The sequence below is a fragment of the Diabrotica undecimpunctata genome, chromosome 6 (genome assembly GCF_040954645.1).
Source record: "Diabrotica undecimpunctata isolate CICGRU chromosome 6, icDiaUnde3, whole genome shotgun sequence".
NCBI classification, from domain to species: Eukaryota; Metazoa; Arthropoda; class Insecta; order Coleoptera; family Chrysomelidae; genus Diabrotica; species Diabrotica undecimpunctata.
In genome coordinates, this window is record NC_092808.1 from 19,404,888 (window position 1) to 19,959,840 (window position 554,953).

General features: G+C 34.1%; 4 protein-coding genes across 4 annotated transcripts; all 4 read left to right on the forward strand.

Annotated features, from left to right (window-relative positions):
- The first annotated feature begins 10,149 nt into the window (after positions 1-10,149).
- Positions 10,150-12,306, forward strand: LOC140444776 (uncharacterized). Its single transcript, XM_072536537.1, has 3 exons — positions 10,150-10,404; positions 10,712-10,867; positions 11,758-12,306. Exons 1-3 carry the CDS (start codon positions 10,168-10,170, stop codon positions 12,280-12,282), a joined length of 918 nt encoding a protein of 305 aa, XP_072392638.1. The 5' UTR covers positions 10,150-10,167; the 3' UTR covers positions 12,283-12,306.
- A 24,332-nt stretch (positions 12,307-36,638) lies between these two features.
- LOC140443256 (zinc finger SWIM domain-containing protein 5-like) lies at positions 36,639-455,227 on the forward strand. The gene is made up of 16 exons (XM_072534399.1): positions 36,639-37,071; positions 387,808-387,919; positions 388,117-388,244; positions 422,540-422,832; positions 424,387-424,689; positions 424,786-424,985; positions 427,777-427,988; positions 428,821-429,011; positions 429,247-429,442; positions 432,011-432,177; positions 434,435-434,837; positions 436,546-436,709; positions 438,590-438,856; positions 440,976-441,194; positions 441,599-441,930; positions 443,551-455,227. The coding sequence occupies exons 1-16, from the start codon at positions 36,681-36,683 to the stop codon at positions 443,729-443,731; spliced, it is 3,759 nt and encodes a 1,252-aa protein (XP_072390500.1). The 5' UTR covers positions 36,639-36,680; the 3' UTR covers positions 443,732-455,227.
- Blm (Bloom syndrome helicase) lies at positions 409,846-418,889 on the forward strand. Its single transcript, XM_072534398.1, has 6 exons — positions 409,846-411,505; positions 411,951-412,521; positions 413,342-413,564; positions 413,621-413,838; positions 414,994-415,186; positions 417,039-418,889. Exons 1-6 carry the CDS (start codon positions 410,047-410,049, stop codon positions 418,263-418,265), a joined length of 3,891 nt encoding a protein of 1,296 aa, XP_072390499.1. The 5' UTR covers positions 409,846-410,046; the 3' UTR covers positions 418,266-418,889.
- Positions 455,228-461,280: 6,053 nt separating the features above from the next.
- On the forward strand, positions 461,281-491,370 carry LOC140443257 (uncharacterized). Its single transcript, XM_072534400.1, has 2 exons — positions 461,281-461,683; positions 484,771-491,370. The coding sequence occupies exons 1-2, from the start codon at positions 461,449-461,451 to the stop codon at positions 485,757-485,759; spliced, it is 1,224 nt and encodes a 407-aa protein (XP_072390501.1). The 5' UTR covers positions 461,281-461,448; the 3' UTR covers positions 485,760-491,370.
- Positions 491,371-554,953: the final 63,583 nt, after the last annotated feature.

Here is a 554,953-nt window from a genome sequence, read left to right on the forward strand (position 1 = left end):
TGGAAAAAGTCATCACAAAACAATATTTTAATTATTGATCAAAAAGAAACTAAGAGCTTGCCGGCTGGAGATTCTCGGCTAGATTCCGTCGCAGATAAAGTCTCTTTTTTGAACAAAAGAAACGTAACAATGATATATAGATAGATCAGACATCAGCTTTGCACTTAAAACCATTGGCAGAGTGAATGGTTGGATGTAAGAGTGGAATCAAAAGGATCTTTCGCTATTGATATGTAGTTGATGGATATGAGTAAAAATGTGATTAACGAATATTTATTAATTAAAATAAGTTAAAACGGACGCCTTTAATTTATAGATTAGTATCTGTATATTTTATAATTCTAAAAATGCTTATATAGGTATATTCGCAAGATGTTTAACGACTGTGTAAGTTTTTCGTTGTCTTGAACATCGTTTTGCCAGTATCTAATTTTTCACGAATTAAAAAAAAATTTCTGCGAACATTTTGACTATGGCTATAGCTTTAGTTATGTCATAAGAAATAGGTCCATATATTACAAAAGAAGAAATATTGCACGCATTAAAAACAATGAAGAGCGGGAAAAGCCCTGGACCTGATATGCTTTCTATAGAAATCCTAAAAATTTTAGATGAGAAGCACATTGATGTTTTAGTGACACTTTTGAACCAAATTTATAGTTCAGGCGTATTACCCAAAGAGTGGTTAACATCTATTTTTATTTGTCTCCATAAAAAGAAAAACGCAAGAGAATGCAGCGATTACCGCACCATTAGCTTAATGTCTCATACTCTAAAGTTACTACTTAAAGTCATCCATAACCGAATATATTACAAACTGGACATAGACGTTAATAATACACAATTTGGTTTCCGCAAAGGCCTAGGAACACGTGAAGCTCTTTTTTTACTTAATATACTAATACAAAGATGCCTGGACGTCAATCAAGATATATACGCATGTTTTATTGACTATAATAAAGCATTCGATAAAGTACGACATAAACATTTAATGAATGTCCTGAAATCAAAGAAGATTGACTACAACGACCTCAGGATCATATCAAATTTATACTATAAACAGCGAGCAAAAGTACGTGTTAACGAACAGCTGTCAGAAGAAATTGAAATTAGATGTGGAGTAAGACAGGGATGCGTATTGTCGCCAATTCTTTTCAACGCCTACTCCGAAGAGGTCCTGAAAAAAGCTCTTGAGGGTGAAACAGCTGGAATAAAGGTAAATGGAGTTCCCATTAACAACATTAGATATGCGGACGACACTGTGATTTTAGCCGAAAACATTGAAGATCTTCAGAGACTGGTGACCAGAATAGCAGAGTATGGAAAAGAGTATGGTCTAACAATGAATGTCAAGAAGACGAAATTTATGAGAATATCGAAAACTCAAAGAAATAACGAGAATCTTCTAATAAACGAAACCAACGTCGAACAAGTGGACAAATATGCATACCTGGGAACAATGATTAACTCCACAAATGATTACAATCAGGAGATAAAAATAAGAATAGAAAAGGCTAGAGCAAATTTCAACAAAATGAGAAGAGTCCTATGTACCAGGGATTTAAAATTGGAACTAAGAGTTAGGTTGACGAGGTGCTATGTTTTTTCGACCTTATTTTATGGAATGGAATCTTGGACCTTGAATGCTACATCAATGAAAAAACTGGAATCATTTGAGCTGTGGGTGTACAGAAGAATTCTGAAAATATCATGGACAGAACACGTCACAAACAAAGAGGTTCTGAGAAGGATGAACAAAGAAATGGAAATTTTAAATTCAATAAAAACAAAAAAAATGGAATATCTCGGACATATTACACGTGGAGAGAAATACACCTTGCTCCAACTGATCATGCAGGGAAAGATCCAAGGAAAGAGAAGCATAGGGAGGCGTAGAATGTCATGGCTGCGCAACCTGATAGAGTGGTACGGATGTACATCAAATGAACTTTTCAGAGCAGCCGTCTCAAAAGTTCGAATAGCTATGATGATTGCCGACCTCCGCCGCGGAGATGGCACTTGAAGAAGAAGAAGATAGCTTTAGTTAGACTATGAAGAAGTCATGAAATTTCGTGCTAAAGTAGTAGGTACCTACATATTCAATAATAAATCTAACACAAATTCTGAACCGCATTTTCGACAAAAATGTATCTGTCAGTATACCTATTGTTTTTGTAGTGTATCTACACTGTTAATAATATCCTAAAAATAAATCAGGTCTTGCTTTTTACACACGATGATACATAGAAGCGATACATTTAAGTTATTGTATCATGTTACATACAGTGCTAGTAACATGTCCCCTCCACCTTCGTATCTTTTGAATGGTTATACTTATAATAGTGAAATTTAGAGGGAGGAAATAAACGAATGTAGGCTCCTAACAAGTGCTTTTATGCATACAAAGACTTAATGAAAAGTAAGTTACTGAATCGTGAGTCTAAGCTTAGAATCTACAAAACAGTAATTAGACCAGTGGTCACATATAGATGTGAAATGTGGACCCCCTCAACCACTGATGAAAATCAACTGAGAATATTTGAGCGCAAAATACTAAGGAGGATATTTGGACCAACCCAATGCAGCAATGGTTCGTGGAGAATTAAAATGGCGAGCTGGATGAACTAATGCAGAGCGCAGATATTGTTAGATTTGTCACAAAGACTAAACTGCTTGGTCACCTAGAAAGAATGCCAGATAATCCAGTTGTAAAAGTAGTCCAGAGATGGAAGCCCCAAGGAAACAGAACAAGAGGAAGGCCCCGTAAAAGATGGATAGACGACGTAGAGAGGGATCTTAAAACCATGAACATCAGGCAGTGGCGAAGGAAAGTATCCGACAGGGCAGAATGGAAGAATATTGTTAAGCAGGCCAAGACTCACAAAGGGTTGTAGCGCCATTAGAAGAAGAAGAAGAGGCTCCTAACACGTGACGTAATAGTGATAGATGACGTTACAAAGACACTGTGGCCGATAATTTTAAATGGGACCTTATGGCAAGTGATATCTCGTTTGAAAGGTATTGAACATACCTATTTAATCATACTAATTTTGTTTGGCCTTAATCTTTTTTGGACGGACTTTTTTTGTTTATATTAAATGGTGAATAATTTATTTTAAGGACATATTAGGACAAAATGAGACAAAATAAAGGTTTTTTATATGTACCTATATCTCTACTTGAAAAAAAAAAGGTGGTACCATGTGGAACTACTAGGCCACAACGAAAAAATTATTCAGGATGAAATGAAATGAAACAATTTTTGTTTTCAGATAGGCATAAACCTACATCACATGTAGTCCAGTGCCATCTTGTACGATGAGGAAATACCTTGGTACTGCAGTATGTACAACGTACTTTGGATCCATGCTGAGACATATGGGCTGCTTTGTCAATTCTTATTTCTAGAGGAACTTGCTTTTTGAACCTGTTACTGGTGCTTGGTTTGTCCATGGCCCTTCTTCGAAATTTAGGCATTTGTTATTTGCTCCAATCAAACCGGTGGCCACAGCAAGTTTAAATTCCTTCAAATACATTCTTGTACTAGTTGTTAAGTGTTGGAAAATTATATATGAATTTTGGAATGTTAGGTCAACAAAATGGACAAAAATTCTATGCCATCACTTTTTGGATTTTCTATCCAATTCGTAGCAAGATACTAACATATCAGACTTACCTACAAAACACATATATTTTTTTTTTTATTTACAAAATTGCTTCAACCACTAGGGGTTATTAGCATGGTACAATAAGTTACATAAATGTTAATGTTACACTATATTTTGTGAAGTAGTCTTGCATTTTGTAAAAAGTTTATAGTTTTGTCATTATTGAAGCCGTTTAAGCACTCTTTGGATGAAGTGGGTAATCCAGCTTGAAGTCGTTCTAGGGTGTACAAAGGGCAGTCCACTAGCACATGGTCCACTGTATTTACACAATCACAACTGTAGCACATGGGAATTTGTTCTTTACTTAGAAGGTAATCGTGTGTTAACTTCGTATGGCCTATACGTAATCTAGAGATGCATACTTGGTCTCGTCGCCTAAATGGGAGTTTGTATACAGCTACCTCTTGCTTAATGTTTTTAATGGATGTCTCTGAATTGTTCCAGTGTAGTTGCCATTCCTCGCTTATTTTGTTTCTAAAATATTGCTTCAGGTCGCTATAAACGCATTTAGTGAATAATGTTGATTGTGGATTTTCTGCTGCTTCCCTGGCCAACTGATCAGCTTTTTCGTTTCCAGTTATACCACAGTGTGACGGAACCCAAAGGAATTTAACAAATCGGTCGTTTTCTTGACATTTCATTAGTTCTGACTTTATAAGCAATAGAATGGGATGGTTTGTATATAACTGTTTCATAGAGCTGAGAGCACTTAAAGAGTCAGTTATTATCAAAGAGTTTTGTATGTTTTTATTATTTACAAATGTTATTGCTTGCAAAATAGCAAGAAGTTCTGCGGAAAATATGGTTGATCGTAGGGAAAGTGAGAAGGAGTAGTCTTGGTAAACACATATATTTGTTGTAATCTTTTACTAATTGCTTGCAATTAATTTCCACTGATGTCCCATCCGTTTGTTTCGTATTCACAGTGACATTTATTTTCAGGTTTGTCAAAGTTGCTTAGAAAATGAATGGGTTTTTTATCCATCCATTGCAAAGCTAGCACGTCATCTTCACTCATTCTCCAGTTTGTGTCACCCCTTTTTATCTTTTTATTGGTTTTTAATTTCATTTGGAAACTTCTATCTTTTCGAGCTGTTCCAGTGAGTAGATCTTGCCTTTTAGCAAGTGGCGTTGTAATGCAAAAAAATTAAAATAGTTATCGAAATAAACTTCATAATATTTTCCAACTAAATCTCTTTTATTACTCTTGCCCCGAGGATCTTTTACTTTTCCGGTCTATATTTGGAATAAAACATATCCTGACTGATCAGCACATACCCATACTTTATAACCCCTTTTTATGGACTTCATTGGCATATATTGGCGTAAACTACTTCATCCCTTGAACCGTATCATCGATTCATCTATTGTTTGTTGCATGCTGGAATAAAATGAACTTATGTAAGTGGTTGAAAGTTCCTCTAGCGATGGCTGCCAAATCTGTCACGCGACATACATGAAGAAATAAACTAATCCCTGAGAGCAAAATTGGCAGACCAGAAATCTCTATAACTGGGCAACTTTTTCACTCCCATGAAAAGGTTTATTCCCAAAAACACTTTATTTCTTGTATGTTGTTCTGTTATTTTTTTGGACTACGTATAAATTCGTTTGAAAAACAAGTGTATTCAACAGGTTCTCACTAAACAAATGAAGGAAGAAATCAAGGGGAGTCTCTAAAGTATCAGGAACGTTTGGTCCAACGTTTTCTAGGAAAGGACGGAGTTGATGGGCAATATTTAGGTCGGTGGTCAATTTTAACTCATCAAGAATAATCGTCTTCACTATCATAGTCACTGTCGTGCGAATTTTCTTCATTCATCGTTTTGTTCATCTAAAACAACTTGCTCCAAAGTCATGTCGATATCTTCATCCTCGTTCTCATCAGATTCAGATAGGTCAGATCCCTCCGATGGTATCTCCCTTAGTAAATCGTAAGCGACATTACTTGTAATTTTACTTTAATTAAGACGTCTTTTCATTTTGGAATTCTGTAACAAAACATACCTATTACTTACCGATCGGCGTAGTGGCACCTATTGGAACCACCAATCAAAATTCACTTGGTTATCTAAGCAGTTCATAAAGACCCAATACGTAATAATACATAATATAATACATACCTTTTATCAGTAGAAGAATGTTTGTTTATTTACAACAATATATGTATAACCTCACTTTCATTCACTTGTGAGCGCATCAAACATAGACATATAATACAAGAAAAACTGACTGCTACAGTCGCGTTCCCCCAGTGCGGCAGAGAAAACTGACGCAAAGCAGTCCGTGCATCTCTGTTTATTGAGCCAGATTTATCGACCACGTGACCTTCTCATTTATGTCACGTGGATAAATCTAGCAAATTAGAAAGAGATGCAGGGACTGCTTTGCGTCAGTTTCTTTGTCGCACTGTGAGAACGGGCTGGTATTTCAACGATAAGTCTAATGGCGCCAAATGTATAATGTTCACTATGCATAACTGCTCCTAGAATTTTGTAATCGCGTGGTAGGTGAAATACACGACGTATACATCGCTTTCCGTCTGGTGGTCCCAGCGTATGACTAATCGGGCAGTAGGAAAAAATTTGTTTAAAGGTAGTTGAAGTTTTTCAATTCTCTAGTTGTTTTTACTTTGCTAAGTTTTTGCAAAAGTTGAATGTAATTTCTTTGCAAAACGTTGAACTTTTTTCAAAAATATTCTGATGTTATGGTCAAATATAAATTTTCTCCTGACAGAATCGTTAATATTGATGAAACTGGTATTTCTACAGTCATACAAGCATCAAGAGTTATATCAAAAACCAACAAGAAGCAAGGGATCAACGTGTTTCGGTAAAAATGGGAACATTCGTCACTTTCTGTGGAATTATAAGCGCCACAGTTGGGTATGCAACAGGATCAGGGTGGATGTCAACAACCATATTTATCAAATTATTGGAAAATATTCAGAAACATATGCATATTACTCGTAAAAATCTTGTTCTCTTGTTGAAAAACACCTACATCGGAGTGTACGGCCCGTTTAAATCTAGGTGCAAGTCAGCCTTCAGTAACTTCATTTGATCGAATCTTGGCAAAGCATTGCTATGCTTTGTGCCCTCCAAATAAAATTTGGCAGGGCCCTGGTCCACCTGGCCTGTCGGCTATATGACCGTTAACGAATCCACTGCCCCTACGAGTCCAACACCAAAGTGAAGGTGCCATGCCACGTATGCAAGAAACGTTTCATGGGGCTCCATCTTCCCTGTAATACCTGTGTTGCGATTACCTCACCTACCCGATATCCCACCCACGGGCGGATAGGCGAAGCAGGCAGAGGAATTTCCACCTCGCACGTAGACAGGTCGCCGCCGAGGATCTCTCCTCTACCACTCTTGAATCTCCCGACGGGTACGTGCCGGGGCACCCACACCACGCCTGACACTAGGCCAGGAGAGGTATGTACGGGCCCAGCTCGTTCAACCTCGCCAGGCTCTTTTGGAATGAGAGTAGAGTGGTCCCACGAGAGTCTCGTCTCGGATACTAGATACTAGGAGTGTAGACCGGTGATCGTGTCGCCTAGGCGACCGTGTGCGTTTCTACAAACCCGACACCTCAAGCGACGGCTCTCCACCTCTCAATTCCTACCCATTAGTCGCCTCTTACGACAGGCAGTCGTATTTCACCTACCACGCGATTACAAATTTCTGACCTCGGCCGTATTCTTATCTCCGCGAGCCGAACGGAGTCCTGGCAAAGCAATAACGATCTACGACACTGCAAGTTATAGCCCAGCCATATAATATGCTATAATTTACTCCCATTAATATAACAAGGACTGGAATCTAGCCAGTAAACAGTCTTAATTTTGATGATTTTGATCCAACCTCCAATAGGATAAAGAACTTCAAGAAAAATTTTTAGTGCTTTCATTGTTTACGATTTTTTTGATAGATACTTAAAGCATTATTGAAGATTCATAAACGATATCTTTCCTTATGTTTTGGAGTACGCTGAATACGATCCCGGTGTTAGTTTTTTAATACAATGGATCGATTTTGTAGTTCTTCGATTATTGTAATGTATGCATAATATTTTTTTAAATTGAACAGATATTTTCACATTGTACATTATAAGAACATCATGTTTATACAGCCGAATAAAGCAGCTCATCAATAAAATTTTATCGTGGCACTTATTCCGTATTAACGGTTGTAATTCATCAAGTAATTATTTCTTCCTGTGCTACTTAGCAAATTGGTCTAACTGGATATTGCAGTATTCTTAATCATCTATAAAATACCCGCAGACTTAAATTTCGAATTTTAATGGCAAATGGTCGCCTTATCACAGTCTCGACTCGCTGGAGACAGACGTGAATAGCTTCCTGGTTCTTCGTTGAAGACGATGTAGTACTATTTTTTGTATAACTGTGTTACTATATTTATTTACTTGTAGGATATGTAGTGAAGAAAGCTATAAATCAATAATTGAACAGGCTATTAACGTTTTAACTCTCAATTGCTGGTACGATTTTGACGTTTTTTATTTAATATTCAAACTGTAGCAATAAAAACGTATTCATTTGAAACTTATATATGGATAGTTAAATCTAATTTTTATGACATACATCTTGAAATATGTTATAAATATTTTTGTATATACTAGATCACGGCGGATCTGTTTTGAGGGGGATGTGAGAGGTGGTAGGAGGAGAGGAAATTTTTGCAAAAATTACCCTTTTTTATTCAATGTTTTTGAACCACTTACATTACACTCAGGACCTTCATAATTCGTATAGATAATAAAACAGTTCACCAAATTTTATTAAAATCGATTGAACAGATTTCGCATAATAAGAGATCACAAACTAGGGCAGGAAAATACAAAAACAAATGTTTGTTAATAATATGAAACATACGAGACAATATGAAACTTAGAAATACAAACAAATCATTTTATCCATGCTACGATTTCTTGTTAAAGGAAAAAAATAATACCACGGTTTGCATAAAGATTAAAAGTACTAGCGCAGAAAGCAGTTTACACAGTTGATAGACAACGCTGTTCAACGCTTATCAGTGGCGTTAGAAGAAATACTTTGTTCTCTAAATGACAATGAAAGGAATTCTTTGAAAATCATTTGTAAATGGGCTTGTGAAGGATTTAAAATAGGGTTTTCGTTATCAGATCAGATCAGTTACGTTAAAGAATCTGCCAAGAACTTATTGAAGTTGTTTTGCAAATGTCTGAACATGTCTTTAAGATGACCATGATTGATGGCAAGGTCTGTAATGCTGCAACCAATACAAAATCTTCAAGTCGGTGTTGTATATGCGGAGCAACATCTAAAGACTTTAACAATCTGACTAAAAAGTAAGAAAATAAGTTACACGGCTATTAAATAAGGTCTTCTCTGTCGGTATTACATGCCAGAATCCCAACGCTTAAAAGCGTTTTACATTTGGCATATTAATTACTAATAAAAAAGTATGAAGGGACGAGAACTCATAAAGAAAAAGAGTTAGAAGTTGTTAGTCGACATACCAAAAGCCAATTTCGTGAACACTAATGACGGTAACATAGTCGAAGATTCTCTGAAAATCTTATAGTCATATATATATATTGAAGTATATATTTGAAACAATTTCAAGTGGTCCAAAAATAGACGTCCAAAAATTTGATGAATATGCCAAAGCAACAGAGAAATTATATGTCGAACTATATGGGTGGAACCATCGCATAGTCCCCATAACACCGATCAGGCATAAAATATTAAGTTCACGGTGTAGAAATAATCAAAAATGCCTTATTGCACGTAGGACAGCTGTCGGAAGAGGCAGAAGAAGCTAAGAATAAGCGTTTTCGATTATACCGCGAGAACTATGCACGGAAATTCTCGCAGCAGGAATGCAACCTAGATATATAAATATTCAGCAGACTTCTTTTAACTTCTGACCCACAATTAACCATTTTATGCAGCAACTAATGGGTAAAGAAAAGAGTCAAACCAGGGTCATTTTGCCCTGAAACCATTCAAATACTGTTACCGGATAAGCGGAATACCGAGTCCGATATATCAGACACCGATGCCTGAGATATAAATAAAAACCTGTATATTTTTGGTCATTTTAAATTTTGATTTTTTCTATGAACAATACCTGCCAATTTTTAAAAAACAATATTTTCCGTTGATTTGTACAAGTTTTAGTAGAAATATGCTGTAAAATATTTTAGGCCTCGTAAATCCATTAAATCGACGTATGTGCGACGGTTGGTGCGTGTGTAGTGTGTAGGCTTATTGACCGACAAAAAAAGTTGTACCCGACTGCGACTGTATGGATGACCGATTTGGTTGTGCAACTGTGATACTCCGACAGCCGACTTCCCCACCCAACATCCGTCGAGTCGGGACGTGTGTAGCGTTGTTGGCCAACCGCCTATCCCGACCTCCGACCAAACGTAACGAATCAGTTAACTCCTGGTCCTGGTAGCCGTTCAGAGTATTTAGTCCACAAAAATGTCTCAAATGGCGACAAATGAGAAAACTATGATTGAGGAATTACTGAAATGTTACAAAACTTCCCGCTGTTTGTGGGATGTTCAGTGTGAAACATATTCAAACCGAGATCGGAGGAATGAAGCATATAATTCTCTTCTTGAAATCTTTAAAACAGCTTACCCTGATGCCACATTGGCCATTTTGAAAAAGAAACTGGAGAATCTGAGAACTGGGTATAAAAGAGAAGAGAAAAAGGTAAGCTTAAGACACATTTTTTATATTTAATCGTTTTATTAGTATGTGACCTATGCAAAACATGAATATTTCTATTATTTTTATTTATTTATTTTTTCTAAAGAACTTTATCACGAAATGACCGTTACGGTTGTGATGAACATGTTTTGAGATTAATAAAGTGTGTACCTATAAACTTATTACTGTATATATATAAATATATATATATATATATATATATATATATATATATATATATATATATATATGAATATAAATATGAATATACGTAATCAAAATGTAATAATAATCAAATTTATTTATACAGGTAATATCAAGTGAAGCTTGTGGTACAAGCCAGATATACGTGCCAAAACTTTGGTACTACAACTTGATGAGTTTCCTTAACGAAAAACCTTCAGTTTCATGGAAAGTGGAAATGTTGGAGGAAGAGGATGAAGAAACCACTGAATCTAGACGTTCGGTAAGTACTTGTCATTAAGTATATTATTACATAGGCAAAACCCTTAACATTTTTTCCTGCAAATGCACACTACCGGCGGTGTTACTGGAAGAATTTGTAAAAATTTGTTTCTTTATTTCCCTCTTCATATCGTTCCCTTGTGGTGGACTCATATATTGGTACCAGTGTAGGTGCCTGTTTTCATTTACCTGGTTGAAATACGATGTTCAATATCCTCTTGATCAAATGATGATTCGTTAACGTATCGGGGGTTTTTCTTCATTTAAAAATTATGCAAAACACAGCAAGCTAAAACAATCAAGTCTACCTTTTTAACCTAAACGAACTATCGCCAAGAAATACATAAGATACAGAGCTTTGAGTGCCTGCTAGTGATGACAGAAAGGGTAAATGAAGTGAATCACTTACCATTTTTTATAGAACCGAGAGTTAGAAAGGATAGTGGCACCTGAAACGCTTCCATTGGTACCGAAATTAATATAAATGAACTCATAATTTGCATTAACAACTGCAAACAGTATTTTGCTGAAAAATTTCTTATAGTTGTAATATAACGATTCACTTCCGGCTGGTTTTAGGATAACAACGTGCTTGATATCGACAGCACCAACATCATCATTATTTTGGCTTTACAACCCTGCGTGAGTCCTAGCCTCTTCAAGAATTTCTCTCCAGTCGTCCCTATCCATCGCTTTTCTCCGCCAAGCACGTATTCCCATATTTCTCATGTCTTTATCGATGTTATCAAGGGACCTTGCTCTGGGTCTTCTTGGACAGCACCAACAGCATGATGAAAATTCGATCTTTGACTAAAATCGGTTTTCAATTCCCTCCATTCTTCTACATATGATGGCAACTAAAACATTAAACAAAATTTTGGTTATTTTCAGGATACTGGTGACGAGCAACCTCCTTCAACCAGTCAGCCAACTCCTCCAGAACCACCAAGGAAAAAAAAGCGCACCAATCTTGAAAGAAAAAAAGAACCAATGATCGACGCCGCCCAAACCCTGCTATCAACCCAGGAAAACGAATGGGATATCATTGGTCGATCATACGGGTTGCAGCTCCAAAAGCTTGAACCAACTCAGCAAGCAATTGCTGAGAAGTTATTCGCTGAAGTCATATTTTATGGCAAAATGAAACAGTTGACGCCTTCATCCACAATTAATTTAATCCCAACTATAGAAAACGCACATTTTCAGTACCATTTTCATCCTCAATTTTCCTCACATCTCACAACTTCTTCTCCTTCAAGTTCAATTCATCGAAGAGCATTATCTACTCCTTCACCACGTCCTCAGGAACCCTCCTCTCCCTCATATGCAACTTCTAAAGAAACTTCTCAAGTAACTGAACAATTGTCACAACATTCAAATCTTCAGCAGCATAATAAACAATTCCCACCATACTAACATTTTTAATGTATTAATTTTATGTGTTCCTATTTTTATCATATTTGTACCAATAAAAAGATAAATAAACATGTTATTGTATCGTTGATTGTCTTTTACTTACCTTTATATATTCTTTCAGAGTGCTATAAATAGCTTCACATGTTTCTGCTATAATTGATGATAACAGTTTCGGAGATATTGCAGCACTAAACGTTAAACCTTCCAGTGACCTCCCAGTTGCTAAATATCGGAGCGTCAGAACAAGCCGCTCTTCAGTATTTACGCTTTCCCACATGACAGTGTTTGTTCTTTCCATGAAAGGTTTCACTTTAGCAAGCAACTGTAAAAAACTATATCCATCCATTTTCAAATAATTGCGGAAATCATTTCCTTTAATTTCCCGACGTAGATTCATGTGGGTAAATTTTTCCGCTCCATCAACGACTTTTTCGCCCATAAACTTCTCATTTTCTTCTTTTCATCATCAAGAAGCATAACGGCTGAAGCTAAACCAATTTTTTGCTTTTTCGATAAATGTGGTGCCATTGGCAAACAAATTCAGGCTGTTAACTGTAGTAATGGGAAGTTCAATCTTGTTGGATAGCATGGTCGGGATGTATGAAGAGCTCACCCCAACAAGGAAATTCGGGGAGTTCAGTCGTGCCGGATGGCACGCTCGGGATGTATGTAGGGTATTTAAACCTCAGGATGACGGAATCTACAAGGCTCTCCAGTTCTGTAGAAATCCCTCAAGAAGTAATAACTGTCTACTGTTTTTGAAGAACACGATCTCTTCGGGTTAATGCAACACACAGTAATTCGTATGCCGGTTTCTCGGAAATCACGTCAATCATTTGAGAAATATTTTCGAATTTCCATCCCGTTCTTGTGGATATTTACAACTATCTTATTGTTAGTTCTACGAGCAGCATCTTTGGTCAGGCACAGACGCACTTTTGTGTGTTCCCTCATTTTTCCCTCCCATTTCCTATTTCAAATGTTCCCTCTTATACAAAAATCACTACCGAATTAGGCGGATGCTCCCGACGGACAATACTTACTCAAAAATTACTGTTTGATTTATTTTTAAATTAATAAATGACTCCTAAAGTGAAACCACTGTAACGATTGTAAATAAAACTAGCGGTTCTAATTTATATAAACTAAAATGCCAGATATTGGTAGCGACCTTAGGTATATTATAAGGCCTTAGATAGGTATATTGTTAGCGACTGCATTCAATGAATGGTTGAACAGTAGAAAAGTGAGAGGCGAAATTTCCAATTATTGAAACGCACACAATTATCCGACCTATTCGGCTAATGATGCGCATATTCGCAATAATATATAAAAAATTAGAAACCAAGTTAAAGCTATATTAAAAAAATCTAAACATCGCAGAAGTCACAAATATATCCTTCTGGACTATCCTCTCTTGTACATATGACACGAGCCAATTTACATATCGAACACTTGTATCATACCTCGTCTTTTTTGCGAACATCACCATATAATACACAGAAGTCATTTTCATTTGACACGAGATAGTCCAACTCATCATCATAGCACAGTTCACTTTCTGAAACATCTTTGGAGCTGCTATCTAAATGTTTCTTTTTGTACCTTTTTTCAATCCTATCTAACTATTTTTGTTAATTTCTGATAGAATACCTTATACATTTTACTTCTATTAAATCTATCCTTAGCCTTAACGATAATTAAATGGTCCAAAGGTCAAACGGTTAATTCAAAGGTTAATTTCAAAATATTTAAAAATGACAATACAATTTTCTTTACTGCTGCACCCAAAGCAGACCATAAAAAAAATAAAACATTGGAAATAAGCTTTAAACATATTAATTAAAGATGTTGATGGATTGATTTCTTTGGTGGCAGATTTCGAATGACCTGAATAAATTTTTCACCAAAATAATCGATTCCCTTATTTAACTGAGAATTAAATAATATATTAAAATATTAAGGTACATATACATAAATAATATAATTTGGACTATTATCGTGAATAAAAAACTCAGAGTCGTACTAGTAAAAGAACGGGTTCGGTTGCTTCATTAATCAAAATCTTTAGGCTGTAAAAAAATTGTATTTGTTAAATTTGATTTGATCGAATCTAAATTTGCGGGCATAAAAAGCCTTCGACAGAGTCTGGCATAAAGGCCTAATATACAAAATGAGAGGCTATGGTTACAGTGAGGCCATGACAAGACTGATCTCTTCGTACTTGAGCAACCGAAGCTTCAGGGTATGAATAGGACAAGTACTATCCAAACACTGAGCTCCGGAGGCTGGAGTGCCACAGGGAGGAGTCCTGCCACCCCTATTGTACACAATATACACCGCAGATGTTCCAAGAACACTAGGAACACTACTCCGCCTTTATGCAGACGACACAGCGATTGCGGCCAAACACAGAAACTTAGTAGCGGTCAACAATCTACAGACAGCATTAGATAATATAGAAAAGTATTTATTTGATGTTTATTACGATAATAAGAAATTTGTCAAACTTTGTTATTGGATTTGCAACAAAAAATTCTATCTTATAAATTCCTATCTCCCCATTCGGACAATCAGGATCAAAGTTGGCGACATTCTATCCACACCCTTTACTCCACAAGCTGGAGTACCTCAGGGCTCAATTCTTGCTCCAATATTATACACAGTCTACAATAGTGACATCCCCCGCCCGCAGCATAGATCGGAAACCCTCCTCCTGTATGCGGATGACACTGCACTCCTCACGTCAGGGCCACACAGAGAGCGTGGACAATTGTCTGTATTTCGAAAGAGCTCAAAACTATAATTATATACCTTTTATAAAGGATTTTAACATTTTTTTTTATTAAGAAATCGTCACCTTAATGCCGTGCAAGTGCAACAACAACTCCGTGAAGTAAGAGAAATGGTTATTAGTCAGTGGACAGTAAGACGAAGACTGAAGGAAAATAATTTGGTCCCTCGATTACCTGCTATTGGTCAAAAACTCATCGTCAAGCACGCCTGCGTTTTGCACGGGATCATCTGAACTGGACGTTGGAACAATGGGGACCGAAGAAGGAAAGTGTACCTAAGACGAGGAGAGGGATTTGCAGAATGCTGTATTGAAGAGGGTAGTCCTTATGTAGGGGATTCCTGCATAATCTGGGGTGCAATTTCAATGGGTCACGAACCCACTCGATTTTCATTCGTAGGGGTAACCGTCTTCAGGAGCGAGGAAATTTAAAGGCTGCTAGATACATCGAGGAGATTTTAGCAATGCATGTAGTACCAGTGCATTGGACACGAATTTATTTTTATGCAGGACAATGCAAGGCCGCGTACCTCAATAATCGTGTAAGATTACATTACCGAAGTGGGTTCAGGTCATGGAGTGGCCAGCGTGCAGTCCAGACCTCAATCGCATAAAAAATTTATGAAATGAGTTAAAAGAAAGAATTCGAGCTAGACTTCATACCCCAAACTCGATCCCAGAGCTTATTGTCGCAGTAGAAGGAGAGTTCCACAAGAAACAACAGCGAACTTGATTAGATCTAGGCTTAATCGTATGAGATAAGTTATTAATGTAAGAGAAGGTCATACCCATTATTAAAACATTAATAATTGTTAAACTTTTAACTGTCAAATATCCCTTTTGTGTTAGCAATAAAAAAAGTTAATTTGCTTGATTTTTACAACGTTAAACATAAGAATTCGAAACAAATTTTCATAAATGTGTACTGATATTAAAGCATATTCAATTTCTTTCAAACAGTATATCCCTTTTTTTGATTCGAGTAATAGTTTCTGAAAAAAATATAGTTCAAGTCAAAAGTTTAAAGTGGGCCGAATTCTATGCACGCAAGTTTATATAGGTTTCCGTAAGTTTACTAGTATTGCTTTCGACGCCTATGTACCAATAGACTATATATGCATCGAAGGGTAAAGGGATCAATAATCTGTGGGAAGATGATATCTTGGGGCGCGTTAGTATCCGTCCCGTCACAAATTATGCAAGCCCTCTCTGGTTAATAGTTAATCAATGAACAATGGCGGACAGCGCACACCACTGACTATCAAAGTAATGTATAAATCAGCATTTTCTCTGTTCTGAATCTACTGTGCTTTGTAGGTTTATTTAATCCAGGTATTTCGACCTGTCATTGGGTGTATTTAGGCATAAACTAAATAGAGTAAAAAAATAAAAGTAGGTATTAAGTAAATTTATTAAATCAACAGTTGAAACACAATTTCTCACAGCCAACTTTTAAATAGCAGAAAATATAAAAAAATTCCAAGATATAACCTAGAAAATAGTAATGGAAGATATATTATCTTCGCGGTTAGTACAATTAAACCTAGAGCTAAGATTAATACTATTACCAAAATTAATATTAAACTTAACAGTCTTCCGGGTTGAACCGCTGCGATTATTATTGAACCGAGCTTTCGACATCCTCTTTGATGTCTTCTTCAGGGCTTCCGAGGTCTTAGTCTCACGAGCCCCAGACACTACTATACTAATTACTAACCAATGCATTACTGCCACTGGGAACAGAGGACGGTTCATTTATACCGTCGATTGTGACGTATAAAAAAGTAAAAAATATTCACATATTTCGAAATGGGAAAAAAACAATGGTAGATAAGATGGAACGCAACCGTAAATACGTATTTCTGAATATTTTAATACGAAATTTTCAGAGCAGTCATTTCACGTTGAACTATTGCCAATTGAATCGCCAACCTTAACCTTCGAAGGGAGACAGAAATTAAAATAAGATTGCACTAATTATACTAATTAAATAAACTGAATTATTTCTTTAATTTTAAAATTTTTTAATAAAATATGTATAGAAAAGTTATAATTTATTCATTTCTGTACATTATTCCTAGACAGACAATAATCATAATTCTTAATATACTAATAAAGATCAAAGAACTTTTCACAGTAGCTACCTATCCCAATACCTACGGACCGTTAACAGAGCCAGGTGCAAGACCTAATAGTGTACACCTGAAACTCTATATATGAAGGTAGGATATAAGCATGAGGAAAAAATGAATAAGCTCTTGTTTCTCTAAAGGAAATGAATTGTAAGTTACAGTTATAAATAGACAATAATGTATACTTGTCTCCATACGGGTTTAATAATTATTAGAAAATGCTTTTGGTTTTTTTTTTTAAATATATGTGCGTATACAATATTAATGTCATATTCTTTTTTAGGCATGTATTACAAGAATTATATGCGATTAAAATACCAGTATATAGCACGCCACCTGTGTCATTTCTTTAATTATCTTCCCAAATAAGCAATTTTTTAATGAGTAGGTACAAATTTTCTCAAAGTAAACGTACGATATTATTAACTAAGTTATTAATTACTGTTGATTATAACATTTTAGTAGGTAGCTTTAAATATGAAGCATTTGAGACAATTATTGTGTACAAAATGTGTTCTCCATTTGGCTTCATGGACCAGAAGCACTGAACAAATTTTTAATGGACATTAACTGTAAAGAAAAATCAATAAAATTCACCATGGAAAAAGAAAACTGGATTTGAAGCGGAATAAGAACAAATGCAAACGTACTTGACGAACTAATAAACTGACATGAAAGGGAAAAGGGATGTCGTAGCACTTCAGGAAACAAAACTTACACGCAACATAAGGAATAATTCATACTCTTTAACAGGCTCCATCACTAAACACTATGGAAGCAACGAAAATTAAAATCCAGATGGGACAAGGAGAAATAAAGGTCACTTCAGCTTATATAGGCTCAGAGATCCTCTAAACGACGACAACCTGGATGCGTTCCTAAATAAAGAAGAATCGTCCATAATACTAGGAGACCTAAACGCCAAATTCACTAACTGGAATGTTAGAGCTACGAGCAGAAACGGAAGAATACAAAATAATTATACAGTATAACAGAGAAGACATCATGGCGATTGGGCTTATCGAATCAACTCATTTTCCATGAGGAGACGCTCTACCAACTTATCTTGATATAGAAGTAGCTAATATCGTAGAACTACAGATAGAAATCTAAACCTTAAACGAGGAATCATGAGATCACAACCACAAACTCCTAGAAATAGGCACATGGGAAGAAAACCACACAACAACAAAGAAAAGAAAGAAAACAAAGTGGGCAAATTTTAAAAGATTAGGAATCATAGGTATTGAAAACATCTCAACCATAGACAACCCACAAGAATTAGAAGAAAAAGTTCTATAGGTCGAAAATATCATAAAAGAAGCTGTAAGAAACAGCACTACTGAAGAAGAGTATACAACACCTACACATGGGAATATGTAGAGATATCAACCAGGAACAAAAACAAATGATAGGGGGAAAGAACAGAGCTAAAAAAAGGGTCAGAAGAATAAGAAATGAGGAACACAAAAATATGGCAAACCGACTAAATCGATAAGTCAAACAGGTACTATTAGAACATAGGAGCCAAAAGTGGAACAATCATGTAAAAGAAATATAATAATGGGTCCAAAATATGCAAGCAATCTGTAAGCTCCAAAGAATAATACGAAAGGACAGGAAACCCATTCCGCCACTACACGGAAAAAACGGAATCGTCTACTTTTTGGTGTAAAAAGGAAAATCTGAGGTGATGAGGAGGACTCTAGAGAGAGAAGAAATCGAAGAAACACAACAAGAAATGCCCGAAATTCAAGATGAAATAATCAACCCCACAGCATCTAGGAAAATAAGTGAGTTTATTAGGAAAAGCTCACCAAAAAAAGCACCTGGTCCAGATGAAATAACAAACAACGCTCTGACAGGGCTCCAGCCCTAGCAATTGTATATTTAACAAATATAAAAAATGCAATATTAAGATACTGGCTCTTCCCAAATCGATGAAACAAAGCCCACGTAATCATGATACTAAAGCCTGGAAAAAATAACATATTTCCGCAAAACTATAGGCATATTATCTTATTTCAAGCAGTCAAGATAACAAAGGGATTCATCCAATCCAGACTTTAAACAGAGATACATTTGGCTATCACCGAAACACAATTCGGCTTGAGGGCTCAATACTCCAGCGAAGTACAAGTACTCAGACCAAGAGAGTACATAATAGATGGGTTTAATGACAATCAATACACAGGAGCAGTCTTCTTGGCAGTAAACAAAGCCTTCCACAGAGTGTGACATAAGATATTAACATTCAAAATGATAGAATATGGGCACAAAGTGGGGCCATGACGAGACTTATCACCTCGTACTTAGGCGACCAGCGGTTTAGAGTCCAGATAGTTTAGATAGTTTAGAGTCCAGAAGTCCTGTCAGAACAAGGACCCCGGAAGCTGAATTACCGCAGGGGGCGGTTTTATTACCCCTTTTGTATAGTATATACACAACAAACGTTTCAAGAATACCCGGAACACTACTCAGCCTTTACACATATTATACTTCAATAGCGGCAAAACGCAGAACCTTGATATAGCTGTAAGGAACCTACAGACGGTTCTGAATACAATAGAATAATGGAGTCTTCAATGGAAAATAGCCATAAATCTAGAGAAGATACAGGCAGTTATCTTCAAAAAAGAAGAGATAGCCCAGAAGAACGTTTAATAGTGCAATACAGATCCATCGAATGAAAAATTGAAAAAAATTTACGTAGGTGTCATAATGGACTAATGTTTAACGCTAACACCGCACGTGATTGCGACAGTCTAAAAACAGAAATGGCTAGAGCCACAATCAAAGAACTCATAGCAAAAGAAGAATCAAATTAGCATGAAAACTAAATTAAGACTCATAAACAGCATCGTAATACCCATAATAACAATGCATCTCTCGCATGGGGATATACATGCAACAAAAAAAGAAGATATAAGCAGCCCACAACAAATGCTTGAGAGAAGTCGCAAAAGTGCTCAGATACGTAGCTGAACACTTTCTCTTCAGAGATTTGAAGCAAGTAAGAGTACTGGAGAAGATAGAAGAAAAAGCTAAAGCCAAACCAGATCCTGAGGGAGATGTTACGGTATGATGTGTTCCGTAGATGGAAGCACAGAAGATCTAAACAACAATTGTTAAACAAATGTTGTCACTCACAAAAAAGGTAGTGAATAAGATTCATGTGAGTTAAGATGACCATGGAATGCCAGATGTTAGGTGTCTCAGTGAGAGACCGAATCCCAAACGAACAAATACGTTGTAGAACAAAAACAACGGACGCAATCAAAAAAATCGCGTCGTTAAAGTGGAATTGGGCAGGACACGTCGCCAAATTATCAGAAAACCTAAGGACAAAACGTATTGTCGAGTGGAGACCAAGACAAGAAGCAGTACGGAGCAGAGGTCGCCCACCAACCCGATGGACTAACGACCTGAAGCATGTTAGTGGTAACTGGATGCAAGCCACACAATATAGAGACAGATGGAAAAAGCTGAGAGAGATCTATGTCCAGCAGTAAACGCATCAGGTTGATGATGATGAGGATGATGAGTATGATCGTCACATTGGAGAAAATGTACGTGGAGATATAGCAGTCAACAAAGTGGAACGCTGTTCTAAGTGAAGCAACTCCTGAAATTTGGGCTAATTGTGTAAACCATACAGAAAAATTGATAAAAGATGATTGGGCAAAGCTTCACATACGAAAAAGAGAAAACACTAAATCTATAACAGCAGACAATTCAGATGACGAAGCCTAGTCCAATTAAGAAGACAATTGATTTTCATTTTTCAACATTATGTATATTGTAAATGTTTTACCTTCCACTTGTTATTCATTTATTGACATTCACAGTAGTGATTCAGCGACTAACAATTTTATTACAATACTTGAATTCAAAATATTCTAAACTAAAAATACCATAGTATAATTAAAAACATTTTTCTTTTAACTACCTAATACGAGTACCAGGCCACGAGCAGGTAAAGTATAAATACATAATGGTTAAACATTAGGTATTTCTAATCTAATCCTACAAAAATAGTGCGAGTAATAAATCACTGCCAAGTGGTCATTCCTTAGGCGTGCCTGTTTATAGGCATACAGTGCATTATATAAATTTTTTACGACTAATACCTACACTGTAACCGCAGAACTAAATACTATTACTTTGAATATTACAGGATAAAAGTGTCAAATTTTTGCAAAATGACTCATAAATACTGTATAAATATTTTAAGAATCAGAAAGACTGGCTATTATACAATCTTTTGGTATACAAATTGTAGGATTACAAGATTAAAACCATCAAATGGGAAACTATTATTTGACATTGGTTGATATTATTCTCCTAAAACAGGCCCTTTGGTCATAATAAATCTCAAGGAGGCTGTGATTTTCAAAACTATTTGCTGTTCTTAATAGCCAATACGGTTACGGTAACAACTGGAACAAAGATAATATTATAAACTTTCCCCTTTTTACACCAAAGGAAAACGAATAATTTGATGAAGAAATTTGAAAACCGGTAAAATATTTTACTCAGTATTTTGATGACAACTTTTTTAAATTAATGGTTGAAATGACAAACTTATTACTTACAAGAACGTGGGCGACAACTTTATACTAATGTTGCCGGAATAAAATCTTTTGTTGGGTTCACTTTAATTATGAGTGCTCTTGGTTATCCAAGAATTAAACTTTATTGGTCAGGACATTTTAAAGTTGCCATAATTGCAAATAACTTACTCTGAGACAGATATTTTCTTCTTAGAAACAATATTCATATTATTAACAATCATGAAATAACAAATGAACTGAAAACAAGCGATAAATTATGGAAAGTTCGACCACTTATCAATAGTTTTCATCAAGCAGTATTAAAGCCTCCTCGCGAAAGTGATGTTTGCGTTGACGAGCAGATGATACCCTTTACTGGTCAATATGTTCCACGAAAACCAGATCAAACGGCACTGAAAAACTACTTTTTAGCTGGAAAATCAGTAATCACATTATAATCCGTTCACAAATTGTTGAGAGCACGAAATGTGCCTCAAAGTCATAAAACGGTCATAAAATTTGTATCATCATAGGCGTTCCTGAGGTGTTTATTCTATGAGGAGTTATGTGGCTAGAAAAAATACGTCATATAAAATACAAGCTGTACGTGAATTGTTATACGAGTCTTTACAACATATTACAGAACAAAACTGGAAAGATGCAGTAAGACATGTAATAGAAGAAGAACAAAAAATGTGGGATCTTGATAACATAATTGATGCGACCGTAGAGACACAACTGCTAATTATTAACCCTCAAGACGACTCGGATTCCGAAGTTGATCCTATTTATTTTGAATTTGAATAGTTTTCTAATCGTAATTATATAAGGTAAGTAATAGTAGTTGTAATCGTAAGGTATTAAAGGGGAAAGGCGCAAAATGTCGCCTGTCAAAATGTTCAATGTGTTTTAAATGTATCCATTTTTTTTTCAAATCCTGAGAAAACTAAAAAGCATTTTTGAAAAATTTAAAGGCAGAATGAAATATTTATTAGAATAAATAAAAATTTTCTTTTGCATGCAATATTTTCAATTAAAAATTATACTATATTTTCTCTTTTATTTTACCCCTGTTACATAACATATTAAAATAAACATTGTAGGAGTTTTCAGGGACTTTCTGCCCTCAGTAATAATGTAATCTTTCATTCTGCGTTTAAATTTTTCAAAAATATTTATTAGTTTTCTCCGGATTCGAAAATAATGGATACATTTAAAACACATTGAAAATTTTGCCAGGCGACATTTGGCGCCTTTCCCCTTAATTAAATAAATGTATCTTTTACAAATGGCAAGAAAGTTTTTATTTTTGAATAAAATAAAGAAGTTTTATTAAAACAAAAATACAATTTACATAAGTACAATTTAAAAAATATATTTATTTAGTTCAAATAAATGTTTCAATCATATACTCTACAACACTGGTCAGTCATCTGTAACCATTCAAAATGCCTTCGTAATCGGATTATAAGGTTGCCTGCTGTATTGTATTCCTTCAGATACAAGGTGGGTTAGGCGAAAACATCTTAAACCGTCAGTTTCAGTTTGGTTTTTACTATTATATCGTATTACCTATCCTCTCTATATTTCAGTTCTCTAATTAGGGTTAAACTTGTAGTGAGCTATCGACAAATTGTGAACCGATTATAGGTACTGAAATGTATCTTCTTCTTAGACTGCCGTCTCCCTACGGAGGTTGGCAATCATAATGGCTATTTTTATTTTTGAACTTGCTGCTCTAAACAAATCAATCGATCTGCATTGATACCAATCAGGTAGATTCTTCAACCATGAGTTCTGCCTTCGGCCAACAGATGTTCTTCCTTGAATCTTTCCCTGTATGATGAGTCTCAAAATTTCATATTTTGGTCCCCTCATTACGTGACCTAGGTATTCCAGTTTTCTGGTTTGTATAGTGGTGATTAGTTCTGATTCTTTACCAACCCTCTCCAGTACTTCTTTATTTGTAATTCTATCAGTCCATGATATTTTTAATGCTCTGCGGTATAACCAGAGTTCTAAAGCCTCGATTCTTCTTAAATTGCATTTTTTTAATGTCCAAGTCTCAGCTCCATATAATACTATTGAAAATATATAATAGCGAATGGTACGTAGTCTGATCTCCAAATTTAGATGTTTGCACGTTAGGAGTGGCTTCATTCGTATAAATGCTGATCTGGCAATCTCTATTTGCCTGTTTATTTCTGCAGTATGATCATTGGTTTCATTGATCAAAGTTCCCAAGTACTGATATTTTTCTACTTGTTCTATCACGTTACCATTGATTGTCAATAGGTGATGTATATTTTGTGGTCTTTTTGTAATTAGCATGTACTTCGTTTTTTTAGCGTTTATAGTAATTCCCATCTCAGCACTATTCATACTTAAGCTTTCGATAAGATGTTGTAGATCTTCTATACTCGTTGCTATGATTACAGTGTCGTCTGCATATCGTAAATTGTTAATTAATTTTCCGTTAACGGTAACTCCCGCGTTGATATTATTGAACGTGTTTTGGAAAATTTCTTCAGAATATAAGTTAAACAAAAGTGGCGATAAAACACATCCCTGTCTAACTCCTCTACAGATCTTCATTTCTTCTGAGTGTTGCCCATCAATTTGAACTATGGCACTTTGGTTCCAATATAATGTTTGCACTATATTTATGATTTTACTGAAATGTATCAGGGAACGACTATCAATTTTCCACCTGTTGATAAAAAATTTGGCGCTTGTGGTAGAGCTGTTCTGAGACTTTGTCAGACATATTTACCTGGGATAAATATTTATTTTAATCGATATTTCACAAATGTTGCTCTAATAGATTACTTAAGAGAAAAAGGGATATCAGCAACAGGAACTGTGATAAAAACCCGTTTTCCAAATATAAATTTAAAAGCAGATGGTTATCTAAAGAGATATGGAAGAGGATCTTTTGATTATTCTGTCCGAAATGATGGTAAGATGGCTATTATTAAGTGGATAATCGACCCGTATTACTGGCATCTTCAACACACAGTGTCAATCCAACTAGGTTAGTGAGAAGTTATTCAAAAGTCAGTCAAAGTTACGTTGAAGTTACACAACCTAACATTATTAAAGAGTGCAACGACAACATGGGAGGGGTTGATTTAAACAATAGATTAATATCCATGTATCGGAGTTACCTTAAAAGAAGAAAGTGGCCAGTAAGAGTCATTGAACATTTTTTGGACTCGACTTCAGTGAATGCTTGGCTTTAATACAAAATGGACTTAAAAAAATATTGCCTAAACAGAACTTCTTACATTTACATGCGTTCAAACTGATAATGGGCGAGTTTTTGATTTTAGACAACACATCTGTTGCAGAAGATGATTCTTCATTTGAAGAACCATCACCAGAGGAAAGGTGTGTAGGTAGACCTGGACATGTACACAGGTAGAAGTATGGTTAGATGTTGCAAATGCAATGTGTTTTTATGAGTATTGAAAATCAGAAACTGTTTTCTGAAATTTCATTCGAAATAAATCTACTTTTTTTTAACATTTAGACGCTGTAGAATCTTTTTTGTATTACTTTTTCTACAATAAACATTAAAACATTATTTAGCGAAAAATATTTCTTTTTTATTACCTCTAATACTATGACGAGTAAAATGAACGCATGTAAATACATATAGTGTTGTATTAACCCAACGGTTACATATGTGTACATATTTTTTTTATATTTAAGAAAAAAAACATGTTAAAAATTGTTTCGATAACATATTTAGAAGTCATTCAGATTAGAAATTAATAAAATAACTCTCTGATTAATTTTGCATAACCTCGGGTCTGACGAGGATATAAAAAAAGATGCGCGAAGCTTCATATCATGCTTTCCGTATTTTTAAATTTAAATAATATTTTTAAAACTGAATAAAGTAACTTTATTATTTATTTATTATTTATATTTTAAACAAATTATATTATATTAAAATAATTCAATAAATTGTTTGTTCTTAACGCCATCTGCTAACGTATTATGCGTTACATACGTTGCATACGTTTATAACTTCTGACAGACCTGTCAAATTGAAAGGAAATATTAAGTTAATAATAACATCGCCAAGTACAGAGATCTAGAAATACAAATTAGGAGACAATGGAGAATGGAAAGTACCTATTATTCTATCTACTACTGGTGTTATTCCCAAAAACCTCCTAGAGAACATAAAACAGCTGAGTCTAAATGAACATCTATATAAGGCCATGCAGAAAGCTGTACTCCTCGCGACGTCCAGATGTGTACGAAAATTTTTGGGAGATACTCCAGCAAACCAAGTCACGTATGGCTCGACAACACGGAAAGAGTCCCACCAGAGCTCAATCCTTTTGATACCGTAGGGATAAGTGAATTTTAGTTATATCTGGGATGAGTGAATTTTCCCCTTAGAGGGAGTGTGAGCCTTGAGGAAAATTTCCTACAATTGATGTATTCACAATTTTTTTTAAAATCAATAGTTTTTGGTGTACGTGTGCCACAAAACACATTTCATCATGCATTTTATAAAAAAACTCATTTCCACACCACCTGGAGTTAGAGTAAGGGACGCTTTTTTATCGTGGGTTCCCTGTACATCTGATGCACACTTTCAAAATTTAGCGCAATCTCCTTCGCTTTGTGGTCTTGATGGATCAGGTGTTGCGACTTCTTGAAATATGCTCCATGGTTAACTAATACCATCAGGCAATTAATGTTAGATAGGGATAAAGCACTTACTGCTTACAAAATTACTAAAAATATAAAGCAATGGAGTAACTACAAAGTATTGCGTAACTTAGTAACAGCCATGACTATAATGGAGAAGAAAAAAATCATATTTTAAAAACATACATGATCAATCGTCTAAAGATATGTGGAATAATTTAAAATATTTGGTAAATAATTGCAAAACCAAAAATAACTTCAAAATTAAAAACGTGTGGAATGCAAATGAGATAAATAAACACTTTATTAAAGTCATACCAGACATGGAAGCAGACATTGATACACAAATATTCTATGAAAATAACTTTAAGTATTCCCCTTAGTTTTTCTCTTACCTTTAAACCAGTATCTGAAATTAATATTTTACATATTATTAATAATATTAAAAGTAAAGCTATTGGTGATGATGGTATTAACATATTAACGCTGCAACTGTGTATTCCCCTTTCTTCTACCACCGTATATCACACATATCATTAACTTTTGCTTAACAAATTCAATTTTTCCCACTAAATGGAAACGGGCACATATTATTCCTTTACCGAAGACTAAAATTACAGAAAGCATGAATGAATTAAGACCAGTAAGTGTACTGCCTACATTATCTAAAATTTTGGAAAAGGTAATCGATATTCAGTTACAAACGCATTTAAAAAATAACAACATAATCCCTACGATGCAGTCCGGTTTTAGGTCCAGATATAAGCTGTCTTTCTGCTTTATTAAATATTACAAAAGATATTTTTAGAGCCTATAACCAAAACACAATATTAATTCTAATTCTTCTAGACTACTCAAAAGCTTTTGATACAATTAACCATAATTTTTTATTCTATATTTTAAAATATATTGGTCTAGAAGCGAGAGCAGTTGATCTAATGAAATCCTATCTTTCTAATAGATGGCAAGCAATAAAACTTAATCAAAATATTTCTTCATTTCTAGATCTTATTAGAGGGATCTATATTAGGTCCAATTTTATTCTCTATATACACATCTAATTTTCCCTCTGTGTTTTTGTCCTGTTCACAACATTATTATGCAGAGGATACCCAACTCTAAGTCATTTTATCCAAATGAGTGTGATCAAGCGGTAAATGCAATAAATCATGACCTTTTTCATCTGCAGATTTTTTCTCAAAATCATTGTTTAAAATTAAATACATCAAAAACTCAGGGTATCATTTTTGGGAGGAATCTCCGTAGGAAAATATTTTTAGAGAATTATGCCAATCGAATTGTCTTTTCGTTTATCATGTAAGTATTTGCTTACAAAGAGCTTATGTCGTATTTACTGTATCAAAGCCGTAATTTATTAAGTAGGGCCACAAAGTCCTTATTATATAATGCTCTGGTATTATCAAAATTAAATTATTGTGACGTGCTTTACAATGCATGTCTCACAGAATTTGATTCATGGAGAATAAAGAAATTGCAAAATTCTTGTTTGCGTTTGATTTTTGGCATCAGGAAATTTCACAGGATGTCATGTTTTCACCGTAGTCAAGTGTCTAAATATGAAAAATCGTCGGAACCTTCATTTAAATCATTTAAGAGAGAGTTTTACCATTTCATAATCTTAATCTTAGACACAAGAATACCCTCACTTTACCTAAACATACAACATGCTTTTTAGACGTTCATTTTCGTATTCAATTTTTTGCAATATTAACAGTTTGTCCTACAATATTAAAAATCTGTCTAGTGTCAAGTTCAAGAGATTAATTTATGAGCAGTTGTTAGCTGAACAGTAATTTAAAAATTTAAGAATTAAAAAAAATTAATAGTTTATAATTTATAAATTTAATATGTAATATTTTTGTTTCATTGTAAAATACGATTTCATTATTTAGATATAGTCTATCTATCCTATCTTCGGGGGGTTAGATGGAAGAGCAGTTGTGTGCCGCTGTTACACAGTGGCTGATATAATATTTTATTGTAAAGGAAAATGAATTTGTTTGTTAAATAAAGACATTTATTATTATTATTATTATTATTAGGTATGCTCTCCATATATATTAAATAATATGGGTGATACAAAACAATCTTGTCTTATAGAAGATGTTGGACCAAATGGTTTGAAAAGGACGTTATTGACCTTTACTTGTCCGAAACTGTTTTTATATAGGTTTTTAAGAAGAATAATTAGATTTTGAGACCCCATATTTTCTAAAACAAACCATAACCTACTCCACTTTACGCATTTACGCAATCGAACCCTTTAGTGTAATCGTCGAGGCATAAATAGGTTTTAACATTTAATTCATATTCTTTTTCTATTATATGTCGCAAATTTGTTAACGTGATCATATTTTAACTTCCAAAATATACGACAGTAAGTTAAAACTTCAAAAACTGATTTAAACAAATATTCTAACAATTTGAATTATCTTACAATTTCCCAATTTTTAATTAAAATATTTAACCAAAATATTATATTTACATGAAATATTTCAGGTATCGGCAACTCTGTACGGCGTATGACAGTGGTCCACACTCGCGTCTCCGTCCCTTTTGGTGGCGCCCCCCCTGCACCTTGCGCCATGTGGCCAACATAAACAAAGCACATTACGCACGCGGGGGTCGAATCAGCTGTGCCGTCTGCTGAGGTAAGACGACGCAGTCGCACTCAGTTACGTCTCGCTACGAGATCGCGGTGTCGCCAAGTCCGCGAAAAATCCAATATGATTTGATTTTGGTTTTCTTGTTAAAACTTTGATTTGATTTTTGCACGAATTTGCCTTTAATGTATTATTTTCACAAGGAAAAGTTATAGATCTCCAATGTAATATATTACAAAAAAATAGTACAATCATTGAATAATTGTCTATAATTGGTAATACCGAATTGAAATACCTATTTTATGAATGTTTATTAAAATTGCTTTTTTTTACTCATGTAATAAGGTGATCTATAGTTGTCTAGATTTGTTTTTTTTTATTTTTGGTAGACAGAATACCTAGTAAATGTTAATTATAGGCATTGTTACAAGTTAGAGTAATAGGGAACATTCACACTTCTTTTGATAGGTACATAAAGGACGAATTGTTAAGAAAGATATCATTCATGGATTGACAATATGCATGTCGGCCATGAAAGTAGATGGACTTAGCGAGGGACCATATAACCAGACTGCTCTCAAAGTCACCGAAAGACAAAGAGATGGCGGTAGCGATTTTCCTAGTTGTATTTAACAATGGCTCCTTCGAGTCGATAAAGGAATTGCTTCGGAAAAAGAGGGGTATCTGCTTTTATATGTCAAATTTGGTACCCAACCAGAACATCAGTATTGATGGGCAAGAAGTAGAACTTGTAGATAAATATAAATACCTAAGACATGAAATTATGATTGACAGGGATAATCAGACCCATGAACTGAACAGAAGAATCGGTCTTGGGTGGGCAGCATATGGAAAACTGAGAGAAACTTTTAAAAGTGAGTTGCCCACAAGCCTGAAGAGAAAAGGATTTGATCAATGCGTCCTCCCAGTGTACACATACGGAGCAGAAACGCTTACTTTAACAAAAGCTTCGGCTACCAAACACAGAGAGTCACACAGAGAAGAATGGAGCGATCCATGTTAGGAATAACTCTGCGAGGCAAAATAAAAAACGAAGAGGCCAGGACACATAGCTAGAATGATGGATGGGCGGTGGACAAAGAGGTTATTGGGATGGAGACCAAGGGAAGACAAGAGAAGCATCGGTCGACCACCTACACGATGGGCTGACGATTTAAGAAGACAAAATAAAAACTGGATGAGAGTGGCGCAAATATAGACGGGATTGTAAACACTTATTGTATTTTCGTTAAGCGAAGCCACCATGAGGGCGAGGAAGTTGTTGCCCACAGGGGAAATACTTTCTCCACTGCGGGGGGCTATATACAGACTACCTGGCAATCGAGGCCGTAGAACGTATTGAAAAATCGATCTCTGACTGAAAGCAGTTCACTCTGAGGGAGGTGTAAGGATGAGGGAGTAAAGGTCACCCCCCAAAAAAGGCAGTTGCCATTTTGAATAAAATAAGAACACTAGAATGACTATTTCCAACAGGCCTCAATGAACTAGAGATTCCATTTGGAAGTCAGACCAATTGCTGATGTTAAATAGACATATCCAAAATGTTAAAAATACTTTGTAGAAAACACATATAGATCAGTGCCAGGGACAAGCAGTCTGATTAGTGGCGTTCAAAGATTTGCATGCTTGAGTGTTACGAGAGCCATGAGAGTTGCCTCAACGAACGCGCTGGAGATCCTACTGAAATTACCCCTTTAAACGTATATGTGCAGCATATAGTAAACAAGCTGCCAAGTACTTTGCTAATGCAGTGTTACAATAAGCGAATTGGCTGTAATACAACCGCTTTATGCAGATATTACACAAGCTGCCTTAGGGTCAGGCTCCTATAAGCATAATGCAAGGGACAGATCAAGCAAGTTTATGTCAGGAAATATTTGTTATATTTTCACTGAGAAAACTAGGAAACCGTCTGCCAATAATGGCAAGTACTTTTTGGTAAACAGACTTACTCCGGTTGGAAGTCAAAATAGGGTGACACTAGCTTAGGTACCAGGTACTGGGATTAGGGATACTGGGAAGCTGGACCGGAACGCTTTTTGGGAATTGGTAAAACACAGAAAGAAATTGGCACATGCAGAGACTACTCTCAAAGTTATGTAACCTCGTCATAAGGCTCGTCTAGAGGAGGTTTATTGATAAAAAGAAGCACAGTAGATCTGCAAAGGTCGCAAGTACGTTAGATCGTTGCCGCCCTATTTCTACCCAACTGCATAATTTTTTATATTAATATTTTTGGAACCACTGGAATTTTTCAGCTGTTTAATTTATGTTTATTTTCTGTATTATACCAGAAATCTAGAAAAAATTAATGTGCTATCAAAATACTACGAAAACATATCGAATTAACTTGATATAATCAGGTTAATGTGCTAACAACGCAGTACTAGATAATATTGTACTTTATGTCATATGATATGAGTATTAGCAGGCTTTATGTAGGTTAAATATGCTGATTTCAAAGTATTTAGGGATCAAAACAACAACTTATATTTATTTTCTTAATATGTAAGAAAGTTTGTAACTAAGTTCATTACAATAGCCTTATCAAGTGTTTAAAAACAAAATGTAGAAATAAAGATAATCGAATATTAAATAATTTGTATTTAAAGTGAATGCATTGAACAAGCAACCATGGGCGTAGATGTGGGGAATCCTGGGAGCATCTCTTAAGGGTTTTAGCCAACGCTTCAAGATTCTAGAGTGATGTTGGGATTAAAAAACAAACCATCTTTTGTCGGTACAATCAAGATTTATACATACCACTCACTTTTGCCACAGCCAGCTAAAAAACAATACTATTCACAAGTTGATAAAGCTTCGATTTTTAAAGGTATATGACACAAAATAAATCGTAAATTTTTTTTCGATCAACAAATTTGATCTCGACTAAATTATAATTGAACTAGGTTGTTTTTGAATGAATTGTTTTCTTTGACATATCTCACATCTGTCTGAGCATCCCGACCTCGATTATGTCTTATAGTGGCGGTCACATCCAATTTTTGGATTCCTCCTTTGGAGAGAGTCCGACACCTTAGCCCACAGTCCACAGTCTAGCTAAGCTACGAGATACGATTAATATTAAGGGGTAAAGTAAGATCTTTCACGGCTTTCCTATATTAGTCAACATATTAGCAATTTTTTCTGTATCCTTCCTTTTCCCTTCCGGTCTCACAGATATATCGTTTAAAATAATTCATCAAATTATAATAAAGTCCTTCTTAGATTCCTAGAGCTTAAAATGTCACCACTATTTGTCTTCATTTTGTTCTGCCCAAGGCAATGATCCATGGCAACATTTGCTTTTTATAGATCACCTCTAAATTGCTTCTAACCATTTTTTGCTTAGTCTCTACCTTCTTCCTCTTCCTTCTCCTCTCAGCAACGTATTTTTTGTCCACCTTCCATTCTCATTCTTTCCGTATGTCCCAACCAACGGAGTCTTCTTGTATTTTCTTCTTTTTTCTTCATCGTTCAACATTTACTGCACTCTTACTTCTCTGTGCAAGATGTTTGGTTGGATCAGAGTTTGGTATAATCTTAACTTTAATGAACTTTAATCAATTATTGAATGAACTTTTCTCGGAAGGGCGTCTCTATGAAAGTCATCAATTTCCATTGGTTGGTTTCCTTCATGTCTTTTTGGCTCAGTAATGTTTCCTTGTTTTCTTTCACTTAAAAATCTGTAAATGGTTCTTTCACTAACACCTGTCATATTGGAGTACATAGTCACTACAGTATTAATCATTATTACGCATCCTATGTTAGAGAGTTCATAAACAAATGAAAAATATATAAAAACAATACAACAAATAGGTTAAATATTAACAAAATGTTCAAAGCAAAAAGGAACTTTACTAAAAATTATTAGAGTTTATTTAACATTCAAGAGAAGGTAAGTTTAGTAGAGAGATAAAAAATAATACAAAGTGGATACTGCATATACACGTTGACTGCAGACTTTGCGGATTCTTTTAATAAAGACTGACTGGCAAAACTGCTTCCTAGCGAACAAGTTGATAAATTACAGACACTGTTCAACTCCACTCCATAAGCAGGCAGCTGGACATGATTTATGGTGACCAAGAGATAAATCGGAAGTTAAGGAAACCTTAATAGATTTCTCAAAAATAAAATCACAAAAACTTCTAATTCCACTCCTATTTTTAAAATTTTTTTAAACCAAAATTTTTATTTGACTCCCAGGCGGTCTAAGCGGGAAAATGTAGTACCGGGAAAATATCCCAGAACTACTTGACTGGCAAAATGCCAGACAAACATTGAATTCCTCATTTTCACGCATCCCCGATCTTTCGCCTGTAAGATTTTACCAGATGGCCCCGTTTAGAGACTTTTGTCAATATAAGTAAACAATTGGATTATGTTTATTCTACTCGAAGATTCTGAGACGCAAATTAAGTGTTTAATAGGAATTTATGGGATTTACAGAAAAAGCAAATTAAAAAGGAGGAGCGGTTGCTGTGTACATAAACACTTACAGTTTCTCGTTCGAAATTTAAGTATTTCTCTTTCGAAGACTTTTAAAATGCAAATTTAAACTTTATACAGACTGGAAGAAAAAAATGCTACAAAAAATACTTATTAACTTTACAGTAGGATAACAAAATTATCCAATTTATAAATCGTATGTAGTGATAACAAATATTTTAGGGTCACTTGCTATGAAGGTCCAGAATAATATAAGTCTTAAAAGAATGCTAAAATACTAAAGAGCATATTAAGATGAATTGTATTCTTCTTCGAATGAGTCCTAGAAGTTTTCTGGTAAAAATAATTTTCAGCAGAATCCTCGCCTAGAAAGTGGTTATCATTTTGAATTATGTAATATTAATAATTCTACAGAAGTTTCTTAATGATGTAGCAGCTCTGGATCAAATAGTTCAAAACTATTAAGGTACTGACATAGGCATTGTGTCTAAGGACCCTGTATATATACTTCCTACAGAGTTTCCTTAAATCTTCATATTATTGGCACGTGTGATATATTCGAAGAATGTTAATATTCATGAAAATACGAAACTGGAGAAATGTGGATTGTAAATCTCTACAACAGATATATTAGTTTTGCCTGTTCAAGGTATTCCAAGCACTTTTCTTATATGTATTTTTTTTTATTAGTTTTTATAATTATTTCTTATATATTATTTTTATTTTCTTATATAATACTACATCTTAAATGTATCAATTCTTTTCTCATCAGCTGTTCGAATGGTTCAGGTTTTGGAGATAAATAAATATTGGGAGAACAAGAGTTTTTATATTCATCGTAGGGTTTTTTTATTATGTGCGTAATATTCTATATTTGGAAGAAGGGAAGAGAAGTAATTGATCAAACCGACTGTGTATTATCTGCAGAAGGATCTTACTTGCGTGCATTATCAATAAATTTAGTCTATATTTGTTTCATTCTGTTTAATAATTGTTAAAAAAAACTACTTCGGTTGGATTGGACTAGACTCTATGTTATGCTGGTAAGAACTTTTCTTAAAGTGTAGAATAATAAGACTTTGATTTCGTCGAACGATTATTCTACTAGTTTGCCGGACCGACTTAGACTGGCTCTCTTGAAATGAAAAATATAAAATAGAGTGTATCATTAATTTGTTCCTTTGAATATTTAAATATAAAAAGAATTTATTTGATACGCCCCTGGCTGATAGGTAACAGCGATCTGAAGTTGTTTACTTAAACGTGACCAGCGACCTGAAATTTGTTTACCAAGTGTATTTGAGGAGTTATCTGGGGAAAATACTAATATATATAACCCCCCTATCAGAGGAGTTTTAGGGAGCAAGCCTGGGGGTAGAAGTGGCAAACTTTTACATTTTTTTTGTTCGAAAATTTACATTCTCTGCAAAATTCAGATTGTTCGCATTATTTTTAGATATCACATCTCTGACGACTGGAAAGGAACAATAATAATGACAAATAACATAACCAGATAGGTATACATAAGTGATTTCTATTTTAATCTAGAGTTGTTTCATTATACCAACAAGTCATATACTAAGAAGCCTCAGCTGCTAAGAAAAGTTTGCTAAAAAATCCATAAAATTATGATAAGATGTCCAAATTAGGCTAATAGCACGTTTATTACAAGGGAAAGGTAAAAAAAAGTGATTGTATTTGTTCGAATAAATCCATTCGAACATGTAAAACTATTAATATTTTTAATTTAGTATTTAACTCCACTTTTGACAAAAATGCACCCACTCTATAAATGTCATAAATGTCAACATTTTGTCAACAGTTTTTTAGTTTTATAGTTTTCTTGTGCACTTAAAACTCTTAAAAAAAAGAGTCCCCGAAAAATCAGGCACCTCGCCTACAAACCAGAGCGAATTTAGACGTGGACTAAGCAACATCTCTGTTTGGCAGAAGTCCTTAAAAATCCGTCAAGGATTTAATCCTCAAAAAGTATACAGTGCTCTCCAAATCGGTCAACAATTTGTCCCGCTGTTGGTATAACAGCAATCAATTATAATCACAGATATGTACATATTGGTTATAATACAGTAGTGCCTGTTTTTGTATACACTAGAAATGTTAGAAGTTTTTTTCGCATGGTTCTCTGGGTAGCCTTTGACACATGGTTACCACACCTCTGCATCTCTTGATCCAGGATCTTCGTGATAACGACTCGGATAGACAATAGTGCACATACACTTTCGAAAGACTTGTTAACTAGTAAGTAGTATTTAGTAGTAGGAATTTTATTTTAGTTCTTTATGTATTTGTACTGATTTTATTTATGCTGTTTGTTTTTCTCTCTTTTTCTCTTTAATAAATCGTTTTTGTACCTTTAGATAGCTTTTTGAACCGTTAGTGTTTAAGACATTCTTATATTACAGGTAAGAGCTCTCATATTTTGTAACCAGCAATCTATGTTATACTCTCTATCTCATTTTAGGACATTCTTCATGTTTGTCGTATTGTGTAGATACTAATTTTATCTACAGTATTACTTGTGACAGGAAATATGTCAGTAATGAAATATTGGTCGATTGAACTGTGATTGAACTGACTAAAATGGTTTATATCGATTAACGAAGAATTATTCAATGCTAAAGTAGAAGAAGACTGATCTGATGAGGTTTAAAAATACTAAATTCTAAGTGACAGGAGCTGATATAATTATTTTTGTTGTAGAGACAGATTTTTGTCATAACAATAGATATACCTGTGTAATATTTTCATAGTGTTTAACAATAATACTTGCAAATTTGGTTAAAAAAAGGAAGTTAATTTAGAAATTGTATTGTAAAAACACTTAGATTACGAATAAAAATCATGTAAAAAAATAAATTCTCAATAAATAATTCTCAGAAAATTATTCTATAATTTAGAAAAAGTCGATATTTTTAATCCGTTCCCATCCTTAAAAGTTCCTGATGTCAAGATTTAATATTTCAAACCCGTTTGAGATTATCAGTAGGATTTGAGGTTGTCGTGCGCGGCAACACCGCATCTCTACGATCTCAGTTGCGCCCTAGGAGTCTCGACGAATCCCTCGACCAAATGTAAGTTAGTCAGTGAGTGAGAGAACTGTGCATCGAGCGCGTGAGTCGTGTCGAGTCGAATGGCAGCGCAAGCCAACAGGCGCCTGTGTTGCTCGCGGGCCGCAGTCGTGGGGGGGCCCCCATCATTGATCCCCCCTGTGGGACCGCGTTCCCCGGACTCACTACTCGACATAACCGCCAAAACAGTGGCCGAAACTATTCCCTTTCAGCGAATTGAAGAACGCTATGATCGTATACCTGAGCCAGTGCAAAGGAGAATTATTTTTTGGTCTTTCCCTAGAAATGAGAGGGACATTTGTATGTATTCCTCATTATCGAGGGTGCCCCCATCCCCCGCGAGTGCTGTGAATACTGCTGGACAAACGCACCATGCTGATTCTCAAAATTTGTCGTTCTGTAAAGGATTAAAATTGTTGGAAACAGGATGTGTTGATAATGTACTTCAAGTCGGTGAGTAACCCGAATAAAAAATAAACATTTATTGGAACATTCTTAACTGATTAACCAAAATGCACGCAGTGCACGGATATATTTGTTTAGCTACGTAGATCTGCAGGTCATATAGGCTGCGGGTTATTATAACAAACCAAATATGGTTTCGTTATCACTAATTTACATTTTAGTTTCCTCGACTGTGTTTTCCACACGGTTCTTGGACTAATTTCATGCTATTTTCTTCGGTCCACCAAATTATCAGCATGTTAGTACTTTTAAACGCCAAATAAGTTTTTTGTAGCCTCTCTTTTTCGAACTTTTTTCTTTTTAGATTCATTTGTATGTTCCTGATTCGTTCAAAGTTCTGTAATAATTAAGTTTACCTTGTGTGGTATTTGGAATACCCATATTTTCTGTACCTTATACCTAGTTTATATATAGGACTTTTGCCTCTAGAGATAGTACCAAAGATAGTACTACTCATCGAACTGTATATCAATCATATAATCATTTTTCTGAGCTATTCTTAGGTTTTCTTAGCTTTCTCAATTTTTCTTGTTTAGGTTATTTAAATGTGTCATTCTTTTATACCTACGTTTTTTTTAGTTTCGGTTTCACTTTTTTATCATCATAACAAAGTAAAATATAAAAAGCAATGTTTTACGAATTTATGGTTATAAATAATTTTATGAACACTAAATTGTGTTGCTAAAACAATTGAATTAAAGTCGTTCAGAAAGAACACAATGTAAAGGCTTGTTTTTTCTGTAGGCAGATATGCTAATTTCAAATATTAAAGTTCTACGTCAGTCGTCAATAATTGTCCATTTTGAGTTCGGCTCAATCAATTATCAATAAGTAATTGGTTTTACTTATTAATAAATAAAGAATTGGCTTTTTAGAAATGAACAGTTAAACTGGTGTTGAGAAAAACGTCTTATTTATACCTGTTTTTCGGAACCAGTGGCGTACTATCATATAAACAGCTGTAAAATCTCAATAACATTTATTCGGCAACAACATCTACGCTTTATCTATGCGATAAAATATTTTAGTAGAGGCAAGGATGTCACACTAATAATATTTCGTATATATACTTAAGTTTGATTTTCATACCTGGATACAGAGCTATCATCATTTTCTTTACCCATATCCCTATGCCGAGTCGGCTTCCCTAATTAGATTTCTCCATATTTTTCTATATTGGACCATACTAGTATTAATCTCCTACAAGACATTCATTACCGAAGCGTCCCCTACTAGCTTTTACTTGGTTATCCTCCCTTACTCCCTCCGTGATTTTGCAAATATCCTAGACATTTAATTTTCCATCATTTTTTGATAAAAAAGCAGACTATGGCTAGCAATGCTAGAAATGGGAATACTAAGAAAATTAGTGAAGCTAACTCAAATGTGCGTGACAGACTAATATGCACACGTAAAGATAGGAAACAGAACGTCGATTCCATTTAGTATAACATTAAGACTTAGACAAGGAAACCCCTTATTACCGTTGATGTTCAAACCACATATAAATAGAGGTCTCAGCAAGGATAGCTGCGGAGAATAGTTATTCACAGTTATTCGCCCAGTTATTACATATGGAAGTGAAACATGGACTCTACATCAGCAGGTAATAAATAAGCTGCTGATATTGGAAAGGAAGGTTCTCATAATAATATTTGGCCCTCAAATAGATGAATTGGCAGGAGGGTGGAGAATTCGCCGCAATGCTGAATTAGTAACTCTGTATGGTACTGAAAACAGCATCTAAAGCTAAAAAGCTAACCGGATAAGATGGACATGTCATGTGGTAAAATCAGAGGAAGACAGAGTCCTTAAGATAGTGTTTTTTGAGAGACCAGATAGTAGAAGATCAGCAGGTCGTCCCAAAAAAAGGTGGAAGGATGATGTTGAAGCCAATACAGCAATGGGATATGGTAAAATATTGAGTGCTATACTAGATGCGGAAACATTCACCTCGAGTTGTAAAGCCAGTCAAGAAGAAGAAGAAGAAGAATTTTGGCATCCATTGGTACCACACCTAAACTTCCATTAATTTAGTCATTCTTCATTTTATATTCTTTTCATTCATATTTTTGTTTGTCACTACACTCATTCTTTCCTCACAAGTATTGTACTCCCAAGTAATCTTTACACCATACATCGTAGCTGGTTTTATGGCAGTTTCATGGAATTTGCCTACCAGTTTTATTGGAATCTTTGTCGCAAAACGTACCACTCACTCTTTCATCTTCGACCTCTTTCTATTCATCCATTCCGCCCTATTACAGCTGCATACAATTCCATCTATTTCCTTATTACTCTGTAGTACCTCTGTGTTCACAAAGTTCAAAGAAAATTTGATTTCACATGAAATATTACCAGTCCCCCAGTGCTCTAGCTTTAAGTTTGAGTCCCAATCATACATCTCTCATATATCTGCACACAGTATATGAGAGATTTTGTAAACAGTTTTCTTAATAATTTATCTTGCAGTATGGAATCAAATTGTGATCAATCATAATTTTTTTCTATTCTATTTCGCTTCTTTGTATTGATTTTCTGCGTTTTACATTACGACAAAACATTGAAATGTGAGATATATACTAAGATATAAAAAATTAATAAGAGATTGTAATGTAATTAGTTGGAATCATTGTTGTGTAGATGGACTAGCATAACAGTCACTCTTGCCGCTCCCAGCTCAGATAAAGGAGGAGAGTTATAGCGACAGGCCAGCCGTCTTCTTATGTAAAAAATATTGCTAAAAAACCTAATCAAAAGCCTAACTTTAAGACGGACTAAGGCTACGGAAAATGAGTACGAATTATGGAAGATGGAATGTACAGGGTACCTCAAAGAATTGAAGTGGAAGTGAAGTAGACAGATTAAATATTGATATTGCCGTGCTAACATAAACCAAGGGAAAAGGTAAATGGACAGAAAGTTAGGGGAAATATGATCAATTCTATAGTGGGGTTCCCAAAGAGGGAAAACAGCACAACAAGGAGGATCAATCATCACACACAGAAGGTTTAGAAAGTACATAACAACTCGGGAACTAACCTATCAATATAGAGACAGAGAGTTAGTTTAGAGGGAATATACGGGAACAGAATCAACTGACTATCTTGAATGGGTTTTTAAACATAGAGAAATACACAAGTATACTTTTGGATTAGAACAAGAAAGCATACGGAAATTATATCAAAACAGGCTGGATAGTAAATTAAATAGAATATAATTTGGGAGTACAGAAGAACAATACGACTACATCAAAAATTGCGTATATATGCAACAGCAGAAGAAGCCATAGGTCAAATGGTAAACAAAAAAAAGTAGCAATAATCCTTATTGGTGGGCATACATAAATTGAAAAAGAAATAGAAGAAAAAAGAAAACTATTCCAAAATTACCTGAGCCCGCAAACGGTGGTCGACAAAAAAAGTTTAAAGAAGCTCAAGCTGTAGTCAGAAAACTGATCTGTAAGAAAAAAATGACATATGGGAGAATAAATGTTCTAAAAATAAAAAAAAATGTTCTTCCAGAATAAATACATATCTCTGAGATAGAAGAAGTGAGATATTGTACAAACAATTGAAAAGTGTAAAAAACACGAGAAAAGAGACATACTATCACCAATAACGGTCCAAACATGGCATGCCAATGGAAAACAGAAGAATTTAAAACCAGTAAAAACATACATTGGAGAACTAAAAAATTCTGTGGGCTTTAAAAGAACGAACAGAAAAGATACTAAGAGCCACAGAGATGGACTACTGGAGACAACAGCTGGAAATTCAAGTTACTCGTTCTAAAACAAATGAAACATGATGAAGAAAATGTTGCAACAATTATGTGTATTAAAAAATAAAAAAAACAATTGGATAGGCCAAAATTAGTCCAGTCGTCAGAGATTTGACCTCTAAAAATTATACGAACAAGCTGAATTTTGCTGAGAATATCAAATTTGGATCCTCAAAAAAGTTACCACTTTTACCCCACGGCTTCCCCCTAAAACGCACCCTCGTAGAGGGGGAAAACTGAAAGAATTTAAACTTTTACAGTACACGACGACTGTTTGGAGTGGAATTTGTAGCTATACTTAGCTGTGAAGTTTCGAAAAATACTTATGCAATTAAAAAGAAGTAGTTTTAAACGTTTTAACTCGTTTGTAACGTGAAAGTTTAAATTTATCGTTTTTTAGGCATATTTCAAATGTCTCATATTCGTTACCAAAATTCAAAATCCAAATTTCATGTTATAAGTTTTAAAGACTAGGCTCTAAAAATAAAAATTCCTCTACTACCCGTTAATGAAAGTGATAGGTACATTTCATTGATCTCGTGAGAATCGTAAAAAATGGCAAAAATCGCAAAACGTTTATTTATTTAATACCTTTATAAAAACTTACTTCATTTGCAGCAAAATACAGAAATTGCACATAAAAGTAGCACTCTTTAACTTTAATGCATTTTGATTTTTGTCTATAGCACACTCTTATCAAAAGATATCGAATTTTTACCGTCGAGTTAACACAAATTTTATTTAAAATTGATTTCGCGCGTAACTGACATTCAAAATCGCTGGTTGCTTCAAGCGTTGTTTCTGAGAGAACGGTTCATTCTACACAAAAAGTGCTAATAAACATTTTTGTTCAAAATTACCTCAGCTACATTTTTTATTTAAAATATTTTTCTCTACGGCATACAGATTCTTGGTAAATCGATTTTTTCCGCTTTCCTCCTCTACGAGGGGGCGTTTTAGGGGGAAGCCGGAGGTAACAGTGGTAAACTTTTTTGCATATTTTTAGAGTCCCAAAAAACAATTTGTTGATTAATTCACTTATTTTTTCCTTAACCCCCCCCCCCCTAGTCAATTCCTGTACCTTTATTCTTTTCAAGTCTCTAGTTATAAGCCTTTTTCAAGTTATAATTTTAATTTCTTCAGCCGGAAGATTTTTAATCTTCAGTCAATTTGTTGGGCCCACTTATATAAACCTTTTACCATACGAGCAGTCAAAAACAATTTCATTTAAAAATGAGGTCTTATATTAGCTACAAATATGTACAATTCAATTTTACCTTGTCCTAGATGTGATCAACATAAATGGCAATATCATATATCTAAGCTAATCAGTCACAAATACACCTTTTAGACCACACTCCATACGACAAAGAGTAACATGGGCTACCTAATGCATACGTCATTCTCTTAAACATGACCTTTACCTCCATCGGTAATTTTACATCTTTCATATCCAAAATTTAAAAAATAAATTTTTTTTTAAATCCCAACACTTGGATTGCTGTTATCATTTTTAACATCACTAAGGCTTTTGAATCGGTTGGCTGCAGTAATATTATGTATAATTAACACTGGTCCATGGTGCATTGACATTCTGTTTTCGACACCGTTCATAGGTATCTTGTCAATCAGTTGCCAGCTGAAGTCCGTTTGAAGAGGTCTACCCTCCGGACGCTGGTACTCACGTGAGGCATGGCTATATGTTGCCTGAAGTTAAATCTAATAAAATCTTAAACATCCTTTATTTTTAACAACAACATGTACAACTTCAACTTCTGTAAAGGGTTTTACCCTAATATTTTGGTGGCTCAGGCATGTTAACCTGTAAGTATAACCATTTTGCTTTTTTAACCTTTGTCAACATTTCAATCACGTTTGCTTTAATTAAATGGTTCATACTTATTTTAGGCTTTTAACCTGATGATGGAATTATCATTCCGAAAACGTTTGTTATTTTAATGTAGCCCTTCTAAGGGTTTTTTAAATATACCTACTTACAAAGAATTAAACCTCTTTTTTGTGATACATGGTACACAGCCAGCTGCAGGAATTTATTTTCCTTGTGGAGATTTTTACAAGTTACAGCTAATTTAATTTATGTTTGATATTGATGGCCATTTCATCATAAATAGACTGACGCCAGAACGACGCATGCAAATTGGGCAGATTTACTTCGAAAAACATGGTTTCGTTCCTGAAAAGGAACGCGCATTACGTCCATTTTATGGTCGACATAATCGTTCGTCAGAGCAATTAATTTGATTAACGATAAAACTTATTTGCGCCACTTTTTTACTACTGCTGTAGCGCATAGCATCGAATGAGTCATCCGACATCGTGCTCTACAATTGGGCGTGTATCCATCCCCTTTATGGAAGATTTTTCGAAGAGATCTTAGTTTGCTATACTCCAGAACTCCAGCAAAGAAATAATGAAATGAGTCATACGCGTGATATCGTAAGTTATCGTATAATTTAGTTGTATTTATGAGTTTAATGGTAAAGTGGAGCAACGATAGGAGGAAGAAAAATTAATAACATACGTTATGCGGATGACACTGTTATATTGGCGTCATCACCAGAAGAACTGGAACAAATTATGAATAGGCTAGGCACGGTTAGTACGGAATATGGTTTGAAAATAAATATGCAGAAAACCAAAGTGATGATCATCGATAGAATCAGAAACAACCAAGCAGAGATAAGAAACATGGCAGGTTACGAAGTGGTCAGGCAATTTAATTACTTAGGATCATGACTGGTTAAAGGACATTACTGGTTACTCATTATCCGAAGCAAAACAACATGCACAAGAGAGAGATAATTGGACAGAAATTGTCAAACAAATTACATGACGCCACTACAGTCTTACGAAGGAGAAAAGATAGAGGAAGAGATGAATTTTCATCCAGAATGGATTTCTGTTTCCAAAGACAAGGTGGTAATATTGAACACCTTTAATTTTTTTCTTTAGGTGCTTTCTGTTTATACAGCAATACTAATTACAAAATAAAAATGATTATATGTTGCATCGGCAATAAAAAACTGTAACAAAAGATTGTAAAATATACATGTGGTCTCATTCAAAAATACTTATATTATCCGTATATCTCAGAAACTGTACATTTGGCAACGTTGAAAATATAAAATTTTAAATCGCTGGTCCATCTCATGTAGTTAAGAAACCACTTCTTTGATTCGTTATCTCCATGGTCCATCTAATATACATAACCATCATTTTGTTACTATATCATAAAGATCTATCATACTAGGCCACAGATATCTTTATGTTTGCATACTTTACGCACGTACTGTATGTGAAGAATATTTGAAATAAACAGGAATATAACAATTGACAAACTAAGTTCAAATGTACAAAGTACAAAGGCCGATCTTGTGTAAAGAAGTGAGAGGACATAGTGGAATTTGAATTGAATTTGAAATATAAAACCTGCAAAAAGCAATCTTTTATCTCTAACAAGTATTAAAATAATATTCTCTGGTGTAAATACCAGCACCACAGCATACCCATAAGTACCAATATTATGTTAATACGTTCCACGATTTATTACCGTAATACTCGGGATATTTCTGCGCAAAATTCATTTTTGGCAACAGTTAAAAATGATGAGACAACTACTGGCTCGTTTGTTGTGCGCCTCTGGCTGGAATATGTTTATTCAGCTTGCAATCAACAGCAACAGCATAATTTATATGTTGTAATATGGAGAACGCTTTGGTAATAATCCCAAAAATTGACCGCAGTTCGACTGTTCGACATTAAGTTTTAACGGAAATCACGTAGAGAAAATTGTTCGATCAATGCGGCGATTAATTACTAATTTTTAAAAATTGTTCCAGTAATCACTAACCAGTACCTGTTAGTGTTTATAAGAACGACAGGAAGGAGTCAGATGAGATTATATTTCTTCTTCTGGTGTGTCGGATTTTTTGTTGTTGGTGTCTATTCTCTTTTTACATTCTTTTTTTATTTCTCGATATAATTTTAATTTCTGTGTAGTTCATCCCTGTGGCTTCACTTGCTTTTAAAATTTCATTTATTAAACTTTTTCTTTTCTGGTAGAAGTATCGGCCCACCACGCAAAAGATGGAGTAACAATCATCCAAAGACAACTACACGTCATTGAAAAAGCAAAATTGCTTATATAAAGTAAGAAGAAGACGACGAATAGACTAAAAAATTAGAATTTTTTGGTAGAATAAGATTATGTTCACAACTTTTTGGTGATATATTTTGCTTCAATGCTTCATTGCATATGATCCAGAACCAGTCTATGGCTTCCTTACCCACCGATTTCATCATTTATGGTTTTATTACAGCTTTCCCGTTTTTAACTTTTTTGTTGCTTCGATGCCGTGGCTCCTTTATTTGCACGTGTTTTCCATGCTTCCTTTTTATCAGTGACAGCCGCTTTTACTCGGTTTGTCCACCATGTGGTTCGCTTTTAGTTTTTCATTATGTTCTTTAATTCCACATGATTCTTTTGCTGATTCCTATATTTGCCCCTTTACTTTTTCCATTATTCATCTAGTGAACTCTCTTCTTTAATCTTTTCGTATTTCTGTAGTGCCTTCTTCGTTGTATTTTGGTCTTCTTCTTTAAGTTCCATCTTGTATAAGGGCTGAAAATCATCATGGCTATGCGGAACCCGTTGAGCGCCGCTTTAATTAGTTCTGCTTACTTTATTAAAACCATTCCTCAAGTTCTTAAGCCAGGATATCCTTCGTCTTCCCAAATTTCTCTTTCTTCGAATTTTTGCTTGCATAAGTTGTAGTAATTAACATTTTTACCTTCTCATCACATGTCCTAGGTACTGAAGTTTTCGTCTTTTGAATGTTAATATTATTTCCGCTTTATTTCCTATCCTTCTAGTTACTTCCATATTTGGCATTATTTTGTCCACGATATTCGGAAAATTCTTCTGTAACACAAAAATTTAAAAGCGGTCGACTTATTTATATGCACATTTCTTTTGATAAATGTTGTTTTGAGGCATTGTTTTGTTAATATCAATTTCCTTATGTTTATCTTATTATATTACTGTATACTATCTAATTCGATATCTAGTGTTTCTATTATTTTTGCTATTTCTAGTTATGCTATGTTTCTATGTATGCAAATTTTATTTAACATTGATTCCGCGCGCAGAACTGACATTCAAAATCGCCGGTCACTTTAAGTGTTGTTTCAGAGAGAATAAACATTTTTGTTAAAAACTATCTCAGCTACATTTTTTATTTGAAACATTTTTTTCTGTGGAGTACAGATTCTTGGTAAATCGATTTTTTTGCGTTTTTACCCCCATACGAAGGAAGTTTTAGGGGGAAGCCCGAAAGTTATAAGTGGTAAACTTTTTTGCACCTTTTTGGGGTCCCAAAACTGATATTCTCGACAAAATTCAGCTTGTTCGTATGATTTTTAGGGGTCGAATCTCTGACGACTGGACTATAAAGAACAAATCAAAAATTATCGAAGCTGTAAAAAGTGCACAATCTTTCATTTCAACCATCGTTCCTAAAGGTCACGCTATTAATGTCGAGATAGAAACAATGTTAATATTATGGTGTGATAATCAGGTATATGAGTGAAAAATTGTCCTATTGATTAGAACACAGTATGCCCCAAGATAAGCTGATTTTTGAGACAATGAAAGAGGAACCTGGAGAGATCGCTAAAGATGAAAAGTTTAAAGTTTAAAAATAGTAACGGTTCGTTCTATCTAATCTATCTAATTAGCCTTCTTCGGTCCATCTTTGGACATAGGCCTCCCCAATCCTTTTCCATTCTTCTCTGTCTGTCGCTACAGTCATCCACCTAGAGCCCACGTGCTTTTTGATATCATCTGCACCTCTCATTTGGGGCCTTCCTCTGCTTTGTTTATATTCCCACGGTCTCCAACTTATAAGAATTTTGTTCCATCGATCTTATTTTTGTCTTATATCGTATTAATTTTGCAACTTCTTGGTTAACCTCCCTCACTTTTGTTTACTCTTTTATCCACTCGTTTTTCTTTTTATCCATTAGTCTTATGTGCAACATTTTTCTTTTATTGCTCTTTGGGTTTTTATGATTTTGTCCATGTTTGCTTTTGTAAATGTCCACGTTTGGTAACCATAAGTGAGAACAGGGAGTACGCATTCATTGTATACTTTGGTCTTAAGATGCTATGGATATCTATTGTTTTTAAGAATGTAGATTAGTTTGCCAAATGCCGCTCATGTCAGTCTAACTCGTTTTTTTATCTCTGCTCTTTGGTTTTATATAATCCTGAACTTGTTCTGTATCTGTATTTGTTATGATTTTGGTCTTGCTGTAATTCATATTAAGGCCTATCTTTCCAGCTTCTACGTCCAGTTCTTTCATCATTTTAGATAACTCCTATTTTTTATCGGTTATCAATGCGATGTCATCAGCGTACCTTAGATGGTTCAAGCGTTGTCCACAAATTGTTATACCTTTTTCTTCCCATTCTAATCTTTTAAAAATATCTTCCAGAGCCTGATTAAAAAGTTTCGGTGATATTGTGTCACCCTGTCTCACGCCTCTATTTATTTGTATTGATTTTGTTCCTTCATATACTTTAATTGTTGTTTTGGCTTCCTTACATACATATATTGGCTATTAGTTCCGTATATCTGTGGTCAATTCTGCTGTTAATCAAAGAACTTTTCACTGGCCAATGTTTGACACTGTCGAAAGCCTTTTCGAAATCTATGAACGCTATATATAGAGGAATGTGGTATTCATTTGCTCGTTCTATAAGTATTTTCATACTTAGTAAATGGTCACTTGTGCTGAATCCCTTCAGAGAAGTGTTATAGGACGGTAGTTTTTTATATCTGCTTTATCCCCTTTCTTGTGTAGGATAATGGTTACGAATTCCTTCCAGTTGTTTGGGATTCTTTTTTCTTTTAATATCGTGTTAAAAAGGGAATGTAGAGTATTAATTACCACTTTTCCACCATATTTCAGCATCTCTGCAGTTATTCCATCTTTTCCAGGCGATTTGTTGTTTTTCATTTCTTTCAATGCCTTCTTTATTTCTGATTTGCTTATTTCTGGCTGTAGCTCTGAGTTGACATTTTTTTAATGTAGCCTTAAGTTGGTTTTTAATTTCTTCTGGTGCTTCCTTTTTTGTTTTATATAATTCTGAGTAGAAATGGTGGATTATATTTTTTATGATGCCATCTTTAATGTTTGTTTCTACTCCGTTTACATCTTTTATTTTGTTTAACGGTTCGTTCAGCCGATTCAAAAGTCTCTGTAATTAGCATAGTTGTACAGAGAAATTAAAAGTTACGATAAATGAATGTGACAACACCAACCAAACCATATTTAATGTAGATGAGCTAAATCTGACTTGCCTGTGATTTTGAAGACTAATTGTAAAATGACCTTGATGTTTTAAAGCCAGCTTGGTTGCTGATCTAAAATGGGCTCTGCTCTATTTAATAACATCCTAGATAAGATTTTGTATAGTCGTCAGAGACAAAATGCCGCTAAACCTCTAAAAATCATACGAACAAGCTGAATTTAGCTAAGAATGTCAATTTTGGTACTCAAAAAAAGATGCAAAGAAGTTTACCACTCCTACCCTCGGCTTTCCCCCAAAATCCCCCTCGTAGGGGGAAAACAGAAAAAATCGATTTACCAAGAATCTGTACGCTGTAGAAAAAAATGTTTCAAATAAAAAACGTAGCTGAGATAATTTTGAAGAAAAATGTTTATTAGCACTTTTTGTATGGAATGAACCTTTCTCTCAGAAATAACGCTTGAAGCGACCGGTGATTTTGAATGTTAGTTACTCGCGCGAAATTCATTTTAAATAAAATTTGTATCAACTTGACGGTAGTAAACATTCGATATCTTTTGATCAGAGTGTACTGTCGATAAAAATCAAAATGCTTTGGGGACGACACACACACACACACGCAGTGATCAACCCTGCCCCTAGGAACATGTGTATACCAATGTAAGAATGGGATCCACATGTCCGAAGATCAAACCGGTCACACCTCGCTAGTCGAAGTGGTACCTATCTGACCCCCAGGCTTTTCCACCACCCCTCCTCATCGTGTGATGAGGAGGCTTATGATCTGAAATGTACTTAAGATGCCCTGGGTAATAGGACATCCTCGGTTTTTAGTGAATGTGGTTATGCCACCTAACTGTAGGGGTAGCCACATCTAGGCTTTTCTCCCTATTTACTTTACTGACTCTATTGATTTTACTCTAGATCCCGACTGTTTACGTCGTCACTTGAGTCCCTAAAGAAAAGAAAAAAGAGCGTGTGTTCCGACTATAGAGCCATCAGCCTGAGCTGATGACTCTATGTCCGGAAAAGAGTTTTTTTTTTTTTTTTTTTTTTTTTTTTTTTTTTTTTTTTTTTTTTTTTTTTTTTTTTTTTTTTTTTTTTTTTTTTTTTTTTTTTTTGTGGACTTCCTTGTGGCTTCGGGACTATAAAATGCCTGGGCAACAATTCTTTCCTTTTTCCTTAATCCTCTCACACACCCCGGTGTATATTGGACTTATAATTACCTAAAAACTTAAAAACCTAAAAAAGAAAAGCGTAGAAAAGAAAACCCTCTCGCCAGAGTTTTTTTTGGTGTGTTTTCTGATTGACTGCATTTCTTTGTTCGTTCTTCTTGCAACCATCTCATTCTTTATTTATTCGTTCGGGTTCTCCCTATATCGAGCTATCTGTTGTTTTGGTCTTCTGTGTACCGTCCTTGTGTTTTCATTGTAGTTAGTCAGCTCTCTTAACATTCTGCTTGGGTGGTTTCTTAGTCTGTTGAAAATTTCATATGCTCTCTTGTCTAACGTGCGTAGGATTCTTGTTTGTCCTGAGTCTCTATATACATATCTCAAGGGTACGTACCTTGGTATCTTAAGGGCATCTCTGACTATTTGATTTTGAGTAGTCTGTATCTTTTCCCTGTTTGTTACACCCTGAAAACCCTGATTTTGGTTTTAAATCGTAGTTTACTTTTCCTTCCAATAAGTGTTGAGAGCTGACTTTTCAACGCTTTGGCTTTGGGGACGAGTGCAGCTTTCGTATGAAATTTTTGTGTTTTGACGCAAATGAAGTAAATTTTTATAAAAGTGTTATAAATAAGGTATCAGTTTTTATAAAAGTGTTAAGGATTGCGCGATATTTGCCATTTTTTAAGATTCTCATGAGATCAATAAAATCACTTCCATTGACCAGTCACTGGAAATTCCATTGCTAGACCTAATCTTCAAAACCTATAGCATGCAATTTCAGCTTGTTCGTATGATTTTTAGAGGTCAAATCTCTGACGACTGGGCTATAGGTCACTGGAAGCAAAGATTTCCATGATAATTGTACTTCTATCTCCTTTTTTATGCAGTGGATGAATAAGTACTATTCTCCAATTAGAGGGTAGAGTTTCTGATTTCCAAATATTAAGAATAATGTTGTGAAGATACTTTACCGTGTTAAGATCGACGAATTTCCATATTTCATTATTATAGACAGCTAAGGCGATATATGAATATTTATATTAACACAAAAAAAAAACATTTTCAATATGAGTGTTCTAAACGAGATACGGACGAGCAAATAATCTTGAAATTATTATATTATTAGAAATCTTAAATGATTCAACTATAACAAACTTTACTTATTCAAACTGATCAAAATATTTTGTGTTTTCATTCGACACCAAAACTAATACATTGTGAAACAAATATTTTCTGTAGTAGAAATTAAATTTGGTTTTTCTATCTTATCTACCCAAATGAAATTGGTCGAAAACATTGACGTTGTATTTTAACTGATAGCGTAGTATCTCGCAGCATTTATCAGGCTCATGAGTTTTATGTTCTCAGAATATCAACACAAATAATGACGCCAAGATGTAAACCTAATTGACTCATTCGATTTGCAGTAGTGACATAACCAATTCCTATCGCGGTCATCCACGAATTCCATTGACACTATTTATAAAACTTGTTTAGCGAAGTACGAAGAAGTTTTGAATTGGTAGGATTTTTTTGATGTGTAGATATGATTTTCTAATCTAAAAAATCATGAGTATTCCAGAATATTCCAAGGTAAACATATTACTTAATGTGTTTACCTTTATGTATACTAAACAGAAAAATTTAATAATGATTATGGTGATAAGATTCAAATAATTTAAATAAATTAACTGATATAATTATAACTTACATGGGAAACGTATATACCTTAGACCAGGAAAGTAGTTATGAATTAACTAAATGCATTTTTATTATTTATGCCACGAGATGCCCCAAATTAAAAAAAAAACATCAATTTTTATTAATTAGAACCGGAAATATTGTGACTTTTATAACTTTGAAGTTATGAATTCAGTTTTTGAAATAGTAAACTCGAGAAATGAAAATTAACTGGGGTTCTAAGAGTCGTAGGACATTGTATTTTTTTTAAATTCGTGTGGAAATGCCAAAATTTTGAATAAAAAAAAATTAATTTTTACATGTTGATGTATGAGACAATAAAGGGATTTGTATAAACGGGAAATATTTAAATCCTGGATATAAGGATGATGTACTCCTGATAGCAACAACTATGGAACAACTACGAATAATACTTTACTTTACTTTATCGTGTCCGGGCATGTCATTCATAAAATTTCGGCCCAGTATCGGGCTACGTCGGTTCCATCTTTGTTGGCGAGCCACAAATCTTCGAGGGTACATCGATGAGGACAGTTTCTGCATGCAAGAAGATGTTCCATATTCTGTGTTTCTCCACAGTCACAGTTCACATCATCTTGATCGATTTTTCCCCATTTTGCCATGTTTGATTTTACTGGAGCGACCCCCGTTCTTATCCGATTCATAGTTTTCCACGTTTTAAAGTCTAGGGACTGGCCGGTCCATTAAACCTGGGGAAGAGGAAAATACTCAGGCGGTTAATCCTGCACTGTTCCAAGGAAGCTTTTTCTAGATTTTAGTCGCTTTCGTGGTGTTCGAGCTTTGCACTGTTCCAAGGAAGCTTTTCCTAGATTTTAGTCGCTTTCGTGGTGTTCGAGCTTTGCACTGTTCCAAGGAAGCTTTTCCTAGATTTTAGTCGCTTTCGTGTTGTTCGAGCTTTGTATAGGGCATGCCGCGATCTGTTTAATTTTCTCTATGTGCTCTGCAACCCTTCTGCGTGTTGAGGGTTCTGCAAAACCCGCTGCTTTACCGCACTACGAATAATGATTTCAGACCTAGAAAAACATCTCTCGAGAAAGGACTAAAAATGAATCTAAAGAAAACTAAAATAATGACTAATACAGAAGACAGATCAGTAATTACCATAGTTGGAACAAACATAAAACACGTCCAAGAATATATTTACTTAGGGCGAGCTATCAGAACAGACAAAAGTAACCAGACTAAAGAAATTAGCAGAAGAATAAGAATGGGGTGGGCTGCATTTGGAAAACTCTCATATACTATCAAAAACCAAAAAACACCTTTAAAATTAAGAACGAAGGTATTTAATGCATGCGTCCTACCTGTTCTGACATATGGTGCCCAGACGTGGACGTGTACCAAGAGCAACTTAGATAGAATAAAGAAAACTCAGAGCTATGGAAAGACAAATGTTGGGAATATCGTTGAGAGATAAAAAGAGGAACGAGTGGATAAGATGCCAAACCGAAACAACAGACGCTGTCGAACATGCATTGAAATTAAAATGGAAATGGGCTGGGCATAACGAAAGATATCAGGATGGAAGATGGAATAAAGAAATTGGCCGCTGGAGACCATATACTGCAAAAAGGTCAAGAGGTCGACCGCAAATGAGATGGAAAGATGACATTGAGCAAAGCGCAGGTCCAATGTGGAAAAGACAAACACAAGACAGAGACAAATGGGAGAGGCCTATATTCAACACATGAATAAATTTTGGGCTATAGATAGAGATAGATAGATAGATGTTGATGTATTGAGTTATTTTAAATGTGTATAGGCTCAATTATTATTTAAATGGGAATAAGCCACAATTAAAGGTTAAAGTAAGTTTATTGACGTTTCAATTTCCACTTCGGAAATCGTTCTCAATTTTTGAGATATCTTTCCCATCTACGACTTGCCTTTTTATATCACATCTAATAGATTTGATCAATTTCGGATTGTTCAGACGCCAATTACATCTCTAACCCTGTGTTAGGTAACTAGTATCGAGGCACACTAGCTCAGGGAGACCGACGGCTTTACTTGCCTTCCGAAGCACTGTGTCGGCTCGTTACATTTTTAGAAATAAAAATGTTGTTGGTTCCAAGAACCAAGTTCCAAGAAGTTGTGCGTTCTTTGTATGTATTTTAAAACATAAATGATATATCCCCGATACGTTATTGACTTACTAAACTAATAGTGGTATTTCCTTTCTATCGATTTCCTCTTTTCATATGGTTATATGGTTTAATTTAAATCGGAAAAATGCTATAGAATCTATGTTTTATGTAAAACTTATTGAGGTCAGTTAAATAATCAGAATAATAACGAAAAAAATGCAATATTTTGATTGTGACTAAAAATTATCAATTAATTGAAAAATCACGAAAATACCTGGATTAATGTTATCTGTACAAAGAAAAGCACTTATCGTTTGAGTATGGTGTATTCATTGTAGGTAGGGTAGAGAAATAGTGGCTGAGTCTCTTGGTGGGTAGAAAATCGACGTCGGCGCGCCGCGTCGCGAAAGAATGGTCCGCGTTTCCGATAAACTGGAGATGTTTACAGATGAGTGTGTTGGCCAGTTTGACAATGAGAATTTACTGAATAGAAGAAAAATAATATACTGTAATCTTTTAAAGTAAATAAGTACTTAATTCTTCTTCTTCTTTTTATAGACATGACTCTGTCTGTTTTTCAATGTGCCTCCAGTAAGTTGTCGTTCCATCGTTTTCGTCGTCTTCCTACTGATCTTCCCATTGGGGAACCGTCTCTTGCCGTCTTTACGTCTATTTGTTGTCATTCTGCTTATAATATGATCGTTCCATTCTACTCTTCTATTTATTACCCAGTTCTTGATGTTCTCCTTGCATATACTTCATATATCTGTACTTCTAGCTCTGTCCCTTAGTGTCTTATCATCAATTTTTTTAGCGTATTTCATTATTGGTCTGATAACTGTTTTGTAAATTTTGCCTTTCGTTTCATTCCCGATATTTTTATTTCTCCATATTGTTTCATTCAAGCAGCCTGCGGCTGTTTGCTCTATTTACTTGATCTTCTACTTCAGTTTCGAGCTTTCCGTAGTTAGATAATGTGTTAAATGTTAAATTTTCTGGCGGTTATATTAAATTGGTGCAACATACGTTGTAAATAGTCTTCACTTTGAGAGAGTAGTATTGCGTCTTCTGCATAGCAGATTATTTTAAGTTGTTTTTCTCCCATTTGGTATCCTTTTTTAGTTCTTACTTTTTTTATTATTTCATCCATAATCAGGTTGAACAATAGAGTACTCAGGGAATCTCCCTGTCTTATCCCATTGCCAGCTTCAATAGGGTCGGTTAGTTCTTCTTCTACTTTTACTTTTATTGTGTTGTTTTGGTAGATATTTTCGATCGTTTTGATTATTCCTAGAGGTATCTCTCTTGCGCACAGTAAGTGGATAACGTCTTTTAATTTGACCCGATCAAATGCCTTCTTAAGGTCCACGAAACATAGATATGCCGGTTTGTTGTATTCTAATGATTTCTCTCGCACTTGCGTCATTATAAATATAGCGTCGGCGCATGATCTTCCCGACCTAAAACCTTGTTGTTCTGCTAGTGTTATAATTTAATTCAGTTTATTTGTTATCACTTTGGTTGTTAATTTTAGTGTTGTTAATTCCTCTGTAATTTTTTGGGTCCGATTTGTCTCCCTTTTTGAAGAGAGGTATTAGGATGCTTGATCTCCATTCTTGAGGAATTCTGTTTTGTTCTATTATTTTTTGGATTAGTTTTAATAGTTGTTTGGTCAGATCTGGTCCTCCGTACTTTAGGAGTTCTTTCGGTATTCTGTCCTCTACTGGGGATTTTATATTTTTTAATTTCCTTAGTGCTTCCTTTACCTTTTCCTCCTCAATATTTATTTCTTCGCTCGTCGTCATCTCTGGTGTTGGTGGTTCATTATCGTCACCTTTAGCAAATAGGGATCGAGCGTAATCTACCTATGTTTCCTTCTGAATGTGTTTCGTTTTTATTAGTTCGCTCATCTCTTTTCTTTTTCATGTTGTGTTTGTTGTGTTCTGTATTGTAAAAAGGCTTTTTACGAATGGAACTTGTAAGTAGCGGGCTTGGTCCAACCGGCATTCACAAAGGTCGGAGATCCTTCTGACATTACTGCTTTGTAGCCACCACTTAGCCTGGGGGAGCGGCAACATGCATATATTGTCGTTTCCGTTAACAAACCCCATCCTTGAAGAGAAAGTAGAGCCTAAACGAGGTAAAAACGTGATCCTCCTCCTCTACATACATATATCAGAGTTTGATGTTAACATTGGGAGTAAACTAAATGTAAGACCAAATACTTATCATCTAGGGATAGTATCCTGGCTTTTTTATCCTAACGGTTTACTGTGGAATTACTAAAAGGAGAATTTTACTATCATCGTTGCATGTGGTTGTTTTTTTTTTAGAGACTGTTTCATATATTGGAAGAGTTTGTTAACTGTCTCAGTACAGCGGACCGTTTATTATTCAAATAAACATTATTGTTAATAAACATCTCGTTTGGTTAGTGCTATTGATTGTTAGTGATTGTAGATTATGTAAGGTGTGATAGGCTATTTAGTACCTTTGCTCCTCGACCTAATACTACTAATAATATTCAATTTACCATTATATACCTACCATTAATATTAATAATTTTTAAAAGTCTACCTACAAGAACATCATCCCCTTCTCAAGCTGTATAGTTCAATACTCGATTTCCTATCGCCCCTTCTTGACAGGGTAGAAAAAGAGCCAGACGACTGCAACTTCTACAAAGACCTTGAGTTAGTGAGTGACGTGAACGACAGGAGGTCGCATTCGATCAGTATCGCCTTTGATAATGTCTGCTGCAGTTGCAGATGAAACGTTGAAGAAATAATTGTAGACTACGACTTATAAACACCGAATTCAAAGTACCATTACAAAATGCCGGCCGCGAATAAAAGTTATACAGATTTATTTAGAATTTAGTTATTTAAAGTGTATTTTTTACATGAATAATGCATATTAGCATTAAATTTATAAATAAACAGCAGTTTAACTAAACAGTTGTGGTAAAAATTTGTTAAATCGGTTTATCTTCTTCCAGCAGGTTTCACTTCCGCCACCAGCACCTCGTATATTGAATATTTTTTAATAACAGTCGTTAGAATTCTTCAGCCGGGTCATTAATTCGCCATCATGCTCTTAAGAATTTTTCTGTTGTTATTTTTTACTTAACGAATATTAAAATAATGTGAATAATGTTATGCAAATAATAACGAAGTTCCTATCATTTGAATTTGTACAGTCGCCTCCTCGTTGCTATAAAACACACCTGCGCATACTAATGCGCAATCAAACAATTATTTCAAGAGAGAATTAGAATAAAAATTCAGTTTAACCCCGAAATATGTACATTTTTACTTTCAAATGTAAATTTTCCAATTTGCATCGCCGCTAGCAGCCCCGCTTATTTGTCGTATTTATTTCCATATTATTAATGTTTTATTTAAATAACGTCAATTGTACGGATAGAGAGAATGTACATCGAATATTCGTATTCTAATTTTGGTAAAACGGACGGAGCGACGATTTTTATAAAGACGACACTAAAATGTACATTTTGCAGTTAGTTTTGGGACTTAATTGGACCGCTAAATATTATTTATTCAGCCTTAAATTTGGTTTTAAAAGCCTTGCGGAGTGGCTAATCAAAATCCCAAGCATTTTTCATTAATGGTTTGTATTATATTCCATCGAAACACATTCCATTGAATGCTAAAGCTGAGATTGGCAAGGAATATTTGAAATCTCTTTTAAATATCTGATTATAATAAAAATGACATTTTACGTTGGTTTTGATGTTTCAATTTCCACTCCGGAAATCCTTTTCAGAAAAAGATTATTTTAAAAATAAAGAGATTATTTTAATCTGTTGAGGAAATTCTAATGGTGGGAATTTCACCCTCGGCTTGATATCAAATTCCGATTTTGATGTTTTTGTTAATATAGTTAAATAACAAGTACTTACCTATTTAATAATAGTTTTTTGACAACCGTTTTATATTTTGACACTTTTTTAATAAACAAACAGGTAATAGGCAAAGTACATAAAATTAAATAGTATATATAAAATGATCCACATTGTTTTTTTAAAGGTCGATTATGTTTAGTGGAGAAGAAACAAAGACAGGTTAATTTTTACTATTTAATTATTTAATAAATAAGCAAAAATTATTAGTGTAATATACTTTTGGAATCAGATGTTGATAGCCTTTCAAATGAAGTGTCTCATGACCCCTTTGGTATTTAAAAAAACTGAGGGTGTGGCTGCCACTTGATGGGAGTTCATTGAAATACCGAATCTTTGATATCGTTAGATATTAAAACAAGTTAATAAATCCACGTGTATGATTTACAAAATACACGAGTTGACAGAAGAAATAACACAATAAAAGTAAAAGTAGAAGAAGATCTAATTGACCCTATTGAAGCTGCTGGCAATGGGATAAGACAGAGAGATTCTCTGAGTCCTCTATTGTACACCCTGAATATAGATGAATAAAATAAAAAAAGTCTTCTTCTTCTTCTTCCTACTTTTCGGTTTTTGCCTCAATTAACGTTATCTGACCATCTTTTCCTCGGTCGTCCCAATGATCTTCTTCCATTTGGCGATTTGTCTCTTGCTACTCGTACTATTCTATTTTCTGTCATTCTTTCGATGTGTTGATTCCATTCCACTTTTCTTCTTTTGGTCCACGCGTTTATTTCCTCTATACCACATCTCGCTCGTATTTCCTCACTTCTTACTCTGTCTCTTAGAGTTTGGTTTGTTATTTTTCGTAAGACTTTCATTTCTGTTGTTTCCAGTAGTCTTTGTGTTTTCGCCGTATCTGCTCTTGTTTCCGCTATGTACGTCATTATCGGTCTTATTGTTGATTTATATATCCTGGTTTTCGTTTCCGTTGTGAGGTATTTGTTTCTCTAGATTGTGTTGTTGAGACATCCTGCTGCTCTGTTTGCCATGTTCACTTGTTTTTGTACTTCTTCTTTCACTTTTCCGTAGCTTGACAGTTTTATTCCCAAGTATTCAGTTTCCATCACTTGTTCTATTATTTTGTTATTTACGACTAGTTTACATCTTCTCGGTTCCGCTGATATCACTATCGCTTTAGTTTTCTCTGTAGAGATCTCCATGTTGTATATGAGCGCCGTATCTTTGAATTCTTTGATTAATCTTTGTAGGTCATCTTCATTTTCGGCTGTATTATGGCGTCGTCCAAACAGCTTTTCAGTTTAGTGCGTGTCTTCTAATGATTTTTGCGACCACATTGATCTATCTTATTATATTCACAGCAGCTCGAAATAGTTCAGTTGACATTAGATCAGACCATTTCCTAAGATTGGCCAGCCAGGATATACGTCTGCGTTCAGGGCCTCTCTTGCCCTCAATATTGCCTTGTAGCCTGTTCTTCAATATTAGCCTCCTAAATTGTTTAAATTATCGCATCATCTTTTTCTTGGTTTGCCACTACTTCTTCATCCATTTGATGACTTATCTCGTGCTATTGGTACTATCCTGTCCTGTGCTATTCTACTAATGTGTTCATTCCACTCCTGTTTTCGTTTTGGCACCCATCCATTTATGTCTTCTATACTGCATGCTCTTCTTGTGTTTTCGCTTCTCTCCCTATCCAACAGACTTTTCCCTGATATTCGTCGGAATATTTTCATCTCTGTTGTTTCTAGTAGTCGTCTCGTTATAGATGTGTCCAGGTCTTGTCTCCGCCGTGTATGTTAATATGGCTCTAATTGCTGCTTTATAGATTCTTGTTTTTGTATCTTGTCTTAGGAGTTTGTTCTTCCAGATTGTGTCATTAGGAGATCCCGCCGCTTTACTTGCTTTTAAGCTTTGTTGTCTTTATTATTTTCCCATCAATTTCGATTTTACATCGTAGTGGGTATTTATTGTTGTCATACATTTGGTTTTTTCTGCTGATATTATTATATTGTATTTCTTTGCTGTTGTATTGAAGATGTGTTTTAATATCTTTGGAGCTCGTCTTCTGTCTCGGCAATTAATGCTTCGTCGTCTGCATAACATAATATTTGGATTTCTTTGTTCCCCATTCTGTAACCATGACCTTTACGTACTGCTTGTATTATTTCGTCCATTAATATATTAAAGAGAAGTGGGTTTAACGAGTCACCCTGTCTGACTCCCCTTTGTACTGGTATACACTGTGTTATTTTTCCATTTATCTTTGCCTGTATTCGATTATGGAAGTAGATGTTTCCGATGGTTTAAAATTGATTGTTATATTTCTTTTATACAGTAGGTGTAAAACGTCTTCGACTTGAATGCGATCGAAAGCCTTTGTCAGGTCTATAACACACAGATATTCTGGTTTATTGTACTCGATGGCCTTTTCTGTGATTTGTCTTAGTACAAATACGGCGTCTACGCAGGATCTTCCGGATCTGAATCCTTGTTGCTCATCTGATAAAGTTGTTATTTTATTGATTTTGTGGGTTAGGACTTTTGTAGTAAGGCGCGGTGTTCAGTAGATTTATACCTATATGATTGTTGGGGTCTTCTTTATCTCCTTTCTTAAACATTGATATCATTTTTTCCTCATTTCCTTCAAGCTAATTCGCTTAATGGTCATAGTTATAACTCTTTGTTTGTTATTTCTGGGCCGTAGAGATTGTCAATCGGTTTTCTTGCTGTATCTTCGAATAATTCTTGCATGTACTCTTTCCATCTTCTTAATTTCTCCAATTGTAGTCAATATCTGGCCTTCGTCTACGACTATGTCTGTATTGCGTTGTTTTCTGGTGTTCTGTCCCTCTTTAATCTTTTTGTGTACAAAGAAATCGTCATGTTTGCGTTGTAATGCTTTAATTTTCGGACAGTTCTCTATCAGCCTACTTCTTTGCTCTTTTTTTAGGCTTTCAAATAATAATATAATAAATATAATAATCAAATAAATACTCTTGTATTGTATAAACTCAGTATGCGTTTTTTTTTCACACTGCATACACTAAAAAAGAAGAGTGCATGACGTGAAAATCCTACATGCATTTTGGAGATGAATACTAACATTTACTATTTATTTTTACGCATTTACGGAAATAACTACCATTACCATTTTTTTTTCCTAGTTTACTAAATTAGGTTTTTGAAAATCATTTATTTTTTTTCTGTGTAAAAATGTTATTCCAAAACTCTCTAAGTATTGTTTTACTTAAGATTATTTACTACACCTGGGAAAATTATTTGAAAGTACCAGGCCGTTTATGGCATCATTATTTATATCCCTAATACATTTTTTATATTGTAAATTTTTTATTGTGTAGCTAGAGAAAACAGTATATCTAACGTAGCATACGCCCTGTATATTTCACGTCCGCTGATATGAAAAGTTCTTATCTACATCTCAACCAAAAAAGTACGGACCCATAGTCGAGTTAGGTACCATTTATCCAAGTAAGCAGTACCCAAGTGCACACAGCTGTCTCGCATAGGGGGCACTCAACTTTTGTGTACTCAGGTGAATCCACAATGAAAGAGGTTGCGAGAGGTAGAAAGAATAATAAATAGGTCCAGTTTCAATTTGGGCCTTTTTCCTTTTTATGCCGGCCGTATATATCGATTTACCAGAAACCAGAATAGCTTTTGACGTATTTATTGCATATTTTGGATATATGTATCCGGGATAATGAAGTTTTAAAAATATTCACAATAAAAGCATTTCCAACTTTGTTTGTCATTTTTAAGTAAGTTATGTAATAGAGAGTTAGTATTTGTTGTAATTTGTGCAATAATATTTGTATTTTCTGAAGTTCTAAGGCTGTATGCAATATAATAGCATTATATACTGCTGTAAATCATGACAAAAATATAGAAATGTATAAATACCAATGGATGACAATGGAATAATGCCAAAGAAGAATGGGTGAACAGTAGATGTGAGGAACTGAGAGAATTACTAAAACAACATGACTACTTCAATGCATACAAAAAGATTACGGAAGTCACAAATATGAAGAAAAAATTTACTACAACAACTCTAGTAGATGATAACAACCAAAAAGTATCTAGGCCAGAAAATGTAGGAAATATATGGGAAAAATACATCGAAGATCTGTTTGATGACGAAAGAACAAAACCCCAAATTAATATAGTACAAGACACAATACTTGATATATTAACATCGGAAGTTACAAAAACAATCAATACGGCAAAGCCACGAAAGGTCTCAGGTCCAGATGAGATATATGTAGAGATGATAAAACTTATCAATGAAGAAAATCTTCAGTCCTTAACACTACTATTTAACAAAATATATACCACTTGAATCTAAAGTAAATAGATGCTCACAATTCAGATTAATTAGCCTGATAAGCCATTTTCTGAAAATTTTACTCAAAATTTTACATCAATGTATATACACAGAATGCGAAAGAAATCTGAGCGACAATCAATTTGGATTTCGTATGGGGCTTGGTACGAGAGAGACATTATTTGGCGTCCAGATATTACTACAAAAATGCCGAGATCAGCGAAAAGACGTGTTTCTCTGTTTTATCGACTACGAAAAAGCGTTTGATCGAGTAAAACATACAGAACTCATAGAAACCCTAACACAACATGGTATAGACCATAACACGGTGGCGTTGATTAAAATAGACGATCGTATAACAGCAGAAAAGTCAATAAAAAGAGGTGTTCGCCAGGGCTGTATACTTTCTCCACTATTGTTTAATAAATATATATTCCGAAAAGATGTTCCAAAATACCCTCGAAAATATTGAAGAAGGAATAAAAATCAACGGAGAAATATGTAAACAACTTCAGATACGCAGACGACACCATCATTATTGCGGACAGTGCTGAGGGTTTGCAACGACTTTTGAATGCCATAATTAGAGAGGGAGATAGCTTGGGGCTGAATGTAAACACAAATAAAACAAAAATACTTAATGGCCGTTACACGTGCACCAAATACCGACATTAATATTCGTATCTACAACAAACAGATAGAACCAAAAATTCTAGTATCTTGGTTGCTGGATAACAAACGATCTTGACTACGAAGTTCAAATACGTGCTCGTATAGAGTATGCTAGGTCCGCTTTTCAAAAAATGAAAAAATTCCTAATAAACTCTACCTTATGGTTTGATATCCGATATCAATTTGTAAAAACATTCATTTATTCCATATAGGAAGTGGAAACATGGACTCTCGGAATCACAAGTATGAGACGTGTAGAAGGCTTTGAGATGTGGGTTTTTTGAGGACTGATAATGGAAGGGAAACTGGAAGGAAGAAGCAGTCCAGGAAGAAGAAAATGCTCCTGGCTGAAAAATGTAAGAGACTGGACAGGCATGGACACACATTCGATACTAAGAACAGCTCAAGATAGAGAGCAATTTGCTGTAGTTATAGCCAACCTTCAGTAATGGAGAGGGCACCTTAAAAAGAAGATAAATATTAAAAAAATCTACATGAAAAAAAATGTACCAATTGATTTGACGTCATAGTTTGCTAAGATTTTGCTATTCGATCTGTAACATTTATAATATATGATAAGAAAGCTTTACCTTTTGGGTTTTGTTTGATTATTCTAAGCGGTTGACGTTTTATTGGACGTATAGATCGCTTGGTGTCGTTTCATATAAGGTCCACGTGTTCGCATAAATGTGCTTGAAAAGGAAGGTATTTGATGAGTGTGAGCTTCCGGTTCAAACATATGGAGCAGAAACAGTGACCCTTACCAGAAAAGTAATCAATATAATACAAGTGGCACAGAAAGTTTCAAATCAAATCAGAGACCCTCAGAGACAGAGTTTCAAATCAAATAGGTAGGATAAAAATTGGTGTTACCAACGCAGTTAAAATAATTACAACGCTGAAACGGGGTAGGCCATGCTGTCAGAGCAGAGATGAAAGATGTACCAAGACACGATACTTAATCGAGGACGTCCTCCAACAAGATGGTCGGACGACATCAGCACATTCAACACAGCGGGATTTAAAGTGCTAAAGACCTGAAGTAATGAGTAAAATGGAATTAAAAAAGAGGTTAATCTTTGTAAATGGGTATATTTTATAAAAACCCTTAAAAGGGCTACATTAAAAACACTAACGTTTTCGGAACAACAGTTCTATCATCAGGTTAAAAATACAGGTTACCATGCCTGAGCCATCAAAATATTTGGGTAAAAACCCTTTAAAATATATTATGTTACCAAAGATTGTACATGATGTTGATAATATTATTTGATGTTTAATATTTTAATTAAATTTTACTTCAGGTAACATACACCCATGCTTTAAGTGAGTTCCAGTGTCCGGAGAGTAAACCTCTTCAAACGGACTTCAGCTGGTAGTCCGTTTGAAATTTCCTTCTTTGTCTTTCTGATCAGGATGTCATTGCCACTTCCATAGTTTTTTCAACGTAATCACTTTAGCGTAAACAGTTTTCTAGTTGTATCTTCAGTGCCACAAGTTTCGTATCTGCTTGGTGAAATTCGTCCACTCTCACAGCGCTTTTTGCTTTAATGTCTGTCTATAAACTCCGAATATAATGCACAATTACTGCTTAAAGTATGAAGTATTGAAATAGCTGGTTAATTAATTAAAATAATAAATGAAAAAATAAAATATGTGATTGTGAAATAGGGAAAAAACTTAGCATAACTCATAAATTATTATCAATTCATAAAAAACTCAATTACCTTTTGAATACTGTATCTGGCAGAAATATGAAAGGCAGCCTCTGGTCAAAAGTTTTGACGCATTCATCGATTATAACTGGTCTCTGATGCTATACCGGTCTTATCACCTCGAGTACTTGTTAACTACTGCCTGGTTTTATGGGGATGGACCAATACCATTAACTAGGTTGTCGAGAGATATTTTCTGACAAAAAACCGTCATACATTAAAGTTTTTGTATTGGGTATGCATTCTCATTTAGAAATGCAATAAATTAGATAAAAGCCTCAAACAGTTGATATTTTAAAAGCGTATTGTGCTTTCGGAGTTAAAATTAATATTTTTCCGAAAACGTTTGGGGATTTAGACAAGTGGTTTCTCAGATCTTGACAACATAATAGGAATCAGCCAATTTGAACGTGAGAATAAAAAAAATTACTATAATAACAATAACTAAGCAAGAATTCATAAATTAAAAAAAAGTCAATACGAATTAAAATTCACTTGGGTAAAAGCTCATATAGGACTTCGTGGCAATGAAGTTGCAGACTCCTTAGCCAAAGAAAGCGTTACAACTGGAGAGCATATCAACAACAATTTAGATGGTCAAGAATATTTAATGATATCTAAGAGTAGTTTTAAGGCAAAATGGGAATTGCATTGGAAAAACTATTGCTCTAATAACCTCACACGATATACACTATTACATCCAAGTATTCCGACAGATTTGTGGCACCAAGAATTTGATTTTACAAGAAATGATATTGTGACCATTTGTAGGCTAAAATTCGGACATGCAAGCTTCCCTCAACACTTATATAAAATCGGTGTAGTCAACACTGAACTTTGTGAAACTTGCAATGTGGTTTGCGACTTAGATCACATTTTTTATGCTTCTAGTAAATTTGAAATACAAAGACAAGAACTTATTAATAGTTTATTATTGCAAAAATTATACCCCCCTTTCAATCTATTTTATTTGATATCATTAAATATGTACAAGGTATATAAAATTATTCTTAAGTTTATTAAAATGTGTAACTTAAAACTTTAGTGTAGGTGTTAAGCTCGTTACCTCTGTTGAATCGCCAAATATTTTACCTTTTTACTTATGCTTTCCGTGGTCTACACTTTCTGTCTGCGAGTCACCTTGAATGACCCCTAGATGCGAAAAGTAATTCTAGTTCCTCTCCCATCGTAGTCTTCTTTTAATTTCCAGAATTGTAGTGTATTTAGTTTAGTTAGAATAGGTTAATTTAAGTGAATGTTATTACACATTTGCTGCTGGCTGGATGGTAAAGATATACAGATTGAACGAATTTAAAACGGAACATACGAAATCAATGTATTTCGGCTCAACTCCGCTCTAGGTGGTTGGCCAACAAAAGGTTGGCAAATAATTATATTATAAAAATCCAATACTTCAGCGGACTGCTGGATTCGGAACTCATTCAAGAACAAGTCAAAACTCCACCCAAATAGGTTGCCTAGAATCACTGAAAAAACTAGACTAAACAAGCAGTTATTATGCTGTCAAACCACTTATCGCTTCCTTATAGTCCAAGAGATAGAGCCGAAATTTTGAACTGATCAGTAATATGACATTTATCTATTGGAATATATTCATTGTAACTGGGATAAGACTTTGCCTTACAGGCGGACGTCCCTCGTGGTACAGGGGGTGGCTATACAGGGATGAAGTTGTCATTTTTTTCGGAAAAATTAACGATCAATGATATGGCTGAAAATTTGCCCAGAGTAAGATCTTGGTATAACTAGACGAAATCCCAAAGGGCGGACGCGAGAGTGGATACATAAGGTGTGCCGGACAGGGGTGAAATTGCAATTTTTTGGGGAAAAATTAACGATAAGTAATATGTCCGCCATTTTCATGGCTCATTATTTAGCCCCTAAAAACTTTAAATCCAAAAGGGCGGATAGCTGGGTTGGTACAGAGAGCCACAAAACGGGGTCAAATGTACCACTTGCCTGCGCATTTTAGGTCTCGGTAACAATTTTCAAACTGATTTTATTATGATATTTTTATACCTATTGATTTGAAAATTTGTATGCTCACTTCTGTTACTATTCTGAGAAGCGTCAAGTAGAGTTTTCCTCAAAATTTTCCAAAAAAAATTTCCGTAAATGAAAATTTTCGTAATTTTTTGAGGTAAAATCTAATTTGTAGAATCCTTTCGATTTTCTGTAAGTTATACCATGATTTGTTTTCCAAAAATATTCAAACGATTTTCCGATAAGAAAAAAAAAATTAGAAAAACTTTTCTAAAACATTTGATAAAACTCTACGTCATCGTCTGAATCTTTTATAGAATATTTTGTAGTTTTAAAATGATATTATGATAATGTTTTTTTTTTCAAACTAAAGTCATATTTACTTTACAAATCACATTTTTTTCTTAAATATAAATATTTTACGAATTAATTTTTAATTGAATAAATGTTTGATATTTGATATTTTATTAAATTAAAGTAATTTTATAATGTTAACTATTAAATATTTTTGGTATAACAAATAGTAATTTTACTTATTTTTTATTACAATAAAAAGGTTTTTAAATTTATATTGCATAAATAATGATTGTTCAGATATAAGAAAAATTTGATTTATTATTACATTAATAATCAATTACAAAATATATTATTTCTATTTATCAATAGGTAAAATTCAATTTGTAGAATTCCTTTAACATTTTACAAATAATTATTAATAAAAATCAATTTAATAGTGGAATTATCAATTTTTTAAGTTTTGAAATTTACTTTGTAGATATTTTCAATATTTTTGTTAACTTTCAAATTGATTGTTGCGCGTTCATTTAGATCAGTAATTCTAGACGCATGCGCTAAATGTAATAAGTATCAAGATGCTTTTATTCAACTTGGTGAAACTGACTTCGATTGTAATGAAGTTTTTGAAACCTTAGAAACTTTCATATGTCACTTATATGGAACAGGACTGACGAGAACAATTCCAAAAAGAAAAGTAAACGATGTCAGAGTTTCACTATTTAACCGGCAGTATAAGTTGCATGATGTGAACGAGCCTTAAAAAAAAAACTAAAAAATTTTGATGCTTCAAGCTTACCACCATGTCAAGATGAATTACACCAACATCTACTGCGAGCTCATTATATTTCAAATATTTGGACAAATGCTCATAAAAAAGTACCAACAGCATTGATTGTTGAAGAACATGGTTGGGAGTTTGAAGATGAAACATATAAATTCAAATGATTTAGTGGACCTCAGATGCCAGAATCAGTTCGAGAAGTAGTGATTGAAAATGAAGCAGATAATGAATGTGATATTATTGAAAGTGAAAGTGACGAAGATGATGAATGTGATGACATCAGTGAGAGTGAGAAAAATGACGAAATTTTTAAAGTTTTTCTAAATTTTTTTTTCTTATCGGAAAAATCGTTTGAAAATTTTTGGAAAAAAATCATGGTATAACTGGCAGAAAATCGAAAGGATTCTACAAATTAGATTTTACCCCAAAAAATTACGAAAATTTTCATTTACGGAAATTTTTTTGGAAAATTTTGAGGAAAACTCTACTTGACGCTTTTCAGAATAGTAACAGAAGTGAGCATACAAATTTTCAAATCAATCGGTATAAAAATATCATAATAAAATCAGTTTGAAAATTGTTACCGAGACCTAAAATGCGCAGGCAAGTGGTACATTTGACCCCGTTTTATGGCTCTCTGTACCAACCCAGCTGTCCGCCCTTTTATATTTAGAGTTTTTAGGGGCTAAATAATGAGCCATGAAAATGGCGGACATATTACTTATCGTTAATTTTTCCCCAAAAAATTGCAACCTCACCCCTGTCCGCCACCCCTTATGTATCCACTCTCGCGTCCGCCCTTTGGGATTTCGTCTAGTTATACCAAGATCTTACTCTGGGCAAATTTTCAGCCATATTATCGATCGTTAATTTTTCAGAAAAAAATGACAACTTCATCCCTGTATAGCCACCCCCTGTACCACGAGGGGCGTCCGCCTGTAAGGCAAAGTCTTAACCCAGTTACAATGAATATATTCCAATAGAGAAATGTCATATTACTGATCAGTTCAAAATTTCGGCTCTATCTCTCCGACTATTAGGCAAGTTTCTCTTTCCTTTAAAGGAGACAGATAGTTGAACGATATTTTATACAATGTCTATCACCGGGTATGGATTTATTTTTGTCCAAGTTTTATATTGGTCCACTATTTCAAATGCAGTTCCAACAGACATATATTAAATTGTATGTTCCGTTTTAAATTGGTTCAATCTGTATAAATTATATATTATATTAAAATAATTTAATAAATTATTATTTGCTCGTAACGCCACCTGCTAACGTGCAAGGTATACGTTGTTTTCTTCTCACATACCTGTCAAATTCAGAGAAAGTATTAAATTAATAATAAAATATATAAATTTAATTATTGTATAAACTAAATAAGATGTTTAAAAGTAATAATGGTACTTTATGAAATTATTAATTTTAAAACGAGAAGTGTCATAAAAATTTAAGCGGATTGTTCAATATTTTTAATGTAATACTATATAGAAAAATGTAATACAACCACAATAGAAGCTTTGCTTCAATAAGAATATAAAACAAAATATTTAAGTAAATACTAAATAATTTTCCAATTACCAAAATTACCAAACACCGACATAAATCCTTATTAAAACGTCTATTTTATGTTATAAGGTATTTCCTTACTAGATATCAACAACTATTAAAAATATTTAGTTTTTGTGTTATGATTCACTTACAATAAACCGTTGATTTTCATAATATCAGAATTTTCTTTGAATGACTCATTCTAACCGTGAGAAATCATAACCGATTTTATTACAACCACCTCATGATTCAACATTTATTGACAATAGTTTACCAAATGTATTCGGTATATCATTAATAGAATCAAGTTACAAGAAGTGCTTAAAATTCAGACTTTTCTTAAACCTCACCAAACGACATACTCGAATCTAAATTCCGATTGTTAAAAGTCGATCACTTGAATTCACTTCTTTGTTAACACGGGTGGGAACGAACCAGAATGAATGTACACCCCGTGTGCAGGAACAGTTAAGACTTCTTTTTTTCTTTAATGGACTACTTCCCCTTTTAAAGTTCATATTTGTCGTCGTAGCGTGTAGAAAGGTGATTTCAACACATGATTAGCCTTTGCATTTGTAAGGATGCCGTTTAGGTGGCGGTGTACATGTGAAACATCATAAAACACATGTTATACACTTTGAACAAAGGTAGAAAACTTAAATTTCTAATTAAGTTTTTAACTTCATTCGTATTCAAATGAGATCGAATGATAGGGCCGTATTATATTACGGAAAATTTGCATTTAAAGTAAATTTATTGAAAAATTGATAAGGGTGGTAGATTTTTAATTCGTATTTTGCACCTTCTTTACATATTATTATAAATCTTAGTGAACTTTTGTGTGATATCTTGAATATTATACATAAAACGACATTACTTTTTTATTTTTCTTCAAATTTCGGAAATACCAGATATGATTGGGTATTGGAAGAAAGTTCGAGAAATTGCTTACTTGCATCCAAAATATATCACGAACGGTATCCTGAACGGAGGAAGATAGAAAAAAATGAGAGAACAAAAATGTTATAAGTGAGGAAAAGGAATATGATGTACTGATAGCTACTACTGAAGATCTTCACATCAGTTCTCGTGAAATTTCACGTCAACATCACATTAGTCAAACTTCAGCGGCAAAAATCCTTCGTAAACATAAACTGCATCCTTACTATTCCTAGAATTGACAGTCGATGATTATCAACGTAGATTAGCTTTTTGTCAATGGTCTCAGCAGCAAGTGCAAAGAGACCATTGCACCGAGAGAGAATGTGCTTTCGGAGATGAGGCTAAATTTGACAAAAAAGGAACGGTGAATCGGCATAATTTTCATTACTATGCATCAAACAATCCCTATTTTGTTCACACTCATAGTCAAACTATGGTGGTCTATAAATGTTTGAGGTGGTATTGTTGGCGATTATGTGATTTGCCCACATTTTTTTGACAGTCGTGTGAATGGTGCTATATATCTGGATATTCTAAATAATCATTTGCCAATAATTCTGCAAAATGTACCTCTTAGTATTCGACAACGAATGTGATTTTCACATGACGGTTTTCCAGTTCACCACACAGCTCCAATTCACAATCATCTAAATAATAACTTTCCTGAGAGGTGGATAGGCAGAGGGGGACCAACTGTTTAGCCACCGGCACGGATCACCGGAATTCTCCAAAATTGATTTTTTCATGTGGGGCTATATAAAATACCTTTATATCAGAAGACTCCAACAACGCTAGATGATATGAAAAATAGAATAAGAGAAGCTTTTAATAAAATTGACTTACAAATGTTAGGAAATATCGGTTACAAACTTGTATAGAGGTTGGAGGTGGAGATTTTTGAACATTTACTTTAGACTTATTTCCTTATATCACATTAATTCTTACATTCATTACATATTATTATGGTTTATATTTTTTGTTAGTTACTTATTGAATAAAAATAATTTTGTTGTATTCTCACTAAATACTCAATACTTATTTCTACTTACAAAAATAGAATGTATTTCCGACATTTAAAGAAAACTAAAAATATATCGGAAAATAATGAGTTTAGGTATAGGGAATGCTATATAAAAATGAAAGAGTATCATAAATACAATATTTCTAAAAAATAAAATACAGGGTGATCCATTTAAAAAAATTGAGAAAATCATAATTTCGTTTTGTAGTTCACCCTCTACAGGGTGAGTCATAATTATTGGGACATAGACTAAAGACAGGTTATTTGGACCAAAATATGGCTATTGGGCCAAATATGCCTCAATAAAATGTTGCTGAGAAAAAAGATACAGGGTGTTAAAGTTAATTTTTGTTTTTCGTTTTTTGCTAATAGTTTCCCTGTATATTTATAAATTGCTATCAAAATTGGCACAGAGGCATAATCTTAGACAAGAAATAGTATTTTATTTACAATTCCACTATCAAATACCAAACTAATAAACAAAGTTGCAACTAACGTAAGGTTTCCGTTTTGACGATAAATCAAAACTAAACACACTTTAACTTAAAAGAACTCACAAAAACTCAAACTAAATGTTCTACATGGTCTCCTCCGATTTCTATGCCTTTTCTAATTCTTTTTATAAAGGATTTTCAGACGTTAAAAAAAATATTATTCTGTCCCCTTATAAGATTAGCTGCATTTTGAATGTATCTCCAAAGTTCGTCTCGTGTATTAATTTCATTGGCATAAACTAAGGACTTCTTATATCCCCAAAAATAAAAATCTAGCGGGTTGTACTCAGGACTTCTTGGTGGCAATTGAAAATCACTGCCTCTGCCAATCCATCGTTGAGGAAATACGTCATTAAGATGATTTCTAATGAAAAGCTAATGAAAAATGAGGTGGCGCTCCATCCTGCATAAACCACATTTCTTCTTAGGTTCTCTTTTTTTAGAATTCTAACAATAGACTACTGACTTACTCCTGTTGCTGCTGATAGATGTCGTGAACTTATTTCAGGATTTTAATCTACTCGAACTAAAAGTTCATCTTCTTGATTAGGTGTGATTTGTTTCGGTCGACCACCCCGATTTTTAGTGTGAAATGACCCAGTTTCACCTAAACTACGATATAATCTTGCAAAAGTTTTGTGATTTGGTTGCCTTCTGTTTGCGTATAACATTCCATACCTTCTGGCTGCCGAGCGACCGCAAAAATTTTCTTGTGCATATACGCAAATCATATCTCGCATTTCTTCATTAGTAAAATGATTGTGACGAGGCATTTCAATCAAAAAAAGTAATGATTACTTTTAAAAAAATGCAACATTACACTACACTGTCACATCAAAAATAATTTACTCTGAACAAATGACATTTACCAACAACAATTATCTGACAGTCCAAAGCATACTTTTCATAAATGAAATAATATTTGAAATCCTTTTTTAAGACTCTAAGCAATTCGACTGCGTTTAAACAAGAGTACCAATTTTACGTAAAAATGATGTTTACGTCATATTTTCTAATAAAAATTACTAAAAAGTTCATCAGAAAAAGTTTAGATTCAATTTGATCATTAGGAATGATCCACGTGGCGCCCTCTATGACAAAACGTAAAATTGTAAATAAAATACTATTTCTTGTCTAAGATTATGCCTCTGGGCCAATTTTGATAGCAATTTATAAATATACAGGGAAACTATTAGCAAAAAACGAAAAACAAAAATTAACTTTAACACCCTGTATCTTTTTTCTCAGCAACATTTTATTGAGGCATATTTGGCCCAATAGCCATATTTTGGTCCACATAACCTGTCTTTAGTCTATGTCCCAATAATTATGACTCACCCTGTATATAGAAAACATCCACGTACACACGCATGCGCGCACCCGCACATTCTCACACTTCCCAACAAGTATCTAGAATTGCAGCTACTAATCTCGAAAGGTAATTTGATTATAGGTAAATTCATGGAAACTTTATTTTGCTCATATTTTAAACGATTAGAAATCATCTTTTATTAACTTTGTTGGATCTAATTGGTTAAATAAAAAAAATCGCGGCTTAAAACATTTATAGAATTTAATAAACTCTCCTCTCAATTTTATGACCTCAAAATTCAAAATTTATATATTTCTATTAATAGCGGTAAATTGTTTTCGATTAATTAAATTCTTTTGCTTTATATTATTTAATTTTTCGCTATGGAATATTATTTTTGGTGGATTATTTATGATTTATTTTATACCGCGAAACGTTAATATTGATTTTCATTTATTTTATACTGAATTTAATTTATAACTGTATTTATAAGTTGTGCTCTTGATCTAAAATTATTCAAAGCGATTTATAACAAATATTCACAAATATTTGGATTTCTAACAGAGAATTTTTTCTCGGATTCCAATTTATGTCTGTAGGTGTATATTATACAGTGAAGTTAAATCGTCAAGAGTCATATCGACGAGTGTAAGCTTTTCGCGTCCGGTGTTTTGTAATGGTATGTTGTTCACGTCACATCTCAAAGGCTTCTAGGAGTCTTAAAGTATTACTTTGAGCGTCCAGCCTTTTACATTACAGTGAACCAAACGTAAGCGTAAGTTAATGTTGAGTAATTGGGTACATAATAGATTTCCCATTTTATTAAATGCTGATCTTACCTGTTCTATTAGAGATCTAACATCTAAATCAGTATGTAAGTGCGATGTTAAACAGGAACGCAGCTATTTTAACTAGTGTACCATTTCTTCGAGTTTATGATTATCTTCGTTTTGTTAATATTTATTTTAGAGCCCAATGTATATCATTACATGATAATTTGTTATTAATTGAGTCTCCGTTTGTATACCGTTGTCTGTATCTTGTAAAGCCTGTTTTTCGTCCGTTTCGTTGCGTTGTACAGGTGAACAAGAATAAGAATAAACGCGAACCTACTGTGCGTGCTAACACATTTCAAATTACGGCACAGAACGCTCAGTTGATCGAAAATCGCTTAGCTGTTTATGTAGATAGTTTCACTGTAGAAGCGATAGATTGCCTAGTTTTGTGTAACATCTCAATTTTTACCAATTAATAACAAATTGTATCCTTACGGATGCTTTTGGTCTCCAATATAAGCTTTTAAAAAATTAAATACCGTTGTTCTAGGCCCTTCTCTTTTAGAATGGTAAAAAGCATTGTGTGTTATACTCTATCGAAAACTTTCTAGTCGTCAAAGCAGATATACACGTATTTCTGTTGATTTTTACCTTTTTTAAATAGAGCAGATAACCCAAATATTGCTTCCCTAGTTCCCATTTCCCGTCAAGATCCAAACTGTGCGTGATCTAAGTCCATCTCACATTTTCTAAATATTCGATAATGAATTATGTGGAGCATGATTTTTAGAGCTTAAGATTAAGCTAATTAACTTAAAAATATTCGAATTTGTTTGCGTTTTTGTTGGAATAAAAAGCATCGGTATTTATAGATTCTATTGGACAGTCTCGTTAACATAGCGATGTTTTCTTCGGTCATTAATTTGAATATCCATGTATTATATGATCTGGGCCATTGGTTTTTCCAGTTTTATTACATTAAACTGCTTTGGTGGCTTCCTTTGCATTTTAATCATCTTCCTTGTTTTTTTGTTCACTTCTTTTGTATATAGCTAAGTCTCTGTTCGTAAGATCAACCCAACCACGTCTTTATGCCACCATCACAGTTTTCAATTTCTTTGCCCCCCGCCCACTATCGAAATACGTTCGTTATTTCTACAGTACTGAATTATTCAACGTCAACTGCCTAAATCAACTGAACGAAATTTTGTTTTATGTTGTTTTGAAACGTTATAGTGTTGGTACTAATTCAAACAAACTTTTTCTTCTTTCCTTATTTCTTAACAAATTTTGAAGGATTTGAAAGAACTTCTTCATTGTTAAAATGAAAATGAATGAAACTTCATGAAAATGAAAATAATACAATTAAAATTAAAATGTAATGGATTCGACCGTTATTTGATGGAAGTTCATTTTATCTAAGAATAAAACTCTGAAAACTTTCTCAAGTGATGTATTTTTACTATGGTCTACATTTTTTTATGTGCCTCGACTTTATTGTCTTTACCAGAATAAGTTGAGGACGGAGAGTCGTTTGTCTCAAGTTGGTCATTCAGAATTATGACATTCAGCTTACGGAATAAATAATAAATTAAGCAAATATATTGCGAACAAGAACCAAAAGAAAAAACACTTCCACAGTAATATATACAAATTTATTTATGTGACTGCCCAAAAACTTACATCGGTCAAACTGGTAGAACCTATAACAAACGTATACCAGAACACAAAAGGTCTTTTAAAATTATAAAAACAGATTCTATGTACGCAATTCACATTCTAGATTATATTCATTCTTTTAACGACCAATTTCAAATTCTACATATTCAAAATAAAGGCCTTAAGGTACTAGTACAGATTAGAAGGCTAGAAAAATGTAGGTATATTTTCAAAAAAAATTCTCAGCTCCTTTATTAGATACGAACATGAATTTTTTTTAAAATATTATCTTATCTTTGACTTAAACAAAAAAAAATTATTTTTAGTTCCCATGCATAACTCGTTTTCTAGAGGGCGCCTAAGTTGACATATAAAAAAAGGTGTTCGATGGCGGACACTAATTCTCAGTATTGGTATCTTAAATCAAAAATTCCAACGGGATTACTTAAAGAAAGCGCACTTGCAAGACAATCATCCACTTTTAATCGAAAATTAAAATCAAAAAACAAAATGGCCGACATTTAAAGAAAAAATCGATTTTTTACCAATTTTTGCATCTAAAAATTAATTTTTCGATGTTTTTTTCTAAAAAGTGGTTAATTGTCTTGTAAGGGCCTTTTCTTTATGTAATTCTGTTGGATTTTTTTTTAAGATGTACCAATCTTGAGAATTAGTGTCCGCCTTAGGACACCTTTTTTAATACTTTTTAAGTCCTCACAAATACTTCGTCTAAGCACTAGCAACCCCAGGAAAGTATTACGTTGCCATGTAATTAATTCCTTTTGTAACTTAAACATCATAGTTTTTAATTATTAAATATGTAACTCAAAATTAATCAAACTACACTTGAGAGCAAAATAATCGACTCAAATTATTTTACGAAAGTACGTCTCCCGTTTCAATCTAATAAGTATAAATTTAAAAATATTTATTGTACAATCGTTACCTCATTATTGAGTTTTAAAAAAGATTTGTTTTTTTGGTAAATCGAATGGCGTATTACAAATAAATAATGCAACCGTAGAGAGGGGGTCAGAATTTTCAGAATTTAACTCATTGAAATCGACACTCACCGACTTAACACATTCGGTTAACATTGTACGTATCATTTTCCATAGCAACCCACTAATAAATCAGTTACTTAAGTTTGCAACTGCATTACAAATGGATACCACACTCTTCAAAGCAGCTCAAGCAATAACATTATTGAGAGAAGGCCTGAGCCAGAGGGCCTTGCAAATCGACTTAATTTAGGCTAATCTGCTGTGTCCCGAGTGTATCGTCGGTACCAAGATACTGATGATTATGTTCGTCGACAAGGAGGAGGCCGTAAACAAATAACAACGGAGAAAGGTGATTAATTTCTTGTATCGAAATCACTGAGAAATCAACATTTGACTGGTGCTAATCTCAAAGAAGAGCTTAGAGAGGTCCAAGGTGTGGTTACCAGCGTTTGTACAGTCAGAAGGAGACTAAAGTCAGCCAACCTGATACCAAAAAGGGCAGCCGCAGATCCCAAGCTGACTGCAACCCAGAAGCAAAGGCGATTAGAATCTGCTCGCGAACATCTGGATTGGGACAACTATTAATGGAGTCAGGTATTATTCTCCGACGAAAGTAGGATCTGCCTACATGGCACCGAGAAGAGGCGTCGAGTCTATAGAAGGCCAGGAGAGCGATTTGCTCAATGTTGTATACCAGAAATTGTGTCATATGGAGGCAGTTGTTGTATATTTTGGGCAAGCATTTCCATGGATGGGAAAACCGAGTTGGTTTTCGTGCCTGGTGGAGGAGGTTTATTTGGTTATGCCTTTATTTTAATGCTCGATAATGCACGATGCTATACCGCACGGGCCTGCGTTGAGCTCAAATATAAATCCAATAGAGCGTGTTTGGGATGAGCTAAACGAAGGGTCTGGGACAAAAATCATGCATCAAGCAGCATAATGGAATTGAAAGCTGCGCTTGATTATGAATGGAAAGTAATGCCTTAAGAATTTATTAGAAAAGTCATCCGATTCATGCGAAATTGATTGGAAAGTGTATCTAGAAGTAGGGGTGGTAATATCAAATATTGAAAACTAAAGAAATTTATTTTGTAATTGATGATTTCTCTGTTCATAAAGTCTTTCCTGCGTTAGTTCTAATGATAAATATTTGGAAAACTCTGTTCATATTGCATATTGTTTTTATAATGCATCTTCCAAATAATGCAATAGCAGTTTTTGTAAGTTCAATAATAAAGTTAGTGTTTGTGTATTTTAAATAAAATTTTAAGAAAAGTATTATCGAATTATTTTTTTAAAATGATATTTTCACATTATTGTAACAATCTTCTACAACAATATAATTATTAATTTTTGGAAAGCTCGGTATCATCTTGTAAAAAGCCAAGTAGGTCAAGCATGTTTCTCGGTTTGGCCCGTTTTTGTATTATTTGGATACCACAATCTAAATTGAAATTTCACAAGTTCACCGGGCAAAATCGAAGGCTTGCACGAATTTGGTTGTTATCGAAATGATATTGAACGGAAACCGTGAACTGTAATAATAATTTCGATACTTATATAAGCAGCGTGTTTAACGCAATCAGTTTTTTGGTTGAAAAAGAATGCTGCTGAAATTTGAACAGACGATTGAGTTTATTTATTGAATAATTTTGGTCTATATTTATGACACGCGTAGTTTTTTATTAAAACTATTATAAGATAATTATATGTAGTTCATTTTCTATGTTTGGACAACTAATAGGTTTTTGAGGGAAAGTGTCCGGAATGACCCAGAAAACAATAATATGGAGATGCATGTCATGAAAAGTTGTAAATAAATATGCGAAAAACTTTACTTTCTGGGCGTTTAAAATTTGTAAATTGTTTAAAATTATGACACCAAATAAATAAAAGTTTACACCAAAAATGTTATAATTAAATTTGACATAACACAAAGTTAATTACTTACCCCGTGCCGCTATAGCTTTTAAAAATCTAGGCATATCTTATGGAATCTAGTCATTCTTCCTTGCCGTCATCGTGGATTTCCAAGCTCCTTAGGTCCTCCTGCACGCCCTCTAACCATGTGAGTCAAGGTCTTCCTTTCCTACTGCCTCCGTACTGACTACCCTTCTTCTTCTTCTTCAAGTGCCATCTCCGCGGCGGAGGTCGGCAATCATCACAGCTATTCGGACTTTTGAGGCGGCTGCTCTGAAAAGTTCATTTGATGTACATCCGTACCACTCTCTCAGGTTGCGCAGCCATGACATTCTACGATTCCCTATGCTTCTCTTTCCTTGGATCTTTCCCTGCATAATCAGTTGGAGCAAGGTGTATTTCTCTCCACGTGTAATATGTCCGAGATATTCTAACTTTCTTGTTTTTATTGAATTTAAAATTTCCATTTCTTTGTTCATCCTTCCCAGAACCTCTTTGTTTGTGACGTGTTCTGTCCATGATATTTTCAGAATTCTTCTGTACACCCACAGCTCAAATGATTCCAGTTTTTTCATTGATGTCGCATTCAAGGTCCAAGATTCCATTCCATAAAATAAAGTCGAAAAAACATAGCACCTCGCCAACCTAACTCTTAGTTCCAGTTTTAAATCCCTGGTACATGATTACTGATTACTGACTACCCAGAAACACCTTTTTCATGATTCTTTCCTCCCCGCTCTGGTTTTCCAAACGGGAGCTGCAGATCATAGTTTCCCCTTAACAGTGAAGAGACTTCAGTCTCTTACCTTTCCATATATTGTTCTGAGAATTGTTCTCCCTCACCTTCTAAGCGCTTGTTCATCCTTGGTGGACAATGCTTTCATTCATTACTACTGAACGGATCACGCTTAGGCTGTGATGTTTCAATTTCTTTAATTTTGAAACTTTTGTCGAAACTGTATTTTCACGTTAACCCTCTGTCTAAGAAATTAATTTTTCTTTGAACTGAATACATGTAAGTGTTCATATGTTCCCATGAACACTTGCACGGTTCTTTTTTAAACTACTTCACTTAAGTATTAATCTCAAATAATCCCTCTCAAGATTTAACTAGCTTTCACTATAATTAAATTTTATTTAATATTAAATTATACCAGTTTGTCATTAAGACCTACTTATTTTCAAAAATAAATAAATAACACACATCGTTCTTGTGTGTTTTAGATGCCCAAAATAAAATATGAGACTTGGAATGTGGACGACATGAGCCGGGCTCTTCAAACATTTCGTAATGGAGACATGGGATTAAATGAATCCTGTAAGGAGTATGGAGTATGGAGTATGGACCATGTCACCAACGTTGAGGTCCTACAGCGCATGACAAAAGAAAAAGAAGTGCTTAATTTAATTAAACAACGTAAGCTTGAGTACCTCGGCCACGTGATGCGGAACGAAGAAAAATATCGAATTCTTCAACTTGTTATGCAGCGTAAAGTATTTGGCAGAAGAGGACCGGGACGCCGTCGTATCTCGTGGTTGAAAAATCTCCGACAATGGTTTGGGATGACCTCAGCGGAGCTGTTTCGCAGAGCAGTCAACAAAACCATGATAGCCTTGATGATCGCCAACATCCGGACCGGATAAGGCACTGAAGAAGAAGAAGAAGGAGTATGGAGTCCCTAAGCCTACCTTGCTCCGTCACCTTAAGTGGACCAATGTCAAGGCAAATGAAGAAACGAAGGCTTTTGGTCGAGGCAGTGTGTTACCAACAGCAGTGGAGAAGGAGCTAGTTGATCACATTTTAAAACTGGAGACGTTGATGTTTGGTCTCACGATCAATGATGTTCGATGGCTTGCATTTCTAATCGTCGAGAGAAATAAAATATCACATAATTTTAATAAAAAATCCCAAATGGCAGGAAAGAAGTGGTTTTATGCTTTCAAAGCTCGTCATAAGGACATAATCTCACTGAGAGAACCTCAAGCAACGTCCATGATACGCGCAAAAGGATTCAATAAAAGAAATGTTCTTTTTCGACTTTCTGAAAAAAATTGTTGATAAGAATAATATTGATGCAACTCGCATATTTAACGTTGTCGAAACGGGTGTTAGCACTGTGCAGAACAAATACCAAAAGGTTCTCGCACAAAAAGGTAAAAGGCAAGTTGGGTCAGTGTCCAGTGGATAACGTGGAATCAACACGACATTTGTTTGCTGTGCGAGTGCTTCAGGAATTTACGTTTCACCTATGCTTATATTTAATCCTATCAGAACGAACAATGATTTGAGGGTTGGTGCTCCACCAGGGAGTATGGTTGAGATATCAAAATCAGACTACTCTTTATAAAATGGCTCCAGCATTTTATTGATTCTGTAAACCCAACAGTAGAAAAAAGTTCTTTTGGTACTGGATTGGCATACAAGAATCTTGAAGCAATTTTACGTGATGGAGAGCACGGTGTAATAATGCTACAATTGCCACGGCCTTAGGCCCATTGCGTGCAGCCTTTGGATAGATAATTCTTTAAACCTTTCAAAAGCTACTACACTCAATCAGTTAAAAAGTGTTTTCGTTCTAATCCCGGATTATGTGTTACACAACTTCAAATAGCTGGCTTGATTTCTGAAGCTTATGGGAGAGCAGCAAGCATTGAAATTGCAGTCAATGGTTTCCGAACTAGTGGAGTATGGCTTCTTGATCGCATGGTCTTCAAAGATCGTGACTTTTATGCGGCTGCAAATTTAAATCACCATGAAGGAAGTGAAACTCGGGAATATGGTGAAAATGAATAGTCTAATGGAGCAAACAAGGAACCACTTACGTCTACAACAGGAGCTAATGTACTACCTAGTCCTAAAGAGAGTTTAGGCTACTACACTAGACCTACTAAAAAAACTTGTGAAGCAAGTCCAAAACTTAACATTTCAATTGATTCAATTTCCCCGATACCGAATCCTCATCCAAAATCCAAGAAGGGAACAGCACAAAAGGTAATGGTTTTGACGGGAAGTCCCTATAAGAATGAATTAGAATTAGCTAAACAGTTACAGTTAGCGTAGGAACAGATAAAACAAATAAAAATGAAATTGGGGAAGGTTAAACCGAAATCGTCCAAGAAACTTGTAGGTGCTCCATAAATAAAACTAGAAGTAAAAACTAATCTTAGAAGGAACAAAGAAGTACAAAAGAAATGTGAAAATCCTGCAGTCTCTCCTTTTAAACGCCGCGTGAAGCTCAAATCAACCTGACGTTGTTATAAAAATGCCGTTCATGGAGCCACGAACTTTGTACAGGAGTCCAATCTGCGACTCAAACTTTTTCTTGCTTTGAATGTAAATAAAATATTATGTACGTTCAAACTGAATAATTTCTGATATTGCAGATTAAATTGTATTAAACACATAATGATTAATGGTATTCACACTAAAATATATATGTATTACTTACTATACACTGATCCCTCTATATAACTTACTACGGGTACAATTAAGAAAACCCATGGTACAATAAACTAGTATTATAAATTGTACCACTTGCAACCTATCAAAAGAAAACATACTTTTTTAACACTAAAATGAATGATATTAAGTTAAAAAAATTATCATGTGCGTATCAATGTTTATTATTATATTATTCAAACTAAAATTTGAAATATGTTAAGTGGTACAATATTGGCAACTCTCTCCTAATTATTTAAGTTCCTAATTGAGTATATAATTATTAAACAAACAAATTAAACAGTATAATGTATTTCGTTAAAGAAAAATAATGGTAATAAATACAGTAACTCTTGTAACACATTACACGATTATCTGTTATGCCTACAAGCAAAAAATTCTTTCGACTTATTTCCTGACTTCCAAAACTGAAATTCCTTTCAACATTCATCACATTGGCCTTGCACAACACAAACAAGAGAGACAGAAAAGAACAAAACACGAACGATGCGAGAGCAAGGCCTACGCGATCGAGACGAGACCCATCATTGTGAGCAGAGCAGGTAGCTGGAGTATTATCGAAATACGAATTCAAGTATCAAGGAGACTGCTGAGGTTTATTTCATTGGACCGAGAACAAAAAAAAAACGTTCTTTCTGTTGGTCTATTCGATTCGTATGAAAATATACAAAAGGAAAGGTTTCACTTAGTTCGGGATGTTCGTTCATATCGATGAAGATGTGGTCGATACATATACTTTTAGGCACTATCTGACACAATATAATTTGAGGGTAATTACGAAAATAAATCAGTCTTTCATGATTTATATAACAAAAACTGATGCTGGAATACCAGAAAATGTAAAATAAATTTTGAACTTTTTAAACCCTTTTAGCAATGCTTGGACATTTTTTTTTAGCAAATTGAAGATAAAGGCATATATTAATATGCCAAAAAATGTAAAATAGGTTTGCAAAAGTAGTGTGACTGTAAGCTTCTAAACATTTAAAATAACTCAGACGCATCAACATGTAGGAAGTTAATTTTTTTTTATTCGAAATATTCGAAATTAAAAAAAATACAATATCCTACGAACCTTAAAACCAGATTTGCCCCTTTTCTTTCAAAAATTCACCGGGCTTTGTTTATAAACATTAAAGAAATTTAAAAAGCACCATTTGAAAGATTAAAGTTCAAGTTTTGACAAAAAATTTTTAAAACGATTCCTATAAAAATGAACTTTCTATGATACGCCAAAGATAAAAGGTGTAATTGCGAAGTGATTTGCATCGCCTCTATTTTACTATTTCAAAAACTAAATTCATAACTTCAAATTTATAAAAGTCGCAATGTCTCTGGTTCTAATCAACGAAAATTTATGTTTTTTTAATTTGGGGCACCTCGCTACATAGATTATAAAAATGCAAATTCTGAGGATTTTTCTTTCGGTAGCCATGATGGCATTGATTTCATAGGTCTTAAGAGAGGCGTAGATGCATGCCTTGTATTCGATGATAGGTCTAATATAAGTTTTATAGGTGTGCAATAAAGTTTTAGATGACGTCTTGCCCAATTTGCCGGCTAGCACTGCCAGGAGTTTAAACCTCATTCTCACCCTGTCAAGGGTATCTTGAATGTCGGTTTTCCAGTTGAGAGTCCTTGTAAAATGGACTCCCAAATAGGAAACCGAGTTTCTGAGAATAAGGTCCTCTCCTACAGAGCTATTCTGCCCCGTCGCGACAATTTGAAGATTTAAATAAAATTAGTTGTATCTTGGAGGGATTTATGGTCACCCTCCATATGGTAGGAGAGGAGAGCAGTATCATCAGCATACAGTAGAAGGGTCTCCGATCTTGTCTGTGTGCGGGGGATGTCACTATTGTAGACTGTGTATAATATTAGAGCAAGAATTGAGCCCTGGGGCACTCCAATGAAGAGTGAAGGGGTGGATAAGATGTCGCCTACTTTGTTCCTGATCTTCCGATGAGGGAGATAGGAATTGATTAGTTTAACGAAAGGTATGGGCAACCCAGCAAGGTGGAGTTTTTCAACCAGACCTGATCGAATGCCTTCTGGACGTCGAGGAATATGCCTATGACGCGGTTCCTTTCGTTAAGTGATTGTGAAATGAAAGTTATGCATTTTGCGTGGAGTGTTCAACCCTGAATCCGAATTGGTAGTCTGGAATGGCAAGGTGAGCGTCTAGGAATTCTACGAGTCTGTCCTTAAGGATCCTCTCGTAGACTTTACCTAGGGTGCTCAATAAAGAAATAGGTCTGTACGATTCAGGGTTGGTGAGTGTTTTCAATTGTTTGGGAATCATAACTGTGCTGGCCACTTTCCATTGGAATTGGAAAATAGCTCAGTGTAAGAGATGCATTGATTATGATGGTGAGCAACGGGATGATATTCTCTGGAAGATGTTTAAGGCATTTTCTGTGGATGCCATCAGGGCCAGGAGCTGTGTTTTTTTTTCAATATTATACATCTGCCTAACGGTGTCCTCAGTCACAGGGGTCTCATCGGGTGAGGATGTGGCCCCAAAAGTGCCTGAGGGTAATAGAATATATCTTCCACTCTCCGTTCGGCGTCTCTTTTGGATCTTTCGCTGAAGTTTGGGTTATTAGGGGAAAAGAGGGCGGCCTGTAATGTATTTTTGAAGGCTTCGGCCTTTTCTTGTGGATTGTGTAAATCGTTGACACAGAAATATTTTGAGCACTAAAAATTCTTACAATATCGCGTTTTGGTACATGTCCAACTAAACGATAAATACTTTGACGAATATGAAGTTTGTTTGACATCTTAACGAACCGTATTTGTCGAAACTGACATTGTTTATATCGTTTTTACTAACTTTGGTTTCCAATGGCAACTTGATCGAAAATACTTTTAAATCTAAAATTTTCCGAAAACTTTAAGGACACACGTTATCATCACGATAACTGCTTTGTCCCAAAAAATTGGTCTCATTTGAGAGAAACCCTTTTCTTTAAAATTTAAGCAGTTTAGCCCAGATATTTTCTTGTTCAATCGCATTGTTTCTTTTTCGTAGCAGCTGACAATAACTGTGTTTTTTGCAATCTGTTTCTTTTTTTGACCTTCTATAAGTCGTTTTTGTACAGTGGAGTGATAATGCATACTCCACCGTATGCTAAGTCTTATTCAAGTTCTTGGCTTATTTTCTTACGTGTTAATTTAATCTTCCTTATCAAAAATGCGTTGTCATTTTCTTCCACGTTTCCCCTTGTTGATCCTCAATCGTCCCAGTCTTTCCTTTTTAGTTCAAATTGTAAACAAATTCGTAAACATGCACCATACACTTTGGCTATATCTCGTTGAGTCGTTGATGTGTGTTCACCCAAAGTTTCACAAATCAGAAGGAAACAAAGTTTTCAACTCAACAAAAAACGCAGTAATTCTAAAAACAATTTAAAAATATGCAACATTTCTGTAGCTTGGTATATGTATCAACTTACAGACCGTCAAAACTTGTCACTACTTTGACATAAACATGTTGTCAATTGCCAAAAAAAAAACTAAAATTGTTGAGATAAGATCTAGTTGCATTATATTTGGAAAATAAGAAACGTACATATAAAAACCATGTTTTACGATCCGAAAAGATTATGAATTATCGCCCAATCAAGAGAACTTTCTCGTTAAAATCAACTTCTAATATCTACGCAATTAACAAACGGAAATCATCGTTTGAGGAACCATAAGTTTTGCAGTTGGTGCTTTCGTACTCACTAAAAACGGCGGAAGGAGGTAATTAGAGTAATTGTACACGGCCGAGCGCCCTCTACGCGAGCTGCTTCATGAACCGTCAAAATTAAGCCAGGTGACAGAAAGGTACAACTTTATCAGTTTTAAAACTTGTTTGAGTTCCTTGTTTAAAATTTAAGTGTTTTTGGCGATGAAAAGTAGGACGAATTAAACTACAAATTAATTTACTCATTATCGAAAAGGAAGAATAACCTTATTTAACCATTAAAAAGACTAGTACAATTTTTTGCTATATGGCACTGGGCTCATAAATTTATGAATTTATTTTATTTTTTCAATTGAGGGGAACAAATGTTGGCGATGATGTTAAAAGAAGAAATTTTAATTCTTAACAGCGTTAACAAACGTGAACAGAGATATTAATCGAAATAATTCAAATTTCAAATGTCTATTCGCTTGACTCTCGGACACAAATTGACGCCAATATAGCCGATTAACCAAATTTGATAAAAATCCAAGGGTACCCCCTTGGAAAATTTTTGCCAAATTTTACAAAAAAAAAAATTTTGTTTAATGTTTTGGTACATGCACTTGGTCCAGCTTATTCCAAATATGTGGTTTTTTCTGGTCCCTTAACCCCAGTTTGCCGGAAAAAAAGAAAAATCGAATTAAAAAATCTACAGATTTTTCGATTTTCCGGCAAAACGATGCCACATTTTTAGCCACATATTTAGATTTTTTTAATCAGCAAGTCACCCTTAATCGAAATAATTCAAATTTCAAACAAAATATATACTTTTAATTTTCTCGAAATTTTCAGCGAATACATACATCCAAGTGGAAATTTTTCTCGCGAACAGTTAGATGTAGGAAAATTCTGAGTATGGCAGAAGGATGAGCCGCCAATTTTATATAAGAAATGTCCATTCGCTTGACTCTCGGACCAAAATTAACGCCAACATAGCCGATTAACGAAATTTGATAAAAATCCAATGGTCTACAGTTTTTTCGATTTTCCTGTAAAAAGATGTATAATTTCTAGCCACATGTTTATTTTTTAAACGACAAGTCACCCTTAATTGAAATAATTCAAATTTCAAACAAAATATTCACTTTTAATTTTCACGAAATTTTCAGCAAATACAGACATCCAAGTGGAAATTTTTCTCACGAATTGTTAGATGTAGGAAAATTCCGAGTATGGTAGAAGAACGAGCGGCCAATTTTATGTAGGAAATGTCTTTTCGCTTGACTCTCGGACCAAAATTGACGCCAACATAGCCGATTAACTAAATTTGATAAAAATCCAATGGTCTACAGTTTTTTCGATTTTCCTGCAAAACAGTGCAAAAATTCTAGCCACATGTTTATTTTTTTTAAACAGCAAGTCACCCTTAATCGAAATAATTCCAATTTCAAACAAAATATTCACTTTTAATTTTCACGAAATTTTCAGCAAATACAGACATCCAAGTGGAAATTTTTCTCACGAACTGTTAGATATAGGAAAATTCCGATTATGGTAGAAGAACGAGCGGACAATTTTATGTAGGAAATGTCTATTTGCTTGACTCTGGGACCAAAATTGACGCCAACATAGCAGGTTAACGAAATTTAATAAAAATCCAATTGTCTACAGTTTTTTCGATTTTCCGGCAAAACGGTGCATAATTTCTGGCCACGTGTTTAGATTTTTTTAATCAGCAAGTTACCCTTAATCGACATAATTCAAACTTCAAACAAAATATTAACTTTTAATTTTCACGAAATTTTCAGCAAATACAGACATCGAAGTGGAAATTTTTCTCACGAACGGTTAGATGTAGAAAAATTCTGAGTATGGCAGAAGAACGAGCGACCAATTTTATGTAGGAAATGTCTATTCGCTTGACTCTCGGACCAAAATTGACGCCAATATAGCCGATTAACCAAATTTGATAAAAATCCAAGGGTACCCCCTTGGAAAATTTTTGCCAAATATTACAAAAAAAAAAATTGTTTAATGTTTTGGTACATGCACTTGGTCCAGCTTATTCCAAACATGTGTTTTTTTCTGATCCCTTAACCCCAGTTTGCTGGAAAAAAAGAAAAATCGAATTAAAAAATCTACAGTTTTTTTGATTTTCCGGCAAAACCGTGCCACATTTTTAGCCACATATTTGGATATTTTTAATCAGCAAGTCACCCTTAATCGAAATAATTCAAATTTCAAACAAAATTTTCACTTTTAATTTTCACGAAATTTTCAGCAAATACAGACATACAATTGGAAATTTTTCTCACGAACCGTTAGATGTAGGAAAATTCCGAGTATGGCAGAGGAACGAGCGGCCAATTTTATGTAGGAAATGTCTATTCGCTTGACTCTCGGACCAAAATTGACACCAATATAGCCGATTAACCAACTTTGATAAAAATCCAATGGTCTACAGTTTTTTCGATTTTCCGGCAAAACGGTGCATAATTTCTGGCCACGTGTTTAGATTTTTTTAATCAGCAAGTTACCCTTAATCGACATAATTCAAACTTCAAACAAAATATTAACTTTTAATTTTCACGAAATTTTCAGCAAATACAGACATCCAAGTGGAAATTTTTCTCACGAACGGTTAGATGTAGAAAAATTCTGAGTATGGCAGAAGAACGAGCGACCAATTTTATGTAGGAAATGTCTATTCGCTTGACTCTCGGACCAAAATTGACGCCAATATAGCCGATTAACCAAATTTGATAAAAATCCAAGGGTACCCCCTTGGAAAATTTTTGCCAAATATTACAAAAAAAAAATTGTTTAATGTTTTGGTACATGCACTTGGTCCAGCTTATTCCAAACATGTGTTTTTTTCTGATCCCTTAACCCCAGTTTGCCGATATAGCCGATTAACGAAATTTGATAAAAATCCATTGGTCTACAGTTTTTTCGATTTTCCGGCAAAAATGTGCATAATTTCTGGCCACGTGTTTAGATTTTTTTAATCAGCAAGTTACCCTTAAACAAACAAATAGATAAACAACTCCTATTAGGTCAATTAAGTTAAATTTTTACTCGACACAACTGTCAGTTGTAATTTAAGATATTACAAAGAATCTCAGTTTAGTAGAACTATTCTTAAATAAAAAATCAAACGCCAAACTCATTATTTTGCTCGTAACTGAAAAACTTGTCTATTAAGAGATTTGACGTCAACAGACAACTTTTTTGGAAAAATAGATACACAAAATGAGATATGCTAAATTAAAATTGGTTAATAAACAAAAAAGTTATTGCAAAATGAAGAACAAAATCGCTGTTTTTGAATATTGTTAATAACTGTTTTATTATTTATTAAAATTTATTTAAATTGACCAATCTTTTATGACAAAAGTCATAGTTAACAAAACTTTTAGCAAACAAAATTATTGAAAATTGTTTAAACAGAAGTGTTGTAAACAAAAGAGTACTTTTCATTCCGACTAAAGTAAAAGGAGTAGGGCTAACTGAATGAAGGGCCAGTCGCGCTCTTCAAAAATCCAACACCGTTTCAAGAAATGGCATATCTTGTTTACTACTGGACTAAATTTGTTCTTTCTTTTTTTAAAATGGGGTACAACTTTAAAATAATAGGTTTGTTTCTGCAGTAGTTGGAAACGGTTTTACAACGCACGGGTTTGTGAGTTAATTTCAAACTGTTTGGTCAGATGTTCTTGCAGATTTGTCGACCGTTTTCAAATCGTTTTCAAATAGTCATTCTGGTTTGAAGATTATTTTCCAAATACTAGTTTGACGCAGGCGTACTAAGTATAAATAAATAAGGTTTCTTATTCTTAACCTATAAATATATATTGTAAATATTTTTCACCAAGTTATATTTATTTATTATATTTATATTATTCTATGGAGTTTTTTGTCCGCGAACAACTCATAACCTTAATTAACCTGCTCTCATTTTTTATAAAAAGAATAATACAGTAAAACCTCGATATAACGGACTACTTGGGGGGACGGGGTGTCCGTTAAAGGCGAAAGTCCGTTATATAAAAATATGTTTAAAATAAATCGAAAAAACTTTTTTTTTTAAATATGTACGTATTTAGATGTATATAAAAAATTCAAAATACAAACAAAATTCTATTTAATTGACTTCGGACATTCGTCGTGAAGTGACGTTGCTGTTGATATCGACGCGCTTGCTGTCGGTAATCCAGTTTTGAAAAAGAAACCAGGTTCGTTTGCACTTTCGATGTTTGCTGTTTTTTTATGATCAACTCTCTAAAATTACGAAAATGCGTAGAGCACAGTTGAAGTTCTTTATCTGATGAATAATCAATAACTGTTAATAGATCGTCGAGATGCGATCTTACCTCTGATAACTTCATTTTTAGTAGTCTTGTTTTGTCACCTTCTTCGGTATCATCACTTCTATCCTCATTTTTTAGGTTTATAACTTCATCTGCTATTTCACTTTCAGTCATGGTGTTATACCTTCCTCAGCTATATGTTCTCCGGCATTATTATGTATTGTCCTACAAATATCAGTAACTTCCAACCCTTCTAAATCTGTGTATGCATCTAGGCCATCAAACAAATCCTTCCAACCATGTTTCATTGTTTGCTCTTTCACCTCCTCCCATGCTGCAGCAAAATTAAAAATTGTTGACTTTAAATTGTAATTTGCAAGGTACGCTGCCCTCTTGTATCTTCTACATTATTTCCATCGATCAATACAACTATTACATCCTCTAAAAACTTTCTGCGATATATTCGTTTGGTTGCCAAAATTATTCCCTGATCCATTCGTTGAATAAGCAGTGTTGTATGTTTTGACAAAAACATACAGCTAAAGTTGCTAGGTTTACGAGATTTGCCAACCATTACAGGAGTCAATCTATGCGATTCATCGGCGTTGGCACAAAGCCGAGATCCTCTTCTTGCTGATTTTTCTTCCAGAATTAGATTTTTCATATTTGGGAGCTTGTGTGCTTTCAGGCAAAGTACGCCATAACAAACCAGTTTCGTCAGTACATATTGTAAATCTGAGATTCTATTAGCATTTCGTTACTTATAATGTTCTATTAATTTTTAACTAAAAGGTTCTATTTCTTCTTTTGGGGCAGTTGAAGCTTTGCCGTAAATTCTTTTATTCATGATTCCGTGTTTTTTGCGAAAGCGCTAGAGCCATCCATCACTTGCTCTGAATGGTATATCCATATGATTTGCTAATTTAATTGCATCAGATTTCAATTCGACTACCCTGACTGGGACTCCTCTAGAAAGTTGTTGGCCGTACCATTTTAAGATTGCTTCTTCCAGTGAAGTTTTACAAGCCAATTTCATTCGTTTTCTGAGATTGCTGTTCTCTCCTACATCACACATGAATGCAAATTTATTTATTTTGTTTTTGTTTTTTTTATGTCCAAAACAGTTTGCTTTTTGATAGGGTAGTATTGCGAAAATTTTAACTTACTTACTGGCGTACACTAAATGTGTTAGTTTGTAGTAAATGTGATAATCTCACTTTCTGTCTCTTGCCTACAAATGTGCAAATTTATATCTCATGTGTGTATTTTTTGTTTCTCTAACAAATTTATTTTTCAGCAAAAAAATATATACATATTACTATTAGAAATGACTCTTACGCTAGATTTTGCTGAAATTCTTTGTAAAATACAGTGGTATGGGACGGGTTAAGCATGTATAATATTAACAGTACGTTTTTATTTTGTTTTATATTTGACCGGATCCGTTAAATAGAGGTCCGTTATATCGAGGTTTTACTGTAATCACATTTGACAGTATCCACAGATAAAATATTTGTTGATTTCAACAACTATATTACATTCAATTACAATTCACAAAAAGAAGTAGCGTAAATTAATAGCAAAACTGGCTTTTTTCGAATTAAGATCTGGAGCTATCTTCACAAAAATGAGACATTACGTCACAATAATGCCAACGTAATACGTTAAAACATTTTACCCCTCAATTTATCCTACATTTCAAATAAATGTTTGATTTGCTAACGCCCAAATATCGAATAAATTTTCCCAATGGAAAATGAAATACATTTTTAATAAAATCAAAATTAAAACGGGGCATCAATCACTGTGGGTGAGAGAACGAGTCAGTTGCACAAAAAGAAATTAATCAAAATCTAAATCGCATGCAAGTTGAAATTTTCTTGCCTTTTGGGCCTCCAACAACCAACCGACGCACTTCATAACAAAACCGTCGTGATTTATGTTCCAAGTGACGGTTTCTTAATTAAAACTATGGGCGTGTGTGTTGCGCCGTCGAGACGGGGACTTAACGAACGCTCGGATCGATGATAGATGGAAAGATGTTGTAACGAATTGATGGTTAAATGACATGCAGGTAGAACAATTTTTAATGATGCTGTAAATTAATCCTTCACTGTTCTGGTTTACTTTACAAAATTCCGGTAAAGTATAAAATAAATCATAGTCGCTAATAAAAGTTTGATAATATATAATTTTGTTAGTTGGCCATAACCTTTCCGACCTATTCAACCACTTCGGAGCACTTGTGCCGGCTTCAGTTCACCACCGTGCGTTCATTCTGTTCGTTGGTGTATACTAGTGGATCCAGGCTTTATCAACGGTCACTAATTGACGCCAAAAGTCGGACGGATTCCACTTCATAAGGTCCAAACACTGCTGAGAAGGGGCCACATGATCATAATTTTGGTCAGCAGTGGTCAGTAAATGTGACACCCGCCTTAGAGGCGCTTGTGGGATCTGAAAACCTTAACGGTGGACCTTAGCCAGAAGGTTACACGAACTATACCTTTTTCCAATCTTATCACATACTTCAAAATAATGACAGCTAAGGACAAGATTTTTTTTTAATTCCTCATGTGTTCAAAATACACATTATCCAATATATTTTAATGTTTTACCTAAGTTAACGACGGTTTTCTTTACTATATTTTTCCTTAAAATTAGATCATGACTCATATTATAGACTTCCCAGTAGGTGTTATCATTTGTTCACTGTGTCAACTATAGATCAAATATCGTATCAATATTCCACCATTAAAAATCTTTAAATTACCGATAACCTGTTGTAATGAATGGATGTTTAGGTAATCTAGTCGACCTTGCTGAATTTTATAGATAAAGGACATAATATAATAAATATATCAGTTCAAGTGTCGAGCCTTGTAAGGAAATATTCTAGATGTAATAATCTAATAAAAAAACGTTCTGTGTAGTCAAGGATTAAACGACAAAATAATTGTGAGATTTAATGTGATCAGATCTATTTAGCCCTTCGATTTTCTCTGGTTGCTGTCAGTTCTACACCTGTTCCTACTGTAGCGAGTTTAATTATTGTGCATTTTCCTGCAATTATTATAAAAGTACTCTCCCTACACTTTAAGAGATGAGAGAAATTGTCTTTACATTACATATACAAGTTTTAAATACTTTAAACTCATCATCAACAGCCTTCACGGGCTAGGTCGTCTGGCCTATTCCCTTCCTCCACTCCACCTCTTCCATCATTTCTTTTACCTTACGCTATACACCAGTTAGGGAAACCGGTGGTCATTCATTCTATCCAGGTGGCCTTTCCAGTGGTTTCGATATTCTGCAATTTTGTCAATAAGGGCGAATATATTCAATCTGTCTGATCTGTTCATTTGTTAAGGCCGATTCACATTAGACGTTCAGGTCACGCTCCGCTCAAGTTCCGCTCACGATCAAGAATTGTGTACACTATTCACAGTAGGTGCTCAGGTGACGCTCCGCTCACGATCAAGAATTTCGGTATACTATTCAATTTGGCGGGACTCAGAGAATAGGCACAGTTCTTTGCATATATAAATTTGTTTAACATGTTTAAAGATTTTTCTAACAGTGATTTGGCTGTCATTGCTTTATGTTTGGACGAAGAAGAGCTTCAGTCAACCAATAAACAGCCAAGAATATGGGTGCACAATATTTTAAAAACAAGGAAAACAGAAGGGGAGTTTTTTACTCTGTATAAAGGTCTCTATGACGATGAAACTAAATTTTTTCAGTACTTTCGAATGACAAAACATAAATTTTATTGTACCGTATCAAAATACAGTCTATCTCCCTGGTTGTACAATTGCTTACAGCAGCGCACCAATTCAATCAACTGTTCGTCATCCATCGAGCTGCGAAAATCATACCTTCACCTGACTGTTACTAATTCACACTACCCTGCCGCTCCACTCCACTCAGATCAAGTCACGATCAAACTATTCTCCTGGAGAATCGCCGCGGTCAAAAGAGCGGGACGGAACGTGAGCGTTGTGTTTACTGTGAATAGCACCATTTAAGATGCGTGTAAGAATACTTGACCGAACCTTGAGCTGAGCGTGAGCGGAGCGTGACCTGAGCTATAATGTGAATCGGCCTTTATTCGTTCAGCTCTAGTATATCCCCTATCACTTCTCAAAAATCTCATCTCGGTAGCATGGATTTTACTTTCATCTTTTTTTTAGAGTGGTTAGAGTCTCTCAAGCTTGTCAAAATTTGTAAATAAAAAACATAAAAATAGAAAAACCTACAGATAAGTAAACAAGGAAACAAAAAATCACACAAGATATCTATTTTTACCGTCGAGCTGATACACATTTTATTGAAAATTGATTTCGCGCCGTAACTGCCATTCAAAATCGACGGTCAGTTCAAGCGTTGTTTGTGAGAGAACAGTTCATTCTACAAAAAAAGTGCTAATAAACATATTTGTTTAAAATTGTATCAGCTACATTTTTTATTTAAAATATTTTCTCCTATGGTGTTCGGATTTTTTTTAAATCGATTTTTTGCGGTTTTATGTAGCTGGAGGTAAAAGTGGTAAACTTTTTTGCATGTTTTTTTGGGACCCCAAAATATTCTCGGCAAAATTCAGCTCGTTCGTATAATTTTTAGAGGTTTAGTGTTTTCGTCTCTGATGACTGGAGTATAATGTTTTATACGTTTCTTTAAAATTGATTAACTTTAAAATAAGTTTTCGGCGTCAACGGCTGAAGACTTATTTTTAATTCCTTAATTTGCATGGACTCAATTTAAGGTTCTAATTTAAATATAAACAATTTCAAACTTGCCGTCAAATAAATTCTGATACAGAATGCTAAGGCGTGTGTGTTATATCTCTTGATGTATTTAAACATGATTAATTTGTGCTTAGTGGGAAAGTTCTCCAGGTGTATATATATATATATATATATATATATATATATATATATATATATATGCGTGTGTGTGTGTGTGTGTGTGTGTGTTTGCATATGTGTAAGATATGGAATACTGTCCGTAAACATAAGATAATAATGGTTCTCTCTACACCGACTAATTGCAAATACAACTTTCTTCGAGGCATCGGGATGCCGAAGACAAAGAAAAAACTAACTCACTCGAGAAGGTCTTCCTGTCCGAAATGAGAAAACTCTTCGTGTAACCGAAGTCGAAAACTATAATTCAGGAGCCGGCCTTAGCGGTAAATTTGAGAAAATACGGGGCTTCGGGCGATTCGTCTCGTTTTTGGAGGTCTTTAAAAAATAGATTAAGTGTTATTAAGCCAGACGAAGGCAAGAAGATTGCTTCTGCGGTTCCGTGGCTAGTCGGTTGAGTTTTTATCCCGACAAAGTGCATTTCGAAGAAATTAACGCCATGATACTTAGTTTGAAGAACAATTGTAGGTAATAACTGTGTGCCATAGAGTGTTGCGTACCATTTTATGTCAGTCATAACAAGTTAATAATATATTGATCAGCAGGTTAATTAACAACTGGTTTTTGTCCTATTTGAAACATTGCATACAGCTGATTGGTATTTCCTTACTTTTCTACACTTACTAACGATTTTTTTCCTAAATGAAATATTTAACAAATAGAACTGTGGATGTGGGACAAATGTCAGATGAATCGATAAATACTTTAGAAACATTGCATAAACAAATAACGATTCGCAAACTACAGGGTTATAAAATTACTTAGTCACACCCTGAAATATAAGAGAGATTAATTATATAGTCAACTAAATAATTTATTGATTGATCCATGCAGATACAGAACCCGATGGAAAAATATAATCAATGCACTATTCATTAATATTAGAAAAAGGAAAGGTTAAGATTATGAGATGATGGCTCAGTTGGCTGGTGTCTTCTGAGCCACCCAGATACGAGTTTAGTTTCGAGTAGGGGCCATAGTGTTCCCGGAAAGTTAATTCTTTAGACTTCGACAATATGTCATTTCAATTGATAATACATATATTATACTTACTCCAATTTACATCTTAGTATATTTATATATAATATAAATTTACTAAAATGTAAATTGGAGCTGGAATATCAGATAATAGAACATGTGATGGAGTTTAAATATCTAGGCATCACATTATCAAACAAAACAGAAGTGGACGATCAAGTGAATAGAGCAAACAGAGACGCAAGTTGCTTGGGAAAGAAATGAAAGGCAGAATTTACAAAACAGTCATCAGATCAATAATGGCATACACGGTAGAGACACGACCTGAGACTGAGGACAACAAGGATGATAGAAACAGCAGAGATGAAAACACTTAGAAAAATCGATGGTAAATCGCTATTGGACAGAGCTAGAAGTACAGATATACGACGTAGATGCAAGGTGGAGAACATCGAGGACTGGGTAAGCAATAGAAGAGTAGAATGGAACGATGATATAAGCCGAATGACAACAAATAGAGTATTAAAGACGACAAGAGACGGTTTCCCAATAAGAAGACGATCAGTAGGAAGACCACGAAAACGATGGAACGACAACTTACTGGAGGCACATTGAAAAACAGACGGAGTCATGTCTACATAAAAAGATGAAGAAGAAGAATTGATACTATTAGTATTTAATATGTAATCTAAACGTATCTACTGCTTGGTGATGAGGTTATTGAGCAAGTACTTTTAAGTTCAATGAAGATGGTCTGATAAGACTTAAAACGTACGTTCTGAGCAGTTCGTTCTTAATTTTAGTAAACATATACCAATTACACTGGAAATTGGTAAGCTTTTTAACTGCTATGGTATACATAGAAGAGAAGCAGAGGAAGACCACGAATGAGATGGGCTGATAACATTAAGAAAATCGGAGGACACAACTGGGACCAAGTGGCGCAAAATAGAAAACACTGGATTGATTTGAGGGAGGCCTATGTCCAAAGTTGGATTACTTAAGGCTGAAGAAGAAGAGAATAATGGTATACAGCTAACCCTGGGAAACTTTCCCTCCCATCAAATCAAAAAAATAAAATTGCGTCTTACTACTTAGACTACTTAGTATAAATTATGCAAACCAAATCAGTCGAACTTATTATTAAGCCCATATGACAAGGGGCTACAGTCCATCTAATTTACAAACCGTTGCACGTCATTATCTACGTCAGAGATCGAAGTTGACATAGTTGCCAAAGTATAAAATAATCCTGAATCCATTTTAAATCAAATAGGTCACATAATTATTATTATTATACTCTTTACAGCGACTATTTAAATTCTTACGTGACATTTCTGAAATAAAACACACTAATTTTGTTCTAAAAAGAACAGATTTTATTAAATAGGTAAAAATATAAAACAAGAGGTATTCACTTTAAAATTTAAAATAATAAAGTACAAAAAGTGTCAACACCGCAACTGTCAAATAAGTGTTACCAATTTATGCCAAAATTTCACCTTCGTTCGATTACAGTTACAGTGTGTTCCGAACAAATGTTCTTCATAAAAACGCTTTATAATGCATTTATACAAATTAAATGAAACATATTGTTGTCTATTTCTTTAAGTTAACATTAATAAAAATCTTTAAATATTATTTCTCAAACTAACATGGAAACATCATATTTCAGAAATAAAAAAGTCTTGCCAAAGTGGATTAAACGTAATGAAAACATTATCAAATAAAAAATGGGGAACCGACGAAACCACATTATTAAATATTTATAAGTCACTTGTTAGATCAAAAATAGATTATGGAGCTATTGTATATGACTCGGCTAAAAAACACGTTACCAATCAACTTGAAATCATTCAAAACACAGCACTTCGGATCGTCACAGGTGCATTTAGAACCACACCCGTTAAGAATCTCCAATGTCTTACAGGAGAACCAACTCTTACCCTACGAAGGAAGTATCTAAGCCTTTCGTATGCATCTTCAGTTGCCAGTAACAAATTCCACCCAGTGTTTCGAAATACATTTACGGACCGGTATCTAGAAGCTTATAAAAAAAGTAAGTTCGATCCACCTTTCTATGAAAGAGTCCGAAGAAATTTAAAAGATCTGCAACTGCAAATTCCTGACCTCTATCCTTCAAATCTAAAAACTCCCCCTCCCTGGTTAATCATGATTCCCGAGATCAATACGACACTACTCCAATATCACAAATCAGAGACATCACCAAATGTAATCAGACAGTCATTTTTAAAAGAACTCGAGACTTGCGGGGAAAGTTTTTGCATTTATACAGATGCCTCCAAATCTGCAAACGACGTAGGAGCAGCATTTGTCACTCCACATGCATCCTTCCAATTTAAATTAAGGTCGGCCACCTCTATATACTCAGCAGAGTTATATGCAATATTACAAGCCCTCATTCATATCAAAAGTACAAAACAGTCTTCCTCCGTCATTATCTCAGATTCTCTAAACTCGTTAACAACAATTGATCAACTATTCACTAAGAACCCTATAGCCTTACTTATCAAGAAAGAACTTGCAGCCTTACAAGAAACTGGTTCCGAAGTCAAATTTATATGGGTTCCATCTCACATGGGAATACAAGGTAATGAAAAAGCAGACCTCCAAGCAAGGGAAGCTTACAAAAACGATCATGCTACAATAGTGTCAAAGACTATTTCCAGTGATATAAAACAGTTCGTCAAAGAAAAAGTGATCAGTGCGTGGCAAAATGAGTGGAATTTATCGGAATCTAAACTAAAAGAAATTAAATCGACAGTGAGTCCGTGGCGCCTAGTGAACTTAAAAAGAGCTGATCAAGTCAAAATCTCTCGACTTCGATTAGGTCATACCAACATTACACATAAGTACCTAATGAATAAGGAAGACATTCCAGTGTGTGAATACTGTCAAATCAACATTACTGTTAAACGCCTCCTAACAGAATGTGGAAAATATACAGTCAACAGACAAAATAACAATATTTCCAACAATTTAAAAACAGTATTAGGTGAACATTTAAACATCAAAGACTTAATTAATTTTCTTAAAGATACATCTTTATATAATTTAATCTAATGTAAAAACTAATGTCGCTAATATTATAATGACCCAAGTGGTTGAAGCGACTATTTTCTTTGTAAATAAAAAAAAAAAAATTATTTCTACGCGTATATAATAAAATATGTCTATAATGGCTATTATATGGATATTATAGTGGCTGTAATGCCACTGTACTCGGCAAAGTGATTCTAAAAAAGAACACACCTACCGCTTAAATATTTCGTGTTGGTATCATGTGACGTCACGGGCTATGACGCCGATGACGTGCACGGTATGTAAATTAGATGAAGTATATTATATTAGTATTAATTAATATATTAGTAAATATTATTTTTATATTTATCTGTTTATTTTGGCGAATACAGCACATTTAAAATAATTATAAATATGAAGAAAGCGAACCACACACGTACAACTTTTACTACAACATCTGCTGTATTAGATTGTTAATCGTGGGAAGATGTGCCTAAATTGTTGCATAATATACAATTTTGATATTATTCATATATTCTCTCTATTAAAGTATAATCTAAAGATGAGCACGTTAATTTTCCCACGTTCCTCGTACATTTTGTCACAATGTTGGCGGCGTGAGCATAAGTCACGTTTTTCTGGCCCAACAACAAAACCAACGCACACTCAGCAGACAATATATAACTTTTATGTTAGTTTTTGTTGTTTGCGAACGAACGGCGTACAGTTCTGGCTTCATTTTCAGTTTTATGAACAACCGAGAGAACGAACATGATATGGCTTCGAACTCGCCTGAAAGTAACTTGTAACTGGTTACAACGGCCAGATAATATTGGACTCTTTTTTATTTACTTTGGCACAAAAACGAGATGAATATGCGGTATTGGATAATTTATAGGAGGCCGAATAATGTATCCAAATGTATTGTTAGTTTTGGGCAGGAGTAATTATTGTACGTTTTGTCAGGTAACGCATAGTTTTGCACTTTTTGTATAGAATCAATAGTTAGATTTGACACATTAGGCCAGTAAAGAAACAAAAAAGCAGAAAAAACCTTATACAGGTTTTTGAAGGTTCTAAAAGGTATATGAGGGATAGCTGAGGTTATCACCTATTTTGCTTTGTGTTTTTTAAACAATCATAAAAAGTGAAAAAATTAATTTTTTGCCTATAAAACGGTTCTTATACAATTTCGAGAAAAATGGTTCAAATAAAAGTTGTAGATCGTAAAAAGTTCTTTAATATTGCGAGAATCAAAACTAAAATACATAAACAATTGACCGAAATAATTGCAAAAAACTCTTATTTTGTAGTAATTTATAAATGATAATAACTTTGATGGATTCGACCGTTACTTGATGAAAATTCATTTTATGTAACAATAAAACACTGAAAACTTTGTTTTCAAAACTTCCACAACATTTATTATAAAATCTTAACACTACAGCTGTTTCGGCTGATTGCCTTTCTCAAGTGATCTATTTTTGGCATGAATTTACACTTTATAGTCTTTAATGAAATTCCGTCTCCGGCTTCTTCAAGTAATGTAGGCTTCCTTAAATTATTTTAAAGTGTTTGTTTGTCCATTTGTATTGTAGTGTAATGTACATTTATATGTTTATGACATCTTGTTCTTGCCGGATAGGCCACAATTGACGAAATGCCCCTAAAGATGATCTAGGGATCGAAAGTACTTGGGCAAGATTTAATTAAACTGTGCTCGATATATGCCTTTTATCTGATCAAAGTTCTTTAATGAAATAGGCTGAGGAAGGGAGAACTGTTTATCTCAAGTTGGTCCTTTAGAATTATATCTGTGTTTTAATTTTTTAATTTCCATAGATTCTAACAAGAATAGCTTAAGGCCTTTATTTTGAATGTGAAGAATTTGCAATTCGTCATTAAAAGACGCAGATCGGCAAAATTAGTGAAAACGAGTGGCAAGAATACTACGTAGAACTACTTACAGAAAACCGTCCCCAATTTCAGGAAGAGAATATAGAACATGCAGGAAATGGGGCATACGACCAGATAGAAATAAGCCTGGCAGAAGTTAAGAGAGCAATCAAGACATTGAAGAACAAAAAAGCCAAAGGACCCGGAGGAATACCAAATGAACTAATTAAAAACGGAACGGAAAAGTTATTCCGCATGCTACATAGAATGTTCGAAAGAGGACTAAATGGAGAAGAAATACCTGCGGAATGGACACAAGCATACATCACATCCATACATAAGAAAGGAAACAGGAAAAAATGTGAAAACTATAGAGGAATTAGTATAATATCGTCGGTAGGTAGACTTTACGGGAAAATTATTAAGGAAAAACTAGAAACTGAAATAATAGGAAAAATTGGAGAAGACCAAGCAGGGTTCACAGTAGGAAAATCATGCCTAGATCATACGTACACATTAGAACAACTGATAGAGAAGAAAATGGCAAAAGGTAGACCGGTCCATCTGGCCTTTGTTGATCTAAAGAAACCATATGACTCGATACCTAGAGTCAAATTATGGGAAGCAATGAATGATCTCGGAATCCGACAAACACTAATAAAAGCAGTTAAAGCACTATACAAAGAAAACAAAGTAGCAAATGTGGAAATAAAGCCTACAATCCATTTAAGACGACAAAAGGACTTCTACAAGGCTGTGCTACGTCCCCTACTCTGTTTAAAATATTCTTGGAAAAGACACTCAAACCATGGAGGAGAAAGTGCGAAGGAATGGGCATACCAGTAAGAGACGAATACCTATACACCTTAAGTTTTGCCGACGATCAAGTAGTCATCGCACAAGATGAAGAAGATCTCAGCTTTATGCTCAGAAAACTAGAAGAAGAATATAAAAACAACGGAATGGAAATAAACTTAGAGAAACTTGGAGAAAACCGAATACCTAACAACAGAAAACAAGGATATGAGAAACCTAGAGATAGACGAGGGAAGACAAATAAATGGAACAGATAAATTCAAGTATTTAGGAACCATAATATCGAACCAGGGAACAACAGAAGAAGATATAAACAACAGACTGAGACAAACAAGAAACTGTATAAGACAACTAAACTCAGGGGATAAGAACATTACGATAAAGACAAAAAAGAGAATATATAATACCCTGACAAGAAGTATCCTGAAATATGGGTCCGAAAACTGGACAATAAACAAGAGAAATAGAGGTAGAATAAGAGCAGTAGAAATGGAGTTCCTGAGGAGAAGCTGTAGACTTACAAAAAGAGACAGAATTGAAAACGTAGAGATTAAGCGGAGAATGGGAGTGCAATCAGACATAATCGACTATATAGAGGAGAAGAGACTATCCTGGTACGGCCACGTCAGAAGAGCGGACAGAGGACGCTGGATAAACAAAATCACAGAATGGAGCCCGATTGGAAGAAGAAAGAGAGGAAGACCCCGAAGGTCACTCAGAGATGAAATCGACGAGGCTATGGAGAAAAGAACCCTGCGAGATGGAGACTGGAATGACAGGGAAAATTGGAGAAAACGGTTGAGTGAAGGAAGACAGTGAAAACTGTGGAAATCCTTAGTAGTAGTAGTCATTAAAAGAATGATTATGATCTAGAAGGTGAAGTGCGTATGTAGAATCTGTTTTTCTATTATTGAAAGCCTTTTATGTTCTGCTATTCGTTTATTCAAATTTCTACCAGTTTGACCGATGTAACTTTTTGGGCAGTCGCCACATTTAAGTTTGTATACACCACTGTGTAAGTGCTTTTTATTTTGGCTCTTGATGTTTTTAATATATTTGGCTAAGTTGTTATTTGTTCTGAAAGCTGGTGTTATTCCTTTCTTTTTTATGTGTTTGGCTATTTTTGTTGATATTTTGCCTGTGTATGTAATCGAGCAGAAGGTACCTACTGGGTTTTTTCTCTGGTTGTGGAAATATTAATTTCATGGCTTTCTTATGTAGTTTTTGTTTTAAAATTTTATTAACCGTTTTTTCGTTGTATCCATTGTTTACTGCTATTTGATTAATGTTATTTAATTCTGTCTCAAAGTTGTATTTTGACATCGGAATTTCTGTTAATCTATGTAACATAGTATGATAGGCTGCCAGTTTATGTTGTGTGGGATGGGATGATGAATTGTGTATAGTCGTGTCAGTATGGGTAGGTTTATGAAATATGGAGATGTCATGTTTGTTTTTAAATCTGATAATTTTTAAATATAAAAAATTTATGGATTGATTTTGTTCTGTTTCTATTGTAAATTCAATATGACTATGAAGTAAATTAATATACGATAAAAATTGTTCGAGTTGCCTGTTAGTTCCTGTGAAACATACTAATATTGAATAATAATGAAAGTTTAATAATAAATTAAACAAATTATAGTGAAAATGATTCTTTGAAAATCGAAGTCTTATTGATCTAATGTCATTTTATTGTAAAATAACCAGAAAAAAGAAAACCCAAAAACCAAAAAAAAAATTATTCAGTTTTAGTTATTTTTGTTTAAAACTTTTTTATTTTCAATTTTACGATAAAAAGTAACATAAATAAAGTTGTAGAAAATTTAATTTGCTACAAATAATGTTTAATAAAATTTTCTGCAGGGTTGCTAATTTACGAGATACAGTGCGAAGACCATTTGCCCCCTTTTTCCAAGGGTGGCGACATCTCAAACTTGAACTTAATCTTATACTAAGAACCCCCTACATAAAAAAAATATAATTGCGTCCTCAAAAACCGACATCGTGTGACTTTTGCTGAATTGCTTCGTCTTGGAACACCCAGAACGTTGATTGTTGTTTGGTTTTGAACCTGTGTCTAAATCCAACTTCCATCGACACTAACAGCGTTTTATACCAAATTATGTCCATGAGTTGAACCGTTTAAGTATTTATTTGCACCATGTATCTTTCTTTTTATACAGTTATTGTATCGAATCCAACCAGGTAAAATTTATTTGCTGCATATCGATATCCCATGGTTGAATTTGGCTATATGTGCTACATGCCGATCTGCTAATATCATTTGTCGTACAGCGTCAATGTTTGCTGCTGTTTGATGTTGTCGTCCGACCCTCACCAAACTCATCAGTAAGGATACTCCGATCAAGTTTACATCTTTGGTAGCACCCAAACACAGTCGTTCTTAACAGTGCCTCGTCACCAAATGCAATTTTAGATCATCGATGCACTCCTTTCACTTTTTTTTCATGTGAAAGTAAAACAAAATCATTGCTCTAAAATGTTCACGACGTACAATCCATACTTTTTCTTGCTGTAAAATGATAATGTAATTGAACAGCTCAATATTATTATATTTTTCGCTTTTAGTTGACAACGTACTTGAATTTTTATATGTCATTTATCTGATAACTACAGTATTCTTCGTAATGTATCGTTTGAATGAATTAAGAAAATGCCGATAAAAAAGAATTATATTAAAAAAAGAAACTGTTCGCATGATAATTCATGAAAACCAATATTCTTGGCTCCCATGTGAATTAATACTAACTTATATTTCCCTTATAAGCTCCGCGTGTATGTATACCTTTTCATCTCTCAAACCTGCCAAAAATGGAATCCTCAGATACCATTCAAACATCTTATTGTTACGAAATAGAGTGGAATGATGAAAATGTTATTTAAACATTAAATAGGAAGACCGAAAAAATAGGTGCATCAAAAATATTAAAAGAACCATCCAGAAAAAGTAAGAAATATTACCGAAACTATGGCTTCGACTTCTAATTCAAGAGTAATTTCCGAGGCAGATATAAAACACTTCTACTATAAAACTATATTGAAAGATTGCTAAACAGTTAAAAATATTACTTTTTTATTTCCTTTTACTTAGTTGGTTATTAACTTTATTATTTTTAAATCATAGGGTATGTTCCATTGATGTATAAAAATAATACAGGGTTCCTTGTAGACTAGAAAGTTGTCGAAAAATTCGAATATAAGTATAGGGTATAGCAAAAAATAGGTTATGATTTTAGAGACAGAAACAGCCCGCGGGCAAGTACGATGGGCGAGTCCTTAGAATAAACATGGCGGCGCCGTCGTTCAGACTTCGACTCTATTAAGAATTAAATGGGAAAGAGGAGGAGATACTGTGTTCCTACTTAATGAATTTTTGAGATAAAAGGCACATACAGGTAGCCGGCAATTTTTGAAACGGTTTGTTTGGTAGACGTAAAGTGAGACACGAAAAATAACTAATGGTTAGGTTTAGTTCAAATATTTCACTGACAAATGGTGGTTTTCGTGTTTCAAAAATAATTAAAGGGTGCCCATAATCATTATAAATGCTTAAAGCAGATGTCGAGTTGTTTGAGATTGGTTTATATCTTCCACTGTAAAGGTAGCTTTTCATGTTAGTCCGTTATATGTACGAGTAGAGGATTATTTGGTCGAGTTTTATTTTATTACCGAGTAGCCTTTGCGATAGAGAACTAAAGACTGTTTCAAGTTAAGAATTCACAACTGAACAGATAGGCCAGTGCATTTCTTACGGGCGTATGTTGCCAATAGTTCACGGGACTATGCAGGGCCGGCCGAAATAACCCATTCTTTATTTATATTCAAATTTTTATTTATATTTTCCAATGTTAATCAAATTTATTTTAAAAAGATAGGTACGTATCTATTTAATAAGCTTAACGACTACAATTACTTATAAATATGGTTACATTTTCAGGGAAGTGATTTTAAAGATTATTAGAAAAATGTCTTTATTAGTGGTTAAAATATTAGGTTTTACGCAATTGGTTAATTATTATGGCACAGGTAATTCTGACAGCTTAGGTGTCAACTCTCAAAATTATTTATAAAATATTACTTTCACAATAGTTAATAAATAGAAAGCAATAATAATTAAGATATTGTGCTTAAACTTCCATTATCGGGCAAGCCGGGCTAACAGGCCCTAACAGTAAACAATATTGATTACTTTATAATTGACTATTAATAGTTTTCTAATTCTCTTTATGTACTTAGTCATTCCAAACAATAGTGTCATTTGGAAAGCACATTTGGAAAGCAGACAGATTTATGAGTTATAGATAAATGAGCGGTATGTTTTTCAAAATAGTGTAATTAGGTGAAGTGGAGATTATATGTTTGTCTGTATACATAAGCCCAAACTGCCCGATTACGTTTTTAAATTCTTCTGCCCGGACAAGGGTTAAGGCATAACCATCGCGCACTCAAATCTCAAGTGTAAAAAATTATATTGTTAAAATGGATCCAGTTTTGCCGTTTAAAAGTGGTCAAATTTTACATCTGAGTGCTAAAAAAGTGATCTTAAACGTAGTGAGATACCACATTAATTTGCTTCGAGATGAAAGTCAACGTATTGTATTCGACAAAGTATCCGCGATGACAGGAGTGTCAGTTCGTACGATTCAAAAAATCGTACAGGAAGACAAAGAAGGTGAGCTTTCTGAGGTAAAAACAAACAGAAAAAGAACCCGTTGCCGAAACAACTCCAGAGACTATACTTACGATGAAGGTGTTCGTATCGGCGTTCGTCGAACAGTGCATAGTTTTTTTTTTGAAAACATTCCTCCTACTTTGAATCGTCTTCTGCCAAAAGTGAACCAAGACGAAAACTTGCCAAATTTTACCCGCAGTACAATGTACAGGTTGTTAAAAGACATGAACTTTGTTTATGCAAAACGTGATAAAAGTGCCGTGCTAATAGAACGTCCTGATATAATTGCATGGAGGCATGGATATTTAAGGGCCATTAAACAATATCGGGCTGAGGGCTATGACATTGTGTATTTGGATGAGTCATGGGTCAATGTGGGGCACTCGGTTTCCAGAGAATGGAAAGACAAAACCGTCACCTCGGCAAGAGATGCGTTCATAAAAGGGCTAAGTACTGGACTAAAGCATCCCACTCAGCGTGGACCACGTTTCATCCTTGTCCATGCCGGAAGTGAAAATGGTTTTGTAAACGGTGCTGAAATGTTTTTCCTTGCAAAAAAAAACAGCGCTGATTATCACGACGAAATGGACGGTCCGTGTTTTGAGAACTGGTTTGAAAACAAACTGTTGCCCAACTTAGTTCGAAAAACGGTTATTGTTATGGACAATGCTCCATATCATAGTGTAAAAACCGAGTTGTTGCCTAACCAATCGTGGAATAAGAATAACATTATGGACTGGTTAAGACAAAAAGACATATTTTTTGAAGAAAATTATCTGAAGTGCGAGCTTTTGGAGGTAGTCGCGCAATTTAAACAAAATTTTGATAATTACAAAATTGAAGAACTTTGTAAACAACAAAATAATGTCAAAGTGCTTCGTTTGCCTCCATACCATTGCGAATTAAATCCAATTGAAATGGTATGGAGCCAAGTAAAAAGGCATGTGGCCGTAAATAACAGCACCTTCAAAGCGAAGGATATGGAGGACCTCATAAAAAAAGCGTTTTCAAATGTTACGTCTGATAACTGGAAAAACTATATTCAACATGTAATGACTCTGGAGAAAAAATTTTGGGAAGTGGACGGTCTAATGGAAGACGTAACTCCCATAGTTATAGATTTATATGATAGTAGTGACAATTCCGATTTGGATATGGACGAAGAATGTACATAGTTTTTGATAATTGTAATATTGTAAATATATAAATGTCAAACTAAAAAACCAAATAATTTGTTACATTTCTATGGTTCTGTTGTATTTTTTTTAAAATATACAGAAGTTTTTATTGTTTTTTTATGTTTTTTACTGACACTAATAATATCTACCACAATACTCACTCAATTTGTTCATTAAACAATTAAGAATATTTTTAAGAGTCTGATGATGACCTAAGCCGAAATTTAATAAATAACTGTTGTGAGAAAAAGACATGTCTTTAATTTTTATTTTTCAAAAAAACAAAAAAAATTTAAAGTTACCTAAGTGAAAAAACGTCTAATGTGCAATATAACATGCAGTTCGGCCCTGCTTTTTCGCTGCAACTCCACTACTCTCGCCTATCTCAGTCTATCGGTAGTTCTGGCATCACCGCTTCCCATAAGGCTCCTTTATGAATTCTTAACTTGACACACACAGTAGGTATGCATGTGACGGATCCACGTGTATCCCTCTTATCGAGAACAAGGAATTTTAAATAATTCCCTTGTTATTAAATCATCTTCTTCTTTTTCGTCCTCTTTATAAGCAATTCTGCTTGTTCATTGGCTATATACAAACTTGTTCTCTAAGAGGTATATTTTTAGTTCTAATTATGTTTATGTACGGAAACCATATTGAAGGAAATATTGAGGAAAATGTTGAAGATCTTCAGAGACTGATGACTAAAATAGCGGAGAAAAGAAAAATGAGAAGATTGTTCTGCACAAAAGATTTACAGTTGAAGCAAAGAGTTGGTGAGATGCTACGTTTTCTCGACTTTGTTTTATGGAGTGGACGCTTCGGCTTTATATGCGACATCAATGAAAAAACTGAAATCATTCGAGTTGGGAAACAAGAAAAGATGGGAATGACAATGAAGTGAGTTTATAACTAATAATTAGCATGTATCATATTTTAATTAGTATTTATGTAGATATAATGTAAATACACATTTGTCAGTATATATAATTACTTTTTGAGTCCATCCTTCAAATAATTAGTAGGTTCGTCTTCATTGACTAGATGCAAATAGTATTTAAGTAAGGTATAAATATACTGCAAAGTATCAAAAAATTCTAACCAGATGGTTTTTTTCTATAATCATTATTTGAGCTACTAGAAACTTAACTAGCTGACTAGATTATGTACAAACTTGTTCTCTGACAGAGTCACGTTGATTTTTTATTTCCAATAATCTTTATCTACGGAAACCTTGCATCACAGACCTTATGGATGTTTGACACTCAACTCTAAAGTACATAATTAACATTTTCATTTTCACACAGGTAAGAAGTTGAAAATCAGACCTCCACATGATCTTTTGAAATTCTGTACAAAAAGGAATTTTAAATAATTCCCTTCTTCTTCTTCTTCGTGCGACTAGGATTGCTCCTGTTTGTCTGCCTCTTATTATGTTTCAGTCGTTGTTGACTGTACATTATCTTTCCACTTTTTTGGCGGCCTTCCAACGGGTCTTCTGCTATACGGCTTGTTGGTTTTTCAGATGTTCACTAATCTATCTGGTCCCATTCGGTTTACATGTTCGTTCCAGTTTTTTTCTTGTTTTTATCCACCTGTTAATATTTTGAATTTTGCATTGTTCGCGTTTACTTCAGTTGGTTTGTCTGTCTCTTAATGACATATCCGCTATTGATCTTTATACTTTCATTTCGATATTGGTGATTTGTTGTTTCGTCTTTCTTGTATCGGTCCTTGTCTCCGCTGCATATGTTAGGATTGGTCTTACCGTGGTCTTGTATACTTTCATTTTGCTTTCCGTGGTCAGATATTTGTTTCTCCCTATGGTTTCTCGGAGGCAACCACTTACTCTTGCCGCTTTTGATGCTTGCCTTGTGGTCTCTGTTCTTATATCCCTGTAACTAGTGATCTATACTCCTAGGTAATTGAATTTCATTACTTGTTCTACAATTTTGCCGTCTATTTCTAGTTTGTCTAAATAATTCCCTTGTTATTAAATCATTCTTATTCTTCTTCGTCCTCTTTATAAGAAATTCTGCTTGTTCATTGGCGGATTAATACCTCTAAGAAAGGTTATCACTCCATCTTTTGCGCGGTCATCCGATACTTCTTTTCCTGATTGGTGACTTATCTCGTGCTATTTTGACGACACGGGTCTCCTCTATTCTGCTTATTTGGTTATTCCATTCTTTTTTTCTATGTTGTGTCCATTCGTTTATACACTGTAAGTTACAAGAAAAATCATTGTTTATGTAAATTATTTATTAACGATAACACAACAGAATTGCGTGTCTAAAACAGTGACCCCTTAAGATAGGTATAAATTGGACATTATGCATTTGAAGTGAATCACTGCTATATTTAGAATGTATCGATATCGGTTTGAGGAACCTGCCAATGTTTTGTAATATATAATGTAGTTTTAGTACCAATAAATGTATTCCTTTTAAAAAATCTGTTTTTTGGGAAGATTGGGAAGAGATTATAGAAGCGTTAACATCCTTTCCGCATCAGATGTCTCCACTCTAGCTCCAAATATCACATTTCATGTAGTTCGGTCTATACTTTTGTGATGTTGTAAGCGGTAACATGATTGCGTTGGTAGTAGTATTCTGGTCAAAAATACTTTTGATATGTTGGAAACTTTTTAAAGTACAATGGTAACAGGCAGATAAATCCTCAAAGAATCCTTAGGATTCGTAATCTAATTCATTCACTTTATTTTTCCGATTTCTAAATTCAAGGAGATGATGATCACGATGTTTTGATTAGAGTTTAATGCCTTTTAAAGTTTTTGTTTTGATATAAAAGTCTAAGAGAAAAATGGAAGACAGACTCCAGTCGTGGAAAGATGCTTTTGAAGAAAAATATGAATGTGAAATGATGACTGCCTTAGGATTCAGTGTATAATAAAAGACGCCTGTTGTTCTGTGTCTGGAATTAGCTGAGGTAGCGCGTAACTTATTAGTATTTGTAAGTAAAATCAAGTTATTTGATGTTTTTTTTGTACAGAATTTCAAAATATCATGTGGAGGTCAGATTTTCAACTTCTTACCTATGTGACAATGGAAATGGATATTGTGTACTTCACACTTGAGTGTCAAATATTCATAAGGTCTGTGATGCATTGTTTCCGTACATAAACATTATTGGAAATAAAAAATAAACGTGACTCTCTCTCAAAAAACAAGTTTGTACATGACCTAGTCAGCCAGTTAAGTTTTTAGTAGCTTAAATAATGATTTTATTATGGAAAAGAACCATCTGGTTAGAATTTATTGATTCTTTGCAGTATATTTATACCTTTACTTAAATACTATTTGCATCTAGTCAATGAAGACGAACCTACTAATTATTTAAAGGATGGACACAAAAAGTAATTATATATACTGACAAAGGTGTATTTACATTCTATCTCTACATAAATACTAATTAAAATGTTATACATGCTTTTAATTATTAGTAATAAACTTACTTCATTGTCATTTCCACCTTTTCTTGTATACACCCACAACTTGAATGATTTTAGTTTTTTCATTGATGTCGCATTCAAGGTCCAAGCTTCCATTCCATAACACAAAGTCGAGAAAACGTAGCATTTTACCAACTCTTAGCTTAAACTTTAAATCTCTTGTGCAGAGCACTGTTCTCATTTTTCTTTTCCACATTCCGCTATTTTGGTCATTAGTTTCTGAAGATCTTCAATATTCTCCTCAATATTTTCTTCAATATAAACATTATTGGAAATAAAAAATAAAAATCTCCCAGAGAACAAGTTTGTATATGACCTATTCAGCTAGTTAAGTTTTTAGTCGCCCAAATAATGATTTTATTACAGAAAAGAACCAAGTGGTTAGACATTTTTGTTACTTCGAAGTACATTTGACGCTATGAGATGCAAAGTGGCCTAACCTACAAATGTTAAAATAATTCTTATACCTCAAAACATAATTCTGGCAAAACTTCACAATATACTGTGGGTTAGGCCACTATTCATATGAAAAAAGTGACGGTTATCAATAAAAAAATCACACGTGATGTTTTTATTTTTAAACTTTTACAGAGCTGTAAATAAAACTATTGTGGTTTAGAAGTTGTGTTTTTGGTGAAAAATGACAGAAAGCATCGGTAAGTACCAATTTGTAAACAAGAATATTGATTACACCTAGTTTGTTATGAAAATAATTTTAAAGAGGTTATGGTAACAACTATTTAATACGGTTTGAGAAAAAAATGTGTCTCTGAATAGATTTTTTTGTTATATTGTCAAGGGTATTATATCTACCAGTAGAATTTAACAATTTTTGATTATTTTGTGAAGTACTGTTCAATCTTAAAATTGTTTCCGTTAATTTTTTTTGTTGGTTTGAAGATTGTCGAAAATTAAAGGAATTGATGTAAAGACATTCTAATAAAAATCAATGTTCGACGATACTAGGCGAGAAGTCCATAAATAAAAAATAGCCTGGTTAATACAATCAACGGGTGTTTTAATACAGACACTAATTCTTTTATTTTTAGACGTCGACATGTCTGGTCCTTGGAATTCTACGGTCCAGCTATGGAGACCTGAACAAAGAAGTAGGAGATCAAGTACAAAAAGCAAATAGACTGACAAGAAGCCTTAATAACACTATATGGTGAAACAGGCACATTAACACTGAGAAGAAGTCAATAATTTATAAAGCTAGTGTAAGACCAATAATAGCATTGAGATGCTACGTGTTTTCGATACTGCAATATGGGCTTGAAAGCTGGACATTAAAGCAAGAACACATAAATAAGTTACAGTCCTTTGAAATGTGGTGTTACAGGAGGATGCTTAGAATAGCCTGGACACAGAAGAAAACTAACACGGAAGTATTGCGAGAAATGGGCAAAGAATGCGAAATAATAAACACAATAAAAATAAGAAAGTTACAATATCTGTGACACGTAATGAGGGGACAACAATATGAACTGCTAAGGCTGATAATACAGGGAAAGATAAGAGGAAGAAGGAGTATAGGAAGAAGAAGAGTGTCATGGTTGAAGAATTTAAGGGACTGGTTTAAATGTAGTTCTATAGAACTCTTCAGAGCAGCAGTAGATACAGTAAAGAGACGGCACTTAAAGAAGAAGAAGACCAATAATGACATATGCCTCAGAAACAAGACCCGACACAGCCACGACACAAAGGCTACTGGAAACGGCAGAGATCCATGTCGTCAAAATAGCAAGAGATAAATCACTAATCGTCAGAAGAAGTATCGACGACCGCGCAAAAGCGAGAGTAACAACTTTCCATAGAGGTATTATTCCACCAACGAACAAGCAGAGTTGCTTATAAAGAGGAATAAGAAGAAGATCTGTCTGGTCCAGAGGACCCGTTTATGGACACTAGATTCGGAATACCAACCCAGTGACCAAGATTCGAGCTCGAACGAAACAACAAGCCGCTGCCAAAAAAGAGAGGAATCCAAAATATTTCTAGAGAAGAATTATAGCGCAAAGAAAGAGGAGCAACAGGAGCAAAATACACCAATTCGAAAGGTACAATAATAGCTGCCAAAACAATTCAAACTTTTAATTTTAGTTGCCCATTAAAATATCATTTAAAGATTGGGCAATGCTTTCTACAGCTTAGCGTCATTTGATCTCGAAACTGCAAATATTTGTTCTCTTATAGAAGTTTCGAATGTGTCACGACGTTATAAACAAAATGGAGGAGAATCAAGGAGAGAGAAAACATGTTTATACTATTTAACGTCGGAAAATGGTGATAACGTTAAAGTAAGAATAAAACTATTGGAGTTAGTTCACCAATGTATAGGAGAGGGAAACATATTGTTACGTAAAAATATGAGTCATAGTTTTAACTTGTAAACATGTTTTTATTCACTAATATGTTTTAGATTATACGAGACCTTTCGACCATAAACCCCAAGTAATAAAAAAACTGGTTCCATTCGAATCTTCCGGAATTAGGCCTGCCCATTCGAGGCGAAACCAGGTCAATTGAGGTCAACATCCATGCAGTTCTAGAGCAGCTGTTTTCGTATAAATATGAGGGAACTTTTATTTTGAAAACAGTTAATAAAGAAGATTCGCGCTCGCGATATTGTTGTTACGCTCGCCTACTAATAAATTATGTATATTTAGTGATAAATAAATTAGTATCAGTTATTGTGCTTTTTAATAAATTTAGATGAGAACCTTTAGAACAAGACATTATAAATTAAATAGACATAAATAAATATTATAACAATATTCCATCAAAAACTCCGGAGGGAAACGTTAGTGAAGTTAAACAATTTATTAACCTTTTCCAGCATACCAATCACACTATTCAAGGAAAAAGACTCCTGGGCGACGATACCTGGCACCTGATTTGCGTTTATCAAAAATGTATAATTTATACCTGGAACAAAGTAAATCTTCCATTACCAATTTCGTTTTTAGAAACATTTTTTATAAGGAGATTAAACTACGATTCCATTCTCCTCTGTCTGATTCTTGTAAAAGATGTGATATTTTTTAAATGAAGCTGAATTCAACAAAGGATCCAGAATTAATAAGGCAACTTAATCTAGATCGTGAACTTCATCAGAAAAACGCAGATAGTGCCAGAGATGGCATGAAATTTGACTCAGAGATAGGTAAACAGCCACAGCATGATCTTACTCTAACAGCATTTGATTTAATGAAGACTCTTCCATCGCCTGTTTTAACAGTTGGTATTTGCTACTACAAACGTCAACTCTGGACATATTGTATAGAAGTACATAATTTATGTTCCGGAGAAGCATACATGTTCGACCTCAAGAGGTATTCAAGAAATAGGATCGTGCATAATGTACTTTATCAAAAATTATGTAACAACAAGAAGAATCATAATGTATTCCGATCAGTGCGGTAGTCAAACTCGGAATATAAATGCTTGTTGGTGGTTTGCTGCTTTATGTTCTTACGTTGGTCGTTTCATCCCATCCTTTCGTAGTATATGAAATTATCCACAAATTTCTAGTTAGTGATCACCCGTATCTTGCTTGTGATCAGGACTTCGGGATTGTCGAGAAATTCAAAAAGTACTATAAAGAAATTTACCTCCATGAAGATTGGTCTTGTGTAGTGATAACCGCCTAGAAAAAAATTCCGTTTAATGTCATCCACATGAAATCAGAACGAAATAATTAGAGAATAATATTAATAACAGAAAAATTGCTTCCAATAAATCTAAAGTTGAATGGATGAAAATACAATGGAGTGAATAGCTATATCCAAACGGCCGTTGAATTGATGAGAAGAAAAAAGCTGACCTAATGGAGTTAATCCAGTTTATACCTCCCATTCACCATAATATTTATGTAAGCCTGAAGACTGCAGAAGATGTATCTGATGATTTTATTGCAGGTTCTCCTGGTATCGAAGAAATGCCGAAATAACATTATTATTCCATCAAACTTTTAAATGTGTAGAATATTTAGTGTATCCACTTCAATTTAGATTATTAATACAAGTTTTTGATTTATTGATTTTATCTGTTATCCATTCATTAAAGCAGTATAATCAAGAATTATTGTTTACTTACAAACAGTCTGCAAAAACGGCCTTAACCACATATTGCTTCCTATATGAAAGAGAAAAGTGATCTAACCCACATTTTTGGAAAAAATTTAAAAAATATTTTCCATATCCAATCAGAATTCTATATTGTTCTCCAAAAAATTACAATATAACCTCTAAAGGCGGGTACACATATGCGAGCAGAACTGTTCGCGAACCGTTTGTGAAAGCTATATTCGTTAATTTGTACGACGGGACGAACCGCTTGCGAGCTGTTCGTTCGTTGCTCGTCAGGAACCACAGCCTGTCGGTTTTTGGGAAGAACACAAAGAATGTTCGCAGAACTATAAATTGTGTCTATAAATTGTTTCTGCTAAGTGTGCGATGAGATCATTCGATTAAACAAAATTGATGAACGAGCGCGGCTTGTTCAAAAGTAACGAGAGAAATTAATAACAGATAATGTAAACAAAATACCTAAATGTTTAGAATAACGAAGTAAATTAATTCTCGGTTTGTTATTAGATACTTAGGGTATTGGATAGCCTGAACATAAACAAATTTTCAACGAACTCTTCGCGAACAGCTCACGAGCAGTTCGCAAACAGTTCGGCTCGCATATGTGTACCCACCTTAACATTAAGGCGGGTACACATATGCAGAACTGTTCGCGAACCGTTTGTGAACGCTATATTCGTTAATTTGTACGACGGGACGAACCGCTTGCGAGCTGTTCGTTCGTTGCTCGTCAGGAACCACAGCCTGTCGGTTTTTGGGACGAACACAAAAAATGTTCGCAGAACTATAAATTGTTTCTGCTAAGTGTGCCATGAGATCATTCGGTTAAACAAAATTGCTGAACGAGCGCGGCTTATTCAAAAGTAACGAAAGAAATTAATAACAGATAATGTAATAATAAACACCTTAAAGGTGGGTACACATATGCGAGCCGAACTGTTTGCGAACTGCTCGTGAGCTGTTCGCGAAGAGTTCGTTGAAAATATGTTTATGTTCAGGCTATCCAATACCCTAAGTATCTAATAACAAACCGAGAATTAATTTAATAGTGGGTGATCGACGTGCTAGTCATAATGCCGCGGTTTTAAGAACGACGGTTTTACTCGCGGCTCGTTGGTGCTGATCGACTAGCGAGCAAAACAGTCATTGTCCACCGTCCACAGCTAACACGTCGTGTTCAACTGAAAGTGAAGTTTTATGTTACTTCGCTATAGCATACTACGAAATTACAAAAAAAAGCCGAGACGCCCTAGACGTTGGGTATTTAAAAGTTTAACATATGCGGTAAGTCGAGTTGTTTTGTTTTTGTATTCTGGAGATGTACATTTCCATAAACAAACACAGTCTCGTAAACAATATATAAATTCTAATAAAAAGTCGTAGCTGAGAGTTCGCATATCCATGATTAAAAACTGATCTTTTCACTTCAACGGTCTTTGAAAACTGCCGGTTTTGCTCGCCACTACTCGCCAGTAGTGATACACGCGCGGTTTTAAATGAGCCAAGTAAAAAATAAAACAAACTGACGAGCCGCGAGCCAGGCTCGTAGGTATATAAAACCGCGGTATTCCAATGATACACTGACGAGCTTTACCGACGAGCCACAAAACCACAGTTTTACTCGCCTGTCGATCATGGCCTTAACAGTGTAATTCCAGTTTGAGACTATCTAAAATTTCAAAGCCGTTTTTCTTATTTGTTGCATTTTGGACTTAGGCCACTTTGCATCTCATTTATACCTTTACTTAAATACTATTTGCATCTAGTCAATGAAGACGAACCTCCTAATTATTCAAAGGATGAGCACAAAAATAATTATATATACTGACAAAGGTGTGTTTAAATTCTATCTATATATAAATACTAATTAAAATATGATACATGCTTTTAATTATTAGTTATAAACTCACTTCATTGTCATTCCCACCTTTTGTTACAATAAAATTGCGAGGAGAACGACAAAACAGATTTTCAGTAATTGTTAAGCAAACATCGCACATATTCTATTTTACGAATAAAATACGATCAACATCACATCAACCAGCGGCTTTAAATCAAAACGTTTCTATTTTGTAGTAGTGGTAGTTACATCGTGACCAATTCTCTTCACATGTGGACTGGAAGAGAGATGAAGAATGAAATATAGCATATAGCACACTTCTACATATACACACAAAACAGTTGTGGCCGTTCGTTGTTCCCCATGCATACGAAACAACCAAACGAATCGTACGGACCTGAACTGAATCTATTACTTGTATTTTCGGACAGTGGTGGAGACCTTTAAATATATTACTCGCTAAAACTAACGTGGAACAATTAATAATAATTTGAGAATATAGCTTATCTACTGTTCTGGTCAAAAGTAATAGATTGTCAGAATAGATATAGAATAAACCAATTTTTTAAATCATTCAACTATGATATTAAATACAACGAAAACGTTGATCTATTAGTCAAAAAAACTATTGATACTGGAACGCAAACTGGTCACCAAATCTGTAGACAAGACGCATTAATAACAATTAAAAATAATATATAATAGTAAATGGAAACAATCATGGCATACAAACAGTACATATTCTTCCTCGCAATATGCGTCTATACAGACTTTAATCCCAAGTGATTATTGGTTTAAGAACTATTCTGTTCCACGAAGGTATATAGATAGCATCCATAAATAGAATAGAATAGAATAAAATTTCATCTGGCAAAACTAAAAATCGTAAATTTAAACTTTTATCCAGAGTGTCAAAAAGAAGGAGTTTTAAGTTATATTTTCTTCGAAAACAAACAAAAGATCTAATAAAATATTTAATAAACATCCAAATTTTTCCTCCATACAAAAATCATACATCTCATCATCATCATCACTGGCTCGACAACCCTTTTTGGGTCTTGGCCTGTTCCAGGATTCTTCTCCATTCTGATCTGTTTCGTGCTTTTTTTCTCCAGTTTTTTATTTTTAAGGTTGTTATATCATTTTCTATTTGTTCTAAGTATCTCAGTTTCGGTCTTCCTCTTGTTCTTTTTCCTACTAGCATCTGTTTGAATATTTTGTTTGGTATTTCGCCTTCTTCCATTCTTTCTACATGTCCTATCCAACGCAGCCGTCCTATTTTAATGAATGTTATGTTATGTTAATAATATCTGGATCCTGGTATATTTTGTATAGTTCAGAGTTGTATCGTCTTCGCCATATTCCGTTTTCTTTTGTGCCCTTATATATGTGTCGCAAGATTTTTCTTTCGAAGGTGGCTAACAACGTTTCCTCTCTTTTAGTGAGTGTCCAGGTTTCTGAGCCATATGTGAGTACCGGTCTTATTAGGGTTTTATATATTTGGCATTTTGTCTTTCTTGCGACGTTATCTGATCTTAGGTGTCTAATTAAGCCATGGTAACATTTATTTGCAATAAATATTCGCCTCTTCACTTCCTCCGTAACGTTATTATCAGACGTGACTAGGGATCCCAAGTATATAAAGTTTTTTACCCCCTCTATGTTGTATTCTCCTATTGTTATATTTTGTGGCTGCCTTATTTCTGCGTTTCTACTTACCTGCATATATTTTGTTTTGGTCTGATTGATTTTAAGACCACTATTTTGTGCAGCTCGTTCTATTTGGTTGTATGCCTCTATCATTTCTCTTCTTGATCTTGCGATTATGGCAACATCATCTGCAAATGCTAGTATTTGCACGCTTTTACTAATGATTGTTCCTCGTGTATTGACTGTTGTGTCCCTCAGTATTTTCTCGAGTACGATGTTGAACAAGATGCATGATAGAGCGTCTCCCTGGCGTAGTTCCTTTTTCACATATATTGTTTCCGTTAATTCATTTTGTATCCGGATTCTACTTTCTGCTATCTTTCTTCTAAAATGTGCTATCTGCTATCTCTAAATATAAGAGTTGTAAATAAATGTTTAATGGAATTTATCTGCAAAAGGAAGTTTATAACTAGAATCCTAACCTCTGTTTTACCCCATTTGTCGTTACATCATACCCGTGACCTAGTATATTTTGTCTTAAAAACAATGTAGTAATGGGTATCAAGAAACCAGTGTCCCTGTTTTATCCCTATCTTATCGTTAATAATTATTTTAATGCTTATAAATTATACATTTATAATGCTACTTATTTGAAATTTATATTATCGTTTTGTATTATATTAGACAATCCTGTTGTTTATAGGATATTAACGTGTTGTGACTGGCTGTATAGCTCTTGCCTACGCCAATTAAAAAAACTTACATCGGTCAAACTGGTAGAACTTTTAACAGACGTATAGCAGAACATAAAAGGGTTTTTAATAGTAGCTCACCTTTCAAATCACCTTCTAGATCATAATCATTCTTTTAATGACGAATTTCAAATTCTTCACATCCAAAATAAAGGCCTTAAGCTATCTTTGTTAGAATCTATGGAAATTAATAAATTAAAAAACACAAATACAATTTTGAATGACCAACTTGAGCCAAACAGTTCTCCCCTCCTCAACCTATTCAGTTAAAGACTATAAAGTGTAAACACATAACAAAAATAGTTCACTTGAGAAAGGCACACTGCCGAAACAGGTGGAGTGATAAGATATTATAGGTACTTAATAAATTTTGTGGAAGTTTTGAAAACAAAGGTTTCAGTGTTTTATTGTTATATAAAATGAATTTCCATCAATTAACGGTCGAATCCATCACTTTGTGCTGAGTTTTCTCTAAATTTTCTCTAAATAATCAGTATACGCTTAAAGACGTTTTATGCTCAATATGCGAGCACTGCCAGATCTTTATTTAGTGTAAGATATTTTAAAAGAACAATTTCAAGTTATACAACAATTCACAGGATTTTACAAAAGTTTAAATATATTGGGACCGTATAAAAAACGAATAAAAGAGAATTTATGATCATTTCTAAACATAAAACTGTAACTAATGTTCAAACAATCTCAGCAGTATCCCGATCATTTGAATTTAATGTGGAAAAATGTGTAAATTTTTGGACAGAATAAATTTTTAATTTTACATGCCCCCAGATAAAATATTCGTTTCGAGCTAGATCTCTCGATCTCGGAGGCCACTTAATGTTACAGTTAGTCCAATCAAACAATTATTAAAACTCATTTTAAGGAATTCCTCAGCCTCCCGGCCATTATACACAGGGCACGCATCTGAATTTGAAATGAAATTCCTTTCTTCATCTGGAGTTACTTCTGCAAGTAAAATCTCTTCTTGTAGCAAGTTCAAACACTTTTCTCTATTTAAACTTGTCTCCTAGAAAAATGGTCCAATAATATTGTGTCTAAATATTACTAACCAACCTTTATTTTTTGACAATATTGGGTGTACCAACATCTCTGTATCTTAGTTCTTGATGACATTGAAATTTATACGAAAAATTTTAAGGCTGTGGAATTATGAATGTCAAACTGATCTGCAATGGTTTGAGAACTTATTGTAGGACTTTCATCTACTGCTCTAAATACATTTATCTTGGCACCTCAGCAATATTGTTTGCACATGTACAATTAGAAATAACAGTCCCTGTACTTTCAAAGCTTTTAAAATCCTTTGAATTGTTGAATGATTTGAAATTGGTCTATTGGGAATAAAGAACCAATAGTGTTGAATAAAACATCTTTATTATTGTATTGTTACTTTCTCCTCAACTGAGTACATTTTATGAAACAAGTACATTTATTTAAACAATAAATCATAAAATAAAAGTATTGGCAACTCAAATATTGATTTATTGTGAACTGAATTTATTGTGATCAAACGCAACCCGTTATACACATTATGCACTACGTGTGGCCTAACTTTTACAACAATAGTCTGTCCATAGAAATCCATTATATGTTTGCAAAATTTTGGAATGTGTTTAATTCGTAGAACAATTTTAACATTTGTTGTCAATACAGATTTTAGTCTCTACAAATAATACACGATATGAATAAATATAAATAAAACGAATAGAAATATGGACGTTTTTTTTAAGCTTTTGTATGAATTTCTTTCAGATATTCGAAGTAATTTATCATGCAGCCTATTTTTGTTAATTTCTGGAAACTTTTTTGTTTTTGTCTTGGTTTTATGTAATTTTAGAAGGCTAGGACGTATCCCAATATCTTTTTTTTATGCAATTTTTTTATATGCGCTTTTCTGTGGAACTTATCCACTGCATAAAACGAGACCTTACTGTATATATCTTTCATACCTACATAAAGAAAAGGTTAAAGCAGAAGGAGAATTCGTTTAAAAAACCAATAAAATCTATGCACCTATGAAGGATTAACAATATTTACACATATATACATAATGGATTGATACAGTGACTCCAAGATACGCTTATTAAAACGGCCATATTATATTTCAAGGATAACTTTAGGAAGAAGATTTAAAACTCTCGGCACAATACTCCACTTTTCGTTATAAGTATTCTCATTTTTACTGCAGACATTTGCATGTTTTGGTGAGATTGAATGGTCAGCTATTCTGCCACATGAATACGTAGGGGAGAGTCCCACAGTACCGGCCGGCATACAGTACCGGCCAGTTGAAAGTTCTACAAACGTATAATAGATGGTACGGTAATGATTATCGGTATTAGTGCTAGACACTCCTATAAGTACAAGCCCAGCGCGGTGTCAACTTGTCGCGACAGGATTCTTGTCAGTGCAAAGATTTGTGTTGGGCATCATAGATGTACACTGCATATTTAAAATTCTGTTGGTGATTTTCAACATTTAAAGATCCAGTTTAAAACAAATAACTCCTGGTATGTATAGTGTACTTATATAACTATAAAAAAGTATACTTTAAATCAATATTAATTTGTGCGTTTGTTTTTACCTGTAAACAAACTTATTTTTTTTTTCGTTTCCTCCAGTACCGGTCACTGCATTGTACTGCAGTATCGGCCAATAATAAAGTTCGTTTTTAAAAGATTTCTTTTACTTACAGGTACGCAAAAATGCCAAGTGATAAAAATAATGTTCATGTGAGGCAAAAAAAGGGCAGCTGGGATCCTGCGAACATGCGAAAAGCCGTGGAAAAGGTACTGAATAATGAGATGAGTGCACGCCAAGCTGCCGAACGCTATCAGATACCACGAACTACATTGAATGACAGAGTAAGTGCTATTAAAAAAAAATAAAGAGATATCCATTGAGCCAGTTATGGGTCGTTTTCACAATACTTTTTCACCTGAACATGAAGAAACATTGGCGACACATGTTAAAGACTTGGCCAATAGACTGCTTTTCAACTGGCAGAGAAGTTGAAGTTACCTCACCAGTTTAATAAAGAAAAAGAAATGGCAGGGAAAAACTATTATTATTCTTTTATGAAAAAAAATAGTGATTTATCATTGCGGAGTGTTGAATCAACGAGCTTAATGAGAGCAGTAGGATTTAACAGACCTCAGGTTGAGCGTTTCTTTGATGGTTTAGAGACTTTGATACAGAGGTTTAAATTCACTCCTTATAAAATATGGAATTGCGACGAGACTGGTGTCAGCATTGTCCAAAAACATGCCAAAGTTTTAGCTACTAAAAACCAAAAACAAGTAGAAAAACTGACTTCAGCAGAACGTGGAAAGAACGTGACGGTGCTTTTTGCAATGAGCGCTGGAGGTCAATTTGTTCCACCATATTTTATATTTCCACGAGTCCGAATGAATGAAAGACTAATGGTTAACGCCCCAAATGAGAGCGTAGGCGAAGCTCAGCCAAACGGCTGGATGAATGCCGAATTATTTTTAAAATGGATGCATCATTTTGTGCAGTATTCTAATCTTACAGCCGAGAATCCAGTTCTCCTGATTTTAGATGGACATGCGAGTCATAAGGACTTAGATGTTCTTGAATTTGCCCGGAAAAATAATATCCATATGCTTAGCACCCCACCATATACGACCCATAAGCTACAGCCACTAGATCGTACGTTCATGAAGCCATTTAAATCTGCTTATAATAATGCATGTGACTTGTGGATGAGATTAAATCCCGGTATTAGAATTAGTGAATACGAGATTGCTGGCTTAGTTGCTTCAGCTTTTAATCGAGTTTCTCGAATGGAAATCGCAGTTAGTGGCTTTCGTTGCACAGGTATACACCCCTTTGATAAAAATGTCTTTAATGATTTGGACTTTATTTGTTCTAACATAACCAACATTACAGAACAACAATCAACGTCAGAATCATTGCCTTCATCTTCCCAACTGCTAGAAGCAACACCTTCAACATCAGAACCGTTGCCTTCATCTTCCCAACTGCTAGAACCAACATCTACTACTTCTGCTCCTGATCTCGTAGCCCATATTAAAAATTCTGTGCATTCCGACAACCAAACTACTCTTGCTAATGGAGATTCACAATTTGCTTTTTTGCGGCAATTAGAATCTCAAGAAGAAGCTACAATTGACCTATCCACAGACAATTTTAAAGCTGCACTTACAGAACTCTCACCGGTTCCTGATGCTTCTAAAAGAAGAGCAACTGCCCGGAGTCGTAAAGCTGAAAAAAGCGAAATTATAACTGGTTCTCCATACAAAAAAATGCTGGAAGAGAAAAAAGCAGGCAAAACAAGCGTCGAATCACTTAAACGAGGGAAGAATTTACTTGTGGAAAATGACGTTAACAAAAAAAATAAGGTCTTAGGAAAATATGTTCAAAAAGGTAAAAGCTTGTTGTCAGGAAGATATGTTAGTAAGAAAAGTAGGAAAAATAAAGATGAAAACCTCCTCCTAGCAGACCGGTTGAAGAAGAGACAGTTTGTCCTTTGGGCACTGAATCTCATGAAGAGGATTGGATACAGTGTGGAAACTGTAATATTTGGGTTCATGAGGCTTGTGCGAACATATCAGAGCTATCCAAACAATATATTTGTGATTTCTGTATTGTTTAATTGGTAATATATTTACTGGCCGGTACTGGAAGCCAATTTTATAAAGTTTGATTTTTCCTTATCTTTAATTTTCAATAATAAAGTGATTATTTTGAAACATTATGATTGTTTATTACTTTCATTGACAGTATAATAGTCCTTTCATACATGACAGGAAGTATTAAAGATGTACCTTTTAGCATTTTGATTTTTTTGTTGATAAACCTTAAGGTGACGGTACTGTAGGACTCTCCCCTAATTGGATTTCATAATTACAGTTTCCTTTATTATTGATAGATATATTTTAGATCACTTTATATTCGGCAATATTTTGAGTTCCTATTCTGTTGATAATACTGTCGATACACTTTGTCAAGTACCAACATAAGCTTTTCTTCAGTCTGGATGATAAACATTATGTCGGCAAATCGTAAGTTACATTAATCTATTGAAATCTCCATGTATTGAAATGCCTCCTTTTTTGAAATCTAAAACCAATTTCATTATATATTTGCCATGTATGTAGTTTAAATAATCTTGGTCATAATACACAGTCCTTATTTTGTACCTTTTCTAATTTTACACCGCGAGGAATAGATGTTTTCTCATCTCACAACTTCTTCGTTGTTCTCCCACAAATTTTGAGCTCATTACGATCCAAAGCCTTCTTCAGAACAATCCTCTATTCACTTTTGTCTATGTCTATGGCAACTCTTCTCCATGCCGTAATAGATTTTAAAACGTTCTCTAAGTTATCCTAAGATAGTAAGTACCTAATTTTCGGTCTGCCTATGGCTCGTTGTCCCATCGGCCCTCTTCGACTAAATCTTTTCTGATTGTTGCACCTGTCTCTCTAATTACATGTCCTATCCATTTAAGGCGTGATATCTTAATGCATTTTACAACGTCAGATTCCCCAAAACTTCTATACAACTTAAAGTTGTAATACCTGCGTCATAATCCTTGCTTTTTTATTACTCTATATATTTTTTATGTTTTTCGGAATGCTCCCATTGAAATAATTGGCCAGAGTAGATATCAGTGGAAGTCATCTAAAGTTTTTTCATAATCTACGAAATAAATACATGGGTGTGTTTATACTATCTTTCCCTTTCCATTAGTTGTCGTTGACGACTAATGGAATTGTTTCCCTTCCCTTTACAATTCCGGTTTGTTCGAAAGCTACTTGTCGGGTGGTAATTTTAGAATTAATACCCTGAGGTACTCCGGCTTTATTAACAATAACGAATTGGAGCTTTTCTAGTTTTGTATGGAATGATAGTGCGCCAAATTTTGAGAAAAGCATAAGATATATTCAAAAACGTAGGACATAACTTCCTACATAGTCCTACATTTATATATATATATATATATATATATATATATATATATATATATATATATATATATATATATATATATATATATATATATATGTATGTATATGAATATATAATCTTAATAATTATAATAAACAGTTTTTCATCCCTGAACACAGTTCCCACATCTAACCCTCTGACTACGGTTATGATATTTTACTAACATGCTCGGGCACCCATTTTAATAAATATGCTATACATATGGAAAAGCTGCTGCCGTTAAAATGCAAATAATAAAAACCAGTATTAATATCTTGTTTAGACACACACACACAACGAGCCAAACTCATTATAGTCCCAATGTTGTTGATAGCGAGTTCAAAACTCGAAATTCCTGAAACGTTTGGTGGAACATACTGAATGTTGTTGTTGGTCTCAAAAGGAAGAGGCTGATTTGCATCTGGATTTAGTATCTGCTTAATTCTTTACCATAAAAGATCTTCGAATCATGTATTAAAAAACTTACTGAACGGTTTTTCTCGATCTTGAATTTTGGTCTTCTTAAGAAGTAACGGCATTTGTCGTATTTAAATAGCTTTTTGAGTGGATATTCTTGATTAAAGTCCTTGTCGTTTATAAAGTAGTTAATACTTCTTAAAATGTAATGCATCATTTACTACAGAATGAGGTCCATTTGTAGGGAGACAGAACAACTTTTTTCATGAAAGCATTCGATTTATGTTAACTTAACCAACGTACCCGTAACAATTACCACAATTCTACTAGTGCTTATCATCTTTGGATGTTTGCCATCATTTTGACCTAATTAAGTTTCAATTGTAGTTCTTAACAGTGTGACGGATGACATTTCAGTTTATTGTCTAAGATTTTTAGAGTTTACGTTCTTTGTGGACCTGTATCTCTTCTGCCTTCGATGTTATCCTGTCATATTAAGTATATCAGACGATATTTTTCATTTCGGATCACGTGTCTGAAGTACGCTGTTATTCTAGATTTTACTGATGTCAAAATTATGTCAGTCATGATTGACCAGTATTGATGTATGGCAGTGAAGTGATTCAAAATTAGACAATCGTAAAATATTCAACGGAATAGAACTTTTTAAGGTTGCACAAGATTTGACCGATTATATAATGAAGAAATATGAAATGAAGTCGCTCTGTGAAAAGTATACAGGAAGATTAAAAAAACTTTACATTACTAAGTAATTGGAAGTTTAACAAAATATAGGAATACTAGAAAAGGGTGGAAGGACGCCTAAATAATAGCTGAACTACAACTGTTGATGCCTTACTTCAAAAGAAAACAGCAGACGATGTAACCGACACAAACAAGAAGATTCGACAAGTTCCACGTTGGTTTAATAACGTGTTGACAGTTGACAGCTTACGCAGTTCAGGGAGTGACTTACAACTCACCTGCACACATGCCATACCAGGATCAGTAAGATCAAAATATGTTGCTTTTATTAAATTTAATAAGTTTGTGGTAAATAATTTCTAAATTTCAAAATTTTTACCATACAAATAGGTTCACTAATTTATTTATTTAAATACCTACTGTAAAATACTGACTTATAAATTGTTTCTTTTGTTTTAGGTAAGTTGGTGTGAATCTTACACAAGTCCCTTAAGAAAAGTATTCAGTAAGTACCTACTCGTATCTTGTTTTAACTAACATGTAGTGCCAAGACATAATGTTTTGTACAAAAAACGAAACATCAAAGAGTAATAAGTGTAATCTTTTTTCCGGGGAGGTTGTAAATCCCACTTCAATATGCCACGTTGATTTTTACATCGCTAACCGTCCATAGATCGTCATCGTCGAGGTTAACACACACAAACAAAACTTGGGAAGGATCCTACTTTTTGGGTTCTTCACTACTCTGCACGGTGCTCTGTTTAAGGACCTCTACAAGGAATCTATACGGGGATCTATGGGCATTGCAACTAGATTCACTCTGATTTCAATCGAGATGGCTTATTAGGCCTGTCTCTCGCTGTTTTCTTATAAAGTTATTCTTTTAGTCAGTGGTAATTTTATGACGCTACCGTCTTCTGATTATTATTTTGACTGCTTTTTCTGGTAAATTGTTGTTCGTTGGCGTTCCATGTCAAGGTTCATACAGGACTTTACTCCAATATCCGTAGTTAGATATTCACGGGATGGTTTCGCGAGAGTGTGCAGCATTATGTTGCTCGAGTATTCTATATTGTGTCCAAATAGCATATACACGATCTTTAACTGTCATCTTCATATTTAATGTTTGAAGAATCATTTCTCAGTTCCCGTAGGTCTTTTTCACGAACACAGAACGTCCAACAGGACTAAAAGCATAAAAACTATCGTTACGGGTAAAACTGCACTTTACTACGCTTTTAACCGTTTGGGTGCTGCTGTCACTTATAAGCATCGGATGTTTCCTTGTGGATGCACTTGAAAACTCCACCATAACACTGAATAATAAGTCCATTGAAAGGGTGAGTAAATTTAAATACCTGGGATCGTGGCTTTTTGAAGACTGGGCATCGGACAGGGAAGTAAAATGTCGCACTGAGCAAGCTCGACAAGCTTTCGTAAAATTCAAGAAGGTACTGACTTGTTCAGAATTCGATCTTCAACTGAGACTAAGGTTTACTAAGTGCTACGTGTGGTCAGTGCTGCTATATGGCGTAGACACTCAAAACGAGGGATATAAACAGATTAGAAGCTTTCGAAATGTGGCTCTATCGCCGTATCCTAAAAATACCATGGACAGCGAAAATCACAAATATAGATGTCCTTAAAAGAATAAACCAAGAACGCCAACTTTTCGAAACCATCAAGAAAAGGAAAACGGCGTATCTAGGTCACATCATGCGAAATGAAAAATACCAGTTCCTCCAACTTATAATCGAGGGTAAAATTGAAGGCAAGAGAGGAATGGGACGCAAGAAAATGTCCTGGCTCCGAAACATAAGGCAATGGACAGGGATTAACGACATACAATCTCTGATACATATTGCAAGAAATAGAGAATTAATGGAAAATGTGATCGCTAACATCCATTAGTGGATTTGCATCTGAAGAAGAAGAAGATGTTTCCTTGTGGCTTGCTTAAGTTAAATATCGTGTTTATATGGGATGACGCCATAGTTGATTGTAATGATAATTACTTTTTTAATTTGACGTTTCAATTTCAACTCAAGAAATCGTTCTCAAAAAAGATTATTTAAAATGTGTAACCGCTAAAGTTGTTTACAGGGTTGTGCCATTTCACCCAATTGAAAAATTGAGAATTGACACACAGATAGTAATAAATTGTATACTATACGAGTCGGGCTCCAAGCAAATCAACAGCACCTTTGGGAAGATTCAGATCTCTTACCAAATCTTTTATCTCTTTCTGGGAGAAAAGTTTTGATCTAGTGTCATCTTCAAAGCTAGAGCTTGAGTCCCAATTGCCTAAGTATTGTTAATCTTCATTTGAGTTTGTTATCCCTCCTAAAGTTACAGGGGCTTTGGCACAGGTGTTACTACATCATAAGAAAAAGGACGATAGCTGAGGGGAAGTTTGGGAATTAATGCTTTGATTTTGAGTTTAACTCTTTGAAATCACACGAGCAGAAGTAGTAGTTGCCACTATGGTTCCTTTGCTCTCGCCATACAATATGTAACTCAAAGTGGAATCTTTTCTTTTTATTCTTCAATCAGTTTCGAAAGTCGTCCACACATCTTTTGCAGACTTTATGAGGAACTCGAGCTCTATCTCGATCGCCAAGTTTTGATCCAAAGTAATCAAGTTCTTTCTTTACAAAGTGTATTATATTGATTTGTTGCTCACTGTATATTTGTCACAGATAAAAAAAAGAGTCAGATGAATTTCTGCACTTTCGCGAGGTTATGTTACGAACTTATTATGTAAACAAAATATATCTACTTTTTATACATATACTAAGATATGTATAATTTTTGTGATTGAACTGTCCTGTATAAAGACCGTTGTGAAAAAGTACGGTACTTACTGTGGCCAACAATCTAAAAGCTGATTGATGATTGCAAAAATACCTGTATGATTGATTCCATTTAACTTATTTTTGAATAAAAGCTTTTGCATTATCTAAAATCTAACTTCTTCAGGTTGGGTTAAATGATTCTCCTTATATTAATAACATTAAAACAATTAGGAACTATGAACAATTTTCAATTTCAACTTCAATCATTAGTGAACGCTAAACTGATTTCGCATATACATTCTTTCAAAAACCACTGCCACAGTTCGGTTTTCATCAAAAAGGACATAAAAGCGAGAGCCGCCATGGTTGATTTAATTTCCAATCATCCCCTGGACCTGTTTATGTTCATACGCGTGGGGAACACTTGCTCATAAAAACTCCCTGCCTCACAATGTTGCATTCGATATGCGCTCCTACCCGGACAAAATTAAAGAATAAAATTATTCGTTCATTGACCCTTGGTACATTTGTCTGATAAGTGATAGCGGGAGGGGGAGAAACTGTCAAGGCTGGCTTCATCCTCATGGATGGCGTATATTTAAACTAGGCCAGTTGTTCGAACGAAAAATGGCACGGCATTCTTATTGATGTGCTAAAAACAACGTGTCTAAAAAACACAAGATTTTTTGACAAGATCTTTTTATTTTCCGATGTAGCTTTCAAAAATTTATTGAATATATTACTAAAAAAAATCCCTTTGTCTTTATCTCTATGAGGTAATTAGATTTCTCCATAAGTTTCTATCTTTTTCATTTCTTTTCCATTTTGTTTTCTATCAGTTCAATCCCATTTACCAATATGTCCCAGGTCTTCATTGGTTTTCCTCTCCTATTCTTTCCAGGAATTCCTCATCCATCTAATTGTTCCAATTACTGCCGCATACATTAGTTATTTTTCTTTTTAATTTCTCAACATTTAGTACCTTACATCACAACTGGTCTTATGGAAGGTTTGTAGAACTATCCTTTCAATTTTATTGGAATCTTTCTGTCTCACAACAAACCATTCGCTTCCTTCCACTTCATGCATCTCGCGCTAACTGTACTGCATGAATCTCCATCTATTTCCTTATTACTCTGTAATATCGATAATAAGTAGTTAAGACTATTACTTTTTACAATCATTTCACCATTTAAAGTTATCACTTTATTTGTAGTGGTAACCCCACTATATAGGTAGATAGATTAATGAGGTTGCTTTTGGCCTATTTCACTGCGACTGTTTCAGATCTATTGTGGTCCTCTAATCCTAGATTACATTTTCTAGCCTGACCCTTTTTAAAAGGTCTAATAGCTTCGAGACTGAACCTTTCATGGACCTTGGCTGGTGGCTTTGCTGCGCCTAATGTAAAAAACCGCATATCGCACTGACACAAAGTGTGCTTTGTTCATCATCTGCCAATTCCATCAGCTTCAACTGCCTACTCAGCTTACAGTACCTTGTTAACAGACCTATTATGGCTTTGACTGTTTTCCTGTCTTTGCTTATTATGTCTGCTGTAAATTTTGGGGAATGTTCTATAATGAATTGTTTCTCCCGTCTTTGTTCTATTGGGGTAACTCCACCACGTTTTAAACCTTTTTCCTTAATGGCTTTTCCCCACTCTTCCATTTTTGGCTCTAAATAATATTTTCAGGGTGTGACTAAGTAGTTTTATGGCTCTCTAGTTTAGTGCATTGTTGTACATCTCCTTTGTAAAAAAGTATTAATATACCTACTGCTGTTCCATTTGTTTAGCATTTGTTCGACTTGCATAATTCTATTTAAAAAACCTGGCAAGGGCAAACGATGTATTTCTCTGGCAAGGAATTGCGAGTACAGCTGTTGCAGCCGTAGAGAAGGATTAGGAACATATATCACCGTAACATTAGGATTCCAAGTTATAGTTCTAGATAGCGCTTGATTAAGCAGTTTTTAATACTGATAAACAACTTTCAAGTCTCCTGTGACTAGTTGCTTTTTAAGTTGCTAGTTCAAACTTTTCTGTTGGAACTTTTTGCCAAGTTATTGCAACAAATTAGTAGGTTACTCGCGGACAAGTGGTCCAAGATAAACTGCACTTGTTATAATTTTTCCTGCTGATAGGAAGGTTTTTCTCCTCTCTATTGGCTATTGGCTTACTTAGATCTTGAAGTTCTTTGTTCATATTTTCTCTCCTCTTTCTGCGGTGGATTTTCTTTTCTTCTTGTTGCTTATATAATGTTTCTTAATTGAATGCTTATATTTTGTTTATATTCTCTATTTTCTTTGGATTTTTGAGTCCTTCTACATTGTATCGTTCATAATTAGAACCTATTTCCTTTTTTAAATGTTTAAAATTCTGGCCCTTACCTACTTTCGACGCAGTAGTGATCAGAATCCGCATTTGCTCCTCTTCTGCTGCGGACTTTTATTATATTCGATTGGTGTCTTGATTCTACAATAGCATGATCTACCATATTTACTGGAAGTTTCTCTGGTGATTTCCAGGTGCCTTCATGTATATCTTTTCGAGCGAAGTTAAAATGACGCTTATAGAAAGTATTTGCATCATTGTGTAGTTGCAGCCATCTGCTGATTCAGCTGTTGATTCACATGTTGTGTCTTATTTTGACACATTTCGACATAATGTCAGGACTTAATTCTTAGGACGGAATTAATTCCGTTATCAAATAGACTTCTCGGTTATTTGACACTCAAGAGAATTAAATTTTTCTCAGAAATAAACTTTGAACACTAAATGAGATACAAAGTTTATTCAATAAAAATGAAACGAGGAAATACTACAAATCCTTAAATAATAGCCGTCGAGAATTTAAACCACAATTAAAAATTTGTAAAGGCAATAACGGTGAAATTCTACATGATAAAAAAAAGTTGGGCACAACATTTCAACGAACATCTAAATATAAACGATATTGAAGGAGGTTACAACAAAGACAATCAACAAAATCTACAACATCGACTACACAGTGAAGACCCAACAAGAGAAGAAGTGTCAAATGCCATCCTAAAACTCAAAGACAATAAAGCCCCAGGAATCGATGAAATCTGTTCGGAAATGTATAAAAAAGGTGGTGATCAACTTTTTGCAGCAATCCATAAACTAATAGTACTTATATGGCAGAATGAATTGGTATCGGAAGAATGGCTAAAGGGAATATGGAACTATTTTTAATAGATCGACGCAAATTCTCGCATTCGCTGTGAATATAGTTATAGTGGGCATAAGTATAAGATACATGGTGCAGTGTTTTACAATGCTTGCAGACGCGGCAAGTTAATTAGGACTTATGATAAACGAGGAAAAAACCAAATATATGTTGGTTTCTAAAAATCCCTGAAATATCAACAGAGAATTCAAATTAACAACTATAGTAGATTATTATAGTAAATACAAGTAGATTTCACGAAATATGTAACAATATTTCTAACTTTTGACTAGCAGTGTATAATCTAATCTACTGCTTTTGGTTATTCGATGCGTTCTTCGCTGCTATTAATTCAATCAAATGTTGCAAAAGAGACACCACAAGTATAGATTTTTCGAACAATGTAATATAGTGTTTCACTTGTTTTTATAGACGTATATCATTTATTTATTGTATTCGTGATAAATTTTAACGAGTTATTGCTGATGATACGACATCGACACTCGCAACTGATTATTAAGTGTTTGTTGCCTTTATCAGGATTCATTGAATACTTTTTACAACCAAATGATAAATTGCTCATTATATATCTTTTTAAAACATTTTTCATTCTGAATTATAAATATGACTTAGTATATAGCTTAAGATTAGAGCATTTAATTTGTATTAGAATACATTTTATACCTATGGCATGATTTATCATTTGTCTGCCCTGTTTATTGCATTGTTCGATCAAGCAAGAAACAAAGTTAATTTTCCTAGAGCGAAACCTATATTGTGGACTAACCTAAAATTTAGAAGAATGAAAAAATCGCCAATTAATACTGTTATTTAAAAAACACGATAAAAACAGCTAAAAAACTACAGACTAATTTTGCAAAAACGAGTAAATCTGGGGATAAATTTGGCTGATGAACAACAAGGCTTTCGTAGTTTTCGTCAAAATTCGTCATAAAGTAAAGAAGTATCGACTGAAAACGTAATAGATGGAGTAGCAACCTTTCATAGATAGTTGTTCATTGGCATATTAATCCGCCAATGAACAAGCAGAATTGTTTATAGTTAGGAAGAAGGAAAAGAACCTGAAATCATGTAAAAAGTAAATTCCGTGCCTGGAAACACTCAGTTACAATCTGACTCTAGAAATATGCCAGGACTAAGACATAGTTTTGTACAATATCGCCTGAAATCTTCAGGTCTCTTTTCGAAAGGGCCAAAAAAGATGTTAAAATTGGCATCAGGTTTTCTTATAAATCCAACTACTACTCTTCTTCTTAGAGTACCATGTCCATATGGAACGTCGGCGATTGCCGGGCTTATAACATTCCTATATTGATCTCGGTCATGGGCTACCTTAGTGTATAATTGGTTTACTGTCAAACCTATCCACTGTTACAGATTCCTCAACCAGGACAGTTTCTTCCGTCCTATCCATTTCCCGTTTCTGGTTCTACCACATGTCCATGGTATTATACATCCACTACTACTTGTCTACGGGTCAATATTCTTCGATACAACTACATCTTACACACATCGATTTTATTCATGAAATCTGCGTTTAAATCTATACAAGATGTCATGTTTAGACCTTACAGAGGTCGGGAGAGAGTATACAGTTCTGCCTTCCACTCTCTTTGGGGAAAGACAAGAAAGATTCTGTTAGAGAAGCAGATATGCTAAATAAAGAATACCGTTAATGCTTTAAAATTTGTTGGAATATCCAGAAGATAGACCAATGAATTATTGTTAGAATAGAATTTTCGAATAGAAAATAGTTTTGAAATAAAATCAAAATTTATGTTCTTTGAGCCTATCATGAAAAGATGTTATTGACAATTTACTGACAAACTTTTTCTGGTGAAGATGGATTTTTAAGATAAAACTGTTATAGATCGAAACTTAGAAAGCTCAAAAACCAGCAAATACGTAATGAAATGAAGCTGGATCGAAATATAAGGGAGAAAACAAGACAGTTCGTGTTGTTTAAGTTGTAAAGGGGATAGCAAAAGATAAGTGGACTGAATCAAAGGCTATTAAAATAGACTCCCCCGGCGAAAAGAAAGATAAAGGGATCTCAGAGAAGCCGTTTTTACAAAATCGATGAAGCAATGGCAGCATAACGTAGATAGAACAGCATTGAGAATGGCAACAGTTTATTAATATTGTCTTTGATCAATTTTCCATTTGTTTTGCTACTAAGAGTCGATGCCTCTTTATTCTTAGACTACTTACATGGTCATAATGTTTCAGCCGCCATATAGTTTCAGGATTGATGGATATATACAAACGCTTTGTGTAGATGGAGTTTGATGCATTTAGTCTGCATTCTAGTCATATTATGAATATGTGCCTTTCCCATTCGTCTTCCTTTATCCCAGTCTTCCCACGTTGCATTAACCGTTTGCTCCATCCATTTACATTCGACCGCTTGATCTTTTTGTAGCATGCATTTGCCAACTACCTTTGTATTTTCCTTCTATCTCCTTATCTTTTCTTACGAATAAACATATCTCCATTTGAGTTGATCTGACAAACGATATAATGTTTGCATTAGAACGCTACCGTATCACATCATTGTTTTAATTCTGTAAAGAATCGCTTTCCTATTATTTTATGTTTAATAGTTTGTCACTTGCATAAGTTTTATGAAACTGGACCTATCGAGTTGCGACAGTTTATGTAGTTTACCTAATAGAACTTGACTCTTGTTCAGGTAGCTTCTTCTATAGGGGTTAAAAAACATCATCTCTATATTTTAACCTCATTAGCAGCATCTCTGAAAGATCTACTAAGCAGCAACCAAACTCATCTCTGAGCCAGTCATTCCGCGTTTTTCTTTCTTTATGTGTTCATTGAATAAATCAACCTAAGAACTTGATCCCAGATTTTTTCAAAAGTATGTGCTATACCGACAATACTGGGGAGAATATAAACTTTCCTTTTTCGCTCATAAATCAATGAAATTAATTGTCAAACTAAACAAAACCTACATATTTACTGATCAGTTACGATATTTTTTTATGGGTGACATATTTTAATATATTGTATTTACCACGCTTTCAACTAACACCCGGCCTATTATTACTTATCCAGTTCGATTTTCTACTGTTTTCGTATGCTGATCTTTGTTTGGGGTGCAAGATCTGATTGCGACCGTATGCAAATGCAAATGTATTTATATAGGGTGGCATTGACGAAGAAACGTCTGGTTGGGACAGAAAGGGATCATGAGATTAGAATCGTATATCATTGATATATATTACTAAGCTATATTAGCTGTTTATTTCGTATCCTTTCATTTCGATTCCTTTGCGCCGTAGTTAAATAAATATTCACTAAACTTTAACCCGAAATTGTAAATACACTTTATTCATAAAACAAATTATTCTTAGTATCTATCTATCTCTTTCTTCTTCTTTCTTCTTCCTTCTTGTATGTAGGCTTTAAAGCCTGTTTCTTCTTCAATGTTAGCCTCCAAAATTGTTTAAATTATCGCACCATCTTTTTCTTGGTCTGCCAACACTTCTTCGTCCATTTGGTGACATCTCGTGCTATTCGTACTATCCTATCCTCTGCCATTCTACTAATGTGTTTGTTCCACTCCTGTTTCCGTTTTGTCACCCATCCATTTATGTCTTCTATATTGCATGCTCTTCTTATGTTTTCGCTTCTCTCCCTATCCAACAAACTTTCCCCTGACATCGTCGAAGTATTTTCATCCCTGTTGTTTCTAGTAGTCGTCTGGTTTTAGATGTGTCAGGTCTTGTCTCCGCCGTGTATGTTAATATAGGTCTAATTGCTGCTTTATAGATTCTTGTATTGTGTCTTGTCTTGGGTTTTTTTTCTTCCAGATTGAGTCATTAAGAGATTCCGCCGCTTTACTTGCTTTTAACCTTTGTTGTCGTACTTCTTCAACATCTCCGTAATTAGTAATATTTATTCCCAGATATCTAAACCTTGCTTCCTGCTTTAGTATTTTCCAATCATTTTCAATTTTACATGTAATGGGTATTTGGATGTTGTCATATATTTGGTTTTTTTCTGCTGATATTGTATTTCTTCGCTATTATATTAAATATGTGTGTTAATCTTTGAAGCTTGTCTTCTGTGTCGGCGATTAATGCGGCGTCGCCTGCATAACATAATATTTGGATTTGTTTGTTCTCCATTCTGTAACCATGACCTTTACATTGTTCTGAAGCTATTTTCTTGTGGCATTTTAAAGTAATTACTATTTAAATGGGAATAAGCCACAATTAAAGGTTAAAGTACGTTTATTGACGTAAAGTACGTTTCAATTTCCACTTCGGAAATCGTTCTCAAAATACAAACATTAGTTTTGATGTAGAAGATGTAGTCAATTAATCATAAGGTAGATCATAATCTCTTATACTAGGTACCATAGAACACCAACAGACAATATGGCATTTTAACGAATACAATAACCTTCTTCATTTGGCATTTGTGGATTACAATAAGGCACTCGATTCTATACAATTATGGGCCGTATTAGAAGGAATCAATAACGCTAGGATTAATTCCAGATACAGAAGGTCTAACAACAAGAAAAATAAAATCGGAAAGAGGAGTTAGACAGGGACGCTCAATTTCTCCAAAATTGTCTACTAAATGCATTAAAAGTTGTTTTCAAGAAGTTAAATCAGAAACAACGTAGAATTAAAATCGATGGAAGATTTTTAGTCCAGCCGTCAGAGATTTGACCTTTTAAAAATCATACGAACAAGCTAAATATAGTATAGTATAGTAGCTGAGCATATAGAAAACGTAAGGAAGGCAGAGTGAATATTGTAGAGAACTGAACAATGTTACATGTACTAAAAAACACTACAGAATGGAGAAGAAAACTCTGTGAAGATAGAAAAAGTCGAAGTTGATCCCCGACGAGATATGCAGACGAACCATAGATGCGACAGCCTGGATCATGGGCGCCGGCAACGTGTTGCAAGGGAGTGCAATTGCACCCCCTGTTCCAAAAGGATTTACGTAGATATACACATATAGTTATTTTATATTGGTTAATAATTTGCGTAGGCGCAGTTACACCTTCCTGAAAATAATGCTGGCTGTGACAACGGCCTGGATGACGATGATAACACATGACCCAAATGTGTTGAGAGGTGAAAGATATGAATTACTGAAAATCACATTGGAAGGTAAAGTTCAAGGCAAAATATCAATTGGAAGACGCCAGAACTCGTGGCTGAAAGACCTGAGAGATAGTTTGACCGCTCATCCGCAGAAATCTGTCGTACAGCAGTTTCCAAAGCTACAATCGCCATTTGGATCTACAACCTTCGAAATGAGACGGCGCAATAAGAAGAAAAAGGCAGTACAAACTTTAAACAGGAAAACTTTGATAGCAGATGACAGAAAACAGAAAGCAGGTGAGAGAAGGATGGGGAGACAGGTGGATGCATATATCTAAAGATGGATGTTCTTTACTGATTAGATAGATATACCAAGAATGAACAGGATTTTAAAACATCTTTTTCAGTAAATAGGTGAACTAGAGTACCATATCATAAGTCTCCTAAAACAAAATCAACTAACCTGGTCAAAAACCAGCAGTAACGGCGACATATTGATGAACGTAATATGAAAATGGAATGAAAATGGAAGGTGGCTTTTAGGGGAAAACTTGGAGGTAAAAGTGATAAACTTTTTTGCATTCTTTTTGGGGACCCAAAATTAACATTCTCAGCAAAATTCAGCTTGCTCGTATGATTATTAGAGTTACAGTGGCGTTTTCGTCTCTGATGACTGGAGTATAAATGTTCAATGTTCGTTATTGGAAAAGTGAGCAATAAAATGTCATCTTTTTGTAAATTTTTTCGTTTAATAAGCATCAAAATTATTTTTCTTTTAATTTCCTGTGCTTTTAATTTATAATGCAAATTAACTCGAAATGAGGCTATTTTAATTATTTGTTTTTTTTTTCGATCAATTAGTGATTTCTGTTATACTCGTGGAGCCGGCGTACAAATATTTCTGTTTAAAATATGTCAAAATCATTAAGCAAAATCGAATGAAAAATTTTAAAAATTTTAGTAGTTTAAGGTTAGTAAGATAAGCTATCTAAATGTAAGATTTGTTTTCTTCCAATTGTATTACGATTCGGAATATATAATATTACTATCTGAAAGCAATGATTGCTTTTTTCTTCAAATTCTTTATCTTAATACCCATCATACTATATTTATCCGTGATGGTAGAATACTTCATAGTATTCTCAATTTTTTACAATCATAAACTTATTTACAACCATAGTTTACGTATTCCATAGACGCGATATATGTAGTTTTTTTTTCACATTTCATTCAAGAAGAACTCCTATGTCGGTAGTGTGTTTCATAATATTTTTAGAAGTATTTGCGTTCTTCCACATTTCTAGAAGTTTATCGTTACGATTTTTGCATTGTTACACTGTTATCATCGTCATCCAGGCCGTGGGCACAGCCAGCATTATTTTCAGGAAGGCTATGTAATTCCTTTTTGAACAGGGGGATGCAATTGTACTCCCTTGCAACACGTTGCCGGCGCCCATGATCCAGGCTGTCGCATCTATGGTTCGTCTGCATATCTCGTCGGGGGTCAACTTCGACTTTTTCTTTCTTCAAAGAGTTTTCGTCTCCATTCTATAGTGTTTTTAGTACATGTAACATTGTTGAGTTCTCTCCAATCTTTGTAAGGGGCTGTAACTTTTTTTGTGTATACTTTTGTACTAAGGTAAGTTGGATTCAATCAATTTATTTATGTCCCCGGAATGCGTGATTTAATTTATGACATACCTTTTTGAAACACCCTGTATTTTAGGAGTATTCTGTATCTGTAATTAATCCTAGCGTTATTGATTCCTTTTAATTCGGCCCAGAGTTATATGGAATCGAGTGCCTTATTGTAATCCACAAATGCCAAATGAAGAGGTTCATTGTATTCGTTAAAAGTGTCCGTATTGTGTATAGATGTGGTATAAGAGTTTATGATCTAATAAAGGAGGTTACCTTATGATTAATTGTCACGTTATAAAGAAATTACTGATAGTCTTGATAAAGAAGGAGGTTCTTTTATCTGACCAGAAACATTCTGTATAGTGAAAGATGCCCGAAAATGAGAAATAGAACGTAGTGTCGTACAAATATCTGCTTACTCCATAAAAATACTCTTAGAGCTTCAGCAGATTGAACTCAGAGTAATCACAGCTGCTTACTATATAGGGTAAACTATAAAGGACAAATACAGATTTTGCGAAAATGCAGAGGACACATCTGTCTGTATCTGCAGGTCTTTTTACAGCCTCACAAGGCGATAAACATATCTCCAAAAAGGGCCAATAGAGTCTAGATCGTATTAGCGTTTTTTAATCAAGAATCCCAATAAAATTTTGTAAAACTCAATGTCTGTAATAATCAATAGTGCCATTATTAAATGTTTTATTTTTATTATTTGGTATTTAATTTATTGTTTAATTATTTCTCATTTTTATCAGGTACTAATCAAGTCAGTTAAAAGTCTAGTGTCATTGCAATCTTGTATTCGAAATTAACACTTGATACATGGTGTTTCAGTGATAATACGACATTAAGTAGCTTCAATATCATTATTATAGGATTCAGAAAGAGTATTCCCAAATTTAAGCCGAGAAAATATATATGTAAGAAAATTAAAATTAACTCTTATACCAAACTTATTTAACGTTATATCTAAAAAGTTAATTATGAACTTTGGTCGTCAGCTCCTCTACTACTACGTGCCGCTCGGCAACCGATTATTTTCTTTGCATGTTCTTCCTTTTATTTCTTCCTTTGCCGTAATTTGGAGAGACCGTTTATGTCGCCATATAATGACCATTATTCAGGTTAATTTAAGAATTAATTGGTAGTAATACCCATTTAATTGGGTCGAACAGTTTATTTTGAGCAATTTTGATACATTTATGTAATTGTACGTTATACTATTTGGCACAAAAAGGTTGTCTGAAGAAGAGTTTGACTTTGGTACCTTTCAATGGTTATTAGACATAATTTCGAAGCTAATTAAAAGATATTCGAGTATGAATTGATGTGTACGGGGTTCACATAAGTTTTCACCGATATCATTAGATGTCACTGTTACATGTAGATGGTGGATGGGTGAATAGCTTAGAAATTCTAACAGCACCACTACAATCACAGTCCAAAATAAAAGATGTTTTATAAGCTAGGTTAGCTGCTAAAGTTAAATTATCTTTCTTGTTTTCATTTACAAAGTGTGAACATAACTTTGCTATTTCAGAGCCTGAGAATAGTCCGAGAATATCGTCTAAATCTAGCTAACAATTCTGTTATGCTATGTATATATTCAGTAAAGCGATCTTTATATGGTTTAGAGCCAAATTTCATCAAGGTAGCCTTCAAAAATATTAGAAGTCGACCATCAAGCTGCATCTAAACGACACTGAATTTTTTAAATGCTAATTTGAAATAGGCTGGCTAGTTTGTTGAAAGAAAGAAATAAAGAATGACTAAAGTGGTTTTAAATTCGACTACAAATCGAAATATCCAAATCGTTACGTATTATCATTCTTTTTGCTCTTATCTTGTCCATGACAGCTGATCTTCAGACGATCTAATAAAAGCTTTTCAGTTTCATTGGAATTTTTCTGTTAAAAGAACTATTTGGCTGTCTTCCAGTTCGTTTATCATGTTCTAACTCTGCTACACGCATCTTCACCTCAGATAACTAAGAATTATGATTTTATCCTACCAAGTTTTTGAGCTTATTCTTCAATAGTTGTCATCACTGGTTCGGTCTTCGCTATAATTTCCTCAATATTCCTTATAAACCTGTCTTTATTTTCATACTAAATAAAAACATGGTACCTATTATCAATTTCTTCTACACCTGTTCTAACACAAGTTGTTGCTCATTCATAAATACCTCTCAAAATTTTCACATTGTTTCATTAATGATTTCACCTGTCATTGTTCTATCGTTGTAAATTTCTTAAAAATTGGTTAAAATCTGATAGAGATTTTAGGCTTATGCTTCTCGAAGGAATGAAATATAAATTCAGGCCGGCTTGGATCGGTTTTTTGGTCTACTGAGAAATTGCTGCGTTGGACCTGTGGTGTGTTATTCGGAATTGTAGGATGGTTTAGTGGCCAATTAAGGTTTTAATGGAAGGTCTTTCAAAATTTGTTAGGCTTAATTTTAGCAAACGCGTGAAGGATAGCTGCGATAGGTATTATTGTGATATGATATTAGGGAAACCGGAAACCGCATAAAACACTTGTCCTATAGATTACCGACTTACAGAAATATTTTTGAAATTATCAAAGTACTTATTATGAAGTTCATTGGTGCCAGTATTCTGCCAAGTGGAGGGAAGGAAAGAAACTTGAGTTTGGGAAATCCTATAGGGTCACAAGTCGTTTTGAGCATGTTCTAGGCCTTAACATTAGGATCTAGAATCGTTTTCAAAATGTATCTTTTGCTAAGGGATTTGATAAGGTTTGAAATGAAATCAGTGAATTATGACCAAAGGTAGTTAACTCTTCTGAAGATTGTTCTCTCTGTGGTCTCACTTTGTACCTCTACTTAAGAGTAACTAGCGTATACAGAGGACCTCTGCATTCGATAATCTGTCTTATAATTATTCTTATAACCTTTTTTATGTAAAAGTGGTTTCAGTTTAATTGGCTGAAACTTTGAAGAGAGGTAGCTTTGGTAATGTTGGTCGAAAGTTATCATTACCCCAAGACTTAGAAATCAATTGTTTCTGAATTACAGAGCTTTAAATTAGTGGTTTTTAATCCATTTGAATAATATCGTTTCTCGATATACGAGGTGTTAAAACTTTTCTTACAAACTGACGTTCTATTTATAGCTCTGAAACCGGATGAGATATGCAAATGAAATTTGGTGGGTTTTAAGAGGTAGGTATTGTGTATTTTCTGACAACCAATTAAGGATTTTATATTCATCTGGTAATGGTCTCAATTAAAAAAAAAATGGTACGCGACTGAGATATTTCAAATTAAAAATCATTCTTGAAATTGCTCGTTCAATTTGTGACAAAAAATCTCTCCAACCTTTAACACGCGTATTTTTCATTGACACCAACGTCCGCAAGCTCTACTATCTAAGGACTTTTTTCCGCGCAAATTTTTTTGACAATGGATTCTTCAACAAATCACCCAAATTTTTAAATGACGTTTTGTTTAATGACAAGGCTACTTTTGACGGCATTGTATACGAAATTTTTATAATACTCACGATTACTTATGAGCTGAAGAAAATCCACATAAATTATTTTTTTCAGCTCATTTTCGACAGTAGTTTTGAGTAAATGTATGGCTTGGGGTAAATAATGATCATTTAATCGGTCCATATTTCCTTCCAGAACGACTGACAGACGTATCTTACCTCCATTTCGTACAGGAAGAATTACTTATACTTTTTGAAGAAATTCCTCAACGACTGAGACATCAGTGATGGCTCATGCATGATCATGCAGCAGCCCATTTTAGCATTAATGTTGTTTTAGGGAGGTAATGAACATTGTCCTTCTCAATCGCCGGATTTAAATCCTCTAGATTTTTTAATTTGGGGATTTCTTAAGTACGTTGTTTATTCCACTCCCGTCGAGCATGTAGATGACCTGAGGGATTGAATTGTAACCGACTGTGAGACAGTAAAAAATACTTACACCAGGAATATTTGCGCGAATACAACAACCAATGGGACTAAGCGTTGAATCATATATCACGTTTCAGGGAGTTCAATTTGAACATTTTGTGTAGCTTTGCTCCTATTAAAATTTTATTAGAGGTAGCTCCTGTTATTGTTCTGGTTTAATGTTATTGTATTAGATAGTTCTGGATAACGTATTAAGAAATGAAAAATACGCGTTAAGAGGTTTTATTTTTTTTGCACAACAACGGCGCCTCATATAAAAAATGGAAGAGAGACTTTTTGTTATAAATTAAACGAGGAATTTAAAAATGATTTTTAATTTGTAATATCTCAGTGGCATACCATTTTTTCTTTAAAAAAATTGAGACCATTACCCGTATGCGCGCCAATGATAAATATAAAATTATGTATAATTTTATGCCAAAAATACCTCGTAAAACCCACCAAATGTTATCTGCATATTTCAAATGGTTTCAGAGTAATAAGTAAATCATCAGTTTGTAAGAAAAAATTTAACACTTGAATATAAAAACATATTTATCGCGATATACGAGTACAAATACTTTGCAATTCGAATTTTTATTATTGTTTTTTCTCCCCTTAGGGCTAAAGAAATTCAATCAGAAAATAAAATGTCCGAATCAATATGTTTTAATATTTTTCTCTCCCTTCTCTAATAATTCCGAGTATATAAGGACACCCAGTATGAAGCATCGTATTATTTTGACTAACCAAAACAATGAAAATTGGTCCAATTTAAAATATTCTCGTCCTATTCATGTTAACAACCCCTCGTTCTATTGATACTGCATAAACGAAATATATTTTATTATGTAGGTCTTTGTGCCCTTTATAGTGTCGATAACCCACGAGTATCGATCTCGGCAGCCCTTTAAGCACTTATTTATGCAAGATCAAGGGTTCCTTTGACGATATATCCGCCCTATGTCCATCACCGATATCGCGATCGATACGCAGAATTATGAAAACATTTCGCTAGTAGAGATGCAGATTTGCAAAATCATTGTCAAGAACTGTGTTTATACAGAGTGGAGCATACTATATTACTAAAATATTGTTGAGACAGTTGGTATGATATCGGATCCTGGAGCTTTTCTGTTTTTTAATTTACATAGGCTATCTCTATTTCGTATTCTTCTGGTTCTGTAGGTCTAATACTATTTTCATTGTAAATTTTATAAGGTAGTCATTATTTTGTAATGAAGTATTTTGCCTACCACATAGGGTGTTACTATAAAGGTTTGAAAATTGGGACAGAAGTTACTGGGGGTGGAAATGGGACAAGTAAAATAAACGATACTTATGCGCACGGCACTCAGGGTTTGTTTGGAGAGCTAGGTCGTGGATAAGTTGAATGGCAAAGGGGTTGGATTGGGGCAACTACAAAAATTAAACAAAGGGGTACTGACATGAATTTCCTGGAACAAATGGACAAACAAAATAAACGACAGGAAGGACCTCTAGCAATTTAAAATGGACGCCGCTTCGAGGTGCCAAATTATAACGATTACAACAACTAGTTGTAACTATTGAAATAATTATTAGAAATACAAAAATGGTTAGGAGACTTTTCTAAAATAAAAAGACAAAATTGTTCAGAGAAATAAATTAAACATTTATTACTGTCTCAACACAAAAAGTTACAAAATGCAGATGGCATAAAAAATACTATATTAATAGTTACAGAGATTTATACCAAAATCATAAAGAAGAAAAAACTTACATATGTCCTATTCATTTACAAACTCTGTTGCTACAAAACTTACAAATGTTGCTGGGCAAAATTTTTACAGTGGGTAGTAAATTACTCAAAAAACATAAGTTATATGGTGCTGATGTGTGCTTCTACCCCTGGGGTGGTTGCCACCCCATCTAGGGGGTTGAACTTTTTACACTCAAAATAACCCCGGGAATTGATAGAAAATCAAATTTTAAACAAAAAATGTCATATAAATTTTTTTCGCTAAATCAATACTTTTTGAGTTATACGCACTTGAAAAAGTAAATTTTTCGCAAACAAAAACATGTTTTCCAATGATTTCGTACGAATAACTCAAAAACAAAGCGTTTTATTGAAAAATCTATAATGAACAAAAATAAAGCTTATAAAAAAACAAAGAGATTGTTTTTTTATTAAGTTTTATACTTATAATACTAAGCGATTTATAATTGTTTGAAGATGACTTTTTATTTTTGGGATACTATACTCGATGCATTTAACATCAAATATCAGAAAATGGACATCTTTTTTGATAAAAACTCATACAACACTTTTTAAAGAGCTAGAAAAAACCTTTAAAATGAGCTATGTTAAAAGCCATTTCGATTAAAACAAAGAGAAATACGAAGGAAAGAATTTGAGTTACTCTAGCGTTTAAAAAAAAACGAGCAGTATAAGTAACACTATTTCGATCAGAATTGAAATTAAACGTATATCTTCTACAATTCATTTTTTTTTTAGTGTTATTTATAAGTTTTAAAAGTTTAGCCTGTTTAAAATGCGTATTTTTCGAAAAAATCATGTTTAAATTAAAAAATCTTTTTTTTTTAATTATCTAAAAATTTACATTTTTTCAAAATAAATCTAAAACTATAAGAGATACGTAAAAGATGGTTCTATACCAAAATGTAGTTTTTTTCTTAACAAAAATTTTGATTTTTGTATTTTTGTTGTAGCTCGAAAAATAATAGAGATATAGCCAATTGAAGTTTGAGATACAGCGGCTGACACATCTGTAATCAGCACTTTGGCCCTTTACTATTTAAAAAGAAAGAATTTTAACATATTTTAATCTACTTAGTCTTGTAGCTTTTGAAATTACCTTAAAAATATTTTTTTAATGGACACTGTAGCTTAAAAATTAACGGAGATATTCTAAAATTGGAGCATCAACTTATTTTCTGTATATATAAATGCTTTATTCAAGTATATTCGAAAAACTGGTAACAGACACACTAACACTCACACAAATATGTATATAATACATACATACATACTATATAATATATATATATATATATATATATATATATATATATATATATATATATATATATATATATATATATGTTATGTATATAATATAGACACCTCTAAACTGAACATCTGCTTCAGAGATCTAACGAACACAGAGAAGCGACACTCCTTTGAAGTTGCGTGGGCAAGCCGCCAATGAGTGCCAATGACAGGAGTACTTCAGATCTCGAAGACATTTTAGAAGCTGGGAGATACTGTACAATTTTGCTGTATGGCCTTGCCAAAGACCCCCACATGAACAAAATGAATAAGGTCGAAGATTATTCATCATTACTTGAACAAATGCGATACGAATCCTTTATTAAAGCCACAACTAAAAATAGTGCAGTTAAATTATCATCTCTTGTACCAACTGTAAGTGCCCTGGATGAGCATATCAAAAGAGTTTATTTACAAACTCAGATATGGCTTGGAAACAAAGAGATTGATACAACTAATTGGGGATGGTTCAAGAGTGATGATATTTTACAACCAATAAAAATGAAAAGTTCACCTGCACCAGAAGAACTATTGAAAATGGTTTTTTGCAATTGCAAAAAGGGTTGCGGCTCAGCGTGTGGCTGTCGTAGACTAGGTCTACTTTGCAATGCTACGTGTGGAACACGCTCTGGCGACAATTGTCAAAACTGTCCTGCAATAGACGAAGAGGTGGAGTTAGAACACGACGAGAATGACGTTTCAGACAATAATAATTTGATATATTGTAAATAATTTTTATTTTTGTAAATATATTTTGTATACTTTCTAATATAAAGTATTTTCATGCATAATTTTTTACAATAAAAACATGATAAGTATACTTAATTTTTTTATTTAGACATTTACCAAAGGGGAATTTGTTTCGTGAACATAGAGGTGGTTTTAAGGGTTGAAAATAAGCAACCAATCAAAAAATATTTTATTGATAAGAAAGGAATTTTTGAATATAAATGTACATTAAAAACTTTTGAAGTTGTTTAAAAAGATTTTTTTATATATTTTGACATAGGGGGTAGTTTTTAAGGGTTGAAGTGTTGCAATCAACCAAAATTATTTTATATAAGCAGAGAATTACATTGTAGATTATATAAATGCACTACAAAAGCGTTTGAACCTGTTAAACGATTTTTTACAATTATTTTTATTAAAAGGGGTGGTTTTTAAGATTATTTAAGGGTTGAGAATGTACACAATATCCATTATTAAAATTGACAATATTTCAATTACCTAATTTAACACGATTTAAATCCATAAAATGCTTTAATATAAATTTTTTTCATTATTTTCAATAAGGGGTGATTTCACCCCTTAAAAATAAAAAGCTCACCTAGCGCATATATAACTTTTGAAGAGGGAGGTAAGATAAGCCTAATTCCAAATTTTTAGCAAAATCGATTCAGTTATAAAAAATTTAGAGGTATTGACCTCTTTTCCTCCACAGTGACTGGAGTAAAACTGCAACTATACATTGAACACATTAAACTGCTACTATTGACTTTACACATTTTCCATAAAAAGAGGACGAAGAACGAGAAAAAAATACAAATTCGACGTAGAATTTGGACTAAACGCTGGAGCCTACCGCTCTTGACCACGCTTCAGCGAGAGTGATCTAATTATATTTCCGGCAAAACCTTCTTAGCCTCTAAATGGATGTATATTTCAAACGCAGTATCGAGCGGCTTTCGATCAAAGAAAAATATCAAAGAATTACGCGTCCGTGGTATAAACAAACTCTAAAAATGTGTTTACATTAACTCGCAAGGCAAAAAGGATTGAAAATACATTTTGGGTATTTTAACTTGTACGAAAGTAAAGAGAAATCACTGAAACTATTCTTCGATACTTTAGCAAATACGAGGGGATTTCAATATATTTGAATAATAATTTTGAAGAATTTGCAAGTGCTACAATATAATAACAATTTAATACTGTTAATAAATAATATTTATTTAATATAATTATATTTTAAATAATTTTTTTTATTTAGTTACACTCTTTAGCAATCAAAACACAAATAATATTCTTCTTTTGGTGCCTATCCTCTGTGGGTGTTTGCAATCACGTTGGTCCATACGACTTTGGCTGCTCTAAATAGATGTATGGTAGTCATCAATAAATTATTAGCTGCTTTGTTTTGGATAATTTTGCAATGAAAATACGATAAATATTATTATGGACGTCCTGTATATCTGTTGATAATATATTCCGATTAAAAACCTTTGGTGTGAAAATTAATTAATATGAATTTTCACATCCTATTTTACAATTGTATTGAAATATTGTCGAACATTAACCGAGAGGTAGGGGAACGAATAAACAGAGCCTTTTGATAAATTTTCATTAAAAATATGTTTATTTATTGATGTAATTTAAATTTTTAATTTGTATTTGGTTTTATTAATATTCAAATCAAACATAGGTGTTATTGTGTTGTTGCAGCGCAAAGGCAATTAGTGATATCGCAGCTAATAGCTAATTTCAAACTAAAATACATATTTTATGAATAAGCTAATTTGGATCAAAATAAATTAATTAAAATTTCGCCGATGTATACTAAAAAAGAACTAACCGTAGGGAATTTCATATGCTGGTCGGAAGTTATCGGTAAATTTTCATCGACCATTCATATTTTGTAATAAATAAGTATTAAACCACAAATAATAAAAAAGATTTACATCAAAAGCTGAATCTTTGAATCCGTTGGAAAATTCATCCACAAAACTGAAAATAATTAATAAACGTTGACATAAGAAAATAACAGTTGAAATTGAAAGTTCTGAGCAATGTTCTTGTGTAATTGTGGTTGGAAGATTATTTGACAAGAATTCCAAGAATATGAAGTGTTTCAAAGTTTACATGCAGCTAAATATAATAATACTGGACCCAAATAAGTGTCACATGTTTTGACGACAAGATAAATATTTTGGCCATAGTATCCAGTAATGTCGCTTCAAAAAAAGTTTGTGGACAGTTCGTTTTTAATGGACAGGTCATTGAACGGGTTTCTTGTTACAAATATATTGGAACTATTATCAATGAGACTGACCAACACTCAGAAGAAATTAGTTCGCACATTGAATAAGCACGAGCTGCGTTCGTCAAAATGAAAAAACTGTTGACAGCACCGTATCTTTCTATGACTCTAAGAATCAGAATTTTTACTTACTTCAATATATTTACTATAAAGAAGGGAAAACTTGTTTCTTGGCTACCAACGTCTCTATAGTTCAGAGTAACATCGGATTATTTCGTGCAGCAGTTCAGAAAGTGCAAATAGCTTGATCAGCAACCTCCACAGGAGACGCTGAATGCAAGAAGAGTCATCATGTATAACAGCTGATCCAAAGAAAGTTGAAGTAATTCGGGAATTGCCAATACCAAAAGAAGAAGATGAAATTAAATGTTTCCTCGGTTTATGCACATATAACGGCAACGTGTCAAATTATTTGCTAAGATCGCTAAGCCCTTAACACAGCTAACCGAAGAGGGCAGAGGATCTTAATGGAATGAGGAGTGCCGACAAGGTTTATAACACCCGAAAATAACTATTCCCCTATATTAAGCTACCGGAGACAAAAAGAACATTCGTTTTGGATACGCATATCAGCAACTCTACTATAAGAGCCATTCCTTCCCATATTTAATATGGACAAGAAAAACCAATCGCTTACTTCAGTAAAGTTTTGTCGAAACCAGAAATTACTACGTTATTAAGAGAAAAATTCTGGGTATGGTGAATGCTAGTGAACATTTTCACAAATATTTGTATGGCCAAAAGTTTCTTCTTCTTCTTCGAACTGAATATGCACCTCTAAAGCGGCTTCTAGAGTTCTAAAGTCAGATCCAAAAACTCAAGTGCTAAGGCTAGAGCGGTTACAAGAATATGATTATGACATCGAGCACAGAGAAGACAAAACCCATTTAAATGCCAAGGCCTTTTGAAGGAGGTCGTCATGCTGGTCGAATTGTTGCCAATGTTCAACATTGGGAGAATGACTTTGTGACGTACTACGAACCACAGACACAAGTTATGGTAACTTCAAAAGCTCTAAGACGCCCAAGAAAATGATCCATGTCTAAAACGTATCTTGCGAAGCGTAAGATGAAAAACGAACTTGGCTAGAAAGACCATTACTGGAGAGAAATTGTCGTCTGTTGAGGCTGCCGCATTTGAATCAGCAAATATATAATGCTGATGAAACGGGCCTTAACTTCAAGGCATTGCCAAGCAAAAGTGTGGCTGCTAAGGAAGGACTAACCGCTCCAGGTTTTAAAATTAGCAAAGAACTGGTAACCATTTTAGCATGTTGCAATCCTGCACCTCCAGACAAACTACCTCTTAAGATTACTGGGAAGTCGACCAAACCAAGGGCATTTAAAAACGATGTCAATTCTCTATCTGTGTACTACAGGAATTCCAAAAAAACTTGGATGAACGCACATCCTTTTATGGAATGGTTTCAGAACCAATTTGTTCCAGAAGTTAAGCGTTTTTGTAAAACATCAGGCTGGTCAACTGCTCTGTTTTTCATCGATAATGCAACATCTCATCTGTCAAATGGTAAATTAGTTTGTGGAGATATAAAAGCTGTTTTCCTACCACCAAACGTTACCCCGCTGATACAGCCAATGGATCAGCACGTTTTGCAGCATGTTAAACTGTTATACAAAAAGCAGCTCTTGAGGTGACTAATCAGTGATGAAGATAAATTACTGCCACTAGTAGAAAAACTCAAGAAAATAAATAGAAAATACTTCATTTACTTAGTAGGAGAGGCTTGAGAATCTGTGATTAAGAAAGTTAAAACAAACTCCTGAAAAAAAAATTTGGCCAAGCCTTACATAAGAAGAAATTCCAGATCTAGAGGCTGAAAAAACCAATTTGTTAAGGGACCTTGTGCAAAATATTCCTGGCTGTGAAGGGGCGACCAACAACGATATGGAAGAATAATGATGATGGTCACGAGATATACGATGATCAGCAAATCATTAAAACGATTACAGATGAACCTTCAAAACCGTCTGATGACAGTGATGGGGAAGAAGACAGCCAACAGCGGGTAACTCACACAGACGCTGCGGCTTCGTTTGATCCAGCGCTACGCTACGTAGAACAATGCCCTGCCGCTACGCCAGTGGATACTATGTTTTTGAGACGCTGGCGTAATTTAGCTTCGAGAGAGAGGAATTCTTCATTAAAGCAAAGAAATTTAACTGATTTTTTCAAAAAAAAAGTAAAATTTGAAAGGTTTATTACAGTTAAGTACTTGAAATATTATTTTATAGTCAGCTTTAGATATATAAAGTAGTGGTCCTTAGAGTAACTGTATATTTATTTTCCCCAAATCTATTGATAATTTCTGTTTGGGGTTAAGCGAATTTTCGGATTACCGAAGTTCGGATTAGCGGTACCATTTGCTCGTTCAATCAATGTCCATAGGGAGATAAAAGAAGGATCAGAATGACAGAGTACTTTGTGTGTCCTTCCTCTGAACAAACAATGTATCAAGAACTTCAGGAGTTGGTTCTGATGGCGTATTTGTGTTCAGCGACCCCAAAAATCCACGAGTAACAAAATCTGTCCCTTAATATACTGATTTTGACATGTTTTCATAAAATTAGATATAGCCCCAGAAATTTTATCCACTTTTGGATGCATCTTATACACTGTAAATACAAGTATGCATTTACACCCATTTTTCTATTGTAGACTTTTTTCTCACCTCATCCCGAACACAACGCAAAAAGTAGCAAGTCTATAGGTGCTGTATTTAAAAATCGATTTATTTTTGCCTAAATGGCCTGGTCTAAAAATTGATTTTACCAAAGGTAGCCAATGGGTTGAAAAAACTGATTTCTATAATTCAAAAGAATAAATCAAATCCAGAAGAATTTACGGAAACTTCAAACGGATGTTAAACTGCAATAAATTCATTTTCGATGATAAAATATTTGTTTTACCTTTTTTTCCACAAACTGTTGTACCAAACCTCGTATTACCTAGACAAAGATACGATTTATTCCGCTAATCTTGTTTGAAGGAAATCTTGATAATTGTAACAAATCTTACTTCACCTAATATATTTTATACTAATTTTCATTTCGAACGAATGCAAACACGTTTTAATAATGTCGGAAAACAGATAAAAGCATTTTTCTCGATCGAAAGATAACCTCGACCAAAAGCTCGTTTCTCTTTCTCTCTCAAACCCTTTTCAATAAACAAAATGCGTAGACCTTTTTTTGACTCACTTAAGCTTTTTCCCACAATTTGTTTCCATTATGTGTAAACGGTCTCGAGGAAAAAACAATTTAATCGTTTTGACATTTTTTTGCCAAGCCGCCAGGTCGTGAATGGATAGAAGAGATAAGAAAAGTTGGAAAGTTGCTGTTTCCCTGGTTGTCTACAAAAACTGCTCCTGCGGGATTAATGTTTTCATATTTGTTCATGTTCTCGTAGGCGGTTCATACATTTTAGTATAAACACTGAAGAATCGGCAGGGTAAGATTTTTTTGGTATTTATATACATAATGTAGCGTGGGTTAAAACAACAATGAACAGAGGATGTATTTATAATCTTTTGAATGGCTGTTTTCGATAGACCTGACTGTGTACAAAAATATATTTTTATTCTATTTCATTTTTGTAATTTTAGAATTCCTGTTCCTAAATGTCACATTTGTTTTATAACTTTTTAAGTTAAAATCGCTCTTAAAATATAAACAGTAAATACAAAATATCTTACAAATGTTGCAAGAGAAACTTGGTCTTACTTGTAAAGTAAGTTTATTGACGTTTCAATTTCCACTTCAGAAATTTCTCGTGCCCATCTGTTTTAATCTTGTGCCTCTTGCATTCAATTCCTATGGCAACGTTTTAGATCTTCAGTCCAAAGTCTTGGTGGACGATCTCTGCTTCGGTAGGCATCATCTCTTGGTATCCATTTCAGTATCCGCTTTGTCCATCTGTTATCTGTTATTCGAGCCACGTAACCTGCCCAGTTCCACTTCAGTGTTGATATTCTCTCTAATAGCATCAGCCACTCATGATCTTCGTCGTAGCTGGCGTTTGGGGATCTTGTCTCATATTGAAACGACATAGGCCTTTGAGCCACACGGATCTTTTTTACTGTTCTCTTTGTCATAGTCGACGTTCCCGTAAGTCAACACTGGCAAAACACACTGATTAAAGATTTTTCTTTTAAGACATATTAGTATGTCGGACGGTTTGAAAATGTGGTTCAACTTGCCACTTGTCACAACTTGTTCAACTTGTGGTTCAATAAGGCCACTACGACCAATCCAATGCCTTGGAAATTTTGTGTTTAAATATTGCCTGACCTGACCAGCAAAATGTACAGGAGCTCCATCGTGCTGATAATACATTTGCATTCTGATATTTAGTAGAAGTAACAATCTTCGAGGTTGTCGAATTGTTAAAGACTTTACAGCCTCCATGCAGATGAGATTTCGTAAATATAGAGAATGACTTCCAAAATTCTTTTAAGTCATATCCTTCTTCAATTTTTGAGCGAAGTAACAGTGTTCTGTAGTTTATCTTCACAGACGCAATGACGCCTTGGTCTATAGGTGGAACTAACGCATGGTCGTGTTTGGGGCAACAATTTGGCAAATATTTTTTCGTCAGCAGACTTAATTAAAAGCATATGCATTTCTGAATGTGAGGGGGCGTTGTCAATCAACAACACAGCTTTTTGTGGCAAATTGTTTGCTTTTAAATGTTTTTTGACTTCTGCTACAAATTTGAACCATTCTTGAAATATTTTTTTATCTGTCGACCCTTTCCTTTGGTTGAGGTAAACAACAGGTAGTTTTTCTGCTGCTCTAGTGTCCTTAAAAGATCTAGGTTTTTTTGCCTTGCCAACCACCGTCAACTTCAGTTTGTGACTTCCTGTAGCGCTGCTGCAAGACAATTGTGATCCGTTCTTTGCTGGATTTATGGCCCCCTGCTTTACCTTCACTTGCAAAAGCTAGCGCCCGAGAAGATCATTTGAAGAAAGGAACTCTTCGAACTCAGTTTTAAATTTCTCCGCTCCCTGTTGGTCACCGCTGAGCTTCTCTTCACGAAGTCTTATCTCCTTTATCCCATGGCGTTGCTTAAAGCGAGTCAACCAACCAGATGATGCATTCAAATACCTTCTAAGCGCAACACGTAAAAAAACTGTTTTGCTTCTATAGCAATTATTGGACCTGATATGGGTGTACCCATGTTACGAACTTGGGCTATCCATTCTACCAACGACGTCTCTAATTCTACATAGGACTCATTGTTTTTCTTTTCTTCATGACAGAAGAGCTTTCTGACATTGATGCAAATGAATGGAGCCTGTCCGTTTGTTTCAAAATGTCTCACCGATACCGTACTGAAGGCACATAAGTTTACGGGAAGCACCGTATGAGTTCTAACTTTTGATTAATCGCCAACCCAACTTTATTTCTTTTCTCGGTAACAAAACTGGCAGCTCAAAATAAAGCACTACCTCACAACAACGATCAACTAAAAGAACTAACAGAAGCAAGTTAAAGGCCCCAATCCACCACTTTCCAGCAGTCATAGTTATGGTCTTTGTTTCACCATACAGCAGACAAACCTAGACTATATTGCCTATTATAATAAAGAAACCAATTTTATCTTTTTATAACAAAGAAATAATGAAATTAGTCGGTCGTTTTTTTGTTACTTTACACTGCAACAATAGAATATTATACGATGACGAATAGATGAAAACGTACTCGTATTTGCGTTTTTTTAAACAAGAATTTATGGTCACGATTTGATTTTTGTCTATAAGTTTTTTTCCTTATATTTTATATAAACCATATTTATATCATTTTTTTATATCCAGAATATCTTTATTTTCCCATTTTTTAAATTCATCATCATCAGTGGTGCTACAGCTCTAGTTGAGCCTTGACCTTCCCCAGTCTATTTCGCCAGTCGTTTCTGTTCATCGCCAACCGTTGCCAATTTGCCGCGCCGATTTTCCTCGCGTCCTCGTCCACACCGTCCCTCCATCTCAGTCGTGGTCTGCCTCTACTCCTATTTCCCACTGGGACCGATAATAGAGTTCGTCTGGGTGGGTAATTTTCATTTGCTCTTGACACATGTCCAGCCCATCTAAGCCTACCTATTTTTATGAAGGATATTACATCTCTACCATTTACTATTTTTTTATACTTCTCGTACAATTCGAAATTATATCGCCTTCTCCAAATACCATTCTCACAGAATGCGCCCATTATTCTTCTTAGTATCTTCCTTTCGAAGACGAGCAGAAGATTTGCGTCTGTTTTGGAGATGGTCCATGTTTCTGACCCATATGTCAGCACTGGTAGGATGAGTGTTCTATATATTTTCTATATATTTTCTATATATTTTTTAAATTAAAATTGATAAATAATTTACGGAGATATTTGCAAAAACGCAGTTTTTTTGCATTAATTTATAAATTTTATTAATTTTTTTTATTAACAAAATAAAATGTTATTAATGCGTTTGAACATCGAGGAATTACCGTCTTTTAAATTGATCTTTTCAATTTATTTATCTCTGAGGCTAAATATTTAAACTATTGAACTTGTTCTAATAATGATGCTAGACACATTTAGCAAATTTCATAGGATTCTTTAAGACTTAAATTATCTCAGAAGTATAACTTTTATATTTTTCAAGGTACAGACTTGTACGTACAACCATTGGATAGCTGGTAAAAAAACTCACATTAAAAAAAACCTCTTATGACCAATAGGAACGAACTTGGGGACTATTTTTAAAAAAATCATATCTCCATTGTTTATAAACATTAAGAAGTAAAATTTGCACAAATTTTGAATGGAAATTTTAAACTTTATATTGAAACGTTTATATTTAAACTTACAGCCCTTTGAAACGAAGGTACTTTCAAAAGATCGACATAGGAAAGTGGAGGGAATAACTGTTTCAGCTCCGTTTTTTTCGAGATCGGAACCTCAAATTGAAACACGTAGGAAAAATTTACATTATCTCAGCTTCCATTGCAGCTAGAAGCCTATTTTTTTAATCTGGGGGAGCTCGTCGAAATATGAATAACTACATAGTTTTCACTGGTCGGGAAATATGGGTAACCACGGAAAAATTGAGTCCATTTGAAACTCACCATATTTTGGCGAATGGATTTAGTGTCCGCAGTCATATAAACCCAAACAAACAACAACAACAAACTCACCATAAAAACTTACTTTTTTTTAATTTGGCTGGAATAGTCTGTCGCAGTAATTATAATGATGACATAATTTTCGGATATTTTCCACAAATTTAAAAGACGGTAATTCCTAGATGTTCAAATATATTAATAACATTTTATTTTGTTAATAAAAAAATTAATAAAATTTAGAAATTAGTCCAAAAAAACTGCTTTTTTGCAAATATCTCCGTAAATTATTTATCAATTTTAATTAAAAAAAAAAAACGGGGAAATAAAGATATTCTTGATATACAAAAATGATATAAGTTATTGTTTATGTAAAATATAACGAAAAAAACTTACGAGACAAAAAATCAAATTGTGACTATAAATTAATGTACTTTTTCATCTATTCGTCATCTAGTAACCCCCACCTATGTCTTAAAAGCTTCATATATCTGCGAAAAATTTTGCCGTGAAATCGATGATTTTTGCATAACCAGACTGGGCTAATAGATCATAGATCTAGCTTATAAAATAATCGGTTTTCATTAATATTAAAAAAAAGTTTCTACAGAGTCGCGGATAACTCGCTCGCGGATAACCGGGAGTTGACTAGGTATAATATATGCTTTAAGAGAACCAGATTTGTTAAAGCACTGGATAAATTAACGCCTAATTATAGAAAAAAGCAATTTATTTACATTTATCCTTTCGTAGTATTAGAAAGTACGAAGGTACATATTATGTGTTAAATAATATTATTTATAACAGTGTTTACGACCCCCCAAAACTCATAAAACTTTTATGTGGCCTTTAACGTCAAAGTTTTCGCAACATTCCTGCTCTAATAGATTACTACAAAATAGACTTCGTGCACGTAGCTCGAAATCTAAAGGCCAGTCCCGCTCTGGAATAAGTGAGGGACGTAAAGGCGAAGGTAAAGAAATACGAACTTGCTAAACACGGTGGTTAACCTCCCCCGCTGTCAGCAAACAATTACATTTCGCTCGTTCGCCCTTTCTCTTTTCCTTTATTCTCTCCCTTCTTGCATCCGAACTTTCAGATTTTGAACAATTCCGCTTTAAGAATAGGCGAGCAGATGCAAGGTCCTTTCACCTTTTCCAGGACATTAAAGTTATTTTGGGATTCGTGTATGATTTTCTACTTTTGATCGTAATTGTTTAGAAAATTAGCAAATTAGCAAGCCAAAGACGAATACAGTCCAAATATTGTTTTATTTTAACTGAAAAAGGCTACTTGTTTCGAGGTATACAATTTACACGCATCCTCAGGCTCAGTTAAAAGAAGCTTTTAGATATCAGTATAAGAATGTTGAATTATTATTTTCTAGGTCACCAAACCTTCTAATAATAGCCACCCTCATTGACATATCCAATAATTAAATTTAAAATACGTAAACAATACTAATAATTATATAAAATAACTCTATAATTTAAAACATACACAAAATTAAATTGACTACAGTATTATTAAATTAAAATTGTCCTGTCGGCCGTGGTTTTTTTATTATTTGTAATATAACTTATATCTTTTTGTCATTTAAATGTTTTCTTCTTCTTCTTCCTTCTTGTATGTAGGATTTGTAGCCTTTCTTCTTTGATATTAGCCTCCTAAATAGGTTTTTATCATCTTTTTCTTGGTCTGCCAATACTTCTTCGTCCATTTGGTGACTTATCTCGTGCTATTCGTACTATCTTATCCTCTGCCATTCTACTAATGTGTTCGTTCCACTCCTGTTTCTGTTTTATTACACATCCAATATAGGTCTAATTGCTGCTTTACAGATTCTTGTTTTTGTGTCTTGTCTTAGGAGTTTGTTCTTCCAGATTGTGTAATTAAGAGATCCCGCCGCTTTACTTGCCTTTAAGCTTTGGTGTCGTACTTCTTCTTCAACATCTCCGTAACTAGTTATATCTATTCCCAGATATCTAAACCTTGCTTCCTGCTTTATTATTTTTGCATCAATTTCAATTTTACATCGTAGTGGGTATTTAGATGTTGTCATACATTTGGTTTTTTCTGCTGGTATTATCATATTGTATTTCTTCGCTGTTGTATTGAAGATGTGTGTTTAATCTTTGCTCGTCTTCTGTCTCGACGATTAATGCGGCGTCGTCTGCATAACATAATGTTCAGATTTCTTTGTTCCCCATTCTATAACCATGACCTTTACGTACTGCTTGTATTATTTCGTCCATTATTGTATTAAAGAGAAGTGAGCTTAACGAGTCACCCTGTCTGGTTAGTTTTCCATTTATCTTTGCCTGTATTCGATTATGGAAGTAGATGTTTTCGATGGTTTGTATAATATTGATTGGTATGTTTCTTTTATACAGTAGGTGTAAGACGTCTTCGACTTGGATGTAATCTAAAGCCTTTTGTCAGGTGTATAAAACATAGATATGCTGGTTTACTGTACTCGATAGCCTTTTCTGTGATTTGTCTTAGTACAAATACGGCGCCTACGCAGGATCTTCCAGATCTGAATCCTTGTTGTTCATCTGATAAAGTTGTTAGTTTATTGATTTTGTTGGTTAGGACTTCTGTCGTAAGGTTCGTGCGGTGTTCAGTAGATTTATACCTCTATAATTGTTGGGATCTTCTTTATCTCCTTTCTTGAACATTGGTATCATTATGCTGTTTCTCCATGCATCTGGTATCTTGCAGTGGGATATTAGCTTTTTTATAAGTTTTTTCATCTCTAGGGTTATACTTTCTACTCCGTGTTTTAGAAGCTTGTTGGTTATTTCGTCTGGTCCTGGTGACTTTCTATTTTTGAGTGAGTTTACCAACTGCTTTGTTTGATTTCGTATTCTTCTACAGGTGTCTCGGGATTCTGGAGTATTCGATATTTTGTACTTCGTGTAGGCCTCTCGTTTCTCTGTACATTTCTCTTTTATTTCTTTTCTGAACCATTGTGTATTGTTTTTGTTTCTTTTGTTCAGTATGACTTTGCGTTTTCCTAGAGCATATGTTGCTGCCTCTTCAATGTTGTTTTTAATTTTCTCCCAGCTCGCGTTTATATCTTCGATGTCGTCTATTTGTTTCAGCTGTATCTTCTGTGCTCGCCTCCTTTGGTACATTTCTCTTGTAGAGTCGTTCCACAGTGATTCTCGGTGAATTCTTGAATTTTTCCTCGGTGATTTCTTGTAGAAAATGTTTTGGTGTTAGTTTCATTTTTATTTTTGCTAGTACTACTTTGTGTTCACTCCCTGCGCCTGCTGAGTTTCTGCTTTGGATGGATTTTTCTATTAGTGACTATAAAATCAATCATAGATTTGTACTCCTTGGATTTTTCAAATTTATATTTAAATGTGTAGACTAAAAAAATATATAAAGCTAATATTTCGTTTCCCTATAAGAAACAAGAACCTTAATCGTGTGATTATTAAATTCTTTTGTAATCACAGAAGCTGTTCAAGGTTTTGTAATTTGAATCATTTTAAAGCAAAAATTATGAGAACCCTAATTAAATGTTTTGTTGTATTTTAAATCAACAGTAGACAATGTAATAACCATATTCTTCCTTATTACTTATTATCAATTAAAATCGTTCATATAGATTTGATTTAAATTATTCCATGCTTGACCTTCAATCTACGATAGACTGTTTTAAATTGTACTCACGTGCATTACATTTAGTTTATGTTAACAGATGTTTGGTTTTTGTTAAAAACCTTGTTTTATCGTCGTCATTGGTGCTACAGCCCTAATGTATATCCCGTATATATTGCCATTAACTCTGGCCAGAAATTTTCCACCGGTGCACCAATTTTCCTAGGATCTTCATCCCAGCATCTTTCTTCCCAAGTTTTGGCGTCTTCTCTGTCTTCGAGACATAAATTTATATATTTATATTATATATAAATTTATTTGTAAGCCATTGTACCTAGAGATATGTAGTATAGATTAGAATTTTATTAGAATTAAAGATTTAGATTAAATTGTTTAGAATAAGAAAGTGGGTAAATTGTTTTTCTATGCAGTTAAACACAATAGATTTCGATATTGGTTCCTCCAAATGGGCTATGATGACGTAGATTTTGTGTCAATAAGAAACCGGTAGATATTTTGTTTGTATAATATGGCGAAATGAGGATAGAGAAAAATAGGAAGGAGGGGCAAGATATGTAGTTTCTTGGAGTGTTGTGATTGGTGAAGGAGGAGGTTTTGAGGAATGCGTGGGAGAGAAAACCCAGTAGGGATTTTGGAAAAAGAAACACTAGAAGTTCGGTACGAGATTAAAAACAAAAAAAGTGTTTTTGGTTTCTTCATAAAAGTTTAAAAGAAAAGTAAATATTTTTCTATCAGAGATCTACAAGTTCTTTGATAGGACACCAGGTTCTGAGAATTAGAAGCAGCAACAGATTGGAAATTTCAATTTCGATAAGAAATAGTTTCTTTGGGCAAAGATCAACGGAACCAGAAGGACTGGGTACCATAGAAGATGTTCCAATTTATAAATTAAATTTTTTTTAATTTACCAGAGACATTCACAGGGAGTGAGATTTAGAGTGGATTAAACATATTTTATCGGTGACTTAATAGAAACAATTTTCTCATTAATTCCTAAACCGGAGAGCACCTTAGGAAAATATGATTTTTGTGTTGTAAATGTTGACAATTTATCGTATGATTTTGTTCTGTTAAAAAATTTTATATCGTTTTAATAAGGAAAACCGAATGCGCTGAAAAATCATATTTTTCTGACGAAATTGATTTGCAGCTTCAATTATTCTAACCCTCAAATTGTTGTTCGTCCTCTATTGTTACAGAATACACTTTCTCTTTCATAAACCCCCAAAAGTCCATGGGGTTAAGACCTGGACTTTTGGGTGGTCAATAAATAGGTGCGTCACGACCCCTTTAAAACCAACGACCAGGATACTGCCTGCAAAGCTATTCCCGGAATTCATTACTGTAATGCGGTGGAGCGCCATCTTGTAGAAACCACATATTTTGCCTTATTGCAATATTCACTTCTTCCAAATACTCTTGTAAATCGTTTGCCAAGAACTGCAAGTAATTATCACCATTTAAATTGTTAGGAAGAAATACTGGGCCTATTAGATTGTTATCCACAATTCCTGCCCAAACATTAACTTTGAAAGTCCTTTGGTGATAAGTCGTTTTTTTGGCGTGAGGATTTTCGTCGGCCCAAATGCGCTCGTTATGATGGTTTGTTATTCCATTTCTACTGAAGATAGCCTCGTCGGTAAACAAAATATTTCTAATAAAATTAACATTTCCAGTATTTTCCATTAACAACCAATTGCAAAATCCATTCCTTTTAGGATAATCTTCAACCAATAACTCTTGAACCGGTGTTAAGTGATAGGGTTTAAGCAGCTGATCCTTCAAACGCCTCCAAACCCTTACGTGAGGAACATTTAGTTGAGCAGCTATTACGCTTGTACTTGTTCCAGGGACTTCTTCAATGATTTCTAAAATGTCTTCATCAGTTGTATCCGTTATTAGACGACCACTATTGCCAGCAACTCGCGGTTGGAATATACCCGTTTTCCGTAAACGACGATTCTTCTTCTTCTCATTGCGCCGTCTCCTTTCGAAGGTTGGCGATCCAAATGGCAATTGTAGTTTTGGAAACTGCTGCGCGAAAGATCTCTGCGGATGAGCGTGACGATTAATGGTCAGAAATAATCGTCTATCGGGTGTATTTCGATTGGGGTATTTTACTGCATAACGCCTTGCGGCTGCTGCACTATTTCCTTGACATTCACCTACGATATTCCCGATAGATTATTAAAATCATAATTTAATCTGATCCAACTTACCCAAAGTTAAATGCATATCTGCCATTTCCTGAAATGTGTAGGCCATTGTAATATCAAAATTTTTAATATTAATCTTATTCACACAATTATTGTATCCGTAGAAACTAATTGTAATTTTATGGCCAACTAGGAAAAAACTAGTTTTTTAAAGGCAAAAAAAGTTTTAAAAATAATGTGTTAAACTAATGATGTCACAAAATTCATTTGATTTGAACGTACTCAAAAGTTTGGGGGGATTTAGGGCTGCACACCCCCCTTAAAATTTTTCTGTGCGCTTAGATTTTGTTGTTTCTTTTGTAGAAAAATGCTATCAGAACAAGAAAGTAACGTGTCGATTTTTATTACAAAATGTCAAGTCGTTTAGGACATAATACAAAAAACAATTTTTATTTTGTAACTTCAAAGGGCTTTAACTTTTTTTGTGTACACTTTTGTACTAAGGTAAGTTGGATTCAATCAATTTATTTTTGTTCCCGGAATGCGTGATTTAATTTATGACATATCTTTTTGAAACACCCTGTATATAGATTAATTTTAATATATTAATAAAGTGCGTAATAACTCTGTTTTCAATGTCTTACATCTCTAGATTATGTGAAAATTTATAGATTAACCATCTCGAACTCATTGCCTTACTGCAAAAATTATATTACAAAACTTATTTACTTCATTTCTTGGAAATGCTACACTCAACAAATATTGACGCAAGTTCTCAGATCTCGTGTAATATTTTTTTATCACTATAAATAGTAATACCAACAAAATGCAACTTTTCTTAACCTTCGTCTTAACAAATTATCAAAAGAAAAAAAAATACCGTTTACGGTATTGTTGATAATCGTCATACAATCCGCAGAAGGGATGTTGTGTTCCTAGATATAATACAAATGACCAATAAATCTTAGATGGCCTTGGTTAAACAATAAAAAAGTGAGACAAAAGCCGACTATTACACTTTCTGGATTACTTGAACGAAACAAAATCGAGCCTTTACATCTGGTCGACGGTCGACTCGACTCTCGTGTTCTATTTAAGCTATTGTGTCGATGTCATGTGTGCACGTTGAATGAGCAGAGTTGGACTGGTCAAAGAAAGCAAAAAACTAGTTTTCTTCGTAACTTCTTACTTCTTTGTAATTGTGGATTAGCTCTAATACACAGCGAAGTAAAAAATATTGCAACTAAATTGGGTTTGATTCCCGGCACAGATACCAGAAATTACTCAATTTCAAACATAGCCACGACCATGCTTCGGAAGGCGCGTAAGCCGTCGGCCCTGGCTACACGTAAGTACACAGTCGTTAACACTAAAAACATGAGCCAGACGGTTATATAATAATAAACTGCTTAAAAAAACTGTAAAGCTTATTACAGACTATATTTTATATTCCTACAAAAACTGAAGCATTTATGTCTATAATATCAAGTATTTATTCTTGAGGATGCAGGCTATTTGGCCCACACGATAAAGAAAAGTCTTTAGCTTTTCTTTGGCAGACATCTGTTGACAATAAATAAATAATAATAATATAAAAGTAATATAAAAATTATATAGTTACAATTATTGGTTTTTTACTTACTAGTTGTGAGATTACAAATAAGTTTAGACTTTTTTAAAATATTTTCTTAAAATTATATTATTAGCATCTTTGGTTAATTACCATACATATGTACATCAATGGTATACAACTCATTTATGTCGAAAACAAAACCAGTAACAATAGTTTTTATTATTTATTTGAAATAAAATAATAAATTAGTCCAGTCAATTTTTGTCAAACATATATAAATTTTTCTAATGTTAGGATGTCGATAGAACATGAGATTGTCTGTTGGTACGCTAATATGTAACAATAAATGTTACTTCTTCTTCTTCTTGATGTGCCTATCCCTTACGAATGTTGGCGATCATCATGGCAATCTTTATCTTATCTGCAGCAGCGCGTAAAAGTTGCACATATGTTTTATTGAACCAGATTCTGAGGTTCTTTAACCAAGATTTTTCCTTGCAGGTTGGCTTGAAGGAGAGCATATCTGGATTCATTTCGCATAATATGTCCGACGAACTGTAACTTTCGGGATTTGATGGTCAGTACCTCTCGGTTCTTATTCATTTTTCTGAGGACCTCCTCATTTGTGACTCGGTCAGTCCACGGGATCTTAAGCATTCTCCGATATAGCCACATCTCAAATGCTTCCAGTTTTCTGCACATATCTTCGTTCAAAGTCAAGTGAAAACCTGAAGAACAGAAAAGCAGCAGGTAAATACGGGCTACCAAACGAATTACTGAAATATTGTGGAGCAGCAGTGACAGAACAATTAACAATATTAATTAATAATATTATAAATCACAATAAAATACCGGAATAATAGAGAACGAACTAATTCTACTATTCAAAAAAGCAGATAAAATACATCCAGAAAACTACAGAGATGTAAACTTGTGCTAATAAATCAGAGGATAAGTTTAGCAGATGAACAACAGGGTTTTCGTCATCTACAGATGCAATATTTGTTATAAAGCAAATTACTGAGAAATCACTAGAATATAATAGACCAGCATTGCTGTGTCTGATTGACCTAAAGAAAGCGTTTGACATAGTAAGACTCAAAGATGTAATCTATCTTCTGTATAATAGAGAGGTTCCTCTAAATATTATAAAAACTAACGAAAACATCTACCAAAACAACAAAATAGCAGTCAGAATAGATGGACAACTTAGAGAACCTATAGAAATAAGCAGCGGAATAACACAAGGGGATTCATTGAGCCCCATGCTCTTCAATTTGATCATGGATGAAATTATCAAAAGCCTTAACAAAGGAAGAGGATACAGAATGGAAAACAAAGAAATAAAAACACTCTGTTACGCAGACGACGCAATATTGATAGCCCAAGATGAAGATAGTCTGCAAAGACTGGTCCACAGATTTAAAATAAGAGCAAAAGAATAATTTAATGTGACAATGTCATCTCAGAAAACTAAAACAATAGTAGTTAGCAAAGAACCAACCAGATGTAAAATAGAAAGTAGTGGAAATAAAATACCTGGGAATTACACTGTCTAGCTATGGAGACCTGGACAAAGAAGTGAGAGATCAAGTACAGAAAGCAAATAGACTGGCAGGATGCCTTAATAACACTTTATGACGAAACAGACACAACGCAAAGGCTACTGGAAACGGCAGAGATGAGAGTACTGAGAAGAATTACAGAAAATACGTTGAGAGATCGAAAGAGAAGTGAAGACATTAAAAGAAAATGTAACACAGAATGTATAAATGAATGGACACAAAATAAAAAAAAAATAACCACATAAGCAGAATGGAGGAGACCCGTGTCGTCTAAATGGCAAGAGATAAGTCACCAATCGGCATAAGAAGTATCGGACGACCGCGCAAAAGATGGAGTGACCACCTTCCATAGAGGCACACATTAACAGAACACAAACTGTGATAGACGTATTAATCCGCCAATGAACAAGCAGAATTGCTTGTAAAGAGGAAAAAGAAGAAGATATTTCTACACATTTTATTTTTCTATATGTGTGTCATTTCTAGAAATAACCGCTTCTGTTCATTTTTCTCTTTCTCTAGATTTGAAACTTGTTAAAAATTAAATGTGTGATTTAAATTAATGGAGTGGTAGTCAAATAGCTTTGTGTTTTGTGAGCAATGATTCTGCTATGTAATGCACGAGAAGTTTCTCCTATATTAACCTTATCACAGTCTGAGCAAGGTATTCAATACACTACTTTGGAACTTTCCTTGGTTGTTAGAGGATCTTTATTTTGGTGTATAAAATAAATATGCTATAGTCATTTTCATCTTTTCGAATGCTTTAAATTATTTGAGAAGTTTCGATGTTAAGAATGGAATATAAGGTAAAGATCTAAAAGTTTGTGGTGTTGTTGGTACTAAGGTGTTAACTGTCGGGCTATTGTTTATTTCTTGGCTTGCCATTTTCACTGTGATTTGTTTTTTACTGTTTGTATTGCCGATCAATGTGATGGAGGCTGGAGAGTTTGTAGTAACAATTAGTTTATTAAGTAGACCTATGGGATAAGAATTTTTCATTTAGTATATTTTTCAGTCTCTTCAAACTTCTTCTTCTTCCTATGCCGTCCCCATTAACGGAGGTTGGCGACCACATTTTTAAAAGCTTCTCTGTCTTTTGCAACGTGGAATAATTCGTCTACAGTCATGTTTGTCCAGTCTCGAATATTTCGCAGCCATGACTTCCTCTTTCTACCTATTCCCTTCAAACTACGTTCTCTAAATGTTGGATGAGATTCTTGCAAAATGTTCAGAATAGTAATTTAATTCGGGCCCTCATTTAAAAAAATATTTTTAAGAATCGTACGATCATAATTTAACACTGCAATATATACATTGAAATACAATACTAAAAAGCATTTAAAGGAAAATATGGGACGATAACGGTTGTCGAAAATATTTTAAATGAAACAGCAAAGATAACCTCAGATTCAGCAAATACATTACACCTGATAATAAATATTTACAATTTATTATTAGTATCAACACATACAGATAATTGACTATGCAATTAAAACTGTCGATAAAACAATTAATGCTTGCGTAAAGCAACAATTTACAATATATGGGAGTGGCTATTGTTAAAGGAAACGGTAAAGTATTGGAGACTAAAAAATAATATTAATCTTTTGTGGTTATTTTGCTTTATTTTGTTGTGTTCCCGAAGACATGGCAATATTTAATTAAACACAAATAGCTCAGATCATGACCAAATAAGTAATAGGCTGTTCAATAAGTTTTGCGGTTCGACAAGAGAGGGCGCTGTTACTAGCCTAACTTTACCAGGGCACTTAACTAGAATACAAGCTAAATGGTAAACCAGATGAATCATCGTATTTAGTTTTAACTAAAATATTTATTTTAAAATAATTTTAGTATGTACGAATTTTTTATTTATTTTTTTTTTTCTAGGTAAGTTTACCACCGATTTTGATAGCTAGCAAAGATAGAAAACTAGTTAAGATCAATGATAGATCAGGTAAGTTTTAAAACTATTAACCTAACACAATCCGATGCTTGAAGGGGTATACGATTGAAAGGGCATTGTAACTTAAATTAAATCTGGATGGGGAGAAAGCCCAGAAGTTGTTGGGTACTATTGTGGGTAACATATAAATTAATCCAAGGGTAAGTTTAAGTAGTCGTGCAGTCACACTATTTTTTAGCTTCAAGTTCTAACTGTTTCCGAGAACTTTTCAAATTTATACTCTCAATGCTAGTACTAGGTTCTTCCATTTTTATTTAAATAAAAATATTTAACAAAAGCAATATATCGTTACACACAAAGACACCTGTATACTTCTAACACACAATGTACTTATAAGCAAGCAAGCAATTTAATTAAACCCAGCCTGTGAAACATGTTCACCCCTAAGAATTACGTTCGGGTGTAACAATTCATTGGAGCGAGGTGTATTATCTCGAGTAAAAACAGGAGTCACTCCACCGCGCTTCAATGCTCCAGACCATCCCTTTCCCCCTATAGCACTCTGATGCGCGATAGGGCACAACTATCACCCAAATGCTCTTCATGTGGGAGTCCTGGGTAATAGAACTCCAACATTGTTTCCTAACCGAATTCAAAACTCAGGACAGCGCATTGTCGCTATAATCCTGTGGTTTATTGGCGAACTAAAATTGCTTACTTGGGCCTTCAGTCTCCGCTCTGAGCTTGGCTCAGTGTTCAAGGGGTTGAGCCCTACGTGCCCGGGTTTTTGGGGTTTTTTGTAAGTTTTTTTTTGTTAGCTTGCGCCGGTTTTTGTTAGTGTTTTTTAATTTTATTTTGGTGGACGAGGCCGTCTTTTGTGTTTTTTGATTTTTTTTGTAGGTAGCCTGAAACAAAAAGTCATAATTAATACAATATCTATATTATAACATTGAAAAATATATGCAAATATGTGACAGTATGACAATATAGAGTTTGTCCACTTAGGCAACTGGGCCCACGTTGTATTTTGCGATTGTCCACGAGTGTTTTGAGCTACGAACTATCTTATTTGTGCGATGTTGTTGTTGTTTTTTGAATAAGAAAAACAGCAGTAAGATAGTAGCAACAGAGATGGAATGCCTGCGAAGATGCTGCAGAATAACAAGAATGGATAGGAGAAGTAATGACGAAATAAAGCAAAGAACATCAATAGAAACAGACATACTAACATATTTATAGAACAAAAAAGACTAAAGTGGTATGGACATGTAAGAAGAACTAGCGACAGCAGATGGATAAAGAGAATAACCGAATGGAACCCCATAGGAAGGAGGAAAAGAGGACGAAGCCGAAAATCCTGGAGGAACGAAGTAGACGACGCCATGAATAAGAGAGGCCTAAACGATGGAGAATGGGACAACAGATAGAGATGGAAACGGTTGAGCGAGGGAAGGCCCAGATGTTGTTTTTTGTAGCGTTTTCTCTCTGGTGTTTTGTTTTCTCTCTGGTGTGATGTACTTATAACTCTGAGAAAACTAAATATATACTGACTATAAACGCACTCTTTCTCCGCTAGTTACACGCTTTCTGGTAACATTCATTGCGATAGCTAAACGATACGAAAGTCCCAACTTATCACGCTCGTGAGTCATTTCACTTATTATTTGTCAAACTATAGTAAAATTAATTTTAAATGCATGGCATGGAGTGGAATCACCAAAATATCCATCAACAAATCGCTGGTTCAAATCGGCTTTAAAATATGCTTTCCTTTTTTTTTCATGATTTATATTCAGAACTAAAATATATTATTCAATAATGCTAGTAAAGTGGATTGTAATTCTTTATTTTTGAAAAAGTTTTAATTTTCCTTTTTTTTTAAATTTGTATAGAATATTCAACCACCAATTTCATACATAACTCCTTTGCTAAGTTTTACTGAATTGGAATGGAACTATTTACAAATATTGTTATAAAAAATGTATTTTTATTGTCAAATATCGAACTATCCTAAACCCTCTGTCAGTAACAGAGGCCGGCAAAGTTTGGATACTAAAATGGCGGCCGTCAATGCTAGAAGCAGGTGTGTGTCATATCCATAATATGTATGCAGGAATTCACTCGATCTCTAGAGATACCACCAAATGTTCCTCTTCTCAAAAGTTCGGTGCTTCTTGCATTTTGCCTTTGAGTTTCCAAACAAGATTCAATCAAGAAATTTCATCTAAAGTCACTTTGAAAGTTCGCCGTTTGTTTGCTCTATTCAAATTGGAAATTCTGTGTTGCTTTTTGGTGTGGGTTAAAGGGAAACACCGACGCCACATCTGAAAAATTAAACTCAATTTTAAGTTGGAAAATGTATACAGAAAATTTGTTGAAACACTCTACTTTAAAAAATATTAAACTGTTTTATATTTTTATTTTATAATTAGTTTAATGGTTAAAAAGAAAAGAATAAGCTAAATTGCATAAAAATTCTTCGCAAATTTCTTAAGGTACTTAGCTATTTTAAAGTTAATTTTCCTCACCCTTATTTCCTGCATTACTATGTTACATTGTATTTTTGCCTATATTTAGTTTACATTTTTTCTCCCTTTGTTGCTGCTTAAAGTTTTAACTCAAATTTATACCACATATGTATGTAGCGTCCTCTATCAGTTACATCAACGTATGCATCAAATTATAATTCCTTACACTCAAAAGCCTCCCGTTATATATTTTTTACATAAATGTCCACAAACATGACAGTTATAAAGAAAAATAAAATTTTAAATTTACCAGCCTGTATCTTTCTATCAATATTTTTATTAAAGCAAGTCGGCTTAAATCGAAATATTTTAAAGTGTAGAATCTACTGCTTCTTTTTGTACAATTACTTAAGGACCACCCAGTATGGAAGAAAAAAAAATTGATATAAACTGTAATAATTATCGAAGACTCTGTGTTATAACATTCCTTTTTATTCTTCACCATGGTGACAGCTGTAATATATCGTAATATCGTGTACTTTTTTATCAATTATTTTTTCCCCAACCATACCATTTCCAGAAGTGCAGTTACACCAGGATTATATTTTTCTATAGTGCCAATAAGTGTCCGTAATAATTTTAATTCATAATTGTTTTTTGCGCCAAGTTGCCTAGATTTCAATCCAGACATTACTACTTGAATTTTCATAAGTATATTTTATACTGTAGGAGAGTTAGCCCTACGTCCAACCCCCAACCTAAAGGATCGAGTACACTTCTTTTAAGGACGTCGTAAAAGCCGTTTGTCAAGGCGTCTAGATTTAAAGCGCTGGACACTGACTCTCAGTCATCCCATCAGATTTATAGGATATTAGATAGGATTTGTCAGTTCATCGATGTATGTTGACAAAGAACATTTCAGAGCATGACAGAGTTAGCATGTAATGACAGCAGCACTTAGGATGGTTTTTCCTGATGACACTTCTCCTTTCTCAACTTTGCTTTGGACCGGCCATTTTAAAATACCAAACAGAATATCAATAAGAATGGAAAGAGAAAAGTGATTTACCCTAGAAAATTCTTGCTTTAACAACTTCTTTTATCAACTAAAGCAGTTAAAGCATCAAGTAAAGCAGTAAAGTTTTAACAGATAACGGAAAAATGTCTCACGCACAGTAGCCAACTACCAACACCACCACCAGTACCTAGAAGATAATAGGAAGAACTAAATAAACGGGATCAAAGATCAAAAGGATACCTATTTTCAACATTGGTGGATAATACAGTGACATAGGGCTTTATTGATAAATAAATACATGCCGACGGACATAAAGACTGCAGTAAACAATTTTTGATGAAGATGCTGCAGATATGAATTACAAGACCATTATAAAAACGGACCAAATCAAAAAAGTAATGTATACACAATCTTTACTTACATATACCATAGAGAGAAAACACCGCATTGAAACGGCCAAATGAGAAGAATGGCAGATAATACACTTCCAATAAATAAGGAAGCATATTCCTAAGGATGCATAGACTCAATCTATGAATACATATAAATGAAAGAAGCAATGACAAGATTTTTTTATTTACTTACCAGATTCGTGAAAAATTTACATATCACAATTTACTGTTTATGTAGAATTAGATTGCCTGATTAATTAATTAAAACCGTAAAAAATGATAAAAAAATCGATTGGCATAACTCATAAATTATTATCAGCACAAAATAGCAACCACTTACCTCTTTCGAATGTTGTAGATATCAGCCAAGAAGAAGAGGATTCGAGTCTCTTCGTCATGGCATGAAGTAAAGAAATGAGGTCTGCGATGACGTCGGACAGCAATGAGATTTCAGCGTTCTGAGCTGTAGGTGTACACGCCGCACGAATGTTAACTGAGTTATACCCTTTTCACCGAGGGTGCGATCTTATTTATGTAGGTCGATTGCGTGAGATTTACAAAATCTCGTTCGCACAGGTTGAGAGACGTAATAAATTAAGTAATTCTCAAGTTAATCTTTAAAAATCTATTAACCTCTAAATCTAGAAACCTTCTACTACAACCAGCATAAAATTTTCTTTATTAAACAGATTAAAATGTAGATAAATAATTAATTTTCTATCGTCTTTTCTATTTTTAATTTAAATTTTGGGGTCAGGATTGAAGAGAGAGAATCTTAAAAAGTACGAGGCGTCATCACTTCAAAGCGACTTTATTATTTATGCCAAGTATAGAGATGAAATATTAATGCTACCATAAAAATCACGGTACTTCCAATACTTAACAAACGTAATTAACGACCGATCTTTTATCTATCTAATGATTTAACAGTCCCAACCCAGTAACCTTTAAATTGGCGTGTTCACATACATATATTTCTCCGGTAGGCATATTTTCAATTTTTGATTACGGGCTAGTGGGAAATAAATGATCTTATTTACAAAAGTACATGTTCAATAATAATAAATCATGGCCACGACTATTATTACAGTCAGACTTCAATTAACTGGTTCACATTTACATAACTGGAAAATAATCAACGAGAATTTCTAACCGTTTGTTTTACTTCATGAAGCATATACAGAAAAATATTAACGATGGAAAATACTACAAATAGAGAAAATAAGTTAATTTTCTTGAAATAGGTTCATATTGGACTGGAATTTTTATGTACTATTCAATAGAAACTGTCCTGAAGTGTTGGCGAAGGATAGTAAAGATCAATTAACAAACTTAAGTATCTACTCTTCTACTAACCGTTCAATAAATGAACAAAAGAGTAAAGATAAATCATTTTAATGTTCTATTGTAGAATTACTATTGTTGAGCGTTTTATAGACGTACCATGATTAAGAATTTGTGGTGTAATATGAGTGTAATGAGTACAATATTTTCTCGAAATGAATCGCTTCTTTTTGCCTTTTTAATCCCAGATAAAGATCGATCTAACATGAAAAATCAACATAAGGTCAAATGCTTGTGCTGAACCAAAAGTAAAAATATAATTGTGCATAATGTCTATAAATATTTTATTAGTCATGTGCGAGTATTTTGCCATCTGAAGAACACAAGGAGAAAGGAGAAATAGATAATAAGAAAAACAAGTTGAAATATTATTTTATATGGAATTAAACCACAATTGTTTTTACTTACTTACTTTCCGTGTCCGGAACACCAACATCTTTAAATTTTGTGTTTCCAATGGTTGGCCACATAGATGGCCCTGTCATTCGGTAAGAATAGGTCTTCTTTTGTGCAGGTCTCTCTCATCTCTGTGCATGATAGTAGATGGTGACTATTTTGAACCGCGCCACAGTCGCAGGTATCGTCCTCCTGGTATCCCCATTTCTTCAGGTTACTAGCACAACGTGAAACGCCAGTTCTTAGTCTGTTTAGCGCTTTCCATTTGGGATACGGCAAATTGTGTCCAGCGGCCATTTCCTCTGAGGGAGCAATATGTGTTGTAGCTGACGCTTGCCATAGGTGTATTCGGCGCGTTTTCAACTCTTCGGGAAGGGATCGTGATTTTTTCAAAAAGCTTTTCCGAGATCTACTTGGCTGAACTTGGTGGTCATACAAGGGATGTCTTCGATCCGTCTCCTGCTTCTTTCGTTCTATCTCTGACGTGACCTGTCTTCTGATAGCAGGTGGAGCGATTCCAACTATAGGGTAGACCTCTTCGATAGGTGTCGGTTTCAAGCAACCAGATATACGAACCGTTTCATTTAACGCAACATCGACGTTTTTAGCGTGAGCAGAGTTTTCCCACACTGGTGCTCCAAACTCGGCGGCAGAAAAACATAATGCTAAGGCAGAAGTACGGAGAGTGTGTGGTTTTTTTTTTTGGCTTAGACTTATCGTCATACAGCCAGACACAAAAGGACTAAGACAGTCATCATCATAATTATTTACCCAAATGCCCTATCAAAATAAAAGATTACATCGATATTAGGAGAACAGGGACACACTCTTCTCGCCTAGGGACCTATCAAGGCATTTATTTATATAAGACACAACAACACTAGGTCACGGAGAGGAGGAAGTTATACAAATGGTTTAAATCAAAGGTAACAAGATTAACTAAATAATTTTTAGAGAATTATAATGATAATTTGCTGTCTTTTAAAAATTTAATTAAAGAGTTGTAAATATCTACAGAGCTAAGTGATAATAAATATAGTATATTCCAAGGAGCTGCTATTTTATATTTTAATAAATCATTTATAAGTTTGGATGAGTAGACTGTTTTTAGAACAACCAAAAAATATACGATCTAAATCACTTTCCTCTCCACAATGCTCACATTTGTCATCATCCAAAACCTTTATTTTAAATAAGTGCTTTGGATAACATGCGTGTCCGAAACGTATTCTAATAATGGAGGTTATGTGCCTCCTGGAAGCTCTAAAAGACTTGTACCACGGAAATTTGGGAATATCTGGCTGAATTATCGAGTATCTATTTTGGTTCACAAAAGAGGATTCCTTCCACTGGTAGCTCCACTCTCGAAGCAATGTTGACTTGCAACAAACAATACTGTCAGAAAGCGTTACTTTATGTAGAATACCAGTATCGGTTAAAATGCTTTCTTTGGCTAATAAGTCGACATATTCATTATGTTCAAATCCTGCATGTGCTTTAATCCAGAGAAAATGTACATTGATTCCTTTCGTTAAAAGAGTTTGAATAATATGTTTATTTCTATAAATGTATGGGCAGTCTTGTAAGTTTGGTGGTCCATATTTACCAATGGATTTTAACACTGCTAAGGAGTCCGATAAAATTATGTGGTATGAGTGTGTGGTTGTGCTCCCCATTTTGTGTTTGTTAGTTTGCGGATGATATTATTTCCGTCGCTTACTTTTTTCTTGATATCTTGACAGTGATATCGATAAGAGAGAGTTCTATCCAGACGTACACCGAGGTATTTTGGCGTCTCATTGTGTTCCAGCATCTGACCACGCCATTCCACCTCCAGTGTCCTTCGGGCATGCTTGTTTCTAAGGTGGAAAGCACACACCTGGGTTTTTGTAGGATTGGGTTTCAGATGGTTTTCGTTATAGTATAGTGCTAAGTCTTCTAGGGCATCTGTCAGTTTTACTTCGACTTCATTGAAGGGACTTCCCTGAGTTGCCACAGCTGTATCATCCGCGTAAATAAACTGTCTTGTTTGTTGGTTTTTGAGTTGGTCGTTGGTGTAAATGTTGTATAGTAATGGCGCGAGGGCACTTCCCGGTGGGAGTCCATTTTTTTTGATCCCTCTACCGACTGTTCTTGGACTGAAACGTTACGTAGAAGCGTCTATTCTGGAGAAGACATTTCATTAACCTTGTTAGTCGGAAATCCTTTGTAATTTCATAGAGTTTTACTAGCAGCCGTTGATAGTTAACTGTGTCATAGGCGGCAGTCAGATCTATGAACGCTACTCCTGTTATTTCTTTCCGTTCAAACCCATCTTCAATATGTTGGGTGAGATTAAGAGTTTGACTGCAGCAGCATTTTCCGGGTCAAAACCCTGCTTGTTCAGCAATAATTTTTGTGTCCACAGATTCAGCGATCCGGTTCAGTATCATTCTTTCGGACGCCTTGAAAACGTGAAACGTGAAAAATATACAACGATAGATTGCTCGAAATACATATTCGGAATATTTGGTTCAATGTTTTAAGCAAGATAGAATCCATTTATCCTTGTCAAAATATTCTTACTTGTACTTGAAGATTTAAAGATTATAAAGCTTCTTATAGAATTCCAATTCATTTAGTAGTTTTTTAGAAAAAAAAATCCCAAAAATCACTAATTATTACGCCTAAAAAAATTTACTTAAAGAGATTAGTTTTTTTTTTGTTTTTTTTTTTGTTTTAATGGCATAGGCAAGTGCCATATAGCCAGTCACAACATGAAAATTTTCTACCCAGAAAGAAAGATTGTGTAGTACAATATAAAAAGATAATATAAATTTCAAACTTAAGTGTTATTTTTAAGCATTAAAATTATTATTAAGGATAGGATAGAGATCAAACATGGACACTCGTTTCTCGTCTAGGGACCCATCAAGACATTGCTTTTAAGACAAACTAGATTTGGTCACGGATAAAAGGTAATAACAAATGGGGTAAAACAGAGGTTAGGATTCTAATTGCAGTTAAATATTAAGCTTACTTTTGCAAATAAACTCCATCAAACATTCATTTACAACTCTTATATTTAGAGATAGCAGATAGCACATATTGTACGGAGGAAAAATTTTGATGTTGACTAAATTTTTTATTAGATCTTCAGTTTGTTTTGTGTATTTTTTACATTCGAAGAAAATGTGATCTAGATCACCTTCTTTTTGACAGTCTGGACATAAATTTGAATTTACGATTTTTAGTTTGGACAGATGACTAGGATAGCAGGCGTGTCCAAATTTTATTCTAATTATGGATGTTATATACCTTCGTGGAACAGAATAATTTTTAAACCAATAATCACTTGGGATTAAAGGCTGTATAGAAGCATATTGCGAGAAAGACTGCGTGCTATATATGTGCCAAGATTGTTTCCATTTACTATTGATATTATTTTTAATTATTGTTAATGCGTCTTGTCTACAGATTTGGTGATCAGCTTGCGTTCCGGTATTAATGGCATTTTTAGCTAATAGGTCAACATGTTCGTTGTATTTAAGACCTATATGTGCTTTAACCCACAAAAAATGAACAACTCTTCGATTTTTATAAAGGTCATAAACAAGTTTTTTAATTTGAAACACATATATATTTGAGTTATTACTAGGAAAATTTAAAGTTTCAATGGCTAACATAACAGACAATGAGTCAGATACTATTGTAACAGATGTATTCTGAGTGTTTTCAAAGTATCTTGATGCTTCATATATTCCTACAGCTTCAGCACTAAAGATTGAAAAACTATGATTGAGTCGACAAAGTTTTTCTGTATTAGTTGATGGAATGTAGAAAGCACACCCAATACCAACAATAGACTTTGAGGCATCCGTATAAATAACTAAAGAGTCTGACAGACTAGATAAACAGGACCTCAAAATATTCGAGCTAACAGAAGAATTTACATGGTAATTCGGTTGTATCACAGTAATGGGTTGCAAGCACGAATAGAAATGTTCGATGTTAAGATTATCCTCTGATTTAAAGTCATAATCAAAATTTGTCATGCTTCTAAAAGCCTCACAAAGTGGAGGTGAGTTCTTAAGTCTCCAATATTGATTAGTCAAATTTTCTTCGTTCAGTTTTCTGATATTTGAGTAGAGAGTAGTGTTACGATTTTGTATATTAATAACAAACTTTTGACTGAGGTATTCTCTTCTATAGCCCAAGGGATTTTCTAGAGCTTCCACATGTAGAGCATTAATAGGCGTCGATTTCATGGCACCCAAACAAATACGCAATGCTGCGTTTTGAAACACATCTATTGTTTTCAGAATATGTTTACTTGCTGAACCATATAATATGCATCCATAATCGATAATTGATCTAAAATAAGATCGGAAGAAAAGCAAAGAAGTTTCCACATCTGCACCCCACCATGTTTTTGTAATTGATTTGAGGAAATTTAGACCCTTCTTACATCTATCCAACATAAACTCAACGTGAAGTTTCCAAGTTAACTTGCGATCGAGAATCATTCCCAAATATTTAATTGAAGAACTGAAATTAAAATCATACCCATTCAATTTTATCTGATTTAGTTTTGGGATATTGTTTCGAGTGAAAATACTAATACTTGATTTACTTGATGCAATTTCAAACCCATTTTGTTTGAACCAACTTTTGGATCTATCATGTATTTTTTCTAAAGTTTGAATGCAGTTATCGTATTTTTTGGTAGAAGAATACATAAGAAAGTCATCAGCATACTGTATTATTTTAAAGCTAAGATTTTTAATGGAAATGTTATGTAAATCTGCAGTATAGATATTAAACAATAGAGTGCTTAAAACTTATCCCTGCGGTAGTCCCTGTTTATTATAACGAGGACCTATAAGTTTATTATTGTTTGTTCTCAGGTAAATTTTTCTGCACGAATAAAAGTTAAGAATAGTGTTTACCAATTGTGGTGGTATATGAAAATTTTTTATTAATTTTTCCATCAAAATATCGAGACAAACACTATCATATGCTCCTTCTATATCTAATACTATTGTCGGTAAATAAATATTACTTGAGAAGGAGTTCTGAATGTCCGTTACCAATGTGGCAAGTGCATCTATGGTACCACAGCCCTTTCTGTACCCAAACTGCAAATCTGAAAGTAACTTCTTTTTATCCAACCACCATTCCAATCTATGTTTAATCATCCGTTCCAAAGTTTTCAGTACACAAGACATAAGTGAGATAGGTCTATATGAGTGAACGGAATTAGGATCTTTCCCTTGTTTGAGTATGGGGATCATGATTACATCTTGAAATTGAGCTATTACTGAATTATTCATGATTATATCATTAAATATTTCCAATAGTAAAATTTTGGCACTTTTGGGAAGATATAGTAACATTGGATATTTAATATTATCTAAACCTGGACTAGTACTATTTCGATTTTTTAAGGCAAATTCCAATTCTAATGTATTAAAAGATTCCAACAAAAAATGATATTGCTTATTGAAAGAATAGTCAAAAGTTTTGCAATTTTTTACAGACGGTGGAGCAATTTGATAGAAAAATTGTTCTTCTAAGGAATCGTCAAAACATTTTATAGAAGAAATTGGTTTTCTGTTTAATTTTCTAGCTTGATTCCATAAGCTTGCTGATGGTATATTTTTATTCAACTTTGAGCACCAATCAATCCAGCTCTTTTTGGCTTTATTTTTTAGAAATATTTTGGCTTCTGATACAAGTTTTTGGCATTGTATGTAATTGGCCATTGTAGGAGATTTCTTATATAATTTAATAGCTTGTCTTCTGTTATTCACAACATTACTACATTCATTATCCCACCAAGGAGGCGGAAGATGATTTTTGCTAGTGAAAGGTTTAAATGCAGGTATTGCCTTTTCTGCAGCCTCATTTATGCTATTAATAAGAAAGCAATACTTTTCGCCAGTGTTTTCAAATTCCATATTATTCTCAAAGAGAGAGTCTACAACATCTGTATACAGTTTCCAGTTTGCTTTTTTAATATTCCATTTACTTTGGGTCCTTTGGGTACTTTGGTTAGGTAAAATTTTTCCATTTGAATGGGAGGCGTTGGCAACTGTTATTAAAATAGGGTAATGGTTCGAACCAAGTGTATCTAAGAAAACAGACCATGTAATTTTTTTTGCAATATCTGAAGAACTAAAAGTAACATCTAACATAGAATCATTAACACCAGGCCGATTTAAACATGTAGGTTCGCCAGTATTTAATATTACTAACTCTAGATCATCTGCAACCATCTCTAGTTGCTTTCCAATATTTTCAAATTTTTTTTAGATCCCCACATTACATTATGTGCATTCATGTCTCCACCTATTATAAGGGGAGCTTTTACTTGAGAAAAAACTTTAACCCAATCATCTGTTTTAGTTTTATTTGGTGCTCGATAAATTGATAAAAATTCAATTTAGTAGTTTTTTAGAAAAAAATCCCAAAAATCACTAATTATTACGCCTAAAACAATTTACTTGAAGAGATTAGGGAAATTGTTTTTTTGTTATAAGTTGGTTGTTAATAACAATTTCCGGCCCATTTGGAAAAATTAAAAAGAACATACATTTGAACTTGAAAAAAATACATTTTAACTAAAAAAAATACAAGATCGAATAAATAGTCAGTTTAAGCTCTGCTTATAGGGGTAAACCGCTCGCATAATTACTGTTCCACCTTAAACTTTTATAAATTTTCGGCGCCTCTATTTATTTTTTTTTTCTTGATGTTCTCTCTTATATTCCTGGTGATATAAGGTGTACTTAATAAGTAAGTTGAAACAATAATAAATATTAATAAAACCATAAATATTAAAGTCCGTCTCATCGTCCATGATCTTTCATGCAGATTCGAGAGACAGAGAAGGGGCCGAGTGGGTACGGGCAGCCGTGTGTAGCCATAATTCAGCGGGCTTCGAGTTCTCAAAGGGCTCTATTAACAATAGATTGTCACATTCAGGTTCTAGCATAAATAAGTGAGCATTGTCGTGGCCCTTTTCAAACGGATTTAATTAGAGATATTCGGAATTTAATTTGAGATGACGCGTTCTCTTCTTAGTCGGGAACAGAGGTATTAAGAATTCATTGCTGAAGTCATATTTATCAGGAATTTTATCCGGAGAAATAACTGCAGTAGTGGCATAGCCGGGAGAGCTGGTAAGGGCACAAATGTTCCTACGACTGAATTTTATCACTATTAAATGGTTGGAAAAGTATTTAGAGCTTATTTAAATATTTTATTTTTATTATTCTTAATATTCTTATAACATGAACTTACTTAATTCCTTATTTTATTCTGTCTATAAATTTTTCACATTAAAATTTTCTCTATTCATATTTTTGATCAAAACTGCGAAACACTTGCACACGATTACCACATATCTGTGAGAAAATCATTAATTTTCCCCAAAACGCTAGAGTTAATATATTTTTAAAGATTAACTTAAGAATCACTTAATTTATTACGTCTCTCAACCTGTGCGAACGATATTTTGAAAATCTCACACGATTGACCTATAATAAATAAGATCGCACCCTCGGCGAAAAGGGTATAACTCAGTCAAAATTTTTGCGGCGTGTACATCTACAGCTCAGAACGCTGAAATCTCATTATTGCCCGACGTCATCGCAGACCTCATTTCTTTACTTTATGCGATGACTCGAATCCTATTCTTCTTAGTTGATATATACGACATTCAAAAGAGGTAAGTGGTTGCTATTTTTTATAATTTTTTACGGCTTTAATTAATTAACCAGGTAATCTGATCCTACATAAACATTAAATTGTGTTATGTATTCATAGATTGAGTCTATGCATCCTTAGGGATCTGCTTCCTTATTTATTGGAAGTATATTATCCGCCATTCTTCTCATTTGACCGTTTCAAGGCAGTGTTTTCTATCTATGGTATATGTAAGTAAAGTTTCTGTATACGTTACTTTTTTGATTTTGTCCGTTGTTATATGGTCTTGTAATTCATATTTGCAGCATCTTCATCAAAAATTGTTTACCACAGTATTTATGTCTATCGGCATGTATTTATTTATCAACGAAGCCCTATGTTACTGTATTATCCACCAACGTTGAAAATAGGCGTTGTCACGGGTAACGGATCTAGCACCACAAGATGGTGTCGTCACGTGTTCTTTACATCGATTCACTACTCTCGATTAATTCATTTCTAGTCATTATATCTTTACTCTAAGCAGTTTTAAATTAAAAACTGCATGAAACATAACTAACAAAATATAGTCATTAAATATGAAGTAAAAATAGAGAATATCTGTCTTTGTTGTGGGAGCTGTGGGCTCATTTTTAGACTTGATGTCCAACATATTAGGAGTACAAATCAGCACTAACTAGCTATGCCATCAGAGACATCCTTTGCAGTTAAAACAACTTCTAGACCGGAGTTTATTGTTGGAACCAGCGATAAATTTTTAGCTTGTAGATCGGTATGTGCTCTTATTTCGATTGTATTATTTAGTTCAGATATCATATCATCGGACCATAGTTGAACGAGAGGTAACGCAGCAGCCACAGCGACCTGAGACGTATTTGTCGCAGCAACTGAATCATCTGCTTGTTTTGAAGGTTGTATCAAAATCTGTTTGGACTGGACAGAGCTCATCACTGTTGCAGGCTGAGGAGGCTATTTGCACAGTAAATGCCTTGCCATATACTTTGTTGAACAAGCTAGCGATCTGAAGATGCGTAACAACACGTCCATAATGTGCCTTTAGTCATTTACTAATTTCTTGGCTGTAGAAGACTCTTCAAAGGCCCAAAAAATTAGACGTCAAAAAGTTGCATACGATGAGTGCAGAGTGGAGGCAGACAAGTAACATGAATACCGTTTTCTTTTGGATATTCCAAAGTTTCAATGCCTTTATCACTTGCATGTCCATCGAGAATTAGAATTACTTTATCGTCAATGCTTGCTTTTAGATACTTTATCCATTTCATAAATATTTCGGTGGTTATCCAGCCCGATTGTTGAGCTACACTTAAGAAGGTGCTTCATAAAATATATGAGTTCGTTTTTTATATTTTTTCTAGGAAATATCATCATCAACGGGATCAAAGTTCCAACAGCATTAATACAACAAACGACAGTGGTGTTCGGTCCACACTCCACACTAAACTTTTCAGGTGTTTGTACTGTAGATAGCCCAGATTCTAGCATGCTTCCCATATTGTTATGGTAGCAGGGTCCATTTGTGAGTCTTCCAGACACTTAGGCCTTCTAAGGCGGGTCGATTATAGTACCTGGTCTTCGAAATTTCTGGAGCCCAGGCTGCTCCGGGCTCCAATATCTGCTATAATCAACGGGGGCTCCAAATCTGAGCTCTTCCTACCATTGAGAACGTCTAATCCTTTAGTAACCTTGTGGTTTCATAGAAAGGCACAAGTCTCTTTAAGGATAACTCCCTCATTTGGCTCGGTTGTGCAAAGGCCGAACTCAGGATCTGCCACCTCTGATAAGCCAGTGTCGGTCACTTCCAGAGGACAAGGATCACAAAGACGGCATCGCAGGCCATCCGCCAATCCAAGCAGATGAAGGTGCCACCCACAGTGGCCGGTAAGCATACAGACCACCATAGAGCATCTTCTACGGTCTAGAAGGAGAAGTTATGCTGTTGTAAGACTTTTGGATATGGCCACTATGTGGAGCCTAGCGTGTCTCATACCTCTACAACTGGCCCAGGAGTCCTGGAACCTCCGCATAAGAAGCTCCTTGAGACTACCCGACTAAAGGGCACTCCAATCACAGGCTCGGGTCCCACAGGCAGAGTGGATGAGCCCTGTATTGCCAGGGCTTCAGCCCGTTGATTTCCTTCCACTCCTGTGTCCCGGTACCCATACCAAGTTAACCCTATTGGTCATCACAATTAAACTTCCGTACAACTCATAAAATTTTTGGAGTTGCGGCCGATTAAAATCTTGAGCGCGAGGTGCTGAAGTGGCTTCTGGTTTGCGCAAAGATATTATCTTTTGTATTTATTTATACGTGAAACCGATTTTCCTTTCCACTTCAGATTTGTCTGCATCTCTCATCTTGTAAAAATTCAAAACGTAAGCGGTTAGCTAATGTTTTAAAGTAAGATCATTTACAACAAATTTTCGGGGCACGTATGTACGGATATTTCTATGGTATAATTCAGCGTTCTCATATTCAGCTGTGTTTACAGATAAAAAATCTTGTGAGTAAGTTTTCAGTGAGGATTGGTTTAAGATATTAAATCACATACCACGACGAACTAGATGCCCAGATTTTAATTCATTTTAAATATAAACAACCCGATTATTAATAAATATTATATCGTTCATAAATTTTGGCAGAAGTAATTTTCATCCAACACGTCGGCAACGTCGCAACATGTTGATCGGCGTTCGTCGGACGTGGCGGCAGGATTCAAAACTATTTTATTGCCCATCTCGAACCGGGGCGGGGGCGGCTAATCCCCGAGCTTTGGGGACGAATTCGTGTAAACTGTGACTCACATTTTTCTCATCTGACTGGCATGGCGTCCCGGAATATTTAAGTGACAAGCGGATATTTATTTAATCATTTTCCGATGGCGCGGTGGTTTAAAAAGCTGCAGGGTTAAGGAGATCGTATAGAATTTATATAGAGAAATTATTTTAGACCCCTACTTGTTATTAAACGATTTTAAAAAGTATTCGATGTACCGCCTATACGTTGAATCGCCGATATTTCTGTCAGCGCTTTTTTTTACATTCTTTCTAAACAAGAGTGCTTTTTTAATTATATTTAGAGCATTTCCTTTCACAAACAAATCATGTAAATTATCCCTTTTCTATGTCTCCACTAATTCTCTTCACTACCTTACATGTTCTACTTTTATATTCTTACTAGAATACAATAATATTTCTTATTGGTATGATTCACATCAGTTTAAATTTATGATTTTTTTTTTCAAACGTCTTACTTGTATTCACAATTTGGGCATTGTAGTACAAATTATTAATTATTAACTGTTTCAAACGTGTAAGTATGTTTGAGGGATTTTTTAAGATCCTAGGTTTTATTTGAAGAAAGTTAACATCAACAGATAAGAATTCAAGGCAACCACAAGTAATTGCAGGAGTCAGAATTTCGATCTCTTAACAACAAGGAAAGATGTATTGAAGATGGGTGGAATACTTTAACCAGACACTTAATATAGAGGAAGAAAAAGAAAATCTGGAAGACGAAAGAGATGAGGTAACGGTAACAGACGAGAGGGAAGAGGAACCACCAACGATTCTTGAAGTTAAAGATGCAGTTAAAAAACTAACCAGAAACACTTGTTATAGAAAACGACGTCATCGAAGCAGTGAACGAATTTGTATACCTGGGAGCGCTCCTTAACCGTGAAAAAAATACTACTGCAGAGATAAACTGTAGAATTTTGCACGACTAACAGATGCTATTTTGGGCTCAATCTTCTCCTTAAATCCACAATTAATTATATCGAGAAATACAAAAATAAAACTATACAAAGCAATAATACGCCTAGTCCTAACATATGGGTCAGAGTCCTGGACTCTAACAAAAGTAATGAAAACTGTTAGGATGTTAATGTTTTGAAAGAAAAGTACTAAGGCGAATCTATGGAGCAGTAAATGACAATGGAGTGTGGAGAAGACGATACAACTGCGAACTTTATAGAATATACCAGGAACCAGATATCGTAAATGTAATGCGGATGGAACAAAATGACACAGCTAGAAAAACGCTCCTTGATAGGCCCATTGGTCAGAGAAGAAGGGGAATTCAGAACAGAAGGTTCCTTGATAACATCGATGAAGACATGACAAATATGAGAATACGAATAAAGGCGATGGATAAGGACGACTGGAGAGAAATTCTTGAGGATTCAGGACATTTGGAAAGTCAATCTGGCAACAGTGGAGCTGTCTCAGCTTTGACAGCAATTTTGGCATATGCTAGCATGACACAACAAATACAAAACAAAACCTTTAGCAAATCATCCGAACAACAAGCACTCCAACAAAATACATCAAAAAATGCCACTCTCGGAAGTCAAAAACAAGTCTCAACCTCCGATAAATTCATTTCACATAAGCAAGTAAGCGCGGTTGTAATGCAGGCCCAAACAGCACGCAAAATACATGAAATTCAGCAGCTAAATGACGAGGTTCAGGTCAAAAGCAATATGGAATGGCAACAGGTTAGAAAGACGGTTTGTTGTAGGAAGGAATCAGGAGAAGTCACAAATTAAAAGGATACCAAAATATGTATCACTCCATGTTACAAGGCTGCAACCAGGGACAAAGCCTGATCAACTTAAGGCATATCTACAACCCAACTTTTCTGATGTAAGCTGTGAAGAGCATGAGTCTAGACATTCAAGTCTATACTCATGAATAAAGGTTACAATCCGCCAAGAAGACCTTAGAAGAGCATGGAATCGAGAAATGTGGCCAAGCGGCACATTGGTGTCCCATTTTTTTCAAAAGAGGAGGGTGCCACAAATTCACACGGACCCTCAGGAAGTGGAGCAGGTAATAGCTCCAACAGAAACCTAAAGTTTTATTATCAAAATGCCAGAGGATTGAGGACGAAGTGCCACGATTTTTTTGCTGCAGTTGCAGTTGAAAATTATGATTTTATCGTAATAACTGAAAGTTGGCTAACAGAAGGGATAAAGGATACTAAACTGGTAGATCAACGATATACTGTATATAGGAAAGACAGGAGCAATGAAAAAACCAGGGCTGGTGGTGTCCTGCTGGCAGTAAAGAAGAAATTTAGGGTAGAACCAGTTCAAATTAATGTAAGTTGTCAAATTGAGTGCTTACTACTAAAAGTCAAACTTAAAAATGTATTTTTCTATTTATGTCTTACATATTTGCCTACTAATACATGTGATGATGATTATGTAAAGTTTTTATCTAGTTTTGATGATATTTTGGGTATTAATGTAAATTTTTGGTTGGTAGGTGATTTTAATTTGCCTTTTTATGGTAATAGGGGCTGTGCAAAATGTGATTTGTTAACCAATTTTATTGATATTCATAAACTTACCCAACACAACTCAGTGTATAATCACATGCCAAGAAGGTTGGGTTTAGTATTTTCAAACATGAATGTTAACAATTTAATTAAATGCAATGTACCAATGCTGTCAGGATATTGCTAATGTTTTTGCAGAATACTTTGGCTCTGTATTTCAAAGATCAAATAGTATCAATAGTACACTGAATCAGGGGGGCTTTTACTTTTCAAAAATAACAGTTAAGAATGTTCTCCAAAGCATTAAAAGACTAAAACCAAAAACCAAAAATTCTTCAAATATTGGTGCCTACTTTTTTTTAAACCAATAATGATTTTCGTAAATCTTTCGTTTTTCTAGGAACCTTTAAGGCTGGTTTTGTTTCCTATTTCTTGTTTGTTTTTCATTTATTCTGGTCCTTCCGGAAAAGGACACCGAATCGTACGTACACCTCTGGTTGTACACGACAAATAAGTTAAAAACAATGGCCGGCTTTACGTCCCTTTTTTTTATGGGTCCCGAGACGCTGGAATTTTTTATCACCTCACTCACGCAGGGGTGACTTCTGATTGGTATTGTTCGTTGATGGTTTCGAGGTGGAGGCGCCGGGAAAGTGGTGGAGGCACTCGCTGACGAGTGGAAAAGCACTCGCGGCCTTTCTAAAAAATAATATGCTGGGGTTGTTTGGTTTAATGCTGCATTGTTAGCTTGGTTTTGTTGCGTTGTTTTTCATAGCAGAAACTCCAAATGAATAAAAGAGAAGGATTTGTGTTTGTTACGCATTGTACGGAATTTGTTAGTTTATTGCAAAAAACGTACGTTTCGCAATATTGCGGAAGTGACTTTTCATTTCAGTACATGCTTACTCATTGTAATGACTGGGGAGGTTGAAAAGATTTTAAAACTAATAAATTTTTAGGTCATGTAAATATCATATATACTGATGAACTAACTACTTGGAAGAGATGTGGATTAAAAATAAATTTGAAATAAAAACCAATCATAGGTTTGGTATGAGAAAACTTGTTACCAGAAAACATCACAAAAACATTAGAAAATGAGACACAAGGTAAAAATAACAAGAAATCGATAGGATAAAATATGGATATGAGCTTATTTCGAGCTTATTATGAGCAAATTAAAGATATGATTGGGCTTAAGACCACAGCTGGGAAAATTATCGTATTAATAATATAAACAATAAAGATGGAATATAACGAAACGACATAAAAGAAATTATATAAATAACAGGCTTATTACTATAATATACTATTATCTATCGAGGCTGACACTGACTTCATTTCTAATTTCTATCCATATTCATTTCTAGCTTTAGACACTGACTTCATTTTTCCTCGATAGAGGTCGCTAATTGCATACTTTAGTATATTATTTTACTATAATAGCCAACAAGTCGGTGCATTACGGTCCAGATCACGCTGTCCTAGTTTGGAGCTCCGTATCGGAAACCAATTGGAAGAAACTTGAAGCTACAGAGACGTCATGCTACAGGATCATCGATGGATCAACATTGTAGCGTTTTATATTTGGTGGAATATTTTCGTTTTTCTGTTTGCAAATGAATTTTAAAACGCAATAAACTGGAATGTTTAAAAGTTGTTTCGAGTCCCCTAATATAATATTGCAAGTCAGGTATACGGTTTTTCTAAGACATATTAACAGAATATTTTTTTGTCTTTGTTTACATTAATATTCCCCTATTCTCTGTATGTATTGTGAGGTAAATAATTTCCAGTTAATTACCAATACCAATTTAAAAGTAAATACTCAAGAAGTTTTTTGTCGGTTCGTTGCTAAGAACGAGGTCAAAAAAGGGTAGATTGTTTGTTTTAAGTTTGTAGGCAAAAACTAGCTGTGAGACGTAAAGGGAAATTTATTTTGCGTTGAAATTTGTAAAATGTGAGGCATCGAGGAGTCGACATTTAAGCCCCAAGCAAAGCAGACAGAAGAGATTTTGAATCGCGAGTCGATTCAATTTTTTTTGTGTAATATCTTAAGACCGGTTAAGGTGGTGATACTCTATGCAATGTGCCAATTTAGATCAGAGTAACCACCCATAAGATTTGTGCAGTACACCGGCACTGATGAAATTTGGAAAATGTTTATATAGAATGTCCCCGTCGACAGCTTGATTTCCTCCATCAAGTTTCTATTCCAATCGTTCCTGCCTACGTATGGAAATGGTTTATTTTTATTCAAGTTGAGAGTTATGTCCTTTGCAGCTCCAGTCCCATAGATGTTAACAAGTTTTTTTTGAAAGTTAAGTGCTAAACTGTGAATCCAGGTAACAATTAAAATTTTAATTTTTAAAGTAAAGACAGACAATTTTTTTGATAATTATTAATAATTGCTTTCATTAAAATTTAAAGGATTTGTAATAAACAATAAATTGTAAATTTTATGGTTTAACAGCTGTCATTTTAATTGTTTTTCTTAATATAATGTTAACATATGACAGCTAGCTTTGTTCTTTTCGATATTCATTTGTTTTGTTTGTTTAAAAAAAAGGTTAATCTCTGTGCGATAACATTTGTAAGTTTTGTAGTATCTCCAACCCCTTTGTAAACGAAGTTTGTAAACAGACACATATAAGTTTTTTATTCTGTATTTGGCAACTATTTATATAGTATCTTTTTTGTGCCATTTTTATGTTTGATAACTGTTTGTATGAGACAAAAATAAATGTTTGATTTGTTTCTCTGATCCTTTGTTTATTTTAGTTTAGAAAATCTCCTAACCCTTGTATGTATTTTTGATTTTAGGGAAGAAGAAATTTTCTTTCTTTTTCCAGCAGGAAGTTTTCTTCGAAGCGGCGTCCAAATTTAAATAGCTAGAGGTAACCTTGTCTGCCATATCTTATTTCATTTTGTCCAGGAGATTTATGTAAGTACCCTTTCATTTTTTTTGTAGCTGTCCCAATCCGACCCATTTATTTCACTTATCCACGACCCCAGCTCTCCAACAACCAACTGAGTGTCGTACGCACTAGTAGCGTTTATTTTGCTTGCCCTATCTTCGCCCCATAGTTTTTGTCCCCTATTTCTACCCCTATGTTCGTACCCTGAGGTAGGCAAAATATTTTCGTTACAACATGGGAAGAAGGGATAACAAATGCAACCGTCAAAGAAAGGCTCCAGTACACACCACTGAGGGAGGTAGCTGAGAAAAGGACAAGATACTTCTTCCAACAATCCACAAGAAGACTCCATAAGACCAGACACATCCTCGCCAAGAATCGGATCCAGAGGATGTTCAGATCAACATATAGACTGATGTGAGCGTATGATCAGGGTTTAGCCGGGTGGTTGCCGAAGACAGCCAATCAGGAAAGTAGGTACGATGCTGAAACAAGTACCTACAGAAAAAGAAGCCAAGGAGTCTAGGACAGAAACATCAAGATCCGAGAGGAAGCAGTCCAACCAGTAGGCGGTGGAGAAGCGGGACGTCAAGAAAGAAGGCTACGATATCTTAAGTTAAATTATCTTAGGTGTGAAATGTGAAGTGCTTAATTTAATTAAACAACGGAAGCTTGAGTACCTCGGCCACGTGATGCGGAACAAAGAAAAATATCGAATTCTTCAACTTGTTATGCAGGGTAAAGTATTTGGCAGAAGAGGACCGGGACGCCGTCGTATCTCGTGGTTGAAAAATCTCCGACAATGGTTTGGGATGACCTCAGCGGAGCTGTTTCGCAGAGCAGTCAACAAAACCATGATAGCCTTGATGATCGCCAACATCCGGACCGGATAAGGCACTGAAGAAGAAGAAGTGAAATGTAATTTTATTAAGAGGAATAAACGTTTTTATTTTTATTTTTATTATGTCCAGATCAGTTTTTTCACAAGTCTGCCTGATGAAAGGTAATCCTGGAAACGGATGTAGAAGAATGGTTAGAGACTCGAATTGAATGAAAACGCCCACGTCTATATTTATACTATTATCTATTATTTAAAATAAAAACCATCGCAGCAAATCCTCAAACAAACATACATACAAATAAAGAATGCCAACTCCGACTTAACCGGAAATGAGTAAGGGTGTAAACAAAAAAGCACTGAAAGAAATTAATAATAATATTAATATAACAAAAATTAATAACAAATCACCAGAAAAATATAGAATAACATCACCAGATTATTAGCAGAAAAAAGAGCAAACTTGATTTAGAAAGGTATTTAGAAAAAAAAAGGAAGATGAAAAGAAGAAGAATGCTAGTTTGGGCACAGTATTGTAAACTTTCTTAAATGCCCAAGTACTTATTTACCCCTAATATCTAATTGTTCAGCATGCAGTTCCCAAACATATGTTAACCAAGTACAAAATATACAAAAGTCCCAATATACAAAAGATACTGAAAACTCACGATCTATAGAAAGGCGACTGGGCATGAAAGGAAAATTTGATCGGTATATATATAGTAAAAATACTTTTGAAACAGGCATTCACAGTAGCATGAAACTAACTTTTTATCTTTTTTGCCCTTTAGTTATTCTGATCGATAAATATTTGATTTACATGAATTGACGATGAAATTTTAATACATATATCACGTCATAACCAATTAAGTGGCATTGTGATATATTTTTAACCCTATGGGTTACTGATGTCATTAGTACAACCATTTATTGATTTTGCTTTAATTTAAAAGCCAGTTTACTTGCATTTGGCATCGGAGTCATAGATAGATTCGTATAAATATCAAACGATGTGGCCAAATTTCCGATTTATCAATTACAAACTTATCTAATTAAACGTTCAATTTATCATTTCCGAAAATTGCTGTTCTGAATAATAGAAAACCATTTACCCAAAGGCGAACAATATTTCACCTTTATGTTGTTATAAAATCTTTCAATGTATGTTTTAGTAGTAAATATGGAGGAGTTTAAGGGAGGCATATACCCAGCAGTGCACGTGATAAATGAAGGCTGAATGATGATGATGACTTTATTATACCTTGCTTTATATTTATTTGTGCAAAACCAGTTTCTACTTGGTCTAAATTGCTGATTTATTTATTAATTTCGTTAAATATTTTCTTTGATGATTTTCCACGAAAATCTTTTTTAATATACACTAAAAAGATGAAGAAATACTAATGAAAGTTCTGTTGTGAATTCGTTGTAAAATGTGGTAAAAATTTTGAAATTTTTTAACACATGGAATGTTTTTCTTTTTATAATGTATGAGAAAAAGAAGAAGTAAATAACTATCATAACAATCAGTTCTGTAATAAAACGTATTGCACATTTTACCAAAAGAGTATTTATTTACATTATGTTCTTTTTATCGAACACCTACAGGAAATTGCTATAAAATTCCTTTACGGTATTTCGAGTTTCAAAGAAGCAGTGTCTTTAAACTTCAAAAGGATATGAAATACCTACCTGTAAAGTGGAATTATGTGTTATAGTAGGAGTGTCATTCGATATTCATAGAAAATGGTCATATTTTGTGGTTTGTAACTGAGAACAATCAACAGAGCCAACAGACCGGACTACCGGAAACTTTATAAGAAACAAAAGGCATTTTTTACCGTGGACACGATACCATCTATACTAAAATACACCAATTAGTCCAAATTTATTCAACAAGGTCTATTTTAATTATTGTACGCATTGTATTCTGCTCTTTTATCTCCAAATTACACACTTTCGTACGCTACCGATTAAACTCAAATTATGAACAATTTGTTTATTACTATTTGAGATTCCACATATTTAATAAAAAATCGAATAGCAGTTGAATCTTGATTTCCGACGGTTGGCAATACAGAGATAGCCCAGTCTGGTTATGCAAAAATCATCGATTTCACGGCAAAAGTTTTCGCAGATATCTGAAGCTTTCAAGACATAGGTGGGGGTTACTAGATGACGAATAGATGAAAAAGTACTCGTATTTTTACTTGCGTTTTTTTTTTAATCAATAATTTATGGTCACAATTTGATTTTTTGTCTATAAGTTTTTTCACTTATATGTATTTTACATAAACAATATTTATATCATTTTTTTATATCAAGAATATCTTTATTTTCCCGTTTTTTAAATTAAAATTGATAGAGTATTTTAAGGAGATATTTGCGAAAAAGCAATTTTTTGCGCTAATTTATAAATTTTATTAATTTTTTTATTAACAAAATAAAATGTTATTAATACATTTGAACATCGAGGAATTACCGTCTTTTAAATTTGTGCGAAATTTCCTCCCGATTGGTCAAATATTTTAAAAGTTATTTAATTTATTTATCCCTGAGGCTAAATATTTAATCTGTTGAACATGCTCTATTAATGATGCTAGACACATTTAGCAAATTTCATAGGATTCTTTAAGACTTAAACTATCTCAGAAGTTAAATGCATATTGCGTTTTCATCAAAATTATTTACCAAATAAACGTTTGAAAAAATGGTATGTTTTTTTACTTATAAACAATTGTAATAACTTCTATATTTTTCAAGCTACAGACTTGTACGTACAACCATTGGATAGCTGGTAAAAGAAACTCACATTTAAAAAAAACCTTCTATGACCAATAGGAACTAAGTTAGGGACTATTTTTTAAAAAATCATATCTCCATTGTTTATAAACATTAAGAAGTAAAATTTGCACAAATGTTGAATGAAAATCTAAACTTTATATTGAAACTTATAGCTATAAAATTCATCCAATTTTTCGAAATTTACAGCCCTTCGAAACGATTGTACTTTCGAAAGATCGACATAGGAAAGTGGAGGGGATAACTGTTTCAGCTCCGTTTTTTTTTCGAGATCGGAACTTCATATTGAAACACGTAAGAAAAATTTACTTCATCTCGTCTTACATTGCAGCTAGAAGCCTCTTTTTTTTAATCTGGTGTAGCTCGTCAAAATATGAATAACTACATAGTTTTCACTGGCCGGAAAATATGGGAAACTTCGGAAAAATGGAGTCCATTTGAAGTTCACCGTAAAAACTTACTTTTTTTTAATTAGACTGGAATAGTCTGTCGCAGTATTAATAATGATGACATAGTTTTCACCCCCCAGGAAATCTCGGAAAATCAACATATAATAATGATTTATTGTTGAAAGGGAGTAAGCGCCATTTTCGCTGTTTCGAGTTATAGTAAAAACCCTTCTCTAATAAACTGAAAATGGAAAAAATTTGAATAGTGAAGAAACCAAAGTTAAACACAGGAAGAGAGGTGTGGGACATGACGACGAATATAAAAAAATGTTATAAAGTAGAACATAATAAAATGTATTTCATACGTTTCTCGAAAAGTAGAAAATGGCGCTTACTCCCTTTCATAAATAAACGATTCAATTGCAAAATTTCCAAGAAAATCAAAATAATATTTCCCTATACTGGGATTTAAATTCATTCGTTTTTACCAATGAACCTTAACGACATAAAGATTCATAAGAACTAATGAAGTTGTCACCGCTTGCGTTCTGGCTAAAACAGAACCTCACTTTTAAACTTTCTAAAAATCAAAAATTTAGTTATTGCCGACAATTCAAAGAATTACCTCCTTTTAAATGTAGTTACATTGGGTTTTTCGATTAACCTTGGGTAAGCCTTTGCGTGTCAAGTTCAAAGCTACCATACATTTCAAACCTTAAAAAAACTTTTTTTTGCACATAGTAACAAAAAACACCACTATGTTACTAGCAAAGTTTTTTAATATTCTAACTCTACAATTCTAAGTTACGGTAAGATCAATAATGTTTTAATAGATAATATATGGTAGCTAATTATAATTTATTCTCTTTCAGCCCTGAAGAAGCCAAATTAATTCTCTTTGGCGAAAACGTTCGGCGAAACAATTGATACACATTAGAGTCTTTCTTGCAGATTTCCCCAATATTTAAGAGTTTACTATTTAACTAATCTGCAAAGATTAAATTTCTTTTCTATATATATATATATATATATATATATATATATATATATATATATATATATATATATATATATATATATATATATATATATATATATTATATATATATATATAACAAATTTGTCGAGTAAAATTCACCGTGTTCCTATTATTGTAGTTTGAGTTTTTAAAATGTTTCGTTAAATATGAAATTGTCACCTTTAATGGGTTTTGTTTGTGTTGGGTTTAGAGCAAAAATAAAAAAAGCAATCTCTTTTTGTTTGGCAAAAAAAAAGCAAATGTGTTTTTTTTATAAGCTACATTTTGTCTATTAAAAGTTTTCGATAAAATGTATAGTTTTTTAGTTAAAAGAAAAATTTTGAATTACGAATAAGTCTAAAAGTATTGATTTATCGAAAAAACTCCTTAGATTTTTTTTGCTTAAAATATATTTTTCTATCGATTCTCGAGGTTATTATGAATATAAAGGTACCAACCCCCCAGTTGGGATAGCTTCCATCCCCAAAGGTAAAAGTAGACTTCGGCATAGGGTAGATTTTGAAGTTAAGGGTAAATAGAGGTTAATTCCAATGTTTCATCAAAATTACTGTGTCTTCATAAAAATTGGACTTAAAAACTTTGAAACACCGCAGGACTATTACAGTAAGTACATACGTACTTACTTTTAAAACTTTGGTTTCCAATCAACTTACAAATTATCACATCAAATGAATTCCATCAGAATATTTATTTTTCCAAACTATTTATTACCCGTTACTTCGATATTAATGAATAACAAAGTAATAAATATAGTATATCTAGAAACTATTAATAGTTTCTTGGCAAGTATTTTAATTAAGTGTTCATTGTACTGCCACGAGTTAATTAAAACGGAGTGAATGAGTGATGAGTTCGTAGTGAGGCCAAATCCGAACGGTTTAAATATTATTAAAATATGGAGGAATAATAAACAGTTTTCACTTATCGCTATGTTGATTTCGTTAGGAAAATTCATACTCTAGTCTAATGCAGACGGTAGGTCGCGTGAAGAGAGATAGGGTTGTGCAACAGCTTTTTCTTTGCCTTGTGATACTTCAATCTCACCTTGATCCCAGTTTGATAAGATAAAGTACAAGCAGCCCACAAAATGTTTTTTTTTTTTTTTTTTTTTTTTTTTTTAATGACATAGACATTAGTCATTCAGCCAGTTGCAATAGATTTTCCAATCAGACAAATACACAACTCTATCCCTAATCGAAAGGAAAACTAACGGATAATTAATAGAAGAATATACGACAAGGAAACTTACAGGGTCACTTGCTTCTCGTCTAGGGGCCCATCAAGACATTCTTAGTAGACAACAAAATAATGTTACATGTTCGTATATTTCCTGTTCAGACACGAAACAAATATCCATAAAAATTTTATTAAATCTCCCAAATATTGTGTTGGAAGTCCTGGTCTCACTAATTAGCGATTCCTTTGAAAAAGGTATATTTGCAGAGTGCCTAAAGACAGCCATTATTATTCCTCTTCATAATGGTGGTGAAAAATCTAATATCTGCAACTATAGACATATTGCCTTACTACCGGTCCTATCCAAAATTATTGAGAGAGACTTATAAAAGCCCAATTTATGTTCTTTTTCGTTGAAAACAACATTTTATCATCACAAAGTCAGTTCAGCTTTTTATCTAATAAATATACCAGCGATGCTATGTTTTCTGTACTACATGATGTCTATCAAGCACTAAACAATAATCTTTACACTGCCACTGTTTTTTGTGATTAGGCCAAAGCTTTTCATTGTGTAAATCACGAAATTTTGATAAAAAAACTAAATTTCTACGGAATTCGAGGTATTTCTTTGAATTGGTTCCAATCTTACTCAAGGAATAGGAAACAACTAGTTAGAACAAATGATACTGACTCTAGTCACAAAAGCATTGTATGTGGAGTACCACAAGGTTCAGTACTGGGTACTCTACTTTTCCTTATCTTTATAAATGACATCACTAACTTAAAAACTTTTTTTTGCTGATGATGCCAGTATTATTTGGAGGAACTATAATATTGCAACTCTTCATGTTAGTACTATTATATTATATACTAGTATTATCCTATAAAGGAGCTCTTCAACCCTTGCTTCTTATAGTGTATTTTTATGTATGAGAGAGTAATAAAACAATAAATTATGTATGCAAATCCCTAAACTGTTGATACGGGTGACTCAATGAAAAACAGATATTTGTCAACAAGTTTACAGAAGTATATAGGAAAACAATTTTAAATTGAGTATGACCACCAGGTATAAAGGTTGGAGCAGAATAGAATACAATAGTTGTGAGGATTACTAATCCCTAAATAAGGTTGCCAGTGTCGGAGTGATGGAGGTTAACAGGTACTAATGAATTTGCAAGAAATGTAAGATGTTTATTTTATTGGTTATATATAACCAATAAAAGTTTAATAAGTACCTACCTATTTGCAAAATAAAGTTTAATTCTTTAGATAAAATAAAACGTTTTATTTTATCTATTTGCAAAATAAAGTTTAATTCTTTGCCTATTTGCAAAATAAAGTTTAATTCTTTAGATAAAATAAAACGTTTTATTTTATCTGAAATGAGTGCATTCCACGAAGTAAGGGTTTCAACAATCAAACATTTAATTCTTTAATTCCAGGAATCTACGACAGTAATTGACTAGATAATTACCTTCTAAACTTATTCCACAGAAAATGTGATAGTGGGTTTTTCCATTTTGTAGGAAGGTCCAAGTGGCGTATTCAAAATTCTTAACAGTTCACTAAAAGTAGGTACTTCAGTTGCAAGGTGCAGTTTATTGTGTATACTAGTGTTATGGAAAATTTGGAAGTGCCGTGTAAACGCCGAAAAATTGGTCCTCTAACAGTTAATGAAAAAACATTAATATTTAATTGTTTTAAATCATTTACAGACAAACGTTTATGTGAAAGTGTTGATGAGACCGTTGAGTTAGTTAGCAGTACACTTGGTGTTGGGAAATCTACGATTTACAGAGTTATTAAAGAAGAGAAATGTGGTAGTTTTCAAATGCCACGTAATGCTCCAGGGAAACCAAAATTTCAAATAGAATATCATTTTAAAGAAGGACTTCGACGGAAAGTGCATGAATTCTTCTTTAGACAAGAATTTCCAACATTGGATAAAGTTCTTGTCTCAGTTCGAGATGATAAGGATTACCCAGAAATGAGTCGAAGTACGTTATGGAAACTTTTAAAAGAAATAGGCTTCCGCTGGAAAAAGAATCCCAGAAAGTCTATTTTATTAGAAAGAAGCGATATTGTCATATGGAGAAGACATTTTCTAAGAACCATAAAGGAAATGAGAAACCAAAAAAGAAAAATATTTTATCTTGATGAAACATGGATCAACGAGGGTCATACACCAAATAAATTTTGGCAGGATGAAACTGTTACAAGTCAAAGGCACGCTTTTGTAAATAACTTATCTACTGGTTTAAACCCACCATCAGGAAAGGGACGCAGGCTGATAATAGTACACATTGGCAGTTCAGACGGTTTTGTTGAAGGTGGTTTATTAACTTTTGAATCAACTCGTACCGGTGACTACCATGAAGACATGAACGCTGATGTCTTTCAAGAATGGTTCGAACAAATGATAGATCTTCTTCCTAAGAACTGTGTAATAGTAATGGATAATGCAAGTTATCACTCCAGACTTATAGAAGGACTGCCCACAACCAAGTGGTTAAAAAAAGACTTGCAGAATTGGCTGAGTTCAAAAAATATTACGTACCATCCGGGATCTATAAGAAAGGAACTTTATTCGTTGTGTGCCCTTCATAAAGAAAAATTTAAAAAATACGAAATTGATGAAATTGCCAAAAATCGTGGAATGACAGTACTTAGATCCCCACCATATCATTGTGAATTAAACCCGATTGAACTGGTATGGGCACAGATAAAGAGTGAAGTTTCAAGAAAAAATACCACTTTTAAAATTCATGATGTTAAACAGTTGTTTTTGGAGGCCGTAAATAATGTAAAACCTGAAAACTGGGAAAAGGCAGTAAATCACACTATTAAAGAAGAGGAAAAAATGTGGAAGCTGGACAATATTACTGATAAAATGATCGAGCCAGTTATTATAAATCTTGGTTCTGAAAGTTCATCTTCTGAATCTGATTTGGATTTGTAACAAGTAGCTGTAAGTTTTATATTAATATTTTTATTCATCTATTTAACATACCTTAGACGGTTTTAAAAACTCTTTTTCTCTTTTGTAATTTTTAAAAATTAAAAAAAATGTGAATTTTTTAAAACCCTTTTTAATGTAGGCCAGTCAGTTCTAATATAGTGTGTGATAAAAGAGGTCACTTTTGTTTACATACACATAACACTTTATAACACTGAAATAATTCATTTATTTTTTACAATTATTCAAAGTAATTTTTCAATTAATCTTGAGCACGCCCATGGAGTGGTCGGAGCTACCAGTTAAAATTATGCTAATTACTCTCTCGTTCATAAAAATAAACTATAATAACAGCCAGATCAGTACCGTATATTCTGTAAAATTTCTTAGTATTTTTATAGACAGCAACCTTAAATGGTACCTTCATATCGATTTGTTAAGTAAGAAACTAGCCTCAGCGTGCTATGCAATAAGATCCGTTTCGAAGGAAATCAATTTAGCATCTTCCTAAATAACATACTTTTCTTTGTTCGAGTCTCATCTTCGATATGGCCTTTCTTTTGGGGTTCTAGTACAGTTGCCCAATCTGATGTTATTTTTAAATTACAAAAACGACCAATACGGTACCTTTTTGGCCTCAGTAGGATAACACATTGCAGGAGCTACTTCAAAAATCACGGGATTTTCACTCTTCCCTCTCTATATATTCTAGAAACTGTTTGCTTAATTCGCAAACACCTACATGTTTTTCCAGCAAGACCTAATCATGACTACTCCACCAGAAATTCAAGCTTTGATGTGTATTTACCGATCCCGTCCACTGAGTTAGTAAAGAAATTTATATTATATTCGGCAAAAAAATTATACAACCAACTCCCTTTGCAACTTAAATCTACAACTTCTTTCCTTAAGTTCCGTAAATTGACAAAAGCCTATCTATCTGAAAGACCATATTATTTAGTGGAAAAGTTTCTTAACGAATAACTAAGAAATTACAGTACGTTTAGGTACAAGCAACAAAGTATTTTTTTATATAATATATATTTGGGTATCCACATGTATAACATGTGGATCCGATCACTACTTAGTAAGAGCGAAAATTTTGTTCCCACTTAAGATAATACACGGAGACCAAAACCTAGAAGACAAGCAAGACTTGCAGACAGTAGATACTCCGAAGTACAACTTCAATAGTTTTCTAAATGATAGTACTAAACAGCTATACCAACGACGACTGGATGAAAAACTACGAGAAATAGAGAGACAAACATTTTCAGGTATTTACGAGAATATTATTGCTAGTTTACACCAGGCCTCTAAGGAGACACTCGGGACACGGCAAAACAAAATTAGTAACAAAATATGGTGGAACGAAGAAATCGAATATATGGTAAAACAGAAAAAAGAACAGCATCTAAAATGGCTAAATACAAAAAATACTGAAGACCATCAAGCTTACAAAGAAGCCGATAGACAACTACGAAAAATGATAAAACAAGAAAAGAATAAAACATGGGATCAGAAATGTCAAGAAATCAATACATACATCGGAGGGAAACAATGTACAGAGGTATGGAATTTTATACAATCAGTAAAAAATACAGGAAAAGACAAAGCACACATACACACCATAAAACCAAGACAATGGAAAGATCACTATGAAAGCTTGCTGACAGAGACAAGACAAGAATACCTAGCGAACTCCCCAACACAGTCAGTACATATACAAGGAGAGGAAGCGAGGGTAGACATCGAAACAGTAAGGAAGGCTGTAATGACCCTAAAGAATGGTAAATCCGCTGGACCTGAGGGAATCTATGCTGAAATGCTTAAGAATGGAACTCATAAACTATTTGAAATATTAACTTATGTGATCAATCAGTGTCTAAATGGACACCCAGTACCAGAACAATGGAGAACGGCATACATGTCCTCAATACACAAAAAGGGGGACAAAAGGAATTGTAATAATTATAGAGGCATATCGGTAACCAGCACCCTGAGCAGACTGTATGGACGAATTTTGAGAAATATGATCGAGGAAGAATATAAGCACAATGAAGAGGAAGAACAAAGCGGGTTCCGTGCAGGAAGATCGTGCACCGATAACGTATTTTGTCTTAAACAAATAATAGAAAAAAGATCGGCTAAGAATCTAGAAACTCATATTACTTTTGTAGACCTGCAAAAAGCATATGACAACATCCCCTTAACAAAACTGTGGACAACGTTGAAAAGATCTAATATCAACCACACATTGATAAATGCTGTACAAGAACTATATAGAGACTCAAAGGCACAGATAAAAACAGGAAAATATCTAACGGAAGAATTCCTGGTTACAAAAGGCTTGCGACAGGGATGCTGTATCTCACCAACCTTATTCAAGATATATGTTGCAGCGGCATTGGAAAGATGGAAAAGAAAGGTACATAGGATGGGTATAGAGCTTAGCAATGAATGTATATATACACTCCAGTTTGCTGATGACCAGGTAGTGCTAGCGACCGACAGGGAAGACATGCAGTACATGCTAAGAAAACTGATAGAAGAATATAACGACTGGGGAATGAATGTCAATACAACAAAAACCAAATATCTTTGTATTGGAAACGAGTCAGATAACATAGACCTCGAAAACGGACAACATATTTCCTGCTGTCAGAGCTATGACTACTTGGGTGTTGCCTTTGACAATACAGGAACTGATACACGGGAAATAGAAAAACGAATCACTCAAGCAAAGAAAGTCTTAGGATGTCTCAATGGTATACTGTGGAGTAAAGAGATAACGAAAGGAAGAAAATTTAATATATATGAGACCATGATTAAAACTACTCTTCTTTATGGCGCTGAAACATGGAGAATTAGTGAAAAGAACAAAAAGCGAATAGAAGCAGTAGAGATGGATGCAATGAGAAGATCTTTAGGTATTTCCAGACGAGACCGAATCAGAAATGATGTAATAAAACAACGTATGGGAATAGAAGGAAATATAACTCAAGATATAGAGAAGAAACAATTAAGGTGGTATGGGCATGTTCAACGGATGCCAGCATCAAGACTCCCCAAAAAAGTAATAGAATGGCAACCGATAGGTCGACGAAAAAGAGGAAGACCCAGATTAGAATGGCAACACGGCGTAAACAAGTCCATGAGCGAAAGAAATTTAACAACAAACGACTGCGAAGATAGGAAGAGATGGTGTTTAGGTATCGGACAACGTCGAAAGACGTTCTAAACCGATGTGTATATATATATATATATATATATATATATATATATATATATATATATATATATATATATATATATATATATATATATATATATATATATATATATTGGGTATCACATGCAGCAGCTTAAACTTATTCGTAAACGTCTTATTATGCAATTTAGTCAAATTTTGCAATGGATTGTATATTTTATTATCTTTTAGTTTGTGATATTGACGATTTATGTACTTTTAGTAAGTTTTAATTGTTATTGTTATTTTTTTGACTTTTTGTAAGCTTTGTCCATAAAATTGTACAATTTTTAGTAACAAAAAGCATATTTCTAAATCAGATTGTTAGATGTCTCTCTATAGCTTCACAATTTTTCGTGAGTCCTCGCTGCCTGTACGATTTACTTCCATCTAGTTGGGTCCATCACACCTTCTATCCAATCGTATATTACCTTGGTATTTATATCTTTTAAAATGTTATATCTCATCTTAAGTTAAATTGAAGTTAAACGTATTAAAGACAAATACAAATCAGTGGGATTCAAATCGGGTGAACGAGGAGGCTATTTAATACTATCTCAATCTACCAATCCATCGTCCAGGAAATGTCTGATCTAAATAACGCCGAACATTTACACCAAAATGAGCTGGGACTCCGTCTTGCTGAAACCGTATTTCATTAAAATTGGCTTCAAACTAGGATTTCTCGCGGGACGCATCTATTTTCGCTGTCCCTTCTCATGTCCCGCTGTTATTCAAAGCTAACTTAAATTATAGTTTCTAATTAAGTAAATATATTTTTATAATAATGGTATAAAGACAAATTTATTGCTATTTGTGCTATCTAGTTCCTCCATATTTTCAAAAAAAAACACCGTTTTTATCGTCACAGGTTGTCAAAGGTGAGTAGGTGGCGGCCATATTAGAAAGTGGCTTGTCACTATCTGCATAAAATATTTCACAGAAACACCACTGTGCAATATAATGATACGGTTCTGTACTGCCATCTGTGATTTCATTGCGGAACTACTTACCCTGTGGCTTAGTATTATATTTCTTAACAGATTAATGCAAATATCCAGACAATGAACAAATGTGGCTTGTCATTATATAATATATATCAATAAACCCTTCAATTATTTTATTAGGAAATACAACGAAATTAAAAGGAAAAAGCACACAAAATGACTACATGAGGTTAGTGATGTTTTAATTTAATGTAATTTGAGGAAACATGATTAGATAATTTATTTTGAAATTTGATTTATGTCAGAAAGAGACTCGACTCTGATTATTATATTTTTCGTTGTTGATAACTTAACTTGTCACCTGATTACTTTTACTTAAACAACAAAGTAAAGTGGCGCCAAATTGGAACATTTAAATTTTTTTAATTTAGTCAGGAAATTTAATATTAGTGAATTATAATATTAGTTTTCGTAAGATAGAATGTAATTGTAGATATTGCTTTATTTATCAATATCAGTTTTTTATTAACACATTGATATTTATTTATGCATACCATTTCTAAGAATTCTCTTTTGTTTAATTGGTTTTCATGTCTTAATATCTTGGTTTCATTGAAATTAAATGAATGCATGATCTATTAAGAGCGTAGGCACAAAATTTCGAGCCAATGCTTTTTAAATGCATTCATTTTTATCGAATCCTGAGAAAACTAATAAATATTTTTGAAAAATTTAAACGCAAAATGAAAGATTAGATTATTACCGAGGGCCGAAAGTCCGTTAGAATAAACAAAAGGTTTATTTTGAATGAGATATTTGAAATTAAAAATCACACTAAATTTTCTCTTCTTTTTCACCCCTGTATCTTACTAAAATAAACCATATAGAAGTTTTCAGGGAATTTCGGCTCTCAGTAATAATGTAATCTTTGAGTCTGCGTTTAAAATTTTCAAAAATACTTATTAGTTTTCTCAGGATTCGAAAAAAATGAATGCATTTAAAAAGCATTGGCCCGAAATTTTGTGCCTACTCTCTTAATAATGCCCATGTATTTTTATTATTTCTGAGGTCACTTTTATGTGATGTGAGTTTGCCTATTAGATTTCTAGATGTGTGTCCGATGTATGACTTATCACAATTTTCGCATGGTATTCTATAAAATACATTTGAGCTTTCCATAATGCTAATAGGTGATTTAGTTTCTGTATACAATGATGCCAGTGTTTTAATATTTGTAGTTGCAATTTTAATCTAAGAATAGTTATCAAAGACTTTAGTTAGCATGGATGTTAATGTTGGTATGTAAGGTAGTGACGTAAACGTAAATTGAGATTGCACAATATAGTGATTCGGTTCTGTTTTTTGTTGCATGCCAATCATTCTATTATTGGGGTTGTTAAATAAAAATTTGTTAATCAGTTTAATTGGGTAAAAATTCTCCAATAAAATGTCTTTCAGTTCCATTAATCCTTTGTTCATTAACCCTTTGTTCATGTTATTAGTGTGTGATCATTTGATTATTTTGTTTTTTAAAGCCAATATCAAATTTACTTTCATATGAGGTGGATGTTGTGAATGATAGTTAATAAATCTGTTACTAAATATAGGTTTTCTGTACCATTCAGTGCTTAATACATTTTGTGCTTTTCGTTTGATTCTTATGTCAAGGTATGGGATGCTATCATGAATTAGTCTTTACAATTTATTTTTTTATAAAATAAAGTCTGTAATTCAACATATATTGGGCAAACACACTAGTACCTGCATAGAAGAGTTGTTGCACACAAACATAGTGTACAGACCAATGGATTAAACACAACAGCCCTAGAAAAATATTCTCTAGAAAATAGCCATTCTTTTGATTTTGAAAATGTACAGATTTTGTAAAAAAACAAAATTATAACAAAATATGCATATTGGAGATGATTCACATAAAAAAAGATCCAAATTCTATCAATAACAAGACTGACATCAAAGATTTTTCCAATATGTATCATAATTTAATAAATTGAGTTGTTTTTAAATGCCCTATGGCAGATATTTAAGATACGACACTAAACCACTCCTATTTTAAGATACCTGCCAGATGTCATCTGTCAATGTCAGGTACCAATTTTTTAATCCATGTTAAACTTTTAAAAAGTGTAAACATGAAATATAATTGTATAATTTAATGTTTATAAAATAAAGTGCTTATTGAAAATGGCAAAATGTATGTATATATAAATACAAATAAATTCCTGTAGAATTTTATTTTTCCTTTATGTATTTTTACTTTATGACAATTTTTTATACTTACATGTCCACCATATTTATTGTTTATGCGCAATCGTACTCAATCTCAAAAAATCTACAATTTTTCATTCCTTGACTGAAACACGCCGAATGGGTGGCACATATAACTCACTGAAAAATTGTAATTTGTATTCCAGAAGCTTTTTCTCTCTAGAACACGCGTTTGTAACGTATGGAACAATGAATCATTAGTGGTACTGTTCCGAACCATTTGCATATGTTTCACATTCGAAAAATTCCAATTGATATACGACTAGATTAAATTGGTATGCATTGTTGCATTCAGACAATGCCGAAAATATGCATTAAAAATTTTAATTAACAAAAACAATGTATTTTATCAACTATTGACAATATTTTACGAATTGGAGAAACATTTAGATTTTGCATCGAGCTTTATTAGAATTGTTATTGTTTTGTAATAAACAATATGATTTTATATTATATCGGGCACGTCAAATAATTATTTTACTTATTTATTCTCTTTTCTCAATCCCTTACGCCTTTTAAGCGTCGTGTCGTTCTTTGTGTTGAGCAAATGCCTTGTTACTTTATAAAGTCAACGTTTTCATCTTTAAAAAAAGTCGCTTATTACACTCGAACAATGCGGCGCCTCGAGCGAATACCGATCTAATGAACGCAAGCATGTCTTTAAATATCAAAATTTCGAATCCAAAGAAATTTGGATCCGAGACGAACTTAAGGCCATTTTCACTAAATATTAAGATCAAGAGATATAGTGATATGTCAATACACCAATTAACTTTTTGAGGGTGTATCGCGTCAACAGCTTAGTCCGCATTATTGTCATGATTGACGCGAAAACTCTTGTTGAGCCTCGACCTTCCTAGTCTATTTTCCATTCGTTACTGTACATTGCTAACGTTGCCAATTTATTACGCCGGTATTTCTTGCGTCCTCGCAATCCTTGCAATTCTTCCACCCCAGTCTTGGCTTACCAGTTGCCTTCAACCAAAGTCTTTACCATTTCCTAAAGGCTTTGGTTACAGGGTTCTTCTAGGGCGATAATTTTCATTTACTGACAGATATTCTGTCCGTCTTACGCTACTTCTCACCTAACCTCACTTTCGGGTTTCCAGTACATGTGCTCAGTAAAATGTCTAATCGTGCTTGTGAGAACTCTGCTGACAGTTTATGTTATATTTGTAGTGAGTTTGTTATTCAAAAACATTTAAGAAACTTTACAGACTTTCTGAACAAGGTTTATTTCTCATATTTTGGAACCAAACTTGGTGATCAAAGTTAAATGAATCTTGGTACCCCGCATAAGGTGTTTTTGTTAAAGATTTTAGAAAACAAGAAGGTGATAAGCTATCCTAACCTAATGTCGGCCATCCGACTACTAGGGCATGATTGCCTGGTCCCAGCAAATCCAAATGATTTGAATTCTGTTCAAACTGATGTGTTTTATGATGTACAATCAGATCTGTATGAGCAAGATAATGAAGAGTTACCATATACTACAGAAAATATTAGAATGGAATATATACTATATATATTCCGTATAGTATATCCTATATACTATACGGAATGGAAGCTTGGACATTGAAGAAACAACACATAAGGAAAATAGAAGCGTTCGAAATGTGGTGTTACAGAAGAATATTAAAAATTCAGTGGGTTCAAAGGATTACCAATGCTGAGGTACTACGACGTCTAAATAAGGAGTTAGAAATTATGAACAGCATAAAAAGAAGAAAACTAGAATATTTGGGTCACATAACCAGAGGAGAAAAATATGAGCTGCTGAGAATTATTATGCAAGGAAGGATCCAAGGAAGAAGAAGCATAGGAAGAAGACGCATCTCCTGGCTGAAAAACCTTAGAGAATGGTTTAACTGTAGTTCACTACAACTTTTCAGAGCAGCAGCTAGCAAAGTGACCATAGCCGTTATGATATCCAACCTCCGATAGGAGATGGAACTTTAAGAAAAGAAAAAAACAGAAAATATAGGGACTAAACTGTTAACGAAGATCGAGCTTAACGACTTGGTTAAGGATTTTGGGTTAACAAAAGAAAAAGCTGAATTGCTCGGTTACAGACTAAAAGAAAAGAACTTATTGGAAGTTGGAACCAGCATATATGTGTATAGGACGAGAGAGCAGCAGTTTTCAACATTGTTTCAACGAGAAGGTGATTTATTGTACTGCTCAGACATTCCAGGTCTGACGAACGAGTTCGGTGTTGAATACAAAGTATAAGACTGAAGACTGATTCATCTAAAGCTAGTTTAAAAACTGTTTTATTACACGATGGTAGTAACACTTATGTATCTATACCTATTAGCCATTCTGTACATATGAAAGAGAGCTATGAAAACTTGTGTGCTATGAACTATGTGGCGATTTAAAAGTAACATGCATGTTTCTTGCTCAGCAAGGTGGTATTACCAAATTTCCATGTTTCTTGTGTGAAAGGAATGGTAGAGTTAATGATCGACAGTGGTACAGAAATAACTGGACTTGAAGAGGTCTTTAAATCCCGGCGAGATGAAAATTTTCTTTAAAAACCTTGTAGATCCTGAAAACATTCTCCTAATAGCTCTACATATAAAGTTAGGCCTCATTAACAGTTTGTAAAGGCATTGCCTAAAGACGGACCTTGTTTTAAGTATCTCTGCCAAAAAGCTCCCAAACTTTTCAGAAGCTAAACTTTAAGAAGGCGTTTTTGTAGGACCCCACATTCGAAAAATTATTTTCAACGTTAACTTTGAAACCACGATGACCATAAATGAGAAAGAAGCATGGATATTATTCAAGCAAGTTGGTATAAAATTTTTAGGAAATGCAAAAGGCCCAGAATATGGTACTTACCTAAAATGCTAAAGAAGTTTAAAAATTAGGATGATTGATAAACCTGAAAGTTCACTTTTTGAACAGTCATTTTGATTACTTCCCGGAAAATTTGGGAGACGTTAGTAAATTGATGGAAAAACCCTACCAGGACTGCTGTAACACCAACATGATGGGGGACTACTGTTGATCCTTTCACCGAGAAGCTCTATAAGCGACTCGTCGCAGAAAAAGCTACACAAGGAGCTTCAAAGAAAAAAGTGAAAGCAATATAAACCAATTCCATTTGACTAGTGAAACCTGCATTACTAGGCTGTATCATTATTTCATGTAACCTACTGTAAATAAAAACCATTAGACTTTCATTAATTTTAAAAATATACCGTATATGGATTTTAAACTATATAACAAAAAGCAGATTACTCAAAAACTATGGTTAATACAAAAAAAAACTAAGATCAGATTTGGTTTCAGCACAAAAAATCGATAAAAATCATCTAATAAAGTCAAAAAAGTTTTAAACCAAAATATTTTTTGTTGCGTGTGTAATGAGTGATTAAACAGAATATTTTAGTTCCTAGAGAAATTGAGCGCTAACTATTTTTAGAATAAAAATAGTAAAATAAAAGATAAAGTTAATAAATAAATAAAATCAACAGAAATTCTGTTGCCAATGGTTCTGGGCCTTTCAAGGTTTCTCTCGAGCCTAATTTTAACAACGAATCTGCATCTTCATTTAACTGAACTCCTTCATGCTCCGGCACCCATAATATAGATACATTATTGTCCCGTTTAAATATATTAAAGAGAGCTTAGTAATTTCTTATCAAGTTAGTTTTGATAAGTGGGTTGTTCACCGCTGTTCCATCAGGTCTTTTTTGGCCTTTTCCAACTCTTGTGAGATTACTTTCTCGTATCGTATTGAAGATTACAACAGCAATTTTTATTAATTTATTTATAAAATATTTCATCAAGTATTGATCGAATCCATAAAGTATTTAAAAAGATTAAGATTTGTGCCTCTGGTAAAACTAGTATTCTCAAGAAAATAGATTTCCAAACAAAGCAATACGTTTTAAACCACGCAATTATACCTAGAACACTCACTTTATCGTTCGAATTTAATATCGATTTCAGTGAAACTCCTAGAGAATTAAGTCAACCTAAGGGAACAATCAATCTACAAGGATAATCAAGAACTTGTCTCTTTGCACATATACGTCGGTCTCTATCTTTGTCTATCTCATCCCCTTTGAGTTGGGGTGAGCTGCATAATGATGACTGCAGGGCCTTCTCCTAACTGATACTAATACTAACGAACTGTGTATACCGGGTACTTGGTTTATTTGTTTATTTTTTCTTTTAGGGGATGTGGAGACGTGCTGTTGAATAAATGTAGTTCGATATCATGCTGCAAGTGGTATCCTTTGCACGCAAATTTCAAGTTTTTAAAGGGCGGATGTACATACAAATTTTTATGTACAGAGTAAATTTATGGTCGATGTTGATAGGCGATGTTAGTACATTGTAGTTGTAAGTGACTAAGAACCTATTTTACTGTAATGTTTTTTAAAACTAAGATTATCTATTGTATCTTATATATATGAGAGACCGATAGATTTCATGTGAAACTAGGATCAAATCAGATTCAAGCCTATATAAATTATTGGTAATGTTGGAGCATAAAATAGAAGACGTTTCAAGAAAACATTTCTTGTTGCCTAATATGATGATGATGTCGTATCTGTATAAAATACTGAAAGAGAAGTAGAGTTAAGATTCGAACAATATATGTAGGTGGGTGCTTGAAAGAAAGAAGGTAAAACTTATATGAAACTCATAATATCTATAATGTTCATTTGAACATGGGGTACAACTAAGGTAACATTGAATGCCGAAAGGATTTTAAAAATGGTGAATGTTTTAATTATACTTATAATAGGATCGCTATTACACAATAATTGGAAAATAGTTAATATATTTTGAGGACATGGAGAGATATACATAGCATATAATTGCAGTAAGAATAGCTAAAATCTATTGCGCTAGAATTTACTGTCGTCTGATTGTCTGAAAGTAGTAGTCTGGATGGTGATGGTATTTCTTCATGGTTGTCCCGTTGAGCCCGACTCTTTTGGTCCTGCGGAGTATCGTGAGAAACAGAGAAGAGAGGGCTTGAGGAAGTAAAGGGTTCTTTTCAGGTGTTGTTTTAGTTTGGCTGGGAGATAAGAGAGTTTTTTTTAGGGTATATGATGAATGCATTGCCAGAGATTTTTTGGTCACGGATGATTTTTCGATGTAACTCCTGCTCAGAGAGGAAAACCTCCCAAGTGCGGTTGGGATGTTCGATAGTTGATGTATTTGGCCGGAAAGTCTCCTCGTTTGTAGTTTGTTTTATGCAAAATACTCCTTTTCAAATATAGCAGCTTTCGTATGAGGTCTTGACTGAGTAGAGAAAGTAGATGTTTGCGCTGTACTCAATCAGAGGACGTATCTTCATTTTGTATGTGTGTATTAGGGTCTTAGCTTGCATCCAGTATTACTATTCATCTCTTGCATCACCTATCGACGTGGTTTAGGTAAATTCGATCATACTTGTCAATGATATCTGTATAAGTATTTTCTTTTCTATTTTTTACGTACTGAAATGCCTATTAATTATTTTAATTTTAGAATATTTATTTTATAATAATTTTACTAATATTTGTTTATTTTTTTCCAGGTAAGTTTATCATTAATTTTGATAGCTAGTTAACATAGAAAAGAAGTGAAGATCAATGATAAATCAGGTATGTTTTAAAATTGTTAAACCTAACTGATTAGGAGGACATTATGGATTAATAAGACGAATAACTCCAAATAAGGGCCAGTCGGAGAAAACTGCACAAATAAAGTTTCAGTGAGTCATTTTCTTCTGATCCTTAAGATGTATAAATCATTCAGCTAAATTTCAGCTAAATTCTTCTGTAAGCTTTCGACTTTTATCTTTGTGGTGTATTCTGATGTTTTGTTATCACATATATGTGTTCATTCAGATTTTGCACAATACCAATTTATGATCGCTTCCTATTTCTGCTGATGTTAGTACTCTTACAACATCCAAGATTTGAGAGGGCTGTAACTCTCTATTCGATTAAAGCTAAATTCGGTTAACTAAATTAGTATAAGTTGTTTTCTGCTCTTGTATCTGTTCTAAAAAGACTAATTGCCCATAGAACCAATGCGAAACGAAAAACTAAGCAATAAAAAGTAGAAACCCTCGCCAATTTCGAGTCGAGCTTCACTGGTTAATGCAAAACAAATACACAAAGCCGAAATCCACTTTAAAAATTCCATATACTTACACTCGCGAGCTTGTTTGAGGAGAGCTTGAGCTCTGCACATGAAAATTTTATTAAAAACTATTCATCCGCGACTTACCCTCTCCGAAAAATTTTCTATAGAAAATTAGCCGGGCCTTACGTGCTCGGAAAATGAAATAAAAACACGCCGACACAACCGAAAACTTTGATGAAAATGTAAGGAAAATATTTTTTCTGCTCTTGTTGTTGCTGGTTTATGCCCTGAAATGTGATTACGAAATTTTGTATTGACGTTGATGGAAAATTTGTTGGTTTTCTTTAATAACGAATGATACAAATGTTTGATGTATGCACAGATACTCTCTTGCGAAATTTTACACTATTTTGCTTATTATTTTTTGTACTGATGGAAATGCTGTATCTCTTTTTATCACTATGTTGAGTACTATGGTGTGTAAGGTATTATTCTTTTGGTATTATTTTAGAATCTTTTCACTTTTTATATGTTGTTTAATTCTGATTCCCTGAGTTGAATCTTGATGATCCAAACGAGCTTTAAAATTGTTTTCTTCTTCTTTAAGTATCGTCTCCCAATCGGAGATTATATTGAACTACATTTAAACCACTTCCTTTAAATTTTTCAATCATGACACTCTTCTTCCAATAACCTTTTCCTCTTATCTTTTCTGTATCATGAATCTGATCATTTCATATTGCTGTTCTCCCATTACCTGTCCTGATATTGTAACTTTCCTATTATTATTGTTTTCATTATTTCATATTATTGCCTATCTTTCGCAATACTTCCGTATTTGTTTTCTTCTGAGTCCATACTATTCTAAGTATCCTTCTGCAACACCACATTTCAAACGACCATAACTTTTTATTAATACTTGAACAATGACAGAACAATTAACAAAATTAATTAATAAAATTATAAAACACAATAAAATACCGGAAGAATGGAGAACAAGCGAACTAATTCTACTATTCAAAAAAGAAGATAAAAAACAGCCAGAAAACTACAGAGGTATAAACGTGTTAAATACTACTCTAAAACTTACAACTAAAATTTTACAACTACTAATAAATCAGAGGATAAATTTAGCAGATTAACAACAGGGTTTTCGTAGTGAAAGATCGGGTACAGATGCAATATTCGTTATAAAGCAAATTACTGAGAAATCACTAAAGTATAAATGACCAGCATGTCTGTGTCTGATTGACATAAGGAGAGCTCTTAACAGAGTAAGACTAACAGAGTATTAATCCGCCAATGAACAAACAAAATTGCTTATAAAGAAGAAGAAGAAAAAGAAGAAGATAACCTTTTATTTGTTCTTGCTTAAGTGTCAAGCTTTCAAGTCTATGTTGTAGTATCGAAAACACGTAACATCTCAAATCTCTTTCTCCCAGATCTAATCTAAGAATTTTGTTGCAGGGAATTGTTTTAATTTTTACACACAGACACACACTATCCGTTGTCTTATATATCCATAAGACGTTTTCTATGAGACATTGGGACACGCCATTTCGGCGATGAGAACTTCTTTATTTCCCGTCTCTCCAGCGCGGAGTACTGGAGAGCTCACATTCACACTCTCAGACCGGCAGGGACTTCACCAAGCATAATAATTAAATTACTTAATACTCAGTATAGTCCTCGATCAATATTTTATGTTCTATCTGTTTCCATATACGGACTTTTCGGTGAATATTTGTTTCGCCGAATGTGCATCCTTGAAACGAACACAGAGTTCTAGCAAATTTAATTAATTCTATCGGAATTCCTTGAGGACCGGATGTTCTGTTATTAGAAGAAAAAAACTATTAAAGTACACCAATAGCAACGTTAACTATACACATTGTAGTAACATGCGGCTCTTTATGAATTTCTGACCACCAATTGTTCTTCGTTCCGTCGAGAGGCACTTGTTTGGACTCGCAGCCACCCATGACTGCCTTTGTGCGGCGCCATTGCCATTGAAGGCCCGACACAGGTGACTAATAATAATAATATTAATAATAATGATTGCGCTGGCATGGTATGCTCAACCGTTGCGTTGATAAATGATCTTTCAAAGAGTAGTGTTGTTGTTCATTGTTGTTTTCGATGTGAGCTATTAGAATGGGCAACAATGGCTGCCTATAATCGAGAAATATATCGAGATCGATGGCAGGCAGCCATATATCAGAGGCGTACTTTCTTGTTTGTGTAACTGGTGTGATATATTAGGAAAAGCACCGGGTAAAAGGTAAAACGTGGAGTATAAATATCGTTTTGCTATTGGAAAATCGAAAGAGCACAACAAACAGTTCAGGAAATACAAATTAGATCACTTAATTGATGAAGATGAACAAATTAAAGAAAAACAAAAAAAATAATCTAAAAGAAGTGGAGTCAAATACAGGGAAATAAAAGTCAAGCTATTAATTATAAACATTTACGTTTCAACAGTAGAATGCAAGCAATGTAGATAAGTTAGATTTTTATAAAAAACTCGAAGGAAACCGAAATGATACAGATACAATGGTACAGAAGCTGGGGAATATCTCAACAAGCAAAATCTACCCTATTTAGATATGTGCTTTTTCCCTGGGGGTGAATACCACCTCAACTCGGGGGTTAAAATTTTTATTACAAAAATAACTCCACAAATGGATAGAGGGGCACATTTTAAGCAAAAAAGTTCTATAGATGTTTTTAAATTCATATTTTTTTACTTAATATAGAAGAATATGTGATAAGACAGAGTCTTAACAAATACATCAATACAGATTGCCGCCTATGCCGATGACATTAGCATTATGTCTCGCAGAACAGAAGATGCGGCAGAAATATATTCACAATTAAAAACAGGGGCAAAAGAGACCGGACTGGAAATAAATATTCAAAATACAAAAAGGCACGAGCTAGGGGAAACAGAAGCACAGTTGAATTAGAAGACGATATTGAAATTGTAGAAAGTTTCTGTAAGAAAGAATAGATAAGAAACTGTACAAAGAAGAATAGTAAAAGGAAACAAAGCTTACTTTTCACTTGCCCATGTGTTTCGCTCCAAAAACACACACTGGAGATTGAAAATCACATCTACAAAACTATTATCAGACCAATAGTATGTTATGGATGTGAGATACGGGTGATGATAGAAGACACAAAGCGAAAGCTGGAAGTCTTCGAAAGAAAAGTCCTAAGGAAGATATTTAGACTTGTTAAAAAAAACGGAGTATGGAGGTCCAGGTACAATCATGAACTCTACCAACTGTTCAAAGAGGCACGGATTTCAGAATTCGTTAAACTACAAAGACTTCGATGGGCTGGTCATGTAATTAGAATGGAGCCCTAAAGATTGATAAAAAGAGTCCTAGATAGTAAAATGCAGGGCGCAAGACCAAAAGGAAGGCTACGGAAAAGGTGAGAGGATGAAGTGGTAGCGGACGAGCAAAATTTGCTAGACGTGAGAACCTTGAGAAGATCGGCAAGGTTGGAGTCATAGTTTGGAGGAGGCAAGGCTTGATTTGGGCTGTAGGGACATTGGAGAGAGAGAGAGAAAAAATGAAGAGTTAGTCCACAGTAAAAAAAACACACATATTTAGTCCCGTTTATCAAGGGAATTTCAATCAACGAAATTTTAACAGAAGCTAGGAAATATCTCAACAAGCAAATTTGTGGAAAATTTTATATAAAAAAAACGTCACAAATAGATAGAGGGACACATTTTAAATGCATATTTTTATATGCATATAAAAAAACAGATTTTTATTTAGTTTTTTACGAATAACTCAAATATCTTTCATTTTATTAAAAAAAACTGTACTGGTATATTTTCAGATCAAAGCACCTAAAAAAATTTAATGAGAGCCATGAGTGTGGAGGGGACCATTCAAAAGATGTTGTTCAGAAAGTGTTGTATTCCAGTGAATCGAAAGAATTATATATTATACAAAAGACATGATTGAGGATTGGAGCATTTTTTTGGTTTACAATTTAGCCAAAGTCATCAGCATGTAGATTCAAGAGACGCCATAAATAGTAGGGATATGAAAGATGTATTTGCTTTGCAACAGTTTTTAATAGAACACAATCCTTTTGAAGACATTAATAATTTTGTGCAACATTGTTACTGAAATGATTGCAACAGAAGAAATAAATTGTTACGATGCTCTGGCAGTTGGAATTGTAGCTATGAAGGTTCTCGATGTTAAGAAATTTAAGGAAATAAAAGAATCCAAAAAAGACAAGGTTATTCCATTACTTGGTGTAACAGCAAAATTCAAATTGGTGACTCTGGATCCTTTATTATTTCAAAGAATCTGGGTCATACAAAAAGTGTCGGGGAATTGCAATCATATTTAAAATTTGCATCCACTTCTTTGTATTCATTTTTTCAACCCCTTAATAAAACCTTAAAAGAAAATTTTGTATATTTCGTCGATGGGGAAATGTTGTTGTACAGAGTTAAATGGTCAATCGATTGCACATAATAAAAAGTTTTTGTGATAATGTTTCTTATCTAAAACATCATTTTTGCAATAATCGTTGTTTTTGATAGTTACGATGAAGAAAGTACTAAAGAGATTGAAACAACCGGTCGTTTACAGAAATTTTCCTCAAAAGAATATGAATTCACGAAGAATATGACTGTTCCTGTTTCTCAAGACAGATTTTTATCTGAAAGCAGATTTATTAAGTATCTAATGTAGGAATTACAGGAAAAATCGATCAACTGTTAATCAAGCAAATGGTGAAGCCGACGAATTAGTTGTTGAAAAGCCATGCAAGACGAGTCATATTTACAGAAGATTATTGTAGCAGAAGATGTTGACATACTAGTTATTTTGATTGCTAGAGCTAAAGCCAAGCAAGAATATTTTTTCCCAAAGCTAGGAAAACACAATGTGCCCTCGTTGATGTATTCATCCACAAGCTTTGAAATAGTTTACCCTAACAGTCCAGAATTTATAGCTTTTTCACATTCCTTTACTGGATGTGATACAACTTTTGTAATAAGGGTAAAAAGATTTTTTTAATTATGGAAAAGGATCAGATTTAATAGGAAAGGCAAAGGTATTTTATAACAGCACCTCTAAAGGAGAAAAAATTCTAGAAGCTGGTTTGTACTGTTCAACAATACTATATGCAGTTAAAGACTTACATTAAGTAACATAAAATATAAAAATAAAAGACTTCTGAGATTTTATCGAAACCATGCGGTGAAATTATCAGCCCTCGTTCCTAAGTGGATGCTCTCAACGACCATATTAAAAGTTGCTGCTACCAAGTTCAAGTTTGGCTTGGAAATAAAAATATTACTCCAATTGATTGGGGATGAACTACCGTACTGGGATCTTTGCAACCTATTATGCTTTAGAACAATCCTGCACCCGAAGAACTTTTAAGACATATTTTGCAATAACAAAAAAGGATGTGAGGCGTCAAAGTTGGGCTACATTGCAACACCATTTGCGGTGAATGTGCTAATCAAAATTGTCAGAATAATTGTACTCCAATAACGGATCTCGAAGAGGAAGAAAACGAAAACACCCATATTGATGATGATGATTTTTGATCAAATTATATTATTGACCGATTTCGTTTTTTTCACTTTCATCTAAAACAAAATATTTTATTTATTACTTACTTTACTTTATTATTTACTCAATTACCTACATAACGAAATTTATTTATTATAATTTTCCTTCCATGTTTTTCAAATTGTTGTATAAATATATCCTTAAACGGTTTTTTCATTTATTTTTTTGTGGATACGATTTTAATGGGAATAAGCTACATTTGAATGGGAATGATCACATTTATATTGACAATTCAGACATACATTATACATTTTAAAGTAGACGACTTTAAAATTATATTGCCAATATTGCTGAGTTGCGTTTATGGGACGACTTTATTGTAAAATAGTTGATTCGATTACATAATTATTTTGTGATAAGGGATTATTAATAAGGGTTAAAAAAAGTGGAAAAAAAGTTGAAAATTGATAAATATTATATTGAAGCATCAAAAAACCCTAATTCTAGACCTACAAATGTTTTTCAAATTATTACAAGTAATCCAGTTACTCAGGCTTAAAATATGGTAATACCTCCGAATTTTTTATAACTGCATCGATTTCTTTGAAAATTTCAAATTAAGCTTATCTTACCCTCCACTTTAATAGTTATATACGCTCTAGGTGCGCTTTTTGTTTTTAAGGGGTGAAAACTACCCCTTATTGAAAAAACTGGGAAAAACACGGATTTAATTATTTTATGCACTTAAATCTTGTTTGTTCGCATAAGGTAAATATTGTAATATGTTCTCTAATATGAAAATTAATTATTTACAATTTTCAACCCTCAAAACCCTTTAAAAACGCTTAAAAGCTAATACTTTTTATAAAAATAATATGAAAAAAAAGTCGTAGCAGCTTGAGACATTTCAATTATGTATTTAAATACAAATAAAAATTAATACCCTAGCTATACAATAATATTTTATTTATTGGAAATTTTCAACCCTTACAACCACCCTTATGACAAAAATGAATTAAAAATGAATTAAAAAATATTTTTATCGGTTTGAAACATTTCTTGAGTGCATTTTATTTAACGAAAATTAATTTTTTGCATATAAAATAACTTATTATAATTTCAACATTTTAACCCTCACAACCAACCCCTTTTTTTTAAATTAATTTAATATATTTTTATTGGTCTGAAACATTTCTTGAGTGCATTTTATTAAACAAAAATTAGTTTCTTGCTTATAAAATAACATTTTATTATAATTTTAACATTTCAACCCTCACAACCACCCCCTTTGTTAAAAATGAATTAAAAAATATTTTTAACGATTTGAAACATTTTTAGAGTGCATTGTTTGTAGACAAAAATTAATTTTTTACTTATAACATGAGCCTACATTTTTCAACCCTTACAAGCACCCCTTTTGATGAAAATAAAATCCTTAAATCCTTAACTTAGACATGGACATAAATGGAAAAATTTAGTTTATAATATATTACAATTTTTTTATTTTCCAAAAAACTAAAAATAAATAATATGTATATAAAACGGGGTATAAATGAATATCTATTCATCATCGGAATCATAATTTTCACCGTCCAATTGGTCTTCGTTTACTGGACGACAATTTTGGCAATTGTCACCACAGCATGTTCCGCATGTTGCATTGCAAAATAATCCCAGCCTCCGACAGCCACACGCTGATCCGCAACCTTTTGTACAATTGCAAAAAATCATTTTCAGCAGTTCTTCTGGAGCTGGTAAGAGAGAGAAAGAGAGAGATACATAGATGCATATGTAGGTATATATTAAATGTCTATTAGTTCCATCGAAATCCTCCAATGTTCCAAATTATAAAATTTTTCCATGCTTCAAAATTTATTTTAAAAAGTACTATTGGTTTTTTTACCATAACTCGGTTAATTTTGAAGCTACAACATGCATAAAAAAACGATTTTACAGGTAATTTAACGGGCTATAAGTATAGGAATGTTAAAACATTCTAAAGTCCTTTATATTTAAAGGGTGAATGGTCAAAGGGTCGGAGATCAGTGATTCATGCGCTATAAAGCAAACTTCAACCAACTATATCTCCGTTATTTTTTAAGCTACAAAAAAAATTATAAAATGAAAATTTTTGTTGAAAAAAATTTTATTTTTTTGTATTGTGTCATCTTTTACGTATCTTTTATAGTTTTGAAGTTATTATAAAAAAAAAATTTTGTTTTTAATATCTACAAAAAAAAAACGTAATCATACTTTTTTCAAAAACTGGGTATTCTAAAGTGACTAAACTTTTGGATCATACAAAAAACACTAAAATAAAGTGAATTCTATAAGGAAAACAATTTATTTCAATCCTAGTGAACATGACGTTAGTTTTATTGCGTTTTTTTTTTACAAAAAATTGAGAAACCCATCGTTTTTTTGATCGTATCTCACGTACAGTTGGTGCAAAGGACTTTTATCACCACTCATTTTAAAGGTCTTTTCAAGCTCTTTTAAAAATATTATATGAGTTTTTGTCGAAAAATGTACCCGTTTTCCGTTATTTAACGTTAAATACTCGTATTGAAAGGCAAAAACAAAAACAAACCTTCTTTGAACAGACATAACTCAGTTAATATTGAACTGAAAATATTCATTAAAAAGCCAATCTTTTTGTTATTTTATGAGCTTTAATTTTAGTCGTTATACTTTTTTTGATAAAACTCTTAGTTTCAGAGCTATTCTTAAAAAACCTTTGAAAAACATGTTTTTTTTAACGAAAAATGACACTTTTCAACAGCGAATAACTCAAAAAGTATTGATCTAGCGAAAAAAATGTTTACTACATTTTTTGTTTAAAATTTGTCCTTCCATCGAATAGCGTAATAATTTTGAGTAAAAAAATTTCCACCCTCGAAAAGGGGTGACAAATACCCCCAGGGTGGAAGCGCACATCGGCACTATGTAACTTTTGTTCCTTGAGTAATTATTTACCAACACACAAAATTTCAAATGAATCGATTCAGTTATAAAGAATTCGGAGGTAAGAACCCTCAGTAACTGATCTAAAGCTTCATTTTCCAATTCGGATGTTATACCTCATTTTTACCTTATTGGATAGGATTAATTTTTTAAGGTTAGTCTTCAACCTGCATTTAATGATTTTCGTATGTGTGTCCTTAGTTTAGATCAACACTTTTCCCCGTCTATTAGTAAATGATTCGACTGTGTTCTCCCTCGCCCTTTAAATATGATGTCCAGAAAATAGATTAATCACTTGTATTATAAATATAATCTTCGTAAAAATGTTTTTTTAATGACAAATATTCATGCAAGTCTCGGTATAAATGATTGTAATTCATACTCTTCTGCTATCTTAAGACCATATATTACTTTCAAAATCTCATCTATCTTCTCCTTGCGCACCAATATTTACTTTATTAAAAAATCAATCAATTTCATTAGCATCCACGAACGTTTATCAAACATCCTGTCATTTTCCGCAACCCTGTGAAACAATCGATCGTCAAGAAACCTCGTCCCAATAAAAGATTCAGGAAATTCATTAAACATCAATGTTTATTTAACCTCCATTGAACTGACTCTGTCGCGTGTGGAATAGAGGAGACACTTTCGACAAGTCCAAACTGACCAGAAAATGGACAAGAAGACGGAAGAGTGTGAGCAGAAGGAGAACAAAAGACATGAGATAAAAGAGACGGCGGGGCAAAGTGACCTGTGTCACAAATAGGTCGATCCCTGAACTTTAAAGGTTTTAACATAAGGATGGCATTGACAGTCAGATTTATTTTGTTTCAGGGTTCAGAACATATTGATATACAGTGGTTAATAAAATTCACATACTGGTGCTTTTTTTTAAGTTTTATAATTTAGTCACAGAATCTCTAAAAAAAACAAGTGTCTAAGGAATATAAAGTATGCTCTCATGCATAGATACATCAATTTTAACTGGATTTTAGAAAGTGACATATCATTATAATTCCTTATTATTTGGCAACGAATTGTTTTAATTTTTAAGTCTTATATGATTGTTCAATTAATATGTCCGATCCAAAACATTTGCTTCGGTTTAATGTCCTCATTAATAGGTGTTTGCTTTGTGATTTGTCTGATATCTTCATGGAGAAGACCCAGAGAGAAATAGATAGATCAGATCGAAGAAATAGGAAGGAATAAAGGGAAAACTATTGAAAAATTAAAAACGAAAGTCAAAAATATAGACTCATGGGAAAAATGGGTAAAGGAATAATCGGAATCCCAATCTGACGCCTGAGAGAGCAAAAAGATATGAGGAGAAGAAGAAGGAGATATGATTGTTCTTTAACGAAAGAATCAAACAGAAGATACAAGTGTACTAATTGAACATGACGTGATGGACGAATAGATGGAACTGAATATACAAAAATAATACATCATAAACATTAAGAAAGAAAAAATTACCTGGTACACGGATGGCTCAAAAACATCGGAGGGTGTGGGAGCCGGCATAGTAGGGACAAATCAAGGGATAGATTTCCCGGTAAGTCTATCTAAGGATGTGACAGTTTTCCAGGCGGAAATAACTGCAATCCATCACTGCGTGGAAGAAATAGAAAGGCAGGAAAGAACGTTCTGTTCAATTGCTATCTTCACAGATAGTCAGGCAGCGCTTAAGGCACTCAATTCCGTAGAGGTCAATTCTAAGCTAGTATGGGATTGCGTGTGTGCCCTAAATAAACTAGGAGACCGTAGCAAGGTTACGGTAGCCTGGGTACCGGGGCACAAGGGTAATAAGGGCAATGAAAAAGCAGATGAAATGGCCAAACAAGGCTCATCATTGCCATTCATTGGACCGGAACCCTTCTGCGGAGTTGCTAAATCAGTAACAAGAACGGCTACAAGGAAGTGGGTAGCTCGCAAATCTCTGGAATGGTGGAGGAATTCACCAGGACAAAGACAGGCGAAACAGTTCATTACAGAACATTCGCCAAAATTTACGGCAGACCTAATAAGCAAAGACAGGAAAACAGTCAAAGCCATAGTAGGTCTTCTAACAGGGCACTGTAAGCTGAATAGGCACTTGAAGCTGATGGGATTATCAGATGATGACCTGTGCAGATTCTGTCACCTCGAAGAAGAAACAGCAGAGCACATTTTATGTCAGTGTGACAGTCTGGCAAATGTGCGGTTCTTTGCATTAGGAGAAGAAAATCCACCGGCAAATAGCTACATGGAAGGTACAGTCTCGAAGCTACTAGACTTTATAAAAAGGGTCAGGCTAGAGAATGTTATCTAGGACTAGAGGACCACAATAGATCTGAAAAGGTCGCAGTGGAATAGGCCGAAAGGCCACCTCTCTTAATCTAATCTAATCTAAGAAAGAAAATTGAGCAAATATGGGATGCTTCAAAAGTCTGCACATTTGCCATGGTTTGTAATACATGGTACTTTTGTCGCCAAGTGCTCTATCAGAGTGACCAATGAGCACTCTTGGCGCGAATCGCCCCGCCTTTCTTCCTTTTCCTATTTTCTTATTGGTCTTTTGGTTTGGAATCTTGTAAAAATATTAGTTGATTTCCAAACCAAACGACAGTCTACCTCGGTCTCTTCTAGAACCCTAAAGCCGACTAGCGGGCTCTCCTCCACCTTCTTTAGACTTTGAGGCTTTGTCTTCGCCTTCTACAAATTAGTTTTATTTTATAATCCTTAGAAAACAATTAAACGTCCCAACTTAAAAAAGGGATAAGTGCCTAGGGTATTTCGCACACCAAATTCACGAAATATCCTTGAGCAGAGCGTACGATGGGAGACGGTTTTACCGTCATGTTACCCCACCCGCCCCCCCCCCCCCCCGAGACGACACTTTCTTCTGGATATATATACAAGCTATACGCTCCCAAAAAACCTGCAGCTGTTTTCGCTTAATAACCTTTTTTGTGTGGGGGATCATGATCATACCATTCTGGGTTTGGTTTTACAGTTTCTGGTGTAACTTCGCTATTTCCACTACTTTTCTCCATTGTTCTCTCTCTTTGATTGTCCTTTCTATATTTCTAATTTCCATACTCCTTAAGTCTTCTTCCACTTGTTGTCTCCATCTCAGTTTAGGTCTGCCTCTGGTTCTTTTACCTGGTGGTATCCATTCCGTTGTGACTCTTAACGGATTGTTCTTCTCTCATCTCATTTTGTGTCTATAATATCTAATTCTTTGTGCTTTTAGTGCTCTAACTATGTTCTCTTGACCCATACATTCTTGTATTTCGTGATGCATCCATTGTCTGGCATCGTCTTCGATTTCTTTCTTTGGTCCTAGTATTTTTCTCATATTCATCCTCTCAAAAACTTTCAATTGCTCTTCTTCTCTTGCTGTTAATGCAAATGTTTCTGCAGCATATACTACTATTGGTCTTATGGTCGTATGGTAGATTTTCATTTTTGTGTTTCCGCTTATCTTCTTATCTCTAAACTTATTTCTATAGAACGCTGTATTTGCCGCTTGAATTCTTCTGTTCACATCTACACTTTCATTTCTTTTGTTGACTAGTACTCCAAAATATTTGAATGTTTCAACTTCTTCGAAACCGTGTCCATCCATTGTCAGTTCTGTAATTTTTGTCTTCTTTTTCTTGCTTATTCTCATGTATTTTTTTTTTCATTTATTTCCAGTCCTCTCAGTTTGGCTTCGTGTTCTATTTCTTGGCAGGTTTTCTTTAATGTCCTTATCAGTTGCTACTATGGTTATATCGTCCGTATATCCTATTATTTGTACTGCATTCTTGTTTATAGTTACTGCGTTTGACAGCTTTATTATTATCTTATCTAGTGATAGAATAAATAGTACCGTTGAGAGCGCATCTCCTTGTCTTACTCCATTTTTTATTTTTATATTTTTGTTCTTTCTCTTTCGGTGTCTATTCTTGCTTGGGAATGTCGCATTGTCATTTCTATCATTCTTATAATTTTATTTGGTGTATTACTCTCTTGTAAGTCTTTGTATGTTTTCTCTATCTCTTGTTTTAGCGTATGTATAGCGTCTATCGTGGATCTTCCTTTTCTGAAACCGTACTGGTAATCTCCTTTGCTTTGTTCTGTATATATTGTTAGTCTGTCTCTAATTATACCAGCCATTACTTTGTATGTTACATTCAGTAATCCCACCAAATGTGAAGTACGCAGTGTAATTCGGTTTTTGAATACGCAAAATGTTTCCCTGTAGCACTTTGTATAATGCTCGAATCTTTACTGAAGAAGTGGTGTATTAGTATTATTACTTTAACTAAGGAAGAACCAATATTCACGATGAAGAACGAAGTGGGAGGCCGTCTCTTGTGACGGAGGAGTTAAAGGAAAAATTGATGGCAAAATTCAGAAAAACCGGCGATTCACTTTGACTACATTGCACAACTCTTCCACAAATTTCTCGATCCCTGTTACATGAAATAGTGACTGAGCACATTAGGTTAAAAAAAAATTCCGCTCGGTGGGTACCAAAGGTTCTGACAGAAGTCCATAAGACAAAAAATTGGGAGCATCCCTTAATTTCTTGACAAGATATGACAGTGATGGTTACAAATTTTTCGACCGCATTATAACAGGAGATGAAACTTGGGTTCCTTACAAAACTTCTGAAACAGAGCGACAATCCATGGAGTGGCATCATATATAAACTCCCATACTCAAAGACAAGAAAAACCTAATTTGAATACAAGAAAACCGATGTCAACTGTTTTTTGGAACCGTAAAGGTTTAATCCCTTATACAACCAGTGTTGACATATAGGTCGAATACATGGGCCATTTCCAAGGCAGATGAAAACCTCCTGCTTATATTTGAACGAAGGATCCTGAGAAGAATATTCGGTGGCTCTGTGAAAATGGTGTTTGGAGAAGGAGGTACAATTACGAGATATATCACGGATATAAACATATATTTGGTGGTAAAGACGTAGTATCCTTTATAAAAATAGGAAGACTAAGATGGGCAGGTCATCTGGCAAGATCACAGCAGAACAACCCTCCTAGAAGAATCCTTATGTCACAACATGTGGGAAGTAGAAGTAGGGGTAGACCAAAACTCAGATGGAGGGATGGTGTAGATGATGATGGTAGAAAAAAAGGCGCAGCAAACTGGCAACAGTTGGCAATGGATATAACTGACTGGCGTAATAGACTTGGGAAGGTCGAGGCTCTTTTATAGGGCTGTAGTACCAATGATGATGATGATGAAGGGTTTAATCCACATAGAGTTTATGCCTATGGGTGAAACAATAAATTGATAAGCCTATTAATATACCCTTTAAAGACTAAAACGTGTAGAACAGAATGAACGCGACGGCGTATGTTGTCGAAGAAGGTGTTTCTAATTCACGAAAATGCTCGGTCCCGTGCATTTGCAAGAACTTCAACGTCTACAATGAGAAATCTTCGATCACCCTCCTACAGCCCAGACCTCGCTCCTTCCGATTATTATCTGTTCCTGAAACTGAAGGAATTATTGTGTGGAAAGGAATTTGAAAATTACGAAGAGCTCAAAGATACGTGATATCCTGGCTTAGACGTTTGGCGCTGGAATACTACAAAACCGGCATCGAAAAACTGTTTCCAGGATACAATAAATGCCCTGAAAACCAAGGCAACTACATTGAAAAATAGCCTAATGTACTGTGAATCTGTAAATCAAATTTTGTGTGTTCTTTGATTTTAATTTTTTATGTCAAAACGTTCTTTACTTTTTAGATGACCAATGTAGCATCGAAAGCACCACAACATTATAAAAAAACTGGACTTAATGATGAGAAAAAATAGGAGAATAAGATCCTTGTTTCCAAAATATTTATATGTAGTAAAGTAAAGTTTTAGGAAGTTTTCAGAAAACTACGGTTTTGAACAATTTATTGATAAGTCTTAAGTCTATAAATAAAACCAAATCAGTAAAAACCACTATTATTCATTCCAACACAATTTTATTGAGAACTTGTCGCTAAAATTTTAATTTTATTACAACCCAAGTGAAAAACACCGCGTGTGGGCTACGTTTCAGTCGACTTTTACTCTTATTAAAACAATAAATTCCCTTCTTGTACCTCCAATCATTCTAAGATTGGCCTAAAATGCAGCCTCAGCCGAAAGAAGCAGTCCACTAAAGAGAAGGGAACGCCTGTTACCGATTAGGACAGACTGAGTAGGGGTGGCTTTGCTTTTAAAGGGGATAGATCGACACGTCATCTACCGGGAGAGATCGTCTTTTATTTTGAACGCGTTTAGTTGCTGTTGCCTTTCAAGGGGAACTGTTTTAATGGCAGTGTTCTAGGTGTTTGTACAGGGATGAATCATTTTATAAAGTAACAATTTACTTTAAAGATTTTTTTTATTTATGAAATATATATTTACCCCAGTTTATTAGAATTACGATCACAAGTTCAGTAATAAAATTGAATATACTTATACTATGCCATATATAACAGAATATTAATATTTTCACACTGTCGTTATCATCTTCAGTTAACTACTTCTTTTTCACGTGTCTTGGAAGTTGGAAAGCTTACAATTTATTTAGCAAACGTTCATTAAGAGTCCATGACTCGTCGCCATACAATAGAATCGGAAAGACATACCATCACAGAATGTGTACTCTCAATTTAAGGCCAAGATCTATGTTTCGTAGTATTTTTTTTTGAATGCAATGCTTGTTTTTCGATCCTATTCGTATTTTCTTTGAATTGTTAATTGTTTCATTTATGTTTGTCCACAAATAACTATAGTTTTGTATTCGTTCTAACTTCGTTCTTCACGCCGAGATTAATATTTGGAATGAATTTCTTTGTAATCACCATGCACTTAGTTTACTTTATATTTATGACCGAACTACTCACTTGCTGCTACAACTTTATACAAAATTCTTATATCGGATATCATATATAGATACGCTATTGATCTATCTTTATACCACCCGTTTCGTCTAAAAATGCTTTTTTGAATGTATTTTCGTAATATGTTTAAACAAAGATGGTGATAAAATACATCCCTGTTTAACACCTCGTCTAATTTTAATTTTTTCTGTTTCCAATTTGCCCACACGTAATACGGCTTCCTGTCTATAGTACAGATCACGATACGAATATACGAATGGCAATCGCTGTGAGATGTTACACCTTTCCACCTCTATATTCATTTCACAGTAGGTACGAATTGTCGTAATTGTCACATTGATATTAAAAATTTCAAACGAAGTTCTGAAAGAATAAACAAATAATTAATAAAATGCCTATTACGTTGAATACCGTCCAAGAAAAAGTGCAACTTGTAACATGGTACTTTCAGGGTCATTCGATACGCGAAGTAACTGATTTATTTATTGTTGCCTTCGAAAATAGACCCCCTTTAATGTTACAACTATTAAAAATACCATTAAACATTTTCAAACTTCGAGATGTGTAAACAGTTGTAAAAAGTGTCATCAAGGTAATGAACCACGTGTTAGACCTGTCGATGAGGAGCGTCAAAACAGGGATATTTATATTTGTGCTTTTGTGGAAGCTAGTGAACCCTGCAATAGTGTACAAATTGCTAGGGAAGTTAACGTGAATGCTCGAACTGTCTAGCGAGTTCTCAAAAGGAATGGGTATCACTGTTTTAAGATACAACCAACACAAGAACTGTTGCCGGACAATATCTTTAGGCGGATGGAGTTTTGTGAAATTATGTTAGATAAACAGAATGAAATGTACACTTTTTAAAAAATATTTTATTTTCATTATATAAAAAATACAATCCATCCATTGCAAGGTATTATTCTCGGAAAAATAAGCACCTCAGTGTTGCAGTGCGAACGCAGCATCCGCAAAAGTTAAATATGGACTGGGATGTTAGGCGACCATATTGTCGGTCCATTTTTTATCGATGGAAACCTAAACGGGCCAAAATATTTACAACTTTTACAGAATGAGACCATTCCGGCAGTTCGACGCCTCCGTTAATTTTCGGGAGATTTATTTCCAACAGGATGGGTGTTCCGCTCACAACTCTAGAGCAACTATTGACTTCCTCAATCAAACGTTTCCTGATCGAATGATAAGTACACGTGGTATAATTAAATGGCTCGTTAGATCCTGTGACTTAGCGCCTAACGATTTCTTTTTTTGGGATTTTCTCAAAGAAAACATTTATAGGCATCAGTTTGAAAGGGCCACAAACCTAGTCGAATTAAGGGCAAAATACTTCATTTCTCTGCAGGCATTACACCAGCCCTACTCCAAAATATGAGGAGAAATCTGTATGACAGATTTGGTTACTGTTTAGCACAAGGAGGTGGAATATTTGAGCCCTTAATTCATTAGTCTGCTTTCCTAATTTTTATGTTTTGTTAGGTATATTTTACAAAGTTTGTAGGTTCTTAATTAGCTAGTATTTTTTATGTTTAAGTTTGGAAGAACTTTATTGTTTTTTTTTTATTTAAAAGTACAAACGATTCTTATTCTGATTTTTTTTCTTCTTTCTTGTCTTATTGTTATAAGCATTGTCCATAAAATTTGTACAATTTTTAGTGACAATAAAGCATATTACTTATTTACTTACTTATTTATTTGTATTGCTATTAAGGCTAAAAAATAAAAAAAATTACTTTTAGAGCATTATAATAATTATTCTCTAGAGATGGGATTGCAATAAATCTTAATTCATATGGTCAACAAAACAATGTCGTTATCTGTATAAGTTTTTTATTATTCTAATATGCCTTACAGGCATATACAGCATAATACTCTATTATGCTGTACAGTATCGAAGGCGTTGATGTAGTCTAATAACAATAACCAAACATATACATTCTGATTTACATCCAAACATCTCTGCGTTAGCACGTTGAAGGCAAACAGTGCTTCTATTATTCCTAAGCTGATTCTAAATCTGAACTAGGTATCATTAATGTCATCTTCTAACTTCTTGTATATTGCCTGATGAAGCGATGTTCTCCTCATTATCTCGCGTTGTTCTTCTTTGGTGTAGTTGTGACTATTGATAGTAGCCATTCTTTAGACAATATACCAGTTTTATATGTGGTAGGTATTGAATAAGTTAACGATAGCCTGTTTATTGCAGCCATCAATTAGTTTAATGACTTCTGTTGGTATTTTTTCCGGACCAACCGCTTTCGCAGTTTTTATTTCTTTAATAGTATGTTGTTCTACTTCACTTCATCATGTACCATGTCCTTTCAGAACGTTGGTTACCATCATAGCTATCTTAATTTTATTCGTTGCCACCTGCCACCACGCTGCCTAAATAGCATGCTTGTATCAATACCATATCAATCTCGCAGTTCTTCAACCATGAAGTTTTTCTTCCTCCTGCACTGCGTTTTTTATAGGTATCCTTCTGTTTTGATGTATTGTAGATCGTTTTCTCCTTGTTTTTTTTATCCTATCTAATATCTAATACTAATAAGGTATGTGCAGGTAATATGGCCACCTTAAGAACTTTTGTCCGTATTTGTGGCCAAATAAATTTTTTTAAAAAGTAACTGTTATTAGTTACATGGGTTATCTAAATATATATTTATTGTATAATTTTTCAAAAATTTATAAAAATATGATATTTATGACTTAATTAAAAAAATACTGCTATTGGCCATATTACCAACATGGTGTCGCTAATATGGCCACTCTACAGAAAGTAAATTTTTATATCTAATTATGAAGCTTAACACAAAATAGAATAAAATAGTTTCAGATTTTTTAACAGTTTTATTACATGTTAAGCAAATACAGTACAGAAACTTAATATTGTCTTATTTTTCACAATCAGGGCATAAGAACGTATCAATTTTGTCTTTAGCTGTGAGACCCATGCACTCTTCGTGGATATAAGTGCTACATACGCTACACAGTCTCATATCTACCATCCTGTCTTCCTTGCATAATTTACAGAACCAAGATTCTTGTTTTTTTGGTCCCTTTTTCTTAGCAGGCAAGGTCTTAAATTTGTTTTTTGGATTAGGTAATTTTCGTAGCATTGACTCTTTTACCATCTGTAGTATGCGTATTGGCTTCAATATTTTCTGAATCACTTTTTCCAATACATCTACCGAATAAATCTTTAGTAACAACTTGGGCTCGACTGTTGATAGCTGGTTTTCTAGGCTTTTTGTTATCGTTCTTTATTGCTGCATTTTCAGGTGTTTCGAGCACATCTATTGTGAATGAAGTATTTTGGATGTTTGAGAAATCACTCTGATCGTCTTCTGAATCAATAACTTCATCACTGCTAGAATCATGCAAACTAAAGGATAAGTCAGAGTTGCTACTATCAGTGTCTAGAAATGGTTTTTCCGGGCGATTCTTCGGTTGAAAATCCGAAGTAGAGGGACGACAAGAGTTACTACTATCAGTGACCATACATACTTCTTTTGAGTTATTTTTCGGTTGTAATCCCAAAGTAGAATGACAACGGTAATATTTTTGTTGAATGCCTGAAGTTGATGGCATGGATAAATCATCTGCTTTATTACAAGCGTTAGTTTCTGATAATGTGACATTCTCTTTATCTTCCTGATGTTGGTATGTGATAGTACTAGGGGCAAACGCTATCTCTGGGATAGCTTCTGGGTTGAATGGATAAATTCCCGTTGAAGAAAACCCCGATTTTATATTAGATGGTGTCATTGTTTTGTCCCAAACTGTAGAAAAAATTGCCCCAAATCTCTGTTTGGTAATAACACGATCGCTATGAATAGAATAATATTTCATAACTTCATCATCCCAGTAATATTCAAAGGCTCTAAATACAGCTTTGTCCATTGGTTGGAGCTCGTGAGTAGTATTACTAGGTAAACAGTATAGAGTAATTTCGTATCTTTCGGCAGTTTCTACAATAGTGTGATCCAAATGGCATCTTGCACCATCAAATATGATAATACATGGACCAGCAACCTTAAATTTTGAAAAGTGTTGAAGCCAAACTGAAAACGTTTCAATATTCATGCTACTGTTGTGGATTTATTAAAAGGTTCAATATTTATAACACTTACGGATTTAATTTATTTCTTTATTTATATTAACTTATCTGACAAATTTATATATATCCGTACGTTACAAATTCGCGAGCGCGAGTTCAGAATTAACTGTTCCTTCCAAATCAAATGTCCTTTATATATGCCATTGCCTTTACGCTAGAATCATCGAACAGCCTTCTCGATTTGCGGCGAAATTATAACGGTAAGGCAAACGGGTATTTTTTTACATCGGCTCGACCGTTTCTGGAAGGTCCATTCAGGTAAATTTCTGCCGGCTAATAGAATACTCTCGTAAAATCTAAAAACAGAACACATTAGTCATAATATTTACGGTTATTTTAGGCCAGGATAATTATCGTAACATTGCCCCCCTCTTAAAAGATGGTTCCTCCTGGAACCTTGTCGGGACTGAAACCGGAACTGTATGCTGGTATCGGCAACTGGACCCTCTTTTACAACTTCCAGTTGTATAAAAATGACAAGGGACGGTTTTCTCTCCGCACCAGTAACTATGCGGATTGCAACAGACTAACACCTGGACTTCGGTGTCTTTAAAGATCTCCTCCACCATATTTCGGATAACCCTCCAATCTAATTGGCGGCACTCCAACTTTGGCATGGCTAACTTTTGCACGTCGGACTCTAGTACGTGCTCTCTCAATTGAAGTAAGGCTTCCCACACATCTCGGTAGGTAGGTTGGTCACGGGCAGTGTCTTTTGTTACCAGGTAAAAAAGGTAACGTGATGCATCTTGGAGTTTCAAGGTTTTACCGGGAGCTGGCACCTGGCATTGAAGTTCTGCAACTCGACCAAACTTCCTTCGAAAGACGGATGCCAACCCTGGTGCGTCTTTGATACTGGCCGGGATGGTAAGGGCCAGCGAGTAGTCATCGGGGAGCGCGAGTAGATCTTGCTTTTCTTCAGTGGTAACACCATGTCTTGCTTTACCGGTACCTCCATAGGCACCCATGAATTCCTCAAACGTGAGGTTAAACACATCTTGGACTTGGTTTACTTCCACTTCTTCATCTACGTCGTGGTCACCTTCGAAAGATGCCAACCGGTTATGGTGTACAATCATCGGCTTTCCCCTCGGAATCTTGCTTATTCGGTAGATGACATCGTTGATCTTCTCCATGATGAGGTATGGACCTTCCCAAAACTGCTGCAATTTGGGAGAACAACCTTTTCGCTTCTTGGGATTATACAGCCATACTTTGTCGTTCTTCTTAAAGCAACCCTTTTCGGCTTGTGTATCGTACCGTTTCTTCATTCGGTCGCTAGCGATCTGAAGGTGGGAACGGACCAACTCATGTACATCGTCCATTCTTCTTCGTAATTCGATCACATAATCTTCACCTGCTACATCTTCTCCAGGTCGACACCCAAATTCTAGATCACAAGGTAGTCGCATTTCGCGTCCGAATAGGACTCTGGCTGGTGTCTGGCCCGTTGATTCGTTAACAGCAGATCTGTAGGCCATTGTGAAGAACGGGAGGTATTGGTCCCAGTCTCGCTGATGATCGGACACCATCTTTGTCAAATACTTGCCAACTGTCCTATTCATTCGTTCTACCATACCATCCGATTGCGGATGATACGCGGTAGTTCTTGTTTTCTTCATGCCTAGTCTATCACATATTCCTTGGAATAGATCACTTTCAAAGTTCCTGCCTTGGTCACTATGGATCTCCAAAGGCACTCCAAATCGGCTGATATATTCTTGGATCAACTTATCTGCAACGGTGGCGGCCTTCTGGTCTGGAAGTGCATAAATCTCGACCCACTTAGTGAAGTAATCCATTACTACCAACATGTACTTGCCCCCATTTTCACTTTCTGGAAATGGCCCTGCAATGTCCAAAGCTATTCTTTCAAACGGGCTTCCAACATTATATTGTCTCATAGGAGCTCTCCTTTTCCGGTGAGGCCCGTTACTCGTAGCACAAATAGTACATTTCTTACACCAGTCTTTTACGTCGTCGGAACTGTTCATCCAATAAAACCGTTCCCGAATTCGCTGAAGGGTTTTCCTTACACCAAAATGCCCTCCCGATGGACTGTCGTGTAACTGACGAAGTACTTCGGCTATTCTGCTCTTTGGGATCACCAACTGTCTTCTTTTCTCTGCACCGTCATCATTTTCCAGGACTCGTTTAAGCAAGCCATCTTCGATGATAAATGAGTCCCACTGGGCCCAATACGTCTTAACTACTGAGCATAGGTTTGATATTTCCTGCCAAGGTGGTCGACGGTTTTCCTCTTTCCATTTTCGGATTTTCTGTATAACTGGATCTCTCTCTTGTTCTTCCCTTATCTTAGTAGGCGTCCAGTCGTCGTTGACAATCGTCGTTCTTAGCACTGCTGCTTCCTTGGATTCCGTTTTGTTGCAGTGGGAACACTCTGCGGGGCATGGCCTTCTGGAAAGAGAATCAGCATTTCTGTGGCTAACTCCGGCTCGGTGCTCAATCTTAAAATCGTATTCTTGGAGTCGTTCGATCCACCTGGCTATCTGACCCTCTGGATTCTTAAACTGCATCAACCACTTAAGGGCGGCATGGTCGGTTCGGATTAAAAACTTCCTTCCATAGAGGTATTGATAGAAGTGCTCTACTGATTTAACTACTGCTAGAAGTTCTCTTCTCGTGACGCAATAATTCCGCTCAGGTTTTGAAAGAACTTTACTAAAATATCCGAGGACTCGTTCCTGTCCTCCTTGAATCTGAGACAGCACTCCTCCAATTCCCACATTACTTGCATCCGTATCTAAGATGAACTCTCCTTCTGGCAGTGGATACCCCAAAATTGGTGCTGTTATTAAATGCTTTTTCAACGTTTCAAAGGCATTTTGGCAGTCTATATCCCAGCGGTATTCTCTTGCTTCCTCTGTAAGTCGCGTTAATGGCTTAGCGATATCTGCAAACTTCTTAATAAACCTCCGGTAGTAAGTACATAGTCCAAGAAAACTTCTCACTTGATGTTTGTCAGTTGGTTTTGGCCATTCCTTAATGGAATCGATTTTTCCCTTATCCACGGCCACTCCTTCTTTACTGACTATATGACCCAGATAATTGACTTTACCTTGAAATAGCTGGCACTTCTTGGGGTTTAGCATCAATTGGGCAGCTTTAAGTCGATTAAAAACGTTTTCTAAATTCCTCAAATGATCTTCGAATGTCTCCCCCAAGACGATTATGTCATCTAAATAAACCAGGCATGTTTTCCAAGATAACCCTCTCAACACATTTTCCATAAGCCTCTCAAATGTCGCAGGAGCATTACAGAGTCCAAATGGCATAACGTTGAATTGCCACAATCCAGATCCTGTGGTGAAGGCTGTCTTTTCTTTATCTACTGGGTCCATTTCTACCTGCCAGTATCCAGACTTCAAATCCAAAGTAGAAAACAATTTACTTCCAGCCAATGTGTCCAATGTGTCATCGATCCGAGGCAGAGGATAACTATCTTTCTTGGTAACGTTGTTCAGCAAACGGTAATCCACACAGAACCTCGTCGTTCCGTCTTTCTTCTTAACCAGGACCACCGGAGAGACCCATGGGCTCGTAGAAGGTTCTATCACCCCGTCTTTCTTCATTTCCTGAACAATCGTTTCAGCTTCCTCTCTTTTCGCCTGTGGTAATCGTCGAGCTGTTTGACGAATTGGCTTAGCATTACCAGTATCAATTTTATGCTTAACAACCGTAGTTCTTCCCGTCTTTCCTCCTTTCGGTACGAAAATATCACGATACTGCCGAAGAAATTCCCTTAATTTCCTTTTCTCCATCTGATTTAGAGACTGTCCTGCAACTGCAACCATTTGGTCGAATTTATCGTTGGAATTATCAGATGTTGTCGCCTGACGGATTATGGATGTCACAGGTACACAAGTTCCTACTTTTGTCTCTTTCTTTATGGTCACTGGGTAGTCGTTGACATTGATAAGTCTCACAGGAATTTCTTTAGCCGAAGTCACCAATTCCTTTCCAATTATGATTCCACGGCCAACCTCATCGTCGTGGTTCCAAGGCTCCATCATAACAGGTCTCCCTTCGTCTACAATTCCCTGTAGTCGCGCTACTATGATCGTTTCGCTTCTCGCAGGCACGACTGTATCTTCTGTAATGGCTGCTTGCACAGTGTTGTCATTATGTGGATGGAGAAATACCTCCTCGTTGCCAACTTTGATTACCTTATTCTTAAAATCCAATTGGAATCCATGCATATTCATTACGTCCATTCCTAATATAACATCCTCTTCGATGTCAGCAACTATAACAGTATGGACAAACTTTTCTGCCCCAATTCCCAATTGTACCTGGATTTCTCCATGAATGTTGGCATTTTCACCTGTAGCGGTCCGAAGTCGTAACCTCGTTGGTAACAGTTTCTTTCGGCTGTTTATAACTGTCGGGCGTATAATGGTTCTGGTCGCTCCGGTATCCACCAACAACGTATGTCTTTTACCATTTATTTCTCCATCTACATATACACTATCTTCACGACATTTCAAAGAAGCTATTAGTATAAGAGGGTCTTTGGAAAAGTTCCGGGTCGAAGCTGCTCCCCTAAAGCCGACTCGTTCTGGTTTTTCCGATGGTGAGTTTCTTGATTTTATGGTCTTCGTTTTCTTGCATGTCATGCTTTTTATCAAATTAAAGAGCTGGTCAAGTTTATCTTCATCTCCTTCCTCTTTTACAGTCCTAACTTTACTGTACCCGCCAGAGGCCTGCGTAGCTGACTCGTATTCGAGGGCGGCGGATAGGACATCAACCAGAGTCTTGTGACGAGCTAATCGCAGTGTTCTCTGCATTTCGTGATCACGAAGACCATCAATAAATGTTTGCACGGCCAATTTTTCCATCATGTCTTCGGGAGCTGTTGGATAAGCATATCGTACTAATCTGGCAATATCTACCTCATATTCTTGAAGAGCCTCATCTTTCTTCTGTCTACGATTTTTAAGCTGTGACTGATATACATGCTCCAAATGTTCGTGGCCATATCGCATATTTAACCTCTTCTTCAGTTGTTCGAAATCATCGGTCTCCTCTACGGCTATGGTCTGAAGCACATCTAAGGCATCTCCTCGAAGAGCGATAGTCAGGTTTACCGCCTTTTCTTTTTCAGACCATCCATTTGCTCTTGCGGCTGATTCGAACTGTTTCATGTAGTTGTTCCATGATGATTTTCCGTCGAAAGTTGGGACTTTAACATGAATAGAACCTCCACTTCCTTCAAATTTCGGCCGTGTCTCCAACTTACATTTCGTCTCGCCTTCTTTTATCTCCACTGTAATCGGATTGTTACCTCTCTCTGCTGTCCCTGTTTCCCCCATCTTCCTTTCCATTTCTTTCATCTTTTCTTCGAAGGCCAACATATCGGCAGCAACTTGATTTTTTAACGAAGATATTCTATCGTCGAGGGCAGACATCTCAGAAGTGACTTTAGAGATTTCCGAAGAGATGTTAGCAGAGACTTTGCTTTCCAGCGAAGAAATCTCGTTAGAAACTTTGTCTTCCAACGAAGCGATATCGCCGGAAACTTTGGCTACATCACCAGAAACTTTGGCTACATCAGAAGAAACTTTCGAAATCGACGAGAGGACAGCATCTTCAAATATATAGGTCTCTGGATCTAGTCCCTCTTCTAGCAAAGCGTTCTTTAGTCGTTGGACTAACTCAGCCTTTTTTCCGGTAGAAGCTAATTCTCTGTCTTCAAGATGTCTTCTTAAATTAGTCACTGTCAGCTCATAAATCGTAGCCATTTTCACAATTTATTTTATATTCACTTGTAATTTATTTTCGCAATTTATCTTAAGTATTTACCCCACACCTGACACCATTTGTTGTGGATTTATTAAAAGGTTCAATATTTATAACACTTACGGATTTAATTTATTTCTTTATTTATATTAACTTATCTGACAAATTTATATATATCCGTACGTTACAAATTCGCGAGCGCGAGTTCAGAATTAACTGTTCCTTCCAAATCAAATGTCCTTTATATATGCCATTGCCTTTACGCTAGAATCATCGAACAGCCTTCTCGATTTGCGGCGAAATTATAACGGTAAGGCAAACGGGTATTTTTTTACATCGGCTCGACCGTTTCTGGAAGGTCCATTCAGGTAAATTTCTGCCGGCTAATAGAATACTCTCGTAAAATCTAAAAACAGAACACATTAGTCATAATATTTACGGTTATTTTAGGCCAGGATAATTATCGTAACACTACCTTTTGCAGTCATTTGAACAACAGCACCTGTAGGTAGTGAGTCAACCCAGTCTGGCTTACTACGTTTACCCTTAAAAAGTACCATTGGAGGGATTGCTGTACCGAGAGCATTACCACAAGAAACAATGGTAACACTTTCTCCATGTTCGTTTGCAACAACATGTACTCTTCTAGCCCCTTTTTGCGCCAAAACTTTCTGCTGGTGGTGAAGTGTTAACCTGCAACCTTTCTCGTCTACATTATATATCCGTTCGGGCTTATCAAGTATGTCTATTTCTCTTAAAATACCTTCCAGCTTAGTAAAATGATCTTTTACAATAAATATATTAAGCTTTTGTGCCCTAGCCGGATTTAAGTTTTGTGCTTTCCTAGGTCTGATTTGAGGATTGCGCTTCATAAAACCACGTAGCCAATAACGACCAGCTATTCCTTTGCTTTCTTGAAAAGGATTTGGGATATTATTGAGTTCTGTAAACCGATATACACACTTACAAAGTACCCTTGCAGTAAGTGGATATCCAATTTGCGAAAGACGGATAATACGTTGAACTAATTCTGCTTCTTGGGCATTTGTAAGTATAGTCTTTCGCCCTAGACAAGACTTTACTTGTTTTCCCTCTTCTAAATATCTTCGAAGTGTCCACCTTGGGATGTGATATGTACGACTAGCTGTGTTAACTGCGGTCCCATTTTCCACCGCTCTTAAAGCTGCTGACAAATTTTCTTCCGTCCAGTTGCCTCGTAGGCCCCTGCGCTGATACTGGGGCATTTTTTATTTCTGTAATAAAAGAAATAATATCAATACAGCAAACAAAATATGCATTGTAGAGTAATATGGCCACGTAAGATAAATATAGCCATGGCCATATAACCCTACTTTTCACCTGGCCATATTACTCAACACTGTATTTTGATATTTTGTCTAAGAAAAAATGTATTAAATCAAAATTTATACAATAAAATAAGAACATGTACATGATTTTGAAGGTATACGAAACATGTAAGTACAATTAATATATTAAAAACTTACCTATTAGATTCAGTTAAGATTTTTTTAAAAATTACGAAATTAATAACCAGCTTCTGCAATGACGAGTTTTCACAACAACGGTGTATGGTTCTGACGTATAGAGAATGTGGCACCATCTGTTTAACAATTTCGGCACTAAATGTGTATTACTATGCTAATATCAAGAGTTCTACCGTTTAAACATAAAAATAGTAAGAAATTTGTTGGATGGCCATATTACTATACATGGCCATATTACCTACACCTACCTTAATGTCTAATACTATGATGAGTAGATGATTGAGACTATCTCTCTGTTTTGTTTCTTTCTTCTTGTGAAATTTATCCGATTTTTCTCCATTCATTTGCATTGGTACGCTTACAGTTCTATAGTGTATCATGTGCCTTGCTATTTGTAGTTGTTCCATGGAGGTCCAGATATTGTCTGTATAAAATCAAAGGCTTCCCTCAGACCCACAAATGCCGGTATTCTCTTGTATTTAATTTACATAGACTGACTCGATCACAGGCAGATAGCTCTATAATTAATTTTTGTATTCGGTAGTTAAGATTTATTATGTATTAATATTAACACATTTATTTTGCCATTACTCTGGTATTTTTATTTTATTTTTACCATGCTTCTTTAGAGATATTTAGTAGCCATTTGTTCATTTCGCTCCAATATACTTAATCATCTCCGCATCTTGCATTCTTTATCTTGTTCATCTTTATTGCTTCTTTCAATTATTGTTTTAAAATAATTCGACCAATCAAGGTGGTATTGTTAAAACAAACATAACTGAGCAACCATCATTCTTTCTATTTGCCATCTGATTCATATACGATTAAATTATTAGTAAATATAATAGCTTGCTAATATGCCTGACCGATATTTAAATTGCTGGCAATGTTGTTGTATAAATTACGTATTAGTATTATATAATTGATTTATAAACAAACATCAATTGAAAATAAATATTAAATATTATAATACACAATTATTATTGGTATCACTATATTTTGTTCAATTTCAAGATAAGCTCGAGGTAAATAGATTCAGACACGTGATCGGTGGGTGTGTCGGGTCGTCGCAGCTTGTCATTGGTTAGCACTTAATTTCTAACCAGTGACAAACTGTGAGTTTATCTTGAAATTGAACGAAGTATAGAAGTATAGTATAGTAGTGTACAACTAATAAAATAAAGATAAAAAGGGGAGTCAGGCAACGTGATACCATGTCACCAAAGCTGTTCATTACCGTTCTTGAGTATGCATTTAAAAGACTAACATGGCAACAGAAAGGAATATCCATCGATGAAGAAAGATTAAACCATCTACGTTTTGCGGACGATATCGTGCTTCTGTCAGATAATCTGGGAGAGATCAAAGACATGCTCCAAGACATGCTCCATGTAGTATGAATGACATACTACAAGAAACTGGGCTGGAGATAAATTTCGAGAAAACCAAAATGATGACCAATATGGTTCCCAGCGAAGAGATACAGATCAATAACAACAAGGTAGAATTAATCGATAAATACACATACTTGGGTCATGAAATTAGAATAACCAGAGACAACCAAACCTGCGAGCTAAATAGACGAATCACGTTGGGATGGGCGGCATATGGAAGGATGAGAGACATTTTTAAAACAAACACCGCAATTCACCTGAAAAGGAAGGCATTTAACCAATGTATCTTACCAGTCTTGACCTACGGAGCAGAGACCTTAACTTTAACGAAAGCTACTGCCGACAAACTGAGGGTAACACAAAGGCGAAGGGAGAGATCAATGCTGGGCCTGACCTTGAAAGATCGCGTGAGAAATGAGGAGATACGCCGACGAACTGGCGTAGACGATATTATACTGCGAATCAATAAACAAAAGTGGAGGTGGGCTACATGTTGCTAGAATGGAAGACGGAAGATGGACGAAGAGATTATTGGAGTGGAGACCAAGAGCCGACAAGCGAACTCGAGGCAGACCACCCACCCGATGGACCGACGACCTAAGGAGAATAGAAACAAACTGGATTGCAGCAGCTAGAGATAGATAGAACTGGAGACGTTTGGAGGAGGCCTATATCCAACAATGGATGTGAAAATGGGGCTGGATGATGATGATGATAGTCTTGTATCTTAACTTCTAAGGAGTACTGGACAAACATAAAAATATCAAAATCAGAAGTGATCAGGATATTAAAATATCTGGAGATGGACGAGTGCAGGAAAAAATGCTGTTATAAACTCTTAAGCGAGCTAAATAAACTATAGCTTTGTTTATATAACTACAAGCTATAAATAAACTATATGTTAAATTAAGGCAAAAGAAACATATAAAAATAATAAAACAAAATGACAGATCTGTAAGAATACCCCTATGCGAAAAGTGTGTGAACTTTTGAATAAAAAATATTTGAAAAGCGTAAAAGAACAAGTCATTAATTAGACTTTGGCTGATTAATTGATTATATTTTTAAAGTTTTTTGTGTTTTCTTCGAATAAAATCCATGTTTTCTCCTACTAGATTAAATGTTTGAAGAATAAATAATTTGACGGAGTAGAAATAGCATTCGGTAAAAATTACTAAAACGTTTTGATGATTAAAAGGTACAATAAACCGTGTAAATAAAGCTATATTTAATCATTGTCACCGATAAGATAGGGAAATGGAATAAAAAGGTTTATGCGTTTAACAAGAAGTTTAAGAACGGTGTGTACAATTGCTTTGATCCTAAAATGCCGTTTCAATTCCAGTGAATTTCATAATCATTATTTGATAAGATATAATCTAAAAAAGTAGAATAGTAAATTCCAAAAGATAAAATAATACACTGAAACACTTTAATCTACTTTCCTTTCTATTTTTCTCGATCAACACATCTCCTGATTATTTTATTCTTCGTATATATCACCATATTATATCTTTTCATATATTAATTATGTGATTCTTAAATCTACCCTCATCATCCAGCCTTCTGCGTCCAAAGTTGAACATAGGCCTCCCCTAAATTTCTGCAGGTATGTCGGTTTTGAGCTTTCTGTCGCCAATTCCCAACGATTCTTTTGACGGTGTCTGTTCATCATGTAGGTGGACTCTCTACACTGTACCAGTTCGGCTTCAGCCATGCTATGCGCTCTGAAATTACTCGTATGACCTGTCCTTCTTCTTATTTAACCCTGTTTTATTCTAATTCTACCATAATCTTTATTAATTTATTATTTTGAGGTTTAAAGAATACTAAGAAGTTGAAACCAAAGAGATAGGTTAACATTTTCATAGCTAAAAGATTTATTTTTTTATTTGATTTAATAAAATCTTTTTTCCGTATTCTACTATTAAGTCCTAGATATTTCTGGCAGATATATTATATATCTGTCACATTCCAATAGCAACAGTAAATTCTGCAAAAGCTGCTTTACTGTGAAGAATGTTTTCCTTTTCCTGTGGGGCTCTCATTGGGGTTTATTGATGCTTGTCTATTCCCTTTATATTTTTATTCGTAGACCTGAATTAGTCACTCATTTCTGAGTCCTCGTCTTGGTCATTTCTTGTTGTTTCAGTGTCCATTTGATTCCCACGAGTTGGGACAAAATGATTTTGATACCAAACTTTAATTGCAATATTATAATGAAACGTTATAGTCATTATATTATTGCAATCAAAATTTGATAACAAAATCAGTTTACTGATTTTTAAACTAGTTTTGGTGTGTCCTGTAACGTTACATTAAATTTTTGATAAATTTTTAAGATACAATGATAAATGAGACAGAGAATGAAGTGTTTTTATGAAGGAATATATAATCTATAAGAAGCTTAAGAGAAGAAACGGAGCAGAAGTCCACGCCTAGTTGTAGGTCTGTTGTCGCCTGTTTCAAAAACATGTTTTATATAAAGGTGTTGGTAATTTACTCTTTTTGGTTCCTAAGGATTGTATGATTTTTATTGTGTCTGGTTCAAAGGACCAAAAAAGAAAGTGATAAGAGAACATACTCGTCGGCAACCTCATGATTTTTGAAACACAGTTTGTTAAACAAATTACATAAAGACGGTGATGATTAACAATAATTCAAAACTGATTTTTGTCTAAAAGTGTGTTGTAGCCATGAAAGTTGTAGTATTAGTTTCTTCCCATGACCATTTAGATATAACGTTTGAAAATTCTAAATTTGCTTCTAGTCTAGATAAAACCACAATTACGATAGCAAAGAATGTCACATCTGACGCACAGTAATAAACACAATTTTGACAATAAACTATTATTCCTTGTTTTTTTATTATAAAGGATAAAATAATATTTCTTTTTTTTTAAATATAAAATATCTCTTCAATTGTAACTTTTGTTTAGTTGTTTTCTTCTCTTTTTGGGAAGCCTGGTCAGAGAGAAGACTATTACTTGGGATGAATGACAAAAGCAAGAATTTTAAAACAATAATAATTGTATATGGCCCAAACGATGACCACTCCGCTTATCTTCTTCTTTTGGTGCCCATTCGTTTCGAATATTGGCGATCATTCTGGCTATAATTATTTTATTAACTGATGCTTTAAATAGATTAGTTGTTGTTGTGGAGAATCATTTCCTCAGGTTTTTTAACCATGATATCCTTCGTCTCAAAATTCCTCGCTTTCCGAATACTTTGCCTTGAAGGATTATTTTCAGTAATCTGTATTTAGTGTCGTTTTGTCATTGTGTGTCCAAGATATTTTAACTTTCTCCTTTTAATCGTATACAATTCTTCTCTTTCTTTCCCCATTCTTCGTAGTACAGTCTCGTTGGTTATCTTGCCCGTCCATGATATAGTAGACTCTCCATAGTATAATATCGAGAAGATATAACATCGTAGGAGCCTTACTTTTATCTCCAAATCAAGGTTGTGGCTTTTAAAGAGTTTGGCCATGTTGTTGAATGTACTCCTAGCCTTCTCTTTTCTACATACTTGGCTTATAACAAGGATAAATTCTTGGAAGAATTAGCATTGGTCACAGAGCAAACAAAAGGAAATATATATTTAGTAGGTGACTTCAATAACAGAATAGGCGCAAATAACCACACAGACTTCTGGATGATGTTCAATTTACTAATAACTACTACATTTTTTAAACACAACAATATCCATAAGAACACAAGAGAAGTTAAAAGTAGAGACGGGAAATCAATAATTGATTACATGTTAGTAGAAACAAAAAAAAAACAGGAGAAACGTAATAGACACAAAAGTTAGAAAGGGTCCAGAAATAGGAAATGACCACTATTTAGTAGTAATGAAAATAAAAAATAAGTCATATAATAACAACATTAACAAACTGCAAGAATTACTATTAGCTCATGTAAATTAAGATATACAGAAATTACTAAGAAGTACCAGATGACCATAAATCAAAAGCTAGAAAATACTAAAGAAAAGGTAGAGGGTCGAAACGTAGAACAACTATGGAACTACTTCAAAGAGGTTATAATAAATATAGCCACAGAAGTATGTGGAACAAGTAAGAAGAGCAATAAAAGAAAGCAAACTGCATGGTGGAATGAAGAATAAAACAACAAATTAAAAGAAAGAAAATTGCTTGGAAAATATACTTACAAAATAAAACGCCAGAAAGCTATGAATAATATATAAAAAAATAGAAGATTAGAAAAAGAATTTGTTACAAAAGCAAAAGAAGGACAAATTGTTGCATGGACACTTTGGTTGCGAGTCGTGGATACTAACAGAACGATAAAATACGAGTAAAATACGGGCAGTAGAAATGAAATATCTGAGACGAGTTCGAGGAGTTACCAAAAGAGATAGACTACGAACACTCAAAACAAAAGAAAATTTACAAAAACATTACATACATTGAAAAACAACTTTTTTTAAATTATTTTAGTAATAAACGATTAATAAAAATCCAAATTGTATCACATGTGCGTTATTCGTAGCTAACAAACAAAAACACGATCTCCCTGAAAATACTTAACATTTTCATAAAATATATTGCTCGAACCTGGTATTTGTATGAATTCGATCAAAGCCTAGTTCCCCTTTAACCCCGCTAATTATAAACCAGGGTGATAATAGCAGGTCAATTTCGTATTTACCGTTTTGTACATCTGCCTCTCTTTCGTCTCCTCTCTTCCTGTGTTTTGTTAATTCGTGTGTTGCGGTATTGTTGCTATTTTTAACAGTGCACTGTGTCGACGTTTTCCCTTTCACAATAAAGCACCGGCTGCGTCTTCGTCTTTCTCTCTCGGAGTTTTTTTATTGAAATCAGAATGTAATCGGGCTAGTGCATCTGGTATGGTGTCATGTGTAAGATTGAAATATTCAATCTGGAATCTGGACAATGTTGTGAGCCGTATTATTTTTGTAGCAGATGTGTGATGTGTTATTCTAGCGGGACACTTCAAACGCCTTTAAAGTCTCTTTTAAAAGACCTACATATCAATTTAGAAAAAGTATTTGGTTCGGATTCCAAGTTTTACCGTCATTCTAGGAAATATTAGTCGAAAATTCGACACACTTGTGAGTGTTTCCTCTTAAGAGCGTAGGCGCAAAATTTCGGACCAATGCTTTTTAAATGCAATCATTTTTTTTCGAATCCTGAGAAAACTAACAAATATTTTTGAAAAATTTAAACGCAGAAATGAAAGATTACATTATTACCGAGGGCCGAAAATCAGTACTTGGATACTGAACAAGGCTTTCCTCGTTCCCAAGCCACTCCTAAATACTAATTTAGTATTAATTTTATCATGTACATTCTCTATTACTCGAAGGAAGATCTCCATGTTTCTTTGCCTGCTGTTTCTTTAGTATTGTGAAAAATGTCGGTTTAAGCCAATCAGTTGGTAGTATCCCAGTGTCATAAATTCTGTTGAGACCACATAGTGCTTTTATTACATTTTCTCCCAAAAATGCTTTTCCATTTTTACCGTAGATTTGTTGCAAAAGTGCATTGTATAATAAGTACGGAATAACTATTTCCAATTTGAAAGGAATCTTTTTTGCCACTTGTTCTTATCGTGACAAGAATATCTATAGGTGAAAACTTTGTATGATACCATTATATACTTCTTTATACTCATACATAATATGTAGTACCATTTTATATACTTTAATCATATACCATTTATGATTATTTTCAACATCAACAAATTTTTTTATCAAATAGAAATGTTTGAAATATAATCTTTCGATATAGACAACCATCGCCTTCACTCCTTAATGTTCGTCATGGGAAATCTAGTATTCTTATCGATCCGTAGACAAAATATAAAGTTTGTTTTTAATACATCGTTTGATGGGAGCGAAATCGGAGATGAAATCCCACAAGTATCCGTGCTACAGGATGTTGAAAAAGTATCTCAACAATTTTTATATTTAGCAAATTCATATATAATAAATTGCAATTTTTATTTTTTGAATTAAAGTAAATTAAAAGAAAGAAAGCTTATCGCTGATTTAATGGAAGCCCATGTAGTCCAGCGATCTATTAATTATAATTTTTAAACAGCTTTAGCCCTGGATCACTTGCGTTCTAAAACGTTTGGGAGCACTCGCGTGTGAGAGTTTCTCTCACACTAGGATCCCTTCAAAGTTTTGTTTAGTGTAATAGTTTTCTATTTTTATTATAAATAAAACTAAGACACTGATCATAATAAAGGATTTATTGTCTAATACAAGTTTAAAAAAAAGGTTTATTTGAGTACATTATAAATATAAAAAATTATATAAATACGTTGATTTGAATTCGTCAACCACATCGACTCCTCCTTTTGTTAGGTTGTAATAATCTCAGGTTTAAGCTATTCACCAGACTCCGAATCAATGTAGTCGCCGGAGCGAAATGTAGACATCAGTACGTTTTCTTCAGTCTTTGGTTTATACGATAGCAACACAATATCCTTCTGGAAACCAAACATGCTACTAGGTGCAAACTGTTTCTTTTGTATGAATACTGGTGGAATTTCCCTCTTGTTTTTCCTCAGGGTCCCCACGAGTGTAGTTTTTTCTACCAAATAATTCCTTCGCTAACGGCACTGACGTGAAATAATTGTCAAATGTAATGTTTCTACTTGTATCTAATATAGGATATGCAATAGCAGATGAAGACTTGTCTAGATAAAAAGGACCATCTGGCTGTTTTTCCTAAATGAATATATTTCCATATTGCAGGTATAAAACGTTCTCGAATCTACTAAGGCATATATTTTAATGCCATATTTGACAGGTTTGTTATCAATCTATTGCCGAAATTTGCAACGTCATGTAAAACTTTTCATCTACCGTACAATACTCTACAACTTGTCAATTTTCTTGATATCTGGGCACGAAATGTTCAGATATTTCTCTAATAACAGCCAAATTATCGTACTCCTTTCTTTCGTTTCATTTATTGACATTGTCAAATCATAATGTCCTTCCTAAAAAATGAAAGCGTTCTCGTGACATCGTTAGTCTGAAGCAAGAAGGTGCAAATATTAAATTCTCCCAAAGTTCCTTAGTATTTACATATTGAGCTTTTCGTATCCCAACCATGTATAATAGGCCAATAAAAGCATATACGAGGATCTCTATAGTGTCAGTGTCTTGGCAATCTCTTACTACATTATTATTTGGCATTAATACAAAATTGACAATCTACAGAGTAATTGTAGAACCAATATTGACATGGATCAGAATGCTGGCAGATGACAGAAAAATAAAGAAAAAAGTAAACGCAGTAGAAATGGATTTTCCCTGAAGAGCGTCTCTGATATCTAAACTACATGGATTAACGGAGGTATGACTACAATGAGGAACCAGGCAATCAATAAGATTCCTGCAGAGTCAAAAATATAGGAGAAAATAAATTGTGAATATCATTATTCCTCATTTAAAGAGATCTTTCTGTTATAAAATAATCATACCATTTATTTATTATCTGTATTTTTGAGAAACAATTTCTAATAAATTTTTAATGTATTTAAATGTAATACCAATTTTTCCTTTTTTTATCGCGCATTCTCATTTTCTAAACATATATATCCTATACTCCTAGACCTCAAAAACGCTAGGATCTACATGGTAGTACTCTTTGATTTTATCATTTTTATTGGACAACTCACCAGATGACCATAATCAATTCACTAATTTATCTAAGTATTAAATAATTATCTTTATTATGCCATTCATCATTCATTATTCAAATTCACCCTCATAGACTTTATCAATTGCGAAGAGACGCCACTGGAGGTGCCAATAAAGGAAAACAATAATGAAGCAAATCGGTGTTCGGCAAATGGCAGGCAGAGAAAAAAAACATCTGAGGGCGTACATTGGATCGATGTAAGTTCCCGAATCTGCTACAGGGATTTCTTAGTAACGCAACCCAAAAATACGATATATCAATCTTTAGCTGAAATGCAATCTCCTTTTGCTTAGAGTTCGATTTTCCATGATATTTTGGTACAAAAAACGCTGGCACTGTTTTCTGGAAGACCTTAGAATGGAAGATTAGTTTTCGGCTAGAGATTCCTAGTCTTCAGCGTTTTCTGCAGGTTTTTTAACCTTGTTTTGCATTCAAAAAACTTTAAACAATACCCTTCACTTCATCAAAGAATCGCTTTCTTATCAGTTTTCAATTTATAAAAACTGAAACATTGAGTAAAAAAATTATTTTATAGTTTTTTGTTTGTTCCCAACTTATAATTGATATAAAAAGTGGATCATTAGAGTATGTTTCATGTTTGTATGCCAACTTAAATCTAAAATCTTTTGAGGATCTTAGCTGATTCCAATATAATGTCCGGTTTATAGCGTCCTTCTGGTTACTAGTCTTCATTTACGTCTATCAACCTAGTCTGCTGGTCGTAGATCTCTCTCTGGCATTGCATTGTGGACTCCACTAAGTCGTTGTTTTCAGCATTCCTCATTTTTCTTAGTTTAGGTAGCTGCCAATCGAATATTATCTTCGATAGGCGATGGTCTGTCATTCTCTGTACGTGTCCGTACCAAATAAGCTGTTTTTGTTTTATTTTTTCTATGATGGTGGTTGTTCTGTCCATAATTTGTCTTATTCTTTCATTTGTTACGTGCATCATACTCGATATATCTGCTGATCTACGCCAAAAATCCATTTCCAAAACAAGGACTTTTAGTGAGTTGCCAGATTTCGCATCCATAAAATACAACGTTTTTAGAAATGCTGTTATATCGCTTGTATTTTTTTTTGTTTAGAGCTAGTTTTTGACCAGAGCAATGAGTTTGATGCGCCTATTATTTTTTTCCTTTTATGATTCGTTCTTCGATTTCTGTTTCTGTGCGTCCATCTCTTTCCATCTTTGCCCCCAAATAGATATATTCGGAATATGACGAAATTACATTTCAATCTTCTAAGTTTAGTTCATCGTTTTCAGCTCCTCATATGCACATGTATTTCGTTTATGTAGAGTTAACATTTAGTCCCCATCGCTCAGTATTAATCGCTTTGTCATGAATTGATCTTCCTGGTCCTGTGCGATGACTACTTGATCGTCCGCGAAATAAAGCGTATACAGGATGTTATTTCGTTGTTTAATGGTATACCCATTCCAAAACATGATCTCCTCCATATCTTCAGTACCTCACTGAGGTAGATTTTGAAGAGTGTTGGAGGTAGACTTGGTCCCTTATTTGCCCTAAAGTTATCGGTAAACTGGTTGTTAATCTTTATTTTTGACCGAAAGTCGTTTTAGAATCGTTGTATTGCTTTCACAAGTGTCATATTAATAGATGAGCTTTCCAGTCCTTGCCGTAGTCTACATAGGTACATTGTATCATAAGCTTTAGTCAAGTCCACAAATAATAGATGAGTTAGTCTATCCCTAGCCATTATTTTTTCATTTATTTGGGTTAAAGTGTACATGTGGTCGTTCAGCTCGAAATTCTGCTTGCTCTTCTAGCTCAAGTGGTTCATATTCGTTTTCGACTGTGATTTTCATAACATTTCCGTACAATCTACTGAAAGTGCTAGTAACTGAGATACAGAGGTAGTTTATATAGACTAGAGATTCAAAATATAGCGCCTGTACTAATTTACGTTTTTTCTTGGGTCTTTACTTAAACGTTTTCTTGATTTGTCCATGTTCACGATCTACAAAACCTTTTCTTTTCTCTTAATTTTTTATGCGGTTCGCTTTATCTTCTGTGTTTCTCTGGGGTGTTTAATTTCTATCGAAATAGATTTACTAATTAGTTTCTGTATTTAGGACCCCAGTTTTTCTCTATATTAATGACGTTGTTATCAAATTGTTAGTCTTTATCTTTACGTTTATGCCTATTTCTCTCTTTTTTATTTAAAGCATTATATGATTTTGTTGGTTGACTTTATTTTTTTTTACTAGTTCTGCAGCGTCGTTTTATCTTTTGTAAATAGTATTTCCTTTCCTTTCTTCTTTTACCTTCTTCGTCTGTTTGTGTTTTGTTACTATTATAACATGATGTAAAACAATGTATGAAAGAAAAAACTAAAAAATGTAAAAAAGAAGAAAACTTGGAAAAAGCATTGAAGAACTGAAGCTAATCGCAAGAGAGAAGAGAACATAGTTAAAAGAGGGACATAGCTATAAAGTTCCGGCCCGTCTTTTGCAATTAGATCCGTCTAAGAATATATTTTCTAAAAAGTCGACATCTACTTTTACTTCGAACAAGTGACTTTGGAAAAACTTACTTTGAAGTACAAACTTCCTGAGTATAACGATTAAAAATTATCAAAAATGGATTTAAAAATTTTCAGAACGTTTTCAGTTCTATTGGACCATATCCTCAGTGAAAAACCTAGAATAATAGTAACTGGTTAAGTGGTAATACTTATTTCTTGATTTTCCACTGATGATGGTCCGATACGACTTAAAATGTTCTGAAAATTTATAAATCCATTTTGGATAATTTTTAAAATTTTTAATTAATTTTATTCCATTATACTAATGACGTTTTTACTTTATAGTAAGTTTTTTAAAACTGTGGTATACAACCAACCACTGGAAATTTCTCTTTTAAATTTTATTTTGACTTTGGAATTTGGAATTAGAGTAGTTTAGAGAGAAAGATTAGAGAAAGAAAGGTCCTGAAAAGCGACGTATTTCCTGGCTCTACAACCTAAAATTTTAGTTCAATATCACACGTCTATTTAGACCAGTTGTAAACGGAGTCAAAATTGCCATGATGATCGCCTACATCCCAAATGGGAACACCTAAGAACAAGAAGAAATACAAGTTCTGGTGACTGGTTAATTATTTATTCATTTTGTTCTTGCTAATACAAAAAATAATTCTGATATATTAACTTTATCTGCCTTATTCATTATGGCAATTCACTCATATACACACACACCAAGCGTACAACGCAGCTCCTAAAGAGATATGCGTGTTCTTATGATTAGTGGAAACTACATTTCTGAAGATCAAAAACTCCAACGGACCGTCACCTATCTGACCTCTAAGCTATCCTCCAACCCTTTCCCTTCGCAGACATTTAACGAAAGGGGGGACCTTACTAATTTTTACTTTAGATGCTCTGGGTAATAAAGCATCTCCCTTTATCTTTTGTAGTTAGGCCACCTAGTTTTAGGGGTAGCTTGAAGAGCTTTACTTCCTTTGAGTGAATGAATTATTTGACTTTACTTCCAGACAGCGAACCATCGATCTAAATCGCTGTCTCGCTATCCGAATGGTGTGTGTTCGGTCACTCAGCTGTCGAATTGGCAAAATAAATTTTGTCTCGCCAGCTGGATGCCCGAAGGACCTGGTCATCGAGCCCACGCCTGTCGGTACGTAACCTCGGTGCTCATGTCTCGCGTTCTTGGTCTTTTAGACCTGAAGAGTTTGTCTGATGTCTGAAGGGTGTTTTTTTTTTAAATTTGTGGCATGTCCGTGGTGCTTGCTATATCCTGCTGTTCACACATATAATACTTTTACACACTTTAAAGTAGTAATACATTTTAAAGGAGATAACTTTAAAAAGATATTGTCAATATTTTTGAGGTGCGTGTCGGGGCGACTTTATTGGAGGATAGTTAATTTGATTACATAAAATCAACTTTTAACTTGAGAACACCTGTCAGAAAAATGATAGCATGTGATTCGTCTTTAAAAAGACAACTACTTCCAATCATGAAAGTAAAATTCTCCCGTTAAACAATTCCATAATACTTAAATAAAGAGAAAATACCCATAATATTAATCAGATATATTAAGTATTTGGTTTCACATTTACTGTTCGGTATGCCGTTTAATTTGTATTTATTTTCATATTGTAACAATTTTGGCGAAGTATCAAGATGTCGTGTAGCTTTTATGGACTGTTTCTCCTACAGTAATATAATACCACGATACATTGTAAACTTTATACATTGTGCGCTACCCTATTCGTAGAATTAAGTTTCCCAGATCGATGACGCGGTCCTCCCCGATGGCTCGCGGTAAAATGTCATAAATCGCCGCCCCTGTTCCTGACGCCTTTCCTCGCGATTTTCCGAAATCGTCCAACAACCAATGGTAAAATCTTTAAGGTCATCTTATAGTGACTTACACATGGGGATTGAAGCCCCAAGACAGATACTTCGTCCGGTTATGGTTATGTGAATAAACTTTGAGAGTGGAGCTTTGCCCAAATAATGAGCAGCAGTTCGTTAACATGGTTTTGGAATTAACTTCAAACAGTTGGTTATTTAATAAATAATAAATATTTATAGTAAAAAAAAATGTGATTATTTTGGATTATTTTCCTAAGATATTTTCTGTTTCTTTTCACATCATTTATTTTCTAATCTTTTTTACCAAAACTCAATTTTCCGTTATTTCCTATCACTACTATAAAGAGTTTTACATCTGATCTTCTTGACTTTAAGCATTGTTTCCAGTGGCCTCTATCTTCTTAATTATGTACAATTTTCTACTTATTCTAGAATTTTTGAAGTGAATACTTCTTATCGCAGATTTGTAAAATCACAAAGACTAAACTAGCTAAACTGGCTTGGTCACCTAGAAAGAATGCCAGATAATCGAGCTGTAAAAGTAGTCTAGAGATGGAAGCCCCAAGGGAACAGAACAAGAGGAAGATGGATAGACGACGTAGAGAGGGATCTTAAAACCATGAACATCAGGCAGTGGCGAAGGAAAGTATCCGACAGGGCAGAATGGAAGAACATTGTTAAGCAGGCCAAGACTCACAAAGGGTTGTAGCGCCATTAGAAGAAGAAGAAGACTTCTTATCGCTTGGTATGATATTTTTGCACGGCCCGGAATAATATTTAGCGTGACGCGAATATCGAGAAGCGAAGAATACCTTGCGGTATATAGCAATATAATAATATCCATACATATACGTCTTATTATAAAAATAAAATGACGTTGACAAACGTCAATATATTTTTTATAACTATTTATAAAAACTCGGGATCGATTTGGCTAATTTTGATTTTGAAATATTTGTAGAAGTCCAAGAAAGGTTAAAAGGTGAGAAAATATGATGAAATTTAAAGAGAATAGTAGTAAAAACAACTATTCTCTTTAGTGACCAGCCCACCAGTGGTGTTGGAATAAGTTGGTGTTTTATTCCTCTTTTCACCATGATGGCTGTACCTCCTGACAAGGGCCCGTGATTATTTCTGTAGATGTCATACTCCGGAAATTTGGTCTTCATTCTTTTGGTTAATTTTATTTCTTGTAAAGCTATGACATCTGGTGGGAGTCTATAGTTGGCGTATGTGCCCCCCGTAGTTCGCGCATTTGGGATCGGTGGACCGATCTTTGGTGCGTTCATTGCTGAGATGTTCATTTCCTCATTTTACACACCTTGCGCCGCAGTGTCAGGATTTCGCACCTGACAGTTATAGCACTGCATGATTTCCTTTGTGTTTTTGAATTCGTCCTCAATTTGTATCTTCATGTAGTATAAATTATTTATGCTTTTTAATTTCTGTTCCTCGTCCTCCTTAACTGTTACTAAGAACAGTAGAAGTTTCCTCTTGTCGGCGCATTTTGAGATCATATTGATCACTTTTGCGTCATGGACGTCGTGCCATTGTAGCTCGTCAGCTATTTTTTTGGGGCCCGCGGAGTCATGCAGTCTTCTTATAACAAACCTTTTTGTTTTTATTTGATCGATTGGATATGCAATCCATTTGATCGGTTGTTCTTTTACTTACTAGTTAATTTTTTTTTACTTTTCACGAGAATGACTGGAGTTCGATTCTCAGCCGAGGAGAATTTTTTTGTTTTTTTAAATCCATTACAATGAAATATAATGATAATCAAAATGAAGTAATTAAACATAAATAGTGCAACGCGCCGTTTTTATTCATGCATTCATATCAGTTCATACTTTTTTTTCGTCTTTATAGAAGGGGGATCTAGAATCTTCAAAAGGCATTTCAGTCCAGGACGCCGCCTGGCTGACCTTAGTGTAGGATTCGTTCTTCCTAGTCCCGGCGATAGTTCCGAAGATACTTCCAAACGCCCTCTCGTCGCCGAATCTACGCCGAGCGACTACGTACTAAATCAGAACCAGACCCTCCTCTGTCATATAGCGATCCAAAAGCAGAATGGCAGCTGTAAGGCTGAGCAATAACTTCCGAAGCACTATCTTCATTATCTACATGAGCAAGGCGGCTCCTTGTTCCTTTTCGGAACCCCGTTTTAGGTAGCGCGTGGAAGACCCTCATCGCTCCTGGTACCTACGGGGCATCACTCCCAGCTGGACATTTCCTCTTTCCCCATATTCTGACAAACACAGTCTAACTCATACAGTCTAACTCACACATTGCTAAGGCTTTGTGCCCTCCAATTATAAAATTGACAGGACCCTGGTCTACCTGGCCTTTCGCCATACGACCGTTAACGAATCCACTGCCCCTACGAGTCCGACACCAAAATGAAGGTGCCACGCTACGTACACAAGGAACGTCTCGTGGGGCTCCACCTTCCTCGTAGTACCTGTGTTGCGATTACCTCACCTACCCGTTATCCCCTCCCACAGGTGGATAGGTGACGCAGGCAGAGGAATTTCCACCTCACATGTAGACAGGTCGCCGCCGAGGATCTCTCCTCTACCACTCTTAAATCTCCTGGCGGGTACGTGCCGGGACACCAACACCACGCTTGACGCAAGGCCAAGAGAGGTGTGTACGGACCCAGCTCGTTCAACCCTGGTTCTCTTGGAATGAGAGTAGAGTGGTACCACGAGAGTCTCGTCTCGGATACTAGGAGTGTAGACCGGTGACCGTGACGCCTAAGCGTTCGTGTGCGTTTCTACATACCCAACACCTCAAGCGACGGCTCTCTACCTCTCAATTCCTATCCATTAGTCGCCTCTTACGACAGGCAGGGTCTTCTGACCTCGGCCGTATTCTTATCTCCGCGAGCCGAACGGAGAGTCTAACTCACACAGTTTAACTCACTTTTCGCCCCTTATCAAAACGTATTCCCTCAACTTACAGCATCTTGCCCTCTTACCTTTGCAGTTGGTCCAGCTGTCTTTCTTCCTCATATTTCTTCTTTGAAGTTCAATCTAAAGCTAGGGAATTCGACATAACAATATGACCTTAAAATTGTTCTGAAGCTATTTTCTTGTGGCATTTTAACGCAGATACTATTTTATTGGGAATAATCCACAATTAAAGGTTAAAATAAGTTTATTGACGTTTCAATTTCGATTTCCGAAGTGGAAGTCAAACTTGTTTTAACCTTCAATTGTGGCTTATTTCCAATTCAATTTTGAAAACTTTAATATCAAAGATGCGCTTATCAATGCTGCGTTTTCCTGGCAGCAAAGCAAGTTTACTACACTGATGAAAACGTGGAAGAAATAATTAAAGAAATGACAGAATCTGATGAACACGTGACCCAGGAAGCACAGGATGAAAAATCTTTCACCGTCAACTGTGATGATGCTGTATTGGCTGCAAATACTTTGATGCGTTGGTGCGAGGAGAGAGCATAAATGACTTCGAAACAATTTTGATGTTAAAGGAGATACAATGACAGACTATCCAAACAAGAAAAAGCAAAAGATAATCAAAAGTGTAAGCATAGTATGTATTTACATACGTCCATAATTAATCTACCTTAGTTGCAGCATTTAGTTATTAGTACGTATAATGTTTATAAGTTATTATTTACACCCTGTATATACATTAAATTTATTAGCTTCCATATTTCTTATAATAAACATGTTTTAGTTAGCCGAAATGGGCGTTTCATTTGCATATTAATCTGGGTAGCATTTTATAAAAAAAAGAACCTGGTTCAAACGACATTAATACAATACGTGAACTCTACTGGAACCAAAACGCCTCTGTCAGAACTGAAATGGGTGATACTGACACCATAAACATCCAAAAATTAGTTAGACAAGGTTGTATACTATCACCATTATTATTCAACTTGTACTCAGAGGATATCTTTGCACATGCTCTAGATGAAGCACAAGAAGGAATAAAAGTCAATGGAAAAATCGTGAACAATATCAGGTATGCCTATGATACAGTACTGATTGCTGACAGTGACGAAGAACTACAAATTCTGTTAACCAAAGTAGTGCGAGAAGGAGAACTATACGGTCTTAAAATGAATGTAAAAAAAACCAAAACAATGGTAGTTTTAAAAAAACACACACCAGTTATAAACATACTAGTCAACAACAATTTAGTTGAAGAAGTGAAAAAGTTTAAGTATCTAGGCTGTTGGATACATGAAACCTTAGACCAAGAACAAGAGGTTAAATGTAGAATAGAACAGGCAAGAAACACCTTCTTAAAGATGCGACAGTTACTCACTACCCGTAATCTTGATTTGTCCCTACGATACCGCCTGATAAACTGTTATGTATATAGTGTACTATTACACGGCGTGAACGCTTAACAGTCAGCTCGTTACGACGTTTAGAGAGCTTTGAGATGTGGGTATTTCGTCGTATGCTGAAAATTCCATGGACCGACCGCGTTAGAAATGAAGAAGTTTTAAGGCGTATGAATAGAGAACGTGAACTCACAGAAATTGTCAAGAAGCGTAAAACGTCTTATCTTGGACACATATTTAGACATGACAGGTATATTGTCAAGAAGCGTAAAACGTCTTATCTTGGACACATATTTAGACATGACAGGTATAACTTCCTTCAGCTTTTTATAGAAGGGAAAATAGAAGGCAGAGGCGGCCCGGGTAGACGACAAATGACCTGGCTGCACAACATCAAAGATTGGACAGGACTAGACTTTCAAAGTTTAATAAGGAAATCCCAAATTAGGGAAGACTTTGCAGAGGTCATCGCGAACCTTCGCTAAGAAGACGGCACCTAAAGAAGAAGCATTTTACTCATAAAATTTGAGAATATTGTAGGCTACTGCTAGCAAAACAATGCCAAATATATAATCACTTTTAGTAATCCGGACACTTTTGGTAATCCGACACCCATTTGGTCCCATATCTGTCAGATTATCAAGGGAAAACTGTACTTAACACTATAAAGGAAAGAAAAATGAGCTACTTTGGTTACATACAATGAAAATAAAAATATGAATTGATGTGATTGGTTATACGAGGGAAAGTGGAAGGAAAAAGAGAACCGAGAGGCGACGCACGTCCTAGTTGAAAAATTTAAAGCAGTAGAGTCGAGAAACAACAATAGAACTCTTCAGAACTGCTGCAGACAGATTAAAATGGACCGTGATGATCGCCAATGTCCTTAAGGATCAGGCACACGAAGAAGAAGAGAAGACGTTTATAACGTTACAACATTAACATCATTGACATATGTTTTGTAAAATAGGAGATGATTATTTAGAGAAAAGTGCCTAAGAAATATTTAGTTATGACTACTATTATGTCCATGACGAGAATTGCTTGCTTCTTCTTGATGTTTCATCAGCAACTGCCGCGGACATTATCAAAGGCGATGCGACAGTGAGTGTAGACGTAATCTTCTGTCGTTGCTTCGGTCGTAATCGAGTTGGTAGTAGTTTACCAGTGACATATAATTTTAGAAAAAAGCTTACTTAGCATATTTTTCGTATACCGTTTGTAATTTTTTTCAGCATTGAAATGTGAGCCATTAACTCACAACTAAAATTGTCTATAGAGATACAATAAACGCTTATTCAGCCTGGTCACTCACATGTAAAGGGTTAGTATCGATATAAACATCTGGCTGCTCATCCCATGTGTCGTTCCACCTCGATCATCGTCAGAAGAATACCACCCGATTTCCAAAAGTACACTCGACATTAATAAATCAAATTAGTGGAGGATAGTATCAAGGGAGCGCCATGCAACTCAAATCGCTCTGTATAATTCAAAACGAAAGGATTGAACATGGCCTCGGCCATTGTGTCCCTTTTGATAATTCTGATTTAGTATTCACATCTGCGGCAAGCGGGCGAAGGAGAGTATGCCAGGCCCGTTGGGCCCATAAATAGAAAAAGGGGGTACTGGTCGCTCTCTCCCTTCAGACCCGCGTGCACATCACTCGACATATGCGAGCCTCTCGCGCATCTTTTAAATTATAATTTTATCGGAGGGCACATCAAGTGCGACGTAGAGGTGAACTTATTTTGTAACTGTTACAACTATCTTGACCTATTTGGATTAAAATAAACAAGGAAAAGGAAATTCCTGTAGTTGGCTGTATTTTGTATACCATCAAGCACAAAAGTTTTGTTTAAAAATTCTTTATAAATGGTACATAATTTAAATATAATAAAATTATTTAATAATAAAACACAGAAGGTTTTCGGACTAACAAGTCCATCATCGGTGTATTTACCAGATGTACATGAGTCAAGCCACTAACTATTTGGGTAAAAATCCTTAAAATTGTACAAAATTTGTTATTTGGTACAGTTCGTCAAAGTTAGCTCTGTCTTTCAGTTTAAACTCTAGCGATACGAAAAATAAACAGAGAACGCATTCGGAGTAAAGAAGATAGCAAATGCGTTCGGATTTTAAAATTATTTTATTATGGAACTACGACTGAGGGAGGGTCAATTGAACTCAATAGGTATTGAAATTTAAATAATTAATAGTAATTATTCCACGTAATATTATGTGATGAAAATGATCGATTTTTATTGTTTTTAAAGATGAAATATATTGTAAAAAATTGATATTTAGATATCAAATTATTAATAAAATCATTTCAACATAATTTAACATGTTTGAAAACTAAAAGCAATAAAAAAGTTCACATAAGATATTGCACAAAATTGTAAAGAAATACATAGCTAACTAATTCTAGGTATGTCCATCATCATCCAAGTTAATTATCACTTTCTCCGTAACTAAGTCCACTGCCGGTGCGCTTTTCATAAAAAACTGTTCTGCCTGTTTGGCATTTTCACACCGTGATTTCCATTCATCCTCTGAAAATGTCTCAAAAAATTGATTACATAAAACCTCCACATCTTTAAAGTTAAAACTTACATTCCGTTGTGCAACATAGTTTTTAATGGATGCCCAAACTAACTCAATGGGGTTTAACTCGGGATGGTAAGGTGGTAGTCCTAATACCGAATGTTCATTTTCTTCTAGAAGTTTATCTATTTCATATGATTTATGATGACGTTGATAAAATTTTGCTAAAGTGTATAGCTCGGCTCTTAACATATCATCTGTAAATGGTATATTTCTCTTTCTTAGCCACTCTTTTATTTCATCTTATTTTGATGCAGTCGTTATATTTTTTTCACTTTGAACATTGTGGTATGGGGCATTATCAATCACTAATACACTTTGTGCTGGTAAGTTCGGTATCAACATTTCCACTAGCTACTTTTTATAATTTTGAAAGTTCATCTGACTATGGTAATCACCAGTTTTTAAATTTGATTTAAATTTTAAGTAGGAATTTTTTATGAACCCCATTTCTCCCCCTGCATGAACTATTATTAACCTCTGTCCCTTAGAGATAGGTTTACGCACACCATCGTGAGAATCATCATTCCAACTTTTAATGAATGTGTGATAAGAGTGGATGTATGTTTCGTCCATGTATACTATAGGACGATTTTCGTTTCTGTAACTCTTAATACTTCGCAAAAAAGCTATCCTTTTTTATTGGATGTCAGGTTTTTCCATAAGCAATTTTTTCTTTGTCTGAGTTTTTCGCCAACAGAAACCAATTTTATGTAATATTTTTCGTAAACTTCCATACGATCCTGTGTAATTAATTTTATTGACAAATTTCCTGTGTATGCCTCTCAACGTAGGAACTTTTTTTTTGTGGACGTGAAAATTTATTACAAATCTCCGAAGAATTTCCTTACCCATATTATTCAACTTAGTTTTGGTCGCACTTTTTTGTCTTTTAATATTAAGTGTATGGAACGAATCACTTTCACCATCTTCAACTGATCTCATTTCATTTGAAATTTGCTTTACAATGTTTTGCACGAACGAAACACGTTCTTGAATTTTCGTTAGTTCTATTATCAGATGTTTAGCCTCCGCTTCTCGTCTCATAAAATATATCACATTTGCTATAATTTCACGAGATTGACCACTCAAAACTTTACGATGAACTTTTGATTTAAATTCCATTGTAACGGAACCGGATTAATAAGTCCTACACCAGTGTAATTGATATGCGTCCGATCTGTTTGCTTCTGCTAACAAAATTGAACTGAGTATATTCGGGCTACTGACGGATCCTCCCCTCCAAATTTATATTCTTATCAAAACTCAGAGACATTGCAATTCTTGACGAGCTGTACATGTTTGTTAAAAAGTTGGTGTGAAGTTGTAAGTTTTTAACAGACACCCTGTACGTTAATGTAAGACTTACAATTATGGGTCGCTGACCCTGAAACAATGTTTCTGTATGGGCTCTAGATGGCAACTCCAGTTGAGTAGAGCCCATATAAACTCCATCACTTGTTCTATTATTTGATCTTCCCAACTTAAACTTACGTCTCGTCTTTTTTGGGGAAATTAACATGTTAAATTTCCCCGAAACATTAACATGTTAAACATCTTCACTTTGAGAAAGTAGTATTCTGTCGTCTGCTTAGCAGATTATTTTAAGTTATTTTTCTCTTATTTGGTATCCTTTTTTTGTTCTTACCTTTTTTATTACTTGATCCATGATCGGGTTAAAAATAAAGGACTCAGGGAATGTCCAGGAATGTATTACATTACCAGCTTTATTTAGCTCAGTTAGTTCGTCTTCTACTTTTGCTTTTGTTGTTCTGTTTTTGTAGATATTTCCGATGGTTTTGATTATTGCTAGAGGTATCTCCCTTGCGTACAATAAATGGATAATGTCCTTTAATTTGACCCTGTCAACTGCCGTCTTAAGGTCCACGAAACATAGCTATGCCGGTTTGTTCTATTCTAATAATTTCTCTTGCACTATAATATTATAATAATCATTATAAACATAGAGTCGGTGCATGATCTTCCCGACCTAAAACCTTGTTGTTCTTCTGCTAGCGTTATAATTTCATTCAGTTTATTTATTATCACTTCGGTTGTAAATTTTAGTGTTGTGTTTAATAAAATTAATTTCTCTGTAATTTTCCCCGGGCCCGCTTTGTCTCATTTTTTAAAGAGAGGTATTAGGATGCTTGATCTTCATTCCTGTAGTATTCTGTTTTGTTCTATTAGTTTTTGTATTAGTTTTAATAGTTTGATCAGATCTAACACAATCCACAATCCACTTATCGTTAAAATGAAACTTAATTTAAAGAAAGTTCAAAGACCAAAAATTATGAAGTACGATATTAACCAACTGAAAAATAAAACAGTAAAGGAAAAGGTACAAAAACGCCTAAAAGAGAAAACGTGGGCTCGTACAGAAAAACCATGGGCCCGTACAGAAACAAATAACACAGATGTAGAACTAGAAAATTTGCACAAAGTAAGTCAAGAAATAACAGAGAAATACTTAAAACCTGAAAGAACAAATAAAAAGGAATCGATGACGGAGGAGATTCTATGTATGATGGAAGACAGAAGAAACGCTAAAGATAATAAGAATTACTACAACAACATAAATAACGAAATAAAAAGGGCTATTAAAATAGCAAAAGAAAATTGGTTTAGCTCGAAGTGTACAGAGATAGAGTCATGACAACAAAAACATGATTCATTTAACCTCCATAAAAAGATTAAAGAAGCGGCAGGCTTATATAAACACAAGAACACTGGATTCCTAACAGATAATCAGGGAAACATAGTACTGGAAATAGAGCATAAAAGAGATATTTGAATTAAATACGTAGAAAAAACTTTTGAAGATATACGAAGTAACACTGGTATTACAACAAACACCAATTGCGAATCTGGACCACCATTTACAGTCGAAGAAGTAAAATATGCCATCAAAAGCACCAAAGATGGTAAAGCAGTAGGCCCTGCTTTACCATCTTTGGTGCTTATGGACTATGATGGCATAAAATGGTTGACAAATATATTTAACAGTATATATGATACGGGCGTGGTTCCCCAAGAGTGGTTAGTGTCAACTTTTATAAATCTTACCAAAAAAACCCAATGCGAGAAAGTGCGAAGACTATAGAATTATAAGCCTTATGAGCCATTTACTTAAAACATTTCTAAAGGTCATTCACAAAAGAAGATATACAAAATGTGAGGAACAACTAACAAGAACACAATTCGGATTTCGCGATGCTCTGGGAACACGGGAGGCCCTTTTTGCTGTACAGGTGCTATTTCAGAGATGCAGGGATGTGAATTGTGACATATACGTATGCTTTATAGATTACCAGAAGGCATTTGACTGAGTAAAATATGACAAATTAATGACTCTAATGCAAGAAATTGGAATTGACAACAAAGATCTTAGAATTATCAGAAACATTTACTACAAAATCAAAATAGAAGACCAGTTAACTGATAAAATTGCAATAGAACGTGGAGTACGACAGGGCTGTATTTTGTCTCCATTGTTGTTCAACATTTATTCTGAATGGGTATTTAAGGAAGCTTTAGACGGTTGTGCGAAAGGAATACTAATAAACGGTGAATGGTTGAATAACATTAGATATGCAGATGACACTATAGTTTTTGCCGATAATCTGAATGACTTATAGATATTAACAAATCGCATAACAGAAGTCAGCAACAGATACGGACTAGCTCTTAACATAAATAAAACCAAATTTATGACAATTAGTAAAAAACCAATACTAAACGCTCAACTTACAATCAACCAACAGAATATCGTAAGAGTCGAGCAATATACATATCTAGGCACCAATTTAAATAGCCAATGGGACCACTCAACAGAAATTAAACAGCGAATAATAAAAGCAAAAGCAGCATTCGTTAGAATGAGAACCATTTTCAACAGTCGAGACATATCATTAAAAACAAAATGCCGTCTATTGAACTGCTACATATTCACAGTTCTGCTCTACGGAATGGAAGCATGGACACTGACTGTTGCATCTATGAATCGGTTCGAAGCTTCGAAATGTAGTGTTATAGGCGCATCTTACGTATATCCTGGGTTGACAGAGTTACTAATGTGGAGGTCCTGCGTAGAATGGGGAAAGAATGTGAAATTCTCATGACCGCCAAAACTAAAAAGTTGAAATATCTAGGACATGTAATGAGAAATCAAGAACGTTACGGCCTTCTTCAGCTGATTCTCCAAGCGAAAGTAAATGGTAAGAGAGGACCGGGAAGAAGACGCATTTCCTGGCTTCAAAATTTACGAAAGTGGTATAACACTACTAAAACTGAACTGTTCCGCGCTGCAATAAATAAAGTAAAGATAGCCGTGATGATCGCCAACATCCGGAACGGATAGGCACTTCAAGAAGAGAAGAAGAAGATCAGATCTGCTCCTCCGTACTTTAGGAGTTCATTCGGTATTCTGTCCTCTTTTGGTGATTTTCTATTTTTTAATTTCCGCAATGCTTCATTTATCTCTTCCTCCTCAATGTTTATTTCTTCGTTTATCGTCACTTCTGGTGTTGGTGGTTCATTATCGTCACCTTTTGCAAATAGGGATTGAAAGTAGTCTGCCCATGGTTCCTTCTGAATGTGTTTCGTTTTTATGAGTTTCATATCTTTTCTTTGACCTCTGATCACTCTCCATATTTCTTTTTGTGTTCTATAGAAGTCGTGTTCCTTCTGTTTTGAGAAGCTCTGCCAGTTTTCCCTTATTATTTGTCTGATTAAAGTATTAGTTTCATTTCTGATTCGTTTATAGTGGTTATATGCCTGCTGTGTTTGTTGTGTTCTATATTCATCATCATCATCACGTAGCGCTACAACCCTGGGTGGGTCTTCCAATTTGTTCGGTCTTCCATCAACCTAGTGTCAAATGGAGTGTTCATTTTCCGGAGATCTGCTTGGATGTTATCTCTCCATCGCATTCTGGGACGTCCGAGTGGTCTTTTGCCTGTGGGAATCTCTTCCCATACCAGTTCTATATTGTACTTTACATTTTGTCTTCACTTCCTCTCTAAACCATGGGATTTTCTCTTTTGATATGTTGGTTTTCGTTACTTTCATCTCTCCAAGTGATTCTACGAGTATTTCTGCGTTAATTATGTTATTTTTGGTATTCCGTGGATTCTGTATTTAGTCCTTCGACTCTCCTGTGTTTTTGCCGCTCTCTTGAATGTGAAGTACTTCATGATGATTCTTATTTTACATAATACTAAGCTATAAGGCCATTGTCGCTACCTACATCTGGTGAGTTGAGACATCTTACGTCGGTTATTTTCGATGGATATATATCTCTGTTGGTTATAACATAATCTATCATAGATCTTTGTCCACGGGTATTATTGAATGTATATTTGTGTTGGTCTTTGTGGTCAAGTTCGTTATTCGTGCAGAAGTTTATCATCGGTTCTCCATTTTTCATATTTAAAAATTCTCGTTATGTTTTTGCTTAATTCCAGGTATTACTTGTCTTGATTGCCTATTCGAGCGTTAAAATTCCCCAATATTATCATCTTCCCTCTGACTTGAGCTACTACTTGTAATTCGTCATAAAACATTTCCCTTGTTGTTTAAGGCTTGTTATTTTCTGGGCCGTATACTCCGATGATGTTCAGGTATTCCTTCTCCATTCTTATCTTTTCTGATATGTATTGACACTCTTTAATGTGATTTTGGTATATTAGTAAGGCTACATCTTCTTTTGTCCTGTTTTCTTTTGCTACTCCACTATAGATTAGTATATATCCATCTAATTTTGAATATCCTTTTCCTTTCTTTTTTGATGCTTGTAGATCTCAAATGTCTATTTGTTTCTCTTTTAGCACTTGGGTTATGTCTTGGTCCCTTGAGTTGACCGATCTGATATTCCATATAGTAATTCTTTTCCGGGTTTTTCGCTTGTCATTATTTCTTAGTATCAATGGTCGTCTTCTTAGTATCAATCCGGTTTCGAAGCTGTACATTGTTTCTTTGAGCAGTATTCGTTTTTGCGATTGATAGGTTGCCAATCACCCTCCACTTTTTATCCAGGCTTGGGACCGACTGTGGTAACCGCAGAGCTACTCAATCCACCGCGAAATTACCCCAGACAGTGTTTTTTATGGGCATATGAGATGACATTATGAAGAAGTACAGTGAAAAAGAAATAGTACAAACATTCGACTACTCATTGAAATATGCCTAATACATCAAGCTCCATCTTAAATCTACAACAAGGACAAGAGCTCTTAATACGACGCTCATCACTATCACCAGGAAAAGACATTGTTCGTTGCAAAAATGTTTATTTGTGTTTATCCGATCCATATAGCATTAAATATAGATCTGTCGTACAATCTGCGATGTGTTTATTGTTATTTTGGATTTTTATTTAGCTGATTTCCATTGTAGGTTTTTGTATGTCTTAATGTCTTTGATTCTTTCACATCCACTTACATCCTCAAGTTTTCTTTCTGTTAACTTTCATATTTCCATTAAATATATAATTTTTTCTGACACCGCCGTATTTCTATATCGAATTCATTTGTGCATTTTCCCGTCAGTCTCTGGAAAACGTTCTATCCACTTTGAGCACCTGGTATCTTTATTAAGTTCAGAAGCACTGGAAACAACATAGGAGTCTGGAAAAGTGTCAAGAAAGTTTGTCGAACAAAATGGCAGCGACTTGATGGGGAGAACAGACTACTGCGGAGACTTTTGTATAAAAAGTTGATTAGGAACGCAATGGGAAATGTTGCGGAGATTATTAGGAAATTGATAAGACTTCGAAAGTTTCGGAAAGATGTTGTCAGCGTTGTGTTCACGATTTGGAATGTCAGACCGAGATACAGTTATCTTGCATTTATATAGTTACTCTCACAAATCTCGAGAGTGTAAATATGTTTTATACGTTCAGGAAATTTACAATCATAAATAAGTGTTTTATTAATATTGACGACATGATGTATCCCAAAAGATTTGCTGGGTCATTTAAATCCTTCAAATCATTTAAAGTGCTTGAGTAATTTTGTCACCAAAAAATAAAGAATTAACATTTTTTTTTATTTTTGTTTTTCACTTACTGAAATTAATGTCCCATGTGCTAATTGTAGCAAATTTCGTTTATTTATAAGCCTGTATCTTTCTTCTGGATAAATTAACGTAGGTAAGGTAAACCGACCGAATAACGGCCCAGTTAAGGACTATTTGACTTTAGACGTAAATATTAAGGAAACGACGTAATAGAGAAAATGGATTTAAAGAATATTTGAAAGCTTGATGTTTTATTTATCAAAATAATTAATAAAAAATGAAAAATGTGTTTTTATTTGCCAAAAAAATTGTATTCACTAAAATGCAACAAACTTTAATTCCGGCTTATGTTGAAAAATTAGTGGTAATTACGGCCTAATGGTGATTTAATTCCGGCCTGTATATCAAAAGAATTATCTTTTTTTGTTTTAAACTGTACACAATTTCTTGTAAATATGTATTTTAATTTTTTCAAAGTAGGTATAAAAAATACAGAAGCAAAATAACAATTTTTATACAGGGTGAGTCATAACTATTGGGACATAGACTAAGGACAGGTTATTTGGACCAAAACGTGGCGCCCTCTATGACAAAACGTAAAATTGTAAATAAAATACTATTTCTTGTCTAAGATTATGCCTCTATGCCAATTTTGATAGCAATTTATAAATATACAGGGAAACTATTAGCAAAAAACGAAAAACAAAAATTAACTTTAACACCCTGTATCTTTTTTCTCAGCAACATTTTATTAAGGTATATTTGGCCCAATAGCCATATTTTGGTCCAAATAACCTGTCCTTAGTCTATGTCCCAATAGTTATGACTCACCCTGTATAGAGGAGACATAAAATAAAACGATGTACATACTTAATACATTTTGAACATAGAAAACAACAAAAAATATTTTCATAAGTTACTTAGCAACAGTCTTTTTTTCATTTATTGCATAATTAAACCAATTATTGCAAATTTATTGCATTAAACAAACAATTTTTTTATAATGATATCCTATTTTTTCCATAGCTTTGATTTTGAATTTATCTTCTGTTCTTTCTTCCACTACTCCTGGAAAATGTTTCTCCTCGTAAACTGCAATGACGTAGTCACCTAGTTCGTAGTCGCCCACTTTTAAATCCATAGAATTGTTAGCTTTCGGCTTTCTAGTTCTTTTACCTGATTTTCTCACAGAACCAACATTTTTGTTTAAAATTTCATTTTCTTTTTTATTTGCTCCATCTATCTCTCCTCTTTGTTTTTCTTCATTTTCAATGTTTAGGTTTAACTTCATTAGCTTTCGAAATTTTAATTTTTTCTGTTCTCTTGCCATCAGGTTCTGCATTTTTCTTCGTGATGTTAGGTGCTTTTTTTCTTTTTCTTCAGTTTTTTCCTTGCTTCCTTTTCATTTTTTCAGCTTCTACTCTTCTCTGGTACTCCATAAAATCATTAGCAATCGTTATTACAGGTGTTAATATTTTGTAGCCTTTCTTTTGGACATTTGATATATTTTTCTGGAGAAATAAAATGCATTTTTAAATGGCGTTGGAAATTTTGGAGTAGTGACAAAATAGGATTCAGTAGAATTTATGGGAGATTGATTTTCAAAATACGTTCAGAAATCATGAACTATTTTGCGGCATGTAGCTTTGACAGGTCGGAATATAGCAACATCAAGCGGCTGCATGATGTGTATGGAATTTGGAACCAGTGCTAACAAAACAATTCCATTTTCACGACAAAACTCGCTCAATGCCAGAGATATATGGCTAACATGTTCATCCAAAAATAACACGACAGGTAGTTTAATGTTTTTTTCGTTCAACCATTTATTAAAATAGTTTGCGGCATACTCATAAAACGTTTCTGTATTCACTCGATACCTCAAACTATTAGCATAGTTGGAACTAAATGTTTTGGGAGCCTTGTATAGGGGAAACAAAACCATTGGTGGTGGGATATCTCCACTGGCGGATATGGTTGCCAATACGGTCAGACATTCTTTTTCGTCGTTAGCAGTTCTATTATATACAGTTTTAGACCCTCTTTTAAGTAACACTTGTTTGTAATGTGGAGCCATGAAAAAGGCTGTCCCGTTGCAGTTGAATATTCGGCTTGGATCTTTAAACATACCTAATTGTAATGCCATTTTGACTGAAATATTCATATACTTTTTTGAATCAATTTCACCTGTAACAAAGAAACGGCTAGCTGTCAGATTTTGCGATACACGAGGTCTTACTTCCGGATGCTGGGTTAGGAAAAATTCTAAGAAGAAAAAAAGGAATGAGGAAATTCAATTCTTAAATGGATTTCTCACTTTAGATTTTTAATGAGCACTGCTACGGTGTTAATAAGCTGATTTCGTGTCACGGGAAAACCCGCGACAGCTAAAAACAATATCTATTTTACGATTAGTTTTTCCTCATCACTAGTTAAAACTTATTGTCTTCCAATATTTTCGGGCACATACTTTTGCATTCTTTTATCTTTCAATGTACTTTTTGGTATACAATACATCTTGGATGCTTTATAGACAGACATGCGTTTTCATCTCATTTAGGGTCCAATCCAGTAGCTCTTATGAATATTTTTTTCTTTGCATTGGCTTAGGCTTTAGTTCTGACTAGATTGATGATTGATTGATGATTCTAGAAAAAAAATCAAATGTGAATAATTGAGTCTTTTTTTGTAGATACCTGGTCAGGCAAAATTTGGGTTACGCCGAAATTAGAGCACTTGCGAAATATAATAAAAACTAATACCGCCCAGAATAAAATAAAATTATTTTAATGTTTTTTTGTAATTAATTAATTGTCAGGCTATATATTTTAACTTAAGTTACAAAGAAAAATAATTTTTTTTGGTACAAATTCGAGATGTTTTTCAATTTTCTACCATTAGAAATAACCACCCGACTTTCATAGTTGTAAACTTGCTTTTTTGCTTTTATAGAAAAAAGTATGGGACGGAATTTGATGGTACGTTTTTGTGAATATTTTTTTAAAAGAATATATTACTTTTTTTAATAATTTTTGATATTAAAGAACCAAAAGTTGAATTGAAAAAAACCACCAATGTTCGTTATTATGGTCCATTGAGCCGGAATTAGATTAACTACTAAAATTGTGCCCTAATACCGGCGTAATCTATTTTTGTAAATTCTACTTTGTTTTGGCCCAAAACCTAGTGTTTTATAAAAAATACAACTATTAACCATTTATAATGAACAAACTACTGCACCTAGGTGAAAAAATATTTTCTGTAATAATTTGCAAGCAAATATTGTAACCAATGAATTTCTCAATGGTTTTACCTGAAACATTAAGGATTGAAGGCTTTCGAACTGATTAGACTTGATTAAATCAAACTGACTAAAACAAAAGCTAGAACATGTCACCCCACCATTTATACATAAAAAAATGGCCTAATGAATTTCTCGCTAGGATACACACGCGCCGTAGTATTAAGTTTAACCATGTAACGTTATAAACGTCACATCTCTATTAATTTATATTTAAATAATTATTTCATTTTAATTTCTTTATTAATTTATTAATTTCTTTATCTTCAGTTTAATTTTTACTATTTTTTACAAAATAGTTGGCGCCCTCCGTTTTTCTCTTCTTCCTATGTCTTTAATTTTCTCTCTCTTTCTGCCCCGTAGAATAAATATTCCCCTCTCATTTTTTGTCCGGCAGACTATTCTGTTCCGTGTTGACAAACAAGCTAGTTTCATGATATCTATAGCAACATCCTATGACATCTGTGCTAACTTCATTTAGTCTCCCACTTTCCACTTTATGTCAAAACCACTTTTCTGTGGTGGGATTGTTTTTTGCCTCTTTTTGAAATTTGTAAAAGAAGGCAAAAATTATTATAAGACTCATTTTTATGGTCTACAAATTCTCTTGGGTTTATTGCTTTATTGGGTTTATTGGACATATCAAAACTTTATTGGCATATCAACAACTTAATTGACCAGATCGAATTGATTGGCCATATTCAATTGTAATAACAGGACATACAGCCACGTGTGACTGCAGCTCTCCAGAAGCCACAAATTCTAATTGGAGGACCTAACAGCTAGAACACACAAGCAGTCCATCGAAGCAATAAGTAGCACTTATTAACTGTTGAGCTTTGGCAGGGTTAATTATTGTTTTTTATTCTTTTAAATAAATATGTTTGGTTAAAATTTGTCTTATTTGCTATCAACTGAGAACTCAGGTTCAATCCCTAGTTTAAGACAAGACGAACTCACCCTTGAGATACTGAGCTAGGCAAGGTATAGACTATAAGCTCCCATGGTTAATTGAGGTATTATTTTTTTACAATAGTACTTCAATTCTCTTTGGTAGTCTTATCGTTACAACCAACTTAAACGTATTAACAAAAGAATTTCAATTTTTTTAATAGGCCGGATTTACATCACGAATTTGTACCTGTAGTTTTACCTTAGAGCTTTTGCGTGACATTTATCGAGTTACATGTTATAACCGCATGTTTTAGTAATATTTCAGCAATATTTAATGCGGTCACAACCGCATTAAAAAACAGTCGAAATCTACCTATGATAGAAACCCTCTATCCAATCACATCAAATTAATATGAAACCGAGGTTCTCGACTTCTCAAGGATTTCTTCTAACTCATTTAACAATAATTATCGCTATTAAACTGATTCCGTACGCAGCTAACCTATAATTATAATTAAACTACATGGCTCTAACGAATAAAAAGTGATAAAAATTCGGCGGCCATCTTGTGTAAAATCCCCTAAAATACCGGGCTTGATAAATAAAACAAGAAAACGCTCGGTTTCATAAAATTTATCTGCCCATGAATCATAATTTAAATTATAATATGGGAGTTACCTACCGCACAACGTTGCCACGTATTCAGTTTAGGAAGTCCCAGTTTGTAATGCTTACTTTCATGTCCCGGAAAAGTGGATTTCCGTGTCAACTTGTTTTGATGGGCTCCTGATTTTATTTTATTTGATTTCCTACTATAGTCCATTCGCTCAGCCCGGGAGAGGAATATTTTGACAGATTCATTTTCGGAAACATACAACAAAAATTCCTACTCCTCACTAATAATAGCTCAAATTAATAAACTTACTGTTGCAGATTCTTTTAATGGGAAAAGAAGAATAATCATGGATAATGAGAGTGTATATTCATTACTTTTCATTTGTAAATACTAATCTATAAACGAATATGGAATTTAAAAAATAAACTGAATATTTTTTTGTTTAAATATTGGCTATAAGCACGTATGGTTTGTCATGTAGTATCTATAGGGTAGGAAGGACGAGTTAATTTCCAGAGCACTTAGGCCACAATTGACCCATTGTGCATTCTCCCAGGGAGCTGTCGTCCTTAGCTCATTGTCCAGTGTGTGGAGGTGTTTGCTTAGTTGACAATGACCAGTTAAAAACCAACGGTCAAGCGTAGGTTCCATGTACTTCTTTTTCCAAGTACTTCTTTGATGCTGACTTTTCAAGATTACTTAGTGTTACCCTGGCAAGTCTACATCCTTGCCCTTCTTCCCATCTTTTCACGGTTTACGTATGGGAGTGACATTTGACAATGTCCGCGATTATTGTAGTTGACCAACCAAAAAGATCCCCAGGTCCTAAGAGTCTTAGGCCTGCCGCCTTCCTAGCCAATTCCAATTGGTCAGCAATGCGGTTGCCTTTATTCCTATTGTGTCCTTTAAACTACCTCAGGATGATTTTATTACCATCCGAAGCTTGAGTTAGTGACTCGTGACACTCCAATACTAACCCTGATGTGACACATGCTTTATTCAAGGTTAGTAGCACTTGTCTGCTATCTGTGCAGATTATTATATTTTTTCCGGTTATACCTTTTTGGGTTATCTCTTTTGCTGCTATGGAGATACAGATATGAACTACGCTGGCATTTTAGCCCATACCCCACTTTATTCTTAGATTCAGTAATCTGGAGTATATCCCGCATCCTAAGCCTTCTTTAATTTTGGAGCCATCAGTGTATATGCAATATGCATTTGTCACGTTTGTCTGCTTATACTCTCTTGTTTCGATTTTGTAGAGTTTGTCAAAGACAAACTTTAGTTTAATTGAGTCGCAGCCTGTCTGTAGCAGGGGTAGCGCATCCAGCTCTCCCCGTCAGAAACGAGGTCTCAATTGTCCCATTCCTACATCAAGGTTTGCACCAGCTGAGCGCAGTCGCATTATTGTCACCAGCGCCACCTTGACATAAATATGTAGAGGCATGATGACAATGACCAACTCCATTGCAGCAATTGGTGTTGTTTTCATGGCACCTGTTATATTTATGCAAGCCATCCGCTGAATATGGTTTAGTTTGTTAATCGCTGTTGCCTGTAGCACTTTTGGTACCCAAGCAATAGCTCCGTAAGTTAGCATTGGCCTAATGACCCAGGCGATCACCCTAGGCGAAAGGACCCAGGTGCGTCCGACAGTTCGTCGATATTGCTCATAGGCAATATAACGCTCTTTTAGCTCTACCATCTAAGGGTGAGTTCCATGTTAACTTCCTTTCAAGGGTAATACCAAGGTACTTACCTCGTCAGAAAAGTTTAGACTGTAGTTTAGAATCCTTGGGGGTATTAAGCCCATGATTCTTCTTTTTCTGGTGAAGAGGACTATCTCTGTCTTCTTAGGATTTATAGATAGTGAGTGTTCCTTGCACCATGTTTTCTTAGTCGGAGAGCAACTTATATTCTTCTACATTGTTGTGTAGTAATTGCCAGTCGGTAAAAATTTAACCGTCGTATCGGAAAAATTAATTACTAAATTTACTAGACAGTATTGGAATCAGGGAATCGAGTATACCAACTTTCAGAAGATGGTATTATACTTGGTCCGCTGAACTTTTGCACAAACGTCATCTATCATTCATTATTATACTGATTAAATCAATGAACTGTCAAATATGTCAATTTAGAGGTTAGAAAATATTATTTCTCAATATAAGCTTATAAATATGTACTTGCCTCAAAAAATCGATCACTCGGTAAAAATTAGTTGTAAATACATTACAAATAAGTTGTCATTTTCAGTCACAAAATATTCCTTCAACACTTGTAATTTATAATAGGGGTAATAGTTTTCTATAAATAATGACCCAAACATTCTTATACTTACATAGAATTAAAAGTTCACTGCTGAAACATAAGCCTCTTTCTCGTGTTTCCAGCCCCGTCTATCATCCAGTTATTTAGCCTTCTTAAATCGTCAGCTCATCGTGTAGGTGGCCGACCGACGGTTCTGTTTTCTTTCCTTGTTCTCCTTTCCAATAACCTCTTTGTCCATCGCCCATCTGTCATTCTAGCTATGTGTCCTGGAGATGTCTGGCTATCCTTTCGATAACGTCAGTCACGTTGGTTCTTCTCCTGATCTCTTTGTTTTTTATTTTGTCTCTCAGAGCCCATGAATCGCCCCATTCTTCTCTGTGTGACTCTCAGTTTGGTAGTCGATGCTTTTTTTAAGATAAACGTTTCTGATCCGTATGTCAACACTAGGAGGACGCATTAATCTAATACTTTTTTCTTTGGACATGTGGACAGCTCACTTTTAAAATTTTCTCTCAGTTTTCCATATGCTGTCAACCCAAGACCGATTCTTCTCTCCAGTTCATGGGTCTGATTATCCCTGCCATCATAATTTCATGTCCTAGGTATTTATATTTATCTACGAGTTCTATCTAAATGGTTGGGAATACCAAATTTGACATTATTTTTGTTTTCGAGATGTTTTATCTAAACCTACATTTTCTGTAGTCACAACGAGTTCCTGTACCATCTCTCGTGTGTCAGCATCAGATTAAACAGTTTAGGTGACATTGGGTCTCCTTGTTTAATCTCCCGATCTATTTATATGCGATTACTATTTCAGTTTGACAGTGGTTGTTGACTGTAGGTATCTATTGTATAATAATTTTGTATACCTGTGCCTGTAATAGTTTGCTTAGCTCAACTCTTTCAAAGGTCTTGTGAAAATCGATAAATATTAGCACTAAAGGTTTATTGCATTCCACTATTTCCACTACTTTCTTGTAGATGGTGATTAGATTATATTAGATGCTTTATAGATGGTGATTAGTTCCGTAACTTTTTCGGAATCTTGCCTGTTCTCTTGATTGATAAGTCTCTATTCTTTCCATTCCTTTAACTATTATTCGCTTAAACAACTTCGGTCTGTAATTCTCTAAATTTGCTTTATCTCCTGCTTTATGTAATAGAATCATAGCATTCTTTCAGTCTGTTGGAATATTGACGTTGTGAAGGCAGATATAGAAAAATAGTTTAATTTTTTCAAGTAATAGGTAGATCTCCTCCAACTTTTAGCGCTTCTGACACTATTCCATCTTCGCCTGGGATTCGATTATTTTTTATTTTCTTCAGGGCCTCTTTGATTTCTGATACGTTTTGTTATATTGGGCATTAAATCTGATGCTTGGTTTAATACCCCATATTTTTCAACTGTAATTGGAGGTTGCATATGGTTATCTTTTTCTCTTGATCTATATACCTCTCTGTGTAGAACTCTTCGAGTATTATAAATATTTCCTCTCTGTCCTTAGTTTCTTTGTTCAGCTCTGTTTCTTAGTTACTTATAAATACTTATAGTTAGCATTCTTATAGTTCCATGAACTGTTCTAGATTTGGCATTCATACATTATAGATTGAATAAGGAAACCATTTATCAAATTTATTTGTTTGTGTTTTCAGGTATTGTTCACGTTTTTGTACTTCTTGTAGAAAGAAGGGACATCGCAAAATTACCGTCTACAAAAGATAAAAAAAAACCCTAAGGATAACACCGTTATCAAACCCTCCTTCTTATATGCAAGCGAGACACTAACCTTAAAGAAAACACGAACTAGGAGACATAAAAGAATACGAAAAAAAAAGAATAATCAGAAAAATCATCGGTGCTAGACAAACAGAAAATAGACTACAATCTAACAAAACAGTTGAAAAAATCTCGAACATAGAAATGTGATTCACGAAAAGACGTATTACATTTTTTGGATCTAAATCTAGATCTAGATACATCTCAAAAGATTACCAGGACTACCAGGAGCTAGGCTAACAAAAAAAAATACTAGAGTACATAATAATTCCACTCAAACAATCAACACCCAGGTTAACTTAAATTCGAAAAGACCTCAAAAGCAAAAATATAAACGAAACAGACATTATAGATAAAAACACCTTTAGAGACAAAGTAGATAAATGGACATATCGCCAGAGCAATACAGACCAAAATGGTCTGAAGAACAAAAACACTCCCTCTAAGGGGAAAATTCACTCATCCCAGATACCTACGCTATCAAAAGGATTGAGCTCTGGTGGGACTCTTTCCATGTTATCAAGTATTGGGTGACTTGATACGTCGGTGTATCTCCCAAAAATTTTCGCACGCATCTGGACGTCGAAAGTTGCACAGCTGTCTGCATGATCTTATATAGAGCATGATCTTATATAGATGTTGATTTAGACCCAGCTTTTTTATGTTTTCTAGGAGATTCTTCGGGATGACTCCAGTGGTAGAGAGAATAATAGGTATCGTCTGAGTACTTTCCATTCTTCATTGTCTCCTTATTTGTATTTCCAGATCTCTGTATTTGGCGATCTTTTGGTTGTACTTAACACGCAGATTATTGTTGTTAGGTACGCCACGTCGATTAGTGTTCTTTGTCTTGTTAGTTTTTTAACTAGCACGAGATCTGGTTTATTATGTGCTACAGTTTGTTCTGTGAGCACAGTGCGATCCCAGTATAGCTTGTAGTTGTCATTCTCAAGCATACTCTTAGGAACATATTGATAATATGGGAGATGATTTGTTTGTAGAAGTCCCAGTTTAAAAACTATCTCTTGATGAAGGATCTTCCCTACTGAGTCATGCCGTTCTTTATATTCAGTTGCAGCAAATGCCTGGCAGCCCCCGGTAAGATGTTCGATGGTTTCTTGGGCTTGACATCCATATCGGCATTTGTCGTTTTGGACCTGAGAGTCTTTAACGATATATTTCAGGTAATTTTTGGTTGGTATAACCCGATCCTGAATGGCAAGTAATGAACTTTCTGTTTCAGGGAACACCTTTCCTGATGTCAGCCAATATTTCGACGCTATATTGTCGACATTATCTTGACTGACTTCATTGGGATGCCGCCCGTGCAGAAGTTTACCCATCCAGATGCGCATTTTTTCGTTCCTAGTAAGGTGGTTTATGCGCATTTCTTATTCCCTCACTTTGATCGGTGTTGTGTCATCTACTGCACAAATCACGCGACGAAGAGTACATGTCCCAGCCTGCATCTGTAAATAAGTTCGTAAATTAGTAATCTGTTTTTCTAATTGCTCGCTTATATCCATAATATATCCATATATTCATAATTATTATATAATATGTAATAAAGCTACTATTAATATTATTACTTAAATAAACACTACAATAAGCACTCTGTCTTCTTCAGGGTTTCCTGAGCCCCCAGATCACTACTCACTGCACTACCTACTGCGAATAGTGCTCAGTGTAGTGAAGACCGTTTTCATTACGAATGACACACATTTTTATTATTTTAATTATTAAAGTTTTCTTCGTCACTTGGCGGTTTTTCTGCCTTCACTATGCATTTATTTTATGACATTTAGGTGGTGTGATCCCAATTGTAGCAATATGAACTTAAAAAACTGTTAATAGTTCTTATAAATTTGTAAATTGAGAAAAAAGGGCAACGTAGCCCCATCCATGTGATAATTTGACCGGCTTGCGCAGGCGTACGTTCGATTTCCTTCGGTATTGATCGGCTCGGTGACGTCACGGCTACTTGTGAATGATCCACTACACAAATTGTTTGTAATTTGTATAAACAGACAGGCAGCAAGCGATTACGGTCCTTATATTCGTAGGACATAGGGGTGATCCGGGCGCGATATCCGATTAATTCTACTTAGCAATGTGTGCTGGGAATGTTTAATTATTTGAAGTAGATGTGTGTACATGTCGGCTATGGGGTAGGTTTGATTTTACCCTCCTGGGGGGCTGGAAATGAATTTTGAGAGTTTAGAAGATCCGGGTTGAGTAATTTGGAAATTGTTTCTTGAGAAAATTGGGCTAAGGCATCTTGTGTATTTTCTTACAGATCCATTACGGCCTTTTCGTTTTTAAATATTTATCATGCTTGTGTAATTAACTGATACAGTGCTTAAAAAATATTATTGTCTTTGTCGCTTGCGATATTGCGATTATTTTTAATACTGACCTAGTTTCATTTATCTCTACTTTGTTCATGCATTAAAACATGTGAAAAAATTATAATTATGGTCGGAATATCAACTTAGAGAATTAGTTTAATGATTTAAGAAGTCCAACCTTATTTTTACGTTTAGCTTGTCCTTTGGAGATTGCTGTTGAACATAGCTAATAACTTCATACATTATCGTGCGGAATATCTTTATTACCCCAGAGTCTCTCTGAAAAAATCATCGATTTCACGTAAAATATGCAGGTTGATTCTAAAAGGTATATGAGTGATAGCTGATGACAAATCTTTGAAGACGTACAACTGACTTTGCTTTGTTTTTTTTAAACACATAAAAAGTGAAAAAATCAATCTGATATTATCTTGGGATCTAGGCTTTACCGGGTTTTTAATTTTTTTTTTAAGGTAGTGGTAGCTGCTCATTGCTGGGACGAATGACTGTTTTTTTATCTTCTTGTAGAATGCTTTCATCACGTTTATATAGTAGCCAAGTATTATTAATGGATATATCTATAATTTGAGAAAAAATGCTCATATACCATCTATGTGTTTTGAAGCGTATTCTATATAGAGTAATCAACATGTCTGTCAAATCCACACCACCCATATGATTGTTATAGTGTTTTATTAACTGTGGGCGTGGAATGTGGATTTTCCTGTCTTCCATTTTGGAGAATCTTTGTATAGTTGCCATTGGAATGGAGACTACATAAGAACTACATAAGGTTACGGACTTGTTATCCTACCACTTTATAACGAGAATGCAACTATCATTGTCTACTCTTTGGTCAAAAGAACCTCTCACATCTTTTTTCATTTTTTTGTCACATTCAAGTGGGCAACCCCGTAGTCTGTCTTTCCTAGCAGTTTTCGAAGATATGTAATAAGTTCTAAGCTTGTAAAATAATTATCGAAATAAACCGTCGATAAAGGTTTATTTTGGATTGTTGAACATAGTATAAACACATTTTGTCCCAAATCCCATGTTATTTTCCTCATCTGTAAAACGATGGTTTCTAAAGATATCGTTTCCTCCATAGTGCAAGAAATCATATCACTATCTCCGATACGCCACAACGAACAAACATATTGAAACCCCTTTTTTTTGGTTTGATCTTCACACATTTTCTTCTCGAGCCTGCCTTTTCCCCTTGTATGGGACCATCATTCCATCCACTGAACTTCTAGACTCTGATTCAATTGTGAGACAGTTTCTTCGTACACGATCTAAAATAGGCCTTATTTTGAAATATCTGTCATAATTCAACTCCTCATTGTTGACAAATGTAGGCTGCGTCCTATTGCTTGATACCTCCTTAGTAACATTACATTTGCAATAATTTCATATCGCGTCTCTTGAAACCAATAGTCCGTGTACGCCGGCATGTCAACAATCCCCATTAAAATTTCGATAGCTAAGAAATCGTGCATCTCATCTATACTTGTGCCGACACATTTGTGAAATGTTTGTCTGGACTAACGAGGCGTAAGACAGGGCTGTGTACTGTCTCCCACCCTCTTTAACGTGTATTCTGAGAATCTATTTAGGGAAGCTTTAAAAGATCAAAAAGGAATTATCATAGGAGGAGAAATAATTAACAATATACGGTACGCCGACGATACTGTGATTCTAGCTGAAAACATCGACGATCTGCAGGAGCTAATCAATAGAGTTGACATGGAATGCACAAATTGGGGACTGTCGATAAATATCGATAAAACTAAATACATGGTGACCAGTAAAGTGAATATTGGCGCCACCCAACTGATATTAAACCAACAACCGCTGCAGAGAGTTCAGAGATTCAAATACCTTGGATGTTGGATTACCCAAAATCTGGATCCATCCTTCGAAATTCGATGTAGAATTGAACAGGCAAGAAACTCATTTCAAAAATTCAAGCCTCTATTATCCAATAACTCATTAAATTTGGAAAATCGTGAAAAGTTTACAAGATGTTACGTTACGATGTTACTGTTAACTTTTTTGAAAAATAAGCCACAATCATGCATGCATCTGTGTAGATTTGAATTGGAACATTTGGGTCAAATATCTTCAGAATTGGTTGTGAACACAATCAAGTTTTATCGTATCAAAGGCTTCTTGATATTCTTTTGTCCAGATTCTTTTGTCATTAATAGTTTATATAGTGGATCAAGTATAACCGCTCTGTGTTTTTTGCTGGCTGAAATTCATCTGGTAATAAAAAGGTTTTTCCATTTGGTGTGCCAGGTGAAGTAATGCACAGTATATTTGTTTTCCCATCTTGTGCTCCTTACTTTAAAAGTCAAACCCTAATTTTTCCATTTCTTAGTGTAAGCAAAATTGTTGTTTTGTAATATGGTTTTTACAGCACTATAGAATTGGAAAAGTTGGGAGTAGATTTTTAATAACCAAATTGAGTTGCTCTGAAAACTGAAAATAACAAAGTTTTATTTATTGCTACAAAATTTGCAAACTTATAATCATAAGGTATCATACCTGAAAATAACCAAGAAACAACAATTAAAGCTATTAATAAGGTTGGATCATTTCTCGTCCATAATTTTCATAATGAATTATAATGTTTATTTTCCCTTGTCTCTGTCACTCATCTCAATCTGCTTGGAAATCTTGCGTTCCGTCGGTAAGGCGGTAAAATTCAAATTTAAGAAAATCTCAACAGCAGATATTGTATGTTGGGATTTTCATTACACAATATACACTCGCGATCATAAAATCCGGGTCACCTTGAAAATCACCGATATTTTATTTTTAACGAGCTTTATCGTAAATAATAATAATACAAATACAAACTAATGCATGTTTCTGAGAATTGTTGCGGTTTCCTTTGTAACAAAGAATTCCAATAGTGCCAATTTCGGAGTAAAGTGCACACTTCCCAAAATAAACGCTACCTGTAACTCCGCTTGTTTTAAATGTCTCGTTTGTGCTTCGACTTTCTGTTCAAATGCAACGGACAAACGTTTATTGTTGCCACCATTAGTGTTTATTAGTGCCATTATTAGTGTTTATTTTTTGACAAAAATGCCTTTGACTGTTGAAACGGCACAAATTGTTGCACTTGTGGAAGACGGTCACACTCAACGGCAAGTCGCAAGAACTGTTGGCGTAAGCCTTTCTACGGTTCAACGAGTGCTTCAACGCTTTCAGGAGGCAAGTTTGCTAACCAGGCGACCTGGCTCTGGACGAAGAACAACGACCACGGCACTAGATGACCGTTTCCTTGTGTTTCAGTCTTTACTAAACCGGACCTCAACAGCGGTTATGCATCAAAATCGTCTAGAGGAAGTACGAAATCGCAATTTTAGTGTTGCAACAGTCAGAAGAAGACTTCGTTCTTCTTGACTATCTTCTCGGGTAATGGCTAGAGGACCGCCACTTCGCCGGGTGCCTCGAGTTGCACGACTATACGCGCGTTGTCACAAGCTTGCATTGCTCCAAGAATGTCATTTGGTGGAGGCTCGGTCATGGCTTGGGGAGGTATATCTTCCGACTTTCACACAGAATTACCCTTCATCGAAAATGGGTCCCTAACTGCACGAAGGTACATTACGGAGATTCCGGAAGAACATGTTATGCCCAACATGGCAGGGCTTGGAGAAAACGCCGTTTTTATGCAGGACAACGTGCGATCGCACGTTGCCAGGATCAGTATGTAATGCTTGGACGAAGTTGGAATTACGAGGGTAGCCTGGCCAGCTAGGTCTCCGGACCTGAATCCCATCGAACATCTCTGGGACGATTTGAAAAAACGTATTCAAACTCATACACCTCCTCCTAACAACGCACCACCAGGAGCTTAAGGATCTGTTAGTAAGTGAGTGGAATAACATACCACAACATGTAATCCGGAGAAAAATTGAGAGTATGCCCCGTCGTCTGCAAGAGGTTATTACAGCAAGGGAGGCAATACACGATATTGGTCATTGAAATTTCACTGATTTTTTACCACGTTCTGTATTTTCCATATTTTTTCGTATGTCTGTTTTATCAACAATTTGATTTGTTTTCTGTTTTTTTCAATAAAAACAATAAAAAACCATTTTTTTTCTTTTAAAACAAACATTGATGACAAATAAAAAATACATTAGTCAAAAAAATGGTTATTACTGCACCAGAGGCAAAAATATTGAAGAAACTTGAAGAAATTTTCAAGATGACCCGGATTTTATGATCGCGAGTGTATATAATCAATAGGGATGAGGGACTAAGGAAATTAATATAAAAATAAAACCTCTCGTTTTTGATTTGTTATTGAAAATCATTTCGTTTTGGGAATTTAAGATAAGTTTAATTTTTTAAGATACTTCTAAAAGTAAAAAACTCTTTAACACTTGTATTATATCATGTTTTACACATTTCTTTAATCGCATGTATCTAATATAGGTAAAAAACGATACCTACATGTATGGGGTTCTCATAATCATAATTATTATTGAACGTAATTGTTCGCTTGATCTGTACCTTGATTTATATTTGACCTTCTATTTTGTTTCTTTTTCAGGTAAGTGAATGTTCCGCTTCTATACATCTGCAGAATATATCTGAAAATAAGTGAAAGGTACGGTAATGTATATTTATATTGGATATTTGAATATCTATTTGAAATAACATTGAAAGTATTTTTCTTAAGATTACTCATTTTAGTGATGCTGTCAATAACTCTAGTCGCCATCTGATGTTTTTGGGCACATTTACTTGGATTCGGGACATTTCAATTATTGTTTCTTCATCAAATATTTTGTATCGTTTGACTTATTTGTTACTTTTTTTAATGATTATCATGTCTCGAACTAGAACTTACGTCAGAAGAAATAGGTCCATATATTACAAAAGAAGAAATATTGTACGCATTAAAAACAATGAAGAGCGGGAAAAGCCCTGGACCTGATATGCTTCCTATAGAAATCCCAAAAATTCTAGATGAGAAGCACATTGATGTTTTAGTGACACTCTTGAACCAAATTTATAGTTCAGGCGTATTACCCAAAGAGTGGTTAACATCTATTTTTATTTGTCTCCCTAAAAAGAAACACGCAAGAGAATGCAGCGATTACCGCACCATTAGCTTAATGTCTCATACGCTAAAGTTACTACTTAAAGTCATCCATAACCGAATATATCACAAACTGGACATAGACGTTAATAATACACAATTTGGTTTTCGCAAAGGCCTAGGAACACGTGAAGCTCTTTTTTCACTTAATATACTAATACAAAGATGCCTGGACGTCAATCAAGATATATACGCATGTTTTATTGACTATAATAAAGCATTCGATAAAGTACGACATAAACATTTAATGAATGTCCTGAAATCAAAGAAGATTGACTACAACGACCTCAGGATCATATCAAATTTATACTATAAACAGCGAGCAAAAGTACGTGTTAACGAACAGCTGTCAGAAGAAATTGAAATTAGATGTGGAGTAAGACAGGGATGCGTATTGTCGCCAATTCTTTTCAATGCCTACTCCGAAGAGGTCCTGAAAAAAGCTCTTGAGGGTGAAACAGCTGGAATAAAGGTAAATGGAGTTCCCATTAACAACATTAGATATGCGGACGACACTGTGATCTTAGCCGAAAACATTGAAGATCTTCAGAGACTGGTGACCAGAATAGCAGAGTATGGAAAAGAGTATGGTCTAACAATGAATGTTAAGAAGACGAAATTTATGAGAATATCGAAAACTCAAAGATATAATGAGAATCTTCTAATAAACGAAACCAACGTCGAACAAGTGGACAAATATGCATACCTGGGAACAATAATTAACTCCACAAATGATTACAATCAGGAGATAAAAATAAGAATAGAAAAGGCTAGAGCAAATTTCAACAAAATGAGAAGAATTCTATGTACCAGGGATTTAAAACTGGAACTAAGAGTTAGGTTGGCGAGGTGCTATTTTTTTTCGACTTTATTTTATGGAATGGAATCTTGGACCTTGAATGCGACATCAATGAAAAAACTGGAATCATTTGAGCTGTGGGTGTACAGAAGAATTCTGAAAATATCATGGACAGAACACGTCACAAACAAAGAGGTTCTGGGAAGGATGAACAAAGAAATGGAAATTTTAAATTCAATAAAAACAAGCAAATTAGAATATCTCGGACATATTACACGTGGAGAGAAATACACCTTGCTCCAACTGATTATGCAGGGAAATATCCAAGGAAAGAGAAGCATAGGGAGGCGTAGAATGTCATGGCTGCGCAACCTGAGAGAGTGGTACGGATGTACATCAAATGAACTTTTCAGAGCAGCCGTCTCAAAAGTCCGAATAGCTATGATGATTGCCGACCTCCGCCGCGGAGATGGTACTTGAAGAAGAAGAAGAAGATGTCTCCTATTCAAGATTGTCTTGGAAGAAGCTTCACGGTAATTACAAAAGCACACAAATATTAGCGTACGCTGGTGACATCGAGCTAGGAATAAAATTGGAGCTAATACAAGCTTTGATGGCGTGAGAAGCAGCAACGAAAAGTAGGAGGCTTAATATAAGTACAAAATGATATGAATCTTACAGATTGAAGCAAATAGAGCAATCCGAACATCAAGTGATCGGAACATCTAATAAAAAACTCTTAATAGTTTTTAGTGCACGTACGTGTTAGAAACAAGGACGGCGGCAAAATGACGGAGAGTTTCTAGTCTGATTTTAATATAAAATATTTTGGAATATGTACAAAGATATTCAGGAGAACAAAATATGATGAACCCAATAGAATTTTGAGTTCTACGGTATGCAGAAAAAATGATGAAATGAAAGGTTAAATCAACCATTCCTTAAATTAAATTACATCTTCACTTTATCTTACCTTATGGTTTAGCGCTATGGCCTATGGCGCGCACGTCCTGGCGTTTTAAGAACAACGGCACGGGCACTGTGTTTCTCAACTGCTGAATATGCGTGCCCCGGTTGGGGCAGATCTGCCCACACCAAACAAGTTGATACTGCGCTAAATGAGACATGCAGGATAGTAACGGGCTGCACGAAACCAACGCCACTCTCAAATCTATATAAAGCAGTGGGTTTTGCAGAACCCTCAACACGCAGAGGCGTTGCAGAGCACATAGAGAAAATTAAACAGATCGCGGACGAGCGGCATGCCCTATACAAAGCTCGAACATCACGAAAGCGACTAAAATATAGGAAAACCTTCCTTGGAACAGTGTAAGATGAACCGCCTAAGTATTTTCCTTTTCCCCAGGTTCAATGGACCGGCCAGTCCCTAGACTTTAAAACGTGGAAAACTATGAATAGGATAAGAACGGGGGTCGCTCCAGTAAAATCAAACATGGCAAAATGGGGAAAAATCGACAAAGATGATGTGAACTCTGACTGTGGAGAAACAAAGAATATGGAACATCTTCTTACATGCAGAAACTGTACGATGTACGTTCGATGTACCCTCGAAGATTTGTGGCTCGCCAACAAAGATGGAACCGACGTAGCCCGATACTGGGCCGATATTTTATGAATGACATGTCCGGACACGATAAAGTAAAGTAAAGTAAGCTATGGCCTTTGTAGAGCCCTGGTGTCTTGCACTTTGCTCTTTTAATCTTCATAGTCATGAGTCCGATGCTGCCTCCTTCTCATACCAAGCTGTTGCAGGTCGTTCATGCAAAGAATAAGGAAAAATCATTTACCTCAACATATACCTACTGTATTTTACACCACAAGGTAAAAGGAAGAGAGGAAGACTTAGACTAAGTTGGAGAGAAGGCATTGACAGAGAAATCAGCGAAAGAGAAATAAACTTCAAACAAATATTTCACAACTGTTCAAACAACAAAATAAAAAAAAGGTCAACTTGTGAGAAGACAAAAAGGAATGGAAACTGGTCATCGGAATATAAGTGCTTTTTTGCTTTATCGTAAGACAAAAAGTTATAAACCACTGAATAGACAACACGGCAACTCATCCGTCATGTAATATTTCCGGCAGAATTATGTATGTGAAAAAATTAATTTTTTTAATGGTATTTATCACTAAAGCTGCAAATCCAATTGGAATCGCAATGTCTTCTTATTTTTCATTCTTACACATTCTGAAAGTAGGACACCAATGGCTTCAACGATTATTAGAACGATTTTATATTAGATCTATCCCTATTTCTTTTACTTTCCATTTAATAATTTCCAATTGGCCACGATTCCCACGAACTATAGAAAGAGCTATGCTGGCAATAAGTTTAAGATACAGTCAAAAACGAGTATCGACCGTTCTGGAAAGAGTGGCTGAACTTCAGTGGCAATGAGTCATATATTGCGATAGCTTTCGAATAGGAATAGATGGATACATTTTCTGTTGATTTAGAGTCTTAGAGAACCCAAAAGAACTGTGGAAAGGCCACAAAATAGAAAATGTCATTGGAAATATTATATTCAGACCGCCTTGAATAGAAAGACGTGGAAAGAATTGAAAAAGGCCTATGTTTAGGGATGGATAAGCAAAGACTAAGAAGAGAGAAAGAGCCAATGATCACCACCAACACTTATAAAGAACAGCAACTTTAGAGAATAGAAAATTTACTGAACATATTTAGAGCATGTGGATAAGAACTATATTTTAATCATAATGATAATTGTATCTTACTCGCACGAAAAGCCTTCATATTATGCTGTTTTTTTTAATTCTTGTAATTCCTCGTATATTAAACAGTGTTAATTAACAATTGTCACGACAATTTGTCAAACGATCGGCATCTCGTCACCTGCGATTATATATGTGTCGTTAATTAGACAGATAATATCGAAAACAGTAAAAATTCGTTAAGATTTTATCTTCCCCTAAATTATACATATAGGGAGAGCACTGTGGGGTTTCAGATGTTTATATACATTATAAGGAAATTTTCTTGTATTATATTTTTGTTCGTCGTCTGTGTTTTAACATTATTGGTTTGCCTTTTCTTGTAAGGGTGTAGATAAATATTATGTATATATATATATATATATATATATATATATATATATATATATATATATATATATATATATTATATATATATATATATATAATCAAGAACTATAAAAAATAAATGTAAAGTATCTATTGCTAAACACACCCTCCATGAAGCATTCAAGGACAATGGCATTAGGTTGATAAACCTAGCTCCTTTGCTTACATGCTACAAAGGAACATGGAGATCTCCCGATGGCATCACAGTTAATATGATAGAACAAATCCGTGTAGACTCTAGACACCAATGAGACATGTGCGTACTAGGAGAGGAGCCAATTCCGACTCGGATTACTATATTGTGGAAAGTAGGGGCTAGCAAGTAGTAAGGGCTATAATCTCTAACACAAAAAAAGAAAAAGGATCCAAAAGTGAAATATATAAAATAGAGAAATTAAAAGATAACAGCAAAAATGCAGTATATAGAAGAACAATAAACAGAAAATTGGAAAATCGACCAAAGCATGAAGATATTGGTAAAGAAGGGGGCTAATACCTTGTAACAAGTATCCAACAGAGCAACACCTCTCTAGTTTTAACATTGCAATATATCTCCCTTTTTGTATATGGAGTATAATAAAGCTTTGGTCCAATCTTTGAGCGTATTTTCATCATCTGACCCTCTTGATACGACTATACATCCTTTTTTGCAGTTCTTCCCCTCCATTCTTCAGCATTTCCGCAGCTATTCTGTTTGAGCCCATTGTTTATATTTTTAATCTATCCTTCTCTAGGCAGTTTGAGTGGCATCTTCATCTGTAATTTGCCCATTCGGTATTTCATTAAAATGCCTCTCCCATATAACCATCACTAATTCTTTTTCACTTGTGACTGTTCCATCTTCTTTTTTCATGTATGAATTGTAATTCTGGTATCCCCTTTCAGTTGTTTAACTTCTTAATAAAACGACCGTATTTTATTTTAAGAAATTTAGAAATACATTCACACAAAAATCCTGGCGTATGTATGTAATTAATTAGAGTACTCAACAATTTAAATTAATCTTTTGTATAAAATAGATTGTAAATAAATTATTAAAATATTAAAATTAAATTTTCTCAGTAACCTTGGGCTGAATACATAAAGGCACAGGACAAATTAAGAGTCCGATACTGTGCAATAGTGGTAATAAAATGCAGGTGTCCTGTTCCATTGTAATGTAATCAAAAAAGCAGGTGGTATAACCTGCATTTTAAATCGACACCATTAGCCAAACGGTTTTTGAGCAATGCGAGGAACAGGAAAAGGAAAAACAGGGAATAATGTTTTTGTTCTAGTTAATTGTTATTTAAAAATAGCTTGTACATATTGGGTGTAATTAATTTTATATGTTCATTTCCATTTTCATGCATGAATTCCATACTGCGTTTAATCATCGATAATTTCCGTTTTGCACATGTCTCCAATGTTTGTCGCCCGTCTAAATATTCATTAGGTAGTGACGTATAATTCTTCTAAATTCTGACTTCATCCAAAAAAATTTTTTTACTTTTTTTCTTCTTTTTATTTAAAATAGGTTCAAGGAGGGACATTTTTTATTTTTGTCTTACATTTTTGAGCCATGAGACCTTGTTATCTAAATATAGCTACAGAATATGTGTCGAATTTCCTGAGAGACATGGTGTAGATCTAGAGAGATAGATAAATAGAAGATAATAGAGGATGAGGTAATATACAAAACATCTTTAAGACCTATACTCACGGTATCGACACCAAAGCCGAATGAATAAAACCAAAAGCATATAACCCTTTCAGTCGCTCTAAATAATACAAATAAAAATCTGAAACTTGCCAGCCTTTTTCTATTATTTTTTTGAAGATTTTCGACTTCTCCTATCGAAGATCGGCAATAATTTTGACAAATTTTTCGGTTTTGTGTATTTTTCGTCAAATCGTTCCATCCTAAGCTTGTCCAATCTCGTATGTTAAAGCCACGAACGATCGTGTTTATCGTGGTCCGCGGTTGCGTCAATCTTATCCTCGATTACGAGCTGTAGAAAATCGAAATCGTATCTGTTGTTTCTCATTACATGTCCAAACAGCAGTTTTTCGCTTTATTATGATTTCAATGAGCTCACGTTCTCTACTGATTCAGTGGAAAACTTCCAAGTTGGTGGTGTGGGAAGTCCAAGGTATTCGTAACAATCATCTACATAGCCAGGTTTCAAATGCTTAAAGTCTGTTCAATCTAAAAAAATTTTTGTTAAAATCCTTTATAAAAGGTATATAAAACTAAAAAACCCAAACGGGCTAGTGTCCTAAAAAGTATATAACCACTTTAATTAAAGAGAAGGTGAAATTTAAATTTTGACCAAGGTTAATACAAAATGTGGTTAATACTTACTAGGTGTACATGTTTTGAGCCACTAAATATCTGGGTAAAAACCCGTTAAAAGTTATATGTTACAATTTTGCAGTTTTTCATAAAAAAAACACTATAATGGTGTTTACATACACATCAATACTGCCACAATACATTTTCGCATCAAAAAGCAGTCCCATACTGGGCCCTTACTTCTAAAACCCTACCTTGAAGAAACTCCAAGTGTAAATAACGTTTTCTAATCCATAGTCTTCATTAATAGCAGAACATAATCGTTCAAAACAAACTTGAATAACACAAACCGCAGCAACGATATAGGTTTTAAGCGTTTGCTAGATGTTTGCTTTGTATGAACCTTTATCTTGTTAAATATTTAGCTGCCACGTATCTGAGCTGAACTATTGATCTGGAACTCACTGTTCATGTTCAATTTATAGAACACAATACACCCCAAGAAAGTTCCAAACTTTGGCTTAAATGCCTTAAAGGCACACAGTGCATCAGGTAAAAATGGTGTGACTGTAAAACCGGGTCTGTTACTCTGCAGGTTCACCTCATTTAACTCCCACAATTAATGACTAATTGGGAAACCAGCTCTAAATAAAAAATAACTTAATTTAAGGATCGAAACTTGTGAAAACTTCTTGTACTGTGGAAGAGTCAAAATTAAAGGACAGATGCAGTTTTTGTTAATTTTGGCTACCCACTTAGTCTGATCTCCATAAGTAGTTTCCAAACTGGTAACACCCAAAAAAGCGACCTGATCCGTTACGTCCAACAAGCGAAAATGCAAACGATGGAAATAGTAAGTCTTGAATGTAAACACCGGCGAAACGTTACAAAGTGACAAAAACCACACGAGCTATTAAGAGAACCAACTTTTAAAGGGGATAGACGACAATTAAACGATGATAGTTGTGAACAGCGCTACGGTACACAGCCGAAAACGGACCGTTCGAAGAAATGTTCCCCTTTAAGAGAGCGACTCGGCGCGCGGGCCACACGCCCAGTGTTCAGGGGCGCACTCAGCAAGCATTTGGAGACCGAGCGTGGGAATTTTTATTAAACGGTTCGTATTTACCGTAAAACTGGAATTTATGTAAAAACAGAAATTACAAATTTAAATAATAGTGTCCATTATATTTATTTAACTGAGTATATTTATATAGCAACATATAATAGATTTCAAATGAACGGATAATTTAATAACAATTTTACTTATTTTATATCCACTATAATAATAGCACGTACATCATTCGTTAATTATAGAAAGCTTCTTTGTTGTCGGGATATAAGTTTATGACTACGCCTAAGAATGCTTCGGAGTTACGTATTCACTACTCTCCTTTATGGCTTGAAAGCATGTACATTAAAACAAATGCATCTAAATAAGTTAGCCGCCTTTGAATTTTGGTGTTACAGAAGAATCTTACATATCATGGACTCAAAGAATATCAAACGCAGAAGTTACTAGAAGAATAGGAAATGAAGCTGAAATAATATTGACTATCAAAAGAAGAAAACTTAAGTACTTAGGCCAAGATATGAGAGAGCAAAGATACTTATTATTTCAGCTTATTATGCAAGGCAAAATTCGAGGAAAGCGAAGTGTGGGAAAAAGAAGAATATCGTGGCTTAAGAACTTATGGGAATGGTTTGGAATAGCATCATCATGGAATAGCCATGATGATTTTCAACCTTCGATAAAAGATGGAACTTAAAAAAGAAAATTTTATATCCAGATATTAATGTCCTTAAGCACCGTGAACATCCTTGATGCAATCCTACTTTCACATGGAGTTTATACACAGATCTTTCACAACTGTGGTAAAACCATCGGTTAGTTTCTTATGTATATATTTCACAATCTTAATCTATTCACCCCTCTCTTATTGAGCACCCATCACCAAACCCCTCGAAGAACTCTCTCGTATGCTTTCTCTGGATGAATGAATACCATATTAGTACTTGTCTCTTTATTTTTATATCAATGAAAATTGCATCTATTGTTAATCTTCTTCTTCTTCCTCTTTGTAAGCAACTCTGCTTGATCATTGGCGGATTAATACCTCTATGGAAGGATATGACTCCATCTTTTGCGCGGTGGTCCGATACTTCTTCTGCCGATTGCTGACTTATCTCTTGCTATTTTGACTACACCTGTCTCCCCCATTCTGCTTATGTGGTTATTTCATTATTTTTTTCTATTTTGTGTCCATTAATTTATACACTATGCGATACATTTTTCCTAATGTCTTCATTTCTCTTTCGATCTCTAAGCGTATTTCTTGTAATTCGTCTCAGTACTCTCATCTCTGCCGTTTCCAGTAGCCTTTGTGTTATGGCTGTGTCGGGTCTTTTTTCTGAGGTATATGTCATTATTGGTATTACACTGGCTTTATAAATTCTTGACTTCATCTCAGTGTTAATGTGTCTGTTTCGCCATATAGTGTTATTAAGTCCGCCTGCAGTTTTGTTGGGTGGATCGAGTAGCTCGACGGAACTGTTGCCGGTCACAAATCCAATAAAGGAGGAGTGGGTCTACAGCCAGGTTAGCACCCTGCTAATAGACTTTAAGACCATACAGGTCATAGAAAAAGGTCATGCCTCGGAACTGTTGTTAATGTGACGTCTGACGTGCATAAATCCAAATATTCAGTTTTTTTCATGAATTTGTCTATAAGTTACTCTCTCATATTTTCATGGCTAGAACATATTGTTTTATGGTCCAGTGGTTCATGCATTGTTGAACATCGCCTTCTAATAGTCTGGCATTTGTCCTACTTTTATAAGTCTAATAAACCAACTTTTTTCATTATCTCCTAACGATGTCCATACTCTCCCAGATATATCATTAGGTCCAACTTCTTTAAATTTCTTTATTTTTTAAAGTGTTTCAGCAACTAACTTATCTTTTTACAGGTTTATGGGTGTAAGCTTTTCAATGAATCTGTAAGTTGTGGAAACAAAGAAATACATATAGTGGAACACCAACTGTTTACTTTAAATATTACAAATGACCAAGTTATTGTAATGCAACACGACGTAGATCTAGAATTCATAATTAAAACTAAAAGGCCAATAGCACAAGTGCGGATTACGATTAAATCCGAGGAAAATACAATATAGTGATTGTGTATATATAATGATTGGTGCGGATACATCAGTTACCTAAATTTTAGCGCTATTCTAACACTATTTGCAACAAGAAAACATGAAAAAGCCTCATCTAAAAGAGAGGTTAATTTTCCAGTTTTATTACTGTATTCTTGGCCAGAGTTCCACAGTTTCTTTATTTTCCTAACACTTGTATCCCTTTGTCTTTGCATTCCCAAATGTTCTTCTTTGTGTACTTCTTTTTAACAGACGTATTTAATGATGAGCTTGTATCTTTGGTGCATGTAGCAGTTTCCGCTATCGATGTATCTTGATGTAATGCATTGTAAACGTTTGGTACCTTATTTTTATCAGTAGAAGTTAGTTCAGTCGTAAATGATATAGATGTCATATCTACGAATATGAACATTATTTTCTGTAGAGTTTGTGTGTTTTTTGTTTTTTTTTTGTTTTTCCTTTTTTGGTTAAGTTAGTTTTAAATAATCGGTTCAATATATAACAAATCTGTGCAAATCTTAGCATATGCTGATGATATCAATATTGTTGGGAGAACGGAAAACGCAGCACGAGAGGCGTACGTAGCATTAAAGGAAGCGGCTACAAAAATGGGTTTAATAATAAACACCAACAAAACAAAATACATGAAAATAGGTACGCAACCACAAACACTACGGCCACTTGTTATAGAAAATGACGTCATCGAAGCAGTTAACGAATTTGTATACCTGGGAACGCTCGTCAATACTGAAAATGACACTACCGCAGAGATAAACCGCAGAATTTGCACGGCTAATAGATGCTATTTTGGGCTTAATCTCCTTTTTAAATCTACAGTTATATCAAGAAATACAAAAGTAAAACTCTACAAAACAATAATACGCCCAGTCCTAACATATGGTTCAGAAACCTGGACTTTAACAAAAAGCAATGAAAACATGTTAGGATGTTTCGAAAGAAAAATACTAAGGCGCATCTATGGAGCGGTAAATGAAAATGGTGTCTGGAGAAGACGATACAACTTCGAACTCTAAAGGATATACCAGGAACCAGATATCGTAAAACACATAAAGATAGGACGTCTGAGGTGGGTAGGCCATGTAATGCGGATGGAGCAAACCGACCCAGCTAGAAAAACGCTCCTTGATAGACCTATTGGTCAAAGAAGAAGAGGAAGACCCAGAACAAGATTCCTAGATAACATAGACCAAGATATGAGAAATATGGAAATACGTGCTTGGCGGAGGAAGGCGATGGATAGGGACGACTGGAGAAAAATTCTTGGGGAGGCTAGGACCCACACAGGGTTGTAAAGCCAAAACGATTCGATTCGATAGTTTTAAATAATGAGTAAAGTGTACAGTAGATATATGATAACATCGATAATATACTACATATTGAGTTGTAAGTTATGAACTATAAACATCTGTATTTCTTATAAACTCTATGTCATCTGTTATATTTTAGAGAACTGATGAAGCTTTAGAAATATAAAGCGAAACGTCTTCGATAAACTTATGAAGTAGTTGACTTCTTTTGTTATTTGCCAACCTGAATGACCGATTAACCCTCTGAATTCACTAGTTGAATACTTTAGAAATATATATATATATATATATATATACACTACTAACAGTATTTCTTAAAATAATTATAATTCAGTAATACTTTATTTGGAAATTTCGAAAAATTTCTGATGTACGAGATGGAGGGCCAAGTACCGTTCTGCGTGCAGTTCCGCTCCGCATATTTGAGCTTCTCGGCCCCTCTCCCACTCGTAACCTGCCGTCGCGATCTGCCGGCCTGGCCTGCCGCGATCCTCTCTGACAATACACACTCACATCTTCCTTTTCTTTCATTCATTCAAACGTTCACATTTTGTTTCCTATTCTTACTCACATACACATGTACATTTTACACACGACGCGACATTTTTACTATTTACTCACATACGATGACGAACGCAATACGCATGACGGACAGTGGATAATCTCTGATCGCCGACTTGATTGCTTTTGTTTAGGAAAAGATGGGTGAGCCATCAACGTGCGTAATAAGGGCTTGGGGGCGATAATCCCTTAGATTTAAATAAACAAATTTTACACATTTTGGAAATTGCTTTATTAGATATATGTTCATTCTATACCTAATCGATATGAAAATAACGTCTCTTACATTTCCAACTTCTGTAAAAGAATTTTTCTATATATTTATTGATTATTATACCTTTATCTTTTTTCCGAATGAAGTGGGTATCCTTTTATTTCTAGATTTTTGTGATTGATAATACCTTTTTCCATCTTTGTATGGCAGTTTGTTGTTCCCTTTACCTTTCTTACCATGTTCTTCCATGTTTCACGATCTCGAATTAAAATCCAACGTAATAGATCCATTTGGCACTTTATACTACTGCGTTTCAAAAATTGTTGGACAGAGGGCGAATCCAATCATGAATTCATTAAACTACTTTCAAAGGACCGAGTCCATCAGCCTGCTGAGCTATCGAGCTGACATTTAAACTGGCAATCTATTTGGCTTTTTTGGGTTTTTGGTTATTTTTTTTTTCATTCATTGGGTCTTATAAACTTATCCTTTATTTTTTATGCATACTTGTCATCATACTACTTGCTCCTTTGCAGTTCCTCAATCTATTGGATGCTCTTTGTCCATTTCGCCCATTGGTCAATAGTACCAAGGATAGATAGTACTTAAAACTATCTGATTTTTAGTTAATTGTAAGTATAAATGTTATATCCCGGTAGTGAATAAAAAAGCTGAAAAAATCTTATACAGATATTTGAAGATTCTAAAAGATATATGAGGGGTAGCTGCTGAAAAATCCGTGAAGATGTACAGCCGATTTTGTTTTGTTTTTTTAACGATCTTAAAAAGTGAAAAACATAGTGTTTTGCCCATAAAAAGTTTATTATACATTCTAGAGAAAAATGTCAAAGAACAGTTGTAAATCATAAAAAGTTCTTAATTTTGAGAGTTTTGGATTGACCGAGATAATTATAAAAAATACTTATTTTTGTAGTAATTTATAAAAACTGTGTTTTTTTGCATAAACACATGTAATATAACCACTTAAAATTGTGGCAGTTAATGAATTATTAAAGTATCCCAAATTTCAAAGAGGTAGACCAGATAGTTTGTAAGTTATTCAATTAAAAGATTTATTAAAAAAACTTTTTATTCAATTTGTTATTAAAAAACAGTTTGAAAAAAGTCTGACCTATTAGCTTCTTTTTACATTTGTAATAACTGTGATATTTTTTGTATCACACGGTTGTTCTTCTTCTTCTTCTTCTTCAAGTTCCGCTGCTATCGGAGATTGGAAATCATTCTGGCAATTATAATTTTGTTGTTTACGCGCCTGAATAGTTCAATTGAACTGCATCCAAAGCATTCACGGAGATTGCGTAGCCACGAGATTTTACGTCTTCCTACGCCTCTTCTGCCTTTGATTTTTCCCTGCATTATATTCCTTAGTAGTGAGTATTTTTCACCTCTCATGATGTGCCCCAAGTATTCCAATTTCCTGATTTTTATGCAATTTAAAACTTTGCATTGTTTTCCTAGTTGTTCGAGAACTTGTTCGTTTGTTTTACGATACATCCATGATATTTTCAAAATACGTCGGTAACACCACATTTCGAATACTTCTAGGTTTGTAATGTTGGATTTTTAAGTGTCCAAGCTTCAACCCCATACAAAAGGGTAGAGAAAATATAACATCGAAGCATTCTTATTCGGAGCGATATATTGATATCGCGATTACAAAAAAAATTTCTCATTCTATTAAAAATTGACCGTGCAATTTCAATGCGGCATCTTATTTCTTTTGTCTGATCAGTATCATTTGTGATCCATGCTCCAAGGTATTTGTACGAAGATATTTGTTCAATTTCTGTATTATCTAGTACTAGCTTAACTTTGATGTTTTGTGCTTTTGTAAATACCATGAACTTGGTTTTCTTCAAATTTATTTTTAGTCCATAATCGTTGCAATATATATTTAGTTGTTCAGCAAGGTGTTGCAGTTCTTCTAGTGTTCCTGCCAGAAGGACGGTGTCGTCAGCATATCTTATGTTATTAAGTGGCTCACCGTTTATTATAAGGCCCTCACTGACCTCGGCAAGCGCTAGTTCTGAGATGGCTTCACTGTATAAATTGAATAACAAGGGTGATAAAATACACCCTTGGCGGATCCCAAGGCGAATCTGGATATCCTCGGTCAGTTCATTTTCAACTTTCACTTTTGCCGTTTGGTTCCAATAGAGGTTACATATGATTCTAATGTCTCTACTGTCTATGTTTTTATTTAATAAAATTTTAAGCCGATTATGCTGCACTCTGTCAAATGCCTTCTCAAAATCAATGAAACAGGCATATACTTCCTGATTTATATCTAAGCATCTCTGCGAAAGAACACTTACTGCAAACAGTGCATCTCGTGTTCCCAGTCCTTTCCTAAATCCCATTTGTATATTACTTCTGCCTTCATCTAATTTCTTATGTATTCTATTGTGAATTACTTTTAAAAACAATTTCAAGACATGACTCTTTAAGGCTATGGTGCGATGTTCATTGCACTCCTTTGCATTGGCTTTTTTGGGTAGCAGTATGAATGTTGATTGGAGATATTCTTTAGGTATTATACCTGTTCTATATATGGTATTGAATAGATCCAAAAGAAGATCGATAGATTCAGTATTCACAATTTTGAGTAATTCGATAGAAACTTCATCAGACCCGGGAGTTTTACCACCTTTAGCTTGTTTCATTGCATATTCAATTTCTTCTCGTATAATGTCAGGCCCAGTATCATCCTTAAATTCTTTTGGTGCTTCTGTTCTCTCTTTGTCTTCAAAAAGTTGTGCTATATATTGTGTCCATATCTGCATTTTTAGATAATCTGCATAGATATAGCAGACTACCCTGCTATACTCCCAAAGCCGCGACAGCGGTATAAAACGGGAGACTATTATTATCTGCATTTTTTTGTTTATATCTGTTATAAGTGCACCACTTTCATCTCTTAGTTGCCTAGTTTGAAGTGTTTTTCTCATTCCTGTTAATTCTCTAATTCTTTTATGCATGTTAAAAAGTCATACTTTTTCTCAATTTCTTCTAGTTCTTGGCACTGCTCATGTAACATTCTCTCCTAAGCTTCTTTTGTTCTCTTTTTAATTAATCGATCAGTTTCATTATATTTAATTGGATTTTTTGTTTTGACACGGTTTTTTTACACGGTTGTAAGTACGCTTAATGAAAAGCTGGTTAAAAATCGCATTTTCCCAAAAAATCTATGACCTTCAGAACCTTCTATGACCAATAATAAAAACAAGCTGAAATATAGCAGGGGCAGTTCTCCCCTACACTTTTCAGTGGCGGTATTTTACGAGTAACATTATTTTAACGGTTGTGTAACTTTTTACTTCTTTACTGTCTATGCCATCTACTATGTATATGTTGCAGCTCTTAATGTTAATTAACAATGAAAATATGGTCTTAAGAAAAAAATGGCTATCTGGTTTCCTATTTGTCATAGAAGGTTCTGGTTTTTTTTTGAAAAGTGTGTTTTTTTACCAGCTTTTCATTGAGCTCACATACAAGTGTATGATATAAAAAGTGTCACTTATTATAAATGTTTATAAGCTAAAAAGGTATTCTTCAAACTGTTTTGAATATAATAAATTTAATAAAATATTGAGATTTTTTTTAATATGCTTCAAAAACGAAGCCTCAAAGAATCGATTACAACTTACTGCCATTATTTTCAATAGTTATATTACATTTCATTATGCAGAAAACAAAGTTATTTACATTTATAATCTACTGCAAAAATAAGAGTTATCTCGGTCAATTCTTTAGGTATTTTAATTTTGAAAATCTCAATATTAAAGAACTTTTTATGATCTATAACTTTTATTTGAAGCATTTTTCTCTAAAATGTAAAAGAAATTTTTTTATGCAAAAACTATTTTTTTCCAATTTTTACGATTGTTTAATAAAAAAACAAATCAAAATTAGCAGTAAGTATATTTACTTAATTGTCATCAGCTACCTCTCATATACCTTTAGATCCTTTAAATACCTGTATAAGAGTTATGCCTTTATACCTTTATATATTATACCTTTTTTCAGCTTTTTTCTCACGTAAAAATCTTATACAGATATTTGAAGGTTTTAAAAGCTATATGAAGGATAACTGATCAGAAATACGTGAAGACGTTAAGCTGATTTTGCTTTGTTTTTTTTTAACTTAAAAAGTGATAACAATATCCTTTCTTAAGAGTATTCAAATTAAAATACATAATCAATTGACTGAGATAATTGCAAAAAACCATTATTTTCGCAGTCATTTATAAATCTTAATAACTTGGTTTATTAGTTACTGCTAATGACACATAAAATAAATTATTTTTTTCTAAATTTTAGTTGCCAAAAATTTAGTAGTATAGTAAAAAACAAGTTTCTTTCTGTATTAGTTTAACAATTATGGTCTACTATATTTCAGTAGTCAGCAAAATAATTCTATCTCCAGTATCCATATTATTCACTAATATTTCAACCATAAAATATATCTCTTCACAACGTCTGCAATTCTGCAGGAAATTGCATTTTTGACTAATCTATGAGAACAAAATTAAATATTTCTTATAATTTATATTTCAATACGCTGCAATTTCTTCCACTTCCAAGACTGCGGAAAGTTTTATACACAATTCTGAGTACTTTCCATACTTCCGAGATCTTGGCATCGATCCCGACTCCAAAGACAAACTGCATGCATTGACAATTTTGTTAAAGTTTTGATGCTTATTGTGAGTTATTGTGATACAATATAATACGGGTCTTTTGTGCAGTGTCTCTACTTCTCATATTGCCTTGTACTCAGACGAACGTATGTGCCTTCTTATACGAGTATCGATTTTGGCACTAGATGTTGCTAGCGGTTTTAGTATGTGGGTCAGAATACCAATTATATAAGGTTATCTGTTTAGGATATTTATTTCAAACAATTTTTTCTGTCATTAGATTTTCCGAACTGTTCTAGTCCATTTTACAACATTGATCGTATAACATGTTTTTATTGATACAAATCGTCTAAATTCTCATGATAGTATTAAATAAATTATATGGTTTTTCATTATCATCACCATCATCCTTCCTCCGCCAAGCACGTATTCCCATATTTCTCATGTCTTCATTTATGTTATCAAGGAACCTTGTTCTGGGCCTTCCTCTTCTTCTCTGACCGATAGGTCTATCAAGGAGCGTTTTTCTAGCTGAGTCATTTTGTTCCATCCGCATTACATGCCCTATGCACCTCAGACGTCCTATCTTAATATGTTTTACGATATTTGGTTCCTGGTATATTCTATAAAGTTCGAAGTTGTATCGTCTTTTCCACACTCCATTGTCATTTACTGCTCCATAGATTCGCCTTAGTACTTTTCTTTCGAAACATCCTAACATGTTTTCATTACTTTTTGTTAGAGTCCTGAAGAGTGTCTGAACCATATGTTAGGACTGGGCTTATTATTATTTGTAGAATTTTATTTTTGTATTTCTCGATATAATTGTGGATTTAAGTAGGAGTTTGAGCACAAACTAGCATCTGTTGTCCGTGCAAATTCTGCGGTTTATCTCTGTGATAGTATTATGTATTTTCAGTGTTAAGGAGCGCTCCCAGGTATACAAATTCGTTCACTGCTTCGATAACCTCGTTTTCTATAACAAGTGGTTGTAGGATTTGTGTTTGCGTGCGTATTTTCATATACTTCGTTTTGTTGGTGTTTATTATTAAATCCATTTGTGTAGCTTATTCTTTTAATTATACATACACCTCTCGTACAGCGTTTTCCGTTCTCCCAACAATATTGATATCAACAATATTAACTTCAAGAATCGTTGGTGGTTCCTCTTCCCCCCTCGTCTGTTCCCCTTACCTCATCTCTTTCTTCTTCCAGGTTTTCTTCGTCTTCCTCTATATTAAGTGCCTGGTTAAAGTATTTCACCTATCTATTCAATACATCTTTCCTTGTTGTTAATAGGTCGCTATTCTGACTTCTGCATTGTCTTGTGGTTTCCTTGAATTCTTTTTTGTTGAGGTTAACTTTCTTATAGAATGCTCTGAATTCTTTTTCTCTCTTGAGGTTCTCTATACAGGGTGAGTCATAACTATTGGGACATAGACTAAGGACAGGTTATTTGGACCAAAATATGGCTATTGGGCCAAATATGCCTTAATAAAATGTTATAAGTGGACAGAATAATATTTTTTTTAACGTCCGAAAATCCTTTATAAAAAGAATTAGAAAAGGCATAGAAATCGGAGGAGACCATGTAGAACATTTAGTTTGAGTTTTTGTGAGTTCTTTTAAGTTAAGGTGTGTTTAGTTTTGATTTATCGTCAAAACGGAAACCTTACGTTAGTTGCAACTTTGTTTATTAGTTTGGTATTTGATAGTGGAATTGTAAATAAAATACTATTTTTTGTCTAAGATTATGCCTCTGTGCCAATTTTGATAGCAATTTATAAATATACAGGGAAACTATTAGCAAAAAACGAAAAACAAAAATTAACTTTAACACCCTGTATCTTTTTTCTCAGCAACATTTTATTAAGGCATATTTGGCCCAATAGCCATATTTTGGTCCAAATAACCTGTCCTTAGTCTATGTCTCAATAGTTATGAATCACCCTGTATAATTAAGTTCCTTATTTAAAGTGGTTTCGTTTTTTTTTGTGTATTATCTTTTCTTCCCTTCTCTCTGACTGATAATTATCTACAGTCGTTCTAGTTTATCGGGTAAGCATCTTTCTGTAGGTTTCATTTTTTTCTTTCGTTGCATTCTTGCCTTCATCGTCAAACCTATGATTTTTGCGGGCACAAATTTCATTTCGTATTTCATCTTTCGCTGCTGCTTCAATGTCTTCCTTTATTCTGATCCAGTAGGCGTCTATCTGTCTGGACTTCTTCATTTACATTTTGATTACTTAACCTGTTGGTGATGTTTTCCGAGTACCGTTCTGCAATTGTCGCATCTCTCAGCTTTTGCACATTCCATTTTTTTTCTATCCATTTTATTTTTTTTACTGGTGTTTGAAATTCTAGCCCTCATTGTTGAGATCACTAGACAATAATCTGAGTCTATGTTTGCGTTATTTGTAACTTCTGCAGTTTATTACGTCTGTTCCATGCCTTGAATCTATTAAAATGTGATCAATCTGACTCGTTCTTCCATCAAGAGAGGTCAAGATTAACTTATGTATGTTCTTGCTATGCTTGCCTATCGTGGGCATGAATACTCGCTCTCGTCCTATTCTTGCATTCATGTCACCTAGTACACTCTTAATGTCATTTTGCTTTTAATTTTAATAATAATGCTATTTCATTACTACTACTACTAAGGATTTCCACAGTTTTCACTGTCTTCCTTCACTCAACCGTTTTCTCCAATTTTCCCTGTCATTCCAGTCTCCATCTCGCAGGGTTCTTTTCTCCATAGCCTCGTCGATTTCATCTCTGAATGACCTTCGGGGTCTTCCTCTCTTTCTTCTTCCAATCGGGCTCCATTCTGTGATTTTGTTTATCCAGCGTCCTCTGTCCGCTCTTCTGACGTGGCCGTACCAGGATAGTCTCTTCTCCTCTATATAGTCGATTATGTCTGATTGCACTCCCATTCTCCGCTTAATCTCTGCGTTTTCAATTCTGTCTCTTTTTGTAAGTCTACAGCTTCTCCTCAGGAACTCCATTTCTACTGCTCTTATTCTACCTCTATTTCTCTTGTTTATTGTCCAGTTTTCGGACCCATATGTCAGGATACTTCTTGTCAGGGTATTATATATTCTCTTTTTTGTCTTTATCGTAATGTTCTTATCCCACAACACTGAGTTTAGTTGTCTTATACAGTTTCTTGTTTGTCTCAGTCTGTTGTTTATATCTTCTTCTGTTGTTCCCTGGTTCGATATTATGGTTCCTAAATACTTGAATTTATCTGTTCCATTTACTTGTCTTCCCTCGTCTATCTCTAGGTTTCTCATATCCTTGTTTTCTGTTGTTAGGTATTCGGTTTTCTCTAAGTTTATTTCCATTCCGTTGTTTTTATATTCTTCTTCTAGTTTTCTGAGCATAAAGCTGAGATCTTCTTCATCTTGTGCGATGACTACTTGATCGTCGGCAAAACTTAAGGTGTATAGGTATTCGTCTCTTACTGGTATGCCCATTCCTTCGCACTTTCTCCTCCATAGTTTGAGTGTCTTTTCCAAGAATATTTTAAACAGAGTAGGGGACGTAGCACAGCCTTGTAGAAGTCCTTTTGTCGTCTTAAATGGATTGTAGGCTTTATTTCCACATTTAATAGCTACTTTGTTTTCTTTGTATAGTGCTTTAACTGCTTTTATTAGTGTTTGTCGGATTCCGAGATCATTCATTGCTTCCCATAATTTGACTCTAGGTATTGAGTCATATGCTTTCTTTAGATCAACAAAGGCCAGATGGACCGGTCTACCTTTTGCCATTTTCTTCTCTATCAGTTGTTCTAATGTGTACCTATGATCTAGGCATGATTTTCCTACTGTGAACCCTGCTTGGTCTTCTCCAATTTTTCCTATTATTTCAGTTTCTAGTTTTTCCTTAATAATTTTCCCGTAAAGTCTACCTACCGACGATATTATACTAATTCCTCTATAGTTTTCACATTTTTTCCTGTTTCCTTTCTTATGTAGGGTTAAGAAAGGGTAGGGTAATTAAGGGTTTCCTATCTTTAAATTTAAATAAAACAAAGTTTCTTTTACGCTCACCAAATCAATGACCAACAATTTATTGAAAAATGTACTTAGCAGTGAAAGAAAATTTAATAATTTGTGGATTTCAAGTTCAATGATTTAAAATTGCCAGTTCAAACTCCGCTAATTGGAAATAATCCCAATTTTCTATTTTACAATTTATTCTTTCAAACTAATCCTAACCAATTTGTAACGCAACCTACTAGATGTCGTCAAGGTAATACACCTTCAATTCATCATCATCATCATCATTTAACCCGGATCTATCCACTGCTGGATATAGGTCTCCCTCAGTCTTTTCCATGTATTTCTGTTTTGTGCTGTTTGCATCCAATTTTTGTCGATCCGTTTTATGTCATCAGACCATCTTGTTCCTACGAGATCCCTACGAGAAATGCCTAACATCGATCGTTCCATGGCTCTTTGGGTAACACAAATTTTATTTCTTACTTTCTTGGTTAGTGTTAATGTCTCTGCACCATATGTAAGTACTGGCAACACGCACTGATTAAAGACTTTTCTTTTAAGACACATAGGCAGTTCTGATTTAAGAACATAGCTTAGCTTGCCGAATGCCTCCCAAGTGAGTCCTATGCGGCGGCTTAGTTCGCACGTTTGATTGACACCTTCAATTATAGACTTAATAATCACTAACGTGGAAGAATTTATCAGTGAAATTCAATATCTTACACCAACAGGTATTTCGGATCATGTAGCTCTTTAGACACAAGCTCAATTAGACATTACTGGCGCAATCAATAAAAAAATAGTTAAAGAATGTGGTAAAATAGATATTATTAAATTAGATCAGTATTTTAGCGAAGTAATTTGGCCGGATGTAGATGGTTACTCGTCTAATGATTCTTGGAATAAATATAAAAAATTATATATAAAGGAATATATACATGTTCTTCAAGGTACACCCTTAGGACTGATACCAGAAGCGTTTGGATTGATAATCGACTGATTACAATGAGTAAAAAATACTTTATGCAAAAGGTAAGGAAAAATCTATCTGAAGGAAACATACGTATTCATAAGCAATTTTCCAATATAATGACAATAGAGTAAGATTGTCGATAAGTAACTATGAAAACAGAGTTAGTTCCAGAGGTCCCAAAGCTTTTTACAAATACGTGAGATCAAAATTCTAAAAAATTAAATATATAAAAAAATATATATAAATAATTCTGAATGACCAACTTGAGACAAACAGTTCTCCCCTCCTCAACTTATTTCATTAGAGACTGTAAAGTGTAAACGCATGCCAAAAATAGATCACTTGAGAAAGGCAATTAGCCGAAACAGCTGTAGTGATAAGAGTTTAAAATAAATTTTGTGAAAGTTTTGAAAACAAAGTTTTCAGTGTTTTATTGTTACATAAAATGAATTTCCATCAAGTAACGGTCGAATCCATCAATTATATATATATATATATATATATATATATATATATATATATATATATATATATATATATATATATATATATATATATAAATATATATCTGTTAAATATATTTAAAAGAAGAGGTTTGTGACTTATTTGCCGAAACATTTTCAGTGTATTTGCAGTTGACAGGGAGGCTACATTTTCAGATTTGCCTCCTACTAACAGAATAATCGATAGTTTACCAACAATTGACATATCTACAGTCCTTTAAAAACTACTGCGTTTAATGGTGTATGACATTAAATGAATAGCCGGAACAAATTGGAAATATGTTACTCAGGATAGAGACCGATGGAAATGGTTGGGAGAAGCCTATGTTCAAACATGGACGACAGAAGGCTAAGAAGAAGAAGAAGCGTCTCATGGGTCCGAAAATATTTCACCATTTTTATACCATAATTGGGCAGATAGTTAAGCGGCTCCAATAGCTTCTTTACTGGCCAAATCTTTACAAAAAAAAAATCAATCCCAAAGTTCATGGAAATCAGGTCTAGTACCACCGATATATAAAAGTGGAAATAACTCCTTTCGAGTAATTGTCGACCGGTAACAGTTCCACCAATATCGGTTAAAATAATGGAAAAATTAATAGCTGATAAATTAGTATCCTTTTGGTTAGAGCACAAGGTTATTCCAGTCTTTCAACCCGGATTTCTGCCGAATAGTTGTGTAACTAGCAACCTCCTTCTCGCTCTTAATGAATGGACTTTATCTTTGGACTGATATGAGCCGATTGATATTATTTATATAGATTTTTCCTGTACATTTGATACCGTTTCTATAAAAAAAATATTGCTTAAGCTAGAACATTACCAGTTACACCAACATCTGTTAAAATAATGGAAAAATTAATAGCTGATAAATTAGTATCCTTTTGGTTAGAGCACACGGTTATTCCAGTCTTTCAACCCGGATTTCTGCCGAATAGTTGTGTAACTAGCAACCTGCTTCTCGCTCTTAATGAATTTACTTTATCTTTGGACCGATATGATCCGATTGATATTATTTATATTGATTTTTCCCGTGAAAGATTTATATTGTGTTTTTTTTCTCTCTGAAAGAACTTTTTCGGTCAAAGTGGAAAATGACTGCAGTGTTCCGCGTGAAGTAGCCAGTGCCAGTGGTGTCCCTCAGGGATCAATGTTAGGGCTTCTTCTGTTTTTGCTGTACGTATCTGATTTAAAGTGTAGATGGCAGTCAAAATCGGTTTCATATGCCGACGATTTAAAGGTATGTTACTGTCCAGATATCGTTAATGACCTTAACCAACTATCAGAATGAAGCATAAAATGGTCTATTCCGATAAATACTCGTACGTATTGTGTCGTTCAATGTGTTCAATAATCTATTTATAACATATTTTTTGGATGGAGTTTCTCCGAAATCAGTACAGGAAGTTAATGATCTTGGTGTTACGGTTAATCAAACATTAAGTTGGTCTACTCAAACAGTAAAAGTAATTAGTAAATCGAACTCTACTTTATACTTTATATCAAAAGCTTTTCGTAGAATGTCTCCAGACTTATGTTTAAAACTCTACAAAAGTTATGTCAGACCTCACCTAGAATTTGCAGTGTCAGTTTAGTCAACCCATTTGCAAAGGGACATTAATTTATTAGAAGCAGTACCACGAAGAACTACGAAGCTACCTGATATTTATGGAATATTAAACTATGAAACCCGACTAAGAAAGCTCAAGTTGTCTCCATTAACTCATAGACGAGAAAGAGGCGATGTCATGTCTACTTATAGAATTCTTAGGGGGATTTTTGGGGTACATCAAACTTTTTTTGTTCTCTTCTTCTAATATTCACTGGAGTATTATTTAATGTCTATTTTAAGCATCAATGCCATTACAAGTCCATACCATTAGAGTTGTTTAGGTTCTTTTGCTGGTTTCAGCTTATTTCTTCGTTTGGGATATGATCAACACTCTTTTCTTAAATAGTTCATTTCATTTATAATAATTTGCCAACATTTCTGTTCATGTGTTACAATTGGTTGTACAACCGACTTTTAATTTTTGTTTTCGACTAATTTTAGGAAATTGAGATAATAAATTTAGTGGTTGTGTTGTACTTTGTGTTCTACATCCCAATATTTTGCCAAAATATTTTAATTTTTCGCATTTTTTATATATCTAGTACAAAGTTTGGAGTCTCTTTGTTATGATTTTTACATTGTGAATATTTAAAAATGGTCAAGTCGCTGAATTCTAACAGTCAAGCTCACTGACTATTTAATATAATACATTTTGATATTGTTGGTTGCTGAACACTTTTTGTGATTGAAGACAAATTGGAGAAGAATGTTTGGTGTCGAAAATGTTTTATGTTTTCGCTACAAATAATGTTCAGTTCATCTTCTTTCCTATTCTATTGCCTTCGTAAAACTTTCTAGTATTTCTCGCAGCTTAAAATGTATTGAAAGCTATATTAATTAAAATTGTTCCCAGAAAAATAGAATATTCATATTAAATGCTCCTATTATAAGGGTAACCATCCAGTAAAATACAGACTTCGTAAGTAATTACAAAAAAATACATATAACCTGGTTGGTATTATATAGATACGGGGAACTTAACTACACATTCTGCCAATCAAATACCAAACCATATCTAATATAGTTGCTTCTTCTTTTTGTGCTTATTCGTTTCGAATATTGGCGATCATTCTGGCTATAATTATTTTATTAACTGATGCTTTAAATAGAGTAGTTGTTGTTGTGAAGAACCATTTCCTCGTATACATCGCTTCTCTTTCTTTCCCCATTCTTCGTAGTACAGTCTCTTTGGTTATCTTGTCCGTCCATGATATCCTTAGGATTCTTCTGTATAGCCACATCTCGAAAGCTTTAAGTTTTTTATATATAGCTGCACAACAGATAAACTTTATAACCGAAGTAAATGTCATATTGAAACAACAAATAAATTAAACTGCCACAATTATGAATTGATTTCTACTCTCATTGACAACTTAACCTAAAATAGAATGGAAAAAAGAGAGTGGATATTTACAAGTGGTAAAAAGTCACTAACTTCTAGCATAGTCAAGCTCACTGACTATTTAATGTAATACATTTTGTTATTGTTGGTTGCTGAACACTTTTTGTGACCGAAGACAAATTGGAGAAGAATGAGTGCTGTCGGAAACATATTTTAGATGTTTCCTCTATACATCAGGTGTGTGGGTTCATGTTCTTTTCTATTCTTTTATTCTGCATAGGAGTTGTCAATGATGTACATATTGTAGGTTCGGTTATATCTTACAAAATTTAATTTTTATATAAAACCTCATATAAAGTTATCGGAGAATACAAGGGGGGTTTATACCAGGAAGAACAACTACTGATGAAATAAGTATGTTAAGATTAATTCAAAATAATAACTACGAACAAAACTTGGGATTATATATGTTATTTGTCGATTTTAAATAGGCATACGACTTCATAAACTGAAGGCCATGAGATCATTAGAAATACTTACCAGAAAAACTTATAAGGTCAGTGAGAATGACGGTTAGGAACACGAGAAATAGGGTAATAATAGAAGAAAACTTTTCAAGCCAGTTCACAGTGAATAGTTGAATCGCTTTCAACGAATTTATTCAACCTAGTATTAGAACAAATCGCAAGAAGATCAAATATGAGCACAAACATGACTATTGTCAATAGCAAGGAACAGCGCATAGAAATTTTTGCCAACCCCACTGATGGAGACGGCAGTTAACTAAGAAATACTAAGCCCTGGTGCAATCCGATTTTCACATGAAATTTATAAACTTGTCCTACACTTTTCTTAACAATATTTGTTAACCTATAATAAATATTTTTTACAATTTTCATATACTCAGCTCAGCGGCATGTCATATCTCATTCAGTATCTAATACAAATTATCTCGAGGTTATGGATCATTTATATATATATATATATATACCCGGTATTTAGGCGGCACACGCCCTTCCGGTAGGGATCTATGGAGGAGTATCACCGAGCCGCAAGCCCTTATCTCTTGCCGTACTGCTCCACCATAGGCCGATCAGATACCAGCATATTCTAGACTAAGCCGCAGATTCATTTAGAATTTTAAACTGCTGCGTTAGCCTTTTTGTTTTCTGTACACCGAGCTGGGGATTGAACTGACATCTCTCGCATTGAAGCGAAGGAGAAGCCAGCCGCCCAGGCCGCTTGGCTATCCGATCGACTATATATGGATCATTGACTTTCTCAATATCAAAAATTTATACACTGTGTAAAAGCCAAATGGAATAAATTCATTATTTAGGTTACTGTACATATTTATAAAAAATCCCGAAACATGTCAAATTTAAATTATAACTTGACATTCTTTAACGTGAAAATGCAACCCCTACCTTCAACCCCCTTAGAATGACAGGTACAAACCCCAATTTTTAAAATAGGAAGTATAGGCTTGTGATATATCGTTTGAAAGGCCTTTTCATTCATTCTCCATTCAAAAATGTTGTCGCTTTCAAGTTTATTAAGATTAATTAAGATAAAATAAATTAAAATCATGTGGTTACCGAAATTCGCTACAATACAATCAAAAACTAAAATGTAATGCAAAACGTAATAAAATGTAGAACATGAAAAAGAACTATGAATGTTAATGAAGTAGATGTTCAAAATGTTCACCGCGAACGTCTTGGCAACATCCTAATCTCAAATAAAACTGTCTTCTAACATTATTTAACATAACAGGCGTGATCGACCTAATCGCAAGCGTTATTCGTTCTTTTAAGTCATTTAAATCAGAAGGTTTAGTTTTATACACATGGCTCTTCACATATCCCCATAACAAGAAATCTAATAATGTAAGATCAGGTGATCGCGCTGGCCATTCAATCGATCCTCGCCTCCCTATCCACCGATTGGGAAATATTGTATCGAGGTACTGCTGGACATTAAGTTGGTAATGTGGTGGTGCTCCATCCTGCTGAAACCATATCGTATTCGCTGGAACTTGAGGGTTTCCTGGATCAGGATATAAATTTGCCAACGTTGGAATGACATCATTTTGAAGTAGTGCCAAATAATTGTTGCCATTCAAGTTGCCCTCAATGAAAAAGGGACCAATGATATTGTTTCCTACAATCCCTGCCCAAACATTAACCTTTTGAGGGTAGTGAGTGTGTTCTTCTCTCATCCAGTGAGGATTTTCCGTGGCACAGTAGCGTTAATTTTGCCGATTAGCATGACCGTTAAGTGAAAAAGTACACTCATCAGAAAACATAACGTCTTCTAATTGGATAATATTGTTATCCAACATGTCCATTATTTGCTCACAAAAAAAAGTTCTCCTATCAAAATCGTCTTCCATGAGCTCCTGAGTAGGTATCATCTTATAGGGATGCAATTTATTTTCTTTTAATATGTTTACTATCGATGTATGGCTAGCATTGAATGTAGTGGATGCCTGTCTACTCGATGTATGTGGATTTTCCTGAAACTCAAGCAACACATCTAATTTGAGTTCATCACTCAGTGCATTGGCAGCTGCTTTTTTTATCTGCCTTACATGACCAACCTCGCGAAACTGCTTCTCTATTTTACTTATTGTTCCTTGGGATATAGGCGGTAAATTAGGAAATTTCTCATGAAATAGGCGAGTTAATTCCTGTTGTGTTCGGGTGTTATCTCCGTAACCAATCATTTGTAAAACTGTTATTTTATGCATTTCCGTTAATCTAACCATTTTTCAGAATTGAATTGAACGAACTTTTTACTTAAATTAAAATACTGACAACTTAAATAAAACAATTTACTAATGCGAGTTAAAATAACGTTGCCACGGAAATTTTTTAAAGTTTTTTAATGGTTACCATCTAAAAATCACATTGCTATGGATTTTGTTCACTTTCTCATTATCAAGACCTAAACGGGAAATAGGTTTTGAGTATATTTTAGCGAATTTCGGTAACCACATGATTTTAATTTATTTTATCTTAATTAATCTTAATAAACTTGAAAGCGACAACATTTTTAAATGGAGAATGAAAAGACGATTCAAACGATATATCACAAGCCTATACTTCCTATTTTAAAAATTGGGGGTTGTACCTGTCATTCTAAGGGGGTTGAAGGTAGGGGTTGTATTTTCACGTTAAAGAATGTCAAGTTATAATTTAAATTTGACGTGTTTCGGGATTTTTTATAAATATGTACAGTAACCTAAATAATGAATTTATTCCATTTTTCTTTTACACACTGTATATGGATATTTGGTTCTTATGTATTTTCCGTTAGCTGACGTATAATGACAATTGCATTGTCTTGGACGAAGACCAGTTCTAAAAGTTTTAAACAATTTTATTTTATAGGCCTCATTAATTTCGAATTAATATCGTTGTCTGTAATTGGTAACAAAATATCGAGTTAACCTCGTAGTCGTTAACATTCTTAACGCCTACTTCCTACTACACCAAACGATCTTGTCGCGTTATGTTGTTTTCAAATGTTATAAATAAACATTTATTCTAGCGGGGATATTATCAAAATATGTGACGTTATCCGTTTACATTATGAATATTACTACGAAATCGTGAATGTGTCCCTGTAAATGCAACAAAGTCAATAAACTCACAATTTACAGGGTCGGATTTTTGTCTATTTTGAATATTTTTACTATTAACTAGACTTTTTGATTTTTAACAGGTCCACTGCCAATGTATTTCATTGGATCGAGTTGGATGCCGATACAATTTATTTTTTGTTATGAGTTTTTTTATAAACAGTAGAATATAAACTCGTTGATATCATACAGTACATTCAACCAACTTACACCTCTAAACGATTAACGGAATTCGCAGAAAACTTTTCGTTGTAGTAAAAGGCACGGTAAACTGCACTGGAGTTCTCCATAATCTTTTTTAATACTTATTTTGTTTAGAATATTTTTGCCTGTATTATCAGTTAGAGTTAATTTGTATAAAATGAGGAGCAAAAATTCAAATGGAATTTTAAATATTATTGTTTATTTGGCTAATAATGAATGTATAAATATATAGGGTTAACCTGCTGTACAATTATTGTGTAAATAACATTATAATAGTGTACTTACTGATTATTTAAATTTATAAATCATCATCATCGTCACTAAATTCACCACCGCTATCATTATGTAAATCTATAATCACTGGATTAATTTCACTAATTTTAATTTCCCGGATCCACCACTCTTCTATTAATTTTTCACATTTATTTACAGTTTTGGGCCATATTTCTAGAGTTGCAGTTTTAAGAGCTTCTTGCCACATTTCCCTAACTGCATCGTCACGGTATGAAATGCATCCAACGTGATTGTCATAATATGTTTTACATATACCCCAGATGTGTTCGATGGGATTAAACTGGCAGTGATACGGCGGACAATGAAAATACAAATAGATGCGAAAAGCAAAGCTATACCCATCAACAGAGGAGCTCGCCAGGGAGATGTTATCTCACCAAAGCTATTCACACTTGGACTGGAAGACGTGTTCAAAGACATTGACTGGCTAGATAAAGGAATAAATATTAATGGAAGAAAACTGAGTCATTTGAGACACGCTGATGACATTGTAATATTCGCTACAAGTTTCGAAGAACTACAGACCATGATGACGCAACTATTTCAAGCTTCGGAAAAAGTAGGTCTTAAGATGAACTTGGAAAAAACAAAAATATTGACAAATACACCGAACATTAGAGAAATAACGTTTAACGACATAAATTTAGAAACAATAAGCGAATAAATCTACCTGGGACAGATAATGAAAATTAACAAAGAAAATCAAACTGCTGAAATTACCAGAAGAAGGTTAGCATGGACAGGATTTGGAAAACTGAGTTGAATTTTGAATTGAATTTTGAATTTACAGACGTGGACACTCACCAAGTCTAATATGGATAAAATAGTAAAAGCACAAAGAGCGATGGAAAGATCAATGCTCGGGGTGAGACTTATAGACAAAAAAAAACAAACAAATGGATTAGAAGCAAAACACAAAGTAAAAGATGTAGGAGAACATGCTGCCAAATTAAAACGGAGCTTCGCAGGACACAATGCCCGACTAAAGGGTAAAAGATGGAACCACGAAATACAACAATGGAGACCCTGGTTACGAAAGAGAAGCAGAGGAAGACCACAGATGAGATGGGCTGATGATATTAAGAAGATCGGAGGACACAACTGGAAGCAAGTGGCGCAAAATAGAAAACACTGGATTGATTTGGGGGAGGCCTATGTCCAAAGTTGGATTACTTAAGGCTGAAGAAGAAGAAGAAGATACGGCGGCAACCGTAGTACTTGATGTCCATAACTTGATACAATTTGATAAACTATATAAACTGTTGGTTTTTCATTACGTTTCGAAATTTCCAGTAACTCTGATTTGAAAGCGTATTTCGGAAAATTGATATTTTTTTAACTAACCAATTTTTTATGCTCGGACGTTCCACGGCTGTTTTAGTTGTTTCTCCAAAATCTCCGAATGGTAAGATGCATTATCTAAAACTATAACTGATGGTTCACTCAGACTAGGTAACAGTTTCTCCTCAAGCCATTTAACGAACATATCTGCATTCATGTTTTCATGGTAATTAGCAGATTTTGATTTTGAAGAAAAAATCAAATCTGCGTTTTCTATAAAGCCTTCTTTCCCTCCTGCATGAAAAATGATGTGTCTTTTGCTTTCGCTATCTGTGTGTTTTATTGATTTTATGCTGTCGTCTTGCCAAATTCTTTTAATTCCACCCTTTGCAAATATCCATGTCTCATCTAAGTATACGAATATTGCATTTTCAGATTTAAGTCTAGTATATTCTGTCAAAAATTTAATTCTTTTGTGAATAACACTACTCCTTTCGCATAAAAATAACCTATTATTTGCTTTTTTGAATTTAAATTCTAAATCTCTTAACACTTTCCAAAGGCTAGTCCTCTTAATTTCAGAAACTTGTCTTCCTCTTATTTTGGCCAGTAAAGTATCTAAACTGATATGCTGATTGTTTTCACGGATTCGATACAAAATATTGCGTCTAAGTCAATGCTCCTAGAATGTTTATGAGTTGTTCTCTTGTCTTCGTGATACTCAGTCATAGTAAGATCTTCTTGAGAATCTCTGACAGTCTTCATTACAGTTTTTAGCGTACTTTCACTTATCCCGAGTGCGTCACAGACGCGTTAATTTATACATAATAATAACTTTAAAGGTCCACCATTGTCTCTTTCCATGGTAAAGTATTTATGCACATTTGCAATTAATTCATCAATATCCAACTTACGTCTAGGCATGATGGTCATTTGAAACTACACGTTTGAGTTACAATATACTGAGTTTAGATCAATATGACATAAACATTCTAACTGTTGTGCTTGAAAGGTAAAATATAATATAACCGCTTACAAAGATCCTAAACACATTAAGCAAATTAGCCTAATGATCATTAGGAATGCCGATTGTAATTTCATTATGTTTGATAAAAAGTTTAGAAATGGTTGGAAACCGTATATAAACAAATTAAAATGTTTCCAACAATTATTTTATTTTTAGTACAAGTATTTTCATTTGAAAATAAAAAGTTATATGTATTTACCAAAACCCTAACTTTAACCCGTTATCGCAGACGTCTCAAAAACGGTACATATGGTCAATATAACCACCACTATTCAAATTGACAAAATGTTCTAGTTTACTCCGAAGTATTTTTTAACAAAAATTAAAAGTGATATTTTAGTACTTTGTATATCTACTTTGAATATAAATTATCCTTAGCACGGTAGTATTTGTTTCAGTTAAAAATTATTCAACAAGTAGGTGAAAGAAATTTACTTTAATTAACGTTATGCAAGAATACTATTTATTAAAAAAAATGTAAGAAAATATGCAAAACTATGAACAACGGGTTAATGACACATATTTATTTTATACCTAAAATTTAGCAAAGTGTTAAACATTATGGAGAACACCAGTGCAGTTTACCGTGCCTTTTACACAACGAAAGGTTTTCTGCAAATTCCATTAATCGTTTAGAGGTGTAAGTTGGTTGAATGTACTGTAGTTTTCCTTGATCGAGCTAATATATATTACCTAAAATGTAGACTTTCCACTACGGCTATAAAATTATTTCATGGCATTAATACTTAAAATACTCCACTCTACAGACTTCAGTAAATGACAACTGTATTAATAAATTGTGCTTTCTGGAAATCAGTAAAATTAAATATAATAAATATTATAAAAATTTCTGATGAAAAGCGTCAAATTGAATTTTTCAGTATTGTTTTGGATGTATGTATTTCTATGATATTTAATTGGTAAACGAATTTTATCGCTATCAACTCACACAATGAACACTTGACAAAAGCACTTCTAGTGATGATGGTATTGTTATACATTTCGTATACTCAACAACAATACAAAAAGCATTGTAAAAAACCGAATTCAATGACAAGAGCAGATAACATTGTGGGAAAGGAGATGTAACAGATATTGCAGTGAAAAGAAATTAGGAACGAGGACCAGTTAATGCGAGGTTGCAGATATTTTCTTAAGAATCATTAATTACTATATTACGTACTAATATTTTAATGTCGTTCATAATATCTAAAGTTAACAAATAAAATATAACTTATAGGTATATATGTATGAAATCGGTTGCTTTTTGATTTCATACATTTGATCAGCATAAATATTTGTTTGTAAAACCATTACTTCAAATATCTCCTCGGTTATAAATTGTTGAAACAAATCTAATTCGCTTTTACCTTGAATTTGAATGGTTATTTCATCAGGAACTCCTACAGGTTTATTGAAAACAATTTTTTTTTAATTTTTAATGATTGGTCCCCATTCTTGTGATACATTTTCAGGACCATTGACATCTGAATTCAAGGAACATGCATGATTTGTACTTAATGCAACTGTTCCTTTTTTTACTTGAAGAATTTTTTCCTCTGATTGAGAATCAGAATTTTCAATCTCTTCATCTTCGTTATAATCGGAATCATCATCTGATGATAATGATCATGATTTGATTCATGTTGTGGGGACTATATTTGGAAATTAAAAACAATGTGTTTTATTTTATGTTACAGCTATTATGTCTACTAATACTTTTATGGGAGAAGTTACACTGCAACCTATAGTTTTAATATATTTTACACTTCTTTTATTCTCATCTTACCATGAGCGACATATATCTGATCCATTCTGAAAAATAACAAACTTGTATAGTTCGTCATGTTTATATTTTTGATATAATCTCAAAAATTCTGCTCTCTTTACAGCAGTATGAGATTGTTCCATCAGTCCTCGCCTTGGATCATCTTTAAGCAATTTAAAACCAATGTTTTTCAGTACAATGCTGAGTGACATAAGACGACCACCAAACAATTCTTTTTCCTTCAATTGAATCCAAAGTCACATGTTCTTCTGAAACAATTAAATTTAATTTCATGTTAATCTGTTTAACTTAATACATTTAACGAAAAGTATACTTACTTCGTTCACAGTTACTGTAAATTGTAATAATAATGTCGCTTGTATTTATTATTTTAGTATTGGTAACTTTCTTAGGCCTAGTAGTTTTTTGGGTGGTGATTGTTAGAGGAGTATTAGTTTTTACGGCCTGGTAGATAGAACTCACAGTTGAAATATGTAAATTTAAAGCTGCAGCTACACGCTAAAACAAAAATGTATATTTCAAGGATCTATATAAACATCTAAAAAATACATTACATACTTCCCTACCAGCTCTCAACGGTAGAAAGGGGCCTTTATTATCACGTTCCTGTTCAGAATAATGAATCAAAGAAGCTACCATCTCTTTACAACGAGTATTTGACTTCTTATGTGACATTTTGAAATTAAATCACACTAATTTTGTTCTGAAATAAAACAGAGTTTAATTAATAGTAAATAATAAAAACAAATCTGAAGTGTCAACACCGCAACTGTCAAATAGGTGTTACCAATTATTTATGACAAAATGTCACCTTCGTTCAATCGCAGGTAGGTGTGATCCGGACAAGTGTGCTTGAAAAAAACGCTTTATAATCTATTTATACAAATTAAATGAAACAAAGAAGGAACAGACCTACGACTTATTAAATATTTTGTACTGGTATCATGTGACGTCACTTACTATGATGCCCTGAAGCTAGTTTCTTGTGGTATTTTAAAGTAATTACTATTTAAACGGGAATAAGCCACAATTAAAGGTTAAAGTACGTTTATTGACGTTTCAATTTCCACTTCGGAAATCGTTCTGTGGAAATTGAAACATCAATAAACGTACTTTAACCTTTAATTGTGGCTTATTCCCATTTAAATAGTAATTACTTTAAAATGCCACAAGAAACTAGCTTCAGAACAATATTAAGAAACCGTTATGGGCCCAGCGTTGTTCAAAATTACTATGACGCGGATGACGTGCATCGGAATTTATACTGTACCAAATTTAGTTCAGAGGGGACGTTGTCAATACCTGGAGCCTTATCATTCCTTTGTGCTCATATTGCTTGTTTTACGTCCCTCTCCATCGGGAGCTCTACATTTTCGGTGTCTGAATGCCCCTATGCTCTTCATTGTATTGCGTTCCTAAAAGAGTTTGGAAATGGGTTTTCTAGGCTGATTTTATTTCTCTTGGATTGCTGGTTATTTCCCTTCTTGATTTCTGCATAGATTTGTTCGGGGTTTGTATCCTTCTCCTAAATTGCGTAGATATTTATCCGCTTCTCTTATATCGTTGTTTTGAAGATTCTCTTCCATTTTCTGAATAATACCATTTTAGATTTCCTTTTCTCTATTCGGCATATTTTATCGACCCTCTGTCTTGCTTATTCGTAGATTTTCTTTCTTTGGTTCTTCTTTCTATGAAATACCACTATAATTTCATAATAAATGCACATTTGGCTGTTACAATCCTGGCAAATGTCAGATTTGTCTCTAATTTGCATCCGATAATTCTAGAAATGTCTAAACCAACAATATGTAACGACTGAAAGAAGGCTCTGAGTAGAACGGTTGTCGCAAAAAACATGTGACCTTATTTTTTTTGAGTTTATTCGACTAAACATATTCAAATCAAATTTTAATTGAATTATCCTGGTTTAATGATGAAATAATAAATAGTCAGTCTACTAAAATATGTATACATAACCAAGTATGCGTCATTACATTACATATAATACATTGAAAAACACAATATATTCCTTTTATCGGCCCGTTACTGTGCTTTCCATAAATGTAATATACATACATGCCTAGTGTGATAATCTAGAGAATACGCCGTTTATCAACGTATCATTACTGCAAAGCCCAGATAACCACGCTGAGCAAATATTATTTGATAGATTATGTATCATGGTAAATTATGACATCCTGTATGTATGTGGGAGATAAACACATCGGGCCAGAAATTGAACATAGGACTGTAAATTGAATAGCTGTGGACTAATAGACTCGCTCCATTATGCTTAAAAACGTATACCATATAGTAAGAAATTTTGCAAAATGACACATTATTGTTGTACTTGAATATCTCTACATGTCGTGAGGCCTAAAGCTAGGATGATATTAAAATATACATATTTACACAGTGGAAATTCCTGACAAAAGTTAAATCAAATGAAAAAAGAGAAACAAACATACAATTAATAACAACAGAGAACTGGATCCGACATTACGAAAATCTATTAACAGAAAACAGAGAGGATTATAGAGAAATGTCTCCAACTGAAATACACATACAGGGAGAAACGATAAACATCGATGAGAGGACTGTCATAAAAACGATACAACTACTAAAAAATGGTCGAGCTGCAGGTCCGGAGGGAATTCCAGCAGAACTAATCAAATGCGGCACTAACAAACTGTTTGAACGATTAACCTGGTGTATAAACCAATATCTAAACGGTGCTTCAGTCCCGCATGAGTGGAGAGTATCCTTCATATCATCTATACATAAGAAGGGAAGTAAACTGGACTGCTCAAACTATCGAGGTATATCAGTAACCAGTACCTTAAGTCGCCTATAAGGATACTTCGAGACATTATCGAACAAAAATCTAAGGAAGAAGAAGAGGAACAATCTGGCTTTAGAGCGGAAAGGAGCTGCACCGATAATGTGTTTGTTTTAAAACAAATAATAGAAAAAAGATCAAGTACCAACCAAGAAACCCACCTTATGTTTATAGACCTTCAGAAGGCCTATGATACTGTACCCGCTAAAAAGCTATGGAAAGTTTGGCAGGAAACAAACATTAACCACACAGTAATTAACGCCCTTAAACAGCTTTATGAAGGATCAACGTCGGGAATAAAAATTGGAAATAGACTTTCAAAAAAATTTCCTCTAAACAAGGGACTCCGGCAGGGGTGTTGCATATCCCCCACATTGTTTAAAATGTACGTGGCGAAAGCACTGTATCAGTGGAAAAGAAAGTGCAGAGGAATGGGCATTGACCTGGGAGAAACTTGCCTATATACCCTACAGTTTGCAGACGATCAAGTCCTTATAGCCAACGATAAAGAAGACCTGACATATATGGCCAGAAAACTACAGGAAGAATACAAAAAGTGGGGTTTAGAACTCAATACACAAAAAACAAAATATCCCCCATTAGGCGCAGAACTATCCAACATTCAGATGGACACAACCGAAATTGCATTCTGCACTGAATATACCTACCTAGGAATTGATTTCGACACCACAGGCACAGACAATAGGGAAATTAGAAAACGAATAACCCAGGCCCGTAGAACAATTGGATGCCTTAACGGAGTTCTTTGGAGCTCAGAAATTGGTAAAAGACGAAAATACAATATATATGAATCTCTCATAAAAACCAGCTTAACCTATGGTACAGAGACATGGAGACTAACAGAAAGCAATAAAAGAAAACTCGAAGCAACAGAAATGGATGTATTTAGACGATCACTTCGAATATCTAGGGCAGACAGAATTAGAAACGATGAAATAAGGAATCGGATGGGAGTAGATGGATCACTGGCAACAGACATAGAAAGGAAACAACTTACATGGTATGGCCATGTTCAAAGAATGCCCGAAACAAGACTACCAAAAATCGCGATGAAATGGATACCACCAAATCGTAAGAAACGAGGAAGACCAAAAAGAACATAGAAGGAGGGAATAACAAAGGCAATGAGCTCCCGAGACTTGACCGAAGAACAATGGAATGATAGAAATTCGTGGAAATTAGGCATCGGACAACGACGCAAGACGTTTTGAAACTGATATATATATATATATATATATATATATATATATATATATATATATATATATATATATATATATATATATATATATATATATATATATATATATATATATATGTATATATATATATACATATTTACATATTACAATATACATTTTTTACCTAATTTAATTATTTAAAACTATTTAAAACACTAACGGCTATACTTAATGTGAATAAACTAGAATTTTAATTAAAAATAATCCACTTTAGAAATCAAAACGTTAAATATAAAGTATTTTTAACTAAAATAGTATATAACATAAAAATGTCACAAGAAAATAATTTCAAAACTGTTTTATATATAAAATAATTTAATATCATCATCAAGGCCCTTCATTCCCAATGGAATATTTATTTAGAACTCTCTCTCTTAGTTTACTTATGTTTTACTTAGAGCTCTTTGATTCGCTTATTCCGGTGAATCACTCCGCATTCTTCTTGTGCATTGTCAAAGTTTGTTGTACGACTTGGCTTTCGTTACAATTTTCTTCCACTCATTTCGACCTGTGCATAGTTCCCTCCAGTTTCTGATCTTCAGGGTTTTGATATCTTTCATGACCTGGTCCTCCAATCTCCCTTTGGGCCTTCCCCATTTGTCTTTCAGTTTCTGGCTTCCATCTGGTGACCTTCTTAATCAGTAGGTCGTTTTTCCTTCTCTTTATGTATCATTTCAGCCATTTCAGTCTCTGCGCTTTAATAAATCTAGCTATAGCTTCTCCCTTAGGTTAGGTTTTCTTTAATTTTGGGCCTTTTTGAAGGGGAGAGACGTTTCCCCATTTTCCCTCCCCGTGTATACGCCAATGTGCCATTCAAAATTACTGTCAAATATTTAAATTCTTGAACCTTCGTCTTGTTGTCTTCTTTTCTAGAGCAGAGTATATATTTTATTTTTCCTTCGTTAATTTCTAGACCTCTTTTCCGTGCTTCATTTGCCAGGATTGTTACTGCATTTACTCTTATTTAAATTACTGTAGTTTTCTTGTTTTTACTGTTTACTGTATTTCTTGGCTACAGATGCTAATTTTTTAGCAATACTGTTATTTAGTTTTGCTTTTGTAGAGTGTGGATGTGACTAAATTCTCTTTGTGAGTTCTGTCTGGCTTAAAGGGATCCTTGGTGGGTAGTCGTGGAAGCGGGACTATGTCTTCTGGGCAGCTGACGATACCTTACCCAGAACCGCTACAGGATGGTTGTGGTGGAAGTACGTTGGTGTGAATAGTGAAGTCCTGGTCACTAAAAATATGTTTGTCCAGTGGGGTCAGTGTATTTTTGAAACTGTTGACAGAGTTGTTCATTGTGGCAGCTCTGTTGTAAGCGACTCCGAACAACTCTCCGACCTTTAAGTTTGTCACAACTTTGCCAGGTTTTGAAAGAAGCCAATCTTGAATAGCGTTTGCGTAAAATATTTTTAATGGGAACAAACATCCAACGTCCAGGAACTGCATTTTGCCCACGTTTTTCATATGGCTGTTATGTTCGTCGAGGACAAAGAGGACCGGGTCATCTTTTGAGGGCTTTGTATGCTTCACAAAGTGCTTAAACAACATGGTGAGTATGTCTGAATTCTTACTGATGGATGATAAGCAGAAATGGGACCAAGTGTTCTGTTCATGAACTCATCCTTGGAATTTTTTCTTGGCCATACAATTAAAGGCGGTACATAAGATCCCGCATCAATCATGCGAACGACTACAGTAATAAGATGCTCTCTTTTGGCAGATGTTAAGTTGGCAACATTTATTTTACCTTCACCGACAAAACTTTTGCAGACTTATGCTTCACAATTATGATCCCAGTTTCGTCCATATTGAACAGCCTGATCGGATTACTGTTTAACTTTAAAAGTTCAGGCTCGTAAATCTGAAAAAACAATTTCACATTTTTCGGGCTAAATCACTTAACCCGAGCAACAGACGTTCCTTGGGGTTTTCTGAAGAAAAGTTGGGGATGGCGCTTTAAAAAAACCTTTTAGATACTTTTTACCAGCTGACTCTTTTATTGTTGAAAACGGATGCAGTCCGTTACAGTTGAAACGCCATTCTTTTAATATCTTTTTTTCTTAAGCGGTAAAACCTAGAATCCATTTCTAAACAGTATTTGACTAATAGTTCTTCAATGTCCACAGACAAAACGGGGGTCTACCTACACACACCGAGACTAATTATTCACAGTGTGCCCTTAGGAACTTCAAAGTATTTTGAAGCTCATTTGTAGCCCATTTCATCGTTTCTCACAGCTATGATAGCTCGCATCATCATACCTGAGTTCCAGGTTTTACGTTTTTTAGCAGGCTTCTTCTTCTTCTCGTGCCACTCCTAGCGGAGATTGGAAATCATCATGGCCACTGCGACTTTGTTAGCAGCGCGCCTAAAAAGTTCAATCGAACTACACCCGAACCATTCACGTAGATTACGAGCAGGCGGTGTCATCTGAAATATTAAAAAAAAAAAACGCTATTGACATGATGCTATACACAAAACATTACAGTACGCTAATATGAAATCTCATATTAGGCACACTTGAGGGTCTCATATTAAGAGCAACAACGGATTTTGAAGATCTTACCTTGAAGATGAAAATTTGAATTATAGACCAATTAAAAAACTTTTGACTCGCAAAAAACTTCACAGGCAAGTAATACTCGATCACAGACACTCGATCACTTCACAGATTACTGGAAACACTACTAGAGCTTAAGTTTTCACGTCACTCACCAGGCTGCAGCACTTACAAGACTCTAGAAAGGGGTCTCATATTAGGAACGGGTCTCATAATAGGATCCTTAACCCTATTGACTATACAACTTGACGTTTTCGTTTCAAAAACCCCCTTGGTATTTTTCGTATTCTCTTGTGTACTGCTTTAGTGAAGTAAATGTGAAAAAATACCATTTTGCACGTAACAAAGTAAGTTTAGTGAGTCCGAAACGATGTGTAGAGGTTTTTTAATTTCTACAAAACATCCTTTGTTAGCGGCAGCGAAGGGCCATTTTTATTGTTCCCTTTTTAATTTTTTTGATAATTAACATCACATTTTCCTTTCAAGTTCATAATCAATTTACACCGCGCCATTCTCAATTACAGATTTCTCTCTGAGAGTTCAACTTCAGAGAAAAATTGAAAACTGGAAAAGTGTCCGTATTAATCACATTTACTTTGTACATGTCAGGCTACATAAATTGCTACATAAAAGTGCCACTACTAGCGTTATAGCTATAGCTGGCTTCTAAATTGATTGCACTTCGCTCTGACGTAAAATCGAATTAAAAATGACCTGAAATGAAATTTGCTCATCTCCGACAGCCTTTGAAATTGTTTTTTCTGACACTTTTTGGTCCCCGCGTAAAATATAATATTATACATTTTTTACAGCGACTCTTGTTGGATCATCGATTTGTCTATTTTTATGTGAGACTGGCACAAAGTTTAACAAGTGGATAAAAACTTATGCAAACAAAACGGGACAATTAAAGGTGTGTTTGGGTTTTCCTAATATTCGGAAACTAAGAACTATTTGTATATCTAACTATTTTCTCTTAATTAGTTACTTAACTTAGACATAGAACGTAAGGATTTGTGTAATATCCAATTGAACTCCGGTTTCCAAGTATGTAATGTAAATTGTGTAAAAATGAAAGCTGTCTATTCAACTTGAAAACAATGAAAAGTCGTTAGGGGTTTTTTGACCAAGAAATTTGATGGTTTTGTTTAGTAAAAGAAAGCGCAGTGAGTCATAAGGAAATTTTGACTGCAGAAAGAGTGGGAGATGATAAGATATGTTTGTTTTGAGTGATTTGATTGGTTCGAGGGAGAGAGAGAGATGAGAGGGAAGTTAGTTTGGTTTTTTGGAGAAAGAAAAAAAGAGAGGAGTCTAAGATAGAACTACAAGAGAAAAGGTTGTTTCTGTGATAAAAAAAAGGTGTTCTTACCTTGAGAGATAAAGTTGTGAATCGTGAAGCAGAGTGTAAGCAGAGATCTTCAAATCCACAATTTGTAAGTTTTTCTTTCAATTTAAGAATTATTTGAGGTGAGGCCGCATATGTTTGGTATCGAGAGTAAATGAGATCAGGAGGGTTGGAGAAGCAGCGTAAGGAGAAACAACTTAAAGTTTAGTTTTGTTTTATTGAAAAGAAAAGATAAGCCTAGAGATTCAGAGCGAATTTTTGTTTTAAATATTTGATTGAATAGAGACAATTTTTTTGACTATGGTATATATTGATAAAAGGTACATATGGTATTGTTTTGTGTATTTTTTATTCCTTTTTGTCCTCATACTTGCAAATACAACATAATTACTACTGAGTCATGGAATTAAATTCTGAGATAAACAAAGTTTTGGGTAAGTTCATCAATTTAGAAATTGTATTTAAAAATTAATTTCTCCTTACCATAACATATATATATATATATATATATATATATATATATATATATATATATATATATATATATATATATATATATATATATATATATATATATATATATACAGATTGAACCAATTTAAAACGGAACATACAATTTAATATATATCTGTTTGAACTGCATTTGAAATAGTGGACCAATATAAAACTTGGACAAAAATAAATCCATACCCGGTGATAGACATTGTATAAAATATCGTTCAGCTATCAGTCTCCTTTAAAGGAAAGAGGAGCTTGCCTAATAGTCGGAGAGATAGAGCCGAAATTTTGAACTGATCAGTAATATGACATTTCTCTATTGGAATATATTCATTGTAACTGGGTTAAGACTTTGCCTTACAGGCGGACGCCCCTCGTGGTACAGGGGTTGGCTATACAGGGATGAAGTTGTAATTTTTTTTTTAAAAATTAACGATCGATAATATGGCTAAAAATTTGCCCAGAGTAAGATCTTGGTATAACTAGACGAAATCCCAAAGGGCGGACGCGAGAGTGGATACATAAGGGTTGGCGGACAGGGGTGAGGTTGCAATTTTTTGGGGAAAAATTAACGATAAGTAATATGTCCGCCATTTTCATGGCTCATTATTTAGCCCCTAAAAACTCTAAATCCAAAAGGGCGGACAGCTGGGTTGGTACAGAGAGCCATAAAACGGGGTCAAATGTACCACTTGCCTGCGCATTTTAGGTCTCGGTAACAATTTTCAAAATGATTTTATTATGAAAATTGAAATGAAAAATGAAAATTTTCGTAATTTTTTGAGGTAAAATCTAATTTGTAGAATTCTTTCGATTTTCTGTCAGTTATACCATGATTTTTTTCCAAAAATTTTCAAACGATTTTTCCGATAAGAAAAAAAAATTTAGAAAAACTTTAAAAATTTCGTCGTTTTTCTCACTCTCATTGATGTCATTACATTCATCATCTTCGTCACTTTCACTTTCAATAATATCACATTCATTATCTGCTTCATTTTCAATCACTACTTCTCGAACTGATTCTGGCATCTGAGGTCCACTAAACCATTTGAATTTATATGTTTCATCTTCAAACTCCCAACCATGTTCTTCAACAATCAATTCTGTTGGTACTTTTTTATGAACATTTGTCCAAATATTTGAAATATAATGAGCTCGCAGTAGATGTTGGTGTAATTCATCTTGACATGGTGGTAAGCTTAAAGCATCGAAATTTTTTAGTTTTTTTTTAAGGTTCGTTCACATCATGCAACTTATACTGCCGGTTAAATAGTGAAAATCTGACATCGTTTACTTTTCTTTTTGGAATTGTTCTCGTCTGTCCTGTTCCATATAAGTGACATACGAAAGTTTCTAAGGTTTCAAAAACTTCATTACAATCGAAGTCAGTTTCAACAAGTTGAATAAAAGCATCTTGGTACTTATTACATTTAGCGCATGCGTCTAGAATTACTGATCTAAATGAACGCTCATCATTATTATTTTAATATTTTAAAATAATAATGATGTAAAATTAATGTCCAAACAGAATTTGTAAAATTATAATTAGCTAATGAAAAAAAATTCAATCAATTTGAAAGGTAAAAAAAAAATATTGAAAATATCTACAAAGTAAATTTCAAAACTTAAAAAATTGATAATTCCACTATTAAATTGATTTTTATTAATAATTATTTGTAAAATGTTAAATGAATTCTACAAATTGAATTTTATCTATTGATAAATAGAAATAATATATTTTGTATTTGATTATTAATGTAATAATAAATCAAATTTTTCTTATATCTGAACAATAATTATTTATGCAATATAAATTTAAAAACATTTTTATTGTAATAAAAAATAAGTAAAATTACTATTTGTTATACCAAAAATATTTAATAATTAACATTATAAAATTACTTTAATTTAATAAAATATCAAATATCAAACATTTATTCAATTAAAAATTAATTCGTAAAATATTTATATTTAAGAAAAAAATGTGATTTGTAAAGTAAATATGACTTTAGTTTGGAAAAAAAACATTATCATAATATCATTTTAATACTACAAAATATTCTATAAAAGATTCAAACGATGACGTAGAGTTTTATCAAATTTTTAGAAAAGTTTTTCTAAATTTTTTTTTCTTATCGGAAAAATCGTTTGAAAATTTTTGGAAAAAAATCATGGTATAACTTACAGAAAATCGAAAGGATTCTACAAATTAGATTTTACCTCAAAAAATTACGAAATTTTTCATTTACGGAAATTTTTTTGGAAAATTTTAAGGAAAACTCTACTTGACGCTTCTCAGAATAGTAACAGTTGAAAATTGTTACCGAGACCTAAAATGCGCAGGCAAGTGGTACATTTGACCCCATTTTGTGGCTCTCTGTACCAACCCAGCTGTCCGCCCTTTTGGATTTAAAGTTTTTAGGGGCTAAATAATGAGCCATGAAAATGGCGGACATATTCTTATCGTTAATTTTTCCCCAAAAAATTGCAATTTCACCCCTGTCCGCCACACCTTATGTATCTACTCTCGCGTCCGCCCTTTGGGATTTCGTCTAGTTATACCAAGATCTTACTCTGGGCAAATTTTCAGCCGTATTATCGATCGTTAATTTTTCCCAAAAAAATGACTTTATCCTTGTATAGCCACCCCCTGTACCACGAGGGGCGTCCGCCTGTAAGGCAAAGTCTTAACCCAGTTACAATGAATATATTCCAATAGAGAAATGTCATATTACTGATCAGTTCAAAATTTCGGCTCTATCTCTTGGACTATAAGGAAGCGAAGTAGTTTGACAGCATAATAACTGCTTGTTTAGTCTAGTTTTTTCAGTGATTCTAGGCAACCTATTTGGGTGGAGTTTTGACTTGTTCTTGAATGAGTTCCGAATCCAGCAGCCCGCTGAATTATTGGATTTTTATAATATAATTATTTGACAACCTTTTGTTGGCCAACCACCTAGAGCGGAGTTGAGCCGAAATACATTGATTTCGTATGTTCCGTTTTAAATTCGTTCAATCTGTATATATACAAACAACACAGTTTATTAGGGTTGCAGTCAGAATAAACTGTGTTGTTTGTTTATACTGACAGTCACTAATATCCAGTAATTCTTATATATATATATATATATATATATATATATATATATATATATATATATATATATATATATATATATATATATATATATAAGAATTCAGAATATCAGATTCTCATGTTACAGATCCAAACTTGCCAGCATGTTTAAATTCAAATTGTATCGTGTTGATTTTTAAGTTAATATATTGTGTTATATTTGTGTTATAGTTATTGTTACGTTATTTACTGGTCGTATTATTTTTTAGAGTTTAGTTTAATTGTGATTTAATGATTAAATTTCTCAAGAAATTCTTACACTAATAGTTTCAAAAGTAAATATTTTTAAAAATCATATGATACACATCACTACGACCCTGTTTGGCTTTCACGTGCTTCTGTTGACAATTGGGAATATGTAAAATGAATGTTTAAAACCTTACTTTTTTTTAAACTGGGTTAGGTTATGTTTAATCTGAGTGCCTTTCCACCCTTCACGAGATCTATTGTGGCGCTTGTAAAATGGGATAACTCGACGAAATAATAATAATTTTCGATTGCTATGCGCTATTTTTTATGTGTTAAATATCAAGTTATTTCGTTGCATCAGTCACCCTATCTCTGCTTTAATATCGCCACAAACTAACCATTTCCTACTTGAGATAATGATTCGATATTTTGTGATATTTCGTTTTTAAATAAGAAAGAAATGTTTAATGTTGTAAATTTTGTATTATGAGCAGTTATTTTGGGGTTGACAAGATTTACGATGTAGTTAAATACGTATAGGAGTTGTAGATCGTCTTAATTATCAGAAAGGTCATTTTTCCTGTATCTTTGATAAGGAATAAAGAATTTACGTTCATAGAGATAGTAAAAAAAGGAAATATTCATTGTATTATTTTCACTTTTCACCACTTATTTGGGGATGGCCAAGCCCATTTAATGTGCATTCCACCATTTTTTCTGTTTTTAATACCCAGTTATTAATATTTTCCTCCTTTCAATATCGGTTCGCTGCTTTCTCAGTCAATGAGTGCCTCTGCAGCTATTCTCTGAAGTGTCTTCATTTCTAGACATGTTGTATCCAGAAATCTTTAGGTTTTTGATGTTTCTGCTCTATTTTCTGTATTATGTGTCATAGCTAGGATTTTACAGGTGACATGTAGATTTTTTGTTTGGTCTCAATACTTATATTTTTGTTTTGTGTGCTAAAAACCAGGGATATTAACACACCTAACACCGTATTTCTCCATTGGATTCAATACCTCATATTCCTTGCAGCTTGTTGCTAGTTAACAAAGCCGCTCTTGCCATCATCCTCATCTACATCATCTCTCCATCCCAACTTTGGTTGTGTTGGATCTCTTCTAGTTCCCTCGGGTTTCACCAATAGGAAACTGTTTCTTTGAACTTATTGTATAGTTCCAAGTTATATCGTCGACGCCAGATTCCATTCTCCTTTATTGGACCTAATATTTTGCTTTTCTCTTGAACAGTAATATTCCGTTTTAATCTGTGTTAAAATACACAGTATAAAATAAATATAAGTTTCACACCCTTATATTTATTAAAACTGGAAGTATTTTAAGATTCTGCATATTATCATGATCTTTGATTTTTTTTTGTTACACAGTAGCTTCAAAGTTTTTGACTAGTCCATAATAACTTCTATTTGTAAACGTTATTCTTCGGTTTATCTCATCTGATATTATATTTTTGATGTTAAACCTACTTTCCAGATAAGAGAATTGTTGAACAGGTTCAAAATTATGGTCACCGATGTTAAACTTTTGTGCCATGTGTCCGTGATACTATGAGTTTAGTTTTATTTTCGTTAATCACCAGGCTCATATCCTCTGCTGTGTTAGAAAGCTCAATGGAGTTATGTGTCGAGAGTGAGATAAGGTCCAAGTCATCTGCGTAGGCAAATATTTTGGTAGATTTGTTAAAAATGTTGTGCCTCGTTTGTTTGGTTCTGTATCCCCTATAACTTTTTCAAACGCAGTGTTAAACAAGTGTTATGTCAATGATTCCTCTGTCATCAGTTCTCGATTTTTGTGGACTTCTTCGGAATAGCTGTGTTGTATTTTTACTATATATACAACTTTTCACATTGTGGAACGCTATCATAAGCTGCTTTGACATCTTCAAACAGGTGAAAGGTGTTGAAATCAAATTCTTCAGTTTTTCCGGAATCTGTCTTAATACGAAGGTTTGGTCTATTGTTGAGCTTAAAGGTGTGTGAGTCCACTTTGATATTCATCCATAATTTTATGAGTATGGGATATAATGTGTTTAAAAGTGTTATCACTGCAATTATCACATTCATTCAAGTCGTATTTCTTGTGTAGGAGGCATAGCGAACCGATCTTCCGTTTTTAGGGCATCTGCTCTTCTTACCATCCCCTGTCTATAATCTTGTTCACCGCCATATTTGTAGTCCTGCGTCCTGCAAGGATTTCATCAATTCTTGGTGCTTTCCTGTTTTATAATGTTTGCATTGCTTCGCTCTTGTAAATTTAGTGTATCATCTTCGTTGTGATTTAAGTCAAGAATTAGTTGAATGGGAGAATCAGCATTACCGTCATTAGTGCATAGAATATTCTTAAGTGCTCCAACCATTTCTTACTGATATTCTTTTTACAAGTTACTATGTTTCCCTACTTATAGATGGTAAAGTACATTTAATTAATAGAAAACGAATCTGAATGTTTATACAATTAATCCATTGGCTACTTGTTTTGATTAGAATCTAATCATGAACGAATTACGTCACAATATTGTGCCGTAAAGACAACACTTTGTAAACTAAAGTGTATTTTAATAGGTAGTGTTTTTTTAGTTTGTGTTCCATTAAAGAATTGTTGTCAATAAGAAACATCGGACAATTTGAATTTTTAGTACAGATATTTAATTGAAAAGACCATTTCTGTAAACTATTTAAAATATCAATAGAATATGTTAATATAAAGTTGTATTTGACAGCTTCACTCGGTTAGTTTATTTTGAAACGTCCAACTAATGCAGCGAGCAGTGTCTGCGAGGAATACACTCATTGAATGCGTCAACATTTAATAGATGCACTGGATTAGCAAATCGGCAAATAACAATGCAATAGAAGGTCGAGAACGGCAAAGTAAGGTGTCTAATCATGTGTATGACATGTCGTGGGAGGAGGTGGAAGGGAAGAGATATAAACAAATTTAACCTTGAGATTCCGTGTGTCGGCTTTGAAAAGTAGGGGAAGGGGACTTGGTGGGGTGGGGTGACCTCGACCCAGACAAGAGCGAGCGGCCGAGCGAGGACGCCACAGTCGACGAGACTACTGCGATTAAAGGGGAACGAACATTATGGATCGGCGTTGCCGTTTATGTTGATTTGGTATGCGAGCTGGTTATTTATCTTTAATTGTTTTGATTGATTATTCAATTAGGTGAGCATCTTTAACAATTAGGAATGTCGTTTGTTGACGAACTAAATTTAATCATCATTTGTCAATAAAATGTGTTTTATTGTGTACCAATATACAAAAAAAATCAAGTAAATGTATATACATACAATATACCAATAATATATATTCAACTTTTTGTACTAATCATATACCTACATACAAAAATAGGTTTTAACCAATAATGGGTCGTAGTATTTTTAAATTAAATAAGAAATAAATTTTTATGGCATTGTAACAGAAAAGGGAACTGAAATAATATGGTGATTATAAATGTTAAAGCAGCTAGTCAGATATACTGATAAATCGTCGAATATGTTTCAAAATAAAATGTATATTAACAATTCGTCGTATTACCTGAGAGGAAATTGAGACAAGAAAATGACCATCCATTATATCGGATGGTTAAGCAACCCCCCATTTCGTGATTTCTTCTTCAGGTTCTTTCTTCTATCGAAGGTCTTAATCTTAACTGCTGTCCTAACGTTATTAGCAGCATTTTTAGAGTTTTAATGAGATTTCTCAGCCAGGACATTCTACGTCTGTCCGGGTTTCTTCTTCTTTGTATCTTTCGTGGTATTATGCAATCTAAGTGATCCTTTTCCACTTTCTTGTGGCGTTTATATGATATCTATGGAAATTAACTACAATTTTAATTCGAAACACGTTTATTTTGACATTTTGATTTCCACTTTTAAAATTTTCTCAAAATACTTTCTTCCAATGATTTTTGAAACGTGCTTGCTTAGAATCGTACTAAATTTTGGTCTATCGATGGTATTATCCACAAAGAAGTGCCCAGGAGGATGGCAAGTGGTAACAAGACACATTAGTATCAAGAAAATCTAATCTTAGAATATCTTCCTCTAACTAGGGAAGAAAAGAAATAATTATTAAATTCAGTTATATCTGCTCTGCAAAACTTTCCAAGAATATATTTATTTAGAACAAGCTATCAGAGCAGATAAACCTAATGAAGGCCATTAGTATAATGAAATGTTAAACCATCATGGAATTCGTCTCCATAAATGGGTCTCCAACTACCCAGAATTTTCAATAAAATATATCATCTAAATTATGATCTTAACGTAATCTGTTTAGCATTTATAGACTACGAGAAAGCTTTTGACAGCATAGAATTATGGGCTATTGAGGAAGCACTGGTCAACAGCAGAATAGATTCTAGATATAGGATATTAATACATAATATATATCAACACGCTGAAATGGTAGTCACGATGGATAACGGAATGAAAACGAGGCCAATAAAAATCAACCGAGGAGTAAGACAGGGAGACACCATATCTCCAAAACTATTTACTGCCGCACTTGAAGACATCTTTAAATCACTAAATTGGGAAACGAAGGGACTATCGATAAACGGAAAGTATTTAAACCATCTAAGATATGCAGATGGCGTAGTACTAATAGCCGACAGCTGGAAAGAACTGAAGACGATGATCGATGAGCTTCATACGGAATCCATAAAAAAAAGGACTGAAAATGAATCTGAGTAAAACTAAGCTAATGTCGAATAAAGATGATCAACCGACGATAACCATCCAAGGAACAAAAGTGGAACATGTAGAAGAATACATATATCTGGGTCAGAATATCAAGGTAAACAAAGAAAACCAAACTACCGAAATAAGCAGACGAGTAAGAATGGGATGGTCCGCATTTGGAAAACTCTCATAGATGTCCAATGTCCGCATTTGGAAAGACAAAAAGATACCCCAAAACCTTCGAACAAAAGTGTTCGATTCTTGTATCCTTCCCGTTCTCACTTACGGAGCTCAAACCTGGACATTCACAAAAAAGAACATGGACAAGATTCGAAAAACTCAGCGAGCCATGGAACGACAGATGCTTGGTATCTCACTAATAGATCGGCAAACGAACGAAGCAATCCGGAACAGAACAAAAATAAAGGACGCCGCGAAACAAGCAGCTAAATTAAAATGGAAATGGGCTGGACACAACGAACGTCTCGAAGATGGTAGATGGAACAAAGAAGTCGGAAACTGGCGTCCGTACGATGCGAAGAGACCAAGAGGAAGACCTCAAATGCGCTGGAGCGACGATATCAAAAGAGTCGCCGGACCAATGTGGAAACGCCTAGCACACAACAGGGATGAATGGCGAGAAATGGGAGAGGCCTTTATTCGACAATTCGGATAGAAAAAGGGCTATAAAAAAAATGATCTTAACGTTGAAAATACAAGTAGCAAGAGAGTTCTCGTGGCAGCCTGGGAAGACCACTTTATCATTTCTGCCCAATTTCTCCAGAACACATATCACTACTTTATCATCTCTGTCTAAATTTCTCTTTTGAGGGAGAACACACATCTCTATATACACTAGATGCACTAAAATAAGGGCTCTATCATATTTGTCGAAAATGTTTAACCCCATTAGTCTTCTTGGCGCATTTACAATCACTGGAAAAATTTTTAAACAAAAATGATTCAAATTCAAAATGATGGCTTCAAAAACTCAATTGGGATGATTGATCATTTACCCGAAAACCTCAATAACGAATGGAAAAATTCATCGCACTCGTACCAACAAAACTTGGAGAGGCTTGGTAAAACAAATGGTATGGATATCATTACCCTTCCGTTGCACTGGTGCGGCATGTCAGTCCTGGCAAAACTCTTTTTCAATCACTTTATCACTATTTGCTAAAATTGTGCGACATTCTAGGTATCTTTCAAGCTTAAGAATCTGCATATAAGCACTTTTTTTATTAAAAAAAAAATAATAATAATATACCATTTAACGAACTGACAGGCCTCACCCGTCCGTTTATGTAACTTTTGTCACATACACAATGTAGTTCCATCTAGCGTTTAAGCACTGAAATACGATGGAGGTAATTCCTCTAGTAACTAAAACTGAATCCTGTGGTTCCCCGTTCTTTAAAAATACATTTATAATGGTAGGAAAAGTTATTACGCTATTGTTTTGGTAACGGGTGACATAGTGTCTATTTGATAAAGTGAAATTGTTGTTACATGTTTAGCTTTCTATAACTTAACAAAAATGGAGTAAATGTGGTAGATAAAATGGCTTCAACGTATAATGTAGCCAGGGCAACTAGAACTTGGACAATAGTAACATTTTATGGCTAAATGTGGCTGCAATTAATGCTATTGTTATAAGTAGGCACAATAATCCAGATGCAGCCTGTAGCAAAGACAGAAGAATCTTCCGTCCACTAGAGAGTTACAAGACAAAAATACAAATGAATACATGAGCATAAACCAAAACAACAGATGCAATGAAACACGCTCTAAAACTTAAATGAGGATGGGGTGGATATAACCAAAGATATGGAGATGGAACAAAGAGATTGGATACTGGAGACCATATACCGCTAAAAGATCAAGCGGTCTGTCATAGACGGTATTAAGCAATGTTATTAAGATTGGTCCAATTTGGGATAAAAAAAATGGAAGACAGGGATAAACATAATTCTTAATATGAATGGAGAGATAAAAGAGATTTTAACCACCGAAAAAAATTTATAAGTAAAAAAGCTAAAGAGATTCTTAAATCTTAAGATCTTTTTACAACACATCACTTTCCTGCTTCTAGAACTTTACATTGTGACTCTTGGTACAGTTTGTACCATAAGAAAATATATTGTACTGGAACCAGTAACTACAGCAATTGTGGTTCCCCTTTGTTTTCTACACACAGGTCTCGTACATTTCCAACTTTTCTCGATTCTATATTCAGCAACATTTAAATGAGTCAACTTCTTTGTGGTTATTTTGAGCATACGGACTTCTGTTTCATATAATTTAATGGAAAGTACGTATGATTTTAGTAATCATGGATTTCGGAAAACAAGATCCGACAAGGGAGGTATATCTCAAACAGACCACAGGACCTCCCAGGTCGCCATCAAGCAAAATCCCTGCGTAATAACAAATACCACATCAACATCAAGTGGTACTGTAAAAATATCAGAAATGAACGTCAAGATAGGAATATGGAACGTGACCAGCATGTAGGAAGCATGAAGAACTCATAACATCGTCCGAGAAATGAACAGAATCGATATTGATATCCTAGAAATTAGTGAAACAATATGGCCAGGTACAGGACAACAGCAAATAGGAAACGATTACAAAATCTATTTTTCTGGGAGTAATGATTGCCAACACAGACATAAGGCATAGCTGTTATTCTCAGAAGGAAAATATGTAATTCCTGTTTCAATTTCAAACATTATTATGAACGAGTAATGTTACTTCAGTAAAAGACAACACATGGGAAACTTAATATAGTTCAGATCTACACACCTACAGCAGATAAAGATGATGAAGACGTAGAATGCTTCTATGAAGAAATCATACTAAAACAAACAAAGCTCAAGATGCTACAATTGTAATGGAAGATTTGAGTGTAAAAGTGGGTCGAGGCAAAGTAAAGTAAGTAAATTGTGTAAAAGTTCTTTAAACTTCCAAAAGGAAGGCTTTATACCTGGACATCACCTCAAACTACCAAAGATAAAATCGTGAGAAACCAAATAGATTATTTGATGATTAACATTAGATATAAAAACAACATAAAATCGTTAAAGGCCTACACCGGAGCAGATGCAGCATCAAATCACGATCTAATTTTTGCAAATATATAGATATATCGATTCCAAAGACATATGAATAATCACCAACCTTTACTATAACTAGAAACCAAAAGAAACAAACCAACCGATGTCTATCCGATGAAACCGTAGAATTAATTGAACAACAACTATCAATAAACAACAAAGGTTTCACAATAGGAAAGACAAAAGTCGAAACATATAGTTCTTTTCTCATATCTTTGCGCAGAGCTACAGCAGTATGTCAACTGGTTATAAAAAAAAAACAGTTTCAAAGAAATTTAGATTATCACACGTGGATTCAAATCAAATAACTGGACGATATATAAAAACAATAACTTATTGGTAACAGATATAGACCAACTAGTAGAGGTTTAATGTAAGTAAATATGAAAACGATTATGGAACAGAACCGAGTATCAGAAAAAAACTGAAGCTGTTATAAATAAAATAGCACAAAATAAGTCTCCAGGTTTAGGTGGTATTCCATCTGAGATGTTAAAAAATATGGAAGAGACCGGTTTAAAAATAATGCACTACTTACATCAACTCATATGGACAGCACTGAAATGGCCTATTTACTGGATGACCTCCATAATTGTTCCTTTGCATAAAAAAGGTTACACCACTGAATGCAACAACTATAGACCAATTTCATCGATAACACATGCAAGTGGAATCTTTCAACAGATAATATACAATGGATTAAATGAATTTCCATCCACGAAATATCTTCTGAACAAGCTGGGTTCGTAGAGGGAGGAGGAACACGAGATCAGCTTTTAAATCTACGACAAAGTATCAAAACATGTATACAATACAACGGCCCAATGTATCTCCTTGATAGACTTCGAGGAAATGTGCAAAAGCGTTTGATTTGGCCAATAATTATTAACCTAAACTTCCCGAATCATCTGATTGAACTAATCTAGACCTAGATGATCTAGATTGATAGTTTGTGTAAAAACAGTGACCCAAAAATGAAATCGAAAAACGTTAGTCCTCGCGTTGCAAAATTAAAAACAGTACAAGAGGGAGGTGCATATTATAGGTATAATAATACCTAATAAGACTGGTTTTAATTTAGTGGAAAGATGGGATTTCTTTAGATGTAGTCTAGTTATCCAATCTTTGCGTTGGCGATTTAATTCAAGGAAAGCATTTATATTATTATAATTTATAATTTTTGCAGTGCTGGTTTAATATAAATAAGTATACCATCGTGAAGATTCTTAGATGCTTACTTACATGATCGTCCTCATTCATGATAATCATAATTCTTTTTAAGTTTTTAGCAGATATAAATAATGTATTCAACACATTTTATAAAAGTCATATTTATATAAACACCTTTGAAGTAGATTTCCCAAATAAATACATCACCTTCCTTCAAGTAAAGATTAAATATCTAACCACAACATAACCTCAAACGTAACAACTCGAATTACCATCCAATTCGTTTAAATCGCTCTACAACACTCCCGAAGTGTTTCTTTCCCTCTTCTTCGCTCTTTTTCTTGCCTCGTGTTCGCTCGCGTGCGACTTTCCATTTACTTTTCAGCCTTTCCACGATTTCTACAGCCTGACAAAATTATTACATTTTATCCAAGTTCATATACGGAGGAGAAGTTGGAATCGAAGGATACTATGTTTTTAATTTATTTATTTCGTAGAACGTAAGTTAGTTAAGTTGACCCAACTAGCAATGCAAAACGTAAGCTCATGCGTTAGAATTGAAGGAGAAAATTCTACGTTCTTTGACATTAATAATGATCTAAGACAGGGGGACGCGCTGGCGTGTCTCTTCTTTAATATTGCCTCGGAAAAGCCAATCAGACAATTAAATATTGAAATGAATGAATAGATCGACGCAAATTATCGCATTCGCTGACGATATAGTTGTAGTAGGCAGTAGTATGAGAGACATGGTGCAGTGTTTTACAAGGCTTGCGGATGCAGCAAGTGAATTAGGACTTGTGGTAAACGAGAAAAACGCCAAATATATGTTGGTTTCTAAAAACCCTCGAAATATCCAACAGAGAATTCAAATTAACAACCATACCTTTGAGCAAGTCAAAGAATTTGCATATCTTGGATCGCTAGTAAACGCAACAAACACGACAAGCGACGAAATAAAAAGACGCATAGCAATAGCAAACAGAACTGTTCACGGTCTCCAGAAACATTTAAAAAATAAAAATATAGAACGTGCAGTAAAGTTCAATATATACAAGACCGGTTTTGATATATCCTCCTGAGACCTGATGTCCAATTAAATGGACATTTACGTTTTATATATTTTTTTGGAAAGAACTAAATTTACAGCGCCGAGTCCCACGGTCCATCGTAGTGTATATACAAGTGACCCTGACAACAGCGCGCCGTATTACTGTGACCACATTATAACTTAGTTAACCTGTTAATCTCAAGTGACAAAAATGGCGGGCAGTTATAGAAAAACAATTGATGGTAAGTAGCTAATTTTATTAGATTATTAACCTAAATGTTGCTTAGTCTAATAACTTAGGATATTATAAATGCATTCATGCGATGTAGTTGTCTTATCAAACCATTTTTAAATTGTTTTTTATCTAAAACGGGGATGTCCTTTTTTATGGACGTCAGGTCCTTAGGCATACATAAAATATTATATTAGACTTTTTTGTTTCAGCTGTGTTTGGTAATAAAAAATATTTAAGACCCGAAGTTGACATTGAAAGACTTCTTGAATGCCTGGAAAATTCAGATATAGACGTTTCAGATTCTGAAAACTCTGATGACGGCTTTGATCCAAATGAAGAATCGTATCAGCCTCAGCAATCAGATTCGACCCAACATACAGATGATGAACAAGATACAGAAATGCCACCCGAAGATGAATTAGATAACGTGCCACTCAGTGAACGAAAAAAAAAGGAGAACCGAAATACATGGAAAAAAATGGGTGTTTTTGTCCCTCAGCATATAGACTTTACTGGAATTGTCGATACAGTCTACGAGAGGCAAAATTGGAAAGTTGAAAACTATGTCGGTATGTATTTTGATAATTCAGATTTTGAGAATATTTGTAATTGTACAAATATTAAATTTTTGCAAGAAAAAGGAAAACCTTTGAACGTTACTCTAACGGAGGTGAAAAAATTTTTTGGAATATCTATTCTAATGTCCTGTCTGAATTATCCACAAATTAGAATGTTTTGGGCTAAGACAACAAAAGTCAACAGCATTGCACAAGCCATGACTCGTGATAGATATTTTCAAATCAGGAGCAACTTAAAAGTAGTTATTGACGCTGATGTGCCTCAAGATCAAAGAAATGCTGACAAATTATTTAAGATCCGGCCTTTAGTTGACAGAATACGAAGAGGTTGCTTGACACTTCCAAGATACAATGAGGTTGCTGTGGACGAACAAATGATACCTTTTACGGGCGTGTGTAACATGAAACAATTTGTTCGAGGTAAACCTAACCCAGAAGGATTAAAAAATTTTGTCTGTGCCACTCCCAAAGGATTAATATTAGACTTCGATATTTATCAAGGGAAAAATACATTTCTGCAGAATGATGATGATGTTAAGAAGTTAGGTGTTGGTCCATCCGCAGTTATTAAGTTATCTACAACGTTATTAGAAGGAACACATGTGTTCATCGATAGATATTTCACCACCTTACCTTTACTTGAGTACATGTTAAACAAAAATATTTTTTTAACTGGTACAATAATGAGATCCAGAATACCCAAAGCAGTTCATGTAACATCGGATAAGGTGATGACTCGATTGGGTCGTGGTTCATCTGAGCAGGATGTAAGAGCTGATGGAAAAATTAACATAGTCCAATGGTATGATATGAAATCAGTTATGCTAGCGTCAACTGCATTGCAAATAGAACCTTCAGATGAATGTAAGCGGTGGTCAAAAAAGGACTCCCGATATATTGAGGTACCTAGACCAAACATTGTTAAAAAGTATAATGAATGCATGGGGGGAATAGATTTAATTGACAGGATGATAAGTTATTATAGAATGGGAGCTAGAAGTAAAAAATGGACAGTCAAAACCATTTTTCACTTATTTGATCTTGCGATTGCCAATTCTTGGATTCTATACAGAGATGACCATAAGCAACTTGGTGATGCTAATAAAACCGTTATGAAGTTCCTGGAATTTAAAATAGCTGTTTCCGAGTTGCTCCTTAAAGACAACATTTCTGAAAATTCTGATTTTGGGAACACTTCAACATTAGTAACTAGAAACAGTTCCAATCCTAGACCATCACTTCAAACTTCTACTAAAAGAAAGATACAACACATTCCTGCAATGGCATCCGAGTTAAAAAATTCTGTTAGATGCAAGCTTCCAGGTTGCAAGGGTAAAACAAAAGTTTATTGTGAATCATGTGACATATTTTTATGTTTAACGGGAAATAATAATTGCTTTAAACAGTTTCATTTATAATAATTTTGTATTGATGCGATCCTGATGTCCTTTTGAATGGACATAATTTTTTTCATATTTAACAACAAAATAAAAATTTAGAAAAATTTACATGTGTTTTTATAATCAACATCCTACGAATTTTACTATTTAATCAAAAAAAAAAACAAAAAGAATCAGCTCAGGTCTCAGGAGGATATGGTGATGAAACGTGGACCTTATCTCAAAATGAACTATATCAGTTATACACCGATCTAGATATTGTGAAATTCGTTAAAGTGCAGAGACTTAGATGGGCTGGACACATTGCTATGATGTTAGATCACGAATACACGAAGAGATTCACATTTTCAAAACCAGAGGGCACAAGAAGTAGAGGGCACAAAGGAGATGGATTGATGATGTGGAAGGAGACCTACAGATTCTAAGGATCAGAAGATGGAGGGAAGTTGCCAGTAATCGACAGGAGTGGCGACTTCTTTGTGAGCAGGCAAGATCCACAACGGACTGTCGAGCCACTTATGATGATTTCGAAGAACTCTCTGAAAGACTGATGGAGAATGAACTGGGGACCACGAATTTGAATAAATGTTATGTATAATGCTGACTCAAGCCTTTCATATCAAAAGCTAGAAAATTGTTCTCAATTTTTTTGGTCCGTAGTTTTTGTTCTGCAATTTTGAACAACTTTCTCTTTAAATACCGTTTCTTGTCCTTCTACTTTCTTTCCTTGACCAATCCACTCTTTTTCTAACGCCCAACTATGTTTTATCAATATCTTAGGCACCCTTTCTTTATGTCACAACCATCTTAATTTTACTATTTAATCTGGCGACTTCTCTTAATCTGGCTTTCACCAGATTAAGGTTTCGTTGATGACAAAGTTAAATTTTTCTGCTGTAGTTTTGAATACGTTATGCAGATTTCCCTTAATACAGTTGCATTTCTAGATACAATCGTAACGTCATCAGTGTAAGCCAATTGTTAGCTCTTTGTTTTTAAAATTTCTGTTCTGTTTAATTACCTTCTGCGAGTATTCTGAGAAAGAGAGCTTCCACAGCTTTTTGACAGTATTCTATTTGATATTCATCCTTACATTTCCATCCATTTCATCTAGAAGGGTAATTCTTCTATAGTTTGCGCAATCTTGTCTGTTTCCTGTTTGGTGTATTGCAGGGATCCTCACTAGGATTTCTTTGAGAGCCTAATAGTTTGAATGCAATTTTCCTCAGGGCCGCAAGTACAAGTGGTGGTATGAAATAACTTTAAAACTATATGACTATAACATACATAAGTTTATTACAAGTTACGTAAAAACACTATAATTATAAATTATATGGACTGTTTTGCATGTAAAAAGTAGGAAAATGTCTTTTACTTGACTCCAGGAATTTCAAGTCCTGAATTTGTTAATTCTTTGAAGCTGATGGGCGAAATCTTTCACAGCTCTCTAGAATGGCATCTATGTTAGCAGGTTGGGGAGAAACTAAAATTCTCAAAATGTTTTTAACGTTCTCACTATTTAGCCTAGATCTGTACTTGTTTTTTATGAACTTCAGCTTACTGAATGTAGATTCACAGACATATGTAGGTGCAAAAATACACAAAATTTTGGAACATTTTTAGGAAATTTGCCATTTTCAACTGCTTCCCAAAACTTATAGTGAGATTTTTCCTTCTTTTTTTCTTCAAAAATACTTTTGAGCTCTGTATCATTCTAAAGATCAATTAAATCATTTTTCAAATCCCTAGCTTCGTATCCCAAAATAGAAAGATGAGCTACATTTGCTGTTGTTATTGCCCATGGATTTTCCACCAAGCGAAATGGTTCTTGGAACTTCCTGAACTCATTAAACCTCACAGACATTTCATCCTTTAGGTCTGCTAACAGCTTCAGTAGGCCAGAAATCTTTTGACTTTCATCTGGATTTTCCTCAAACAGTGCTTTAACGGAAGAAAAGCTGGAATAATCTTCATTTGACAATTCTTCAATAAACATATTCAGCTTCTGCTCCAGTGAAAACACAATACTCATAATTTTCGTTACAATGTTATTGTAGCGGCCTTGCAATTTGGTCAATGTTTCATTCATAATGCTCATTGTATCAGTGAGAAACGCTACTTTAAGCCACCAACTAAAATTATGAATATCAGGAAACTCTTTATTCTTTGTAGTCAAAAACAGAGTAATCTCATGTCGAATGCTGAAGAAACGTACCAAAACTTTACCCTTACTCAGCCATCTCACGTCTGTGTGGTAAAGAATGTCCCCATATTGCGACATACGTTCTTTCAAAAATTCTTGAAACTCTCTGTGGTTTAGTTCATTTGATCTTATGACATTCACAATCTTTACAAATGTTTTCATAACACAGCTGAAATTTTGACCAAATTTAGCGGCTAAGCTTTCTTGATGAATGATACAATGGAAACTCAATAAATTATCATTTCCCACGTGTTTTTTCAACAGCTGAACAAACCCTATATTTCGCCCCAACATTGATGGGCAACCATCAGTAAACACAGAAAAAACATTTTTCAAATCAATGCTATGCTCGTTAAAAAAAATTTAGGGCATGCGTATTTACGAGGTCCACAAGGTTTTGAAACATCTTTACTGGCCGGCCATTGCCAGTGTGGTGGGAGTAAAAATGACTAATGCGAAATGCGGTACAATGAATGGCGCCGCTCTACACTACTACTGTAATCTGATTAAATACATAAATGAAGAGTGTCCAAGCTAAGTGATCTAAGTGCCAAAACATAAAATTTTGTTTTTATTCAATCAATATGATCTATGTTCCTATGCCAATGTCCCCCTATGAGATCTACGTGCTAACTTCACTCTAGTGATTGCAAACGAAGCCCAAAGATGGAGCCGCCTGTAAGTCCGAGATCATGTGCTGTGCTAATTGATCTAAGTGCCATTTGCAGGTTGACGTATTGTCGTTAGAATCGACTGATGAATTTGTGTTTTAAAGTAAATACAATGGATTCTAGTGCGTTTGATTATAAAAAGAAAACAATATCGTCAAGAAAAAAACAGAGTGAAGCTAGATTGAGTGGAAAACCCTACATTACACAAAAATGTAAGCTGCAAAAACTTGGAAAGGCCATTCCAAAAAATGAGGTTAGTACGAGATTTTTAACAGATATTTCGCTTGAAATTTGTGAATAGCTACCTAAAACTTTTTTTATTGCTACTTTGTAACTATGCTAACACTAACAAACACTAACAAAGTCGCAGTGGCCATGATGATTTCCAATCTCCGTTAGGAGTGGCACGAGAAGAAGAAGAACTATGCTAATTGCTAATTGTACTAATGTAAATTCAGCTGTAGAGACGTGGTTGATATGAAAATTAAGCTTTTCGACTTGTATCATGGCCTTGAACTCAACGAGCAAGGCAGCTATCTCATGGAATTATTACAAGTTTTACCAGTCCAACGTCGCCGCAATGGTAGTTCTGGAGATTCATCAGAAAGTAGACGACAGTGTACCGTAGCTTTTTTTGTTCCAGATGGGGAAGGTAATGTGAAAAGAGTTTGTAAAAAAACGTTTTTGGAAATATTTGCTATAAGTCCGCAAAAGATTACTACGCTTGTTAGGCGTAAAAAGGAGGGATATACAACCTTTAAGGATAAACGAGGAGGTGTTAGAAAATTTAAGTATACTCTTCATGACAGACAGCTGGTAAATAATCACATTAATAGCTTCCCGAGGGACGAGAGCCACTACAGTCGTTCAAAAAGTGAAAAGGAATATCTCAGTCCAGACCTCAATGTTAATACGCTATACAACTCTTTTAAAATAAAACATCCTGACAGCACCACAACATACAAATTCTATGGGAAAGTTTTTATGAAGGATTTTCCGAATGTTTCTTTTAGAAAACCTAGAGTTGACACCTGTAAGACTTGTGATTTACTTTTTTTAAGAGGCAAGGACAAAGACCTCAGTATATCCAGAAAAGCTAAAAATGAGTTGGAATTACATCATAGAAAAACAGATAAAGCTCTTAATGTTTTTCAAGAAGATAGTACGAGCAGTACTCTTCCAGGTAGCGATACCTGTACCATTACCATGGATCTACAAAAAGTATTTTCGCTTCCCAAATTGACACATAGTAGTATGTATTACAGCCGCCAATTGTCATGCTACAATTTTGGAATACACATGCAAGATACTGCAGATGGGATAATGTGCATCTAGCATGAAGGACAATCGGGTCGTGGTGGGAACCAAATGACATCATGTCTTTTACAAGCCTTGAATACAGGAGAGCTTTCAACTTATAAGCGAAAACTATGTATATGGAGCGACAACTGTGCAGGTTAACTGAAAAACCGAATGTTTATCTTCTTATACATTTTCTTAGTAGCTAATGGACATTTTGATCATACCATTGATCATAAATTTTTAGTTTCCGGTCATAGCTTTTCATCTTCAGATATAGATTTGCTCTTATAGAGAAACGAGCAAAATGTTCCAAGCTTCAAACAGTAAACGATTTAAAAACTGTAATTGCTGCTGCTAGACCTTCCAGACCGTACAGACTTTTAGATATGGGAGAATGTACTTTCTTTGATTTCGATAAAATATCATCAGAATGTATAGATACATCTAAACTTGGTATTACTCAAGCATCGTGGTTACGTGTGACGAAAGAAGAGCCGGGAACAGTGTGGTACAAGAAAAATTTTAGTGACTTAATTGGATGGGAGAAGTGTCGTGTATTGAAAAAAGGTGTGACTGTCCAAAAGTTAAAGTCGACAGAGCTCTTGGGTTTTTCTGGTGTTGTACCCTCTTGATGATCGATTGAAGGTTACACAAAGAACGGTACTAGGCTCGGGCTTCAGTCTGGTAGAGGTATCTTGGTCGGGGTTCTTGTTACAGCTCAAATATCACGGATCAATTAAGGAAGTACTTACGACACAAAGACAAGAAGTTAGAAGAGAAGATAAGAGATAAGAGAAGAAAAGTTATTTGGGCACCACCCTATTTTTAGAGGAACAGGGAAACCTTAAGGCATAGAGAATACGATAATGAGAAAGATAAGATACAGTTAAGATACGCGAGAATAAAATAAACCGTGAGAGAAAAGGTATCTTGATCGTGCGGTACACACTCAATATTTCGACACAGATACACTAATTATACGATAAAACAAATAACATAAATCAGTAAAAATGCCTGAAAGAGATACACCATGCACAATAATATATATTCATATCATAACAATAAAAATAAAAAGCAAAAGGTTCGTCAACAAAATTATATTGAGGTATATAAAAAAAAATACACTATAACAATCTTTACGGCACAGTTAGATGACACGAGATAAGTGATTGATTAATTTATAATCGAATAAAAACAAAAAATATTTTTTTGGGGAAAATAATTCTGCATAACGTAGTATTCTCAAGAATAGAAGAAAGCAAGGGACATTATAATAGTCAATATTCGTCAAACAAATTATTATTATGCCTTGAGAACACTTAAACGTTTACCAAAAATTTTTTTATTGAATGTGATCACCTCAAATCTATATATGAAATTTAACATAAATATACCCTACATTAATATAAAAGAAATGGTCCGTAATTTATACATATATTATATCGTAGGTTCAAACTCATAATAGTTCGTTCCGTTTAACCATAAACAGCAAGGTCACTAAACTAAACGTTATAAATCAAATTCTTACGGTTTAGGTATCAAAGTTGAGCTTTAGTCAATAAAATTTACTACTCACAATTAATATGCCACAGGTGGATACAGATAGTGGCGTTAGGCCTTCAATAAAGTCACTTGACACTTGGTCCTCGGCAACAGGTAGCTACAGCAACGAATTACGGTTTTCAATCCGTCTCGGGTTGATTTCGGCAGACGAGAAGATAAACAGCCAAACAGGAATAGCACAGGTAATAATCGGTAGTAGAGATGAATGATGAATAATGCACAATGAATAGTGAATATTAAATAATGGCTAATGGCTAATGGCTAATCGTTAATGGCTAATGGTTAATGGCTAATGGTTAATCGGCAAACAGAAGTGACCTCGTTCCTTCGAAGTGGAACACGTCTGTTGGACAAAAGAGAAAATATTTAATATAGGACTCACTGTGTAAAGATAAATAAGGGTGAATTGAAAATCCACTTACCGCCGATTGTCGAAGATAAGACCGCTTGCCACAGGAACCAACTTGGAAATGAATATCGGATTGTGAATTTAGAAGGGCTTAGACAAGCGAAGGTTGAAAATAGGGAAGGGATATTGGCTGAAGGATGCCACGCGAAATTGACATTAAATAACCGGGATATTGGGGTTCATTTTCGTAGCGTTTACCAATAGAAAGTAAAGTTTCTACGAAAAACAACTCTTCTGATTTTCTGAGAAGGTAGCTCGGAGATTTCACAATAGGTCCTTTTTCTTTGTTATTAGGAAAGATTTTTATGTAGCAAAACAAGATAAAAAGAAGAAGAAACATTTGGCGAAGTTATTTCTTTGTTAAAAAAAAGGCGTAACAAAACGAAGGTATGCAGGCATGGGCGGCGTGAAAATAGTTTATTAAAGGGAATAATTTAAAGAAATTATGAACATGCTTCACAGCCCTTTCCACGATGTAAACTGGGTGTACTGAGTTTGCATCGGAACTGTGAAACAAGGAAGCATGGGAGAACTATCGTAAAGACAAGTTGAGAAAAACAAGGAAAGTTTACGTTACTACGATAACACATACGTACAATATGACCAAGTAACATTATAACATAACATAAACGATACACTAAATAGTATCTATCTAACACAATAGACAAAACATAAAAGTAATTCTACAAGTTTTACAAAAGTTATAAAGGTATATGCTTAATAATTATAATTTTTACAAAAGGTATGAAAGTACAAGCTTAATGAATTTATTTAACCTATATAATATTTTTATACAACTATGTTAATATATACACTTATGTGTCAAAAGGTATAAGAGGGTATCCGCTCGATATTGTTACAGCAAAATAGGACACGTAAGGCAAACAAGGCAATATGGAGATCGTTAAACAATGAGCGAGAGAGTGAGTTCGTCGCGAGATTGTTAACGTGAGGCACCTTGGTTTAAATAACACTGTATCAATAGATAGTCCGAGTATTTTGCTTAGATATCATCACTAGAAAGATAGACTTAACCTAGTTTCAGTGGTGTAAGAAGATAGCTAAAAATCCATATAACGGTACTTATTGAAATATAAGCGGTAATAATAGACGATTAATATGCCAACGTTTTTCGTAACCCGGCATAAAGGTAATAAGACTAATGTTAAGTTTTGGTTAGGTAGGTAGGGAGTTTGTAACTAACAAGGAGAATTGTAATGAGGATTTGCGTACTTAGTATCTCTTAATGATTATCAAAAGTCTATGCAGTATTAACAAGAGATTGAGATTTAATAGAGTTAAAAATTATATTTCAGTAATGTGGTTGCAAAAACCCGAGGTTTAGGAGCAGGGGGTACATATGGTACATAATTTTTCAGGTGCACATAGGGTATTTATTCTGGTATTGATGGGACTAACCTCTTAGGCACCAAAATTAACACTAAGAGAGTCATTTAATTGGCCTCATTCCGGTTGAAGAACGACTGAATTCTTACCACAGATGGTCAATAGAAACTAGGATCCAGATACTATTTTCGGCGAGTCAACTGGCGAACGTCCGCTAACATCAGTCCTAGCCTTCCTCAGTGCCTAGTATCTCTGGCAGATGCTGATCTCTATGACGAAAAGGGGTAGAGAAGATGTTATTTCTATGTTGGGTCTCACATCAAAAGTTAAACCAAGTAGGAAAGAGAGTACTACACGATTTGGGAATTCTAAACACGACAGAGATGTCACAGCCGGACAGTGTGTTTAGGGATTTAGGGGAAGTCTTGTTAGAAACACTGTATCAGTAAAGATAAGGTATAAGGCAATTGTACTTTTTAGAAGGTAAAGGCAAGAAAATCTTAGGTTTTCTTAAATAAGGTAGTCCTTAATTATTCCATTTGGAGTCAAGGTAGCTTTATTCAAGATACGATATGTTTCCAATTTTCTTTGGAAGGTAAGGTGTGTTTCTAACAGATAAGGTACCCTTCAATTTTCATTTGAAGGTAAGGTAAATCTTTTCCAATTTTTGTTGGAAGATAAGGTATATTTTCAACAGATAAGGTACCCTTCAATTTTCATTTGAAGGTAAGGTAAATTTTTCGTTGGAAGGTAAGGTATATTTCCAACAGGTAAGATATCCTTACATTTTTATTTGAAGATAAGGTAAAAATTTTTAAATAAAGGTAACACGATAAGATTTCTTCGCTTGTAAGGACTACAGCACAGCCTATATAACGATTATTTTATCAACGCAATGAGGTAAGGTGTGTTATAAGATAGGACGAAAAATTTAAGGTAAATCGCATGACGTCGAAAGTAAAAATAAAGACATAGATAAGTAGAAATCAAAGCAATTAAGACTAACCATGAATTATAGGGGTCTCAACAAACATCAATTTACATGGACAGGTAAGATACATCGGTAGAAAGACATGAGAGGTGTTTTCACGAATCTTGTTACAACAATGTATGTATGAGTGTCAGATAAGAAATAGTAGGAAATAGTAAAATAACCGTTTTTACTACAGACGTATTATAACATATATAGATATGGGAGGTAAAAGTTCCTAGTCAATAAAGTTAGATGTGGGCGTTAGACGACAGTTACAAAAGGTATAATATATATATTTCTAGCATGGTAAATAGTTATTCTTGCTCATTTTCTGAGACTTCGGAATCAAAAGAGTCACTATAACACGGCTTTAAATCTTTTATATGCCAGCGTCCAGCATTAGTACCATCTTCGTTTTTTATTTGATACACCAGACGAGAGAATTTTTTAGATATTGTACCCTTGACATACTTGGGAGCAAGCTTAGACATGAAACGTTTTGGAGCACTACTAAGAACAATATTTTTGCGCCACACGGTATCACCAACAGAAAATTGAACATCTCGTTTGCGGAGATTATAGTATTTGGCATTTCTTTCATAGGCTTTAGATAGGTGGGTTTGGACTTCCTTGAAGACAGTTGACAATCCAGTTATTTCAGAGGCATATTCGTCTCTGTTACCGGGAGAGAATTCGATATTTTGGAGCTGGTCATAGGGACGATTATAATAATCTCCTAATAAGGGAACGTTGCGGGCAAAATTCAGAAAAGCTGGGGAGTGTTGAGTAACTTCATGGCGGGCGGTATTAATAGCTTGTTGAATTTTAAAAATTTCTCTATCCCATTCGGAATGTTCGGTAATATAGCTGCGAATAGCGGTACAAATGGTACGATTACTTCTTTCTACGAAGTTGCATTGGGGGGAATAAACGGCAGTGAACCAGATTTTTTGAACTCTGTATTCATGACAAAGATTCTTAAGAATTTTGCTATTAAAATTAGAGGCATTGTCGCATATGATGTGTTGGGGAACACCGAAAGTTAAGAAAACATTATTTTCTAGGAAGTTAGCGACATTCTGAGCGGTAGCTTTGCGTAGGGGTTGTATTAACGTATATTTAGAGAACCAGTCAGTCACGACGAGTAACCAAGAGAAACCTTTTTTACTGCGCGTGAGGGGACCGATAAAATCAATAGCAATTATTTGCCACGGGAACTCGGCTTTCTTCTGATTTCCCATTAAACCCATTTGAGGAACATTTGGAGCTTTCTGTGCTCCACAGACTTGGCAAGAACGAACGTATTTGAGGACGTCTCTCCTCATCTTCGGCCAGTAAAATCTCTCCTTGACCCGGGATAAAGTTTTAAAATAGCCTAAATGGCTACAAGTAGGAGGTTCATGACAGGATTTGAGAACGTCGTGTTTCTGGGGAGAAGGTACTAAAATTTTCCATTCTATTTCGTTAGATTTAAAAGGTAGACAGGTAGGTACATACTTATAAACATATTCATTTTCTACTTTCCATTGGGGGAAGTTATCTGGATTAGCGATAATTTTTGACCGTAAGTTATCATACCAGGGCTCGATTCTATTTAGATCAACATCGAGAGAAGCTAATTCGGGACTTACAGGAGTTTCGTCCAGAGGGACTTGTTCGTGCATTCTACTGAGTGCATCCGGTACTTTATGGCAGGATCCCTTTCGGTGAACAAGAGTAAAGTTATGTTGTTTGAGGCGCATGGCCCAACGACAAAGACGACCAGAGGGATTTTTGAGGGTAGTCAACCAGAGAAGGGAATAGTGGTCAGTGATGACGGTGAACTTGGTTCCTTCAACGTACGGACGAAATTTTTCAATGGCGAAAAGGACGGCAAGGCACTCACGTTCTGTGACAGAGAAATTTCGCTCGGCTTTAGTCAGAGATCGACTAGCGTAACATATAACTTGTTCGCTATCATCTAATTTTTGCGTCAAAACAGCTCCAACTCCAGTATCACTGGCGTCGGCTTGAACGACGAAGGGTTTCGAAAAATCTGGTTGAACCAGTACGGGGGCAGATACTAAGGCTTGCTTGATTAAGATAAAAGACTTTTCAGCTTCAGGATTCCAAGTAATGGTTTGTTTCTTTTCTTTTCCTTTACCCTTTAGGAGATCGTTTATTGGAGAGACAAGGGTAGAGAAATTTTTAATAAAACGGCGGTACCAAGAGCAAAGTCCAATGAAGCGTTTAATTTCGGTAGTGTTTGTAGGTCTGGGATAGGTTATCATAGCAGATATTTTTTCGGGGTCCGACCGAAGAGAATTATCACCAACGATATAACCGAGAAACTTAAGGGAAGTTTTGAAGAACTCGCATTTATCTACGTTAATGGTAAGATTTGCGTCCTTTAGCTTTTCTTTAACTTTAGAAAGAAGAGAGATATGTTCTTCAAAGGTAGGGGAACATACTATTATATCGTCAAGATAACAAAAAATAAAGGGTTCGAATTCAGGTCCGAAAATTGCATCTACTAGACGTTGTTGTGTTTGTGCTGAATTACACAAACCGAAAGGCATAACGGTAAATTGGAATAACCCTCGACCTACTACGGCGAAAGCAGTTTTTTCACGAGATGATTTTTCCAAGGGGATTTGCCAGAAAGCTTTCTTAAGATCAATAGACGAGATAAATTTTGCACCTCGTAAAAGAGAGAGGATCCTATCGATATTTGGAAGCGGGTAGGTGTCATGTTTAGTGACATCGTTTAAAGTACGACCATCAAAACAAAAACGAAATTCGTCATTTTTCTTCCTAACCAACAAAACGGGTGAACACCAAGAACTACAACTGGGTTCTATCACACCTAGCTGGAGCATTGAATCTAGTTCTTTATTTAAGATATTCGACATATATGGAGACATAGGGAAAGGACGTCGCTTGAATGGTTTTGAGTCGCCGGTATCTATTGTCATTTGAATTTTATTTGTGCGGCCTATACCTTCAGCGCTACTAACTTCGTTAAAGTTATTAATAATTTTGTTCGCTAAGGTACGGTCGGTTGGACTAAGAGATTCTAACGAACAAAGATGCGGGAAGATAGCTTCTGGATTGGCCATAGGAAAAGGATGATTTGGTTTGTCGGACTTAGTATTCCATTGGTTGGTATTAAAATCAATTGAGAGACAAAATTGTTCAGCAAAATTACTTCCAAGGATAAAAGAACACGGTAAAGAAGGCACTACAAGGCATTGAATTACTCTAAAGACATTATCGGCAAGAATAGGTAAATCTATGAGACCAGTTACTTTTTTATTGGAACCGTCTGCTAGAGAAACTGTCGAGTTAACGGATTTATTTATTGGAATTTTATTTTGATTAAGAAAAGCGAGACCTTGTTGTCCGGCACACGTAATGGAACAACCGGTATCCAATAGTACAGTAAAATCTTGATTGTAGATATTTACAGATATGTAGGGTCTTTTATCAGTCTTTTTAGAGATCACAAGGGGACAGACTTTATTATGAGAAGGAAGACGATAGAAGTTTCTAACTTCCGTAAGGTAATTTTTCCACTCATTTTCGGTAAAGCGGTAGGAGTTTCTATTCTGAATTCTATTTGAAGAATAACTGGAGGATCGGGAGATATCGGACTTTTTGGGATGTCTGGGAATAGAATAGCCGATAGTATTTATTCCGTACGTTAGTTTTTTGGAGGATTACAATTTGTACATTGTGGGAAGGTAACTTGAGATTTTCCACATCGATAACAAAATATTTTCCTCGGACGACGACATTCACGGTGACTGTGTCCTTTGCCTTGGCAATTCCAACACGCAGTGGAAGAGTTTGGCTTAGAAGTTAAGGGAGGTACGTAATTCTTGCCTGAAGAACGGTTCGTGGGAAAGGTATTACTAGAAAAATTGTTTCTAGACTGAAAATGTCTCGGAGGGTTTCTCTGGGCATCCCTTTGGTTTTCTACGCTAGAAATAGAAGGAGAGTCACGTTTGAAAACTGAGGCAGCATTTATTTCGACGGTATTAATGAGAGAAGATAATTGGTCTACGGTATCCACCGTACTAGTGGCTATCATAGTAGAATATTCCGGTAGGAGATTTGAACGAATATAAGAGATTATGGTTTTTTCGGAGGGCTGTCTCGGTAATCTCTTTATTAAATTAAGTATGTCTGCTTGATACAGAACGAAAGGTTCATTTTTTCTTTGCTTACGGCTTTTGATCTGATCCCACAGTTCGTCTTCATAGCCATGCGGAAGGAATGTGAATTTAAGTAATTCGACCAGTTGTGGCCAAGAGGTAAGTTTAGATTTAACGCTGCTAAACCATTTAGCTGCGTTACCTGAGAAAAATTCCACGGCAGATCGGAAAAGTATCGCATCGGGAATATCACGCGATTCAGCAAGATTTTGAATTTTTTCCAAGACACTAAATAGATGCTTAGGATCACCGGAAAATTTAATATTCCAATCACCTACATTGACAGGAGTATTAACATGGACGATAGGGTTAATGGCTGGCATAGGAGCTTGTGAAGTTAAAGGTATATATGCAGGATTCGAGTCGGTAGTGATTATTTTATCATCTAGGTTTGCTTCTAACAGAAGGCAGGTAGAGATAGCTTCGTCTTTAAAATTCGATTCCACAGGTTTCTGTGGATCTGGGGTTAGACGTTGTAGTCTTAGGGAAAGATGCAATAAATGGGCCTTTGTTCTTTTGTAGACAGAATCACTAGGGTTTCCTTCAAATTCAGAAATAAGATTTTCGACTTCGGAAAAGATAGTTTCGATCTGGCTTGATTCATCTTCAAAGATAAGGGGATTTTCCGTTAGATCGATAATCGGAGTGGCTTTCTGAAGGGCTTTCTTAAGGATAGATTTTTTTTCGGAAAGAGTTCTATTTGACTTAATACCTCTGATTTTCAGTTCGTAATCGATCTGATTTACCTTGAGATAAGAGATAACAGAAGAATCCATTTTTAAACTCGTTTAGATAAAAAATAGTCGAGAGAAGAGAAGATACTTATATTTGAAGACTGCGTTGCGGTGCTATTTTTTACCATTTAGCTACCACATTGGACGATATTTTCTTGCTGTTAGCCCCACGTTGGGCGCCATTCTTTTCTGTGTACCCTCTTGATGATCGATTGAAGGTTACACAAAGAACGGTACTAGGCTCGGGCTTCAGTCTGGTAGAGGTATCTTGGTCGGGGTTCTTGTTACAGCTCAAATATCACGGATCAATTAAGGAAGTACTTACGACACAAAGACAAGAAGTTAGAAGAGAAGATAAGAGATAAGAGAAGAAAAGTTATTTGGGCACCACCCTATTTTTAGAGGAACAGGGAAACCTTAAGGCATAGAGAATACGATAATGAGAAAGATAAGATACAGTTAAGATACGCGAGAATAAAATAAACCGTGAGAGAAAAGGTATCTTGATCGTGCGGTACACACTCAATATTTCGACACAGATACACTAATTATACGATAAAACAAATAACATAAATCAGTAAAAATGCCTGAAAGAGATACACCATGCACAATAATATATATTCATATCATAACAATAAAAATAAAAAGCAAAAGGTTCGTCAACAAAATTATATTGAGGTATATAAAAAAAAATACACTATAACAATCTTTACGGCACAGTTAGATGACACGAGATAAGTGATTGATTAATTTATAATCGAATAAAAACAAAAAATATTTTTTTGGGGAAAATAATTCTGCATAACGTAGTATTCTCAAGAATAGAAGAAAGCAAGGGACATTATAATAGTCAATATTCGTCAAACAAATTATTATTATGCCTTGAGAACACTTAAACGTTTACCAAAAATTTTTTTATTGAATGTGATCACCTCAAATCTATATATGAAATTTAACATAAATATACCCTACATTAATATAAAAGAAATGGTCCGTAATTTATACATATATTATATCGTAGGTTCAAACTCATAATAGTTCGTTCCGTTTAACCATAAACAGCAAGGTCACTAAACTAAACGTTATAAATCAAATTCTTACGGTTTAGGTATCAAAGTTGAGCTTTAGTCAATAAAATTTACTACTCACAATTAATATGCCACAGGTGGATACAGATAGTGGCGTTAGGCCTTCAATAAAGTCACTTGACACTTGGTCCTCGGCAACAGGTAGCTACAGCAACGAATTACGGTTTTCAATCCGTCTCGGGTTGATTTCGGCAGACGAGAAGATAAACAGCCAAACAGGAATAGCACAGGTAATAATCGGTAGTAGAGATGAATGATGAATAATGCACAATGAATAGTGAATATTAAATAATGGCTAATGGCTAATGGCTAATCGTTAATGGCTAATGGTTAATGGCTAATGGTTAATCGGCAAACAGAAGTGACCTCGTTCCTTCGAAGTGGAACACGTCTGTTGGACAAAAGAGAAAATATTTAATATAGGACTCACTGTGTAAAGATAAATAAGGGTGAATTGAAAATCCACTTACCGCCGATTGTCGAAGATAAGACCGCTTGCCACAGGAACCAACTTGGAAATGAATATCGGATTGTGAATTTAGAAGGGCTTAGACAAGCGAAGGTTGAAAATAGGGAAGGGATATTGGCTGAAGGATGCCACGCGAAATTGACATTAAATAACCGGGATATTGGGGTTCATTTTCGTAGCGTTTACCAATAGAAAGTAAAGTTTCTACGAAAAACAACTCTTCTGATTTTCTGAGAAGGTAGCTCGGAGATTTCACAATAGGTCCTTTTTCTTTGTTATTAGGAAAGATTTTTATGTAGCAAAACAAGATAAAAAGAAGAAGAAACATTTGGCGAAGTTATTTCTTTGTTAAAAAAAAGGCGTAACAAAACGAAGGTATGCAGGCATGGGCGGCGTGAAAATAGTTTATTAAAGGGAATAATTTAAAGAAATTATGAACATGCTTCACAGCCCTTTCCACGATGTAAACTGGGTGTACTGAGTTTGCATCGGAACTGTGAAACAAGGAAGCATGGGAGAACTATCGTAAAGACAAGTTGAGAAAAACAAGGAAAGTTTACGTTACTACGATAACACATACGTACAATATGACCAAGTAACATTATAACATAACATAAACGATACACTAAATAGTATCTATCTAACACAATAGACAAAACATAAAAGTAATTCTACAAGTTTTACAAAAGTTATAAAGGTATATGCTTAATAATTATAATTTTTACAAAAGGTATGAAAGTACAAGCTTAATGAATTTATTTAACCTATATAATATTTTTATACAACTATGTTAATATATACACTTATGTGTCAAAAGGTATAAGAGGGTATCCGCTCGATATTGTTACAGCAAAATAGGACACGTAAGGCAAACAAGGCAATATGGAGATCGTTAAACAATGAGCGAGAGAGTGAGTTCGTCGCGAGATTGTTAACGTGAGGCACCTTGGTTTAAATAACACTGTATCAATAGATAGTCCGAGTATTTTGCTTAGATATCATCACTAGAAAGATAGACTTAACCTAGTTTCAGTGGTGTAAGAAGATAGCTAAAAATCCATATAACGGTACTTATTGAAATATAAGCGGTAATAATAGACGATTAATATGCCAACGTTTTTCGTAACCCGGCATAAAGGTAATAAGACTAATGTTAAGTTTTGGTTAGGTAGGTAGGGAGTTTGTAACTAACAAGGAGAATTGTAATGAGGATTTGCGTACTTAGTATCTCTTAATGATTATCAAAAGTCTATGCAGTATTAACAAGAGATTGAGATTTAATAGAGTTAAAAATTATATTTCAGTAATGTGGTTGCAAAAACCCGAGGTTTAGGAGCAGGGGGTACATATGGTACATAATTTTTCAGGTGCACATAGGGTATTTATTCTGGTATTGATGGGACTAACCTCTTAGGCACCAAAATTAACACTAAGAGAGTCATTTAATTGGCCTCATTCCGGTTGAAGAACGACTGAATTCTTACCACAGATGGTCAATAGAAACTAGGATCCAGATACTATTTTCGGCGAGTCAACTGGCGAACGTCCGCTAACATCAGTCCTAGCCTTCCTCAGTGCCTAGTATCTCTGGCAGATGCTGATCTCTATGACGAAAAGGGGTAGAGAAGATGTTATTTCTATGTTGGGTCTCACATCAAAAGTTAAACCAAGTAGGAAAGAGAGTACTACACGATTTGGGAATTCTAAACACGACAGAGATGTCACAGCCGGACAGTGTGTTTAGGGATTTAGGGGAAGTCTTGTTAGAAACACTGTATCAGTAAAGATAAGGTATAAGGCAATTGTACTTTTTAGAAGGTAAAGGCAAGAAAATCTTAGGTTTTCTTAAATAAGGTAGTCCTTAATTATTCCATTTGGAGTCAAGGTAGCTTTATTCAAGATACGATATGTTTCCAATTTTCTTTGGAAGGTAAGGTGTGTTTCTAACAGATAAGGTACCCTTCAATTTTCATTTGAAGGTAAGGTAAATCTTTTCCAATTTTTGTTGGAAGATAAGGTATATTTTCAACAGATAAGGTACCCTTCAATTTTCATTTGAAGGTAAGGTAAATTTTTCGTTGGAAGGTAAGGTATATTTCCAACAGGTAAGATATCCTTACATTTTTATTTGAAGATAAGGTAAAAATTTTTAAATAAAGGTAACACGATAAGATTTCTTCGCTTGTAAGGACTACAGCACAGCCTATATAACGATTATTTTATCAACGCAATGAGGTAAGGTGTGTTATAAGATAGGACGAAAAATTTAAGGTAAATCGCATGACGTCGAAAGTAAAAATAAAGACATAGATAAGTAGAAATCAAAGCAATTAAGACTAACCATGAATTATAGGGGTCTCAACAAACATCAATTTACATGGACAGGTAAGATACATCGGTAGAAAGACATGAGAGGTGTTTTCACGAATCTTGTTACAACAATGTATGTATGAGTGTCAGATAAGAAATAGTAGGAAATAGTAAAATAACCGTTTTTACTACAGACGTATTATAACATATATAGATATGGGAGGTAAAAGTTCCTAGTCAATAAAGTTAGATGTGGGCGTTAGACGACAGTTACAAAAGGTATAATATATATATTTCTAGCATGGTAAATAGTTATTCTTGCTCATTTTCTGAGACTTCGGAATCAAAAGAGTCACTATAACACGGCTTTAAATCTTTTATATGCCAGCGTCCAGCATTAGTACCATCTTCGTTTTTTATTTGATACACCAGACGAGAGAATTTTTTAGATATTGTACCCTTGACATACTTGGGAGCAAGCTTAGACATGAAACGTTTTGGAGCACTACTAAGAACAATATTTTTGCGCCACACGGTATCACCAACAGAAAATTGAACATCTCGTTTGCGGAGATTATAGTATTTGGCATTTCTTTCATAGGCTTTAGATAGGTGGGTTTGGACTTCCTTGAAGACAGTTGACAATCCAGTTATTTCAGAGGCATATTCGTCTCTGTTACCGGGAGAGAATTCGATATTTTGGAGCTGGTCATAGGGACGATTATAATAATCTCCTAATAAGGGAACGTTGCGGGCAAAATTCAGAAAAGCTGGGGAGTGTTGAGTAACTTCATGGCGGGCGGTATTAATAGCTTGTTGAATTTTAAAAATTTCTCTATCCCATTCGGAATGTTCGGTAATATAGCTGCGAATAGCGGTACAAATGGTACGATTACTTCTTTCTACGAAGTTGCATTGGGGGGAATAAACGGCAGTGAACCAGATTTTTTGAACTCTGTATTCATGACAAAGATTCTTAAGAATTTTGCTATTAAAATTAGAGGCATTGTCGCATATGATGTGTTGGGGAACACCGAAAGTTAAGAAAACATTATTTTCTAGGAAGTTAGCGACATTCTGAGCGGTAGCTTTGCGTAGGGGTTGTATTAACGTATATTTAGAGAACCAGTCAGTCACGACGAGTAACCAAGAGAAACCTTTTTTACTGCGCGTGAGGGGACCGATAAAATCAATAGCAATTATTTGCCACGGGAACTCGGCTTTCTTCTGATTTCCCATTAAACCCATTTGAGGAACATTTGGAGCTTTCTGTGCTCCACAGACTTGGCAAGAACGAACGTATTTGAGGACGTCTCTCCTCATCTTCGGCCAGTAAAATCTCTCCTTGACCCGGGATAAAGTTTTAAAATAGCCTAAATGGCTACAAGTAGGAGGTTCATGACAGGATTTGAGAACGTCGTGTTTCTGGGGAGAAGGTACTAAAATTTTCCATTCTATTTCGTTAGATTTAAAAGGTAGACAGGTAGGTACATACTTATAAACATATTCATTTTCTACTTTCCATTGGGGGAAGTTATCTGGATTAGCGATAATTTTTGACCGTAAGTTATCATACCAGGGCTCGATTCTATTTAGATCAACATCGAGAGAAGCTAATTCGGGACTTACAGGAGTTTCGTCCAGAGGGACTTGTTCGTGCATTCTACTGAGTGCATCCGGTACTTTATGGCAGGATCCCTTTCGGTGAACAAGAGTAAAGTTATGTTGTTTGAGGCGCATGGCCCAACGACAAAGACGACCAGAGGGATTTTTGAGGGTAGTCAACCAGAGAAGGGAATAGTGGTCAGTGATGACGGTGAACTTGGTTCCTTCAACGTACGGACGAAATTTTTCAATGGCGAAAAGGACGGCAAGGCACTCACGTTCTGTGACAGAGAAATTTCGCTCGGCTTTAGTCAGAGATCGACTAGCGTAACATATAACTTGTTCGCTATCATCTAATTTTTGCGTCAAAACAGCTCCAACTCCAGTATCACTGGCGTCGGCTTGAACGACGAAGGGTTTCGAAAAATCTGGTTGAACCAGTACGGGGGCAGATACTAAGGCTTGCTTGATTAAGATAAAAGACTTTTCAGCTTCAGGATTCCAAGTAATGGTTTGTTTCTTTTCTTTTCCTTTACCCTTTAGGAGATCGTTTATTGGAGAGACAAGGGTAGAGAAATTTTTAATAAAACGGCGGTACCAAGAGCAAAGTCCAATGAAGCGTTTAATTTCGGTAGTGTTTGTAGGTCTGGGATAGGTTATCATAGCAGATATTTTTTCGGGGTCCGACCGAAGAGAATTATCACCAACGATATAACCGAGAAACTTAAGGGAAGTTTTGAAGAACTCGCATTTATCTACGTTAATGGTAAGATTTGCGTCCTTTAGCTTTTCTTTAACTTTAGAAAGAAGAGAGATATGTTCTTCAAAGGTAGGGGAACATACTATTATATCGTCAAGATAACAAAAAATAAAGGGTTCGAATTCAGGTCCGAAAATTGCATCTACTAGACGTTGTTGTGTTTGTGCTGAATTACACAAACCGAAAGGCATAACGGTAAATTGGAATAACCCTCGACCTACTACGGCGAAAGCAGTTTTTTCACGAGATGATTTTTCCAAGGGGATTTGCCAGAAAGCTTTCTTAAGATCAATAGACGAGATAAATTTTGCACCTCGTAAAAGAGAGAGGATCCTATCGATATTTGGAAGCGGGTAGGTGTCATGTTTAGTGACATCGTTTAAAGTACGACCATCAAAACAAAAACGAAATTCGTCATTTTTCTTCCTAACCAACAAAACGGGTGAACACCAAGAACTACAACTGGGTTCTATCACACCTAGCTGGAGCATTGAATCTAGTTCTTTATTTAAGATATTCGACATATATGGAGACATAGGGAAAGGACGTCGCTTGAATGGTTTTGAGTCGCCGGTATCTATTGTCATTTGAATTTTATTTGTGCGGCCTATACCTTCAGCGCTACTAACTTCGTTAAAGTTATTAATAATTTTGTTCGCTAAGGTACGGTCGGTTGGACTAAGAGATTCTAACGAACAAAGATGCGGGAAGATAGCTTCTGGATTGGCCATAGGAAAAGGATGATTTGGTTTGTCGGACTTAGTATTCCATTGGTTGGTATTAAAATCAATTGAGAGACAAAATTGTTCAGCAAAATTACTTCCAAGGATAAAAGAACACGGTAAAGAAGGCACTACAAGGCATTGAATTACTCTAAAGACATTATCGGCAAGAATAGGTAAATCTATGAGACCAGTTACTTTTTTATTGGAACCGTCTGCTAGAGAAACTGTCGAGTTAACGGATTTATTTATTGGAATTTTATTTTGATTAAGAAAAGCGAGACCTTGTTGTCCGGCACACGTAATGGAACAACCGGTATCCAATAGTACAGTAAAATCTTGATTGTAGATATTTACAGATATGTAGGGTCTTTTATCAGTCTTTTTAGAGATCACAAGGGGACAGACTTTATTATGAGAAGGAAGACGATAGAAGTTTCTAACTTCCGTAAGGTAATTTTTCCACTCATTTTCGGTAAAGCGGTAGGAGTTTCTATTCTGAATTCTATTTGAAGAATAACTGGAGGATCGGGAGATATCGGACTTTTTGGGATGTCTGGGAATAGAATAGCCGATAGTATTTATTCCGTACGTTAGTTTTTTGGAGGATTACAATTTGTACATTGTGGGAAGGTAACTTGAGATTTTCCACATCGATAACAAAATATTTTCCTCGGACGACGACATTCACGGTGACTGTGTCCTTTGCCTTGGCAATTCCAACACGCAGTGGAAGAGTTTGGCTTAGAAGTTAAGGGAGGTACGTAATTCTTGCCTGAAGAACGGTTCGTGGGAAAGGTATTACTAGAAAAATTGTTTCTAGACTGAAAATGTCTCGGAGGGTTTCTCTGGGCATCCCTTTGGTTTTCTACGCTAGAAATAGAAGGAGAGTCACGTTTGAAAACTGAGGCAGCATTTATTTCGACGGTATTAATGAGAGAAGATAATTGGTCTACGGTATCCACCGTACTAGTGGCTATCATAGTAGAATATTCCGGTAGGAGATTTGAACGAATATAAGAGATTATGGTTTTTTCGGAGGGCTGTCTCGGTAATCTCTTTATTAAATTAAGTATGTCTGCTTGATACAGAACGAAAGGTTCATTTTTTCTTTGCTTACGGCTTTTGATCTGATCCCACAGTTCGTCTTCATAGCCATGCGGAAGGAATGTGAATTTAAGTAATTCGACCAGTTGTGGCCAAGAGGTAAGTTTAGATTTAACGCTGCTAAACCATTTAGCTGCGTTACCTGAGAAAAATTCCACGGCAGATCGGAAAAGTATCGCATCGGGAATATCACGCGATTCAGCAAGATTTTGAATTTTTTCCAAGACACTAAATAGATGCTTAGGATCACCGGAAAATTTAATATTCCAATCACCTACATTGACAGGAGTATTAACATGGACGATAGGGTTAATGGCTGGCATAGGAGCTTGTGAAGTTAAAGGTATATATGCAGGATTCGAGTCGGTAGTGATTATTTTATCATCTAGGTTTGCTTCTAACAGAAGGCAGGTAGAGATAGCTTCGTCTTTAAAATTCGATTCCACAGGTTTCTGTGGATCTGGGGTTAGACGTTGTAGTCTTAGGGAAAGATGCAATAAATGGGCCTTTGTTCTTTTGTAGACAGAATCACTAGGGTTTCCTTCAAATTCAGAAATAAGATTTTCGACTTCGGAAAAGATAGTTTCGATCTGGCTTGATTCATCTTCAAAGATAAGGGGATTTTCCGTTAGATCGATAATCGGAGTGGCTTTCTGAAGGGCTTTCTTAAGGATAGATTTTTTTTCGGAAAGAGTTCTATTTGACTTAATACCTCTGATTTTCAGTTCGTAATCGATCTGATTTACCTTGAGATAAGAGATAACAGAAGAATCCATTTTTAAACTCGTTTAGATAAAAAATAGTCGAGAGAAGAGAAGATACTTATATTTGAAGACTGCGTTGCGGTGCTATTTTTTACCATTTAGCTACCACATTGGACGATATTTTCTTGCTGTTAGCCCCACGTTGGGCGCCATTCTTTTCTGTGTACCCTCTTGATGATCGATTGAAGGTTACACAAAGAACGGTACTAGGCTCGGGCTTCAGTCTGGTAGAGGTATCTTGGTCGGGGTTCTTGTTACAGCTCAAATATCACGGATCAATTAAGGAAGTACTTACGACACAAAGACAAGAAGTTAGAAGAGAAGATAAGAGATAAGAGAAGAAAAGTTATTTGGGCACCACCCTATTTTTAGAGGAACAGGGAAACCTTAAGGCATAGAGAATACGATAATGAGAAAGATAAGATACAGTTAAGATACGCGAGAATAAAATAAACCGTGAGAGAAAAGGTATCTTGATCGTGCGGTACACACTCAATATTTCGACACAGATACACTAATTATACGATAAAACAAATAACATAAATCAGTAAAAATGCCTGAAAGAGATACACCATGCACAATAATATATATTCATATCATAACAATAAAAATAAAAAGCAAAAGGTTCGTCAACAAAATTATATTGAGGTATATAAAAAAAAATACACTATAACAATCTTTACGGCACAGTTAGATGACACGAGATAAGTGATTGATTAATTTATAATCGAATAAAAACAAAAAATATTTTTTTGGGGAAAATAATTCTGCATAACGTAGTATTCTCAAGAATAGAAGAAAGCAAGGGACATTATAATAGTCAATATTCGTCAAACAAATTATTATTATGCCTTGAGAACACTTAAACGTTTACCAAAAATTTTTTTATTGAATGTGATCACCTCAAATCTATATATGAAATTTAACATAAATATACCCTACATTAATATAAAAGAAATGGTCCGTAATTTATACATATATTATATCGTAGGTTCAAACTCATAATAGTTCGTTCCGTTTAACCATAAACAGCAAGGTCACTAAACTAAACGTTATAAATCAAATTCTTACGGTTTAGGTATCAAAGTTGAGCTTTAGTCAATAAAATTTACTACTCACAATTAATATGCCACAGGTGGATACAGATAGTGGCGTTAGGCCTTCAATAAAGTCACTTGACACTTGGTCCTCGGCAACAGGTAGCTACAGCAACGAATTACGGTTTTCAATCCGTCTCGGGTTGATTTCGGCAGACGAGAAGATAAACAGCCAAACAGGAATAGCACAGGTAATAATCGGTAGTAGAGATGAATGATGAATAATGCACAATGAATAGTGAATATTAAATAATGGCTAATGGCTAATGGCTAATCGTTAATGGCTAATGGTTAATGGCTAATGGTTAATCGGCAAACAGAAGTGACCTCGTTCCTTCGAAGTGGAACACGTCTGTTGGACAAAAGAGAAAATATTTAATATAGGACTCACTGTGTAAAGATAAATAAGGGTGAATTGAAAATCCACTTACCGCCGATTGTCGAAGATAAGACCGCTTGCCACAGGAACCAACTTGGAAATGAATATCGGATTGTGAATTTAGAAGGGCTTAGACAAGCGAAGGTTGAAAATAGGGAAGGGATATTGGCTGAAGGATGCCACGCGAAATTGACATTAAATAACCGGGATATTGGGGTTCATTTTCGTAGCGTTTACCAATAGAAAGTAAAGTTCTACGAAAAACAACTCTTCTGATTTTCTGAGAAGGTAGCTCGGAGATTTCACAATAGGTCCTTTTTCTTTGTTATTAGGAAAGATTTTTATGTAGCAAAACAAGATAAAAAGAAGAAGAAACATTTGGCGAAGTTATTTCTTTGTTAAAAAAAAGGCGTAACAAAACGAAGGTATGCAGGCATGGGCGGCGTGAAAATAGTTTATTAAAGGGAATAATTTAAAGAAATTATGAACATGCTTCAGTGTTCAGCAAATAAACGAAAGTAAGAAAAAAGACCTTCGCGCCATGCTAGAATTCATTAACCACGAAAATAGAGCATTTTTCTCCTCTATTTTAGATATTTAGTTAAATATTATTCCTGTGGACTTAGATCATTTCCATTTTTTCTTCATTTATTGAGTATTACTAAGTTTGTTTAGTATATTAACACCGAAAATTTGTTATACGTTATTTAGGTACTTGTTAATGAAGCGGAATTTCCATAAACAATTATATATTTGTTTTATTTTTTTGGTTAATAAAGTTTTTTTTGATTTCTGGCAATTGTTAATTTTGGTACTTAGATCACTTAGCTCGGCCACTCTTCAAATAGAAACATAATTATATTATAACTCGCAAATTTTGTTTTACTGCCTAGCAGTCTGAGGGCCGCGAAAAATTGCTCCGAGGGCCGCGTAGTGAGTATGGCTGGTGTATTGGTATCAGAAGTGAGTTTTTTCCTGTAAAATTGTCATTATTTCATTTTTATCATTTCATTTTTTTTTAACTCCAATTATAATTATTACATTATATCTAACTAGAGGCACCTGCAGACGAAGTTCATAAATAACTAGTTTACTTTCAACAACAATACTCGTAAAATAAACAAGTTCCCCTGTTTTCCTGTTTATCGACACGATAGGAATAAATATAAATAGTCACAAAAACGAATAGAAATATGGACTAGTTTTTTTAAGCTTTTGTATGAATTTCTTTCAAATATTCGAAGTAATTTATCATGCAGCCTCTTTATTTTAATTTCTGGAAACTTTTTTGTTTTTGTCTGTGTTTTATGTAATTTTAGAAGGCTACGAGACGTATCCCTACTTTTTCAAGGCAAATACTGTCTTTTTTTATGCAACTTTTTTAAATGCGCTTTTCTGTGGAACATATCCACCGCATAAAACGAGATTTTATTGTATATTATTCCACGTATTTTTTTTTACAAGAATAACAGCATCTCTTTTTTCTTCAACGATCTCTTTTTCTTCATCGTATTGTAATCATTTAGTTAATATTTTTAATATCCAGTGTATGTTTGAAACCATAGTGTTTGGTAAGACTAAATTTATTTTGTTACGCCTCTGTTATTCCCTGAGTTTTCCGGCGTTTTCACAAAACATCGACTTACCGCCGAACGCTGAATGCGAGACCTTATCAATCAACAGTTTTCCGGTCACCTGGACCTTTCCACTAATTGTTTTCTCTGCGAATTCCACTGATTAATACGGGTTAATGTCAGTTGAATACAAGGAAAATATAAACAAACAAAAATAACGTGTTTAACAATAATAAAGCTGTATTTTTTATTATTTATTTGCATTTATTTTGCATCTGCGTTTATTTGCGTGGACTGAAAGCTTTTTCTAGAAGTTAGAGTAATTTGTGATGTTCGTTTTTTTATTCCTTCCTATTGTGTTACATATATTTAAAGATCCTCTTTGAGAATCTTTCTCAAAATTCTTAGTTTGTTTACATAAAAGAAAATGTTTTTATTACTTAATCCATTTAGATATATTAAATTTTTAGATTTTTGTGTAATTTCTGTTATCACCTCTTATTTTTATATCGACCCCTGATATGAAAAACATTTTAACTCACTTTTGGTTAGTTTAGAGGAGAACAATTTAAAAAAATTTTCACATTTTACTTTTTTACTTCGTTATAGTTTATTTTTATGAACGAGAGAGTAATTAGCATAATTTTAACTGGTAGCTCCGACCACTCCATGGGCGTGCTCAAGATTAATTGAAAAATTACTTTGAATAATTGTAAAAAATAAATGAATTATTTCAGTGTTATAAAGTGTTATGTGTATGTAAACAAAAGTGACCTCTTTTATCACACACTATATTAGAACTGACTGGCCCACATTAAAAAGGGTTTTAAAAAATTCACATTTTTTTTAATTTTTAAAAATTACAAAAGAGAAAAAGAGTTTTTAAAACCGTCTAAGGTATGTTAAATAGATGAATAAAAATATTAATATAAAACTTACAGCTACTTGTTACAAATCCAAATCAGATTCAGAAGATGAACTTTCAGAACCAAGATTTATAATAACTGGCTCGATCATTTTATCAGTAATATTGTCCAGCTTCCACATTTTTTCCTCTTCTTTAATAGTGTGATTTACTGCCTTTTCCCAGTTTTCAGGTTTTACATTATTTACGGCCTCCAAAAACAACTGTTTAACATCATGAATTTTAAAAGTGGTATTTTTTCTTGAAACTTCACTCTTTATCTGTGCCCATACCAGTTCAATCGGGTTTAATTCACAATGATATGGTGGGGATCTAAGTACTGTCATTCCACGATTTTTGGCAATTTCATCAATTTCGTATTTTTTAAATTTTTCTTTATGAAGGGCACACAACGAATAAAGTTCCTTTCTTATAGATCCGGGATGGTACGTAATATTTTTTGAACTCAGCCAATTCTGCAAGTCTTTTTTTAACCACTTGGTTGTGGGCAGTCCTTCTATAAGTCTGGAGTGATAACTTGCATTATCCATTACTATTACACAGTTCTTAGGAAGAAGATCTATCATTTGTTCGAACCATTCTTGAAAGACATCAGCGTTCATGTCTTCATGGTAGTCACCGGTACGAGTTGATTCAAAAGTTAATAAACCACCTTCAACAAAACCGTCTGAACTGCCAATGTGTACTATTATCAGCCTGCGTCCCTTTCCTGATGGTGGGTTTAAACCAGTAGATAAGTTATTTACAAAAGCGTGCCTTTGACTTGTAACAGTTTCATCCTGCCAAAATTTATTTGGTGTATGACCCTCGTTGATCCATGTTTCATCAAGATAAAATATTTTTCTTTTTTGGTTTCTCATTTCCTTTATGGTTCTTAGAAAATGTCTTCTCCATATGACAATATCGCTTCTTTCTAATAAAATAGACTTTCTGGGATTCTTTTTCTAGCGGAAGCCTATTTCTTTTAAAAGTTTCCATAACGTACTTCGACTCATTTCTAGGTAATCCTTATTTAAGTCCTTCTTTAAAATGATATTCTATTTGGAATTTTGGTTTCCCTGGAGCATTACGTGGCATTTGAAAACTACCACATTTCTCTTCTTTAATAACTCTGTAAATCGTAGATTTCCCAACACCAAGTGTACTGCTAACTAACTCAACGGTCTCATCAACACTTTCACATAAACGTTTGTCTGTAAATGATTTAAAACAATTAAATATTAATGTTTTTTCATTAACTGTTAGAGGACCAATTTTTCGGCGTTTACACGGCACTTCCAAATTTTCCATAACACTAGTATACATAATAAACTGCACCTTGCAACTGAAGTACCTACTTTTAGTGAACTGTTAAGAATTTTGAATACGCCACTTGGACCTTCCTACAAAATGGAAAAACCCACTATCACATTTTCTGTGGAATAAGTTTAGAAGTAATTATCTAGTCAATTACTGTCGTAGATTCCTGGAATTAAAGAATTAAATGTTTGATTGTTGAAACCCTTACTTCGTGGAATGCACTCATTTATCATAAAACGTTTTATTTTATCTAAAGAATTAAACTTTATTTTGCAAATAGGCAAAGAATTAAACTTTATTTTGCAAATAGATAAAATAAAACGTTTTATTTTATCTAAAGAATTAAACTTTATTTTGCAAATAGGTAGGTACTTATTAAACTTTTATTGGTTATATATAACCAATAAAATAAACATCTTACATTTCTTGCAAATTCATTAGTACCTGTTAACCTCCATCACTCCGACACTGGCAACCTTATTTAGGGATTAGGAATCCTCACAACTATTGTATTCTATTCTGCTCCAACCTTTATACCTGGTGGTCATACTCAATTTAAAATTGTTTTCCTATATACTTCTGTAAACTTGTTGACAAATATCTGTTTTTCATTGAGTCACCCGTATCAACAGTTTAGGGATTTGCATACATAATTTATTGTTTTATTACTCTCTCATACATAAAAATACACTATAGTTATAATATTTTTTGTAGTTTTCTTAATCCATACTTTATATCTTTTTCTCAGCTTTTCATTTCCACGTACCGCATTGTTGTTAAAATTACAGGTCCTGATTTAGGTCTAGTTACAATACCAAGTTTTTCAAGAGTTTTAGGTGAAGATCATTGTAAGTGGTTTATACAATGATATTTCAACAAAGTATGTTTCTTTGATTAGGTGCATATAAATGGTAACTAATGAGTAAATATCTAAACAAAGAGATTATTATTAGTTTTTTATATTATAACGTGATTTTTTTTTACTCAAACTCGTATCTAAGAATTCACTTCAAACATACTAAAAAAAAGTAAATAAAATAATATCTGCTAGATTTATTTATTACAAAATGAGCATTTACAAATTATAAAGGAATTTATAATATTTACAGAACAATAACCTTCCGGAGATCTAATATTAAAGTTAATAAAATTATACACTTTAAACTTCCTTTTGTAATAATACAATGATACCTCTGATAGGGGTGTAGTTAATATTTTTTGCAAATCAAAGCAGACAGTTACAACTGTTGCTGTTTTTTTAGAAACCTCTTTATCACGATTTTTGCCTTCACGTTCAGCACATTTGTTTAAAATCTCTTTCTTCTCTGTTTAATCCTGACCTCCTCGAGGGAATGTAGTGATCATCGTGATATTATGTATTGTCTGTCTACAAAGATCTCTGCCTCTGGTCATTTCTTCTAACTCATGCATAGGTCTCTGCAATTTGATCAATCCATCTTGTTTGAGATCTTCCTCGTGGCCTTCTATCTTTCCTTGAATCATAAGTCTTTCTATGTTTTCTGTGTTTGCTCTCATAACATGTCCAAGTATTTTAATTGTTTGAGATGAACTTTGCTGGAAAGCCGTTGGCTGACTTTTAGCTCATTTAAAATTGAAATATTTGTCCTGTGGCTGGTCCACGGAATTCCTAACATTCTTTTCCAACAGAACATTTCAGTGGCATATTTCTTCTTTCCGCTTGTCGTAGGGTCCAAGATTCACATCCGTATGTTTACAATATGTAAAGTATATTCCTTTTCTATTTGGTCTTTCTCTGCTTTAGTGTTATGTAGATTACAAGTGAGACGATGATTTTTTTTTCGGTGTAAAAGCCGATATTAAACTCAGTATTGAATATGTGTCTATACTAACTTTTGGTGGCTGGCTTATCGCATGGGTGATTCTCTAACATCCATTCATTATACAGTGAATACAATTTGGGAAACGTTAAAGACTCATCAAAATACATCTTTGTTGTTCTTTTCTTGCGTAGTGGGATTTTTTTGCTGGAATAGAGTTTATATGCGCACGAATGAAATTTTTAATATTTTCAACTACAGCATTTGTTCTGTTCTTATGGCGACCACGAATATCTCCAGGTATAAAGCCTCCACCTTCCTGACTATCAATTTTTTTGAATAGCGTAGTTAACCACATATCTATTATGTTAAAAGTGTCCAAAAATGCTTTTTTACAAACAGAGTCGGTGTTCTGCTAATTGCAAATTATATTCATATCTCCAGTTCTTCGGGATTCTTTTATCTTTGCAACCTTTGTCTGATAAGATATCTATATAAATATTCGCTCTGTTTCTTGAGTCTACCATTTTCAGATAATTTCGATTTACATTTTCTGTTACATTTATCGTTACATCCAGGTCCCAATTCTCTTATTTTCGTTAATTTTTTAGTTTCACTAGTATATTCTTGGCCAGAGTTCCACAGTTTCTTCATTTTCCAAACACTTGGATCCCTTTGTCTCTCCATTCCCAGATTTTTCTTCTTTGGGCATTAATTTTTCTTAACAGACGTATTTAATGATAAACTTGTACCTTTGGTGCATGCAGAAGTTTCCGCTGTCGATGTATTGTAACGCACTGTGAACATTTGGTACCTTATTTTTATCAGTAGAAGTTAGTTCGGTCGTAAATGATATAGGTGTTATTATTTTTGTTTGAAATTCTAAACTAGTATATTCACGCGAGTTTTTAAGATGTAAGGACATGCTCACTATGCTCAGCAGTTAATAATAAAAAATTTACTTCTTGTCTGTCATCTTCCTGATTAGAAGAGCCAGGTAAATTGATTTGAATGTTATTTATAGTAATATTCCACTACCTTGCTTTCTTGTATCACAACTACCAATGAAGTTGTAAAAACTTACTAAATAAATTTTTCCAGAAAAACATTTTATACAATGTTACAAGATTTTTATAAAAAATATTCATCAATAATAAAATTTTTCAATATTGTAACATTGGTTACAACGTTTTTACCACCAAGTGATTCAAATTTTGCACTTACAATGATGTTATTTTGTTAAATAACTTTATATTTACATAAGGTAGGACAAAAGTTATTAGACCAAAATAAAGGTTATCCTTTATAGATGTTATTCAATCCATCGTTGAAAATCATTGTAAGTAGAGTTACAATGTTATTCATATCTGGTGTCGATATATTTTATGTGATGAAATTGAGCAAACCGGTATTTTCACATTGGTATATTTTGGCAAGTAAATATGTCATTTTTACTAGGTGGAATTGTATCTTACAAAAGATGAAACTATAATGGATGAGAGTTCTGAAACTGTCCGGATTAGCCATGCGCTTATCCTTTTAGTCATAATTCAATGTTGCCAAAACTCAAAATCGAAATTTTGTTGTATAGGTTTTGAAGATTAAGCTTTGAAAATCCCATAGTATCCGATCAATGGAAGTAATTTGATATGGGAATCGTAATAAGTGGCGAAAATCGCTCAACGTTTATTTAACAGCTTTATAAAAAATGGCTTTATTTGTGACAAAATGCAAAAATTGCATACGAAATCTGCACTCTTCATCTTTAAAATACATATTGATTTTTGTTGATAGGATACTCTGATAAAAACATCGAATTTTTACCGTCGAGACACAAATTTTATTTAAAAAATTTCGTGCGCGTAACTGGCATTTAAAATCGCCAGTGGCTTCAAGCGTTGCTTCTGAGAGAACGGTTCATTATACAGAAAAGTCCTGTAATCATCAGTCCGGCAATCCATCAATACGTGGAAGAACTAGAAAGACAGGAATGAACGTTCCGTTCAGTTATCTTCACAGATAGTCAGGCAGCGTTTAAGGCACTCAATTCTGTAGAGGTCAATTCTAAGCTAGTATGGGATTGGGTGTGTGCCCTAAATAAACTAGGAGGCCGTAGCAAGGTTACGGTAGCCTGGGTACCGGGGCACGAGGGTCATAAGGGCAATGAAACAGCAGATGAATTTTAAAGACAGTAACAAGAAAGGCTACAAGGAAGTGGGTAGCTTACAAATCTCTGGAATGGTGGAGGAATTCACCAGGACAAAGACAAGCGAAACAGTTCATTACAGAACATTCGCCAAAATTTACGGCAGACCTAATAAGCAAAGACAGGTAAATAGTTAAAGCCAGTCATAGTGTGTTTTCTAACAAGGCACTGTAAGTTGAATAGGCACTTGAAGTTGATGGGATTATCAGATGATGACCTGTACAGATTCTGTCACCTCGAAGAAGAAACAGCAGAGCACATTCTATGTCAATGTGACAATCTGGCAAATGTACGGTTCTTTGCATTTTTTTGCAAAGCCTGCAAAAGGGCCAGACTTTTTGGACTAGACGACCACAATAGGTCTGAAAAGGTCGCAGTGGAATAATAGACCAAAAGGCAACCTCTTTAAATCTGTCTATTTACGAGGGGGTAAGAGTGGCAAACTTTTTTGCATCTTTTTTGGCATTCCAAAGTTGACGTTCTCAGCAAAATTCAGCTTGTTCGTATGATTTTTAGAGGTTTAGTGGTATAAAATCATCAATATAAAAAATAATAAAAACATGAAAATTAGAATCCAGAGCTGCCGAAATGATAATGGTGGAGTTTAGTAGAGGACTCTATAGATTATAGAATTCCAATAAAAAAATAATTTGAGCATTACATTATAGGAAATTACATGAATAACGATACAGGGACAGAAAATACAGAACATTTATTGTACTACGCTAGTTTTTTCCCACAATAACAACATATTTAAAAACAAAGTAACACACTTTAAAAATTATACCATACCATAAAATATAATAAGACCACATTCTAAGAAAATGCGCTAATAAAACTGCCTACATAAAAACGCTCTACATCCTTTGTCCATAATTCTTTTCCCAGTCTCGTTTGTAGCTCGCCTAAATGTAATAGATTACGTCTAGTTACGTAAAATTCCGAAAATAAAAGTTCTAGATATAACCATGTAGTCAACTATGGCTACCATTATAAAGTAAACTCTCTCTCACAGAAAATCAGACATTAAGTCACGTCCTCAAAAACAGCTTAATATAAAATTTTGACTCACGCCTTCTCAGAGACGTCGCATCAGGGTTCTCTACAACTGTTGTTAATTTTTTTTAGTATTCCAAGGTAGATAGAATACCTAAATGATTTAAAAGTTTTATTTTGGAATCTAACAAAGAATTTTTTACTTATGGACCAGCATATTTGTAGGAAAAAAACGTTGGGCTCCAATCATGCAGCAATTGAACGCTGCGATCTCTTGTAGAGTGTCTTCGACTAGCTCTCATAGGTATAGGTACGTTTTTCTCTTAATATAAAATGCACAATGACCAAATCAGATGGGACAATTTTTTTTTCAATAATCATCTGCATATGGTACTTGGATATTGCTGATTATCACTGGTATATATTGTATTTATTTTTGTATTGATAAAATTACCATGAAGAGATTTGGATAGCCGTATAATCAGCAAAGGTGTCATCAGTCTGTATGGCGAAACCTCATTTACCTACTGGTTTTCTTGGTTTAGGAATCATAATGACTTCGGCTAATTTTCATATCATTGGTACATTGCAGTGCATTGGTACAACTGCCCCACCGTGGGGCACATTGTGAAATGATGTATGATATTTTTTTTAATTTTTTTTCATAAACTATTCATAAATTTATACCTAGTTCACAAAAATAATATCGTGAAACATCATACTAACTATTACCATGTTTGGACTTGCTAATACAAACAGAGCCAAAATATAAGCTCCCGATCAAAAGTACTCCACTAGTACTCCACAGTCTGATTTTTTTATGCTTTTATATCAGAATACATATTGGCAACCCACACTTCTTAAAAAAGGTGGTTTTATTCAAACTCACAGTCCAACAGAAGTTTTATTAAAACTATTAACAGGCTAAAAATGTACAAAATGAATCTAGCAGACACTCCAAACTGTACTTGTGGTAAATATTGAGATTTAACACATATCCTATTAGAATGTGTAAACCAACAAGGAAATATTACATGTTTTTATGAGAACTTACGAAAACTAAATGTCTGTTTCCCATTTCACATAAATGAATTAATTTTCTCTGGAAACGTAGAAATCTTTAATTGTATCAGTTAATAAGAAATTGTAAATATAAACTTTAAACAATATAATGTACTGACCATAGAATTAAGATGAAACGTGTAAGCAATTTGCGAACACACCAATCATGTAATAAACCTTTTAATACGAAAAAAAAAATGGGAAAAAAAGAAACAAAAAAAATAAATAAATAAAAAAAAATATGTAGAACAAAATTATTATAAAAGATGTAGTATAAGGAAATAATAAAAAAAGTCACAAACCAACAAAAAAAAAGAACAGTCAAAACTAGTCAATTCTTTTACTTTTAACTTACATTTAGTACTATCGAACTCTGATTGTTGTTCTGTGAATACAAATTACAAAATGGTCAATCGGCTATGCCAAGGCCATTTTTTTTTTTTTTTTTTTTTATTTAACATCCAATGTTTATTGCAATCTGTCTCATTATAAACAATAAGCAATATGTATAATATATGTACAATAACATAGTGGGAAGCTGCCCAGTGGCGAGCACCCAGGTAAAAGATAACATAAATATAATCTATGATATATCAACTAATTTAAACTTTCACTTAACAAACAGAGTTTAATACAGGTAAACATCACTGACACACATATGAGAATTACAAGGCAAAAACACAAATTAAGGAAAGATTTAGAAAACACCTGAATAGAAACTTGTTATTTCACCACACCATGACACTATGTTCTATTTTTCCGGATTTACTAGAGGTCCAAAGGGTCTGGTCGTTTTAATCTTCTTACGTGTGAAATGTTGAGCAGATCCGTGGCCAGCGGATTTGGATGGCAGGATAGTCTGTTCTTGTATACAGAGTTTACAGCAGATATTGCTTCGCAAACTGTTGGTAGCTGTAAATCGTGGTGTAATCTGTGGTTCGTGATATACCAAAGGGCATTACAGATCTGGCGCAGTACTTTCGATTGGAAACGTTGAAGTTTTTGTATGTTGGTATTACTTGCTGTACCCCAGATTTGTGCTGCATATTGCCATACCGGTTTTAAAATACATTTATATATCAGAAGTTTGTTCTCCAGGCTAAGATTTGATTTTCGACTCATGTACCAATACATTTTCCTGTAGATTAAGCTGAGTTGAAGGCGTTTCTTCCAGATGTGGATGCCTCAATTAAGTTTGCTATCCAAATGGATTCCTAAGTATTTAACGACGTTATTAACTGGTAGTGGAGTGTTGTTTATAGAAACTGGTGGCGCGACACCTTTTTTTAAGGTAAACGTTATTTGTGTTGATTTTAAACTGTTAACTTGGACTCGCCACAGCTTAAGCCAGCTCTCTAGTTTAAGTAGGTGATTTTGTAATACCTGGGCTGCTTCAGCTGCTGTAGAATTTGAAGCCATGATAACTGTGTCATCGGCATATGTAGCGATTGTTGTATTGGTCGTCGTTGGGAGATCTGATGTGAATATTAAGTAGAGGGTGGGTCCTAGTATGCTTCCTTGTGAAACTCCAGAACAAATTGGAAACAGGTTAGTGATTTCCCCACCTCTTTTGACTTGAAAGAATCGATCTCTCAGGTAGGATCTTGAAAGTGAACTTATGGGATGAGGAAATATAGATTTAATTTTGGAGATAAGACCTACATGCCAAACTTTGTCGAATGCTTGAGAGACATCTAGAAATGCAGCAGTACAGTAATTTTTTTGTTCAAGCGAATTTCTGATAGTCTTTACCACCCTATGAATTTGTTCGATAGTACCATGTTGTTTCCTAAACCCAAACTGATAATTCGGTAAAACATTACTGTCATATAAAATAAGCTCCAGTCTTCTCAGAAAAAGCCGTTCAAATACTTTAGATATAATAGACAACAAGCTAATAGGACGGTATGAAGATACTTCCGTGTGATCCTTATTAGGTTTTGGAATCAGAACAATTTGATTAGGCCATTAAAAAAAAACAAAAATGGCCCAAAGAGAGGCAGCCACATTCTAATCCTCAATAAATTTTAATACCATTTTGCTTAACCTTCTTTTAAATGTGCCTATCTTCTAGAGATGTTGGCGACCACATTGACCCAGGTAGCTGGAAAGAGAAGAGTCTCGTCTATCATTGTACAGTTCTGTTAAGGTGTACAGTAGATAATGTGTCTACTGTTGCAAATTGTCTCCTATTCTGATCGGGAGACCGTAGATAATTTTATTTTTGATCTTTCAACAGTGTAGATGACAATTGATCTATACTGTAGAGAACTCATAGACTAGTCTCGCATACAAAAAACTTGTAACATATCTACTAGCGTGCACAAGGATTAAGCAGTTTTTATTAATTTTGAGCAGACCGCAGGAAACTGTTTTATTTTGTTGTTTAGTAGGAAATTAAAGTTTAATAACTTTAATAATAAAATATAAATAAATTGGTATTGTATGGTTATGGCATGGCATTGATTTCACCTCTGGTTTATTTAATATTTGGTTGTTTATGATGTGTGGTGGCTAATGTAAATTATTCCACATTTTCATTATTCAAGTGATTTACATTTTTTGATTAACATATTAAATGACAGTTTTTATCGAAACAGTAGCGGAAATTTAACAAATCAACAATATAATGGAGAAATAATAAGGAAATAAGGATTTGAATGAAAGCAGAAGAAACGGTGGTGGACATGAGACTGGGAGACCTTGAACTGAGTTTAATAAGACATTTAATAATAATGCATGATGAGCGACGGCCTATAAGAATATTTCCTTGGGCACCACCAAGAAGACGAAAACTGAGTTGACTACGTAGATCATGGAATGAGAACATCAGAAGAACGACGGATAACAAAACTTCACACAAAAAGCCTGAGATAGAGATGGAAACGGAGATAGAGATATACACTACTCTCCAAAATTAACGCACCATCTTAAATTTACCATAAGGTTGAAGCTATTTTTCTTCTGAAACGTTGATATGAAGTAATTACTGTATAAATGTTTTCTGAGAAATGTCAACGTTTTACTCATATACGGGGTGTAAAAAAAATCTTTTCATCTTATTTAACAGCCTGTGGAATTTATTAGAAACAAACACTACATCTTATAATATTGTTATTTGACTGTAATTATTACGGTCTTGTAATATCTAGAAAATTCTACCTGACGTTCTATCAATGCTGTAGTCGCGATATTTTGCTGGAATTTCGTGTTAAAACGGTGACTTGGCGTTCATGCCTTCGCTGGCGATATCTAGAACATATGTTCGTGTATAAAAACAGCTGCGGCGTCACTTTGAAGAGACAGTTTTTATATGATTAGCAAAGTACTAATAAATCCCTGTAAAGCGATAAATCCCAGAAACCACAGAAAAACATAACAATATTGCGAGATTGCTTCATATTTTCTCAACATTATCGTAAAAACATCATCTCGAGATCTCTATTATCAAAGATTTACAAAACTTTAAATGTAACAAGTTTTTATGGACATCTAAAGCAAATGAAAGCAAAGAAAACACTACTTACATAAACTTTATTGACATTTAAAATAACTAAAGCCTAAGAAAACAGAACCTGAATAATATATAACCAATTTTTAGTTAGTTTTTAGTAGCACTAAACAAAATAGACGTTGCTCACTTTGCTCCACAACAGGTTTCTGATGTTAGTTTTGATCAAACATTGTGCAAAAGTTACCACATCCAGATTTATGTCCAAAAGGAATATTATTTTATTATTTTCCCATATCTTTTAGTTAATTTAAAACTTTTCCTGAAGTAGAATGTTAATATTGATTTTTTCTAATGCGTCGTATAAACAATATTAATTACTTTAGTTACCTTTTTCAAAAGTAAGTACCAATTTTTCAGAGTATTATGTCAACCTAAAATATCGGTTGTTATAATTAGCAGAAGTAATGTTTTTTTGTTTTTTGTACGTTATTATGACTGATTTAAGTGTCATAAAATTCGAGTATTGAAAATACTGTCAAATTAAAAACAAAAATAATTGATTTTGTCCATAAAATCGTTCCCCTAGATGTCTATAACAGTCCCCTGTCACAGTTTTGCATAAAATTGTCCATAACTCAAAAAACCAAGTTTTTGTGTGGGTTTTTTAAAGATATAATATGTATTTAATTTACTATTGCCCTTCATTCATTAACAAACGTTCTAAAAATTTAATAAAATTTGCCAAGGGACAGTTTTGTACAGAAAATTTCAGCAGTTTTTAATTGGATCAGAACTTTGAAACTGCCCTCTTGTATATTCCTATTAATCTCCGCTACTGAATTTTAAGGAGCAATTTGGACAAAATTTAAAGTCATGTCTAGGAAGAACAAAAAGTGTAAAAATGGAGTAAATCAAGAAAGCATTTCGAACACAAAACCTGTAACCGCTATTAAGTTGATGAGAGGTCAAGAGAGCATGAGAAAAGCACCTATAGCGCGGTTGCCAAATTTCCGAGTGGTTTTTACCGAGATTTTCCCAAAGATATCTGAATTTTTTCAATAAATTGCGCGTACTCGTTAAACGTGGTTGAAAATAAGAAAATAATAACTAAGTTTAGCAAATATGTATATTTATTAAATCCTTTCACGTGAAATGATAAATAGGCATTTGCATTAATTTTTCCAGTATTTCAGGTTTACTCTTAAAAAATTGTCAGTATTTGTTCGCTGCTCATTACTGGCAGCAATAAGAAATATAATTATTTATACAAACAACAAAGTAATTATAGTAACTACCGTGTATTGTTTTAAAAGTAAATGTTAAGTTAGAAAACAAAGCATATATTTATGTTTACATTTAAAAAAAACTTTTTAAATCGTTCTTTTTAAATACCTAATTGCATAGAATCATTTTTGACAGAACTAAACGCAATGGGTAGATGTATAGGGCAATATATACTCGTCTTTATCTATGCTATATTAGGTAAAAGAAATAAGCTTGTTTGCAGATCTATGATCTGACCAGATATTCGACAAGTTGATTAATAAGTCTCTAGGACAAAAACGGAACGTGACACTCCGGGACTGACCGAGGAGAAGAAGCATAGCTTTCTGATCGTCTAAGCAAGGAGCGATGGTTTTCATTTACTTTATTTTATTTTATTCTAGTCCATTTTATTTTATTTCTATTAGATTCGATAAATAATCGATTGGATTCGGCAATCGACTCCATTCGATAATCGATTAGATAATTGATTTGATTCGATTCCGATTCGATATTTGATTCGATTCGATCCCGATTCAATGATCGATTCGATTCAGATTCGATGATCGATTCGATTCGATTTGAAAGATTAAAAATGAGCCGTCCATGATGCGCCAAAGATGAATTGCATCCTCTCGATTTTATTATTTCAAAAACTGAATTTATAATTTCAAATTTATAAAAGTAATATCTCCCATTCCAATCTACGAAAATTGATGTTTTTTTATATTGGGGTACCTACCTCGTTGCATAGATTATAAAAATGGAGAATTAGTTAATTTGTGAATTGTTTATATAACCCAGTAATTTGTTTAAACAATTTTAAATAAATATTTTACAAAATTTTACTTTTCTCTTATTATGAGTATTAGAAAAAGTTATGAAATGATAAGTAACTTATTATGAAATGATAAATATTTATGTATAATAGTTAAAAATAATGTCTTTAACAATAAATTTAACAAAAAAAGTTTACTTGAAATTATTGGGACTAAATATTTCAGTTTACTTTAATCACTATTGACTACATCTTTCATCTACACTACATCACTACATCTTTCCTCGTTAGAGGTCGCTAAAAGCATACTCTGGTCATTTTTTTGCTATAGTTACCATACTACGCGGTGTGTCGTCTCGTCGAAAATGAAGGTGTATAGCCACCTTCTGGTCCTCGTACCCTCTGCAGAGGGCTTCGAAGTCCATCTTTGGGTAAGGACTTGGTGAAGTATTGGCTCGGTGTCTTGTCTTGATAGAGACAAGCTATTTCTTACATGACAAAAGTCGAAATAAAAACACTAATTGTTGTTGCAGATTGCAGAGTAAACTCAGCCTCAGAGTATTTAAATGTAGCTGGAACAGAGCCCCTAGAGTGCAGGTGACTCTAGGAGAGCCCGTGAGGGACTGTTCCATCTGTGGCTGTTCCATCAATCCATGTTTTTACCTTGTTTAGGCTTCTGCCTTTTCAAGGAAAGGGTGCTCCTTTTTTGTGGAGAGCCAGGGGGTGTCGTAAACGTAAGGTTGATGTGCGTGTGGTGATATAGTGGTGGAGTGCTAGAAAGCTGAGGTTCAGAAAGTGGCGTATTGTGATAAGGGAGCGCACAAGAGGAATTGTTGGTAAGCAAAACAAGCCAAATGGAGGTACTTCAAGGTGTTACCAGGCCTAGTAGGAACGGCTCTTAATTGGCGTTTTTGGCTTGCAGTTGGTATCTGCGATATTTTATGGAGATTGATTCTAATATATCAAAATACTCATCAGGAAGTTCGTTTCTAGTGTTATGAAGAAGTTTTGCTGGAGGGAATGGAACTTTTCTTTTAGGAACACTGGTGAGTATTTGCCCTCGGCGATGGCAAGGAGTTTTAAGTATTTGTTTGGCTCCGTTGTTTGAGCCTGCTATAGTGCGAAGGACATACCTCCTGCTGAGGGTCAGGATTCTGTCCTTAATTGATGTTATATTGGCTACTTGGTGTATGAGTGCTGACGGGTAGTCTCTGCGCTTCTTCGTGCAGAATCTTAGTATTTTTCTTTCTGTTGCCATGATGATGTTCATTTGGCGGGTGTTAGATGATGCGTAGTCGCATGCCTTGTATTCGATTATCGGTCTTATGTAGGTTTTATAGGTGTGCAATAGTGTTTTATTTGACATATTGTCCATTTTACCGGTCAGGGCTGCCAGGAGTTTAGTCCTTTTTCTTCCCTGTCTAGGGTGTTTTGTAAGTCGGTTTTCCAGTTGAGAGTCCTACTAAAATGAACTCCCAAATAGGAAACTGATTTTCTGAGATTAAGGTCTTCTCATAACAGGGCTATCCAGCCCTGAACATCACGGCAGTGGGGAGATTTAAATAATATTAATTGGGTTTTGGAGGCGTTAATAGTCACTCTCTATCAATAACTCTGTTTCGGTAGTTTTGAGCTCTTTCGAATACAGACATTTGTCCACGCATTCTTTGTGAACCTGACGTGAGGAGCGTAGTGTCGTCATACAGCAGTAGGGATTCCGATCTATATTGAAGTCTGGGGATGTCACTATTGTAGACTGTGTATAGTATTGGAGCAAGAATTGAGCCCTGGGGTACTCCAGTTTGTGGAGTGAATGGTGAGGATAATGTATTGTCAACTTTTATCCGGATAGTCCAATTAGAGAGATAGGAATTTATTAATTTAACGAAAGTAATGAGCAGTCCAGCAAGGTGAAGTTTTTCGATCAGGCCTGTGTGTCAGACCTGGTCGAATGCTTTCTGGACGTCTAGGAATATGACTATGACGTATGACGTGTCTTCTTTCGTTAATTGATGGTGATATGAAAGTTGCTGCTTCAATCAATTCATTTTTTTTTGGAATGTCCAGCACTGAATCCGAATTGATAATTTGGAATGGCAAAATGAGCGTCTAGGAATTCTACGGGTCTCTCCTTTAAGATCCTCTTGTAGACTTTACCTATGGTGCTCAGTAGTGAAATAGGTCTATATGATTCAGGGTTCTAGCTGACCTGAAAATCGCTTATTTTTATATGCGCGTATCGAGCGATATTTAGTGATTTTCTGGTCGATTGGCCAATGGGAAAGATTTGAGGTTGGGCGATGCGCATTGGAGTGCGCACTAGTCCACAGACTATTGCACTCGATGACAGGTGCGTTATGATAGTGATTTATATGGGTAAATAAATTTTTTTAATTGTTATATGATTTCATTTGATAAAATAAGCAGCCTTTCTCTTCAATTGGGTGCTTTCATATATACTCTCATATAGACATTTATCTAGACCCAATAGTTTACGCTAGCGACGCACCCAGGAGGGTTTTTGGGGGTTAAAACCCCTCCCAGGGCACTATTCCGACACTGTTACACAAAAATTTTAAGGACTCAAAATGGAGGTAGATAAATGCTTTCTGGGATAAACCATTTCAATTTTGCAGTAACTATTAGTGAAACTTCTTGAAATTTTTATAGCTGAATATTTGTCATATTGTCCCCATTCTCATGGGCAATTAAAGTTTTTTGTGTATTTTCAGTAAAGTTATTAATAGTTTTCAAAAAATCTCTTTTGAAGCTATTTTTGCTATAATTAGGCAACAAATTAACAAAAATATCTTTGCAAACTATCATTTTAAAGAATTTTCTATGGTTTTTCAGTAAAATTGTGTCATTTTTGTATATAATTTACCGGTTTTATCTTAAGTACTTAAAATGAAGTAGCAATTTTGCATATTTTATTTATTACAAATAGTTATTACAACTTTAGCAAAATAAATTGTTAGATATCTGTATCAAAGGGTGTATTGGAAAAATCTTTACTTCCCTGGTTTATATTTCGTCAATTATTATTGACGCACCGATGAAGATTCACAGCCTCTTTTGTATGTAGTCCACAGTCTCTAAATAACCAAATTTATTTAAACGATATCAAAATAAAAACGTATGTTTTTATATATCAGTAGATAAATATTAAAGATTAATTATGGAGTTGCACAAAAGCATGCAACAACTTTGATTAGAAACACACCTCTGAATAAGTCATCCGTTGTGAGAAACAAATTCGCACTCTCAAAAAAACTCTTGATTAACTATAAACAATGGAAATGCATCCAACGCAGTGCAACGCCTCCTTAATTCTTCTCTGTTCAGCAATCAAACTCATTACCATTTTCATAACAGTCGATTTCTTGCTCTGCGTTGCTCGATCTTCTGCCCAGTTTTGGTTATTGAAGAGCTGGCGACCTTCGACAGATATGTGGGTACGTGTGAAGTGTGTTTTTGTTCTTGTTCTTTGTGTTGTCGTTTTTCATTATTCTCCATATTTCTTTGTGATTAATTCTGCAAGGATGAGACGTTGTCAAATCTAAGGTTATTCCCAGTATTAATGTTGCTAAATAATAACAGACTGTCTTTTAATTAATTTTTGTTTGATTTACGTATGAGTTAGATCGAATATTATTTATTTTCATTACTATACTGCCCTCCTAACCTAAAAGGGCGTATCTCAAGGAAAGACAACTTTAGGGAATGAGCATTTTAGTAAATCCACAAACCTCACTCACTTCCCCCTTTCATTTACATTTTTACATACATTTTACATTACATTCATTTACAAGTGGTTATAATCAAGTTCAGTGTATATTTTATAATTATATTGTAATAGTTTGAAAATTATTTGTATTTATTTATTTTTATGAGATACGTCTATTTGGCTAAGGATCAGCCTTAAAAGTAAAATACTTATCTCAAAAATGTAAGACTATCTTTCTTAAATGTTTTCTTAAAAAATACATCTACTAATTAGAAATTAATCTAAAACTTTTTAATATTGTATTTTATAAAATAATGCTCCTAATTTATTAAAAATATTGTTTCTTACCTTTTCATTGACTAAAACAACAAGGAAATAATAATTCTCAAGATTTAAAATACATCAAGCACATTTATTTAGATGCATGATGAAATAATGAATTTATTCCTCTTTTTATTAAAATATAACTCAAACTATACCATTTTATAGAACTAAGAACTAAGTTATATGAAATATTTATCAAATGCAACACAACTATTAAACTTTTATTTAAACAAAAAACTTACAACTATACATAAAATCAATTATTATCTGATTTCAATCCGCTGGAATGTTTTCCCAAAACTTTAACCTATTCTTTTCCATTAACCCTATATTTTAATTATATTCTTCTGTTTTTCCCCAGAAATTCCACAAAATTTTGTTTGAATTTTGGGTCCTGGTAAATTGTTAGTTTTTTTTTTATTTCTGCACTTAAAAAATTGAGTTCAATAAATTCCTGGCCATCAAAATCATTTTTATATTTCACTGTCTTATGACCTCTCGTAAATATCACTTCTACCATATCTTCTGCCTAGACCATATCATGTAGATATGGTCTAGGCTTTGTGTTACTTAACTAGTAGGTTGAGGAACAATCTATAACAATAGATACAGTTGTTCTGGGATGGCAAATGATTTTCGGTGCCTTCGCCAGTAAAAGAAGAAAAAAAAATCAGCTTCTGAACAAGTCAACATTTTTGAAAAATAAAAAAATCTTGAGATCCAAAAATGCAAGTTTTGATTCGGAAAAATTTGGGAAAATTTGTGCTTTTGGAAAAATTGAAAATTTGGGAAAAACTCAATGTTAGAGGATTCATTTAAGACAATAAAAAAATATAAAAAAACACAAAAGAACAAATAGGTTTAACCTTTTCCTAAATCATTATATGTCCAAAACAAAAAGGAACCAACGACACTTACCTTATACTGTGTTTTGTAAAATTTGTTAGAAATATTTATTTATTGTCCAAAAGATTAAAGAAATAAAATTCAGCTCCTGTTAATTTTCTTTAGCAGAAATACAAAAAAATAAAAACTTACAGCGAATTTTGGTTGTGATTGTGTCCATTTAATGACAAATAAATGGATGAACTGATTGAACTGCTTTCCAGAGGTTTCTGAATAAAGCTTGCCATTCGGAAACCATCTAAGAGGGACACCTTGAAAACTTTGTCTGCTGTAAGGAAACAGCTGGACATCATCTTGTTGACAAGAGTTAAACCAGAAATTAAGAAAACCATAATAGATAACACAAAAACTTCTCAACAAACACCTACATTGACAAAGGTCTTCTCAAGCTAGTGAGGCATATACACACTCGAAATTAGAATTCGTCCTGACCTCCCATCCCGTCTGCCAAATGGAAAGTAAAAGTTCCTACGTTTCTTCGTTGTTAGAGTCCAAACGGTTTTTTTTATATGCCCTACATCCCATTTCGCTAGCATGTTAGTTTTTCCAGTGTATTTTCGATCATTCATGTATATTTTAAGGTTATTGAACTTAATCAAACACGAACCTGAACAGTTTTTGGCCAAATATATCACCCCGCACCTGACATCATTTGTAAGATGAGGCATATATCTATGAATATTTCTGTAGTGTATTTTCAGAATTGATATTGTAGTCGAAAATACAGACCACTTTCGTGACATCATTGACCATAACCTTCAACAAATCAACGACGAAACACAGGTCGAAGTTTTAAACGAAAGTATCGTAAAAGCCCTTAAAGAAGCGGAGAAGTTGTGTTGTCCCAAAATGAAGAAAAAAACATGAGAAAATAAGTCTCAACACTAAAAATCTGATCGAAGAAAGGAGGAGGCTAAAGGACAGGTATAACACAACAATAAACAAAGAAATCCGAAAAGACATACGGCAACATAACATGAGAGAGGTGACAAGGGTGATAGAGAAAAATAGAAGTCTGAAAGTTCTAAGACACAACATGTCCACAGGAAAAAAGAACATACATAAGTTAAGAAATAAACAAGACGACATTGTGACTGATAAGGAAGAAATAGTGAAAACAGTGGAAGACTTCTACAGACAACTCTATGAAACAAGTGAATCCGATGAAAGACGCCCCTTACCAAAGATAGAGAATCAAGGCTCAGAATTAATGCCGAACATAACTGTTGACGAAATTAAAAATGCACTTCGGGTGATGAAGAACAATAAATCCCCAGGTGAAGACAGGGTAATGACCGAAAGCCTAAAACTAGGAGGAAATAAGCTCTTACTGACACTTGGTAAACTGTTCAATAAATGTCTGTGCGAAGCGATAACACCGACGCAGTGGAACAACGCGGAAATCATCTTACTTCATAAGAAGGGAGATATCGGCGACCTTAGAAACTACCACCCCATTAGCTTGTTGTCACAAGTATATAAGCTATTTACAAGAGTTATTACCAACAGGCTAGGAAGTAAGTTGGATTTCTATCAGCCAAGAGAGCAAGCAGGTTTTAGAGCAGGATATGGCACGAATGATCATTTACAAGTAATTAAGAACTTAATAGAAAAGAGTGTTGAATATAACAAGCCATTAGTCATTATATTTGTTGACTACGAAAAAGCTTTCGACACAATAAGTCATCAAAAGATGTTAAAAGCCTTAACAGAGTGCCGTATAGATCATCGCTATATAAACATGATAAAATACATCTATCAAAATGGGACAGCAAGTGTGAAACTGGCAGATAAAAAGACCAACGTATTAGAGCATATGTTTAAGAACGCAAATCTGAGTGAAAAAGGAATTAATGTCAATGGAGAAATGCTTAGTCATTTGAGGTTTGCTGACGATATTGTCCTTTTTGCTGACAGAATCGATGATGCAGTATCGCAACTGGAGAAACTATACCTAGCCTCCCTACAAGTAGGATTAAAAATCAACCACACAAAAACACAAATCATGACAAATCTTGTATTAAGCGAAAAGATTTCAGTAAATGGCATGCATATTGAAGAAACCACCTCATATAAGTACTTAGGACATGAGATACGCATAGGAAGAGATAATCAAACGTGCGAACTAAGCCGCCGCATAGGACTCACTTGGGTGGCATTCGGCAAGCTAAGCTATGTTCTTAAATCAGAACTGCCTATGTGTCTTAAAAGAAAAGTCTTTAATCAGTGCGTGTTGCCAGTACTTACATATGGTGCAGAGACATTAACACTAACCAAGAAAGTAAGAAATAAAATTTGTGTTACCCAAAGAGCCATGGAACGATCGATGTTAGGCATTTCTCGTAGGGATTGGATCACGAACAAGGAAATAAGACGGAGAACAGGAGTGACAGATGCCATAGAAAGAATTATGACCCTTAAGTGGAACTGGGCGGGGCACATAGCTAGAATGTCGGATAACAGATGGACATAGCGAATAATACAGTGGAGACCGAGACAAGAAGCACATCGAAGTAGAGGTCGTCCTCCAACAAGATGGTCTGATGACATAAAACGGATCGACAAAAATCGGATGCAAACAGCACAAATCAGAAATACATGGAAAAGACTGAGGGAGACCTATATCCAGCAGTGGATAGATCCTGGTTAAATGATGATGATGTATTTTCATAGCGGTTTACCCTTGTCTAACAATTCGATGCCTTTCTGATATAACGATTTGTCTTTGGATTCAAAATATGTCTCGATTTCTCTAGGAACGTGGCCGTTTTTTTGAGAAACGCACCATTAACGTCATATAAACCTTGAAGTTGATGGCTGTTTCATTTTTAAGGTAATCGATGATTAATATACCTTGCCCATCTCAAAAAGCGGAAACCAAAACCTTGCCAGCTGGTTTGGGTTTTTGTGCGCCTTAGACGGTGCTCACTGATGATGCACTCAGCTGATTGCTCATTCTATGTCGCAGTCAACTGGTGGATCCATGATTAAAACCTTGTCACATATGAATGCAAAAAATTCTTAAACACTTGCTCTGAATCGTCTTTTTACTTTTGATCAACTGTGAGCCAAAGCGGTACCGTGGTCTTAACTATGGTCTTTGTCTATGTTTTTCAGGACTTCTGCAAACTTTAGGCCACCTAAGCATTCGGAATTATTTTTTTGTCTGTACGACCGCATTTAAGTCAGAATTGTATCTTCTAATCGTTTTCGCGGAAGACATTCCGAGTCACTGTTCAAGTAAAGGTGGTGTTTGAATGTTGGTATTTTATCAAAAATTGTAATGGATTGTAATGGATAATTGTATGGATTTGTAATTAGTAGCAGTTGCAGACCTGCCATCTATATGGCAGGACCAGGGATTATTGAAATACGTGGCATTGTATTTAAATCTATAAATAGAAAACTACCCATGTTAAGAGCATTTGTTGTTGTAGTGATTAATACAGAGTAAAATATACAATATATTTTCTAAACCCCTTGTATACATATTTTGGTGCGAAAAGAGAAAAGAAACTGCCCATTGTTCTCGCAACAAAAATACACTGTACAGAGTACAAAAAGGGCCCCATTCTTTCGAGGCTGAATACAAAACTTTTCTTTAATCTTTCACAATATCTATAGAAAATGTGTGAAACTTTTTGAAGTAATATGCTATATAATGCTGCAAGGAACGATGCTTTTGCTTTCAATGAGCACCGAACTTAAGAGGCTACGGGATGATAAAACAACTATATAAAGAAATAAATTTATTTTGAGCAAAGAAAGGGAAAAGTTTTGTTGGGTGTTTTTCTTTTTTACAAAGAAAGGAAGTGGATGAAACAGTATGTACAAGGTTTTTCACGACACTGGACAAATGAAAGAATCCATTTAATTAAATATTAAATCACAATTTTTTATAATACACAAAAAAATCGAAAGAAAATAATTAAAAATGAATACATTAAATATTTAAATCGAGACTTTATTCTGTTAGTAACAAATTGAACTGAAATTTAAATGTTTTAAATACCGTTGTCCGGGTGGCAATAATATTTTTTGCCTTATCATCATCATCATTCAATCTTCGCTTATCCACTGCTGCACATAGATCTCCCTCATAATTTTCCATCTATTTCGATCTTGTGCCTCTTGCATCCAATTCCTATGATAACGTTTTAGATCGTCAGTCCAACGTGTTGGTGGACGACCTCTGCTTCGGTAGGCATCATCTCTTGGTCTCCATTCCAGTATCCGCTTTATCCATCTATTATCTGTCATTCGAGCCACGTGACCTGCCCAGTTCCATTTCAGTGTTGCTACTCTCTCTACTGCATCAGCCACTCCTGTTCTTTGTCGTAGCTGGCGATTTGGGATCTTCTCTCGTAGTGAAACGCCCAACATAGCACGCTCCATCGCCCTTTGACACACACGGATCTTTTGAACTGTTCTCCGTGTCATGGTCAACGTTTCCGCACCGTAAGTTAACACTGGCAAAACACACTGATTAAACGTTTTTCTTTTAAGGCATATTGGTATATCAGACGATTTGAAAATATGGTTCAGCTTCCCGAAGGCTGCCCAAGTCAGTCTTATACGACGGAGAAGCTCAACGGTTTGGTTATCTTTTCCTATGCGGATCTCATGACCTAGGTATTTATAGCCCATTATACACTCGCGATCATAAAATCCGGGTCACCTTGAAAATCACCGATATTTCATTCTAACGAGCTTTATCGTAAATAATAATAACACAAATACAAACTTATGCATGTTTCTGAGAATTGTTGCGGTTTCCTTTGTAACAAAGAATTCCAATAGTGCCGATCTCGCGGTAAAGTGCACACTTCCCAAAATGAACGCTACCTGTAACTCCGCTTGTTTTAAATGTCTCGTTTGTACTTCGACTTTCTGTTCAAATGCAACGGACAAACGTTTATTATTGCCACCATTAGTTTTTATTAGTGCCATTATTAGTGTTTACTTTTTGACAAAAATGCCTTTGACTGTTGTTGAAACGGCACAAATTGTTGCACTTGTGGAAGACGGTCACACTCAACGGCAAGTCGCAAGAACTGTTGGCGTAAGCCTTTCTACGGTTCAACGAGTGCTTCAACGCTTTCAGGAGGCAAGTTTGCTAACCAGGCTCTGGACGAAGAAGAACGACCAAGGCACTAGATGACCGTTTCCTTGTGTTTCAGGCTTTACGAAACCGGACCTCAACTGCGGTTATGCATCAAAATCGTCTAGAGGAAGTACGAAATCGCAATTTTAGTGTTTCAACAGTCAGAAGAAGACTTCGTTCTTCTTGACTATCTTCTCGGGTAATGGCTAGAGGACCGCCACTTCGCCGGGTGCCTCGAGTTGCACGACTAGCTTTTGCTCGACATTACGCGCATTGGGGAATTAACGATTGTAGCAAAGTGTTATTCTCAGATGAATCCTGTTTCTGCCTAACTGGATCCGATGGACGTGTAAGAGTTTGGAGGATAACCGGTGAACGATTTTCACAAGCTTGCATTGCTCCAAGAATGCCATTTGGTGGAGGCTCGGTCATGGCTTGGGGAGGTATATCTTCCGACTTCCACACAGAATTACCCTTCATCGAAAATGGGTCCCTAACTGCACGAAGGTACATTACGGAGATTCCGGAAGAATATGTTATGCCCAACATGGCAGGGCTTGGAGAAAACCGTTTTTATGCAGGACAACGTGCGACCGCACGTTGCCAGGATCAGTGTGTAATACTTGGACGAAGTTGGAATTACGAGGGTACCTGGCCAGCTAGGTCTCCGGACCTGAATCCCATCGAACATCTCTGGGACGATTTGAAAAAACGTATTCAAACCCATACACCTCCTCCTAACAACGCACAGGAGCTTAAGGATCTGTTAGTGAGAGAGTGGAATAACATACCACAACATGTAATCCTGAGAAAAATTGAGAGTATGCCCCGTCGTCTGCAAGAGGTTATTACAGCAATGGAGGCAATACACGATATTGGTCATTGAAATTTCACTGATTTTTTACCACGTTCTGTATTTTCCATTTTTTTTTTCGTATGTCTGTTTTATCAACAATTTGATTTGTTTTCTGTTTTTTTCAATAAAAACAATAAAAAACCATTTTTTTTTCTTTCAAAACAAACATTGATGACAAATAAAAAATACATTAGCCAAAAAAAGGTTATTACTGCACCAGAGGCAAAAATATTTAAGAAACTTGAAATTTTCATGATGACCCGGATTTTATGATCGCGAGTGTATTTTGCCTTATAACTGTCTTCAAATTAACCCAAAGTTAACTCAAATAGGGTCTATAACAAATTTTGTTAATTTAGTAAATTCAGTATTGGTATCTTAAAAATAAATATTGTTCGAAGAAAAATTTTCCACTGCTGTGCATCGCACTTCAGTCTAATCAAGATACCCTCAATGATTTATAGTGTACCAGCTCAAATCTGTCAGATCTTGATGATTACAATTCACTGTTTCTGAATATCTTCTCCTTCTTTGTCAACCATTTTCTATCCACTCCTGAATGTAGGTCTCTCCCAATTGCTTCCATCTTCTGAATATCAATATTATAAAACCCTCATATAGTGATAATTTTCACATTAATATTAACTTTTAAACTCACTTCCAAGCTTCGAAGAATCTGTGGCAATGTATACTGATGTTCCCAAGTCCAAGGATGGTGTAGAATGTGTTTTTTATATTCCCCAAATTATTCCTACAAACTGGATAACATATTTTCTAACAGTTTAGATTTTATAATTTGTGCTTATGATAAAAACGTAGTTCTAATTTACCTACATACTTTGGCAACTGATATACTAATAAATAATCTTTCATTTTCAGGTTTTCATCTGAGCGGTGTGGTAACAGGTCCTCGCAATTCTCCCACTGCCACGTTGCCATGCGGTGCTCCTGAGCCTCCCCAGAAATTTAAAGTGTCTGTTAGTTTTGATAGGTAAGTTTAGTCATTTTTATGGAATATTTAATGTTCGTAAAACAATTGATTATTGTTATTAATGATATAGATATGCCTACTACAAGAACATAAAAATCTTCATCACTTTTTGTAATGAATCGTTTTTATTTGATTGTCTTATGGATATAAAACTCATAAGTTTCCTAGTATTTATACTGTTCCTTTCTGTTTCTTAGGTGCAAAATTACCTCTGTGACATGCAGTTGCGAAACGAAAGATATTTTTTGGTGCCAGCACGTCGTAGCTTTATCGTTATATCGTATAAGAAATGCCGAAAGTGTCAGGTTACGTGTTCCTATTTCAGGTAAGTACTAAGCTGCTTTTCAAACAGTAGATAGACGTTTTAAAGAAATATCTTTATCCATCTTATTCATACAGGTACCTTTTAACTAAAATATCGTTTGGTTGAGTTTTGTGTAATCTAAAATTTGGAATACATTCGCATATATAATAGGTATATAATTTTAAAGTTATTGACTTTTTTTTTCTATTTCGAATAACGTTGTAGTTTTTAGGCATCTTCTGACATTGTTTTATTTTTGCACAAACTAAAAAGTTCTATCTTAATAAAGAATATTATTTAATTTTCTCCAGCAGTATTATAACGATTTAAGACAATTATGTATATATATTATTTCTAACCATCTATTGGCCTTTACGTGAAACTCTGAGCTTTCGAGTTTATTAAACTCTTTATCAAAACATACTACAAATTAAAAAAACCACATTATACAATGAAGGTTTTATTTAATTAGCTTTTCTTTTTCCTTCCTTCTAAACTTACTACTCTGCTTTCATACAGACAGAATGGGCAGAAGAAGAGAACTCATACTAGAGAATATCAAACAAAACAGAACCTTACATTGACTTGTCTGTCTCAGCGCCTTTGCTTATGCAACCTTAATCGCACATTTTGGCATATTAGATGGAACTGTTCGGTTAAGGCACACTCTGTTAGTACTTATTAAACAAGCAACAGAGTTTTCTTACTAATGAAGAACGAAAAAACCAAACTCAAATAAAAAAACAACACTTGATTTCATTTGAACTGCGAATAACCCCTCTAATCTGTGTAATTTTTATGAGACTTTTATGTAACTGTTGTTTCTTTCATTTGAACTAGATTACTGTATATAGCACTTAGATTCTAAATGTCTGCTTTTTTGATCAAGGTGTTCTTCTTCTTCTTCACGTGCCATCTCCGCGACGGAGGTTGGCAATCATCATGGCTATTCTGATCTTAGATGCTGCCACTCTGAATAGTTCGATTGATGTGTATCCGTACCATTCCCTCAAGTTACGCAACCATGAGATTCTTCTTCTTCCTACACTTCTCTTGCCCTGGATTTTCCCTTGTATAATCAATTGAAGTAGGTTGTATCTCTCATTACGCATAACATGCCCCAGGTATTGCAGCTTTCGTGTCTTGATGGTTTCCAATACTTCCATTCTTTTGTTGATTCTTCTCATGACTTCGTTGTTTGTTACATGCTCGGTCCATAATATCTTCAGGATTCTTCTATACACCCACATTTCAAATGCTTCCAACTTTTTAGCAGTCGACGCGTTAAGTGTCCATGCTTCTATCCCATAAAGCAGAGTCGAGAAAATATAGCACCTTGCCAGCCTAACTCTCAAGTCCAATTTTAGTTCTCTTGCACAAAGTACCTTTCTCATTTTATTGAAGTTTGTACGTGCTTTGTGAAGGTGTTCTGTGTAGTTTTAATTAAAGCCTTTTCTAGAAACAGTCTTTTGTTATGATTTCTTTTCCTTCTCAATATTTCTACTTGGTCATAGTTAGGCCTGTGACCCACCGTGACTTAATGTACAATCTTGTACTTTATTCAGATTAATGTAACTCTTGTTCAAAGTTAATCTTCCCGACAAATTTCTGGACGTTTCTCCAATATATACTTTATTGCAATTATTACAGGGTAGAGAGTATTCCATAATATAGTAAAAAACAAGCAGGGTTCAGACTTTAAAAACAATTTGTAGGTTTTTGCGATGATATGAAAACTATACGATAACTTAACATTAAAAACAATAATCTCAACGAGAAAAAACAAAAAAAACTCGATAAGAGCACTACTGTTGGTTAATTTAATTGTCAGGTGATTTTATTTTGACAAATGGCTTCATTAGGCTGTGTTGTTTAAGCTTTTTCATGGATGAAACGTCACTAATGTGCTTTCGGCTATTTGCTGTATGGTGACGAGAGCGTCATACTTGCACATGTCAATTGCCTTCGTATATGTGGTTCTTGGAGCAACAAGAAAAAGCAGTTGCTGTTAGAAATTGATAGAAAAACATTATGATTTAAACTGGAAGAGTATTGAGAAATTAAGTTATTTTAAAGACGTTTTAGAGCGAGACAACTTTGAAAAACATCCATTTGTAAGAGTACATATTACTTCTATGAAGGGGACAAGTAGAGAGGACAGAAAAAAAGCAGAATGCCTAAAATTGAATGCCCGCCAAGATAAAGATGCTATAAATAGGTTCTGGAAGATATAAGAACTGGTATAATTACGGATTGGAACATACAACTTAAGCTAGTAACAGAATAGAATAGAGAAATATAAATCGTTGGATTTTCAATCTAAAATCTTTACAATTAAATTTTTGTTACATTTTTATGTTTTTCTTTTATTTCTTTAAAAAAGAAAGAATGGCGGACAAACAACATCCGTCCATATTGTTGTGGGCTTTCAAGGCTGATTTCATTAAAATTTTCAATGAAAATAAAAGCGAAGACTAAAGTTCTATTCATATTTCAGTTTTGAATACAAGAACGGAATGGAATGTTGACTATACAAAAAGTCCTTTATTTGGAGATTTGTCTGCATTAAACTGAATTAGATAATTCCTTTGATATAATATGGCGATATAATTTTGTTTCTACAGGGTGGTTGTGGCTGTAATATTGAAAACATTTCAGACAAAACGCGATATTGATTAATCGCCTTGGATAGTAAGAAAAATAAAAAATTCAATTTCCTACATGTACCAATAAGAAAAAATGGAAAAGAGCAAAATTTATACACAAAGAACTATTGGCTGAATGCTGAATATATGACACAGACAACTGTAACTACTACAAAGATATGGACTTTAATTTCCCCAAAAAAGACAAAATACGTGGTTTTAACAACGAATTTACTAACATGTAAATTGGAGCTGGAAGGTCAGATAATAGAACAAGTGATGGAGTTTAAATATCTAGGCATCACATTATCTAGCTACGGAAAACTCAAAACAGGCGTGGAATATCAAGTGAACAGAACAAACAGACCCGCAATTTACCTGAATGAAATAATATGGATATCGGGAAAGAAATGAAAGGCACAATTTACCAAACAGTCATCAGACCAATAATGATCTACGTGGTAGAGACAGGACCTGATACAGAGAAGACAAAAAGGATGTTAGAAACAGCAGAGATGAAAACACTTTTTTTTTTCAAACATGAAAAATGTATGTAAAACACTATGGGACAGCTAGAAGTACAGATATACGACGTAGATGCAAGGTGGGTAAGAAATAGAAGAAGGAAGAAGGTAGAATATCAAGGACTGGGTAAGAAATAGAAGAGTAAAATGGAACCATCATATAAGCCGAATGACAACAAATGGAGTAGTAAAGACGGCGAGGGACGGATCTCCAATAGGAAGAAAATCAGTAGGAAGACCACCAAAAAGATGGAACGACAACTTACTGGAGGCACATTGAAAAACAGACAGAATCATGTCTACACAAAAAGAAGAACTTAAATTTTGTTTCTATGTACAAAAAAGGATCACTAACTTATTGTAATAACTGTCGTACACTACTAATCTACCACGCAAGCAAAGGTGTCCTTACCATCACCAATGAGCTACTAAAGTCGACACTCTTGCTACAGATCTCACAAAAACAGTGCGGATTTGCCTCTGGACGAGTCACAAAAGAACACATGTTAGAACAATCCTTACAATTTAATTTAGAAACATATTTGCGCTTTATTGATTTAAGTTTTTTGGTAAAGATCTTCCATCGACTCAGTACTAGCTTCGTCCCATTTTCTTTTAGGAAGAAGGTTTTAGTGTTAACGACTACTTACGTAGCCGGGACTGACAGTTTTGGCCGATGGTCGCCAGCTTTTGTTTCACTACTGGATAGTGTTCGGAGAACATGTCACTAAGGATTTTCTGCTTACCTTTGTAATTATTCATCTATTATTATATAGTGTATTAAAGGCTAACTAAGCAGCTGCAACTAAATAATAGACGTGGTAACAACAGACGAAGTCATAACATAATGGTCTCTTTATTTAATTATATTAGAGAACTAAAATAGAAATACAAACTACTTCAAAATCCAAAAGAAAATACTTGTAACAGTGGAAGAACAACACCGGGTTGGAAAATAAATGCTACTTCTGGTGATTATAAAAACTCACATACATATATATCGTAAAGAAACTCATAAAAACCAATGATATACGACCATACATAGGTTACACAAAATATTTTTCTTTTCCTTGGTAAAAACAGACAACTCCTCTAAGAAGGTCGGCAACCATCATGGCAATTCGCACTTTCGATACCGCTGCTCTAAAGAGGTCAGCAGAAGTGCAGTTAAACCAAGCTCTCAAATTGTTTCACCAGGAGATGCGTCTTCTTCCGCGACTCCTTCCACCCTGTATTCTTCCTTGTATTATTAACTGTAGCAAGTTATAACGCTCGCCCCTCATGACATGTCCCAGATACTGTAGTTTTCTGACTTTAATTGTATTTAAAACCTCTTTATCTTTTCCCATTCTTCTCAACACCTCGACATTCGTGACTCTATCCACCCAACTTATTCTTAATATCCTTCTGTAGGCCCATAACTCGAAGGCTTCTAATCTGTCCGAAACATCTTTCTTTAATGTCCAAGCCTCCAACCCATAAAATAATACGGAGAACACGTAGCATCTCAGAAGTCTTATCTTTAAAGAAATTGAAATGTCCCTGCTGCAGAGTACTTTTTTCAGTTTGTTGAAAGAATTTCTTGCTTGTCCTATTCTTGCCTTAATCTCTTCTGTGTACTTATTATTTTCGTTAATTATTGTACCCAGATATTTATATTTTTCAACTTTTTTAATTTGTTCTCCATGTATTATTATGTTTTCTTGGCGCTGTTGGGCTTTTGTAATTACCATAAATTGTGTCTTTTTTGTGTTTAAGGACAGTCCGGTAAGTTCCTATAATTGCGTTTCCTCATGAAAACTATGAGTATTCAGTAAATGCTCTATGAGACACCTCGATGTCTATTCTCAAAGTAGTACGTCTTAAAACCTAAACAAGGCAAATCGTGTTTCTCCAATCTGCAACTGTCTCTTGTTCTACTTTTAACCACCATATAGTGATTTCGGTCTATTATATTGTTACGTAAAAATATGAGTCATAGTTTTAACCTTTAAAACATGTTTTTAATCTAATATGTTGTAGAGTTTACGAGAGGCCTCGATTTACCTGAGCGACCTTCCAGAAGCGATGCGAGGGAAATCAAGTTTGCCTTTACCGTTTCGCCATCGAAGGTTTTAGACTATTCGAGATAACGGCACTGGTATATAATAACGGAACTTTATTTGGAAGGGACAGTTAATAAAGAAGATTCGCGCTCGTGATATTATTGTTACGCTCGCCTACTAATAAATTATTGTATATGTAGTGATAAATAAACTTATATAAATGATCGTGCCTTTTAATAAATTAAAGTAGGAACAATATAATAAATTAGTAAAGACATTATAAATTAAAGACATAACAATTAATAAATTCACAACAAATGGTGTCAGAGTGAGATCGAACATAAATTAGACTTATAATAATAATACAAGTGAACATAAAATAAATTGTGAACATGGCTACGATTTATGAGCTCACAGTTACGGATTTAAGAAGGCATCTTGAAGATAGGGAATTAGCTTCTACCGGGAAAAAGGCTGATTTAGTTCAACGACTAAAGAACGCTTTAAAAGAAGAAGGTTTGGATCCGGAAACTTATATATTTGAAGACAAGCATATTGCTGTTATCTCGTCGATTTCGAAAGTTTCTGGTGACATCGCATCATTAGAGAACAAAGTTTCCTGTGACATCGCATCATTGGAGAATAAAGTTTCTGGCGATATTTCGAAAGTTTCTGGTGACATCGCATCATTGGAGAACAAAGTATCCGGCGACATCGCTTCATTAGAAAACAAAGTTTCTAACGAGATTTCTTCTCTGGAAAGTAAAGTTTCTGCTAACATCTCTAAAGTCACTTCTGAGATGTCTGCCCTCGACGATAGAATGTCTTCGTTAAAAGACCAAGTTGCTGCCGATATGTTGGCCTTCGAAGAAAAGATATGGAAAGAGATGGAAAGGAAGATGGAGGAAACAGGGACAGCAGAGAGAGGTAACAATCCGATTACAGTGGAGACAAAAGAAGACGAGACGAAATGTAAGTTGGAAACACGACCGAAATTTGAAGGAAGTGGAGGTTCTGTCCATGTGAAAGTCCCAACTTTCGACGGAAAATCATCATGGAACAACTACATGAAACAGTTCGAATCAGCCGCAAGAGCAAATGGATGGTCTGAAAAAGAAAAGGCTGTAAACCTGACTATCGCTCTTCGAGGAGATGCCTTAGATGTGCTTCAGACCATAGCCGTAGAGGAGACCGATGATTTCGAACAACTGAAGAAGAGGTTAAATATGCGATATGGCCACGAACATTTGGAGCATGTATATCAGTCACAGCTTAAAAATCGTAGACAGAAGAAAGATGAGGCTCTTCAAGAATATGAGGTAGATATTGCCAGATTAGTACGATATGCTTATCCAACAGCTCCCGAAGACATGATGGAAAAATTGGCCGTTCAAACGTTTATTGATGGTCTTCGTGATCATGAAATGCAGAGAACACTGCGATTAGCTCGTCACAAAACGCTGGTTGATGTCTTATCCGCCGCCCTCGAATACGAGTCAGCTACGCAGGCCTCTGGCGGGTACAGTAAAGTTAGAACTGTAAAAGAGGAAGGAGATGAAGATAAACTTGACCAGCTCGTTAATATGATAAAAAGCATGACATACAAGAAAACGAAGACCATCAGATGCTGGAATTGTGGCGAAATAGGACACGTACGAAGCTCCTGTAAGCACCCTAGGTACGACGCAAGTCAAGAAACTCACCATCAGGAAAACTAGAACGGGTCAGCCTTAAGGGGGCAGCTTCGACCCAGAACTTTTCCAAAGACCCTCTCATACTAATAGCTTCTTTGAAATGTCGTGAAGATAGTGTATATGTAGATGGAGACATAAATGGTAAAAAGCATACGTTGTTGGTGGATACCGGAGCGACCAGAACCATTATACGCCCAACAGTTATAAACAACCGTAAGAAACTATTACCAACGAGGTTGCGACTTCGGACCGCTACAGGTGAAAATGCCAACATTCATGGAGAAATCCAGGTACAATTGGGAGTTGGAGCAGAAAAGTTCGTCCATACTGTTATAGTTGCTGACATCGAAGAGGATGTTATATTAGGAATGGACGTAATGAATATGCATGGATTCCAATTGGATTTTAAGAATAAGGTAATCAAGGTTGGCAACGAGGAGGTATTTCTTCATCCACATAATGACAACACCGTGCAAGCAGCCATTACAGAAGATACAGTCGTGCCTGCGAGAAGCGAAACGATCATAGTAGCGCGACTACAGGGAATTGTAGACGAAGGGACACCTGTTATGATGGAGCCTTGGAACCACGACGATGAGGTTGGCCGTGGAATCATAATTGGAAAGGAATTGGTGACTTCGGCTAAAGAAATTCCTGTGAGACTTATCAATGTCAACGACTACCCAGTGACCATCAAGAAAGAGACAAAGGTAGGAACTTGTGTACCTGTGACATCCATAATCCGTCAGGCGACAACATCTGATAATTCCAACGACAAATTCGACCAAATGGTTGCAGTTGCAGGACAGTCTCTAAATCAGATGGAGAAAAGGAAATTAAGGGAATTTCTTCGGCAGTATCGTGATATTTTCGTACCGAAAGGAGGAAAGACGGGAAGAACTACCGTTGTCAAGCATAAAATTGATACTGGTAATGCTAAGCCAATTCGTCAAACAGCTCGACGATTACCACAGGCGAAAAGAGAGGAAGCTGAAACGATTGTTCAGGAAATGAAGAAAGACGGGGTGATAGAACCTTCTACGAGCCCATGGGTCTCTCCGGTGGTCCTGGTTAAGAAGAAAGACGGAACGACGAGGTTCTGTGTGGATTACCGTTTGCTGAACAACGTTACCAAGAAAGATAGTTATCCTCTGCCTCGGATCGATGACACATTGGACACATTGGCTGGAAGTAAATTGTTTTCTACTTTGGATTTGAAGTCTGGATACTGGCAGGTAGAAATGGACCCAGTAGATAAAGAAAAGACAGCCTTCACCACAGGATCTGGATTGTGGCAATTCAACGTTATGCCATTTGGACTCTGTAATGCTCCTGCGACATTTGAGAGGCTTATGGAAAATGTGTTGAGAGGGTTATCTTGGAAAACATGCCTGGTTTATTTAGATGACATAATCGTCTTGGGGGAGACATTCGAAGATCATTTGAGGAATTTAGAAAACGTTTTTAATCGACTTAAAGCTGCCCAATTGATGCTAAACCCCAAGAAGTGCCAGCTATTTCAAGGTAAAGTCAATTATCTGGGTCATATAGTCAGTAAAGAAGGAGTGGCCGTGGATAAGGGAAAAATCGATTCCATTAAGGAATGGCCAAAACCAACTGACAAACATCAAGTGAGAAGTTTTCTTGGACTATGTACTTACTACCGGAGGTTTATTAAGAAGTTTGCAGATATCGCTAAGCCATTAACGCGACTTACAGAGGAATCAAGAGAATACCGCTGGGATATAGACTGCCAAAATGCCTTTGAAACGTTGAAAAAGCATTTAATAACAGCACCAATTTTGGGGTATCCACTGCCAGAAGGAGAGTTCATCTTAGATACGGATGCAAGTAATGTGGGAATTGGAGGAGTGCTGTCTCAGATTCAAGGAGGACAGGAACGAGTCCTCGGATATTTTAGTAAAGTTCTTTCAAAACCTGAGCGGAATTATTGCGTCACGAGAAGAGAACTTCTAGCAGTAGTTAAATCAGTAGAGCACTTCTATCAATATCTCTATGGCAGAAAGTTTCTAATCCGAACCGACCATGCCGCCCTTAAGTGGTTGATGCAGTTTAAGAATCCAGAGGGTCAGATAGCCAGGTGGATCGAACGACTCCAAGAATACGATTTTAAGATTGAGCACCGGGCCGGAGTTAGCCACAGAAACGCTGATTCTCTTTCCAGAAGGCCATGCTCAGCAGAGTGTTCCCACTGCAACAAAACGGAATCCAAGGAAGCGGCAGTGCTAAGAACGACGATTGTCAACGACGACTGGACGCCTACTAAGATCAGGGAAGAGCAAGAGAGAGATCCAGTTATACAGAAAATCCGAAAATGGAAAGAGGAAAACCGTCGACCACCTTGGCAGGAAATATCAAACCTATGCTCAGTAGTTAAGACGTATTGGGCCCAGTGGGACTCATTTATCATCGAAGATGGCTTGCTCAAACGAGTCCTGGAAAATGATGACGGTTCAGAGAAGAGAAGACAGTTGGTGATCCCAAAGAGCAGAATAGCCGAAGTACTTCGTCAGTTACACGACAGTCCATCGGGAGGGCATTTTGGTGTAAGGAAAACCCTTCAGCGAATTCGGGGACGGTTTTATTGGATGAACAGTTCCGACGACGTAAAAGACTGGTGTAAGAAATGTACTATTTGTGCTACGAGTAACGGGCCTCACCGAAAAAGGAGAGCTCCTATGAGACAATATAATGTTGGAAGCCCGTTTGAAAGAATAGCTTTGGACATTGCAGGGCCATTTCCAGAAAGTGAAAATGGGGGCAAGTACATGTTGGTAGTAATGGATTACTTCACTAAGTGGGTCGAGATTTACGCACTTCCAGACCAGAAGGCCGCCACCGTTGCAGATAAGTTGATCCAAGAATATATCAGCCGATTTGGAGTGCCTTTGGAGATCCATAGTGACCAAGGCAGGAACTTCGAAAGTGATCTATTCCAAGGTATATGTGATAGACTAGGCATGAAGAAAACAAGAACTACCGCGTATCATCCGCAATCGGATGGTATGGTAGAACGAATGAATAGGACAGTTGGCAAGTATTTGACAAAGATGGTGTCCGATCATCAGCGAGACTGGGACCAATACCTTCCGTTCTTCACAATGGCCTACAGATCTGCTGTTAACGAATCAACAGGCCAGACACCAGCCAAAGTCCTATTCGGACGCGAAATGCGACTACCTTGTGATCTCGAGTTTGGATGTCGACCTGGAGAAGATGTAGCGGGTGAAGATTATGTGATCGAATTACGAAGAAGAATGGACGATGTACATGAGTTAGTCCGTTCCCACCTTCAGATCGCTAGCGACCGAATGAAGAAACGGTACGATACACAAGCCGAAAAGGGTTGCTTTAAGAAGAACGACAAAGTATGGCTGTATAATCCCAAGAAGCGAAAAGGTTGTTCTCCCAAATTGCAGCAGTTTTGGGAAGGTCCATACCTCATCATGGAGAAGATCAACGATGTCATCTACCGAATAAGCAAGATTCCGAGGGGAAAGCCGATGATAGTACACCATAACCGGTTGGCATCTTTCGAAGGTGACCACGACGTAGATGAAGAAGTGGAAGTAAACCAAGTCCAAGATGTGTTTGACCTCACGTTTGAGGAATTCATGGGTGCCTATGGAGGTACCGGTAAAGCGAGACATGGTGTTACCACTGAAGAAAAGCAAGATCTACTCGAGCTCCCCGATGACTACTCGCTGGCCCTTACCATCCCGGCCAGTATCAAAGACGCACCAGGGTTGGCATCCGTCTTTCGAAGGAAGTTTGGTCGAGTTGCAGAACTTCAATGCCAAGTGCCAGCTCCCGGTAAAACCTTGAAACTCCAAGATGCATCACGTTACCTTTTCTACCTGGTAACAAAAGACACTGCCCGTGACCAACCTACCTACCGAGATGTATGGGAAGCCTTACTTCAATTGAGAGGGCACGTACTAGAGTCCGACGTGCAAAAGTTAGCCATGCCAAAGTTGGAGTGCCGCCAATTAGATTGGAGGGTTATCCGAAATATGGTGGAGGAGATCTTTAAAGACACCGAAGTCCAGGTGTTAGTCTGTTGCAATCCGCATAGTTACTGGTGCGGAGAGAAAACCGTCCCTTGTCATTTTTATACAACTGGAAGTTGTAAAAGAGGGTCCAGTTGCCGATACCAGCATACCGTTCCAGTTCTAGTCCCAACAAGGTTCCAGGAGGAACCATCTTTTGAGAGGGGGGCAATGTTACGTAAAAATATGAGTCATAGTTTTAACCTTTAAAACATGTTTTTAATCTAATATGTTGTAGAGTTTACGAGAGGCCTCGATTTACCTGAGCGACCTTCCAGAAGCGATGCGAGGGAAATCAAGTTTGCCTTTACCGTTTCGCCATCGAAGGTTTTAGACTATTCGAGATAACGGCACTGGTATATAATAACGGAACTTTATTTGGAAGGGACAGTTAATAAAGAAGATTCGCGCTCGTGATATTATTGTTACGCTCGCCTACTAATAAATTATTGTATATGTAGTGATAAATAAACTTATATAAATGATCGTGCCTTTTAATAAATTAAAGTAGGAACAATATAATAAATTAGTAAAGACATTATAAATTAAAGACATAACAATTAATAAATTCACAACAATATACATTACATCTTCTTCTTCCTATGCCGTCCCCATTAACGGAGGTTGGCGACTACATTTTTAAAAGCTTCTCTGTCTTTTGCAACGTGGAATAATTCGTCTACAGTCATGTTTGTCCAGTCTCGAATATTTCGCAGCCATGACTTCCTCTTTCTACCCATTCCCTTTTTGCCATCGACTCTACCCTGCATGATGACCTGCAGAAGACTATATATAGTCTTCTGCAGGTCATACATTACATAAGTTCCTAAAATAATTGCTATATATTGCCTATAGTGTTAAACATCGCATTCTTTTATCGAAGTTATACTAAAACTTAAGTGGAAATTATATTAATATTAATGGTTTTAGGTTTGTTTTTACTGCCTCTATGGCCCAAATCTCTTATCTTTTAGACGAAAGTTCGTAAGGTCGTGGATTAGAATCCCACAGGGTGCATGCCTTTTTTCTTAAAAGAAATAGTCTTTACGTGAGGATCAATATTCGTTCCAGGCATCTCAATCGTTCGAATATAATAAGCAAGTCAACTTTATGTAGTAACAGTGCATTTATTCAACACATACAAACAAAAAACCGGCGTTTGAAACGATATCTTCATCATTAGACGTTTTGCGTCCAATGCTGAACATAGGCCTCCCGTAAATAATTCCATTCCATCTAATCTTGAGCACCCAGAAAATATATAAGCGATTGAAAAGAATTAAATATTTTTTTCTCTCTGTTTTACTCTCTGTTCTTTATTTTTCTGTGCTAACATTATTGTTTTGGGAACGATTTGTTTAAATGACTACACTGATTTTCCTTTTAATAACCATGTCTGCTTGTTCAATAAATATTTTGGTTAATTATCTTGTCTAGACCTAATTACATCCCTTATACCACAGTGTCTTATACTCTCTCAAGGAATTTGTAATACTTAATTAATTAAATCTTTTTATTTATAAATTCTCCTTTGAAATCGATTTGAAAACTTTTATCGATATTCAATTTATTTTTAATTATTAAGCAATGCCTGCATTTTTATTTCCTGTAACGAATTATAGCGCTAGGTACATTCGTACAATTCGATAGACTCAAGTAGCGTAGAGCGATTTGGAGCGGAAACAGAAAATAGAATAAAACCCAGTTACGAATGGCTGTAAAAGTTTAAATTCGTCTCAATAATTAGTTTAAAGCGTCGGGAATAATAAATAAATTAAAAATGGAAAGCACACGTTTTGGTGCTCGGTTCCCGGACTCTGAAGTCGCTCTAACGATTTCATATTAACAGGAAATTGTGCAGGGAGAACTTTGTAATGCTCGCTTTGCGACTTCGCTGGATTTTTCTGATCGTGGTTAGTCCGGTGAACACAAAAAGTCGGAAAGCTGTGATTCTTGTATACGCTGTTTTATTGTAATCACTGCTACAGCAAATAAACTTTAATCCAATCAGTTCTTACTTAACACAGATAAACCAGTAATTTTAACCAATATGGAATATTGGGAGGACATTGTGCAGTATTTTTATTGAAACTTGTCCTTCTCTGACTAGAATGATCTCCTGAAAACGTTTTAATAATTTATTGAAACAATATCTTAAATATATTAACAAAAACCGTTCAAAAGAAATTACTATAATAGCATAAATAATTTCGTTTGTTTCGTATCAATACCTAACCTCAAAAATTTAATACATTATGTCACCTTCTTCTTAACGTGCCCTATCAAGTCCCCTTGACGTTGGCGATTAACATGGCGAAACTGTCTCTGTCTTGAGCTATTCTAAAGAGTTGCTCAGCTTTCCTCATCCCTGTCCACTCCCTGATATTCTTCAACCAAGAGGCCTGCTTTCTACCAATTCCTCTGCGTCCTTCGATTTTACCCTTCATAATAAGTTGAAGAATATTATATCGGTCTCCCCTTACTACGTGTCCAAAATAGGCCATCTTTCTACATGTCACCACTAATATGATAGATTAAAGAAAACGTTCTATCAAAGAATATAGACGGATATGCGTCTATATTCTTTGGTTGTATATTCTTTTCTTTTCTTGTCTTTTTCTGTTGTGTTAAGTTTCAGGCATCATATTTACCGATTGCCATTTTCTATACCGAGTCTTGCAGTAGTTGCGTGCCAAGGTGTCATAATAGGCCAGGGAAATAAGCAAAAAAAGTGCCTGAACCGGCCAGGCAAAACGACAGTTGTTTGAGTAGTATAGACCTCTGTAACAAAAACTTATATGTTGCCTGTAGTCGATTTTTTTGACTTTAATAGGGTAGAGACTCCGGTTATGGCCACCATAAACAATTTCTTTCATTGTAATGAATAAAACACTAAACAAGTCTTATCAATCAACCTTCAAAGTTTTAACCTGCTAAATATAAACCATTTTAAGAAAAAAATATTAAAAACAAAATTAAAAGGTTTGCCATATATGGCAATACTAGCATAAGAAGTTAATCATATATATAAAAAAAAGAACAATATAACCGTTTATTGCATCTTTGTTTTATTTTTTTAATTATTAGCTTAATACAAAATAAAGTCATTATTTTTTTTTTAATAGGTATGAAACATGATTTTTTCTCGTGTATATCCACCTTAGTTGGAAAAACTATCTTCAATATCCTTCCGTCTTGAATAATCCGTCTTGAATCCATAATGTGGATCTGGTAGTTTACTAAAAATATCAATTTTGTTGATGACATATATGTCAGTGTGCATAATTTTAAAATTTAACTTACTTTCATCCAAACTTCTACTTCCACTTTGCATCCATTCTACTTCTTCTTCTTCTGAGCTAGACACCACAATTTTTTTCTTGTTTTTACTTTTAGTCTTATTGTTTTGTTCGTCCTTTTTTAGTTCTCGTTCTCTTTTCCGCTGTTCTTTTAATTTTAGCTCTTCTAGTGTTGCTTGTTCTTTTAATTCATGATAAAGCACTCATTTGTCAGATGTTGTGACACTTGGAGTGTACTCTTTTTTTTTTCAGGTGTAGGTGTTTGACTTGGCCATAGAACAATGTCATTAAATATGGATGCTAAATTTTTCTTGGGTATCTCAATGATATTTGATGTTCAGGGATGGACATCAATCTCATGATGAGGTGAATTATTGTAGCATATTGAATCTTCCACTATATTTGATAAAGAATTTTGTTCGAAAGTGTTTGCTTCGGGTGTTAAGGGTGTTGAGGTGTTAAGGGTTCATTCGAGATTGGTGACTGCAGGTGACGAACTTTGCAATATTATTGGAGTGACACGAAAACCATTTGTAGGATTATCTTTGGATTCATCAACCTTATTAGCTAATAGTAACCAGAAGTGATACAACATTGTTGCTTCAACGTTTCCATCCCAATCATAATTTTTAGTTTTTGCATCTTTGACTTGTGCTAGAGTCGATGGTTCTATTTGAGCTTCAATGAATCGAAGGTGATGTCTTACTTCCTCAGTAATAGAATTGTTTGACGTTACAGTTTGTCTCTGAATAATTTTTGAATAATCTACTTTATTTGCATCGAATGGATTTAAACCACAAGTCATAAATCCCGAAGTTATATTACGTGTCATGGTTGGCTCATTTATCAATCCTGACAAAATCTTTGGAACATCAACTTTTGGTAATTTCCTTCCCATCGTTATTAATACGCCATTTTCTAACAGTTTTTTGCCACATCTTCTTTAAGAGACCAAAAACTGCCACATCAAGTGGCTGTAAAATGTGTGTGGAATTAGGATAAAGTACGATGAGTATGAGCTTATTTTCACGACAGAATCGACTTAGCTCTAGAGTAAGATAAGAACGATAACCATCTACGAATATTATAACCGGAAAAGATATAGATTTTTCTTTAAAAAAAAGGGAGAAAAACGTTAACGATATACTCGAAAAAACTCTCTGAAGTCTTCCAGCCATTTTCTGTTTTGTCAATACCTCAATTAGTTGGTGCGGCTGCAACCAATGACGCTGGAATTCGTGCCTATTTATGAGTGAGTGGTGGAGCAAATTGTTCTAGTACATTTATTGCAAACAAAGTGGTGACGTTTTCTTTGTCAGAATTTGTGGATTCAGTGTCTTGCCCTCGAGGTCCAATGATAAGTCCTCCTTTGGGTGCCAGGAAAAAACATGTCTCATCCATGTTAAATACTCGTTCGGGAAACTTTAATATTTCAGCATCATTTTCTAATAAAATTATTACCTCTGAAAACCACTTTCTTAATTTTTCTTCAGTGATGAAACCTCTAGATTTATTTACATATTCGGTGTGTTTAGTAGAAAGTATCGTGTGTCTGTTTAAAAAAAAATAAAACCATTTTTTACCTGGTTTATTATTAGTAAATGGAGTTTTCATATTAGATTGATCGCCAAGCTTTTTCACTTGCGCAGTTCAGTATCCAATCAACCAGTAACTTTTCATTTTCTTTTCCTCAGATCGACTCTGTTCCACAGTGACATGAACCGTCAATTGAGCACTTCCCAGACAGTTTATTGCGAAGAGTTGTTCGGGGTACTTGAAATACTTGCTAGCTCTAACTACAGACATGCCATTGGTAACAGCATTAAGGGCTTGCTTGACCTTCGAAGGTGAATGTAAAAATCTTTTTTTTTTTAAATTGGAGCCATACTTCTGAAAAGAAGTAGAATAAAATTACCTATAGGTACTACTTAGTTATGGCATACTAGTCCGATAATCATTTTGTCATTCACACATAATATGGCCATAACTAGATTTCTACAAATCCACTTACGGCCATGCCATGGCCATAAATTGGAAAACAAAATATATCTTTCCCCGTTTATGGCCACCGAGATTATAAGCGTTGGAGGTTAATATTATTAGGTTATTTTGCTAAATATTAAAAATATAACATATAATCGCGCCTCGTGCCTATTTATTATTAAAAACAAATATCGGATGCATTAAATAAAATTAGATATAAAAAAGTATTTGCTTACCAAATTTCTTAACAAATCAACAGTTATGAAGTTTTACAGTAAATGTCAAAAGTCACATATTTTTGTAGAACTATCAGCGCCTCCTAGTATTAGGTATTTAAAGTAAATATGTTTGTAGATTACTGTAATACCCTAAAGGAATGAATATTACCTAAATAGAGTTTAATAATAGAGATAAATATATCAGGTGGCCATAACTGGTATAGTGGCCATAATCGGAGTCTCTACCCTAGTTATTAGCAAATTAATGTCAAAAAACGGTAAATTTTCACTTTTTTCGACTATCAGCAAAAAGTGAAAAACTTCAAAATAGCATTTTTTAAATGTTTCTATCCTGACTTGTTGCTTGATAAGCCAGTACCATAGGCACTGACTTCGGTCGCTACTGTTGCACTTATTTTGTTATTACTTCGTCCCTTACTGTTGTGCAATAAAACTTACAAGTTTATTTCACGTCGGATATACTTAAATTATCAAGGAAAATATAAAGTATCATCTTTACAATATTATTTCTCCCTGTTATTATCTTCTGTCCTTATAAGTATGGTCCAATTATTTGATACGGGTTGAAGTTTATTGTGTTTTATATTTCGCACCCTTTATTTATTCTAAAAGTTATTCTGTCAACCCAAACGCAACAAAAGTCGGGCGCCTATCCGCGTATTTCATTAAAGCAGATATGACGGAACAGGACTTTACAGGCTACAACAATCTACAACACCCTTATTCGGCGAAAGATGTTAATTCGGCCGTCCGCTAATCGGATCGATATCTGGGAACATTCTGCGATTACAACGAGGCCTTACAGGAAATGACTGATAGTGTTTTGTTACGTCAATGCAACTATACAAAACTTAATTGTGTGAGAGTAGTATTTGGAAGTATTATAAGTACTTAAGTAACAGATTATTTAAAATAATAGTCTTGAAGTTTTCTAGAAAAACAAATAAAAATGCAGTGGTAATGCAAGAATGGATCTTCTTCTTAACGTGCCCCATCCCTAAGGACATTGGCGATCATCATGGCCCATTTGACTCTATCTGCAGCAGTTCTGAAAAGTTCTATTGACGTTTTCCCACTCCATTGCCTCAGATTCATCAGCTAGGACGTGTGTCTTCTCCCCGGTCCTCTTTTGCCTTCCACCTTCCCTTGTATGACCAGCCGCATCAATTCGTATTTCTCGTTTCTTAGTATGTGACCAAAGCAGCTCATTTTTCTTTCCTTTATAGTATTGAGTATTTCTTTACCTTTTTTCATTCTTCGTAGCGTTTCGGCATTTGTGATGTGTTGTGTCCAAGATATTTTCCACATTCTTCGATAACACCACATTTCAAAGTTAATGAGTTTTTTCTCTGTCGCCTCTGTAATTGTTCAGGCCTCAACTTCATACAACAGGACAGAGAACACGTAGCATCTCAATACTCAAGTTCTAATTTCGGTGTTAAGTGTTCCATTGCACAATATTGCTTTCATCTTATTAAAAGCACTTCTAGCTATCTCAATACGCTGTTTTATTTCCGTACTTCTATCCCATTCTTCATTTAGTTCGCAACCTAAGTACTGATATCCGTGCACCCTGCCTAAAAGTTTTCCTTTAGCATAAACACTGTCTTCCTAAATCTTGTTCTTGCTTACCGCCATGATTTTTGTTTTATTTGTATTCAGTGCCATTCCATACCTTTCGCAGAATTGGGTAATGCGATCAACCAAGATCTGTCCAAGGAGTATTGTGTCATCTGCGTATCTAAGAATGGATAAATAACTCCATATACAGCGGAGTAGCAAAGTCACGGCGAAAAAAAAAAAGAGGAATATCCAGGACCCACAATATTTTTCCACCAAAATATAAAGTAAAAAATCATGACAAACAAACTATACTCCGTCTCACGTTTTTGGTTCAGTATGGGCTCTTATGGACTAAAGGGCTACATTATTACTATATGTATCTTTACATATTATCTATTACTATACGAAATTTTATGTCTGCTTATTACTGAACTAGTAACTTTTTGCATATAATCCAAGTAAATATAAAGTATGATCTGGTGCACTTCTGACCTGATATGTTTTTTTACTATACCCTGTATATACATATATATTGATGGCACGCTATATACATTATATGTAATATACGTCTCACGTCGTTCGATTTGATGTGTCACATGCTAGTATTACGCTAGTTGTTTATATTGTAATCAGTCAAAGGCCTTTTTCAGGTCAATAAAGCAAATTTACCTTATATGTACCTTATGCTTTATATATAAAGCAAATATGTTTATTAGCATCTATAGTATCATGTGATATGTCGTAATCACTATACGTTCATCAATAACGAAGACTATATATAGTGCCCTTTTGGTAGTCTCTTTGTTTATTTTTTCTATCTGAATATATTCTTTATATCTTCCCCTTTTATCTGCTATGTCGCATGTTAGAATTCGATCAGTTGTTTATTTTGTATTCAACCTGAGGATTTAAGTCAATAAATCAAAATTTGTCTTACAGTAATTCTATTTGTATTTATAGTACCCTATGATATCTCGTATATCGCTATACGTTCATTATTAATGAAGATACTGTTTAGTACCCTTTTGGTAGTTGCCTTGTTTGTTTTTTCTTACTTAATACATTCTTTATATCTTCCTCTTTTTTCCCCATTTGCTATGTCGCATGTTAAGATTCGATCAGTTGTTTATTTTGTATTCAACCAAAGGTCTTCTTTAAGTCAATAAATCAAAATTTGTCTTATAGTAATTCTATTTGTATTCATAGTACCCTGTGATATCTCGTATGCCGCTATACGTTCATTATTAATAAAGATTTTGTGTAGTACCCTTTTGGTAGTCGCCTTGTCTGTTTTTCTATCTGAATATATTCTTTATATCATCCCCTTTCATTTGCTATGTCGCATGTTAGGACTCGATCAGTTGTTTATTTTGTATTCAATCAGAGGCCTTCTTTAAGTCAATAAATCAGAATTTTAGTCGCCTTGTTTATTTCTTCTTACTTAATACATTCGTTATTTCCTCCCCTTTCATTTGTTATGTCGCATGTTAGGATTCGTTCAGTTGTTTATTTTGTACTCAGCTAGAGGCGTTCTTTAAGTCAATAAATCAAAATATGTCTTTTACTTAAACTATTTTTACCCATAGTGCCCTATGATATCGCGTGTGAAACTATACGTTCATTATGAAGACACTGTGTAGTGCCCTTTTGGGAGTCGCCTTGTCTGTTTTTTTCTATTTTAATATATTCGTTATATCCTTCTCTTTCATTTAACGCATCATATGCTCCAATAGGACCAATAACAAAGGAGATACGGTGTAATGTCCTCTTAGCAATGCAGCAATGTGTGTTTTTTCTGTCTCAACATATTCGCTACCCCCTCTTCTTTCCAGTGATGTATCATACGTTACGATCCCTTGAACTATTCTACACCCACCACAAAACGCTCAAAAAATGAACAGAATAAACCTTAGCTTCTTATGGGATTTTACATCGGAAATGAAGCAAACATGTTATAGCAGCGTTTTTACAGGTATAGCTTTTACTTAATTTTATTTAATTTTACTTAATTTTATTTAATTGTTATTTAATTTTACGTAATTCTGTCTAACTTGATTTAATTTTATCTAATTCTTACCTTTTTATACTTTTTTGTTTTATATTGTTTATAATTTTAGTTAATTATTCCTTATTTTACTTAATTTTGCTTAATTTTATTTAATTTTATTTAATTATCATAATTTTTTATAATTGTATTTAATTTTATATAATTTAATTTAATTTTATTTATTTTTTTATTTTATTTAATTTAATTTTATTTTGTTTAATCTTATGTAATTGTATTTAATTTTATTTAATTTTACTTGATTTTACTTAATTATTTTATTTCTTTTTATTAATTTTTATGTAATGTTACTTAATTTTATTTAGTTGTATTTAAATTTATTTAATTTATGTCGTTCTCGAGTTGTTAAAAAAAATATATTATATAAAATAATAAGTTGACATGTATTTATGTATATTACGGTATACCGCAAGGTTACTACACGAAATATATTATTTAAGGAATTATCAATTTTATTTATTAGAAATGAAATTCTAAATATAGAAAAGCAAAAAAATTACGGCTAGTCTTTCTAATTGTTCCACTGTTTTTAACGTATAGTCAACATTTCTGTCGGCTACATAATGTTCCATTGCAGCTCAGACGGTTTGAATAGGGTTTAAATCAGGATGATCGGAGGGAAGTCGCATTCCTACATGAGCTTTATCTTCGGGTATTTTATCAATGGCAAAATTTTGAAATTTTGGTTTCGCTAGTTTTATTAAATCATACAATTGGCCTTTTAACATTGCGTCGTAAAAAAGAATATTATTTTTAGTCAGCCATTCATGTCATGTTTTCGTGAACTTATATTAGAGCATTTATGAAATTTTACGTTGTATATGGTGCATTGTCTATAACTAAAACTGATCTTAATGGCAAACTCCGAACCAGTTTTTCTTGTAGCCATTTTTAAATAATAAGTTTATTGCACCATGATAATCACTTCTATGTTTTGTTTGAAATCTTAAATAAGCATTCGAAATAAAGTTATTTTCTTTGCCAGCAGTAAGAATTATAAGCCTTTATCCTTTGGAAATATGTTGCAAAAGTTCTTGATTGGAAGATTACTCCAAGATTTTAAATACGAGTCGAAATAGTGGATAAAAACAATATTATTATGTTTCATCTATGAAAAGCATAGGCCGCTTTTTGAACGATAAAGTTGTATACCTACTTCGAAAAAAAAAAAAAATAATAAGTCTAAATAAGAAAATTTTATGTGGCGTAAACTATTTTATATGTAAAGGTATGATACATTGTGTGACCTTTTGTTTTTATAATCATAGCACCTATGAGAAAAATTCCTATGAAACAGGTAAGGTGATTCATATATTTTTTATTTAAATTAAATATAATTTTATCTATAATAATACATACCAAAATAAAATTGTAGAGTAGATGATATCACAATATCTCAAATTAATGATACCTAACTTAAATGCAGGGAGCTACGATATGGCTGGCTTAGTAAACGAGTAAAAGGCCACCGCATACGAGAAGTTTCGTTGCAGTTCAGTTGACTTGACATTGACAATTGAGTATAGAAAATGGTGGTCGTTTGATGTTAGTGAAGTGTATAGAACTGTTCTTTGTTGTTAAAGTAGAAATACTGTTTTAATCGTACGTGAAATAGTTAATCTCCAATTAGTAAAATTAACTATATAATTTGTAACCCAATGTATGTTCATGAAGTGTCTGTGACTGTTAAATATCTATGGCACATAATACAGAGGACTTTTTCGATGCATTTAAGAACAAACCTTTGACTAAAGTGGGAAAGTTTAATTTTAAAAAAGTTGAAAGGAGTGATAACAAATCTGCTGCATCAGAAACAGTGTCGCATTTTTTCTCGCCGTCCAAGAAAAATGAAAACGTTACACATGACTCATTAGAAGATGAATTGGAGGCTATCTTTAAAGATACTCCCACCAGGAATGAATCTTCGATAAAATCCACAACACATAATTCCAGCAAGAATGAAAAATCGAATTGCAAATCTGCCGCTAATAACTTTAGTAAGCCAAATCTCAATTTAAAACGTTTATCAAATGTCAGTACAAGTCAGAGAACAAATTCTGCTACTAACAGTCAGAAGTCTTCCACACAAACTACAAAATCTGTGAAAAAAATCTCGAATTCACAAACTACAATATTACAATTCACAAGCCAAAGTAAAGCTAACACAGTACAAGAGAAAACTGTAACTACAACTTCCACACCACTCTCTCAGTCAAAATTTAGTTTTAAACATGTACGCAGAAATTCTTCAGAAGATTTTGAAACACCAACACAGAAAATATGTCAAGAGAAAATCAATATGAAAACATCCAAGAGTTTCAGAGATCCAGAAAAATTTAATTTCAAGAAAAAACCAATAAAGAATACTGTTGCTGCTTTTGAATCCCTTTTTGGTGAGGAAGTCCCTACAAAAACAGTACAGAAGCTAGAACGAAAAGATTCTCATAGCAGTAAAGAATGCCCAAAGAAAGAAAACATAGAGATTAAATTGCAGAAAAGTAACAGTGACGTGAATGTTGCTGCTTTTGAATCACTTTTTGGTGAGGAATTCTCTACAAAAACAGCACAGAAGCTAGAACGAAAAGATTCTCTTAACAGAAAAGAAAGCCCAAAGAAAGAAAAAAACCTAGAGATTAAATTGCAGAAAAGTAACAGTGAAGTGAATGGGAGTACAAAACCCAAATTACTAGATCAACATTTAGAAACTATTGATGAAGTTACTGAAAATGTCAATAAGTGTAGTTTTAATAGCCCTAGCTCATCAACAGATTCTCCTGTGGTAAGGCGGAAAAAATTCCAATTTAAAAAAGCTTTATCTTCTGATTCTCCTATAAGTCCTAGTTTATTAGCTGTGAGCACAAATAAAAAGTGTAAAAATAACAGTATAATTTCCATTAGTTCTGCAGAATGTTCTCCAGTTATTCAAAACACCAAGATTCCAACAGAAAACATTGAGAAAACAAATAATACTCATTATTTGGATGATGATAATGATATTATTAGCCAGGCTTTATGTGCCGCAGAAGGTGATTACTTGGATGATGAAACATTTGAAAAACTCTTTGGTGGGTCAAGTAAAAAATCAGATGATCAAATTGATTTAAGTGCAATAGATTGGAATGATGATTTTCCTCAAAATGAGGAAGATTTTACAGGTAAGAATTTACATTTAATGTTGGTAATGTTCCATTTATCCTTGAAAATATATTTGTATTAGCATATTCAATATAAAACTATTTATTGGATTTGTTTTTTGCTTAAAATCCTAACATGCTGTTATATCAGTTAATACTAACAAGTTTGGCACAGAAAATTTTTGGTATACATACATATATGTATATAGAAAAATACTGTTTTAGAAAAAAGGATTTATTATTAGCAGTTTAGCTGACAGTTTGTAAAATAATCAGGAAGATATAATCACACCTCCTGTTCATATTGTTAATGGAGAATGGATTTTAATTTTTTGGTTCTATTTGTAATTGTGATAATATACATATTTGTGAAAAATTTGCAGTAATACTGCCAAAGTAATGGAACTTTACCATATATGAAATAGAATAAATGTTCATTGTGTTTTATTGACATATTTCCTTATAGAAACTCCATCAGTAACTCATGACAGCTATAAAGAAGAAGTTTCTGCAATCAACTGGGAGGAAGATGATTTTGGTGAAGAGCCTTTTTCATCTCAAATAAGTTTTAAAGATAGAAATGACAACCTTTCTGAATTTGATAAACGATATCACTTCTCAGATGTCATGGAGGAAGTTCTGCACCAAAAATTTGGTCTTCAGACATTCAGACCACAACAGCGTGAGATAATTAATGCAACCCTTGACAGACATGATTGTTTTGTTCTTATGCCAACTGGTGGAGGAAAAAGTCTGTGTTACCAGCTGCCTGCTGTACTAAGTGAAGGAGTATCAATAATTATTTCACCTCTAAGAGCTTTGATTGGAGATCAGGTGGATAAAATGAACGGTCTTGATATTGCAGCTGCTCATCTTTGTCAAGATGTTGGTATTGAAGAAACAGGTCGAATTATGACCAAGTTGCACTGTAGAGAACCACTCATAAAATTGTTGTATCTTACACCAGAAAAAATAATGGCTTCTAGACAAGTGAGTGATATGTTGAAGGCTTTGTATCAAAGAGGGAAGTTAGCTAGGTAAGTCAGAAAAGACATTTAATAATATGCTTTAAATTTAATTATATACATAAATTTTGCTCATTTTAAACAAAATTCTCTATAATTGTCAACTGTTATTTCGTCAGCCCAATGAGAATTTAGGATACTACTACTAATTGGTTTTCGGAGTGAGTAATTCATTAGGTACACCATTAATACACCAAGTTTGGAACTGCTATGCTTTTCATTCTTTACAGATTGAAAAATGATTAATATTACCACATTTAATTCAGGCATAATTTTACAGCAAGAGACCAAAGAAATCTCAAAAAAAAATGACTATGTTAAGAATTATTATGAGAGCAATTCTTAGGAATAAAAATTAGAATCCATAATATTGAAAAAAACAGGAAATACAGGATATGGTAATAAATTATAACAGGCAAGCAATTTTGAAGGGATCATGTTTAGAGGATGCCACAAGAGAAAGGTTTTAGCAAAATATAATGAAAATAGCCTTTTATTCAGACACCAACAATATGTGACCAGTTGACATGCTACCAAAAGTAAGGTATGAGTGATAGAAAAATAAAAAATTAGTAATTAAGAAAAAAATCATAAGGTTGATTGAAACATAGAGTAATAGAAGTGTGGATGATATGGTTGTATGTCTACATATTGAGAAGGAAGAAGATAAACAGCTTAAGGGCAATATTGACTAGACATCATCCACATAATAAACCAAAAGAATGATGAAATAGACAATAATATAAACTTTTCACTTTCACATGAAAACTATCATGTATATGCTAAAAGCCTGTCTTTTTTGTACCTTTCTCTGATTTACTAATCATTTTAGGTTTGTTATTGATGAAGCTCATTGTTTGTCTCAATGGGGTCATGACTTTCGGCCTGACTACAAAGAGTTGTCATTCCTTAAAGATGAATTTAAAAATGTTCCAATAATGTGCCTTACAGCTACTGCTACCAAAATGGTTGAGACTGATGTTATCAACATTTTAAAGCTAAAAAATGTTAAGAGATTCATTATGAGTTTTAATAGACCAAATATTAAATATCAGGTAAGTTAGAGAAAAATATAAGAAAGAAATATTGACTTTTATTATTTTGTTTGAAGGTTATAGAGAAGAAGAAAAAATTTGCCAGTGAGGAAATAGTCAATTTGATCAAAAAAAAGTTTTTAAAAAAATCTGGAATTATTTATTGTTTAGCTAGAAATGACTGTGAAACTTTAGCAGACACTTTAAATGCAGCTGGTATCAAAACAAGACCTTATCATGCAGGAATGAGTGATAAGATCCGTTCAGCAATTCAAAGAGAATGGATGCAAGACAGGTATTTATAGTTAAACCTAAATATACTTTAAATAATTTAAATGACTCACAAAAGTAATAAAGCCCCTCTCTTCTTAAGTTCTTTTGTGACTACATTGTTTCTATTAGTACATCTTGCGTTGAACATATTGTGTAACATTCAGTAGAAAGTGTAGTGCAGTTTTTATTTACCAATTGTTACACAGCCATCATATTCAGTATAATCTTCTTCTTCAAGTGCCTTCTATATCAAAGGTCAGCAACAGTTTGGGCAAATGCTTCTCTGACTTTGGTCTTCCTCAGCAAATCATTTGATCCCAAGCCTATCTAGTCCTGTCTTAAGCTAGAGGAACACTGTCCTTGCTCATGATCCATCTTTACCATTAAACTTAAAGGAAGTAGTATCTGTATTGTCTAATTACATGACCAAGATATGCAGTTTTCTAATTTTTAACAATTTCAATCGGCTCATGTTTGTTATCTGAAATTTCCAAGATGGTAATATGGAAAATCAAAGTTATTTGCAACATTTGTTGAGATACATACATTTCTTTAATTCATTCTACTACATTGTAACATTCCTGTTTCAACCCCATGCAAAACTGTGGACTAGTAGCATTTTACAAAAATGATTAATTTGAACTAAACTGTCTGCATTTATAATTGTGTAATCAGCATAGCTTAAAATCATTTAGCAATATGCCATCTTCTGTGCATTTGAGTGTTTTTTGGAATACTATTTCTTAGTAAGTATATGTTAAGAAACATGGAGCTTAGTATACAACCTTGTATGACTCCACATTTAATTGGTATAGCTTTTTTTTTTGGTTATTTTCATACTATACTGTTGCTATTTCTTGTTCTTCGAAATACTGAATAATTTTTAGATCTTGTGAGACCTTTTCTTTCCAGAATATTCAACATAGTACTGGGTGCCAGTGTCAAATACATATGTAAAAGATAGACAATTACATAGAGATACTAATTCAAAAAAACTGTTTTTGATTTTCTGTTTTGTTTTCTATTTCACCACAAAAGATGCTATTAACTGTAAATTCTAATAGCAGTAGAATCATTTAAAGATTCAAAGAACAGTAATAATTCTTGTTTTATGGGACAATACAGAAATTGATGTATGAATAGAAAAATAAAAATATTTCAGTCAATTTGTTTTTAGGTTTTTTGTTATTGTTGCCACAATTGCATTCGGAATGGGCATTGACAAACCTGATGTAAGGTTTGTAATACATAATTCAATTCCAAAATCTGTTGAAGCTTTTTATCAAGAATCTGGGAGAGCTGGCAGAGATGGTGATTTATCATATTCTTATCTGTTTTACAGCTACGCTGATGTTATAAGATTACAAAGGGTAAGATGATTTTGTTAGTAAAAAAAGCTTAAAACATAACTATGTAGAGTATCACATAATCTTGGCTGTCATTTTTTACTTTTGCAGATTTCTTGTAGTTCTTCCCATGGCTCATTCAGAAATTATTAATTTTTCTCTGCTTTTGTCTTGATATGATCTAGAATTTTATATATAGTGACGGAAAAGATGCCACAGTTGTATTTTCCAAAAGGATTGTACTTGAATTTGGTATTGTATTTCAGTCATTCTACATATTTGTTAAAGTTTCTGTTTTCGGTTGATTGTTCATTTCTTGTATTTCATTAACTAATAATTTTAATATCAAATTTAATCATAAGTCATACGAAATCAGAAAGTCTTACGAAAAATAACAAACTAAACTCTAAGAGACAGAGTAAGAAGTGAGGAAATACAAGCGAGAGGTGGTATAGAGGAAATAAACTCGTGGACCAAAAGAAGAAAAGTGGAATGGAATCAACACATCGAAAGAATGACAGAAAATAGAATAGTACAAACAGCAAGAGACAAATCGCCAAATGGAAGAAGATCATTGGGACGACCGAGGAAAAGATGGTCAGACAACGTCAATTGAGGCTAAAAACCGAAGTAAAACAGCCATTTTGCCTATTTATAAAGTAGGAAGAAGAAGAAGAAGAAATTTAATCATATTACTGTTCATTAGATAAGTGTCATCAATATATTAGATCATAATGATATTTCAAAACATGTTGTGGAAGTAATTATTCATCTTTAATGAAAGTTTAATGATGCCAATATTGCTGAACCAGGTCAACAAAACAGGACTCAGTTATTGTTGATAAACTATCTAATGTTACCCTGAGGAATTCTGTTTTGGCATCAAGAAAATGGCACATTTGTCTATTTTAACTAGGCAGTCATTCAGCATAGTGTATATACTTATGAAATAAAGCACCTTTGGACCAAAAATGGTAGAATATACTTCAAAATAAGTTGAAGTGATTGTGCCATTTATATCAATAATGAGGATTCCATTAAAAAGTTTACTTAAATCTTCACAGTGTGTAATTATTTTAGAATTATAAATGATAACTCTTTATTAAAATACTAATCTTAAAAGAATTCTTTTAGTATACTGTAATTTTGAAATTCTGTTAAAAACAATCTATTCCGATTTAGTGATTATTGCTAAAACTGGCTAGAGCTTCATGAAGAGACATATTTTAACTTAATTGGTTACAATGCAGAGTGAGTCTAACAAGGAGGTGGAATTGGAATACTTGTTAAAGATATTTACGCTTATAAAGAAGTAATTAGATCTCAGAAAGATTTCTCAATGTTATTTATACATTTGGAAATTGCTCATTCTGCAATCAGTGGTTTCTGTCATTCTGCTGTTTGGACTTCATTATTCTAATCCTTAAAATCTCTAAATGCCCACCTCTATAGAGTGATACTCCTCACTTGCATGTGCATATGAGGAAGTTACACCATTACCTCTAAGGTGCAGTGGAGTATGATCACATTCCATTTGTAACTGTATAAACAAATGAGTTTTTGCACTTTTTGCAACTACATTATTGCATTTTGCTATTTTCCTTAACTATTGTAACTAAATCATCTGCATAACCTAGAGCATGAAATCCTTCTCTTTGAGCTTTGTTAAATGATCATTATCACTATCAGTAGTACTGAGCATGGATTGAATTCATTTAAAGATGGATGGTGGTATACTTTTTCTGTTTAGTGTCTTGAAGGAAAATTGACTCTGCTCTTTTTGTTTACTTTTGGATATTTTTATATATAATACAATAAAATTAAATTTACTAAAATAAAAAATAACTATGTTAAAGTAATTATTTATTGATTTCAGATCATGGGTAGGGAAAGAAGTTCGAGTGCTAAAGCTCGAGAAGGCCACAACAACAACCTCAAACAAATGGTTTCCTTTGCAGAAAATGTAGTCGATTGTCGTCGTTATTTGCAGTTAATACATCTCGGAGAAAATTTTAATCGCCAACTTTGTATTAGAAATAAAGCCACAACATGTGATAATTGTGAAAATTTCGAATCATATAATAGTGTCGAAGTTACAAAAGAGGCAAAAGAATTAGGTACTTTAACTAAAGATCTCTGTGCACGGAGCAATGTGACAATGTTACATGTTGTTGATGTATATAAAGGTTCCAAATTAAAGAAGATTTTGCAGATGGGACACGATAAGCATCGACTTTATGGTGCCGGTTCTTCGTTGAATAAACCAGACATACATAGAATTTTGAAAAAATTAGTATTGGGTAATGTCCTAGAAGATAACGTTACTTGTAATGGAGAGTTTCCGGTTGTTTACATAAAAGTTGGAAAGAAGTTTGATGTGCTCCATAGTTCAAACTTTAAAATAACAATTCCAGTAAATAAAAAGTCTGTTACGAAGATAAATACAGAAGAAAAAATCGAACCAGTGGACATTGATGATTCACCTGGGCCTTCTGACATTCAAGATTCACCTGCTTTACCCAAAATGCTTCCTGTGGCTACCAATCAAACCAGAAACACTGTGTATGCCAAGTATAACAAAGTAAAAATAAACAAACTAAAAGTAGAGTGTCACGAAGCTCTTTTGGAGGAATGCCGCAAGATGGCCTTAGAGAGAAATCTAACTTTGTCGTCGATTATGAATCTTACAGCTATAAAAACGATGTCTGATGTTCTGCCAAGAACCAAAGAAGAATTCTTAAAAATCCAGCATGTAACAGCTGCCAATTATAAGAAGTGTGGTGAAAATTTTTTAAAGATAACCAAAAAATTCAGCCAAGCAGTAGATGCTTTGGTAACAGCTTCGAAATTGACAGAAACTTCCTCATCTGTAGATAATGAGAATGACTGGTGTGACTCACAATCTTCATCTTCACGAGGAACAAAGAGAAAGTGGACGGGGGGTAATAAATGGACTGGAAAAAGGGCGAAAGGTACATGGAAAAGACGAAAGCCAAGAAGTCCACGAAAGAGGTCAACAGGTTCCAAGAAGGGTTCTTGGGGTAAAGGAAAGGCTGGTAAAAGTGGTGGTGGTATAGGATTGATGCCTGTACATTTCAAATGAAAATAAGTAGACAATATAGTTTAAATATTTTGACTATGTATATTTAATTATCATATCAAGAGATAACAAGTAAAAAAACAACTGTACAATATTCACATCTTGATCTACTGTACAATATCCACCTCTTGATCTACTGTATAATATCCACGTTGAAGCTCAAGTCGATAGCATTGGATTTAATCTGTGTGAACAGGAGTTTTGAAATATTGAAAGAGAGATGAGAGGCTAGAACTTTATATCGTTATATCACTTTCAACATTTTTGGTACATAGGTATGGTCTGAATATGCTGTGCTTAAAAATCTAAGGTATTACAATTACTTTCAATGATCTTTTATTACTTCTCCAGATATATGGGAATTTCTTTCGACTAAGTACTGAATAAATGCTTTCATCACTTTTTTATTAAAAATCATTGAATTGTATTACCTATTGAAAGTATTTTTTAAATCGACAATTCTGATAATATATGTGGTGTTACAAAATGCCTACTTTCTGGTTGTAGTCGTTTTGTGTTAATGTTAATAGTGAAATCATGTTGGTATATTTATATTTGTCCTTTATTTTTTTGTAAATATTTTTATTTATTATTCTGTATTATTTAAAAAATAAACAATTTTTCCTACTTTTTCGTTTTCTATACCTTACCTTTTGGCTCTACAGCACTTTAACCCAGTCTAGAAAAATATATATTTCACAGGAAAATTTATTACAGGTATTAATATCTATCTAAGTCATAGTAGATATCAAAAGTTTAAACACTTGTTGGTTATTGCTACCTACATTATGCTTCTACAGTTATTTAACAAAGAGCAATAGATTCTTGAATGTTAAAACTATTAGGAAAAGTGAATAAACAAATTATTTTTGCAAAAAAGGTGTTTTTTGGTAATAAACAAATTTACCCACACTCTGTCAACTCATTTATTTTAACGATAAAACAAAATCGATCGAACACGTCGATTTTGAAACTTTTTCTAATATATGATGGTATATTCGTTCAGATTTTTTTTTAATAGCAAAGGGGGTTATGTTACACTTAGTTTGAAAAATATATACACTTAACCTAACCTAACACAGGAGGAATCAACTTTTATGACACAGTTCGCTACATCTGGATTATAAAAGACACCAAAGAAAGTTATTTACAAAAATAAAGCTATACGTTTCAGATTTTAAAATTAGTCATAAATATACAGGGTTTTTCATATCAATGTACTGCATCAAAGATGTTTTTTTAATGAAAACCTTGTATTTTTATTCTGAAGCCATTTTTGTGTGGCATCCAATTTACATTGGGAATAAGCCACAATTTCCTTTTTTTGGAAATCGTCCCCAAATTACCTGACGTTTCGATTTCCACTTCGGAAATCGTCCCCAAATAAAAAACATTAATAAATTAAACAAATTTTGAAATGAAAAAAAATGAAAAGCCTAGAACGGCTATGAATAACTATTCTGATGAGACTTTTTAAGTCGAAATACGTATCAATAGATACATAGACGCTTTGAACGTGAAATCAAATCTTTTCTGTCTTTTTCATTTTATTCGGATCTACTCTGTATGAGTACGAGAAACAAATTCGTTAGGATTTCTGCCTAGATGAATAGACATGTCGTGGAATGCAAATTTTAGATTCCCCATGTCTCTTTTTAATATCTTTATCATCGTCTGGCCATGTCTTGCAATTTTTAGAAGGCTCCAGATTAAAGCAGAAATCTGAATTTGTTTCGAAACTATCTTACCGATTTTTTTTTAAACAAATTTTGTTACCTGGTAAAAAGTTCTAATAATTTAGTTTTATCTGACTCATTCATATTGATAATTCATAGATATATACACTGTGTGTCAGCCAAATGAAATAAATTAGCTAATAAATAAATGAGGGAGTATTCGAAAAAACGGTCGAACACGTCGATTAGTATTTTTTCCATAAAAACTTTTCATACGGAGTGTATCAGATAACGGTGGCCAATACCAACTTGCTTTTTTATCGAGTTTATTCGATTACATCCTGCAGTGGGCAGGACATGTAACCCGGGCCCCTGAGTCAAACATGATAATAAAGATTCTAACAGCGCAACCCGTGGGAATGAGAAGACGGGGTAGACCAAAGCTGAGGTGGATGGACGGGGTAACACAAGATGCCGAGAAGATCGGAGTCGGCAACTGGAAAATGCAAGCGAGGGACAGAATAGAATGGCGTAGAAAGCTTGAGAAGGTCGAGGCCCTCTAAGGGCTGTAGCACTAAGATGATAATGATTATTCGATTACATGAAATCATCTTTAACTTAAGAATACTCGTCAGAAAAATCATTGCATGGATTTGTCTTTAAAAAGACAACTTCCTGCAATGATGACAGTAAAATTTTCCTTTTAGTGATCCTACAGTATATCTTAACACTTTCGCTACGTATGACTCCGATCGGAGTCAAAGTGGTCCTTTGCTAGGTGCGCATGACTCCGATCGGGGACAATAACCCGTTGATTTTTGGGACGGTATATTTTACTTGTACGACGTCGACGTTAGTTAATGTTTGTAAGGGTGTGAGTGAGGACCTAAAGTGTCAAACAATTTTACCAGTTCTTTGCTGTGGTAGTTTCGTGATTCAAAATGGCGGAAAGTATGCCGGGCTCTTCAAACTGTGAAAAACAAGAAATATTCCTGCATCCAGACATAGTATTTCAAAAATTTCTATGGTTAATAAGGGATGAACAAAGAGAAAGCGTTGTAAAATATGCTCCGAAAACAAAATTAGAAAGACAACCTATCACTGCGAAAATTTTCCTGACCAACCCGGATTTTGTGTTAAATGCTTTGAAATTGCTCATATGTGAATCAAAATCAAATCAATATGTGAATCTTTCTGTATTTTATAGAATAAATAAACTTATTTTTTCTAAAATCCGTTATGTAATTATTTTTTCAGAAAACGTTCTAATTTGCGTTATGTCGATCGGAGCCAGTCAGCGATACACTAGAAATTCTTAGCCAGGTGCGCATGACTCCCATCGGACTCAAAGATTCAAATCACTCAATAAATAAATATACACTTTATTTAATTAATTTAATATTATTATATATAATATTCTAATATCAATTACAATGGTATTTTAGAAAAAGTTATTGCCGCTCCTGGGTAACACCTCTCGAAAAAAGTCAGCAGCGAATGTGTTAAGGAAAAATTTTCCGAAATGGAAACATGAAAATAAACTTATTATAAATAAAGTGAAATCGTGGCTTATTTCCAACAAAAATTACTATGCATTTTATTTTAAAATTCGCTTCACTTCCTCCTTATAAGAATATAAGGTTGTTTGTGTTATACGGGATATTTAAAAAGTTTTAACCAAACTTAAATGAAAATCGTAACATATTCAAAGCCCTGTATTTGAAAGGGTGTACGAAATCAACGGCCAGGTGTAGCCATAGTCAAACAAGAAGAAGCTTGAAATCCGTCAGATTGTGAGATTTTAACTTAAAATTTTAGCGCGTTGAAAAATTGCAATATTTCTGAATTGAAATATTGAACATAAATTATTTATTTAATGATAATAGTAATGGTGGAGAAAATAAATGTTTAAAGAGGAGAAAACTAACACGATATGCCTTGAAAGATACTTTATTTATGGGGGATATTTAGGTATATGAAATTCAGATGTCATTTCCAATATCAAGTAAGTTAAACAGCAAATTTCTTTAATTATGAGTTACAATATGTGCTAACGGTATTTTAATTTTAAATAATTTTATCATGCCGATAAGAGAAATCCAATAGAATGAATTTTAGTTAAAAGGTATCGTTATTTCTAAGGTTGAATGTTATTGTAGAATTATTCGATGTTATAATATCCCATAAGCTTTGGAGTGCCCAAGTACTCATTTAAACGCATAAATGTTTACCATAAAAGTAGCTGCTGAACAGCTGGAAATTAATGCTTTTATTTTTTATCATGTCGTGGGAGTTACATAATCGCCAGAGTTGTGAGATACTAAAACATATAAAGGAAGATTGAAAAAGTAGTAGTGAAAATTAATGTTCATGAATTAACATACTTTTTGATGAATTTAACATTTTTTTAATTCTACATAAAGAGCGGTCAGTTAGGTAGCTAAGCAAGTCGAATCGCATTCACTTCACTGTGAACGATCTAGCTTTACTAATAAAAAAATATAGATTCTAGTTCTAGTTCTATTTTTCCAATTTTCCTTTCACTACTACTTTTTTTTTACTGATCAATTCACTTTTTTGACACATAATAATATTTTACAGAAACTCTCCTACAAATGGACAGGCAGCAGCTTCAAAAGTTCGTCCAGTACCTGATCTCAGAACACCACACAGAGGTACTCCCTACCGCTCAGAAACTTGCCGACGAAATCCTCCAACAGCGATCGGAAATCAACCAAATTCCGGGGGCCCCCGACCCTACGGCGGGGGCCTCCGCTGACGACGAACATTCATGGCATTTGGACGAGGAGCAAGTATGTGAACAGGTGAAAAGTTACCTGTCTCAAGGGGCCTACTACAACGCGAACAAGCAGTTAAATTCATTGTTTTCGAAGGTAAGAGTCTTTACAGGTTGTAGCAATGGGTTCTCGCTAGGTTAACCTAAATGATTTTCCATGTTGCGCTTTCCAAAGATCGTTGATCTTCAATCCAAACTCAAGGCATCATTAAGTTGGTCTATAACTTTCCGTAAGTTCGTGTTCTGTATCAATTAGTAGGATATTGTCATCAGCATATCTTATATTAGAAATTTAATCTCCATTATTTTTTATTCCTTTAGAAAGGTTTTATAAGGCTTTCTTAAAAACAATTTTTAATGAAGATTTAAACAGTGTTGAGAATACACAACCTTGCCTTATTCATTTACTTATACTAATATTCAGTATCTTATTCGTTATTGGCTCGTACTTCTTCACTCTTGGGTCAAATGATATCGTTGCTTCCCTCTAACGGCCGGTTTTCACGCTACGTTTTCTTATACGTTTTGTGGGTCATATAAAACATACGACAAAATGTACGTTTTGTCCAGTGTATACACACTACGTTTTCCGTTCCGTTTTCATTCTCATTTCTAATTCAGAGTCTTGAGTTGTGTGAAGTTTGTTTAGTGATTTTTTTTTATTATAGAGGAAACACGGCTGCTTTCATTTATCTTTTCAACTATAACGATACTACGACGGAGGAAAAAGGGGACGAAGAGGGAAAAGACAAGATAGTCAGGAGAGTGGGCTTCTAAAAAGAAGATAGTATTCCCACGTCTCGTTACTAAAAGAGGCGAACCAGATGACTGGCGCAATTATTTGCGAATGGACACCTCAGCCTCTTGTCAATTGCTAGATTTGGTAACATCATACATATTGAAACAAGACACCTGCATGAGAAAAGTCATTACACCCCATGAAAGACACACAGCAACTCTCAGATATCTTGCAACAGGACGCAGCCTCAAGGACTTGGAGTTCACAACCATAATATCTAAACCAGCGTTAAGCCAAATAATTCCTGAAACCTGTAATGCAATCTACTTGGTTTTAAAACAGAACTAATTATAAACTTTTATACAATTTAATAAATTCTCCGAGAAAATCGTGGATGCATTGCCGCAAATCTGACATTATTAGACTTTTTTTGGGAAAAATGAAGCGAACTGCAGTGGAGCTAGTTCTCAACTGAGTCAAGATCGGACGACTTGTCTGAACATGTATTTTCACGTAACGTTTTATCTTGTCCAGTTCTCGCAAAACTATGCTTCTCCCATCATTTCTGCGATCTGACCTTGGATTTCATTTCGATTCGACAAGATGTACGTTTTGCTGTTTACATGCCACGTTTTAATATATATAATTTGTCTTATCCAACAAAACGTACAATAAGATGTAGCGTGAAAACCGGCCTTAAGAGGAGCCCACTATCAATTTGAGGAGCTCAATCACTTATTTCGATCCCACTAATCGCCAATCAGATTGTTTGATATATTATCAATTTTTATGTCCACTTCTTGATTATTTCATGGTTTTCAGTAAACTTATTTGCATTGTCTGCGTACTTTACCTGTTTCATTTTTAAAATGTTTTGTTGTTAATTATAAAATAAAAGTATGTATTTTATAGGTTAGAGAAATGCTAAGAGCCCAGGATTCAAACGGTGCCAGAATGTTGACCCTCATCACTGAGCAGTTTCTTTCCGATCCTAGACTGCAGATGTGGCGCAACCAAGGCACACCAATGACTGATAAGTGTAGGCAGCTGTGGGATCAATTAGGCTCTTTATGGGTGTGCATTGTACTGAATCCAAATTGCACCTTTCAAGAAAAACAACATTGGAAGCAACTATTAGAGAAATGGGCAGTAATCGACGTTTGTCCACCAGAAGATCCCGATTTCAGGTTGCAGCAGCAAGGATCTAGAGAATCTGTAAGTTACTTGATTTAGAAAGAAAAATTCAAAGAAGTCAATAATATTATGTATGTCTGCATTTTTCTCATAATATATATGTTTTATTTATTTTAGTATTCCACGAGAGATCGTGATCGTGACAGATATGACGAGAGATATAGAGATCGAGATAGATATGCGGATAGAGAAAGAGATAGGCGAGAAAGGAGAGATCGTGACCGAGAGAGAGAACGAGATAGAAATCGTGCAATATATGATTCTTCAGATAGTTCGGAAGACGACGATGAAGAAGATGCTAATTCATATACTCACAGGTATTTACTTTTGTTATTGACATATTCTTTTAAATTTTATTATTATAGAAAATTATGTTGTAGAAAACGTTTGTGTACAACAAATTATTTTCAAATACAAGCTGAATATCTACAATTTACGAACGATTCCCGAAGTAAAGGACCGATTTTGCTGAAACTGCACAGTTCATTTTTATAGTACTATAGCAAAATCGGTCTATTCGACCTCGAGAAATCCTCACAGAAAACAAAGTTTTGAGAAAAACGCGTTTGAAGTTTTTAAACTGAGAGTCCACGTACCGACCGGGCGGTATTCAAATCTCTATAGCTCCGGTCATATTGCTGTAGTTTACTTCAAATATGATGTGAATATTCTAGATTTTAGAAGTAGTATCCTTTCATATGGAATAAAAACTAAATCTATTTTTTGAATGAACAAGACCTATGTAACCTCTTGTTTTAAACACAAAAGGTTTTTTTTGGTGCAGAAGATTCATTAGTTCTCAGTCAGATTACTTAGTTCTGTGATTTGTCCCAAGCATTTATTGTCTGATAATAATTGTTGAGCTACTATAAATGTTACATCTTCGTTTTAAAATTCAGTTATTGTAACGTAATATTTTGCCTACCACATAGGGTATTATTATGGGAGTTGAAAGTTGGGGACAGAAACTATTGGGGCCGAGATAGGGCAAGCAAAATAAACGAAACTTATGCGAACGGCACTCAGGGTTTATTTGGAGAGCTGGGTCGTAGATAAGTGAATGTCACAATGAGATTGGAGTGGGGCAGCTACAAATAAATGAAACAAATGGGTACTTACATTAATCTCCTGGTCAAATGGACAAATGAAACAACAGAGACCTCTAGCAATTTAAAATGAACGCCGCTTCGAGGTGCCAAATTATAACGATTACAACAACTAGTTGTAACTATTGAAATAATTATTAGAAATGAAAAATATATCTTTTTAAATGAAACTCAAAAAAGGGGTTTAGGTTAACTAAGAGAAATAAACAAAATGGTTTAGGAAACACATTAAACATTTATTTGTTGTCTCACTACAAACAGTTTCAAAAATAGACAATACAAAAATACTTACGATATAAATAGTTACAAGCATTTATACCAAAATAATAAAAAAGAAAAACTTACATATGACCTATTCGTTTACAAACTCTGTTTACAAGTGAGAGATGCTACAAAACTTACAAAAAATTTTTAGTGCATGTAGGTTAATCTTCTTTAAAAAAAAACAAAGTAAACTAATGTCAAATATGATTAGACAGTACAATATTAATTATTACAAATTCTTTTTGTTATGAAAGCAAATTATTATTATTAAAAAAAAAAAATGTCTATCTTTACTTTAAATTTTAACACAAAAAAGTTACCTGGATTGCACTGGGGTTTTACACAAAAATTCTGGGGGTAGAAACTAGACTTTACTGGAACTCAAACTCTGTACCACTCGAACAAATTCATCTCCACTGTGATAGGACAAGACAACATTGAGATTGGAAATTGGGGCACTGGAACACAAAAACTGTAACTATTAAAGGAACAATTAACTGCCACTAAACTTATTTTCCATAACGTAAGACGAAGAACAAAAGGACATTACAAATTTGATGAAAAATTTGGACTCGCATTGAAATCAACTGCCTCTGGCAGCGACCTAAGCGAGAATGAGTTAATTCTTAAAAATCATTCGCTTCTCAACTTGGTATTCGCTCCGTGCGTGACCATGGTAGGGGTACCTTGAAACGATGCCAGCGTGCGTAGCGGCGAAATATGACAAAATTGGACACTTATCTTTTTACGCATAAATTTTATCAAAAATGTGTGCAAATACACTTTGCGTATTTAGTTGTGCTAATAATAGCAAAAATAGTAAGTGTAGTTTTTATAGGTTCCCAAAGATTACATATAAATTAGAGAAAAGAAAAAGATGGATCCGTGCTATTAATATGAAAAAGGAAATATCACGCAACCTCATTTTTATGCAATTGAAATATTAAAATAATTTACCTTAAATGATATTTTATAAAGCTTCAAGCTAACTGCAGAGTGCCTGATGACTTTAGCTTTTATATCATAACTTTTACTATTACTGTTTTTAATTATATGCTCTTTCACGTGAAAAACTTGATTTGCCAGTACTAGATTTTTAACTTTTCTTTTCCGTTTGGGCTTAAAAAGATATATTATGATGAATTTTGAGAAACCCAGTTTTTAATACTACATTTATTTTGTACATAAACTGAAAAAATATAATTAAAAAGTTAATTATTAATAATTGTCAATTTCGCCTGTATTTAACAATGTCAAACATATGTCATTAATGTCATATGTTTAACCTGAAAATTGGTAGGTCCAAAACTGTCAGATGAAGGCGGTAGGTGTCGCGTCAGTCACGCACGGAGCCAATAGACAAAACACTTAGACGGGAACGAGAACGCAAAATATTTATTTGAAAACGCAGTATCGAGCGGTTTAACGATCAAAGAATGCCGAGAAAATACACATCTGTGAAATAATAAAATTATGGTTTATTTAAAATGGTTTATTTTCGACCTCAGTGACGCTAAGATGAATTGAAAGAATTCGGTGTTTTAATACGTACCAATAGGAAATGAAATACACTAAAAATATTCTTGGTGTTTTAGCAAATACGAGGGTATTTCAATATACACCAAAGAATTTGCAAATGCTACAGTGTACAATATGTTTGTTTTTAAAAGAAAAAAAGTAATAAATTGTGGTTAAAAATTGGTAAAAATGTTTTTAAAATATAATATTTTTGTTTCAGAAACGGTAAACGTTTACGTCTAGCTGGCAACTCAAAATCTCAGACGCCCACTTTGCCTAGATCGATCTTTCATAGAGCATTGGATGCCGTTGGGATGTCTTGGGACAATATGCACCTCAAAAATATATTATCCAGTGATACCTATTGCTCTCATGTTCCTGATACTTCCAGTTCCGGTAGCTTTAACTCACAAGGACAGCCCTTGTGGCACGGTAAGTTGTTTAGGGTTATATAATTTTTTTTCTTTGAACATGTAACATTGGTAAGATATATTTTATTTAAGTGAAGAACGAATGCATTTTCTATGATTTTTAATGGTTTTGATGTGAAATAAAGTCTTTGTAGCTCTAAACGCAAAGAAAATTAAACGACGAAAATTAAAAGAATTGCAAGATTATCATGGACAAGAGTCAATTAGATCTTTTGAGTATTCAGTTACATGCTGTAAATAAATATGAAAGACGAAAATAAGATTAAATGGGATCTAAATATTACAAAAACGAAAGATATAGGAAAGAAGTAGCAGAATGTACTGAAAAGAAGTACGCAGGAAATAACATTGTACAGAGATAATTGGTGGAACAAAGAAATATAGGTCTATAAATTATTTAAGTGTAACCTTCAATTCTCGGTGAATAATAGACGTTACGAGTTGGACGTTTTGGTCACCAGTTTCTGTAACCTGCCACGCACTTGGCGTCCTTTAAATGTAGTGAAGCCTCAAACTTTTGACGCATTTCTTTCAGGTCGCAATATCGAAAGGTATATGAGGCCGAACGAAGCCTTTGATTAAAATCTTCGAGGGATAGAGGCTATACAAATTATATAGAAGTATATCTAATGTGCAGTAATAATTTAGTTATAAATCTATGTAAATTTGTTGAATGTTCCAGAAAGAGAGTATTGTGTTAATACAAATTATTGGTTTGAGTAACAAATATCAAAATGACTTATTTTCACGTCTAAAAAGTTTTAGTTGCTTCAGAATATCTGTTGTTAATAAAATTTCCCGATTTAAATGTAATACGTTTATATCTTTTTCAGAATCTATTCCTCTGTGTGCGGCTCGTGTGGATTCTCTCCGTTCCCATGGACATATGGAAGCAGCGTTACGTTTGGCAGTTTCCGTCGTACGCACCATGAAACAACAGCAATTGGTGGCACAGCGAAAATGGCACGAAAGTCAACAGAACAGTAGCGCTAGTACCAGTATTAAAACTCAGCCAAGCTGTAAGGTAAGTAGGAATTGACGTTTATTCATGAATTGTAACTGGGAGATAACTAAAATGACGTGATTCAATAGTACAAATAAGGGAACTTAACAGCCATTAACTAATTAGAATGAAATATATCACGCGCCTGGGAAAAAATTAGATTATATAAAATCTACAATCTGCAAAATAATCTTCATATAGTCAAGAAATATTGTTTAATAAGTTTAATATTAATGTTGTAAAATCGTTATTTTAGGTCACAGCTTGTACCTCCCGATGTCAAGGCCAGTGCACGATTACATCTTGTTCGACTACATCTATCAATGCCCCTACGAATCTAGATGGATGGGTCGGTCATCCGTTAGATCCCGTAGGATGTCTTTTCGATACCTTGGCAGATGCGTCAGTTGTTCCTGAACACGAAAGACCTAGGACACCAACTAGCTATTTAGGTATGTTTTTTCTCATCAGAAATGGTTTTAATGATTTAGATTTAATTAAGGAAGGGCAATAACATAATCATGCTAATAGTTGCTGAGGTGAATACTTTCAAGGTGCACGGCCAGCAAACCTGGAAGATACATGGTGGGAAAGCGTTAATGTGAAAGACGTAAGGAAGAAAAGTAAAAAAAAAATGATAACATGAATAAATCAATATCAATGGAAATGGAAGGAAAAATAGTATGAGATAGCCACCCGGAATATTGTCAAAAACAAATAATTGTCAGTATATCGAGATAACAAAAACATTTCTTGAACAAATTGAGGAATAAAAAGAATTGTACATAACCAATTTATAGTTGTAATGAATCAACTAGTTATCCTGGATTCTTTGTTAAGTCACAATTAAAAATACCTAATAATAAAGACTCAGCAGTGAGGTTACAGATCATGAAGGAATGATTTTTTTAACACTGTTTTTTCACATTGACAATTTTAAAAATATTGACTTTTAATATTCCATTTTCGTGCATTTAGTTAAGATGTGTACAAAACTATTACCTACAACTAACGTTTCTATTAAAACTCATAGGTTCTTAGAGGTAAATTTGACGAAAAGATACAGTAGCAAATTATAACAAATTAAACAATTCAAAAAGTGTATAAACAAAATACAAGACTTTATTTCATTTCGGACTACCACTGATTTGGTGTGGTTAAATATTTTTTGTATTTTATTGTATTATATGTGTTTTGAGTTAATTTCAATTCATTTTCAGTTTGGTACTATTTCTTGTGCCTAGAAATTAGAAACGTTAATTGTTGGACAAATATTGGCGTCCAACGTGGGGAATAACAATGATATGATCATTTGAAATCAGTTTTACCATCAGTATTTCATTAGTTTACTATTTAATATTGACATTGGGCCCTATGATGTATCATTTAGGTAAATAATTACATACAATATTGTAAAACTCTGAAAGCATACAGAATATTACAGTTCTCATAACGTACTTTGTAAAAACGATATAATGTATCATGTCCTGTGTTGCTAGGCGTAAAATGACTTAAAAATTTCTTTTAACATGCAGCCACACCACAAAATTACATAAAATGTAATAGGACTTTTCATAAAAAAATAGTGTCAGCCATTTTTTTCGAACAGACGTTTTGTAAACAAACATGATAGGTTAATAATATAATTAATAATAAAGGGCAGGTGACCACATAATTAGGGTAAAAAATACCAAAGAAAGTATAGTTGTTGAAAAAAAGAAATACGAAAATAATGAAAAAAGTGCCCCAATCCCAATAGCCGCAAAAGTTCCTGTACGAAAGGGAACAATAAAGGGATGTCGCTATGGAGTATGTAGAGTGATACACTTTCTAAATCATATTATTTTATAAACCAGTACATGTGACGTTGTGACGTAAAATATATATTATACGTCATTGTCAAATCTGACTGTACGAAAAACATGGCGACTGAGTAAAGGCCTTTTTACGGTTCTGTCACGTGGAGTAGATCTGTATTAATTAATCAAGCATTTATTAAATTTGACAGTCACATAAATTGCATTTTTTACATGTCTTCATTGTTCCCTTTTTGCTAGGCATATCATCCTTTGAATTCGCTCCAATAGCAAATTCATCAGAACCTGTCGGTTTCTAAAAAGTCCAACGTCAACTCTAATTGTATTATTGTTTTTTTATTAACAAAAATACAGTAAAAATTGAGAAAACAAAGGAAAATACAGAAATAAAAACGGCATGCAATTTTTGACAGGTTAAAAATTACCTTTACAAAAGGTAAATTACATATCAAAGTAGGCAACCCGTTGTACTTGGATGATAATATGTCATACCCACAGATCACCTAACCTCGTCATACCGATTTGAAAATATTTACATAAATGTGTTAAACTTGGAGTTTACACCATATAATTATTTTATATAGATAATACATCATAGGACCCATTTTCGTTACATCTTTTTAAAACTATATCGTTCACGTAGAGATGAAAAAGTCATATCAAAAATGAAAATTAGAATATCACTTTTTGTTTAAATGAAATATTGAAGTTGTTAAGATCATTGGATGTTCTAGATTCAATTCTTTTCAAGTTAATACTTTCCGGCCACGTATTGTTCCAGCAATATATTCTATTCTTTTCTTATCCTCCATCTGAATTTTTTACTATTAGTTCTGTTTGCTAAAATGTCTTCACTTGTCTAATGTTTATGTGTCGTGCCAGGTATCCAAAACATGTTATTTGGCATTTTTCTGTATTTTGTGATTGATTTATCACAAGATAGGGACGACTGGAAAGAAATTCTTGAGGAAGCTAGGCCCCACACAGGCTTGTAGAGCCAGAATGATGATAATTATGCTTCTTAAGAAAGGCTAATTTGCTTTGAATTTGGTTTAAATCGATTGTTCCAAATGTGAACATTTTTTGTATTTAATTGCATGGTTTATCTAAGTTTATTCTAACTCTACTTACCATATCTTTAACTCACATAACTGTCGTGCAAACTGATGGTATGCAGTTTTAATATTGTTTTCATTTTTTTAGATTTAGTCGGCATGGAAGATCAACACAGCAATTTAAGGCCTAGATACCATCATGTACCTGTAGTTGGTTCGAGAGACAGATCAGAAACATATCTAACTTTGGCGTTTGAGGTAGCCCTTATTGGTTTGGGGCAGCAACGGATAATGCCTGTAGGACTATATGCACAAGTAAGTAGAATCACAAGTAGAGTAGTATTATTATTCTCGAGATCAATAAAGTAGGCAGGAACTCGTATCTACAGTTATATACGCATTGTCGTCTGAGGGGTGTGCAACGTAGCGAAAGGGATTGTTCGGAAGTTCACAAAAAAAAAGAAATAGGATGTTCATAAATCGAATCGAAAATAAAACATGGTAAAATTCACTAAACCAAAATATATACAAAAATATCAAATGTCACACATATTGCAGAAAAACCAAATAACATATCAGATAAAGAAATCAAATAAAATACATAGTCAAATATCTATCAGATATACCACAAAACTCATGGTAAACTCTTACTGAAACACATACACCTAGATCCCCAGTATATTAATTTAATCAAACATCTATACTACAATCAAACAGTGGTCGTACGGGTAGAAGATAGTGAGAAAAACCAAGTAGAAATTTAAAAAGGAGTCAGGCAGGGATGTGTGCTGTCGCCACAATTATTTAATGTGTACTCCCAACTCAAGCTCAGTGATTTGAGATATAGCCGATCTTTATAGCCGATCGTATTCATGATGCAATAACAATGTTTGAAAAATTATATCACGCTTCCTTGGAGGTCGGACTAAAAATTAATATGAACAAGACGCAAATAATGACTAATCTGGTGCTAAATCGAAATATTGCTGTTGATGTAAGAGATATTGTGCATAAGTACTTAGGACTTGAAATTCGGGAGATAACCAGACCTGTGAGCTCCCACGTCGCATAGGATTAGCCTGGGTAGCGTATCGAAATCGGATCTACCCATATGCCTCAAAAGGAAAATCTTTGACCAATGTGTGTTACCTGTACTCACTTATGGAGCGGAAACAATAACACTCAGAAAAAAGGTAGTGAATAAGATTAGCGTGACTCAGAGGGCTATGGAGCGCCAGATGTTGGGTGTCTCTCTGAGAGACCGAATCCCAAATGAAGAAATACGTCTTAGAACAAAAACAACAGACGCCATTTAAAAAATCGCGTCGCTAAAATGGAATTGGGCAGGACACGTCGTCAGATTATCAGACAACCGATGAACAAAACGTATTTTAGAGTGGAGAAGAAGACAAGAAGCAATACGGAGCAGAGAACGCCCACCATCTAGATGCACTGACAATCTGAATCGTGTTAGCAATAACTAGATGCAAGCCGTACAAGACAGAGACAGATGGAAAGAGCTGAGGGAGACATATGTCCAACAGTGGGCGCATACAGGTTGATGATGATGATGACTCCGAACTAATATTTCAGGAGGCATTATGGGAAAGAATTGAAGGTGTAAGGATTGGAGGATGCATCATTAATAACATAATATTTGCAGGCGATACCTCAATCATAGCAGAAAATATAGATTTATAAATTGTTATAGAAATAATATATATCTTATAATAAGATAAAAATATAAAGAAATACGGAAGGTATGAAAAAATAGCTTACCCTTGACAGGGTTCTCAAAACATATAATATCGAACTTGGCTACATACTTGTTCAGTGAAAATGAATTTAAAATAATTTTATAAAAAATAATATTCTAAAGCAGATACTGTTACTTTGTGTGTGGTCAAAGTTAGACGGAACTATTAAGGTGGTCAGAAATGAACTTCATCTAACGAAACCATTTTTCGACGCTTCTTTGGAGTGATTATCTTTTATATTTGCAAACAAAAGAACTACCGACAACTTTGGTCAAAACAACGTTTTGACACACAGCGTTTTAGGTTAACAATCACACAAGAGAACAATAAGGTTCAAACAGCGGTAAATTTTGAAAAAGGTTTTATTGGAGCTTTTATTAGGAACTATTTCGGCCTAAAATTATTTCATGAGAAATAAGTTAAAATCATATATGAGGTGTTTTAAAATTTAATAAAATAAAGAAATTTGGACAAGATGTAACGGATCGGACCTTTTCAATTACAGCTGAAGACGAAAAAGAATTTGCCAAAGTAATTGACGATCTACGACAGGACAAATCATTCGAAGGGCTTTTCGAAACATCATTGGCAGTTTCAAAATAACAGCATCTTATTTTTCGGGAAAATTTATTCTTTCTAGAAGTACTTTTGATGATACTAAAAATCTATATTTCTTGTAGACCTATTGTAGTTTTTTGCATAGACCTTATTAATATATTATTTTTATTTCTGAGTTCGTTTACTAAATCTGATCTACTAATTTTATTTTCGTTCTTTAGTTAGTTTTAACATTAATCGTATTTTTTTCCTTATAGGAGAAAGCGTGCAAACAAGAAGATCGATTAATTGCAAAACTCCAAGAAATTGAACTAGATAACAGCCTAGTTGCAGTTCTCCGTCGTCAAGCGATAATTCTATTGGAAGGAGGTCCCACCAGCGGTTTGGGCATCGGCATCCATCCGGAGAGTATTCCTATGCACACCTTCGCCAGATTTCTTTTCCTATCTCTTCTGAATTACTACCCAGATTTGGCCTACGAAGTGGGATTAAGAGCCATGCGTTTACCTCTTTTGGAAGAACACGAAGACTCTGATGACCCTTTAGGTGGAAATGCCAGCAGCTCTCTGATGATGAGTAGATCGCCTAGATGGTTCACTTTGGGACACATCGAGACCCAGCAGTGCGCACTGAGTTCGACTATGCTGAGTGCAGCAAAAGGTAAGTCTCTGTTGGATATCTTCTTAGGGTGCCTATACGGTCCGAACGTTGACGATCATTCTGGCTATGATGACTTTGTTGGTTGCTATACGGAATAGCTGTGTTGAGGTCTTTCTATACCACGCTCTCAGGTTAGCAAGCCAGGTTATTCTTCTTCGTCCTGGGGCCCTTTTTCTTTCAATTTTACCTTGCAAAATGCATTGGAGTAGTTCATATCTGCCTTGATTTCTGATTATATGTCCCAAGTACTACAGCTTACGGCCCTTCACGATGTTGACTAAATCCGCGGTTGTGTTCATCCTCTGTAGTACTTCTTCATTGGTGACTTTGTCTGTCCATGGTATCTTCAGGATACTTCTGTATAACCATAGCTCAAAAGCCTGAAGTTTTGATAGAGTTTCCTCCTTCAATGTCCACGTTTCTACTCCGTACAGAAGCACTGAGTACACGTAACATTTAAGGAGCCTTATTTTTGGTTCTAGGGTGAGGTCATGGCTCTTGAACACACAGCTCATAGTCAAGAATGAATATTTTCCTTTCCGATGAGACATTTAATCTCTTGGGCATTGGCCCACGACTCATTGATTGTAGTTCCCAAGTAGTTGTACTGTCACTCAGTTCAATTCTCATTTGGTTCACATATAGATTTTCTCCACTTATGTTTTCCTTGTTGATGATCATTAGCCTGGTTTTGCTGGTGTTTATATCCAGTCCATATGTTCTACGTATTTCCGTTATTTTGTTCATTAAGTTTTGCAGTCCTTCTATGGTATTGGAAAACACTATTGTAATATCTGCATACAGCAAGTTATTGAGCTTGACTCCATTTATTGAGATGCAAGAGCCTCTTCAAAAATGTGCTCCGAGTATAGATTGAATATCAGTGGATATACCAACTACCAATTTAAATGGGAATAAGCCACAATTAAAGGTTAAAATACGTTTATTGACGTTTCAATTTCCACTGCAGAAATCGTTCTCAAAAAAAAAATATTTTAGAAAATTTTTGATTAATTTTAACAACACAAAAATCAACGAATTTTTTTTAGAAATTTCCATACTCAACTCGAAATAGGATTGTCAGGTCATATTTTTAAAAGCATAGACTGCAGAGGGGTCTGCAACGAGTGACGAATGCATTTCAATAGTAGCGTGTAAATTTTTTATAGTCAGAGAAATAATTAAAAGGGATCAAATTGCGAGCACAATTGCAATGTGTTTTTTAAACCCCTTTTTTCTGTTCGATAGTTGAAATATAGTCCTCTCCCATATCCTTCCATATTAAGACTTTCTCGTGATGTCTACGCTCCATAAGGTCTCCAACTCCCTATTGCTCTGTTCCATCTATAATCCTCGAGGCGTTCGTTGTGTCTAGTCCACTTTTCATTTCAATGAAGCAGCTTATTCAATGCAAATGCTTTGCAATGAATTTTTTAGTTATTTCAGAATCTTTAATGGCAATATTAGAAATATTAAAGTTATTTGATCTTTGACTATAGCTTTCAGTGATTAAAAGCAATAAAATACCCAATTTCATATTCCTTATGAAAAAAAAGCTACGTAATAAGCAATTCTATGTTAAGAAAATGAAGCCGACTTAGACTGACTTATTCTTCATTAATGAATTAATGATAGAAGTTATATTATTTGATTTCTTAAGCAAAAAATATCTTAGTAGATTAGATATAAAAATTATTTTTCTTTTTAGGTGAAGTGATGAGATTGAGAACAGTTCTTGAATCGTCCCAGAGACATATCCACAGTTCTTCCCATCTATTTAAGTTAGCGCAAGATGCCTTTCGTTTCGCCACACCAGAAAACGGACCCAGACACCCAACGTTGTTAAGCGTGGCTTTTGAACTAGGATTACAGGTAATAATTCTTTAATTTTTTTTAGGAATTGAAGATTTTTGTGCATTAAATGTCTTCTTCCATACTATTTTGAAAAGCACATACTTGGCATCTGATTTTTCAGGGATTACGACTTTCTCTATATTAAGGAAGGGTAAATAAAAGTTCACAAAAACTTTTCTATTTGATTTTTTGTTAAGATGTTCTCCTTTAACTGTCGATACATTTACTAAAACAGGTTTGATAATTAAACCAAACGGTGCGATAATTACTAAGCTGGCAATTTAATATTATTTACTATCTTTAATGAGAATGAACCACAATTTTAATTTAAAATACATTTATTTTGACATTTTTATTTCCAGATCGGTAATCGTTCTCAAAATACAAACTAAACAAATAATTATTTTGACAATTCAGACATATATCCAACAATAAAACAGTGAAAACTTTTGTTTTGAACACATATATGGGTAATCCTCTAAGCCCATTGCTATTCATGGGCAATTGCTTTCAGAAGAAACTTAGGCAAATATATTAAGAACAACAAGAACCAAAAGGCACTTACACAGTGGTGTATACAACTTAAATGCGGCGACTGCCCAAAAACTTACATCGGTCAAACTGGTAGAACTTTTAACAAACTGATAGCAGAACATAAAAGGGCTTTCAATAATAGAAAAACAGATTCTACGTACGCACTTCACCTTCTATACCATAATCATTCTTTTAATGGCCAATTTCAAATTATTTACATTCAAAATAAAGGCTATCTTTATTAGAATCTATGGAAATTAACAACATAAAAAATATAGACATAATTTTGAATGACCAGCTTGAGACAAACAGTTCTTCCCTCCTCAACCTATTCAATTAAAATGTAAACGCATACCAAAAACAGATCAATTGAGAAATGCACTCTGCCGAAACAGCTGTAGTGATAATAATTTAAAAAAAAATTTGTGGAAGTGTTAAAAACAAAAGTTTTTCAGTGTTTTATTGTTAGATAAAATGAATTTCCATCAAGTAACGGTCGAATCCATCACTCAGACATATTATACATTTTAAAGTAGATGACTTTAAAATGAGACTGTTAAAATTTTTGAGTTGCGTTCCTGGGACTACTTTATTGAAAGTTAGTTCATTCCATTACATGAAATTAAGTTAAACTTGATAATACCCGTCAGAAAAATCATAGCACGTAATTGGATAAATGATGAAAAGCAGAGTAGTATACATACATCAGAATCTGGAGATCAGATTTTTATGGAGAGTTAAACGCTACACAAGAAGTGATTTAATATGAAGTGTAGACTTACTTATTGAGCGAATTGTATACGCTATAAACGACAAGTTTACCTTTCATTTGATGGCTAAAGTAACAAGCTTTTTTATTGACTTTTTTATCTCTCTTGATTCATTATAAGGAGAGTTCCCTCACTTTCTTTGCTCATTTGGCAGGAGATTGTATCATATCTTAAAACGTTAAGTGTGGCATCTGTTGTGAGCTAGGCTTCAGCGCATTAAAGCAGAACATAAAACAGTTTGTTCTTCTTATCATCGATTTCAGATTTTTATATTATCTACTTAAAGTACTCTTACTCTGTGCTGTATTGTCTGTTTGAGATTTTTAGAAGTACAGATTAGATATGAGCACTATCAACTAGTGACAAGACTGCACTGACAAATTTAACCTAAGAAATCTTTTGAATCTTTCGATTTACATACAAGTTATCAGTTCATTGGTTATCAAAGTTCATGTACATTGTTTTAAATGTAATAGATTAATTATGATTTTAAAATCAAAAATTACTTTTCCTTGTATTATTTTAGATAAGCATCTATCAACTATATTAGCAACTGTTTTAGGAGTACAATTAAAAACCTCTAATATTTTTCAGGTAATGAGAATGACGTTATCATCTCTGAACTGGCGAAGACGAGAAATGGTGAGGTGGTTAGTTACTTGTGCGACAGAAGTAGGCGTGGACGCTTTGATCTCCATCATGCAAAACTGGTATCAGTTCTTTACCGCCACAGAAGCGACAGGACCCGTAGCAACTACTATTATGTCACACAGTACCATTATGCGACTAAATCTAAATTTCGGACAACAGGAAGAGTTGTCGAGTTGCGCGCGCACACTTGCATTGCAGTGTGCAACAAAGGTTAGTATTGTGTTTATCAAAAGTTCGATATCTGGCGATTTCAAGTGAATAGAATAGATTTCTCGAGATTTCTCTCTGATTGACACTTTTTTGTGTACAGGTTTTCTTTAGCTTCTTGTACTACTTTCGGCCGATCCTATATACATTTTCGGAAGTCGAAGAAATGGATATCCAAGAGTTAACATAGACATTTAATGATATACATACTTTTAAATGGGATATATAGAGCATCAGCGCCAAGGCCTGTCGAGAATCAAATACAACAACAGGCATCTTATCAATTCTTTCTCTGAATGATCAGATGCAATAGTTCATATTTTTCAGGGTGACTCATAATGTGGCCCAACTATTCCAGCTTGCGTCTCTTTCTTATATTGACCAGTTGTATTGGTCCGTGTACCCATATCTCAAAGACTTCCAAGCGTTTAAGCATAGCTTCACTCCACGTGGTAATTCATCGTAAAAACGATCCACAGAACTAAACTTAAAGTCAACATTTTTCTCAGCCACGTATTTCTTAAGAGATGCCCACACTAATTCTATGGGATTGACATCTGGATGTTTCGGAGGCAGCTTTAATACCGAATGACCACTTTTACCCAGTATTCTGTCAATTTCATACACCTTAAATCGAGGTTTATGGCTTTGTACAATGCTGTAAAGATCGTGGGTCTTAGCCACTCTTTCATTACATTTTTCGTTGAACTCATATTAGGACATTTTTCAGCTTGCATGTTGTGATAAGAAGCTTTGTCAACAACTAGTACACTATGTGGAGGAAGATTGGGAATAAGCATTTCCTAAAGCCATTTTTTATAATTTTCCTATTTCATTTTACTGTGATAGTCCCCTGATTTTGTGTTTGATTTAAATTTTAAACAAGCATTCTTCACAAAACCGTTTTCTCCACCTGCATTTACTATTATTAGTTTCTGGCCTTTTGAAAATCGGAGCACGTAATCCCTCATTGGAGTTGTCGCTCCAACTTTTCGAGTGAGTATGGGAAGAATGAATGTAGGTTTCGTCCTTGTATATGATAGGTCGGTTCTCTTCTCGGTATTTTTTAATATCTCGAAGAAAGTTTTTTCTGATTTGTTGGATTTCCGGTTTCACCATTAAAAATTTTCTATTATTTTTTGTTTTTCTCCAACGAAACCCTGTATCCCTCATTGCTTTTCTCAAAGATTCATGCGATCCATTGTAGTTCAGTATTCAGTGACAAATTTTCTATGTATTCGTCGCAATGTTGGAACTTTTTTTTCGGTAGTACAAAAATTAATTATAAATCGACGAAGCAAGCCTTTGTAGCCATCATCCCACTTAGATTTTAAAGCTGACCTATTTCTTTTTTATTTGGAGTACTAAATGATGATGCCGTACCTTCTTAGATGCACTTCATTTCCCTCGAAATTGCTTGTATGTGTTATACAAGCTTGTATGTGCTTAAACTTATACCTGTTGCTGTTACAACACGTGTTTGCATATGTTTTAAATCTATTAGAGGTACGTTGTCCCTTGCTTCTTGTTGCATAAAATCCATAACAGTCGCTATAATTTCTCGGCTTTGACTTGACAAAACTTTTCGATTCAATTTTGATTTAAATATTTTAGGTCAGTGCGACTGTTCGTTAAAAAAACTCTGTCGCAGACTGCACCGACCCAAATGTACACATCCAATTATTTAGTTCTATCGATATATTTCCAATAATTTTAGTGTGTATCAGGTGGGCGTGGCAATTGTAAGATTTTCGAACTTGTTCTAGATTTGACAAACTATAGCAAGTTCACTTCAGTGAACCACGTCATCATTGACTGTATAAACGAACCGTCTGCGTCTGGTAGCTCAAAAGACTAAATCATGTGTTTATGCAGTCTACTAAAATTTAAAAGTTGATCTACGACTTTGATTTGGAATTAAAATAAAAATTAAATTGCAGTCAGCCGATGAATGGGTAGTAGATAGTCTCGTGCCCTCCTTGGGACTGTAAAACTAGTCATGGTGCTCATCATTTACATATTGTGATTTATCTTTGCGAATGGTTTAGGAAAAATACAGTTCCTAACTAATTTGAGCATATATTTTGGGCTAACATTTTATTCATTGTGTATATTTTTTCAGGACCCTCCAAATTGTGCCTTGAATGCTTTGACCTTGTGCGAAAACGAGGCTCTAGCCTTTGAAACCGCTTATCAAATTGTTGTGGATGCTGCTTCCCACATAATGACGTCTTCCCAGCTGTTCACCATCGCAAGATATATGGAGCATCGTGGATATCCTACCAGGGCCTATAAACTTGCTATGTTGGCTATGAAAAACGTCCATCTAGCTTACAATCAGGTACGTAACTAATTTTAGGTTATATATTGAATTATTTAGTTTATCAGATTAATATGTGTGATTTTTGGTAGATATTATAGACCAGAAAAACATTAAAAAAGTTTTAAAAAAAGTGTTTTATAACAGTTAAAGTTGCTTCAGTTCTAGTGGAAAACGACTCTTATATTATGTAAAATAATACAAGCAGTGTTTGATACGATTGCGTCTACTATTCTATTTTGTTTCGCATAATATTCAGTGCATGTTTTTATACGAATATAAATATAAATAGGTAATTTACAAATAAAATTTGCCTATAACAGTTCGAATAATCTAGAACTCTTTGTCATGTAATATTTACCAGAATATTTTTAGGATTTAGGTCACGTTTAATTACAAATAACCTTTTAACTCTTGATTTTTAGGATACCCATCCTGCTATAAACGATATCCACTGGGCATGCGCACTAAGTCACTCATTGGGCAAGACTGAACTGTCAAATATGATACCACTTTTGGTGAAGAACGTTCAATGTGCTACAGTCCTCTCAGATATCTTACGAAGATGCAGCATGACTGCTCCTGGTATCAGTTGTCCTCATCCTGCTCCATTGGATGGCGGAAAACACCCCCACCCACATAGGGCCGGAAGAGGATGTAGCGGTGGGGGTATAAAGCCTCTTTCGTATGATAGACCTCCGTTGAGGCAGCTCCTGGAAGCTGCTGTAGCTGCTTATATCAATACTACGCATTCTAGGTAAGTTTAAATCGATTTTATTTTTATTAAACATAAGATGTCTCTAATTGCTGATGTAAATATGTAAATGTTATGCAGTCACTGTTTTAGAATTAATTGTAACAATCAACTTTTACATAAAGTACAAGAGAAATCATTCAAGTACAACACACCGGCATATCTATTATTCGTGGACATTAAGAAGTTATTTGACAGGGCAAACCTGTCAAATTTCAACTGACCCAATTGAAACTGGCAATAAGATAAGACAGGGTGATTCAATGAGTCCTCTTTGTTTATCATGGTCTGTTGGCATGGTTATAACAGCAAATCTACTAAGATGTAAATACTAATGAGCTGAAAAAATAATTGTCAGATTGATACAGAGAGGGAAAAAATAATGCTAGAAACAACAGAGATAAAATATTTTAGAAAAATCGATGGTAAGACTCTATGAGACAGAGCTAGAAGTACAGATATACGGCGGAGATGCAAGGTCTGGGTAAAAAATAGAAGAGTAGTAATGACAAAAATGATATGTTGATGATACCGTCTTAATAGCAAGCAACGCACAAGAACTACAAAATATAATAAATGCGGTAGTTCACCACAGCGAAATGTTCGGTTTACATAAAAACGTTTCCAAAACTAAAACTTTATTATTTTCAAAGACACCAATAAACGTACATGAGTATGTCAAGGGTCAAATAATAGAACAGGTAAATTCCATAAAATATTTGGGAGCAAATATCAATAGTCAGTGTAATCCAAAAAAAGAAATCCTATCAAGAATCGAACAAGCAAGGAAAGCATTCATCAGCATGACAATATTTTTTACAAGATTAGACCTTAGCCTGCAGCTTAGAATCCGAATGATCAGATGTTACGTTTTTTCTGTCTTACTGTATAGCTGTGAAAGTTGGACAATGGACTCTGAAATAGAAAAAAATAATAGATGCCTTTGAGTTGTGTATATACAGACGAATGCTGAGAATCCCATGGGTACAAAGAACAAAAATAAACAAAAAGAATTACTAAGAATAATCAAAGAGAGGAAAATGCAATACTTGGGTCATGTATTGAGAGGCGAAAGATACGAATTACTTCAAGTTATACTGGAAGGAAAAGTACAGGGCAAAAGATCAGTAGGAAGACGCCAGAACTCGTGGCTGAAAAACCTGAGGAGATGGTTCGACCGCTCATCCGCAGAAATATGTCGCGCAGCAGTTTCCAAAACTACAATTGCCATTTGGATCGCCAACCTTCGAAAGGAGACCGCGCCATGAGAAGAAGAATGACAAAAATAAAATAGTATATACGACTAGGGAATGTTCCCCAATAGGAAGACAACATGATGGAACGACAACTTACTGGAGGCACATTGAAAAACAGAGAGAGTCATGCCTACATAAAAAGAACAAGAAGAAGACTTACAAGATAGCGACATGAGATTACTTGTTAACAAGTGCTTAATATTAGTGGCACGGAACGTCAGTACTTATATACAAGTACGCCATACTGAAAGTGTTAGGTTAACTATCACAAATAGTTTTGCTAAAGCTGACAATAGAAAAATTGTAGTGCTATAAAAGTTGGAGAATTCTGCAAATTTATAAACTTTTTTTTTTTTCATTATTTCAGATTGACTCATATCTCTCCTCGTCACTACGGAGACTTCATAGACTTCCTAACCAAAGCTCGGGACACGTTCGTGTTAGCTCACGACGGGCATGCGCAATTCACGCAACTTATAGAAAATATGAAAGTAGCGTACAAAGGAAAGAAAAAACTCATGTTTCTCGTCAAGGAGAGATTCGGCTGATACTCGATTAAGAAATGGTATGAGTAGGATAAATTTTCGAGCTATAGAGCTTATTGAAATATGACCAGGAAAAATGATACTTATTTAAGATTGTCCTGGTTTTTTGGGGTCTTAGAGATACTACTGAAATTGTAATGTTAAGAATATTTATTCAATAGGGGTTCATTTTTATAAAAAAAAAATAGGTAGACTTTTTGATATTATGTTTTTAGTTTCTTATTCAAGTGTATTTTAAACTAAAAACAGATCATTTTGAGAGGAAGCTTTTTATGCGTAATAATTTTAGTTGCAATAATCAAGTTATTTAACAGAATGTATGACAATCCACTAATGGCCAAGAACTAAATTTTATCATTAGTTACTAGACTAATGTAAATCCACTTTCTACTCACTGTTCACTTTCAATTCAAGCATTTTTCTCTACTAGTACTAGAAATGTACATTCAACCAATAAAGGAAAAGCAGAAACACCAATAATTGTATCCACTTTAATAAGAAATGTCTTCTTTATTTACAGTATAAAATACATTCACTTTATATGTGATTTAGATTGAAATTTTGCAAAAAAAAAACAATTTCAAATTGATCTCATTTTTATATGGACTGTGTAAACTGCTATATCTACGCTTTTTACAATGTATATTGAAACCGCTATGGGTTTCACCCAATCATCTATTGTGTAATACAGCAAGATAGGCCAACGTATAATAAAATAAATATAATCGTCACTCAACTTCAAGGTATGTGTCAAAAGAAAGTTCTCAAGTAGCGGATAATTTTTCGCCTATCGTCTAATTTTCGCCGTGGAAGGTTCTCGATATAATCGAAAAAAACACTGAAGTCACTTACCTAAAAAAATATAATATATAATTGCATATACATTTCCATTCATTTGCTATTTAATAATTCCAAAATAAAGGAATTCTTTTAAAAACAGTATTAGCTAACGTTTTTTTTTAAGAAATTCAATTGTCACTCTTGCAGTAGGCCAAATATCTCGCTTCAATTTTTGATAGAAAAACATTTGAAATAATTCACTTGCCTATCATGAAAATAATTAAAGCATTAAAAATTTTAGCTATTAAAAGCAACGTGATTATTTCAAATGATATTTTAACTAGCAAAACTGAAATTAAATTATGTCAACAACTTAAAAACCTTATATAAATTTTTTAGGTTAGTAATCTTAGTGGTTTCTTTCATTATCTCTGGTGGAAAAGAAAAATTGGAGGTTAGGTTACTTCTTAAATTAGTTAGGTTACTTGAGGGCTTTCATTTGACACATAATATCTTCACCTTTGAGTAACTTCACCTGTGTTTATTTTACCTATAATTGGTTACCTGTTTATATTCATCAGTTGGCGTAACTTATTTGCAATCGCAAGAATTCACCCTATCAGTGACTTTTCTAAACACCCCATTTATAATATATATTTTGGTTTGATGTACAGTACGTTAGGTTTTCGATTAGATATTACAAACTATATAAAACGCTAAAATCGGCAACATTGCCTCGTACGAGGTAAATCCTCCGATCCCCGCCGACATCTAGACAGAAAACGAGAAAACCATTTAGTAACACATAACAACGCATGAGATAGGTATACATATCCGTCCGTCGATTTTTGTTTTCCGTACTTATACCCGGTTAATTTCTTATAACATAAACTCGATAAAAATACACAGACATTTATAAGGCGGTGCATTTGTATCGGTTTTTAATCTTGTGAACAATTTTTTGTGGTTGAATTAAAAATAAAAGCGCAAAAAAAAGATAAAACAAAAAATATAATCTTATTGAAAATAAAAAAGAATTCCTAAAGAAATAAGTCTTTATGTCATACAGAAATTATTCAAATATTTGACCTTTTACGGCTGAGCAGTATTCCAATCTGTCATAAAAACTTCTACGGACAGGTGTAAGAGTTTCTGCTATAACAGAATTAGAGACTTCTCTCATTCGGTTTTTTAATTCATCCAAATTTTGGACTCTAGCCTTAGGATGACCGTAGATAATGCTTTTGAAATGTCCCCAAAAAAGAAATCCATGGATGTAAGATTTGGAGATCGCGCAGATCACTTAATATCGCCTGTTCCACTGATAACTCGATTTGGGAAAGTATTGTTTAAGTACTTCCTAATTATTCTAGCGTTGTGAACTGAACAGCCGTCTTGATGGAACCAATCATTCCCCAGATTTACATCAGGAAGATTGAGAATAGCGGAAAGAACATGATTCTTTAGCAAATCGAGGTATACTCTACTATTCAAGTTGCTCTCAATAAAAAATGGACCTATTATGTGGTCTCCTAAAATGCCAGTTAAGACGTTAACTTTTTGACGACGTTCAGTTCGGTAAACAACACTTCTGTATTGGTTTTCCAGCGCCTAATATCTCAAAATGGAAGGATTGTGTTAAATTGCTTTAAACAACCACTGTATAATGATAAATTATTGTCGACGGGGCAACGGAGGTTCGTGGAAATTCGACGGCGCGCAGTGTTGCCATTTATAGTGTGTATATCTAATTTAAAACTTACCTACTGTATATATGTCACCTAATATCTTGATCCGATTATATGGAACCTGTGTATATTAGTACAAGTGTACACTGTCGTTCAACTTCTCATACGATGAAATGTTTTGTTAAATTCATAAAAAACCAATTCTTTAAATTTAAATTAGTATTTTTTTTATATTCCAACGCTCCAAGTATATTCTGATGAAAATATGTGTGGCATTAGTGGATTAAATACATATTTTAAACAATCATAGCCGGCTTCGGTGGTTGATATGATTTTTTTATATGGTAGTTAAAATACCTACATAATATTTGAAACCATTGATTTAAAAATGACATTTTATGCCACTTTGAAAAGTTATACGTCTGTTAAATGTCAAATGTCAAAATTGTGACGTTTGAATTTACGAAATTACACAATTTGCAAAAATTAATATAAGATTATGTAATAAAAAAGTAAAATGGGATTTTTTAAACTATGGTATTGGCTGTTCATTAATGGAATTTATTGTTCAATAATTTTACTTACAAAATAAAACACAACACTGTTTTAATTCTAACGGAATATAGTCAGCTTAACATGTTTCTCTGAAATACTAGCTTTCCCAGAATAATTATAATTTTAAACTGTTGGCCATTTCCTTATAAATCCCATGGACGTCATCAAACTTCACCTTTTTCTTTATCCATAGCGTTGACAAATTGTCAGGTTAATAATTGCATTCATCTGTTCAGAATTGCAACTTCAAAATATAATACATTTTGATTATTAAATCTAAATGCAAAACAAACTATTACTAATCAACAAAAGATTCATAATAACTGACGTTTTTATATTTATTAAAAAATTATTTGTATAATTTATTACAGGATATTACTGTAATCGTAAATCACATTAAAATTTTTTAAACCAATTTCATATTTTTAAACGACAGTGTATTATTACATCCATCATATTGTTTCAAAATAATGAAATAGTGAAGACACAAGTTGCTGTAACGACTATTGATATAAATACAATCAATAATTGCTCGTTTACTATTTGCGTTCTCAAACGATCGTGCTGCCAACTGCTGTCAAAATGGATAACTAATATAATAGGGATACATTCTATAGGAAATCAAAAATTTTCTGAAATAATCCGTGACACTGTCTCCTTTGTTTCCATATCTTTCAGTCTTCTCATATCACATTTTTTTTGTCACTATTCTTTTTTGTAACCTTTTTAAATATTAACCTAAATTTATCAATAACAGGAGTATGATACGGGGTAACTTTTAACTAATAGGCATCCATTATGGAATCTCTTGTTCACCATTATGTAATCAATTTGATTCCTTATTATGTTTCCTGGTTGATCTTGCGGAGAGCCCCAAGTATACAAACGTCTTGGTGGTAGTTTGGAGAATGTATTTAGTATTGCAAATTCTTCTTCCTCTACAAATAGTTTTAATCTTTCTCCCCTTTCATTTCTCTTCCCTAGACCAAAATCACCAATGAATTCACCGCTTTTCCGCATTAAAATACAAAACATTAATGTTAACATTAAAACTAAAACGGTTTTAGATTCTGTAGCTAGAAAAGACACATAATTTAAAAAATATTAAGTACAGTTCTGTGTGTGAAGGCACATTTTGTCATATATTTGAGAGTATACATTAGATTTGTTACCCTAAAAATCAGATACTGTAAAAATTGGTTGCGCACACACAAATAGGTGTATCTATCTTCAAGTAACGTTCATACAGAGTGCCAAATCATTCTGTACAGTGTCGCATTTTTGCGGGAACAAACATCTCGTGGATTTATACATAATCTTATATTAATCAACCGACGCCGACGCGACGTCGAATATATTAGTAGCTCATGCTTAAATTACGCTCGCTTTTCTGCTAAATACCAGACAATACAAGAGATTTTTATTTTTTTATTGTATTTATTTTAACCATTAACACAAACTTATTCTTTTTGTCGTTTTGAATGCAATTCTTAAATAATAAGAACGAGAGATTGATAGCCATTATGTAAATTTTGTAATTATTAGGTTAAGTCTTGATATCTATATATACATAGAAAAGGAGAGAGAATGAGAAAGAGAGTTTTTTTGAGAATTGTATTAGATCTCATAGTTGTCCTTGTCGACAATTTAATTTAGTATTATTTTTTTTTGTATTTTTAATGAACTATCTTAGAAGTAGAACATAACCTTCAAATGATAACAGTAGAGCGTAACAGTTTTGACGTGTTTGTTTTTTATGAAGACTGCGAAAATGTTGTTTTGTTTTAAAAGTTATTTTTAATTCTTAGTTTGTCAAATAAGCCTCATTGTTTTTAATATTTTTATCTATTGTTGATTACTGAGCATTTTGTGGCAAATGGCAGATTGAGGTGAGTTAGTTAATTTTTTAGAAATTTTTATTACATCACAATACTTGATATACGACAGTTTGGTCCAATAAGTGATGTAACCTTGTGAACAATGATAATTTGCTTATGAATTTTTACTTAGACATTACATGTACATTGAGATTGCAGCAATCCAATGATGTGTAAATTGCATCGAGTTAGAATCTATGGAGAAGCTATGAGCATATTAACGTGTGTATTAAAAACGGCGTAGGTAGGCGTGGCTAACGATGATACCAATATGGCGGTGGGATCATGGCCGGACTCAATAATATTAAAACTACTATAAAAATATGACTGGTTATTCAGAAGATTTAATCATAATCTAAAAAAGTGCAATACATTTTTAATAAACTATGATTTATTTATCCCGCGGTAAACACTAAAAACACGATATATTATACATAAAGATAAATTAATACAGTCAACTACTATTAATTTATTCTCTGAAGTACGGGCCATTACTTTGTTTACATATTTGTATACTAACCTGTAGAACGTTATTCCTGAAGATTTTTATTAGCATTGCTTCTGCTACTGCAACTTAGTTGAGAACAAGAAACCATTATTATGCACTATCACAATATATTATTACAGTTTCTATTAAAGTATTATAAAACTAAAAATATTCGAAAAACAACAAACGTAAACAAACATATACGATCTGTCAAAAGTGTCAAAACAATCTTAACAATATGGCCGAAGTGAGGTCGTTTTTAGTCACGTGATGCCCTCTCCATAGATTCTAACTCGATGGTAAATTGCAATGCAAGTAATCTAATAAAAATAATTTTAACATAGGATAATCATAGTTGTCAGGTTTTAAATATGGCAAAACGTGAAATATGAAGTACGATGGATGACAACTAACTAAAATAAGAACAGGTCAGCAACAATAAAAATGGGAACAAACTATGCATAGAAAAACAACGAGGTTGACAGCACCAAGGAGAAAAATAGAAATAAAATGAAACAGCATCAACTAATTAAGTCCTGAGGTCCTCCTTGTGTTACAATATCAAAAGATTAACTATTCGAAAAAAACTTGTGCTCGTATGTGCTGACAAAATGCGATATAGTCTTAATCATATCAAATCTAATCAAAAATTATAAATTTAATACAAATAATGATCTTTTGCTATTACTGCTAAATAATATTATTCAGAATTCATACAACTTGCAAAACGAAGATTCGCACATGCGCACTAATTTGTTTTTTGTACATGCACATTATTGTCACATTTAAACATGAATAATTGTATGATAACAAAATAAAGCACATGATGCGTTTTTGTTAAATAGCGATATAGACTTATTAACCTAATATAATCTAAGCGATGTACACTTGGAATGAAAATTCTGTCAATGTGTATTTTGATATATAAGAAACTATAGTTTAAAAAAAAGTGATCGCATCGAATAGAGAAAATTGGACTCATGGAGGCCATATTTTGAAATTTCTGTGAAAAATATCTGCTGTGTTAATACAACTAACTTTGGCATGAAGAACCGAAAAGCAGCAGGTAATGACGGAATACCAAACGAATTAATGAAATATTGTGGAGCAGCAATGACAGAACAATTAACGACATTAATTAATAAAATTATAAAACAAAATGAAATACTGGAAGAACGGAGAACGAGCGAACTAATTCTACTATTCAAAAAAGGAGATAAAAAACAGCCAGAAAACTACAGAGGTATAAACCTGTTAAATACTACGCTAAAATTTACAACTAAAATTTTACAAGTGCTAATAAATCAGAGGATAAGTTTAGCAGATGAACAACAGGGTTTTCGTAGTGGAAGATCGCGTACAGATGCAATATTCGTTATAAAGCAAATTACTGAGAAATCACTAGAGTATAATAGACCAGCATTTCTGTTGATCTAAAGAAAACGTTTGACAGAATAAGACTCAAAGATGTAATCCATCTTCTTTATTATAGAAAAATTCCCCTAAATATTATAAAAACTATCGAAAACATCTACCAAAACAACAAAATGGAATTCAGAATAGATGGACACCTTACAGAACCTATAGAAATAGGCAGCGGAATAACACAAAAAAAGAGGATACAGAATGGGAAACAAAGAAATAAAAATTCTCTATTACGCAATATTGATAGCCCAAGATGAAGATAGTCTGCAAGAACTGGTCCACAGATTTAAAATAAGATCAAAATAATTTAATATGACAATCTCATCTCAGAAAACTAAAACAATAGTAAGTATAGAACCAACCAGGTAAAATAGAAATTGATGACATCAATATTGAACAAATAATGGAAATAAAATACTTTGGAATTATACTGTCTAGCTATGGAGACCTGCACAAAGAAGTGAGAGATCAAGTACATAAAGCAAATAGACTGGCAGTATGCCTTATGGCGAAACAGACACATTAACACTGAGATGAAGTCAAGAATTTATAAAAACCAGTGTAAGACCAATAATAACATATGCGTCAGAAACAAGACCCGACACAGTCACAACGCAAAGGCTACTGGAAACGGTAGAGATGAGAGTACTGAAAAGAATTACAGGAAATAAGCTGATAGATCGAAAGCGAAGTGAAGACGTATAAATGAATGGACACAAAATAGAAAAAAATAATGGAATAGCCACATAAGCAGAATGGATAAGACCCGTGTCTTCAAAATAGCAAGAGATAAGTCACCAAAAAGCAGAATTGCTTATAAAGAGGAAGAAGAAGAACTTTGACATTGAACAAATATCAATAATCAAGCTGATGAGAAAAATAAACCGAGCTTGGGCATTTGGAAAGATAAAGGATATTTTTAGGAAAGGATTCCAATGTGTCTGGAAAAAAAGTATTTAATCGGTACATTCTGCCAGTGATCACCTATAGTGATGAAACTTTACCAAAACAACAGTGAGTTAACTACAAATTGTGGAAAGAGTAATGGAGAGATTAATGTTAAGAATTACTATAGGTGATAGAATACCTAATGCTACTATACGCAAAAAGTATAATAATACTAAAATGGAACTGCGCGGGTCATGTAATAAGAGCGGTTGATGATCGCTGGACGTAGAGAATTTTGGAATGGAGACCCCGAATAAAAGCTAACCGAAACAGGCCGGCTAAAAATTGGATTCAAAGGGAAAAAATCGGACTAAGTGGGGCAGCATGCGAGAGGCCTATGTTTAGGATGGCTGGTCTAGGAAGGCATATGTTTAGGTGGATGTTGGTGGCTAGATGAGGATGATCCTCGATATATTATTATATTGTAGACACTTTCTAAATACTTTGTGAATGTAAAAATGATTATTTAGGTTAAACTTCCAGATCACTAAATCTTACATTAAAATAGCGAAATTTTTCCAAATATCCCTATTTTTAATGTACGTATTATCCGGTTTCCAAAATAAAGTATATCAAGTATTTTATTAAAAGAGCAATGGTTTACCATTGCCACGTAATAATTTTTTTATACAAATGAGGTTATGTCTTAATTTCTTCGATGGTGTTTATGTTGGCTCAGTTACGTCTTTTTACAACCAAAGATTGTTAATTGTATAGTATTTATGTACATATATACTTACCAGGGAATACAAATGTCCCTTTAGAAGTTTGAAAAACGTCTCTCAACTAACACTTTTTTTAATATATTTTTCAAGTGACGTTTTTCAATCTCATTATAAAAAGGTAAATGCTTCCTGTTACACATTACAGTATAATATCGATAAGTACAAATGGTTGTTTATTCAGAAAAAAATGCAGTTGGCAAATGTCAGTTCTATCTGTCAACTTGCATTCCAAAAAAAATATGAAGCTACCTCTGATACGTTGAGTGGCTCATTTATAGAAAAGGTGGGTAGTTGTTGCCTATAAAATAGATTTGACAAGTGTATCTCCCTAAATTGGGACATTACATAAGGTAGGTCAAAGAACTGCATACATTCAATAAAAGTTAGAGATGAAATTATCAAAAACAAAAAAAATTCTGTTCATTATAAAAGACGATTTATTTATTGACTATTTTGTTTGTAAAAAGTAATATTTTTATCTTGGGCCGTACACTTTACGGTGCAAGGATGTGGGATAGTTAATAGAAACATACTATTATGACTAGGAAAATGGGCTATTTAGTACGAAGCTGTGATGGATTAAAACTAGGAAGAGTTAGAACGAACAAATACGAAAAGAAATAAAAACGTAAGAGCATTAAATTGGCAATTATGTGGTTTGGATATGTACTGAGGATGACAGAAGATAGATGGCCCAGAAGATCTTTACGGAGAAGTATGTATTTTAGAAAATATAGAATGTCCATCTATTAAGTGCAAGATTCAGGAAGATAAGTATAAACATAGTCCATGATTTAAATAGAAGACTCTCGCTCTACTATCTAAAGGTCTACAGAAAATGCGATCGACAGGGGGCCTATAGTCTCAGATGGAGAGATAACATTCTAAAAAATTTGCATGCCATGGGAATATACAACTGGTGAGAAGATATGATTGACTGAAGTAGATGGACGCAAGTCATAAGGCAGCGAAAACATAACGAAGGATTGTGACGCTGGAGAGAGAGAGAGAGAGAGAGAGAGATAAATTAAGTTCCCTCCATATAAAAAAGAGCCGCTTGTGTAAAAGAAAGTAATTGAAAAGATAATTTACTAAATTAAAGATGTAGATCACAATAAATTTTAACCGCAACAGAGAGTAAGGGAATTGAACCAACTGAGAATGGGATAATATAACGGCGACGATGATGATGATGATGCTGATGATAATGTCAAAGAAGTATGTATTGATAATGGTGCACATGGTCAAGCTTCAATGTGACATTTAACTGAAATTCCCAGAATACATTCTTTTTTCCAGAAAAAAATGAATCTTGAATAACAAAATAGATAAATTTTTTAATGAAGATATTTATCGTGAATCGGGAGTTTTACGTTAGTTAGCTATTATCACAGTAAATTGGATGCACAATGTCATGTCTGCCGTCAAGTCCTAATGTGCTGCAGTTTACATTGTAAAATCAATTTGCTAAGAAATTTAAATGCAACAAAAACAGTCGTATAAATAAATATCTTATATTCCATTGTTTACCTGCATCCAAACAGGTTCAGTGGTTTTAACTGATTATTTTGATAATAAAAAGAGTTGATCAATTAAAATGCTGAAATATTAAATTAAATATTAAAATTAAAACATGTTTATCCTAACACAAGAGTTTATTGATTAATAACAGATTTACAATATCCATGTAAATGTCTAAGGGTAGAGTTTTTTTTCTCATATATAAATCAATTTTATATTAGTAAGTGATGAATTCATCTTAATTTTCGTGTAATATTATTGTTTAGCCCTTTTACATTTTAAAGACTCTCAATTCTTCTATTAGCTACGAAGTTATCAGGCAATATTGGAACACGAACGATTTTCGTATCCAAAATTTTAAATTCATGTTAACGCTGTCGAGAACAGTATCGTATCGAGCCTCCCCTCTTCGTTTATCTGCGCAAATAATCTTGACAGTTTCAGTTATTTGTCTTTCAGTAAACTAGTATCATTCAAATTGTGGTGTATACAATTAGGTACTTAGTTATTGAAAAGTATGTAGTGGATAACTCAAAAATTCAGTCAATTCTGTGTTTACTTTTTGAACAAAAAACAACTACCCACCTCTTTTATATGAGTTAAATAATTGTAACGTTCAACCAACAATATGACTTGTTTGTTTTTCATTTATTTTCCCGTTTCATTGTTGGTTCAATGTTAAAATCCGACTGATAATTTATTGTAAAGAAAGTATAATCAAACGATAAGAAATATGCATTAGTAAGGATGCAATGTTAGCGATTACAATAACATCAATAATCAAAACTTGGAGTTTTTATCCAATAAAAAAGAGACGGCAATACGGTTTTAGATTTTTTATTAACCAGTGATTCGATTGTTTTCTTTTTGTTAAGTTACATTTGTCTGTGATTATTATTTTAGCGAGAGGACTTGTATAACAAAATATGTGTTTATATACGGGTATAGAAGTGTCCTGAAAACCTACAACAATTATTTCTTGTTAATTAAATTCATAGCATAAGCTATGTCCCTACATCCAACTAATATACATATTATTTTAACCTTAATAGGACCCATACATAACCGACTAAATTGCGCAACCTTACGTTGTACAACGAATTGCTTTGCAAATTCGTTCACTGTAGATTTGTTTGTACAACAGCCCAGGTTGCATAATTTGATCGGATATCTATATTTGTATACAAGCACATATTCAATAGCGAAGTTCTTGAAGTTTTCAATGTGTCAAGTGCCACTGATTTTTTACTATTTAGTTGTTTTTTTTTACGGAGTACGGATTGTAAATATTCAAAGCATTCCATTCCTTAAAAATAATTTTATATTCAATTCATTGTTGTGTTGTGTTTAGTGTAAATTAGTTAGAAAAATGTACATATTGCCAAAAGACAAATCGATTAGTTCTTTATTTGTTGATAAAGCAAATTAGTCTGTCAGTGTATTAATAATTTATGATTATTTTTATGATAAATAAAGATATTTGTAATTCTAAATATGTGTTATGTTAATTCTTTCCTTTTTACATTTCTACTGCAGTAGTTTTGCTGCCATCTTATTACTGGGTGTGATACCCAGTACCATGTAAAGGCTAAAAGATATTGGTTTTCTCGTAATTTAAGTTGTAATATAACATTATGTGGAAACCTTTCTATCAAATTGCCATAATGAGTGTTATTACTATTAATTAAAATTTTTTAATGTTGTAAATAAATTTTATTATTAATTTTTTAGATCTGGGCATATAATGGCTAGTAAACATGTTCTAATGGCTAGAAGATATTCAGTATTACTGAATTGTTCAGTAATGATAACAAAACTACTATTTACTATTTTAACTACTAGAAAACGAATATATTTAGTCTTTTAGGGGATAAAACCACTTAGCAATTTAAAAAGAATAAGGCATTAATTTAAATATTTTTTAACTTCGTAAATAAATTCAATGATTTATTGAATATGAAATAACGCTGATAAAAACAACAACAAAATATCTTGAAATACAGTAAAAAAATAATTAAAGTTTTAATCAAATAATAACATAACCTAAAATATGAACTTCTTCTTCTTATTATTCAGCCTTAAGTAATCCGACTTTGGACATAGGCCTCCCCCAAATCAATCCATTGTCTTCTATTTTGCGCCACTTGCTTCCAGTTGTGTCCTCCGATCTTCTTAATATCCTGATTGTGGTCTTCCTCTGCTTCTCTTTCCTAACCATGGTCCCCATTGTTGTATTTCGTGGTTCCATCTTTTATCCTTTAATCGGGCATTGCGTCCTGCGAAGCTCCATTTTCATTTGGCAGCATGTTCTCCTGCGTCTTTTACTTTGGTTTTGTTTTTATTCATTTGTTTGTTTTTTTTGTCTATAAGTCTCACCCCGAGCATTGATCTTTCCATCTCTCTTTGTGCTTTTACTATTTTATCCATATTAGACTTAATGAGTGTCCACGTCTGTTAACCATACGTGAGTATAGAGGATACACTGATCGTAAATTCTGGTTTTTAAATATTGTTCTATTTTAGTGCTTTTCAAGATCCAACTCAGTTTTCCAAATCCTGCCCATGCTAACCTTATTCTTCTGGTAATTTCGGCAGTTTGATTTTCTTTGTTAACTTTCATTATCTGTCCCAGGTAGATATATTCGCTTACTGTTTCTAAATTTATATCGTTTAACGTTATTTCTCTAATGTTCGGTGTATTTGTCATTATTTTTGTTTTTTCCAAGTTCATCTTAAGATCTACTTTTTCCGAAGCTTGAAATAGTTGCGTCATCATGGTCTGTGTTCTTCGAAACTTGTAGCGATTGTTACAATGTCATCAGCGTATCTCAAATGACTCAGTTTTCTTCCATTAACATTTATTCCTTTATCTACCCAGTTTGTCTTTGAACACGTCTTCCAGTCCAAGTGTTAATATTTTTGTATTTTCATTGTAGCTTTCTTGTAAATATTATGTATGAGCATTCTGTATCTGTATCGGGAGTCTATCCTGCAGTTGTTCATATCTCTCTCTATTGCCCAAAGCTCTATGGAGTTCTATGAAGTTTTCATAATCAACGAAGCCAATGTATGAGTTCAAGTGATATTCATTGACTTTCTCTATTAGCGTTCTGACTGTAAGAAGATGATCCGCTGTACTGTAACCCTTTCGGAATCCTGTCTGCTCTATCGGTTGATAACTATCGAGCTTTGACGTTAACCTGTCAGTTATTACTCTCATAAACAGTTTGTACATTTGGGACAGCAGGGAGATTGGCCTATAGCTCTTTAGATCTCCCCTGTTTTCCTTTTTGAAGAGAAGTATTATTGTCAAACTTTCATTCCAATCGTTGAAAATTTTTTTCAATTCTTCGAGAATAATTTTATTTCACTCCCCTCCTTCAACATTTCTATTCCATCTGGGCCCGGAGCCTTATTGTTCTTTAGTTGTGCCATAGCTTGTTTTATTTCGAAGGATTCTATGTTAGGGAGTATTTCTGAGTTGACATTCGTTATCTTTCTCTTAAAATCTTCATTTGCAGTGTTATCTGGGTTCTTGTTTGAGGAACATAAATCACTTTTAGGATTTCGTTCTTTTCTCTTATTTATTTTCCATCTTTATCCTTCAATGAGATTATTATAGGCTTTCCTAAGTTTGATCGTAAGCATTTCAGGCATCAGTTCTTTTCTATTATTTGTTCTACCTTGTTTTCATTAGTCCTTAAATCTTCCTTTACTTCCTTTATTATTTACTTTATTTGTTTACTTTATTTGTTTATTATTAATTACTTTATTTACTTACTTTATTTGTTTATTCAATTCTTTGAAACCATTGGTGTTTCGCTTTCTTTCGCTTAGAAATGTGCGTCTCATTACCATCAACCGTTTTGTTCTGTCTCTTATTCAGTCTTCTTTATTTTTCGTTTTCTTTGCAGTAGTCAGTCCTGCTTTCAAGAGCTTTCGTTGCATTTCTTTATTAATTGTGTTCATGTCGGAATATTCTTGTTGATAATGTTCTACAAATTCTTTTATTTTGGCGCGTTTTGTTGAGTTTGTGCCTCCCCCAGAATCTGTGAAGCTGACTGGTTTTCCGGTGTGGGATTCTGAGCTGCTAGCTCTACCCACCTGAGGTATCGTCCCATTTTGTTTCAAGGTCAACATGTTCTGTTTTGAGGGGTATATTGGCATTAAAACACCACGCTTGCCGGACGGGTTGATGAGTGTTCGCAGTATTACAGCCGGTTAAATCAGTATTTGATTTTCGCCTGCGACTTTGTGGTACCGCACCTGTTAGGAATTGTATGCCTTAGCCACGGGCCACTAATGACACAACTGCTGACCTGTGTCATGTCCTCCGTTGATCCGCGGGTACTTATTTGGCGAAGCCTTATTCATACCTGTCCTGCATATCTACAGGAGCGTTTCCTATCAGAGATTGAGGGTTGAGGACTTCCCCGTCCAGTCTGTCTTGCACAAAGTACTGTAGGACCCCTACTCAGTTCAGCGTCCCTCCTCTTAATACTTTAATATTCTTACTTCACAAATTCATGAACAACAATTAATACCAATCGCACAGAATGGATGTTGATAACCAAAAGTCCTTTATTCTTCAAACAATTAAAAAACGAATATTTCCAACTTCTTATGGGACAAATGCAGACAAATTAGAAATGTTTGGAAAGGTTTTTAAAATCCCCGCTCATTGTGATGTCAGAGCTTAGGTACTCCATACTCCATAGACGCTGGTGCAATGCGAGAGAGACAGCACGCGAAGGATAGAGCTAACTCGTACAAAACTTATCGAATTTGGTTAACTTTTACGAAAGTACAAGCTGAAGATGGCCGCAAATGCCAACCATGGAAAAAAATATTTCGGTTTGGCTGTGTTGGAATGTTTTTATAATGGATATGTTATGTTGCATTCTTCAAATATAAAGAGAGAAAGCTTTTAAAAAGTACATTTTGAGGTTGAGTTTACCGAAAGTACAAGCTGATTATAGCCGCAAATGTCAAACATCGAACAAAAAATTTCGGTATAGCAGTGTTGGCATGTTTTTATAATGTAGGTACTATATGCTTCAAGTATAAAAAGATAAAGCTTTAGAAAAGTACATTTTGTTTATATTTTGTTATAAATTCTGCAATTTTTGATTTTTATAAAACAAGAATGAGTAAGTATTTGTTTCTTTAGAGATAAATTATTGCAGTTAATTATTAGAAATTTTTTTTGGTAATTACCCTTTGATATATTAGGGGATAGATTTGGCAATCGTCAAATCAGCAGTTGCCAGATTGCAATAGATGTTTGCAATATTAATCTCGAGACAAATATTTACTCGTTATTGCTTCATATAAATTAAAAATTGCAGAGTTCATAAAATAGTATAATCAAAATGTACTTTTTAAAAGCTTTCTCTCTATACATTTAAAGCATACAACATATGCATTATAAAAACATTGCAACACTGCCAAACCCAAATATTTTTGACATTTGCGGCTATATTCACATTGTAATAATTTTAATTTATATAAAACAATAACGAGTAAATATTTGTCTCTTTCGAGATTAACTGCAAACATCTGCTGCAATCTGGCAACTGGTGGCTTGACGATTGCCTAATCTATCAAAGTGCAATTACCAAAAGAATTCTAATAATCAACTGCAAATAATCTACAAAGAAACAAATATTTACTCGTTGTTTTATTTATAAAAAAACATTGCCAAACACTGCCAAACCGAAATATTTTTTGCATGGTAGACATTTGCGTCTATATTCAGAATTACCAGTTTTTACTATGATGGTTTGTTTTTTAACCAGGCGTAGTAAACTAAAAAGACAGATTCACACCCAAGAAAGTTACTAGAAAAGTCACCAAGTACATCTTTTTTGATTGATTATCTCGGCCTCGCGGTAATCTAGTAATCAGTATCGGAAAACTAAAATAGGAATATGTTACCTATAATATTTAATATTTTCTATTTTTAAAATATAATATTTCCTATTTCTCGACTTCTCTTCAAGTATCTACAAAATAAAAAATATATATTTGAATAAAGCTCTTTATCTTCTGAATGATTGCCTAAAGGCACAATATGAAGATTTTTGGTATTGACGTGACAACGTCTTAAATTAGGTTGTGGCTCGGAGTCATTCATGAAAAAGTGTAACGCCCGCTCACGTCTGTTACGATGAGTCACCGAACCAGAGAGAGGCCCGCCGGACCGGCGAATGCCTTGCGTCTCTCTCCCACTCAAACATGATCGGTCCGCTGCGCGCGCAGCACTAGAGAATTAGGCGCGTTGAATCGGTGCGTGCTTGTGTCTCTGTCTTTCTCGAGCGTTCTTGGCGTTCAAGACACATTACAGCAGAAACACTTCCTTTCATTTCATATTTCTCCTATCATCGTCCTATCCTCAACAAAATCACTCAAATAGAAATTAGTTAAGTTTAAGTTTACATGTACAATGTTTTAGTAAACAAAATATATTTCTATAGTTAAAATTTGTGCAATTCTTATTTTCATTCAATTCCTTGTTCCTATTGTGCAATTTAATAATATTCATATCAATAAATATTCTACCGAGAAAAAGACGTTGTCACGTAAAATCTTCGCCCGTAAAACCGACTTTACAGGCAACCGATTTTTTTTACGATTTATTTACTATATAGGTATTTGTGGCTAACCCATATTTACTTACTTAAAATTGATTTGCTTCAAGAATGTATATAATAATGAACGACACATATTTGGAAGATCTGGGCGGTTGTTTTTTATTTGATGATAAATGACCCAAATCTGCTCGGCATTTTTAGATGGAGAAGGATAATTACCACTAGTACTTGGCATTGAATCCACATTGTTATCTTAATAACACCAATACGTCGCTAAATAGTTCTGAAAAGAACTGTTTTTTTTTTATATAAATGCAAACGAAAAATTTAAAAATTAAAGAAATAACGCAGAAAATACAAAAAATCATCGATATAAATTTTGAATTTTAAAATTTCATAAATGTTATAATGTCATAATTTAATGGAGTAAACTTGCCTGCGGTTGGACCAATTACAAACAATCATTATGGCGCGGTAAATTTGAATTACTCCTGGTTAAAAAACAAACCATAGTATAGTAAGACGGAACGATGTCTACGGGGATAAAATTTACATTAATGAATTCTGCTTCACTCTGATGATTGTACAATGATTTTTAGATTTTATATCACTATCGAAACGTACTGATATTGTCGATTGCCAAATATATCCTATCTAATCTATTAACTGGCAATTGCCAAAAAAAATTATAATTATATTAAATTATAAAACATAAATAATTAACTGCAATTAGTCTCCAAAGAAACAAATATTTACTCGTTCTTGTTTTATATAAATTAAAAATTGCAGAATTCATAATAACTATAATCAAAATGTACTTTTCTATACAACACAACATACATTTATAAAAACATGCCAACACTGCCAAACGGAAAGATTACTTTCCATGGTTGACATTTGCGGCTGCGGCTATATTCAGCTTGTACTTTCCTTAAAGTTAACCAGAGCACAGATCACCTAGCAACCAGAGTATAAGCAAAGAATATAGACGCTTATATAGCGTCTATGTCTATATTCTTTCTTTGGTATAATTATAAACCCCGTTAACTACCTTATGAATAATCATTTATATTTTATATTGACATAGCATTTGTATCGAAGTACATAAAATCAAGCTTAAAATGGAAGTAAAACAAGAATTTAGTGAGGAGACCTGTAAAGTAGAAATAGAGTATGGTGACTTAGATGATGATCTTCTGGATGTCTTTAAATGTGAAATTAAGGAGGAATCCAATGGACAAAGTCCACATGATACATATGATTCTTTAGACTTAAAGGAGTATTCTACAAATATTGATATATACCAAGATAGAAATAAATTAAACCCATTTGAAGACAACCAAAAACCTCAAAAAGGTTAGTATCAGAAGTTTCTTTCTCCCTACTCATTTTCCTTTTTCAGGGGTCCCTGTTCCTTACTTTTCTGTCATTCATTACTCTCCTTCTTGTCTTCTTCACTTAAACCTTTCTCAAGATCTCTAACACACAGTCCTTCCATATTCTCCTTATTCTCTCTTTTCCTCTACCCCTCTTTCACTCAATTTTTAACAGCTCTATTCTTCATCCCACATAGTTCTTATTTCTACGTCTAACATTTCCAAACCATTGCAGTCTTTGTTCTTGAATCTTTTTTTAGGCTGTCTTGTCCCTTTTAGTCTTACCCAACATCCACTGTAACATTTTCACTTCAGTTACCTCCATCTTCTTTTCCTGGACCTTCTTTAAAGTCTGTAGCTCACCACCATATCGAGGGCTGAAAACCATAGGGTTCCAAGCGACATTTACAAAAAATTTCAGGAGACGAATTTTAAAGTTTGCTGTCAAATAAAACGGCTTTGACAATTGTACCTTGTCAGATATGTTATATATTTATTGTTTAATGATTTGGTAATACAGTGATTCTTAAAACAATGCTGTCGTTGTGGTATAAAATGCAAATTTCATGGTTTTTTCAAAATGTTACACTTGTACTTGGAACCTTAGGGCACTGTAACAGCTGTACTTGGAACTTTGTGTCCCTCAATAAATTTGAAGTTTTAAAAATGTCATATTATGACATATTATGTCATCATCGTAGACTTTATTGCCTTTAACAATAATAGCCTATATCATGACGTTGGAAGGATCAAAGGAAGAAGAAAATTAACGAAGAGTAGAAAATTAACTTTTATTTTTATAAACTGTTTCATTTCAGAAATCAAACATTCCATGTAATTCTGATCTTCCAGTGACATCCATTTATACGGAAACTCAATATGCTCAAGCTTTTTCGCAGTCAGATATTTGGGTTTTGTGTTATCGGCCTAAGCTACTACAAAGTTAGCAGTGGAATTGTTTATGGGAACCACTCTCTGTTTCTTCCTAATACTGCTGGTAACTTTACTAACATTGACTGTAGAAAACTCGGCGCTGTGATCATTTAGCTTATACTGAAAAGTAAACATGTCTCCTTGCACAAAACGTAGTCGACATACTTTAGTGTAAGGTATTTTATTATATTGGTATAATGATGCTGTTTTTTTGAAGTTTTTAAAGTGTATTGGTTTCATATTAATCACACAGAATGGCTTTCGTTTGTTGACTTTTAACAATAGTCTAATAAACGCTAGTGGAGACCAAATATTCGTAACCTTCATAGCTATTTCTATGCGAGAGTGGATATTATCGACAACCTGTATGCACGAATGACCAGGTATGGAGTATTTCATAGTTGCCATTTGGATATTAGGATGTCTGTTAAGGAAGTCAGTGATTGCTACCGAAATCAGGGAGTTCCTGTTCTGAGGAACACAACTATCACTCCACGTGATTATCTCATTTATTTCTGGATGTTTTAAAACTACTTTCTCTAAAATTTGTATTAGGGCACTAGACAAATCATTGCTTGATCTCCCACATAATGTTTCTGGCCATACTGCACAGTAAACTTCTGAATCAACAGAACTGAGCTGTCAGATTGTATACGTTTAATTTCTGTTTGTAAAACAGCACATAGACTTCAGATTTAGGTAGATTTATGACATTTTTCAGATACATACGTACATTCCAGATACATTTCCAGAACATAGGTTCTGGTTCACAGTTTGAGTTCTCTGTTTTTTTGTTATTTTCACGTTCTTGGCGCATTATCAATTTCTTTCTAATATGGGAATTATATGCCTGTTGCTCTTCTGCCTGCACCCTCTTCTCTTTTTTGGCCAATCTATAGTCTTCGCAGACGTCACACCTATCCGTTTTCGGTTGCAAGAACTCTAGATTATGCTCAAAATTAAAAATGTGTCTATACAACGACAGCTCTTGTGGAGGTATATTGTTTGCATTGCACATTTTAATGTACAATTCATAAATTTTTTTTACGTTAAGTGTTGGGTCTAGATATCTTTTTTTTGAATCTTTCCTGCAATAATGCGCTTCTACATATGGAAAATTGAAAATTATTTTCTTTGCTTGAAATGCGATCTTTTGTCCCTTTCCCTCTTTTATCAGAGTGTGGTGTGCCCGAATCACTCTTCTGTAAATGCACAGTATATATGGGCTTTTTCTGGAAGATATTCAGAACCGGAGCTACAATAATCCTCCCAAGATTCATTTTCGGACACAGAGGACATTGTAAACAAGAAAATGATAATTTTAACTGATAAAACTCACGTGTAACTTTCACCAATACTCTCACTATAATACATGGAACCATATAGTTCTAACTTTAAACCATTTCGTGCGCTTGGAACTAGATTTCACTGTTGATTGTGGCGCTATCTGTCAACGAATCGCAGAACTTTCAATACCATTCTATGCAGAATTTAAAAAACAATAGATTTCTGTTAAAAAACGAGTTTTGTACAAACTGTCGCTTGGAACCCTACGGTTCTCAGCCGTCGATATACCAATGCAGACCTCATCACACTCTTCTATATATTTCTTTTCAGCCCTCCAAGATTTTTCAATCACAGAGTAACCTACTCATTCGCTCCCAGTTAAACCAACCAGCATATATCCTGTGACTAGATTAAGCAGGTAGTAATTCTGAAGAACCTTGATGCAAACCAACTGTCACTGGAAAATTTCAGTCAATCTAATTCAAGTCCTTTCTTTAGTGTAAGCTCCCTCATATATATCCTTTACGAGCATACTTCTCAGGAACCCATTTCTCTCATACATCTTCACAGCTTTTGCCTAGGAACTGTGTCATAGGCCTTCTCAAAATCTGTAAACACCAAGTGTAGCTCTCTTTTCTTCTCACTTTATTTCTTTAGTAACTGTCTCAAAGCAAGCAAGGCATCCATTGTCCTCCTTTCTAGCTTAATCTTTGCTCTACAGTTTTCTCCCAAATTGTTATTATGTGTGACATTAATAGTCTAAGATCTCACTGCAGGATCACAACATTCATAATGTAGTTAATCAAACTGACATTTTTTATACATTTAAAATTAGGAGAATACATTGATAATAGGTTGCCAGTCAAAAAGTGGCCACAAATTTTTTAATTCAATTAATAGTAATTAATTTTTAAACAACATGCATATATGTCACGAGCAGCATATTTTATTTAACAAATAAATGAACAAAATAAAATATTAGTCAAAAATTAATTATTATTAATTGATCTAAAAATATTTGTGGTCACTTTTTGACTGGCCACTTTATATCAATGTATTCTCCTAATTTTAAATGTATAAAAAAATGTGAATTTGATGAACTATGTTATGAATGTGGTCATCTCCCAGTGGGATCTTGTACTATAAATTTATCTCTCTATAGTTCTTACAGTTGTGAATGTCCCATTTAACTTAATACACTGATACCACCACACTCTCATCCACCTCTCGCCATCCCTCCCCATGCATTGTCATGTACATATACATCAATCCCTTTCTCTCCTTATCATATCAGTAATAAGTGCTTAGTATAATAGGAATAAGTTTGGTACTGGTGTAGCACAGGGGTAGAACTCTTGATGATTTTAAAAGAACAATATGATTTTATCCAATTTAATAGTAAAGGTCATTGATGTTTATTATTTTTTAATTACCTTGGTTATGATTAGGTAATTCGATTATGGATAGTTATTTACCAAGTGGGTACACCTCAAAAGTGCCCATTTTTTTGTGAACTTTGCCAAAAAAGTAAAGAAAAGCTCAAATTTTAATATAACAATAATACACTGAAAATTATTAGTATTTATTAAAATATAATGCATCTCAGGTAAAGCTAGGAAATTGTATCTATGGAAATGATAATTTTAATAAAATTTTGAGTTTGCTGATTGGTCTAAACCAAGGTCATTAATCTAAACACACACACAGCTTTCTTAGTTCTTCTCATCAATGTGCGGAGCAAATATCTTCCTTAAGATTTTTCTTTACCAAATATGTAGTTGCGCTTCATTTACCTTTGTTATCAGTCACGTTTCGCTACCATACATATATGAGTCTTATGATTGTTTTATATACCTAGATCTATCTAATGCGTTTTATTAGTGGTTTCTATTTTATAAGGTTTTGAGGGACACAAAGACATCTGTTCCCAGTTTGTACCTATTGTTTATTTCTTGTGATCCGCTATTGGCTTCAGCTTTTGTTTGTTGTTTCAAAATACTTAAATTCTCTGACATGCTCAGAGTTGGAGACATTGATGGTGACATTCTGTCCGATTCTCTTTTTCACTGATTAGGAGCCCCATCTTCTCTACTTCCTTCTCGAACCTGATAAAGTTTCCTTCATCCTTAATCTAGTGTTTACTATTAGATCAACATCGTCTGAATATGCCAACAGTAAGTTTGACACTTCTAGATGAATTACTGCAGCAATAGGTTTTTCCATTCTTATATTTCTGATTATGTATTCCAAAGCTACGTTGAAGAGTTGTGGAGAGAGATGATTTCACTGTTTTAGTCCATTGTTTATTTCAAATGTCTCTGGGTATCATTGTCCAACTCTCAAATTAACTAGTTTTTTTGAAAAGCCAAGTTCTTGTATCGCTGTCTCAAGTCTCACCATGCATACTCTATCAAATGTCTGTTTAAAATCTATACACCTTGATGGAGCTCACGATCAAACTCCCAGCATTTTTCCATTATCTATTTTATTGTGAATATCTGGTCAATGACTTCTTTTGTATATGTTTTGCTTCTTTCTAGTAGAATATTTGCGAGGGTTTTCTAGGTGGTATTTGGGCGCGTTATTTCCTGGTAGTTAGTACATTGCTTTTTGTGGATTGGTACACTAACCCCTTCTTTCCATTCATCTGGGATTGTTTCGTATTGTCAACTGCCTTAAATTAGCTTGTAGATAGATCTACAGTGTATAGTGCTTCTTCTCCGGGTTTTAGACACTGTGCGGGTAAACCATCGCTGCCCGGTGCCTTATTATTTTTAAGTTTTTTTATTAAACACGTTCCTGCACCTTTCTTAAAAGTATTAACAATTATCTATTTTTTGATTAATTTTTTGTAAATTATGAAACATTATAAATTACTCTTTGCGTTTGATGATTTATATTAGGATTTTAGTTTAATATATATATATATATATATATATATATATATATATATATATATATATATATATATATATATATGTTACGAGCAAAGCCCGAAATTGGACAATCCTAGCATTGTACGAAAATCATTGTCCATTTCTAGCATTGTACCCCCAAACTGTACAATGTCCGAAGTGATCAAAATTAAAAATGGTTATCGAAACGCTCATCGATTCGAATCGATTATTATTGACAAGCGACACACCAAATTAAAAATCGAACATTTCTTGTTAATTATTTGATATTTGTATATTTTCTATTTATATATACCTAGTTGTTTTTTTTTTTCGAAAGGACAATGTGATAAAAGGCTGTGTCAAACTAAAATATAAATAATAAGAAGAAATCTTTCTGCAATACAGTGATAATGTTAATGAAACATTTTAATCACTATAATACAGGGAAGATGTTTGTAAAACATTTCAGATTTTCAAGAGATGTGTATGATAATTTAAAATAATTTAATCCTACAATCCAGAAGTCGGAAGCGCTAATTAATTATGGATGTATGACCTCATTGATGTTTGGTGGTCTTCAATAACAAATGGTGAATAATAGTAAAAATCGATCTGAATCGATATCTGTCATATTCTCCCAAACTTTGACGCATGGCTACTTATTGAAATTCGAACATTGTACAGCCATTCTTTTATATAAAGTCCGACGATTATGTCATTTCGGAGATTGTACAGTAAAGGGGTACAATGCTAGAAGTGGACAAGATTTTCCGTACAATGCTAGGATTGTACAATTTCGGACATTGCTCGTAACATATATATATATATATATATATATATATATATATATATATATATATATATATATATATATATATATATATATATATATAGATATATGAAATCACAAACGATTTTTGAAGAGTTTAATAAAAATTAAAACAAACAACATGGCGCTGAAAGCTTGAACAGTCGCACACAGTGCGCATGAACTTAAAATAAACAGTTTACAGTTTATCCAACTTAAAATATAAAAATAGATTTTGACCCTCTAATCCTGTATTTTTTAAAATGGTTCAAAATATCTAATAATTTCTAATTATGGTAATATGAGCGTTACAATTAATTTCATGTTCATTTTTTTTTTAAATATCTATTATAGTGAAATGATATTTATTTATGTCTATTTAATTTATAATGTCTTGTTCTTATCTAAATTTATTAAAAAGCACAATAACTGATATTAATTTATTTATCACTAAAAATACATAATTTATTAAAAAGCGAACGTGACATTTATATTCGCGAGCGCGCCTTCAGAATTAACTGAACTCTCCATATAAAATTTTTCCTTTATATAAACCTCCGTTAGTTCCGGAATTCCCTATAGCAGACTCGAACATAACGGGAACGCCATCGAATAGATTAGAAGCAGGTCAACTAGTTTTTCAACTGGTAGTGGCCCTTGACTCATCATTTCAGGTAAATTTCTGCCGGCTAATCGAAGGCTCTCGTAAAATCTACAACATAACAGCATTAGTCATAATATTTACGGTTATTTTAGGCCAGGATAATTATCGTAACAATAGTTTGACCTCCAGATGAGGAAGAAGGTAGACTGACTTTAGAAGGTCATAACAGTTTAGGCGTAAAAAATTAGAAGAGGTTTTATTTGAATAAAATTAACGAAATAAATCATTTTTATTGTTGAAATAAAAACAAAAGCACAAAAAATATAAAAATAAGAGTAAAACAATACAAAAAATAAAAATATATAAAAAAACGTTAACTATCTATGATGGAAGTCATAAAAACAGTTTTTTTCCGGTGTAATACATAAATTCAGACCTCACTTCATGCAATACACTTGAGTATCAGACTTCTTACAATATTAACATCTTGTCTTTCCAGTGTTGCTATGTATACCTGGATCATGATCTATATCGTCATATCGCACATCATTGGTGGACGAAGCGAGTTTGTTCCAGTCCTAGACATATTAGGTTGGGCTGTCCAATTTGGAGGTCCTCCTACAGTACGGACTGGTGCGTATTTGCAGAGACCCTCAGCTATTTGCTCGCGAAACAGTGGCAATTTGAAACTAGAAGATAGGCATTGGTCACTGCCATGTCAATCAGGCGATTTAAAATATTCGTAACATGGGGTCTTGAGTCTTCAGTCGAATGTGGTATCTGCCGATTAGACCATCCATAACGTCAACACCACATGACTGTTGTATTCTTTGATGATCTGTAGACAGTCCACAAGTGTGAAATTTGTTTCAAGCAGTTTAGTGATGCAAGTACTTTTAGAAAACATTTAAGAGTGCACACTGGAAAAAAACCTCACAAGTGTGAAATTTGTTTCAAGCAGTTTAGTGAAGCACATCATTTGAAACAACATATAAGAACGCACACTGGAGAAAAACCTCACAAGTGTGAAATTTGTTTCAAGCAGTTTAGTGAAGCACGTCATTTGAAAGAACATATAAGAACGCACACTGGAGAAAAACCTTATAAGTGTGAAATTTGTTTTAAGCAGTTTAACACAGCAACTAATTTGAAAACACATTTGAGAATGCACACTGGAGAAAGGCCTTACAAGTGTGAAATTTGTTTTAAGCAGTTTAGTGATGCAAGTGCTTTTAGAAAACATTTAAGAGTGCACACTGGAGAAAAACCTCACAAGTGTGAAATTTGTTTTAGGCAGTTTAGTTAATCATATAGTTTGAAAAAACATGTAAGAGTGCACACTAAAGAAAAACCTTATAAGTGTGAAATTTGTTTCAAGCAGTTTAGTGAAGCACATCATTTGAAACAACATATAAGAACGCACACTGGAGAAAAACCTCACAAGTGTGAAATTTGTTTCAAGCAGTTTAGTGAAGCACGTCATTTAAAACATCATATAAGAACACACACTGGAGAAAAACCTTATACGTGTGAAATTTGTTTTAAGCAGTTTAGTCAAGCAGGTAGTTATAGAAAACATTTAAGAGTGCACACTGGAGAAAAACCTTATAAGTGTACAATTTGTTTAAAGAAGTTTAGTGATGCAAGTGCTTTGAAAAGGCATTTAAGACTGCATACTGGAGAAAATCTTTACAAATGTGAAATTTGTTTTAAGCAGTTTAGTGATGCAAGTAATTTTAGAAAACATTTAAGAGTGCACACTGGAGAAAAACCTTACAAGTGTGAAGTTTGTTTTAAGCAGTTTAGTGAATCATATGGTTTGAAAAAACATATAAGAGTACACACTAAAGAAAAACCTTATAAGTGTGAAATTTGTTTTAAGCAGTTTAGGACAGCAACTCATTTGAAAACACATTTGAGAATGCACACTGGAGAAAAACCTTATAAGTGTGAAGTTTGTTTTAAGAAGTTTAGCGTAGCAAGGATTTTGAAAAGACATTTGAGAGTGCACACTGTAGAAGAGCCTTACAAGTGAAAGAAGTTGTTTTAAGCCTGTTTTAAGAAGTTTAGTGATGCAAGTGCTTTAAAAATAGATTTGCTAGTACACGCTGGAGAAAAACTTTACAAACATTAAAAGAGAAATAGATGACAAGTGATAAAAAATTATCGTTTCCCTAGTTAACTGCTCTTTTTCTAACTTGACTGCACCGTACTGAAGACGACCAATAGTCAGGAATACGTATATACGGTTGCCTTCCATCGATATACAGTCGACTCAGGTAATTCAGTCGTGCGATAATTCGAACCTCTCTATAATTTAAAGTTATCACGAGTTCCCTACAAAATCTCTTTATATTTCGAACTAAATCAATACGTTTTGATGTACTTGGTAATCCTAACGAAAAAAATCATTGCTATATTACAAAATGACGCGTTAATTTGAACTCATCGGCGTCCAACACTCGACAATTCAAAGTTACAGAGAGAAAGAGGAGAAAAGATCGTATGTACCAACGCGCCTTTGTTTCTGTTATGATTAATTTGACTACATATTTGACTCACACATCTCACGAATTGGTTTGTTTAGTTATTAGTTACTGTTACTCTTTCGTTGGTATATAGATTAAAATTTTGTTTGTAATGAGCCCTAGACCGTATAAATGTTTGACAATTGCTGAAAAGAAGAGGTTAATCCAAAAAGTAGAGGAAGATGAGAAGAAAAGTGATGTCGTAAAAGAATTTAAGATTCATCTGAGTACTCTCTCAACCATAATAAGCACAAGGAGAAAATTAATGCTGCTCAAACTGCTGGAGTACGGAAAAGAACTACTAAAGGTAAATTTCTTCGTCTGGAAGAATTCTAGTCATTTGTCTAAGACAGTGTACAGGGCAAAAAGCGTCTATAAGCGGAAACTTTTTGAAGGAAAAAGCAAAAGAGTTCGCGTCTACTCTAAGCATCAAAAACTTTGAGGCAAGTGCAGGGTGGCTTACAAGTTTCAAAAAGAGAAATGGAGTTGTATTTAAAAAAGTTTGTGGGGAAAGTGGAAGTGTTGATGATGCAGTTTGCTTAGATTGGCACGGTAAATTGAAGATCTTGATTGAAAACTATCATGCCCGAGACATTTATAATACTGATGAAACTGGCCTATTTTTCAAATGTTTACCGGACAAGACGCTTCCTTTTAAAGATGAAAAATGTCATAGGGGAAAACATAGTAAAGAGAGGTTGACGGTTTTACTTGCAGTAAATATGGACGAATCGGAAAAACTTAAACCTTTAGTGATAGGAAAATCAATGAAACATCGATGTTTCAAAGGTGTGAAATCGTTTCCTACGTATTATCGTGCTAACATGTAAGCTTGGAGGACGACAGAACTTTTGACTTTTAACAGTTAATGGGGACGGGTTAATGAAACGGCAGAAGCGTAAAATTTTGCTATTTTTAGACAATTGCACTGTCCACAACAGTCCTCCTACATTGTCCAACGTGGAACTCTATTTCTTTCCGCCAAATACAACTTCCAAATTGCAACCATTGGACGAAGGGATTATCCATAATTTTAAGACGTTCTATCGCAAAGAAATTGTTAAGCTCGTTTTAGAATCTCTCGACAAGCAGCTAACTGCAAATATCACGGTTCTGATAACTATTTTACCGATTGATAATTCATGGAGAGGTGTAACACTCCTAACAATTCTCAATTGCTTCAAAACATCCGGTTTTTTAAAAAAAGATCAGGAAAATTTTCCAATACTTATGGATGATGAACTAGCAATAGAATCGTTGGTTGACATCAGCGGTGTGAGTTTTTCCTACTTTGTTCAATTGGATGAAGATGTTTCAGGTTCACTAACTGATGGCGAAATTTTATCTGCGACAGATAAGAATGAAAAAAGTAACGATAAAGATGAGTACGATACATCAGAACTTTTGGCAGAGGTGTTAGTTAAGGAAGCAAGATCCTCATTCGATATCGTACAAACCTTCTGTCTACAAAACGAAAGTGATGAAAAAGCATTTCAGGCACTTTTTCTCTTAAAAGAAATTATTGAGCAGTCTGAGCAGCAGCAATGTGCTGTGAAGCAAACCAGTCTAATACAGTTCATTCGAAAGATTGATTAATTCACATTAAGTATGAGTACATACATGTATGTACACGAATGTACCTCTAAACGTTTGTCATCGTTATAGAACAGCAGTTAATAAATAATAATTGATCAACACTTAATAATTCGAAGTTTTATTTATTTTCTGTCACAAATTTCGAACCATTTGATATTTCAAATACTCAATAATTCGTAAAATTTTAAGAGGGTTTTACATACACACACACACACACACTTCAAATTATTTTTCGACCGTACTGTTTTAAATATTGATTTGTAGTATCAGCAATCGGTCTGTAGGAAATAAAACTCTATTGTTCTGTCTCAATATTTCGTCACGATTTTGTGACTTCTTCAGGAGAAAACTGTAAATTTATTAGAATAATTAATTATTATATGTAAACAAAGTGAATATTTCAATACTTACAACTATAAGAATAAAAATTTAAATTTTTTTAACATATCTAAATAAATGACATTTTTATTTGATTTTTATTTAGTAGTTATAGTAACCGCAATATTTTATAGAGTGAATTCCAATTGTATAATTTTTAGTGAATAAGTTAAAATAAACAATTATTATAATTGATGGCATGTATTCAGTTATTATAATACCGATGTTTAGGAATGGAATAAAATTGTAGGTACAGTTACTAGAGAATTACTAAGTTTGTTTTTAAAGGTTAAGATCTATCATATTATATATTGTTTAGTATGTTGCAGTAGATATTACTTAAATGATTGGTGTCTGTCTTATAATTGACAGATTCAGGAGTTTTATTAATGTGTACCATTTCAAGGAAAAGCTGATTTTTATAATTATCAACTTGTTCCAAGATTTTTACATTATTAAAGTCAAAGTTATGTCCTGTCTTCAAGTGGTAGTCCACTAAGGCACGAGAGTTTTTTCGTATGTTACAGTCACTTTTGTGTTGAGTGACACGTTGTTTAAGCCACTGTTGACTTTGACTGCAATTTATTCTGTAAATTATATTACTCATTATAATTATAAAACTCCAAATTCATTAATTCACTTTGACTTTAATAATGTAAAAATCTTGGAACAAGTTTATAATTATAAAAATCGGCTTTTCCTTGAAATGGTACACATTAATAAAACTCCTGAAACTATCAATTATAATACAGACACCAATCATTTAAGTAATGTCTACTGCAACATACTAAACAATATAGATAGATTTTAACCTTTAAAAACAAACTTAGTAATTCTCTAGTAACTGTACCTATAATTTTATTCCATTCCTAAATATCGGTATTACAATAACTGACTACATACCATCAATTATAATAATTGTTTATTTTAACTTATTTACTAAAAATTGTACAATGGGAATTCACTCTATAAAATATTGCGGTTACTATAACTACTAAATAAAAATCAAATAAAAATGTCATTTATTTAGATATGTTAAAAAAATTTAAATTTTTATTCTTATAGTTGTAAGTATTGAAATATTCACTTTGTTTACATATAATAATTAATTATTCTAATAAATTTACAGTTTTCTCCTGAAGAAGTCACAAAATCGTGACGAAATATTGAGACAGAACAAATAGTTTTGTTTCGTACAGACCGATTGCTGATACTATGAATCAATATATATATATATATATATATATATATATATATATATATATATATATATATATATATATATATATATATATATATCTGACTATCCATATGGCACCCATACATTTCCAAATTTTCATATGATATGGCACCCACCTCCTTTTGGTACCCGTATATCGGGTGCCGAAAGTTTTTTGTGTTGAAAAGCTAGAAAATCATAATATTTAAGCAACAAACACAGTTTTAGGGGGGTGCCAAATTAATAGTAAAATAAAAATTTGGGTGTATTTGTAGTTACATTTTTTTCCGCAAATGTCTCTAGTATCGCCGCGTATATTTCAAAGTATACATTCTACGACATTTGATCGTACATTCGGCACCCCGTAATTTGTCAACCCTGCAATTCGAAAAAGTCTTATTACAGAAGTTGTGCTGTTGTGAATAGTTACTTTTATTGATACTCGTGTTGATAAATAAATTGTGATGAATTCTTCGCGCGCCCAGAAAATGTTGGAATTAGCGGGTAAGTACAAAGAATATATTTTTTGTAATATGCATATTTTCAATAATTTTCCTTTTCTTAAATTAAAAATACAATCGAACTATTTTGAACTTAATTTTTTTTTATTTTATATTTTCAAGAAATTGCTGCGTTTATATTATATGCTAGGTAAATATTTGTTCTATATCTCATTTTTATAAATCAAATATTAATATAAAGTTAAATTTAAAAAATATACTAAGTCCCGTACACCCATAATTCATGTTCTAGTTTATGCTTTTGGATCTAAATATTTACAAGCGCTTATTCATACTACTGTACAATAAAAAACCATTATACTCATTATTACTTTAATTGCGGCAAAAAATATATTTGTATATACAAATGAATTTATACCATTTTCGTGTCTAAAGCCCGAATTTACAATAAAACGGCAATAATAAAATACCTAGAATTAACATTGATGTTATTTTAATAATAAACCTATGAATTCTTAAGAGTTCCGGTTTACCTTCAAATAAAAAACAGCGATTTTTTCAACAATTGACAAAAAAAAACAATCTTATATATGCAATAGTTATTTTAAATAACAGTAATAGATTATGAGGTAAAGAATTTACCGTTTTATTAAAACAGTAACGGTATAGGGTAAGAAGAAAGCGAAAGCGCTATTTTCACGAATATCGTTCGTGTTAATTTCAAAAGACTATCAAACGCTCTTTTGTAATCGATTAGAATAATTTTTATAAGTTAAATTATTTCTATGAAATTTATTTATTTTAAACTAATTACTGTAAATCATATAATGATATTTATGATGTACCGTTCAAATTAATATTAATAAAACTAAAGAAATGTTGACTTTGTTTAGTTAATTCGACAAAATGAATTTTACATAAATTCGATTAATTCAGCTGTAATCACTTATTGAAAGAATATTTTAGATACATCAAGGAACGAATAGAAAGCACTTGGTTACGTTCAATTAGCTTATTAAAAACCTTTATTTCGACTTATTAGGGCCTCTTAGTGGGGTGATACACGATGAGAAGTTTTGCGATCTTTTTGGGATTTCCTAGTAGGTATAAAGCGCGCTATCTTTTTCTAACGCCAGTGTAAGATGGCTTAAAAAAAGATAGCGGAGCATTGGGAATTTTTCAATTCTGACAAAATTGTCAACGTGTGTCCCGGGACTTAATAGCATTCTTTTAATTTATATAGTTTTTGTTTACGTTTGTCTAATAAGCTTGCTATAAAATAATTAAAGAATAATAAGGAAGTTAGGTCAACATTCAGAAAATTAAAACAATTAAAAATCACTGCAGCTTATTACAGCAACTATACTTTAAAAAAGATATTGATCAACAACAAATTAGGAAATAAAGATAAAATATTAAAAGCGGAATCTATAAAATAATCTGCAATTCTTCTGACTCTTTATATATGTATATATCGCGAAAACCGTACGTAACTTTGAATTTAGATTTAAGGAGCATTTAAATTCTTTGCGGTTACATAAAACAAATTATAACGTAGCGAAACATATGTTCAAAAACAAACACACCATTTTTCATAGACAATTTAAAAGTGATACATATGGTCAATAACGGCTTAAAACTAGATCTTTTAAAAACCTTTGAAAGCCATAAAGCAATTAGACAAGGGAAACCCCTTATGAATGAATTATATTGCCTTATTTTCGTCGCCACTTTAAAGTTGTCTACCTGCCCTTTGATGTAAATAAAAAATACCCCTACCCGCACTATTTGTTTTTCACTTTTGTTGTGGCTGTATATTATTTTGGAATAATATTAACTTGTTTAGCTAAGCTCCTTATTATACTTCTGAAGTTAACTTAAGAAGCCGAAATATATATTAAGTTATTTAATAAACTATTTGAAAGTAACTAAGTGGCCATATATTAAAAAAGCAGCTATAGAAATAATAGAAACCTATATATTATTTGATCAGACTTTAAACAATTACACAACGTATCGAAATAATTTTTGCTAAATAAAGGAAAATGACATGTAGTAACGATATAAGAAAATTTATTATTTTTGACATGTAAAAGATAATTTAAAAAATAATACTATGTGAAATAACGAACATTTCCATTGGTGAAAATTCAAAAATAATATATCTAACACATAGACTTATTTATATATAACAAGTTTATAAATATTATTATGATATGCTTTTTCACAATAAAAAAAATAGTTTTAATATAAATTAGAGTTTAATATAAATAGTATGTAAAAATCTTCATTGACGGATATTTTACAGGCTACGAATGAATTTGAGTCATTCAAAAATTTTACCTACTTACTGTAATAAATATTAAGATTACATATTTCTACCCTTAAAAGGTTTTTATTTGACCAGCGCTTTGTGTACTGAATCTTAGGAACAGGGTTTTCCCGAAAATTACCTAAGCAATAATGCAACTCAAGCTATGTAACGCACGCACGATAGGCCATTTATTAGTGACTAGGAAGGCTATATCAAAGCTCCGAAATAAAACGAAACTATAAATAGTACATGTGATTAGACTATTAAGTTTCCGCGTTACAAATTTATCATTTAGTATTTAATTTAAATTAAATTTCTTAACGTAAGAATTTTATTTCAAATATTTCACTTATGGTGACTTAAAAGGAGTTACTAACTTTGCTTATTTTTATTATGGCATCATAAACTAATTATGAATTATATTTATAAGTACATAACTGATTTATCGAGCTACAAGACAGTCATTTTAGTATAATTTATAAAGTATAAATTAATCGTAGCTATTTCTTAATATAAGTTCAGAATTTATTCTAGTAGGGTTTTTAATAAAACAAAACTCGCCAAAATAGAACCGATTGTATTATTCAGTTTTTTATTGCCTTGTTTATCGCCATGTATTAATTTTTTTTTAGGTTTACAATTCACTTCTAATTGTCCAAAAAAAGAACATAAGGTTTGTTGATGTTTTACCTTTACGAGATCTATAATATGTAATATATTTTTGGTAAATTTTAGAAAGCTGATGATCATCAATCTTCCTCAAACACATTTGTTGACCTCGAAGTATATACTTATATATCTTAAGGCAGTCTAATATTCTTTAATAAAAATTTGTCGCTTTGTAGGTAGCAAAAGACAGCAATTGCGCGTCTGTTCCTAAAATTTTAAATCCTGAGATAAATAATGTTGAAGGAAAAATATCATTCCCCATAAGTTGTGAGCCTGTTAAACTTGTAGCCGATTATAGTTCTGATGAATCGGTAAATTTATGCAATGTTTTTATCAGAACGACTTGTAAATTATTTTTGTTTTAGGAAACCAATGAAATATGTAGCAAAACTGAGACCGAAACATCAATTACTGAGCTGCCTGCTTCTATTTATGATTTTGCACCTTCAGATGTATCCGTAAGATTATTAAAATGAAAAATAATAAATAAATTAATTACTCTGTTTTTTTTGGCTTTTAGGATAGTACTGAATACTATGATTCAGATAAAGACCCTGAGTTCGGAATGGATGAATCAACCAAAAGTAGCTCTTCTGAGAGCGATGCAGTTTCATGTTCATCGGAGGATGTTGCCTTAGAGGTGAACTAATAGATTAATTACTTATTGATTCGTGTTAAATTACTAATATATTTAAATTTTTAGGACCCATTGAACAATGAAAATTTAAATTTAGAATCCGACACCGAAATCGAAAACCAGGATCCTGAAATTTCGGAAGATCATCCTATGAACCAAGCAAAGCGCATTCGTCTTAAGAACCATTGTTACTTTTGTGATACAATGGTTTTACAGTTTTCTCGCCATATCGAGAGAAACCATTCCGACGAAATTGAGGTCCAGCGCATATTGTCTAAACCAAAGAACAGTCGCGAAAGGAAAGAACTTTTAGCAAATTTGCGCAAAAAAGGCAATTTTATTATAAATTCTGAAGGCTGCAAAAGACCACAAAAGACATCGGTACTTTTAAATGAAGAAGATTATTTACCATGCACAAATTGTTATGGATTTTATTCAAAAAAACAATTGTGGAAACACAGAAAAGTTTGTGCAAAAAATCTTAACAGCAGTTCAAAGACTGCTCAGTCCGATGGTCAAAACTTTTTGACCAAACAAACAAAAGTTGATGAGCGATTAAGAAATCAGGTTTTTCCGCGGATGCGACCAGATTCTGTTTCCCTTGTAGCCAAAAAGGATGAACTGATATGTGCATTTGGCTCTCGCTACATATCGGTACATAGGGAAGCACATTTCGTTAATGTTGCATCAAGAAAAATGCGAGAGCTGGCAAAAATACTAATTGAAATTAAAAAATTGAACAATAATGTTCGAAATTTGTTTCACTCTCTTCAACCAGCCAACTTTGACCTGTTTGTGCAAGCCACCAAAATTGTTGCAAATTACGACGAAACGAACCAAGTATTCAAATCGCCAACTTTTGCCTTGAATATTGCTACGACCCTTAAACAATGCTGCGAAATAGCTATCGTATTTGTCCTCAAAAGAAAAGAATTTTATTCGACAATAGCAGCCGGTGAGGCGGAGGCAAATTTAAAAACACTAATAAAGCTGTTTGAATCTCATTGGAGATATGAAATAAGCAGCCAGGCCGCTAATGACTTAAGTATTAAGAAGTGGAATAAGATAACACTTGTTCCGTTATCGTCGGATTTAAATATTCTAAAAAAATATTTATTAGAAAAGGCAGTAGCCGCTATTTCAAAATTGCAATCAACTAATTTAAATGCAGAAGCATATACGTCGTTGGTAGAAATAATATTTTGCCAAGTAATAATATTGAATAGGCGAAGGCCTGGAGAGCTTGAAAGGATGCCGCTATTTTATTACAAATGCAGCGAAACAAATTGTAATGACCAAAAATATGAAGAGTTCGGCAATATTTTAACAGCCAGCGAAAAAATTTTGGTTAAAAAATTTAAGCGAGTAGTTATAAGGGGAAAGCGTGGTAGAGGAGTACCTGTGTTGTTTAGCCCAGAAGTCCAAAATCATATAGATGTCATGTTAAAACACAGGTCCAATTTTATTTCCGACGATAATCCTTACCTTTTTGGAAGGCCGGGATACCAGACACCAATTTGTGGATATAAAACTCTGAGTAAAATAGTTTCAAGGAGCGGTGTCAAAAATCCCCGAGCTATCACTTCAACCAGGCTACGGAAGCATTTAGCCACGATTACTCAGGTGTTTAGCATGACAGAGAATGATTTGGAACAACTTTCGACGTTTATGGGCCACACAACGGAGGTACATAAAAAGTCGTATAGATTGCCCAACGATATTTACCAAACGGCAAAAATTACAAAGTTATTACTTTTAATGGAAAGTGGTAATGGTGCCCAATATAAGGGAAAGTCCATAGATGAGATTGAAGTAAATTTGAATGAAAATTTATTAAATTCAAATTCCGAGGATTCAGATATGGATATAAATGACCGGGTTCCTGTTACAATTGATAATTCTCTTCCATCAACCAGTACCCAAAGTTTTGTATCTTCCGTTCCCGTATCCGAACATAAGGCAAAGAAATCAAGGACACTAGTTCCTTGGACAATGGAACAAAAAAAACTTGTAACTGAATTTTTTAAAGACCATATTACAACTAAGAGACCTCCAAAGAAAAGAGAATGTGAGCAGTTAATACAAGAAAATAAAAAAGTTTTAAGTAACAAGTCGTGGCTTAAGATAAAAGTGTATATCCAAAATTTATATTCAAAAAAACCGAACTAAATAACTTGTAATTAAATTAACATTAATAGTATTGTAATTTTGTATCCATTTAATATTAAATAATATAACCTGATCACAAAGTATTACCTAATTCTTGTTTTAATACCATACACTGAACGTCAATGAAAAATATTTTATTAATTTAATAGTTTAAAGTTTTTACAAAATTTTCTTATAAATTTTACATCTTATTTAAATAATATCTGCAGTAATAATAATTATATAATTAGATAAAGTTCATGGGGCGTGTTTTCAATACTATTTACACGGAAATATTCAAATAAAGGGTTTGTTTACTACTAATTTATTAGAAACTTTTTTAATAGATAGGCAAAGAAATACAAAAGTAATAAAAATATTTAAACGGCAATACCACGTATTTCATTTCTAAACTCCTTACAATAACAGCAATGAGAGGAAATTGTATTTATTTTCTACATAAAAGTAATATTCGAATTAATTTTATTTTAATCTTACGAAACCCTCAAATTGATTTAAAAAAAATATTTCCCAGAAAAACAAAATAACAGAAATGGTACCCATTCCTCAAGCAATAAAAACTGGGCGGAACGGGAAGGTAACTTGTTTCTTTGAATGATGACCTCCTGTTGTGTTGTAAACTAAATCGTTTGCACATGTTAAATAAAATATAATACAAACATTAAACATAAAAATAAACATGCACAAGCAAATTGCATAATGTATAGAAATGACACACACCTATTACGAATGTGGTTAAATATGTTATGTATTTTAATTTAAATTTAGCTATATTTAAAAAATATAATCAACAGAATATGCAAATGAAGAATTTTTGGTAATTTGGGTAATAAAATAAAAATATTATATAAATGTTTATTTTACAGCAAGCTTATTAGACAAACGTAAACAAAAACTATATAAATTAAAAGAATGCTATTATGTCCCGGGGCACACGATGAGAATTTTGTCAGAATAGAAAAATTACCAATGCGCCGCTATCTTTTTTTAAGCCATCTTACACTGGCATTAGAAAAAGATAGCGCGCTTTATACCTACTAGGAAATCCCAAAAAGATCGCAACAATTCTCATCGTGTATCACCCGACTTAAGTAATCACTTACTATTCTTAAATAATTAATTTTATGAGTAAAGAAAATACAAACTGAAATAATAAATATTAGCAAATCTAAAATTATATGTAAAATTCTTTTACTGAAATTCGAAACATTATATGTATTACAGCATTTTGCATTCCATATTTTAACATAAATGTTCCTTGTAAAATGCCGTGTGATAAAAACGTTTTTGCATTAATTGAAATCGTTTAAAACCCAAATAATATGTAACTTATTAAATGCTTTTTACGCTATGTTGGGAACGCTTTTATTATAAAAGATAAATGTTTAATGTAACTTTTCAAATTAATTTAGGTATAAATACAAAGTTAAGTGACTCGTGGTGCTAATTAGGAACATAGTTTATTAATCTTTAAGAAATTAGAGGGTATCAAGGGAATGAAAAAAGAGAAGTGACAAAAGTAATACGTATTATATTATATACCCAAGCAAATATAACACATAATTGAAATATATATTAAGTAAATAACTTCTCGGTATGACACAGAATTGAGGTTGCGGCTAGTCGCAAAGTAAAATGTTGGGATATCCGTTCATACCCGTGCCACAATAGTATACTTTCAACTCGCAAATCAAAAGGACGCCGACAACAAGAGATTCATTTTTAATACCATAAGAAAAACAATAAATAAACTATAACGATAAAACAATTCAATAGGCAAAAAATATCGCAAATTGATAATAGGATAAAATATATTATGTAGATAAAGAAACAATAATATTAAATAATTAGAAATTTTTATTAACAATTACAAATTATAATAATTCATAGAAACACAAAAAATTATTCAATAAATATAAATATGAATCTTAAAATTTTTATAAATATATTTTGAATAAATACTGGTGTGTAGATGAAGGTCGCCAAAGGCTTCTGGTGACCTTCCACTTTAAACATTATTTTCATTTTACACTGGTCCCCAATTCTTCTGTTTAAATTATAATTATGTGGTGTGGAAATGAAAAAATATTCGTGGCCAGGTTTGAATTCCATGCCATTTGGCAATGGCGAGAATGGTCGGAATGTAATTGTATAATACGTCTTCTGGTATGGTTTATCGCATACAGCTATTATACGAGGATTTGGTCTTATGATCCGGCATGTTTGATATTAGAATTTTGAAACACTATATATTATATAATTTTATATTCGCTTTTTATTCGTTCCGTTATTCGGTCTATTATAAAATGGACAAAATATATTCAATTGATCATATCCCATTTGATTCACTTCGATGAAAAATTTATTTTTTTGAAAAATGTTATTAGAAATATTCCAATATATATCATATGTAGAGCCACCGGAAATGGTGGAAACAGCATCAACAAATTGCAATAAAAAAAGTACGAAACGTAATGACAACATCTTAATCAACCGTTTGTCTGCGAGTTGAAACAAGACTAAAAAATATCATAAAGCATACAATAAACAAAGCTCACGTGAATTTGTTTGTCTTATTGGTTGTTGAAGATATGATGTGCGCAGTGCTGATTGTTCCAACACGTGCTGCATATAATAATTTTATTCTAATAAAATATAAATATGTCAAAATATTGCTCAACTTTTACAATATTTCACTTATCCTAATATACCTGGGGTGCTCGACAAGGATCCAAGCTAATAAATATGAATAAATTATAGCATTCATAAAACGGAGAACTACTCAATATTAGAGTATGTATTGGAAGTTGTTGAAATTTTCAAAATCACAACGAAGTTTTAAGCTCAATAAAACTTTAGTTATTATTTTGTACAATTTTGAAAACTTAATAACCGAAATCACAATTGTAGTTCCTAACTAAAAATTACAAATTTACATAATATTACTTATTAGACCGTCAATAGTAGTAAAAAAAGGTAGCCGGCCCGAATACGCATTTTTCTATTTGTATATTTTAAATACAACCACGTTTTAATTCGTACACATTTAATTTCATTCCAATGTTTAATATATAGATATATAAAATGAAATACATCATTGTGCATGTAAATATAAATATGTCAACTTTTGAAAACTTTAAAATAAATAGCATCTTATTCAATTGAATTTTAAATATAAAAATCGTACAAAGCTCAAAAATTTCTATATAAATTATGCGTAATTTTAAATAAAGGGTTTTTAAGTCGTTTATTATTAACGTTAATATAAAACATTAAGAAATTAATCTGTAAATGTATCTTAAAGAAAAAAACGCTAAATTTTTATGTGTTATTTTTTTACATTTAAAATTGGTAACCTGTGTTTGAAATTAAAATGTAATACATTGTTAAACTAAATTTTAAAAAGGCATGCTATATACGAACATAAGGTCATCAATACATTACGTCTTGAAGTAGGTACTATACTTAGTTTGGACCCTTGTCGATCACCCCAGGTATATAGAACTTTATCCTAAATTTATTTCCAAAGAATTAATTCGGTTGTTTTAAATTGCGTTGTTGGTATTTAAATTAAATAACTTATAAATTAGAAATAGTAATTAGGCAATTAATAAATTTATAATGATAATTAAAATAGAAGTATAGAGTAAACCAATCAAATGAAAAAATTATTGAAATTACAAAATTACAAATTGTAAAAATATTAATTTAAATTAAATGAGGAAGTTAAAGTTTATAATTCCTATTTAAAATAAACATAAAGAAATTTATTAATAAAAAAATTGTCAATTATAATAAATTTAAATTAACTACATTTGAATAATAACTAAAAATAAACATAACATATAAATAAGATACCAAAGAGTCCAATGAAATCAATATCAAAATTAATGCAACATAAGCAAATCGTGGCAACACAGCGGGTGTAATATGTATTGTAATGTAGCTAAAAAATATACATTGTGGGTGCCACATAGCCCTGAAAATGAGTAAAGTATACATCGGGTACCTAATGAATACGAGTATAAAAGGGGTCCAAAAGAATGGCGAAATATATAAAGAGAGTATAATTGTATTTCTAACAAATTCATAATTTTACATGTAACAGTATGATCTATCGTAAATTCTAATGTAATATACACAGGTACATATGCAAATAATCAATTCCTTTCGGTGGGTGCCAAATCTATACGTATATGTAGAGGTGCCATACAGATAGTCAGATGATATATATATATATATATATATATATATATATATATATATATATATATATATATATATATATATATATATATATATATATATATATATATATATATATATATATATATGTACTACTATCGAAGATAAAATAAATAGAAAGGACCATTTCAAAGAGAAAATGAGAAAAAATAAATATAATGTATTTAAAAATCTTTATTTTTTTTATTTTATTTTAATAATTACATATTTACAATTTTTTGTACAAACACTGGTGTAATAAGCAGATTTGTTGATGCTGATTTGCATATTGCTGTAATTATTTTTCTGTTGTAGTAAATGTTTACAGTTGTTTGTATTTTAGGTTTTACTGAGGAAGAGAATAAAATGAAAATTATGGAAACATTGTATGAACATTCATTTCATAAAGAACACTATACGAATCGAGACGCCAAAGAGAAAACTGTAAATAAAAATATAAAAATTCAGACTAGACAGGGACCTTACAAATGTGAAATTTGTTTTCGGCAGTTTAGTCAAGCAGGTCATTTGAAAAGACATTTGAAAGTACACACTGGAAAAAAACCTCACAAGTGTGAAATTTGTTTCAAGCAGTTTAGTGAAGCACATCATTTGAAACAACATATAAGAACGCACACTGGAGAAAAACCTCACAAGTGTGAAATTTGTTTCAAGCAGTTTAGTGAAGCACGTCATTTGAAAGAACATATAAGAACGCACACTGGAGAAAAACCTTATAAGTGTGAAATTTGTTTTAAGCAGTTTACCGCAGCAACTAATTTGAAAACACATTTGAGAATGCACACTGGAGAAAGGCCTTACAAGTGTGACATTTGTTTTAAGCAGTTTAGTGATGCAAGTACTTTTAGAAAACATTTAAGAGTGCACACTGGAGAAAAACCTCACAAGTGTGAAATTTGTTTTAGGCAGTTTAGTGAATCATATAGTTTGAAAAAACATGTAAGAGTGCACACTAAAGAAAAACCTTATAAGTGTGAAATTTGTTTTAAGCAGTTTAGCATAGCAACTAATTTGAAAACACATTTGAGAATGCACACTGGAGAAAGGCCTTACAAGTGTGAAATTTGTTTTAAGCAGTTTAGTGATGCAAGTGCTTTTAGAAAACATTTAAGAGTGCACACTGGAGAAAAACCTCACAAGTGTGAAATTTGTTTTAGGCAGTTTAGTGAATCATATAGTATGAAAAAACATGTAAGAGTGCACACTAAAGAAAAACCTTATAAGTGTGAAGTTTGTTTTAAGAAGTTTAGCGTAGCAATTACTTTGAAAAGACATTTGAGAGTGCACAATGTAGAAGAGCCTTACAAGTGAAATCTGTTTTAAGAAGTTTAGTGATGCAAGTGCTTTAAAAATACATTTGCTAGTACACGCTGGAGAAAAACTTTACAAACATTAACCCTTTGTTCCCCGGAATAAGATTTCTTAGAAATTTTGGAAAAAAGTACAAATATGATTTAAAGGATGTGTAAATAGTATAAAATAATTTTTTCAAATTTTTTGCCCAACCTCTTATAAGGAGTGGGGAGCCGGGACCTACAAGTCCTGTCAGGGACGAGAGTGATGGTAACTTATACAACTTATACTTAACTTATACAACTACACAATGTTACATACTTGTTTATTCAGTAATATTATGGTATTTGGTAAAACAATTTTTCTTATCATTAACACATAGATATACCGAACAGTTTGAACATTTTGAATATGGTCGTGACTCTATTGCAACAGACGAACATTGTTCGCATCTACCTCTTTTTGGGGTAAAAATTGGCCAGTGCACTCCACGGTTGCCCAGTCTAACGTCGTCAGAAACACTGTAGTTATATTTCCTACGTTTTGCACACACCAAAGGATTTTGTGGACTGTTTCGAAGTGTCACTGAAGACGCCGATCCTCGCTTATTTTGTGTGAGAGGATTGTTGGTTTTATTCATGAGTCCTAGGGCAACTCCTCTTCTAAAATCAAGTAACGTAAGATGCTCTTAAGGATGAAGTTTTTTATAGACGATGTAAATATTGACGAATGCAATATCAACAATTCCAAAAAATAGGCGGTGCCACCATTTTTTGGACCGCCTATTGATGCAATATGCTTGGCGAAATCTGTCCGCTTGATCTACACCACCCATATGTTTATTTAATTATCGACAATCTGGGCACACTTTATATCGATCTTGGTAACATCTTTCTGTTGACGTTTGACTGTAGTCAATTCTGTACCATGGAAGTTGGATAAAAAATGTACTATCCTGTTGTCACACCATTTGAAGAATGATATATGCATATTTGACACTCTATAATCAATATCACATCGCCGAAAGGATTTATTTTCTTCTATATTATTTGATGGTAATCCTAATCGATCACGCTGAACTGTTCCACATGCCAACGTGTTTTCAGGTTTTAGTTTTTCTAATAAAAAGACTGACGTGAAGTAATTGTCGAAATATATTATACGACTAGTGCCCCAATAATTTTCGGTCAAAGTCAAAACAACTCTTTCGCCCAATCCGAAATCACTTTTTTTCGGCTACTTCATTTTTTTCTTGGTATACATCGAATATTTTAATATACCCGTTTTGGTCTCCCAGGCACCATAGTTTGTACCCTCTTTTGATGGGTTTTTAGGATTGTATTGCTTCAATGTGAAGCGGCCTTTGAAGATTATCATGGATTCCTCAACTGTTAGAGTCCTCGTTCCATTATTTAAAATATCAAAGCGTTCGTGCAAAGCTGTCACAAAAAACTTTATCTTATAGATTTTGTCTTTGTTGTTGAGGGGTATTGTGGAATTGTCATTTATATGCAGGTATTGCAAAAACTGTTTACAACGACTCCTAGGCATTACTCTTTTTACAATTGAGGAGTCCGGCAGTAAAAAATGGTAAGGGACAATACAGAAGATTTGAGATTTGAAGTGTTGAATTTTGAAAAAAATATTCTTTATAAAAAAATATAAGACTATGAATCATGTTCAAATTAGTTAATTATGTTGTTAATCAGTAGGCAAAATATGAAATACCAAATATTTTTTTACAATGTGTTTATTGAGAAAAATATAAAAATATGTACTACAACTTAACATTATTTACCTAAAATATTCGAAAAAGTTTAACGTAACATGTTAAGTGGTGTTGACTTAACATACTTTGGTAGGTACTAGGGGTTTATTTTAAATTTATATACCATTCGTGATAAACAGCTGGAATCCATTCCAAGAATGATTTTACATCTTTCAGTTTTTCTGGATGAATACTAAGGGGATGATTATATTTTTGAGTAAGTGTAGGAAATTTTTCTTCTGCAGCTGTTGGTCTTCCTCTTTTATTCAAGGACATGGAATTAAATAATCCGCTGTATGATGCTGAATATTGTATATTTTTTGGAACTTCTGAAGATAGGCATAATTTCACACTACTTTGTAAAATACCTACCGGTTGATTAAAATAGCTTTTCAGTACTGAACAATCGTATATATCCTCTTGCTGGACCCTAGTTACTAGAAAAGGTTTTTTTTCTGACGGTTCTTCAAAATGTCTTCCCAGTGATTGGGTGAATAGACCATTTCACAGTTTTTCTTGACATAATTTTCTACTACAGAAAAGTCTCTGTCGCTTGGCAACATTGTATGTCCTACCTGAGGAAATATATGAACTATTTCTTTAAAATAGTCATTTTGTAAAAGACAAAGCCAAAGACCAATAATAGTCCAGTTTTTATTTTGTCCGCAGCAATTGTCTGAAATAGCTATTAGTTTTCTGCCACGAATATTATTTTTCTCAAAGTACATTTTGAGACAGCTAGCGATTTCGTCCGACCCTCTTTTAGCAGTAGATTCATCCCACATAAAAAAGTGACCCTGACCATCTCCAAGGGAATGTATGCTTAAATTATAGCACAACAGTTTTCTCTTATAGAACATGGGACCAGTGGTAAGCTTTGGTGTGGGAAGGGTTTGCTGTAGATCAAAACTTATTGCATGCACATCTGGGTTTAAGTTTGCTTCCTCTACTGCGTCTCTGACTGCCTGTTGACCTGCTTCAGCTTTTCTATGATGTAATTTTTGTTCAGTTTTAATTTTTTTAACTCCAGTTTCATCATTGTGTAACAGCATTTTCTAAAGCCACTGAAAACTTATCGCACGCTTGACATGTATCCATTTTTGAAGTTTTGAAACTTATATTCTTCAGTAAATATTCTTGCGCTTCCTTTTTCTAGATTTTGTTTCTGAAACAGAATCTTCTTCTTGTTTACTGTGTTCATTTAATTTTCTTTTTCTTCCTCCCCTTCTTCTTCAGTACTGGACTCTGGGTATGTGTGAGAAGAAATTTCTTGAAGTCCATGTTCTTTCAAAAGTTTTCTAAAACATAAATAAAAATCGTATTAAGTATTATAGGGCTGCCGATTCATTCATTTTCATATTTGCAAGTAAAAAATGTTAAGTTTTTATGCAAAGTGAATGTGGATGTAAACAATGTTAGTACATCCTTTACCATTTTTTACTTGCAAACAATTATTCTAAAAATATCAATAAATTACCTTCTTTGTAGAAAGTTAATCGAGCTAGCTTCACTAAATATTCGAAATTCAGGATCTTTATCTGAGTCATAATCATCGTAGCTCTCAGAAATGTCACTTATAACATCAAAAAAGCCATTTAGATTTGAACAACTTGCTTTGTCTTCCGCCATCATGGACACAACATTATTTTCATGCGTATGCATGTCTCTTACCAAATTTTAAGAAATAAATCTTGCGCCATCTGTTATTCGGAGGATAAAATAAGTCAAGTTTTCTGCGTTGCCATGTCCCTTGCCATCTTTTACATAATATTTCGGGAAAAATCAAAATTTGTCCCTTACCATTGTTTACTACCGAGCCCCTCAATTGCTACTCCGAGGTGAATAGAATATCTCGGACATATTACACGTGGAGAGAAATACACCTTGCTCCAACTGATTATGCAGGGAAAGATCCAAGGAAAGAGAAGCATAGGGAGGCGTAGAATGTCATGGCAGCGCAATCTGAGAGAGTGGTACGGATGTACATCAAATGAACTTTTCAGAGCAGCCGTCTCAAAAGTCCGAATAGCTATGATGATTGCCGACCTCCGCCGCGGAGATGGCACTTGAAGAAGAAGACTCCGAGGTCTTTAGCACATGACCAGTAATGTGTATAACTTGGTAGTGTATGGTAGCCCATAAAAAAGTTAAGTCCTAGGAAAACCAATAGTTCACATTCTTTAAAATTCATAGTCTTTTCACGTTGAGTAGCATACAAGTTTGACTCTTAGACGATGTAGTATTTGGCCCCAACACTGTTAGAAAGTAATCATTGTCAGTTGAGCAAGTGTTCTTCAATCACATTCTCATCCAAGCTGTATGACGTAATGTTGGTAGTACGCTCTCTCTTTTTCCGTTTTCTTTTCTGTTCCTCTTCTGCTTTTCCTCCTCTTTTGTTTTTCTTTGGCTCTGAAACTTCAAGAGATGTAACAGGAGAATTATTTTCTATTCCAGTATTTGCCTGCTGTTCAGAATCTGCATTTTCATTGTCTAAATTTACTTCCTGAAAAACCGTTGTCATGTTGTTGGTTTCGTAATACTCATCTTCTTCATCACTTTGCTCTTCGTCTGTTATCGTTTCGTTGTCCAGTGGCAGATTTGCTAGTTCAAAAGCTGCTTCTTCAGCTGCAGCCAAAAGTTCATTATCATTGAGTGGCTTTTTATGTAGCCAATTATACATTCTTCTATAAAAAAAAAATAAAAAAAATGTTACCTACCTATATTTCAAATAAATTATTTTCATTTAGTTTTTAGTACTAATAGGAACGTCCTTGCGTCCAATTTTTATGATCCCTTTTCCCTATTTTAGGTAGATACACCCTGTTTTTAATTAATAATACATATACAATAACATCCCTGACGGGACTTAGAAGTCCAGTAGATAGATTGCTTTGGTAAAGTCTCCTTGTACAATCTAATTCAATAACTGATATTTGTTTGTGTGTTTGAAACATCAATGAGCTCAAATTCACAATAAATTATACTCCACCCTCTGATAACTTAGAAAACGACACTAACAAAACACACAGCACAGCTGAAGCAGTCGTTGCTGTGTCACACTAACGAAAACATTTAAGTAAATGTCATCATCGTGTTATAGCGCGTATTCTTGGTTGTCTTAAAGTTTTACCTTAAAAAAAATATCCCACAGGCTATTTCCATTTCTATTTAGCCTTACAAGCATAAATATCATTGCATTCTTGGTGGATAGGTCTTGAGCCAGTAGGTGTCCTACAAAATCACAATTTTCTATAAACCTGCGAGTGTACAAAAAAAGTTATTTTCTAATCTTCTTCTTCTTCAGTCTGTATTCGTCCACTGCTGGACATAGACCTCTTCCATTTGCTTCCATTGATTTCTACTCTTGGCAATTCTCATCCACTACTTGCCCGAGACTTGTTTGATATCATCTGCCCACCTCCTCTGTGGTCTGCCTACTCCTCGCTTGTTCTCTCTTGGTCTCCAGTTTGTTAATCTCTGTGTTCATTTTTCGGGATTATCTCGGGCAACATGTCCGACCCATTGCCACTTGAGCCTTGCTATACGTTCTGCGACATCAGTAATCTTTGTTCTTCCCTCCAGAATCCTGTCTCCCAAACTAATCCCTACCATGGCCCTCTCCATCGCTCTTTGGGTTGTACTGAGCTGCTCTAAGGTTTTCTTGTAAAGGCCATGGTCTCCAGTCCATATGTAGTTACAGGCAAGATACATTTGTCATAAACTCTACGTTTGAGACACATTGATATATCTTAATTCTTCAAGATCCAAGACAATTGAATGCGTCTTTTGAAGTTATACTTCTATACGCGCCCTTCACGTTGGAAATTTGTATGGGAGTGAATCTGTGAAATCATTACATATGTAAGATAATGAGTAAGAGAGAGACAGAAGATATATTTTCTCTCTCGAATATAAAAATGTTCCTTTTGTATACTTATATAATTTAATATTATATATATATATATATTATATAAAGATATATATATATATATATATATATATATATATATATATATATATATATATATATATATATCTACGGCATTAAGTGAACTCCGCCCATGTTAAAATTCAGGTTCAATTGAGCTCCGTGGTCAAGTGGATACCGATATACGGAGCTCACTTGACAATTCCGTAATATTGGTTCAGTCGATTCATCAACATGTAGAGTTTAATAATTTATAAAAATTTTTTGGAGCCCGTAAATACCCCTGTATCATAAATGTATATCGCTTAGTTCACGTGTATATATTATAGGGGTCGTTCAGATCTTCTTCATTGTATATTTGATCCATACGTTTATCGGTTTAAGTAAGATCTGAGAGTTTGGCAACTGTGCGATTATACCGTATATTTTCAACATATACCCTGAACGGTTTATATGGGCTCCTTATTTTTATCTACTATTTGTAGACAGTGTAATGTCATATGCATTACACTGTGTAACAGAGGATATCTTATTACCTGGTATAACTACCTACTAAAAGGTAACTGGTTCTTTAAAAAACAGGTATATAGATACAAAAGGATTTCGGCTTATTATTTAATGGAATGTTCGCTTGCATAGAAAATTTTATTTTTTCTTCATTTTTAGAAATGTTGTTTTTTTATTTAATATAATTTTATTAGTTCAATGCCGAATTCGATGTTTTTTTTTATTACAGAAATTTCGTAATGTATTTTGTTTACGTGAGTATGTCTTTGTACGTTTTATGTAAGCATCCGATTAATAAAAACTACTTTTATTTCATCTACTCTTCCGCGATATCTTGTATAAAGCTTTTTTATTATTTTAATTCTGGTCTTATTTGTATACTCATATGATATCTCGATAGAAGGTTATCTCAAAATAAATATGGTTAAGTGCTGCAATAGACATTTTTGTGTTAAAATGGATAGTAGTGTGCACAAAAAGAAAGAATGGTTAATTTGTCTATCAAGGTATATTCGGCAGCAGAAGCATATAGTACAAGCGTCTATGTTTTAAAGGCGGAAGGACGTACGCCTCATTTTTAGCTGACAAGCTTGCAAAGAATATTATTTCTGGTCCTCAATTTACCTTTTAGTTTTAAACAATGATCTGTGACTGATCCCGTGGGATACAAACTATTTTCAAGAAATTTATAGGAAGTCTACAGTTCAACAGTTTCATGACATTATTGGATGTTCCGTTTGTGAAAGCGTCTATGTTAGGGAAATTGAGGAGCGCACATGAGTTTTTCAGGGGTTTTGGCTGAAAATTGATTCATAGTTTATTTTTATTGTGCAATAATAGGTGTATCGTCTTTATAATATTAGTCCTATTATCTACCGGTATGAGTTGATCGTTTGGGTAAATGTTATACAGTGTAGGTGCTTTTATGCTACCCCAAGCGAGACCGTTCTTCATCTGCTATTCTTAACATTGAGTGATACAAAAAAATATTCTCTTGTGTAGGCATACGCAAATAATATAAGTGAGTTTGTTATCTAAGGGGATATCATATAGTTTTTCGAGAAATATTTGGTAATTTAAGGTGTCGTAAGCGGCATTTAGATTGAAAAATACCACCCCTGATACCCGATATTTTTCGTACCCGTCTTTGATGTGTTGGGTAAGATTTAGCATTTGTAATGTACATGATCTTCCCTATCTATAGCCACTTTTGTCTTTTAATTTGAGCTTTTCTTCAAATATCGGTGAAATCATATTAACGATCTTGTGCAAAAGTATTTTAAATAGCTGACAAAATAAAGATATTGGCCGATAGTTTTTGTGGTCGTTGAAGTTTTTGCCAGGTTTAAGCAAGGTAACAACTTTGGCTTGTTTCTAGATTTTGGGTGTTTCCATAATTTGAATACAGTTGTTCATCATCCGGATAAGCCATTGTGGTGTTTTTGGTCCAGATTTCGTAATAAGCTTTGTGCTCAGATCCTCAATGTCGGTAGTTGTATTATTTTTCATTAAATATGTAGATGGTGGATCCAAGCTCAACATCGTTGAAAGGTTCTCTGAAAGCTGACTGGTGTTGTCCTTTCTTACTTTGAGTTATTCTTTGCTTTTTTCCGACAGAGATAGCATGTCTATATCTATAATGTGGTTTTCAGCGATAAGCTTTATACCAAATACCCTACGTTAGGCCCTATATGTGTTTCCTGCACTAGAAATAAGTCAGATTCGTGTTTAGCGCATATGTCTGATAACTTTAAGCAGAGTAAAGTTTCTTGATCTCTAGATATACCCTTAACAGTTATAAACATATGTTATTAGAATAGTTGGTCCTAAAAAGGACCAATTTGACAAAATCATATTAAAGGGGTGACTGACGAATTAGCCGATTAATTATTTAATCATTACCCTGGGTATGCCCGATTGTGGTGATCTTCTTAGTACTTAAATTTTCGTAAAGGCTCGTTCTTTGAACCCCATAAGTAATGCCTAATATTTTACTTTTTATTGAAAATTTAAATTTTACATACCGTGTATTACTTTTTGACGATATTTCGAATCAGATTTGTATAGTAATAATTTAAGGTATTAAAGAGCATGTTTGTGGAAAATAAATAAGTTTGTGATATCGTTCGACACTCATATATAGATAATAAAAAAATAAACAGTTAAAATAGGTGTAAAAAATTTCAACTTCATACATCGGCGCCATTGTTCAGGTGATGGGTTTATCACAGGTATAAAAGGTTATATTTTAATTCAAGGTTCTATTTGCGTATTTTCAATATTAAAAGAGTAGGAAAAGACATGTTTATGCTTTTATTTTTTTTTGCTAAATCTATTCTATTTTCTTTCTTGAGTTCCGTCTTTTTTGAACGACCTGTGGTCTTTTTTCAATTGGGCACTTGTCTAAGGCTATGACAAATACTCTGTCCTCTGCTATTCTACATTAATATGACTGATTCATTTTCTTTTTCTTGCAGCTATTTTATTGTTTATCCTGTCAATCCTGTGTATCTTTTTCTTCTTCTTCTTCGTCTTCTTTTTATATAGACATGACTCTGTCTGTTTTTTAATGTGTCTCCAGTAAGTTGCCGTTCCTCATCCGGATAAGCCATTGTGGTGTTTTTGGTCCAGATTTCGTAATAAGCTTTGTGCTCAGATCCTCAATGTCGGTAGTTGTATTATTTTTCATTAAATATGTAGATGGTGGATCCAAGCTCAACATCGTTGAAAGGTTCTCTGAAAGCTGACTGGTTTTGTCCTTTCTTACTTTGAGTTATTCTTTGCTTTTTTTCCGACAGAGATAGCATGTCTATATCTATAATGTGGTTTTCAGCGATAAGCTTTATACCAAATACCCTACGTTAGGCCCTTAATGTGTTTCCTGCACTAGAAATAAGTCAGATTCGTGTTTAGCGCATATGTCTGATAAGTTTAAGTAAAGTAAAGTTTCTTGATCTCTAGATATACCCTTAACAGTTATAAACATATGTTATTAGAATAGTTGGTCCTAAAAAGGACCAATTTGACAAAATCATATTAAAGGGGTGACTGACGAATTAGCCGATTAATTATTTAATCATTACCCTGGGTATGCCCGATTGTGGTGATCTTCTTAGTACTTAAATTTTCGTAAAGGCTCGTTCTTTGAACCCCATAAGTAATGCCTAATATTTTACTTTTTATTGAAAATTTAAATTTTACATGCCGTGTATTACTTTTTGACGATATTTCGAATCAGATTTGTATAGTAATAATTTAAGGTATTAAAGAGCCTGTTTGTGGAAAATAAATAAGTTTGTGATATCGTTCGTAACTCATATATAGATAATAAAAAAATAAACAGTTAAAATAGGTGTAAAAAATTTCAACTTCATACATCGGCGCCATTGTTCAGGTGATGGGTTTATCACAGGTATCAAAGGTTATATTTTAATTCAAGGTTCTATTTGCGTATTTTCAATATTAAAAGAGTAGGAAAAGACATGTTTATGCTTTTATTTTTTTTTGCTAAATCTATTCTATTTTCTTTCTTGAGTTCCGTCTTTTTTGAACGACCTGTGGTCTTTTTTCAATTGGGCACTTGTCTAAGGCTATGACAAATACTCTGTCCTCTGCTATTCTACATTAATATGACTGATTCATTTTCTTTTTCTTGCAGCTATTTTATTGTTTATCCTGTCAATCCTGTGTATCTTTTTCTTCTTCTTCTTCGTCTTCTTTTTATATAGACATGACACTGTCTGTTTTTTAATGTGTCTCCAGTAAGTTGCCATTCCATGGTTTTCGTGGTCTTTTTACTGATCGTCTTCCTATTGGGTAACCATCTCTTGCCGTGTCTACTACTCCATTTGTTGTCATTCGGCTTATATGATCGTTCCAGTCTACTCTTCTATTTCTTAACCAGTTCTTGATGTTCTTCACCTTGTATCTACATCGTATATCTGTACTTCTAGCTCTGTCCCATAGTGTCTTACCATCAATTTTTCTAAGTGTTTTTATCTCTGTTGTTTCTAACATCCTTTTTGTCCTCTCTGTGTCAGGTCTTGTTTCTGCTGCGTATGTCATTATTGGTCTGATAACTGTTTTGTAAATTCTGCCTTTGGTTTCTTTCCCGATATTTCTATTTCTTCATGTTGTTTCATTTAGGCAGCCTGCGGCTCTGTTTGCTCTATTCAGTGGATCTTCCACTTAAGTTTCGAGCTTTCCGTAGCTAGATAATGTGATACCTACATATTTAAACTCCATCACTTGTTCTATTATCTGACCGTCCAGCTCCAATTAACATATTAGTAAACTTGCTGTTGTAACCATGCATTTTGTCTCTTTTGAGGAAATTAACATGTTAAATTTTCTGGCGGTTATATGAAATTGGTGTAGCATACGTTGTAAATCATCTTCACTTTGAAAGAATAGTATTGCGTTGTCTGCATAGCAGATTATTTCAATTTGTTTTTCTCCCATTTGGTATACTCTTTTATTTCTTACTTTTTTATTATTTCATCCATAATCCGGTTGAACAATAGAGGACTCAGGAAATCTCCCTGTCTTATCCCATTACCAGCTTCAATAGGGTCGGTTAGTTCTTCTTCTACTTTTACTTTTATTGTGTTGTTTTGGTATATATTTTCGATTGTTTTGATTATTCAATGAAATTGACATTAATTTGATAGTTTTCATTTTATTAGTACTGATGGTATATAACTAGCATCTGTTGGTACTATATATCAATTTGAACATGTGGAAGTAAGAGCACTCTCTTGTTAGTAATTTCAGTGTAAATTATGACGAAACCAGAAATAACCCATAATATTATCCCACACCTCAAAGGTCTGCCTCGCGGTATCTGGGAGACGCAATAATTCGCTTTTGATAGACAAAAACAAAAACCCACTAAGACGAACACAACATAGATCAAAAAAATCCGTCAACCTGTCAATAGGGACCTACAATATTAGATCAATGTCTACGGATGAAAAAGTACATAAATTGGAAGAAGAATTAACAAACATAAAATGAGATATCATAGGCCTATCAGAAACTCGACGAAAAGAAGAAACCCGAATACAGCCTATATCATACTTAAAATAAGAAGAACATCAATTAAAATTATCCAGGTATATGCCCCCATGACAGCTTATGATGACGAAGATATCGAACTATTTTATGAAGATATATCAAAGGCTATGGAAGAACATAAAAATCGTCTTATACTAGTAATTCGAGATTTCAATGCCAAACTGGGTAGAAAACTAAACAAGGATGAAACTAAAATAGGAGATTTCGGGTATGGGCAGAGAAATGATAGAGGTGCTACTTTGATGAACTACCTAGAAGAAAAGCATCTATACGCAATGAACTCCTTTTACAAAAAGAAGCCCCAACGATAGTGAACATGGATCAGCCCTAATGGATCCACAAAAAATGAGATCGACTACATACTGTCCACACGACGATATATCATTAAAGATGTAACAGTTCTTAACAGATTCACAACAGGTAGCGATCACTGGATGGTCAGAGCAAAAATTAGTGTTGACAGTAACTATGAAATGAAAAGAAAAATAATTAAAAACTGGGATCTAGTAGATAGAAACAAACTAGGGCAATATAAAGAGATATACAAAGACCTATTAAAAGAACAACTTAAAAATTAGACAGTGATGACAAAGATATAGATGAAATAGACAACATACTTACAGCAACGATGATTACATCAGGAAAAGAAATAGCAAAAAAGGATCTAAAAAAGAACAACTATATATCAACAGAAACAAAGAAGCTTATGGATAAAAGAAGGAAGCTATAGAATATGTAGAAATCAATAAAACAATAAGCAGAATGATAAGAGAAAATAAGAGAAAAGAAAAAGAAATAAAAATAGAAAAAGTAATACAAAACAACAAAAATATGAAATGCTTAAGACCGAAATTAGGTAAGTATGAAATAAACAAAATAAAAGATGAAAACGGACTAGAAACAAACATTAAAGATGACATTATAAATATTATCCACCATTTCTACTCAGAACTATATAAAACAAAAAAGGAACCACCAGAAACAATTAAAAACCAACTTAAGGCTAAAAAAGTAAAAAATGTCAACTCAGAGCTACAGCCAGAAATAAGCAAATCAGAAATAAAGAAGGCATTGAAAGAAATGAAAAACAACAAATCGCCTGGAAAAGATGGAATAACTGCAGATATGCTGAAATATGGTGGAAAAGTGGTAATTAACACTCTACATTCCCTTTTTAACAAGATATTAAAAGAAAAAAGAATCCCAAACAACTGGAAGGAATCCGTAACCATTATCCTACACAAGAAAGGGGATAAAGCAGATATAAAAAACTACCGTCCCATAACACTCCTCAATGTAATGTATAAACTCCCAACAAAAATTTTAACCAATAGATTGACGACAAAATTCGATGGATACCCAACAAGCTGGTTTTAGAAAGGGATTCAGCAAAAGTGACCATTTACTAAGTATGAAAATACTTATAGAACGAGCAAATGAATACCATATTCCTCTATATATAGCGTTCATAGATTTAGAAAAGGCTTTCGACAGTGTCGAACATTGGGCAGTGAAAAGTTCTTTGATTAACAGCAGAATTGACCACAGATATACGGAACTAATAGCCAATATATATAAGGAAGCCAAAACAACAATTAAAGTATATGAATAAACAAAATCAATACAAATAAATAGAGGCGTGAGACACAATATCACCGAAACTTTTCAATCAGGCTCTGGAAGATATTTTTAAAAGATTAGAATGGGAAGTAAAAGGTATAAAAATTTGTGGACAACACTTGAACCATCTAATATACGCTGATGACATCGCATTGATAACAGATAAATGAGAAGAATTATTTGAAATGATGAAAGAACTGGACGTAGAAGCTGGAAAGATAGGCCTTATTATGAATTACAGCAAGACCAAAATTATAACAAATACAGATGAAAACATCACAATGAGGATCGGACAAGATGAAGTAGAACAAGTTCAGGATTATATATATCTGGGTCAAACTATAAAACGTAACAAAGAAAACCAAACAGCAGAGATAAAAAGACGAGTTAGACTGGCATGGGCGGCATTTGGCAAACTAAGCTACATTCTTAAAAACAAAAGAGGCATCTTAAGACTAAAGTATACAATCAATGCGTACTCCCTGTTCTAACTTATGGTTCTCAAACGTGGACATTTACAAAAGCAAACATGGACATAACCATAAAAACCCAAAGAGCAACGGAAAGACAAATGTTGCACATACGACTAATGGATAAAAAGAGAAACGAGTGGATAAGAGAGAAAACAAAAGTGAGGCATATTAGACAAGAAGTTGCAAAATTGAAATGGAGATTTGCCGGGCACAATATAAGACAAAAAGAAGACCGATGGAACACAATTCTTATAAGTTGGAGACAGTGGGAATATAAACGAAGCAGAGGAAGGCCCCAAATGAGATGAGCAGATGATATCAAGAAGCACGTGGGCTCTAGGTGGATGACTATACCGACAGACAGAGAAGAATGGAAAAGGATTGGGAAGGCCTATGTCCAAAGATGGACCGAAAAAGGCTAATTAGATAGAGACAGATTCTCCCCGTGTGATCTTGGTATTTCCGTTGATTGAATAGTATAGGGTATCCAATAGTTTAATTAACGGTATGGCAGAGTTTTATTAATTTTTATATATATTTGCAAAATGAAGAAGAAAGTACTGCACAAACTATAGCGATATAAGCTATATATAAGCTATATATCTATTAATTATTAGGATATACAATATTTTTTCTAATACACCTGGAACGATTGAGTGAATAATCAATTATTGACTATTAGGCAGTTAATTAGAAATGTTGGGAATACAAAAAAAAAACATTAAACTAGTTATTTATAGATTTTAAACAAACACTGATATAATCATAAGAATAAAAATATGAAATACCATGGCAGAACTAGGCTAATTTAACAAGGAGTAATCTACGAGTAAAGTATCTTACTGTCGACTTATTTTCAAATGTACTGCAAAGAGCTTTAAAAAATGTGAACGAATTATTAACAGCTGTTTTGAAAACTAAATATTATGAGACGAATTGGGGATATTATATTACACAAACTAAACCGCTTGCCTACAAAAAATATTAGGAAAATATGATACGACGCGAAAGACTAATGACTTTACAGCTAATTGCCACATAAGTATCAATGTAACTATAGCTCGCAAAATGGGTTCAATTACATTGCAATTTTTAAATTTTTCGTGATAAAATGAAGTGATTGATTGTTGTTTTGAAAAGGTAAGTTGTTTTTTATTTTTGTATTCCTATCATCTGATATTGTAATATCAACAACATTTTTCATAATATATTCTGAAATGCGCTTTCTCTTACTGATAACGAACAAAAGTTTTATTAACTTCTCGTTAATATAATTATGTAGGAATTTAGATTTTTATCTTGTTCTTACTATAGTGCTAAAGCACAAATGTAGTCATAGTCTACCGTATTTTTTTCATAGTGGTCATAGTTTTTAATTGTAGTATAGCTTATGTGTTTATAATAACTAGCGCATAGAAAATAATAAAAATTTTTACCTTGTGCTTTATGTTTCCTTTATTGTATTGGAACATCTAGAAGTATTGCAATACATTTTAATTGTTGAACAAAAGAGAAAATAAAAACACTTTTTGTGGTGTGCCACTTAACCATACACAAAATTGTACACAAATAATCAAATGGTAGTAAAAGTATCCGATGTAGGCCGCCAGACGCCAGAGGCACCGCCGAGCTCTATGTCTATACTATGAGATGTTTTTCATACAGTTTTCGGATCAGATTTTTTCAAAACATCAAATTACATCTTCTTTTTGCCTTTCTTTATTTAGGCTAACCGCTACTGTTTTTTCTTCAGCGTTTCTTCTTAATCTACATTAATGTTATTATATTTACAATTCTTTCTGGAACGAGCTATAATTTTTCTCAAATAACCATTTTGTGTGGTTTAGTCGCCTTAAGGTTTAGCATGCTTTGTCAGATGCTCTTTAAAGTCCCTTATAATATTAATATCGTTTGAGAAATTTTTCCCAGATACTTATATTTCGTTTTGATTTTCAATCTTCTTTTAATGTTAGTTTAAATGGTCCAGTAGTGTGTTCGTACAGTTCAGTTATAAGCAAAATTACGTGTTGCTGTACACCTAATTCTTTTAGTATCAGTCATAAGTGTATCCATTTGACTCTGTCGAATGCTTTACGATAATCTATAAAACAAATCCATAGTGGGATATTGAATTCCCTAGACTTTTATACTTTTTTTTGGACTATTATAATAATAGCTTTAAAATTAAATGTTTAGTGAAAATCTCTACGCGACTTTAATGCATTAAATATTTTAATTAAAAATCGACACATCGACACGATAATAGTCACATTACAGAAGAGCTAACACAGAAAGAGAATACTTAACAAAAGACATAACATTAAGTAAAATGTATGAATTGTATATTGGAGAAGCAGACAATAATGATCTTGTTAAATTTTCGTTACAAAAAAATGTTTTTAACACGATTTAATCTTCAAAGAAAAAAGTTGAAAAAAGATACTTGTAGTAGATGTGATTGTTTCGAATTAGAAATTAAAAATTGCGAAGATAAAGAACAATTAAGCGTTAAAAAAAGAAAAAATGTGCACTTAGAAGAAAGAAAGCTAGACATGAAGATAAGCAACGATCAACCAGAAGTGGAAACCTTTTGTTTTGATTTAAAGAAAAACTCTTCCCCTTTCGAGAATTCTAATAAATATTGTATATTATAAGCGTCAATTATGTATTTACAACCTTGGTATCCATAGCGCCAAGGATAAAAAAGTCATTGTTATATTTGGATAGAAGGTGAAGCTGGTCGGGGAGCCCAGGACGTAGGCATTTGTCTTAAGAAACACATTGAAGAAAATGTTACTTCTGCAAAACATGTAATTTTGTGATCAGACTTTTGTGGCGGCCTAAACCGCAGCATTAAAATAGTTTTGATTCTGAAAATGATTTTGGAAACGCATCCTACCATTGAAAAAATTACATTACGCTATTTCTTTCCTAGTCATAGCTTTTACCCAATGGTAGTGATTTTGGAGATTTTGAAAACGCCCTAAAATTTCCGGGTCCTAAAATTACTTGGGTTACATTGATATTTATGTGGCAATCAGCTGTAAAAGTCATTGCCTTTTTCGTGTCGTATCATATTTTAGCATATCATATTTTGAGTGAAATTGATCCTAAATGCGTCTAATAATATTAAGTTTGTAAAACAGCTGTCCGTTTATGCTCATTTGTTCACCTTTTGTAAAACAATCTGTGTAAATATAAGGGATTTATATAATCTTTTCATTTCGTTATCTTTTTGTTTTATAATTATAGTTCTCTTGCTTTTATTTTCTATGGTAATACATATACATACCCAATTCAAAAGGGAGAAAACCAGCGAATTCTAAATTAAACATAAACATTATTCTCTCTTTCTCCCTATATGTTATATAAAGATCATCGTCATCGTATAGTCAGAACGGAACAAGATTCTATTGCCTTTTCTTATTTTTGTCTTCCCTTTCCTATTGAAAATACAGCCAGGTAAATGACGTTTTTAAAATTTATGTCAATATTTCTGAAGTGCCTTTCCTTGGATAATTTTTTTTAAGCCCAGTTCGTTTGATTACATGTAATTGATTTGATATTCCACAACAGATAAGTATTGATTGTAGGTAGGATAGCAGGTGTTGATAAATATAATGGGTCGGTAATAGTCTCATTATTCCTAAATCTGACCATATGTTACCTCCTCCTTCATTTGTGGAAGTCTTAAAGGCATTTTTTCTCTTGGGGCATCCTCCCAATTTAACTTGGCAGTGCAGTTATTATAGAGTCTTTGGATAAAGCCAGCGCAACTTTAGCACTGAGATTTAGTTTCTTGTACGACGTTGCTATCTTTATATATGTGTTTGATCTTGGAATTAGCTCTGTTCGGTATTGGTTAGTACTCGGACCTCTGTAAGTCGGAAAATACCTCTGATGGCTTTTCTAGCAATCCTGGTCTAATTAATACGTTCTCGTCACGTATCCACACATTAGCACTGGTTTGATCAATATTTTATATATCCTGATTTTAGAGATTCGAATTAGACTTCTGGATTTAAAAGAGGGTTATATATACATAAACATCAGTTAGCTACCTAAATATTCCCTTTTATTTTTTATGTAACATTACCTACGGCATCTAAGACGCTGCAATCTTTCAAAATTATATGGCTTTATTGTTCCGTTATGCCCTACCCTCGATTCTCTCTTGTATGCTAAAGAACATCTACTAGAACATCTACTAAAGAAAGCCTAATCACTTTAAAATCCGGTCACATGTTCTATCATGTCGGAGAAAACTATGGGAATGGAGGCATTGGGCTCTTTATTAATAAAAAACTAGCTGAGAATATCATATCAGTAAAAGCAGTTTCCACAAGAGTTATACTTGCAAAATTACAACTAAACACCCGTTACTCCATAAAGATCATTCAAGTCTATGCACCAACATCGAGTCACGCTGACGAAGAAATAGAACAGTTCTATGATGACTTGTACACAGCTGTTTCAGAAGACCAAGAACATTTTATGGTAATATGTGGCGACTTTAATGACAAAATAGGAATAAGCACTGACCCAGCTGAAAATGCCCTCGGAAATTTTGGCATACCAGGTAGAAACGAAAGGAGCGAAATACTCTTAAATTTCCTATTAGAAAACAATCTATATTTAATGAATAGCTTCTTCTATAAGAAGATCCAATCCAAAAAATGAGATCGACTTCATCATCACTGACAAAAAACATATAGTCAAAGATGTTACAGTCTTTAAATCAATTTTTGGTTGCAAGCGATCATAGAATGGTCCTAGCAACTGTAGAAGTCAATATTAAGCACGAAAGACTGAAGATGATAAAAAGTAAAAAATTCAAACCTTGGATGCGCCCAACGAATGAACTTGAGTTTGAAAAATATATCACCAGTAACTTACTCAGAAATACAACAAGAGAAGACATAAATAACCTAAACGAAGAAATAGTAGATACATTAACACAAGATCAGGAAAAATTTGGCCCTAAACATGGAAAAGAACAAAAAAATAGTAAAGAAACGAAACAAAAAATGGAAGATCGTAGAATGCTGAGAAGTCAAGGAAATGTTGACTCACAAGATATAAACAACATAAATAAAGAAATCTCTAAAGCCATCAGACGGGATATTAGAAAATACAACAACGAGAAAATTATAAAAACTATAGAAGACAACAAAAGCATGAAAGCGTTGAGGACAAAAATAGAAAATGACAAAAAAGAAATCTTCCAACTTAAAGACAAATATGGAAACATTATATAAAAGTCAACTTATTCCAGAGCTCATCGAACAACCAATACAAAAGGTACATAATGTAGGATCGGAGGATATACCAGATATATCACGAGAGGAAATTCAACATGCCCTCAAAAATATGAAACATAATAGAGGTCCGGGGGAAGATGGTGTAGTCATTGAGACAATTAAACTAGGAGGTCCACTTTTGATGTCCCGAATCCAAACACTTTTTAATCTATGTCTGCATAGTGAAAACATTCCAAGTAAATGGAAAAATTCGGTTACAATCATCCTCCACAAAAAAGGGGATAAAGCAGATCTCGAAAACTATAGGCCAATTAGTTTGATTAACTACCTATACAAGCTCTTTACTCGAATACTCACAAACAGATTAGAAGCAAAACTCGATTTCTATCAATCAGAAGAACAGGCAGGATTTCGAGCGGGACATGGAACAAACGACCATTTGCAATGCCTTAAAACTCTAGTTGAAAAGTCTATCGAATATAACAGACCCCTTGCTCTTATCTTTGTCGACTTCCACAAAGCATTTGACACAGTCGAAACAGTTGCTATCTTAAAAGCACTATCAGAATGCAGAATATATCAAAGGTATGCAAATATTAGTTGAAATATATACGAAAATGCGACAACAACCGTTAACCTCCATTGCACTGAGAAGATAAAAATTGGCAGAGGGGTGCGGCAGGGAGATACCTTGTCGCCAAAACTATTTATAACAGTCATGGAGTACGCATTTAAAAGGCTAGAGTGGGAATCAAAGGGTATTAGAATCGATGGAAAGATATTCAATCATCTCAGATATGCCGATGATATTGTTCTCATAACAGACAACTTAGGAGAAGCCAGAGTTATGCTACAACAACTACAGCAAGTAACCCAGAAAGTCGGTTTAAAAATAAACTATGGAAAAACAAAAATGATGACCAATCTCGTCCCCAATGAGCTAATAGAAATCAAAAAGTCGCCCATAGAACTTGTAGAAAAATATGTGTATTTGGGTCACGAAATAAGGTTAACGCGAGATAACCAAACATGCGAGCTACTCAAAAGAATAAGTCTGGGTTGGGCTGCATTCGGAAAAATGAGAGACGTATTTAAAACAAATATACCGATCCATTTAAAAAGATAAGCTTTCAACCAGTGCGTTCTACCAGTCCTCACATACGGAGCAGAAACCTTAACTCTCACAAAAACATCAGCCGAAAAATTGAGAAGGACACAACGAAATATGGAGAGATCAATGCTTGGAATAAACTTAAGCAATAGAATAAGAAACGAGGAAGTTCGTAGATGAACCGGAGTGGAAGACATTATCGAACATATTACAAAAAAAAATGGAGATGGGCAGGACATGTTGCAAGAATGAAAGACAACAGTTGGACCAAAAAATTGCTTGAGTGGAGACCACGGGCTGACAAGCGAAGCCGAGGAAGACCCCCAAAGCGATGGACCAACGACCTCAAAAGAATCGTGACCAATTGGATACCAGAGGTGCAGAACAGAAGCAGATGGAAAAGTCTAGAGGAGGCCTATGTTCAACAATGGACAACTCATGACTGATTGATGATGATGATGACTATTAGACCGCTTTTTTTTTTGCTGCTACTAGCATTATTTTAGAGCATTCTATTATTTAATTTATGGATTAAATCCGGATAGCAAATAGATATTCTTCACTTTCTCGGAGAAATAATATTCTAACACACAAAATCCTATTAAATTGTCAAAACCTTCCTTGCATATTCTATTCACTTATGAGGAGCAGCAGCAATATCAGTACCATAATAAGGCGTATAGTTCTGGACTGGCTAATTGTTGGATAATGAGAAGCATGAGTGTAGCAGTTTTAATGTTTTCGGTACTGCTACCTGGTATCGGGGAGCAGAATTATCATTACCGAGTTAATGCATATAGAAATTGTTGCTTGAACTTTATTATTATTATACAACACTATATTTCCTAGTAAAATAATCATAAATTTACAGTAAGAAAAATTTTTGAACGTTGGTTATGAAAACATCATGTACATACCACCGGGTTCACTATGTCCATATCCAGCAAAATCCTTGTAATAATGATACTGGAAACCAAAGATAAAAATATGCTCCAAGAAACTCTGTGTTATAAAACAGTCGAATAAAATACAGATTCTCGATTCCAATAATCAAAAAATTAATGAACAGCTTACTAAAATAGAAATAACGGATATTTAAGATGTAATCCATTAACGGCCCAAGGGACAAAGCACTCCTAGCATATGCTAATGACATAGAACTCATAACTCTAATGAGAAACTCTTCCGTCCACAAACTTCAATAAAGTGAAGAGAGCACAAAACATGTTTGACTTAAAATCAACGAAATGAAAACCAAATACAAGCAAATCAACAGAAAACCAATCAACCAATTCAATAAATTTAGAAAAAACATTAAAGTCAACAACTACAATTTCGAAAGTATGGAACACTTTAAATATCTTAGATCACTAATCACGGTTAATAATAATGCCACTAAAGAAATACAGAGCATAATTCAAACTTCAGACCTATTTTAATACATGGATGTGAGTCATGGAGAATGACTAAAAGAAATAAGGAAGCACTCCGAATATTTGAAAGGAAAATAATCAGAAATTTTTATTTAACCCCATTATCATAACTACTATTTAAATGGGAATAAGCAACAATTAGAGGTTAAAGTTAGTTTATTGACGTTTCAATTTCCACTTCGGAAATCATTCTCACTAATGTTTGTATTGTGAGAACGATTTCCGAAGTGGAAATTAAAACGTCAATAAACTAACTTTAAGCTTTAATTGTGGCTTATTCCCATTTAAATAGTAATTACTTTAAAATGCCACAAGAAAATAGCTTCAGAACTCATTATCATATCGCTACAAATCCGTATAGAATAAGAAAACATACTGAATAAAGAAAGCTCGCATAACGATATTGTTCAGGAAAATAAATCCCTTAAGGTATATCGGACACGTGCATAGACGCCAAGATGTCAAACTTGTAGAACTGGTGTGGAAGGAAGTTAGCACAGAAGAATGCCACTTGGGCATGTCAGTATACAATGGAGAGAAAACATCCAATCATATCTCAAAAAATGAACATTTCATTTGATTGCAGATTCGTGGAAAATCGATCAACGTGGAGATAAGTTGTAGTCAGCGAAGACCTACCCAGTGTTATAGCGCTACGTATTGATAATGATAAAGAGAAAAAAGAAACAGTGACAAAAAGCAACAAAAATGGAGTATGGAGCAAAGCTGCTTCAAAATCTTTGATTGGAGAGGATTAAAATGAAAGTATAAGAAATACAAAGGATGATTGATGGATTCGAGAAACTTGAGACTTGAGATAGGCACTCTCCGAAACAGCTGTAGTGATAAGATAGAAATAATTTTGTAGAAGTTTTGCTGTTTTATTGTTAAACAAAATGGAATTAACATACGACATTATATACGCTAAAATAACTAGACAACTTTAATCTACCCAATATTTGTTATGAGTAAAAACGATATGAATAAACAAAATAAAGAAATCCATGGCAAAAGGCAAAAAGAGTAATGATTTAAAAATGAGAGAGGTATCCTGTGGATAACATGTGATTAATTAGGAACGAATGGAGATGAAGATCAGAAGACGACAAAGAATGTTTTAAATTGATAAATGTATACAATTGTTAGCAATGTATATTTATAGGTCATTATTAGGGCCAACGTGCTTATTTTATGTAAAATAACACTTTTCAAGTTGGATCGGTTACAGGACGGTGGAATCAAATACACCCAAAGTTAAAAACTATCGATGTTTATATGAAAGATGAAACCTTATGGCACATGACCGTGCAATCTTGACACCTACACATTATCACATAATTGTGAACGGTATATTGTACCTAATTACTAAGAAGTTTGTTATTTTATTCTAAGAATAAGTTTAATAATTTACGGGAGATTTAATGTATTTAAAATTTTTACATTATCCGGTATCGTAATAAGAAGTCAAATTTCACTACACCTCCATTAAAACGTGTTAAATTTTACTTTGGATATTCTTTTTGTGAATATAATAAGTAAAAATACAGTAAGTTTCATCTTCTTATTGTGCCGTATTCTAATTAAGGTTAGCGATTACTTCTTTAAACGCTTCCCATAAATTATTATAGTTTTAATTTAACTACTTTATGAAACAAATATTGCACGTCATAAATTGCAGGAATTGAAAAATTACAAAGATCTCCTGTTTACAGAGTTTCTTTTAATTTTATGTAGTTTATTATAATCCCACCGAAGGGCTTCTACTTTCTTAAACTGTTACACGACTACTCTACTCGATGTTAGTACATTTAGAGACTAAATGTTTAAGTGCATATACATTTTAACAAAAAATAATAATAAATAAAACGAAAACTAGCCATTTCCAAGTTTATAATAAATACTTTTTTAAGTTTGAAAATAATTAAAGCAAGTAATATAAATAACCACCATAAAATATTTAACTACATTAACCAAGTACCTATTTGTGAAATTTCTCGATGACTAAATTGATTGATATTCAAATAAATTTGAAGTTCCAAAACGTACCTGCTGTAAAATTTAAAAATCTACGACTAATCAAATTATTGGCAACATCGGAGGAGTTTAGTTGTATACGCAAAGAAATGTATACGGATCCCAAAAGTGTTTTAACCTATTACGGAGTCCACTTAATCCGACGTGTTGGTCGGAGTCCACATAAAGCGCTACCCAGATAATAATATACACGATGTATATTCGCCTGGAGTTAGTATAATACCGTTTTAGTACGGAGCCCCCATTAACCGCTAGATCTATATATATATATATATATATATATATATATATATATTATATAAAGATATATATATATATATATATATATATATATATATATATATATATATATATATATATATATATATATATATATATATTAAACTTAGAGCTAAGATTAATATTATTATAAAAATTAATATTAAACTCACCAGTCTTCCGGGTTGAACCGCGTCGATATCCATTTTGCCGAGCTTTCGACATCCTCTCTGATGTCTTCTTCAGGGCTTCCGAGGTCTCAGTCTCCCGAGCCCCCAGACACTACTACACTCACTAGTCACTTCTAGTTCACTCACTAGTTCACTACTACGACTGAGACCAGGGGACGGTTCATTTATACCGTCGATGGTGACGTGGCCTAGGTGGGGGTTAGGGTGGGGATTGGCGCGAGAGTTGGCGCGAACATTTCCGACAGTGGGATTTTGATTCGAAGATGGAGGGGGCGATATTTTGTTTATGAGAGGTCTCCATGTAGAAGGTAACCGTATGGCGTCATCTCTTTTATTAAGGCAATTTGGTCTTTTTTCTATTTCTATGGCTTCTCGGATAATTCTTGGTTTATAAAAGCGGATGGGGGCTATGGTTCTGGAGTTTTCGAAATCAATTTTGTGACCTGTATGAAGATGGTGTTGACCGAGAGCTGAAATTGAATCGGAATTGCGAACAGAAATGGAATGTTCATAAATCCTATTTTGAATTCTACGATTTGTTTGGCCTATATAGGATCGGGGACAGTCTGCAAAAGGAATTTCATAAACTCCGTGCTGTTCGTTTGGAATATTGTCTTTGATTGATCGAACAAGAGATGAAAGTTTTTGTTGGGGGGTAAATATTGTTTTTATTCCTCTTGGTTTAAGAATTTTGTCGATTTTGTCAGTGACACCTTTGATGTAAGGAAGAAACGCTTTCGTATGATAAGGGTCTGAGTCTTTGGATTGAGATTGAGTGGGAGATTGATGTCTGTGGATGCTCCTATTGATGTGATTTTCGCGGTAGCCATTTTGGATGAGGGCTTGTTTTAAACAAGAAAGCTCAGCGGATCTACTTGCATCATCGGAAAGGCGTATTGATCTGGATACAAGAGTATTAATGACTGAATTAATTTGTGAAGGTGCGTGGTGAGAGTTGGCATGCAAGTAACGATTGGTATGTGTGGGTTTTCGATAGACAGAGTAATGAAAACCTTGGGATTGGTGTTTCTTTATGAAAACATCGAGAAACGGCAGGGATGAATCAGTTTCTACCTCCATCGTGAACTGGATACTAGGATGTATACCATTCAGATGGGTTTGGAAAGACACCAAAGCATCCCTGCCATGGGGCCAAATGACGAATGTATCGTCAACATATCGTAGCCAACATGTGGGTTTGAGCATTGATGTGGATAGTGCTCGGGTCTCGAAGTCTTCCATAAAGATATTGGCAATCACTGGAGATAGAGGGGAGCCCATTGGGGCACCATTTATTTGTCTGTAGAATTGATTTTGGAAGATGAAATAGGTGTTGGACATACAATGTTTAATGAGAGATAAGTGGTCTTGTTGGATACTGTACTTAGTTTTCAGAATGTTTAGAGTTTCATCTATAGGAATGTTTGTAAAAAGTGAGACAATATCGAAACTTACTAGAATGTCTGACGGTGATATAGGGTATTGTTTAAGAAGTTCGATGAAATGAAAAGAGTTTTTGACGAAGGATGAAGCATTTTCGGCGAAAGGTTGTAGAGTTTTGGCCAAATACTTGGCCAATGGTTGTGTAGGGCAGTTGTATGCACTGACAATGGGACGTAGAGGAATATCGGGTTTGTGAATTTTGGGGAGGCCATATATTCGAGGTGTTCTTGAAGACTTTTCACGAGGAATTAGAGATTTTTTGATGTCAACAGGAAGAGAGGTTTTATTGATAATGGCTTTTGTTGTTTTCTCCAGATAGGTTGTTGGATTATTAGGAATTGGTTTGTAGTCTGGAGTGTTAACGAGATTTGAAAGTTTATTGATGTAAGAAGAAGTGTTTAGGATGACGGTGGCGTTTCCTTTATCGGCGGGAAGAATGACTAGATCTGGATTTGACCGAAGTTCTTTCAGGGCTTTTTTCTCGGATTGGCTAATGTTCTGAGCAGGAGGCTTTGAGTTTCTAAGAACTCTAGAGATGTCTTGTCTGGTTATTTCAGCATCTTCGGAAGATAAACTGGAGATGGCTTCTTCAGTTTGACAGATGATTGTCTCAATTGGAATGTGACTTGGAGTAACAGAGTAATTGAAACCTTTTGCTAAAGCTTGAGTGGCAATGGCAGAAATACGGGTATCAGAAAAGTTATGAACCACTGTAGTGGGTTCCAGCGTTGAGGTTTTTGGAATTTGTTCGGAAATGAGATGCAATAATTTGCGCTTCTGAGTTTCACTCTTAGATTCGAAAGTGTTTAGGGCTGATTGTGTATTGATACGGTCGAAACTGTCCCATAATATAGGATGTACATTGAAAGAATGAATAGAAGACCAGATATTGAAAATATTTCTATTTGTGACATCTAGTTTTCGTCTAGTGGAATGAATAGCTTCACGGAGAAGAGCAAAACTGGTTTTCCTAAGAATTTGGGAGATAGAAGAAGAAGAAGTGTGGTGTTTAAGTTTCAGAAATTTGGGAATGACTTTATGGTCTCGGCAGGCTTTAAGGAAAGTTAAATCACAAAGAAGACGATTTTTACGAAGTAGTAGGTTACTATATGATTTAGTGAGCTGGTAAAATTCCTCCCCGTAGAGGCGAATAAAATGTTCGGAAAGATTTCCGCGGTTAGTACAATTAAACTTAGAGCTAAGATTAATATTATTATAAAAATTAATATTAAACTCACCAGTCTTCCGGGTTGAACCGCGTCGATATCCATTTTGCCGAGCTTTCGACATCCTCTCTGATGTCTTCTTCAGGGCTTCCGAGGTCTCAGTCTCCCGAGCCCCCAGACACTACTACACTCACTAGTCACTTCTAGTTCACTCACTAGTTCACTACTACGACTGGGACCAGGGGACGGTTCATTTATACCGTCGATGGTGACGTGGCCTAGGTGGGGGTTAGGGTGGGGATTGGCGCGAGAGTTGGCGCGAACATTTCCGACAGTGGGATTTTGATTCGAAGATGGAGGGGGCGATATTTTGTTTATGAGAGGTCTCCATGTAGAAGGTAACCGTATGGCGTCATCTCTTTTATTAAGGCAATTTGGTCTTTTTTCTATTTCTATGGCTTCTCGGATAATTCTTGGTTTATAAAAGCGGATGGGGGCTATGGTTCTGGAGTTTTCGAAATCAATTTTGTGACCTGTATGAAGATGGTGTTGACCGAGAGCTGAAATTGAATCGGAATTGCGAACAGAAATGGAATGTTCATAAATCCTATTTTGAATTCTACGATTTGTTTGGCCTATATAGGATCGGGGACAGTCTGCACAAGGAATTTCATAAACTCCGTGCTGTTCGTTTGGAATATTGTCTTTGATTGATCGAACAAGAGATGAAAGTTTTTGTTGGGGGGTAAATATTGTTTTTATTCCTCTTGGTTTAAGAATTTTGTCGATTTTGTCAGTGACACCTTTGATGTAAGGAAGAAACGCTTTCGTATGATAAGGGTCTGAGTCTTTGGATTGAGATTGAGTGGGAGATTGATGTCTGTGGATGCTCCTATTGATGTGATTTTCGCGGTAGCCATTTTGGATGAGGGCTTGTTTTAAACAAGAAAGCTCAGCGGATCTACTTGCATCATCGGAAAGGCGTATTGATCTGGATACAAGAGTATTAATGACTGAATTAATTTGTGAAGGTGCGTGGTGAGAGTTGGCATGCAAGTAACGATTGGTATGTGTGGGTTTTCGATAGACAGAGTAATGAAAACCTTGGGATTGGTGTTTCTTTATGAAAACATCGAGAAACGGCAGGGATTAATCAGTTTCTACCTCCATCGTGAACTGGATACTAGGATGTATACCATTCAGATGGGTTTGGAAAGACACCAAAGCATCCCTGCCATGGGGCCAAATGACGAATGTATCGTCAACATATCGTAGCCAACATGTGGGTTTGAGCATTGATGTGGATAGTGCTCGGGTCTCGAAGTCTTCCATAAAGATATTGGCAATCACTGGAGATAGTGGGGAGCCCATTGGGGCACCATTTATTTGTCTGTAGAATTGATTTTGGAAGATGAAATAGGTGTTGGACATACAATGTTTAATGAGAGATAAGTGGTCTTGTTGGATACTGTACTTAGTTTTCAGAATGTTTAGAGTTTCATCTATAGGAATGTTTGTAAAAAGTGAGACAATATCGAAACTTACTAGAATGTCTGACGGTGATATAGGGTATTGTTTAAGAAGTTCGATGAAATGAAAAGAGTTTTTGACGAAGGATGAAGCATTTTCGGCGAAAGGTTGTAGAGTTTTGGCCAAATACTTGGCCAATGGTTGTGTAGGGCAGTTGTATGCACTGACAATGGGACGTAGAGGAATATCGGGTTTGTGAATTTTGGGGAGGCCATATATTCGAGGTGTTCTTGAAGACTTTTCACGAGGAATTAGAGATTTTTTGATGTCAACAGGAAGAGAGGTTTTATTGATAATGGCTTTTGTTGTTTTCTCCAGATAGGTTGTTGGATTATTAGGAATTGGTTTGTAGTCTGGAGTGTTAACGAGATTTGAAAGTTTATTGATGTAAGAAGAAGTGTTTAGGATGACGGTGGCGTTTCCTTTATCGGCGGGAAGAATGACTAGATCTGGATTTGACCGAAGTTCTTTCAGGGCTTTTTTCTCGGATTGGCTAATGTTCTGAGCAGGAGGCTTTGAGTTTCTAAGAACTCTAGAGATGTCTTGTCTGGTTATTTCAGCATCTTCGGAAGATAAACTGGAGATGGCTTCTTCAGTTTGACAGATGATTGTCTCAATTGGAATGTGACTTGGAGTAACAGAGTAATTGAAACCTTTTGCTAAAGCTTGAGTGGCAATGGCAGAAATAGGGGTATCAGAAAAGTTATGAACCACTGTAGTGGGTTCCAGCGTTGAGGTTTTTGGAATTTGTTCGGAAATGAGATGCAATAATTTGCGCTTCTGAGTTTCACTCTTAGATTCGAAAGTGTTTAGGGCTGATTATGTATTGATACGGTCGAAACTGTCCCATAATATAGGATGTACATTGAAAGAATGAATAGAAGACCAGATATTGAAAATATTTCTATTTGTGACATCTAGTTTTCGTCTAGTGGAATGAATAGCTTCACGGAGAAGAGCAAAACTGGTTTTCCTAAGAATTTGGGAGATAGAAGAAGAAGAAGTGTGGTGTTTAAGTTTCAGAAATTTGGGAATGACTTTATGGTCTCGGCAGGCTTTAAGGAAAGTTAAATCACAAAGAAGACGATTTTTACGAAGTAGTAGGTTACTATATGATTTAGTGAGCTGGTAAAATTCCTCCCCGTAGAGGCGAATAAAATGTTCGGAAAGATTTCCGCGGTTAGTACAATTAAACTTAGAGCTAAGATTAATATTATTATAAAAATTAATATTAAACTCACCAGTCTTCCGGGTTGAACCGCGTCGATATCCATTTTGCCGAGCTTTCGACATCCTCTCTGATGTCTTCTTCAGGGCTTCCGAGGTCTCAGTCTCCCGAGCCCCCAGACACTACTACACTCACTAGTCACTTCTAGTTCACTCACTAGTTCACTACTACGACTGGGACCAGGGGACGGTTCATTTATACCGTCGATGGTGACGTGGCCTAGGTGGGGGTTAGGGTGGGGATTGGCGCGAGAGTTGGCGCGAACATTTCCGACAGTGGGATTTTGATTCGAAGATGGAGGGGGCGATATTTTGTTTATGAGAGGTCTCCATGTAGAAGGTAACCGTATGGCGTCATCTCTTTTATTAAGGCAATTTGGTCTTTTTTCTATTTCTATGGCTTCTCGGATAATTCTTGGTTTATAAAAGCGGATGGGGGCTATGGTTCTGGAGTTTTCGAAATCAATTTTGTGACCTGTATGAAGATGGTGTTGACCGAGAGCTGAAATTGAATCGGAATTGCGAACAGAAATGGAATGTTCATAAATCCTATTTTGAATTCTACGATTTGTTTGGCCTATATAGGATCGGGGACAGTCTGCACAAGGAATTTCATAAACTCCGTGCTGTTCGTTTGGAATATTGTCTTTGATTGATCGAACAAGAGATGAAAGTTTTTGTTGGGGGGTAAATATTGTTTTTATTCCTCTTGGTTTAAGAATTTTGTCGATTTTGTCAGTGACACCTTTGATGTAAGGAAGAAACGCTTTCGTATGATAAGGGTCTGAGTCTTTGGATTGAGATTGAGTGGGAGATTGATGTCTGTGGATGCTCCTATTGATGTGATTTTCGCGGTAGCCATTTTGGATGAGGGCTTGTTTTAAACAAGAAAGCTCAGCGGATCTACTTGCATCATCGGAAAGGCGTATTGATCTGGATACAAGAGTATTAATGACTGAATTAATTTGTGAAGGTGCGTGGTGAGAGTTGGCATGCAAGTAACGATTGGTATGTGTGGGTTTTCGATAGACAGAGTAATGAAAACCTTGGGATTGGTGTTTCTTTATGAAAACATCGAGAAACGGCAGGGATTAATCAGTTTCTACCTCCATCGTGAACTGGATACTAGGATGTATACCATTCAGATGGGTTTGGAAAGACACCAAAGCATCCCTGCCATGGGGCCAAATGACGAATGTATCGTCAACATATCGTAGCCAACATGTGGGTTTGAGCATTGATGTGGATAGTGCTCGGGTCTCGAAGTCTTCCATAAAGATATTGGCAATCACTGGAGATAGTGGGGAGCCCATTGGGGCACCATTTATTTGTCTGTAGAATTGATTTTGGAAGATGAAATAGGTGTTGGACATACAATGTTTAATGAGAGATAAGTGGTCTTGTTGGATACTGTACTTAGTTTTCAGAATGTTTAGAGTTTCATCTATAGGAATGTTTGTAAAAAGTGAGACAATATCGAAACTTACTAGAATGTCTGACGGTGATATAGGGTATTGTTTAAGAAGTTCGATGAAATGAAAAGAGTTTTTGACGAAGGATGAAGCATTTTCGGCGAAAGGTTGTAGAGTTTTGGCCAAATACTTGGCCAATGGTTGTGTAGGGCAGTTGTATGCACTGACAATGGGACGTAGAGGAATATCGGGTTTGTGAATTTTGGGGAGGCCATATATTCGAGGTGTTCTTGAAGACTTTTCACGAGGAATTAGAGATTTTTTGATGTCAACAGGAAGAGAGGTTTTATTGATAATGGCTTTTGTTGTTTTCTCCAGATAGGTTGTTGGATTATTAGGAATTGGTTTGTAGTCTGGAGTGTTAACGAGATTTGAAAGTTTATTGATGTAAGAAGAAGTGTTTAGGATGACGGTGGCGTTTCCTTTATCGGCGGGAAGAATGACTAGATCTGGATTTGACCGAAGTTCTTTCAGGGCTTTTTTCTCGGATTGGCTAATGTTCTGAGCAGGAGGCTTTGAGTTTCTAAGAACTCTAGAGATGTCTTGTCTGGTTATTTCAGCATCTTCGGAAGATAAACTGGAGATGGCTTCTTCAGTTTGACAGATGATTGTCTCAATTGGAATGTGACTTGGAGTAACAGAGTAATTGAAACCTTTTGCTAAAGCTTGAGTGGCAATGGCAGAAATAGGGGTATCAGAAAAGTTATGAACCACTGTAGTGGGTTCCAGCGTTGAGGTTTTTGGAATTTGTTCGGAAATGAGATGCAATAATTTGCGCTTCTGAGTTTCACTCTTAGATTCGAAAGTGTTTAGGGCTGATTATGTATTGATACGGTCGAAACTGTCCCATAATATAGGATGTACATTGAAAGAATGAATAGAAGACCAGATATTGAAAATATTTCTATTTGTGACATCTAGTTTTCGTCTAGTGGAATGAATAGCTTCACGGAGAAGAGCAAAACTGGTTTTCCTAAGAATTTGGGAGATAGAAGAAGAAGAAGTGTGGTGTTTAAGTTTCAGAAATTTGGGAATGACTTTATGGTCTCGGCAGGCTTTAAGGAAAGTTAAATCACAAAGAAGACGATTTTTACGAAGTAGTAGGTTACTATATGATTTAGTGAGCTGGTAAAATTCCTCCCCGTAGAGGCGAATAAAATGTTCGGAAAGATTTCCGCGGTTAGTACAATTAAACTTAGAGCTAAGATTAATATTATTATAAAAATTAATATTAAACTCACCAGTCTTCCGGGTTGAACCGCGTCGATATCCATTTTGCCGAGCTTTCGACATCCTCTCTGATGTCTTCTTCAGGGCTTCCGAGGTCTCAGTCTCCCGAGCCCCCAGACACTACTACACTCACTAGTCACTTCTAGTTCACTCACTAGTTCACTACTACGACTGGGACCAGGGGACGGTTCATTTATACCGTCGATGGTGACGTGGCCTAGGTGGGGGTTAGGGTGGGGATTGGCGCGAGAGTTGGCGCGAACATTTCCGACAGTGGGATTTTGATTCGAAGATGGAGGGGGCGATATTTTGTTTATGAGAGGTCTCCATGTAGAAGGTAACCGTATGGCGTCATCTCTTTTATTAAGGCAATTTGGTCTTTTTTCTATTTCTATGGCTTCTCGGATAATTCTTGGTTTATAAAAGCGGATGGGGGCTATGGTTCTGGAGTTTTCGAAATCAATTTTGTGACCTGTATGAAGATGGTGTTGACCGAGAGCTGAAATTGAATCGGAATTGCGAACTATATAGGCCAAACAAATCGTAGAATTCAAAATAGGATTTATGAACATTCCATTTCTGTTGGGAATGACCATAAAGTCATTCCCAAATTTCTGAAACTTAAACACCACACTTCTTCTTCTATCTCCCAAATTCTTAGGAAAACCAGTTTTGCTCTTCTCCGTGAAGCTATTCATTCCACTAGACGAAAACTAGATGTCACAAATAGAAATATTTTCAATATCTGGTCTTCTATTCATTCTTTCAATGTACATCCTATATTATGGGACAGTTTCGACCGTATCAATACACAATCAGCCCTAAACACTTTCGAATCTAAGAGTGAAACTCAGAAGCGCAAATTATTGCATCTCATTTCCGAACAAATTCCAAAAACCTCAACGCTGGAACCCACTACAGTGGTTCATAACTTTTCTGATACCCCTATTTCTGCCATTGCCACTCAAGCTTTAGCAAAAGGTTTCAATTACTCTGTTACTCCAAGTCACATTCCAATTGAGACAATCATCTGTCAAACTGAAGAAGCCATCTCCAGTTTATCTTCCGAAGATGCTGAAATAACCAGACAAGACATCTCTAGAGTTCTTAGAAACTCAAAGCCTCCTGCTCAGAACATTAGCCAATCCGAGAAAAAAGCCCTGAAAGAACTTCGGTCAAATCCAGATCTAGTCATTCTTCCCGCCGATAAAGGAAACGCCACCGTCATCCTAAACACTTCTTCTTACATCAATAAACTTTCAAATCTCGTTAACACTCCAGACTACAAACCAATTCCTAATAATCCAACAACCTATCTGGAGAAAACAACAAAAGCCATTATCAATAAAACCTCTCTTCCTGTTGACATCAAAAAATCTCTAATTCCTCGTGAAAAGTCTTCAAGAACACCTCGAATATATGGCCTCCCCAAAATTCACAAACCCGATATTCCTCTACGTCCCATTGTCAGTGCATACAACTGCCCTACACAACCATTGGCCAAGTATTTGGCCAAAACTCTACAACCTTTCGCCGAAAATGCTTCATCCTTCGTCAAAAACTCTTTTCATTTCATCGAACTTCTTAAACAATACCCTATATCACCGTCAGACATTCTAGTAAGTTTCGATATTGTCTCACTTTTTACAAACATTCCTATAGATGAAACTCTAAACATTCTGAAAACTAAGTACAGTATCCAACAAGACCACTTATCTCTCATTAAACATTGTATGTCCAACACCTATTTCATCTTCCAAAATCAATTCTACAGACAAATAAATGGTGCCCCAATGGGCTCCCCTCTATCTCCAGTGATTGCCAATATCTTTATGGAAGACTTCGCGACCCGAGCACTATCCACATCAATGCTCAAACCCACATGTTGGCTACGATATGTTGACGATACATTCGTCATTTGGCCCCATGGCAGGGATGCTTTGGTGTCTTTCCAAACCCATCTGAATGGTATACATCCTAGTATCCAGTTCACGATGGAGGTAGAAACTGATTCATCCCTGCCGTTTCTCGATGTTTTCATAAAGAAACACCAATCCCAAGGTTTTCATTACTCTGTCTATCGAAAACCCACACATACCAATCGTTACTTGCATGCCAACTCTCACCACGCACCTTCACAAATTAATTCAGTCATTAATACTCTTGTATCCAGATCAATACGCCTTTCCGATGATGCAAGTAGATCCGCTGAGCTTTCTTGTTTAAAACAAGCCCTCATCCAAAATGGCTACCGCGAAAATCACATCAATAGGAGCATCCACAGACATCAATCTCCCACTCAATCTCAATCCAAAGACTCAGACCCTTATCATACGAAAGCGTTTCTTCCTTACATCAAAGGTGTCACTGACAAAATCGACAAAATTCTTAAACCAAGAGGAATAAAAACAATATTTACCCCCCAACAAAAACTTTCATCTCTTGTTCGATCAATCAAAGACAATATTCCAAACGAACAGCACGGAGTTTATGAAATTCCTTGTGCAGACTGTCCCCGATCCTATATAGGCCAAACAAATCGTAGAATTCAAAATAGGATTTATGAACATTCCATTTCTGTTCGCAATTCCGATTCAATTTCAGCTCTCGGTCAACACCATCTTCATACAGGTCACAAAATTGATTTCGAAAACTCCAGAACCATAGCCCCCATCCGCTTTTATAAACCAAGAATTATCCGAGAAGCCATAGAAATAGAAAAAAGACCAAATTGCCTTAATAAAAGAGATGACGCCATACGGTTACCTTCTACATGGAGACCTCTCATAAACAAAATATCGCCCCCTCCATCTTCGAATCAAAATCCCACTGTCGGAAATGTTCGCGCCAACTCTCGCGCCAATCTCCACCCTAACCCCCACCTAGGCCACGTCACCATCGACGGTATAAATGAACCGTCCCCTGGTCCCAGTCGTAGTAGTGAACTAGTGAGTGAACTAGAAGTGACTAGTGAGTGTAGTAGTGTCTGGGGGCTCGGGAGACTGAGACCTCGGAAGCCCTGAAGAAGACATCAGAGAGGATGTCGAAAGCTCGGCAAAATGGATATCGACGCGGTTCAACCCGGAAGACTGGTGAGTTTAATATTAATTTTTATAATAATATTAATCTTAGCTCTAAGTTTAATTGTACTAACCGCGGAAATCTTTCCGAACATATATATATATATATATATATATATATATATATATATATATATATATATATATATATATATATATATATATATATATATATATATATATATATATATATAGATATATATATATATATATATATAGATATAATATTATATATATAATAAAATGTTTATTAATATTATTATTTATGTGATATGTTTGTATTATTTATTAAATGTTCATAATTATATTAGTCATTTGAATTTCAAAATAATAATCTCAATAAATCACAGTATGATCCAGAACTGTCAATTTTGGAATACGTTTGTGTCATGTCCTCGGTAGTATAGTAGTCAGTATCCCCGCCTGTCACGCGGGAGACCGGGGTTCGATTCCCAGTCTGGGAGGACTTTTTTATTAATATTATTACATGGTAACTTAAACATATATGCGTAAGTAGAAAAGTTATGTATATTATTGTCATTTTTAAATACTTATAAATATTGCATTTTAATTTGTATTGTATTATTATATTAAATTATGTTGCACTGTATTGTAAGGTATTTTTTTTATGTATATTAATGCATTTATTTGAAAATGCTAAATTTTAAAATAAAATGAAAATTTACAACGTAATCCGAGTTGTTGGTCTTATTTCCTTTTTGATTGTACTTCTATAAGCGCATTCGACGTTGGAAATTTGTGTGTATTCGTATATATTGAGTGAATCGGCAAAATCATTACATATAGGTAAGAGAGAGACAGAAGATATATTTTCTCTCTCTTTCTCGATAATAAAAATGTTCCTTTTGTAAACATATTTAATATTTATTAATATTATTTTTTTATTAATATTATTATCATGGTAAATTAAACATATGCGTAAGTTATATATTTTGTCATTTTTAAATATTTATGAATATTGCATTTTAATTTGTATTGTATTATAAAATTGAATTATGTGGCAGTGTTCTGTCTTGTATTTTTATATTAATAACAAAATAAACAATGCATTTTACTGCAGAGTATGTGTAAAAAAATTTTTGCATTCAACTCCTTTCATACATATATGAAAATAAAAATATACATTTTCATCCAAATATTGATTCAATCCTTCATTTGCTATACTCCTATTACAGGTCAAAAGTTGTTTATTAATTCTTAGTAAGTTGTTATTAATTCTGTTTCTCTTTCTGCTATGTCTTTCCTATATCATTACATATGTAATGATTGTGCAGATTGACTCCCAAATAAATTTGTAACAGCGAATGCGTGTAAGGAAGTGTAACTTCCACCGGCAGTCCCATTGGACTGCCACACCCGTTTTTTATTTCGGCTATTTGGTTTTCTTTGCCGATTTTAATGGTATGCCCAAGATATATATATATATATATATATATATATATATATATATATATATATATATATATATATATATATATATATATAGTGGTCTACTTATTCAAAGCTGACGTTGTCAATAACAATATTAGTTTGTAAATTACTCATTATTTTTGTTTTCTCAAGGTTCATTTTAAGACTTATTTTATTTGACTGCTGAACACCATCAATGTTTTAGACCTTTTTACTAAGACGCATTTTTTCAGTTTTTTCGTCTTCATTGATTTTGATGTGGAATGTGTCCTGTTCATAAATGTTTTTCATAAGTATAGTTTACCGTGAGTCTATTCGAGCATCTCTCAGGACTGACAAAAAGGACCAAATTTCAATACTATCGAAAGCCTTGTGAAAGTCAATAAATGCCATATGTAGAGGTACATTATATTCTGTGTTTTTTTTACGAGTGTTCTGATAGTTTGTAAGTGATCGTTAGTACCAAACCCTTTTATAAATCCCGCCTGTTCAACCGGTTGATATAAATCAAGTTTGTGTGTTATGCGGTTGGTTATTATTCTTGTTAGCAATTTGTATACGTGAAACAACAAACTTATAGGTCTGTAGTTTTCAATGTTAGTAGTGTCTCCTTTCTTGTGTAAAAGTATTATCTCGGCGTTTTCCCACAGACTGGCTATTCTTTTTTCTGTTAGACACTTATTCAACAAAACTTCCACAACTTTTACAACGATGTTGCCGCCCATTTTTAACATTTCAGACGTTATACGATCCTCACCAGGAGCTTTTTTCTTTTTCATTTGCTGTAAGGCATGTCTAATTTCCGAAGAAGTTATTTTAGGGAGAGTTTCCGAGCCGACGTTTCGAATTGTTCTATGGTCTGTTCCGATGTTCTGTATAGTAGATGTATACATATTCTCATAGAACGTTTGAATTTCCTTGATTATTTGAGTTTTTTCCGTCACCGTATTCCCCTGTTGGTTTTTAATTTTAGTTATCTTTGATTTTTCTTTAGTTAAATTTGATTTCAATTGCAATCAATAAATAACATAATCAATGGAAGCTTTAACGAAGTTATTAATATGGATCCCTCGCTAGTGTCAAATTTTAGATTTGCGCCAATTACATCCTGTGATGTTGAAAGATCGTTTTCTTCATATAAACATATATTAACTGATAGAAGGCATAACATTACTCTTGAAAGTATTGAATATTTTATGATTATATACTGTAACAGCAAGAACGAGGACATTTTCTTGTGAATTTTCATTTATATTTTGTTATTAAATGTAGTAATAAATAAACACTCTCTAAGTTATGCTATAATTTTATTTCTCACCAAATCTCAAGCCCTAAAAATTAAAAAATATATTTTTTAAAGTGCATATATAAATGCCATTGCCTATAATAATAAAGGCATATTTGGTTACTTTTTAAGTGCATGTTGCATGCATATTTTAACCATTTTTTAGAGCATATAATCCAGTCTCTACTTATGAGTCCTTTTCCCTATAATACAAGCCACACCCGAAAATTATGAATTATTAGTATTTAATAATTATTAGTTATTCGTGCCCATGCACCAGCTATTACCAGAGAACAGACGAACACAGAGAAGCGACACAACGGTCCAAAAGCGTGTACCATTTTTGTATACGCATGCCCGATTCTGATTTAACTGTCAAAAATACGTGCTTATTCTTTAATTCTGGTTGTTTTCGATAGTCCGTAGGCGTCTATGGTAAATACTCGACACAACAAGTGCATTTGACCATTTATATAATTTATTTATAGTTAAAAGTGTAATTTATATTTAAAATGTCTGGATATATTTGTGCGATTCGCGGATGTTCATCTGTGACAGGAAAAGGAATAAGTTTATTTGGATTTCCTAAGAATAATAACAGGTAATTACTATTGCTTTGTAATTATTATTAGTTATTACATAATAGTATTGGTTTGACTTTCGAACAGTAAGCCGACGCCGATGGGTCTGTCCGAGCTATAAAAAATAAACTTTGGTCTACCAAGAGATAGTTCAAAATGAAAACATTAAATTTGGTGTCAGTGCTATTTATTTTATTGAAAGACGCAAGTCTCCGAAGGCTCAGGTCAAAAAATCAACAGATGGTGGCCGGCCATCAGGAGTAACTGTATAATATAATTTAGCTAATTCTAGAATGTTTGATGCTATATCACTTGAAATTTATACAACATTCAAGTTAATGCTTGATAATTTGACAACACACTCTTCAATAATAGGTTTAAGGTCTCTTGATTGTACTTGCGATCGAACAAAAAAAAGCTAAATATTTTCATAAAAAATATAAGCCTTTGGCCATAATGACCAAAGCATTTCGACATATTGATGATTTTTTTTTATGTTCCCAAATCCAACTATTTCATCTTTACCTACATAAAATAGACCTAGCTTACATAAAAGATGTTCTGTCATTATTTGAAGACTTCTTTTTGTAAGAAGTGTCAGTAGTTTGCATAGGTAATTATAGGCTCGAAGACTTAAAAAATATAGTGTGAGAGTAAAATGTTTTATTTTTGCTGAATACCTACGCGAAATACGATTTTTTCTCTTTAAGTTTACATGTGATTTAATTGTTTCGTTTAAGAGATTATCAAGAAACATATCACATATTTTTTTAAATTCATCGACACTATAAAACTCTGTTTTGGACTTTGGTGAAAAGATTGTTTTGTATATTCGAAGACTTTAGAGTAGAGTGTATAGTGTTTGTGTTTAAATATAATAGTACAATGTTTTGTTACATCAACAATTATTTTTTTTTATAGAATTTTATTTTGTTTTGTTTTATACTGTTTAAGTGTTTTGTTCATTTTATTTAATGGGACAATATGGCTCTTGGCGAACACCCATTCAAAAAAAGTAGCGCGCCACAAGACATACCTCTGGGGTGGTGTAGAAACTCTTAAAATTTGTTTTAAAAAAATTTCATTGTGTAACTCTTTAAGGACGGGTCACGTCAAAAGATGTTTTAGCGTAACTTCCGCGACAGCCGGGTGGCATCAGTAAATTACCTTTTGTAAATCAAAAATCGATCAAAATTGTCGATCGGATAGCCAAGCGGGCTGGGCGGCTGGCTTCTCCTTCGCTTCACTGCGAGAGATGTCAGTTCAATCCCCAGCTCGGTGTACAGAAAAACAAAAAGGCTAACGCAGCAGTTTAAAATTCTAAATGAATCTGCGGCTTAGTCTAGAATATGCTGGTATCTGATCGGCCTATGGTGGAGCAGTACGGCAAGAGATAAGGGCTTGCGGCTTGGTGATACTCCTCCATAGATCCCTACCGGAAGAGCGTGTGCCGCCTAAATACCGGGTATATATATATATATATATATATATATATATATATATATATATATATATATATATATATATATATATATATATATATATATATATATATATATGTAAATCAAAAATAATTACACCATTAAGAATGTCAACAAAAACCGGCCCTGAAGGTAATTATTTTTTCAGTGCAATATTTCTTATTTATTGAAAGTCAACATAAATGCTCAATTTTATTTAAGAGCGTAGGCGCAAAATTTCGGCCCATTCTTTTTAAATGCGATCATTTTTTTTCGAATCCTGAGAAAACTCACAAATATTTTTGAAAAATTTAAACGCAGAATGAAAGATTACATTATTACCGAGGGCCGAAAGTCCCTTAGAATAAACAAAAAGTTTTTTTGAATGAGATATTTGAAATTAAAAATCACACTAAATTTTCTCTTTTTTTTTTCACCCCTGTAACTTATTAAAATAAACATTGTAGAAGTTTTCAGGGGCTTTCGGCCCTCAATAATAATGTAGTCTTTTATTCTGCGTTTAAATTTTTCAAAAATACTTACTAGTTTTTTCAGGATTCGAAAAAAATGAATGCATTTAAAAAGCATTGGCCCGAAATTTTGCGCCTACGCTCTTAAGAATTTATATTGTGTGATATGCCCACTGACTATTAATTTTTTGGTTGTTAGCCGTCATTGGCGGCTTGGCCACGTAACTTCAAAGGAGTGTCGCTTCTCTGTGTTCGTCTGTTCTCTGCTATTACAGTAATAACAGCTTTGTTCTTTGTTACCTTCTGGATCAACTTCACCCTTAGAGTAGGGAATTTTACAACGTGTAAAATTCCCTACTCTAACTTCACCCCATTCTCGTGCTAGACTTTCTTCTTCTTTTCCAGCAGCTAACATTAAGTCCATGGCTGTAATATAAAAATTGTCCATGAGCTTCTCTTCTATTTATTGCAAAATATTTACACTGAGGGTATTATACCGAAATCATGTGAAGAATACATATACAATACATACATAATACATTATTATACTATAAGCAAATAGTGAAACAATAATATTGTTATAAAAATTTAGAAGGAAAATGCCACAAATCAACAGAAAGTATTTCTATTCAAACAAAAAATTAAATTAAATAATAGGTACTTACCACTGGTCTTCATAGAATATCGCCAATTGAATCTTTTATTTCAGAAATCACCTAAATGTGCTTCTTACAACTTTTGGAAAACTAAAAAAAAACTGATTTGCAGCTCGAGTATAAGTCCAATCTCCTTCAAATATTTTTTTACTGAATCAAAAACATGCTATTCGAATAATATATTTTAAAAAAATATATTTTCCTTTGAGTTTTTGAGTTATTAATTTTTGAAAAATTGCACTTAGGTGGTTTCTGCAATAAATGAGTGTATCCAAAGGGATTTTTTAAAAATTATTATTGAAATTAAGTCAAACCATTAATTTTTACCTGTTTTGGTGTCAAATATAAGTAGGTAACATATACAATTAAGTATAAAATATATTTTTACTAGGCCAAATCAAAAATACAGGTACACTACACCCACAGTATGTCTCTATACAAAGATCTGGACTTATTCAGCTTCTGGCAAGTCTTGTGGCAACTGCATGTCAGTCGTTGGCCATTGGATGATACTGTCATAGAAGGCTTCATATCCAATAGTATATTCCATCAATTTTTTATATCATCTATCTTTTTTTTTATTGATTGGGATCTTAAACCAAAAATCTCACTGTGCATCTTGGCGAAATAAAAGTAAACATACATTCCCCAAAGGATAAGCTTTCTCTGTTGGTAGTTCCGGAGGGCTGGAAGCTTTTAGCAATGTGAAGGTAGATGTTGTTAATCCTGCAATGAAGTCGAGTGCGACCACTTTTCCCCGAGTATCCTTGTTGTAGAGAAACTGCTTGTACTGGGATACTTTGAATGGCTGCTTATTTTCTTTGGATACTTTCCTGCCTGATGTTTCGTCCGAATTTGACATTTTCTTATATGATTTGTGCCACCACTTTTTGAAACTGAGAACATCGTCTGACGTAAGCTGATATCCAGTAAATCGGCCAGACTTACTAGCTTTTAGCATGAGCTCTGCATATTCATCAGAGTATAAATCCTGTCCATCTTTCTCAATAGACGCTTTATGCTTCCAAAATCTCTGTCACAGTTTAGTAAAAAACACAAAACTGTATGATTCTTATTTTGGCCTGATGGGCCATCACAAAACAATATCAGATGCTTCACATTAACTGGAATATCATTGAAATAGTTCAGTAGCATTGAACATACTTCGTCAGGGCCTTTGTTTGCTTCGCCCTCGTGATAGACATACAGTTTGGAAGAATTAGTTTTCAAATCATGTAACGAAAACACATTTACCCAGAGCTGCCTCATGTAAAAAACCTCCTGTGCAGGTATGTGCGGCAAGGGTAAGTTTTGCATATAGTCGAAGGCTAGTGCGACCGTGTTTCATCTTTGTTTTCCTTGCCTCATCCATAGCTTTGTAAAACTTTTTTGCTCGCCTTAAGTGTAATATTTTCTCAGCAGCTACATTACTTTTAGCATTATCACTCAAACACTTGTCTTTCAATTTAGCCGACAGTCTTTCGCAAGTTGAACACACATCTACTTGTGGTCTTCCAACATAGTAAGCAAAGTTTTCTTTAAAGCATTTGTTGGAGAAACTATACTTTACTTTATTTTTTAGGTCAGAGTTGTCTAAAATAAACATTGCATGCATTTTTGCGACATCAAGCCTAGCGTCAAGATATTTTTTAGGTTTTCCCCCATAATGAGTTTCCTTGACATCAAATTTCTCAATGTGCTGCTGAATTCTCACACAAACGTTACCTGGAAGACGGAAAACGTTTCCCCTCTTATCTACAGTGGTTTTGTGAAGGTCAGAACATTTATTTATTCTTTTGATTCGATTGCCAGAAATTGCAAACACTTTTAAGAAAACACCTCTACAAACTTGAGTAAGAACACCATTTACTTTCAAGTTATACTTGTATGAATGGGATTTTTTGTTTGACAAGTCATCAGTAGGCACATCAAAGTTTTCTTGAGCTTGCTCATTATTTACATTAGGCCTGCGGGTTTTGCGTCTACGTTTCACAGGCAAAACCTCCACTAAACCTTGGAGGTACGTGTCTTGGGTGCTTTAATTTTCTAAAGAGTAAAATGTTTTCCATATTTGTCGTTTTATTTCATCCGTAAGTTTCAAAGAACATTTCAAATTGCACTTACAGTTTATATCATTCATCGAGGATTTGTTGGGAACTTCTTTTCCTTTGTACGAGACATACTGCAGTCCTTTGAGCCTAGCATTCCAAATAATATTCCGTTTGTATTTTTCTTCGTGCACAACTCCACGCCTACGCTTGGGACTAGGTTCATCATTTGTACTATATGACATGGCTTAAGACTATATAACGTAACAATAAACAACAAAATAACACCTAATTTTCACCTAAAACTAATCACTCAGTGTTACCTAGAACCTAATTTATTTTCAAGGTTGTCAAATAACATTGCTGATATGAAACAAATGTTATTTCTGCACTAAAAGATGTATTTACCTTTAAAATGCACAGTACCATCAAAAACACATTTTTTGATATTTTGTCGCTTAGGTGGTTTCTCAAATAAACGATTCAACTGTCGTCGACTTTTTCATGGGGCACATAACCGTATTCGTGAAGTACACATTGTAAAAACTATGAATACTCCGATTTGTCACTAGTCTGAATTTAAATAAACTTTGTCCATTTAATAAGCACTGAATTTTCGTTTTAACATTATTTATGACCCTACCGAGAGAGTGTAGGGTATATACCTACTAGCTACATATCCACAACAAGGGCAGACTGTGTTGACCGAGAGAGATAACTACTAGCAGAGCTTCGAGCTTTTCTTAAAAAAGTTTAAACAAAATAGCTGCTTTGTGTTACATTTTATGTTAAAAGTAAAAACTTATTTAAACTTTTACATTGGAATTTAGCTATGCCCAGAATAGCGAGGAACAGCCTTAAATCATCCGTCCATCTAGTCGGTATTCGTCCTCTGTTTCGATATGCCTCTTGTCTTGGTCGCCGTTCCAGAATCTTTCTGGTCCATCTATCATCCATCAATCTAGCAAGATGTCCTGCCCAAACTCATGGTAATTCTTTCAACTGCATCCGTGAGTCCTGTTCTTCTGCTTATTTCTAGGTTTGGTACTTTATCGCTAATGGCAATACGATCTTTCCATAGCGTGTGTGTAACCCTTATTTTATTTATTGTTCCTTTTGTCAGAGTCAGTGTTTCTGCACCATATGTAAGAACCGATAAAACACATTGGTTAAAAACTAATAATTTCTATTTTAACTATACCAAAATGAGCTGAATGTAATTCATTCAGTAACTTATTTCGTAGTTTACTAGGAACAATTATTGTGTCCCCACAATAAGACGCCATCTTCAATATATATTTCATTTCGTTTGGTAGAAACGTTTGATTCTACTCATACTATTCATATTATAGCCATTAGACCGAAACGTTTGATTCCATAATTTGAAATATCAACCATCAAATTTAATTCTAGGGTTGGATCATTACGAAATAATACTAGATCTGAAGGTAACATTTATTTAACAGTATCAAAAGATAAATGACATTCCTCATCCCAGTGCCAAACTACACTTGTTTTAAAAGTTTATATAAACAATTAACAATGTTTGGGAGATTTGGAATTAATCAATTATAGTAATTTATAAAGACAGAACGAAACTCTAAAAAAGAAAAAAATGCACATGACAATGATTTTTTAATTTTCTTTTATTTAAAGATAGAAAGCTTTATGATCAGCAGTTCATTTTGTTTAAAGTGAAACCGATATAAAACAGTGGATTTGCTTGATATGCACTTCGCTTGTGCCGCTGGTTAATAATCAAACTCCGTGCGAAAACAAAACTGACTTTATTTTGAATTACACAATACATATAATATGAATGCTAAAGTATTATGTCCGCTCGCGCTAAATGCTGTATCACCGAGCTCGTCTCGTATTTGAGTGCTGTCTGTCGTCTTTGGGGTGTCTTAAGGGACTCGCCTTATCTTCACATATGGCATAATATCTCCCTACGCCACTATGTTGCCGGATTGTAAAAATGCATAAAATAAACTTGAATTAGATGGAGGCGTGAACAAACAGTTAACCTAACTCCATAAAATTCACGTAATAAGCGCATTGAACATGATAATTGTTTATGATCCTTTATAATTATTGATTCCAAAAAACTTAATTTCAGATGAGTTAACTAATTCATCTGCAACATTTTTTTTAATACGAAGCATTGTGTAGGTAATTTAATTTTAATTATTTATTTACACTGTCAGTCAACTTGTCATAGTTCTGTAAATAATATAAAGTCCTATCCTAGTAAACTGTTCCAAAAGGTACAAAGCGGTCGGTTTCGTATTGACACCAGTCGCAAAGATAATTGAGGGATTGGTTGCAGCATCAGGTGTAAATTTCTTATACGTTGACGGAAACTATAACTGCAATTCTAAACCGCTGAAAACAAATTTCACACTTTTAAGATTTTTCTCCAGTGTGCAATCTCAAATGAGTTTTCAAATTACCTGCTTCGCTAAACTTCTTAAAACACATTTCACACTTGTAAGGTTTTTCTCCAGTGTGCACTCTAAAATGTCTTTTCAAATGACCTGCTTCGCTAAATTTCTTAAAACACACATCACACTTGTAAGGCTTTTCTCCAGTGTGTACTCTAAAATGTATTTTTAAAGCCCCTGCTTCACTAAATTGCTTAAAACAGATTTCACACTGATAAGGTTTTTCTCCAGTATGTATTCTCAAATATTTTTTTAATTTAACTCCTTCACTAAACTGCTTAAAACAGATTTCACACTTGTAAGGTTTTTCTCCAGTGTGTACTCTCAAATGTTTTTTTAATTTAACTCCTTCACTAAACTGCGTAAAACAGATTTCACACTTGTAAGGTTTTTCTCCAGTGTGTACTCTCAAATGTCTTTTCAAATTACTTGCTTGACTAAACTGCTGAAAACAAATTTCACACTTGTGAGATTTTTCTCCAGTGTGTACTAGTAAATGTGTTTTTAAAGAACTTGTTTTACTAAACTGCTTTAAACAGATTTCACACTTGTAAGGGTTTTCTCCAGTGTGCACTTTCAAATGTCTTTTCAAAATATCTGCTTCACTAAACTGCTTAAAACAGATTTCACACTTGTAAGGTTTTTCTCCAGTGTGTATTCTCAAATGGTTTTTTAAATTGCTTGCTTGACTAAACTGCTTAAAACAGATTTCACACTGATAAGGTTTTTCTCCAGTATGTATTCTCATATGTTTTTTCAAACTACCTGCTTCACTAAACTGTTTAAAACAGATATCACACTTGTAAGGTTTTTCTCCAGTGTGTACTCTCAAATGTCTTTTCAAACTACCTGCTTGACTAAACTGCCGAAAACAAATTTCACACTTGTAAGATTTTTCTCCAGTGTGTACTCTCAAATGTAATTTTAAAGCACCTGCTTCATTAAACTGCTTAAAACAGATTTCACACTTGTAAGGTTTTTCTCCAGAGTGCACCCTCAAATGTTTTTTCAAACTGTGTGTTTTAGAAAACTGTTTAAAACAAATTTCACATTTGTAAGGTCCACGTCTAGTCTGAACTTTTATATTTTTATTTATAGTTTTTCCTCCGGCGTGTCGACTCGTACAGTCTTCATTATGAGATGAATGTTCATAAAATGTTTCCATAATTTTCATTTTATTCTCCTCCTGAGTAAAACCTAAAATACAAACCAACTGTAAACATTTACTACAAGAGAAAAATTAATACAGAAACAAAATAATAAACAAAGTTCAACTACATTCAAAAGTTGAATATAATCAATATTTATGTTTTAAGCACCTGCATTTCTGTCTTGTAAGTGCGTAAGACGCCGCTTTCTTTAAAACAATCTTTTCACACACAATAAGTCAACCATAGCTATTAAATAACATAATATTCCATCTTTAGTCCAGTCAGTTGGTAAAACATTTGTAGCATTCTCAACTGCACCAACCCTCCAATCAACCTTAGTCTATCTATTAGTCTAGTTCTCACGGGTTTCGTCATACGTTGCGCTGTGCAGATTTACCTTAAGCATGCTCCCATTAGATATCGTATTCACAGCAGATGTCTGATTTTTAGAGCAGTCTTAAGCGTCAGCCCTTTCTTTGTACATGTTAGCTCATAGGTATATCGACGATGCCAAGATCCATTCTCATTTATTGGGCCTTATTTTTTGATGACTATCCTTCTTCTTCTTCTTTTTATGTAGTCATGACTCTGTCTGTTTTTCAATGGGCCCCCAGTAAGTTGTCGTTCCATCGTTTTTGTGGTCTTCCTATTGGGGAACCGTCTCTTGCCGTCTTTACTACTCTATTTGTTGTCATTCGGCTTATATGATCGTTCCATTCTACTCTTCTATTTCTTACCCAGTTCTTGATATTGTTACAACAAGTAAACAAGTATGTTATTTCCTCTCACCGTCAACCGTCTTATTACATATTCAAGAACAAGAGCGTTGGAGCCAGTCCGTCGCCGTGTTTCATTCCTTGCGTTATCGTAAACGCATCAGTGATCTGTCCCTGAATACATACGTGTGCTTCTGTTTCTGTCATTGTCATGGTATGCCAAATTCTTCCAATATATTAGGTAGAATTGTTCTATCTATTGAATCATAAGCTTGTTTAAAATCTACAAAGAGATTGTAAACGTCCATGTCATGCTTTGGCTAGTATTTGTTTAACTGGAAATATTTAACTGTAAATATGTTGTATCCCGAACAAAGTAAAGAGATGCCTCTATAATTCTGACACAATAGTTTGTCTCCTTTTTTATGAATAGGGCAGATTATACTTTTCTTCCATTGTTCTTCTTCTTCTACGGCACTACAACCCAAAATGAGCCTTGGCCTCCTTTATTTTTTGCCTCCACCCTTGTCTGTCTGAGGCTGCTCTTCTCCATACACGGACTCCTAAAAGTGCTTGTGCGTCTCTGCTTACTGTGTCTTCCCAGCGCTTTCTTGGCTTTCCAACTGGTCTCTTTCCCTGCATTCTGGCGTTCAGTGCTCGTTTTGGTAGCCTATCCTCTCCCATTCGTATCACATGTCCGGCCCATTGCAATCTTTGTATTCTAATGAAGTCTGACAGGGGTGTTTCCTTATACAGTTGATAGAGCTCGTTGTTATATCGAATTCTGAAGATTCCGTTTTCCCTCACAGGTCCTAGTATTCTCCTCAGTACTTTTCTTTCGAATGTGTCGAGTTTGTTTTTGGATGTTTCTTTCAGGACCCATGCTTCGCTGCCATAACATGCTATTGGCCGAATTAAAGTTTTATAGATTCTCATCTTTGTATTTCGGTGGACACTTTTAGACCGAAATATATGGGAGAGGGCAAAATAAGCTTTGTTTGCCTGCGTTATCCTTTTTCGTATTTCTCCATCCTCTGCTCCATCGGCATATATTTCTACTCCCAGGTATGTAAACTTTCCAACCGTTTCAATGTCATCTTCATGCATAATGTTTTGTGGGATTATATTTCTTCTCGTCTGTACCATTATTTTTGTTTTTTCTGTGTTAATTTCCAGACCTAGCCTTTTCGTTTGTGTTTTTAACTCTGCGTATGCTTCCTGTGCTCCTGTTGATGTTCTACTCATAATATTAATATCATCGGCGTAGGCAGCCAGTTGAACCGTTTTATTGGTCAGTAGGTTTTCTCGTCCAGTTTGCATTTGCCTAACCGCATACTCCAGTGCCAGGTTAAACAATGTTGGTGCCAGCCCATCTCCCTGCTTTAGTCCCTGCGAGATTTTGAAAAAGTCTGTCCGGTTGTTTTGTATTCGTACACATGCCTGAGTTTCATCCATTGTGGCTTTAATGAGTCTAATTAGCTTATGTGGTATTGCTAATTCTGCCAATATATAGTATAGTCTGTCCCTTTTGAGTGAATCGTATGCCTGTTTGAAGTCTACAAACACGTTGTGAACATCAATGTCGTGTTCCCACGATTTGCTCAAGACCTGCTTGACTGTAAATATTTGATCCATTGTCGATCTTCCCCGTCTGAAGCCCGTCTGATATTCTCCAATAATATTTTCTGCTAGTGGTTGGAGTCGCTGGTTTATAATATACGTGAGGACTTTATACGCTGTACATAGTAGAGAAATTCCACGGTAGTTTTTGCACTGGAGTTTGTCTCCTTTTTTATAGATTGGGCATACTATACTTTTCTTCCATTCGTCGGGTATTTTCTCTTCTTGCCATATTTCTTTGATAAGCGCGTGGATATGACTTGATAGGTGGTTGCCACCTACCTTATACAGTTCTGCTGGAATCTCGTCAACTCCCGGGGCTTTATTGTTTTTCTGGGCCTTAATAGCTTCGAGAACTTCCTCTATGGTTGGAGCTTCTACTTCAACTTCGTTCTCTTCTACATGGTTCGTACCCATTTCATCTTCCATATCTACTTGTGTTCCAAGTAGGATCTTTGATAAGCGCGTGGATATGACTTGATAGGTGGTTGCCACCTACCTTATACAGTTCTGCTGGAATCTCGTCAACTCCCGGGGCTTTATTGTTTTTCTGGGCCTTAATAGCTTCGAGAACTTCCTCTATGGTTGGAGCTTCTACTTCAACTTCGTTCTCTTCTACATGGTTCGTACCCATTTCATCTTCCATATCTACTTGTGTTCCAAGTAGGGTCTGAAAATAATGCTTCCAGGTTTCTGTGACTTTCTGTTGGTCACTGATTATTTGCCCACTTTCATCTTTGCATAGGCTTGTTTGAGGTTTATATCCACTTTTTATCTTTTTTAGGTATTCGTAAGCTCCTCTAATTTCGTTTTTTTTTGAAATTTTGTTCCATTTCTTCTATTTGTCCATTTTCATAAGCTCTCTTTTTGTTTCTGCATATCTTGTCTGCTTTCCGTCTTGCGACTTCAAATGATGTTCGTCTTTCCCGTGTTCTTCTTGTTATGTACATTTTGTGCGCTTCGTTTCTTTCTTCTATCGCTTGCCTGCACTCGTCATCAAACCATGTTCCTCTTCTCTTCTTTTTCTTGTTTCCCACGGTGGACGCTGCTGCTGTCAGCACTGCTGTTTTGATATTATTCCATTTGCTCTCTATGGAGTGCAGTTCTTGTGTCCTTAGCTCATTTGTGACTTCTTGCTCGAACTTCTCTCTACATTCCTGAGTCTTCAGTTTTTCCAGGTCTAGTTTGTTTGTTCTTTGTTGTCTTTCGTTTCTTTCTCTGTTAACTCTGCACCTAAATTTGGTTTGCAGTAAAAGATGGTCTGATCCACAGCATGCTCCTCGTCGTGTTCTCACATCAGAGATACTACTGGCTGCCCTTTTGTCTATCATCACATGGTCAATTTGGTTGGTTGTGGTTCCATCTGGTGAGATCCACGTCATTTTGTGTATGTCTTTATGTGGGAAGCATGTGGAGCTTATAACCATGTTTTTACTGGTGGCAAAATTTATCAAAAACTCCCCATTCTCGCTTGTTTCATTGTGCAGTGAGTGTTTTCCTGTTGTGCCATAGAACTGCGGTTCCTTGCCTATTTTGGCATTCATATCACCCATTATAACCTTAATGTCATTTTTTGGCGCGTTGTCATATACTATCTCCAGCTGTTGGTAGAAGCTTTCCTTTGTATGTTGCTCTTGTTCATCTGTTGGGCAGTAGATGTTTATCATAGTAAGGTTGAAGAAGTGGGTGCGAATTCTTAGTTTGCATATCCTTTCATTCACTGCCTGGAAGTCTATGATTTTTGACTTAAAATCATTATCTACCACAAATGCAACTCCACATTCTTTGATTCCTTGTTCTTTGCCACTATATAGAATTGTGTGCGTTTTGGTGTCCCTGACACCTTTCCCCAGCCATCTTGTCTCCTGAAGAGCAGTGATCATAAGATTATATCTTTTTAGTTCTTGTAGAAGTGCAGTTTGAGCTCCTGGTCTATTTAGCGTCCTCACATTCCAACTTCCAAATGCATAGTCCATGTTTCGTAGCTTTAGTCGTTTCCGAAAGTTCCCCTTGTTCCGAGGCAAATGTTTAGGTTTCATAACAGTGTGTTTTTCCGGGAGTGGGTTGTTAGCCCACTGCCCAACCTTCCTCCTTTACCCGGGCTTAGGACCGGCAATGGTGACTCCTGAGCTATTCAATCCACCCATTAGTCACCACAGGCGGAGTTTTCTTCCATTGTTGGGGGATTTCTTTTTCTATCTATATCTCTCGTATTAGCTGGTACATCTGTTGTGTCAAATTCCTTCCTCCTTGCTTGAGTAGTTCTGCCGGTATTTTATCTATTCCCGGTGCTTTATGGCTTTTTTGTATGTGGATTGCCGTTTGGACCTCCTGTAGCGTTGGGGGTCTAGTTAATTCATCTCCATCTTTCCCCAGTTATTGTTGTTGTACCTCCTGCCGTGCCTGCTGCTGCCTATGTTGTTGTAATGGTGGTTGTGTCCCTTTGTTTAGTAATTCCTTAAAATATGTCATCCAGGTTCTCTTAATTTCGTCCATATCGCTAATGATTTCACTCTTCTTATTTTTGCAGAGCCTAGTCTTCGGTTTGTATCCCTGTCTTAGATGTTTGATAAATTGGTATGCACTACGTGTTTCGTTTTCCTTAAACTTCCTCTCTATGTTTAGTATCCGTTGGTTTTCGTACTTTCTCTTTTTCTGCCTGCACAGTTTATCTGCTCTTCGTCTTTTGTTCTCAAGTTCTGTTTTTCTCTCTCTACTTCTTTTGCTTCTTTCGCTGTGTTGAGTATGATACTGCTTATGGTGTTCCATTGGTTTTCTATTGTGGAACTGCTCTGTTTTCTTGTGGTAATTTTTCATCCACTGTTCTCTCAAATCTTTCTTGTACCTCAGAGACTTTTAGGTTATCTAAGTTTAGTTTTTCTTGTTTTGGATATTTTTCCTTTACCTGTCGACTGATTTTGCATCTAAACCGTGTCTGAAAAAATTGAAAAAATAGAAAAATTGTACTGCTATAAAAGTTGGGGAAGTCTGCAAATTTATAAACTTTAATTTTTTTTTTCATTATTTCAGATTGACTCATATCTCTCCTCGTCACTACGGAGACTTCATAGACTTCCTAACCAAAGCTCGGGACACGTTCGTGTTAGCTCACGACGGGCATGCGCAATTCACGCAACTTATAGAAAATATGAAAGTAGCGTACAAAGGAAAGAAAAAACTCATGTTTCTCGTCAAGGAGAGATTCGGCTGATACTCGATTAAGAAATGGTATGAGTAGGATAAATTTTCGAGCTATAGAGCTTATTGAAATATGACCAGGAAAAATGATACTTATTTAAGATTGTCCTGGTTTTTTGGGGTCTTAGAGATACTACTGAAATTGTAATGTTAAGAATATTTATTCAGTAGGGGTTCATTTTTATAAAAAAAAAATAGGTAGACTTTTTGATATTATGTTTTTAGTTTCTTATTCAAGTGTATTTTAAACTAAAAACAGATCATTTTGAGAGGAAGCTTTTTATGCGTAATAATTTTAGTTGCAACAATCAAATTATTTAACAGAATGTATGACAATCCACTAATGGCCAAGAACTAAATTTTATCATTAGTTACTAGACTAATGTAAATCCACTTTCTACTCACTGTTCATTTTCAATTCAAGTATTTTTCTCTACTATTACTAGAAATGTACATTCAACCAATAAAGGAAAAGCAGAAACACCAATAATTGTATCCACTTTAATAAGAAATGTCTTCTTTATTTACAGTATAAAATACATTCACTTTATATGTGATCTAGATTGAAATTTTGCAAAAAAAAAACAATTTCAAATTGATCTCATTTTTATATGGACTGTATAAACTGCTATATCTACGCTTTTTACAATGTATATTGTATGTAGCGATGGGTTTCACTCAATCATCTATTGTGGAATACAGCAAGATAGGCCAACGTATAATAAAAGAAATCTTCGTCTAATTTTGGCCGTGGAAGGTTCTCGATATAATCGAAAAAAACGCTGAAGTCACTTACCTAAAAAAATATAATACATAATTGTATATACATTTCCATTAATTTGCTAGTTAATAATTCCAAAATAAAGGAATTCTTTTAAAAACAGTATTAGCTAACGTTTTTTTTAAGAAATTCAATTGTCACTCTTGCAGTGGGCCAAATATCTCCCTTCAATTTTTGATAGAAAAACATTTGAAATAATTCACTTGCCTATCATGAAAATAATTAAAGCATTAAAAATTTTAGCTATTAAAAGCAACGTGATTATTTCAAATGATATTTTAACTAGCAAAAATGAAATTAAATTATGTCAACAACTTAAAAACCTTATATAAATTTTTAGGTTAGTAATCTTAGTGGTTTCTTTTATTATCTCTGGTGGAAAAGAAAAATTGGAGGTTAGGTTACTTCTTAAATTAGTTAGGTTACTTGAGGGCTTTCATTTGACACATATCTTCACCTTGAGTAACTTCACCTGTGTTTATTTTACCTATAAGTGGTTACCAGTTTATATTCATCAGTTGGCTTAACTTATTTGCAAATGCGAGAATTCACCCCATCAGTGACTTTTCTAAACACCCCATTTATAATATATATTTTGGTTTGATGTACAGTACGTTAGGTTTTCGATTAGATATTACAAACTGTATAAAACGCTAAAATCGGCAACATTGCCTCGTACGAGGTAAATTCTCCGATCCCCTCCGACATCTAGACAGAAAACGAGAAAACCATTTAGTAACACATAACATCGCATAAGATATACATATCCGTCCGTCGATTTTTGTTTTCCGTACTTATAATCAGTTAATTTCTTATAACATAAACTCGATAAAAATACACAGACATTTATAAGGCGGTGCATTTGTATCGGTTTTTAATAATGTGAACAATTTTTTGTGGTTGAATTAAAAATAAAAGCGCATTTCTTTAAAAAGATAAAACAAAAAATATACTCTTATTGAAAATAAAAAAGAATTCCTAATAAAATAAGAAATAAGTCTTTATGTCATACAGAAATTATTCAAATATTTGACCTTTTACGGCTGAGCAGTATTCCAATCTGTCATAAAAACTTCTACGGACAGGTGTAAGAGTTTCTGCATAACAGAATTAGAGATTTCTCTCATTCGGTTTTTTAATTCATCCAAATTTTGGACTCTAGCCTTAGGATGACCGTAGATAATGCTTTTGAAATGTCCCTAAAAAAAAATCCATGGATGTAAGATTTGGAGATCGCGCAGATCACTTAATATCGCCTGTTCCACTGATAACTCGATTTGGGAAAGTATTGTTTAAGTACTTCCTAATTATTCTAGCGTTGTGAACTGAACAGCCGTCTTGATGGAACCAATCATTCCCCAGATTTACATCAGGAAGATTGAGAATAGCGGAAAGAACATGATTCTTTAGCAAATCGAGGTATACTCTACCATTCAAGTTGCTCTCAATAAAAAATGGACCTATTATGTGGTCTCCTAAAATGCCAGTTAAGACGTTAACTTTTTGAGGACGTTGAGTTCGGTAAACAACACTTCTGTATTGGTTTTCCAGCGCCCAATATCTCGAAATGGAAGGATTGTGTTAAATTGCTTTAAACAACCACTGTATAATGACAAATTATTGTCGACGGGGCAACGGAGGTTCGTGGAAATTCGACGGCGCGCAGTGTTGCCATTTGTAGTGTGTATATGTAATTTAAAACTTACGTACTGTATATATGTCACTTAATATCTTGATCCGATTATATGGAACCTGTGTATATTAGTACAAGTGTACACTGTCGTTCAACTTCTCATACGATCAAATGTTTTGTTAAATTCATAAAAAATCGATTCTTTAAATTTAAATTAGTATTTTTTTTATATTCCAACGCTCCAAGTATATTCTGATGAAAATATGCGTGGCATTAGTGGATTAAATACATATTTTAAACAATCATAGCCGGCTTCAGCGGTTGATATGATTTTTTTATATGGTAGTTAAAATACCTACATAATTGAAACCATTGATTTAAAAATGACATTTTATGCCACTTTGAAAAGTTATACGTCTGTTAAATGTCAAATGTCAAAATTGTGACGTTTGAATTTACGAAGTTACACAATTTGCAAAAATTAATATAAGATTATGTAATAAAAAAGTAAAATGGGACTTTTTAAACTATGGTATTGGCTGTTCATTAATGGAATTTATTGTTCAATAATTTTACTTACAAAATAAAACACAACACTGTTTTAATTCTAACGGAATATAGTCGGCGTAACATGTTTCTCTGAAATACTAGCTTTCCCAGAATAATTATAATTTTAAACTGTTGGCCATTTCCTTATAAATCCCATGGACATCATCAAACTTCACCTTTTTCTTTATCCATAGCATTGACAAATTGTCAGGTTAATAATTGCATTCATCTGTTCAGAATTGCAACTTCAAAATATAATACATTTTGATTATTAAATCTAAATGCAAAACAAACTATTACTAATCGACAAAAGATTCATAACAACTGACGTTTGTATATTTATTAAACAAATATTTGTATAATTTATTACAGGATATTAACGTAATCGTAAATCACATTAAAATTTTTTAAACCAATTTCATATTTTTAAACGACAGTGTATTATTACATCCATCATATTGTTTCAAAATAATGAAATAGTGAAGACACAAGTTGCTGTAACGACTATTGATATAAATCCAATAAATAATTGCTCGTTTACTATTTGCGTTCTCAAACGATCGTGCTGCCAACTGCTGTCAAAATGGATAACTAATATAATAGGGATACATTCTATAGGGAATCAAAAATTTTCTGAAATAATCCGTGACACTGTCTCCTTTGTTTCCATATCTTTCAGTCTTCTCATATCACATTTTTTTTGTCACTATTCTTTTTTGTAACCTTTTTAAATATTAACCTAAATTTATCAATAACAGGAGTATGATCTGACGTTAAATCAGCACCGGGGTAACTTTTAACTAATAGGCATCCATTATGGAATCTCTTGTTCACCATTATGTAATCAATTTGATTCCTTATTATGTTTCCTGGTTGATCTTGCGGAGAGCCCCAAGTATACAAACGTCTTGGTGGTAGTTTGGAGAATGTATTTAGTATTGCAAATTCTTCTTCCTCTACAAATAGTTTTAATCTTTCTCCCCTTTCATTTCTCTTCCCTAGACCAAAATCACCAATGAATTCACCGCTTTTCCGCATTAAAATACAAAACATTAATGTTAACATTAAAACTAAAACGGTTTTAGATTCTGTAGCTAGAAAAGACACATAATTTAAAAAATATTAAGTACAGTTCTGTGTGTGAAGGCACATTTTGTCATATATTTGAGAGTATACATTAGATTTGTTACCCTAAAAATCAGATACTGTAAAAATTGGTTGCGCACACACAAATAGGTGTATCTATCTTCAAGTAACGTTCATACAGAGTGCCAAATCATTCTGTACAGTGTCGCATTTTTGCGGGAACAAACATCTCGTGGATTTTTACATAATCTTATATTAATCAACCGACGCCGACGCGACGTCGAATATATTAGTAGCTCATGCTTAAATTACGCTCGCTTTTCTGCTAAATACCAGACAATACAAGAGATTTTTATTTTTTTATTGTATTTATTTTAACCATTAACACAAACTTATTCTTTTTGTCGTTTTGAATGCAATTCTTAAATAATAAGAACGAGAGATTGATAGCCATTATGTAAATTTTGTAATTATTAGGTTAAGTCTTGATATCTATATATACATAGAAAAGGAGAGAGAATGAGAAAGAGAGTTTTTTTGAGAATTGTATTAGATCTCATAGTTGTCCTTGTCGACAATTTAATTTAGTATTATTTTTTTTTGTATTTTTAATGAACTATCTTAGAAGTAGAACATAACCTTCAAATAATAACAGTAGAACGTAATAGTTTTGACGTGTTTGTTTTTTATGAAGACTGCGAAAATGTTGTTTTGTTTTAAAAGTTATTTTTAATTCTTAGTTTGTCAAATAAGCCTCATTGTTTTTATTATTTTTATATATTGTTGATTACTGAGCAATTTGTGGCAAATGGCAGATTGAGGTGAGTTAGTTAATTTTTTAGAAATTTTTATTACATCACAATACTTGATATACGACAGTTTGGTCCAATAAGTGATGTAACCTTGTGAACAATGATAATCATTTGCTTATGAATTTTTACTTAGACATTACATGTACATTGAGATTGCAGCAATCCAATGATGTGTAAATTGCATCGAGTTAGAATCTATGGAGAAGCTATGAGCATATTAACGTGTGTATTTAAAACGGCGTAGGTAGGCGTGGCTAACGATGATACCAATATGGCGGTGGGATCATGGCCGGACTCAATAATATTAAAACTACTATAAAAATATGACTGGTTATTCAGAAGATTTAATCATAATCTAAAAAAGTGCAATACATTTTTAATAAACTATGATTTATTTATCCCGCGGTAAACACTAAAAACACGATATATTATACATAAAGATAAATTAATACAGTCAAATACTATTAATTTATTTTCTGAAGTACGGGCCATTACTTTGTTTACATATTTGTATACTAACCTGTAGAACGTTATTCCTGAAGATTTTTTATTAGCATTTCTTCTGCTACTGCAACTTCGTTGAGAACAAGAAACCATTATTATGCACTATCACAATATATTATTACAGTTTCTATTAAAGTATTATAAAACTAAAAATATTCGAAAAACAACAAACGTAAACAAACATATACGATCTGTCAAAAGTGTCAAAACAATCTTAACTATATGGCGAAGTGAGGTCGTTTTTAGTCACGTGATGCCCTCTCCATAGATTCTAACTCGATGGTAAATTGCAATGTAAGTAATCTAGTAAAAATAATTTTAACATAGGATAATCATAGTTGTCAGGTTTTAAATATGGCAAAACGTGAAATATGAAGTACGATGGATGACAACTAACTAAAATAAGAACAGGTCAGCAACAATAAAAATGGGAACAAACTATGCATAGAAAAACAACGAGGTTGACAGCACCAAGGAGAAAAATAGAAATAAAATGAAACAGCATCAACTAATTAAGTCCTGAGGTCCTCCTTGTGTTACAATATCAAAAGATTAACTATTCGAAAAAAACTTGTGCTCGTATGTGCTGACAAAATGCGATATAGTCTTAATCATATCAAATCTAATCAAAAATTATAAATTTAATACAAATAATGATCTTTTGCTATTACTGCTAAATAATATTATTCAGAATTCATACAACTTGCAAAACGAAGATTCGCACATGCGCACTAATTTGTTTTTTGTACATGCACATTATTGTCACATTTAAACATGAATAATTGTATGATAAAAAAATAAAGCACATGATGCGTTTTTGTTAAATAGCGATATAGACTTATTAACCTAATATAATCTAAGCGATGTACACTTGGAATGAAAATTCTGTCAATGTGTATTTTGATATATAAGAAACTATAGTTTAAAAAAAAGTGATCGCATCGAATAGAGAAAATTGGACTCATGGAGGCCATATTTTGAAATTTCTGTGAAAAATATCTGCTGTGTTAATACAACTAACTTTGGCATGAAGAACCGAAAAGCAGCAGGTAATGACGGAATACCAAACGAATTAATGAAATATTGTGGAGCAGCAATGACAGAACAATTAACGACATTAATTAATAAAATTATAAAACAAAATGAAATACTGGAAGAACGGAGAACGAGCGAACTAATTCTACTAATCAAAAAAGGAGATAAAAAACAGCCAGAAAACTACAGAGGTATAAACCTGTTAAATACTACGCTAAAACTTACAACTAAAATTTTACAATTGCTAATAAATCAGAGGATAAGTTTAGCAGATGAACAACAGGGTTTTCGTAGTGGAAGATCGCGTACAGATGCAATATTCGTTATAAAGCAAATTACTGAGAAATCACTAGAGTATAATAGACCAGCATTTCTGTTGATCTAAAGAAAACGTTTGACAGAATAAGACTCAAAGATGTAATCCATCTTCTTTATAATAGAAAAATTCGCCTAAATATTATAAAAACTATCGAAAACATCTACCAAAACAACAAAATGGAATTCAGAATAGATGGACACCTTACAGAACCTATAGAAATAGGCAGCGGAATAACACAAAAAAAGAGGATACAGAATGGGAAACAAAGAAATAAAAATACTCTATTACGCAATATTGATAGCCCAAGATGAAGATAGTCTGCAAGAACTGGTCCACAGATTTAAAATAAGATCAAAATAATTTAATATGACAATCTCATCTCAGAAAACTAAAACAATAGTAGTAAGTATAGAACCAACCAGGTAAAATAGAAATTGATGACATCAATATTGAACAAATAATGGAAATAAAATACTTTGGAATGATACTGTCTAGCTATGGAGACCTGCACAAAGAAGTGAGAGATCAAGTACATAAAGCAAATAGACTGGCAGTATGCCTTATGGCGAAACAGACACATTAACACTGAGATGTGTTATAAAAACCAGTGTAAGACTAATAATAACATATGCGTCAGAAACAAGACCCGACACAGTCACAACGCAAAGGCTACTGGAAACGGTAGAGATGAGAGTACTGAGAAAAATTACAGGAAATAAGCTGATAGATCGAAAGCGAAGTGAAGACGTATAAATGAATGGACACAAAATAGAAAAAAATAATGGAATAGCCACATAAGCAGAATGGATAAGACCCGTGTCTTCAAAATAGCAAGAGATAAGTCACCAAAAAGCAGAATTGCTTATAAAGAGGAAGAAGAAGAACTTTGACATTGAACAAATATCAATAATCAAGCTGATGAGAAAAATAAACCGAGCTTGGGCATTTGGAAAGATAAAGGATATTTTTAGGTAAGGATTCCAATGTGTTTGAAAAAAAAGTACTTAATCGGTACATTCTTCCAGTGATCACCTATAGTGAAGAAACTTTATCAAAACAACAGTGAGTTAACTACAAATTGCGAGAAGAGTAACGGAGAGATTAATGTTAAGAATTACTATAGGTGATAGAATACCTAATGCTACTATACGCAAAAAGTATAATAATACTAAAATGGAACTGCGCGGGTCATGTAATAAGAGCGGTTGATGATCGCTGGACGTAGAGAATTTTGGAATTGAGACCCCGAATAAAAGCTAACCGAAACAGGCCGGCTAAAAATTGGATTCAAAGGGAAAAAAAGTGGAGCAGCATGCGAGAGGCCTATGTTTAGGATGGCTGGTCTAGGAAGGCATATGTTTAGGTGGATGTTGGTGGCTAGATGAGGATGATCCTCGATATATTATTATATTGTAGACACTTTCTAAATACTTTGTGAATGTAAAAATGATTATTTAGGTTAAACTTCCAGATCACTAAATCTTACATTAAAATAGCGAAATTTTTCCAAATATCCCTATTTTTAATGTACGTATTATCCGGTTTCCAAAATAAAGTATATCAAGTATTTTATTAAAAGAGCAATGGTTTACCATTGCCACGTAATAATTTTTTTATACAAATGAGGTTATGTCTTAATTTCTTCGATGGTGTTTATGTTGGCTCAGTTACGTCTTTTTACAACCAAAGATTGTTAATTGTATAGTATTTATGTACATATATACTTACCAGGGAATACAAATGTCCCTTTAGAAGTTTGAAAAACGTCTCTCAACTAACACTTTTTTTAATATATTTTTCAAGTGACGTTTTTCAATCTCATTATAAAAAGGTAAATGCTTCCTGTTACACATTACAGTATAATATCGATAAGTACAAATGGTTGTTTATTCAGAAAAAAATGCAGTTGGCAAATGTCAGTTCTATCTGTCAACTTGCATTCAAAAAAAAAAATATGAAGCTACCTCTGATACGTTGAGTGGCTCATTTATAGAAAAGGTGGGTAGTTGTTGTCTATAAAATAGATTTGACAAGTGTATCTCCCTAAATTGGGACATTACATAAGGTAGGTCAAAGAACTGCATACATTCAATACAAGTTAGAGATGAAATTATCAAAAACAAAAAAAATTCTGTTCATTATAAAACACGATTTATTTATTGACTATTTTGTTAAGTAATATTTTTATCTTGGGCCGTACACTTTACGGTGCAAGGATGTGTGATAGTTAATAGAAAAATACTATTATGAATAGGAAAATGGGCTATTTAGTACGAAGCTGTGATGGATTAAAACTAGGAAGAGTTAGAACGAACAAATACGAAAAGAAATAAAAATGTAAGAGCATTAAATTGGCAATTATGTGGTTTGGACATGTACTGAGGATGACAGAAGATAGATGGCCCAGAAGATCTTTACGGAGAAGTATGTATTTTAGAAAATATAGAATGTCCATGTATTAAGTGCAAGATTCAGGAAGATAAGTATAAACATAGTCCATGATTTAAATAGAAGACTCTCGCTCTACTATCTAGAGGTCTACAGAAAATACGATCGACAGGGGGCCTATAGGCTCAGATGGAGAGATAACATTCTAAAAAATTTGCATGCCATGGGAATATACAACTGATGAGAAGATATGATTGACTGAAGTAGATGGACGCAAGTCATAAGGCAGCGAAAACATAACGAAGGATTGTGACGCTGGAGAGAGAGAGAGAGAGAGAGAGAGAGAGAGAGAGAGAGAGACAGAGAGAGAGAGAAATTAAGTTCCCTCCATATAAAAAAGAGCCGCTTGTGTAAAATAAAGTAATTGAAAAGATAATTTACTAAATTAAAGATGTAGATCATAAAAACAATGGGACCACAGATTTATATGTAATTTAAAGAGGAGGTTAACTATGTTAAGTTTGAAGTTAACTTTAGGTAAAATGTTACAATGCAAATACGCAACCACATGACGTCCGCCACGTGGGGAAATAAAATTAAAAAGAAACAAAACAAAAGTTACGAGATGGACCCAACCTAAGGGATACCGAGAACAAGATTGGTTGGATGACATGTAAAACTATGTAAAGAGAAATATAGAAATAGGAAGGAATGGAGGCAGACCGGAGAGATACAATAAATTTTAACCGCAACAGAGAGTAAGGGAATTGAACCAACTGAGAATGGGATAATATAACGGCGACGATGATGATGATGATGCTGATGATAATATCAAAGAAGTATGTATTGATAATGGTGCACATGGTCAAGCTTCAATGTGACATTTAACTGAAATTCCCAGAATACATTCTTTTTTCCAGAAAAAAATGAATCTTAAATAACAAAATAGATAAATTTTTTAATGAAGATATTTATCGTGAATCGGGAGTTTTACGTTAGTTAGCTATTATCACAGTAAATTGGATGCACAATGTCATGTCTGCCGCCAAGTCCTAATGTGCTGCAGTTTACATTGTATTATATAAAGAAAAGTTCGGGTTTCCTGTCAATAATGTCGTTTTCTAATAAAATAGTACATAATATCAACGAAAAAATCAATTTGCTAAGAAATTTTAATGCAACAAAAACAGTCGTATAAATAAATATCTTATATTCCATTGTTTACCTGCATCCAAAAAGGTTCAGTGGTTTTAACTGATTATTTTGATAATAAAAAGACAGTTGATCAATTAGAATGCTAAAACACTGTATTAAAATTAAAACATGTTTATCCTAACACAAGAGTTTATTGATTAATAACAGATTTACAATATCCATGTAAATGTCTAAGGGTAGAGTTTTTTTTCTCGTATATAAATCAATTTTATATTAGTAAGTGATGAATTCATCTTAATTTTCGTGTAATATTATTGTTTAGCCCTTTTACATTTTAAAGACTCTCAATTCTTCTATTAGCTACAAAGTTATCAAGTAATATTGGAACACGAACGATTTTCGTATCCAAAATTTTTTAAATTGATGTTAACGCTGTCAAGAACAGTATCGTATCGAGCCTCCCCTCTTCGTTTATCTGCGCAAATAATCTTGACAGTTTCAGTTATTTGTGTTTCAGTAATCTAGTATCATTCAAATTGTGGTGTATACAATTAGGTACTTAGTTATTGAAAAGTATGTAGTGGATAACTCAAAAATTCAGTCAATTCTGTGTTTACTTTTTGAACAACAAACAACTACCCACCTCTTTTATATGAGTTAAATAATTGTAACGTTCAACCAACAATATGACTTGTTTGTTTTTCATTTATTTTCCCGTTTCATTGTTGGTTCAATGTTAAAATCCGACTGATAATTTATTGTAAAGAAAGTATAATCAAACGATAAGAAATATGCATTAGTAAGGATGCAATGTTAGCGATTACAATAACATCAATAATCAAAACTTGGAGTTTTTATCCAATAAAAAAGAGACGGCAATACGGTTTTAGATTTTTTATTAACCAGTGATTCGATTGTTTTCTTTTTGTTAAGTTACATTTGTCTGTGATTATTATTTTAGCGAGAGGACTTGTATAACAAAATATGTGTTTATATACGGGTATAGAAGTGTCCTGAAAACCTACAACAATTATTTCTTGTTAATTAAATTCACAGCATTCATAGCATAAGCTATGTCCGTACATCCAACTAAAATAGATATTATTTTAACCTTAATAGGACCCATACATAACTGACTAAATTGCCAACCTTACATTGTACAACGAATTGCTTTGCAAATTCATTCACTGTACATTTGTTTGTACAACAGCCTAGGTTGCATAATTTGATCGGACACCTATATTTGTATACAAGCACATATTCAATAGCGAAGTTCTTGAAGTTTTCAATGTGTCAAGTGCCACTGATTTTTTACTATTTAGTTGTTTTTTTACGGAGTACGGATTGTAAATATTCAAAGCATTCCATTCCTTAAAAATAATTTTATATTCAATTCATTGTTGTGTTGTGTTTAGTGTAAATTAGTTAGAAAAATGTACATATTGCCAAAAGACAAATCGATTAGTTCTTTATTTGTTGATAAAGCAAATTAGTCTGTCAGTGTATTAATAATTTATGATTATTTTTATGATAAATAAAGATATTTGTAATTCTAAATATGTGTTATGTTAATTCTTTCCTTTTTACATTTCTACTGCAGTAGTTTTGCTGCCATCTTATTACTGGGTGTGATACCCAGTACCATGTAAAGGCTAAAAGATATTGGTTTTCTCGTAATTTAAGTTGTAATATAACGTTATGTGGAAACCTTTCTATCAAATTGCCATATGTGTGTTATTACTATTAATTAAAATTTTTTAATGTTGTAAATAAATTTTATTATTAATTTTTTAGATCTGGGCATATAATGGCTAGTAAACATGTTCTAATGGCTAGAAGATATTCAGTATTACTGAATTGTTCAGTAATGATAACAAAACTACTATTTACTATTTTAACTACTAGAAAACGAATATATTTAGTCTTTTAGGGGATAAAACCACTAGCAATTTAAAAAGAATAAGACATTAATTTAAATATTTTTTAACTTCGTAAATAAATTCAATGATTTATTGAATATGAAATAACGCTGATAAAAACAACAACAACAACAAAATATCTTGAAATACAGTAAAAAAATAATTAAAGTTTTAATCAAATAATAACATAACCTTAAAATATGAACTTCTTCTTATTCAGCCTTAAGTAATCCGACTTTGGACATAGGCCTCCCCCAAATCAATCCAGTGCCTTCTATTTTGAGCCACTTGCTTCCAGTTGTGTCCTGATCTTCTTAATGTCCTGATTGTGGTCTTCCTCTGCTTCTCTTTTCTAACCATGGTCTCCATTGTTGTATTTAGTGGTTCAATATTTTATCCTTTAGTCGGCCATTGTGTCCTGCGAAGCTCCATTTTAATTTGGCAGCAAGTTCTCCTGCGTCTTTTACTTTGGTTTTGTTTTTATTCATTTGTTTGTTTTTTTGCCTATAAGTCTCACCCCGAGCATTGATCTTTCCATCGCTCTTTGTGCTTTTACTATTTTATCCATATTAGACTTAATGAGTATAGAGAGGATACACTGATCGTAAATTCTGGTTTTCAAATATTGTTCTATTTTAGTGCTTTTCAAGATCCAACTCAGTTTTCCAAATCCTGCCGATGCTAACCTTATTCTTCTGGTAATTTCGGCAGTTTGATTTTCTTTGTTAACTTTCATTATCTGTCCCAGGTAGATATATTCGCTTACTGTTTCTAAATTTATGTCGTTTAACGTTATTTCTCTAATGTTCGGTGTATTTGTCATTATTTTTGTTTGTTCCAAGTTCATCTTAAGATCTACTTTTTCCGAAGCTTGAAATAGTTGCGTCATCATGGTCTGTGTTCTTCGAAACTTGTAGCGAATGTTACAATGTCATCAGCGTATCTCAAATGACTCAGTTTTCTTCCATTAACATTTATTCCTTTATCTACCCAGTTAATGTCTTTGAACACGTCTTCCAGTCCAAGTGTTTTTGTATTTTTATTGTAGCTTTCTTGTAAATATTATGTATGAGCATTCTGTATCGGGAGTCTATTCTGCAGTTGTTCATATCTCTCTCTATTGCCTAAAGCTCTATGGAGTTCTATGAAGTTTTCATAATCAACGAAGCCAATATATAAGTTCAAGTGATATTGATTGACTTTCTCTATTAGCGTTCTGACTGTAAGAAGATGATCCGCTGTACTGTAACCCTTTCGGAATCCTGCCTGCTCTATCGGTTGATAACTATCGAGCTTTGACGTTAACCTGTCAGTTATTACTCTCATAAACAGTTTGTACATTTGGGACAGCAGGGAGATTGGCCTATAGTTCTTTAGATCTCCCCTGTTTCCCTTTTTGAAGAGAAGTATTATTGTCAAACTTTCATTCCAATCGTTGAAAAATGTTTTCAATTCTTCGAGAATAATTTTATTTCACTCCCCTCCTTCAACATTTCTATTCCATCTGAGCCCGGAGCCTTATTGTTCTTTAGTTGTGCCATAGCTTATTTTATTTCGAAGGATTCTATGTTAGAGAGTATTTCTGAGTTGACATTTGTTATCTTTCTCTTAAAATCTTCATTTGCAGTGTTATCTGGGTTCTTGTTTGAGGAACATAAATCACTTTTAGGATTTCGTTCTTTTCTCTTATTTATTTTCCATCTTTATCCTTCAATGAGATTATTATAAGCTTTCCTAAGTTTGATCTTAAGCATTTCAGGCATCGGTTCTTTTCTATTATTTGTTCTATCTTGTTTTCATTAGTCCTTAAATCTTCCTTTACTCCCTGCTTTATTTGTTTATTCAATTCTTTGAAACCATTGGTGTTTCGGTTTCTTTCGCTTAGAAATGTGCGTCTCTTTTCCATTAACCGTTTTGTTCCATCACTTATTCTGTCTTATTTATTTTTCGTTTTCTTTGCAATAGTCAGTCCTGCTTTCAAGAGCTTTCGTTGCCTTTATTGTGTTCATGTCGGAATATTCTTGTTGATAATGTTCTACAAATTCTTTTTTTGAGACTTCTCTGTACTCTATAAGAAATGCTTTTATATGTAGAAATGTATGGTGTGAGATACTTTTTGACAAGAAATCCTACTACACCATATGTTTCGTCAATTTTCCCTGTATAGTATAAGCGATTTCTAGAGTTTAGATGCATGTATTGTTCGGCTCTCTTTTTCACTTTAATTCGTAGACCTTTTCATCTTTAGCCATAGATTGGATGTTGTATGTGGCTAGTAGTAACTGTTTTTGTTTGTTCGTATCTATTTTGGCGCGTTTTGTTGAGTTTGTGCCTCCCCCAGAATCCGTGAGGCTGACCGGTTTTCCGTTGGGGGATTCTGAGCTGCAAGCTCTACCCACCTGAGGTATCGTCCCATTTTGTTTTAAGGTCAACATGTTGTGTTTTGAGGGGTATATTGGCATTAAAACACCACGCTTGCCGGACGGGTTGATGAGTGTTCGCAGTATCACAGCCGGTTAAATCAGTATTTGATTTTCGCCTACGACTTTGTAGTACCGCACCTGTTAGAAATTGTATTCCTTAGCCACGGGCCACTAATGACACAGCTGCTGACCTGTGTCATGTCCTCCGTTGATCCGCGGGGACTTATTTGGCGAAGCCTTATTCATACCTGTCCTGCATATCTACAGGAGCGTTCCCTATCAGAGATTGGGACGCGTGGGGTTGAGGCCTTCCCCGTCCAGTCTGTCTTGCACAAAGTACTGTAAGACCCCTACTCAGTTCACCGTCCCTCCTCTCCTCTTAATACTTTAATATTCTTACTTCACAAATTCACGAACAACAAATAATACCAATCGCACAGAATGGATGTTCATAACCAAAAGTCCTTGTTTATTCTTCAAACAATTAAAAAACGAATATTTCCAACTTCTTATGGGGCAAATGCAGACAATTTAGAAATGTTTGGACAGGTTTTTAAAATCCCCGCTCATTGTGATGTCAGAGCTTAGGTACTCCATAGACGCTGGTGCCATGCGAGAGAGCCAGCACTCGAAGGATAGAGCTAACTCGGGCAAAACTTATCGAATTTGGTTAACTTTAACGAAAGTAGGAAAGTACAAGCTGAAGATAGCCGCAAATGCCAACCATGGAAAAAAATATTTCGGTTTGGCAGTGTTGGAATGTTTTTATAATGCATATGTTGCATTCTTCAAATATAAAGAGAGAAAGCTTTTAAAAAGTACATTTTGAGATTGAGTTTACCGAAAGTACAAGCTGATTATAGCCGCAAATGTCAAACATGGCACAAAAAATTTCCGTATAGCAGTGTTGGCATTGTAGGTACTATATGCTTCAAATATAAAAAGATAAAGCTTTAGAAAAGTACATTTTGTTTATATTTTGTTATAAATTCTGCAATTTTTGATTTTTATAAAAAAAGAATGAGTAAGTATTTGTTTCTTTAGAGATAAATTATTGCAGTTAATTATTAGAAATTTTTTTTGGTAATTACCCTTAGGGGATAGATTTGGCAATCGTCAAATCAGCAGTTGCCAGATTGCAATAGATGTTTGCAATATTAATCTCGAGACAAATATTTACTCGTTATTGCTTCATATAAATTAAAAATTGCAGAGTTCATAAAATAGTATAATCAAAATGTACTTTTTAAAAGCTTTCTCTCTATATATTTGAAGCATACAACATATGCATTATAAAAATATTCCAACACTGCCAAACCCAAATATTTTTGACATTTGCGGCTATATTCAGCTTGTACCTTCGGTAAACTCAACCGATTTTGATTATAATTTAATGAATTTTTAATTTATATAAAACAATAACGAGTAAATATTTGTCTCTTTCGAGATTAACTGCAAACATCTGCTGCAATCTGGCAACTGGTGGTTTGACGATTACCTAATCTATCAAAGTGCAATTACCAAAAGAATTCTAATAATCAACTGCAAATAATCTACAAAGAAACAAATATTTACTCGTTGTTTTATTTATAAAAAAACATGTCAACACTGCCAAACCGAAATATTCTATGATGGTTTGTTTTTTAGTGTGATGGCGAAGTAAACTAAAAAGACAGATTCACACCCAAGAAAGTTACTAGAAAAGTCACCAAGTACATCTTTTTTGGTTGATTATCTCGGCCTCTCGGTAATCCAGTAATCAGTATCGGACAACTAAAATAGGAATATATTACCTATAATATTTTCTATTTTTATAATATAATATTTCCTATTTCTCGACTCTCTTCAAGTATCTACAAAATAAAAAAATATACATTTGAATAAAGCTCTTTATCTTCTGAATGATTGCCTAAAGGCACAATATGAAGATTTTTGGACTTTTTACGATTTATTTACTATATAGGTATTTGTGGCTAACCCATATTTACTTACTTAAAATTGATTTGCTTCAAGAATGTATATACTAATGAACGACACATATTTGGAAGATCTGGGCGGTTGTTAATTTCGCTTAAAATTTTATTTAAAGTGGGCATTTCATTCTTGAAAAAGAAGCTGTGTACTATCTGCCGTACAGATGTTTTAACTCTTTCATTGTATGTTGCAATAAGGGATAGAAGGTTGACCTCCAATATTTTTAGGACATCTTACTGCTCCAGTCTGCTTATATTCCTTAATTGTTCTGTAAATAGTTGAATTCACAACACCTAAAATTAGCACATTACTTTAATAAAGTCTTGATTTTAACAATAACTATTCTGCAAAACTAACCTGCTACCTGTTTTATTTTTGCTACCATGGCTGTTATTTTCATTCCAGGATTATCAATTTTTATTTGTTTGTACATGTTTATAATGCAAATGTTTTTCATTTGATGATAAATGACCCAAATCTACTCGGCGTTTTTTAGGTGGAGAAGGATAATTACCACTAGTACTTAGCATTAAATCCACATTGATATCTTAATAACACTAATACGTCGCTAAATAGTTCTGAAAAGAACTGTTTTTTTTTTATATAAATGCAAACGAAAAATTTTAAAGGAATAACGCAGAAAATACAAAAAATCATCGATATAAATTTTGAATTTTAAAATTTCATAAATGTTATAATTGTCATAATTTAATGGAGTAAACTTGCCTGCAGTTGGACCAATTACAAACAATCATTATGGCGCGGT

Excerpts from the sequence above, each read along its gene's own strand:
- LOC140444776 (XM_072536537.1), top strand. The coding sequence starts at position 10,168 with ATGTCTCAAATGGCGACAAATGAGAAAACTATGATTGAGGAATTACTG. Across the intron at positions 10,405-10,711 it reads ATAAAAGAGAAGAGAAAAAG|GTAATATCAAGTGAAGCTTG; the intron begins GTAAGCTTAAGA and ends TTATTTATACAG. Across the intron at positions 10,868-11,757 it reads CCACTGAATCTAGACGTTCG|GATACTGGTGACGAGCAACC; the intron begins GTAAGTACTTGT and ends GGTTATTTTCAG.
- LOC140443256 (XM_072534399.1), top strand. The coding sequence starts at position 36,681 with ATGGCAGCGCAAGCCAACAGGCGCCTGTGTTGCTCGCGGGCCGCAGTC. Across the intron at positions 424,690-424,785 it reads AGCAAGGATCTAGAGAATCT|TATTCCACGAGAGATCGTGA; the intron begins GTAAGTTACTTG and ends TATTTATTTTAG. Across the intron at positions 434,838-436,545 it reads TATGCTGAGTGCAGCAAAAG|GTGAAGTGATGAGATTGAGA; the intron begins GTAAGTCTCTGT and ends TTTTCTTTTTAG.
- Blm (XM_072534398.1), top strand. The coding sequence starts at position 410,047 with ATGGCACATAATACAGAGGACTTTTTCGATGCATTTAAGAACAAACCT. Across the intron at positions 411,506-411,950 it reads AAATGAGGAAGATTTTACAG|AAACTCCATCAGTAACTCAT; the intron begins GTAAGAATTTAC and ends ATTTCCTTATAG. Across the intron at positions 413,839-414,993 it reads AGAGAATGGATGCAAGACAG|GTTTTTTGTTATTGTTGCCA; the intron begins GTATTTATAGTT and ends ATTTGTTTTTAG.
- LOC140443257 (XM_072534400.1), top strand. The coding sequence starts at position 461,449 with ATGGAAGTAAAACAAGAATTTAGTGAGGAGACCTGTAAAGTAGAAATA. Across the intron at positions 461,684-484,770 it reads CAACCAAAAACCTCAAAAAG|GTTTTACTGAGGAAGAGAAT; the intron begins GTTAGTATCAGA and ends TTTGTATTTTAG.